We start from the raw sequence: 576,716 nt of genomic DNA, 5'->3' as shown, positions 1-576,716 counted from the left end.
AACATATTGAATGTTTCCTAGGAACGTGGAGATGTTGCAGGTGTGGGCGGCACATTCATGAACACAACAGAGGCCCAGCTCTTTGAGAATTACCTTCCTTTAAGGAGAAACAGAAATTACATAAAGGTGGTAGTGATGCTGAAACTTGGCCTCTGTGCAGCAATGCTGAATTGAATCTTGGAGACAGAATTTTGGGTGAAGTAGAAAAGAATAGCTTTATTGCTTTGCCAGGCAGAGGGGGACACAAAGGGCTCATGCCTTCAAAACTGTGTGTCCCAACCCACGGAGATTTGGTGAGCAGCTTTATAGCAATGGTTCAAGGGAGGGTTGCTGATAAGGATCAGGGTGTGTGCAGGACCTGCATTCCTTTAATCTGGTCTCAGGTGGTCTTCTGATGAGCTTCTGTGGTTCTCGAGGTTATCAAACTGTGACCTTCTCTCTGGAATGAGAATGCTTCATCAAGTAATTAACATTGTCCATTTGTTGGGGGTTTTAGTTCAGCAGAAGAGCTCAGATGTCGTTATGTGTATCCCTGGAGGTTTCAAGTGAGATAAATGACATTAGCTTGGCTTATAAGTACCCCTGAGAAGACATCCTTCATTAGCAGGATGGGCTACAGAATTTGCAGTGGGGTCCTGTGCAAAGTGAAAATACAGGGCACATGAAAAAATTATCAACTTCATTAATTATTAGAGAAATGCAAATCAAAACTACAATGAGGTATCACCTACACCAGTCAGAATGGTCATCATCAAAAAGTCTACAAATAATAAATGCTGGAGAGGGTGTGGAGAAAAGGGAACCCTCTTGCACTGTTGGTAGGAATGTAAATTGGTACAACCACTATGGAGAACAGTATGGAGGTTCCTTAAAAAACTAAAAATAGAGCTACCATGATCCAGCAATCCCACTACTGGGCATATATCCAGACAAAACCATAATTCGAAAAGATACAGGGCTTCCCTGGTGGTGCAGTGGTTAAGAGTACACTTGCCAGTGCGGGGGACACAGGTTCAAGCCCTGGTTCGGGAAGTTCTCACATGCCTCGGAGCAGCTGGGTCTGTGCACCACAACTACTGAAGCCTGTGCACCTGGAGCCCGTGCTCCACAACAAGAGAAGCCACTGCAATGAGAGGCCCACGCACCGCAACGAAGAATAGCCCCTGCTCACCACACCTACAGAAAGCCTGTGCGCAGCAACAGAGACCCAACGCAGCCAAAAATAAATATTAAAAAAAAAGAAAAGAAAAGATACATGCGTCCCAATGTTCATTTCAGTGCTATTTCCAATAGCCAAGACATGGAAACAACCTAAAGATGTGGTATGTGTTTATATATATATATATATATATATATATATATATATATATATATAAATAAAATGGAATATTCCTCAGCCATAAAGAAGAATGAAATAATGCCATTTCCAGCAACATGAATGGACCCAGAGATTATTATACTAAGTGAAGTAAGTCAGACAGAGACAAATATCATATGGCATCGCTTATATGTGGAATCTTAAAAAAATGATATAAATGAACTTATTTAGATCCACAGGCATAGAAAACAAACTTATGGTTACCAAAGGGGAAAAGGTGGAGGGATAAATTAGGAATTTGGGATTAACATTTATATACCACTATATATATTAATCAATAACCAGTAAAGACAGCACAGGGAACTATACTCAATAGTTTATAATAACCTATAAGGGAAAAGAATCTGAAAAAGAATATATATATATATATATATATATATATATATAACTGTGCTGTACACCTGAAACTAACACAACATTGTAAATCAACTATACTTAAATTTAAAAAAATAAAATGGAAAATACAGGGCTTCCTGTTAAAAAAAGCAAGCATTTCAAGATGGTAACCACAGAGCATTACACCAGCCAAGGCCAAGTTGCACACCCATGAAGCCAGCCCCTTTCATCAGAGAGTGCCTCAACTCTATTTTTCCCTAAGGAAAGCCAAAGGCCTCTCAGTGCCTATGGACTGAGTCAAACCAAGTGGAGTTGGTGGCACAATTTAATCATGCACCAGAATCACAGCCCACCACACCGTCCTGTTGTGTCTCAGAGACTTTGCTCTCTGGCTCCTATAAATACCATAAAAAGTGCCTTACTTTTTTGTATGGTCTTGAATAAAATTAGGGCCTTCTAAATATATATGCTAAACCGATAGAAAAAAAAAAAGTAAGGAAATGAGGCCATCATTTCCTTGAGAAGAAAATCCTACATGTACTCAGGATGGACAGTTACACAGTCCCCACCATTTGGATGGTATCTGATGCGTTTGAAAATGCTCCAAAAACCAGAGTCCTGGGAGATGAGTGATATTTCAGAGGAAACAAAAGTTAAAACTTCACCATTGGTGGGATTACTAGAATTGGACACCTGGTCACCTCAGCTTCCGGTCCTGCATTTTAAAGTAATTTGCAAGGCAAATAAAATCTGGAAATGATCTCCGTCTCCCTACTTGGGTTCATGTGAAAGGTATTAATTTAAGAGTTATCTTTCTTTTGGATAGAGAAGAGTTGACAGTTGACCTTAGTTTTCTTTTGAATATGAAATACAATTCCATAATTGATATTGAGCAGGTCCCTGTGGGGCTCCTGGGCACAAAAGCCTTTCTGTGTCTCCCATTTCTTGATTACAGGAAATAGGCTTCATTCAGCCTCCATGACCTTTCCTGAGTTACAATGGACAGGTTCAAGCAGTTGTTAATTAGGGAAAGGATTCCAGACCAGGGAGAAACAAACAGTCAAGAGAAACAATAGTGCAGCCTTGGGGCAGGGTCCTGGTTCCCCATCAAGGGATACACACAACAATATCTTTGAGCTGTTTTGCAGATACTGAAACCCCCAGCAGGTGGGAGAAGTTAACAGTACCCTGCCCACTAGTATGTAGACCCCAGACCAGTTGGAACCTGAAGGTTGACTATGCTGACTCCCACTTACCTCACCACCCACCAATCAGAAGAATGTCCACGAGTTGACCACGCCCCCCGTGAACCAGTGCTATAAAACTCCTCACTACCCCCCTCCAGGTCAGGACACACAGTGTTGAGGGCATCAGCCCACTGTGGCCACCTTTGCCTGGCAAAGCAATAAAGCTATTCTTTTCTACTTCACCCAAAACTCTGTTTCTGAGATTTAATTCGGTGTCAGGATACAGAGGCTGGATTAGGCTTCATAATATCAAGCATTTTGTGTATTTTTATGTCTGTGTAGTGTCTCGTTTGAAATGTGAGTGCCTTGAGATATTGGCCTAGGTCGATCTTTTTCTTTCTTTCCTCCCGTCCTTCCTCCCTCCCTCCTTCCTTAACTTCCTTCTTTCTTTCTTCCTCTCTGCTTCCTTTCTTCCTGTCTTCTTCCTCCCCTTTCCTTCCTTCACTCTACTTGTTTTAAGAATGCCTAGCAAAAAAACCCCAAAAAAACCAAAAACCTAGCATATGCTTTGCATATAAATGTGTTTAGCATGTCACTTTGGGTGTACAGTCATGGTTCTTAGCTAGGGAAGCTTTTGCCCCCAGAGGCCATTTGGCAATGTCTGGAGACATTTTTCATTGTCACAGTTGGCAGGGGTGGGGAATGCTACTGACATCTAGTGGGTAAAGCCCACTACATCATACATCCTACAATGCTCAGGACAGCCCTCCCACCACCAAAAATGATCTGGCTCCAAATGTCAGTAGTTCCTGAGATGGAGAAACCCTACTGTAGAGGAAGAGGAGGAAACGTGGAAGCAACAATCAAGATCTGTCTCTCCGATTAAGAAGAGAAAAAAATCCCTGGCATCTGTTCAGCATCTGTTCTGGGACCTGTTCAAATCAGAAGAGCCATGATGGAGTAGAGGGGGTGTTCCTGCGTCTGGGAGTCCCAGGGTGTCTAGCCCCAGGTGTCAGGAAAACACAGTGGAAGAAGAAAATCAGCTGGTGGAGTTTCAAAGGCAGAAAATCGTCATAAATGTGTACAGGTTTCACATATGTTTTGGATCACAGGAGGTTTACTTCCTCCTGTCTGCTCTGGGTGAGACTGGACATGCTCACTGAGGCAATGCCCTGGCTTGAGTTCCAGCTGACATTCTGAATGGAGAGACTGTATTTGTGCATGAGTCATGGTGAGAAGCAGGACTGCAGACTCAATATCCTACAGAAAGAGGAGACATAAATATAAATTATTAATGATGGTATCATGGTTAAAGAAACAAACTTCTGGGCATGTAAACAGTAACTAAACCTTCACTGTTCTCAATCACTATTTATTAGTCTTCTTATTTAACACTATTTTTTATTTGTGCCCGAAAGAAAAAAGAAAAGGGAAGGAAGAGGAGAAAGGAAAAGACGATAAAAGAAAAACTTCACAATGACATGGATTGTTGTAAATACACAAGATGATTTATCCAAGCAGCTGGTTCCCTGATGGTTAGTTTCATTAATTTCTTCTAAATGTACTCTCCTGTGTAATTATTTTGATGAAATTAAAGATGTAAATTAAGATAAATATAAAATTAGGATTAAATTACTGCATCTACTAATAATCTCATTTTAAAATTTGACATACATTTGCCCTCCATAGGGGTTGTCCCAGTTTAAAACCCTGTCTGCCAGGAATGCAAGAATCTGCTTCTCTGCTCGTCACAAAACTGAATTTTATTATCAAACTTAAAAATTTTTCCAACATGACTTTACAAGTAATAGCTCGTATTGTTTTCACTTGCATGTTTTTTTCTCTTCAAATATTCAGATATTGGCCATTTGCCTTTCTTCTTTTATGAATTACCTGCTGATATCTTTTGCCCACTTTTTTTGGTGTTATCATTCCCATTTGAAAGAGCTGTTTGTATAGAAGGGATTGTATTTTCCCCCCTTTTGTAAGTATCTTTTTTCTCATGTTGCAGATTTTTAATGGTATTCTAGATGTGAATAGCATTTGTGTATTTTTTTTTTTTTTTTTTTTTTTTTGCGTTATGGGGGCCTCTCACTGTGTGGCCTCTCCCGCTGCGGAGCACAGGCTCCGGACACGCAGGCCCAGCGGCCATGGCCCACGGGCCCAGCCGCTCCGCGGCATGCAGGATCCTCCCTGACCGGGGCACGAACCCGCGTCCCCTGCATCGGCAGGCGGACTCTCAACCACTGTGCCACCAGGGAAGCCCCCAACATTTGTGTATTATTATGTGTAAAACTTCCATACCTTTTGCCTTCCTATGTGTTTATCAATAACATGTAAGAAAATATAATGAAAAACTGGTCAATTTATCACTTATTTGTTTATTAATTCATTCATTTATTCAAGAAGTAGAAATCAAGTGCTTTCTGTGAGTCAGAGGCTGTGTTCGGTGCTGAGAATGTAATGATGAGCACAACCAACTATATCCTCCCCTCATGGAGCTTAAACTCCATCAACAAAACCACCAACACCACAACCACAATAATAACAAAATAAAACAGAACAAAATTCTCAGGAATAGTTATAGAATAAAATGTGCAGGATCATTTTAAAGAAAACGCTAAAATTTAGCTGAAGTACACAAAGAAAGACCGAATAAATGAAGATATGCTATATTCCTGGATGGGGATAGTTACCTTATAAAGATGTTAATTCTAATTAACTATAATTTAAAAGTTAATAAGAAATAGGTAAAATATCTAAGAAAAATTTTATAGAAAATGATAGTAGCGGATTTGACCTATTGATATTAAAGCAGATTATACTTTCTCAGTATTTAAAATAATTGGGAAAACAATGATTAAATAAATGGTATTAGGTCAACTGATTAATTATGGTGGGGAAAGCCTAAAATTTTACATTATATTTATAAAATATAAAAATATTACATTTTACACCAAATTAAATTCTAGAAAGATTTAAGATTTTTTACAAATATTGAAATTATAAGATTACTGGAAGAAAATATAGAGTACAATATCAAAGACAGAAAGAATGAAATCTACTATGCAAAAATCTGCATAAAACTGCAAAAGATTTTTGTAACAACAATATCAAATTCAAATAGGTTTTAAGTACAAAACGTGTGTGTGTGTCTGTATGTGTGTCTGTGTCCATATGTGTCTGTGTGCAGAGGGGTGGAACAGAAATTTGCACTATCCCCAATACATAAAGTACTCTTCATATCTTCAAGAAAAAGGACAAACTTTTTATAGAAAAATGGGCAAATGACATGAATAGAGTTCAATAAAAAGAAATACAAATCAACAATACATATACATTTAAATATTAAGCTTTGGTAGTAATGAAAGAAATACAAACAGTCCAGCAAAGACTAAAAACCAGCATTGAAGAGCGTGTGAGAAATGTACACTCATGTCCACCACTGATGAGACTCTCAATTAGGATTGTATTTTGAGGGACTCTCCCAAGGCTGCAATCACAGGGTTGGCTGAGGGTGGAGTCATCTCAAGGCTCCATGGGGGAGTGTCCACCTCCCTGCTGGTAATCCGTTCTTTCTGGTTGTTAGTCAGAGATGTCAGTCTAGGCCACATTCAAGTCCACACATTTGAGGACATAAGAACCAGAAGTGAAGATTATTGGGGCCCATCTTGGAGGCTGCTCACCCCAGGAGACAGTTTGGCAATATGGGTCAAAAGTGTAAAAACAATGTACATTTCATTGACACATCAGTTCTAATTCTCATTAAGGAAATAATTGAACAAATGCACAGAGAAAGGAATGCAGGAAAGTTCTTTATGGAATGTCATATAATAGAATAAAAATGGGAACAACCAAATGTCAGTACTCTTGTTTATATAAATTAGGTTATAGCTTCATAACAGTAGGATGCAGCAATTAAACTTATGTGGATACATAAATAGTAATATAGGAAGATGTTATTGAAATATGACTGAATTAAAAATCAAATTTAAAAAAATCCTTAAAATGTTAAATATATACACAGGAAAAAGTCTGGAATGACAGACTCCAAAATACTGACAATGATTATTTCTTTGAAACAATGGGAATATACATGATCTAAATTATTTTTTATTCTGGCTAATTCATATGACTTACATTTTCTACAGTGGAGATATAATATTTTACAGCAAATATAAGCCAATACTTGTAATGAAAAGTAAGAAAACCAAATTTCCTTGCTAATATTTGTACTGTACATTTGCACTGTGTCTTAGCTCAGGCTGCTATAACAAAAACACCATAGACTTGGTGGCTTAAACAACAGACATTTATTTCTCACAGTTTTGGACTCTGGGCAGTCCAATGTGCTGGCAGATTCAGTGTCTGGTGAGAACCTTCTCTCTGGTTCATAGTCTTTTTGCCATGTCTTCACATGGTGGAAGACTGAAGGGGCTCTCTGGGATCCGTTCTCTAAGGGCACTAATCTCATTCATGTGGGCTTCACTCTCATGACCTAATCACCTTCTAAAGGCACCGCCTTCGTACACCATCATGTTGGGGATTAGGGTCCAACATATGAATTCAGGGGGACACAAGCAAGCATTCAATCCACAGCAGACTGCTTATGCTTTCAACAACACTAGGGAGTCCCCCCTTCTCACTGTCAGCCCCCATTTTCCTGAGGTCTTCCCCAGCCACCTGAACACTGTAATATCCTTTAAGAACCAGACTCAGACTCAAACCATTCTTTCTCTCTCTGGAGAAGATTCTACATAAGCCTCTTCCAGGGTCTTCATCACAGCAAACCTGCCCCAGCTGCACATCCTAGTGAAGGGGGTTGTCATTGTTTTCTAGGTATAGACCAATAGCTTATAGGTAACTAGCATGCATGGAAGGCCGCAGTGGCATGTGGAATGCTGCTCTCCAGAGCCTTCCTTGGACTCCTCAGATGTTCATTCAATGTTGACACTCTCCTGTCCTGTCAAGATGAGTCTACAAGTAAGAGTAGTAATTTTTCATTTTTACCATTCCTTTGAAATCTTAAACACATTATTTTTGTTTGGGAACGCAGAGCTCTTATGTTCTATTAACAAATGAGAATTAAAATACACTACATTAAGTTGTGCTGTTAGGACCTCATTTCCATGAGATTGTTTCTGCTGAAACATTTAATTGGGTATGGTTTATGCATTGACAATAATCAATATATTTATTCTTCAGGGAGCTGAGAATCACATCCCTGTGTTTGAAGGAGTCATTTATATGTATGTTATGGGTTCATTAAATAAAACAAGTGAAACCCATAGGTGCACAATATTACCAAAATACTTCACAGAATGCATTGTGATCCCTTAATTGGCTGATGTAGTAATTAAATTCATGCGCTCTAAAGCAATACAGAAAGCTGTTTTATTCCTTTCTGAATGAAATTCATTCTTTTCAGGTTTAGAAATTAGAACTGGCAAAGTGTTTTCAAAATTAATCCCAAGGAGGAGAATTCTTAATATGGCAGCTCGTTGGAAATGTGACGTTATTCCCTGCCAGGCCTTTCTTAAGCCCCAGCCCCCATCCCTTTTATCTGATTCTGAAACGGCCTCAGACATAATTGGGTTTCCTAAGACCTGTTTCTCACCCTGGACATGATTGTGAACAAAGAGTGCCAAACTGGGAAAATAATTAATTTTAATGAGAGAGACACTGGGGAAGTGTGAGTGGTTTCCTCTGTTTTCTTTGATCTAAAATAATGAATGTTCATGCAGCAAATAGAGCAGAAAGATTACAAACATCTAGTCCTAAACAGAGGTGTCACTTTTATACAATCTAATGAAACCTCCTTCAACAAACCCTGTTCACAACTGAGTCTGCTCAAGCGTGACAGAACGTCCTGGGGCTCTGGGTTTTTAATCTTAGTTTGTGCTAAGTTGTACAAAATAGGCTCCATCAAAGATACATGGAGGGTGTGCCCGGTTATTTCTGTCTCATCAGGTTAACTCTAAACTCCTTTAGGAGTTTAGAACCTTCTTTTTACAAATGTTTTCAACTTCGTTTGAAGACTGTCTTACCTGCCCTTTCTTCTGTCATATGAAAGGACTGTGAGCTCCCTAAGGTGGAGACAGCACCATGCTTGTCACTGAACTGCTGCACCTGTAACAGCACTGGTGCACGTGGACTCAGGAAACCTTTGGCGAAATGAATGAGTGAATAAATCACTGATGAGCCCACCACTGAAATGTAGCTACTGTCTACATTTTGCTTTCTAGCTTTCCAGTCTTTTATAAGGATGAATATTTGTACTTGGGGGAGGCCATTCAAGAGGGATAAACAACCCTGTCATCTTAGTGGCTCAAAATTTGTTTCTTGATAAAAAAGCCACTGTGGGCCCAGTGGCTCTCCAGAGCAGCTACCCTCCAAGCAGTGACTCAGGGACCCAGGATGCTTATGAAACCAAGCAGGACCCTCTGGGCCCTTCCTGGTGACAGACCCCCTCTCCCCAGCCTGTGTCCTGTGCCTATTGTTTGTAGAAAAGCTTTAGCCTCCTAGGCCTTCCCTGAGTTCCAAAAAGAAAAATTTAATCAGAGAAGTAAAAAAAATACAGAAAAGAAAACAGTCAAGCAAGATAAAATAATAATAGTTTAACCATAAAACAAAGTCAAGGACCTTTAGCTCCTCTCAAGAGCCATAGATAATATCCTGAGGCATATCCCTGAGTTGTTTTGCAGATCCCAAAACCCCTGCCAGGTGGAAGAAGTTAACTGCATGCTGACCACAAGCACATAGACCCCAGAACAGTTAGAATCAGAAGGTTGATGGTTGAGATTCCCAAAACATCACGCTGTTACCTCACCACCAACCAATCAGAAGAATGTCCAAATCTGATCAAGCATCCTACAACCCTCACCCCTACTTTTGCCTTTAAACACTCTTCCCTGAAAGGGTCTTTTGAGCATGAGCTGCCTGTACTCCTTGCTTGGTGCCTCTGATAAGCTCTGTACTTCCCTTCACCATACCCCATGTCAGTAGATTGGCTTTGCTGTGCACTGGGAGAGCGGACCCAAGTTTGGTTTGGTAACGCTTCCATCCTGTGCACTGTCACTTCTACACGTGACTTCCATGGTTTCTGCCAAAGGGGATGAGGGAGATGGAGGAGGGAGAACACACTCCCTCCCGTTCCATCATTGGCGGCCCGAATGTCCCCATCCCCCAGCTCCGACTGTCAGAGAGACGGGAAACACAGGCAGGCAGTACAGAATATTCTGACAGTGAATGTGCCTCTGCAATGTAGCTTCTGTGCAGAACTCAGTCATCTGGCTGTGCCAGATCATATTTTAACTCGTTATTGTTGGACATGATGGTCATTTTCAATTTTTGCATATCATAAATCTGTTCAAGAGGGAAAACCCCAATAATTTATGCACATTTCTGCTTGTTTCAGGATAATTTGTTAGAAACAATTACCTTCCCCAAAGGAGGCCTTCTGACTTTGACAGTAGTAATCCTCAATTGGGGGGTGATTTTGCATCCCCCTACCCCACGTGGGGGATATTTGGAAATGAATGGAAACATCTTTGGTTGTCACAACTGGGGAAGTGGGGTGGGCAGTATAGGTGCTACTGGCATCCAGCGAGTAGAGGCCAGAGACGCTGCTAAACGTCCTACCTTGCACGGGACAGTCCTGCGTGATGAATAATTACCAGCCCCAAATGTCAGCATGCCTGAGGTTGAGAAACCTTGTCTTAAACTACAAACATGTCCCTGTATGAATGACACAAGCCTTTGTAGTGCGTACATATTTTCTACCTCCTCATAGTAGTAATTTTTAACATTTTCATGATACTTTACAGTTTCCAAAGGGCTTTCATACATTTCATTTTTCTCCTTCCCAAAGCCTTGAAGGTGGGCCAGAGAAAATAGTCTTCAGTTAACACCACTTTGGCCTGCGAATACTAAGAATCGGAGTGGTTAAGGGATTCCTCTCTACTCCCATAAATGCTGAGGTCTGAACCCAGTTTTCTGGCTTCTAGTTCAGCGTGTATCCCACAATGCACTGCAGCTTGTCCTGGGCCAGCGGGGTTCCTCAGGTCCCCTGTGTGTCCGAAAGGTGAGAGTCACCTTGATTAGAGAGAGAGAGAGGGAGACAGAGAGAGAGACAGAGAGAGACCCTCGGCCCCTAGGGACAGAGTCAGGGTTGGGACGTAGATCAAAGGAAAGAAAAAAGCAATAGAAACAGGAGAAGAAAGGCCACCCTATTGAAAAATACCATTTGGGCACAGCTGTCTCCTTAGAAATTGGGTTCAGGGAATGTCTTGAATTTCAGGAGATAGTATTTCCTTCAAAGCCAAGGAGGAAGAGGAAAGAAAGAGAGGTGTGTTTGAGATGTGCACTCTCATGTAAAAACAGGTTAGCAGATAACTGTCTGGCGAGGATTTCCCAGACTGGGGGCCTGCCCTGCTGATTTTAAGTGGAGGTGGCTGGGACTTGGGGGTCGCAGTAGGAGGGCAACAAAGAAGGTTGAGTGATTCTGACCCCTAGTCCGTTAGTGGCACCTGGAACTCATTTACAGTTGCTTCCTAAAGCAGTATTTCATTGAACGAAAGCTTCTTAAAACATTTGGTTTAGAAATCAATGCTCACATAACCCTTTACCGTCCTTTTCAGTTTTGTACGACATGTTGGTAGGCTGTCTCTGAACTTGCTAACAGTAAAACTTAAAATCCAATCATCTCACTGGCCTAGAAACTCATTTGCACTTTAACCTAGATAAAATCCAACCAAATGCTACCTTTTATGAATGACTGCTCAAATAATTTTAATTCTGTGGGGGAAACTGTATTGCAGATATTCATTTTTTGTACAAATGGATTCAATTTATCATTCTTACTTTATTTTATTTGTTTCATTTATATTAAATATTAAGAATGTAACAATATTTGAGGGGAATTTAAGTATTTCTTTTTACCCTTACCTTCTCTTTATGGCAAGCAGTCTTGATTTTCCACACAGAGAAGTAATCTATTCTTTTAAAAATTATTTTTACAATAAAATTAAGAAAAACAGGGTCAATTGGAAGAAAACTACTTAATAGTGTCGATGACACACAGACGTGGTGAAAATTCATGACATTGGAGTTCGAATGAACACTGTTGAAACACTGATTTAGCACCCCAAGAGCCAAGTTTTAGAGTCCTCAGAGCTGGATGTGTACATTCCACTCACAGAAGGTGGTTCTCAACCACGGCTGCACATTAGGACTACCCGGGAACTTCCAAAAAACAGTGATGCCTAGACTCCACTTCAGACCAATTAAATCAGAATCTCTGAGTGTGGGACCCAGGAATGGATATTTTTAAAAATTTATTTATTTTATTTATTTATTTGGCTGTGCCAGCTCTTAGTTGCAGCATGCGGGATATAGTCTCCTGACCAGGGATCTAGTTCTCTGACCAGGGATCGAACCTGGGCCCCCAGCATTGGGGGCATGGAGTCTTAGCCACTGGACTACCAGGGAAGTCCCAGGGATGGATATTTTTAAAGCTCCCTTTCCAATGTGTGGCCAGAGCTAGGAACCACTGATACAAGATCTCCTGCCTTCTCTTCACGATGAGTTCCAAGATGAACTTTTGAAACGTACATTCTAAGTCAAGTGTACCACTTAGCTAATAGGCCAGCTGAAGAGGGAACTCAGTTTCTGTACACTTGATTTTGAGAACCGTGCTCAGTTTTGACACCTTGCTCTGGGCCGCCCCAATCCCCCACACTGACACTCTGCTCAGGTCCAGCTGTCCCCTCCCCACGAGGATGTCCTCCTCGTCCCACTCAGGCTCTGTGATCTCGCAGGAGGCTGGAATGTTGAACAGTGGCAGTAATAAGAACAAGGTTCTATTTACTGAGGTTCTTATTGTATACTATCTTTTGTTGCAGTGAATATTATTATACACACATTTTGCACATGTGAAAGTATATATCTATAGGACAAAAATCAACATATGTAACTTACAAAACTGGGATTCCTATATGCATTCTTTAGCTTTTTACTTGGAAACAATCTTAAATTCACAGAAAAGTTGCAGGAACAGTGCAAAGGATTTTTTTTTTCCTTGAACCATATACAAGTAAGTTGCTGACAGGATGCCCCAGTTCCCCAAGTAATTTACTATGTATTTCCTACAAAGAAGGACATTCTCTTGTACAGCCGTAAACTTCAAAATTCAGGAAGTTAGCATCGATACACCATTCATCTTAGATTCCATTCAAATTTCACCACTTGTCCCAAATGTTCTTTATAGCAAAAGAATCAAGTCCAGAATCACATGTTGCATTTAGTTTTCTCTTTAGTTTTCTTCACTCTGGAAGAGTTCCTCAGATTTTCCTTGACCCTCACAACCTTGGTGCTTTTGAAGATTTCAGTTATTTAGCAGAATGTCCCTCAGTGGAGCTCAGTCTGCTCTTTCCTTATGATTAGATTCAGGTGTGCACCCTTCCAGCTTTCACAGGGGCGTCACTGCAGTTTTCTCTTTCATTCTATCAGATGGTGCATGATTTCAATTTGGCGTATTAGTGCCTATTTGCTTGATTAAGGGGATGTCGACCAGGCAAGTGACTCTTTTTCCTCTTATAATAAATAAGTATTTTGTGGGAGGTATTTTGAAACCCTGTATGTATCCCACTCCCCTTCAAACTTTCAATTCAATGCATTCATTCATTCATATCATTATGAACTCATGGATTCCTAGTTTATTCAATAGGTTACAATCCATTAGTATCAATACTTATTTTGATGTTCAGATAATCCAGATTTGGTCAGTGGGCATCCATTTAAGCTGGCTTTCTATTTCATACATAACCCCATCATTATTTGAGCACTTCCTTGTTTTTTTTGCATAACAAGGTGTTCGGGATCAGCTTTTACTTTCTCTGCCCCAGCCCTGGTATCAGCCATTTGTTCAAGAATCTTTGGTTCCTTTGAGTACAGACTGGTGTTTAGAAACCAATATCTAGGCACCCGGTATGTTCATTGCTATTGAGGTGTTGCAGCTCCCAGGCCTCCCCAGTGGACAGAGCTGGAATCCATGTGTACACACACACACACACACACACACACACACTGATGTATATTTATGCCATACTTATTTCTATAACTACCTTTACAAACCATGAGTTCACACCAATATCCTCCATTATAACCCAGCACCACAGGGTTTACTCTAGTCTTCTCCCTTCCCACATCTGTAACCCTATTCTCCAACAGTGAGAATCCTGCCTCATGTTATACTCAGTATATTTACTAATTTGATACCCTGCCATTACCCTCTCCCAACCCCCCATGTACTGACTCCCTCCTCCATTCATAAGAATGCTGACACTCTGCACTGGATCTCCACTGGGTTTTAATGACTTTTTCTGGGCCACCCCTCCCCCACAATACGGCCCCTCACCCTACTTGGGCTCTGAAACCCTGTACCAAGCTGCCCCACACCATGCAGATGTTTTCCTCATCCCTCTTGGGCTCTGATGCCCTACAGTGGGCTTGGACACCCTTCTCACCCTGCTGTGCCCTGACACCCAGGGTCTGGTCACCCTCTTTTATGGGCCTCCTCCTTAACTTGCTAAGGCTGCCCCAGCTCCCTCACCCCTACCCCTGTGCATTGAGACTTACTTTCCTCAGCCCCACCTAATGCAATACAAATTTTTTTAAATTTTGAAGTGTTTTGACAAATTTATACCCGGAGAGATTCCATCAGTTCGTATCCTACCATTAATGTAAGAGAGCCTGTCCCCCTAACCCTCAGCAATGGAATGTGTTATTGTACTTTTAGATCTTTGCTAACTTGAGAAGTGAAAGGTTTATCTTATTGTAGCTTAAACTGTATTGAAGGAAAAATAAAGTATTTCTACAAAACAATTAGAACTCACACTCTCATTTAAAACTCCAAAGTATGATTCCAGTAGCACCCTTAATCTTTAATAGTAAACCCCAAACTTTGTAAAAGAATGAAATTATCTCACTTATGTGATAGCATATTTTCCCCTCTTTAATAACTAAACTGAGTTCTAGAAAACATATTTTTGGTCCCAGATATAATTGAAAGGGATAGCAAATTTGAATGTCTAATGGGACAAGAAAACTAACACACGAACAGTCTGTTTTGACTAGAACAGTTGTCAAATCAATAATTAATTGTCACTTGATCTGAGAAAAACATTGAATTAGAAGAAGAAAATAGCCCTGTCACATAGTGATAATGGAAGCTCTAGGTCATTTGACCTTGTGTCCTAAGGTTTTGGAGGAGGTCAGAGTGTCACAGCTTGCCCTCTCAGAGCAGCTCCCAGCTGACACTTCATGATACCTGTGGTCGTCTTTATGTTCATCCGGAGCAGCATCTTTCACTTGGGAGCCCTTGGTACTGGAAGCACCTACCAGAAGCTCTGTTGCATTTACCCTCACCCAGTGAGCAGCATGGAAACGTCTACTCAGATTTCCCTGTAGAGGTCCATGGCTGGCCCAGGGCCATCTGATGCACTAACCAGGCCACTGTTCTCCTTTTCCAGGGTGTAGTAGAGGTAGGCATGTAAATGTTAACAACCTCTAGAAATGAAATGTAATATGGTCCAAGGAGTTATGACACTTGTAATTAACAGACTTCTAAGGAAAAAAGAAAACCTTAACGATAGCCTAAGTTTTGTATAACTTCCTACGTTTCACCAGGTATCCAGAGATTGCCCGGCATCATCTGCCACAGGGTAGGTGCAAAAGAATATTAGGTGGATAGTTCAGTAAGTCCATGAGTGAAAGATAAACCCAGGAACAGTGAACACACACCGTTATGATTTCAGGTCGTGTTACGAACCACAGTGACCGGCCATAGGTGGGTCGGCCCTCAGGATGGCCTCTTCCCTTCACCACTCAGGCTCCTGAGCTTTGCCTGGTGCTTTTGATTCCATCTCATAATACTTTCATCTCAAACTCCCAGGAAACCAAGCTTGTCAAGTTACTAATCATAATACTTGGAAAAAGCAGCAACAGGATTCATCACTTCCTGGGGAAAAAGATGATTGAGGGTCTAGCATGTGGCTGGTGCTGTCATAGGTCTTGTGAATTCAACAAAGTTCTCACCCTTGTGGGTTTCACATTATAATGGGGACCAGACAATAGATAGATGGGTGCTTAATAAACAGGAAGATGGTGATTAGAATGATGATGACAAAGCAAGGTAGGAGGCTTGAGGGACAGGGAGGAATGAACGTTTCAGACAGTCCAGAGAATGTCTGTCAGAGGAGGTGACTTCTGAGCAGAAGCCTGTTTTGTCCCTTGTATGTCAGACATGCAGCTTCTATGATTACAAGTTGATTTGGTCCAGAAGCCATCTTCTGGACTCCCCTGAACCCTCTTTCCTGTAGTCATTTTACTGCGTGACCCAGTCCATTTTTAATGTGGTGGTGATGGCCTAGACTGCCGGGGCCTGAAAGCCATGTCCTTTCCTAAATTTCTTACATCAGGTAGGGCAGGACCCTCTATTCATTCATTCATTTGAAAGATATTTGTGAGAACTCACAACATCCTAGAAACTGGCTGGGCTTTGGAGATACGGACCAAAATGAGTAGGTCATGGCTGCAGCCCTGGGTGAGCTTCCAGATCAGTTGGGATCGTACACATGTAAACAAATCAGTGCAAAAAAGTGTGCCAGGTGCCTTGAGAGCAGGATAGAATGAGGTCTCCTTATGGAGGTCTTGAAAGTTATTGTGGAGAGATTAGTATATTCATAAATCATACTTGACATATATCAAATATTATATCAATATCAATGTTACATTCACATATATGTATACAAGGGTACAAGGTTTACAAGGCAGTATGGAGCCACTGAAATTGTTAGTGCCCACTGAAAAAAATGCACAACCTAAAATTTGAGAATTATGTTTTGTTCGGCAGATATACCCAGGACTTAAGCCCAGGAGCTAGGCTCTCAGATAACTCTGAGGGACTGCACTGACTGAAGAGGTAAGGGAGGAACCAGGATATATAGGAATTTGGGAGGGGTGGGGACGGGAAACCAGGAAGTTGAACATCAAAACATTACTGCTAATTAAAGAAAAAACAGACATCTCAAGTTAATGAATTTAGTGCTTTCCTATGTATGGGAAGATGCAAAAGTCTGGGCTTAATGAAATCATTCCTTTGATATGCACCTTAACTCTCTAGGGCCAGTATCCTGTTTTTCTTTTTCTTTTAATTTATTTATTAGTTTATTTTTGGCTGCATTGGGTCCTCGTTGCTACACACCGGCTTTCTCTAGTTGCAGCGAGCAGAGGCTACTCTTTGTTGTGGTGCGCGGGCTTCTCATTGCGGTGGCTTCTCTCCTTGTGGAGCATGGGCTCCAGGCACGCAGGCTCAGTAGTTGTGGCTTGCGGGCTCAGTAGTTGTGGCGCATGGGCTTAGTTGCTCCACAGCATGTGGGATCTTCCCTGACCAGGGATCGAACCTTATCCCCTGCCTTGGCAGGAGGATTCTTAATCACTGCGTCACCAGGGAAGCCCCCAGTGTCCTGTTTTTCTCCATCCTGAATCCTCTCAGGGTGCACTGTGGTGGGTGGCTGCAGAAGCTGATAGCCTGATGGCTGCAGCATCCTTTGTTTACTGATACGACAGGCAACATTCTTTGAAAACTGAGCAGGTAAGGGTAGGCTGCATGAAGTGGGGACAAGGTGAGACAAGCAGCAGGAAGATGTGATAGTTGAGTGAATAATGAGGCTCTGGACCAGGATATGGCAAGAGAATGAAACAAAAGTCACCATCATATAAGAGTGTCAGTGCCAAGGTAGACAAGACAGGACTGGGAGACTGATTGGATCCGACAAGCAGAAGTGAACAACGCCCCATTCAGAGGCTCTGAGAAGAATAGTGCAGCCTAGCTCGGGAGCTTCCATTTACATGATATTAGTTGGAATTTTTTTTTTTTTTTTTTTTTGGTGGTACGCGGGCCTCTCACTGCTGTGGCCTCTCCCGTTGCGGAGCACAGGCTCCGGACGCGCAGGCTCAGCGGCCATGGCTCACGGGCCCAGCTGCTCTGCGGCATGTGGGATCTTCCTGGACCAGGGCACGAACCCGTGTCCCCTGCGTCGGCAGGCGGACTCTCAACCACTGCGCCACCAGGGAAGCCCTGTGTTTCTCAGTTTTAATAATGTTTACCTCATCTATTTCATAAGCTTATTTGAGTTTGCTTAATACAATGTAATTCGATGTGATATGTCAACTTTATATCGATAAAGCTGGGAAAAAAATTAATACTCTGTGAAACAGAACAAAGGTAAAAACTGAAAACATAAAGCAATGGTTCTCAAAGTGTGGTCTAGCGATCTCTGGTGTCCTCAAGAGCCTTTTAGGTTTGCATGTCCGTTTATAATAACATTGTGATGTTATTTAGCTTCTTACTTTCGTTCTCTCACAAGAGAACAGTGGGGTTTTCCAGAATTTTCATGGGGAGTGATGGTACCGTTGTTCTGATGGCTAATACAGTGTGTGCTTGTGTGTTCTCATGTTTAAAAATCACTCCATTTTACTTTCAATACAGTAGATGATAAACATTACCACATAAGCACAATCTCTTTGGGGTCTTAAATAATTTTGGATAAAAAGGAGCCCTGAGACAAAAATGTCTTAAATAATTTTGGATAAAAAGGAGCCCTGAGACCAAAATGTTCGAGAACTGCTGATGTAAAGGGAACAGAGGGACCAGATGTGTCCAGGTACTTGAAGGAACTATTCCCAGTGCTGGGGACCAAATCTGCTTTTCGGTTATCTGGTAGCAAAGCATATAGGAAACATGAGGGTTACATATAAGTCATCTTTGGAACCTGGGGTGTGACTTGGGTACAAAGTGCAAGAAGACCTTGTATGTAGTCAATGGGTTTATCTATGTAAGTTTTATCTATGTAAGTTATGGTACAAGGGATGCTGGGTAATAAAAACAATACAACATCTTTAGTGCAAGGGTGGGTATTAGCTTCCTGTTGCTGCACAACAAATTACCTCCCACTTAGCAGCCTAAAACAACACTCATTTATTATCTCACATGTTCTGGGTTAGGAATCTGGACATGGTGTAACTGGGTTTTCTGCTCAGGGCCTCCCAGGGATGGAATCAGGCTGTTGGCTGGGTTGCATTTTCATCTGGAGACTCACGTAGAGAAGGATCTGCTTCGAAGTTCCTTCAGGCTATGGGCAGAATTCATTTCCTTGTGGCTGTAGAATTCACGGCAACTTGCTTCTTCAAAGCATGCAATGGAGATCAGACAGTCTCTGCTTCTTCAAGTCTGTATTTTCAAGGAAGTCATGGAGCCTCTTGTAAAGGGGCTCACCTGATTAGGTCAGGCCCACCCTGGATAAACTCCCTTTTGTTTAACTTAAAGTCAGCTGATTATCAACCTTAATTATACCTGTAAAATCCCTTCACCTTTAATATATAAAATAATACCATCACAGAGTGATATCCTGCATCTTTGCCATATTCTGTTGGGTAGAAGCAGATCACAGGTTTCACCCACACTCATGGTGAGGGAATTAAGGGTGTGACTCAGGGGATCACCCTATGATGTGTCTGCCATAGGTGGGGAACAGATTCAACCATAATAAGAAGGGTTTTGATACAAAGACACCTGAGAGTTAGCACAAGAGCATGACTGAACCGCCAAGCAAAGACCTTGGAGAGAATATCCTTTCCAGCAAGATCCCACATGGGTGAACAACACTGCAGACTTTCAATCAAAACAGTAGGGTGAAAGTTCAGAAACACAGACATATGGAAGCATCACCTTCCTGGGTAAATGAAACAGTAACAAAGAAGATGATGTAAAAGATGATGACACAGAATTATAGGATGTACAGTACTCCCAGTTGGGTGGCGGATTTGGCTGCTCTAGTCTAATCGCCACTGGCTAATACAAGTCACACTGTAGAAGCTAACTAGCGTTAAGAAGCGTTATTCTGAAGGGCAAGGGGATGTGTATGAGGTTTTTTAATCCCTGATATATGTCTTTGAATCTGTTAGACTGTGTTTTGGAATTTTCCTAAACTTTATTCCTGAAAACTGTTGAGAGAAAAGCTGATAGGATTTTTCAAGGAATCTCCTACGGATATCCTACAGAGGAGATGACCTACTGAAGGAATTTTCTAGAAATAGACTAGCCTGTAATTTGGGGGTGATAAAGATTTCCCTCTATAAAGATGGAGGGATGTGGCTACCCTTTGTACCCATGATGCAGAAACAAAACCTGTAGAATTAATCAGAGGAGGTAACCCAGTAAGAAAATTACGACAGAGGTCGTTATTTAGGAAGATATAACTCTGATGGGCCCACCAGGCTCTGTACACAGTCTGCTCTCAAAATTGTTGACTGAAGATGATGATGATGATGAGAACCCTCTGAAAGGATCAAAATTCTAAACCTTAGTAACTGGCTCTGCTAATACCTTGGTACCAACCAAGGCCATTTGAGATGTGACACAGGCTTGGCCCCCCCAGATGGGTAAGGGGAGAGGACAGCGTGTAGGAGAGGTTTCTGCCAGGTTAGGGGCAAGGAAGGTGGAGGGCCTCAGAGGCAGACTTCACTCATTTTAAATGTTTCCCAGGTGGTTGCTCATTTTTGTTCCAAAGAGTTTGCTGAGAGCAAAAGTGGATCTTTCCCCAACAATCTTCAAGGAGTAGAAAACACAAAATTCCATCTTTGATTTTCATTATATCCTGTACTTTACATCAGTTGGGATGCATTTATTGCTTCCTCCTCCTACTTCCTCTTTCTCTTCTTTCTTCTTTCTGGTATTGCTTAAATACAATCAAGCAAATCAATACCCGAGTACTTACCAAATATTAACAGGGCCATTCATTAACAAACTCAGTTATAAGATGAAACTAAATCCTGGTAAAATTTTTTTTAAAAACCTGTAATAAAATCAATTAATGACAACAATCATTATTTAAAATCTGAATTCATAGATATAGTAACATGTCTCGAAAAAAATTTATGTTAATTGATTGGCTATTTTAAATGTTAATTAAATGTATAAATTGCAATAAGTGGTAATCCAGTACAATTTTTTAAAAATGAATCAAAACTGTTGTTTTTCTAGTACTTTTTTTTTTTAATTTATTTATTTTTGGCTGCATTGGGTCTTCGTTGCTGCGCAGGGGCTTTCTCTAGTCGCGGTGAGCAGGGGCTACTCTTCGTTGCAGTGCGCGGGCTTCTCATTGCAGTGGCTTCTCTTGTTGTGGAGCACGGGCTCTAGGCACGTGGGCTTCAGTAGTTGTGGCTTGCGGGCTCAGTAGTTGTGGCTCACAGGCTTAGTTGCTCCGCGGCATGTGGTATCTTCCCAGACCGGCACTTGAACCCGTGTCCCCTGCATTGGCAGGCGGATTCTTAACCACTGCGCCACCAGGGAAGCCTCTAGTACTCCTATATAGAGTTAAAAATAATCTGTTAATCTGTTCCTCTCTGTATTACATACTTTCATTTGTTTCCATGCCTATCAGAAATTTCTAAAAGCTGCTATAAGGTTGGTCATCTCAATGATTTCTGCTCTTCCTCCGTTTAAATGTGTGTTTTCAAAACAGTAGCCATGGGGCTAAAGGTAGGTGAGTCAGTTATAATAAGGCAGCTACAGTAATTAAACTCATAAGCTGCCGCCTCTTGAGCTGTAATTTGAAAGGATGGACGCTTAATTTTTCCATCAACGAAGTCAGTTTCATCCAAGCTGTTCTTCAGAGTGCATTAAAAAATTACACGTTTAAACTAATCAGGAGAAAACAGAATTTCAACCCCTCATCACAATAGCACGGATGGACTGTATACGTAGGGAGCATTTTCACTCTAGAAAACGAAGTCCATTCCAAACGCACTCCTAAGTAATCAGGCAAACAGAACAGTAGAGATGTAAAAATACTCCCTGTGTGAGCTTGAGGCAGAAAGGGATCTACTAAATGAGAGTAAATAGCAGCCGAATTGTCCTCACCGAGGCTTACCTGTTCAGCCTAGCAAGGAAGAAAAGTTAGCATTAATAGGCAAGCTCAAAGCTGTCTCAAAGGAAGTGGCACTTAGAACAATTAAGTCAGATGTGGAAAAACAGCTCTGCATTGAAAGCTGACAGCAGGACTTTGGCACAATACACGCAGTGAGCGTCTGAGGGTTTTAATGGATGGAACCTTGGAGACTAATGGACAATTAATGTAAAACAGATGACTTCCCTTGCAGAGGACAGTCTTTTGAAAGATGCTTTACCTGCTGCTCAAACTAACGTGGCTAACGTGAAATAATAAAGGGAAGGCGGTCTTACGTAGCTGGGCTAGTGTGGGTATTAGTGTCCCTGCTTTCTCCTTGAATATTTTCAAAAACCAGGTCAGGAATTTAACAGTTTCCTGCAGCTGGTGGTGCAAGCCTCCGCCCGCCACTCTCTCGCTGTCCAGAGGGGCCCGGACTGGCTGTGTTTCTGAAGCCATTTTCCACAGAGCTGCCCTGGGGGTTCACCTTGTTTTACAGGGGAAAGAAGACAGGATACATCATGGTGTTACAGCCTAGCTTTTATTTTATTTTATTTTATTTTGTTGTTTTGAAGTATAGTTGATTTACAATGTTGTGTTAGTTTCAGGTGCACAGCAGAGTGATTCAGTTATGTGTGTGTGTGTGTGTGTATATATATATATATATATATATATATATGATTTCAGATTCTTTCCCATTTTATGTTACTATGACAGTGACAGCAGGTCCTTGTTGTTTACCTGTTTTATACATAACAGTGTGTACATGTTAATCCCAAACTCCTAATTTATCCCTCCCACCCCCTGTTCCCCTTTAGTAACCATAAGCTTGTTTTCTATGTCTGTGAGTCTCTTTCTGTTTTGCACATATGTTCATTAAAAGCCTAGCTTTTAAAATGACCACAAACCACCCCAGCACAAGAATTGTAGTAAATACATTTGAAACCTCTCTTAGAGATTTTGGAGCATGGTTGCTTCCTGGTTCAGCCACTCTAGTTGTACTTACTGAAGTCCAAAAGCCAGGGTCCTTCAGTTTGAGCTTTATAACCACATAACGTATCCTCCTGATAAGTGGTCAGACACCAAAAGCATATACTGAAATCGGTTGTTTGGAAAGAGAAATCCATCCCCCGTAGAAACAAAACTGTAATGATATCTAAATTTCCATGTGATCCCCCAAAGTCTATTTAACCCATAATGAGGCTTAACACACATCACCCGAGCCCTGGGTTCCAAGGAAAAGAAAGTGGGTGTTCTTTCCCACTTGGTGGGAAAATGGGAACGGACTGACCTATAATTTTGAGATACAAGCTGATCTTCAACAATTTTCTGTCTTCTAATGCCCCTGTGTTCAACCCTCAGGAAATCAGTGCCTTTATGTAATTTAAGTCACTAAGCATTGCACCCTAATCCCTGCTCCAAATGTACCTATTTTAGTAATTCTCCACTCATTCTCCTCTAATTTTTCTTTCATTTGCTCAGGACAGTGTATCTCAACTCTAAGAAATTAAAGGAAAGCAACCTGTGTGGGCTAATTTACACCCTTGGGTGATGGCCCGAACACTCTCAGAAGTTTTTGCATGTTTTTTTTAAACCAAACTGCTTCTAATATCACATGCATCTCTAACTGGCAGAATGTCTGTGAGAAAAGTCAAGTGAAAATGTTGGGTAGTTGAGTAATTCCATTTCTAAGTATCTAATTTGAAAGTATCTACAAGGGCAGGAGAAATGCACAGGGATATTTGTTAAGGCGGTGAAAGGTAGAACTCATGTGAAAGTCAACAGGAAAATGCCTGAAGTGTAATATATTCACGATGTAATATTATGCAGGAATTGTGTGTGCACATTAGAAAATTAGAAAATGTCACCTTTTTTTCACAGTCTGACTGGATTTCAGCCCCCAGTGTTGGGCTGGGCAAGATTTGCACAGCTGTTGGAAGAAGCCCAGCTCCTCCCTCCCAAGTGGGACCCAGAGCTTTGCAGGGGCAGAACTCAGTTTGAGGCCTCAAATACTAATGCATGTGGATTATGTGTTATAAGTCTGAAACTTGTATAGTGGGTGTGGTATGGACTCAAAGTTGGGTAGGCAAGAAATATCTAATTGCTTTCTTCAAATCAAATCAAATCTGACTGCCATTCCCTATGCCACTGAATTTGTAACAGAGAAGAACAAACCTGACTCCATATTGAATCTATTCCTTTAGCTCTAACCCTTGTGCTCTGTTGCCTGTGCTTAGTCATGCTGGCTCTGCACCTTCTGTAAAAGAATGTTGCCTATAGCCTGATACATACATGATAGAAAGGTATAACAATTTTCCATTCATATAGAGATGAAAAGTTGCAGAACAGAGAATAACATTTGTCTTGTTGGAGGTTTACAGGAACATTGTAAAAATGCCAATTCCTGGACTCCACCCCAGACTTGCTGAATCAGAAACCCTGGGAAGGAGCCCAGCATGCTGTGTCTTAAGCCCTCTTGGGGCCTGAAAGTAACTTGGGCTTTCTGTTCCAACCTCACAACCACCACGCAGAAGCAAGAGATCTTCAAGTCCCAGCCCCCTCGTTTAAATGGGGGAGGAAAAATGGAGAGGTAAACACAGAACAGCTCTCGTTCTTTCAGATCCTTCAATAGCAACAAAATAAATACTGATGACAAACTGCAATGATAACGTGGTGATCACACTTCAGGCAGACAAAAATGGAGCTGGGTGGCTCTTGAGGGTCTGGTCTGACACGTCTCTGCACCACTGAGAACTTCAACTTCCTTTCAACTGTACCAGACCCAAGGACACCACCAGCCGTATTCAGAACAAAACCTGTCAGCTGCAACCTTATGGTCTCAAGGTCTCCTCTTGTAAATATGCAACAATTTTGGACCCCAACAAATCCTTACTTAACAAGCACCCTTCCTTACTTCTTGCCAGCTCCAGTGATAATTCTTGATAAACAACTCATGTAACTAATGTAACCTTGTGGTTTTTGCCTTTATATGGGGTTTTTCCCCTCCATTTTGTAGTCCAGTGGACTACAGCACAATTCAAGTGCTTCTTGAATCTGTGTCTCCCGGGCTACAGTCCTAACAAACCCCTAATAAACACCTCTTAATTTCAATCAGGTCTCCATTTCTGAAATGTGCTTAATGATACCTTACTTAATTCTCTTTCCCCTTTCATATGGCACGGTGCAAAGCGCAGTCTGGATTTATAAAAAACGAAGGAAACCTGAGAACACATCTGATCCACACCTCAACAAATCCTCACCCCCAACTGCCAGGTTTAAGAATTCAAGAGGCTTTATCCTGACAAAGAAGCATGCTGAGAAATAAAGGTCAAGTGTTCAGATGAGGCTGTCCCACATCTCCATGGAATGCACAAAGGTGTGAACACCCTTAGAATTTCAATCGGGTCTCCCTTTTGCAAAGATTTTTATACTAACATGGATCTAGCACATAACTTCCTGTACTAAAGAATTCTGTGCTAAAAAAAAATGCAGTATCCTCCCGCAATATATTATCCCAGATAAACGGTCATTTTTGTCACATCATCTTATTTCAACTTTGTTCTAAGGTTTGCTTCATGCAAAAGTGGAGTCATCACTTTCGTTCTTAAGCCCAATTAAATGTCACCATTTTCAGTTTCTCCTGCTGCCACAGATACTTCCAACATATTTCAGACCTGAAATTTTCTGAACTCCTTTTCCAAGTCATTTTAAGAACCTACCATTAAGACGTAATGACATGACTGGAAAATACTTTTGAAGCCCACTCAATGTGACTTTTTTAATAGTGAGGTTTCCGAATTGCAGGCCTCGGAGGAGGATTTTCCAAGCTGTTGTATAACTCAAGAGCATCTCTGCGGGCCCATTAGTCACCTTACAGAATTACATGAACTCTTTCAGGCCTCCCAGGGTAGCAGAAACTTAGCAATAAATGAAGGGATTATGCTTCATACAGTCATATTTTTAGACAATATATATATGTTAACAACCAACACTGCTGAGCAGTTTTTGGCTTCTGAGATTGTTAGTATGAAATACAAGATTCACTTTTTACAGAAACAAAAAAATGTTTAAAGCTGCATGGAGAATTGGTCTCCAAGTTTTACTCGAGGAAATTCAGGCCAGAGATCAATTCAGACCTTGATCAAGGTCACAACGGCCGGTGTCAGGGCAGCAGCAATTGGACCCACAGTCCCCACTGCTTTCCTCCAACTGCCAATCACCATTTCAGCCAATTCTTAATTTTCACTGACCAAAAATCCAGCTCATTACCGTCCAGCACACGACTGCCACCTACTGGTGACAATGGTCATTGCTACTTGTGCAAAGCCTGAACTCTTAACTGCCAGAAAGGAAACGGAATAAGAACTAATTCGTCTTCTGATATCACTTGTATGTGGAATCTAAAAAATACAGCAAACTAGTGAATATAACAAAAAAGAATCAGACTTACAGATATAGACAACAAACGTGGATACCAGTGGGGAAAGGGGGAGAGGCAATACAGGGGCGGGGGAGTGGGAGGTACAAACTATTGCGTTTAAGATAGCCTCGGGCTTCTCTGGTGGCGCGGTGGTTGGGAGTCCGCCTGCCGATGCAGGGGACGCGGGTTCGTGCCCCGGTCCGGGAAGATCCCCCATGCCGCGGAGCGGCTGGGCCCGTGAGCCATGGCCGCTGAGCCTGCGTGTTTGGAGTCTGTGCTCCTCAACGGGAGAGGCCACGGCAGTGAGAGGCCCGCGTACCTCAAAAAAAAAATAACCTCAAAGAGGGGCTTCCCTGGTAGCACAGTGGCTAAGAATCCTCCTGCCAATGTAGGGGACATGGGTTCAAGCCCTGGTCCGGGAAGATCCCACATGCCACAGAGCAGCGCAGCTGAGCCCATGTGCCACAACTACTGAGCCTGTGCTCTAGAGCCCGCCCCTGCTCACCACAACTAGAGAAAAGCCCACACACAGCAACGAAGACCCAATGCAGCCAAAAAAAAAAAAAAAAGCCTCAAAGATGTATTGTACAACCCGGGGAATATAGCCAATATTTTGTGATAACTGTACATGGAAAGTAACATTTAAAATTGTATAAAATTAAAAAAAATTTTAAATAAAAAGACTTTACGAAGGAAAGAATTCAATTCGTCTCCAAAAAAAAGCATTGCATCTACTGTCCTTTTAGGTGCTTTAATTATGTTATCTTATTCGATCCTTTCAACACTATGAACTAGGCATTTTTCTCCATGAGGAAACGAGGCTCAGGTGAAGAAACTTACCCTTGGGAGAAACAAGTTCACACAGCCTTGCTCCTACCAGCAGCAGCAGCTGCACCACGTGCTTCTGTACACCCCTCACTCCGCGGGCTGAGTCTGGGTCCTGTAACTCTGACCTGTGCCTGGCTGGGTTCTCCCAGCTCTTCGCAATCCTCTCTGATTGGTGCTTCTCCATGGGCTGCAGTGATGAGTTCGGGGACAGCCAGTAAAACCCAGTGACACGTTTGCCAGCCCAGGTGAGGGAGAGGAACGTGTTCTTTTCCACTCCCGCAGCTAGTGGTGTAAACAGTGCAAGCGGAGCCGAGCGTTGTCAGGTCACTACAGTGCAGGAAAAGCTGAGAAACATCAAGGAACTGAACCAGTGACACCCCTTGTGCCCCCAATTCCAGCTGTGTTTGAAACCAGCTCTGCTCCTGGTGTTTCAGTTCTGAGAGCCAATAAGTGCCTCTTTAAGGATTAAGCCAGTTTGAGATGGATCTCCTGAATCTAGTGCTGAGAAGTCCTGACTAATACCAATGGTTTGCCCTTCCTGCCTTCCTTCTTTTTTCCTACTTTCAGCTGTCAACAAATCAATATTTATATTGTGCCTGTGCTTACAAGGCATGGTTCCATTTGCCACTACCTGTCATTCTATTCTTGCAGTTACAGTGCTTAAGTAAAAACATCATTTGGAAATAAACAAAATTTTTAAAATTGAGGTATAGTTGGTTTACAAATTGTGTTACTTTCAAATGTACCGCATAGTGATTCAAAATTTTCATAGATTTTACTCCATTTAAAGTTGCTATAAAATAGTCGCTATATTCCCTGTGCTGTACAGTATATCCTTGTAGCTTATTTATTTTATAGCGTAGTTTGTACCTCTTAATCCCCTACCCCTATCTTGCCCCTTCCTGCTTCCCTCACCCCAAGGTAACCACTAGTTTGTTCTCTATATCTGTGAGTCTGTTTCTGTAAAAATCATTTTTAAATGAAGTTTTTACATAAATTTGAAAATGTAAAATACTTTAAAAATCTTTTATTTCTCATCCTAAATATCAGCTTCTCAAGAGCAACCAGGAAATCTACTATCTAAAATAATTAGTTCTTTCACTGAGGCAGGAATTGAAAAGAGCTTTGGGGTTTGTGAGGGAGACTAGCCATCTCTCCAGGATTCATATCATCGTGGCTTAGAGGAGTATAGTGGTCTTTCTCAAAGGAGACATATTCCCTTGATAATATCAGAATATCATACCTTTATTTAAGGTAAGGTCAATACACATAAATACCTTGGGACAGGTAGCCCTATGAATCAGTATTTTTCAAAATGTTATTTATTTTTGGATGATAGGAGAAACTAACTGCTTGAAATTATACATCTCACTCTTAATGTATTATATACTCTCTTTGTTAATGTTCAGATAAGGAATTTGTTACATGCAATTTTCTAAACCAGAGAATTTCTTGGGTGGTGAATTGTTGACAGTGTCAATGATAAAATAAATAACTTGATCCTAGAAGACAGTACCATGATCAGAATTTGCTTCCCCAATGTTATTGACTGACTACCAACTTTTGGAGACTGTCTTCTGATTGGTTAAGGATTGGTGACCCGGCTGACAGCTACCCCAAGCAATATGCAAATACTTATCATAGAGCAATCTACCAGAAATATTTTGGCTGCAGCAAAGGGAGTTTTGGGGTTTTGCTTTTTATTATTTGAGGCTGCTATATCAATGATAGAAAGACATTTTGCAAGTAATGTTTGGAGCCATGAATAAACACTGGAGTTAAGTGCTACTATTTTTACTGATTTATTTCAGCAGTGTTTTAAAACTCTTTTAAAAATTGTTGACCAAGACAGCTCCAGCCTGCTGGCTCCTCACATCCCCACACCACCCCTGATTTTCACTCTGTTCTTCAAAGAGCCTCAGGAGCAGCTGGAATAGGGCCAGGTAAGGGTCCCTCTACCACCACCACCACCAGTTCCCTCCCCCAGCTCCTCCCGTTCAACCAGAGCAACTTTGCTCCGAGCTCTGGGTTTTTTTTTTACATCTTTATTGGAGTACAATTGCTTTACAATGGTGTGTTAGTTTCTGCTTTATAACAGAGTGAATCAGTTATACATATACATATGTTCCCTCTGTTTTTATGTATTGGGCTTCCTTGATTTTCTTTCACTCATTCAACAACTGTCTCTTGAAAACCAACTATCTTCCAAGCATCATGCTGAGGCATTGTGATACTCCTGGAACAAGAAAGTCAAACTACCTTATGTTTACGTTCAGGGGGGAGGGGGTGGGAGGGTACAGACAATACACAAACAAGAGAATAAATAAAATAATACTGATAGGAGTATGATAAAGAGAATAATGCAATCATGTGATAGAGGGTGGCTGGAGGGGGCAGGCATCATTAGAAAAGGGGGTGAGGAAATGCCTTGCAGAAACAGTGATATTGCGTGATGTATCTGAGCCGTTAGAAGGTTTTAAACAGAGGTGTGATATAACCCAATTTTTAAAAGATCAATTTTGTGTGCTCGGTAGAAGGAGACAGAGAGAGAGTAAAAGCAAAAGCGTCATGGGGAAGCAACTGGGAAAAGCAAGAAATCATGGTGGTTAAGGGTTAAGATAGTAGCACTGGAGATGGAGAAGAATGGACATTTGGAGGCATTTTTCAGAAGCTGACAGAATACTTTGGTGGTTTGGATATGATAGATGAAATAAAGAAAGGAATCAAGGATGACTCCTAGTCTTTTGGTTTTGAGCAGTTGGATGAATGGTAATGCCTTTTCCTGAGATAGAAAGATAGGAGGAGAAAAAAGTGTGAGTCAAGACTCTAGAAATAAAGTTTTGTTTTGGACAGTTCTGATTTAAAACCTCTCTTAAATATTCAGGCTGAGATGCCAAGTCAGCAGTTTTCTATGGAGTCAGGAGCTCAGAGAAGAGGTCAGGCTCTAAAGATCTAATTTTGAGAGTCATGGATGGTACAAATCATTGGGGCAAAAGGGATCGCCAAGAAGTGGACCCAAGACCATGTTTCAGGAACTCAAGGAATTAAATTCAGCAGAGGAAAGGAAGGCAAGATAGAAAAGGTGATGGATTCTTCTGCAAAAGAAATCTGCAGCAATTGCAGTGGATATTCCCAGGACAAAGCCCACGGAATACTACAAAATCCCCGGTTGAGGAAATCTTGGCCAGAAATTCAGGAAGAAAATCGGGAGAATTCAATGAATTCTGCTGCTTTTAAAAAGCCTACAGAGATTACCATAAGTAATTTAGGGAGAATAATGCCATTCCTTAAGTGCCACACTTTGGGGAAAAAAATGCCCTAGTCTTGGGCACCACACCTATGGCCCTGTTATTTATACTTACATGGTCATTGTTCCCAAAGAATGCCCCAATACCAGGATGGCTAAGATTAGAAGGTTCTAGTCTCTGCTACTCTTTTCAGATCAATTCCTCTTCCATGCCAAACTAGAATTTCTATATTGAGGACAAATTTCCAGTCCAGGAGACCCTATGGTTAGTTTCCCTTCAAGAGTCCCTCCCAACTTTCCTGGCAGAGAAGCTCAGCTAGAGTCATTGGCCATCCATAAGGTAAAGTTTAATAATGTTGGACTACAACAGGGAAAGAATGGACTTCTCCATGATTTTGTTCCCAGGAAGTTCTTTTGACGAAAGAAATTTTCAAATATGCAAAATTTCTCCAGACACTAGATTTATATCCTAAGAGGTATTATTTCTAACAATAGAAATAATACCAGACCTGTGGCCAGATTTGGTCTGGCCACAGAGGATTTTATTGCACACTTCCCTTACGTTAGTGGAAAACATTTTTCCTAATACCTATTTTCCTTTCTTGTTTCAGATCTTTTACTGTAAGCAAATCGCCTTTTGTGGTCTATTTGGTTCCATATTTTTTGCATTTTTGTGCATTTTATTGGTGATTTCTCCTTTTGTTGGCGATTTTAAATGCCCCCAAGTGTAATGCTAAAGTGCTGGCTAGTGTATCTAAACACCAGAAGGCTGTGCTATGCCTTACAGAGAAGATACGTGTGTTAGACAAGCTTCCTTCAGGCATGAGTTAAAGTGCTGTAAGCCGTGAGTTCAACGTTAATGAATCAACATGTATATTAAATAACTTTTCTTTGAACAGAAACACACATAAAAGAAAGATATGTATTGAACAGTTAATGAAAATGTTGTGACCAGAGGCTCTTAGGAACCTAACTCTGTATTTCCCTTTTGAGCAATTGTTGAATCTTCACTAATACAGTGTTTGCAGTGACTTTGTAGAACTACCATGAATAATGAGAGCCATTTGTATTTACATCATCAAAGGAACCCCACTCAATTGACTTTCCTAAAGGAAGACGACTACATCAAGGTGACCAAGGTCTCTGTAGGTGGAAAAGTGCAAGGCAGCCTTTAAATGGCAGATCTTCATTTAAAAAGACAAAAACAAAACAACAACAAAGAGAAAAAGCAAACAAAACATTTAAAGCATTGCTTAGCCAGTCCCCATGCCTCCCTCAGTGTACATATGTACTTATATATATCTATATCTATACAAAAAAGAAAAAAATACATAAATGAAAAAACTACACCTCAACTCTACAATAAAACTGATATGTAGGAAAGCACTTGGAGCAAATCCTGGAAGATCATATAAATGTTAGTGCAATATGTTCAAATAAGGAAATTGCACAAACACAGAGATAGTTATTTTGATACTAAATATTATTAAGAATTACAACTAAACATATGCCAAATATTAATATATCACTTCATTCCTACCTCACATAATTAGGTGAAACATTTTCTCAGACTGAGATACAGAAAAGTTTATATTTTGTTTCTTCCTTGGAATATCAGTTGGAGATTGTTAATAATGATACAAACACATGATAGATTATTATATAACTATTCATGGTCATGTTTTAGAAGAATACTTAATATGAGACAATGTGGATCTAGAATGGACCTACAAAGTTGTACACATACTATGATCACAATTTTAAAAAATTACCTAATGCTACAAATATAATGAGAAGACAATAATGTTTGAAGTTGTAAACTTCAGCTCTGATGTTAAAGGTAATTTTTATTTTTTCTATACTGTTCTGTATTTTCTACATTTTCTCCAATAAGGATATTACCTTGTATAATAAAAAACTACCATTAATTATGATTTCTATAGTTTCACACTGTTTTTATCATTCAAGCCTAAGAAGTATTCACATATGTTTTCATATTAAAAAGCTACACTTTTGTCACCTAAGATCTCAAATAATTAACATTTCTCTAAGCGTTCCAAAATCTGAGTGAAATGCAACAATTTATATGGTCAAGTCTCCAGTTTTCTGATAATGAATGACAACATGAACAAGGCCATGCAAACAGTCCAAAAACTCTTTTGGGTTTGGAAGCGTGATGCAGTTTTCGTGCAGAAAATATATCTTTCCAGTGATGGACGTCAAAATGAGCCTGCCTTCCTGGTGTACCCTCCCGCTAGCAGGAGGCTGTCAAGCTTCCAGGTGACAGGTGAATGCTGGCAGTAACTTGCAAGGTAGATAACCTTCTTAGCCTAAATCATAATTTATGGTATAAATTGCAAGGAATAAAAAAGAAGATCTGTCTAGAGAAAATGGTCTAGACCCACGTGGCATGAAGACAAGTATGTAATATCTCAGTACCCACAGCACACCCAGCAGCAAATGGTATTCAGCAGTTACATGAATCGTGTAAATAGGCTGAACAATGTTATTTTTAACGACAAAATGGTACATATTTTGGCACCTGTTTGGAACTCAGAGTTGAGCCTCCTATGGAGCAATAAAAGATTTCATAGTGAATACTGAGCCTTTGTTTTGACACTGATTATAAACTCACAATTTGTAATGGATCTTTAGTGTTAATCCCTTAAACTGTATACTTGGAGATGCTCTGGGTTCATTTTGAATTTTTAAAACTAAGCATGGGCTAATTTCCTCTCACTCTTTATTTATAAACAGCTTATCTGAGACTTTGTAAGCCCATCAATTTTGGGCCATTGACTTTTGTTTCTCTGCTCCCTTTCGTTCCTATATGTGCTCTCTGTTTTTGTTCTCTCTGATGGTCTCCTTGTGTTGTATTTGTTTTTCTCTCCAGGGCTGGTTTCGTTCGAAGGACACACCAGAGAAAATTCTGACTCAACAGACCTCTTCTATTTTAAGGGGTTGCGGAAGGTGAGTGAAAGCTACTCAGACAGCTTTTGAGGACGGATATTATGTGAGGCTTTGAGGTGCTACTTGGCAGGACACAGCACCAACATGAAATGAAATCATTAAGCCAGAGAACACAGAAGTGGTCCCACAGCTCCAGGCTGTGACCAGAGACCCGAAAGATCCCTGACACTGCTCTTTCTTCCTTCCACAATCTCAGGCTTTATCTGAGATCCAGGATCAAGGGTGAAAGAGTAGTTTGTGCTGGACGAGATTAGTTCTTTCCTCTCATATTCATTTTCTGACGCTTTTGGAAAAGGTAACCCTCTCACAGAGACCTCCCCATGACTGTGTAGCCACAGAAATAAGTCTCCCAACTGGGAGTATCTGTGCTGACCCTGGGGTATCTGTTGGTTGGGTGATAAACGTCAGCATCTGTCCTGACTTCTATGGTGCTACGTGGAGGAGAGAAGACTACAGATTCATTAACAGGCCCAGTTCCTCCCTATGATACCCACCAGGGTTCTTGGCCTTTCCCAATGAATAGAAATTGATTACCGGCCAGACAAGAAATTCAGGCAAGGCTTTACTGGGGCCCCTGCTGTAGCAGGGGGGAACGAGAACAAGTAACAGGTTCCCTTGCTCGCTCCCCAAGTGGCATCGGGGGGCAAGCTTGTTCCTTATATGGGGTGAGGGTAGGGGTATGTTCAGGGGTCGGACCAGAGGGGTGGCTTAGTGGTTTGCCCACCCGTTTGGTGGTGTTGAGTGCAGTACCCTGTTTTTGCTCCCAGCTCTTCAGAAGTGACAGTGGGTTTTTTTGGTCTTTTTGTACCTTGTTGTCCATAATTTGCCCCAACTGTGCATGCACGCAGTTATTTTTAGTCCCTTATAGCTTCTTTGTATTTTGTTGCTCAAGGAGACGTGTGTCCAGGTGCAAGCATTGCAGCAAAGGGTCCCAGGTCCCAGGTCCCAGCCTGTCTCACCTATACCCAGCCTACGGCAACCGAACAGTCTGGAACGAAGGTAAGTGATTTCCCTGGGGAAACTGAGAGTAATTGTACTTAAGATCTCAACTAGGCAGAAGACAAATGCTCAGTAAGGTAACGTATGTGCTGAATGTTCAGCTTTGTTTGGAAAAACTTTTGTAAACCTTTATAAACGTCTACATGGACCTAAGATTCTTGTAAGCTAAAGGTTGACCTCTAAAGTTTTTCCCTCTCTTTTCATTTTATTTTTAAATTTTCTGGTGTTTCATTAGTACTCTGACATTTAATTATGAGTTGTTAGAATTACCCTAGAAAGAAAATATCTCTGTTCAGACTTCAAATACGAGTACAATAATGCCACTTGCTTCATTAAGTCTTGGGCATTTTAACCTCACAGCATAACTGGCAAAGAACCAACAGATTCACTACAGTGACGTGCAGTCTCTGTTGAGATGATAAACAATACCCCTTCATATTTGAAGAGTCATTGATCATGCCAGGCCTAGGAAGAGTGAAAAGGGGAAAAGTTTTGGTTACTTTTGAAGGAACGAAGTAATGCTTTAAAAGACTGCTCAAGGAAAGACATATATTTTAAAATGTGGAGTCCCTGGAGAGATTTGCTGAATGCCACGAGCTTGGGAACTGGCAAACCATTTTTACTTCTGTGTAAGACATGCTCTGGGAACAAACTAGATAGTTTGCCGGGGAGCTGCAAGACAGTTTGATTAACTTTCTTTTCTAGGACAAAAGGCTACCATTTAACACGTAATCCTCAGGAAGCTGTGCGGAATTGAGTGATTCAGGCAATGATATTTATTCCATTTGAATTCCATTTGAGTTTATTGATTCCTTCATCTGGGAAATAGACAATCAAAAAGCATAGAACAGCTGCAGAGGCAGTAATCCAGGTGTTCCAGATTTTTGCTGTAAATTAGGGGAAGGGATATGTCTAAGTTGCTCCCATTTATAAATGCTTCTAGGCTGTTCTTTATGTGAAAAATGACTTACCTTCTAACTCCTCTTTCTGTCTTCTGTTAAGCTAAGACAGAAGCCTAGTGGCTAGCAATAAAGAAAATTGTATTAAACAATTAGAAAAAATTCTTTCCCAGGAGACGAGCTACATAAAAATATGTTGGGTTTTGTAATCAGCGTGAGCTGTGTTCTTAATATCTGAGGGATGGGCTTTTGGACAATGCAGACCTGGAGTGCCAGCATTTGCTGGGAACCCATAACTGTAGGGAAGACAGCTATGATGAATGATTCCACAGCACCCCAGGTCTGTGGAACAAGAAGTTCACTTGCATATCTGTTTATAAAACAGATGCCTTCAACCTTGATGTATTTTTTCCAAACTAATTCCATTCATTAATCAAACTAAACCATTAGACTAAACCCCAAGGCTAATATGCTATAATAATTTCCCATATACGGTGAGAACGCGTTGATTTGTGATTGGGATGAGAAAAGAAGGATTATCTTCTGTTTCCTTTATTTCTCCAAAGCTTTGTGTTTAAAACACATAAAATTCATAATTTAAAACCCTCAGTTTCTTGAGTTTGTAACACCTGATTGCTGTTCAAATAGTTACTGATGTGTGAAGGGCCACTGCTATGGTCTGAATGTGTGTGTCCCCCCCAAATTCATACATAGAAATCCTAACCCCTAAGGTGATGGTATTAGGGGGTGCAGGCTTTGGGAGGTGATTAGGTCATGAGAGTTCTATCGTCAAGAGTGGGATTATTGCCCTTGTAAACGGGGTTCCCTTCCACCATGGGAGGAAACAAGGAGAGTCTGTATCCCAGAAGAAGTCCCTCCCTCAACCATGATGGAACCCTAATCTAGGAGTTCCAGCCCCCAGAACTGTGAGAAATACATTTCTGTTGTTTATAAGCTACCCAGTCTATGGTGTTTTGTTATAGCAGCCTGAACAGACTAAGACAGCTACACTCCAAAGAAACTGTAGAGAAAATTAGTGTTTCCATTTCTAAGCACATGAAGAGAGATGAGGGGCTAGGAGTCCACTGAGAACAGAACAACCTAACATATGCACGTGGGAAACTTCCCTCTAGCTGAAGCCAAAAGGTGTACCGCTATCACCCAATTAACCTAAAATTCTAGAAATTGTAAGTGGAATTGAGAAAAGGAGGAGGTTATGCTCCAGGTCTAAGCTGCTATGTAAGCTTTCCTGGTGCCTGAGCTGTGTAATTGTCAGGGTTCAATCAGAGAAGCAGATGACTACTCAGCATGTACATACATGTATGTTTTCAATATAAATAATATATATAGCTAAAAGTTAAAACTCAGAATCTTCTAGAAGAAAACATAGAAGATCTTTGTGACCTTAGAGATGGCACATTTCATAGACAGACAAAAAATGATCATTATAAAACATAGTCCATCAAAATACAAAATTTCTGGGGCTTCCCTGGTGGCGCAGTGGTTGAGAGTCCACCTGCTGATGCAGGGGACACGGGTTCGTGCCCCGGTCTGGGAGGATCCCACATGCCGCGGAGTGGCTGGGCCCGTGAGCCATGGCCGCTGAGCCTGCGCGTCCGGAGCCTGTGCTCCGCAACGGGAGAGGCCACAACAGTGAGAGGCCCGCGTACCGCAAAAAAACCCCACAAAATTTCCATGCATCAAAAGCTATCATTAAGATGATAAAAAGGCAAGCCACAGCTGGGAGAAAATATTTGCAATACAAATATCTCATAAAAGAGTCATACCCAAGGTATATAAGAATTCCTATAGTGAGTAATAGAAAACGAGCTGAATTTTTTTAAAAACTGCAAAAACTGAAACACACTTCACAATGTAATTATAATTATATTATAAATGTAAATGATTATGTTTATATAATTATAAAAGTGGCCAATGCACACATGAAAAGATGCTAAACATCAGTGAAATACAAATCAAAAGCATAATTTACACTAACTGGAATAGTTAAAATTGAAAAAACTGACAATACTAAGTATTGGGGAGGGTTACAAATGTAACTCTCAAACATTGCTGCTGGCAATGTATGAAGATAAGTACTTTGGGAAACAATTCAGTAGTTTAAACATATACTTTCCATATAACTAAGCAATTCAACTTCCAGGGAAATGAAAATATATTCATTTTAAAAAAAACCTGTACAAGAATTTTCATGGCAACTGGTTCCATACCTGTCAAAACCAGAAGAGAAAAACAATTAAGGAACTAAATTGCTAAATTATATGGCGGCATATCCATTCAGTGAAATTCTACTCAACAGAGAAAAGGAACAAACCACTGTGTATCATCGTGTATGGTGCTATATAACAAATCACCTCAAAATACAGTGACTTAAAACAACCACAATTTATTATTTATCACAGTTCCGGGGGTTGAGGGAGTGGCATTCTGCTGGCCTTGCCTAGGCTGACTCCTGCATCTGTATTCAGCTGTTGCCTGGCCAGGGCTGGAGAGTCAAGAGAGCCTCGCACACCTCCTGGGGCCTTGATGCTGGTGGTGGTCCGGGCATCTGCCTCCATGTGGCCCCCTTATCCAGGTGGTCTTCCCATCCTCTAGGGCTTCTGTCTCTCTACATGCAGTCTGTGTCTTTAGCAGGACAGCCTGGACTTCTTTATTTGACTGTTGGTTTCCAAGACATAACGTAGAAGCTATAACCTCTCTTAAGGCTTAGATTCAGAAGTCAAAGAATATCACTGCCGTCCCATTCTGTTGGTCAGTCAAGTCACAAAAGCAGCCCAGGGTCATGCGGTAGGATGTAAATCCTGTCATTTGACGGGAGAGGTAGCAATTTTACATTATAAAGGGACAAAGTACAGGAAAGTGGGGGTCATAAGGAGGCTGTTTTCACCACTATCCCATTCCACACATACAACAACATCGAGTAATCTCAAAAATAATACTTTGACTGAAAGGAGGCATTCGCAAAAGGTAAACAGTATATTGCTCTGTTTATATTAAACCCTAGAACAGTAAAACTAAGCTATGAGTCAAAAGTCAGGACACGGTTGCCCCTGGTTATGGGGCCAGGGGTGGGGAGGTTGTCTGAAAACTGGGACAAGGAAGCTTTCTGTAGTGATGGAACTGTGCTATGAATTGTAGGTTACCTTCACTGATATTAGTGTCTCTTGTCCAATCAGCAGAGCATATAACTCTTTCTTCATTGTTCATATAATTCATTCTTTTCCATTAATTGGATTAACAAACAATCAAATATGCTATTTATTACCTCTATTAGAAAGTGAGGAAACAAGACAGAGAGGATAAATGATTTGCTCATGTCACACAGTTTTAGTAGAGGCTCTAGGACAACTTCTGTGAAGAATTCAAAGACAGAGATGCAAATGTCTCCTTGTCCAGGCAGGGAGGATACAAAGGAGGAGCCATGCTTGGAACAGGACCAGTCGTTTACTCCCTAGGGACTGGGGAGACTGTCTTGAATTGGAGAGCTCAAGGCCATCTAAGGATCACTATTCAGACCTGGGGGATTGAGGCCCTCTGGTAATACTAGCCCAGACTTTATGATGTTTTCAAGAGAATATAGAAATAGAAAAATTTGAGTGTGTGTGTGTAATCTCCTAATTGTAAGATATTGAATCGATCTTAAAAAAGAAAAACAAGTGGGCCAAACAAAAGGACTGTGGTTCTAGCCCTCCTCCAAGGCCAGGAGTACTTACCCACGCTTAATTCTTTGCAAAATTGCAAAGTATAATTTGTTTTTCTACACATCTTTTTCCTTTTTCTACTCAAAGTTTTGTAGCTTGTTACTTTCACTGCCTAGCATTGTGCTTTTCCCAGAGCAGATGCTTAAATAAATGAAGTCAGGTTTGTAAGATTCCCTGAGTCAGAAGCAGAGCTTGAGCTGTCTAATCGGGATGCTTTGGGGGGCCGACATGAGAAAAGGTAACATACAGCAACATCTGACCGTTCGCGGCAGGTGATAATTTAGGTGGTGCTATCTGTCTTTAAAAATATATTAATTTTCCCTCTGGTTCAAGTATCAGATCGATCTAGGAGCAAAGAAATATAGAGAAGGACATAAAATGCTGATGACAATCTGTAATTAACAGTCATAAACATTTCAGGCCCCCAAGGCACCTGTCCCACTTTAACCTCCGCCATACAAAATATGGAATTGCTTTCTAAAAGGACACAGCCAGCTCATTCAGTAGGATCCCCAGCAACCTTTGCCCCAGTTATCTTGCAGCCCAGAAACCAACATTGTTAGCAGCAAACCTCAGAAATAGAACTTCAGTACTCATGCTATAGGCAGGTGTAAATTACTGGAAGCACAGTGAATTCCGTAATTTGATGGTTTCCAGCCATTTCATTTTATTTAATTTTTCTATACAATTTTGGTTTATGTTTCATACTCCAATGACTAAAGGCTCATGTCAAATGGTTGAGATTATTGGTTCCAGAAATTCCAGTAAGCTGGCTTTACTAACATCTGCCTGCTCTGATTTTTGAGCTCATTGGATCTGTGCGTATCACCGGGGTTCATAAATATCATATCTAAAGCCAGTCTTTCAGACGTGGAAGACAGAGGGAGACTCATCTCCTGTCTCCCTCCTCTCCTGCCCCCAGTGGCCTCAGTCTCTGCTTCTGTCATTTGCATATCGGTCTGTTCTATTTCTTCAGCCCAAGCGTGTGATTACACACTTCTGGAGCCTTTCCAGCCAACTCAGGAGTTTCTGGGCTTTGGTGTCTATCCCCTAAGGCAGCAAACTCAATCTACTTAGAGAGCTGTTAATTAAGTGAATTATATCTGGTCAGGTGTTTATGAGCAAAGAAAACAGGAATGGAAATGACACAAAAAGACTGAGTAAGCTATATGTAAATTAAACAAACAAAAAAACCCAACCCAACCAAAAGAACCTCTTTAAAAGGATTTTTCCTCTAGTCTTCAGGTTAGGTTTTCTCCTTAACTCAATTTGACAGAATACACTTGTTCTTTAGTGAGTTCATTCTCATCCCAAATATGCTTGTAAACTTGGGCAAAATGCAGAGAAGAGCTGAGAGGAATAGAAATACTGTGTATTCCCTTTACAAAACCGTTCAAGGAAACGCTGTTTACTTCGAAATAGTGTTCCAGAAACTACGTCTGCCATCTGTAGTCCAGATGATGATGGTTGTGGTGATGAATTAAACATTTAGAAATAAAAGCTAACTGTTGTTTCTGTTTCCGAGGATAAGGCAACTGAAATATTGTTTCATTACTCTTAATGCGCAAAATAGCTAGAACTTGTTTATGCGTTATATATTCATAACTTAGAAGACATTTAAAGAAAGACACAATGATTGTGGATTTTTGAGAGTGTGGCTTGGCACAGTTTCTGCATAGGCTATGGTGCAGGCATAGTGTGCTAAGACGTGGAGACTGCCAGAAATTTGAAAGCATTCCTGTCATCACCATATCTTACTCTTCAATGAGGGATTCTGCTCTAAGATAGATTGATCGTTTCATATACTGTCACTCACAAGCATGATTCTACACCTATCAATCCGTTCATCATAAACGTCCCCATCCTTGAAGCTATGATAAGGCATTTAGAAAGCTGTTCATGATTCTTTGCTAAGTGAGATGCAAAGAAAACTAAATGGGTGTGATTTCCGAGCGCTGCCCATCAAGAATAGGCGGTCTAAAAGGGACTTGTAAAAGAACAGGGCAATGCGAATAGCCAGTACATTCATAAAATATTCACAAAATCCAAGGCCCGTACATGTTTTTTGATGTTATTTTTTTTAAACAAAAGAGCAAATTGGATTTGGTTGGTGGGGGCTGAAGCAGAGGAGTAATGGTGGTGGAATCATCACCTTTCACCCAAAAGTCAAGAGACAATTCCGGTATGAATTGGGATTTCAAAGTTTTTTTGCACAATCAGGAAGGCTGAGAAGGAGACATATAGGCCAGAAAATGAGTGACTGAAATCAAGCTGGACTTGGGAGGTGGCGAGGCATAGAAATGGCCTATGGAGCCCAACTACGAGAATATTCAACTGAAGCAGGCTATTCACCTGCAACTCAAGATACAATACTTAGTAAACGTTTCTAGGTTCTGAGGAGTTAAGGAATGTCCCAATCTTCTTTCTGGTCTATCCACTCTTTCTTACAAACCTTTGTACTTCTCTGCCACTAACCAAAACAGCTAGTCATTCCAGTCAAACAACAGATGTTCCCGGTTGAAGAAACTAGCAAAGAAGTGGTCAAAGCGATCCTGTGTGGGTTCAAGGCTGGATGGGGAAGCTTTGGGTACCGAAGGCAGGTTGAGAAAAGCGTCCTATCCAATGGTGTCTGAAGTCAGCTCCTATAATATCATGGGAAAAAATTATTAAATGATCAGGGATTTTGCAAGCCAGTTGTTACACTCATTACTAAAAATTATATTAAAATACAATTAAATAGATTATATTAGAAACAGAGGTAATTTTTTAAAAAGCCACTACATTTTACTGTTATCTATGCTCTTGAGGTCATTTTCTTACATTGTAGCTGTATAACGGAAGTACCACAGAATGATGTGCTCCTGGGTCTCTCTCCCCAAGGCTGCCCTCAGCGCTAACACGCTGGTAGCTTGAAATCAGCTACATTGATAAACATTTACCGGCACGTCACTGGTCCTTGCTACAATGCACCATCCCCAAGAGGGAGCCTGCTTTTTACATCAGAGCTGGTTTTAGAGGCAAAATAAAATCCCATTAGAAAGTAGAGTCACAGATGTAGAAAACAAACAAAACTTATGCTTACCAGGGAGGAAAAGGCAGTAGGGGTGGGGGGAGGGATAAATTGGGAGACTGGATTGACATATACACGCTACTACACATAAAATAGATAACTAATAAGGACCTGCTGTAGAGAACAGGGAACTCTACTCAATACTCCGTAATGACCTATATGGGAAAAAAAAAATCTAAAAAAAGAGGGGATATATGTATATGTGTAACTGACTCACTTTGCTGTACAGCAGAAACTAACACAACGTTGTAAATCAACTATACTCCAACACAAATTTTTTTAAAAAAGAAGAAAATAGACACAAGAAATCCGTTAAGTGTAAAAAAGAAGTACCCAAGCCAACATTTCTCTGATCTTGTTGTCCATCATTTTTGACCATTGAACCATTCATTTAGAGCTATTTATTGAGCACTTTCTACCACCATTCTAAGCTCTCTGAATACAGTGAAATAGAAGATGAAGTTCCTGCCCTCAGGGAGCCCATGACCTAATGCATCACCAGAGGAGCACATGGAGAGTGATACTAGAGGCTGGTATGGGAGGGAAGTAGGGGGAACACGGGAGCACAGAGGAGGGAAACTGAGTATCAAGGCAGGTGTGGGATGAACCCCATACACAAAGCAGTACTTGGTGCCCACTCAAGCAGGTGACTGGGGAATCTTATAGGAAGGGAGCGTTAATGTGCATGTGGTCTCTTAGCTTTGACCACGTCTTGGAGAAGCATGAGTTGTACTCTGCAAGCAAGACCTCACACCCTCTGCAGCGGATCTTGTTGGGGAGGGAGCAGGTGGCACCTACCAATGGCCTGACAATGGGAACTGGATGGCCTTCCAGTCTGAGGAATGGCCTTGCTGGTCATGGAAGTTTGCCCATTCCAGGTGACAGGTAGCCTTGCAGCCCTTCCTGCCGGCAGCTCGATGCTAGGCTGCCTGAGGATATCTGCTTCTTCCCATTCACCCAGAATGAGGGTGTCTGGAGGGGAAGAAGGGTGTTTTTAGAAGGAGGCCTCATCTGAGTCTTGAAGGGAATAAGGATGGAAGGAAGGACAAGCCACACCCAGGTGACAACTACCCTGACATCATGGTTAATTCCCATCTGAAAGGGAGCTAATTCTGGGATGTTTAGAAATTAACTTGGACATGCTACTCTACATAAAATAGATAACTAATAAAGAGCTACTGTAGAGCACAGGGAACTCTACTCAATACTCTGTAATGACCTATGTGGGGAAAGAAGCTTAAAAAGAGTGGATATATGTATAACTGATTCGCTTTGCTGTACAGCAGAAACTAACACAACATTGTAAATCAGCTATACTATACTCCAATAAAAATTTAAAGAGAAAAAAAGAAATAAACTTGGAAGGTAAGAAGAAAAAGGAAATAAAGTGTAGGAAAGGGATAAATAGCATTGCCGCTCAATTACTGATAAGATGTTCAGTTGGCCCCTGAGATGGGCCTGGAGCTCTGAAATGATGATTAAATTCTCATCCAATTCCCGGGCAAATACTTCTAATATCAGGCAACTGAGAAGTAAATTGAAATGACATTATTAGAAATAAGTGTCTATGTATAATAATTTGCAGTCTCTTTGCCTGAAAGAAGAAATTTCATCATCTGTATTCATTGCTTTTGAAACTGCTAAACTGAATCTGATATTTCTTCATGTTAAATTGAAGGCTGTAGTTATCAAAACGCTGACAAGTTGAGTTATTGGCTATTTTCAGGGCCCATGCAAAGAGTCTCCCATTAATAACATTCACTGTGTACATTGATAGCAGAGAATTATTTACAGCTATCAAATGTGTTATTACAACTTATCCTGTATGCCCTAAAGAAGACATTTTTGACTTGTGGGGGAAAAGAAGGATATTTGCAGGGAGTTGACAAATGACAAAATATCATTGCCTATAATAGGGGAAAAGATGTAGCAATGCAATTCTGTAATAACTCAGTTATAATCTGCCACTCCCTCTTTTTTGTTGTTGTTTTTCAACAAGGTTTACCATGCTCATCTCACAAAAGAATAAATAAATAAATAAAAATAAAATAAGAGGTGAAACCAGAAAAGGAGAACTCAGAAGAAGAACTTTGTTTAAAATGTTGATTTATCATGTGGGCTTAGAAATCCCTACCAAGAAAAAAAAAATTGACCATTTCCTTTATTTTCTACTAAAATTATCACGAACTGCCAGTTTAAGGATACAGCAGTGTATTATGTGCCGTTAAGGAAAAAAGAAAGATTTTTTTTAAAAGTTCTGATTTTAAATATAAAGGCAGAGACTTCCCAGGCAGTCCAGTGGTTAAGACTTCACCTTCCAATGCAGGGGCTGAGGGTTTAATCCCTAGTCGGGGAGCTAGGATCCCACATGACTCGTGGCTAAAAAACCAAAATATAAAACAGTGTTGTAACAAATTCAATAAAGACTTTAAAAAAATGGTCCACATTAAAAAAAAATCTTAAAAAAAAATAAATATAAAGGCACTGGTGCAGAGGTAAACATGGGGTTATTACTACAGGATATGGAAGCCTTGTCTGCCGAATAAGCACCTCACACTTCCTTTTCGGGATGTGATTGTCTGCAAAAATAGTTCTCAAGCCTATTGTATATTTCAGCCCATAAAGTATTTTGACAGATTCACTATGGACCATTTTGGACACATCCCTTCCTACGTGATGCTACACAGATATAGCTATATTCCATACCCCCACAATACAGAAACACACATGCACAGCCCAAGAATGAATGGAGAAATGACGATGCCTTTCAGTGCCCCTCGTCCACGTGGTTGACGTGCATGGTATTATTCCTACATCCCAAGTACCATGCTGGGCACTAGGAGAGACACAGGAATAATATACCTAATTCCAGTCCTCAGGAATGTATCTTCCTAAGAGACATAAAAAATAGCAAGTCACAATATAATGCAGTAATTTTGATATGGAGGACGGTGCTGTGGAATTACCAGAATGAGGACGTTCATCCTGCCCAGAGTCAGGGAAAACTTCACAGAGAAATTGACACTTAAAGGAATGGATTTTTCCAGGCAAGAAATAGGAAATGCCTGGAATTAATAAATTTCAATTAATTCTAAAAAATAAACACTATAGAAACACACTCAAAAGTTTTCCTGAATACCAGTACACAGACCACACAGAAGACCTTTTCAGAACCCTGAGCCATCCTTCTGAAGTCTTGGGTTGTTTGTTACCACAGCAAAGCCCGTTTTATTCTATCTAGTACAATAGATAGAATGGGTGATGGTCTTGTTGGAGCCATAGATCAGATCATGGTACATGAAGATGCGGATGGAGTTTCCTCAAAAGGAGAAGCAGCTTCCAGAATCAGTCATCTTGGGAAATAAACAAGCCTGGGATAAGAAGGATTTTGTAAGCAACTTAGGAGAGAAATTTTTCTTTCTATCTGGGGCTAAGGGTCTAAGGCATGGAAATTTCTGGAGCCTTTCTGATATTGGGATGAGTGTATTGGGGGAGCATAACAGGCATAGAACCAATAAAGGAGAGAGCAGTGCCCCATCTGGGGGACACCAGTAACAAACACCAGCCTCTGCTGAAGGCCGGAGAACAGGGAATGGGGACAAGGTATCCCAGAGCAGCCTGTCCTTGATTTGGTATCATTCTTTCCCGTCTGAAGCATAAGTAAAACTAAAGGTGCTAAGCACTAGAAGAAGCCACTGTCGCTGGCCTACCTTCCTGATCTCAGCGAGTTGCAAGCCGCAATTTCATGCTGCAAATGTTCCACTCAGTAGGAAACATGTCATTCTGTCTGCCTGGTTGTCATCAGGTCCTGTTCTGTAACAGCTAGGCTGCAACATTAGCTGCAGTAACAAACAGACCAAGAACCTCAGTGGCATAAAACAGGAAATGTTTATTTCTTATCTACATGCTTAATGCATGCATGTGCATTGGGTGACCTCTGCTTAAAGCCATCCTCTTTCCAGGCCCTTAAAGCTCTCCGCCACCAGCCGTGGTGTATGTGACTTCCGCTGGTCCAAAGGATTCGACACACGGGGAAAGGCAGCAGAACAAGTGTGTGTGTGCAGCCTGATGGTTGCCATGGACCCCGCACATCCCCCAGGAAATCTCTTGAGTTCCTCGCTAAAGGGTCTATGGTTTTAACTGAGCAAACGATAATCAAATTTGAGATGTGCTGAGCGGGGCTGTTAGCTTTCCTAACAGAGGAAATTCTGTAAGGACGGCTTGGTGGCAGGTGGAGAAGACAAAGGAGGAGAGGTAAAAGAATAAGCGGAGAGGAGAGGATGAGTGAAGTTTAAGAAGCAAATAGAGATATAAGAGAAATGAAGGCAAGAAGGAGAATCAAGGCAGTGGGTACCACCCATCCTTGCTCCAGGTGGCTTTGGTACAACTTTCTCCTCCTCCGATGCTCCCGGATGTTCCTTTCTGTAGGTCCTGACTACTTAATCAAACAAAGAAAGACCCCTAGACAAGAGGAGGCAGAAGGGAAGCGGAACAGGGTGTGGGGATATCAAAGACGCCTGAGTCTGGGCTCTCGAAGAAGGGTAACTGGAGAAAAAACAAGGAATAAGGGGCCAAGGAAAACGGAAGCGGCCTCGGAGAGTCTAAAATTCGGAATCTGCTTAAGACAGGGAGACACTGCAGCGGACGAAACTGCTAGTCTGTTATTTCAGCCTTGAAATATCAGATTCTTCCCCTGCCGCTCTCTACCTGGGGATGATGGCAAAGCTCACACTCTTGAGATCATATCTGGGAAGAAGATGACTGCTTGGGAATTGGTCATCCCAGAATAAATACAAGGGACCCTTGGCGTGGTGCTTTTGGGGTTGGCCTGCCCTGAACCAGGCGGGCTGGTCATGCCCCCAAGCGCAGCCTCTCTCTGCCCATCGTTAGACACGTGCCCAGTCTTATCACCTCGACATGGCCCAGGGCTTTAGAGAACATGCTGGGCTTGCTGGGAAGGTGGGATGACTGTATTCCAGAGAAAACCTTGCCCTGACCCATGAGAAAGAGCTTAAGTTTGTGTAAAAAATAAAGCTTTTACAGCCTCACAAACCTGGTGCTAAAAATATCATTTTAATGTAACGAGAGCTGCTTTCTGTAGCACTTTGCTAGCAGAGACTATCAGACTATCACGCATCTCTATGAGATGTCAGACTGTCTTTTCATGTAAAAACCATGAAACTGTTTAATTAAAATCCACTCCGTGAGGAGTTCTGAATGGATGTGTATTTGCCTGGAAAAGTAACAAGCCACTCCCCAAGGTGCTGTTAGACCTCAAAAATGGTAGCTGGGTTTTGCTCACATCAAAGCCTCTATTTATCACCTTTCCGTGACTTAATTGTGGAATTGTGTTTTAAAATTTTACATGAAACAGAAATAGTTTCCTATTTCTATTTCCACTCACTGTTCTAAGCAAGAAATCTTAGAGCACAACCAATGGCTTAAATTCTCCCTCATCGTTTGATTATCTTCCCTTTTTCTGAAATTAATACTTCCCTTTTCTTCCTCCATCCACAAATACAGTATTTCCTTACAAGCTGTCATATTTTACACAAGGCTGCCATAAACCTAATCAATGCTGTTGTGTGAAAAAAAGGGATGAGGGTTCATTCTTAGATACAAGAACAGATGGATTGTTGCCAGAGGAGGGGCAGGGGATGGGTGAAATGGATGAAGGGGGTTTAAGGTACAAACTTCTAGTTATAAAATAAATAAGTCCCGGGGTTGCAATGTACAGCATGGTGACTATAATACTAATGCTGTATTGCATATTTGAAAGTTGCTAAGAGCGTAGATCTTAAAAGTTCTCATCACAAGAAAAAAAATTTATAGCTATGACAGTTATTAACTAGACTTACGGTGGACAATATATGTAAATATCAAATCCTTACACTGTATACCTGAAACTAACATAATGATATGTGTCAATTATACCTCGATTTTTTTTTTTAAAAAAAGGATTCAGCCCAGTGGGTGCCCTGCTTGACAAGCCCCAGTGTCTGAGAGAAACAAAGGGCATCCCTTCCTTTGGGAAGGTTTCTACTCCAGGCCGCATGGCTTGGTGAGCAGAGGATTGGCTTGATTTCAAGCCCCACGTGTCCTTTGGGTAGACACCTGTGTGAAATACACAAACTGCACAACTGTACATGCCAATTCTTACATGTTCTTACAGGATGTGTCTCCTTGGCTACATTTGATTGGTCCAGGGATGGCTTCTTATACAAGCCAGGCCAATCAGAGCTCTTCTGTGGAATTTTTTCCAACTAGACCCAAGAGAGTCGGACCTTCTCTGTTGGTGAAAGTCAAAAGATGAATTTCATGAGCTATTGGAGACTGAGGTTCCTGCCATTTGAAAAAAGCTATCGGTAGTGAAAAAGAATGAAGCCAATGCACAAGGAAACAAAGGCGAGGGACGGCAGACACTCACCTGGTTCCAGCGGTGCCCGAGACCAGTAGCATCCCTGTCCTCGTGGTGGGTGGTTTGGTTGTTCAGCCGTCGCTCGGATTCCATGAGTCAAAGACATCCTTTTTTGCTTCAGCTTCTTTGACTTGGGTTTGCAACATGGCAACTTGAGAGTCATGAAAAAATGCAGCAGGGCTGCAAAGAGCAGCCGTATATCATGGCAGCCACTGCATCCAGACGTGCCTCCAGCCTGCCCAGGTCACCCGTGGCCAGCTCCTGCAGCCTATGCGCAGAGAGGTCTGTGCTCGTTACGTGATTAGGAGGCAGCAACTCCGTATTTCTAGCAGTTGGAGCTTATCCAAGCCTCGTGACCTCAGTTTCCACATCTGCAAAATGGGAATTTTAATAATTCCTATTTTATAGATTTTTTGAGAGGATTAAATGAAGTAATGCGTGTAAATATTTAGGACAGGGTCTGGCATCTAGTGCTCAATAAATGTTAGATCTGATTATATTATTTTATTATTTCCAGTGTCATATGGTGCATGACATAGGATAGGCACTAGTAACACTAGCCACGCTAGCTGCAGTGGCTACAACAATCTCATTTTAGCCTTAACCCCATGGCTAACATTCTGTGACCTTAGGAAAGTTATATGTTTATTTTTTTTTTGAATCTCAGTTTTCTCATCTATAAATGGGAAAATAATATTTTTGGCAGGTTAATTGAAAGATAACATGAATGATGTGTATAAACAAATTTCATGAACTCAAACTCTATCCAATTATAAAAGATGAAAGATTAGAAAGATGAATCTGTTTGCTTCTTTACAGTGATACTAATATATCAGTATTTTAATCGCTAAAAAAGAAGTGAGAACTTATAAACTGATATCTTCTATTGAATGCAATAGGTACCATATGTCCTAAAAACAGAGATTTTTTTCTCCATTGGAATCAATAAAACTTTTTACTTTGGGGAAAAAAATTGTCCTTTAAACATTCTTGTTTTTCTTCAATTAGCCCTCATGCACAAATTCTGCCTTCCCCTCAGGAAGACTGTCTGAGAATTTTGATAGTACTCCAAGCTCAGTCTGGGAAAACAACAATTTTACAATTTCAAATCAAATCTTGGCATAATGTTTAAAACATTAGCCTGCCTACAACAAAAGAAGCCTTAGATCGAACCATCTGTTTTCTAAGCATGCTAGCCTTTGATAAGTGGAGATTTTGAAAATAAAACTGAATATAATCATCTCTGGACCATTTTGGTGAGAGAGTAGCCCCACCAGAAGAAAAAAAAACTATTGCTTTTTTCTAGCAAGTTTGCAGATCTGAATGAAGAAGACGGTTAGCAGGGTAAATTCAAGTTAAAGAATTAAAAGTATGAGACCATATAAGAACAGGCAAGTTGAACACAATGCTACAACATCTCGTTTCTGTTTTAATTTAGAACATCACCGTCTGTTCTCTGTCACAACCTCCTCCCCTTTTAACCTGAACATTAGCAAGAAAGAAACTGGAAAGTGTGGGGATTGGAAAGAGCCCAGGTGTCTGACTCAGGTTATTTTCAAGGCTGGCCATAGACCTGCTCAGGGCAGCCCCTTGGTGCTGTGGTTGCGAGGTTGAGGTAGACACGCTCCAGCTGCACCGCCTTCCAGCAGCACTGTCCCTTGCTTCCTTGCTAGCAAAATCTCAGTTTTGCTCAGGTCTCAATATGACTAATCCTAGGCTATAACTCAGGATTGGTGTCTGTCAACTCTTTGCTACTAGAGGGGGCGGAATGACGCAGTCCTGGCCAATGTGATGTCAGGGGATATGCTGGGGGCTCTGGGAAAGAGCTTCCTCTCAGACAGAGGGCGAAAGGCCCATGAGTCCAGCCCTCTGTCCTCCCCTTCCCCTTCCTTCTTTGAACACTTTCGTGTAGATCTGATGCCTGGAGCTACAGCAGACCATTGGGGAGCCGCGATGGGAAGACAAGACAATCAGAGAGACTGAGGCAGTGGCCAAGCCATGTTGAGCTGCTGACACACTCTTGAAACTCCCACCTCTAGACTTCTTGTTACATGAGCAATTAAATGACTTTACTGGTTAAAATACTGCTAGGTGTTTCGTTACGTGCAAGGAAAATCACACAAACAGAGAATAGGGTTTTCCCCAAAGAATTTTACCAGCAATGTTACCTCTTCTTTGTCCCCTTAATGTTGCTATACATTTAGAACCACAGAACATCAGATCTGAAAGTCACTCTATGTCTCCAATTAACATGGTCAAGAAATTCAGACGTGGTTCCTCTTTTTTTAAAATATTTATTTATTTATTTACTTTTGGCTGCGTTGTGTCTCCATTGCTGCACGCGGGCTTTCTCTAGTTGCGGCGAGGGGGGGCTACTCTTCGTTGCGGTGCACGGGATTCTCATTGTGGTGGCTTCTCTTGTTGCAGAGCACGGGCTGTAGGTGCGCAGGCTTCAGTAGTTGTGGCATGCGGGCTCAGTAGTTGTGGCTTGTGGACTCTAGAGCACAGGCTCAGTAGTTGTGGTGCACGGGCTTAGTTACTCCACAGCATGTAGGATCTTCCCGGACCAGGGATCAAACCCGTGTGCCCTGCATTGGTAGGTGGATTCTTAAACACTGCACCACCAGGGAAGTCCCCCAGATGTGAGCCCCCCTTGATTGAAGTGAAGAATCTTGTTAGCGTAAATGCCTATGGAAAAGGAGAAAGACGAATTAGACATTTGAGCTTTGGTGTGAATGACTCTATCAAAATCATTCCCAAGAAGCAGGTTTGCCTGTGGACAAAACACATTAAGCGTCAGGAAATTGAGGAGGTTATCTCTTAGAAGGAGAAAGGTACAGAAAGGGGAATCAGAGGTTCCATGATCAGTATCTTCAATTTTTTATTATTTTTTAAATTTTATATTGGAGTATAGTTGATTAGCAATGTTGTATTAGTTTCAGGTGTACAGCAAAGTGATTCAGTTATACATATCCATGTACCTATTCTTTTTCAAATTCTTTTCCCATAATATCTTCAATTTTTTTAAGGCCAGACCTGAAGTAAAGTTTTCCACGAATGTCATGTGAGATGAAGAATGCATTCTTGCAAGTTGCTTTCCAAAAATGCACAGTAAGCAGCTCCTCCATAGGGCGTGAGACCTCGGGCCTCACCATTCCTGGGCCGCTGGGCCTTGCTCTTGGCAACAGAGGCTCTGGCGCTGGCAATGGGGAGGTCACTAGGTTCATAGAACCTCATGAAAGAGATTTACAAAAAACCACAGAGCTAAAAATAAATACTATTATAGGGGTATCAGAGACCAGTTTCAAAAGCTGCAAATATTTTCTGAACTCCTGCCATCCGATTCTCCCATAGCCACGTAGATGCAACCCAACTATTCAGTTCGTTTGAATTGTTAGTTTACAAGATTTTTCTTGAAATGTTGACAATCCCTTCTACTTTTTCCCCTCAAACTTTTATGAAACTCAAGAGTATTTTGATCAGAGAGAATATAGTCTTCTAACTTAATTATAAAAGTAATACACGGGTACATCCCTGTCTGTCCTCTGCACTGCCTAGCCCTAGCTCTATTTAGCAAAGTGTGTGGAACATAGTAGATGCTCAATAAATATTTGTGGGCTAAATGCGTGAAGAAATGCAGGAAACTTAGAAAAACAGAATTTTAGAGAAACTCCCTCTTTACATAGGGATTTGTAGACAGTCAATTCTTGTTCCATAAATGTATTTTCTATTTATATTTTAAGTTGTCTGTTTCTTTTCCTATAAAGGAGGAAGCCTATGGGACTTGTTATTTCCTGAAAATGGGAATACAGTTTTTGACTGTATTATCCTCCACTATAATAAGGGACAGACGGATGGCAAGCTGCTTCCACAAGTTTACACATTGCTGGAAACAAATCTAAGTTTTCTAACTGCCACTACAAATTCCTCCACTCTGCTATGTAGGTCAGTCTAAGACATTTGGTAGAGATGTTTTGTTTTTTTATTTTTTTGTTGTTTATTTATTTTTGGCTGTGTTGGGTCTTCATTGCTGCGCACGGGCTTTCCCTAGTTGTGTTGAGCGGGGGCTACTCTTTGTTGTGGTGCGCGGGCTTCTCATTGCAGTCGCCTGCTCCTGTGCGGAGATGGGCTCTAAGCGCATGGGCTTCAGTAGTTGTGGCATGCGGGCTCAGTAGTTGTGGCTCATGGGTTCTAGAGGGCAGGCTTAATCGTTGTGGTACATGGGCTTAGTTGCTACGTGGCACGTGGGATCTTCCCAGACCAGGGCTCGAACCCATGTCCCCTGCATTGGCAGGTGGATTCTTAACTACTGTGCCACCAGGGAAGCCCAAACATTTGGTAGAGTTTTATAGTTCAACTAGAACAATTTTAAAAACTAAAGGAAACAAAGTAAATAATAAACGTTCTCCTTCAATTTCTATTACACGGGACAAATGTAAGTCATGACATATTTTCTTTGCCCACTTGCAGAGTGATTTATGCCCTGATGTTACCAAGCTTGTTTCTGGGGCTATTGGAGTTGGACGTGTAGCTCTGGAAGTAAATGAAGAGTCTGTCATTGAAACTCCCTGGAAATGTCCTCATTAGCAACATAATTTGGCAAATATGATACTGATGCCACTGTACCAATCCCAGGTTGGTGTATACACCATTCCAGTAAATCACCTCCTGCAGACCCTCTGCATGGTCAGGGCTGGGATTGTTACTCAGAAACGTTAGGGGAAAAGAACTTTATAGAGTTTAGTTTTAAATTGTGTCTGGCAGACTATTATAAAATGTTATCACAGCAGTCCACAGGGAGCCACAAAGGGATGCAACAGGACCTGAGTTCAAATTACAGTCAATTTCTGAACATGGGTGTTCCCATTATTTGTACACTGGATTATCCTTACCTTTGGCAGAATTGTCCTTGGGAAAAAACAGAGAAATAAGGGCAGTTTGAAGTTCCAATTTTCCCATCTGATACTGGGTCACCATAAATGATATGATAAAAAATAAAGAAGGATGAGGTGATGGGAGTGACATTTTAAATAGAGTTCTCTAGAGGAGAGGTGTCTCTGAGCAGGGAAGTGGGTGAATTGAGGATCCAGCTTTGGGCTGCCTAGAAGCAGCAGCTCCAGGCTGTGGGAACAGCAGGTGCAAAGGACCTGGGGCAGGCTTGTACAAGAGCAGACACAGGCAGGGGAGTTGTGAGGACCAGCCAGTGTGGCAAGCAGAGTGAGCAAGGGATTGAGTATGTGAATCATGTCAGAAAGACACCTAGAGACACAGTTGTGCAGGGCATGGAGGCCCCAGGAAGGACTTCGGGTTGGTCGGTGCATTTAGAGCGTATTGGCAAAAGAGTGACACAATCCCAATTGCCTTTTAAAACTCTGGCTATAGTTTAAAGACTAAACTATGTGCATGTGTTTTGGGGGGGAATGCTAAAAATAGAAATGGGAAAACCACATAGGGGGTTATTATAGAAAACCTCCCCAGAGATGACTGGGTTTGGACCAGAGCCAGGATTTCTGGCTGGGTTGGATACGGGGTGGGAACAAGAGAAAAATGAAGGATAACTCTGGTTAAGATCCTCATCAACTGAGTAGGACTACAGTGGTCCCTCTTATTTGGGGGGATCTGTTCCAGCACCCCCCAATGGCCCTGCGGATACCTAAATTCGAGGATGCTCAAATCCTTTATATAAAAGGGCATGATATTTGCATATAATCTACACACATCCTCCTGTATTCTTTAAATCATCTGTAGGTTACTTAAAATACCTAATATAATGTAAATACTATGCAAATAGTTGCCAGAGTGTGGCAAATTCAAGTTTTGCTTTTTGGAACTTTCCGGAATTTTTTTTTCTGAATATTTTCAATCCACGGTTAGTTGAATCCACAGAGGCAAACTCACAAGTATAGAGGGCTGACTGTATTTATTAAGACGGGAAAGGTTGTGAGAGAAGCAGGTTTAGGTGGACATGAGCAGGTCGTCCAGAGGCCAGTTTTAGACAGGTGAAGTGTGAAATCTTTGGAGAACCCCTCTTAGTGAAGGTGATTGCTGTAGATAGGCACTTTGGACCCTGCTCTTATAAAAAAATGACATCAAGAGGGAAAAGGCCTAGTAAGCTGTTCTCATGTGGCTTTCTGAGGCCTCACAGTGTGGGACGCTTGGAGGCCCAGCTGCTATCATAGGCATGGCCAGCTGTTAGTACTGCTGGTTCATTGAGGTGCTGATGCCAGGGGAAGACACGTGTGCTCAGCCTCCTGCAATAGTACAACACCCAGGAGATGGTGCTGAAGGCCGACACAGTGACTGCCAGGCATTCTAGCAGCCCGAGAATGCCGAGACCAACTATGTGGTCTGGGAGACTGGAAAGGAAACCAACCCAGAGAATCCCACACATTGGAGTCTATCTTATTCCTACTTAATAATGTGCACCTACCTCATCCTGCTGTTCATGTCCTACTGCAGCCACCGAAAATATTCCCATGGTTAGAAGACCTGACTGGAAAGACGAACTTGGATATCTCGTGGTGAAACAGCGACATCAACAAATATAGACAGACATGCCCCCTAGAAATAGATCTTTGGGGATCTGCTCAAGTTAAACGAGCAGCAGATAAAGTTTTAGCAGAAGCAGAGGAGCTGTGAATTGAAGATGAAGAGTGGGTAACCTTGATAGAGATCGGCCCACATAAAAAAGAATGAAACAGCAGCAGCACGGATGGACCTAGAGATTATCATACTAAGTGAAGTAAGTCAGACAGAGAAAGACAAGTATCATATGATATCACTTATGAATCTAAAAAAAAAAGATGCAAATGAACTTATTTATGGAATAGAAATAGACATGCAGACATAGAAAACAAACTTATGGTTACCAAAGGGGAAAATGGGAAGGGATAAATTAGGAGTTTGAAATTAACATATACACACTACTGTATATAAAATAGATAAACAACAAGGACCTATTGTATAGCATAGGGAAATATACTCAATATTTTGTAATAACCTATAAGGGAAAAGAATCTGAAAAAGAATAGATAGATAGATGACAATCATTTTGCTGTACACCTGAAACTAACACAACATTGTAAATCAACTATACTTCAATTATAAAAAAAGAAAAAAAAATCCTAATCCAAGCATTCATTTTTCTTATCCTTAAAAAAAAAAAGAGAGATTGGCCCAAAGTATGGACTGTACAAACAGAACAGATGAGGTCTTTGTCTGAAGCTAAATCTGTGGAAAATATTGCTGCAAAGTCAAAATTAAGGCTAAGAAAAGATCTCTAATCAAGACTGATCTAGATGATGATGTAACTGCCCTAAATCAGAGGTGTTTGGGGGATGCTGAGGTGGAATGTACCTGAACAGTGGACTGGCCCAAATACAGCACCTGTGGATCCCGTGTTACCAAGTACCCTTTCCCAGCTGCCCGAAACACACAGGACCAGGAAAGAGTCCAAGGAAAAGAAGAAACACAACGCTTCAAAACTGACGCTACACCACCTCCCGCAGGAGGCCACTGAAACCAGTAACAGAGGAGGATGCCTCTGCCCATGAGACTCAGGGTCCTGAACGTGGTCAGCTCCGAGACCAATTTCTCAAGCCAGGCTTCCCTCAAACCAGAAGAAAGGATCTCGAGCATCTACCATCCTAAGTCAGGCAGCGATACCACATTGATAACCATGCTTAATGCAAAAGACTTTCTACAGGATCTGAAATGTGTCCCATCAGATGAAAAGCAAAAGCAAGGCTGCCAATGAGAAAATGAAACTATAATTCAGAGAAGGAAAGAGAGGATGCTGCCAGAGGTCAGGACAATTATTGTCCCAGTTCCTTATGGAGTAGTAACCAGACCCTTAGGTGCATTTCTTTTTTAATTAAAAAAAATTGTTTTTTAAAAAATGTTTTGGCTATGCTGCACATCTTGCGGATCTTAGTTCCCTGACCAGGGATTGAACTCAGGCCCTGGCAGTGAAAGCACGGAGTCCTAACCACTGGACCGCCAGGGAAGTCCCTAAGTACATTTCTTAAGAGTAGGAGACCAGGTTGTACCAGTTTGGGTTCAGGGTCCCTCCTGGCAGTTAAAAGATTGGCTATGGCTTTTGCCTGATGGTTCACTAGTTGATACATTTGCTAAAGCTAAAGATTGTCTCAAGGATGACAAAGTTTGTCTGCACCCAAATGTTCAGCAGCGTGATATAACGGTATTAGAGCTATCACAAACATCCTGTGGATAGATCACTCTTCTTACAGCTCTGAGAAACCTTTACAGCTACACAGTAAAGCACACATCCCACCTGAGATTCTGAATTAGTTGGTTTCTCCTTTGTCTAGAAATTGGGATTAAGAAACATGGATATATTTTATACAGGGGATATATGTATACGTGTGGCTGATTCACTTTGCTGTATTGCAGAAACTAATACAACACTGTAAAGCAACCATACTCGAATAAAAATAATAATGTTTAAAAATTAAAAATTTTTAAAAATTAAAAACACGGATATACCTTGACCTAAAGGCTAAGAGTCAAGTTTTATAAATTGACTAAAAACTTTAAAAAGGTGAAGTTCACGGATTGCTCTCTTACAAGACCTAATTTAACCCTTTGTGGAGAACCCTGATGAACATACTTAGGTTCTGTGACTCTTATCTTTTCCCGTTACCTCCCCCAACTTCTGATAGTCTTTATTTCTTCATCGTCCCAGAAGTCCCTCCTCTCCTCCCCCCTTGGGTTCCGGGCCTGGCACAGAGTAGACGCTTCTTCCAAACTACCACCACTGTGGCACAGGGAAGCGCAACTTGAGAAACAGGATATTGTTTGTTGTTCTTATTCCAAGTTTTGTGATGACCACGATTGCCATTTAGAACATGTTAGCCTCACCACTGGCCCGTAGTCTAACCTCTGAATGATCTGCGTCTAATCACAGAGCGGAGTGGTAGGGCCGTAAATGTCACCCCACTCCATGGCTCTGATATGTGCCCTCGTTAAGGTCGAGGAGAGGAAAGTTAAATATCAGGGTTGAGCTCCTGAGCAATCATGTCATTTCTATTGATCATCTAATGAAAATTTATGGCATTTCACAGTGAAGAGATAAGTTTACCTGGGGCTGCCGGCTGCCACGGCTGTCCTCAGCTGGCTACAGCCAAGAAAGGCTTTCACCATAACTTTAATTTTAACTTTAAGATTCTCCTGTTACCAGGGGGAAGGCGGGCGGGGGAGGGATAAATTGGGAGATTGGGATTGACATACACACACTGCTGTATACAAAAAAAAAAAAAAAAAAAGTGCTGAAAACCCTGCTTCTCTGGAGCAGTTTCTCAGAGTCATCTGGGAAGTGGGACTACTCCTTGGTTTGGCTCAAATCTCTTTTCTATTCTTATTATTGATTGTTTATTGATTATTTTCGTCGACATTACTCAGCATGTTTTTTTTTTTTTTTGTGGTACGCGGGCCTCTCACTGCTGTGGCCTCTCCTGTTGCGGAGCACAGGCTCCGGACGCGCAGGCTCAGCGGCCATGGCTCACGGGCCCAGCCGCTCCGCGGCATGTGGGATCTTCCCGGACCGGGGCACGAACCCGTGTCCCCTGCACCGGCAGGCGGACTCTCAACCACTGCGCCACCAGGGAAGCCCTCCACCTGCCTTTTGTCTGTAGAAAAACTTTAGTGAAAGAGTAAATTTAATCAGAGAAGTGAGAAAATGCAGAAAGAAAGGAAAACAGTCAAGCAAGACAAAATAATAATTGTTTAGTCATTAAACAAAGTCAAGGACCTTTAGTTCCTCCTCAAGGGCTATGGAGAAATATTCTGAGTCATATCTTTTGAGCTGCTTTGCAGATACTAAAACCTCCACCAGGTGGAAGAAGTTAACTGTATGCTGACCGACAGCACGTAGACCCCAGACTGGATGATGATGTTGACCCCCAATTACCTCACCACCAGCCAATCAGAAGAATGCCCATGAGCTCATCACATCCCCCCCTCAAAACCCCTCCCTCACCCTTTTTAAAACTCTTTCCTTGAAAGCCTTCGGGGAGTTCGGGTCTTTTAGGCACTAGCTGCCCTGGACTCCTTGCTTGGCACCTGTGCCTGCAGTAAACGCTGTGCTTTCCTTCACCACAATCCGGTGTCAGTAGATTGGCTTTACTGTGTGTAGGCCAGGGGACCCCAGTTTGGTTCAGTAACAGTTTGGGTTAATTACTTTGCCTTCACCAGTACCACGGGGGGTGGTGAGGTTCAGATCTTTAGTTCCCTTCCAACTCAAAGAGCATCTATTCCACTCTACAGTAAAAAGCCCATCTTGTTTATCTCCCTGTGGATATCTAGGATGAGTCATATACAGACATCATAAATTCTACTTCAGGACATTAAGGTGATATGCTATGAAGACTTTGAATCATGAGTAACAGTAACATCTCCCGATGTCGTAGGTGTGACAGATGAATAAGCGGTGCTAGTTAGGGTGAAAAATGAACAAGATTTGTTACCTGTGCTCTGTTTTGGCAGTGATTTGAGCTTTTCTTTCGGGCATGAAGAGGCGATGGCTGTAGAAATGTTTCTTTTAAGGCTTGTTAAGATTGGAATGTCACATTTCAACATCTGTATGATTTATTTAAGAAATAAGAGTGAGACGAGCCAGTTTGTACGGCTGAGGATGAATTTGAACATGTCATAAGACACATCACTTCTGAAAGTCAGATGCAGAAAGTAGGTTGATACAGTGTGTTGGGGTTCTGTGATGTGCGCTGCTAATGTTTCGTCTGCACACACATGTTTGCACACACACACACACACACACACACTCAAGACCTTGGAATCAGTCCTTGCCAATGCCTGGGGATGTACTTCGACACTACCTTTGCATGCAGGGAAATGTCCTTGTAATTAGTCTTATGAGACACTGCGAAATATTTCAGCAAAAGATAAAACTCTAAACAGAATATATTATTCCTCTGAAAAACATGTGTCCTTTAACAAGCTTAAGTCCTTTTTCCCATGCTACCTTGGGATGAGAACTCTCTCGATCAGAAAGGCTTTTATCTGCAGTTTGTAGGAGGCCAGCTCTGCCGTGGTTCCCTCATGCCAGGTCCTCCCACAGGCCTCGGAGGCAAGGCCCAGCCGCAGCCTGACTTGTCTTGGTGAATGTCTGTCATCCTCTTAGGAACTCAGCAAGAGAGGCAGTTTTGACAGGAAATGTCACCAAGCTGTTTTCCATCCACTGCCCTACCTGTGGGAGATGCCACAGGCAGTTTCTCATCTGTTCCCCTGGTTCCCAGGAGGCACGGGACTTTCCACCTGTCCCCTGTCTTCAGAAACAGATGCAGACTCTAAAACTGCTTGGCTGTGGTCCTCAGGAACAGAGTGTCCCACTGCTCGTGTCACCAGCATCGTTGGGCCCTTTCTGTTTGGTGTAGTCCTGTGGGACTGGGACACAGGTAGCTGACGCACGCTGATCTTGTCTAAATCCACCTGGGCTCGATGTGTCCTTCAAAGTGCGGCAAGCCAACCTCATCACGTTCTAAGTGGCCACCACACTGCTGCTTGACCACTTGGTAGAAAACCTGATCAACAGTAGCTTAAGAGAGGGAGGATGTTTATTTTACTCACATGCTAAGAAGTCTAGACATAGGCAACTGCTATGTTCAGTTAGCAACATGATGTCAGGGCTGATGTCCCTGCAAAAATTCTGCAAGCTTCTTGGTCACAAGATGGCTGCTGCAGTGGCAGGCATCACACCTGCATTCAGGGCAGGAGGAAGCAGTGAAGGCAGGCACCAGCTATCTTGTCTTTTTTTTTTAGGAAGCAATAGCCTTCCCAGAAACCTGCCGGCAGACTTCCCCTTGTGCATTATTGGCCCTAACAGGGTCACACCACTCTGAACTTCAGTGGAGGCCAGAGATCCAGTTTTGCAAGAGAGGAACTCGATTGACATGATTGGCCTAGAGTAGACCAGACTAGTCAGAGTATACTGCTGAACGGGTCTCCTTGCCTCTCTGAACCAGACAGGAGCTCCATTGGTGAAACAGAGGGGAGAACGGGTTGGGTAGGCAACAACCGTGTTGCCACTTGAACCAGTGTGGTAAGTCCCAGCTTTCCCCACTCACGAAGACCAGTCAGCATCTGAGTCCACTCTCTCTCCCTGCTTGTGATTCAACTTTAGCTCACACTTGAACTGGCCAGTGAAGAGGTGATTTGGGGCCTTGTGAAGACAATTTCCAGTTCTGCAGAAACTGTGAGACTCACCTAAAAGAAAAAGCTATTAGAGTTGCCATGATCAAAGACTATAGACACACCAGCCCTAAATGCCTTTTCAGGCCTTTTTTCTTTTCTTAATTCTAGAGCTGAAATACCAGAGCTGACATCAAATGGTTAGAAGAGAGTGACATTAGGTAGACATCGAGAGTCTGAAGCCACCACAAGCTTACTCACCTTTGCAGAATTCTAACCATAGTAAGTTTCCTTCAGGTAAGATTACTATATCACTTCTTATTTAGTTAAGAGATAGTTGGGATTATTACCTGTGTTTTGGCAAATTGATACAAGAAAAATCAAACTATCTTGCTACCAATGGACCTAATCCCTAGGTTCTCATAGGAGATAAGCTATGAGAACTTAACCTACCCTTACCTTCCCTTTCATTTGTCAAACTCCTACACATCCCTCAAGACCCTGCTTAAAAATAACTTCCTTTCACAAGTTTCTCAAAGTTGGTCAAACCATCTGTAATCTTATAGCCCCTTTTCATATTTCTCTTGTCACTCTTACCACTGGCACCCTGGAATAATTTACTTATCCAACCATCTCACCCACCAGATTAGGAACATTCCCAGGGGAGCAGTTTTGTCCCAAACATTTAGCACAAGGTGGGAAGCACAGTAGTAAGCTCTCAACGTATTTTTATTGAATAAATCTATTTAAACTTTGAATAATTACTAACTTATAACATTAAAATCCTAACTTTTTTTAAACTGAAATGTAGCTGCTGTACATTATATGTTACAGGTGTACGATATAGTGATCCACAAGTTTTAAAGGTTATACTCCATTTATAGTTATTATAAAATACTGGCTATATTCCCGGTGTTGTACTATATATCCTTGTAGCTTATTTTATACATAACAGTTTGTACCTTTTAATCCCTTACCCCTGTGTTGCCCCACTTCCCTCTCCCCACTGGTAACCACAAGATTTTTCTCTATATCTGTGAGTCTGCTTCTTTTTGTTATATTCATTAGTCCGTTGTATATGTTAGATTCCCCATATGTGATATCATACAGTATTTATCTTTGTCTGATAAAGTCCTATACCTTAATTCAAAAACAGAAAAATTAAAAATGCACTCGCAATATCAAAATTAAAAGCAGGGGCTTCCCTGGTGGCGCAGTGGTTGAGAGCCCACCTGCCGATGCAGGGGACGTGGGTTCATGCCCCAGCCCAGGAGGATCCCACGTGCCGCGGAGCGGCTGGGCCCGTGAGCCATGGCTGCTGAGCCTGCGCTTCCGGAGCCTGTGCTCCGCAACGGGAGAGGCCACAGCAGTGAGAGGCCTGCGTACCGCAAAAAAAAAAGCAAATGCAAAACAAGAAAAATATTTGCAACTCCTATCATGTAGAAATGGTTTATTTTTCTATGTATATAAACTTCTAGAAATTGAGATTAAAAAAGATCAACAAGCCAAAAGATAAACAGGCAAGGACATAGACAAATCACATAAAAAGAAGTGTAAGTGGCCCTTAAGCCAATGAAAACATACTCAAACTTACCCATAATTTTTAAAATGTTGATTAAAATTATGCTGAGATGCTGTTCTCACTTATATTGGCAAAAATCCAAAAGTTCAACGACATACCCTATGAGTGAGACTGTTGGGAAACGAGCAATCTTAGCGTTTCTGGGGGCAGCGCAAATGGTACCATCTTGGGAGGGGACTGTGTGGCGATATCTATGCAATACATATCTCAAATACTGTCCCTCTTTAAACCAATTCTCCTCATTCTGGAAATTCATCTTACAGAAGTCTCTGCACAGTTACAAAAGGATACACATAAGGCACGTATGTGGAACTAATAGTGTAGAAGCCATTTCTGTAGGTGGAGGGAGGATGGTTAAATAAACTAGGGTAGGTTCTCACAATGGAACACTATACAGCTGAACGTGAAGGAGGTTGCCTTCTCTGTCGTGCTCGGGGAAGGTCTCAGGACAGATGGTTCAGTCGAAAAGCAAAGTTCAGAGTAGGGACCACAATTTTATGCCTTTGTTTCATGAAGGGGAGGATAAGATTTTTCATTTGTTTTTGTTTGTAACTGCAGAAAATACTGGATGTGTGTACTGCAAGGGAGAGAGCAGATGGCAGAACAGGGTGGATGCAGTGGAAGCAACACTTCTCACTGTGTACCATTTTTGCTTTTGAAACCTGTGAATTATTACTTATTCCAAAAATTAAAATTTTAAAATCCTACATCTTGCCCGTAGGTTTTAGAGCCAGATTGTGTGTCTTTGTATCTCTGCTGCACCTTTTACCACATCAGTGAATCTGGGCAAGTTTCTTAACCTCTCTGAAGAAGAATCTGATGAGTTGAAATATGCAAATAAACCAAGCCTGAAGCAGAGTAAGTTCTTTGCAAGTCTGGGCTGTTATTAGTACTGCATTTACTAATAATAATTTTAAAGAGCTCTTAGTAACCCTTTAGTGATGAGGTTTTTGGAATCTTTTCAATATTCTTGTGTGATAGGGATAAGCTGTTTCTGTTTGCGAAGAAAATAAAATTAACGCCAAGAGAAACAAGGTGATTAATTCAAGATAGCACTGAGTGCAGTACAAGTGCAGGAGCTGACAGCGGGGCACTGCATGCCACACATACGGGCACAGCTAGAGTCAAGTGCATCGATTCCTATTCCTCTTTAGCACATCAAAAAGAGAATATAGTCAACCTGATTTGGAGGTATTACAAATTTGCAAACTGTTTCGAAATGTGCAAGACAGCTGCAAAACACAGCCCCTGCAAGTAACTGCTCCAAATCTTGACAAAATCAATCATTTGAAATCTTCCTCCTAATTTTCTAGTGGCAAGGGGAGGTCACCATCAGGCTGGGAGTTTCTAGGGAGGAACTTGAAATAAATATGGGCAACAGATTCCCCTGCAGGGCTTTGCATGTACAGTCCTGAACATGCCCACTCAACAATTGTTTATTTTTTAAAAATAAAGAATTACTGGGGCAGAAATAATATCATTAGCAGGGCACTGTCAGTACATTCACCTACCCCTTTTAGAGGGCTTAGTTTACCTTTTTCTGTGGAAAATGAATACGTGCGTGACATTTTGAGATTTGGATTATTTATCATCGGGTAGGGCCAATTCAAAACAGCACAAAGAAACAGCTTAGGTGTTTTTCTTTCGAATAAAACAACAATAAAACCCCCCAAGCCTAATACATTGTGAAGAAATTGTGCCCCCTGCTGATTTAATTTGGTATTAACGTCACCTTAAATTTTTTGGAAAAATCCTCAACGTCTAAGACTGCAGGAAGGTGCTGTGAATTCAAGGTCATTTAAATATCCTCTCAGACATAGCCTCTCTCAGCAATTAGGAACTCTGCTTGATACTGACCTTGGGAAAAAGGAAGCAAAGAAGAAATGCTGCCTTTTGTGACTCTTATAAAGATACTTGTCCTAAGAACCTCCTCGGCATTCCATGTACCTTTGTCGACTCTGAAGAGGAAACATGCGCAAAACGAAAAGCGTGTGTTTGCTGATGGTAAGCACAAAGCCCTTGGGTTTACTTTCAACTTTATTAGGACGCAAAGGACATTAGAACTCTGTTCCAACTACCCAGAGAAATTAAAATGCTCCTTGAGACTGACTGAGATGATTCAGTCTGAGAAGACTAATTACCGCCAACGACCAGTAATCATGGCCATGCATTCGGGGCCTCAGAAGTCACTGTTAACTTGCCATGAGCCACCGATTCAGATCCTAAATGCTAAATCCTCCAAAAGGGCTCCAGCCCTGGACAAAATGAGCAGCTGAAAATGTAGCAGTTGTAACACTGGCCCCCCTCTTCTTGGGGTCCTCATTTTTGTCTTGACGCCTCTCAATCTGGGCTTTTAAATCTATACCTTTTTCTGGTCTGGTACTGATTTCCCACGGGTTGCCAAGCACTCTTTCGGGAAGTTCATTGACAAAGCTTATATTCTTTTCCTCTGCTATGGACTAAATGTTTGTGTTCTCCCCAGCTCCATACGTTGAAGGCCTAACCCCAACAGGATGGTATTTGGAAGTGGGTCTGGGCTTGGCAACTTTATAAGGGGACGTAGAGAACAGAGCTCTTTCTCCTCCATGTGAGGACACAATAAGAAGGTGGCCGTTGCAAACTGGGAAGAGAGCCCTCACCAAGAACCCACCCCGCTGACACCCTGATCTCTGACTTCCAACCTCCAGAACTGTGAGAAATATAGGTCTGTTGTTTAAGCCACTCAGTCTGTGGTATTTTGCTATGGCAGCTTGAGCTGAGACATTCTCCTACGAAGATATTTATATCTTTTGGAGAAACGCTAAACATAGGAAGGACTTTAATGGTGCATTTGGCCTTGGGGAAGATAATGAAGGTGTTCCGGGGTAGAGAACCGTTCCTCATGCCTCTCCTAGCCACGGCCACAGGCTGCATCCCTGCTTTTCTGCCAACAGCAGAGAGAACACGGCCTTCTAGTCTAAAGGATGCAAAGCTTTGTTCTAGAGTCAAGTAACAGGAAGGTAGTAAAAACTGTCTTTTTTCCCGCATCCCCTAGAAAGGCTTTCATTCTTCCCAGGCCCCTTTGACCTTTGGAGGGTGTTGCCAGATTTAGCAAAGAGAAGTATAAGGCACCCTGTTAAATGTGAATTTTAGATAAACAAGGGATGATTTAATATTCGTATTTGTTGTTTGTCTAAAATTCAGATTTAACTGGGGTCCTGTATTTTGTCTGGCAACCCTATCTTTAACTGTCTTCATGGTTTCTGTTTCCTGGGCATTCTAAACACACCTGAGTGACTCCTGAGCCGGGTCGGGGTAAGTGGGCCCTGGGCTCAGGTGACCACAGGGGTCCCTCAAACGCTGCTGCTGTCCGGGAGCTAATCGCCCTCTAGTGGCCAACAGGGACATGAAACCCGCCGAGAGGGGAGCGGGTCTGGGGAAGGATGCTCAGCCCACATCCTCACGGTGGTCCTCGCGGGCTGGGGAAGGGGCCTGCTGAGCTCATAGCTGGCTAAAGTGAGTTCTGTTTCCCCAAGAGCCTTTGCACAAGAAAGTCGCCCTATTCCCAGTAGCAGAAATGGAGATTCCCTTCTTTCGGTTAAAAGTACCCTGGAAGAGTACCCATCTGGAACAGCCTAAGCTAACGGTGATGATCTAACTTTGGACTGCACTCACTTCGTCACTGATGACTGTGGGATAGATGTCGTCACCACCTGCTGTGGAGAAGTCCAAGCCCTTCACCCCACTGACCTCAAGTGATTTGTCAAGGTGTGTTCTTTTAGACAGAAAGCTCCGGGAGACGCTTATCTGTAATATGCCTAGCGCTCAATAAATATGTTTAAATGAACTGATGTTGAAATCCACTAGCAGCTTTGAATTAAAAATAAAGAAGAAACCCACTCTTACCCTCAGAGAATGACTGCTGTATCAAGAAAAGAGAAGGCAGAAGTTCTTACCCTCAGCGATGACGGTGGAATTAGGCCTTAGAATTTCAGTTCCACTCTTCACATAGTGACTTGATGGCTGGAGTCGGGCCAGCACTGAAGGATTGATAAATGTGAGATGGTTTTACAGGACATGGCTTGTAATGTTTCATGAAACACGTGTAATGTCTAGGGTAGTGGAATTGAGCTAGAGCCTGGGTTCTAGAATCCAGAGGTGACTCCCCGATTATACCCTGAGCTCCTTGAAGGACAATTTCTTCAGTATAGATGCCCCATGATTGCTTGTTGAATGAATGAATGAAACTGTATCTACCACAACCTTCTCCACACCAAAGATTATCTGTCACGGAGCATGCTCACTGGCTTTAGTGGGGTCACGGCAAGGCAGGTATAGACTAGAATGACAGAAGTCTCGTGTCAGGAGCCCCGACCATCAGTGGCAGTACTAAGGGGTGACTGGGGACAAGGGTGACCTTTAGTCTCCATCAGTTTTCCTCAGTCCCCCCAAAGAGCACAGAATCCAAGCAAAAGCAACCATCTTGCTTTGAATTTTCAAGACAAATCCCCTAAAAGGGAAATCTGGTTAAAACAATCATTACTATATTCTGGTTCCCAAATCATTCTTTTCATGAGGTTAACTATTCCTGGGAAGGTATGCAGGTTCAGAAGCACTGAACTTTCCTAACTTCGTTAGGAAAGGAAAAGTTAAGGCACTTGGTGATTGAACTGGTGTATTTCTAGAGAGCAGGACTGATACGTGGACATTCTGATGGCATTTTCTATGTCATTTCACCGGCATTTGGCCACTTACAGCCCCGATGAAGATATAAACCCCTTAAATCCAATAATTCCACTTGATACTAGATTATAAAAGGGGTAGAACCTGCATACCTTCCAAGGAATAGTTAATTATGCTTCAATTAAAAAATAAAAATAGGGCTTCCCTGGTGGCGCAGTGGTTGAGAGTCCGCCTGCCGATGCAGGGGACACGGGTTCGTGCCCCGGTCCAGGAAGATCCCACATGCCGCGGAGCAACTAGGCCCGTGAGCCATGGCCGCTGAGCCTGCGCGTCCGGAGCCTGTGCTCCGCAACGGGAGAGGCCACAACAGTGAGAGGCCCATGTACCGCAAAAAAAATAAATAAATAAATAGAAAAAATAAAAATAAAATAAAAATAAAAAATTAAATTAAAAAATAGAACCAAAAAAGGATAGTTTCAAGTCCTTTGACTAAATATTCCTTTTCCTCTTACCAGCTTTTGCTTTTCCTCATTATTTAATTCTTGAGCCCTTCAATTCTATTCCTCCTTGGCTATTTGCACCGTCATACTCTTTAAATATTACTATTTCCTTCTTTGGTCATCACCCACAATACGTATACTTCATTATCTTATCTTGGTGTGAGAAACTCATCTCATACACCGATACACTTCCCTCTGAAGATGGTATCATCACGTTAGCAATTTTTCTCTCTTGTAATTGAATAAGCTACCTAGAAAGTGATTCTTACATCTTCTTTTTCTCTCTTTCCTTATAAAAGCTCTGTCTATATTGCTGACATGGCATCTGCTTAAATATCCAAGATTAAATCTACTGGTTGGGCAGGAGAGGAGTTGATATATAACAAAATGGCACTTCTCCTTCAGGAAACTCAAGATTGTGTAAGTATGCCTGACACACCTGCTGCAATGGCGTTGTGTAATAACAGAGGGGCAACAAAGGATGGCGATGATGACAGCCCAGCCCAAGCTGTGGCGACTGGTTCTCTAACTCCATAAGCCAACAGAGAAATTATGACCTGGTGAAACAGGTCTCACAATCACTCCAGAAATTCCAAGGTGATTTTTCATCTCCTGCTTGCAGTGAAGAGACTAGGTTGTTCGATGCTTTTCTTCGCTTGTTCCATCGTTTCCGTACTTGCCTTACAAGACTCTTCACTGTCATTTAATCCAATTTGTGTTCAACAAAGATTTCTTGGGACTTCTCTGGTGGCGCAGTGATTAAGAATCCTCCTGCCAATGCAGGGGACACGGGTTCAAGCCCTGGTCTGGGAAGATCCCACATGCCTCGGAGCAACTAAGCTTGTGCGCCACAACTACTGAGCCCAAGCACTGCAACTACTGAAGCCCATGCACCTAGAGCCCATGCTCTGCAACAAGAAAAGCCACCACAATGAGAAGCCCGTGCACCACAACAAAGAGTAGCCCCTGCTTGCTGCAACTAGGGTAAGCCCACACACAGCAACTAAGACTCAACGCAGCCAAAGATAAAATAAATTTATTAAAAAAAAAGATCTGAAGATTTCTGAAGCCCTTTGTACATGCTAGCCACTGAGCTAGGGGCTGGGAATGCAGCCGTAAGTATCAGTAAGTGGACAGAGACACTAGTGTCTTCTGTTACCTTCTTCCCTATTCATTTAATCAAATTCATCTGTCTTTAAGATTCCCGTTGCGGAGCATAGGCTCCGGACGCACAGGCTCAGCGGCCATGGCTCATGGGCCCAGCCGCTCCGCGGCATGTGGGATCTTCCTGGACCGGGGCACGAACCCGTGTCCCCTGCATCGGCAGGCGGACTCTCAACCACTGTGCCACCAGGGAAGCCCCTAGGATACCATCTTATACCGAGGAAATGCACAATAAATGTTTATTGATCTGAAAGAAATTTTCATTTAATTGAGAATATTTATAAAATAAAATGCTGATAACTTATGTGGATAATTTCAAATTTCTGGCATAAACAGAGTAATGAGGCAGTGTTGAGAAGGCCATAATAGGTATTCAGTCAATAGAAGTAATAATAGTAGTTAATATTTAATAGTAGTTAATAATAGTAGTAATAATAATCATTATATTTCAGAGACTGTTGATTTTATTTCCAAGATCTGAAGCTTTCTGAAAATGGGACACCTATTTTTCTTTTGGTCCATGGATGCAGTGCAAGCTGCATGCCGCGGAGCGGCTGGGCCCGTGAGCCATGGCCGCTGAGCCTGCGCGTCCGGAGCCTGTGCTCCGCAATGGGAGAGGCCACAGCAGTGAGAGGCCCGCATACCGCGTATAAATCCTATTTATGTTCAAACTGCAGGAGATTTATAGATGTATAGAGGGATCGGCATGGTATTAGTAATGTTCCTTAATCCAGGCATCCATGGCAGGCCCCTCTGGATTAAAAGTCATTAATTTCTATTATTGTCACAGTGCCTGACCAGGAGCCCCTAATCTGATTATCTCTCCTGCTATTCTAACCAGATCTATTCCAGCACTGTCTTATAACAAGTGCAAATTAATTCCTAATATAAAACAATAAAAGCTAATATAGAAAGTTCTTTGAATTTATTGTGCTATTAAATAAATTCTGAAGCGCTTCAGTTCTTGGTTAAGAAATCACGCTCTTCCCTTTCGTGATTTTCTTTGCCTGAATTCAAATTACAGTCTATTAGTCCACAATCAGTAGTATCAGGACAGAAAAGGTACAGTTAACACCACAACAACTCTTTAATTTGAAGGTTTCCCTCTGCACTGGAGATTTTATTTGCATCTCCTTATAACTATTTTCTAAGGAGGTCCCAAATTCAGAGCATCACTATAAGTGATTTGTGATGAATCATCACTAGCTAAATGCCAATACACTGAATGCTTTACTAAGCAGTTAATATATACAGAGTATTATATTATCTTTAAATTTAAAGATGAAGATGCATAATACAATCAATTCACAAGAGAGGTTCTACTATTTTCTAACTAGAGCAAAACCACTTCAGAAGTAGGTTTTAAGCTATGAAGAGAAAACAAGAAGAAAATCATGAATTGTCTTAAATAAGTAAAAAACTAGTTTGTTTCTTTGGGAGGGAAAAATTATCTTTTTTTGGAGATGAACATAAAAACAGATTGTGGATCATCTGCAACTAGGAAAAAAGCCTAGGGCAGTGATACTCTTTCTTTTTATGGCTGTGGAAAGAATAACAACCCTGCAAACTACCTAACCCTCCCCATTACTACCACAAAATAAATTAAGAAATAAAAATAAAACAATTCTATCAGATCTGAGGAAGAATGAACTTTTAAGGAGAGGTCAAGAAAAATGCAAGTTCACATTAAGCAATTTCTATGAGCTAGACGTTATACTAAATATTTTGTATACATTCTTCTATTTAATTCTTATATATTAACTCTTTGAGTTAGATATTATTATCTCCATTTTACAGATGAGGAAACAGAAAGATTGAGTAACCTGTTGAAGGTTATATCAGTAACACAGCTCAGATTTGAAATCCCCCGTTGTTTCAAGAATGTTTTCTTTTTTAGAAATATTAAAAAGCCTTCTGATTCAAGATGGTAGATCAGGGTCACCTGTTTATATTCATTCCTTCTCAAGGCTCTATTTCAAAGATAGTAAAAGATTGGTAACATGTCCAAACCCACAACAGTGGGGGGAATATGAAGGGGCCACAGCAGGTGAGAGATTTCAACAATTTTCTGGAAGATGGAAATTGGGTAGTTAAGTTACGGAAGCGTGAGGCAGAGTAGAGGAAGCTGTCACCAAGCCACAGGCAGAGGTGGCCCTAGTGAAGCAGGGAGCTGGCTTTCCCTCCATTACCCCCAGAAAATGCCACACTGATGGAGGCTGGGGATGAAAAGTTGAGTTGAAAAAAGGGGTTTGGAAAGCCTGTATATGGAACAATCAAAACCCCCATTCCTTTCTACCACTCTCATCCATAAAATTCATAGTATTACAGCACCAACTTTCACTTCTTATACCCTCACTGAAAAAAAGGAAAGCTTACCTCTTGAAAAAAATTACAGTGAAAACTAATGCAAATAATATAGGTGTTGGTGCCTCAAAATACAGCCCTCCTCATTGTGGCATGGGGAGGTCCCCAGCATAAGAGCCAGCTCCTGTTCCAAGTACGGATCCGTATCACCAGGTCAGCACTGGCCTCTGCTGACAGCAAGCTGGGCATTCAGCAGTGGTCCAGCCAGACCAGACTTGCTAAGTCCATACCGTTTAAGCCCCAGTACAACCTTCCTTTTTGTAGGTATTGGTTTCCTGTGGCTGCTGTAACAAATGACCACAATACTCTTGACTTAAAACAACAGAAATTTATTTTCTCACAGTTTGGGGGGACAGAAGTCTGAAATCAAGGCGTCAACAGGGCCATATTCCTTCTGGAGGCTCTAGAGGAGAATACGTTCCTTGCCTCTTCCAGCTTCTTGTGGCGTCCAGCATTCCTGACCAGCATCGCTCCAGTCTCTGCCTGCATCTTCACATCACCTTCTCCTCTTTGTGTGTGTCGCATCTCCCTGTTATCAGAACACCTGTGATGGCATTTAAGGCCCACATAGATAATGCAGGGTTGTCTCCTCATCTTCAGATCCTCAACTTAACCAGATCTACATGGACTCTTTTATCAAACAGGGTAACATTTACATGTTCCAGGAATTAGGCCCTGATATCTTCGGGGGCCACCATTTAGCCCATTACATTCCACCTTGCTCGTTTTGTTTACGAGCCCAGTGAGCAAATATAGGGTGGCTAGGAAAAGAGGCTAATATCCATAGAACATCCAGGTCACCCTGTCCCTCTGTTTATTGAGAACCCCTTCTACAGTGGGTGCCTTTGGTAAGCATTTACAGAGAACACAAATGATGTCACACTCAGAGCTTCTCAGCACTTCTTGTCATCAATCCTCAATTTTACTCCTTACAAGTTACTGAACACCTGGCCAAACCTTTATCAACTACCCAAAAGCCAACGTAAATTCATAACTTTGGTAATTTCTAGGAACAGTGGACAACCAGATGTACTGCCCAAAGTCCTTTCATGGGGAGGATTTTCCTTCCACACATCTTTCAGGGCCAGTCCTAAATGAAGCTGTAACACTGCCACTGTGCACTTCCAGCTTGTTTGCATATATTATGTGGTATCGTTTGTAACCAGGCTCAGTTATTCTCTTTTTCAGTTTCTTAATCAGGGTTCCAGCATAAATTAAAATTTATCCCAGATGGTTTAAATGAAGAGCCTTTAATAAAGAGATTGTTTATAGAGGTGTAGGCAAGGTTAAAGGAACAAAGGATGGTGGGGTACCCAGACACTAGCAAGGGTATGATGTTACTATCACCCCTAGACGTGAAGAAACAAGAGAAGAAAACAGTGCTCCTGGAGCTCCGTGAGAATTAAAACTATGGTAAGAGACTTGCCAGCAGTAGCTGTGGCTGTGGAGAGAGTAGCTAGGGCCAGAGATGTAACACCCAAGCAGGGAGGAAGCATGGAACAAATGTTCTACCCACTCTATCCATCCATCCACCCACGTATTGATCTCCTATTGATTGGAACCAACTGGAAGCCAGCTGACAAGGGAGACAAAGTGATGCAGTGTCCATATGGGTCAGTATCCTAGGACACAAAACAAGGCAGAGGGATCAGAGGTGTGCAAACACAATCGACCTACACTTCAAAGGAACTTTCAAGAGGTCAAACGTGTGGGTTGACGGAAAAGCGACAGTGCAGCAGGAATGATGCAGTGGTAGTCTGAGGCACTGCCCATGCCACTTACCTGTGGCTTCATAACCTTCCACGTGATGAAAGGCTGCTTCTGTGCATGCCTTAATGACATGGTGAATCAGATAATACCCAGTCCATGACAGGCAGCTCTGCTTACGTGATCATGTGATAGTCTGTGATCAGATACACAAATTTCTGCCATGGTCCAAAAGTGGTCCAGGATCTGTTTCTTAAAAGAGGAGTTATTTGGAGACTAGGTTGTGGCTTTGCTCTAAAACCCAAGAGGACTGCACTGTAATTCTAAATCAAGGCTGGCTAGAGGCCCCTATAGGACTGCTTTCTGTCAGATTTTTCAAGAACCATTTGATCTGTTGGATCTTCAGGCTGAAACAGCAGAGTAACTTGCACTGAAGTCCATAGTAGGAACAAAGCCGTCTCTTCCTCTGGATCCATTCAGAACTGGCAGCCTGATGGGTTGCTTGATGAGTGGGTCAAAGCAGCTCCCTCAAATGTATGTATGTTGTTTCAAAGGTCCAGTGAAATTTACCAATCAAAGAAATTCACCTCTTTAACAGTGATGGGTAACAAAGTATAGCAGTTGTCTTTCACTGAGGAGGAAAACTCTCAACCTGCTACAGACCACTGGCCTGCCCCAAACTATTGATGTCATGGCCGTTGAATTTACATGCCTCCCTCCCCCACCACCCTTGGGCACACCTGTTCCTCACCAAGGAATCATGGTACTCTCTACCTCCTACTCACCATATCTAATAGTATGATGGACCAAAGCAATATCTTATGGCATGATGAGACAAACAGGGTTCCTAGATTCCTACAGGATACTGGATAATTGACACTCTCCTGCAGTAAGATCACAAAGGAATAAAGGGGAAAGAAACTACTTTTGTTATCTCTGTATTGGAAAGGAGAAGAAAAACATTTAAGAGATTAAGAGCTAAATATCACATGCCAAAATTACACTGATTTGCTTCCGTTAACTGACTACGTCTAGAACAGCCATTGAACTCCGACTCAGGTGACGTAGTTGATGATAAACCACTGTCATTCTCCAAGACTCTCCGATTTCTGGTCAGGTCAAAGAGGAGAGTTAAATGGGTGTATGATAAAAACCATCACTCCTGAACCTCCATGCCTGTGATGCTGGCGTGCACCTCTAACATTCACCTAGAAATGTGGCACTGCTTTTGGTCCACTGTTTCAAGAAGGAGGGGATATTTTAGGGGCTTTGACTTGGGCCTTTAATACGTATTAGCCCTCATTCCATGAGACGGGGAACCAACGTCGAGATTCAGCCAAAGACTGAGAATGACTAATCCACTATACGTTCAGGAACCAGAGAGGATAGGTTTGGGGATCCTCAGGGCCACTGGTGAGATGGACTCAGGCCAAAGTTACACTTATCACCCGGCCTCCTTACGCCCCTGTTTGGACTGACGGTCACAGTAGCAATTTGGCTGCCCAGTGATCAGCATCTACTCAGTGCCCCAGTAATTCGCCCAAAGTCTGCTTATTACCCTTCCCTTTTGGCAAAAGCTAGTAGAATTTACAGTGCATACTTGTGACAACGTCACAGGGAATTTTCTCAAGGGGATCCAACATTCCCTTCATTTAGGAAGCTCGGGGTCTATGAACTGACTCAGGAACGAAAATTGGTGAGGGGACTCTATTGTGGTGACTCAAGCCATGCCTGTGTTCACTAACTAAATTTAGAGTGCAGAATAGAAATCAAGTAGGTTGCCTATCTATTTCAGTCCTAGGGACATCATAATACATTAGCTGCCACCATAGATACTCATGGATAAAGCCATTTTAATAACCACTGAGGGGAATTCCCTGGAGGTCCAGGGGTTAAGACTCTGCGCTTCCACTGCAGGGGGGCACAGGTTTGATCCCTGGTCGGGGAACTAAGATCCAGAAAGCCACATGGGGGGGCTGATAGTAATAGTAAGCGCTCAGACTCAGCTGCCCATTACCGTAACCATGTCCACTTTGTTTCTGGCATTTAAGTACTGGCATTTGGCCTTTGGCAATCTGCAATACCATCATTCCTACTGAAGTCAGGGAATGCATTTCAGGGACAGCATCTTCCCTCCTTCATCATCCTGAGGGGGATCAGAATACGTCACCCCAAAATACACCACTTTGACATAAAGATTATTTTGAGCTGAAGGCAACTGAGGAAAAGCAGACACAGGGAAGAGCTCTCTGCCCTCCCTCTGACTGCCTAAGAGCAGGGCATCAATTTCCCTTGTGAAGCTGCCCCCTCCTCTCCTGTATCAGGAAAAGGAGAACAAGTCTTATCCCTGAAAACAGAGAAGGCACAGAGATGAGTCTGCGTAAGAAAACCTTATGAAATAACCCTTATCTACCACGAGTTTCCCCCATACGTCTCCTAGTTACGTTCCCACAGTGTATCAGCCCTAGAAGCCCAGACTCCCTTTCCTTTGTCTAGTCACTTCTCCACAATTTATTTCCTTTTGTTAACATGGTATATAACCCTCAAGTATAACCACTTCTTTGGGTTTTTCACTTCTTCACCTGTGCATGTAAAATTTAAAATATTAACAACAAAAGCTATAAACCTTTTCTCCTGCTAATCTGTCTTTTATCAGTTTAATTCACAGGTCTCAGCCACCAACCTAAGAGGGTAAAGTTTTCCTCCTTACAGTACACAGCCTACAGAACATAGCCACTATGGAAGCTTTCAAGGACAGATCACCAATGCGCATTTACGGTGAGAGAGTTATCAAGTGGGCTGCACGTGATAAATAATCTCCAGCATTCCTAATGCCCTAAGCCTTTGGTTTCTCTCCTCCATTATTGCAATGAATTTCTAACATATGTCTCACTTTGATGTAGGCCATCAGTGATTCCAGGTTTTCCTGATTCCACGTTAAACAGTTGACAGATCATTAAAGCTACTCCTCACTGTTGAGCTATGTCCTCAAATTAAGAATTTCTGGTAAGTGAAACTATATTAATAATTTCAGTCCCTAAACAATTTTTTAAAAATAATTTCAGTCCAACCCAAAGACATGTTTCTTTCTGCTTGCTTTGCACTCATAGAATCAATTCTTACACATTTCTGCAGGGGAAAATTAGCCAAATCCTATAATTCTAAGCTCTCTCTTCCCAGGATGGATTCTGTATTTTTCCCCCTGGGGCACGCCGTGATCTAATTCCCCTTATAGATCTGATGACACTGAAAGACCAGAAAGCAGACACAAGGAAGATCAGCGTTGCTTTGGAAGGCAACTACCTTGGTTGAAGTCCTTACAGGATCTCAAGCAGCAAAGGACTAATATCTGACAAGGAAGAAAGTGCTGCTTCTCTTGGCTAGAAATATTCAGTGGGATTTACAGATTCAGGTTCTCGGATTCATCCAAACCCATCCAAATGTCCCCATTCCAGTTCTTTGGGTCCCACTCTTTCCCAGTTAATACCACAGCTTTCACTTATTGCGGCTGTGAACTTCAGTGGTAATTCTGCAACCCGCTTTGGATCACACTTTGGATCTCATTTTAAGATGTTTCAGATCTGTCGCTGCAAGATATGAGAGGGCCTCTTAGGGCAGCAAAGAATGAGCTGATTTTCTTTCTGTAAGCTCTGCAGGACGATCAGAAGTAGCCGTCTCACTCAAGTCTTTATATTCCTCATTTCTATCATAATAGTTCAATGCTGCGGCTACTCAGTCTGCCGAAGACCTTGCTTTCAGTAGTTATTTCGTTCTAGGTGACCGCAGGTGAAAAAGTCAGCTATTTGCTTCATGGAAAACAGTATCTTGTTTCCCGCTGGTCATGAAGTTGTCACTGCCTGTAAACTCAGCTAGGTCAGATAACCAATTCCATATTCTTACCTTAGGCAGTCCATTTCCTGATTACATTCTGGTGCTGAATACTTAATTAGGTAAGGTTCACTGCATGAAATTGATACCACTCAAGGTATTTCAAGCAGAAAGAGCTTTAATTCAAAGGATTAGATGCTTATATGATCACTGGTAACTTGGAGGAATAAAAGTCAGGAGGCCACTCCCTAAGCCTTTGACCTCAAATTCATATGACCACATCTGCCATGACTGCTATCACGATTACCACGTCCTGCCTTCACAAAGTTGGTGCCAAGATAGTAGAACACGTAGTTCAGCTGTTGCCAACACTTATTTATGTCTATAAGGAGTCTATTTATATGATTGCATTATTACAGAAGGATGGCATCCACCTCCAAATTCTGCCTTCCAAAAATGTCATGAGTGCCTCACACTGACAAAACCTAAATTTGTGAGTCTGAGAAACGTAATTTGTAGTCCTCCAGACTGTAACACCAGGAGAGGGAAGGAGGAAGAACATCTCAAAGGGTTAGGAATGGATTCAGAGAGCCAGTAAACATCTAGCACACTAACCTAAAGATGGGGCTGGATTTCTGAAGTAGTCAATATGTAGGGAAGACTCTAGGATGTAAACTCCAAATCTCACCTCTAAGTTAGAAATTTGTTCCCCCAAGTCACCTGGCTGCACTTTTGCCTCACAAGCTCCCATACTCCTTTTTTTTCCCTGGCAAAAAAGACCAGATACCACTTTTACAAGGGCTGGCAGTAATAATTCAAGCCCAGTGAAAACATGTAAATGTTGTTGAATAAATATAGCTTTGATGTGACCATGTAACATCTTTATGAAATTTTCACTATGAGAACTGAACTTGGAAAATATTTGAAATCCAACCTTATGTGTACAGTTGATAAACCCTCTCTCTCTCTCTCCCCATATGTATGTATGTGTGTGTGTGTGTGTGTGTGTGTGTGTGTGTGTATAATCTGCTTAGAAAAAATTTAAAGTTGTAATTGATTCCCAGATTTATTAGTGAAATTAGAACACAAGTCATATTCAAAGGTGAGGTGTGAATGTCACTAACATAATACTGTGCAAGACTCATAAGCTACCCACCCTCTCATTACCAAATAGCTTGGTAATCATTATCCTTGAAAGACTGGTTCTTAGGATAGCTTCCTCACAGGGAGGAGAAACTCAGTTTAAACTTGATGCATCAGGGATGACAAAGAAGGAATCTCAGCTGGATGCTTGCCTTTCACCTCGTAGCAAATTCAAAGAAAAAAAACTTAAACTGAGGAAAGGAACCACCTAACCGGCTTCTCTAAAATTGCAGAAAAGGGATTCAGGGATACGTGGAGCCTGACAGCAGATACGGAACACTCCTGTGGGCTGACAGACACTCTTTACAGCCCACAGTCTTGTATTTAAAGTGGGATATCCAAGAATTTCAAGACACTATCTTTTTAGAGATGGCTATATTATTTAAAACTTCCAAGAGTTTTTAGTCTTACAGTGGCTTTTAACTGGGACATATCCTTTGTGCAGATGTTCAATTACAACATGACCTTCTGATAGCTGCATTAGATTATTATAATTAGGTAGACAGATATCAAGTGATTTGTTTCAGCATGCATTTATTCTTAAAGGAGATAACTGCTTTAACGTCACTTTCGCTGGGAAAACCTCACCTATGAGAATGGGGAAAATAAAAAAATTCTAGTTGAATTTTCAATTTAAGACCAGGCATAAAGGTGGGGAGGAAAATTTGTTCACATGTGGACATGTAAACATGTCTTTATGTGGTAAAATGAAAAAGACAAAGAAAAAAGGAGACCTAACTTCTGGGCTTTTTTTTTTTTAACAGATAGAAAAATGTTTAATTTCTCAAAGGATTCAGCAAAACTTAGACCTATAAGTCTAAAAGAACACCAAGAGATAATTCAGATCACCCCTTGCCCACCTAAAATTCCTGGTAATTAATCACCATTTAAACACAGCTATTACCATCTCTTAATATGTCACAGTGCTCTTTTAGTGACATATTCCAAAACCTCAGTCTTCATCTGGTATTTGTTCTGTATATCAATTATAACCTTTAATTTAGACCTCTGAGTCACCTTCAGGAATATAGTTGTTACCTCCTCCTATTTTAAAAACTTAAAAAAAAAAAGCTGTGCCTTTCAATTCACGGCCATGCCTTCCCTCTGTAATTTATATCAGGAAAACCGACTTGAAAAATACTCGTGTGACTTGTAGTGTTTTGAAACAAGAGAAATGTTTCTACATCTCTCCCTTTTCACAATGATTCTTCTGGTTCAGCGGTCCTCTGTCTAAAATACCTAAGATTAAGGATGGATTCTAAAATACACTATTAAGGACTTGCTTTCCAAGGTTACCTGTCAAAATTGCTTACATGCTGAGTGGCAGGTGACCAATCTCATTAAGCAGGTTTTGCGTTTACTGCTCAGATGCTGGGCGCCTGTGCAGCTAGCTCAGCATCTCGGTGCCCCTCAGTGCTCTGACCCTATTTACCATCCAGCAGGATCCCAAGTCTGAGTCACCCAGTACTGTACGGAGCATGCCACTTCCATCCTGTACATCTGTAGTCATCTTTTTCTCAGTAAGGACAGTGCTACGAATAGGGCTGGCTGAAATTAAGGCTATAACAAGGAAAGCTGAGAGGCTGTGAACAGCTCAGCGTGCTGTCACATTCTTATGAAGGTGAGATTCAAAAGCAATGCCCCAACGGTCAATATATAATGCTTGAATTATACTATCAAATGGATACAACAGCAAAAAATCACCTCCATCTCTAGGTTCTCTTTCTTATTTACAGTGTATCCCTATATGGAGCAAGTCTGTAAATTAAAATATTCCTGATAAATAACAAAGCATTGCTAGATTCCATGTTCTGAAATGTGACTATAATAATCCATACGGAAAAAATTCTGAATGCCTCAGAGTGTGTGTGGTAAGAGAAAAAGAATGACTAAATTAATAATGCTAAAACTGAAACTAGTCACCAGGCAGCATCCAACAGCAAAATGGAGCCAAGAGTAACACAGAAAAGGGAAAAAGGCAGAGCCACAGTTGTCGATGCTATTGGAAAACGCGCTGCTAACGTGCCTCAGCTATTTCTAGTCGATGCGAGTATTTCATAAATTCCCTATTTTCTACAATAGGAAAACGTTTCTTTAGTTAGTGACAAAGTTTTACCAAAAAGAGGATGCAATCCTCCTTCACTGATTTTTACATATGAGGCATGCATATTTAGTGGGGTGATAGAGAAATTATGAAGGCTACCAGAAAAGGCTACATTTATCACATCTTAAAATCATCTTTGGTAAAGAAACTTGAAGTATAGTAAGGATCGAAGGGTTTAAATATCAGAACAGGAGGGCTCCCCAATTTAGTTTTGGAACAAAAAAAGCACAGCACTAAAAATGTTAACATGTACACACTGCTATATTTTAAATGGACAACCGACAAAGACCTACTGTACAGCACAGGGAACTCTGCTCAATATTATGTAACAACCTAAATGGGAAAAGAATCTGAAAAAGAATAGATACACGTATTATGAATCACTGAATCACTGTGCCGTACACCTGAAACTAACACATTGTTAATCAACTGTACTCCGATATAAAATAAAAAGTTAAAAAAAAAAAAAAGGCTTACGTTTAAAGTGACAAATGTACGAATTCAGAAGAAAATGATAATGTTTTATGTCTGGAGCCAAAAGTTCTTCCAAAGACAGCTAAGTTTTAAAGTAAAAATACGCTACCATAAAGGAATAAGCTTTTTACCAGAAATTGTTGACACCCAAGTTCTAGTTTCATTTCTTTTCATTAGAAATTGGCAGCAGGGGAGAATTTAGAATATTAACAACTGAATCAAATAAATAAATATCTAGCAGGTAATTTACATTATAATCAACTGATTAACCAAAAAAAAAAATCATTTTTCCCACAGCAGTAGTATATTTATTGTGCTGAAATCAGGTAGCAGGGAAGGAATAGCTCTGGGGAACCAGTACAGAAAGCTCACAAAGATTTACACATCTCTAGTCATTACACACTGAGCAGCAAAAACAAAAGTGTTGAATCCTCTTAGACCAAACTATTATATACGCGGCAAATTGTCTGTAATTCTCATGTCTGCATGCCTTGGGGGGAAAGAGTGTAATTTTAATGCACAATAAATATTTTCTGGTTTACAAAATATTCTGAAATACTCTGCACAAAGAGCATTACATCCTGCACATGCAGTTTTGACATGTTAAAGATACTTATACTTAGAAATATTCATGCCTTTTTTTTTTTTTTTTATGGTCACATTTTCTCGAACGATCCCTGTGCGATACCCACTAGCAATTTAACCTATGTAATAAGACAGGGTGCAAGTTCTTTCCTAGTGAATTTCCAGTTGTTTTTTTATATTACATGAAACACTTCCTTTGTAAAGAGCAAATTTCATTTTCTGATTCTGGCTACTCTCACTTTCGTGTTCATTTTATGTCTTAGCAATTAACACTCTGTAACAATCAAGCACTGAATTTAATGATCTTTAGCACCAAGGAGTCAAGAATATTGCACCAAAATGGGTTTACACTTCATATCTAGTTACAGATAAGATCTTGCAACTTTGTCACAAGAAAAGTATCCAAAATTAAACACGTTAAAAGAGAAGGATAGTTTCACAGAGAAGCTTGCTGGACACTACTTGTAAAAAAACACAAAACAGTGTTAGTGAATTTGAAAGTCAATATTAAAATCTACATTAGAGGACTCCTTGATTTTTTAATTAAAATTTATTTAATTTTAACTGTTCTTTCCAACAGAAGAGGTAGGTATATTTCCACATATGAAAAATCGGTAACAGCCACAAATCAAAACAAGGAAAGCCTGATAAAAATCAACATACTCTCTTCTAACAGCACATAAATGTAACTATGATGTTACTAATAGAGACATGAGTTGTTTCATGTTCCAATCAGACAATAACCTTAACGTTTATCATATATATCTGGTAGTAACAGGAGTATTGAAAGGCTGCCTTTTCATCACAAAAATTGTTTCCCACAGTGATCTGTGCTGCAGGTCACGGTGACCTTTGAGTCGCCGGGCAGGATTTTACTGTAATTCTTATTTTCCCCAACACCATCATCATCAAGCCTCTAAGCGTCTACAGAGATCATCAGATTTTTAAAATTTAATTCCAACCAAGAGGGTATCTTCAGACTAGAGGTGGAGAGATTTGACCACTCCAGTCAGCAAATGAATTCAAACGTGCACGTTTTAAAGTAGCTGCATTTCCAGTTTGGGACCAGAAGAGGGAAGGTACCTGATTTTCATCAGTAGGTAAGTAGCAATTTAGCCAAAAAAAAAAAAGGCATAAAGACCATGTTTCTGTGATTATCAGTCTGAAGAATGAAGAGACATGAAAACTCATACATTGTACACATGAATATGAACAGGGAGAGGGGCCTCCAAAGTCACGTGATGATTGCTTTGGTCTGACAACATCAAGGCTAATAAAAAAAATGTTTAAAATAAAAACTTCATAAATAAAACATCTGGGTGTTGTATTTAACACTTTACTCAATCTAAAGGTCACTAATACATAGAGCACGTTTGTCTTTTTCTCCCTATCCCCAAACCCTCATTTGCTTCTGGTTTCCCTGAAATCGTATGTGAAGTGAGAGCTTCCTCGCTGTCGACACCAGGTAAGGCCCAGTTCACTTTACTCTCCTTTGGCCTTTCCATTTTTCTGCTTTCTTCCATCTTCTACCACTAGGTGGTTTTCTGATTTGTTCACACCGTTTGCTGAAATACCATTCGCAGCTGTTTTTCCAGTTTTGGCTTGCTTAGGCTCTTTGTACGTCCGAACATAGAAGTTAAGGAAGAGACATATGAAGCTGACTGCATAGGCAATGAGAGCCCAGTGCATCCATTTGGGGAAGGGGCAATCGGTGTAAAGGGACAGCGCTGTGTGCCCAATGGTCACGTGGAACTGAATCTGAAAAACAAAACAGCGCAGGTACGTTTACTGTGGGCAGCAAGCAGCTCGTCACGACCTCAGCATCTTCTGTGCGGCTGAGCCAGGCCCATGCCGTCGCCCCACGGTCCAAGGCTTAAGAGTTCTCTGGTTCCTCCTTACTCAGGCTGCTGCTCAAATGACATGTCCTCAGCTAGGGCTTCCTGCTAAGACTCAAGTACCTCCACCCAGAGGGTACCTCCATCCCTTTAACCGAAGGGTTCTGTTTTGTGTGGGTTTTTTCGTTTCATAGGAATTGTGTCTTTTGCATCTGCTGACTTCTGGACTGTCCACCTCTCCACCCGTGTACAACCGAGAGTGGGGCTCTGCGTTGGCCTCCATGATTCCCGAGCCCTTGGCCTGGTGTCTGGGCTCAAGGAATTATTTTTTGCATAATGTTGAATAATTTTACCTCATGAGAGGGAATATCAGTGGCCTAAGAGAGTAAAGTAGTGGTACTATAGGCTCGTCAATTTTTGTTTTCCTCCCTTTTTTTTTTTTTTTTTTGTGGTACGCGGGCCTCTCACTGCTGTGGCCTCTCCCGTTGCGGAGCACAGGCTCCGGACGCGCAGGCCCAGTGGCCATGGCTCACGGGCGCAGCCGCCCCGCCCCGCAGCATGTGGGATCCTCCCAGACCGGGGCACGAACCCGTGTCCCCTGCATCGGCAGGCGGACTCTCAACCACTGCGCCACCAGGGAAGCCCTCCTCCCATATTTTTGACTGATTTCTTTCCACAAAGTTGTCAGCAAGCCGGTACATGTACTTCTAAAAATGAGCTTATGAAAGTGGTTCATTACTTGTTTCTTACAGAATAGCAGACAGGTAAATATGCATTTGAAGGGACGCAAGTCTTTAAAGACTAAGATTTTTTGGTAAAATTTTGTAGATATTTGAAAATAAGTGTAAAAAGAGTGAATGGTTCTCAAGAGTTATGAATTCCATGGTATTAACAAGGGTTAGCTTTTTACAAGATTAACATACACGATTAACTGTTGTGAGAACTTCTCGCTTGGAAATACACTACCTTTCATGAAATTAACATCCTGTTTGGAAAGGGCAATTGTGGTTTCTCTTTAAAGGACAGCATTATCAATATTAATTACTATATTAAATATTAGTTTTAAAATTTATCCCATGTTAAGCCCCAAATTTCTATCAGACTAAAAAACTTTAAAAGTTTTCCATGGCAAAATCCAGATTTTAAGAACTTTTGATTTCACAATGGTTTTTAGGACGTGCATCACGGAAGAAGGGTGAGTGTGAGGGGCGGAATCGCTAAAGGACAGTCAGGTGCGGGCTCCAGCAAAGCAGAGATGGAGAGTTCACGTGAGTTTTGTCACCTCCTCATTTTCTTGGGACCATCTAATAATTACTGAGAGAAACGAATTACACAAACTATATAAATGGCTTATACAAAAACTGGAGGAAGCTTCCTGTAGCACTTTACTTACAGATGAATCCTGCACACCCAGCATTTCCCAAAGGTTGTGCTTCCTGTTTGGTTAGCCTATTGTTTAGAAACTTAAAGCAGAGATGAATAATCTTTCCAAATGTGATTCCACTGTACACTGATAAAACTGTGTACGTGCTATGATTAAAGCAAATTATAATAAATTCCAAGGCTTAAGAATAGCTACCAGGTTGGTTTTGGATTTCCAGTTTGGTTACTGGGCTAGTGCTTGGCTTGGAAGGTTGCACGGATGCACCCAGATGCTACAAGAAGTCCTACTGGGGGTAGGTGCTGAGAACTGCCTGCTCTGAAGACTAGCATTTGAGAATACCGAGTTCTGCTCGCTAATGAGTGTGTGTCGGGGAATTAAGAGTTCTCTGGTCCTCCTTCCTTTTCTTAAATTTAATTAATTTTTAATTTTTTGGCCGTGCCATGAGGCATGCAGGATCTTAGTTCCCCAACCAGGGATGGAACTCATGTCCCCTGTGGTGGAAGCTGCTGGACCGCCAGGGAAGTCCCCCTTCGTCCCTTCCTTTACCCCACCCCTTCCTTGGCTCTGTGCCTTTCCTACAACTTTCATATTCTAAACGTATGGGATCTGTTCACAAGGATGGAAAAATGTAATAGACAACAAAATTTACATAAGGGCAGGATGAAGAGAGGCAGTAGTAACATTTTAAGTGGAAAAAAAAAAAAGCCTAAGAAAGAAGTTAGATTATTTTTCTAATCATAAATGAGTCTGTGTACTTTGTGGTGTGCTTAGGTCTTTACTCATCCATTTCACAAATATGTTTAAAGGATATTTCTCTTAGACAAGAGCTGAGTCTGGTCTTTTAAGGACATTTAAAAAACGAGTGGCCATGACCACTAGGTCTATGAACAGGTAGCTCAGAACCAAACAGCCTCAACTCCTATAGCTGGAGCACAGAGAAAGTCGGCTTGGTAACAGAAAATTGCTGAAAACGACTCAGTACTTTACAATTAATTAGACTCAAACATTCTCAGTGTTTCACCAGAAAAAACTTTAGAAGCATTTAACTCACCAGCTGCAGCATGGTCAGGTATCGTTTCCACCAAAGATACTTCTGAATCCATGGGCCAAAGGCGGTTAACCCGTAGTATAAGTACATAATCACATGGATGAAGGAATTCATCTGGGCTCCGAAAAATGCTTTAGAAAAACAGAGGTAATTAATTACAAGATACAGAAACCTGTATTAGGTGATAAACCATTAAGACATAAAATAAATGAATCTACATTATTTTCCAACATTTAATCTTGAGTACAGATGAGGAATAAAAGTTGTAAAATAGTTCTAATGGAAAAGCCTTCTCTTCAGATCATGCCAAGTATTTTTAAAGTTTAGAGTCAGGCTTTCACCATATAAATAAAAAAGGGTGTCCTTCAAATGCAAAGGACTTTCAAAGTGGCAAGTTTTCAAATGAGGGTACTCCAGTGGCTTAAGTAGGCCCCAATACAGAACTACTGCCAGTATTACTTTGCATTCTATTACTCTTGGGGAGAAAAAGTCATGGTACATATAATTGTTTAAGCAGATTTGTAAATGTTTCATTATTGCCTTTACATGTGCTGATATACATAGCTACAACAAAATAGTACTTATTTCTTAGTTTCCTAAATAGTTTTAAATGGAAGGTAGCAAGGTGAACTGTACTATTACATACTGACTTGTACCCTGGGTCCCCATCAGAGGAATGGTCTGTTTACAGCTCAATGATGTGAATCATCTCCAGTGTACAGGCATCTGAAAAGCTGGAGGCAGACCTTGGCCAAACCGTGAATTCAGATTCTCTTCAACACTGAGAAGGCTACACACAATTTCCTTTGAGTAAGAACCAACAGGTGCACTTGGGCCTGTCTGACAGCAGGAGTGGGCTTTGGGCTTGGAGAGGAGACAAAGCCTTCAGACTGAGAAGCTGTATCTTGGTATCCTCTGGATCAGAACCACTAGAACTGTTCCCTATCAAAATATAACTTGCTATGTTTGGGATTCGTTTATGCTTATCTCTGGGGTAAATCTGTAGGTGTGAAAGTAGTCACAGATAAAAAGCTAAAGCTTTACTGTCTTCAAATTTCTTTAAAGTGAAATTAACACAGAAATAATTAACCATGAAAGTAAATTAAATTATAGACCAAGTCAAATTCTCACTACTTTCCATCTTCCACATTTACATAATTTACTGCCTGGGGATATGTTCCTGAAAATGCTCACCCTGTCCCCCTGCGACCCACTTAATTCCAATCCACCACAATGTAAACATTGTACAGTGATGATATACGTGAAGGAAGGAGACTTGGTTGTTTTTCTTCCTCAGGATAAAAAACACTGTGTCCAAATACTCAATTCCTTTAGAAATAAAGTACCACCACAGAGCAGCAGCTATCTGTAGAAAGAAAGGGAAAAAAGCATTTTACAAACACCAGAATGACACTATCACATGGTTTTCTACACATTCTAAGTCCTAAACAATCTTCACTGCACAAAATGTAGGAGGCACAGAATCATTTTTGTCTAAGTGGGTGTGAAACCTAGGCATCTATTCACAGGGAAAATAATGGGAAAGAAAGATTCCAAATTTATATCTACACAGTGCCAACAGTTCAGAGAAAATTTTCAGTCTGTTCCATAGCTGGATGTCACCAGTACCCAACTGCTGAATGCAGAGCTGTAAACACTTTCACATTGCTGTGATTTTCAACATGGTAGAGAAACTGAGATATTTACTTGGTAAAGGTATTTCACTTGTTCATGCCTAGCCTATATCATACCTCAGAGATGCTTGCAAGTGTGCTTGGGTATCAACTGGGCTCTGTGAGTGTCTTGTCTCTCTCTCTCTCACATATGTTAATATGCAACAAAATACTTAATCACAGTTTTTATTAGGCAGTAACGTCTTTAAAATGATAAATTGCAACAAACAAACACACACAACAAATATTTCTTAGGTCATAAATATAATCCTGCTTACATAAATAGGTCTTTTCTTTTCCTGGGCTCTAATTAAGACACCAGATGGTGCAGAAAGATTACATTACATGCTGAGATTAAAGATCTAGGATCCAGTGAGAGGTGACCTCTGTATATATGTTTTAAAATATTTTCCAAGGATCCTACTAAAATAGTAACCTCAATTCATCTTTCTTATGTCAAGTATTTTCTATGACGTGTCCTATGTACAAATACCAAAGGCAGCGGTACATAACTGAAATCTGTTCGTACACCTCTGCGGGTCAGGGGTTTGGCAGATTCACTCACAGCCAGGCTTAGGTGTTTCACAGCTGATAGAGACCTTCCTCATTTTATGCCTGCACCTGTTGGATGCCACGGGTTTTTGTTTGTCTGGGTTTGGCTTTTTGCTTTTGAAAAACAAAATGACAATTTTAAAGTGTAGGCAAGGAAGAAAGAGAAAGGCCAAAGAAAAATTAGTATTGTATTTACAAACTGAGAATTATTTACTGAATTTGCTTGAGTAATAATATTGTTGAAAATGATAAAGTTGTTTGAAAATAGGCTTGAAATAGGGAATTTCTCACGGCAACACTATAGTATTCACTATTATGTTAGTACTTTAAAGTATAACATTTTGGTGCAGCAAACTTCATCTAGAAGGGAAGAGATAATGTCTTATTTCTCCCCCCATCTGGGCCTCTAAATTAGCCACAACTCATGAATAGTAATAAATAATCCTTCTCTTTAGTTTGTAAACTGAATAGCTACATCAAAGTGAAGAGATCCTTCTTGGCTACATAACAATGGATACAAAAATGAGTCTTTGGGTAAAACACTTATTCTGCCACATCTCATATTAGAGAGGAGGAGAGAGCCAGGAAATTTTCAAATGCAATCTGCTGCCGCTCTGGTTCTTTCTCCTACTTGATTTCAGTTCTCACAATAGCTCAATTTTTTTTTTTTTTAACATCTTTATTGGAGTATAATTGCTTTACAATGGTGTGCTAGTTTCTGCTTTATAACAAAGTGAATCAGCTATACATATACACATATCCCCATATCTCTTCCCTCTTGCGTCTCCCTCCCTCCCACCCTCCCTATCCCACCCCTCCAGGCGGTCACAAAGCACTGAGCTGATCTCCCTGTGCTATGCGGCTGCTTCCCACTAGCTATCTACCTTACGTTTGGTAGTGTATAGATGTCCATGCCTCTCTCTTGTTTTGTCCCAGCTTCCCCTTCCCCCTCCCCATATCAAGTCCATTCTCAATTTTTAAAGAACTGACCATTTATGAATGCCAGGATGGTAGGCTCACAATGACCAGAGTGGTATTTTTAAAACTTTATCCCCAAAATGTTAGCATGTTGTTTCGTCCAAGGGGTTTACCTAGGTTCACTCCTCAGAGAAAGCAAGCCCAGTGCTCTTCCCTTTCCTTCCCCCCGGCCTGAGCAAGACCAGAGTCAGCACTCCACCCAGGGAGAGGCTCTCTAGCGAGGTTACCGTAGCCAACAAATCTGTATAAAGGGGCTCCTCTCATTCCCTCTCAGTTGCATCACGGGTCTTAGGTTCTTGTTAACCATTTGTTTACATGACTAGTGTCTGCCTCTCCCACCTTTGCTAGAATGTCAGCTCCACAAAGGCAGGGATCCTATCTGCCTTTCCACCTGGGTCCCCAGGGCCCCCTCACGCTATCTGCATATAGCACATGTTCAATACACATTTGTTCAATGAATAAAACCAACATGACAACCAAAAGGGGTGATTTTTCTTTCATCGGCGCATTATATCTCCTAATAGGGAAATGAACACAGAGACATAAAATGGTAACTACATGAAAGCAATCTGGTGCTGGGTCTTGATGAATACTGCTATTTATATTGTCCAACCCCAATGCTAAAGAGCTACTTTTTTCCAAGGGCAGCTACTACAAATTATATTAATACATATATTACATGTAACATAAAACACACACATACATATAACATATGTTATATATGCTATATAAATGTTTTATGTATATGTAATGTTTAATATGAACCACAGCACACGAGGAGTTCAATAAATAGTTAATAAAATAAGATAATTTACTGATGCAGGTGACTGCAAAGTACAATATGATAACACTATATTACTAGTCTACTTTTCTGCAAAGATGATAAAAACTGAGTTTATACCTATACAAGTTGTGCTGTGCTTAATTTACTAAACAGTACATAGTTTATAAGATGTTCGTTTTCCTCAGGCTTTCTTAACAAATGAATTCAGCTTTCTTTAAGAGTTTCTATTCTTGACCGAAAAACAAAAATCTAAAACATCATCTTTATACTATACATGGAACTTCTTTTTTTATTTTTTTGAGTACTGCATTTTAGTAATCCAACACACCTTCAGTCTCACATCACCAAATGAGAGAAGATACTGGAGGGGTGAAAACAGATTTTCAATTATGTAGTTAAAAAAAAAAAGCAAAGCTTTGTTGACTCGAAACAATCCAGTACACTCTTACCACTATACTGAGGAATGTTTTTCACAGACTAGGGACTACAATATTAAACCAGCTTCTACTGATTAACAGTGTTTTTAAGGTACTTACCCTGACTTCGTGAACGTTTTCCGAATAATCCACACTCTGGCAAATATAGCTATATCCTGCATTATATGATCCCATGAATAGCTGGAAAAAGGGAAGGATATTTGGAGTAAAGTTTCAGTAGATACAGCATGTATAAGCACTACCTACAATATGCAAACTTGCAAAATATTTTTAAAAGCAATACGGTCTTAAAATTTTTCAATGCATTAAACATTTAATATGTTGGAATTTCTAAAATTTACTGTCAATTTATTTTAAAATTGAAATCTAAATTTAAAATGACATGTGACATTTGGACTGAGACAGAGACTCTCTACCTCATAATATTGAGAAACTGTGATTCCTCATATGCAGCAAGAGTTGCACGGATTTCTAGTCTTGAACCAGAGTGGGTTGCATCTAACAAATTGGGTAAAGTATCCAAAGAAGTTAAAGCTTTTCATGAAGTTGAGCTTCTGTAGGCTAAGTTGTCAATTAAAGAAAGGTTTTTTAAAAGGAGCATACTTGGGCTTCCCTGGTGGCGCAGGTTGAGAGTCCGCCTGCCGATGCAGGGGACACGGGTTCGTGCCCCGGTCCGGGAGGATCCCACATGCCGTGGAGCGGCTGGTCCCGTGAGCCATGGCCGCTGAGCCTGCGCGTCGGAGCCTGTGCTCCGCAACGGGAGAGGCCACAGCAGTGAGAGGCCCGCGTACCGCAAAAAAAAAAAAGGAGCATACTGTTCTTTTCCCTAGCATCACCAGTCCAGTACTCTGGGTTCATACAGAACATTAATGAGGAGTCTCGTGGAAAACAAATTCCTTTCACTCTTACAACTTAAGAAATGGCTGTGCCAATCCAGCCTTTAGGATTTTCTTTCAAAATGCCATGGAGGATTTGCTGCTGCCCAGAAAGGTGGGCAGTGGTTAGTAGCAACAGCTGTATAACAGTTAACTCACTTCAGTTCCAACATAAAATACAATTACACTATGTAATAGGATTTAAACTTGAGATCGGTATTCTACATCTGCATATTTTCATCAGTTACCAAACCTGAAACTGCTGAATAAGAATTATAAACATATAGCTACAACTATTTACTGAGCGCTTAATATGTTCCAAATGTAAAAATTATCTCACTTATCTCTAATACCCTAGAAGTTAGGTATTATGCCCATCTTACAGATGGGGAAAATGAATCTCAAAAAAGTTAAATAACTTCCAGTGTCAGAAAAGCTAGTAAGGGTTATTTTAGAATCCAATCTGTCTGCTTCAAAATCCCACTTTAAACAACTGTTTTACACTTTACATATGTTTCATATTTTTGTTATCCAAAAATGAAAACTGTCAATAACATAAAATTTACTCTTAGAGTAGCTAACATTTATCTTAGGGCACAACGTTACAATGATAGTTTTACACATTCTCCTTTTTTAATTTGCAATAGACTTGGGGAATTATAAAGTGAACTTTAGTAAACCTACCTCTCTAAAGATAAAAAGGTTAAGCAAAACCATCCCGAAATTATAGATAATGAGCGCTAAACGCATCTGGAAAGGTTCTCGGTCCTTCATCCATTTTGGACCCAGCCACACGAACAGGAGGTAAAGGGTACTTATACAAAGCGTAGGCAACGGGGACTGCATCAGAGGCCAATTTTCCACGCGTTTATCTACAGAGAGAACATAAAATTCCTTATACAATAAATGTTCTATAAAATGAACTTATTAGGAAGCACAATGTTTCAACTTCGTTTTCCTAATTTGACCAAATACAGATTCTTAGAGGCCCAACAAAAATACATGACGTAAAAACCAAAGAAACAAGACCAGTTCCTGGGAGCACCTTTTGAAAATGAAGTTTCATTACATAAGGCACACGTTATATGTTTTACAGAGAACCTCGAGAACAGAGAGAAGAAACAAAGCTCATTGAAAATTCAGAAGAGGCTTGGGATGAAAAGTTAATCAAAGGTTTCATAGATAGAAAATAAATACTTTAAGGAGAAACCTGACTTTCATATTAAACATCTGAAATTTACTAGCACAGTTTGGAAGCTGCTCCATCCTATGCCGAAAGCAGGAAAAACTTAGTAAAATGAAGAGGTCTGGAGCATGGAAGCTGTTCCCCGGAATACTTCTGGATATTGAAGACAAGAGTACAGTTATATGTGTATTAAGTTGAGGATTAAGTTAGAGATCATTACATTTCTATAACTTAAACAGCAACCACATATTCAAGACATTTTTTTTTCCTTGAGAACATGAGTCTACCTTTTTTCCCATGAATATAACCAACTTAAGTACTTTTCTCTAAAGCTATAAATCATTTACCTTGCATATGTGTGTGTGTGTGTATATATATATATAAAATGTAACATATTATTTCATTTAAAATGAATCAACTGTTTTTAAATTCAAATATGCAACCCTGCATCAAATTTATAATAGAATCTTGCCACAAATAAAACATTTCTAAGAGAAGCATGATGATGAAATATGAGGTTGACAAAAATTTACATTACAAAAGGACACTGAAGTTAATTTTTATATTTCTAAAAGCTAAACAGCATTTTAAAGGTTGTGAATCTAATGTCTAGCTTATTCTTGGTAATGCAAAACACTTCTATGTTCTATTTTGAGGAAAATAATATATTTTTTTAAGTAAAAAAAAAAAAAATTTATCTTTCAGCCAGTTCGTAAAACCTAGACTAAATGAATTTAACTTAATTGCTCATTACAATATCCCCCTATTTAAACTGTCAGTTTTACTAAAACTATATATGCAAAATAGCTCTGGGTAAGTTAACTGTCTTTCAAAATACTTTACCTAAAAATAAATTAGTCTGTTTCTATATGCTGTCAACAGAAAATAAGATACAAGACATGAAACACAAATACAAAAATATTTAATCACATAGCTTCTGAAGTTGGGGCGTGACACAATAACCATGGTTTCTATAAAATAAGAGTTGTTAGAAGGGTGGGATAGTGACTTGAAAGAAAACAACAACAAAAAAACCCCAGAAAAACTGATTTTACTTTATCGTTTACAGAGGAGGCCTACTCTCTGTCTATTCATGGAAATTATGGTTCTGTCATTCAAATCAAAACATATTCTAGAATTAAAAATAAACTAAAGTACTTAAAAGACAGGAGAGAGAGTAATCCTCTTACAAGGAGGGGGTGACTTAAAAGATGGAGGGCTGATTTTGTTGAAGGCACTGTGCCACTATGGTCTTACCAGTGATTGTTCCCTTTTCTTTACTGTTGTCATGTTATTCTTCTGTGCATATCTTTCTACGCCAAAAGCCAACCTAAAACATGGGGTATTCATCGACTTAGATCTTTATTTTTCTATATTATAGAAAAAAAAAAAAGAAACTAATACAAACCCCCTAAATCCTAAAGCTTGGCTGTACTTCAGGTCACTAGGGAAGGAGCTGCCAGGGAGCTCCACCTCCATCCACAAACTAGAGAGAGGGCAGATGCTACTTTTCCCATGGATACAAAGAGCAAAAGGACTCTGTTATGAGAGAACCTATGTAACAGAGACAGGAAGATAAATCCACCTGTAAGGAGACTATAATTTCTGACATCACGGATTATGTCTTACTCTTTTTATTATTACTATTTTTTTTTGCGGTACGCGGGCCCCTCACTGCTGTGGCCTCTCCCGTTGTGGAGCACAGGCTCCGGACGCTCAGCCTCAGCGGCCACGGCTCACAGGCCCAGCCACTCCGCGGCATGTGGGATCTTCCCGGACCGGGGCACGAACCCGTGTCCCCTGCATCGGCAGGCGGACTCTCAACCACTGCGCCACCAGGGAAGCCCTGTCTTACTCTTATACACACAGAATTCCTCTTGACTTCAAAGGCAGTTCTGAGCAGCAAGCAGGAAAAAACTAGGGAAATGGGGCCAAACTTTCCCCTAAATCAAGAATCAATAAATAAGCTCCTTCTTTCAGATGCACAGTATGAGTAACTCACTCAACAGAGGTATTTTTTTTTTAATATTCTCAATATGTTTTTCTTTTTTTTTTTTAACATCTTTATTGGGGTATAATTGCTTTACAATGGTGTGTTAGTTTCTGCTTTATAACAAAGTGAATACATATATCCCCATATCCCCTCCCTCTTGCTTCTCCCTCCCTCCCTATCCCACCCCTCCAGGCGGTCACAAAGCACCGAGCTGATCTCCCTGTGCTACTCGGCTGCTTCCCACTAGCTATCTACCTTACGTTTTCAACAGGGGTATTTAAAGAGACACAAGTAAGAAGCTGAAGGTCTGATGAGATGAAGCACTGACAGAGGCCAAGAGAAGGGTACAGAGGTGGAGGGGAGCGGATAAGGAGTAGCAGACGTATCCGAGAAGGCACAGGAGGCTCCATCAGTAAACAGCTGGGCTGAGTTTCAACGCCAGCTCCGCAGTTTGGGTAGGACCTTAAGGGCATAATCGGTCCTCATCTCCTGACGGAGAGATGAAGGGGAACTAGATTAGTGCTTCTCCAACTTTAATGAGGAGAAGAATTACCTGGCGGCACAGTTACAGTGCAGGTTCTGACTCAGCAGCTCAGGGTACAGCCCATTTTTAGGAAGATTCTGCATTTTCTAGGAAGTTCCAACTGACTCTACGCCAAGAGCGTCATGGACCGTCCTTGAGAATCAGAAAACTAGGGGATCCATTGGGATTTTTTTTTTAAACTTTTGAAAATTGTTACTTTTTAAAATAACAATTAGGAGGAAGAATGGAATTGAAGGTAAGGAAAACTGGATCAAGAAAATAGGCAGTTTCCGCTGGCCAGGGGACCCACCTCTCACGGCCAGAGTCCCTGCACGTATGTTCCCTTACAGGGCATCACACGGTCCTGTAAACTTCCTTAAAATGCCGTCTCCCTCAAGGCAGGGCTGGGTATCTCGCTCTTGTATTACCAGGCCTGCTGAGGCGCCTGAACATTTATTTGATGAATAAATGAGTAGATCTTTTTTTTTTCATATTACTCCCTTATTGTCTATCCCTTCAGTGAAACCCAACAGTACAGTTACTGATAGTGGAGGTTTCTTCAGAGCCCAGCAGCCCTTTCCCACAGCTCTTCCCAAACCTCCTCCACGCCAGCTCACAGCTTTAACCTGAAGTCAGTCAACACCACCCCCTCCCAGTACTGAGAGCATGTGTGCTCCACGGGGCTCAACGCCTTTACCACATTGCCTTCTCCAGGGAAAAAACACAACACCCAACAGTGCAGGTCATGCCTTCACTTGACAAACACTTAACAGAGCCCTATGTCCAGCCTATAAAAGGCGACATTTCACACCATATCCACCTCACATTAGCCCTCCAGTTCACAAGGGTCAGAGAACTCTCAAAACATCTACCCCCAATGATTATCACAGAAGTTGTAGTCATTGTCAGCAACGTGAGTCACAGTACAATAGCAACCTCCACTCTGTGATAACATTTGCATGAAATTTCTCCATGTCTTTGCAGTTATCTGTGTCTTTCTGAATTTGTGTGCATTAATATTTCTATCTGACAAGATAGCCTACACTTCTTTTACATGTTCCCTTTTCCACGAAAAAGAAGGACTGAGTAGGTCACAATAGTATCAAACGATGATATGAAAATTCACCATTACTAAACAGTCCCCCAAGCCTCGAACCAAAAACAAGTGATGGCAGATTAGGACAGTAAAGAAAAACCACGAGTACCGAAGCTTTACCTATTTTATATTAATAATGAACTATTTTATATAAAATAATGAATTATCCAGCTTTTCATTAACACAAATGTTTAAATGACATTTTTTATACGTTGCCTTTCTTCTAAGAAAGATGTGTGCACTTGCTTACATTTTTCTTTTGGCTTTTTTCCAGTTTTATTGAGAAACAACTGACATACATCACTGTATAAGCTTAAGGCGTAGAGCATGCTGGTTTGATTTACAAAGACTGTGACATGATGACCACAATAGGTTCAGCTGACATTCGTCTTCTCACATAGAGAAAATAAAAAGAAAAGAAAGAAGAGAAAAAGGAAAACATTTTTCCTCCTTGTGATGAGAACTCTTGGATTTACTCTAACAACTTTCCTATACACCACGCGGTCGTGTTAGCTACAGTCCTCACGTCGTACACCGAACCCCTAGTGCTTATCTCATAACCAGAAGTCTATCCCTTTTGACCACCCTTCCTCCAATGCCCCGTCCCATCACCTTCCACCTCTGGTAACCATAAGTCTGACCTCTCCTCCTGAGTTTGGTGTTTATTTTTTTTAATAACCTTTTGAAGGTAAATTAAATCCTCTATTCATTTGAGTTACACTGAATCCAAATGTAGATTAGGCATATTAGAGTAAAAGAAGATATATTTCTGGTACACTGTCAATACCCTAATCCTACACACAGTTATGGGTGAGACTCCATACCATGAATTTATTAGGAAAAAAAAAAGAAAGAAAACTTCTGTTGAAACCCTATCCCTCCCGCCACCACTGAAGTCAAATTCTGTCATCAAGGAATACCGAGATTCAAATGGGTTTCACGTAACACTCTTGGGAATTCTCTCTTTGAGAAACTCTTCTTTTTGGTGGGGGTGTGGGGGAATCAATATGGTAGAAATACAAATTGGACTCCAGTCGATCTGTTTGCCAAATTGTCTTCTCTCTGTATTTCATATTATTAATATGTTTATCAACAGGTCTACGCCTTCGTATCTTGATGATTTTGCTCTTTATTTTTGAGCCTGTTTAGTAACAATTTTAAGCCTTTCATGTTGCATGGAAGCCTTGATCTAAATCAGATGTGTAGAATTTTAGATTTAGAAATGATCCCTTTGCCTCAAAAATGAGATGCAGAGAGGCCAAGAGACTTGCTGGAGAAGGTGGAGCAAAAAGCCTCCTGTGGCCCAACAGCTCCTCCAGGACCACTCAGTCACCATGCCCACTCATTCTAAGGGAGAAATGCTCCCATCAATTTCTTCCTAAATTATAGGTTTAAAGAAAATTTTCCAATAGAATTGTGCCTGTCAATCATGTTCCTTCAGGAGAAAGAAAACAAGAGGGACCTACAAAAGTCCTCTTAGCGGAAAGAAGGACAAGAGATAAACAAACCAAGGCGCACGTTTTCACGGGTGGTGCATCTGGCAGACCTGGTCCAGGATCGTGATGCTTTGGGAGACGTGACACTAAATGCTGGGGAAGGACCGAGGATGCCTGGCCTGAACAAAGGAGGCCTCATCAAATACTAAAGAGCTATCAGACTTGTGCTCTATTGCCAGAGGGCCAGTGAGAAGAGCTTTAGGGAAATAAATTACACCTAAGTTCAGAAAATTTCTAACCATGGGGTCTCTTCTTCTGTAAGTAGAAAAGCTGTCTCCCTTGGTAATGAGTTCCCTCTCTGAGTTTTAAAGTTAAGCAACCCTAAAGCTAAATATTATAGCAAATCAAGTTTAGGAACAAGAAACTTTATTTCAATAATAAGAATTACTAAGACACATTACCTTAACCGTCCAGACCCTTAAGAGTTAACTTCTTTCTCAGCAAAGAGTTTCCACTTAGAACATTTTGACTGTTTCATAAAGCTCACGCCCTGCGGGACTGATTTATTTACAGACATTAGCCTGGATAGCAATCACACAATTTTATCCACGTTAAAAGGCCATGGAATGGTTACACGGCCGTATGCGTTTGTCAGAACTCACGAACTGATCCTCGGAAAGAGTTCTTTTTATCACGTATAAATTTACACCTTTATTTTAAAAATGGGAGGAAAAATGGTCCATCTGAAGTCGGACTTCCCTTGAACACCCTCCACCAAGAGTCTTTTATTCCTTACCTGATTTATATCTTAAAATCATCCAGCATGGTATACAGAACAGCTTTTCAAGTCAGACCCTCCATCCTTTTTGAGCTAAGTGATTTGCAACAGGTTATTTGGCCCCTGACCTCTCAGAATTCGCCAGCTATTGGAGGAGACAGACATGAAAAATCAATTGCTTTGCAGGACGATGACAGCAGTGTCAGAGGCCAGTCTGAGAACAGTGGCAGGGCAGGAGAGAGGCGACGAGGGCAACTTCCAGAGCTGACATCTGAACTGCTCCTTGAAGCAAAGAGGAGGGGCTTGCCAAGCAGACAGGGAGGGCGGAAGGCTTTCTTGCAGAGAGAACCGTATGTATAAAGAGCCCCAAATAAAGAGATAAGGCACTTATTTTGTAAACTAAGCAGGCCTGATGTAGAGCATATGTTCAAGCAAAGATGGCAGGAAATGACTAGAGATTTACAGGTCAGATCAGACCTGGGAGAGTCTCACAAACTATGCTGAAGACGCTGGAACTTATCCTGTAGATAAAGGGGAGATGCTTCATTGGTTAGAAACAGGAGACCACATTCGGCTTTTAGCAGATCATGACGGAGGCAGTGGGAGATGGACTGAAGGGGAAAGGCAGGGAAACCAGCTGGATCATGGTTCTCAGGTATCTGTCTGTTGCTAGGCTGCCCGCAGAAGGATCATCTGCTTGTTAAAAATACAGATTCCTAGGCTCCACCCCAGTATCTACTGTTCCCCTGGTGATGCTGACGGGCAGCCAGCCTTGGAGACCACTATAATGCAAGAAATGAGGGAAACCTGGATTCGGGGTCTGCACTGGTGACGGAAAAGATAGGCAGATATGAAAGTCACGGGGGCACAATCTACAGACGTGGTGGCTGACATGGACGTGAGAGGTGAGAGTGAAAGAAAAGTTCAGGATTACCCCCAGATTTCTGACCTGCCTGGTGGCACAGATGGTAAAGTCATGGATCCAGGACAGAGCATAAAGGAAGAGGAACAGATCTGGAAGGAGATGATAAGGTGCATTTTTTTAAATTTATTTATTTAATTTTGGGCTGCACTGGGTTTTCGTTGCTGCGCGCGGGCTTTTCTCTAGTTGAGGCGAGCGGGGGCTACTCTTCATTGCGGTGCACAGACTTCTCATTTCTCATTGCAGTGGCTTCTCGTTGTGGAGCACGGGCTCTAGGCGTGTGGGCTTCAGTAGTTGTGACATGCGGGCTCAGTAGTTGTGGCTCGCGGGCTGTAGAGCGCAGGCTCAGTAGTTGCGGCGCATGGGTTTAGTTGCTCCGCAGCATGTGGGATCTTCCCAGACCAGGGCTCGAACCCATGTCCCCTGCATTGGCAGGCGGATTCTTAACCACTGCGCCACCAGGGAAGTCCGATCAGGTGCATTTTTAAACAGCTTGTGTTTGAAGCACTCATGGGACACCTAGGTGGAGGCATCCAGTAGGCTCTGGAACTGCAGATGACTGCCAGGGCTGCAGACGCACAAGAGAGTCACCGGCAGTGAGAACCCCAGCAGAAGTTCAGGTCACAAGGGAAAGAGCGCATAGAATGAGAGAATAAAAGGAACAAAGATTGAACCCTGGGGAACACTTAAGGGAAGAGTGGGATCCGTGGCTGCGAAGCAACCAGAGAGGAAGGAAAAGAGAAAATGATGTTGTGAGGACCAAGAGAGTAAGGTGTTTTGAAAGCGATGGGGTGGGCGACAGACGCTATGGATGGAGAGTCAACTGTTCTCCCCTCTTCTTTTTAATGAGGAAATAATAACCATCTCACAGGGTTGATGGGCGATGGTTAAATGGGAGAGCTCCCAGCACACGTGGACACCGCAAAGCCCTTCCTTCCGCTGCATCCCGTTCCCTCTGCACCCATGCCTCCACGCAGGTGTGTCCTACGTCAGGGATCATCTGAGCCCCTCCTGCTAAGAGTCAAGCCCTTCGATGTCTTCCAGGCCTTTTCTTCCTGACCTAGAGGAGTTCCCTAGGTTCTGGATATGGGCATTCAAGTCAGACTAGCAGCCTGACAACCCCAGCTTCCTCATTTAGCAGCTGAATAAGCCTCAGCAAGTTACCTAGTCTCTCTGGCCTTATGGGTGATGACAGGGTTGTTGGGAGGAATAAGACACTGCGTGTATAGTGTCTGACACAGAATAAGAGCTCAATACGTGTTAGCACTGTCATTATTACTGACAATAATCAAACCACTAAATCCTCCTCTGTCCCAAGAGAAGAGTTAAACCAAATTAAAGAAAAATTACCATCAGTAATTTTTATGTTCTATAGAAAAAAATATAAAGATTAAGTTTAGACTACCTAAGCCATTGTTTTAGGAGTTATTACAAGGATTCAATAAAATGGCCTTAAGAGAACATGTAGTCTCAAACCTTCTAATTGTACAGGTAGAAATATGAGCCCCAAAGAATCAGGAATAATTTGCCCAAGACCATGTAAAAATGTAATAATTTGCCCTTGGCCATGCCCAAGACCATGAAACCACCTGCAGAATAATAAACTTATTCTCTAATGTTACTGTTATTATTTTTGACAAAATAGTTAACTCTGGGTTGTTCAAGGAATGTGTATATTATTAAATGGGTACAGAATTATAGCAACAAGCACAGTGCTCTGTCAAAACAGGTGCTTAAATATCCGTATCCCTTTGTTTTTCTATTCCTTTAACTATTTCCTATGGAGCAGATAAGAGAAAGTGAAAAGGACTAAATATGTTTTTGTTTTTGTTTTGTTGTTTTCGGTACGTGGGCCTCTCACCGTTGTGGCCTCTCCCATTGCAGAGCACAGGCTCCGGACGCGCAGGCTCAGCGGCCACGGCTCACGGGCCCAGCCGCTCCACGGCACGTGGGATCTTCCTGGACCAGGGCACGAACCCGTGTCCCCTGCATCGGCAGGCGTACTCTCAACCACTGCGCCACCACGGAAGCCCAAAAGAGGACTTAATGTGAATCTGTTATTTTCACTACTTGGGCAGCACCAGTAACAGTCTTGCTGGGAAAGATTGGCATTGTTGCACAGAATGTGGTTTTTCAATTACTTATCAATATATGTTTGTTTGAAATTGCTTTACCTATTTAAAGAATTTTTCAAAGTTCTATCTATATCCAGAATTTAAGAGCCGGATGAGACCTTAGAGATTACCTAATTCAACTCAATTAAGAGATGAAAAAAGTTGAGTTGGAAAAGCAAAGGGACAGCTCCAAACTCTCATGGCTAATTAGCGGCAGATCTGGGGCTAAAGCCTCGGTCATCTAAACACAAGTCCAGGATCTTTTCCATCCCCTACACCAGGCTGCCCTCCTCACTCCCACACACATCACAAGGCTTCCACACAGACTATGAAGAGAGAGGAAGAATTACATCTGATTTTATATCTCTTGAAAGTATTTCGTGCTAAGTGATTTAATGGTTTGATTCCTTCATTAAATTTAGTCAACATCAACTGAATTTATGACTACCTTTAAAAATGATAAAGATCATTTTTAAAACTCTCTGTAATTTAGTGTAGCCCAAAACCTTATTAGTATTTAGCAACCAGAATATATCACTATTTGAAATTATACTGGATTAAGAGGGTTGTATCAAATCAACAAATGTATGGGCACTTCCTAGTGTTGGGGAGAAAAATACAAAGTGAAAAGATAAATAATAATGAAGGTTAAAACAGTACAAGACAACAGAGTCCCAGAAGGAACAGCACAAGGATGTACATGAGCAATTGTTTAGGATGATGGGATCAGATGCAGCAATGAGCTGCTCCGGGTACCACGATGGAGAAAGGCTCCGTGTGGGAGGGAGACTGAGCCGGGAGGGTCTTGGTGACGGGCACGTGTGGCAGGAGCCAGGGGAAAGGGCAGTAAAGGCAAGGGCAGTGTGATAAGGGACGTCAAGCAGACGTGCACACGTTTTACTCACGGGTGAGTTATCCAAGTTGGCTATAGCTGCACGTCTGTGGGCAGGGAAGTGCTGACTGACCAAGTTAGAACGGAGAGCTGGAAACTGGTTTTGAAAGACCATGTATTTCTTCCTCCCTTCTCTTTTCTAAAAGTCAAAACCCATATGATTTTTTAAATATATATTCTAATAAATTCTCATTCTAAGGTAAAATAAAACAACAGCACCTTAATTGAAAAACGTCCTAATAATGAAAAAGAAAAAAGAGCCATGTAGCACGAGAAAAGACAGATGCTTCTGTTACCCAACTCTTCTGTATGTGCTAATATATGTCTAATTCAAAATAATAAGTGACTCAATAAATGTAAAATAATACTTATGTTAATAATATTAAATCATTCACTAATGACATTATCATAGGACAAAAAAAAATAAAACATCGAATTTTAAAAGGATGATCAACTTCTTTGTGGCACTTAAGATCACAAAAGCACTGCCTGATATAACTATCTACGTAATTCTTAAAACCTTGTTTCCCTAAGCCAAAGAATCTAACTGTATAAAACTGTGTCCTGGGGGCTTCCCTGGTGGCGCAGTGGTTGAGAGTCCGCCTGCCGATGCAGGGGACACGGGTTCGTACCCCGGTCCGGGAGGATCCCACATGCCGCGGAGCGGCTGGGCCCGTGAGCCATGGCCGCTGAGCCTGCGCGTCCGGAGCCTGTGCTCCACAATGGGAGAGGCCACAACAGTGAGAGGCCCGTGTACCGCTAAAAACAAAAACAAAAAACTGTGTCCTGACACTAGTTTTAGAATTTGCACTGTTTTCCCCTTCTGGAATTCCATCTGTGATTGGATGCTTTGCTACATGCTGCTGGGGAATGGACAAGAGCATCAGACATTAGAATCCAGGAGTCTGCCACCAAAAACCACTGGTGAGGGAAAAAGTAACAAGAATCAAACAAACAAACAACCCTAAAATGGCAGGGACCTCCTAGAGGCTTCAGGGAGGTTATGAAAGAAGGATAAGACCAGGACCCCATTGAAAATGCTGCCTAAGGGAGATCCCACATTAGAAGATGGACATGTTCCACATATTTGTCTTTAATTAACTGCCTAGAACTTAGAATGTCTTTTCTCAAAGAAACATTGAGAATGGTAAGTGAGTTTCCAGGCTAGGCCAAACAAAAAATCTGTTTTAGATAATAGTGTAGATAAAAAACTCTAACTGTGACAAATAACAAAACCAACGTAACTATAATAGATGATATTAAAGACCCGTGCTCCTCTGGAGCCCGGCAATCTGTGGGACAGACCCTACGTATCTGAGCTGAGTTAAACATCCCCTCGCACGCCAGGCTGACTCACTGGCCCTTAAACTCATTCCCAGTTTCCATGGGTTTTTAGTTTTGACACCCCTTTCCTTAGTCGACCTTTCAAATACTCTCCCCAACAGTACCCACATGAACTTCACGTGGTGAAACAGCTAAAATACTCTAAAGGCAGAGCCCGTACATTCCTCTCACGACTCAAGACTGCGGTGCAAGTAGAAGTGGAGATGAGGAGGGTAGAGAAGCAATCTCCTGACCTTCCCTAGGCCCCAACTAGGCCTGACTCTGACTCTGATCACACTGCCTTCAGACCATGATGCCAAGGAAGGTGGAATGGCCGTAAGCTGCATGGGGCAGTGACCGAGTGTCCTCATTCTCTCCCCGGAGCCCAGAACTGTGCCTGCACAGTGGCAGGTGATGAGGTAAGAAGGAAAGATTATACAAGCCTAGCTTCTGAATTTCATCATCATCCCACAGGAGTCCTCCCTCCTCCTGAACCACTCATCCCCTTCTCCCTTCTGCCGCTCCAAAGTGAGGGTAAGGCCAGCTAGACTGGCCTTTCATGCTCTAACTTCAACTCCCAAGTAGACACTCATTTTTCACCCAAGTCTAGGGGGCCATATGTGTGAACAGAGAGCAGTGTCAAAGTCCCCCACCAAACACACATGCATGTACAAACATACTCCAAGAACAATGGCTGTTTAAAAACATGTGGTCAATGTACACAGTGCTGTATTTAAAATAGATAACCAACAAAGACCTACTGTATAGCACAGGGAACTCTGCTCAGCGTTATGTAACCTAAATGGGAAAATAATTGGAAAAAGAATAAATACATGTATATGTATAACTGAATCACTTTGCTGTACACCTGAAACTATCACAACGTTGTTAATCAACTATACTCCAACATAAAATAAAAAGTTTAAAATAATTAAAAAAAAAACATGTGGTCAAAAAGAAATATGGTAGTTCAAGAGACAACTGGCCTTATTGTGGGCATGCTGGCTACTAACTTTCTAGGATGTTTCTATGTTAATGTCAGTTACACAAAATGGTACTAATAAGTATTTATTAAAATAATAAATGCAACGGAAAATATAAGGTACAATTCGGGTACAAGTGGGTATTAATAAGTTGGGGGTATTAAGACTCATTGGTTTTCAAATTTTACATACAATTCTTCTTGAATGGATGTACACTTTGAGCCTAGGACCCCAGTCCTAATAATTTTAATGTACTCATAAAGTGAAAAAATAGAAGAAAAAAACACAATGACATCAGAGTACCTACTCTCATGCCACCAACGGGTATAAAAATGTCCTATACCAGTCTACAGTTTCCTATATATTATAAAGCAAGACTCACTTGCTTGTTCAAAATATCTAAAAATATAATATAGAGAAGGGAAAATTTATTTTTGCTGTTTTTCTAAAAGTACAGCTCTTTCAAAGTTTTGACTCCAATGTATTAATGATGTAGTAAAAGTAATACTTTGTGTTTATACACTGTGGGACATAGTCTGTATTTGCTAGATATGTGTCTCTGAAAAGCCCAATTTTTTTTTTTTTTTTGCGGTACGTGGGCCTCTCACTGTTGTGGCCTCTCCCATTGCAGAGCACAGGCTCCAGACGCGCAGGCTCAGCGGCCACGGCTCACGGGCCCAGCCGCTCCGCGACATGTGGGATCTTCCCGGACCGGGGCACAAACCCGTGTCGCCTGCATCGGCAGGCGGACTCTCAACCACTGCGCCACCAGGGAAGCCCAAGCCCAATTTTTATACATTGCTTTGGACATGTTTTATTAAATAACCACCATTTGGGAGACTTCCCTGGTGCTGCAGTGGTAAAGAATCCACCTGTCAATGCAGGGGACATGGGTTTGAGCCCTGGTCCAGGAAGATCCCACATGCCGCGGAGCAACTAAGTCTGTGTGCCACAACTACTGAGCCTGCGCTCTAGAGCCTGTGAGCCACAACTACTGAGCCCATGTGCCACAACTACTGAAGCCCGCGAGCCTAGAGCCCATGACCGGCAACAAGAGAAGCCACCAGCCCCCATTTACCGCAACTAGAGAAAGCCTGTGTGCAGCAACGAAGACCCAATGCAGCCAAAAATAAAAAAAGAAAAGATAAATAAATAAATTTATTTTAAAAAAACCACCATTTGATATAACAGCGCAAAATGGTATTTTTGCAGAAACTGCCCTAGGGCAAAAACCTTTGGGCTCATCAAATGTACTCTACAAATGTGTAACTATTCCTGTTCTGAAAGTCCAAAGTAGATAAGAGTTAGGCAGAAAACTTTACACTTAACTTTACACTTAGGCAGAAACCTCAGTGGAGAGAAGTATTTAATGAACTGAAAAAACAGAAACAAAGAAGCACACAACTACAGTGTGAGGATGAAAGCACTCAAGGGCACAGAGCCTTGCTCATTTCTTTCTCTCCCTGAATGATCTGCATTCTTTAACCATACTCACAGCTATTTCTCAACACCATCTTTCTCTCTGCCCACTTTTATCTTCCCCTCTGACTCATCGACTTCTTCTTCAGCCTCATCTCATAAGCTACTTTTCTACTTTGAAACTCCTTCACCCAGATTTTCATGAAACTATAGCAAGGAGATCCTCCTGGAATCAGAGTAGTGCAAATGAATCAAAGACCGGAGAGTGGGGCAGACCTATTCTGCCTGAGTCTGATGAAATAGCCCTCTTACACAGCAGCAAGGTAGAACCCACTAAGCCTCTAAGTTGGCTAAGAAATACCATCTACCTACACTAGGTAGCTCATTACAGGAAGCAAGGAAGCAGTCTCAGGTTTCGTAAGTGGATAGCCAGAGCATGGGTGAATACCTTCCCTCTGATCTGCTAGTGAGAGGTCACTTCGTTCTAGTGGCTACTCTCACTACTCCGGCTTGGCCCTCAATATTATATTATTTGCCCTTCACAGGCTCGTGGACAGCTTTCACATGAGGCAAGTGCACAAAGCTTCCCGTTTCATTTGTGATTTTTTTTATACAAGCATCATTAGGAAGGAATTAACCATCACAGAAAGGCATATTCTACCTTTGCTGTCAGTTGCTCTGCGACTCCAGAGGTGGGAAAGCTCTGAGGTAGGAAGGGAAGACAGACAGGAATGAGAAGTCCTGGGTGTGGCTGGCTATATGGAGATCTGAGGACCTTGACGAGGCCTCAACTCTGAAGCATGCAAAGTGCAATTATCTGCCAAAGAGCTTGCCTGACGTTCAGCTCTGTACAATTGTGTCGTGGGAAACCCTGATACAATGTTTAAATAACCAAAATCACAGAGATGAAGGGAAGGATACATCTTTCCCAGTTTTTGTAGGTATAGCAGCATAACCTCAGCATACACTACATAGAAGAGAGACTTAAAAAGGAACGACTCCATTAAAAAGTGCTTTTTAACCATTTGCAAGTGCAACAGCTAAATAAGTAGCTTATTTCTCAATGTCAAACTTGAGATCTTCTGAAAAAGAATACACTTTGCTAAAGAAGTTAAAGCCATATCAATGCCAAAGAATCATTTTGTCTCACACATAAATAATTCCAGCACACCTTTTTTTCCACGACATATATCCCATGTATTGTACTGTGTTCATGCTGTAACCACTGTCTCATTGACTCTAACAACGAACACCAAACTATAGGAATATATTTCCATTCCTTGGGAAGGGAGGCACAGTCCTAACATGTAAGGTTAACCTCCTCCGCCGCTGGGATGCAGGGCAATACTGCAAAAGGACTGGAAATGGCAAAACATAAGATCATTTCTAAAATCCTGTTAGCTTAACTGTTTATTTCAAAAACTTGTAAATGCTTTAAACCCAAAAGTAACTTAAGTAAATGAAGAAAACAAATGGTAAAATATAAAAATAACATATTAGCACAACTCTTCCCCTTAGAAAAGCTGCCTAGCTCAGCCAACTAACCATCCCTGTCAAACTGCAACACTGAAAGGGAAAAGTTTGCCAATTTAAGACAACTGTATACGTGTAGGCTTCTGGGACCACCTCTAGGTGCTGCTGTAGAGACCCCCTTTCCTAAAGATTCCCTACTTCTTTCCCGGTGTTTTAACCTTCCCCCTCCCCCTGACCGCACTGCACTGCGCAAAGCCATCACAGACAATCACTTCAAGCCTATCTGTTGTTGAAAAAGCCTTGGAAACTAACCTCCTCCAAGGTTCAAGGAGCCGAACAATGGCTTTTGACTTTTCATTCCAAATTATATTCTAGATGGACGAGCTAGACAAGAAACTATTAGCAGGTGTGTCAAAGCAACCAGGAGGCCAAAAACAGCAAAAGGACAGCGACCACTGGGCCCTCTGCCCTCCCGAGCCATCTCACCGATGGAATATTGCTAAATGTTAAAAATGATCCCTGTGCAAAAGAGAAGTGTCAGAGCTCGGAAGATGTGGGACCACAGGGTGGGGCGGGCCTGCGCCGAGCTCTCAGCAGCACAGACTCCATCTGAAATGCCAGCTCCTGCATCCGAGAACCTGACGAGAGATGGTGGAAGCTCAGAGGAAAACCGGGCAAGCGTCGAGGGGAGGGGGAAGAATTAACGTTCGGATCAGATTAACCAGTGCCCTAGCGCGGTCTCCGCGCCCGGCACCTCCTCGGATCCGCAGCATCCCAACAGCCACAGGGGGCGGGGGCGCTGCCGGGCCGGGCGCTCCGAGGCCGGGGGCTGGTGTCTTCCGCGGGGCCAGGCGAGGATGGAGAGCTTTACCTGTGATGGACAAGGTCCAGCGGTAGAGCTCCACGGTGTCGTTGAGCGCCGTGGACACCACGTTCAGGACGCTGCCCGGCTCCGAGTCCAGGAGCCCCATCGCGGCGGTGAGCGGGCGCTGGCGTTGGGAGGAGGAAGCGGAGACCCCGCGGGAGGATCGACCTCCGAGGCGACGGCGGACCGAGCGAGCGGCAGCCGGCGACCCCTCTAACGGCGGCGGCCCAGCTGCGTCTTCTCCCCTTCGTCGGGGCGCCGCGGCGGCGACGAGCCGGGCGAAGGAGAAGGTACCGTCAAAGCTCCCGGGGGGAGGAGGAGGTGGTGGAGGTCCTGCCGTGAGTGCCCGGTGCTGCACCCGTCTGCCGCCACGCGCCGCCGCCGCTCCAATCTCCTCGGCCGGCGTCACGTGGCCGCGTGCGGGGAGGAGGGGCCGGCGCGCCCCTCCTCCCGCCCGCGCGCGGGGACTTTGCGCAGGGATACTGCGGCGGGGAGGGGCCTGCGGGAGCCGGGGCCGCGCAGGCGCTGGCCGTCGCGCATCACTCGTCCTCGCCCTCTACGCATGGTCTGGGTTGCGGGGCACCGCGGCCTCCCCTTGCCACCTCCCCCCGCGGGTCTCCCTGCTCCCCTTCCCCGCCTCCCTCTCCCATCGGGCCCCTGCGGAGGAGTATGACGCCTTCCCACGCGTGACCTCGCATCCACCCTGGATGCGCCTTAGGAAACGGGACAGGGAAGAATGGGCGTTTTGTGGGGAAGGCTGAGGTAGGCGACGTGCTTTGGTCCTTACCTGTCATTCACTTCGATTTCCCTTGGGTTCTGTTTCCTTCACCTCCACCTGCACAGACTTGTCACCATGACAAGGGAGATACAGAAGTTATCCCTCTAAATTAGTAAAGGGATGTTTGTCTTCCCAGCTACAGTGATGGAGAATGGACTTTGGGGTCTAATCGTTAGCAAGTTAACAAATAATTTGAATGAATGCTTGTATGTGTTCCGTAGGCCCTTTTAATATACAGAGGTTAGTCAAAGCAATTTAATTGTTAAATAAGGTTCTAATAATTAAATGAGGTCCTGAGGAAAAGAGAGAGGGCCGAGAGAGGCCTTACAATTAGAAAAGTCCGCTTAGACCTGACGGAGTTGTGGTGAGTCTAAAAGCGTAATTGCTCAGGAGACAAAAGACAATCTAGGTGAAAGAGGGAAAAGTATTTTTTTAAGTTGTTTAGATAATAAGAAGATGATGGGAGGTAACAAGATAATCTTACCCCTGAAAAGGAGCAAAACTACATACAGTTCGTAATTTGATAGTTTCTGACAATGAACAAGAGCTTTGAGAATAGTCCAATAACCTTTTCACCTACTTGGTATTTAAGCATGTCACCTGCTTTTTGTGTAACCTTTTCTCCAGTTGATTTAGGATGCTATATTTAAAGGCCATTGAATGCAGTGTTAATTGCTTCTGCTCTTTGACACTGTTAAAATAATCTGAATACTATCTTTTATCATAGTTATTTGATTTATTTCTTTTCCAATTGACCCGTTATATGTTCTTTGATTTTATTTTATATTGGAAGCATCCTAGAGTTTAAGAATTATTTGGGGTTCCTTTTTGAGGATCCAACCCAGTGCTATAAATAATATTAATAAGTATTTATGATGATGTCAAAATGATAACATATTTTTTCAGAACATAACAAGGACTATAAGTGGCAGACACTTTAGGGAAAGAAGAGATAACTAAAAGTAACTGATTTATTGTATCGCTCAAGCAACCATAGCCTTCATTAAATGCTCTATTTTTGAAATTAACAAAATAAAATGTAATTTATCAAATATATTTATCAGATTAAAGTTTTTTGGATTGAAATTATGGCTCCTCAAGTCTCAACTGCAATTTATGTGTGTCAGTCTGATCCTAGAAGCTATTAGCTATATTTTAAAAAAAAAACCCCAGTCAAGTCTCTATATTTGGAGAGTAATAATGTTCAACAATCTTCTTATGTACTTTGGTGGTCTAGCAAGGTTCAGATTAGTTTGAACTTCATCTAGAAAATTGATGACTACTTCTGTATTGTGAGATCCTGAATGCTTTCTATGGAGAACAGATCCCCATCCTCTCTCCCATTCACATGCACGAAATCGCAACATCTCGTTTAATACAGTGTGAAATTCTTAAAACCATTTCAGAGAGTATTTCTCCAGTCTCCCTTTTATAGTGAGGCCAACTTAAGTCCCTCTATTCACTAGGGGGCGCCTGTCACATATAAGAAAATCCTAGACAAGTGAAGACAAATATGTCAGGAGTGGCACTTCTGACTCCTTCATGCTCTACTTGGTGCAGTAGTATGCTTGTTTGCATTTATGAGCTGTCCAAACATACACCAAGAACCAGAACCCTAGAACTTACCTGCTCTGGAGCCCTATCACCCAGCACTGAGACTGACAGGCCAGTCCTCAATTCACAAGTGGTTTACAAACACCACTGGCTGACCAAACCCAAAGCCTACCTAATGGGATTGTGCAAAGGGAAGGAGACCTGCTGTCCACTCAGCTAGAGTGACAGCCATCTAACAAAGATCTTGGTGGCATTGTGACAGAACAAAATCAAATACAAGCATCCATGTTATCTGCAAAATTTTAAGAACAGAGTTCTTTGTTGAGGACTGAATAAAAATGCAGTACAGTTACCTACAAAAGCTAAAGAAGAGGATATGATTATAATAAAATGATTTTACATAAAACAGCAAAAAAATTGTGTGTGTGTGTGTAACTCTAAAGGTTTTTTCCTTGTCTTCACCATGAGGCTCACATGAAATAGGTTAAAATTATAACACCCTATTTTACACTGATAACTTCAACTAAATTTCTTTTTTTTTGAATTTATTTTATTTTATTTTTTTGTATAGCAGGTTCTTATTACTTACCTATTTTACACATATTAGTGTATATATGTAAATCCCAATCTCCCAATTCATCCCACCACCACCACCTCCCTCCCTGCTTTCCTCCTTTGGTGTCCATACGTTTGTTCTCTACATCTGTGTCTCTATTTAGCCTTAAAAACTGGTTCTTCTGTACCATTTTTCTAGATTCCACATATATGCATTAATATATGATATTTGTTTTTCTCTTTCTGACTTACTGCACTTTGTATGATAGTTTCTAGGTTCATCCACGTCTCTACAAAATGACCCAATTTCATTCCTTTTTATGGATGAGTAATATTCCACTGTATATATGTACCACATCTTCTTTATCTTTATTGCTTCCATGACCTGGCTATTGTAAATAGTGCTGCAGTGAACACTGGGGTGCATGTGTCTTTTTGAATTATGGTTTTCTCTGGGTATATGCCCAGTAGTGGGATTGCTGGGTCATATGGTAATTCTATTTTTAGTTTTTTAAGGAACCTCCATACTGTTCTCCATACTGGCTGTATCAATTTACATTCCCACCAACAGTGCAAGAGGGTTCCCTTTTCTCCACACCCTCTCCAGCATTGGTTTTTTGTAGATTTTCTGGTGATGCCCATTCTAACTGGTGTGAGGTGATACCTCATTGTAGTTTTGATTTGTATTTCTCTAATAATTAGTGATGTTGAGCAGCTTTTCATGTGCCTCTTGGCCATCTGTATCTCTTCTCTGGAGAAATGTCTATTTAGGCCTTCTGCCCATTTTTGGATTGGGTTGTTTGTTTTTTTAATATTGAGCTGCATGAGCTGTTTATATATTTTGGAGATTAATCCTTTGTCCGTTGATTTGTTTGCAAATATTTTCTCCCATTCATCTTGTTTATAGTTTCCTTTGCTGTGCAAAAGCTTTTCTTCATTAGGTCCCATTTGTTTATTTTTGTTTTTATTTCCATTACCCTAGGAAGTGGGTCAGAGAAGACCTTGCTGTGATTTATGTCAAACAGTGTTATTCCTATGTTTTCCTCTAAGAATTCTATGGTGTCAAGTCTTACATTTAGGTCTTTAATCCATTTTGAGTTAGTTTTGTGTATGGTGTTAGAGAGTGTTCTAATTTCATTCTTTTACGTGTAGCTGTCCAGTTTTCACAGCACCACTTATTGAAGAGACTGTCTTTTCTCCATTGTATATCCTTGCCTCCTTTGTCATAGATTAGTTGACCATAGGTGCATAGGTTTATCTCTGGGCTTTCTATCCTGTTCCATTAATCTATATTTCTGGTTTTGTTCCCATACCATATTGTCTTGATGACTGTAGCTTTGTAGTATAGTCTGAAGTCAGGGAGTCTAATTCCTCCAGCTCTGTTTTTTTTCCCTCAAGATTGCTTTGGCTATTTGGGGTCTTTTGTGTCTCCATACAAATTTTAAGATTTTTTGTTCTAGTTCTGTAAAAAAATGCCATTGGTAATTTGATAGGGATTGCATTGAGTCTGTAGATTGCTTTGGGTAGTATAGTCATTTTCACAATATTGATTCTTCCAATCCAAGAACATGGTAAATCTCTCCATCTCTTTGTGTCATCTTTAATTCCTTTCATCAATGTCTTATAGTTTTCTGAGTACAGGTCTTTTACCTCCTTAGGTAGGTTTATTCCTAGGTATTTTATTCTTTTTGTTGCAGTGGTGAATGGGATTGTTTCCTTAATTTCTCTTTTTGATCTTTCGTTATCAGTGTATAGGAATGCAAGACATTTCTGTGCATTCATTTTGTATCCTGCTACTTTACCAAATTCATTGATTGCCTCTAGTAGTTTTCTGGTGGCATCTCTAGGATTCTCTACGTATAGTATCCTGTCATCTGTAAACAGTGACAGTTTTACTTCTTCTTTTCCAATTTGTATTCCTTTTATTTCTTTTTCTTCTCTGATTGCCATGGCTAGGACTTCCAAAACTATGTTGAATAATAGTGGCGAGAGTGGACATCCTTGTCTTGTTCCTGATCTTAGAGGAAATGCTTTCAGTTTTTCACCATTGAGAATGATGTTTGTTGTGGGTTTGTCATATATGGCCTTTATTATGTTGAGGTAGGTTCCCTCTTTGCCCACTTTCTGGAGAGTTTTTATCATAAATGGGTGTTGACTTTTGTCAAAAGCTTTTTCTGCATCTATTGAGATGATCATATGGTTTTTTATTCTTCAGTTTGTTAATATGGTGTATCACCTTGATTGATTTGCATATATGGGTGAATCCTTGCATTCCTGCGATAAATCCCACCTGACATGGTGTATGATCCTTTTAATGTGTTGTTGGATTCTGTTTGCTATTATTTTGTTGAGGATTTTTGCATCTATATTCATCAGTGATATTGGTCGGTAATTTTCCTTTTTTGTAGTATCTTTGTCTGGTTTGGGTATCAGGGTGATGGTGGCGTCGTAGAATGAATTTGGTAGTGTTCCTCCCTCTGCAATTTTTTGGAAGAGTTTGAGAGGAATGGGTGTTAGCTCTTCTCTAAATGTTTGGTAGAATTCACCTGTGAAACAATCTGGTCCTGGACTTTGGTTTGTTGGAAGATTTTTAATCACAATTTCAATTGCATTACTTATGATTGGTCTGCTCATATTTTCTATTTCTTCCTCGTTCAGTCTTGGAAGGTTATACATTTCTAAGAATTTGTCCATTTCTTCCAGGTTGTCCATTTTATTGGCACAGAGTTGCTTCTAGTAGTCTCTTACAATGCTTTGTATTTCTGCAGTGTCTGTTATCACTTCTCCTTTTTCATTTCTAATTTTATTCGAGTCCTCTCCCTCTTTTTCTTGATGAGTCTGGCTAAAGGTTTATCAATTTTGTTTACCTTCGCAAAGAACCAGCTTTTAGTTTTATTGACCTTTGCTATTGTTTTCTTTGTTTCTATTTCATTTATTTCTGCTCTGATCTTTATAATTTCTTTTCTTCTACTAACTTTGGGTTTTGTTTGTTCTTCTTTCTCCAGTTCCTTTAGGCATAAGGTTAGATTATTTATTTGAGATTTTTCTTCTTTCTTGAGGTAGGATTGTATTGCTATAAACTTCCCTCTTAGAACCCCTTTTGCTGCATTCCATAGGTTTTGGATCATCGTGTTTTCATTGTCATTTGTCTCTAGGTAGTTTTTTTTTAAAATAAATTTATTTTATTTATTTATTTTTGGCGGCATTGGATCTTCATTGCTGTGGGCAGGCTTTCTCTAGTTGCAGCGAGTGGGGGCTACTCTTCGTTGTGGTGTGCTAGCTTCTTATTGCAGTGGCTTCTCTTGTTGTGGAGCATGGGCTGTAGGCGCGCAGGCTTCAGTAGTTGTGGCTCGCGGACTCTAGAGTACAGGCTCAGTGGTTGTGGCGCCTGGGCTTAGCTGCTGCACGGCATGTGGAATCTTCCTGATCCAGGGCTCGAACCCGTGTCCCCTGCCTTGGCAGGCAAATTCTTAACCACTGTGCCACCAGGGAAATCCCTCTAGGTAGTTTTTTATTTCCTCTTGATTTCTTCAGTGATCTCTTGGTTATTCAGTAATGTATTGTTTAGCCTCCATCTTTTTGTGTTTTATAAGTTTTTTTCCCTGTAATTGATTTCTAATCTCATGGTATTGTGGTCAGAAAAGATGCTTGATATGATTTCAGTTTTCTTAAATTTACTGAGGCTTGATTTGTGACCCAAGATGTGATCTATCCTGGAGAATGTTCCATGTGCACTTCAGAAGAAAGTGTAATCTGCTCTTTTCAGATGGAATGTCCTATAAATATCAATTAAATCTATCTGGTCTATTGTGTCATTTAAAGCTTGTGTTTCCTTATTAATTTTCCGTCTGGATGATCTGTCCATTGGTGTAAGTGAGGTGTTAAAATCCCCCAGTATTATCATGTTACTGTCAATTTCCTCTTTTAGAGCTGTTAGCATTTGCCTTATGTATTGAGATGCTCCTATGTTGGGTGCATATATATTTATAATTGTTATACCTTCTTCTTGGATTGATCCCTTGGTCATTATGTAGTGTCCTTCCTTGTCTCTTGTAACATTCTTTACTTTAAAGTCTATTTATCTGATATGAGTATTGCTACTCCAGCTTTCTTTTGATTTCCATTTGCATGGAATATCTTTTTCCATCCCCTCACTTTCAGTCTGTATGTGTCCCTAGGTCTGAAGTGGATCTCTTGTAGGCAGCATATATACCGGTCTTGTTTTTGTACCCATTCAGCAAGCCTGTGTCTTTTGGTTGGAGCATTTAATCCATTCACATTTAAGGTAATTATCGATACGTATGTTCCTATTACCATTTTCTTAATTGTTTTGGGTTGTTTTTGTAGGTCCTTTTCTTCTTTTGTGTTTCCCATTTAGAGAAGTTCCTTTAGCATTTGCTATAGAGCTGGTTTGGTGGTGCTGAATTCTCTTAGATTTTGCTTGTCTGTAAAGCTTTTGATTTCTCCATCAAATCTGAATGAGATCCTTGCCAGGTAGAGTAATCTTGGTTGTAGGTTCTTCCCTTTCATCACTTTAAATATATTGTGCCACTCCCTTCTGGTTTGTAGAGTTTCCACTGAGAAATCAGCTGTTAACCTTATGGGAGTTCCCTTGTATGTTTTTTATCATTTTTCCCTTGTTGCTTTTAATAATTTTTCTTTGTCTTTAATTTCTCTCTATTCAATTACTATGTTTCTTGGCATTTTTATCCTTGGATTTATCCTGCCTTGGACTCTCTGTGCTTCCTGGACTTGGGTGGGTATTTCCTTTCCCATATTAGGAAAGTTTTAGACTATTATCTCTTCAATCATTTTCTCGGGTCATTTCTCTCTCTCTTCTCTCCTTATGGGACCCCTACAATGCGAATGTTCGTGCATTTAATGTTGTCCCAGAGGTCTCTTAAGCTGTCTTCATTTCTTTTCATTCTTTTTTCTTTATTCTGTCCTGCGACAGTGATTTCTACCATTCTGTCTTCCAGGTCACTTATCCGTTCTTCTGCCTCAGTTATTCTGCTATTGATTTCCTCTAGTGTATCTTTCATTTCAGTTATTGTATTGTTCATCTCTGTTTGTACTTTAATTCTTCTAGGTCTTTGTTGAACATTTGTTGTGTCTTCTCGATATTTGCCAACATTCTTTTTCTGAGGTCCTTTATCAACTTTACTATCATTAGTCTGAATGCTTTATCTGGAAGGTTCCTATCTCCACTTCATTTCATTGTTTTTCTGGGGTTTTATCTTGTTCCTTCATCTGGTACATAGACCTCTGCCTTTTCATCTTGTCTTTCTGTGAATGTGGTTTTTGTTCCACAGGCTGCAGGATTGTAGGTCTTGCTTCTGCCGTCTGCCCTCTGGTGGATGAGGCTAAGAGGCTTGTGCAAGTTTCCTGATGGGAGGGACTGGTGGTGGGTAGAGCTGGGTGTTGCTCTGGTGGGCAGAGCTCAGTAAAACTTTAATCTGCTTGTCTGATGCTGTGTGGGGCTGAGTTCCCTCCCTGTTGGTTGTTTGGCCTGAGATGACCCAACACTGGAGCCTACCCAGGCTCTTTGATGGGGCTAATGGTGGAATCTGGGAGGGCTCACGCCAAGGAGTACATCCCAGTACTTCTTCTGCCAGTGTCCTTGTCCCTGTGGTGAGCCACAGCCACCCCCCGCCTCTGCAGGAGACCCTCCAACACTAGCAGTAGGTCTGGTTCAGTCTCCTATGGGGTCACTGCTCCTTCCCCTGGGTCCTGATGCACACACTACTTTGTGTGTGCCCTCCAAGAGTAGAGTCTCTGTTTCCCCCAGTCCTGTCGAAGTCCTGCAATCAAATCCTACTAGCCTTCAAAGTCTGATTCTCTGGGAATTCCTCCTCCCTTTGCTGGACCCCCAGGTTGGGAAGCCTGACGTGGGGCTCAGAACCTTCATGCCCGTGGGTGGTCTTTTGTGGTATAATTGTTCTCCAGTTTGTGAGTCACCCACCCAGCAGTTACGGGATTTGATTTTATTGTGATTGCGCCCCTCCTACCATCTCACTGTGGCTTCCCCTTTATCTTTGGATGTGGGGTATCCTTTTTGGTGAGTTCCAGTATCTTCCTGTTGATGATTGTTCAGCAGTTAGTTGTGATTCCTGTGCTCTCGCAAGAGGGAGTGAGCGCACATCCTTCTATTCTGCCATCTTGCAAATGTCTTACAGCCCATACAGAGTTAACAACATAAATCAAGCTATCAATTTTTTTCCTAGTGTTTCAACCTTTCCATGTTGTCAATATCATCAGCTACCTGTGCTTTCAAGGTGAACCTAGGAATCTGTTGAATCAGAAGTGAAAGGGAGGGCTTCCCTGGTGGCACAGTGGTTAAGAATCTGCCTGCCAATGCAGGGGACACAGTTTCGAGACCTAGTCCAGGAAGATCCCGCATGCCGCGGAGAAGCTAAACCTGTGCGGCACAGATACTGAGCCTGTGCCCTAGAGCCCATGAGCCACAACTACTGAGCCCGCGTGCTAAAACTACTGAAGCCCACGCACCTAGAGCCTGTGCTCAGCAGCAAGAGAAGCCACCACTATGAGAAGCCTGCGCACTACAACGAAGAGCAGCCCCCATTTGCCACAAGTAGAGAAGGCTTGTGCACAGCAACGAAGACCCAATGCAGCCAAAAATAAATATTTATGTATTTATTTAAAAAAATAGGTACAAGGAAGTAGTCTGATAAAGAAGAGCTATAGAGAGACCTTAAATCTTACAGAAGTAAATTTTGCCAAGTGGATAATACTTACAGAAAATGCAGAAAATCAATGGTAATAGTAATTGCTGTCTATTAGTTCCAGTCTTCTGTTTAATTCCACTCACCATTTTGCCCTTACTCCAAAAAGGTTAAAAAATATGTAGTACCCATGACATAATACAGGTTCTTAACTAGTTTGGAAGTACAATCTTTGCCTTAATGCATATTTCATTTAAAAATTTTAAGATATTTACTTTTTTGTTATCTCATATACAATTATTTTTATTATATTAAGTGGATATAGATTCTCCTGATAATTCATGAGTATTGAAAAAGTAACAAATAATACAGTGAAGTGAAAATCCCCCATAACCTCATCTCACTTAATTTTTCCAGATTTTTATATGCCAATATAAGCTCTCTTTGCTTTACACAAATGTTTATTTATTTTAATGTTATTCTATAATCTGCTTTCTAAAAACTTAACAATACATCAGGAGCACTTTTCTATGTAAAAATACTGACTACTTAATATTCCATTATATGGATATTCCATAATTTATTTAGCCACTACAATTTAGCTTGTTTCCAATTTAAGCTATTATATCAATTTAACTATTAGTACCCCAGTATACACAATTTTGTGAATTTGTCTAATTAAATTCTTAGCATAAATTTCTACAAGGGAAATTTCTGGGTCAGGGAGCTTTAACTTAAAATTTTTGGTACATGATTGGTTACATCATCCAGAAATACATGAATTCACAATTCCAACAAAATCTATGAAAGTGTGCTCATTTCTTTACACCCCATTCTTCTTACTGAATTTAATTATGCTTTATAATCATTACGGATCAGACAGGCAGATAACGATATTTATTGTTGCTTAACAGTTTATCATGTTTTTTGGCATTTTAGCTTCTTTCTTTTGAGAATTGCCTGCCTGTATTTGTTGCCCACATTCTATTAGTTGTATCTATTTTTCTTACAGATTCATAAGGGATTTTACCTAATAAAGTTATTAACAGTTTGCTATATATGTTGCAAATGTATTTTTCCAGTTTATTTGTGTTTTACTGGATTTATGATAATAATTTTTAAGTGGGCATATTGGAGGCTGGGGTTAGGTTAGCCTCACTCATCACCATCTCTGCCAGAATTATGTGTCAGAATGGTCTTTTTCAAACTGTGTAACCTCTGGCAGTTCTGATCTACACTTCTAGGAGCATATGCTATCCATTCCCAAGAATCTCAACTACAAATATCTTGCATTGGGTATTCATTATTTTGAGGTCCCCAGTATGTACACCCAGTCTAGACTCTTTCTGTTTTATAGATCAATGCCATTGGTCCAACCTCTCTTCACATAGCCATACTTCAAGGCCAAGTTGTGCATTCAATGGCGTAGTGATGAGTGCCAAACCATGGTATCACTCCCAGTTCTTCCTGGCTTGGTTACACACAGAAAAGTTCTATCACGCTCAGTTGAGTATTTCTGGGTTTCCAGTTCCTTCCTTTACTACATCTATAATATCTCCATCTTCACCAGTGATATCAACCTTGACCAAGAAATCTGATAATAAATGGAAAGTGTTAAGGAGAACAACTCTTCACCCTGCTCTTATCCTCCCGTTACTGAAGGTCACTCTAATTTCATGTCATTGTCATCATAGAAGACAAAAGGGACCCCTGAGAGAAAACTAATTCACGTGACAAAGAAAGAAACTGGCTGTATTTCAAGGACTTAGTAAAAAGCCTGACTCTTGGTTCCAGGCCAGCATTTAGCTGACCCCAAGAGCCGTCTTTCACCAGCCATCCTGATATTCTGGGGATGCCTTCAGGGAAATGGCCATTTGTAATTAAATTTAAAGAAAGTTGCTAGTAATGAACTGCAGTGTTTGGGGCCCAGCAGCTGTGAGTGGGACACTCACGTGAGATGAACAACTACACAAAAATGAATGACCTCCCTCAGATCTTGGAGAAACAGCCTTGACCCTGAAGAATCCATGGATGAAACTAAAAGGAAATAACTTAAGCGAAGTCTTGGCTTCTATACCATCATTTATATCTGGTCCCCTTTCTCATTCTTCTTCGCCAGCTCCTCTTATTTCTGACCCTTGAATGTCAGAATTCTTTCTGGTTGCTTTCTAGTCTTTTTCTTATATTATACGTCCTGCTTGAATTATGTGATCCATCCTCATGCCATTAGTTGCCATCTATTTGTAACTCCCAAGTGTGTATCTCCAGCTTACATCCTTCTTTCAAGCTCGTATATCTCACAGCTTGTGTGGTATTTTGTCTTTGATGGGCCTCAGGCATCTGAATCTGAGATCTTAGAACATATTCCCCCCACAATTGTTCTTCCTTCATATTCTTCCATTACTACATGTGCCCCAAGCCATCACTGACGCTTTATCCTCCCTTACCACCCACATCCAATCCATGACCAACTCCTATCAATTCTCCTGCAAAACATATCTTGGGGGTTTCCCTGGTAGCACAGTGGTTAAGAATCTGCCTGCCAATGCAGGAGACATGGGTTCGAGCCCTGGTCCAGGAAGATCCCACATGCTGGGGAGGAAGTAAGCCCGTGTGCCACAACTACTGAGCCTGCGCTCTAGAGCCTGTGAACCACAACTACTGAGCCCATGAGCCACAACTACTGAAGTCCACGTGCCTAGAGGTCGAAACAAGAGAAGCGACCGTAATAAGAGGCCCGTGCACTGCAACGAAGAGTAGCCCCCGCTCATCGCAACTAGAGAAAGCCCGCAGGCAGCAATGAAGACCCAACTCAGCCAAACATAAATAAATAAATACATAAATAAATTTATTTAAAAAAATATATCTTGACGCCTTCCACTTCTCTCAGCCTCACTGCATACACTTTAACTTAAGCCTGCATCACCTTCTCACCGTAATCACCTCAACCACCCCTTAACTGGTCTCTCTGCACCCATTTCTTTCCTCCACACACAACAGTTTAAGTACTCTTTTAAAATTGCCCATCAGGTCATGGCAAATGATATATCTGATAAGGAGTTGGTAACCAAAATATACAAAGAACTCAGTATCAAAAAAAAAAAAAACCAACCTGACTAAGAAATGAGCAGAGGACCTGAATAGACATTTTTTCCAAAGAAGACATACCAATGGCTAACAAACACATGAAAAGATGCTCAACATACTATCATCAGGGAAATGCAAATGAAAAGCACAATGAGATATCACCTTATACCTGTGAGAATGGCTATTATAAAAAAGACAAGAAATAACAAGTGTTGGTGAGGATGTGAAGAAAAGGGAACATTTGTGCACTGTTGATGGGAATGTAAATTGGTGCGACCACTGTGGAAAACAGAATGGAGGTTCTTCAAAAAATTCAAAATAGAACTGCCATGTGACCCAGCAGTCCCACTTCTGGGTATTTTTCCGAAGAAAATAAAACACTAGTTTTATTGCAGCATTACTTACAATAGCCAAGATATTGAAACAACCTAAATACCATCAATAGATGAATGGATAAAGAAGATGTGGTATATATATATGTGTGTATATATATATACATATATATACATATATATATATGGATTTATTACTCAGCCATAAAAAAGAATGAAATCTTGACATTTGTGACAACATGGATGGACCTAGAGTGTATTATGCTAAGTGAAATAAGTCAGATGGAGAAAGACAAATTCCATATGATTTCACTTATATGTGGAATATAAAAAACAAAACAAATGAACAAACATAATAAAACAGAAACAAAGTCATACATACAGAGAACAAACAGGTGGTTGCCAGAAGGGAGAGGCATGGGGGGATGAGTGAAACAGGTGAGGGAGATAAATTTCTGGTTACAAAAAAAATGAGTCACAGGATGAAATATACAGCATAGGGAATACAGTCATTAATATTGTAACAGCTTCGTATGGTGACAGATGGTAACTAGACATCCTGGTGATCATTTTGTAATGTATAGATGTATTGAATCACTATGTTGTGCAGCATAATTGTAGGTCAATTATACTTCAATTTTTTAAAAAGACCTAGAATAGTTAACACAATACTGAAAAAGAACTAAATTGGGGAACTTACACTGCTTGATTTCAGGACTTGCTATAAAGCTACAGTAATCAGGACAGTGTGATGTTGCGGAAAGGATGAACACACAGTAAAATAGAAAAATTATAGAGCCCAGAAATAGACCCACACATATATAGTCAACTGATCTTTGACAAAGGTACACAGGCAATTCAATGGAAAAGGGGTAGTCTTTTCAACAAATTGTTCTGGAAAAAATTGTATGTCCATATACAAAACAAAACAAAAACCTAGACAGAGACCATGTATCTTTCACCATGATTAACTCAAATTGGATCACAGGCCTAAATGTAAAATGCAAAATAATAGAACTTCTAGATGAAAACATAGGATAAAATCTAGGTGATCTTGGTTTTGGTGATGAGTTCTTAGATACAACACCAAAGTCACGATTCATGAAAAAAGAATTGATAAGTCATTAAAATTAAAAACTTCTGCTCTGTTAAAGACTGTTTAGAAAATAAAAAAACAAGCCACAGACTTAGAGAAAATATTTGCAAAACATTTTTCTGATAAAGACTTGTATCTAAAATATACAAAGAAGTCTTAGGATTCAACAATGATAAAAAAAAAAAACTCAGTTTAAAAATAAACAAGAGATCTGGACACCTCACCAAAGAAAATATACAGATAGCAAATAAACAGAAACAGACTCACAGACTTAAAGAATGAACTTATGGTTACACAGGGGTGGGGGAAAGGTGAGGGAAAGGGGTAGTTAGGGAGTTTGGGATTGATATCTACACATTGCTATATGTAAAACGGATAACCGACAAGGACCTACTGTATAGCACAGGAAACTCTGATCAATATTATGTAACAACCTAAATGGGAAAATAATATGAAAAAGAATAGATACATGTATATGTATAAATGAATCACTTTGCTGTACACCTGAAGCTATCACAACACTGTTGATCAACTATACTCCAATATAAAATAAAAAGTTAAAAAAAATAATAAACATGCAAGAGGTTCAATGTCATGTATCATTAGAGAACAACAAATTAAAACAACAAGATACCACTACATGCCTATTAGAATGGCTAAATTAAAAATAAAAACAAATTTTAAAAACCTTGACAATACCAGTTGCTGGTGAAGTTACAGGTCAGCAGGAACTCTCATTTACTGATAGCAGAAATGCAAAATGGTACAGCCACTTTGGAAAGCAGTTCAGCAGTTTCTTACAATGCTAAACATAGCCTTACCATACAACCCAGAAATTGTACTCATGGATATTTGCTCAACAAATCTGAAAACTTATGTCTACACAAAAAGCTGCACATGGATATGTATAGCAGCTTTTTCATAATCACCAAACATTGAAAGCAACCAATCTGCTCTTCAATAGATGAATGGATACAGAAATTGTGGTGATCCATACAATGGAATATTATTCAGCAATACAAAGAAATAAGCTAGCAAGCCATGAAAGACATGAATGAAACTGAAATGTATATTGCTAAGTGAAAGAAACTAGTGTGAAAGGCTACATACTATATGATTCCAATTATTTGATATTTCTGAAAAGGTAAAGCTATAGAGATAGTAAAAAGATCTGTGGTTTCCAGGGGCTTAGGGAGATGGGAAGAGGTTGAATATGTCTAGTACGGGAAATTTTGTAGGGTGATGTAACTATTCTGTATGACAGTTGTAATAGTAGATAAACAGCACTAAGCATTTTTCACAATCCATAGACCTTTTCTGCAAAGAGTGAGCCTTAACATATGAAATTTTTTTATCCATTTAGGAGGTTGGGGAATACCAGGATGGAATACAGACTGTGACAAAAGAATCCAATTGTATTATAAAATGTATTTAAGAAGGTCAGGGTGAAATTTGCTGACCTAGCAGATTTGGAAATGAGTAGAGCCTGTAAGACTAAAGGCAAAAGGGACCGCACATGGGCAATGTACTCTAGTTTATAAGGTTGTTTCCCACAGGCGTACAAGTCAACAATTCTGATATTGTTCTATGAATCTGCTGGAACTGAACAATTAAGTAACTGGATGGTTGGCAAATGGTGTGAGCCAGGTTTCTCACTGTTGAAGTGAAAGTTTATAGGTAAGCAACGAAAGGAGGCTAGAGTAATCCATGTGGCAATGGATCAGAGTTGGAGACACAAGTATAATGTCATGTTTAGGTTAATTTAGATACAGATGGTTCCGTATAGATATGTGTATATACACAGGTTAGTATACGCACACATATGTCTTTGATCTGTCAGCTGAGAGGGTTTAGAAGCATAGACACCCTACTGGCAACAAGCACACTTAGTACCCAGATTTTGGTTTCTAACACTATTCTCCAACCAAAGTAAACAAGGGATCCTTGGAAAAATGACTGATTCTAGGACTGGGGCAGGAAAGTATAAGAGGATCCCAGAACATCTTTTAGTACCAAGAAGTAAAAAAGTGCTCAAAGAAAAAACCTGCAAATTGGCGTAGGTTATGGAGAAGGGACACAGGAAACAACTGGAAAAGCTCCCAGTGCCCAGAGCTGGAACACTTTGAGCAAAAAAATAAAGTAGTATTGAACTGTAACCTGAAGTGTAAAATAATACCCATGAGTCCATATGGATAGAAATAAGTGATTGAATGAATGAATACATGGGGAAGAAGAGTTAAGTATCTCTTGCAGAAGAATTCTAAATAATTAGGTAGCTACTCCACGCTCAAGGGGGTGGGGCATAACAGCCTGCTCCCTAAGTAAGGGCTGCATGTAGTGACTTCTTTCCAAAGAGTACAATGTGGAATGGGAAGAAAAACAGTAACTTTAGGGTGGATAAATCTGACAAACACTACCTCAGCCAGGTGATCAAGGTCAACAGCAATGGTGATAAGAAATATTGATAATATGTACCCTTGCTCTGATGTGATAAAGGTGGCATTTTACCTCCGTGGTCTTTCTCCCCCAAACCCATAACCCCAGCCTAATCATGTGAAAAACATTAGATGGTTTCCAATTGAGGAATACTCTACAAAATATCTAAGTAGTTCTCCGCAAAACTAAGTTCATCAAAAGCAAGGAAAGTCTGATAAACTGTCATAACCAAGAGGAGCCTGAAGACACGTGAAAACTAAAAGTAATGTAGCATCCTGGATGGGATCCTGGAATGGAAAAAAACAGTAGGTAAAAACTAAGGACGTCTGAATAAACTACTGACTCTATATTGGTTTAATAATTGTGACAAATGTGCCATATGAATGTAAGATATTCATAATAAGGGAAAATGTGTGGAATACATGGGAACCCTGTACTTTGCAATTTTCATTTAAACTCAAACTGTTCTAAAGAATAAAGATTATTTTTAAAATCATAAATAAATAAAATGTGAAAAATAATTATAGCCTTTTGCAATAATTTCAATCATATGGTATATCTTTTTTTTTTTTTTTTTTTTTTTTTGCAGTATGCGGACCTCTCACTGTTGTGGCTTCTCCCGTTGCGGAGCACAGGCTCCGGACATGCAGGCTCAGCGGCCATGGCTCACGGGCCCAGCCGCTCCGTGGCATGTGGGATCTTCCCGGACCAGGGCACGAACCCGTGTCCCCTGCATCGGCAGGTGGACTCTCAACCACTGAGCCACCCAGGGAAGCCCCATATGGTATATCTTAAAGAAATAACTACCAAATGTATCTTATGGTAAAATAGGTTGAATAGTACCTAAGCATAGGCATGTTGTGAAATTTAAATGAGGTCAACCATGTAAAGTAGTATGACTACTCAGTGAATGTTGTTTGCTACTGTTCTCGTTATTACGGAAGCTGACTCTGACTCAGGTTCAATCCTCAAAGAATCAGCAGTGCAGTAGAGAGACAAGTAAGAAGATGAGTATAATAAAGGGTAATAAGTGATGACAAATGAGTCTTCCTTTACTAACTATGTGACCTTGTAATCTGAGTTAATCTCCCTTACTAACTATGTGACCTTGTAATCTGAGTTAATCTCCCTTACTAACTATGTGACCTTGTAATCTGAGTTAATCTCAGTGCCTCAGCCTCTGGCACCCAATAAATATAGCAATAATAATGATACTAATCTCAACAATACCATTGATGACAAATTACAACAGAAGTATGATGGGGCACAATGGAAACAGTAGTATCTCCTAACCTAGACTGGGGGATGTCAGTGGCTTACTAGAAAAGGTAATAGCTAAGATATATGTCATGAATACATGTTAACTAATTCATGTATTCATTCAACAAACATTCAATGAGTTTCTACTTTGTTTATCAGGCACTCCCCCATCATTTTTTGAGAATCAAATCAAGAGTGATTTCCCCATCACATTTCAGCCTTCTAATAATTTTTATTTTTCTTTTAAGTAATTGACATTAGTCAATTTCATATCTGGAGCTAACAGGCATTCTTTAAAGAAAAATGTCTTTGTAAATTGGACACTGTTGTCCAGAGCATATATAGAATTAAATTGCAGGGGGTTGGCAGTAAATAGGGCCTAAACGGTCATAAAAGTAACCCAAGTTTTAAAGTCAAGCTAGAAAGTAAAAGGAATATTATGCTCTCATGCCCTACTGAGAAGATCATTTTATCAAGAAACTAAATCAAGTCTGTAAGTAATAAGGTCTATCTGGTAGAGCTGGTCTGCAAACTCACAAATTTTAATTGTCAAAGATGAATTAGATTCACCAACATTTTTTAAAAATAGATTCAGCAACATTTTTTAAAATTTTTATTTGTTTATTTTTGTCTGCCCTGGGTCTTTGTTGCTGCGCACAGGCTTTCTCTAATTGTGGCAAGTGGGAGCTACTCTTCGTTGTGGTGCAGGGTCTTCTCATTGCGGTGGCTTCTCTTGTTGTGGAGCTTGGGCTCTAGGTGCATGGGCTTAGTAGTTGTGGCGCACGGGCTTAGTTGTTCCGCAGCACATGGGATCTTCCTGGACCAGGATCGAACCCGTGTTCCCCGCATTGCCAGGCAGATTCCTAACCATTGCGCCAGCAGGGAAGCCCTCAGCAACATTTCTTATATTACTAGTAAGATTTTGGTCCAGAATAATACAAAAGATGTCCAAATAAAGGATGATATATGAATTAGTGTTGGGCACAAAATCCTCAAAACTGTGAAATAACTGGTTTCTTGGTAAATCTGTGGTGGTATGCATTCATTTGTTCTTTTTTGATCTAGGATAAGTAAGAATAAGACCAAAGGAAAACAGCATAGTTTGAGCACATTTTATTAGATCCTAACTAGTAGGTTGCTTACTTTACTGATAGAATTTTCCTTTGGCACTTTTCTGCAACAGATCATAGATTTTTTTTTAATTTAATTTAATTTAATTTATTTTTTTTTGCGGTACACGGGCCTCTCACTGTTGAGGCCTCTCCTGTTGCAGAGCACAGGCTCCGGATGCGCAGGCCCAGAGGCCATGGCTCACAGGCCCCGCCGCTCCGCGGCATGTGGGATCTTCCTGGACTGGGGCATGAACCCGTGTCCCCTGCATCAGCAGGCGGACTCTCAACCACTGCACCACCAGGGAAGCCCCAGATCATAGATTTTAAGAGCAACTAAGGAGATAAATACTATGTTATAATGGAAAACATCCTGGTCCAGGAATCAGGAGACCTCAGTTCTATTTTTATTTCTGGCCCTCACATGTGTGGGCATGGGCAAATCACTGGTCTCTTTAAGGTTCTCCTTACCTGATAAATGAAGATAATGCATTCCCTATCTTCTTCATATAATTGTTGTGTGGGTCAAATGAGATAATGACTATTAAAGTATAGTTAAAGCATGGCATTTTTATTTTTTGGCCAGTGAAAATAGTATAACACCATAATGATGGATATATGCCATTATGCATGTCTAAACCCATAGAATGTATAATACCAAGAATGAACCCTAAGGTGTCTATGGACTTTGGGTGATTATGATGTGTTAACATGGGTTCATCAGTTGTAACAAGCGTACCACTCTAGTGGGAGAAGTTGATAATAGAGAAATCTATACATATGTGGGCCCAGGGGGTATATGGGAAATCTCTTTAACCCAAAACTGCTCTAAAACAAAATGAAGTCTTAAAAAAGGGGGAAAAAAAAAAAAAGGAAGGAGGGAGGGAGGGAAGGAAGGAAGAGAGGGAGGGAGGAAAATTTGTACTTAATTCCAAAGTCCAGGAGGATGGAGTCAGTATTAGATTTAACTTTATTTAGAAAAATATTTTTACATGCCCAAATGTTATGTAATAATTCATGTTGATTATATGTTTTTGCCACTGAAAGAAGAGTAAAACTGAGTGTCTTGTCTTGGCCAAAAAACAAAAAGTATGGCATTTTAACCACTGAGGTTGTTACCCATAATTTTACTGTAAAGAGAGTAAGTTCTTTAGTGGATATTGAAAAGATTTTTTAAAAACTTTGTGGGGCTTTCCTGGTGACGCAGTGGTTAAGAATCCTCCTGCCAATGCAGGGGACATGGGTTCGAGCCCTGGTCTGGGAAGATCCCACATGCCGCAGAACAACTAAGGCCGTGAGCCACAGCTACTGAGCCTGCGCTCTAGAGCCCGCGTGCCACAACTACTGAAGCCCGCACGCCTAGAGCCCATGCTCTGCAACAAGAGAAGCCACCTCAGCGAGAAGCCCGTGCACCACAATGAAGAGTAGCCCCTGCTCGCCGCAACTAGAGAAAGCCCACATGCAGCAACGAAGACCCAACACTGCCAAAAATAAATAAATACATAAAATTTATTTTAAAAAAAGCTATTGTGATATATCTTTTCATTAATAATTGAATTAAGTAACCATATATAATGTTCTGAATTTTACTTTGTAAGTACAAAAAAGAAATAACCATCGCTATTTCTTCCCATGGGGAAAAATATGGATATTCTATAGTGTATTCTCATGTTGAAAAAACCACCCCCAATACCAAGGTAATTTAAAAGAATTATATAGATTTGGCCACCACAAGTGTAATTTAGATAACTTAGCATTGTTAATTGTTTTTATTGTTCTTAAAAAGAATAACATGAACTATATTCTCTAATCTTTGATTAGATATTTGTTAACATTTTCTCTCTCACAGAGGGCTATACTGGGAAAAGACAATATAAGTTTTCTTTAGAATTTTTATCTGTCCCCCCACAACAAATACTTTTCTCCCGAACCTCTATGAGAAAAGGAAGTTTTACAGTGGAAAACTGACAGATAGCACCTTAACAAAATGATCATGTTACTATGACCAGTAATGGGACAGACTGATGCCATATGCCTTCTGAAGTGAGGCGCTGAAAAGGCCACTGCATATGTAATACTACATGGCAATGTGTCTCTAGAAGGGCAAGTGGTTCCATGGCTCCTTTTCACTAGGCTCTCAGGGGAACTATTAGGTTGAGTCATAAAATGAAGTGTGGGTGAAAGTTTTAGGAGTGGGTATGAGCAAAATGTACTGACAGCAAGTATTTCTGGGAGACTGTGTGTCCCCTCAGAAAACCAGCATTCATATAGAAACAGTTCTCAGCTGCTGGAGAAGCGGTAGTACGCTACACCGACATTTTTGCACGGGGCCCATAGCAAAATGTCCATGGGGCTCTGGAGCCAATTCAAATATTTCTGTCTCAGGATGGCCCAGAGCCAGGGCCCTGCCCCAAGTGATCATGCTTCTCACCTCCCAACAAAAGCTCACTGATGAGGTCCGTCCTGGTGGTTTTGAACAAGACACCACTTAATCAAGAAATGTATCCCAGGCCAGTGCCTCTCAAACTTTAACGGGTACACAGGCCCCTGGGGATCTTGTTAAATTGCAGATTCCAATTCAGTATGTTGGGCGTGGCACCCAAGATTTTGCATTTCTAAGGAGTTCCTAGGTAATGCTGATGTTGGTCTGCAGACCACACTTTTGAGGGTCCTACATATCCCATTTCTGTCCCCACAAACAAAGTGATGACCAGTGATTACTGGTAAAACAGGCCTAATTTAGCCAACTTTTATCAATTGGCATGAAATTAAAATTGTTCTGGCTGAAAGACTTACATTCAAGTTTTCTTGAATAGCATTTTAACTATAAATTAAACTGATTTTATGCTTATCACTAATGAATATATATAAAACTCTGTAACAGTCTGCTGTATGGCAGATCTTTTCTCCAAATTAGATTGAGGATTTCATTCTGAAAATGGCAGATGGTGGAAAACATTAACATTCTAAATTCTCTTAAGACCTATCTGGACCACATAGCATGGAGCAAAAATTGGGCTTGTTGGGGCTTACCCTGGTGGCGCAGTGGTTGAGAGTCCGCCTGCTGATGCAGGGGACACGGGTTCGTGTCCCGGTCCGTGAAGATCCCACATGCCGCGGAGTGGCTGGGCCTGTGAGCCATGGCCGCTGGGCCTGCGCGTCCAGAGCCTGTGCTCCGCAACGGGAGAGGCCACAACAGTGAGAGGCCCGCGTACCGCAAAAAAAAAAAAAAAAAAAAAAAAAAGGGCTTGTTATGCTAAAATATTAATTTTATCATTTACTTTTAGTTTGAGCAGAGTTTGCAAACTGATAGCTCTTGGGCCTAAGTCGATCTACAGATGTGTTTTTTTGTGGCATATGTAGTTCTTGTTTGTTGTTGTTGTTTATTTGTCATAGTATTTTACAGTTGGAACCTCATCCATAAAAATACTTTAGAAATATTAACCTTCTTTTGATCTGTTGACATGCTAAACTTTCTTTACTAAAGAAAAAATTTAAAAACACGAAAACATTTGACTCTCCATATAATTGTTATGACTGTATTGTTAATTGATTACATTCAATGAAATCCAGAGCAGAATAATGTGAGAAAAGAAATAGCAATGCTGTTTAAAAAAAAAAAATCTATGAATTCAATGAAACACAAAATGATATTGATAATAAAACGAAATAGTTAAAGGAGATAATTAAATTCAAATACTAAATATGGAAAATGAAATTCATGCACTGAGGTTGATATCTTTAATTGACAAAATATGCTCCCACTTTAATAATTAAGAAAATTATACATTACAATTTTCAATGATCTTGTGGTGATTGCCACATTAATGCCCCATGAATCATTCTTCCCAGTACCTGTGCCCTTGTGGATCCCCTTCCGAATCGACTCTGGATTTGGCCATGTGTCCGCATTGGCCCATGGGGACATCAGCAGACATGATACAAACAGATGCTTGGTAAGTGTTTGTATGTTGAGGCTTTAGATCACCAAATAGTACAATTTACTTGAAATGTCACAGATATCTCTAACTGCCAAGTCAGAATCATAATAATAATCACTAAGAGACTCTGCATCTAGATATTTGGCTACTTAAGGAAAATTAGAAGGTTAGCAAAACCTAATGGATTATGTTCATTCCTAGTCACCGTGGTAGGCCAACCATACCCAGGCATTCATGTTCTTAGACCTGGGCTTGCCACTCAGCATTCTTAGAATGATGCTATGGTCACATGAAAGGGTCCATTTAGCTTCTTTTAAGATGAAAGACCGCATGTAAAGAGAAGCTAGTCATCTCGGCGTCCAAGTGAGCCCTGCCGCAAGCCTGTGGACTTGCAGACTATAGCTGCATGTATAAATGCAGAGACCAAAAGGTTTCTTCTACCTCCTTCTCTCTCACTTGTAGGTTAATTAAGTTACTTGCGTGGAACAAACCTGTAAATTAAAATATTCTTAATAAACTTATACAAACCTGTAAATTAAAATATTTGTAATAAACAAAACATTGCTGTATTCCATATTCTAAAATATGAACATAATTATATGTATTAAAATTGTTTGAATGCCCAGGGAGTGTGGAGAGTGAGGATAAATAAATGAGTAAAGTTAAAGCCAAAGTGTAGTCTATCACATCCAAGATTTTTTTTAAAAGGAGCTAAAAAATGATGACTCATGATAAAAGCAATTTTTATTTTTTGTTATTTTTTGAGTTATTTATTTATTGTAGCTTTATTGGAGTATAATTGCTTTACAATGTTGTGTTAGTTTCTGTTGTACAACAAAGTGAATCAGCTATAAGTATACATATATCCCCATATCCCCTCCCTCTTCAGCCTCCCTCCCGCCCTCCCTATCCCAACCGTCTAGGTCATCACAAAGCACCGAGCTGGTCTCCCTGTGCTATGCAACAGCTTCCCACTAGCTATTTTACATTTGGTAGTGTATATATGTCAATGCTACTCTCTCACTTCATCCCAGCTTCCCCTTCCCCTCCTGTGTCCTCAAGTCCATTTTCTACATCTGCGTCTTTATTCCTGCCATGCCACTAGGTTTATCAGTACCGTTTTTTTAGATTCCATATATATGTGTTAGCATACGGTATTTGTGAAGACTTACTTCACTCTGTATGACAGACTCTAGGTCCATCCACTTCACTACAAATAACTCAATTTCGTTCCTTTTTATGGCTGAGTAATATTCCATTGTATATATGCGCCACATCTTCTTTATCCATTCATCTGTCGATGGACACTTAGGTTGCTTCCACGTCCTGGCAATTGTAAATAGTGCTGCAACGAACATTGTGGTACACGTATCTTTTTTTTTTTTTTAATATCTTTATTGGAGTATATTTGCTTTACAATGGTGTGTTAGTTTCTGCTTTATAACAAAGTGAATCAGTTATACATATACATATGTTCCCATATCTCTTCCCTCTTGCGTCTCCCTCCCTCCCACCGTCCCTATCCCACCCCTCTAGGTGGTCACAAAGCACCGAGCTGATCTCCCTGTGTTATGCGGCTGCTTCCCACTAGCTATCTATTTTACGTTTGGTAGTGTATATATGTCCATGCCACTCTCTCACTTTGTCCCAGCTTACCCTTCCCCCCCCCCATATCCTCAAGTCCATTCTCTAGTAGGTCTGTGTCTTTATTCCTGTCTTACCCCTAGGTTCTTCATGACCTTTTTTCTTCTTCTTAGATTCCATATATATGTGTTAGCATACGGTATTTGTTTTTCTCTTTCTGACTTACTTCACTCTGTATGACAGACTCTAGGTCCATCCACCTCACTACAAATAACTCAATTTCGTTTCTTTTTATAGCTGAGTAATATTCCATTGTATATATGTATCACCAGTTTTGAGCAATTTAATTATGTGCCTACATGTAATTTTTGTAAAGTTTCTTGTGCTTGGGGTTCGTTAAGATTCTTCAATCTGTTGGCTTATAGCTTTTAGCATATTTGGACAATTTTTGGCCATATTTCCTTCAAATACATTCTTTAGTTCTCCTACCTTTCCTTTGAAAATTCCAAATTTTAAGAATTTTTTTATTTTGGAGTAATTTTTAATTACACAAGTGCTGCAAAAGTGCAGGGAGTTGATGTGCACTCTTCTCTCAACTTCCCTATTATTAAGATCATATGTAGTGTGGTACCTTTGTCAAAATTAAGAAACTAACGCTGGTACATCACTATTAACTAAACCTCTATTACTTGGATTTCATCAGTTTTTCCATTAACGTTCACTTTTTGTTCCAGGATCCAATCCATGATACTACCTTGCTTTTATTTGTCAAGTCTTAGTCTCTTCTGGTCTGTGACTGGGGATATTAATTTTAATAATATATTTTAACACAATATATCAAAACATCATTTAAAACTGATCAATATTTAAAAAATTATCAATAATGTATTTTACATTATTTTTTCATACTAAATCTTCAAAATCTAGTGTGTATACTTACAACACAAATTAAACTCAGACACTTTCATTGGAAGTACTTCATCTGCATTTAGAGCTCACAAAATTTACAGTTGAAAAAGTAGATTCACATTCTCCAGTTGTTCCAATATACTTAAAATTCTTCCAATAATTGCACTGAGTATCAGTTTTTAAATTTAAATTAACTAATTAAGAAATTCAGTTCTTCAGTTGCAGTAGCCACAGTTCAAGTGCACGATTGCCCTATGTGGCTAACAGCTACCATATTAAATAATGCAGTTCTAGACCACTGTAAGGACTTTTGCTTTTATTCTGAGCTCTGAAGGGTTTTGAGCAAAGGAGTGACATGATCTCATCGAAGATTACTCAGCTGTGCTGGAGAACAAATTGAGGTGAGGGCAGAAGCAAAGAGACCAGCCAGGAGGCTACTGCAATAACCCAGGTGAATGAGGAAGGTGCCCGGTACTAGGGCAGTAGCAGTAGAGGTGGAGAAAGGTGGTAGGATTCCAGGACTACCTTGTTGGACCTGACACAATCTGCTTACAGATTAGATGTGGGGTCAGGAATGACACCAAGATTTGGGGCTTAAAAATGGAACACGGAATGTCTTTTACAGAGAAGACTTTGTAGGAAGTATGTTGGGAGTGGGGAGATCAGGGGCTGTTTTGAACTTTTTGAGTTTAAAATACCTATGAGACAGTTAAGTGGAGACGTTAAGTAGACAGTGGATATTTGAGTCTGGGGTTCAGGAGAGAGAGTTCTGCTGGGGTTATACATTTGGGAATCATTAACACATAGATAGTATTTTATTTTATAAAATATTTATTTTTGGCTGCGTCAGGTGTTGGTCTTGGTTGCGGCACGTGGGACCTTTCGTTGGGGTCCCCCAGCTCTCCAGCTGTAGTGCACTTGTGGCACACAGGCTTAGTTGCCCCGCAGCCTGTGGGATCTTAGTTCTTGACCAGGGATCGAACCCACATCCCCTGCATTGGAAGGCAGATTCTTAACCTCTGGACCACCAGGGAAGTCCCCAACGGTGGTATTTTAAAAGGTAAGATTTGAGGACTTCCCTGGTGGTCTAGTGGTTAAGACTCCCCTGCTTCCAATGCAGGGGGCACAGGTTCGATCTCTGGTGAGGGAAGTTCCGCATGCCACAGAGTGCGGCCCCCACCCCAAAAAAGAAAAAAGTAAGATTGGAGGAGCTTACCAAAGGAGTGAGTGTACAGAAAGAAGAGTTAGTAGCAGAATTTTCAGGAAAATGCAATTTTCAAAATGCATTTCAAAACGCAAGTTTTGAGATCAGGCCCCAAAGAGATCAACAAGAATTGGTGGAATAGTATATTCCTCCAATTAAAAGCAGTGTTAGGCTCAATGATGCAAAGGTAGTGATTAGCCAATCAGGTATAGCAAATCATTTTGCTGTGCTGAAGCAAAAATACAGAGCCAGAAGGTATGGAAAGATGTATTCGGTGAGGAAGGGCTTTCAGGCTGGCCGGGTGGCTAGTCAGAACTGGGAATGCGAGGGTTCTAAGGACAGCTTTGGAGTTAACAAGTGACAGCTGCAGTTAGTTTCCTACACGTACACAAAACTAACCAACCTGTCCTGCCACAGAGCATATGTCATAATGCCGGTACAACAGGCATCTCGTTTCGCAAATGAAGAGAAGCACTGCCTTGGACCACAAAGCCACTTAGCCGCAGAGCCTCGCCCTCGCGTAATTACCAGGGAGGTGCCCTTCCCCCGAGGGCACTTGAGCTCTAAAGTGGGACAGGCCCGGAGGGAGGGGGGCTAACAAGGCGAGTTCAGAAATAGCAACAGTGATGGGCGTGTGAGTTTTGCGCAGAATTCTGACAAACGGGAGGGCCTTGGCTTGAAGACGAGGCATACAGTCATTTAAGTATAGTGGAAGAACTAAGGCTAGTGGAAGCTCAAGGACAAAAAGCACTGAGATTCTTGAGTTGGCGCTGTGAACGATCCTTCCTGGCCGCATCCTCCCTAAGTCGGGCAGTGAGGAGCCTGAAGAACCGAGGAGTGAGGGGGCGGTGGCGGGGAAGGGCCGACTGACACGGCCCCTTTTAGGTCCTGATGCTGGGAGCAGCGTCCGCACTCCTATTTTCCTTTCACCGGGTCACTCTGCCCGGGAGTGGCTACCTCTCGGGCAAAACTATGGCCTGGTTAAACGGGAAGGTGCAGGAAAGCCAGTCTACCGGCGTCCCGGGGACACCCGCCGACGGCCAGCATCCCTTTGACTCCCGGCGCCGAGCAGGCAGAGTCAGACCGGAAGACCCCGCGGGGCGGGGCTCGTGGGCCGCAGTAGAAGGGGCGGTGCCAGGGCACACGAACCAATCACGGCAGACGTGTTCACGTAGCTAGCACTGGCCAATAGGCGGCCGCGGCGGCCGCGGCGGGGAAATTCAAACGTGTTTGAGGAGCGGGGCTGGGATTCCATCTTTTGTTCTCAACTCAGCTTTCCGGCGGAGAGTCCGACCTTGCCGGCGCACGGAGGGACGGCGGCGGTCGGTGTGTGGGCTCTTTAGCCGCGCCGCGCGGGCCGGTGAGCGGTGGGGGCGAGGCGGGGAGGGCTCACAGCCTGGCAGAAGAAGTAGGGTGCGGCTCAACGGGCTGGAGGGGGAGGGGCGGGCTCTCTGCCCCTCCAATCCTCCCGGTAGTGCCGGAGATTTTTTTTTGTTGAGAACCCGGGAAACGAGAGGTAGATGTGGACTTGGCTGGAGAGAGGGCCTGGCAGGGCATCTGGGGAGACTCCCTCTCTTGTCTGGTGTTTTAGAACAGGGAGAGGAGATGGTGGCCGTGATTCTGACAGTTACCTTTGGAACCTGGCTTCAAGGGGTGATACCTAGCTGCCCGCTTTATCCCCCTTTTTCATTGTTACGCTAGAGGTCTGGGGCGCCATTGATATCAGTGGCCCTGGGTTACTGGATTGATGGGTTTGAGAATCACAAAGATGAGATTGACAGGAAGAAAGACTGCGGACACTTTGCGGACTAAACATCAACACCATGCAGATGAGCAAGTGCTCAGTACTGTACTAATACAGTAGATTCTTGATATTAGAATGATTAAGGTAGCACATCATGTTTCTGCCAGATATGCACAAGAACAAGCTGCTGATATCCCATTTATCAATAAAGGGCAGTGATGTTGTATGTATCATGCTTTGAAAGCACTTGCAATGTGCAGGTTTACTGACATAAAGCAGATGAATAAATGAATGGTTATTCTCACTACCAAAAGGGTTTTTTTATGCCTATATGTCACTACCAGAATCCAAGCAAACATACCATCACATTTTTTTAAACGACTGAATTTGCAGATGGCCCAGAGAAAATAATTCTGGAAAAAGAGTGAAAGGAAGGCAGAGAAGAAAAATGGAAAGTTTGAAAGGGGGCAGCAACTTCTGTGTTGTGCAATGGCTTCATTGACGTTCTGGTGGAAAGAAGAGGTGGACTTACGTATTGGAATCCTTGCTGGGCAGATTACAAAGACATGCTGTTGTTTTTGTGCACATAGCTTCATAAATACTACCCTGATAATATCTGTGTTGAGATATTCATATTTATAATGCTTTAGTCTCCTGGGTTCTAAAAGGCTAGTTGCAACATTTTTTTCTTTAATGCTAGTAAAAATAGGAATTCTGAATAGTTCGATTTTTTTTTCCTTAGAAATGGAGGCTGAGGATTTAAGTGGCAGAGAATTGACAATTGATTCCATAATGAACAAAGTGAGAGATATTAAAAATAAATTTAAAAACGAAGACCTTACTGATGAGCTAAGCTTGAATAAAGCCTCTGCTGATACTACAGGTGAGTTCCCTTGTTTTGAATACCTCTGCGGTAAAGGAAGGAAATGTTAACCACTGGGTGTTCACATGGTGTACTTTTCTCAGTAATTGACGCTCACCAGTTAGAGCACAAACATTTTATGTTTTAACCCTTTTGTGTGGAAATATTCCCACAATTTTCCACTTTCTTAAGAAAGGACACTTAACATCACATATTACAGTGTGCTCAGAGGTAATTTTCATAACTCTTCCATTATTGGCAGCTCTCATTTCTGCTGATATGCCTGCCATCAATAGGTATGCCATTTTTTTTCCATTCCTTTTTTTGCTGCAAACTGAGAAAACCTCACCAATCTCAATAAAAGGATGTACAGGTTTAAGGTTAAACACTCAGTATTTGATTTGAAGAATCTTCCTCTTACTCTCCTGGACTTTCCTATTCTCCCTTGCTCACAGCAGCTTCCTTGCTATGCCTCCTGTGTGCTGGACCAGCTCCTATCCCAGTGCCTTCGTCCTTGCTCTCTGCCTGGAACACCGCTCCCCAGCTACCTGCCCACTCTTACCTCCTTCAAGTCTTTGTTCAAATGTCATCTCATCGAGGCCTTCCCTAACCCACCTATTTAAAATAGCAACCTGTGGGGTTGGGTGTGTGTCCCCTGTTTCCTTTCCCTGTATTATTTTTCTCTATAGCACTAATCACTTTATATCTCATTTACTCATGTGTTTATTGTCTCTCTCCTCCACTAGAAAGTGAGCTGTCTGAGGGTGTGGCTTTTATCTGTTGTGTTGTGTCTGCAGAACTAAGCATGGTGCCTAGCAAGTAGTAGGTACTTAAATGTTTATTGAATGATGAATGAGTGAAAGTGCCCAAAGTTTAATGCCCTAGTTTTATGAAAAGTATTAGCTCAGAAGCCGAATTCTTTACTATATTTTAGATTGTTGAGATTTTTGAAAAGTGACCTTTGGATAAGTTTGTTGTATCTGTACTAGCCATTAAGTGGATGAGGGATTGAAAGCAAATGGAAGAACCTATAACTAGTCATGATGGCAGGTCATATTCACTTGAAACCACTTAGAAACTGATCATTTTGGTGTTAAGCAAATTCTTAATATGGTGATATTCTATCACCACACTTTGTGTATTTAAACAGTGGTAACAAAGCTTGTACTCCAAGGTAGATAAGTCCTTATTTAAAATCTTTAGTTGCTCAAAACTGTGAATACTTAACATATATTGATAATTGGGATGTAAGACATGATACTGAGGAAGATTAAAACCGTGGTTTCTAGATGAGAAGAATTTAGTATCTACTATGCTGCATTGTAACATATGTTTGACATCGAATGAATACTAACACAATAAGACAGGATGCTTTAAGGTTTTAACAGAGGGAGAATGGGGTATGAGAAATACATCTTCAAAGACCTTTTTTTAGACACCTTGAAGGCTAACTTGTTAGGAAGGCGATGGGAGGTAAAACTGAAAATGAAGTTAAGATCAGACCAGATTAAATTTAAGGGTAAAAACAAAGTTATGAATCTGTTTTTTTGGTTTTTGGTTTTTTTTTTTAGTAAAAAGCAGAAACAGTAATTTTGTTTGTAAAAGCAAATATTTAACCCTTGTTGAAGGTAACTGAAACTAATAGAAGGAACGATAGTTTCTCTGAGAACTCTAAATTTAATAATGTTTAATGATGACTAAAATATCCTGAACAGGACAACTAGTAACACTAAAGAAGGTTAAAAATAGATTAACAACATGAAAATTTTGGAGAAATGTGGGTAAATTGGAGGGAGAGGAAAATGACCATACTAGTTGCTTATCTTTTGTAAATTGGTTTTGTTTGATCGGTTTGAAACTAAGTTTGAGGAATATGGATATAATGTTGGATCAATAAGGTTGTAAAGGTTATGTTAGGACTAGGGCAGTAAGTTTCTAAATTTTGAATGAATAAGCATGAAGAATTTTCCAAGAAAGTTGGTACTGGTGGTGGTGAGAGAGGCTCAGGTTTTCTTTGCATCGTTAGGACGCTAAGATAGAATTATGCTGCTGCAGCATACAATATTCTTAGACTGCATATGGTTTTCTAAAGCTCCTCATAAACATTTATTTCCAAGTTTTTTTTTCCTTCAAAATATATAGCTTTTTGTAGTACAGTATACCATCATAAAAATATATATACAGTAAATAAGTTTGCTTATATTTACATGAGTTGTTAAAGTTTTTAAAAAGTATTTTAGGGAGTTTGTGTATGTTCATACTGAGAGTATCAGTGATTAACTGTAATTTGAAAGAAAAGTGCAATTTGGCATTTGTTTTATGTCTTTCCTCTGTTGTGGTATATTTTGTCCCCTGTTCAGATAACTCGGGAACTGTTAACCAAATTATGATGATGGCAAACAACCCAGAGGACTGGTTGAACTTGTTGCTCAAACTAGAGAAAAACAGTGTCCCTTTAAATGATGCCCTTTTAAATAAATTGATTGGTCGTTACAATCAAGCAATTGAAGCACTTCCTCCAGATAAATATGGCCAAAATGAGAGTTTTGCTAGAATTCAAGTGAGATTTGCTGAATTAAAAGCGTAAGTATTACCATTTTAACTGCATTTAGCTAACTACATTACATAACACATAACTACATCACCAAAAGGTAAAATGAAAACATGTTGTCAGAATTACTTGTAAGAAATTTAATATTTTTTGACGAAATCCTTTTGTTTAATTAACAAGTGAGTGATGTAAACCTTCTTTATCTTTACTATGTACATATTTCCACAAAGTTACATACTCTAGACTCTGCCTAAAAAGATTGTAAAAATTAACTTATTTAATTTTACATACAGAAAAAAGAACAATATCCTGTGTCTTTTGGAAAATAGAATGAGGAGTTATCAAACTTAGGCAAATGTGTCTTTTTTCTTAAAGCTTGACTCTGAAATCTTTATTTCAGTATTCAAGAGCCAGATGACGCACGCGACTACTTTCAGATGGCCAGAGCAAACTGCAAGAAATTTGCTTTCGTGCATATATCTTTTGCACAATTTGAACTATCACAAGGTAATCTGAAAATGTCAAGTCCGAATTTTAAGTAGAAGATAACTTCCTACTGTAACGTACGTTCGAATATTAAATCATGTGTATGAAATAGAAGTATGAGGCAAAACGTCAGGTGAGAATATGGGGGAAGAATGCTACCTAAGTGTACATGTGGAGAATATTTGTCATACTGGCCCTTCCACTTGTGAGGAGTAACCCAGGAAGATAAGCATGAACATCACGTGTGTGCTATTAGATTCAGGAAACATCTAAAGGAAAGTGGCTTCTTTACTGAGTATTTCTGGGATGAGGATATAAGATATTTAAACCAGAGCTTAGATAAGTTTATCTTGTGCGATGGTGTCATAGCACCAAAATATATATCAGAATATAATTGTAGCATTAATTGGTAGTTCAATTTAAAAAAAGTAAACTGCTGTAGAAGCTTTTATTTCTTGCTCACTTGGTTCTCCCTAGTCTGGACATTTTAGATAGAACAAGGGCAGTCTCTTCCTCAGACACTTTTAGCCTGGCCATTAGCCTTTACTCCTTTCATTTTCTGGGGCCTTTGAATCTATCCTGCTGGCCCTCTGGCCACGTTTTCCTGTTTTTCCATTTGCCTTGTTGCTGCTCCAACCCTGATCCCATTTCCCACCAGTAATACACATATTATCACCATTTTTTCTTTTTGGCTCAGCCAGAATCCTTGTAGTCGTGTCCAAAGCAGGGCTAACTCCTTAGAGAGTATTCGCCAAGACCGAGGTTGGAGAAGAGCACTGTATAAACTCAAATCCTGAACTTCTACTTATGCAGATGATTTCTGAGTCCTAGTTATCTGAATCATCTTCTCTGGTCTATCCTGTGCACTATCAGGTGACTTAAAAAAAAAAAAAATCATCCCTTTCCTGCCTAGGAGAACTGACTCACTGCTCGTTAGAGTATGGCCAGGCCTTTAAGATCATCTATCTCTCCTTCATTCTACTTTTTTAAATTTTTGAGGTGTTATGGCCTATCCACAGCAGCTATAAACTTATATCTTTAGAATACAAATTTTGAAAATCTCAAATTATATTATCTGTAAATAAGAAATAAACCTCATTGGTACCACTGGGATGTAGTAGTAACCTCAAGGTCCAAATTGTGATTATTTTGAACAAGGTTGATGAATAGGCTTTCAGGAACAATGCAAAATCCCCAAAGTCCTATGTGCTTTTGGTGTGTATGTGTATTTTTGTAGGAGTGGAGGACATTCCATAGTTTTTATCAGATTCTCAAAGGGGTCTATGACCTTAGTAAGCTCCCTAATTACTAGTTCCTGTCCAAGCCTTTCTTTCTTCTTTTGCTATCCTGAAATGCTCAATATATGAAATCTCAGTACTCTGAATAAATGTAGTCTTAGTCTCTATCAAATATGTTTACGTTCTTAAAATTTGTAAACTGTGAGAAACTAGAGGCTCTTAACCATTTTTACACCCAAGTGCCAAGTGCATAGTATAGCCTAGTGGCTCCCCAAAATGCTAACACATTTCATAACATACATGACGTATACATTTAATATTTATAAATGAAATTCTAAACTAAATGTATTGGGTAAGTTTGCAGTTGAAAGAAAATTTGTTTGGTAATTTATCTGTAGTCAAAAGGTTATTTTGGTAGTTTCTCAGTTATTTTGCATTTTGGGGGTAGTGTAGCTAAGTCTGGTAGCTGAAGATTAATCTTTATTGTTACATTTTTTCACATGAATCCTTTTGATGGGAATTCCCTTTAGCAAAAGATGTCAACCTTAATGACTAAATGTTATTATAAATGATAATTATTATGCTGTGTTGTAACAGATTGATGCTCTTGAGACTGTTGCAACATCTAAGGCTTAGTTTTCCCTTTTACTAAATTCTCTCAAGTTTCTGTTTGAGTTGACCTTTGCTGCCCCCATTTTGTAACTGCTTTGCTAACATTTCTTTTACTTGTGAAAATGGACCGTGGCAATAAACCAATACATAATCACATCAGTTACATCTTACACAAGTAAACTGTTTGACATGACTTGTTATCAGAAGTGAGAAATTGCTTATTTTTTTACGAATAACGTGCGTGAGCCTTGGAGTAAACATTTTTGCCTAAGACTTTTAAATTTTTTTCCTAGGTCCTGATGAATATGCCTCTGGGGAGTAAAGGTTGCTGCATTAAAATGACGATTATTTTTTACTTTGTTAGGTAATTTCAAAAAAAGTAAGCAACTTCTTCATAAAGCTGTGGAATGTGGAGCAGTACCCCTAGAAATGCTGGAAATTGCCATTCGGAATTTAAACCTTCAAAAAAAGCAGCTGCTTTCAGAGGAAGAAAAGAAGAGTTTATCAGGTAAATACGTTAGTGTGTGCTAATACTTTTCTGTGGTGTTTTGTCCTGCAAAAAAGGATTCAGGATAATATTTTATAGAAAAATATCATTTATTTAGAATGATCAAAATCTAAGATTAAGTTTTAGAAGTAAAGGAGGTGAGACTTTTAGAAGTAACAAAGTCATTACTTTCTTGTTGGAATTTTTTTTTCCCTAATCAAACTCTAATTGGTAACATGTTAAAAACAGCTTGATCTAAAACAATAAGGTCCCACTGTATAGTACAGGGAACTGTATTCAATATCCTGTAATAAACAATAATGGAAAAGAATATGAAAAAGAATATATATATATAAATTACTTTGCTGTACACCAGAAACTATTACAGCATTGTAAATCAACTATACTTCAGTTAAAAACAAACAAACAGAAAAACTTGATCTAGGCGAGAGAATGACTTTTTGCTATTAGAAATAAGGAATGTGTCTTTACTCTTGAGAAAACAGTTATATAATTATGGAATAGTTTTGAAGTATAGTTAGAGAATTATCTTCATAACATCTTCATGTCTGCATATCTTATTTGGGGACAAATATTTACTATGAATTGACTTTTAAAACATTCTTATTTATGAGATTACTTTTTTGTGTATTTCTTATGTCCTTATAAATTTAATTACAGTTTCAAATGTTTACAGCATCTACAGTATCAAATGTGCAAGAACCGTTCCCCAGTACACTTGGACATTTACCGAATAGGAACATCAGTTGTGATTCCAGAGCACAGACTAAAGCCAGGTTTTTGTATGGGTAAGGAAACTGAATCCATTTTTTAAATGCTCGTCCTACATTTATATTATTTATACATCTGCATATATATTTTCATGTTACAATAACAGTGTTTAACAGTTGATGATAATGCATGTGTCAATATTATTCTTTTAAAAATCAGGAGTATTTTCTTTCTGTTTAGGGAGAACATACCCCCTCAAGATGCAGAGATAGGCCATCGAAATCCTTTGAAACAGACAAACAAAGCTAAACGAGTAAGTTATTTTTAACTCTGATTAAAATGGTAGTGGTGAGGTCTATACTTATTTCCTAGTTAGTTACTTAATCTTTCAAAACATTTTTAGTCATGCCCGTTCGGAAGAGTCCCAGTTAACCTTCTAAGTAGCCCGGATTACCATGAGAAGACAGATGCTTCAGTTGCACCACCTTTTACTAAAAGGTATGTTTGAGTTTTAATTTTTTAATTTGGTTTCAAAACTTGAAGATTGAGGCAGAATGATCTTAAAGTCTTTTACTATGTGAAAGTAATTATGATTACATTTTTATTTAGTATGAGTGGGAGATATGACTTTATTTTGCTTTTGCACTCATTAAAATATTCATTAAAAGAACTATTAAAGAATTAGGAAACACAGAGGAAAAAAGATTAAGTCAACACGAAGCTTAAAAAGACTATGCAAACAGCCCTGGGGTAAAAACTCCTGATGTTTGAACATTTCTCCCTTATGGTAGCCTCTCTGGTAAGACTCTTTTTAGTGGGTATGGAAGTCTCCATAGGGGTGAAGGGAGGTCTGGGAACAATTTCTTTTGCATCTAGTTCAAGGAAAGGGGCAGCTATCAGTGGGAGAGATGATTCACTCACTTGCTCCTTCTTTTTTTTACATGTGCACCTCACTTTACAGTCAGCATAGCCCTTCTTCATTTTTTTAAAATTTATTTATTTTGGCTGTGCTGGGTCTTCATTGCGGCATGCAGGCTTCCCTAGTTGCAGCGCATGGGCTCAGTAGTTGTGGCATGCAGGCTTAGTTACAGTATGTGGGATCTTAGTTCCCTGACCAGGGACTGAACCCTTGCATTGGGAGGGAGTCTTAACCGCTGGCCCACCAGGGAAGTCCCCACTCATTTGCTTCTGAGCCTAGGGCTTCAAGAATTGGGGCAGGGTAGGTAGAGATGAAGTATTGTTCACTACATCTAATGTGTTCTCCTTCCTTCAACTTGAAAACTGAGAATCTCGTATTCCAGCTTAGCTAAGGGACCTCATTTTTCTACTCTATTTTTTTTTTTTTTTTTTGGTACGCGGGCCTCTCACTGCTGTGGCCTCTCCCGTTGCGGAGTACAGGCTCCGGACGCACAGGCTCAGCAGCCATGGCTCACGGGCCTTGCCGCTCTGCGGCATGTGGGATCTTCCCGGACCGGGGCACGAACCTGTGTCCCCTGCATCTGCAGGCGGACTCTCAACCACTGCGCCACCAGGGAAGCCCCTCTACTCTATTTTTAACTATAACCACTATTCATTACATTATTTCTAATGGGAAAGGCTCCTTGGATGCTAGAAAATCATTTTGGTAAACTTTAGAAATATAACCGTTTGTTTTTAGCTGGTGTCTTCTATACTCAAATTCTTATTATACTTAGGGCTTGACTGAACATTGATATTAAAGAGCATTTTGAATGTCAAGGTTAAGCTCCAAAATCTTATGGCTATTTTCTTGTCATCTCCATTTCAAGTGCTAGCTTAGGAGATTTTCTCCCACTCAAAAAAATAAACAAGCCAGCCATTTTCTTGGTGCTTGTTTTGATAGATTGTGAGCTAGGCAGTCTCCCATAGGAGGGCCTACACCCTAGTTCTTATCCTTAAGCTATTTGCAACCTGAAGTGTAGTTTGATCTACATACTGCTGTTTCCTTGTCCTTTCCCACATTCATACCTTGACTCCAGCTGTTACTTATTACATAACAGGGTAGGCAATCACCTACTTACTACTCATCTCTCTCACTTTTATCACTGCCCAGCACTTTAGTCACGTTTATACTGGAATCTTGTTATTTTTAAAAATATCTTTCCAGGGGACTTCCCTGATGGCGCAGTGGTTAAGAATCCTCCCGCCAGTGCAGGGGACACGGGTTTGAGCCCTGGTCCGGGAAGATCCCACATGCCGCGGAGCAACTAAGCCCGTGTGCCACAGCTACTGAGCCCGTGTGCCACAACTACTGAAGACTGCATGCCTAGAGCCCGTGCTCTGCAACAAAGAGAAGCCACCGCAATGAGAAGCCCATGCACCACAGTGAAGGGTAGCCCCCGCTCGCCGCAACTAGAGAAAGTCTGCACGCAGCAACGAAGACCCAACACAGCCAAAAATACATACATACATACATACATACATACATTTATTTAAAAAAATCTTTCCAAGTGATTTTTCCAATTAAAAGGTGTACATATTGTTAAAAAGTCAACTTTAAAATTGAAAAAATAATTCGTTGAAATGATTGATTTCAGGTTAAACATTACAGTTGTTTTGTTTCATGGGTAACAGACAGATCTCTGGATCAGAATGCCGAGATACAGTCGTTTCTGGATCTAAATCAAGTGGAAATGATTCCAGTGACTTGAGACATTTAACGGTATGTCCATTTTTAAATCTTTCCATGAAGCAAGGGTTCCTGGCCCAGGGTCCATGGAGCTTTTTCCGGGAAAGGAGTCCATGATTTATGTATCTCCAGCAGTGCTCCTGAAGCCCCAAGATATGCCGGACCACTGACGGGAAGTGGCACATAAGTCCTAAACTGTTTCTCCTCAGTTGAGGTGGTAGGGCAATGATCAGCGATCTTCTGGGGTAACTCTGAATTAGCAATTATTATATAGTGTTTTAGCAGGTTAGTTGGCCTGGATTTGGGAATAGCGGGGTGAGCCATGCCCCCCAGCTTTTGTTTCTTGGTGTGTTTAATCATATGACCTGGCAGGGCATCTTAGACAAAAATGAGGGAGTGGCTTTGTGATGGGGCAGAGGTGAGGGCCTAGATAATCCTGGCGTCCTGATATGGCAGATGTGTGAACTTCAAAGACAGGAAACAGCTTTAATCCCTGGTGCACTGATTTTTAGGGGTTATACTATTGTTACTATAGTTGAGTTAAACCCCTGGCATCACAATGTAGGTCTTTTTGATTTTCGATTCCTTGTAATTTGTCTCTCTCTTTCATGGTCTTCGCTTTTAAATAATGAGTTTAACTAGTTTACAGCTATCTTAGAGAATAGTGCATAGTTGTGTCAAAAGTTTATTTTCTGGATTTAGAATAATACTGTCTTAGACTTATGCAAATCTTAATTTTGACCAGTGCTGTTATTTTTGGTGATAAAATATGATCACAGTAACAAAATAATGAAGTGTGTTTTATGTTAGATTCAAATTTTCCAACCTCGCTTTTTAAGTGACTAAATTTTACCATTTGATTAATATGTCTATTGAAAGTAAATTGGCCAGTTTTATGGTTGTGGCCATTCCCGTTGCTCTACTCAGTAATTCAAGAAGTTATCTTCCTGGCAGTTTGTGAGTCCACGTGCAAGTATAATAGATAATCTTCCTAGCAGTCTTTTCATATAGGCGAGACTTTAGTATACTGAACACTAAGACAGATTAGTACTACTTCAGTTGATGAGACTTTATATAAAATCAAATCAAATCTTATTCTTTTTATGTAGTCTGTTAAAAATATTCGTTCCAAGGAACCTCAGATGTCAGATGAGAAGAGTTCTGAACTTATTACTGATTCAGTAACCCTGAAGAATAAAAGTGAATCAAGCCTTCTAACAAAATTAGAAGGTAAGAGTGACAAAACAGACTACTTCTTTAATTAAGAGAATCACTTTGTACTTGTGAAAGTTGACCGGCCACCTAACAATTGCCATGTAAGACTATGACTGTGTCCCTTTATCTTGTATTTCAGTTAAATTTTATAGATTGTATGAAAAGTATTCAATTCTATAGCAAAGAAAGTTTATTTGCCTAAAAGGTGCATTAAAGGAAGGTTGGAGGGAAAATACCGTGGCACGGAGTTATTGTTCTCAGTTGGCCTGATAAATACTTTCTGGAAAGGACGCAGAGGCTGTCTTTCTATGATAATTCTCCCTTTCCTCTTTTGTCAAACATTTGCTTTTCCAATATATGAGTACTATGGTGCATGTTCTAAGGATATATACATGAATGAGACAGGGTCCCAAGGAGATTGCCAAGCAGTGTGGGACATCTGCTGATAAATATAATGCTGGGTAGAATATAGAGTATCATGAGAACCACATCAATAAAATGCTATGAGGATTCAGTGCAAGGAGAAATCTGAGGAACTAATTTGGTTTAGGGGAAATAAGGAAATAGTTTGTGGAGGAGAAGAAATGTGAAGCATTGTTAGCATTTAAATAGGAAGAAATGGCAGTGATAGAGTATTTCAGATGGAGGGAGTAACATAAGCAAAAGAATAAAATATTCTAGGAACAAAGATGGTCAATTATGCTGAAAACTGTAACACAGGTAGTATAGAAGTGGGAGATAAGACTAGTTAGACTTAGAATGTCAGGCTTAAATTTTTTATTTGTTTAGATGTCAGAGCACCATCAGAGGTTTTTGAATGGGATCATGAATTGGATGACCATTGTCCAAACAAAGTTTGCCAGATTGGGTGTAATGTTTTCTTTTGATTGGACTGAAGAGGAACACTGGGACTTTTCTGGTTTTAGCCCGGAAAGTCCCATGTCACAGGAAAGCCCTCCATCCCTGCAAACTGGACGGCCATTATTTTGATTGGGAACATCAGCGTCCCTTCGGATCAGCAGGGCATTGTTTCCAGGATCCCCCTCGGCTGCCCAAATCCGCGGTTGCTCAAGTCCCTTCTGTAAATTGATGTGGTATAGTCAGCCCTGTGGAAGCTGCGGGTATGGAGGGCCAACTATAGATTCCTCTTGCTAGTAATTGGGGGAAACTCATATTCTGTATTTTCATGGCACCTATTACAAACGGATATGATTGAAAAATCATCTTTACCAAAAATTCTTGTTTATAGTACTGACCTGGCACCTAATTTAATGCTTTCATTTCTTTCACACACATTTCCGTCAAGTGTATTCCGAGTGGGGCTGTGGGGTCACAGGACGTTGTATATATTCGTCTCGTCGATAGTGCTGGACGGTTTTCCAAAGTGTTGTGTTTCACCAGCACTTATGTTACTCTTGCTCCACATTCTTCTCAATAGTTTTTATTGTTGGTTTTTAATGTTAAACATTCTGGGGCTTCCCTGGTGGCGCAGTGGTTGAGAGTCCGCCTGCCGATGCAGGGGACACGGGTTCGTGCCCCGGTCCGGGAGGATCCCACGTGCCGCGGAGTGGCTGGGCCCGTGAGCCATGGCCGCTGAGCCTGCGTCCGTCCGGAGCCTGTGCTCCGCAACGGGAGAGGCCACAGCAGTGAGAGGCCCGCCTACCGCAAAAACAAACAAACAAACAAACAAAAAAAAACATTCTGATTCTGCTAAGTGATATCTCGCTGTGGTTTTAATTCGCATTTCCCTGATGTCTAACGATGCTGAAGGCCTTTTTGTGTTTATCGGCCATATTGGTATCCTCTTGTGAAGTACTTGTTCAAGCCTCCCCAGTTTTTCCATTGGGTTTCCTTTCTTTCTCGCATTGATGTTAGGAGACATTAATATGATCTAGATACAGCTCCTTTGTTGGGTATATATTTTACAAGTAACTTCTCCTATTATGTGGTGAAGACTTGATGAAATTGTTAATTATCATGCATTTTAATTTATCAGTCTTTTCCTTTGTGGTGAGTGTATTCTGTGACTTTAAACAAATCTTTTCCTCCTCCAAGATCATAAAGATATTTTCATATATTTTATTTAATTTATTTTTTTATAAATTTATTTATTTATTTTTGGCTGCGTTGCGTCTTCGTTGCTGCGGGCGGGCTTTCTCTAGTTGCGGCGAGTGGGAGCTGCTCTCCGTTGCAGTGCGGGCTTCTCATTGCGGTGGCTTCTCTTGTTGCAGAGTTTGGGCTCTAGGCGTGCGGGCTTTAGTATTGTGGCGCACGGGCTCCATAGTTGTGGCTCGTGGGCTCTAGAGCACAGGCTCAGTAGTTGAGGCACACGGGCTTAGTTGCTCCGTGGCACGTGTGATCTTCCCGGACCAGGGCTCGAACCCATGTCCCCTGCGTTGAGCAGGCGGATTCCTAACCACTGAGCCACCAGGGAAGAAGCCCTTTCCATATATTGCAGAAGACATCATTTTACGTTTCACATTTAGAGTTATATTCTACTTGAATTTAATATTTGTGTATAGCTAAGATCAAGTGTCTGGATTCATTCTTTTCTCCCCATGTGGATATCCAGTAGATCCAGAAGCATTTATTGAAAAGACCCTTTTTCCCCTCAGTGATTTGTTATAAATTAGATGAGTCTGTGTTTGATGTCTGGTCTTGAATTCTTCTCTGTTCCATAGTCCTTTGTGTCTTTGTGCTAATACTGACATAATTACTGCAGTTAAGTCTTCATATCTGTCAGTGTAAATTCCACCTTTGTTCTTTGTTAAAGCTATTTTAGTTATTCTAAGCCTTTTGGATTTCCATATAAATATTAGAATCTGTCAGATTTCCTTTTTTTTTTTTTTCCGGTACGCGGGCCTCTCACTGTTGTGGCCTCTCCCGTTGCGGAGCACAGGCTCCGGACGCGCAGGCTCAGCGGCCATGGCTCACGGGCCCAGCCGCTCCGCGGCATGTGGGATCTTCCCGGACCGGGGCACGAACCCGCGTCCCCTGCATCGGCAGGCGGACTCTCAACCACTGCACCACCAGGGAAGCCCCATTTTTTTTTTTTAAATGGGATTTTGATTGAGATCTAGTGGGACAGGTTGACATCTTAACAGATGAATTTTCTAGTCCACTAACCTGGCATATCCCTTCATTCATTTAAGTAATCTTTAAAAGATTATTGAAGAAATACTTTTCTGTGTAGAGATTTTGCTTATCTTTTGCTAGAGATGTACTTAAAGATCTGATTTTTTTTGATATGATAATGAATGGGATCTTTTTTAAAAAAAATACTTATCCTCTACTTTGTTACTGATATGTAAAAATACAACTGATTTTTAGCTATTTATCATATTTACAGTGACATTGCTAAAGTCACTGAATAATTCTAATATTTTCCTATAAATTCTTTCATGTTGTTTGAAAATAATATAACATTTTTTGCCTTCCAGTCCTTTAACTTTCTTTTCTTTGCTGTATTGCACTTATAACCTCTAGCATAATGGTGAATAGAAGGAATGATAGGTGGCGTTTTTGTTCACTCCTTATTTTAGAGAGCCATTTCATTATTTTACCCTCACATGATAATTGCCTTAGAGTCTTACAGCTATTCTTTATCAAATATCAAAACAGAGTGAGTTTTGCTTTATAGCTAGACTAAAAGTTTTTTTGTGACTGGGTATTGAATTTTATGAAATGCCTTTTCCGCATTTTTGGAGTTGACCACAGACTATTCTCCTCTATTATTATGGCAAATTGAATTAACTTTCAAGTGTTAAGCAACTTTGCATTTAGGAATAAACACAACTTGGTCAGAATTTATTATATATTTTGTATATCAGTTGCAAATATTTTGTTTAGAATTTTTGCATCTGTTATGATAAGGACAGAATATTGACATTCATAAAATAGTCAATGTTATTGTTGAGGCTCTTTTGTTCAGACGCTTAAGAAAGTAAATTACAGGCTAGTTTAACGTAAAAATTTTGTTAAAAAGCTAGAGGTCTATGAAAAGTGGTGAACTAGCTTCTCTTTATTAGTAAGACATACATGTTTTTAAATTTTTACTTATTTATTTCCTTGTTTTCTGGTAAAGACCAGAAGCATTTAAATTCAGAATGGTCTTTGGTAAAGCTCTAGGTAACAACCTAGGAAGATGGCTGTTGCAGCTTTGAAAAATTAACTTGCTAAAAGCAAATTGTCAGCAGCTGGCTTAAAGTTTTTAGTTTCTTTGTTTTTTTAAGAGCAAAATGCTAATGCAGTTTTTTAACACGTTCTATCATTTAGGTTTATTTTGTTATTATCAAATATTCTTGCCTTTTAATGACAATAGCAACAAATACAATTTCAGAAACTAAAGAACATCAAGAACCAAAGGTTCCAGAAAGTAACCAGAAACAATGGCCATCTAAGAGAAAGTCAGAATGTGTAAACCAGAATCCTGCTGCATCTTCAAATCAGTGGCAAATTTCAGAGGTAATCTCAAAAGTTGATACAGAGGTAACTTTCCTTTTCAAGTGTAGCATTGCTATTGTTCATAATGTGATGATCATGTTAAATGTTTTCTTCTTTTATTAAATTCTTGTGTACCATATTTAGTGGAGCAGTTTGCTCAAGTGTGTGGTTTTTTGTTTTTTTGCTTTTAATTCACAAAACAATGATCAGTAATAAAGGTTTAGTTTAGTAAGAATATATGTCAAGCTGAATTCTTTTCTGTTTTCAATAGTATTTTTGGATGCTGGTAGACTGAGGCAGGGGTCAGCAAACTACAGCCTAGGAGCCAAATCTAGTTCCCAGCCTGTCTGTAAACAACATTTTATTGAAACACAGCCATACCCGTTTATTTACTTACTGTCTGTGCTTGCTTTTGAACTGTAACAGCAGAGCTGAGTAACTGCAGCAGAGACCACCTGGCCTGCAAAGCTGAAAATGTTTACTATCTTACCTTTTACAGAAAACAGTATGCAGATGGCTGAACCAGTGCAATGCTGTACCAAGCATTTGACAATTTCCTATTGTCGTCCTCATGGATAAAATAGAAAAATATAGACTAGATAATGTGAATTCATAATAGGTTGAATGATCATTCCCACTGGCTGGGCTCCATTTCAGAAGCAAGGATCTGGTAGAGAGCCATACCTGTATGTAGTCCATGGCCATACTCTTGTCATTATTACTTTTCGGTTGTATTCTAACTCAGCAGTTCTCAAATATTTTGGTCTTGGTGCCTTCTTTTATACTCTTAATTATCGAGGTTCCTAAAGAGCTTTGGGGGAATTCCCTGGCAGTCCAGTTGTTAGGAGTCCGTACTTTCACTGCCAAGGGCCCAGGTTCAATCCCTGGTCGGGGAACTAAGATCCCACAAGCTGCACGACGTGGCCAAAAATGGGGAAAAAAAGAGCTTTGGTTTACGTAGGCTATGTTTATCTGTATTTGCTATATTAGAAAGTAAAGCCAATACATTTTTTAAATATTTACTAATTTATTAAAAATAACAAGAATAAATTTTTTACATGTGAATGTAGATACACTTAAAAATAAGTATTTTGTTTTATTGAGATATAATTGATATACAACATTATATTAGTTTTAGGTGTACAACATAATGATTCGATATTTGTATATTTGTATATACAGTTGACCCTTGTACAACATGGGTTAGAACTGTGTGGGTCCACTTATGCATGGATTTTTTTCAATAAATATGTACTATAGTACTACATGATATTTGGTTGGTTGATTCCGAGAATGTGGAACTGTGGATACATAGCGCCAACTGTAAACTTATATGTGGATTTTTGACTTCATGGGAGGTTGGTGCCCCTAATCTCCCAGTTGTTCAAAGATCAACTCTATTGCAAAATGATCACCACAACAAGTCTAGTTAATATTCTTTACCATACATAGCTACAAATTTTTTTTCTTGTGATGAGAATTTTTAAGGTCTACTCACTTAGCAACTTTCAAATATGCCATTCAGTATTATTAACTATTGTCACCACGTTTTTCATTACATCCCCATGATTTATTTATCTTGTAACTAGAAGTTTGTACCTTTTGATCCTCTTCACCCAGCCCCGCTCCCACCCACCCATCCCCACCCCCAGCAAGCACCAAACTAGCTGTGAGCTTGGTGTTTTGTTGTTGTTGGGTTTTTTTTTTCCCCATGTAAGATTTTACATGTAAGTGATACTATGCAGTATTCGTTTTTCTCTAGCTATTTCACTTAGTGTAATGCCCTCAGGGTCCATTGGTGTTGTCACAAATGGCAAGATTTCATACCTTTTTATGGCTGAATAATATTCCGTTGTATTTATGTATTGCATTTTCTTTATCCATTCGGCCATCAATGCATATTTAGGTTGTTTCCATTTCTTGGCTATTGTAAATAATGATGCTATGAACATGAGGGTACAGATATCTTTCCAAGTTAGTGTTTTCCTTTTCTTTGGATAAATACCCAGAAGTAGAATTGCTAGGTCATATGGTAGTTCTATTTACATTTTCACCAACACTGCACAAGACTTCCATTTTCTCCACATCCTTGTCAACACTTCTTATTTCTTCTCTTTTTGATAATAGGCACTCTGACAGGTGTGAGGTGATATCTCATTGTGATTTTGATTTGCATTTCCCTAATGATTAGTGATGTTGAGCATCTTTTCATATATCTTTTGGCTATTTATCTGTATGTCTTCTATGGAAAAATATCTAATCACCTCCACTGTCCATTTATAAGTTGGTTATTTGATTTTTGGTATTGAGTTGTAATGAGTTCCCTGTGGTTTTTTTTTTTTTTTTTGGCTGTGTTGGGTCTTTGTTGCTGTGCACAGGCTTTTCTCTAGTTTGCGGCGAGCAGGGGCTACTCTTTGTTGCTGTGTGTGGGCTTCTTATTGCAGTGGCTTCTCTTGTCGCGGAGCACGGGCTCTAGGCGCATGGGCCTCAGTAGTTGTAGCACACAGGCTCTAGAGTGCAGCTCAGTAGTTGTGACGCGTGGGCTTAGTTGTTCCATGGCATGTGGGATCTTCCTGGGCCAGGGGTCGAACCCATGTGCCCTGCATTGGCAGGTGGATTCTTAACCACTGTGCTACCAGGGAAGCCCCTCCTTGTGTATTTTGGATATTAACCTCTTATTGGATATGTGGTTTGCAAATATTTTTTCCCATTCCATGGATTGTCTTTTCATTCTGTTGATGGTTTCCTTTGCTGTGCAGAAGCTTTTTAGTTTGATGTAGTCCTACTTGTTTATTTTTGCTTTTGTCTTTACTTTAGGTGTCAGATCTAAAAATTCATTGCTAAGACCTGTGTTAAGGAGCTTACCACCTATGTTTTCTTCTAGAATTTTTATATTTTAAGGTCTTATATTCAGGTCTTTAACTCATTTTGAGTTAATTTTTGTGTATGGTATGAGAAAGTAGTCCAGTTTCATTCTTTTGCATGTGGCTGTCCAGTTTTCCCAACACCATTGATCTGTGTGTCTGTTTTTATGACAGTGTCATACTGTCTTGAATACTATAGCTTTGTGATGTGGTTTGAAATCAGACAGCATGATGCCTCCAGCTTTGTTCTTCTTTCTCAAGGCTGCTTTGTCTATTCATGATCTTTTGTGGTTCCATATGAATTTTAGGGTTGTTCTATTTCTGTGAGAAATGCTATTGGAATTTTGATAGGGATTGCATTGAATCTGTAGATTGCTTTGGGTAGTTATGGTCATTTTAACAATATTCTTCCAATCCATTAACACAGAATATCTTTCCATTTATTTGTGTCTTCAGTTTCTTTCATTGGTGTCTTATAGTTTTCAGTATACAAGTGTTTCACTTACTTGGTTAAATTTGTTCCTAGGTATTTTATTGTTTTTAATGGGATTGTTTCTAACAGGTGTTTTTGGTGGAGTCTTTAGGGCTTTCTGTATATAATATCATGTCTGCAAATAGTAACAGTTTTACCTCTTCCTTTTCAATTTGGATACCTTTTATTTCTGTTCCTTGTCTAATTCCTGTGGCTAGGACTTCCAATACCATGTTAAGTAACAGTGTGAAGAGTGGGCATCCTTGTCTTGTTCCTGATTTTAGAGGAAAGCTTTCACCGTTGAGTATGATGTCCGCTGTGGGCTTGTCATACATGGATTTATTATGTTGAGCTATGTTCCTTCTGAAAAATAAGTATTTTTCAAAACAAAATAATTACAGTGAAGAGAGTGATATTGTTTTACAATTTTTACAATTTCTATAATGGTTGGCTTAACAGAAGACTGGATTTCTTGTGTCTACTTTTGCATTCAATCTATTTCACTATCACATGCCTTCTAGCCTTGGGAAAACTCTAGTTTACATTCATGAAAGAATGAAAGTGAAAAAGGCAAATAATGTCCTAGTATGATTATGAAAATAGTTTTAACCTCTCAGACTCCAGGAAAAGATCTTGGGAACCCCTCTCTTTCTGCTATTTCTAGATCACTCTTTGAGTACTGTTGATCTAAGTAATGGAGTAGGTAACAATTGTTAGATGAGAAGAATCCTGACAGGTTGAACCTTGGACAAACAGCATTTCCTCTTTTTTTCTTTTTAAAACTTGTAAACCGGTAGAATGGTAAAGGGACTTAAAACTATTTATCTGTCATTAGGGAAATGCAAATCAAAACTGCAATGAGACACCATTTCATACACACCAAGGTGGCTATAATTAAAAAGAGACAGTAATAAGTGTTGATGAAGATGTGGATAAATGAACCCTCATACACTGCTGGTGAGAATGTAGAAGGGTGCAGTCACTTGAAATGGTATGGTGTAGCAGTATAACTTACCTCCACTGCTTCTTCTTGGGTCAAGGCAGAAGAGGACCATTCTGAGACCTAAATAAATGGTGATCACCTTACCAGAGTTATTATGAGGTGCTAGTTGAGAAAATTTACACTTAAGAAAAAAATCTAAATGTGCCTTCTTAAAAGAGATTTCCTACTAGTAATTTTCTGCCTTTTACTCCTGGTTGCACGTGAGGTCTAGTTTTCCTCTGCCTGCTAGTTGCCCTCCAGGTTTGTATCTATATGCTGCTTCATTAACCACCAACTTGCATTGTTTCGCTATTCATAAAAATTGCTTTGTACGCTTAGTTATTTTATGTTTATTCATGCATTTTTTTATGATCGTATCAATTATAGTGCTCATTATAACATATTTAATTCCTAAGAATTTTGGGGGGAAGATATTAAAAAGTAAAGCACCTATCATAATTACTAATTGTGCTTAATTTGAAATTAGAATGTCCTGAATTTAAAAAAAAAAATGGTATGGTAGTTCCTCAAAAGGTTACATACAGTTACCATATGATCCAGCAATTCTACTGCTAGGTATATACTCAAGGGAATTGAAAATATATATCCACACAAAAACTTGTACATGAATGTTCATGGCAGCATTATTCATAATTGTAAAAAAGTAGAAATAACCCAAATATCTATCACCTGGTGAGTCAATAAGCAAATGTGTTACTCTGATTTTATTATTTCATTTTTTTATTCAATAATAAAAGTAATGAAGTACTGATAAATGCTATAGCATGGATGAACCTTGAGAACATGCTAAATGATGGAAGCCTGTCACAAAAGGCCATATATTTTGTGATCCCTTTTATAAGAAATGTCTAGAGTAGGCAAATCCATAGAGACAGAAAGTAAATTAGTGGTTGCCAGAGCCCAGGAGGAGTGGGGAATGAGAGTGACTGCTAATACAGAGCTTCTTCTTAGGATGATGAAAACGTTCTGTAATTAAATAGTGGTGATGATTGCCTACTCTTGTGAATATATTAAAAACCACTGAACAGTACACCTAGGTAAAGAAGAAAAAACTAGCCAGTTTCTTGAGGTTGCTACTTCTGCAGCAGCCCTCAAGTGGAGGCTGTTTTTGTCTCCCATCTCACTTACCTACAAGCTCCCCGAAGCTATGTCCAGACCATTTCTTCTCTTGCCAAAACCCTGTCCTTTTGAGGCGCCTGCCTTCTGGATATGCTCTCCTGTCTTGCTCGTTGCCATCATCTCTGAACATCCTAGTGACTCCCCATCATTCTTTGAAAACATTAGGCTCTGGATCACTTCTTTCAGCTTCAACCCAACATCTATCATCACGTTTTGTTAGCTTCTCACCCCTGTGTATCGCTAGTCCTACACCTGGCCTCCAGATTCATAACTTCTTCCTCCCTCATGCCCATTTTCTTAATGTCACCTTAGCTACCCATTCCTATATTCTCAATTCTGATCTCCAAAATCTCAAATGCAAACATCCCGGTCTATGAGTACAACCATTCCACTTACCTTGCTTAATAATCTTACTATCACAGATTCTTAATACCATCCTGACCACTAATCCAGATATATAAATGAGAAAGTCTTAAAGGAAGGGGAAAATTTACCCAGGAAAAGAGATACAGTGGCCATGCTAGCTATCTTCAAAAACTCAAAGGATTGAAATGCAGAAAATAGTATAGATTTATCCACTGTGGATCTCCAGAGCATAATGTGGACCCAGTGGGTTGAAATTATAATATAGAAGCTGATTTAACCTAAATATCTGTGAATACTTGCTAACAGCTAAAGCTGTCCCCAAATTGAAGTAGAGGTAGTGAGTGCTCACTAATAGCGTTCAAGCAAAATGTGGTTTGCAGGAGTTGGCAAGCTTTTTCTGCAAAAGCCTAGTAAGCTTTGCAGGCCAGATGGTCACTGCTGCAACTCTTGAACTCTGTCATTATCTCATGAAAACAGTCACAGACAAGATGTAGGCAAATAGACATTGCTGTGTTCCAATATAAGTTTATTTACAAAAACAAGCAGCAGGCCAGATTCAGCCAATCTCTACTGTAGAGGATGTTCATTATTGCTTTGGGATTTGTATGAGATAAATTCTACAAGCTCTATGTCTTTTACAAGGGAGAAAGAACACTAGATAGGTATTTGCCATTTCAAATTTTGCTAAATAATTAGTATTTGGTCATTTTCCCTCCAAACATAAAAGTAGGGAATGATTTTACTGATTAAAGAAAGACTAGTTTTCTGAAGCACAGAGTACTTACTTAGATTATAAAAGTTCAATGCTAGTGATAGTAGCCCTAATGGGAGAGGATATTAGATCCTGTTTTGTTAAACAATGCTATGTACCTTCCCTCTACTTGTAGTCCCTTTGAGGAAAATATAACAGGCTTCAAAATTTAGAGTAAAAGAGCTGTACTAAAAAGTTATTGAAAGTCTGGAACACATATATCTACCTATTTTAGCATGCTTTTGTATTTCATATGTTAATTTTCTTTTAGAAGTTATGTTTGTGAAACTGTTGAACAGGTGACTAATTTAAAAACCCGAAATCGTGATGTTTTTTATTTTGGTCTAGCAGAAACAAACCAGTTTTGAGCAACCTGCCCTTTCGGTTTCAAAGCAGTCGCCACCGATATCAACACCTAAATGGATTGACCCAAAATCTATTTGTAAGACACCCAGCAACAGTGTCTTGGATGATTACATGAGCTGGTAATTACTTTTCTTTGCTTTTACAATAGAAATAATATGGGCTTCGGGGCCAAACAGATCTGGAGGTGGATCCCGCTCTTTTACTTTAAAGACTTTCCAAATTCATATTATTTTTCTCAGCATCAGTTTTTTTATCTGTAAAAGGGGAGGGGAAGGTGGCTACGATATATTTTTAAGGATTGTAATGAAAGTCTCTGTCATATTGTAATCTGTACCTACTATATATACTCTATACTTTTTATACTTACCTATAGGCAGTACCTTTAAATACTCTCAGTATGCAAAACTTCTTGATAATCATGCATTGCCACACGGATAACTCTCTGTAATTGAGAGAGAGATTTTAAAGGTTAGCATTCTTAGAGCGGGTAAAGTGTGGATACATTACACGGCAAAGGAGGTGTTAACTGGAGTGTGCTGGTCTCTGCTGGTGGTGCAGCTCATATAGTTCTGGTGGTGTTCAAGACCGGAGCGGCGGGCAGTGAGGGATGAGTGAAGAAGTTGGTCGGTGTTGATTGACAGGAAACACAAGGGATATTGAAAAGCAAATCAATGGCATTTCTAAGAAAAGAAAGAAAGGGATGTGGCATATCCTATAACTAGGGGCTATATTTTTAATGTCTTGGAGGATAACGGAAATCCATGATGCCTTTTGCTTTTCATTTTCATAATGTAATCTTTGATCTTAATTAGAACTGGCCTTGGGGTTTTATAACCTGGTCTCTTTCCTACTTAATACAATTTTGCTATATATTACCTAATTTTATTATACTTAGAATATTTTAAAGAATAACAGCTAACTAAACAAGGTATATAGTTATTTCTTGCGAAACTATTTACTGTCAGCAAATACTTGTAGAATTCCTTTGTGCCAAGCACCATTCTTGGTGTTGAAAATACAACAGTGGACAAGACAAGCAAAGCACGAACGGGAGCTGAGCTGCTTTATGCTCAAAGGCCAAACTCCTCTGATGTAATTGGCTTTCACATACTTCCAGGAGGCTGTGTAGAACGTTATTGTTAAGAAGCACTCATAACATCTGTGATCAGCCATAGGCTGAGATTTACCTTGGCTAAATTTTATAAAATAACCCCAACTCTATATTTTAAATGACATCTTATTTATTTTAATAAGGATTTCTTGTCTGGGGACAAAAAATTACTTTCAGAAAGAACTCCCCCCAAATGAAATTTCTGGTGATGGTGTCTCAAGGATAAATAATTCAGATGTACTAGGAAAACTCATTTGGATTCTGTTTGATGTAACACATGTAAATGTATATCCACCATACAAAATCTGAGTCAGAATCTTGTTTTCAAAGCTTTAATGTTTTAAATTTTGAAAAATACCTTTCCCAGTTTCAGGACTCCAGTTGTAAAGAACGACTTTCTACCTGCTTGTCAGTTGTCAACACCATATAGCCACCTTCCCTATTTCCAGCAGCAACAGCAGCAAGTACCCGTTACTCCACTTCAAAATTTGCAGGTTTGATAAGCTTTATTTATAATGGTACATGTTAAGGTATGATCAGTTTCAAAGGTTTTATTTTTGCAGGATCTAGTTTTTAAGAATGGTGTTAAAGACTTGTCCATTCTTAGTCCCATTAGGCAAAACTCTTTTCTGCTATTCTCATAAAGGTGCCTTATGACTTTGAGAGGTTAGTTATTGAAGAAGCTAACGAAGCTTTTTTCACTAACTAGCCCGAAGTATCTAGTTTGAGTAGCTAGATAAAATTTCTTCTGTAATGTAGGCTATTTTTTTATTCTGTTTAACAATGTAAACCAGCTGTTAGTGAGCAGCTTCATTTCACTGGCTGTTTAATATACAAGTAAAATTTTAAGAATATCAGAATAGCACTATGAGATACTACTAGAATATATTATAAAGTAGTTATTATAAAGTATTGATAAGGTAAAAAAGTTTTTGCTGGTAAGGTATTGCCATCTGGGAAAAAAATTATTTAGAGACTCTCTCGACATCAATACTAAAATTTGTTTCTAATAACTATCTGAAAAGCAGCTTAATATTGGTAGAAAGAATAGGCTTTGAAGGGAGACTGCCTGTCCTTGACTCTCGGCCTCACTACTTACCAGCTATGTGACCTTTTACAAGTTAAATAAACTCTTGTGCTCATTTCATCATCTTTAAAATGGGGGTAATGAACCTATCTACCCCATAGGATGATTGTGAAGATTAAATTAGTTAATATATACGTAGTTCTTACAACAGAGCCTGGTGCTTAGTAAATAATAAAATTTAGCAGCAATTGTTTAAATAAAACAGCAAAAAAAACCCCAAATAAACCACAAGTGATTAACTAAACAAATCAAGAGATTAAAAAACTAGACGACAGAAAGTAGAACAATGGGTACCAGGGGCTAGAGGGAGAGAGGAATGGGGAGTTACTGTTTGAGGGGTGCAGGGTTTTTTCAGTATGAGATGATGAGAAGTCCTGGAGGTAGATGGTGGTAATGGTTGCACAACAGTGTGAATGTACTCAACCCCACTGAAGAGTATACTTAAAAATGGTTAAGACGTTACATTTTGTGTTATGTAAATTTTACCATAATTTTAAAAGTAATGGAATAAAAAATTTAGCCAAGAGTAGAGTATACTAACTGTGGAAAGAGGTAATAGTGCTTTGAGGATTGACTCAGCAGTATAATAATAACTATAAAGGAGACAGAGCAGGTTGACCAGGTTTGCCCACACGTTCATTCAAAAAGCATTCATTGAGCTACTAGTCATGTAGTAGTAACTCAGCCTGTTTGAGCTGAACTCTGATTGACTCAGCAGTATAATAACTATAAAGGAGACAGAGCAGGATGACCAGGTTTGCCCACACGTTCATTCAAAAAGCATTCATTGAGCTACTAGTTATGTAGTAGTAGTTCAGCCTGTTTGAGCTGAACTCTGAAAGCCAAGCAGACATGACCGAGTGAAGGGTCGAGGAGCCTTCTAGAAGAGGCCAGTGTCGGGAGGAAACTAAAGGAGGCCAGAGTGTGGCTAGAGCTCCCCAAGGGGCAGGGATGACCCTGAGGGTTCTGCTGGGCCCTTTAAGTTTTGCCCCAAGAGGGACAGATAGGAAGCCGTGGCACAGGTTGGAGAAGGGAAGTGAAGTGACCTTAGACTAAGTGCCTTGCGGGATGTCCGGTGTAGGAAACTAAATGTCACATCGGCATTGAATCCGAAATAGGTCAGAATTACTTTATCTAATAACTTTCAGCAGCTAGGGGGAAAGACTATTGAAGGGCTTCCTTTCCTCTCAGAAATTTTCAGTTTAAGTAGGAGAGGAAGCTCCAAAACCAAGAGAGGGGAGGGAGCAGTGAAGACTTGTGATGAAGTTACAACTCAATGACAAATAATGGGTACATGTTTCAAAGCCTAACACTTTCTTACAGAAAACATACTTCATGACTCAACAGTGTTGTTCAGCCCTAGATTAAAGAAATTAGAAACCGTATCTTTTATTTTTTATTTTTTTAACACCTTTATTGGAGTATAATTGCTTTACAATGTTGTATTAGTTTCCGCTGTATAACACAGTGAATCAGCTATATGTATACATACATCCCCATATCCCCTCCCTATTGTGTCTCCCTTCCACCCTCCCTATCCCACCCCTCTAGGTGGTCACAAAGCACCGAGCTGATCTCCCTGTGCTCTGCGGCTGCTTCCCACTAGCTATCTATTTTACGTTCGGTAGTGTGTATATGTCCATGCCACTCTCTCACTTCGTCCCAGCTTACCCTTCCCCCTCCCCGTGTCCTCATGTCCATTCTCTATGTCTGCGTCTTTATTCCTGTCCTAAAATGGTTCATCAGAACCATTTTTTTTTTTTTAGATTCCATATATATCTGTTAGCATATGGTATTTGTTTTTCTCTTTCTGACTTTCTTCACTCTGTATGACAGACTCTAGGACCATCCACCTCACGACAAATAACTCAATTTCATTTCTTTTTATGGCTGAGTAATATTCCATTGTATATATGTGCCACATTTTCTTTATCCATTCATCTGTCGATGGGCACTTAGGTTGCTTCCATGTCCTGGCTATTGTGAATAGTGCTGCAGTGAACATTGGGGTACATACATGACTGTTTTTGAATTATGAGAAGGCTTATCTTTTATGTTATGTAGAAGGAGAGCACGTGAGAAAGATTCTACCATTTGGGCTGTAAAGCAGGACTTAGTTGAATTGAGGTTTATTCAGACCTTGTTTCAACTTGGTTAATCAGCTAATCAGGCACTCTCTGTGTCTCCAGCTTCCTTGTCAGCTCAGAGTAAGTCCTCACACACTCCATCTGTTCAGAGCGTTTATAGGTCCACAGATGGTCTAGCATCAGGGAAGAGAGGGGAGGCGTGTTGTATATAGTACATCGGTTGAGAGTTTGCTGAGGAAGATGCTCAAGTTCAAAATAAGCAGCTTGTTGAATATCACCCAGCATAAAGGGGGCATCACTAAAATCTGCATTTGTCTGATTGACTCTGGAACACTTAGCACCTTAGCATGCTGCTTCCTTTATAATGTAATGCTCCAGGAGAAAAAAATATATAGATAAAGTTGTGTGTTTATATATGTAAGTATGTAAGTAAAAAGGTTTGTGTAAGAAAAAAGAACAGGTAAGAAAGATGAAAAGCGATAGCTTGTGAGTTTGTGTGTTGGACATTAAGAGGGTTTTTTTCCCCCTTAAATTTTCTATTTATGTATTATGTTAAGAAGTAAAGGCAAGTTGGAAGGGGAGACTTTGGAACTTCGCCTATATATTAATTTAATAAGTTTATTTTTTTGACTAAAGTATGTAAATTGCTTCTTTAAAATATTGAAATATTGTGACATCTAATTAAGAGTTCAGATAATTTCAGAATTGGAAGCATTTCACTGTACTAAATGCAAGCTAGTTTCTCAGGCATTTTCTCTGAACATTTGAATCCTTATCTATTTTAATGATTTAGATTTCAGCATCCTCTTCAGCAAATGAATGCATTTCAGTTAACAGAAAAATGTATTCCATACTGAAGCAGCTAGGAAGTGGAGGTTCAAGTAAGGTAGGTATCCTGAATATTTAAGGAATGGATAAAAATATTTTAAACTTTCCTCTCTTTGTCTTTTTACCTTTTGAGGCCTTTTTTCTTAACTTCTAGGGGCCTGTATTTCCCTTGAGCCAAAAACTCCTTCTCATCCCCTTCTCCCATCCCTTCCCCCCATCCCCTCCCCTCCCCTCAGCAAATGGCATATTTCTTTAGACCCACCTCTTAATTTCAGTTCCCTGCTCTTCCCTCCAGTGTCCTATGATTCCATATTTCTTCTCTAAATAACATTAACATTGACTTGGGGGTGGCAAATGACAGCTTCGTATTATCACCAGAGTCTTTCTAAAAGTGAGTCAGACTGTGATGTGAATAACTGCTATGCCTAGGATGATTCAGCAAGGTATTTGATTAGTGGGTTTTGTTTTGTTCTGAGTTTTTCTTTTCAGAAACAGAATTTAGCAACACATGAATTTCTAGATTTGGAATAGATCATTTCCTAAATTTATCTGGGTTCTAAATGTATATGGTTCTAATTCTCTGGCTGGAAGGGATCTCAAAAGAGTTGTCTAAACCTCCCATCTTCAAGTCTTCTCATTTTGTTCACTTAAATCCACTTAAATCAGATTTTTACTTTTACCTTCATTATTCACCAAACAATTGTTATCAAAATCACTAATGACCTCCATGTTTTTGCCAAAACTAATTGTTAGCCTTGATTGTGGGTTACCTAGCAATTGGCACAGTTGATTTTTCTTTCCTCATTGAAGCTTTTTTCCCACTCCGCCTCTTTCAGTGTTCCTCCTGGCCAGCAACCGTTCCTTCTCTGTCCTCCTCATATCCCTGGTCTGAATGGTGCAGAGCCCCTGAGCTCAGTTCTTGGCTTTTCTTCTCTTTTCTTCTCTCTCTAAACTCGCTCACTCCCTTGGTGTTCTCATCCAGTCTCGTGGTTTCATGTACCATGTACATGCTGACAATTCCCAAATCTGTATTTCCAGCTCAGACTTCTCCTTTGAATTCCGGGCTTACGTATCCAATTTGACTGCTCAGCGTCTCTTCTTGGGTGTCTATAGATACTTAAAACTTAATATGTCCCAAGCCTAACTGCTGCTTCATAGTCTTTCCCATTTCAGTAAATGGCAGCTTCATTCTTCCAGTTGCTGGGCCAAGCAGCCTGGGGTCGTCACTGACTGCACTTTCTCTCGACATTCACCCAGCCAATCATCAGTCTTACTGGTTCTACCTCAAAGTCTGTCCACAATCTGACTGTTCCTCACCACCTCCACTATTATCCCTTTGGCCAAAGTAGCTTCATCTTTTCACCTGAACTGTTACAGTCGCCCTCTAACTAGTCTCGCTGACTCAGTCCTTGCTCTCCTGGCCTATTTTAGCATAAGAGCCGATTTTCCTCGATACCCTCACATGTTTGCTCTAGTGTCTTCTCAATCAGTGCTTCCTTGACCATGCTCTACAACCCCAACTCCTACCTTCCAGTTGCCAGCAAGCTCCGTTCCCCTCTCCTGCTTTATTTTTCTCTGTAGCTCATCTGCTAATATGCTCTGTAATTGACTTATTTGGTTTTGTTGTTTGTGTCCCCTTGCACTTGAATGTGAGTTCCATCAGCGTAGGGGTGTTTGTCTGATTTGCTCACCAATGTTTGCTCCGTTATCTAGAACAGTGGCCGGAAAAATAGCAAACACTGAAGTGTTTGTTGAATGAAAAGCCCTCCTCAGCTATTTTGCTACTCTTAAGTTGTTAAGGATGATACATGAAACACAGCCTGTTTGGTTCATTTTAAGTTTTATTATAATTTTTTAAGCCAGCTGACAATAACTAGACTTGCTTAAGATGTCTTGTTAACTTACTATAAATAAGGTGTATACATTACCATGTTTAGCAGTTGTTCAATAATATTAATTTCTGTGTACATTTCCTTTGTTCTCTTCCTTGCCTTACATTTTAGGCATGGGAATAAAAGGACGATGGAATTGATTTTTACCAACATATTTATTTATTTAGTAGCATGTTTTCAGAAGATGTACAATAATCTTAACAGTGTTTTAAACATTTTTTCCTTGGAGGATAATGAAAATGTAAGCTTACTTAAGTCAAGGTCCAAGTGATAAAGCTATGACTGACCCATATTTTCTTAGTGCGACTGAATTATTATTTAATTATTATGACGGCGTTGACAAAATCATCACGCCTCAGGGAAAAGAGGGTAACATGCTTTATGAAACTAACATTGTTTATGCTGTCTATGCTAGAGTATAGACAGTGACCAACTTATACCCTATTAAGAGCATTTAGAAAATTCATGGGGCTAGTGGGAATGTTCAAAACACTAACCTTTCTAGTTCTTTCATTAACTTTCCATGAAACTGACAGATTCTAACTCTGACACTATAAGGCTGTTTACCTCACACAAAATGGCTTTCTGCTGTTTTAAAATTTTCTTCCTTGCTACTTTCTGCCGCTTCTTGCCCTATCACTGTTTTATGCCCCTCCTCCTCTAATTTGCTTTCTGTGCAAGTAAAACTAGTAATACTTTGTTAGAGTTTTGTATTTAAAATGCAGGTAACTCAGCTGTACCTGACAGACTCTGCTTAACAGTGCACTTGAAATGCATGAATCTCATCTACACTTTGGCTCTTTTCTCACTTCTTGCCAGCATCTGCTGGATAGTCATGGTTAATGGCTTTTAAATAAATGTTGTTTTACTTCAGTGGGTGCAAGGAGATAAATGAATGTAATTTTTCTTGCTTACACTAGCATTTTGTATCTGAATTCTTGCATTTTAGAAGCCCCATCCCTGTTGCACGTTTGCTGAAAGTTAGACACATTAGCAGTGTTTTCGAAATGTACTATCTGCCTTATCAATATTGCTTAGAAGTTGACTGTCATTATAGCCAGAGCAATTTGACCTGGACCTCAATATGCTGACAGGAACATCTTGTTCCTGTCAACTTGATTTTGAAAATTGGACCTGATCTACTTTTTACAGCCGAGTATACTGATAGCTTACAATTAGTACCTATTTTAAAATATTCTCGACCACATGAATGAAATTGTCAACTCCAGGCACAATGGAATAAACACCATCTGTGCAATGAATTATCTTTATTACAGCCCTTAGTCTTCCTTAGCATTTTTTAATGTCTTTTTCTGGTTGCAACATCTAACAGAGTGTTATGAATGTATATGAAATTTAAATTACCTTTCTTATATGTAGATAGGGCAACTACCTATGCCCATTGTCATAGGTAGTTGAGAATGTACTGTTACTCTCCTAACATGCTTTTTTTCCTTCTATACTCAAAATAAACCCAGACATTTTAAATTATTCACATCAATAATCCTTAATCTAAGATTTTATCTATTAATGTAGAAATATTGTGGCAGTATGTAAATAGTGTATTCTAACCTTTTTCATTTGTTCTACTCTATAGGTATTTCAGGTGTTGAATGGAAAGAAACAGATACATGCTATAAAGTATGTGAACTTAGAAGAAGCAGATAGCCAAACAATTGATAGTTACCGGAATGAAATTGCTTATCTGAATAAACTACAACAACACAGTGATAAAATCATCCGACTTTATGATTAGTAAGAATTTTTTTTTAACTTAAAAAGAAGACTTTTTTTTGGCTCTAATTCTTAAGATAAATACTTTGTAAATCTTAGTAGTATAACCTAACCATTTATTGTTTTATTGTTTTTGTTTGTTTTTAATGGCAGTGAAATCACAGATCAGTACATCTACATGGTAATGGAATGTGGAAATATTGATCTTAATACTTGGCTTAAAAAGAAAAAATCCATCAATCCATGGGAACGCAAGAGTTACTGGAAAAATATGTTGGAGGCAGTTCACACGATTCATCAACATGGTATTTTAAAATCTCTTTGTATGTAAAATTAAAATATTCATTAGTAGTGCTATCTTAGAGAAATACACCCATAATTTTAAGGTATTGGTTATTGGCACCTTTAGGCTAGATAAACTAAATATTTGGAAGTTTAATAAAGATGAAGGGACAAAACCATTTCTTTAAAATGCTCTTAACAGGGACTTCCCTTGGGGCGCAGTGGTTGAGGATCGCCTGCCAATGCAGGGGACATGGGTTCCATCCCTGGTCCGGGAAGATCCCACATGCTACGGAACAACTGAGCCCGTGTGCCACAACTACTGAGTCCACACGCCGCAACTACTAAAACCTGTGCGCTCTAGGGCCCGTGCTCCGCAATAAGAGAAGCCACCGCAATGAGAAGCCCACGCACCTCAACAAAGAGTAGCCCCCTCTCGCGGCAACTAGAGAAAGCCCGCGCGTAGCAACGAAGACCCAACACAGCCAAAAATAAATAAATTAATTAAAAAAAAATGCTGTTAACGAGAGGATATAGTGCATGAACTCAAATCCCCACATCCATAAAGCATGCATAATACGAAATGTATCATTGTCAGTATTAACATAGTCCATAATCCTGGGTCTCCAAATACTTGGATTATAGCAGATATGAGACTGGGGTTCAGGTATCCTAAAAATCTGAGATTTTTTTCACTTATTCTCCTAGTTGTTTTGTATTGTGTACCTTGTATGGGAGTTGGTTTTACTTTTTTTTTTTTAACTGTTAGCCCTACATTCTGGGTTGGCTTTCACCTTACTTGGCCTTGGTTCTTTTTATGGCTTCTTTGCCTTTACCTTTTCCTTATTTTAAATAACTGATAATGTAGGTAATTGTAAATCGTCTCCTTGTGTCTCCCGTCCTATAAGTTAAAAGATAATTCACCAGTGATGAAGATCAGGCTGTAGGGCTGGATATGTCAGGAGCATTAGGGTCCTACCACCTGGCAGTGTAATTTACAGTGCTCTGTCGTGGGCAGTGAATCACAGTGGTTGTTAAGAGCATAAACTCTGAAGCCAGACTGCCTGGGTTCAACTCATGACACTGTTACTTAGGCTGTGTGACCTTGAACAGATTGCTTAAACTCTGCCTTAGTTTCCTCAGCTAAAAGTGGGGATAATAATAGTACTTAACCTCAGCATTGGTATGAGGGTTCAATGATTCAATACAAGCGACAAACTTCAAATAGTGCCTGGCACGTAGCAAGTGCTGTATGTTTCTAGTATACATTAAAAGTGAATATTTAATTTGATTGACTAATTAAAGGAATCAACTCAGCAGATTGTGAAATTTTTTTGTACTTAGGATGTTTAACATGGTCTAATATTATAATGGATTTTTATTTTGAAGGTATTGTTCACAGTGATCTGAAACCTGCTAACTTTCTGATAGTTGATGGAATGCTAAAGCTAATTGATTTTGGAATTGCAAACCAAATGCAACCAGATACAACAAGTATTGTTAAAGACTCTCAGGTAATGAATGGCTGGTTACCACACAGTAGAGTTCAATTCCTTTTCACCTTTGAAGTATTATTTTGCTAATGAGGATTTTATTTTTCCCTACTTCATTTTTCAAAGGATTTGAAGCCTTTTTACAAGAACAGATATTATAACTATAAAAAACAAATTAATCACATGATTAAGACAATTTTAGTATAGAAAGTCAAGATCTGGTAGAAATATATCCAGCAATTTTGAATGATTTTGCTATAGCTGAGGTAGAGAAGCAGTAATATCTGCCTTGGAAATCATCTTGGTCATTATCTAAAATTCACCTGAAACTTTTTCTCAGTTTCCTGGTAGCAACCAAAGAGAGAATTGCAGTTTCATGTTTTTCATTGTCCATAAGGTAAAATTATTTCATTCTTCCAGAGAAGTAAAGCTTTCCCTATCACTTACATTTGAAAAAAAATTCTTAATTAGGCCTTCCTATTGGAAACACCATAATAAATATACTCAACTGCATTTTTATAATAGGATATGCGATAGCAATCGTAATAAATCGTAATAAATGTGTCCCCCTAAAAACTGAGGTGATGACAACCAAAGAATGACTAAAAATAATCCTGCTTGGAGCCAAGACAGTGTGTTTCATGTATACAGATTGCTGACGTGGATCTTCCTTAATCCTAGCAGTAAAACTGGATTCTTTCAGGAGTAGATGGGCAGCATGCCCTTCAAACAATTCTATTTGACAATCACTTCTTTCTATATCAAAAATATGGCTGAACATTTAGTTGTAAATCAGCTTGACGATATCGTCTATGGTAAGGCTCTATAGGTATTCTGTGTTTGAAAGCAGAATCATTTTAGAATAAAATGAATGCAGTGTAAGGTTGGCATACTCGTGCTGTGGAAAATCTTGCATAATGCAGACACCCATCTCATCTCTATTTGGACGTGGGCCCAGGGAGACAAAGCTAGATTTTTGGTTGGTTGTTTGGTTTATTTAAAAATGTGTTCTGGGGCTTCCCTGGTGGCGCAGTGGTTGAGAGTCCGGCTGCCGATGCAGGGGACACGGGTTCGTGCCCCGGTCCGGGAAGATCCCACATGCCGCGGAGCGGCTGTGCCCGTGAGCCATGGCCGCTGAGCCTGCGCGTCCGGAGCCTGTGCTCCGCAACGGGAGAGGCCACAACAGTGAGAGGCCCGGGTACCGCAAAAAAAATAAATAAAAAAAATTAAAAAAATAAAAAAGTGTTCTGGGTCTATTCCAGCACAGAAATGAGTGATTGATCAATTCCTTCAAAGTTTATGGCCATTAATATAATTTTATCCTGGAAAGATTTATGGTTGCTGCCCACCGTAAGAAATAGCTCAGCATTCTGTAAGGAGTCAATTATTTTTATTATGAATCTAATTTATTTTGCTGGAATTGTGAAGAAATTTATGTCTTAATATTTTTCTCAGTTATTAGAGTTTCTCAAATATATTAACTGAAACCTGTAACTCTCCAAGTTGCCAAAAATCTGGCATTCGTGTTTTAAAAAATCTAAAGCAGAATGAAGTATTTTCATTGATTTCTGTGTTTTCTGTGATTTGGCAAGTAGGTTGGTACAGTTAATTATATGCCACCAGAAGCAATCAAAGATATGTCTTCCTCAAGAGAAAATGGGAAATCCAAATCGAAGGTACTGTAAGGTTATTTACATACCATTTCTCTGGCACAAATAGGGAATGGGCTAGTCTCTGAATGAACTTAACAGATAACTGAAAAGTTATTCTTTAAGTTCTAAAACTTTTTAGGCCATTACAGAGACCTTGCTTTATTAAGCAAACTGTCATGGGATTCAGTTTCACTTTTCTTTATTGATTTGAGATTGTTCTTTTAATATTGTGCTTTTAATATGGTGATGCCTCACAATGTGCTCCTATAAGAAATGCACACAGGATGTGTTTTGAGTTTTAAAAATAAAGAAAAAAAATAAGACTAAATTAGCTCTGATACGGGCACCTTAAATTAAATAACAGTGAACTGATAACCTTTGTTTCCTTTCTGATTCTTAAATTTTATCTACCATTTCTTCATTTGTTAATTTTCTGTTTCCAAGAGCAACTCTAGTAGGTAATATTCCCAGGTACCTTCCCACTTTTCTTATTTCACCACCTCTGTGAGCTTTTGTGTTAGCCTCGTTGGTGCCCCTTGCTGGATCCATTCTGCCTGCCATGGTGCCTCTGGCTCCCAAGCTAATCCTTCTTTCTCTATACCAGTGTCTTCAAATGGATGCAAGCACACACCACTGTGCAGTACCTGCGTTCAAGTCATAGATCTGCCTCTTTATCAACTGTCTTTGTGACTGAACTTGCCTAGTTTCTTCATCTGCAAGTTAGGCTTGCACACAGTACCTATTTTAAAAGTAATTGAGGATTAAACGAGAAAGAATACAGAGCACTTAGTACATTGTCCAGCTTGAAACAATTGCTTAATAAATGTGCTTTCATTTACTAAATTATATTTTCCTTCCTAGGAAATTGTGGCTTCTAAATATCTTTTCAAATAGCTGGCATAAAATTATGCCAAATAGTCTCTCTTATAAAAATTCTTTTTATACCTCTTTAGCTTCTCCTTTTCTTTTAATACTTAGATTTGTCTTTCTCTTTTTCTTGATTAGACTTGCCAGGGTTTTGTTAATTTTAAAGAACCAGGTCTTCATTTCATTTATTAATTCTATTTTCATTTGTCTTCTAATTAGTTTCTGCTTTTATCTTTGTTATTTATATTCCCTTTAGGTTTCTCCCCCCAGCTTCTGCATTTAAATAATTGCTAATTTAATTTTAGTATTCTTCCTTATAATTAAAACATTAAAACTGAATTTTACTTTGCGTTTTACTTTAGCTGCTACTTCTAGGTTTTATGGTAGTGTTTCTTATTTTCATTAATTTCCAAAATTTCTAATTTCAGTTTTAAAATTGTTTCATTCTTTGTTACTTTAAAATTAAATTTACTTTGAACTGCATGTAGTGTTCAGATTCTTTTCAGTTATCAACTCAGTACTTAAATAGGTCGTATTGGTCAATCTCAACTAGTGATTCTGAATAGAAGATAAATTTTTATCCCAACATGGGAGGTAATCCTTGTTATGGAAGAGCTCAAAGCCCCTCCCAGTCTCCCTCTGTTCTCGAATTGCTTTCCGGTGAACAGGCTTGGCCATCTGGGGCTCCTGTTCTGAGGTCTGTTGGGCCCATTCATTACTTCTCTCTCCTCTCTGCTTCAAATGCCTCTACCACGCATGACCTGTGGCTGTGGGTAGTTTGTCTCCATTCACGTTCCGCTTTTATTGTAAATATTTTCCATATGTTTACGGTTTTGCTACCAGGCTGCTCTGTCTGTCTTATCTGGGGCTTTGGAGAGTTTGAAAACCACACGGCCACAGCCATTTTTCCAGAATCTGAAATTCTTTTTAATTCATGATTTAGTATTTAGAAATGGACTTATATTTCCAAGTGGTTAAATTGGAGGAAGAGGAGGTTATTTTTTTATTAATTTTCAGTTTTCTTTGTGTTCAGATAACGGGATCTATTCTGTCATGTTCTGAAAGGCATGTTTAAATTTGCCCTCCTTCAAAGAATTTAATACAATTTTTGCTTTATATAGTTCTATTAAATGTGGTTTCAGTGCATAGAAGTTCATAACTGTCATCTCTTCTTGGTTGATTGTACCTTTTATCACTGTAAAATGGCTTTCTCTCTTCTGTTAGAAGCATTTTGCCATGTTCTCTTTTTCTAATATTAATATTGCTGTCTCTGCTTTCGTTTCCTTTTTTTTTTCTTTCTTGCATTTGGTTATAGATGTCCATTTCTTTTTTCCTTGTACCTTTCTGTGTCATTTGGTTTAGATTAATCCTTTGTGTAGAGTATGTGGTTACATTTTGTTTTAATGCATATTGAGTATCTTTTAAAAGAGGAATTTAGCCATTCTCATTTATTATGATCACTTCTGTGTTTGGTCTTAATCATGTTCTTTTAAAAGTCAAAAGCATAATTATGTTATAATATCACATTATTTCTAATGAGATTATTTAATACAAAGAACATTTAATAATAAGTAATATTTATTGAGTACTTACTATACCAGAAACTATTCTCTATGCTTACCCATATCTCATGGTTACATCATTTAAGGCCCATGACAACGTACTTTTGTTATTTCTGTTTTAGAGATGAGGAAACAGAGACAGGTAGAATTACTAGCTAGTGATAAGACCAGGATTCAAGCCCAGCCCAGCCCAGTCTGGCTCTATAGTTTGTGTTCTTAAGTTTAGGATAGCTCAACTTAAATAACCTTTTTAAAATCTATACATACTTATGAATTTACATAAAAACTTATTTTAATGCAGTAATTTTGGGGAAAACATGTAAATTTAAAATGTGCACTTAGGGTTTTTAGTTTTGTGTTTTCACAGGCTGACAAGAATGTCATATTTTGTTTCAGTTGAAATATTTTGATTATGAGTTTGTTGAAAGATTTAAACTGAAGTTCATTTCTTTTGATAAAATAACCAAGTGTAATCAAAACGAGAAGAGGATGTTTTGTCATGAACATAGTCTAATAGTTGGACATTTATTGAGATTTAGTTATGATTTTAAATATTAGGGTGTGTGTGTGTGTATAATATTTTAATTTTATGTTAAAATAACAGTAACTTCTTTTTTTTTTTTAACTTAGATAAGCCCCAAAAGTGATGTTTGGTCCTTAGGTTGCATTTTGTACTATATGACTTACGGGAAAACACCATTTCAGCATATCATTAATCAGATTTCTAAATTACATGCCATAATTGACCCTAATCATGAAATTGAATTTCCTGATATTCCAGAGAAAGATCTTCAAGATGTGTTAAAGGTAACATTAATAGTATATACATATAGAAGAGCTATATTTCATGTAGTACTTAATTGTTTACTTAAAGAAATAGCTGAGGGAGTTCTCTGGCTGTCCAGTGGTTAGGACTCAGCACTTTCACTGCCATGGCCCGGGTTCAATCCCTGGTCAGGGAACTAAGATCCCACAAGCCTCATGGCACACCCAGAAAAGAAAAAAGAAAGAAAAAGAAATAGTTGAAATGATTGGAATTATGTAACTGGCTTAGATATAACTGAGAGGTCTATTGAGAGGAATTGCTTACTGAGTTAGTTTTTAAAGATGTGTTAAGTTCACTTTGAAGGTTTTTAAAACTTATGAATACTTGGAGATTTTGCAAAAATGACGTGTAAAATAATTTTGTCATTTCTAAGTAGGCTCTCTAGAAAGCAACTTCTGTAATATGATGCAGTCTGGGAAAATACTGTATCAATATTGCATAAGAAAACTTGCTTTGTTTTTAAAAAATATTTATCTTTATTTTTATAGTGTTGCTTAATAAGGGACCCTAAACAGAGGATCTCCATTCCTGAGCTCCTGGCACATCCATATGTTCAGATTCAAACTCATCCAGGTACTTCTTTAAAAATAAGTTTATTACCAGATTGCTAATATAAACAGCCTTCTGGCTGCTCTCCTCCTGCCTGCCTCCTTCCTTAAGGATATTCCTTAATGCTAAATACTAAAATAAATGAGATCACCTTTCTCTACCTGCTGGCATTCATTTTACCTATCCTAGGTAAGGGGCTATGATCAGTGATAAGTTACAAGAATGCCAGTTATTGTGCTTTTAAACAGAATACATATTTATATATGAACTTATATTTTTCTTATTTGATACCAGTGTGCTCTTGATTATATATATTATTTTACAGGGAACCAGATGGCTAAGGGAACCACTGAAGAAATGAAATATGTTCTGGGCCAACTTGTTGGCCTGAATTCTCCTAACTCCATTTTGAAAACTGCTAAAGTATGTCTATTCTTTGTCTACACTAATTTTAATCGTTTTGTATAATTTAGTGAGTTAGACACTTAAACAAGTAATGCAAAGGAAAGTTGGCCCAATCATCAGATCAGCTATGAAGTGTGTTTCTGTATTTAGATACTTAACATGTACTTTTTGACAAATATAGATTTATTAGATTTATATTCTTATTGTGCAGACAGCAGCATTGAAAATGGATTGTCATATAGGGTGCATTGAAAAGACTGCTGTTGGGTCTCAACTGGAATAAATTCAATAAGGAATCTTAAATCAACACCATTTTTAACACAGCTTTTGAATTCATTTTTTTCTAGCCAACTTTATTTTTAAACCATCGTAGAGAAATCACAGTACTTGTCACATGTAATGACTTCTGTGAGGCTGTATATAGCAGTCAGTACATTTCTCAAAGCAAATGTCTCAAATCTTTTAGTCTCCCAATGCCTCTTTATATCTATACCATAATTTTCTGGATCTCACTGACATCAAACACCTAGTCATTTCCAGAACACTAGGTATGCTTATTGACTTTAGTTACTAGTTATATATATCAGTTATAACATTATTGTAAAATTATGGGAGCTTAAACTAAAATCACTGTTAGCTCTATGGATAGGGATAACACCAATCTAAGATGTTAAGAACTTGGATACAGTTTTGGAGGAATTTACTATATATTCACCATTATATTTGTATCCATATGATATAAGGTAAATTTTTTCTTAAATTTTCTCAAGTTCTGATAGCTAAATCAATGGCTTTAGGAATTGAAATTGGACAAAATTTGTTCTGTAATTTTTCTCTATGTTTCATATCTCTATGTTTTAAATTTCTACCAGTGTATTGTTTAAAGCCTTTTATAAATAAAATTGAGGTGGGTTACCTTTATCACTAAGGTTATGTGTTCCTTGATGGCAAAGATATCTTTCATCTTCATAAATTAGATGTTGGCTTAGCCTTAAGTCCTTTACTAAATATGTAGATTTTAATATAGCTAATTATACTTATTTGTATAGCAGTTGTATTTTTTTTAAATGCCTTCCATTCTTTAGTTTAAATATCAGCTGAAAGTATATTTCCTGATGAGTGTATTTTACAGTATAGGAATTTATCTAAGACTGGCTTTATTTAAGAAAAAGTAAGGTATCTTGTAATAACCTATAATGAAAAAGCATATGAAAAACAATATATAGAGAGAGGGATAGATAGATACAGATACAGATATAGATATAATCTGAATCACTTTGCTGTACACCAGACACTAACACAATATTATAAATCAGCTGTACTTCAATTTTTAAAAAAAGAGTTTTGCTATGCAATATTGTACATCAACTATACTTCAATAAAAATAAACAATTTAAAAAGAGGTTTGTTGAAACAGAAAAGAAAAAGAAAAAGTAAGGGAGATTAAGAAGGCCTTGAGGATGCATATATATGCTTATAAATAGCTATGTTACATTTTTCTTACAGAAAGATTGATCTGCATTGCATGATCGCTGATTCTTAGGCCAAGCTAGCTGTTTAAAAATTTTTCATTATCTCCAATAGTGTATAAAATAATTTCCTAATTATAAGAACAAGGGAGAAATTTGTTACATATTAGAAGATGTGGAGTTAAACTTTGTTAATCTGATACGGTAATACATTGAATTTTAAAAGTTATAAATCAGATGTGTGTTTTTAATTTCAGACTTTATATGAGCACTATAGTGGTGGTGAGAGTCATGATTCCTGTTCATCATCCAAGACTTTGGAAAAAAAATGGGGAAAAAAATGATTTGCAGCTACTCATAAACTGTCAGGTATCACCTGTAAAATATATTGGACTGTTATACTCTTGATTCTGTGTGGAAATCTACTCCTGAAGACAACTTCACTCTGAAATGTCATTGGCAGAAAAATTCAGTGGATTATCCTCAAAAGAAAACTGTAAAAAACCACTAATGACACTGTATGTATTAAATTGTAGAATTGTTTTCTCTTTTGTGCTTCCCTGTAAATCTAATCTATTTGATATCATTTTCACACTTGGAATAGTGGGTGAAAAGTGGAAATATTTTCTGAAGGACTATGTAAATAGGCTTTGTATAGTATAAAATGACACTAAAATGTCAAAGTTGTAGAACTGTTTTCTTCAAGCAAATACATTGTTGGTGAGGCAACAGAATTCTTAATAAAAATGGATTAAGGGGAAACATGAGAGTAGACCTTAGTAAATTAACTTTGGGGGAAAAAAAATTCCAGAGTGTTCAAATTCTAAAGTAGATTTCCGGTTGTTTTATGGCACTGATAATACTCCAGCATTTTAGGGCTTCACTTGGCTCTCTTAATTCTCCGTTTCATTCTTCATAGTATCTATTGTTTTGGGTGTTCAGAGTATCATGCTGGATTCTAAGATGTAGTCTGTATAGGGCATGACCTCAATTGTACGACTTGCTTGGTAATGAGTAATTACAAATGTGGTCCCAGAATTTCTGAGTCTGAATCGAACAGATTACTTAAGGATATTACCATGTAGTATTCTTTTCCCCAAATTTTTCTTTAGCTTTTAAAACAGTTTTAGAGTCTCAGCAAAATTGAGGGGAAGGTGCAGAGATTTCCCATTTAACCCCTGCCCCACACATGCACAGCCTCCCCCATTACCAACATCCCCACCAGAGTGGTACTTTTGTTACATTTAAGGAACCTACATTGACGCACTGTAATAATCACCCGAAGTCTATAGTATACACATACCTAGTTCGCTCTTGGTGGTGCATGTTCTAGGGATTTGGACAAATGTATAATAGCATGTATCTATCATTATACTATTGTAAAAATATTTTCAGTGCCTGAAAATTCACTGTGCTCCACCTATTCATCCCTCCCCTGCCCCCAACCCCTGGGAACCACTGATCTGTTTGCTGTTTCTATAGTTCTGCCCTTTCTAGAATGTCATGTAGCTGGAATTATACAGTACGTAGCCTTTCAGATTAGCTTCTTTCACTTAGCAATGTGCACTTAGTAACATGCACCTCCATGTCTTTTCATGGCTTGAGAGCTCATTTCTTTATAGTGCCTAGTAGTATTCCATTGTCTGGATGGACCACAGTTTATCCATTCACCTCCTGAAGGACATCTTGGTTGCTTCCAGTTTTTGGCAATTATGAATAAAGCTGCTGTAAACATCTGTGTGCAGGGCTTTGTGTGGTGTTCAGCTTCAGAGGAGTTGACTACCAAGGAGCATGACTGATGGATTATATGGTAAGAGTATGTCTAGTTCTGTAACAAAGTGCCAAACGGTCTTGCACAGTGGCTGCGCCGTTGTGCATTGTCTCCCGCAGTGAGTGAGCGTTCCTGTTGCTCCACATCCTCGCCAGCATTTGGTGTTGCCAGTGTTCCAGATCTGGGTCACTCTAGTAGATGTGTTGTGGTATCTCATTGTTTTTTGTTTTTTGTTTTTTTGCAGTACGTAGGCCTCTCACTGTTGTGGCCTCCTCCATTGCGGAGCACAGGCTCCGGAGGTGCAGGCTCAGCGGCCATGGCTCACGGGCCCAGCCGCTCTGCGGCATGTGGGATCTTCCCGGACCGGGGCACGAACCCATGTCCCCTGCATCGGCAGGCGGACTCTCAACCACTGCGCCACCAGGGAAGCCCCCTCATTGTTGTTTTAATTTGCGTTTCCCTGATGACAGCTGACGTGTGGAGCATTGTTTCGTACTTACGTGCCATCCACCTGATACCTTCTTTAGTGAGATCTTTGCTTCTTTGTCAAAGATCTGTTAACTATATATATGGGGTTCTATTTCTGGGCCGTCCATTCTGTTCCATTGATCAATTTAGCTTTTCCTTCACCAATACCACACTGTCTTGATTACTGTCACTTTACAGTAAGTCTTGAAGTCAGGTGGTGTCAATCCTCCAACTTTGTTCTTCTCCTTCAGTAGTGTGTTGGCTGTTCTGGGGGGTTTTGCCATTTCACATAGAGTTAAAATCTGTTTGTCAGTATCCCCAAGTAACTTGCTGGAATTTTGATTGGGATTATATTGAATCCCAATTGTAGATCAAATTGGGAAGAACTGACATCTTGACAGTATTGAGTCTTCCTGTCCAAGAACATGGACTATTTCTCCATTTATTTAGTTCTTCCTTGATTTCATTCTTCAGAGTTTTGTAGTTTTCCTTATATAGACCTTGTACTTACATTGTTAGATTTGTATATGAATATTTCATTTTGGGGGCTGCTAATGTAAATGGCATTGTGTTTTTCATTTCAAATTCCACTTCTTCTTTGCTGTTATATAGGAAAATGATTGACATTTATATATTAACCTTGTATCCTGCAGTGTCGCTATAGTTGCGTATTTGTTCCAGGAGTGGTTTTATGGATTCTTTTGGATTTTCTACATACAAGATAATGTCATCTGCAAACAGGACAGTTTTATTTCTTCCTTCCCAATCTGTATACCTTTTATTTCTTCTTACTGCAGTAGGTAATACTTCCAGTATGATGTTGGAAGGAGTGACGCCAAGTCTTTGCCTTGTTTTTGGTCTTAGTGGGAAAACCTCAAGTTTTTATTAAGTATGATGTTTGCTGTATGTTTTTTATAGATATTCTTTATCACATTAAGAAAGTTCTCTGTTTCTAGCTTGCTGAAAGTTTTTATCGTGAATGGGTGTTGGATTTTGTCAAATGCTTTTTCCGTATCGATCAATAATGGTCATGTGATTTTTCTTTTCTTAGCCTGTTGATGTGATGGGTTATTGTGTGTTATTATAACTGACACCATCTTGGGCCCTTCTAGTTTCTCCTGTCCTTCTGCTGACCCTGCGCAAGATTGTACTCTGTCTTGTTTCCAAGCACCTACCCCCCATACCCTAAGTTAACTATAAAATTGTCCCAGTGGCCCCTCGGCGTGCAGCTGTGAATGCTTCCGGGTCATTATCTGTCCAATCCCAATCCCACCCTATGATTAAATTACCATAAAATAAACTGGTCCGCTGATTGTATGGATCAGTTTGTCCGTCTCAAGATGCCTTTCCAGCTCAGTGGGCACTTTTCATTTCTTCCGTCCTCTAGCAATTACATTAATTGATTTTTGAATGTTGAACCAGTCTTGCATATCTGGGATAAATCCCACTTGGTTGTGGTTTATCATTTTTTTATACATTCTCTCTTAAAATTACCCCTTGAAAGTGACACCCTTTACTTCCACTCACAATTCATTGGCTAAAGAATTTACATGGTTAAATGTAATAACCATGTGTTCAAAAGAAAAAGAAAAAAAGAGCTAGAAATATATGATGAACAGCACCAATTAAAATTTATCAGAAGATATAGCAATACTCTTTTATTTTGCTTCAATCAAGGGTTCCTACCCTGTAGTTCAGGGCCTCCCAGGACTACTGGGTATTGAGTGGCACAAAGAGAATAGAAGTATTCTATTTTCTTACGTCACTTTGGAGGGGTTTTATTTTATGCTACTTTCCCAAAGTAGTTACAAACAACTTGGGGATGCTCTCCATGAATCTTCTCCTTTCTCTTCCTTCTTTTCTTTCTTCCTTCCTTCCTCTCTCCTCTACTTCTCCACTTTTACCTTTGGAGAAAGTGTATTGTACCGAAGAGGAAAATGTATGAGTAATTACACTACTTAGTTGCTTAATAGTTAAAGTAAGAAATAACCTTTATTGGGTTCCAATGTTTGTAGAGCTATAATAATGTAAAAATTATGTATAGAATACATATAATATATACATAATTTGTATGCTATGTTATTAGAAATATATAAAATTAGTGCATTTGAGAGAATAAGGTCAGAAAGGCCCCTATAGGCACAGATAGGGTAAGGAGGAGGTGATTGTGGATGGCCGTTCACATTCTGACACAGTTGGCACTCAATCAAGCAAGTGAAGCGCAGCGCCCAGCCCACACTCTGTTACAGAGTCTCCTTGGCACTGGAGCAAGTGAAGCAGAGGGCCCAGCCCAAACTCTGTTACAAAGTCTCCACTTAGTTTAAGGCTACTATATGTTATGTCCTTATAGGATATCTAATATGTCGGAGGTACAATATGCTTTTTTCAAAGCATGTGCCAATGAAGAAAAATGATAACTAGTCACAGAGCAATGGTGGGCTAGCTAACTCTAGCCGGGAGAAAAGTCTAGTGGAGTCTGTGGTGATGGTGGGGCTGGGTGGGGGCTATTGAAAGCAGGGAGAGGAGTGAGATTCTTTGGAGAAGGGTTAGGAGCCATATCTGGGGAGGCTCGAGCATGCTGCCTCTCTTCTCTTCCGTGGGACCGATCATCCCAAATAAACCTGGGGCGTTGCCTCCTCCAGTTCATTTCTTTTGATAAATGGAAAGCAGTCATAGATGGAGGCTTTTCCTTGTGCATCTGTCATTTAGTGGGTTGGTTTTTCTTTTTAATTTTTATTTTATAGTGGAGTCTAGTTGATTTACAATGCTGTGTTAGTTTCAGGTGTACAGCAATGTGATTCAGTTATACATATACATGCATCTATTCTTTTTCAGATTCCTTTCCCATATAGGTTATTATAGAGTATTGAGTAGAGTTCCCTGTGCTCTACAGTAGGTCCTTGTGGACTATCTAGTTTATTCATTTAGTGTGTTTTTTTGTTTTGTTTTGTTTTTTTGCGGTACACGGGCCTCTTACTGTTGTGGCCTCTCCCGTTGCGGAGCACAGGCTCCGGACGCGCAGGCTCAGTGGCCATAGCTCACGGGCCCAGCCGCTCCACGGCATGTGGGATCTTCCCGGACCGGGGCACGAACCCGTGTCCCCTGCATCGGCAGGCGGACTCTCAACCACTGTGCCACCAGGGAAGCCCCATTTAGTGTGTTTTTTAATGTTATTATAAAAGGAAAAAGGTCTCCTCTTTTTTTGGGGGGGGAGGCCGTACCACAGTTTGTGGGATCTTAGTTCCCCGACCAGGGATTGAACCCAGGCCCTCAGCACTGAGGGTGTGGAGTCCTAACCACTGGACCACCAGGGAATTCCTTTTTTTTTTTTTCCTTGAAAATAGTCTCATCTTAATCTAGTTGAAAAGTAAGTAGAAAGAAACATAAGTTACACCTAATCCCATCACCCTGAGTTAGTTACTGATAACATTTGGCATATTTGCACAATTGAGATAATATGTTAACAACTTTATACTCCTGTTTTTTCACCTACCTTTCTCATAGGCATTTTCCTAAGTCATTTAAACCTTTCATAAATATAATTTTGATTCCTATGAAATGTCCTATCACGTGAATATACAAACATAGTTCCTTATTTTTTATTTTGTGTAAAATAATTCAGAATAAACCTTAACAAAGCTGTTTTGTTTTTAAAGAATGGAAGTTAATGTTTGTCCAAAAACATAACTAATAATATAAATCCACAAATAAATAAACATCGTGACACCATCTTTGTTCAAATGTCAGTTTGCTAATGAGACCCTCCTTAAACAGCATATTTAAAATCATAATCCCCCTGTTCCCTATACTCCATAATCCCCTTACTTTCTTTATTACTTATAATAGTATTTATCCTTCTAACATTCTCTATAATTGATTTTTTACTGTTCATCTCCCTCCATTGTAATACCAGTCCCAGAATGCAAACCTTTTTATTGGTTTTGTTCACTCCTGTATCCCCAGCACTGAACACGGTGTCTGGCCTGTAGTTGCCACTTGATACATCCTGGTTGGAAACATGAATAAGAGCTTTTCTTCCTGGAAAGGGAGAATTATAAGACATTTCTTACGGAGGATATACAATAGGAGCCGTTTTAGCAAACCGTGGCTAGCCCAGCAGAAAGCTGTAATAACCCCTAGAGCGCTAGACAAGGTGAGATGTCCTTGATGGCGATCACCTGTTCAGCGTGACCTGGACACTGGTATTCGAGGAGCAAAGGATGTTCACAGGGGCAGACCCTTCTTCCAGGCGCGCCCTTGACTGATAGAATTGCACACAGAATCAGGATCTGCCTTTCCACAGAGGCGTTACAGGACATGGTCCCAGATGCAGTATTTCTGTGTTCAAATAAATGAAGTACACTGAAGTCTCTGCCCCGGGTGCTTATTTCTGTGTTTCTCCTCTTCCTAAGATATGAAGGGAATTTTTTTTTTTTTTTTTTTCTGTAGCCCAGATGTCCTGGCATTGACTTTCTAGTCCGCGCTGACGCCACAGGAGAGCAAACGCTTGGAAGTTTGACAGGAACAAGGGGCAAGCAGTGAGCCTGTGTGTGCCCACAGCTCTGGGAAGCAGGTGAGGGCGGGCGCCATCGTTCCCCGACTCTGAGGGGCTCCCTGGCTCTCTCTCGCATGCAGACTCCCCAGAACTGACTGCTTGTCACCCCCAGATGCTCTCCCCACCCCAGGCTGAGGCTCGCTCTGCTCCACGCGCTTGGCTGGCTGGAGAGGGCCCCCTTGTGGTAGGAGCGGGGATGCCGCTCACCCCAGAAATTTGGAAGCCAGGCTTAGTGCGTCAAAGTTCACAGCCCCCAGGCCGGTGTGGCATAGCAGCGACAGCAGTTGTGGTTCTGGTCCTGGGCGAGAATTTCTGGTTTGGGTGTGAGTCTGCACAAATGACTCACTTGAAACAATGCTGTAGGGCTCAGCCAGGGACTGGCTTGCTAAGTGGGTCAGGTCAAGTTGAAAGACATTGGCAATCACAGGTTACCCAATCTGTCTGGGTCACTGCCCAGACCACTTTTCTTGCATTCTTGCAAATCTTTGTGTTTATTTTGTCCTCATCAGCTGGTGCTGCTTAATCTTCTATGACTGGGGGCAACGGAACAAGCAGGAAGGGATCAATTCAAGCAGCCACTGCTTATAACAAAGACTGATTTTGTATCTTCTGATAATCAGGACAGCTCTATGTCCAACATTCTCCTTTTTTGTTGTTTTTCCTTGCCATTTCAGTCCACAGATTGAAAGTCTAAACAGTTTTCTCTCCCTTTTCCCCTGCTTTTCCCATACCTATCCCAACTATGTGCCGGTTTCTTTCCTGATTCCCTCCTATTTTTTCACTCCTCACTTTGTAAGCTGAGTGATTCTGGCATTCGTGAACCTCCAGGAGCCGGGGAATTGCTTCCTCCCTGATTTCATCTTCTTAGAATGGTATCATTCGGGCCACTCTGTGTCACTCTGTAGATGAAGAAACTGAGCCCTGAAAGTTAACAACTTGCCCAGTGATGCACGGCTGTTTATTTTCACAGTGGAAACTAGAATCCAGATCTTCTGACTTGACCATCCTAGGCCTCTTATTTTTTCTTTAAATCTCTACAGCTTTAAAAAATAATAACTACTAATTTTTAAGAGTCTATATTGTATGAATCTTTATTTTATCTAGGTGAGAATAATTAATACCTAACTTGATCCCAAATTTTCAGAAGTGAGACCTAATTCTAAAAAATGTTTAATAACTGAGATGAACTGAAATAATGATGTAAAAGCAATTGTCACACTGACTAGCATAGGCTTGGCCTTTAATGCCGGTCTGTTCTTCTGAACTTTGAAGTATAATTCAGATCCTCACCTGAAAGTTTCTCCATATCCTTTGTTTGCATCATTAAGGGCACTGGCTTTGAAGTTATTCAGATCTGAATCTGAACCCCAGCTGTGTCATGTACTGTGTAATTTTCCCCTAGCTGTTTAATCTCTGCAAGCCTTGGTTTTTCCACCTACAAAATGAAACTCATAAAACCGTGCGTGATTGCTCTGAGCAGTAAATGTCATGATGCTTCAAAGCACTTAGCACAATGTCAGACATTTAACAAGTGCTTAATAAATGTGGGTTATTTTGGGCTTCCCTGGTGGCGCAGTGGTTGAGAGTCCGCCTGCCGATGCAGGGGACACGGGTTCGTGCCCTCGTCCGGGAAGATCCCACATGCCTCGGAGCGGCTGGGCCCGTGAGCCATGGCCGCTGAGCCTGCGCGTCCGGAGCCTGTGCTCCGCAGCGGGAGAGGCCACAACAGTGAGAGGCCTGCATATTGAAAAAAAAAAAAAATTGTAGATACACAACTTTTCCATAATTTATTTGTGACTGCTGAAGAAGACAGCTCAGGCACAGAGGGCAGTCAGCAGTGGGCAGTGGAAGAAGTGGAGAACTAGATATTTATTTAGATATAATCTCACTGATATTCTCATTGTACAAATGAGGAAACGGGCCCAAAACTGTTCTAAGACTTACCCAAAGTCTTACTGCTCGTGGGTGCATTTCTTTTTTAATTGATGTTTATTATTATTATTTTTTGCGGTACGCGGGCCTCCCACTGCTGTGGCCTCTCCCGTTGCGGAGCACAGGCTCCGGACGCGCAGGCTCAGCAGCCATGGCTCACGGGCCCAGCCGCTCCGCGGCATGTAGGATCCTCCTGGACCGGGGCACGAACCTGCGTTCCCTGCATCGGCAGACGGACTCTCAACCACTGTGCCACCAGGGAAGCCCGTCATGGGTGCATTTTAATAGACACAAATGAGCTTCTTGCCCCAGATCATGTGATTCTGATGATTAGATAGTGCATCTATTCCTTGACTTTGCCCCTTCTTGTGAGACTAAACAAATATTCACAGAGAAGCATTCAAGGATGTTCATGACAGCACACTTATGGGCAAGGAATTGGAGGCAATCTGGGTGTCTGTCACAAGGGAAATGGAATCAAAGGGGTAAATGCCAGCAGCAATAGACTAGGTGTGCATGGGCCACCATGCACAGATCTTGAAAACAGTGCGAAGAAAGTGAGAAACAGAAAGAACTCTTGGGCCCAAAAGCATTTAATTAAAATAAGGGCACACAGAACAATACATATTTTATAAGGGAATGTACAAATGAAATGATACATGTCAAAAATTAAAATAGGTGCATATTTGGGGAAAGGCAATGGTAGTGGAGAAAGGAAAAATACATCAACTTATACAAAAATCAAGAGAAGATATTTACACGTATTAGCGATGAGCCTGTGCCATAAATGGGACAAGAATATGAGTATGGATTAACTCTCTACAGTGGAGGGTCCAAATAAATACATAAATAAATAGCAAAAGAGGGGATTATCTATAGTGGGAGGGTTGAGAGATGTTTCTGAATGCCGTTTCCATAAAGAGGCAGACTTGCTATGTCCCAGATATTGGGACATCTAAAGCCAGGCTAATGACAGTCCTGTGGGATGCTAGAGTTTGATTTACTTGGTAAGATGATGTGACTGTCAACATGAGTATCCTACTGGCAGGGATGAGTGCTGAGAGCCATGGAATTTGCCCCATTGCCAATAGATCGCAATTTTCTCAGCGTTCTGTTAGACATAATAATACCTTACATTTGTATGGCATTTAATATTATTCAAAGCACTTTTGTGTTTACAGTTTCATTTGATTTTCCTAAGAGAGGCTAAGTGAATTATTATGCATTTCACAGATGAGGACTCTGAAACATGGAGTGTGTTCAGTTACTATTCCAAGGTCACAAAAGCTAGTAGAAAACCTGGTCTAGAAACCATGTCTCCTGAGCAAATGGTGTGCTTCTGTTCCTTCTCCTGGTGAAAATAGAGAGCTGACTGGGGCATACCCTTTTTGCCTTCTGATATCCCCCCCATGAGCAGGACACAATATAATTTCTTTGGCATCCTTGCCCCAGAAAATGCATAACCTGAATTTAATCATGAACGAATGCCAATTAAACCCAAACTCTATGAATGATTATAGAAGCTACCCCAATCTGAGTTTCACTCTGAATCACGAAAAAAACTTACACTAATCCTCCAAATTACAGAATAGGCTTCAACCTATATGTCAGAAGTGGATGTCAGCTTCTACCCAGATGGCCTCAATGACAGCACTGGGAAGGATACTTACACTGAGAAGGGTGAAAGGAGGAAGAGGAACCTCTGAAGGAAGTAACAGAGTGGTAGGGGAAAGAGAAGTGGCAGACGAAAAGAGGGAAAATGGCTGGTCAGGAGTGTCCAATGTTTCCTATCAGTCTAGAGAGATGAGTGCTGGGAAGGGGCTAATGAATGTCACTCCTTACTTCCTTTAAGGTGACTGTTTCAGAGGCGGGTATGTCTAGGCAGAAGCCAAATAGGTATGAGGAAGAGTGTCATGGTGGATGGCCCCATTTGCTTGTTCTTATTGACCTGCTTCATTTTTTTTTTTTTTTTTTGCGGTACGCGGGCCTCTCCCGTTGCGGAGCACAGGCTCCGGACGCGCAGGCTCAGCGGCCATGGCTTACGGGCCCAGCCGCTCCGCAGCACGTGGGATCTTCCTGGACCGGGGCACGAACCCGTGTTCCCTGCATCGGCAGGCGGACTCTCAACCACTGCGCCACCAGGGAAGCCCCTGCCAACACTTTTATCTTGGACTTCTAGCCTCAGAACTGTGGCACAAAAAAATTCTGTACCGTGAGTGGTACTTTGCTACAGAAGCCTTAGGAAAATAATACATTCACTTTATATTTTGGACTTTCTTTTCAGATTGATCCCAATAGGATCATTCCTTGTGGTAATCAGCAAAGCAAGAAAAATCATGGAGCTCTTCCATCTAAGCATGCCCAGTCCTGAGTTGAAACAAATTTCAAACCGTCTGTGAACTAACATACATGTTATCGAACACATGCTGTAGGGGGATGGATCCCCTAACCCACATATGTTGGTGTACAAATGTATTTTTCTATGACTCGATTTTTAAGCAACAGCTTTGCTGAGATATAATTGAAAACTATCACCGTTATTTACTTTTAGAACATTTTCATTTCCCCCAAAAGAAACTCCATATTCAGTAGCAGCCCTTCCCCACTACTCCTTTACCCCAGTCCCTGGAACCACAACTTTCTCTTTCCATTGATTTGTCTATTCTCGACATTTCATACGAATGAAATTGTATAGTATGTGGTCTTCTGTGTCTGGCTTCTTTCACTGAGCATAATGTTTTCAAGGTTCATCCATGTAGCAGTACTTCATTTATTTTTATTGCCAAATAATATTCTGCCATCTAGATATATGATACTTTGTTTACCCATATCAGTTGCTGGACACTTGGATTGTTTCCACTGTTTGGCTATTATGAACAATGATGCTATGAACATTTGTGTACAGGTTTTTGTGTGTACATACGTTTTCATTTCTCTTAGGAGTGGAATTGCTAGGTCATATAATAAAACCATGTTTAACATTTTGAGGGATGGTTAAGCTATTTTCCATAGCAGCTGAACCATTTTACACATTTTACATTCTCTCCATCAATGTAAAAGGGTTCCAATTGCTCCGTATCCTAACCAATACTTGCCATAGATGTCTTATTTTAGCCATTCTAGTGGATGTGAAGTGAAACCTCATGGTTTTGTCTGCATTTCCCTAATGCATAATGATGTTGACCATCTTTTGATGTGTTTATTGGCCATCTGTATATCTTCTTTGGAGAAATGTCTATTCAAAACCATTGCCTCTTTTAAAAAAAAATAGACTTTATTTTTAGAGCAGCTTAAGTTCACAGCAATATTGAGTGGAAAGTACAGAGAGTTTCTATATACCCCTGGCCCTCACACAAACACAGATACCCCTACTATCAACACTTCACACCAGAGTAGTGCTTTTGTTATGACTGATTAACCTACACACGTCATCATCACCCAAAGTCCATAGTTTGCATTAAGGTTCACTCTTGGTATGTACAATGGGTTTTGACAAATGTATAATGACATTTACCCCCGTTATAGTATCATATAGAACAGTTTCACTGTCCTGAAAATCCTTTGTGCTCTGCCTATTCATCCCTCCGCCACTCCCAAACCCTGGCAACCACAGATCTTTTTATTGCCTCCATAGTTTTGCCTTTTCCAGAATGTCATATGGTTGGAATTATACAGTACGTAGCATTTTCAGATTGGCTTCTTTCACTTAGTAATATGCATTTGAGTTTCCTCCATATCTTTTCATGACTTGATAGCTCATTTATTTGCTAAATAGTATTCCACTGTGTGGATGTACCAGAGTTTATTTATCCAATAAGCTACTGAAGGACATCTTGGTTGCATCCAAATTTTGGCAATTATGAATAAAGCTGCAATGAAAATTTGTGGACAGGTTTTTGTTGGGCATAATTTTCCAGTTCCTTTGGGAAAATACCAAAGAGTGTGATTACTGGATTATATGGTAAGAATATGTCTAGTTAAAAAAAAACCCAAACTGCCCGATTGTCTTCCAAACCATTCTGCATTCCCACTGTCAATGAATGCGAATTCTTTGCCTATGTTTTAGCTGGGTAATTTATCAGTTTATTGTTAAGAGTTTTTAAAAAGTATATTCCGGATATAAGTTCCTTATCATTCTGACTGCTGGGCCTCTTCAAGTTCCCTAGACCATATCTGCATCTGGGTTGGCCATATAGAAGAAACATTCTGCTATTCCAAATGCCATGCCCTGGAGGGGTGTTTGAGGACCATGTGATGCTCCTCCAGGCCCATCTACAGTTCTTCGTGTTCTATGGCTCTACCTCCATGGAAGGTGGGAAAGACTGGCTCTTAAATTAGCAGGCTACTTATAATCTTTTGTTTAGGTCATAAATTTTGTTCCCTAAGTCATTCAGGTTCTTGAGGTTTAATACTCAGAAACCAGTCTTTAAAACTCACACTCTTTTCTCAAATGATTATTTTGGCCATCAGCATTACAATCTATTTTAAAATTCTAAAGCGAGAGTTTGAGTCCTTGGCTACTTGCCTCCCTGATGCCTCTGGTTGAGTTTGAATGGGAGCAGGGGCCAGGATATAAGGCTGTATCACTATGAAATATTATGTTGCTATAAATGATGGGTGTCCAAAAGCACGCTGAGTTCAAACAGGTACAGGCTGCAAAGTAGTTCAGCTCAGGGAGAGAAATTAAGTCAAGAGTCATTCTGAAGAATGGCCAGCAACTTTGAACTCTGGCTCCCCAGGGCTCTGTATGTGTCTAGGGAGGTTACGGTGTCAGAAATGCAACTGGAAGTAGCTTAAGCAAAGAGAAGAATCTATTTTGAGAATATCACGGCATCTCACAGAACTTCAGCACCAGAAAGTGTTTAGGCTTCAAGAACAAACAGAGTTAGGAACTCAAATACAGTCACATTCTTCACCTTTTCTGGTCCACGAGATTGCTGAAAACTGTCTTTGCATCTCCCAGTGGCATTGAAAGATAGCTTATCTTTCTTTCTCAAGTACTTTTCCAAAATTCCCAGAAAATAAGTCAGTTTCCCAAATTAGTATCAATGAAATGTGGCCAGGGTGGGTCCCACTTTAATAACATAGACATTTCCATGGTTACTGGGTAGATAGTGTGGTGGAGGGTAGGAGAAATTCCACCCCCCACCCCCCAAAAAGTGATTTGCTGGAGGACACATCTGTTAGGTGCTCTCTTTGTTGTTCCTGACTGAATACAGCTGGAAATGCAAACTTCTTAGACCAGCATATGAAGACCTCCAAAATCTCCCTCTAATCTTTTTTCCCTACTTCTGTCAATTCCTGTATCTTTCCCTATACCCTGAGTCTGATAGTACCAAGTTGTTTTCTCTTCCTGGAAGGCACTATGTTTTTTTTGCTTGTTCACATTTTTTTCTTGGTTTGGAATGCCTTCTCCTCCCTAGTTTGCCTGGTAACTTCTACTCATCTTTTGGGTGCAGCTCAGTGTTACTTCTGGAAGCATTCTTGACTTAACAAAAGCAGAGTTTATTGCTCTTTGTATGTTTCATTTTATTTACGTTGTCCTAGGGCCCCATCACATTGGATTATACTTGTCATGTAATCTGTCTCCTTTCTTTGCCACCTGGGACATTCTTAAAGGCAAGACTATATCTTGAACATATTTGTCTCAATGGCAGCTTGTTTCCAGCTGGTATACATAGCAGAGGTTCAATAAATTCTCACCAGTCCTTTTATTATTTTTCTTTTTTTCCCCCAGGCCTAAATCATCTCAGCACCCCAGCTCCCCAGACTATCAGCAAACTGAGAAAATGCAGATTGATTGGTTTTTATCCTTGCTTTTTACCCTCTTTTTTTAAAAAATTAATTTATTTAATTAATTTATTTGTGGCTGTGTTGGGTCTTCGTTGCTGTGCATGGGCTTTCTCTAGTTGTGGCGAGCGGGGGCTACTCTTTGTTGAGGTGCACAGGCTTCTCATTGCAGTGGCTTCTCTTATTGCGGAGCACAGGCTCTAGGTGCACAGGCTTCAGTAGCTGTGGCACGTGGGTTCAGTAGTTGTGGCTCCCGGGCTCTAGAGGTCAGGTTCAGTAGTTGTGGTGCACGGGCTTGGTTGCTCCGCAGCATGTGGGATCTTCCTGGACCAGGGCTTGAACCTGTGCCCCTGCATTGGCAGGCGGATTCTTAACCACTGCGCCACCAGGGAAGCCCTTTATCCTCTTTTTTAAAAATTAAATTTTGACTATGTAAATGTAATTTAATTTTGTTACCCCCTCCTTCATTAAAATTAAATAAAAAATCCTTCACTCACATAAAAATAAAAGACATAATACAGCACGCATGCACACGCACGTGTACACATGCACACACATACACCATGAAACAGAAGAGGTGAACAAAACAAAAGACAAGATTAAAAATCCCCGAAATGTTAAATTTTGGGGCTTACATGGGAGTAGGAATAATGGCGACAGAATTCTGATTCTCCTTTGGGCAGTTTTAAATTCCTGTCTCTTAATCCCAATCAGAAAACAGGCAGCTGGTGCATCTCTTTGTCTCTCCTTTCACCCCATTTCTTCTCTCTTGTCCTTTGCCTCCTTGCAAAACCAAGTATGGATTGGGAGGCCAGGAATAGCAGAAGGGAGACAATCTTTCCCCCTCTTCCTTCTTCATATTGCTTTGGGCCTGTATTTTCCCACCTTCATCTGATGGAAACATTTTCACTCTTGTTTCTATCGTATTTTGCTATAATTTGTAAATTCATGGACAGAGTAGGTATCCTTTTAAACATCTGAATTTTTAAAAGGAAAATTTACAAAGTTGATAATTTTAAACGTAAATTAATGAATTCTCAAATTCTCCAGGTTTCTAAGCTAATCAGCTATTTTCACTGTACCTGGGCAAAACTGCATCCGAATTCGTATTAAGTGGATTTGCAGGATGAAATCTAAATTTACCTCTTTCACTCTCATTTAAATCCAGAAAAACAAAATAAAAATGTATACAAAATTATTAAATACTCAGGGAGGGTTTGACTAAAGAGCGCAGGTTTAGAGCAGCGATTCCCGCAGTGTTCTGAAACTCAAAGCCAGTAACCAATGCCGATCGGTAACCCTTTCCATCCCTTACTTACAGGATAATAAAGGTAAAGAGCAGGAGAGGATAAAAAAGGGTTACATTTCAAAAGAAAATATAAATCTTAAAATGGAAAAGCCATCGGAACCTCACAACGCAGATTACGTTGGAAAAGAACAAACCCAGGTAGAGCGTGGAACTTTGCAGAACCGCGTTCTGCTCCCGGACCCTGGCAGCTGACACTGGGAGGACTCCGCCTCCAGGAACAATCTCATTGGAGCTCACCTGCCCCTTTTCCGCATGCGCACAACGGGCAAACACTGCTGGCTCTTCTCGTCGCCTTTCCCACCCCCGAATTCCGAGCTCCGATTGGTTCGCTTCACGGGGCCGCCCCTTCGGTCCACCCAGTGTGGAAGCCGCCTCGGCTCTCCGCCCTCCCTGCCGGCAGCGGGCCGCGGCGCAGCCTGCAAACCCCGGCGGCGTGTGGGGATGGCGGCGACGGCGGTGACGGTTGGCAGGCTGCTGCGGCTCCGCGCGGCCGGGGCCGAGGGACACTGGCGTCGGCTGCGTGGCGCGGGGCTGCCGCGGGGCTTCCTGCAGCCCGCCTCGGCCGACGGGGATGCGGCCCAGAGGCGGCAGGTGGCTCACTTCACTTTCCAGCCTGACCCGGAGCCACTGGAGTACGGTGAGCTAGCGGCTGCCCTGTCCGCTCCCGCGCAACCCAGACTCCCAGGCCCGCGGGAGGTCATAACGGGTGCCGCCCTGCCTGTTCTGGGCGGGGTCCGTCGGGCTGACCTCCTTGCATCCCGGCATAATCCCTGCCCTGCCCTCCGGAGCCTTGTTCTACCTTAGGGTCTGACTGTGATTTCCTCCTTGCTACATTTTTGTGACTACTCAACCCTCGAGAGGCAGCCCCTCGGCACCCTCGAGATGGGTGACAAGGCACACCAGGTGTGCAAGGGCCTGGGGGTGGAGGGGTGGTGCCAGGGACAGCCTCCCTTTCTCCGTTCTCTATCCTTGCTTTCCCAAGTGCCCCCCGACCCCCAGAGTTGCCCCAGCTTGCCCATTGCTGGGCCACAAAGTACAGGCATCGGTATGTTAAAAAAATAAATAAATAAAGCGCCCCTCCCCTTTTTTTTGCTTTAGTAGGTAAGAGAAAACGGAGGGACTAAAGTAACTGAATTGATTTCCCCAAGGTCACAGAAAACATCCAGCTTCCTATCTGAGCCTAGTACTAAGCTTGTGCTGGGCTAGGCTGCCACTTAGCCAAGGAGGGGTAAGCGATGTAGGTGACGATGTAGGTGATGGGCAGAGGAAGCCTTCAAGTGCTTCCAACGGCAGCAGACACGTAGCACCTCTCACGCTTCACGGTATGACAGTTGCATAACATTTACGGTTTCTTCTGCGAGTTTTCTGTAATCTCCAACAGATCCAGTGTCTATCATCAGAACATTGGAAACAATGAGAAAACAGCTACCTTTTCCTTGGCTAATAACTTCTCACATGCTAGAGTTGACATTTTGGGAAGTGTGCCAGTATTTGCTTGTGAGTAATAAAAATGAACATTTATTGAGCACTTACCACAGGCAGGCATGGGCTGAGAAGTTTACATTCATCCTCTCATTTGATGCTTAGGACAACCTTAAGAGGTAGGTAATGTTGTTATTCCCAGTTAAGTTAAATGAGGTCTTGAGATGGTTTGTCCTGGATTACACAGATAAGTTAGTGGTAGCATCAGCTTTGGAATCTAATTGTTCAGATTCCAGAGCTTCCATTCTAAACGATGTGCTAAACTGCATGTGGAAACTATTTACTAAGAGGTGTTCCGGTTTTGTGAAATAGTAGACACCATAAAGGCGAATAGCGACTTTTTCTATTCAACAAGATGGACCTCGAATTCTGTCTTCAAAGCAAAGAAACTTTAGCCCGATACTTGAGAAATAGAGCATAGGTCTTCTTAACCTCCTTCCATAATTACGAAATTACTAAAACTTGAGTAAAATGATAATAAAATGTTTGTTCTTATTATAACAATAATAAAAGCATATCACAGATATTTTGGATAATAGAAAAGAGCAAAAAAAGAAAGTAATCTCACACCCACCACTGTAAATATTGCTAATATTTTGGGGTGTATCCTTTAAGTATTTCCTTTCAGTTTAGTGGAATTAATGTATTCCACTAATAAAATGACTGGAATAAAAGTTTCCCCTAATTGTAGTTTTAATACAGATACAATTTGCATTATTTAATCAGAAGCATTTTCCCATATTGTTATATAGTTTTTATAACCTTCTTTGGAAGAAGACATGTTCTGGGAATTCCCTGGGCGGTCCAGTGGTTAGGACTCCGTGTTTTCACTGCCGAGTGCCCAGGTTCTATCCCTGGTTGGGAGACTAAGATCCCACAAGCCATGTGGCATGGCCAAAAAAAAAAAAAAAGACGTGTTCCGTCGAGCAGAAACACTGTATAATTCAGTGGTTAAAATCTTGGCTCTAAAATCAGATTAGGCTAGGTTCCATCTTCACACTGTTACCTATAACTTTAAACTCATCACTTAGTCTCCATGAACCTCAATTTCTTTATAAGGAGTTAATAATATCTAATTTGGAAGGTTGTTATGAGGACTAAATAAGGATAACGTGCATAATGTACTTAACATAGTCTCTGACTACTAAGAAGCACTCGGTAAGTAAATGGAAACTTTTAATAATTACCTTTATGCTTTTGTTGTTACAGTTTTGCTGTGTTGTAAATAATGCAGATAGAAACATTTCAGGTATCTTTTACTGTATCTGAGATTATTTCTTTAGGATAAAGTCCCAGGGATGAGATTTCTGATTCGAAGATATGAACACTTTAATGGATTTTTAATGCATAGTTCAAATTACCAGTTCATACTTCTATTTGCGGTGTGAGAGTGTGAGTACTGGGTGTCATGCTAAAATCACAGGTGTACTGTGATACTGTGATTTGTAGTAAGAAATACATATTTGGTCTTTGTTCTGTTCCTGGCACAGAACTCTTGAAAATTCCCATGATGAGAGCAATAAAGGTGTCTTTAGTTATGTTACTGTTGACTTTTGGTAAGCCCCTAAGTCACCTAAGGACGGGGGCTGGTGACCCATGTGTTTAGAGGTTTGGAACTTTCAATCCCACCCTTCTGACCTCTGGGGAGGGTAGGGGGACCTCCAGGTCAGTGGATTGCCAATGGCCAATGATTTAATCAATCATGCCTAGGGAAGTCTCCCTAAAACTTCAAAGGACAGGGTTCAGATGGCTTCGGAGAGGGAAATCCCTGGTGGTCCCATGGCTAGGGCTCTTGCTTTCACTGCCAGGGGCCTGGGTTTGATCCCTGGTTGGGGAACTAAGATCCCACAAGCCGCGCAGTGTGGCCAAAAACAATAAAAATTAAAAATTAACCCTCCCCCCGCCCCAAACAGACAGCTTCTGAGAGAGTGGCATTCTCAGAGAGCAGGGAAGCGCCTCACCTTCTCCCACACACCTTGCTCTGTGCAGCTCTTCCATCTGGCTGCTCCTGAGTTATATATAGTTTATTATAGTTATGATAAACCAGCGATCTAGTAAGTAAAATGTTTCTGGGTTCTGTGCACTGCTCTAGCAAATTAATCAAACCCAAGGAGGAGCTGTGGGAACCTCCCATCTTAAGCTGGTCAGTCAGAAGCACAGGTGACAACCTCACTTGGTGTTGGCATCTGAATTGGGGGAGGGACGGTCTTGTAGGGCTGAGCCCTTAATCTGTAGGAGTTGAGATGAATTATAGGACACCCAGCTGGTGTTGCAGACTTGCTTGGTGATGTGTTAAAAAGACACATGCAGTTTGGAATTGGTGTCAGAATCGTATGTGCTCATGCGTGTGAGTGTGTCTGCAGCACACGCTCACACACACACACACACACTCAGGTATTTTGTGTATTTTAAAAATTGTACGCGGGGTTATTTCTTCTCTCGGTGCTAATGCTGTCTGCCATTGTTGAGCAGCTGCTCTGTTCCAGGTGTTGTGGTAGACATCAGTCTGTAATTCTCACAGTAACCTTGTGAGCTGGAGAATATTATGCTCATTTTACAGATGAGAAAATTGAGGCGTATAGATGTTGGTGGCCTGCCCGAGTCTGATAAGCAGCAAAAGAATTTGAACCCAGGTGTGTCTAATGCCAAAGTCTCCCACACGTACTGTTGTACCTACTAATGAAGATACCTATTCTCTCTCTGCCTTTCTATGTTACTGTCTCTCTGCCTTTCATGTGTGCTACAGATAACTTTTATTCTTTTATTTTGGTTATTTTGACATGTGAAAGGGACTCCTTAAATAGAGCGGTGGTCATGGTCACCTCTGAGAAGGTGACATTTAAGCTGCACGGTGAGGATTGATAAAGGAATCACCTCTGCAAGGACCAGAGTGGAAGCTTGTTTTCCAGGAAGAAACAAGGACAAGCAAGGGTGAAGGCCCTGAGGTGGGGTGAGATGTGCTGTAGGAGTCGAGAAGGCCACTGTGGTCGGGGATGTCCTGTGTACGGGACAGTAGGCAGCTTTCAAAGATCAACAGCGTAATGAAGAATCTTTGTACTATGGGATGACGGCCTTCTTGCCGGTATTAGAAAGCATGGAGTTTATGTGAGGAACAGGAAGTAGTGAGTTTATTTGGAGGAGAACGACAATGGGTGGGAAACCAGTTAGGAAAAGTAAATGGAGGCCTCTAAAGCTAGAACCAAGTTTGGGGAGAAGGAAAGGTTGACTATCTCTAACGCGCCTTTCGCCGCGCCAGTGCATTACGTATAGAGTCAAATGTGGTTCTGTGGGCGGTGGAGGGCCGTTGAGTGTTTTTAGGCAAGCAAGTGACCTGAGATGTCCTTGTGTTATATTACTGGGCAAGTTTATAGAATGGATTGGTGAAGGGAAGGTAAAGAGGCAGAGAGATGCGTCAGAGAGATATTGTAATTGTCCACATGAGGAGCTTGAACTTGGTGAGTGTCAGTGGAAATGGTGGCATGCTTGGGAGGCTCTGGCACCGTTTTGCATGCGGGGGCTCAGTCAGGGGAAGGTGTATCGAAGGGGACTTGACATTTTCAACCTGGGAGGCTGAAAGGATGGTCAAGCGGTGGTCGCACTGATAGAAATGAGGGATGGCAGAGGAGAAGCACGTTTTCAGAGAGGGTGACTTAAATTTTGGATGTGTTGAGATGTCTTAGTCCTTTTGGGCTGCTGTAACAAAAATGCCAATAGGGCTTCCCTGGTGGCGCAGTGGTTAAGAATCTGCCTGCCAATGCAGGGGACACGGGTTTGAGCCCTGGTCTGGGAAGATCCCACATGCTGCGGAGCAACTAAGCCCGTGAGCCACAACTACTGAGCCTGCGCGTCTAGACCCTGTGCTCCACAACAATAGAAGCCACAACAATGAGAAGCCCGCGCACTGCGATGAAGAGTAGCCCCCGCTTGCCGCAACTAGAGAAAGCCTTGCACAGAAACGAAGATCCAACACGGCCAAAAATAAATAAATAAATTTATTAAAAAAAAAAGCCAATAGACTGGGTGGCTTATAAACAACAGAAATTTATTTCTTATAGTTCTGGAAGTCCAAGGTCACAGCACTGGCAGATGATTCAGTGTCTGGTGAGGGTCTGCTTCTTGGTTCTTAGCCATCTTCTCACTGTGTCCTCACATAGTGGAAGGGGTGAGAGAGCTTTCTGGGGTCTCTTTTGTAAGTGCACTAATCCTATTCATGAGGGCTCCACCCTCATGACATACTCACCTCCCAAAGGCCCCACATCCAAATACCATCACATTGGGAATTAAGTTTCAACATCTGCATTTGTGGGGACACAAACATTCAGTCTCTAGCATTGGCAGTGTTGACAGAATAGAACACTCTGAGTGAGGTAAGGTGGTGTGAGTTCTGATCTGGCACCAAAACAACTGCGTCACAGGTAGAAACCCTTGGGGCCAGAGAATTCTCTCCAGGTCTCTTTTCCTCATCTTTTTTAGAATTGCCCTCAATGAATGTCCTTCCTCTTTTCTCCTCTTACTCTGTTTCCTGTGCTGACTGACTTTATCATTGCTCATCCAAACCTCTCATGGTACCCCACAGAATGAAGATAATGATGAGAGCGGACGCTTGGATCAGTGCTCACCGTGTGCCAGGTGCTATTCTGGGTGCCTTGCGTGTATCGATTCATTTAATCCTCAAGTAACAGTGCTGTGATAGAGAATTTGAGCCGCACTTTACAACGTAGCATTGTGACATTGGCCATGTGTGTTAGTCTTCATAAGCTTTTTTTTCCTCATTTGCACTGCCTCAGAGGGTCGCTGGGGGCACTCAATAAGATAATCCATACAATTACTGGTGCCTGACACCCATTGTGCTAGAAAGGTCTCCCTAATTAGGGAAGAGGGAAGGTAACCGGTGCAGAGTAGATGCTCCCTAAATATCGGGACATTTGATAGTAGTTATCTCACTGAATTCTCACAATAGCCCAATGGAAGTAGGATTTAGGGGATTAGATACGTAGAATGGATGAAAGGAGGACATTCAAGGATGCCTCCTTGGTTTCTGGCTTGGGCACCTGGGTGCCATCTAGTGCGGTTTTTAAAGTGGAAAGACTGGTTTTGGGAGTGGACATCAAGAGTTCAGTTCTGTGCTGGTTGAGTTAGAAAAGCCCAAGACACCCAAGTGGAGAACTGATGGCTGTTGGATATAAAAGCCAAGAGCACAGAGGAGAGGTCTGGATTGGAGAGACCCATTTGTGAGTAACCAGCAATATAGATGGATTTAAGAATCATAGAGACTGAGTAGATTAGGGCCAGCAAAGGTAAGGGAAGCGCCGCAGGTTGTCCTACCATGGGCGTCATGCCTTGGCAGATGTTAGCATGAGCCCACCTCACCCCCAACTGTTAATTTCTTCCTTTTCGTGGATATGCAGTAACACGGGCACCTTCAAAAGGCATTTGCGTTTGGAGACCCTTCATTTACATTTCAATATAAAATGTTCTGTCCCTGTTACTTGGATTCTCCCCGAAACTTACTTTATGGGGTAGAGGTCGGGGCACCCTTTAATAGGGGTTAGAATGGGGTAGAGGTATATACGTGGCTCCTAGCAAAAGATTCCTGGAGAGTAGGGTATCCGGAGGGGTGGAAGAGGTTTTGCTGGGGGAAAACAGGTAGCTTCTTAGGCATCCTCCCATTTTACAGTGTGGTTCATGCCAGATTATGCCATGGAAATTACGCATTCGTCGTGCTTCAACAGGCGTGTACTGCCTGTCATGTATGTGTCAGGCAGTGTGCTCAACGCGGGGGTTTCTAAGAGGCGCACAACGAGGAGGGGCTGTGATACACAGGTCTCCACCAGGGACCAGGCAGCCCAGAGCAGAACCAGCACTGGATGTGTTGGTGGAAGCTTCGTTTTCCGAAGTAGACCCTAATCCACGTCTTAGCTGTGTATTTATTCGGGGTCTAAGTGTAGATACACTTACTGTCAGCATGGGCTGCTGTTGACCTGGGTTATTTCTGGACGCTGCTCCTGGGGCACCCGTGTGACCCATTAAATCTCAGGTGCTCTAGCTCTGCTGATGGCCTCTCTCTCCCTTCAGTGCTACCCCATGCTGCATATGGAATGGTTACTCAGAATAACTGAGTACTGCTCATCAGACTGGTACTGCAGTACTGCCTCTCCCCCACTCCCCTTGGCCTGGAATTTGTCTTTGAATTGTGACACTGGTAGATTTTTTCCTATCCCATTCCTTTGTTTTTAAGTGGTTGATGAACAATTTGCTTTGTCTGTTTTTTAATTTTTTTTTTTTTTTTTTTTTTGCGGTACGCGGACCTCTCACTGCTGTGGCCTCTCGCATTGCGGAGCACAGGCTCCGGACGCGCAGGCTCAGTGGCCATGGCTCACGGGCCCAGCCGCTCCGCGGCATGTGGGATCTTCCCGGACCGGGGCACGAACCCGTGTCCCCTGCATCGGCAGGCGGACTCTCAACCACTGCGCCACCAGGGAAGCCCTGTTCTTTAATTTTTAAGAAACAGCCTCATAGGTTTATTTGTTCAGCTGTTCACTCAACAAATATTTATTGAGCACCTATTGCATGTCAGATACTGTTTTAAGGGCTGAGCACATAGCTCTGATCAAAGGCAGTTAAGAACCTCTGCCCCCTTATGTTCTATTGTGTCCCTTACATCCCAGCAACATGCCACTTTGTCTTTGCAGCAATGATGATGACCTGGTTTTTAAAATTTTTTATTTAAAATTAAAATTTATTCTTTTCCATTATGGTTTATTACAGGATATTGGATATTGTTCCCTATGCTATACAGTAGGACCTTGTTGTTTATCTATTTTATATATAGTAGTTTGTATCTGCTGTCTACTCCTAATTTATCCCCCCCTCCACTTTGGTAACCATAAGTTTGTTTTCTTTGTGAGTCTATTTCTGTTTTGTTCATTTATAGTTCATTTAAGTTCATTTATAGCATATTTTAGATTCCACATATAACTGACAACATGTGATATTTGTCTTTCTGTTTCTGACTGAGTTCACTTAGTATGATAATCTCTAGGTCGATCCATGTTGCTGAAAATGGCATTATTTCATTCTTTTTTATGGCTGAGTACTATTCCATTGTATATATGTACCACATCTTCTTTATCCATTCCTCTGTTGATGGGCATTCAGGTTGCTTCCATGTCTTGGCTGTTGTAAATAGTGCTGCTATGAACATTGGGGTGCCTGTATCTTTTCAAATTAGAGTTTTCTCTGGATGTATGTCCAGGAGTGGGATTGTAGGATCACATGGTAGTTCTATTTTTAGTTTTTTAAGGAACCACCGTACTGTTCTCCATAGTGGCTGCACCAATTTACATTCCCACCAACAGTGTAGAAGGGTTTCCTTTTCTCCACACCCTCTCCAGCACTTATTATTTGTAGACTTTTTAATGATGGCCATTCTGACCAGTGTGAGGTGATACCGCATTGTAGTTTTGATTTGGATTTCTCTAATAGTTAGCGAAGTTAAGATCTTTTCATGTGCCTACTGGCCAGATGGTGACCCGGTTTTTCACAGTGTTCTACTTAGGACAGTTTTGAGTGAGCAGCTCAGTTCCAACCATAAAACCCCATTTTACCAATGGGTACCCTTTAGCTTGCATCCTTGGCTTGGGAAATTGCACGCTGTGTATATTTATGTTCATTTTGTTATAACTTTTTATCCTGGAAAAGAAGAGTCGTCAGTCTGGCTTTGAAATTTTGCAGCCAGTTATTGATACTGGTAATTGTGTGATTTGGCAACTGGGTTTAATAATTTTGTAGTGGTGTTCATAGACCTTTTTCTTTTTTCCTTTTTAAGGTCTTACCAGTGGCACAGCTTTGGTTAGACATGCTCCAGGTGTGCTTATCTTATCATGAGGGAACTTTAGGCATACTTTATCAATAGTTTTTGGTGTAACCCCCAGGAAAATAAGTAATTCTAAGGAAAATAAATATTTAAATGATGTTACCTCTGAATAACTTGTGATTTCTTTCAGACCCATCCATAAATCACACTGCAGATTAAAAAAGAATCACAAGTAGATGTTGTTCTACTAAAAATTGTCACTTAAAGCTTTTAAAAGCATCTAGTAGAATAGCAGTTAATCCAAAACCCCAAAATTCTGACTTTGTTTGGGGAAAAAAAAGTATTCAGGAGGGAAAGATTATGTGTTCACGTGGAAATATAACATTTAGATACCCTTACTTGTAAATTATTTTCATACAAGATGAACAAATTCTTTGTGGTTATCAAGCAATACTTTTCAGATTCACTCTGTTTGATTTTTATTATTAAAGTCTTTGCTTTCTCCTTACTGGAAACTTGCCAAGCAGCAGTGAGATGAGATGTCTTAGAGGCATTCAGTATTAATTCAAACGGTCAGCAGACTTGAAATAAGTACCAGTTTAGATGTTTCGGCAGTTTCATCCTCCGTAGAGTCTTAGCTATGAAAATCCTCATTAGATTTTCCTAGATAAAAATCTTACTTTAGGAAATGTATGAAAGAGGTGAAGGAGTGGGAATGTCACGGTGGTTGGGAAAATAGTTTACCCTAAACGATTATCATCTGATGCTGGGCACCAGTCAACCCTTCTAAGAGTTTTTATAGAATGGAGAAGGATTTAAGGAAAGTATCTATTAAATGGCTTAGCCTTTAAGAAAAATACATTATGAAGTAATTATGGACATGGGGTGTGATGGTGATATGACAGTGATTTCTTGAATAAATTCCTATTCTCTACACCAGAAATAAGAGTAGAACCAGGCTTTATTCTGGGCTCAGAGGGCATCAGGGCAGATCTGACTGGGTATCGCCGAGACCTGTAGCCTGGGTATTAAACAGTGTGGAAGGGATCAGAGACAGGTGGGAGCCCAGAGCTGGACAGAGAATCAGAAGGCGGGGAAGATGGAAGGTTGCAGGTGTCCTAGGTCAGAGCCTGCTGTGGAGCCAGGGCACTCCAGGGATGGGCCTCCAGGAAAAGGATGACTGATCAGTCAGTGTCTGTGGGCTGCAGGGTTGAAGGCAACAGCAGTCATGGTTGTGACCCACCCTGGGAATTAGACCTTGGCTTTTGGGATGCACAGGCCACTGGGGTTCACAGAGGTTAGATGGGCCAGTAGTCAGGGTAGGCAGCAGGTGTTGGAGGGATTTGATATCAGCATGGCTATGGGTTAAGGTGCATGGATCAGGCAGTAACATGAAGACGGGTCCTGTGTATCAGAGAAGGTTCAGGCAGAAGCCTTTTCTGCTCTGAGTAGTGCTTTTGTGGATGATCTGACCCTACAGTTCTGGGACGATTGTGGGCACTGGGCAGCACCGAGGCTTAAAGCAAAGCCCTAAAATCATGGTATTTCTGAATTCCAACGTTTGGAACTTTATCACATAAAACTTTATACCGCTCAGAATAATGCCAAGGTCCAGATGAAGGCCACATTCACAGACCAGAGTCTGACAATTAATGCTAATATTTATTCAACACTCACTGTCTCACGTACTGTTCTAAGTGCTTTACATGTATTGTTCCATTTAATCCTCTCAGCAACCCATTTAGGGAGACAGAGACTGGCTCACAGAGATTCTGCTTGAGCAATAAGAAATAGGAAGGGCCAAGCTGGTGTGCTTAGGCATGGGGTTATAGAGTTCTCCATACACCAGCAGTTCTGGGCACTGCAGCTTTTTTAGCCTTCCTCACTGTTCTGTGGCCCATGACCATTTGTTCTTATTGGCACATTTAACACATGACATTGGTCACATGTATTTGTTATGGCTTATGTTCCTAAGATTCATCCAGGGCGTCTTCCCAGACCGCTACCACTCTGGCTGCTTCCCTTTTCTGACTTTCCATAGCTTTTATTTATTGTCTACAGACATTCGTTCAACTTTGTCATGTTCCTTCCTCCTTTTTTTATACTCGTTTTAAAATTGTTTAATATGTTTAAATTTTGCCTCTTCAACAAGTGTCTTAAAGTTTGTATTGCTTTTGTATCCTCTACAGAGCCTGCATCATTGTAAATAATTAAGTAAATTTGCGCAATATATTCTATACCTTTCTTTCTACCTTGACTTTATTTTTTTTTAATTTTGTTAAATTAAATTAAGTTAAATTTAATTTTTTTGGCTGCACTGGGTCTCGCTGCGTGTGGGCTTTCTCTAGTTACAGCGAGCGGGGTCTACTCTTCGTTGCAGTGCGTGGGCTTCTCATTGCGGCGGCTTCTCTTGTTGGGCAGCATGGGCTCTAGGTGCGTGGGCTTCAGTAATTGCAGCATGCGGGCTCAGTAGTTGCGTCACATGAGTCCCAGAGCACGTGGGCTTCAGTAGTTGTGGCACATGGTCTCAGTAGTTGTGGCTTGAGGGCTCTTAGAGTGCAGGCTCAGTAGTTGTGGCACACGGGCTTAGTTGCTCCACGGCAGGTGGGATCTTCCTGGACTAGGGCTTGAACCTGTGTCCCCTGCATTGGCAGGCGGATTCTTAACCACTGTGCCACTAGGGAAGTCCCATCTACCTTGACTTTAATTAAATTTTAATCAACAGTTAAACTGGTTATTTTTTACATATGTTACAATGCATGAATTTTCTTTTTTTTTTTTTTAATTTTCACAGGGCAAACTCAGAAAATGAATCTCTTCCAGGCAGTAACAAGTGCCTTAGATAACTCACTGGCCAAAGACCCTACTGCAGGTAAACTTCCTTTGTGCTTGACTGTGGTAGTTGTGTTAATTCAGAATTGAAGATTTGCTAGAAATATTTGTCTGGAGCTCAATGGGTAACATTATATCTACTTGAAATTTTTAAAAGACCTGAACAAATGCTTAAGGCTAAATAATCAAATTATGATATTTAAACACATTTTTTAATCCTCTTATTATGAATTAGTTCGCACGTATATCTGGCATCATTAAGTTAACTTTCTCCCACAGTATGTGTGGTCCTTATATTACATTAATACCTTCTGGGTTTTTTGAATAAGTACTGCTGTTTCTCTAGCATGTAGAAAAAAATGGAAAATACCACTTCGTTCAGCTATCTATTTATAAAATGAAGGTTTGATTCTGTGCTTTCCTTTGGGATACGTTGTCATTCAACTTGTAAGATTTTTTGGGAAATAACTGTAATATTTATAATTAACTTTATAAGTAACTTTATCTTATTCAATTAAATTATTGCTATAAAGCCAGTTGTCCCACTGTGTATTTTCTACATTTGACTGACTTGACTTCCTATGTATATTTAGTGTACCTTGGGTTTCCACTTGGGAATCTCTGGTTTTAAGGTCAAGTGAAAAACAGGTTCATTTTTAGGAGGAAGTGAGAGCTGGACTAGTGGATGGTTAGACCTTCCTTTGTTTTGACTGAGAATGACTGATGTAGCCCCGTAGAGAAGGGTGAGTTATTTTCCTGAGGTCCACGAAGCCGATGAGGTGCCTTAATGGGACTAGAATTCAGCTTTGTGAACACCCGTTGTTTGGTTCTCTTTGCCTTACTACGAGGTGCCCCTCAGTTTTCACCTATACTATTCTTTGCCTCGTTCCTTACATCCGTCATACTTGCCTCCTTTCTCTTTCACGCAATCTGCCACTTTCCTATTTGTGACAGTTCTCTCAGCTTGAAATGCTGTTCCTTTAGCTCTTCGATTGCTGACTCTCATTGTATGTCGTGTATTTAAAACAACAACAACAACAACAAAAACAAAAACGCTGCTCAGGGACTCAGGAGCCTGGCGTGTGAGTCACAGGTCTGCCTCTTGCTTTCTGACTTGTTAAGTTACTTTACTACTTTTCTGGCCTCGTTTCCTTCATGGGTAAAACAAGATGAGATTCCAGATCTGTGTTTCTTTCTCAACTGGGGATTTTAATCCCCCCTCCTCCCCTCACAGTTAATAATGTCTGGAGACAGACTTGAGGCTGTTACAGCTCTGTGTGGGGTCACTGTCATCCACTGGATAGAGACCCGGGGTGCTGCTCTGTGTCTGCAATGCGCAGGACAGGCCACTATGACAAAAGAATTAACCAGTCCAAAGTGTCCCTGATGTCGAAATTGGGAAACCTTGATTTAGATCTGTGGTCCATTCCTGTTTTCTAATTGAAAATGTAAACATTTAAATTACTTATTTCTCATTGTTAGTATCATTTAGGGATTATTAAATACAATGTGTTTTTTAAACATTGTTTTTCAGTAATATTTGGTGAAGATGTTGCCTTTGGTGGAGTCTTTAGATGTACTGTTGGCTTGCGAGACAAGTATGGTAAGTTAGTATCTTTATATATGAACAGTATTCCTGTAGAAATTTTACTTAAAGATCTTGAAAATACAAAGTTTGCCTGTTGAAATGTTTGCCGTATCCTTATTGTACAGATGGGTTCCTTTCGTTTCCACGGCCACCCACAGACTCCTTTGGCTTAGATTTCTCCAAGCGTGTTCTAACTGTAGCTTCCCTCTGATCTAGTTCATTATACATATTATAGATTCCAAAATAGTCTTCATTAAATACACTGTTTGTCATGTCCTTCATGCTCTGGGAATCTTTGACCTCTTATTGCTGTCTACCTTAGCCGATTTCTTTTGTTTTTTTAAAATTAACTAATTAATTAAATTTAGTTGGCTGCATCAGGTCTTAATTGTGGCACATGGGATCTTTCATTGCAGCACGCGGGGTTCTCCCTAGTTGTGGCGTGGGCTCAGTAGTTGCGGCCCATGGGCTTAGTTGCCCCGCGGCATGTGGAATCTTAGTTACCCGATTGGGGATCAAACCCACGTCCCCTGCGTTGGAAAGCAGATTCTTAACCACTGGACCACCAGGAAAGCCCCAACCCCAAGAACATGGATTACTCTTTTTTGCTGTTTTTTGTTTTGGCCACGCTGTGGGGCATGGAGGACCTTAGTTCCTCGACCAGGGATTGAACCCACGCCCTCTGCAGTGGGAGCACAGAGTCTTAACCACTGGACCGCCAGGGAAGTCCCCTACCTTAGCCCATTTCAGTCCCATTGCGTCTAGTTCAAGGTTCTGCCCTATTGGTCTCTGTTAATAGATTTCATCTTCTATTATCTGCAATAGGATTCTCCAGAGAAATCGAACCATTAGGATATATCTATGTGTGTGTAGATATGTGTGTGTATATGTATTATATATCTGTATTATCTATATTTATACTTATATCTATATTTATACCTATACTTATATCTATATTGAGAGAGAGAAAGTGAGAGAGAAAGTGAGAAAGAGAGATTTATATTTTAAGGAGCTGGCTTACACCATTGTGGGGCTTGCAAATCTGAAATCTGCAGGGCAAGCCAGCAGACTGGAAAACGGGGCAGGCTTCAGGACAAATGTTTTCTTGTTTGGGAAACCTTAGTCTTTTCTTCTAAGGCCTTCAAGTGATTGGATGAAGCCCATGCACATTAAGAAGGATGATCTGCTTTACTTAAAGTCTACTGATGTAAATGTTAATCACATCTAAAAATACCATCACAGCAATATCTTAGACTGGGATCTGACAGCCAGGCACCATCACCTTGCCAAGTGGACACCTGGCATTAACCATCACATTATCCTTCCACATGTTTCATCCCCACCAATCTGTGCCTTTTGCCTGGCATTGATCCATTTCCGCCTATTGCTTTCACTCATTTCATTTGCCTCAGACTTAAAACCATCATAGAATGCATATTCCTCTGTAAGGAATGTGTTTCAACCTCTTTCTGTGACGGGTGACTTTGAGGTGCTTTGACCTTTCTTGTTTTTCCTCAGCTTTATCTACTGTGGAAATCAAAGCAGTTAAGTTTGGGGTGGAGTCGACATCTGCCTACTGTCTTACCTTTGCCGCTGTCCTGTAAATCTCCTGTGTGCAGTAAGGAGTGAGGGGCCTTAAGATTTTTTTTTTTTCTAACTGTTGTTCCTTCTTGTTGCACTCTTCTCTGAGGTTATACTTGCATCCAGGAAACCATAGTTGAATCTGGGAAATCAAGTGTCCCATCCCACTTAGCAGGAACTCTCAGGTTGTTCTTTTCCCTTCCTTTACAGCAGTTTCATTTTTCTGGGTCCTGTCCCTCTGCTTTCTCCTAGCTGTCTATTTTAACAGCTCTTTAGAGTTTCAGATACTTGGACCAGTCTCAGCTATCTCAAACTGTCTCAGTTCTCTCCAGCTAATTCTGACTCCTAGAGATTTTAGATCGTAAAAAAGAAATTAAAAACCTTGGGCTTCACTGGTGGCACAGTGGTTGAGAGTCTGCCTGCCGATGCAGGGGACGCGGGTTCGTTCCCTGGTCCGGGAAGGATCCCACATGCTGCGAAGCGGCTGGGCCCGTGAGCCATGGCCGCTGAGCCTGTGCATCCGGAGCCTGTGCTCCGCAACGGGAGACGCCACAACAGTGAGAGTCCTGCGCACCGCAAGAAAAAAACAAAACAAAACAAAAAAACCTTTATACATTCGATTTCAAAATGCATATGCATCGTAGAAAATTTGGAAGATGTAGAAAAGTGTAAAGAAGAAAATAAAAATTGCCCAAACTACCAGAGATAACCTAGAGAAAACCACTGTATGTATCTTGGTATTGTTGACACTTCTAGACATATTTGAATATATTTATATATATTAACTAGTATTTAAAACATAGAACTATGCTTTTTTTTTTCTTAGGATTTTCATCTCTGTTTACATTGCCCATCTGTTCTTGCATGCTGTCTACTTTATCCATTAGAGACCTTAGCATATTAATCATTTAAATTCCCAGTCTGATAATTCCAGCATCCCTGCCACGTCTGGAACGATGCTTGCGCTATCTCTTCAAATGTGTCTTTTGCCTTTTGATGTGCCTTGTAATTTTTTTCTTGCTAGCCAGACGTGATGCACTGGGTAACTGCTGTAAATAGGCCTTCAGGGATGTGGTGGTGAGGTGTGGGGAGAGGGCAAGTGTTCTACAATCCTAGGATGAGGTTTGTCTTTAGTGAGCCTGTGCCCCTGGACTGTGAACTTCACAAACATTTCTCAGTTTTTTCTCCCTGCCTCAGGTAGGACAGGGTTGCTAGAGTGAGCTGGAGCTGGGTATTTCCCTTCCCCCAGGTCAGTTAGGTTCTGATGATACCCAGTAGGTTGGGCTCTGGTTAACTAGTTTTATATGACTATTACTTAAGGAGGGAAGTGCTCTGGCATATTTCAGAATGGTTGCTTGTTCACTTCCCTCGCTGGAAGCACGAGGGGATTTTCTCCGACATTTACTGTGGAAACCTGATTGAGCTCCTGGAGGTAAGCCTCACAGAATTGTGGGGAACCCCTGCAACTTGGTCCCTGGAGGTTTTAACTCTCAGGCTTGTCCACACAGAACCTCCAGCAATTCTTCAGTTACAGCCCAGGTTTCCTGCCCCAGCTCTGGAAAGTTGAGATTCCCTGTATTCACCCATCCGTCTCTCCAGTCTTGGGGGCAGTGGTTTGCCCTATGTCCTCACCTCTCTAAGGATCCAAGAAGAGCTGTCGATTTTAGTCTGTTGAGCTTTTTACTTGTTAGGATGGAGTGGCGACTGCCAAGCTCCTTACATGTGGGACTGGAAACCAAAAGTTGGATTACACTTTTTAAAAAATAATTAATTAATTGTGTCTGCGTTGGGTCTTCATTGCCGCGCACAGGCTTTCTCTACTTGCAGCGAGCGGGGGCTACTCTTCGTTGCGCGGGCTTCTCATTGCGGTGGCTTCTCTTGTTGTGGAACATGGGCTCTAGGTGCATGGGCCTGCTCAGTAGTTGTGGCTAGCCGGCTCTAGAGCACAAGCTCAGTAGTTGTGGCACACGGGCTTAGTTGCTGCACAGCATGTGGGATCTTCCCGGAGCAGGGCTTGAACCTGTGTCCCCTGCATTGGCAGGCGCAGTCTTAACCACTGAGCCACCAGGGAAGTCCCAGATTACACTTTTGTAACTAGTCTTATCTGTATCTACGCTGAGCAGTTTCTAGCCCTCACTGTTTTGCCCTGCCTGAGCCAGCGTGGTGGCATGCCACGTGCTTTACAAAGCTGGCAGGTCTTCTGTTGGCTTCTGCCCAGGTTCTCATCCAGGACATTTCATTCCTGTCACCTGTGCTCACACACTAGCGACTTCCGAGTTTCTATCTCTGGTCTAGACCTCTGCCCTGAGCTTCATCTCTGTGGATTCAGTCCCCCACCCCTCCACAATCTTCTCCTCGGTGTTCGAGTCCTTTCAGACTCAGTGTTTCCAAACTTTTCAAACTCAGCTGAATTTATTATATCCTCCAGCAAATCCATGCCTCCTACTACATTTCCTATCTTGGTGAGTATACCACCATTCACTTCTCTCTTTCTCATTCTCCATGTCCAGTCAGGTCCTACAATTTTATCTTCAGAGTTTGTCTTTTTTTCTTTTTCAATTTAGAATGTTACTTTTACATTTAAAAAAAATGAATTTATTTATTTATTATTTGGCTGTGTTGGGTCTTCATTGCTATGTGCGGGCTTTCTCTAGTTGCGGTGAGCAGAGGCTACTCTTAGTTGCGGTGCGTGGGCTTCTCATTGTGGTTGTTTCTCATTGTTGCAGAGCACAGGCCCTAGAGTGCAGGCTCAGTAGTTGTGGTGCACAGGCTTAGTTGCTCTGAGGCATGTGGGGTCTTCCTGGACCAGGGCTTGAACCCGTGTCCCCTGCATTGGCAGGTGGATTCTTAACCACTGCACTACCAGCAAAGTTCCTAGAGTGTTACTTTTAAAAATTTATTTTTTACTTTATTATTTTTTTATTGAAGTATAGTTGACTTACAATGTTGTGTTAGTTTCAGGTGTACAGCAAACTGATTCAGTTACACATATATATATATATGTGTAAAAAATATATATATTCTTTTCAGATTCTTTTCCCTTACAAGTTATTATAAAATATTGAGTATAGCTCCCTGTGTAGAGTTTGTCTTTAATATGGCCTCTCCTTTCCGTTCTCACTGCCCTGGAGTTTCGTTTCAGATCCCTAATCATCCCTGCTCGGACAGTTTCACTGCTTTCCTTAGTAATCGCCCTCCCTTCAGTCACTGCCTGTTGCCAGTGTGATCATGCTGAAATGCACATTTCTTGGCAGAATATGCAAAAGACTTTGAGATCTGCTCCCTCCCTACATACCTGGCCTCATTCACTTTATTCATTAATATTGAATTATGGGACGTTTTCCCTACGCCCTTGTGTTTTTCATCTCTCTTCCTTTGCACATGCTATTTGGATCTCTCTTCCCCATCTGATTCCCTGGGAAACTCCTATTTCACCTTCAGTCACTACTTTATCACTGTCCAGATTTTACATCTTTTACATATTGCAAATTATTGTAATTGTCTTCCCACGAGATCTCTGTACCAGACAACTTCTCAAAGGAAATAGACATTTAAATCGTGGGTTCATCCCTAGCTCCTAATATAGCATCATGCAGTACTTATTGAGTGAATGTTGTTGAGTGTATTTACCCCTCACTCTGTCACCAAGACTGGCTGCTGCCTCTGAAAGGGGGTTTCCTTATCTCCCTTTAGTGATTTTTAGTTGGTCTGATTTTCTTTAAAAAGAGCTTAAAACAGGGAGAAACTAGCTCTCACTAGGAAAAAGTCCACTGCTCATAGAAGGTGCTGGAAGATTTATGTCTGCATGACAAAGGGTTGGGCTAATTAACAGCTAAATTAATTCTTAGCTTTATTGTCAGCAGCTGTTGTGAATTTTTACACTAGCTTTAGGACTATGAATTCAAATTTTGAATAATTCCAGGTTGATCAATACGAACAATGAAATCACCACCACTTTCTCTAAGAGGAAATGAGCTTCCGTTTTCAGGAGTGAAGAACAAAGGAAATGGTGAAGAGAAATCTATCCAAACAGAACTTTTTGTATATTTAAGAAATAGCACATCTTTTAAAAATAATGCTCTGCTCTTTTGAGTATAGGCTGAGAATTTTAAGCTATACACAAGCATGCTTGTCTTGGTAGTCTCTCTCTCTCTTTTTTTTTTTGTGGTACGCGGGCCTCTCACCGTTGTGGCCTCTCCCGTTGCGGAGCACAGGCTCCGGACGCGCAGCCCCAGCGGCCATGGCTCACGGGCCCAGCCGCTCTGCAGCATGTGGGATCCTCCCGGACCGGGGCACGAACCTGCGTCCCCTGCATCAGCAGGCGGACTCTCAACCACTGCGCCACCAGGGAAGCCCGGTAGTCTCTTTTTGAAGTTAAAAAAATTTGTATTTACTTAACTTAAAAAATTTTTGAAGTATAGCTGATTTACAATATTGTGTTAGTTTCAGGTGTACAGCAGAGTGGTTCTGTTGTACATATTTATATGTACAAATCTATATTTTTTTGATTCTTTTTCGTTATAGTTTATTACAAGATATTCAGTATAGTTCCCTGTGCTGTACAGTAAATCCTTGTTGTTTAAAGACTTTGTATTGAAAAGAATGAAAAAGATTATGCTGCTATAGTTGAATACATTGCATTGAATGACATAGCAAGCAAACCTCTTGTGAGGGATTGATTCACTTTCTGGAGAGAGCTGGATGTTGAGAAGCGCTCAGCCAGTAGGTGGCAGCCTACACTTTGAAATGAGACTGTCTCGGTTGGCCTTGTATCAGTACTCTGGAACTGCAGAGAAGGGTTTTAAATTCCACCAGAAGGGAGAATTTGAAGGATTGCAGGTTACTGACATAATATTGTGACGCTGAACACCACTTAATATTAAAAAGAAGGAACTGACTCATTAGGGACAATGCTATTAAAAAAAAAGTAGGGGAGGTAGACCCCTTTTGTACCCCAGGTAATACAGATGAGTGTGAGTTTAGCATCACCGAACTGCGTTTCTCCTTTCTTGTCCTTTGACAGAACAAAATAAAGAGAGTGCTCGGAAACTGAAAGTAGAAGAGCGTAACCGCATAAACACATGGCATTTTTAACCTTTTTAGAGGAGGGGATTCCTTGGTCAGGAGCAATGGTGGGGACTGGAGGTAGTTCTAGGGAAGCAGGGGATGGGGGAGGGCCATTAACGGCAGTTGATTTTGAGGGTAGGGTGTGATTTTATGTTGAATTCCACACATCCTTTCATTTATGTAAGTCACTGAGATGTAGTCTGCACGTCATGTACAAAATCTGCCCTCATTATTGTCATTCTCTGTATGAGGCAGTGTTTGTGTATGTTTTATTCACATAAGACTTTGGTGTGTCAGGTTCAGGGCACGTTTTTATTTAACACTATCCTGTACTGCAGTGAATGTGGCTGGGCTGTGGTCCCCAAGGCGGTATTTTGTTCCACTTATTGGAGGAAACTCAGGTGAGAAAAGGAACAGCAGAGGCTTTGCTGAATTAATCTACAGGCCTAAACGTCTGCCTTTTCATGGGATTTGATGTTTTTCCATTACTCTCTTCATTCCTGTCCACCACGACTGTGGCCTGTCGTAGCAGCTTGGGAAAACGAATATAACCACTTACTTGTTTTCTTATGTAAACATCAGAGAAATTGTAAAACCAGATACTTTAAGACACTGAATTCAGGAAGGAAAACTAGGACAAGCATGTGGAGAAGGCGGGTTTTTGTCTGTAATGTGCCAATATTTGGGAGTTGACTTTGGGCCCCAGTATCCTCATCAGTAAAGTGAAAGTACACGTTTAGGTATTCTTTATGCTTTTATCTTTTTAAAAAAGAGGAGCACATTTTCTTTATGCTTTAATTTCCTTTACATTTAGAGGTTTTATGAATATAACAATTGTTATGTCATCCTAGAACCATGGGCTACATTAGGCACTTAATTTTCTCTCTCTTTTTTTTTTCAATTTTGTTGGAGTATAGTTGATTTACAATGTTGTGTTAGTTTCAGGTGTACAGTGATTCAGTTATACATATACATATATTCATTGTTTTTCAGATTCTTTTCCCATATAGGTTATTACAGAATATTGAGTAGAGTTCCCTGTGCTATACAGTAGGTCCTTATTGGTTATCTATTTTAATATATAGTAGTGTGTTTCTTAATTTTCTCTTAAGAAATCCCTTTTCCAGTATGATAAGTTTTAAATGTGGAGGCTGAAGGCAAAATCTTTTGACAAGTCTCATACTTTCACCAGAATTAGGAAATGAACATCTTCAACAGAAAAAGTGACCTTGCATTATATGTTCCTCCAACAAAGAAAGGGTTACTTGAGTAATAATCACACTCTTGTATTTTCTGTCAGGTTCCACTGAACAATGGTAACCTGTGAGATGGGGTTTGGCCTCTGGGCAGTTGAAACTAATTTTAGTGAAAAAAAAAACAACAAAAAAAACTTGGTAAACTAATGATAGTTCTTCAGGAATAGGTTTATTTCCCCTATGGAAGTATATACATTTATGACTTCAGGGCAAATTGAATACCAGATATAGATTGTAAGATACCTAACTCTTCCATAAATTTGGAGTAAAAACAGGAATTCATAAGATGGTGTAAACTTTTTTTCTAATATGCTTAAAAAATATTTTAAAAGGCTTGAGAGTAGCTGTGTTTTTCTTTCTTCTTAAAAGTCAGTCACTTTAAATTGCTCCTGTTATTATAAGGCCCCTTTGTTTACTGAAAGTACACATGTGGGAAAACTAGTTAAAGAACATGTTAAAATGCCTTTCTTTTCATCCAGTTGAAGGAGTTACCCTCAAAAATGGGATGGAGATATTATTGGCATATACTTTATATTAGTTTCCCTTACCTGTTGCTTTAATGTCCTTTTGTGAATTTTCACTGCAAAAAAAAAAAACGGTTTTAGAATCTGCTAAAATTAGAATTGGTACAGACAGTCACTGTATTTCAATTTCTTTAAAAATCAAACTGAGTATCCTCACAGTAGGCATGTTGACCAGTGGCTTAACAAATTACATTTAAGAGAGTAAGGTATTTATTTTGTAGGGTATCAGGGCTGGAGAGAAATTGAGTATATATCTAGTCCAGCAATTCTCAACTGGGGGTGGTTTTGCTCTTCTGGGGGCATTTGGCCACGTCTAGAGCCATTTCTGGTTATCACAACGGGGGGTTGCCACTGGTACGCAGTGGGTAGAGGTCAGAGATGCTGATAACTAGCCTTTGGTACAGAGGGCAACCCTCCAAACAAAGAATGATCTGACCCCAAATGTCGATACTCTGAGGTTGAGAAACCTTGATCTAGTTCTTCTCCACATAATGTAGAAACTGAAGTTCTGAGAGGTTAGATGTTATCAAGTTGCCCAGCGGCAAGTAGGTGAGCCAGACCCAGAAGCCAATTCTGAGCTTTTGGTACTACATTGTTTTTCCTTCTTATTTTATAAATGAGCAACTCATTGATATAAAAACATGAGAAATATAAGGAATGTATAAGGAATTTTAATAAACAAAGCTCAGGGGTTTTGACTGTTCATGAGGTAAGAAGCAGCTAGTCATCGATAACCCATATTAAAAAGTTTTTAACAATTCTTTTCGTGACTCTTGTGAACAAGGTTTTCGATTAGTGCATTAAGTTGTTCTGAGGTGGCAGCTGGTGCTTTGACTTTTTTTTTTTCCTTAGTTGATTAAATAATAAATGTCAGAGCTGCCAGCAGGTGTTCTCTTTGACATTTTAAGCATCAGAGTGTAATGACCTTAAGCCTGTTTTTCTCAACCTTATTTGCAATGGCAGGCATTTAAAATGATCAGATGTGAGCACCAGCAGGGGCTTAGGAGGTGGGCTTGGGCTAAAGTAGACCAGGAGAAATGGGAATATAGACCATTCTTGTCAGAAAGTATAAAATTGATTCATGTATCTTTTTAAACATCATCATTAAGAATTTGAAAAATGAAACTATATCAAGAGCAACATAGATTAAGAGAGAGTAAAAGGTCTCTTATTTTATATTTTCACTGTCAAGTATGACATATCTCATCTGTCCATTTGATATTAGGGATGTTATCTCTATGTTAGCATCCAAAATCTGGTGCTGGGTCATAAAAAAATCCTCTTTTAGACCGGTACTTTTTTCTTTTTTAATTTTTTTTAAAAAATTTATGATTTATAAATTTATTTTATTTATTTTTGGCTGTGTTGGGTCTTCGCTGCTGTGTGCGGGCTTTCTCTAGTTGTGGCAAGCAGGGGCTACTCTTTGTCGCGGTGCACGGGCTTCTCATTGCAGTGGCTTCTCTTGTTGCGGAGCACGGGCTCTAGGCACACAGCCTTCAGTAGTTGTGGCACGTGGGCTCAGTAGTTGTGGCTCGCGGGCTCTAGAGCGCAGGCTCAGTAGTTGTGGCGCACGGGCTTAGTTGCTCCGTGGCATGTGGGATCTTCCCGGACCAGGGCTTGAACCCGTGTCCCCTGCGTCGGCAGGCAGACTCTCAACCACTGCGCCACCGGGGAAGCCCTAGACCGGTACTTTTAACAGAGGGAAAAACACAAACTTTTTTCTTCAGCATTTCCTGGATTTGGGTGCACTGGACATTTTTAATTGTTTTAGTTGGGACAGCTCACTTTCTAATATTTACATATTGAAGCAAGCGATTTTTTTTTTAAACTTTACTTTTCATGGGTTCAGAATTGTTGCTCATTTGATTCAAGTCTAATTTTTGAATTATAAGGCTTTTCTTTTTAGATCCCAGAAATGATCAGGGGCAGAAGCGGACCAGTATAACCATTTTCACATGGGCAGTTCAGATTGCCCAATATCTGGGAATCCCTGGATTCTCCCACTCTCTTTTGTTTATCTTAAGGAAACAGATCACAAACGCATTAAATTACAACTGAGAAAGAACTGCTCTTTCTTCTAAAAGTAGCATGGCTGGTGGCATGGCAGCTATATGGCAGCTTAACTTTTACAGGCTTGCATATCGAGCTGTTGTTGTCGCTTACCTGTCTCAGGAGGTTTGAGGCTAAATGTGTAGGTTATTACATAGCTAGGTAGTCTGTGCTTCAATTCCAACTTGGAATTCCACTGGTTAGTGCCTTGCATGCAGTTATAAAGTCACAGAGTAATTAAATTCACGAGGAACAATGATTTGCTAGTCAAGTTGGGAGTAGCCAGTAAAAACAGCCCCGCGTGGAGGACAGCATTCATTGTCATTTGCGAGATCCTTGTGGAGCGAGGCCTCCTATGTCAAGCCATAGAGGTGGGAGCCCAGTGCTTTGTTTTCTGTTCCTGTTGAGTGGAGGGTTCTCAGTTGCTTAGATTGGCAGAGGGGATGGGGGATCAGTTAGGTAAATGTTGGTGAGTGTCACGTGCTAAGGAATCACTTGGGAAACCTGTTGAACAAAAAGTTTTTGGTTTCCGACTGAGCAGGTACACCCAAAGGCAGCTTCAGCAATGCAATGCCTGACCTTCTCTAGGGGCATCCTGTCAGCCCTCTCCCCCTGAGGGCCTCTGGCCACCAGCCAGAAGTGGTGGCATGGGGCCAGCCTTAAAATTAGCCAATAGATTCTTTTTCTGTAGTTTTGGCTTCTGGACACTTAAGCAAAGTTGGTAATAAGAGATTTCTCCTTATCTCTGTTTCTGGGCAGGCTGTTCCTTTTAATCCTCGTCTTTTTCTCTTCTGGTTGCTGCCAGCTTGGAGTCCAGCAGAAACAAAGAAACTTGTTTCTAAGCCAAAAGGGAACACACGCGAACACAGTATTACATTCTTAATTAATCGAGAATCTGTAGACTCCGAACTTGAGCATTTTGTTCTTTAAAAAGGGAAGGTTCCTCGAAACTCAAAAGGAACCTTTTATATTACTTTAGGAACGTGTTAGTTCATTAATCAGATGGAGAAAGGAACATATGAACTGGCATAAACCCGTTATATCACTTCAGATCTAAATTAAACACCGATAGACACTAAAAAGTTCCACAGCGTTCTGAACAAATTCCTAAGTCCAGCTGAGTCATTTGCCTGAAGAAGGCAACTTTTCCTTTGTTAAATATTCTACAGAGTTTCTGCCCAAGGACCTTCTAGCTTTTAATTATTCTGTACATATATATCAAGGTTACAACTCTGCTCGCAGTATTTAACCTTTATACAAAAAGAGGAAAAAGTTAGATACTGTGGCATCCAATTATTGCACTAGTTGTGTTCTTTTAAATGGCTTCCTTTATCCCACAATCTGTTGATAGTGACTCAGGTGGGGAACCAGGAACCTCTAACCTACGTAGTCTCTCCTTATCTCTCTCAGATACTTAGAAGCGGAATTTGAGCCATATAGACTCAGTGAAGCGTTGCACTCACTCAGTTCTTGCCAAATTACCTTTATTCACTTTCTTACCTAGTTCCTGCTATTTCTTTCTTCAGGCAGAAGGCGGCTCACCACTCAGCTTTAGCTCCCATTATACTTAAGGATTTCGGTCAAGTAAAATTTCAGTGAAATGTGTTCCCAATGTTTCCAGGCTGGGCGATCCTTAGGTGATTCCTTTTACCAAGGGAGCAATAGCCAAGTTACTGAAAACTCTTTCCTGGTTTAAATTTCCTAGTGGCCATGGAGTGCTACTGCTGTCGCTTATTTCCACCCCACTTCCCTTTCTCTCAGAAAAATCTCTGTGGTCCAGGGAATTATAGGATCAGAGAATAGACATGGTTCTTTGGAAGAGCTGTAGATAGGTACTTGGCTTTCAGTGGGAGAAGAGTCTAACATACCAGGATCTCCTTGCCCAGTTTTATTGGTGCAGGTCCCTTTCTGGTATGAGTTGTGTCTATTTGTGGACTCATGTTGGGAGGTCTTTGTTCAACAGCAGGACGCTTTCCTCCCTAATTTCTGCAGGACCGCTGAGGGATCAGGCCCAGCTGTTAGGCTTTGGTGTTATTTTCTTTTTTCCTCTTGTGGGTCCCTCTGGTGGAGGCTTTATTTAGCAGTTAGTAACTGTATTGCCTTGCCTGTCCTCTTCTCTGTGTGCAGCCATAAGTGCACTGGTGTCCAGCCTCTGGAGAACAGCCAAAGGAAGGAAATGAAGAGGTTCTGTTGATGGTGCAGTGACATGGATCTGTGGTCCCTGACTTTGCTAACATGGTGGTATCAGTGGTGCTTGAGGCAACTTTAACCTTTACCAATTCTCCCAACCACCTCATGCGTACATACAGTCTGAGTAAAAATGATGGGCTAGCCATGAAAGTGAAAGGTCAAGACAAGTCATCTGCCTTTAGTCTCTAACTAGAACGCTTCTCCTGTGCTCCCCCTATATAGATATTCTGGAGCCTCTGTTGCCTGGCAACTTCATCAGTTTCTTTGGGTCAGTTTTATGATTTCTGCAGAAATGGAAGGTTGCCACTCAAAATAGCCCCGGGTCAGTTCAAGCATGTGGTACGATTGCTAGGCCAGCCGTTCGCAAGTAACGAATAACGAAGGCAGTGATGGGCTGAATCACAGTCAGTGGAGAAAGGCTGGCATTGACTGTTACCATTGCCACATTGACTAATGGACACAGGAAGCAGATGGTTAATATTAATGTGTCATCCGACAAGTAGAAAAAACATCCCCCAACTTTGTCTTAGGCTGAGGCATTTCTTTAGTATTTCCTCAGATTACTCAGGTTATTTTCCTGGGTTCAGAGACCAATGTATTAGGCCCCAGAGTTTGTTGAAGACGCCACCATAGGAGGGCCGGTGCCTTTCAGTTGTGTGTGTACGTATGTGGGGTAAGTGTCTGACATAGGTCTACAGACACCAACACTATTCACTGCCCCGCACTGCTGCTCAGCCGTGCCTGTAGGTTACAATACTGATGCTTCCGTTTCACCCCAGAGATTCTAGGTTACTGGTCTGGGGTGTGGCCGGGGTGTTGGAGTTTTCAAAGGTGCCCAGGTGATTCACATGTGCAGTCGAGTTTGAGAACTACTGTTCTAGAAGATAGTAAAAATTTTAACATATAGTTCCTACCTTTAAGAACATCCAGTACACGTGGTAGACCAAAGCATCATCCCATGGGGAGTAAAGTAACAGTTTAAGAGTGAAATAAAAATGTGAAATGATGGAAGCCGTGCCCAGCAACTTTCTTCTATTTAGTCCAGAATGTAAATGACAGGGTGAATGAAACTGTGTGCTGAGAATTTTGGTGGAAAATGGTGGCTAAGACCTCTGGGAAAAGAGACAATTGGACGCAGATAGCGATATTTGTTTCCTTTCGAACTCCCACTGAAAGGTCTATGGATCTTCTTTTGTAAAGGCCTAAATCCATAAGGATGGGATTGGAGACGACAACATGAACAAAATGTTGGAAGCTGGAAAGGTCAAGGGTGTAATAAGCTTGGAAAAACAGAATCTGGAATGGGCAGCAGGGCAGCTAAGAACCAGCCTCACTTACGTCACAGAGTTACGCAAAGGCTCGGGAATTGGCAACACCAACACCTCTGGGAATAGGAGTGAAGGGAGGTGGTGCTCCAGAATAAGGAGAATTGGTTGAAAGTCTTTTAAAGAAGCCCTCAGATCTCCAGCATCCCTTCACCACCTGGCAGAATCCTGGAGGTTAATGATGCATGGAGAGGGTAGATGTTGACCAGCTAGATGTAGGGAGGCTGGGAAGTGTAGTCTTTAAAGTGTGTGGATATGTGCTTGGCTAAAACTCCGGGGTTCTGTTACTGTAGAAGAAAGAGAGAATGAATATTGGGGAATAACTTGTGGCCAGTACTATGCCTATACATACAGGTATTTGCTCCGTAAGTTTAATATTATTAGTAATGATAATGATGATGGTGATAACAGTAGCTTACAAACTCTTAACCATGTTTTCTATGTGCCTAACCCTGTTCTAGGAACTTTACATATATTAGTTCACTTAGTCCTCACAATTCTGTAAAATTCGTTCTGCTGTTATCCCATTTTGCAGATGTAGACACTGAGGCCCGGAGAGGTTAAGTCACTTCTTCAAGGTTCCAGAACCTTGAAGAACCAGGCCTGAGACCTCATCTTCCTGTGAAGAAAGCTGACATTGTGATAAAGCTTCAGGAAAATTTGATTGCAAATTAATGTTGTTGAATGTACTGGTTTTGGGTTCTCTGTGAAAGAAATTATTCTAATATCTATGCTTGAGAAGTAGAAGGGATATTGCGTTTTATGAAACTTCCATGTGTATACAAATTCAACTAACATTAGAATGCAAATTTAAGTTAATATTTGAAGTCTATGTTTTGTTTAAAAAGGGTTCACATGTTTTGAATCCTGTTGTAGAAGCCGGTAAATGACGTAATCAAATTGGTCATTTAGGACCTAACTGTGGCCACAGCCTTGGGGAGCTGGGAGACTAAGGGCAGGGAGACCAGGAATGAGATGATTGTTGATTACAGAGGGTCTTAAATTTTAGTACACATCAGAGTCACCTGGAAGGCTTGCCCCATCACAGGTTACCCGGTGCTGTCCCCAGAGTTTCTGATTCAGTAGTTCTCAGGTGGGGCCCAAGCAATTTCACTTCAGTGAGTTTCCTGATGCTGCTGCTGCTGGTCCTTGGACCACAGTTTGAGAACCGTGGCGTCTATCTGAGAGGTAATGAGAGTCTAAGCCGTGGCAGTGGAGGAAAGATGGAGTCAGGAAGGGGTCAGTGAAGAATTAATCAGGGACAGTTGATAGGACTTGTGGTTCTTTGCAGGTAGAGGCAGATGGAGAGTAAAGGATTTAGAGCAATTGTCAGGGGTTAAATATTGAAATATTGACTGCAAAGTTTCCAATGGGTATGCACCTAGAAGGCCATCGGTGACTTGTGACCTAAAAAAATAAAAGCAATTTTCATGGAAAAGTGAGGTAAGAAATAGCTTAGATGACTAAAGCTTTGAGGAGGTATGATTATCCTGTAAGAGCGTGTAGAATATAGATTTCCTTAATTCTGAGACATCGGATTGTACTCTGTCCCGTTGCTCGTTTTAGCTGGCCAGCTGGTTTGGACCAAACTAAAGGCTTCATCGTGTTACACATCGTGATACTTCCTGGCTTTCCCCTGACCTTTTGTTTAAAAATTGATCTGCCATTTACAAAGTATTAATCCGGTTTATTTCAAGGGAAACTCATCCTTCTGAATGTATGCACATTGGTTTTAAATCAGGGAGCAACTGTTTCCCTTTCATTTCATTATGTTCGGTGACTTTCAAGCTGCCTCTTGGATCCTGCTGTGGGTTCTAGAAAGAAGCCAGATTGAAAACTTCAGAGCTATCGAGTTCTGATGGTTCTGTCTTGGGGTTTCTCTCACTACTGTTTCTACTGTGATTGGCAGAGTTCACTCCCTCCTTATTTCTCTTTTAAAAAGAAAATTTTAAATTGAAGCATAGTTGACTTATCATGTGCTAGTTTCTGGCGCACAACAAGGTGATTCAGTTATATAAAAATATACATTCTTTTTTATATTCTTTTCCATTATGGTTTATCACAGGATACTGAATGTAGTTCCCTGTGCTCTACAGTAGGGCCTCATTGTTTATCCATTCTCTCTATAAAAGTTTGCATCTGCTCATCCCAAACTCCCAATCCATCCCTCCCCACCCCCCCTCCCCCTTGGCAATCATAAATCTGTTCGCTATGTCTGTGAGTCTGTTTCTGTTTTGTAGATAAGTTCATTTGTGTCATATTTTAGATTCCACATGTAAGTGATATATGGTATTTGTCTTTCTCTGTCTGACTTACTTCACTTAGTATGATAAGCTCTAGATCCATCCATGCTGCTGCCGATGGCATGATTTCCTTCTTTTTTATATGCCCTCCTTACTTCTGATCTGAGTGATTATAATCTTTGTCACGAGACTGTTCTAACTCTCTTCCCTCCTCGAGTTCGTGTTATATACATCTGTGAGATTAGCTTTTCCAGAATACAGCTCTGATCACAATACTTTCTTGCTTAAAATCTTCCCCGTGTTGAATGGTAAAATCCAGTTTCCTTAGCTTGTGTTTAAGATCATAAATGGTCTGGCTTTGAATTTTCTTCCCAACTTTAGTTTTTCCCCCAATACTATTGGCTGCGTCCCACACTGCTCCCAACTGCCTCTCTACCTATGTGATGCTGTTTCTGCCCCTCAGAAGCTCCTCCTCTGCTTCCCATCTGACCTGTGCCATCCCCCACAACGCCTCTTGCTCAGCCTTTACCACCTAGAAGTAATTTCTCTGTCTGTTTCCATCTAGCACCGCATCGGTAACTCATATACTTTGAGTTACCTTGTCCCATGTTTTACTTATATTTACAATTCATCTTCCTATCTGCCACGAGGCCCAGAATAATGCCAAGCATGGAAATTGGTCGAATGACTGGAGGAGTGGGCAGCAGGTTGTCTTAGTGCAGATAAAGTGATGATTCCCTTAACTGCCACAGCAAGAGTATTACATATCAGGAAAGACTTCTGATGGGATTCTTTTTTAAAGCTGCTGTGAGTGAGGGCTTAGGGACCTCTTTAAGGATCGTCTTTCAACTTTGTCGGACCTCTTTTCAATCAGAAATCTTTTTTATTTAAGTCTTCGTTTTTGATTGTGTCCTAGATATTTCAGGGAGCCGGCCGCTACTCTGATTGCATGTGGGATCTCACTATGGCAAGCTTATAAAGTATTGCCCGGATGACACGTGTGTACGTATATGTGTGGCACATATACATGAATGTCTGTCTTACCTGAGATTCATATGGGGAGCATCTGTGTTTTCCCGCACCGTGGTTATTAGATGGATTCATGGGCTCACGACGCTGCTTAATGATCTATACCAGTTATTTTCTACTTTTTGATAAATTCCATTGATGTTTACTGATTCTGCTTTATTATTGTTGAAGTATGAACTAGAAAAGTGCTGTACACAAGTACTTAGACTGTAGAAGTGATATGCGGGTTTTGTTCATAATCATTGATTTTAGAGGAAGAAATATCTAGAGCTAGCAAAAGAAATGATAACGTGATGGGTTATCAAAACTATTAAACGTTGCAGATTTAGAAGAGAATGATATCATTGAATCTTCAAAACTAACTTCTTTTTGGCTGAATATCAATCATCTGGGGCTTTTAAACTGGATTATTTTGGGGGCCATATTAAGGATTGTAATTATGGTATCTGTGTTTAGCTCTGCGTGTATGTGGACCTTGAATTATTTCTCTAGCCCTGTGACTCATGGATACTTTAAAAAGAGCTGATAGAGTTTGTGAATGTTGTTTATTTTCTGGTTAAAACTGGTCCTTCATTCTCTTGAGCTTTATTCTATTAATAGCTCTTCAGTTCGGACTTAGAATTGGTTTAATGTCGACTTTCTCCTATTTACAAAGGGGAAAGTTCATTTATTTTTTTGTGCTTCTTTGTCATGCTGTTCCCTTTGCTTCTGAGAAAAGGGCACCAGCCTATTTAGATAGGGACCTTTAGGCTATTTATAAAGCAAGGCAGGTTAATTGAAATTGAAAGCTCGGTAACGTCCTCCTCGGTGAATGACGCACATGGATGATGTCGCGTGCTGTGTGCCCTTCTAGGCAGGAATCAGCTGGAGGAACTTGTGTGCTTTGAGCTCTGGTGTTGACGTAGGTGCTGGGTACGGATATGTTTTAGGAAACATCTCATTTCCATATAAATGAAGGAAGATTAAAAAAAATTTTTTTAGATGGCTTGCCCTGAAATTCCAGCTGGTACCACAAAGATGATGAAAATATTTCTTTTGACGATCTGGAAAAACAGCTTTGGTTGTATTCAAGCACAGTGAAGTCATCACAGGTTTATTCCGAAATACTTATTGTATTCATTTATTGGAATCTGTTTATTCCAGCATCGGCTATGTGTATGTTTATTTGAAAAAATTAATACACTTTTTAGTGTGTATTTCTCTAAATAACACTCTAGACTCTCAATAAATTTTAAGTAGCTTCACTTAATAAATTTGTATAGTTTCGTCAGTAAATGTATCGATTTGATTATAATAAAAGGTAGAACCAAATAGGTCATCTTCTTTCTTATGTGATGAAACTGTGGTTCTTCTTTTGAGACATAGTACAATATCAGTTTGACCGGAATGAGTTTTTGTGTTTTTCTTTACGAGTGTCACTTAAAGGACAGTCTTACTTAAGCTTGGATAGTTGTATAGTACATATCCCCTAAAACCCAAGCATTCAGATTACATTTGTTTACATTCAGTTTTGTATAAGACAAGGTGGTTTTGTAAGTGGGAATTCTGCCTCCTTAACTCGCATTGATAATGCTCAGAAACAAAATTTCAGCTTACGCACAAGTGTTAAAATACCAGTGGTTGATATGTTACTAGTTATACTTGGTCTCCTGTGGGCCCGTAGCCCCCATCAGAGTCAGTGCTGGGCGATTCCTGCAGATGCCCGGGGCCCTGTGGTGCTGAGTTGGTCCCGTTCTGCCAGGGTCATACGGTTACCTTTGTGGATCATTGTGTGTAAGGGTCTCACTCAGATGCCTGGTGAACAGCACATAGTTCAGGACCAGACATCGGTTTGCTCACATCACGCCCGTGGGGTGGCGTGGAGCCACGGCTTCCAAGTGGAGGTCTGCTTAAATAGCACTGCAATGTGTTAGAATCAGCTGGCCCTCGTTCCCAAGCAGTGCGTTGGAAGGCTGTGGGCCTCTCGGGCTCAGCCCCTGCCCTGCACCATCTCCAGGCCTCTGCACATACACAGCTGCAGCCGTAGAGCATTTGTTCCTCAATCCAGGAGTTGCCCTTGATTGTCAACCCTTCATTCTCACTCCTGGGATATCTTTTGTGTTGTTGCTGTTATTTTTTAATTGAAATGTAGTCGATATAATACGATATTACGTTAGTTTCAGTTGTACTACATAGCGATTTGACATTTGCGTGCATTATACAACGATCACCACGACAGGCCTAGTGACCATCTGTACTCCTGGGCTGTCTCTGGCGGAAGGTTAGCAGTGGCTGGGCATGTGTAGCCCTCCTCCACCCAGTGGTAAACCTCAATCTTTGGATGAAGGTGTGTGCCAGCCTCCGGCTGTGCCTGTCCGTGGTCCTACTAATGGAACAAGATTTTGGTTCATTGTTGAGAATTGCTTGTCACGACCCTGCCGCCATGACTGACCTTGCTTCCCTGTCCCCCGCCAGCCTTCACCCCAGGTGGAGAGAGTACTCGTTGTGGAGTGACTCAACCTGCACTTGACATCTGCTAGCTGGGCTGCTGCGCTGAGTGGGCTCCTCCAGATGGTCGGGGGTCTTGAAGACTGCTTATGGGCCCCAGTACCTCTCAGTGCCAATCCTCAGGGCTTCTCAGCTAACAACACTTAAATCCCTTTGATTCTGTAGTGTCGCTCAAACCCTTTCTTCATTTTATTTTCATTACTACTATCCTGATAATACTTTACTTTCTTATAATACCTTATGATTTGCAAAGCACTTATATATGCCTTATCTTACTTGATCCTGGTTGGTAGACAGGTTAGTTATTATTATTTTTTAAAATAATTTTATTTGCTCTTTTGGCTGCGTTGGGTCTTCATTGTTGTCTGCGGGCTTTCTCTAGTTGCGGTGAGCAGGCGCTACTCTTCATTGCGGTGCGTGGGCTTCTCATTTTGGTGGCTTCTCCTGTTGCAGAGCATGGGCTCTAGGCGTGCGGGCTTCAGTAGTTGCAGCACACGGGCTCAGTAGTTGCGGCATGTGGGCCCTAGAGCACACGGGCTTCAGGAGTTGTGGCGCATGGGTTCAGTAGTTGTGGCGTGCGGTCTCTAGGATGCGTGGGCTTCAGTAGTTGTGGCACGCAGGCTCAGTAGTTGTGGCTTGCAGGCTCAGTAGTTGTGGCGCACGGGCTTAGTTGCTTTGTGGCATGCGGGATCTTCCCGGACCAGGGGTCAAACCCGGGTCCCCTGCATTGGCAGGTGGATTCTTCACCACTGCGCCACCAGGGAAGTCCAGGTTAGTTATTTTTATCCTAATTTTATGAATGAAGAAACTGAAGCCCAATCCAAGATCATACAGATCAAAAGTGGTGGGACCACATCTGAACCCATGAGTTCTGACTTGGAGTCCACAGTTTTAACCATCATGCTAACTAGTGTATATACCCCAGACTTCCCATCTTTATCTCCCACTACTCTTTCTAATCCATTTGTACTTCAGCTGCCTTGATTCACTTCCCAACTCTGAATTTGCACTTTATTTCTTGCCTCTGTGCCTTTGGTCACACTATTCCTTCTTCTATCTGTGCCTATTGAAATTCTGCCCATTTTTTCAGGGTCCCGTTCCAGTGTGTTCTCCTTCATGAAACTTTGCGTGATTCCTCCAAGCCTGAAAGAATCTCTCCTTCCCCCTCCTCTAATAGCATTTTATTTTTACATCGCTTTCTTGTATCATAGTTATTTATATTTGACTTATCTCCTTATTACATTGTAAGTTGTTTGAATATTTAAAAGTGTAACATTTTTTAAATGGTATATTATCTCTGTCATTTGTAGCATCCAACTACAGTGCCTTGTATATGGTCAGGTACATATTGGGTAAATATTTATTCCACTGGGTAAAAAAAATTATATCAAACAATATTTTTCACTGGGTCAGAGTTAAAGCTCTGATGGTGTCAAAAGGATGCAGGGCTTGATATTATTTCTTGCTACATCCGTCTAATAAGCTTAGAGGGGTGAGAAAGGGAGGGTGGCAGGGAGGTGCAAGAGGGAGGAGATACGGGGATTTATGTATACATATAGCTGATTCATTTTGTTATACAGCAGAAACTAACACACCATTGTAAAGCAATTATACTCCAACAAAGATGTTAAGAAAAAAAAAAGAAAGGTATACTTGAGATATCTCACTCTCTTAATATATCCTCAGTTTATCCTACATCTTAGGATACAACTCATTTGTTAAAGATCTTATCTAAGTTGCGACAAATTGAGCACTTCATTCATCTTTAAAAAATTTTTTTTAATTGAAGTATAGTTGATTTACAATGTTGCGTTAATTACTGCTGTACAGCAAAGTGATTGTTACACACACACACACACACACACACACACACATACATATATATTCTTTTTTAAAATATCCTTTTCCATTATGGTTTATCTTAACATCTCATTCCAATGTTTCATATTTTTAGTAACCTTCAATCTGATAATTGCTAAGAGTAATTGCATTTCTTGGCAAACAAAAGAAGATCCAACTTCTAAGTCCCCAAATAATTTTATTTCACCCTTTAAGATTTCTTTATAATTCATTAAAAGTAAAAAAAACTCTTTAAAATTTATGCCCACCTTCTAAGAGTGTAGCAAGCAGGAAATACTGAATTTTTTTGAATAACTCTATCATAATTATGATCATGTGAACTGTGAAGTTGAGATAGTCATTTGGAGATACTCAGTTGAATCTGAACTGATGTGAGGACTTTACTTGAAATTTCCCTTATATCTAATAGCTTCCCTTTCTCTCCACCCCTTTTCCTATAAGATGGATGATGTAAAGACTCCTTGACACTTTACTATTAGTAACATCTTAGTTTTATGCACAAGTTTGGAGATTTTATACTGCCTTTTCAGGATAGAAACATGTATACATTTATGCAGAGTAATAGTACTATACTGCAGTGGAATTAATTATTGAATCCAAGTTTGAAGCACTTCTTTTTTTTTTTAAGATTTTTTTTTGATGTGAACCATTTTTAAAGTCTTTATTGAATTAGTTACAATATTGCTTCTGTTTTATGTTTTGGTTTTTTGGTGGAGAGGCATGTGGGATCTTACCTCCCCGACCAGGGATCGAACCCTCGCCCCCTGCATTGGAAGGCTAAGTCTTAACCACTGGACTGCCAGGGAAGTCCCTGAAGCACCTCTTTTAAAAGTTCTTTTAAGGAAATTCTCAAGTGTTTTCTTGACCATTTTTAAAATCACTGTTTTAAAGATGCTTCTAATTTTACTTCGTTGTTGGTAAGTAGATTATATACTGTGAAGGCTTAAACCAACCATCTTATTTGCTTTAGTTTTTGGAGAAATATCTGAGGGAATTTCAGGACACTGTTCATAAAGAATTTTTACATTCAGATTAAATGTTCAGAATTATTTTGCATCCGTGACTGTGTTGCCAGATAAGGTCTAATTAGATATATTTTAGCATTGATGAGTTGAGTAGTTTGCAGTAGCCAATTTAGGAAAGAAATTTCTCCAATAGAATGGAGCAAGTCTTGATAAAGGAAACAAGGCCACACTCAAATCAAAGCTCAGTTTCCTTATTTGAAGATGTGGGGCTGGTGGGAAGATCTTCAGTAGTACTAGGATTTTGTGCTTCTGTAATTTGTTTTTCTGCTTGCTGTCCTTTCATACCCAACCATAATTGTTACATGATCCTTAAGTTATTTCACAGATTCTCTACCTAGTTTTCCCTTTTGATTTAAAGAACATATTTTCCCCCTGTGGAATCCCTTATAGGTATAACTTTGAACTTTTTTCCTCCAGTAGATAATAGGAGTGTTCCTATATGCCCTTCCATTTAAATGAAGATTTCTAAATTAAAGATTAATTTATCCCATGATAAGTTGTTTTCTAATGATAGTGCTTTTAAACAATTGCCGTACTCTTCTTGGGTAATTTATTTTTAAAACCATTGTTTTTTTCAATGTATTCCTAAGTAGAATTTTTCTTCTAAAATTGAACAGTGGAATTATTTTATTTGATATTTTCCTAAGATTTTTTTTTAAAGAGTTTAAAATTATTTATTTATCTATTTTATTTTTATTTTTGGCTGCATCAGGTCTTAGTTGCGGCACATGGGGGATCTTCGCTGAGGCACGCAGGCTCTTCGTCGTGGTGTGCGGGCTTCTCTCTAGTTGCAGCATGTGGGTTTTCTCTCTCTAGTTGTGGTGCACTGGCTCCAGGGCACATGGCCTCTGCAGTTGTGGTGCGTGGGTTCCAGAGCGTGTAGTTTGAGGCAGGTGGGCTCTAGTTGAGGCGTGCAAACTCCGTAGTCGTGGCACACGGGCCCAGCCGCCCCACAGCATGTGGGATCTTTGTTCCCTGACCAGGGATCGAACCCGCGTCCCCTGCACTGTAAAGTAGATTCTTTACCACTGGACCACCAGGGAAGTCCCTTCCTAGGATATTTTTTCTCTAACTTGTGTGAGCTAACTATTCTGGGAGTTTTCACATTTTCAGTGAGATTTAAAATTTGAGGGTTTTAATATCAGTGATAATCTTAAAAAAATAATATAAGCATATCATCTGGATCACTTGCCATGTAATCAAATATTGCCATGTGATAAATTGGTGTTTGTGCTGTGTGAAGGCCAGCTACTTCACAGTGTCTGAAGTCTATGAAGCATTCACTGAACTTCAGATAACAAACTGTTCTAATAGCATCCCTGCATGCCATACCCAGAGGAACCAGCGTTATAGCAATAACATGTTCAAGTTACAGACAGATGAATTTAATAGATTCCATTTAACTTTCAACCATTCATTAATAGTCAGTATATCCGTAAGTACACACTGAAGAATTTTCTATACCTGATTCCAGCGATAATTGAATAGATACGCATTTCATGAGGATTTCAACATGGTTGTGATACCAACTTTATCTGGAAGTAACTTCCTTAAAATTAGCATTCAAGGAATGCCGTGGGTATTTTTTTTAGTATGAGGTCTGATTATCCTCAACTGTCAAAGAAAGCCATGAGGTTACGTATACTATTTTGTGCAGTGAATTTAAGTGAAAAGGCATTTTTTTTTCATTAGAATGATTAAGTAAAAAAAAAATCAGAAAGATTATAGATAGAATCCTGTCTGAAGCTACGTTGCTACAGCAGACAACCATTATTTGTTATACTCCATTTTTGCTGTTAACTTGAGTTGAATTGGTTATGCAGTATTCTTTTTCGTATTTAAAAGTTTGCTTTGCCTTTATCTTCTTATCAGAGTAATAAATGCTGAGTTTAATTTTGTATAAATTAAAATATATTAAAATTGATTTAAGTTGACATTAGGAATGCAGAGTATATTTTTCCTTTAAAAGTTGTCCATCTAATACTTGGTTTGAGAAGTCCTGGTCTATGATATTGAACATTATTGTATCATAATTATAGTGGCTAACCCCAACCAGATGTTTCCTATTTCAGTTTCTATTAGATGATTTTATAATTTCCCCTGATTTTGGCTATCATTTCTTATTTTAATGTTATTTTGGTCATTTGTTTTTTTCATTCATTCATCTGTTGAACAGATATTTGAAAAATGTTGTATGTCAAGGACTATTTAAGGCACTAGAGATGATTGAAGATAATTCTCCTCTTTATGCCTGGGTGAGTCTGTGGTCTCTCTTCACTGTCACATTTTCCCATTCTTTAAATGAAAAATGTCATGTATGTATTACTACATTTTCAAGTAAACTACTATCTGCCTTGCTGTCATATCTATATGTTTTGAGCACTTGGTGGGACATTACTACATCCTGACTGTCATAGACTAAGTGCCTTTTCAGCCCAAGCTTGATGGGCCTTTTAAGCCTGTTCATTCAGGTAAAACTATTGAATGACCACTAAATTCAAGACATTGTGCTAGGTACTATTGAGTGTTCAAAGATGAGTGAGATAATAATCTGTATTCTCAGTAGAGGAGCTCACAAATTCTAATCCGGTCATTGAATCCTCGGAGCTGATTTGGGCTTTGCTGGATCTGGACATTGTTGGTTCTGCACCTAGAGTTGTAGGCTCATTGGTTAAAGTGGGACCTTCTGCATTTCATCTATCCATTCATTCAATAAACATTTACTAAGCACATTTGCTCCTGGTTGATTTTTATCCTCTTTAATTTTTCTGTCTTATCTATGTTAATAACCCAGATCTCTTTCCTGGGAGTATTCAGAATACTAAATGTAGAATCTATAGAACAAAACTCACAAACAGCACTTTCTAGCTATTGTTGCCTGGAGGCTACAGTTTGGAGAATGTTACTGTAAGATCATTGTAAGCAGAGGTAAACTTACTCGATCTGGAGGCCTTGGAACTGGCATCTCCTGGAACCATAAATATAGTGCTGCTTTCCAGGGAAAGCAGGGTTAATCAGAAGATAGGGGCTGATTATTAATCATCTATATTCCCATTTTACTGTTAATTTACAGGATTAATTAATCAGACTGTCCAGAGTGATGCAGGTCCAAGGATGGCCTTGGCCAACCTGTGGGATGTCTGCAGTCATAATGACCCTTTTGAGTTGTCCGTAGGTGGGCTGAAATGACCAGGCCTTTATACTCTCACGCTGACTAATCATTGGATGTTGGCCCCCAAGCATGACCTCGAGCTTGGAGGTCAGTGTAGTTGAGGCTGAGGGCACTCTCAGCAACTGGGGCTGCAAGTTCTTCATGGACCGGGGAGCTGGGCTGCATGCATCAGTGCCCACCCCAGGCAGTAGACCATGACCGCTACCTTGATGGTAGGAGTGCCTATTCAACTCACTTTTTCGTTTTTCTAGTTATGGGTCATGAGTAGCCAAATTTAGTATGCTAGTATATGGCAGATTAGTTATGGCCAAGGTGGTTTATATTTCCCCTATTACTTTATACACTTTATATACTTTCCACCTAAGTATTAATATTCCTTACCTCCAATAATAAGTCTTGGTTTACTGAGGACGATCCTGTTTTCCTGGGACTGCTCAGTTTAGGCCTGTTGATCAGCTAACATCTGTTAATTATTTTTGGTATCCCAATACTCCCAGACATATTTCAGTTTGGAACATAACTTGTATGCTCGTCTTACCTAGTATGTTTAGAAACATTTATTTGCATATTTATCTTCTAAATGTCTATCTGGCCTGTTTATCTAATGAATGCAATGTTCTGTTCTTTTCTACCTCTTATTTTAAGAATAGAAGTGATCTGGATTAACTTTGTATTTTTGCTTTATTTGACCCTCAAACAAATGCTTTTCATCTTTATTAAATTCTTCACCAGCAAACTTTATATCACAACATATTCCAGAAAGTGTGTGACTAAAATTACTGGGATATATTACCTGCCCGGTTAAAATTGTGTCTATAATGACATTTATTTCCCATGTTTTGTGTCTTAGTCACAAACGTTTATGTCCTTGTTTATCTTTCTGCTCAAGGAATCTGGGACTTGAGGGCTTTCTCTGATGGAGTTGATCTTTTTTCTGGAAGGATGTTCTGACCTATTCAGATTTGTGTCCTAAGGAAATCCTAGTTCCTTAGATAGAGATGGCCAGTTTTAGAGCTGCCTTTTCAGAATTTCTTATTGGGAAAAATTTAATTTTACCCTAGGTGGATTTAATAACTTACAGGACCACTTTATTCACAAGAAAAACTCTAATTTAAAACTAGCTATGCGTTCCAAACAAGGTCTAGGCATTAAAGATACTGAGATCTTCAATTTTCTTAACCTACCAGGAGGTAATTGGTTGTCACCTTAAACCGTGCTGCCGCTTTTTCCTAAGTGTTGTTTCTTTGCACTCTTTTTACTGTTTCTGGTCCACAGTTGTGGCCTAGAGGTTGTCATAGGGAACGGGGTTCACTGGTGGATTCAGTTTGCCCATCTGTGATTCTTTGGCCAGAGAAGTCAGCTGCTGGTGATGTTTGGCATCATTTAGTGGATGATGTCTTTAACAGATAGTACACTGCCAGTGGTGTCAAACTTCTTATCACGTTCCCTTTACAACAGAAAAGCTGCTAGAAAGTGGCGGTATGACTTTATACTTAACCTTCAACAAATGAGAAGTTGGAGTCAGCTATTTAAATGATCAGCCATCTACACTTGTGCATTCTACACATATTTTTATTGACTCAGGGGATCATGGAGTTACACAAAGATATTAGCCCAAAAGTTAAGGAAAGTTACCAAAATATAAGAAAGTGGCATCTTGTATGAATATCTTTTATTTTTATTATTAAAACTTTTTTATTTTTTAAATTGAAGTATAGTTGATTTACAAAGTTGTGTTGGTTTCTAGTGTAGGTCAAAGTGATTCAGTTACATGTATATATATATTCTTTTCCATTATGATTTATTACAGGATATTGAATATAGTTCCCTGTGCTATACAGTAGGACCTTGTTGCTTATCCATTCTCTATATAATAGTTTGTATCTGCTAACCCCAAATTCTGAATCCAACCCTCCCCCTCCCCCCACTTGGCAACCACAAGTCTGTTCTTTATGTCTGTGAGTCTGTTTCTGTTTTGTAGTTAAGTTCATTTGTCTCTTAGTTTAGATTCCACATATAAGTGATATCATATAGTATTTGTCTTTCTCTTTCTGACTTACCTCACTTAGTATGATAATCTCTAGGTCCATCCATGTTGCTGCAAATGAATATCTCCTATTCTTATTATCTGTATTATCAGTAACCATAAGTTTATCTGAAATGTTAATCTTACTCAGTTGTCTTAAATTCAGAAAGAAGTAATTCAGGTATTATTTATTCTTTTCTGACCCAGTCAACGCTGTTGGTCATGGAAGAACTTTTAGTAACTGCAGTCCCACCATCAACTCAGTTGGAAGCCTCCCCAGCTCTGATGTCTACCTTGAACCTGCCCAGCTCACTGCCTCCAGTGCTTTGACTCCAACAGTCCTTTGACCTTATTGATTCTTAAAATCCACGAATCCCACCACCCTGTCACTGAATCTTACTCCCCCGACGACTTTTCTTCTCTTTACACCCAGTTTAAATTCCATGCCATGATCTGCTTGGCAAAATCCAATGCCAGTTAAATCCATCTCTGTCTAAATCCTAAATCCTGGGCTGAATATTGCTGGAACAAAACATGTCATCTTGCCAACTGAGCTCACTTTCCGTTCAAGACCAGTGATCTCCACAGCCCACTCATGCTGCATGTTCCTGTTGCATTCACTCTTCCATTTTCCCAGATGACTATTTCATACACTCTTTTCTCAACACTGCCTCCCCTGTCCTTACTCTTAGCTAATAATCTAGTTTCACATTTTACTAAGACGATAGATGCAGTGAACATAGAACTTCGGCAGGCTCTTTCCACTGCATCTTTCTGTGTACCAGCATCAGTGCCCGCAAATGCTTTCCTCCTGCACTCTGAATGAACGTCAGGGTTCTTGTCACCTCTCCATACCAGACCCCTGCCTCTGTCATCTTCGCAAACACATGGTTCCAATCGTTCTTCCTTCTCTCCATTTCATTAATCTTCTCAATCATCAATGTCCCCCTCTCTACTGATCATTTCTGTCAGCCTGCAAATATCCTGTTATTTCTTCCATCTTAAAATAATCCCTCTATTGATTCCATATTCCTCTCCAGCTAGTTGTTGTTCCTTTTCTCTTTCCTTTACAGCTAAATTTCTCCAAGTAATTGTCATTATTTCTTGTCTCCAATTTCTCTTCTCCCATCCCTCTTGAATTAGGCATTTGTTTTCTCCCTCCCTCCCACTTGGCAGACACTGTTATGTCTGGGTCACCAGTTAGAAAACCCTCAGCCCTCATCTCACTTTCAACTGGAACAGGTTGGTCTTAGAATCACTTGCTTCATTTGACTTCTAGGCCAGCACGTTCTACTATTTTTCCTCCAAACTCTGGCTTTTTTTTGTTCTCAACTTTGCTGATTATTTTTCATGTCTTTTTAACACTGGGTCTCTCCTTTCTCTAGGTACCCATTTAAATGTACTTGGGAATCTCATCCAATCACATGTTTTTTTAATGCAATCTTCATGCTGAAGACTTTCAATTCATATATCCAACAGTCTAATGAGTGGCTTTACCTTAATGTCTGAAGGCATCTCAAATGTAACATCTCCACAACCAGGCTCCTGGTTTCTCATCCCAACATGCTGCTTCCTAGTTTTCCCTTCCTTGGGCAGTGGTAACTCTCTCCTCAGGCTACTCAAGCCAAAAGCCACTGACTCATCTTTAGCGTTTCTCTGACTCATACTCCACGTCCCTTTCCCTTTCCTTGGTAAATCCTCTGACGCTATCTTTGGACTATATCTGGAGGCTCTTATCATCTCTTACTGGGATGATTGCAGCATCCTGTCATCAGTCTTGCTGTGTCCACATTTGCCTATTTACAGGCTGTTCACCAAATACCAGCCAGAGGGATCCTGCTGAAATGCAACTTGGAGGATGGCGTGACTTTGCTCCATGGCTTCCTGTCTCACTCACCTACTTACTGACTCACTCATTCTCACAGTCAAAGTCAGACTGTTTACAGTGCCCCCCCCACCCCCGCACCCCAGGCCCCGTCCGACCTGTGCCACTGCCCCAGCCCATCCTTTTAACTCTTCAGCTTCATCTCTTACCACTATTTCTCTTACTCCATACCAGGCACTCTGGTCTTCGTACCTTTCCTCTGAAGTGCTAAACATATTTATACCCCAGGACTTTTGTACTTGCTGGTCCCTCTGTCCAGAACACTGATGCCCTGGGATGTACTCACGGTACATTTCTCACTTCCTTCACCTCTTCCTTTAAATGTCACCTCTCAGTGGTGCCTCCCCTATCTCCCTATTTAAAACCATAGGAGTTCCACTTCCTCTCCCCTGACCACTTACTCCCTGTGTTACTGTTCTCTGCAGCTCTTGTCATCATCTAATACGCTATGTATTTTACTCATTTATTTTGTTTTTATTGTCTGTTTTCCCTGACCAGAATCTAAGTTCCACGAGGATAGGATTTTTTTTGGTTTTCTTTGCTGCTGTATCCTCTGCATCTAGAATAGCATCTAGACAATATTAGGTATTTTGTAAACATTTGAATACATGTATGAATTATTTTTGTCTTTTCAGTATCATGATTGGTCTGTTACAGATATGAAACTGAGCCATAGGGAGTTTAGTAACTTGTGGTGATAGCACTTAAACCCAGATCTGTCTTAACTCATAGTGTAATCCCTGTATGTATTAATCCACCCATTGGAATACTATGTGTATGAACTTTATGTTAGGTTAATTGCATTCTAAAGTAAAGGAAGTTATCAGTATTGTGCATTTTATTTGTACTCTTACCCTCAATCATGACCTGTTTGGGAGAACATAGAAACAGATTTTTAAAAATTTTATATTTGCTTTTCATCTTTTTATTTTTTTTTAAGAAACAGATTTTTATTATTTAGTTCATGTTGAAGCAGTTTCTGTTAGAGCATAGAAACTTGTTGGCGAGAGCTGTTAAACAGTTTCCTCAAACTGTTTTGGAGTAAGAGTTCTGAGAGACTCAAATTTTGCCTTCTAGCAGCAAAAAGGGTTATGTTTACTGAGATGAAAAATATCTGAATCCGGGCACTTGATGTAGCAAAGAATAGATAGGAACCCTGCTCATCCGGTTACGGTGCTTGCGGTATTCAGGGATGTGGATTCCACAGGTGGCAGCTGGAATCTGTGTTCATTTTCTACCAGTGAATTGTTCTTGGTCTAATGGAAGTGCAGATCTTCAGCAGTTATCAAGCTACTTGCAGTCAGATAGGAAACTGATGAGGGATGGGGGTCACAATTTCAGAAGGTAGTCCCAGATCATGATGACAAACTAAACACGAATCCTGATTGGTCCCCATACTTTTCATCCCCTGGCCAGACTGTGGCCACTGCTTGTGTCCATCCAGCTCCCTGAAATGAGAATTTTTCATGAAATACTGATACTGGTTGAGAGGTGATAAAATTTCAAGTGAGAATTGAGTTGTATGCTGATAACGTATCCTGCGGATTAACGGAAAACCTAAGGTGTTTATCAAGACGCTTTCATTGGAAGAGTGTCTAAAAGTCTTCAGTGGGTACGGCTGACATCTCTGATCAGCCCGGTGGGTCCCAGCTCTTGTCATCTGCGGCAGGCACGGGGTCAGCCGAGGGTTTGAGCAGAGTGTATGCACAGATTTTGGGGTGCTCCCATGGAGTGCCCTGTTTTGAGGGACTTAGTGTCTCAGGTTCCAGCCACTGGCAGCCCCAGACTCCATTCCCTGACACCTCAGGTCAACAGGACTGAGTCTGTGTGTCTGAGTTCTAGCTGTCTGATGTCAGCCTGGGGAGTCCCCTACTGGGAACAAGCCTGATAAAGGTGGGGGCCCGTCCTGCATGTGCTTCCTTTCTTTCAAGGGTCAAGTCTCCTTCTGTTCAGACCTGCTTTTTGGTTCTCTGACACCTTTAAGTAGTTGTTATATTCTGTCCAGATTTGTAATCATTAGATGTGGGAGAGCTAGTGTGACAAAAGCTACTCTGCCATTACTGAAATGGGAACTTCAATAAGTTGTGACACGTAGTTTTTTCATTATCATTCAGTTCAAGATACTTTCTAATTTCCATTATAATTTCTTCTCTGAGACATGGGTTATTTAGACGTATATTTAAAGTTTTCTTTCCTAACACAAGGCTTAAAACAATTTTTTTTGAGGCATAACTGACATATTAGTTTTAGGTGTACAACATAAGTGGGTATTTGTATACTTTGTGAAATGATCACCACTATAAGTCTAGTTAACCTCTGTCACCTCACATAGTTAAAAATTTTTTTCTTGTGATGAGAACTTTTAAGATCTACTCTCTTAGAAACTTTCAACTATGCAATACAGTATTATTAACCATAGCCACCGTGCTGTACATTACATGACTTATTTGTTTTATAACTGGAAGTTTGTAGCTTTTGACCACCTTCACTCATTCCCCAACCCTCCTACCCACTTCTGGCAACCAGCAACCTGTTCTCTGTACCTATGAGCCTGGTGTTTTGGTTTTATTTATTTCTTTTTTTTTTTCAGATTATACATATGAGTAAAATCACACGGTGTTTGTCTGTCTCTGTCCGACTTATTTCACTTAGCATAATACCCTCCAAGTCCATCCATGTTGTTGCAAATGGCAAGATTTCATTCTTTTTTATGGCTGAGTAGTATTCCATTGTGTGTGTGTGTGTGTGTGTGTGTGTGTGTGTGTGTCTCTATCTATCCATCTATCTATCACATCTTCTTTATCCATTCATCCATTGATGGACACTCAAGTTGCTTCCTCCATATCTTGGCTGTTGTAAATAATGCTGCAGTGAACGTGGGGGTGCAGATTTTTTTTTAAAACTTTACTATTGATTTCTAGCTTAATTCCACCATGGTCTGAGAATATACTATGTAGGATTTTAATCCTTTGGAAGTTGTTGATTGGATGTATAGCCCACTCTGTGGTCAGTTAGTGTCAGTGTTCTCTGTTTACTTGAAAAGAATTTGTATTCTTAGTTCTCGGGTGTAGTATGTCAATTAGGTTGTTTGTTAATCATGTTCAAATGTTCAATAGTTTTAAACTTTTTATTTATTTATTTATTTATTGCGGTACGTGGGCCTCTCACTGCTGTGGCCTCTTCCGTTTTGGAGCACAGGCTCCGGATGTGCAGGCTTAGCGGCCATGGCTCACGGGCCCAGCCGCTCCGCGGCACGTGGGATCCTCCCGGACCGGGGCACGAACCCATGTCCCCTGCATCGGCAGGCGGACCCTCAACCACTGCGCCACAAGGGAAGCCCTTAACTTTTTATTTTGGTGTGCTTTTTCTGTCAGTGAGACTGGTACATGAAAATCTCCTACTATATTGGGAATTTTATCTATTTATCCTCTTAATTCTGTCAATTTTTTCTGTTTATTTGGAGCTTGTGTTATTAGATGACTATAAATTTGGAATTATGTCCTCCTTATGAATTGAACCCTTTAACAGTATGAATTTTCCCTCTTTATCTCTGGTAATGCCTTTTCCCTTAAAGTCTACTTTGTCTGCAATTAACGTAGTGACACCAACTTCTTTTGGTTAGGTTTTCCATTGTGCGTTTTTTCCTTCCTTTTCTTTACATTTATCTTTATCGTTTGAGTGTTTTTTTTTTTTTTCAGTAGTTAGGTTTTGGTTTCTTGTATCCCAGTGTTACAATCTTTCTTTTAATTAGGATATTTAGATTATTTAGAGTTAATATAATTACTATGTTTGCATTGAAACCAACCATCGTACTATTTCTTTTCTGTTTCATCCACATATTCTATGCTTTTTTCTTCTATCTCACCATTATTAACTCAGTGAATTTTCAGATGTATTGTGCATTACATTACTCCCTTTTGTCACATTAAGATGACTTTCATTTCTTTTGTAGGTAAAGATAGAGTTTTTAATACCCCATTGTGTGAACAAGGAATTGTTGGATTTGGAATTGGAATTGCAGTCACTGGTGCTACCGCCATTGCGGAAATTCAGTTTGCAGATTATATTTTCCCTGCTTTTGATCAGGTAAGAAGATTGCATTTTACCATAATCCAGCCTTTCTAAGGGAAGTCCGTGAAGTATTAAAGAATTATTTCCACTCTCCCAACCTCTATCTTAGGAACTTTTTGTTACCTTTGAGCTATTTTGTGATGGACATATATTTAAAGATCAAATAAAATGGCTTATGAAAATGGATGGGAAAAGGGACTCATTGTGACATGTCCCTTCTCTCTTTCCCCCTCAGATTGTTAATGAAGCCGCCAAGTATCGCTATCGCTCTGGGGATCTTTTTAATTGTGGAAGCCTCACCATCCGGTCCCCTTGGGGCTGTGTCGGCCATGGGGCTCTCTACCATTCCCAGAGTCCTGAAGCTTTTTTTGCCCACTGCCCAGGAATCAAGGTATCCTCACTTATGTACTTTATTTGCTCTCCATTTGACGTTTCTGTTTTGGTTCATTCGATTAATATTAACTAATATGGTTATCTAGAGAAAAGCAATCAGGATTTTTGGAATTTATGTGAACTTAATTGTTTTTAAGAAAGAGAGCTTTTATTTCATTTACATTAAGCAGCCACCATCCAGGTTTATAGAATATTTTCCTTGAAGCAGCACTGGCGTTACCCCGATGTGAATTTCATAGACTTCAAATAATAAAACCGAGAACATAGTTTATCTTCCATCTCTTTCAAAGCTCTCCTTCTTTCTTTCTTTTTGTTTTTTTTTGTGATAGAAATCATCTTTATTTATCAAAATAACATATATTACCAAGACATGAAAAATGAAACTGACAGTTATACATTCCTATCAATCAAGTTATACATTCCTACATTTGTCAAGTTATACATTCCTATCAGTCTTTGGCAAGTTTCACAGATTGGTTCAGCAAAAAGGCCTTACTTGCAAATTCCATTTGAGCAGAAAGCTTGGTTTCTTTCTAATGGGGCTTTCTCACTTAACAGTTGATTCTGGAGTAATTTTAATAAGTCTACTGCTTAGTGCATATTTACCTCAAAGTCACAGGAATAAAATTTTGCTTTTAGTCTATTTCTTACTTTTAAATAGACCGACAGAAGACTTGGTTACCTAGGTATGTTTTCCAGTCCAGGGCAACGTAATACTTGCTCAAGCAATTAATTTTGAAGCATCTGCCTTTTACAGCCTTCCACAATAATCTTAGGTCCTCCACAACAGCTTGGGTCTTTTGATTAAAAATATATATATTTTTTGCTTCTTTTAGGTCTTAATTTTTTACATTATCTTCTTTTCTATTTTCTGAAGAGCTTTCCAGGGAATCAATATAAAAACTCATAGATATTTCTACCCAGAGCTTTATGTCTGGTTTTTGATAACATGAGTCATTTGTAAATATGTCTATGTTTTATTGTTTTTTCTACCAGATCAAAGTTGTAAAATTTTGTAGTTAAGTAGGGGTTGCATAATGTTTCAATGTAAGCTAGAAATAGTAGGTTGGGACAAAAACCACATTTGAGGCAACAGTTATTTTTGTGCTTGAGCTGAAGATTGATTCACATTTAATGTTTATGATGTTACCCAGTATTTTTGAGAGCAGTTCTTTTCTCTCACCCTTACCTCTCTCCCCCCATGCTTTCTCTTTTATTTTATCCCAAATGAGAATATACATATAGTACAAAAGGCTAAAAATAAATACATGAAGAAAGCAGATGAATAAAAACTAAAATAGGAACATAAGATAAAGACATTGTGTGCTATGATGAGCAGTGTATTTAACAGTCTCTTTTCGGAAAATAGTGAGATTTGTGTTATTTTACTTTTTAAATAAAAATTCTTCAATAAAATGGTATAAAAATGATTTTGAAAGCCAAATATAGTTTGCTTCAAGGAATCTTATTTGAGTCTTTGTGATAAATTCAGGTTTATTTTAATGATAACTCTTCCTATGTAATAACATCTTTATGTAGTTATTTAACAGTCATTAAACTGGACAAGAGTTTGTGATTTGAGGCAAAATGGTGTAGAAATTAAGAGCTTGGTCAGTCAGAACAGGCAAGAATCCTTGCTTTAGCAATCGAGGTAACCTTGGGCAGGCTACTTGTCTCTCTTTAAGCCTCAGTCTCTATTTCTAAATTGGGGAAAATAATAATTGCTACTTCATGGGGTTGCTATGAACATGAATTAATCCACATAGTGGATTAATCAACAGTTAACACGTATGCTACCTGCTGTTATTACCATCATCTTCCTCATTATCAGTCTCATTCTCAAGAAGGTCCTGAGCCCTTTCCCCAACTGGAAATGTGCAACGTCCACACTTTTCTTTTAGCTTTGCAGTAACTGCACATTATATTACCTGGATCATAAAGTTCAGTGGATTATTTTTCCACTTAGGAAATGAAGGCCAGATTTTTCATGGGAAAGGAGGAGATTTTGGCATCTTAAAATTGGAGAAGAGAGTTGCATGCCTTTGAAAAGTACCAGTTGGATATTAGTAGAAAAGATTTCTTTATAAGTAAATACAGGAAGATATTGACAAATTTACTTTTTTGTTTTGATGAGTGCTTTTTGTGGTTTCCTTTTATTTTTTATGTATATGCCAGTTTAACTCCTTGAGAGAATAGCAGTATCTTAATTACCAGAATATGGTGGGCATCTGATAAATATTTGTGGAACAAATGGGATCATTTTGGACAATATGTGAATTTTATGACAAATGGTAATTAGTCTAAAAATACAAGATTTCTATATTTAATTAGTAACAATTGGTTATTTAAATCTCAACCCTTATATGTGAGTTTACTGGGATTCATTTTCACTGAACTTGTCTTAAAAAAAAAATCTGTTTTTGCAGGTGGTTATACCCAGAAGCCCTTTCCAGGCCAAGGGACTTCTTTTGTCATGCATAGAGGATAAAAATCCTTGTATATTTTTTGAACCTAAAATACTTTACAGGGCAGCAGGTAAATTTTTCCTTTATTTTATATTTATGAACATCTATATACATTTTGTTTTGCATAGCTCAAAATTATAATTTTTCTTTCATAAGCTTGATTTATATTTCCCTGTAGAAAAAAAAATTCTGTTGTCTTCTATATTTAGTTTGTCCTCAGCTGTATATTTTAAGTTAACTTTAGAGAAAATCCATCTAGCTATTTAAATTTTAATTTTGGAAACAGGGAAGCAATGTGAAGTGGTAGCAAGAAAGTAGGGATTATGTTTGGCTACATAGTAGATGCTAAGTAGATGTGGGTTGAGTGGAAAAGGTTGAGTGGAAAAGGTAGCCAGAAAGTAGGGATTATGTTTGGCTACATAGTAGATGCTAAGTAGATGTGGGTTGAGTGGAAAAGGTACTAAATAATATCAAATGTCCTTTTAGCTAAAGTGTCCTTGTAGGTCTTCATCTAAATTAGGATTCCTTTGATAGTGAAGGGGGCACTATTAGTTTTGTAACATCAGGTCTACACTGGGATGAGTGTCTAAGGCAAACTGAAATGTTTGATCACCCTCTTTCTAGCTCAGAATCATAATTCTGTAAACACTCATCTATCATTGCTTCTTTATCAGCCATAATGGACTTTTAAACATCAAACTGTTTATTCTGCCTAAAGTGTATTTTATTTCAAATTCGGGGTGCTTTGGCAAACCATTCTTTTCCTCGAATAGTTAGGCTTAAAACATTTTGTTTTATTGTGATGTGAATTACGTACATTTAAATACATATGCAGAGATTGTAAGTGTTCAGTTGGATAGATTTGACAGTCCTCTACATCCATGTAACTACTATGTAAAAAAAGACTGGAAAACTTTCATTGCTCCAGGAAGCTCCTTCCTGCCTCTTCTCTGCCAATCCATTCTTCCTACCCCAAACTTTCTGATTGCCACTTTCTGATTGCTTTCAGCATGGATTAGTTGCGTATGCTTTGGGCCCTCATATAAGTCATACTGTGCTGTATATATTCTTTTGTGTTTGCCTTCTTTTGCTCAGCCTAATGGTTTTGAGATTCATTCATGTTGTTGCTTGTATCAGTGGTTTATTCCTTTTTCATTGCTGAGTAGCATTTCCATTGTATGAATATATCACAGTTTATCCCTTCCCCTGTTGATGGACAAATGATCATTGTTTTCAGTTTTTGCCTATTTTGTACAAGGCTGCTAGAGACTTTCTTACACGAGTGTTTTTGTGAACATACTGTTTCTTTCTTTCTTTCTTTTTGTTTTTGGCGATAAACATCCAGGAATAGAATTGATGTGTCAGAGCAGATTGAATGTTATAAGAATCTACTGAAGACTTTTTCTAAGTGGTTATGCCATTTTGCATTTCTGCGGGAAATTTATCAGAGTTCCAGTTGCTCTTCATTTAAGCATACTTTAAATTGAATCTCTACATTTTGGGGGAACTCTATAGTTATCTATATCCCATTATGGAATAAAAAATAACAAAAGAATTTATAAGCTTGAGGTGAAAAGGAAAACACCAATGTTACATACTGAGTAGCTATTTGATTTCTAATTACTATGAATACCCTATAAGTACTATATTTGTAAGGCCAACCAATTCAAGCTAATCAATTAATACAGGTTTGTTTTTTTTTTCCCAGTTTTTAATAAAGGGGGACTAAGTAACATTTGGAAAAGTACTATTCACTTTGCTCCGGATTTTGATATCAGGATTGGTGAGGGAAATGTTTAATGTTATAGAATTCCAGCTAAGAGAATGAGCTTGAGAAATTTGTTGTAGGTTTGGCCCTGGGAGAGATTATGAAAGACCCTGATGAGGATCGAGGCTCAAAAGTTTTTCAGCTTTTTCCCTGTGATTGTTTATGTGTCATTTCAGGGATTCTTAACTGAATCTTTTCTTGTCCCAGTAAAGACTAAAAAAGAGTTTATTTCATAGCTAGAGAATTTCTCTGCCGAAGAAAGTAGGCTTGGAAAAGAGTTAGCCACTGAAATCCTTATAGGAGTGTTCTCCAGGTGGTTATCAAGCTTGATCCCTGTGCCAGCAGCAGGAGCACTGTGGGAGCTAATGAGAAATGCAGGCTGTCAGGCCTCAGTCAGTTCAAGACCTACTGAATCAGAACCCCTGGGGACGGCCCAGCTCATTCTGTCTTCACAGCCTTCCAGGTGCTTCTGACTCATACTAACTTTTGAGAACCAGTGCATAACGTCAGTTCTAAAGCAATAACTATCTCCATTTATTTTTTATAATTCTTGGTTCTTATGTAGAATTCAGGATGCTTTTTTTTTATTGGAGTATAATTGCTTTACAATGGTGTGTTAGTTTCTGCTTTATAACAAAGTGAATCAGTTATACATAAGTTCCCATATCTCTTCCCTCTTGCGTCTCCCTCCCTCTCACCCTCCCATCCCACCCCTCCAGGTGGTCACAAAGCACCGAGCTGATCTCCCTGTGCTATGTGGCTGCTTCCCACTAGCTATCTATTTTACGTTTGGTAGTGTATGTATGTCCATGCCACTCTCTCACTTTGTCCCAGCTTACCCTTCCCCCTCCCCATATCCTCAAGTCCATTCTCTAGTAGGTCTGAGTCTTTATTCCTGTCTTACCCCTAGGTTCTTCATGACATTTTTTTTTCTTAAATTCCATATATATGTGTTAGCATACAGTATTTGTCTTTCTCTTTCTGACTTACTTCACTCTGTATGACAGACTCTAGGTCTATCCACCTCATTACAAATAGCTCAATTTCGTTTCTTTTTATGGCTGAGTAATATTCCATTGGATATATGTGCCACATCTTCTTTTAACCCATAGTTTTCTTAGCCTTGGCCTCTGGTTCAAATCCGTATCTTGCAGCTGGCCATATTTTGGTTTCTGCTCTTCTGTGGGGACGGGGATGTGAACAGGGGCTCTGAACGTTCTCACGCTGATTCTGCAGTTGCTGCCTGCGTGCAGCCCCCTTTTCTCTAGCTCTATCTGTTCATCTCTCAGATCTGCTTTGCACTGGTGGAGAAAACTCCAAAATTAAAGTTGTTTGGAATGATGTAAAAGGGAATGGCGTATTTTGATTCAATAATCTGGATTATTGTGCTTTGTGGAAGACGTTTCTGTATTGACAGAGTCCAATAAATAAAAGAAGGTGCTTTCGATTCATTTAAAAGATCGGAGTAGCCTGATAATTTCTAAGTGGTAATAATAGGAAGACTTGTAGTATCCACAAACACTAACTTAACAGACTGACTTTATTATTTTTTTTAATTGGGGTATAGTTGTTTTACAATGTTGTGTTAGTTTCTATTGTACAGTGAAGTGGAGTTCCCTGTGCTATACAGCAGGTTCTCATTAGTTATCTATTTTATACATATTAGTGTATATATGTCAATCCCAATCTCCCAATTCATCCCATGCCCCCCTTCCCCCCTTGGTGTCCATATGTTTTTTCTCTACGTCTGTGTCTCTATTTCTGCCTTGCAAACCGGTTCATCTGTATCATTTTTCTAGATTCCACATATATGCGTTAATGAACATTATTTGCTTTTTCTCTTTGTGACTTACTTCACTCTGTGTAACAGTCTCTAGGTCCATCCACGTCTCTACAAATGACCCAATTTCGTTCCTTTTTATGGCTGAGTAATATTACATTGTGTATATGTACCACATTTTCATTATCCATTCAGATAGACTGACTTTTTTTCTGACATTCATTCGTCTTGAATTTCTAGCATACATTTGGGAATAGTCAAAACAGAGGAGACTAAAGATGTGAACCTTTACATTTAAATTTTTTTTTTAAAGTTCATGTTGGGAAAATTCACAGAGTAATAAATATAGATGTATATTCTTATATTACAAACACGATGCTGATAATTCCTTGTAAAAATGAGAGTTGTGTTTATTGCATAATAGCTCATTTAGGTTAATTATCCAGTAATCTTAACTAAATGTGACATGGTCAAGTATAAGGAAGGCCGTAAAAGCTAACTTATAAGTAGCCTAAGGCAATGTTTATAAAATCTATGCATTTAAGTCCTCATTTTATTTATGGAATAGTATCTTAAATACATAGATAGATATAGTCATGAGTTATCCAATTTCAAAAAACTAGGCTAACAATAAAACCCATTATAAGACCTTAAGTACAATGGAAATTTATCTTTCTCTCACATAAACATCCTGGTTGGCAGTGCAGTGGTGCCTTAGTCATCAAGGTACCAGGGACCTTCTGTCTGGTTTCTCTATTGTCTTCAACATGGTCCCAGATGGATGCTCCACTCCCAACATCACATATACATTCCAGCCACCAGGAAGGGGTGAGGGAGGTGGAAGGGGAAAGGGAGGTGGAAGGGGAAAGGGAGTCATCTTCTCTTTAAAGAATGACTTGGAAGTTGCACATATTAAATCTACTTACATCCCATTGGCCAGAACTTAATTACAGGGCCACACCTCGCCACAAGGAAGGCTGAAAAAGTAGTTGGGGGCTTCCCTGGTGGCGCAGTGGTTGAGAATCTGCCTGCTAATGCAGGGGACATGGGTTTGAGCCCTAGTCTGGGAGAATCCCACATGCCGCGGAGCAACTAGGCCCGTGAGCCACAGCTACTGAGCCTGCGCGTCTGGAGCCTGTGCTTCGCAACAAGAGAGGCCGCGATAGTGAGAGGCCCGCGCAACGCAATGAAGAGTGGCCCCCACTTGCCACAACTAGAGAAAGCCCTCGCACAGAAACGAAGACCCAACACAGCAAAAATAAATAATTAGTAAAACTCCTACCCCCAACATCTTAAAAAAAAAAAAAAAAGTAGTTGGGTACTAGGCTAAAGACTAAAAATTTTATTGTTACACAGTGATGGGAGACACATATTGACAACTACCAATCTCTGTCACAGTTGCTTGCGTGGTTTCCAAAAGAAGTTACACATTTTTTAATTTTTATATATTTTTTAAATTATTTTTATTTTTTTTTTGAGGTACGCAGGCCTCTCACTGTTGTGGCCTCTTCCGTTGTGGAGCACAGTCTCCGGACGTGCAGGCTCAGCAACCGTGGCTCACGGGCCCAGCCGCTCCGCGGCATGTGGGATCTTCCCAGACCGGGGCACGAACCCGCGTCCCCTGCATCGGCAGGCGGACTCTCAACCACTGCGCCACCAGGGAAGCCCAGAAGTTACACATTTTAAGGAGGGGATAGAACTCTTAGGAATAATATGGTTTGGCTCATAGTCTACTTTTAGGAATCTATTTCAGAGATACACTGATAAAATCTGAGAAAATGTTACTGTTCATTATAGCACCATTTTTAAGAACAAGGACTGGAAATAACCCATTCGTCCATCACTAGGGGATTTGGGCTTGGTTGAGTAAATTAAACTACATTCTTTTGATGGATTACGCTGCAGGTCTTTAAAGAAGTGAGACAGATCTCTGTATACTGCTCTATCAGTCAGGGTTTGATCAGAAGCAAAACACTAGAAGGTATTATATTTATATATACTATATGCAGTTGTAGAAGCTAAATAGTCCATGAAAGGTTGTTGTTTCTGTGTTTGGTGCTATATCTTGAAGTTTGCAGGACAGACTGTTGGGAAGGGAAGATGGACATGAAGCAAGGCAGAGCCAGGACAAACTAGAACCTGCTTGGATGGATTAGAGCCCAGGGGGCAGTCTGGAACTCCTGTCCATCTCTCACCACTGCCAAGGCTTAGTGTGAGAAAAAGATTGCTTTGATAGGAGATGCTTCAAACAGCTAGGAGGCTGTTTGAACAGCCTGTCCAAGAAATGGTGGGGGCTTAATTAGCAGACAAAGATGGGTTAGAAATTTGTTAGATTGTATGAAATATTTGTGTCTAAGTAAATTTAAGAAGGGGAAAGAAGAGGGAGGGGTCAAGAGTAAGTGTAGAGTAAGATTTCTTTGTCTGGTAGTAATGGAGGAGTGGTAGATACCCTGCAATAAAAGGTGTGTACGTGTGTGTGTGTGTGTGTGTGTGTGTGTGTGTGTGTGTGTTTGTTTTTATTAATTTTTATTGGAGTATAGTTGCTTTACAATGTTGTGTTACTTTCTGCTGTACAGCAAAGTGAATCAGCTCTACGTATACATATATCCCCTCTTTTTCGTGTTTCCTTCCCATTTAGGTCACCACAGAGCATTGAGTAGAGTTCTCTGTGCTATACAGTAGGTTCTCATTAGTTATCTCTTTTATACATAGTAGTGTATATATGTCAATCCCCGTCTCCTAATTCATCCCACCCCTGTTTGTTTGTTTATTTTAAATGTGTACGGAGCTGGCTTGGAAGTTAGGACTCTGGAGTCTTGAAATAAGTGAACCTCAGAACCCTGGGATAGAAGCGAATGCCCAAATCTTCCAGAAGGTATTTGCCTGGTCCTGGAAACATTGAGCTTTTGCTCTGATGACTCCATGGAACAGTGGGGACAGGAGACAAAGTCCAGGACCTACTTTAGGTAGAGAATGTACTAGGAGCCCTTGCTTAAAGGTGGGACTCCACGTGCCACATCCACGGTGTGAAGTACGGAAGTGGCAGGAAGAAACATTACCTGTCTTGACTTTATGCTGGTGGAGAGAAAAGAAGAAATCTCTAAGAATTCCGATCACAATATGACCCTTACACAGGACTACAATTTCAATATGTGCCCATAAGTGTGGTGTGAAAACTCTTAAGAAGGTAATTTAATTTAAGTGGTTCCAGGTTGTTGGAGCCCAAGAGAGCTGTCAGGAGGTAACAAAATCCTCTCTGGAGCCACTTCAAGTCAGGCCTCAGAATAGTCCTACAGGTAGAGTTCCACAAAGAAGATAGAGTCCCCTTGAGTAAGGACAAGGAAAGGAAGATACATACAGGCCCCTCAAGACTTCGGATATTAGAACCAGCATATAGACACTGCAGAAAAGTAGGCGTCACATCAAAAAAGGAGGCACTTGAGAATATAAGCAGTAGACTAGCAAATCTGAAGAACAGAATGGAGTGTTTAGTAAAGAAAAATAATAAATGAAAGAAAAAAAATCTCTGGTTTAACCAGAAATTATAAACAGAGAAAGGAAGAACTGGTAAACTAGAAGACAAGGTCAAAAAAATTTACCAGAATGTAGTCTAGAGAAACGAAGAGTAGGAAAATAGGGAAGATGTTGAGTATGAAGGGACAGTGAGAAAGTGTAAATATATCTAAGGAAAAGAGTTGAGCGCGATTCCTAATAATGCTCATTAATAGAATTTTACTGACAGAAAAGTAATTCCCTAGCAGTTGCCACTCTTTACAATCAGAACTAGATTGATGCAGTTGGAAATATTTCAGGGAAGCCTCAGCTATTACGTATTTTCCCCTCCAGCAACCTCATTAAGATGGTATTTTCCCAAGTCTGGAATTGTATTCTCTCCTTGATTCCTGCAGTAAAGTATTTAAAGGATACTAGGTAAGGAGTTCCTTAGGAAGCTAAAGTATTAGGCATCCAAAAAAAGGTAACTTGCTAACTCAAAGGTGAATTTTCTCCTAGCGTATAATTTTTACCTATATCGTTTATATCACTAAATCCTGTTCAGGACTGGTTCCGTTATAGAGAGTCACAGTTATCAAGGCTTTAGCTTGAGGTGTGTGCGCAGGTCTCTCCCAGTAGTTAATGTTTCAGCATCTATTATAAGTCCTTTATTTTCTTTGTGGGGCACAGTCCTCCCATGGGCACTGTTCTGGGTCCACTCCATTTGGTTCTGAAGGGGCTGCCAGCTGTCTTATCTGACCTCCATCATCTCGGGGAATGGCTATGTGGCTCCAGCCCAGCTATTCTGACTTCTCTTCTGGGACTTTCTATGTGGAGGCGAGGCTGCACTTTCTGCGGGCGGTTTGTCTGGGGTGACATGGGACTGCAGCCACGTCCCCTGCCACTTGGTAAACGGTGGTCTCTAGTAGAAGAGAAGTAGCCCCCGCTAGCTGCAAGGTCAAGCATACATGTTCGCTGTGGATGAGAGGAAGGGAGAGAAATAGACACCCAAAGTGGAAATCCTCGCCATTCCCATTCTTTAGGTTAGTTCCTAAGGTTCTCTGGATTCCTTCTTTCTTTTTTTTTTTTTTTTAAATTTCTTTTATTTATTTTCTGCTGCGTTGGCTCTTTGTTGTTGCGTGTGGGCTTTCTCTAGTTGCGGCCAGCAGGGGCTACTCTTCCTTTTCATGGGCAGGCTTCTCATTGCGGTGGCTTCTCTTGTTGCGGAGCACAGGCTCTAGGCACGTGGGCTTCAGTAGTTGTGTCACGCAGGCTCAGTAGTTGTGGCGCATGGGCTTAGTTGCTCCGTGGCATGTGGGATCTTCCCGGACCAGGTCTCAAACCCGTGTCCCCTGCATTAGCAGGTGGATTCTTAACCACTGTGCCACCAGGGAAGCCCGGTTCCTTATTTCTTGAATCTTAATTTGACTAAGGAGTTTCCCCCAGGTCCTTTTCTTTAATCTCATTATAAGTTGAACCTCCTTTGTGTTTCAGTCTTCTGTCGATTTCGCTGATAAAACAGGTAACCTTGACGAATCTAATCTGTCATCTTGTCCCCCCCCCCCCCCCCCCGTTGGATTAGCAAAATAAATGGCAGCCTTTTGTAGCTTGATATAAATGCTACTTTTGTCCTAATGCTAAAGCAGGATGCCCATGTGTTTATAATAGTACTTATTACTTCATAAAGTTGAGGGGATTAAGTGAGATAATCCGTGTGTATTTGTGTATTTGCCTAGTGTTTATGCACTTTTTTTTTTTTTTTGCGGTAAGCTCGGGCTTCTCACTGTTGTGGCCTCTCCCGTTTCGGAGCATAGGCTCCGGACGCGCAGGCTCAGCGGCCATGGCTCATGTGGGATCTTCCCGGACCGGGGCACAAACCCGTGTCCCCTGCATCGGCAGGCAGACTCTCAACCACTGAGCCACCAGGGAAGCCCTGCACTTTTTTTTAACGCTTCTGTACTAGACACAGCACTATATTGTATAGGCTAATGGACTATTTCATTTAATACAACAGCCTTGCCAGAAATTCTGTTACTATCACCATTTTATCCGTGAGGAACCTGAGGATTAGAGAAGTTAAACAATTTGCCCAAATCCACACAAACAGGATTCAAACCCAGACAGTCTAGAGTCAGGTATTGGGTATGTATGGCACAGATGGTTCCATTTAATTGTCACAAAACCTCTCCCAGGTGGTATTATCCTGAAACTGAAGTTGAGAGAGTTTAAGAAACTTGTTCACAGAGGAATGAGTGATAGAGTTAGGTTTTAAACCAAGATGTTCTGACCCCAGAGGCAGCCTTCTTTCTAAGATTACCCTATTTTACATCCTATTTAAACACTGTTGAGTGGAGGGCATCAATGAAACAATTTGCTCCAGTGTCCTAGTTTCATGCCAAGAAATACGCTACTTAAAAAAAAAAATTCCTGCAGAATTAAAATGATCCATTTTGTGATTGAATGGAAATATATGCTATCAATAGCCATTCATTAAGGCAGTGAATCCCTCCTGTAGTATATAGTCCAAAGTTTGACCATGTACTGACTGCGTTAACTTCTCCATTGGCATAGGATTAATTTTCTTCTTAGAAAGGTATAAAAACCATATGACACGGTACATTGTGGCCACAGGTGGGGTTTGGGAGCCTTTGCTCTGTGCTGTCATTAAGGGACTTAGTCTTATGTCCCCAGCTAGAGGCAAGGGCAGCTGAGAAATGTAGTCTGTCTGCATTTCAGAGAGAGGGGGTGAAATCATTTGTCCCTGTCACAGCTCTTCTCGACCTATCTGACCCCTCATTTTTGGACCTGGTCCCCATATACTGTTCTATGTTCAAATATCTGTGCTGTGGTCACTCTCCTCTATGTCTAGTCTACAACATTTAGAAAGGATTTCTTCAGTTCAGCCATTCACTTTACAAACTACAAAGATGAAAGTAAAAAGAGGTCAATCATCCATTCTTTACAGAGCAATTTTCTCAAATTCCGTTTCTGCTTACCTCAAATATACAGTAGATATAAAACTTGTACCTTCTAAATTTAGAAAGAAAACGTAACTAAATAGTACTTCTGGATCGCTTATTCTAATGATGACATTTAAATGCAATTAGGGACTTCCCTGGTGGCTCAGTGGTTGGGAATCCGCCTGCCAATGTAGAGGACACGGGTTCGAGCCCTGGTCCAGGAGGATCCCACATGCTGTGGAGCGACTGGGCCCGTGTGCCACAGCTGCTGAGCCTGCGCTCTGGAACCCACGAGCCACAACTACCGAGCCCACGTGCCACAACTACTGAGGCCCGCGCGCCTAGAGCCCGTGCTTCGCAACGGGAGAGGCCACCGCAGTGAGAGGCCTGCGCACAGCAGCGAAGAGTAGCCCCTGCTAGCTGCAACTAGAGAAAGCCCGCACAGCGGCGAAGACCCAATGCAGCCAAAAATGAATAAAATATAAAAATAAATAAATAAGTAAATGCAATTAAACTTTTTAAAAGTGGCAGAGGGATATTTAGAAAAGGTAGATAAGGAAGAGCAATCTAGACAGTGTCAAAAATGTACAAACTAGTTATGATTCAAAAAGAATGAGTCAGTGACATTATCAGATGTAGGCGTCTTGTGGAGAAGCTGTTCCTGTATGTGTTTTGAACTTTTTGATTTTATAATTGAATGATTCAGGACATCAGTGATACTGAAGTAAATATGGCTTTCATCTGTGGTTCTTCTAGTGAGAAGTAAGACTAAAAGCCTGTGCTGCCTTATTTCCTGAATTTACTCTACTCTTTTAGGCAAAAATAGGTCATAAGGATATTGAGGGTTTTTTCGTTCTGTTTTATTTTTTTTAGCAAATACATGAATTATATATGAATTCATACATTCTGAAGAGAAGAAAATTGCTTTAAGTAGTTTTTGAATGGTAGAAGACTTTAAAAATATTTTTGCCAGGTATCAGTGTACACAGAAAACGAATTTGTATTTTCTATTTTAAATTTTTTTTGGTGGGCATCGTTAACACATTATTTTTGTGCAAGCTAGAACGGCATGCTCACTGACAAGAATTAAGTTCCATCCAGTAAGGAGAGAAAATTCATTTGTTACATTTGCTAGCTTTGAAATTAAAATGATACACAGAACTTAAAAAAGCAAATAATGTAACCAAAAATAGTAGTTCCATACCTTAGCCTTTACCAAATCCATGCTTCTCTCCCCACAGGCAATCATTTCTGGTAGTTTCTTGTAATATATCATCATATTTATAACTAATTTGCTTACACTGCTTTTTACAATTTTAGGCATTATTATTTTAACTTCTTACTAGAATTTAGCTATTTTTAATTAAACTCCTTTCCCCCAGCATGTGCCATTCCTCCTCTTCACAATATCCAAACTTTAAAAAACATCTCTATAGAGTTATAGTGTAATTTTGGATCAGATCATTACTTAGCGGTTCCATTGCTATTACTATATTGGTGTGATTCACAACTGAGCCAAAAAAAATGCATTCTTTTATTTCCTCTTTGGTATACAACTCTGTTTTCTCTGAAATGCTTTTTTCTCTTCCTTCTCTTTTCATTTGCTTGATTTCTCATGTTTCCGTTACTAATATAGTTCTTAATCTCCTCAACATAATCTCGTGTTTTCTTTATGTTCAGACACATTAGGTGGTCAGTCTGGTTTCTCTTTTTCCCAGACTGTCGATTCTTGGGGCCGTCAATTAAAATGGTTAAGATTGTAGATTTTGGAACCAGTCTGACTGAGTTGGAAGTACTGACTCCACCACTTACTAGTTAGGTGACTTTTGGCAAGCTGCTTAACCTCTCTGTTTTAGTTTGCTCAGCTGTACAATGAGGAGAATGATAATACCTATCTTATCAAGTTGATTTAAAGATGAAATGAGTAGATGTAACGATACTGGCACAGTGAAAGTTCTCAGTCAGCGCTGCTGGTGGTGGATGTGCCTTCCAAGGATAACTTAGTTCTATCATTTCTTTAACATGTGATGAAAATATCTATTTTTATATCAGCTATTTAACTGTATATATGACGGCAGCATTAAGGTTTGCTAAATGCAACTTGGAACTCCAAAGGAATTTAATTACCCTGTTGAGGTACTTTAGTTTTCTTTTTTTTTTTCAATTAAAAAGATATACACCTATTGAAAAAAAGGAATTTAATTACCCTGTTGAGGTACTTTAGTTTTCTTCTTTTTTTTCAATTAAAAAGATATATACCTATTGAAAATAAGATATTTTAATATTTCAGTGTAAACAACATTATAGTTAAGTGGTTAGCAATGCCTCACATTACTTCCTTAAAAATTAATTTTTCTCATTATAAAGGTATTGCACGCTCTACTGGCAAGCTTTGATGCTTAACGAGCCACTTACTGGCTTAAGTCAACTTTCTGTACAGCTCATGTACAGGCCAGTGATACAGGCTGAACTCACCTGGATAGTTCAGGTTTCACCTGGGCTCCATCATAGGTCTGCCATGAGTTGCAAGTCAAGTGTGGGTTGGATTTGCTGATCTTAGTTGGGCTATCTCATGTATCTGGAGCTGTGGTGGGTGATCTTTGGTCTTCCTGTCTCTCATCCTCCAGCAGGTTAGCTTGGACTTGTTCACACGGTAGAAGCAGATGTCACAAGGGACCAAGCACAAGCATGCAAGGCTCTCGAGTCATAGGCTAGGAGCTGGCACACAGTCTCTTCTGCTAGAGTGTGTTGGCTGAAGCAAGTCACAACACCAGCTCAAGTTCAGAAGGAGGGCAAAGAGATTCCATCTCTTCATGGGAACAACTGCAAAGTCACAGTGCAAAGGGTGTGGATACAGGTTAAAGGATTATGGCTATTTTTCAAGCTTTCATATGTGTTTGTTGAAACTCCTGAAAAGTACAAAAGCGATGATAGAAGGAGCTCATAAATCCATCCCCTGACTACTGTTGACTTTTTGTTGTACATACGGCTAGACTTTAATCTACAAGTTTAAACATTTTATTACTGTCAATTTATTTCAGTTTTCATTTATTTGATTATAAGTGACCTTTTACCTTTCATGTTTTTTAATTTCATATTTGTTTCTACTGTATGAATTGTTCACATAGACTTCAGTCTTAACCTTCTGGAGCAGCACTTATTGTAAATTTAAAATGGGCATGGAATGCAGTGAATAGATTATTATTCTATTTTGTGGTGAGAAGGCCTTGATCTAGTATTGAGTAGCAGGAAGAATCAGCAGGTTTGCAACTTGAAGTGCAAGATTACCTTTGAATTTGTTTATATATCTTCTGTGATTGACCTGATAAGTTGAAATATTCATGGAATAGAACCCTATGGAATTTTCTTATACTCTGGCACATTCTTTATATTGTTAATTCACTTCTTTTTTAAAATTTATTTATTTAATTTATTTATTTTTGGTTGTGTTGGGTCTTCGTTGCTGCGCATGGGCTTTCTCTAATTGCAGCAAGCGGGGGCTACTCTTCATTGAGGTGCACAGGCTTATCATTGCGGTGGCTTCTCTTGTTGCGGAGCACGGGCTCTAGGCACGTGGGCTTCAGTAGTTGTGGCACACGGGTTCAGTAGTTGTGGCTCGCGGGCTCTAGAGCACAGGCTCAGTAGTTGCGGCGCACGGGCTTAGTTGCTCCGTGGCATGTGGGATCTTCCTGGACCAGGGCTCGAACCTGTGTCCCCTGCATTGACAGGCAGATTCTTAACGACTGCGCCACTAGGGAAGCCCTGTTCATTCACTTTTCAGGATAATTTTGGACATTAAACAGATGTCTATTTTTCATCATTGGCTTAATCCAACTGGATATATTCTTAATGCCTGAGTTTATACTACATGATAAAGAGTGATGTATTTTTTTTTGGTTGTGTTTAATAAAATTTAATATCATGAATCATGCACTCTTTGTAAAAAGTTCAATTATCACAAAGCTATAGAATGTGTATAGAATAAAAAGTGAAAGTTCCTTTTTCCCTACCCAACTACCCAGCTCCTACCCAACTCCCTTCCTCAGACCTTTTTCTATGCATTTATCTTTATATATATGTGAATGTATAGAACACACTTACATATAAACAGAGTTATGTAAGATCATACTATAAACATTGTTCTGCAACTTTGAAAATCTTTTTCCATGCATTTACATTTATACAAATATGTGAATATATCGAACATATATACACAAATAATAAAAATAAGCATGTTATAACCATTCTGTAACTTGCTTTTCTTACCAATTTATTTTGGATACATTTTCAGTGTCAGTTCACAAAAATTTAGCTGATTTTTACCTTATAAAGTTTCTTGGGGTGTACCATAATTTATTTTTTCTCCTATTATGGATTGTCAAGTTGTCTCTAAATTTCTGCCCATTCTAAACAGTGTTGAGGTAAACATCCCTATATATATATATATATGGGCATGTGGAAGGAGAAAATTATAAGCCTCTGTTTTTTGTATTATAAACTTTAAAACCTATATTTCTTAATTTTATTCTTATTTTCTGTAAGCCTCTTATATTCTTTGATTAAGCTCCAAGTAATAAATAATTGATTAAGGCAGACACTGCAAGTCTCCAAATGGCAGCTAGTGAAAAATTAGAAGGATCACGTATTACTGACACAGATATTGTGGGGAGACAAGACTCAATAGGTAACTATTTATAGCCTGAAAGCTGAAATTTTTGTAAGACATTTAAGTTGGGGATACTAAGAATAAAACCCTTGCATTTTTATTCTCTTGTGTATCAGAATTTTGCCTATTCTTATATTTTTCAAACTTTTTTTTCTGTATTCTGTTATAAAAAGTGTCTTATTAGTCTGTTTATTAGAAGTCCTCCTTGAAAGAACTGGATCTCAACAGTTTAATGTTACCTTTTGGTAAATGTCACAATTACATCTATACCCATAGGCTGGTTGTCATTGAGAGCAGCATTTATCCTATTATTTGGAAATATTTATGTTTGTTTCCAAAGATAAATTATTTGGAAAAATATACATAGTTTAAAAAAATTTTTTTTAATAAATTTATTTATTTTTGGCTGTGTTGGGTCTTCATTGCTGTGTGGGCTTTTTGTAGTTGTGGCGAGTGGGGACAACTCTTAGTTGTGGTGCACAGGCTTCTCATTGAGGTGGCTTCTCTTGTTGCAGAGAACGGGCTCTAGTGCTCTAGTGCACAGGCTCAGTAGTTGTGGCGCATGGGCTTAGCTGCTCTGCGGCATCTGGGATCTTCCCAGACCAGGGCTCGAACCCAGGTCCCCTGCATTGGTAGGCGGATCCCTAACCACTGTGCCACCAGGGAAGTCCCTAAAGTTTTTTTTTTTAAGTGGGCAGAAAACATTAGAACATTTTTTTCCCTATTCTTTACATCTTAACTCTAATGATTCTTCTTTTCCAAGAACATGGTTGTCTCCATTTATTCACACTTTTTATGTTCATGAATAAATTGTGTAGATATTTCCATTAGGTTTGGCACATTTTGTTGTTAGGGTTATTACTAGGTTTTTCATATATATATATATATATATATATATATATTTTTTTTTGCTATTACAGGTAGGATATTTTTCCATTACATATTTCTAATTGGTTATTACTGGTATATAGAAAGCTATTGATTTTGTATGTTAGTATTGGCATTTGGAGACCTTATTCAATTCTCTAATGATATTTCAGTTAGTTATCTTAGATGTTCTAGGCAGAAAATCTTATCCTCTATAGCTAATGATAGTTATAGTTCTTTTTTTTCCCAATAATTGATGAGACATTTCTTTTTTCTTTATTAGAACTGTCTCATCCTTTTAAAAAATTTTATTGAAGTATAGTTGATATACAATATTATATAAGTTGCAGATGTACAGTATAGTGATTCACAGTCTAAAGTTATAAAATATTGACTATATTCCCTGTGCTGTGCAATATATCCTTGCAGCTTATTTTATACATAATAGTTTGTACTTCTTAAATGTCTCATCCTTTCTTAACTTGGAACCCATTCGGTACTCTTTATTTCTAAGTCACGGGCCCCTTCCTCCCATTTCTCACAAGGTGTTGAATTTTATCAAATTCTTTTTAGCTGTCTGATGAGAGGATTATGTGGTCTTTCTTCTTTCATGTCTTGATGATGTGAATTTCATTAACATATTTCCTAATGTTGAGTAATTCTTGTATTCCTGGGATAAATTCTACTTGATCATGATGCATTACTCTTTCAACTTATTGCTGGATTCAATTAGAAGATTTTAAAAAAGACCTTTATGTTCATAAATAAAGTTAGACCATAGTTTTCTTTCTTGTATGTGTGAACATGAATATATATTTATATGTAATATTGGTCTGTAGTTTATCCTTCCTTGTAGAATGAACTGGGCTGCTTTCTTTTTCTGTGCTTCAGACCGGATTGAATAACTAGGTATTATCTGTTCTATAAGGTTTAAGATAATTTACTTATAAAACTGTCTGTTTCTGGTGCGGGACATCTTTTACTTCCTTTTCAGTATCGTTTCTGTTGTTGGTCTACTATCTATTCTATTCTTGAGTAAATATTGGTCATCTATATCTTTTTGTAATATCATATATTCTCTCTGGATTTTCAAATTTAGTAGCATAAACTTTTCTTCACAGTATCATTTGATTAAATATTTTAAAACCTATAAAATATTTAGAATAATGCCTGACACATAACAAATGCTTAATAAATGATAGTAGCATATTAAAAGATGTTTCTATAGTTATTATTTACAAAGCTTCAGTAATTTATTTTAATATGAACACCATAAGCCTAAGCCTTTATTTAGAATGTTGAGCCATGAGCACACTCAGAAAGAGTGTTCTGATTCAGGAGAGAGAGCGGGGTATAGGATTTCTTAGAGATTTAGCAAGAGAGGGCAGCCAACGAGCAACCAGTTTCAGGAATAATTGGTCCAAAATGGTTTCCAGAAGGGAGAGGAATCATTCTTGTGATTTTTGTATCTGTTGGTTGGACAATTCAGATTTTATAAGAAGGTGAGAAGGAATAGTTGCTAGGTACATGGTAACATGAGGGCCACTGTGGAATGTTTTTAGCCTGTCAGGGATTCTTACGAAGATTATTTAGGATTTATAACATATCCCAGCATATTTGGATGCACATTGTATCATGTTAAACCAAGCCAGAGTCCTCTACTTCTTAATTACAGGTGGTTCCTAATGTGTTTCTCAAAATGTGAACCAAATCAGATGTCTGAAAGTCAAAGATTGACTTACATTTAATAGAGTTCTTTATCAAGAGAGGAAATATAAAAATTCCAGTTTGAACCTCACCTTTTAGATATAGTTGTCAGTGACATAGTTACCAGCATTATATATATGTCTCTTTCATTTTTTTTCTTTCTGAATTGAACAATTCAAGTGACTTAAATGCATCAAGCATCCAAGTGAGGTGAAAAATTTGTGTGCAGCGTACCAAATGATTTCTTTGTTGATCTCAGTTTTACAGTATTTTCTTTGGTGGCATAAGTGTGTTTGTTTTTCTGTTTTTTACTTACAAAATATTGAGGGCAAATATAATAGTAGTATAGAAACATTGCTATCCATTGTCATGATATTATTAATGATATTATTAACGTTGTCAAAACTGAACTATTGACTAACATATAGGGATGTTTTGAGCTGACGTTTTCATAGTTGACCTACAGAATTTCAAATTTGGAGTAAAAGGCACACAAAAAGCCCTTCTGGGTTTTTCTTTTTTTTTTTTTTTTTTGGCCACGCCATGTGGCTTATGAGGTCTTAGTTCCCCGACCAGGGGATTGAACCCGGGCCCTCGGCAGTGAAAGTACAGAGTCCTAACCACTGGACCACCTGGGAATTCCCAGGTTTTTCATTTTCAATATATATAAGTGTGTGTTGAGCAAAAGTTGAAGCTGTGTAAACTGAGGTCTGCCCATGCTAATAGGTTAGATAAGTAGGAAACGTTAAACTCTTAAGGCCACTAGGTTATTTAGGAATTTTTGTATATATTCACTTTTCACAGATAGAAATAGAGTTCTCAGGTTGTAAAAGTTACAGTTGGGGAATTTTTCTCAATTTGAAACATCCATTAATATTTTCTTTATTCTTTCAGCATCTTTCAATGTTGTCCTTGAATTTATGGATTCTACCTAATTTATCTTTATGTCAAGCACTGAGTATGTCTTGGGGTATGAAATGATTATTAAATAAATGATATTTGTCTTTCTTAAATCGCTGGACTGCAGATTATAGTTTCCGCCCGTATAAGTATGCCCAGCATCCTTAGTAATTTGGTAGTTTTAATCCATGATTTGTTATAAAGGAATTTATGTAAAAGAAAAATATAGATTTCTAACAGAGGGGTGACATACAGTCATTCACAGAGGCAGGTACTGGGTTGATATGTATGTGGAGATTTTAAAGAATATTTGATTTATCGAATAAAAAGCCCAATTAGTGTATAAATTTGAGAAAATGGGAGTGATTTGCTGCAGGTGAGTGAGAGAATTCTAGATTTAATAGTTGATTGGTCTCAGGAAAAACAGCATTTATTTATTCTTAGGATTTCATTGTCAATTTTTTAAAAATATGACAAACATAACATCCTCTTTCTTAAAATATGTAGTTGTTGCTATGATTTTTAAGGCTTATGGTGAAGGTCAAGCTTGATACGTGTTCAAATTTAATATTTCTATGGAAATCCACTTTGGGCAGATTTCTGCACAGTGTAACATAGTGGCTGTCAGCTTGGATTCCAAAGTTACCACTTATTATTTTATAACTTTACCAAGTTGCTTAATATCTCTGTGCCTGAGTTTTCTTATCTGTAGAATTGGGATAAATCTAATATCAATCATGTTGATTGTGAGGATGAAAGGAGATGATACATTTAAGATGCTTGAAACAGGGACTTCCCTGGTCCAGTGGTTAAGACTCCGTGCTTCCACTGCAGGGGGCATGGTTCGATTCCGCATGTCGCATGTCGCAGCCAAAAAAAAAAAAAAGCTGCTTGAAACAGTGTCTGGTTTGTAGAAAGGGCTTGATAAGTAGTAGCTTTTTTTGTTGTTATTACTATATTGTGGTTTCCTTTATTTCTTATCAAAGGTGACTTTTTCTTCTCTTAATACTATTTATAAGGTAAGCCTGTTGCATATTTATCAGATGGCTCTCATCTCCATACTTGTCGTTCTCTGTTCTCCTCTGTAGTACTTGGAAAGGGGTTGGAAATTAGTAAACTGTATTTTCTTGACGTCCTGGCGATCTGAGTTTCAGCGAGAGTCTGTCAATGGACAGTACGTGCGCTTGTTTAGAAGGTGGGATGAAGGTGGAGAGGAAGGAGGCCATTGTAGTTTTGGAGGCGTCTCCAGTCGTGGCATTGACGAGACTCTGTTCTCGTTCTGCAGCCTTGATGTCGGCAGCCTTGACGGGCCTTTTGTGGGGACTGTCCTGCTCAGCAGCAGCACAGGGTGGTTCCAGCACAGTTAGTGGCTCTTGTGGGTGACTGGGTCCAGCCCAGAGGTGGTATCTGTTTCCTGATCTCTGAGTTGCATTATTTCACCATTTGCTACAGCAGCATTTCCAACATCTTCCTAACAGAGTCCCTGAATTAAATTCCTCTAGAGAAGTTTGTTTTCCTGATTGGATCGTAGTTCAAAGTCTGTAGCTACTCTTCAGTGTTACATACGCAAGGGTGAATCTTGCAGTCTGATAGATGTATCACATAGTTCCAATGTGTCTTTCTTATTCTTAGAAGTATTGTTTTTTGTTGGTGTGTTCCAGTGATTTTTTTTCTGTCCATTCTTTGCATTTAGGAAGTCAGTGGATAAGAGCTAATGTTTGGGAATTGTATTGATATTTATTTATTTATTTATTGACGTATTTACAATATCATGTTAGTTTCAGGTGTACAGCACAGTGATTTAGTTTTATATATTATATTACGTTATATTAAGTGTATATAAATATATATTCTTCAGATTCGCTTCCCTTATAGGTTATTACAAAATATTGAGTATAGTTTCCTGTGCTATACAGTAGGTCCTTGTTGGTTATTTTATATATAGTAGTGTGTACATGTTAATCCCAAACTCCTAATTTATCCCTCCCCCCACTCTCCTTTTCCCTTTGGTAACCATAAGTCTGTTTTCTATGTCTCTGAGTCTCTTTCTGTTTTGGAAATAAGTTTATTTGTATCTTTTTTTTTTTTGGATTAGATTCCTCATATAAGCAATATCATATGATATTTATCTCTGTCTAGCTTACTTCACCTAGATAATCTCTAGGTCTATCCAAGCTGCTGCAAATGACATTATTTCATTCTTTTTTTGTGACTGAGTAATATTCCATTGTATATATATATATACCATACTTTTTTTATCCATTCATCTGTTGATGGACATTTAGGTTGCTTCCATATCTTGGCTATTATAAATAGTGCTGCTGTGAATGAGCTAACTCAGTATTTAAAACAGCCTGTTTTTGATTCCTGCTTCTAAAAGATCACTGAACTATGATTCTCCACTTTCTCCACCCTTCTACCCAATCACAACCACTTAGAACCTAATTGTTAAAAGAGTAGTTCTCTGGCATCTCTGAAATTTCATTCTAAGCTGTGAATACCCATTCTGTAGGTACTGGTACTAGTTGACTATTTTGAGATTTGTGCCTGAGTAGGTAATAGTGGCCACTGGATAAGATGATTGCAAGATGCTATTGATTTTTAAGCCATATTCCAGTTTCAGAGATGTTAAAATGTGAGGGGTAAAGGACGTATTAGAATCAATGAAATACAGTACCTTATATTGAGTCAATGACTTTAAAACATTAAAGTATTATTATAGATATTTTCTACATCACATTTTTGTATCTTTAGTCCCTCAGTTTCCATAAATACAGTATTACCCGTGAGGAGCTATTAAATCAATATCAAGGTAGCTTGAAAGCCCTTACCTATCTTTTAATTTCTTAATGGATTCATTTAAAAAGTGCTGCATCACCGATGTGCTTGGTGACACAGAAAATGATATTCTGTAGAGAACATGTACACTGACAATTTTAAGTCAAAAAGTGAGCGGGCAGAATTAGATTCTGAAAGTAAAAGAGTTTGAGGAATTGCTTAACTAATTTTGCTTACATTTTGTTATAATGTATATATAAAGGTGATATATAATATCCACATCTGATTAAATCTAATATTTTCCTTTCAATAAGAATGAAATAAAAATTCTAAATGTTCTGTCAGTTTAATTGGCAGTTTTTTCTTTCTCAGTGGTTCATAAAATAATGGTGATTTTACAATTGACTGTGGAAATTAATATGTTCTTTTTCTACTTACACATAATTGGTTTTGTTGGGTGATTCTTTTTTTCTCTTTTAAATTCTCGACATGCTGATGGAGAACGGCTTTAAAATAATGCCCCTTAACTAAGCATTCCATTATTTCTTTGCCATTTTGCCAGTTTATCTTGTTAGACTCTATATAAATGAAGTTCATTCGTGTCTCCTTGCCATATAGAAAATCTATTGGAAACTATTTACTAAAGGAAATCTAGTATCTTAAACATGAAAAGTGGACAATTGCTAGTGAAATGGTTGATGGGAGAACTTTTGCTAAGTTAGTCAATGCTGCACAGTAGAGAGTACATGAGGAAAAATAACCCTGAAGAGTAATTGCAGAGATTACACAAGGTATGTTACAAGTGTGGTTGAATTTTAGCATATACACTAAGTATACTGATGCACATTGTGAAATGATATCCATCTCCTAAAAGGTTTTCTGTTACATTAAATGAGACAGGAAAATGTAATGAGGCTAACATCAAAATTGTGTAAGGCAGTGGTCCCCAACCTTTTTGGTACCAGGGACCAGTTTCGTGGAAGACAGTTTTTCCACGGACCGGGGGTGGGGGGCATGGGGGTGGAGGAGGATGGAGATGGTTCAGGAGGTAATGCGAACAATGCTTTGCTCACTTGCCTGCTGCTCACCTCCTGCTGTGCAGCCTGGTTCGTAACAGGCCGTGGACTGGTACTGATCCGTGGTTTTCAAGGACGTTTCTAATTTGGTGTACCTGCCCAACGTATCACGCTTTAATTTCCCCAAATCTATGTGAGGCTTGCTAAGGTGGGCCAGCTCTTGCTAAGGTTGGGGACCCCTGGTGTAAGGAATATGATGGTTGCCTTATCATGTCTTTGCTTTTGTGCTATATGTTTGCAAATGATTTTGAAAAGAAATCTAATTTGTCTCATTGTGCCTCATTGTGTCTCATTCCAAGTACTGGAAATGTGGGATTTTCAAAATAACTAATTATCAAAGAAAAAGAATTAGCATGCATTTGAGTTGCAATGGGTCCAGGAATTTTTGTGTCACCCTAGTATAGCTATTCAGTTAAAAATATTGGTTAAAATTTTTTTTTTTTTTTACTTTTCAGTGATAAGACAAAACGATCTGAAACAATTACACTTATAAAAACATTTGAAATCTTAAAATCGTATCTTATCTGTAAAAGTTAGTGTGAGAAGTCTCCAGGACACATGTAAGATATTTGCTGATTCTAACTTGATGGTGTATTTATATTTAGACAGTTTGATGTGTTATTGGTTTTTGTTCAGTGGTTAAGAGTCTCTTGCAAAAAGCTGATGGGCATGCAAACACAGATACTAAATTTGTGTCTTCACATCTTCATGTCATTGGATAGTCAGAACTCGCTTCAATTCATCCAGATAGATCAGGAGGTCACAAAAACAACACCAAATGCAGCTGCACTTCTTCTATAGCTGGATAGCTTTATTAATATCCTCATTTTCTCTATTTGTACTAACATTTCCACACACACAGCTTGTTTTACAAGGCACTGTCAATCTACAGTGCCTCTGTTATGGCTTGTATAAGCTCAGTTTCCCATAGTTGGTTTTCAAGGACGTTTCTAATTTGGTGTACCTGCCCAACGTATCACGCTTTAATTTCCCCAAATCTATGTGAGGCTTGCTAAGGTGGGCCACCTCCTTTTAAAAAATTTAATATTAAAAATTTCATTAAATGTTTCATTTTGAAATATGTCCAAGTAGAAAGGTTGCAGAAATTGTACAAAGAATTCCTATGTACCCCTCTCTCAGCTTCCCTGGTTATTAACCTCATGCGTAACCACAGCAGTAATGATGAAAACTACGAAATTAGCAGATACAATACTGTTAACTCTGCTACACACATAATTCAAATTTCATTAATAGTCCCACTTACATTGGTTTTTTTTTTTTTTTTTTTTAATGGTCTGGTCGCACCACATGGCATGCGGGACCTTAGTTCTCCGACCAGGGATCGAACCCGCGCCCCCTGCAGTGGAAGCATAGAGTCTTAACCACTGGACCGCCAGGGAAGTCCCCACTTATGTTCTTTTATGGATCAGGGACCCATACAGAATCTCCACTTATTGTTACCTTTCCCTAGTCTCCTTTATTTTGGAACAGATACTTTCTCTTTTTTGTCTGTCATGATCTCTATATTTAGTTCACTCTCTTGAAGAGTGTCTTTCTTCATGATTAAATTCAGGTTATGCCGGTATTTTGTCAGGAATCCATACAAGTGATGCTGTGCCCTCTCAGTGCATCCTGTAGGATGACACATGGTGCTCTTTGCTTACTCGTATTGACTTTTCCATCAGTCATACGTGCTACACCACTGCTTAGAATGCCAACTTTTTGCCTCTGTGCATCTAATTATATTCATTTTTCAGGACCTACCTTTTCTTGTGGTTTTCTCTATTTGCTCCAGTTCATCTCCTTTCTCACTTTTCTGCAGTCCTTTTTGCCTTAAGGTTGAGGTTATCATCTGGCTGTGACCTTCAACCACTGTGGCTCCCAGGACACCTCTCTGATTACTCCCTTGTGGTATTGGGACTTATTATACCCATTTATGCTGTCCACACATGCTCCCAATAATAACCATGGCTTCAGTAATATCAAAGTTTAGCACCTAATTTTATTTATGGAAAGTTAATTTTATCTTCTACTTAGATAGAAATATTCTATTAATATTATAACAAATATATTGACAAATATAGACAAATATTATAAACCAATATTATAATAGTATATTGACTTTCTAATGTAGACTGTTAATCTTTAGATCTTCAGTAATATGAGGGGCAGAGGTCTGGGGAAGGTTGGGTACAACAGTATTTAACGAGTAATTTTATTATTTTTTTAACATCTTTATTGGAGTATAATTGTTTTACAATGGTGTATTAGTTTCTGCTTTATAACAAAGTGAATCAGTTATACATATACATATGTCCCCATATCTCTTCCCTCTTGCATATCCCTCCCTCCCATCCTCCCTATCCCACCCCTCTAGGTGGTCACAAAGCACCGAGCTGATCTCCTGTGCTATGCAGCTGCTTCCCACTAGCTATCTATTTTACGTTTGGTAGTGTATATATGTCCATGGCACTCTCTCACTTTGTCCCAGCTTACCCTTCCCCCTCCCCGTATCCTCAAGTCCATTCTCTAGTAGGTCTGCATCTTTATTCCCATCTTGCCCCTAGATTCTTCATGACCATTTTTTTTTTTAGATTCCATATATATGTGTTAGCATACGGTATTTGTTTTTCTCTTTCTGACTTACTTCACTCTGTATGACAGTCTCTAGGTCCATCTACCTCACTACAAATAACTCAGTTTCGTTCCTTTTTATGGCTGAGTAATATTCCATTGTATATATGTGCCACATCTTCTTTATCCATTCATCTGTTGATGGACACTTTGGTTGCTTCCATGTCCTGGCTATTGTAAATAGAGCTGCAATAAGCATTTTGGTACATGACTCTTTTTGAATTATGGTTTTCTCAGGGTATATGCCCAGTAGTGGGATAGCTGGGTCGTATGGTATTTCTCTTTGTAGTTTTTTAAGGAACCTCCATACTGTTCTCCATAGTGGCTGTATCAATTTACATTCCCACCAACAGTGCAAGAGGGTTCCCTTTTCTCCACACCCTCTCCAGCATTTATTGTTTGTAGATTTTTTGATGATGGCCATTCTGACCGGTGTGAGATGATATCTTATTGTAGTTTTGATTTGCATTTCTCTAACGATAAATGATGTTGAGCATTCTTTCATGTGTCTGTTAGCAATCTGTATATCTTCTTTGGAGAAATGTTTATTTAGGTCTTCTGCCCATTTTTGGATTGGGTTGTTTGTTTTTTTAATGTTGAGCTGCATGAGCTGCTTGTAAATTTTGGAGATTAATCCTTTGTCAGTTGCTTCATTTGCAAATATTTTCTCCCATTCTGAGGGTTGTCTTTTTGCCTTGTTTATGGTTTCCTTTGCTGTGAAAAAGCTTTGAAGTTTCATTAGGTCCCATTTATTTATTTTTGTTTTTATTTCTGTTTCTCTAGGAGGTGGGTCAAAAAGGATCTTGCAGTGATTTATGTCATAGAGTGTCCTGCCTATGTTTTCCTCTAAGAGTTTGATGGTGTCTGCCCTTACATTTAGGTCTTTAATCCATTTTGAGTTTATTTTTGTGTATGGTGTTAGGGAGTGTTCTAATTTCATTCTTTTACATGTAGCTGTCCAGTTTTCCCAGCTCCACTTATTGAAGAGGCTGTCTTTTCTCCATTGTATATTCTTGCCTCCTTTATCAAAGATAAGGTGAGCATATGTGCATGGGTTTATCTCTGGGCTTTCTATCCTGTTCCATTGATCTATATTTCTGTTTCTGTGCCACTACCATACTGTCTTGATTATTGTGGCTTCGTAGTACAGTCTGAAGTCAGGGAGTCTGATTCCTCCAGCTTTGTTTTTCTTTCTCAAGATTGCTCTGGCCATTCTGGGTCTTTTGTGTTTCCATACAAATTGTGAAATTATTTGTTCTAGTTCTGTGAAAAATGCCATTGGTAGTTTGATAGGGATTGCATTGAATCTGTAGATTGCTTTGGGTAGTAGAGTCATTTTCACAATGTTGATTCTTCCAATCCAAGAACATGATATATCTCTCCATCTATTTGTATCATCTTTAATTTCTTTCATCAGTGTCTTATAGTTTTCTGCATACAGGTCTTTTGTCTCCTCAGGTAGGTTTATTCCTATATATTTTATTCTTTTTGTTGCAGTGGTAAATGGGAGTGTTTTCTTAATTTCACTTTCAGATTTTTCATCATTAGTGTATAGGAATGCAAGAGATTTCTATGCATTAATTTTGTATCCTGCTACTTTACCAAATTCATTGATTACCTCTAGTAGTTTTCTGGTAGCATCTTTAGGATTCCCTATGTATAGTATCATGTCGTCTGCAAACAGTGACAGCTTTACTTCTTCTTTTCCAATTTGGATTCCTTTTATTTCTTTTTCTACTCTGATTGCTGTGGCTAAAACTTCCAAAACTATGTTGAATAATAGTGGTGAGAGTGGGCAACCTTGTCTTGTTTCTGATCTTAGTGGAAGTAGTTTCAGTTTTTCACCATTGAGGATGATGTTGGCTGTGGGTTTGTCATATATGGCCTTTATTATGTTGAGGAAAGTTCCCTCTATGCCTACTTTCTGGAGGGTTTTTTTTTTTTATCATAAATGGGTGTTGAATTTTGTCGAAAGCTTTCTCTGCATCTATTGAGATGATCATATGGTTTTTCTCCTTCAATTTGTTAATATGGTATATCGCGTTGATTGATTTGCGTATATTGAAGAATCCTTGCATTCCTGGGATAAATCCCACTTGATCATGGTGTATGATCCATTTAATGTGCTGTTGGATTCTGTTTGCTAGTATTTTGTTGAGGATTTTTGCGTCTATGTTCATCAGTGATATTGGCCTGTAGTTTTCTTTCTTTGTGACATCTTTGTCTGGTTTTGGTATCAGAGTGATGGTGGCCTTGTAGAATGAGTTTGGGAGTGTTCCTCCCTCTGCTATATTTTGGAAGAGTTTGAAAAGGATAGGTGTTAGCTCTTCTCTAAATGTTTGATAGAATTCTCCTGTGAAGCCATCTGGTCCTGGGCTTTTGTTTGTTGGAAGATTTTTAATCACACTTTCAATTTCAGTGCTTGTGATTGGTCTGTTCATATTTTCTACTTCTTCCTGGTTCAGTCACAGAAGGTTGTGCATTTCTAAGAATTTGTCCATTTCTTCCAGGTTGTCCATTTTATTGGCATACAGTTGCTTGCAGTAATCTCTCATGATCCTTTGTATTTCTGCAGTGTCAGTTGTTACTTTTCCTTTTTCATTTCTGTTTCTATTGATTTGAGTCTTCTCCCTTTTTTTCTCGATAACTCTGGCTAATGGTGTATCAATTTTGTGTATCTTCTCAAAGAACCAGCTTTTAGTTTTATTGATCTTTGCTATCGTTTCCTTCATTTCTTTTTCATTTACTTCTGATCTGATCTTTATGATTTCTTTCCTTCTGTTAACTTTGGGATTTTTTTGGTTCTTCTTTCTCTAATTGCTTTAGGTGTAAGGTTAGGTTGTTTATTTGAGATGTTTCTTGTTTCTTAAGGTAGGATTGTATTTCTATAAACTTCGCTCTTAGAACTGCTTTTGCTGCATCCCATAGGTTTTGGGTTGTCGTGTTTTCATTGTCATTTGTTTCTAGGTATTTTTTGATTTCCTCTTTGATTTCCTCAGTGATCTCTTGGTTATTAAGTAGTGTGTTGTTTAGCCTCCATGTGTTTCTGTTTCTTACAGATTTTTTCCTGTAATTGATATCTAGTCTCATAGTGTTGTGGTCAGAAAAGATACTTGATACTTGATATGATTTCAATTTTCTTAAATTTACCAAGGCTTGATTTGTGACCCAAGATATGATCTATCCTGGAGAATGTTCCATGAGCACTTGAGAAGAATGTGTATTCTGTTCTTTTTGGATGGAATGTCCTATAAATAAAGTCCATGTTGTTTAATGTATCACTTAAAGCTTGTGTTTCCTTATTTATTTTCATTTTGGATGATCTGTCCATTGGTGAAAGTAGGGTGTTAAAGCCCCCTACTATGATTGTGTTACTGTCGATTTCCCCTTTTATGGTTGTTAGTATTTGCCTTATGTATTGAGGTGCTCCTATGTTGAGTGCATAAATATTTACAATTGTTGTATCTTCTTCTTGGATTGATCCCTTGATCATTATGTAGTGTCCTTCTTTGTCTCTTGTAATAGTCTTTGTTTTAATGTCTATTTTGTCTGATATGAGAATTGCTACTCCACCTTTCTTTTGATTTCCCTTTGCATGGGATATCTTTTTCCATCCCCTCACTTTCAATCTGTATGTGTCCCTAGGTCTGAAGTGGGTCGCTTGTAGACAGCATATATACGGGTCTTGTTTTTGTATCCATTCAGCCAATCTGTGTCTTTTGGTTGGAGCATTTAATCCATTTACATTTAAGGTAATTATCGATATGTATGTTCTATTACCATTTTCTTAATTGTTTTGGGTTTATTATTGTAGGTCTTTTCCTTCTCTTGTGTTTCTTGCCTAGAGAAGTTCCTTTAGCATTTGCTGTAAAGCTGGTTTGGTGGTGCTGAATTCTCTTAGCTTTTGCTTGTCTGTAAATATTTTAATTTCTCTGTCAAATCTGAATGAGATCCTTGCTGGGTAGTGTAAGCTTGGTTGTAGTTTTCTCTCCTTCATCACTTTAAATATATCCTGCCCGTTCCTTCTGCCTTGAAGAGTTTCTGCTGAAAGATCAGCTGTTAATCTTTTGGGGATTCCCTTATGTGTTATTTGTTGTGTTTCCCTTGCTGCTTTTAACATTTGTTCTTTGTATTTAATTTTTGATAGTTTGATTAATATGTGTCTTGGCATATTTCTTCTTGGATTTATCCTGTATGGGAGTCTGTGCTTCCTGGACTTGATTAACTATTTCCTTTCCCATATTAGGGAAGTTTTCAACTATAATCTCTTCAAATATTTTCTCAGTCCCTTTCTTTTTCTCTTCTTCTTCTGGTATCCCTATAATTCGAATGTTGGTGCTATTAATATTGTCCCAGAGGTCTCTGAGACTGTCCTCAGTTCTTTGCATTCTTTTTTCTTTATTCTGCTCTGCAGTAGTTATTTCCACTATTTTATCTTCCAGGTCACTTATCCGTTCTTCTGCCTCAGTTATTCTGCTATTGATCCCTTCTAGAGTATTTTTAATTTCATTTATTGTGTTGTTCATCATTGTTTGTTTGCTCTTTAGTTCTTCTAGGTCCTTCTTAAACGTTTCTTGTATTTTCTCCATTCTATTTCCAAGATTTTGGATCATCTTTACTATCATTATTCTGAATTCTTTTTCAGGTAGACTGCCTATTTCCTCTTCATTTGTTAGGTCTGGTGGGTTTTCATCTTGCTCCTTCATCTGCTGTGTGTTTGTTCGTCTTCTCATTTTGCTTAACTTACTGTGTTTGGGTCTCCTTCTCACAGGCTGCAGGTTTGTAGTTCCCGTTGTTTTGAGTGTCTGTCCCCAGTGGCTAAGGTTGGTTCAGTGGGTTGTGTAGGCTTCCTGGTGGAGGGGACTTGTGCCTGTGTTCTGGTGGATGAGGCTGGATCTTGTCTTTCTGGTGGGCAGGTCCATGTCTGGTAGTCTGTTTTGGGTTGTCTGTGGACTTATTATGATTTTAGGCAGCCTCTGTGGTAATGGATGGGGTTTTGTTCCTGTCTTGCTAGTTGTTTGGTATAGGGTGTCCAGCACTGTAGCTTGCTGGTCGTTGAGTGAAGCTGGGTCTTGGTGTTGAGATCTCTGGGAGATTTTCGCCGTTTGATATTACGTGGAGCTGGGAGGTCTCTTGTGGACCAGTGTCCTAAACTTGCCTTCCCACCTCAGTGGCACAGCCCTGACGCCTGGCTGGAGCACCAAGAGCCTTTCATCCACACAGCTCAGAATAAAAGGGAGAAAAAGAGAAAGAAAGAAAGCAAAAGATAAGATAAAATAAAACAAAGTAAAATAAAAGAAAATAAAGTTATTACAATAAAAAATTATTAAGAAAATAGTTTTTGAATAATAATTAAAAAAAGGACAGAGAGTACCCTATGATAAATTAAAAGCAAAGCTATACAGACAAAATCACACACAGAAGCATATACATACACACTCACAAAAAGAGAAAAAGGGAGAAAAAAAAATATATATCTTTGCTCCCAAAGTCCACTCCTCAATTTGGGATGATTCATTGTGTATTCAGGTATTCCACAGATGCGGGTACATCAAGTTGATTGTGGAGATTTAATCCGCTGCTCCTGAGGCTGCTGGGAGAGATTTCCCTTTCTCTTCATTGTTTGCACAGCTCCCTGGGTTCAGCTTTGGATTTGGCCCCGCCTCTGAGTGTAGGTCACCTGAGGACATCTGTTCCCCGTTCAGACAGGACGGGGTTAAAGGAGCAGCTGATTGGGGGGCCTCTGGCTCAGTCAGCCGGGGGGGGGGGGGGAGGGAGGGGCACGGCGTGCGGGGGGGGGAGGGGCACGGCGTGCGGGGAGGGCCTGCGGCGGCAGAGGCCAGCATGACGTTGCGCCAGCGTGAGGCGCGCCGCCGTGTGTTCTCCCGGGGAAGTTGTCCCTGGATCCCGGGACCCTGTCAGTGGCAGGCTGCACAGGCTCCCGGGAAGGGGGGTGTGGACAGTGACCTGTGCTCGCACACAGGCTTCTTGGTGGCGGCAGCAGCAGCCTTAGCGTCTCATGCCCGTCTCTGGGGTCCACACTGTTAGCCGCGAGCAAGCGCCCGTCTCTGGAGCTCCTTTAAGCAGCGCTCTTAATCCCCTCTCCTCGCGCACCAGGAAACAAAGAGGGAAGAAAACGTCTCTTGCCTCTTCGGCAGCTCCAGACCTTTTCCTGGAGTCCCTCCGGGCTAGCCGTGGCGCACTAACCCCCTGCAGGCTGTGTTCACGCCGCCAACCCCAGTCCTCTCCCTGCAACCAAAGCCCGAGCCTCAGCTCCCAGCCCCGCCCTCCCCGCGGGTGAGCAGACAAGCCTCTCGCTGGTGAGTGCCGGTCGGCCTTGATCCTCTGTGCAGGAATCACTCCGCTTTGCCCTCCGCACCCTGTGACTGCGCTCACCCCCGTGGCTGCGCTCACCCCCGTGGCTGCGCTCTCCCCCCGCGGTGCCGAAGCTTTCCGCCTCCGCCACCCGCAGTCTCCGCCCGCGAAGGGGCTCCTAGTGTTTGGAAACCTTTCCTCCTTCACGGCTCCCTCCCACTGGTGCAGGTACAGCCCGTATTCTTTTGTCTCTGTTTATTCTTTTTTCTTTTGCCTTCTCCTGGTATGTGGGGAGTTTCTTGCCTTTTGGGAGGTCTGAGGTCTTCTGCCAGCGTTCAGTAGGTGTCCTGTAGGAGTTGTTCTACGTGTAGATGTATTTCTGGTGTATCTGTGGGGAGGAGGGTGATCTCCGCGTCTTACTCTTCCGCCATCTTGAAGTTCTCCTTGGCGAGTAATTTTAAAGTGATTGCCAGAAGAAACTGCTTTAAGTTTTCTTGTTCATATATTCTTATCTCTAACATCAGTGTTAAAAGTAATTGTTAGAATAGAAGTGAAAATTACCCAAAAGTATGACCATAGTTAGTACCTTCAAAGTTGTAAAGGGTATTCAGTAAAATAACCATTGTAACATAGAGATTAATTTATGGCTAAATACAGGAAATGGTAATAGGAATAAGAATGTTCCTGAAGTGAACATTTATAGTCTTAATGACTGTACCATTGAATTATTTTACACTGTAAACCTGTTTTCTTCCTAAGGACTGAAAGAACATCTATAGCAATGAACTTAATGTATCCTCCGTCTGCTCCTGTAATTGGGCAGGTAGACACAGGCTGCTTTCCACAGTTTACAAGTGGGAGCCTGGGGCACAGAAGTAATATGATGTCAGAGATCAGCAAATTAGATGCAGAGACGGGGCTGGGACTGGGCTCTTCCGTGGGTGAATTTGCCCACCCTGCCCCATTAGACTGTAAATTCTGACCAATGAGCGAGGCTTCCTCAGGTGTGGAATCTGCTCTTAGTAATCAAGCAGCGTGAAGTAATTTAGAAATACATTTTCTTTTTAAAAAGAACATTTATGCTTTATCACAGCATCATGTATAATGAAACATCATAAAGCCCTACTGAGCTTGACATCTATGAGGAAACGAGCATGACTTTGGATTAGTGCCAGGGCAGAGAAATGACCCTATTATCTCTGTAACGGTAATACCGTGCCTTACAGGGAAACTTACATCATCAAAAGTGAGTTGTTATTCTCTAGCTGATTCTTTCTACACCAGTTACTAGTATATTAAATCAGAAGACATTGGAAAGTTCTTTCAAGGGGCTTGGGAATATAATTCAAAGGTTTCAGTATTCACCTTGACCTGAAACATCATATAGATCTGTGTTTACACATGTTTATAGATGTGTACACACAGATACACACACACACACACACACACAAATTTCACACCCCCATTTCTTTGTACACACCTCTTCTTTCTACATGAAAGACCTCCTTTATTTTCTCTTGTGTTAAGTACTTCTTCATCTCTAAGACCCCTACCAGTTGTTCCCTTGTTGGTGGTGAAGACATCTCGATCTTACAGTCAGGTTGTTGCTTCCCTCTGTCTTTCCTAGAACGGTTCGTCCTCACTGCTACATCATGTTTTTATTTGTTTGCTGATCATCTCTTTCCATCTTTTTAACTCCCAGTTGAGTGTGTGCTTCTTAAGGGCAGGAACTGCCTTTTTCATTTCATAGTCTAGCCTCTTGCATGATGTCTGCATATACCGGGTACACAGTGACTATTAAATGAATAATATATATTATACATAGTACATATTATACATATATATTGATATTATAAATATATATAATTTATACACTCTGCTGTATTTTCAAAATGTGTTTCAGATGACTTGTAAGCAGTACAACAAATTAGAAGAGAATTGGAAGGAAAAAAAGGAAGAGAATGGGAAATAAAAGGGGCCAAGCATGAGCTAATTCATGCCATGAGTCTGTCAGTGTCTATGTAATATGAATATAAGTGCATTTGCAATTACAAAGGAAGCATATCTGTGGAACTTACAATATATATATTTAAAAATCTATCTTGTCTGATTTTTGAGCAAAAAATTACATCTTTTTTATTTTGGCCTTGGAAAGCTCTCTCTCTTTAAAGCCACACATTTTTTTCAGCGTCTCTGATGCTGAAGGGTTTCTCTATGGGATGCTCATTAGTGCTAAGATTAGAATGTAATCAGCATGTGGTAAAATGGAGTGGCTCAGTGAGCCCCACTGCTGTGCAAACAGGAATCCGTACTATGACTGCACAGAGGCCCTTCAGCTCTTGAAGTTTCATGCTGTAACTCCTTTTACCTGCTCTCTTTCATAAAACATTATACATGATGTAGGAATGACTATTTGATAATAAGCTGCTCTTGGAATAAATATCTTATAAGTTAACAAAACAAAAATGTACCTGGGAATTAGAGCTTGCTCCCTAGGTGGCCTGTTTGCCAAGTTTAAATAAATGCATATATTAAAATGCTCTGAACATAGGGGTGCATGTATCTTTTCAAATTAGTCTTTTCATTTTCTTTGAATATATACCCAGGAATGGAATTGCTGGATTATATGGTAGTTCTGTTTTTAGTTTTTTGAGGAACCTCTGTACTGTCTTCCATAGTGGCTGCACTAATTTACATTCCCACCAACAGTGCACAAGGGTTCCCTTTTCTCCACACCCTCACCAGCATTTGTTATTTGTAGACTTTTATTTAAACTTTTTTTAACTGAATGAAAGTTATTTTAAATTGTATAGTGCTTTACACATTTCAAAAGTTTCACACACACGATTTCATATAATCCCATAATAACCCGTTTTCCCCTTCCCCCGTATTGCCCCTCTCCCCACTGATAACCACTAGTTTGTCCTCTATTGGTGAGTCTGCTTCTTTTTTTTATCCACCGGTTTGTTGTATTTTTTAGATTCCATATATAAGTGAGATCCTACAGTATTTGCCTTTCTCTGTCTGACTTATTACACTTAGCACAATGCCCTCCAAGTCTATCCATGTTGCTACAAATGGCAAAATTTCATTATTTTTTATGGCTGAGTAGTATTCCATTATATATATATATACCATAGTATTTTTTATCCATTCATCTGTTGATGAAGTCTTAGGTTGCTTCCATATCTTGGCAATTATAAATAATTCTGCTATGAACATTGGGGTGCATGTATCTCTTCTGTCTTTTCAAATTAGTGTTTTTGTTTGTTTGGATGTTTTTGCATATAGACCCAGGAGTGGAATTGCTGGGTCATATGGTAGTTCTATTTTTAGTCTTTTGCAAAACCTCCGTACTGTTTTCCGTAGTGGCTGCACCAGTTTACGTTCCCACCAACAGTGTAGAAGGGTTCCCTTCTCTCCACATCCTTGCCAGTATTTGTTATTTGTGTTCTTTTTGATGATAGCTATTCTGACAGGTGTGTGGTGATATCTCATTGTGGTTTTGACTTGCATATCCCTGATGATTAGCAATGTTGGGCATCTTTTCATGTGCCTGTTGCCCATCTGTATATCTTCTTTGGAAACATGTCTGTTCAGGTCTTCTGCCCATTTTTTAATCAGTTGGTTTTCTTTTGTTATTGAGTTGTGTGAGCTGTTTGTATATTTTGGATATTAACCCCTTATTGGTCATATTATTTGCAAATATTTTCTTCCATTTAGTAAATTTTCTTTTCATTTTGTCAGTGGTTTCCTCTGCTGTGCAAAAGCTTTTAATTTAATTAGGTCTCATCTGTTTATTTTTGCTTTTATTTCTTTTGCCTGAGGAGACAGATCCAAGAAAATATTCTGATTTATGTCAAAGAGTGTTTGGCCTGTGTTCTCTTCTGGAAGTTTTATGGTTTGCAGTCTTACATTTAGGTCGTTTATCCATAAAATGGTACTTTTATTTTCCTCCTCTCAGGATTAAATTTATGCAAAGCTACGGAGTGATTTTTTGGGTTCGTTTAAATATAAGACTCTTCTTGAATCTCGTTCTTGGCATGCTTTTTTTTTTTTTTGTGGAGGACTAAGCTTTGTTGGCCATGTTGTCCCTTAATTAATTATTAAGGTAATGAGGTCTTCTTATTCTGGGTAATTTATTGAATACAATGAAACAGTTACTCACTCACTGACAGTTTTTCAAAGGATGTGGGGCCAAGATGCCAAGCCATTTCTTTTGGTGCGCCAGCCCTTACAGCGATGTGTTCCAGGGGTTTGCTAATTACCAGCTGGCAACTGATTTATAACACAAGGCAGGAACGGCAAGCCTCCTGAATGGTGGCCACTGACTCACAAGCAAGGCGGAGTGTGTACTGGCTTCAAGCCTTGTCTTTTAGTGTGCAGATCTTGCTGATTGGAAAAAGACTTGCAAAGAGCATGTGTGCTACCTTTGGCATGCTTGCCAGAGGTTATCAGCGTTGTTCTTGACCATCACTTTGGTTTAGCAGCTGAGAACTGCTAAGTAAAATGTGTTATTCCAGTTGAATATGTCTGTCTTCCTATTTGTCAGTTCCTTTGTCCATCCATCCATACATCTATTGGTCCATCCATCCATCCATCTAATACTGGATTTCAGCCATCAGTGAACGGGCTGGAATTAACCTCTGAATGCACTGTTTAGAATTGAGGTTGGGAAGCATTTTCTGTAAAGGGACAGATAGTAAATATTTTAGGTTTATAGGCTATGCTGTCTCTTACAACTACTCAGCTCTGCTGTTGAAGGGCAAAGATAGCCCCAGATAATATGTAAATGAATGGATGAGGTTGAATGCCAATAAAACATTGTTTACAAAAGTTGACTTGCCCGCTCCTGGTTTAGATAGTTGGAAGTATCTGACTCAACATAGTTTATGTGCTACACAAAAAAACTTAAAAAAAATGCTTTTAATGTTTATATGTTTTCTTGAGGTTAGACTGTACATTTTTGTTTTTGTTGTTGTTTCCACTGGACCGCCAGGGAAGCCCCTTATATGTTTTCTAACAGCTGTGTGTCAGGTTTCTTGGCTTAATTGTCATCTGTGTATAGGTTTACCCACAAAAGTAGTTTTATAGGTTTTACCATTTTGTTACTTAATTTTATTTTATTTAAACATATACATGACTTAAAGCTTATTCATCTTTCTCTGGCACTGGTTATAGAAAGGTCATTGGATTTACACAAAAATACAAGGAATAAAATTTTCCACCATATCACTGATAACAGCAGCATTAAACGTGATAGTTTTTACTTACAAATATGATTTAAAAAACTATACTTTTGGGCTTCCCTGGTGGCGCAGTGGTTGAGAGTCCACCTGCCGATGCAGGGGACACGGGTTTGTGCCCCGGTCCGGGAGGATCCCACATGCTGCGGAGCGGCTGGGCCCGTGAGCCATGGCAGCTGAGCTTGTGCATCTGGAGCCTGTGCTCCTCAACGGGAGAGGCCACAACAGTGAGAGGCCCGCATACCGCAAAAAAAAAAAAAAAAAAAAGAAAAAAAAACTATACTTTTGATATGAAAACATGACCAAGATATATTGCTAAGTGGAAAAAGGAGATTATAGAAGGGTTCTAAATAATGTGTGCAGCGTGATTATGTTTGTGGAAAGAAAACAAGATTTACATATGTCTACGTTTGAACTGCACAGGTCCATTATACCCAAATTTTTTTCAATAGTAAATACTATGGTAGTATAAGAACCCCTTTTATTAACGTCTTATGTTAGTATGGTACACTTGTTACAGTTAATGAACCAGTGTTGTTACATTATTATTGTCTAATTATTAAGATTTTCTTAGTTTTTCCCTGAAGTCCTTTTTCTGTTCCAAGATAGCTGATGTGATGGTAGTATTTCAGCTGTGTAGTAATGTCATATAATAAATGCTATTTCTTTTAAAAATAACTTATGGAATTTGGGGGAAGAATAAACAAAGCTTTGCCACAGTGAGGTTCTTATATTCTTTTATGCACAAATGTCACATGTGAAAAAATAATTAACCTTGCATTTTTTTCCTTATTTTGTATTCAGTGGAACAGGTTCCCATAGAACCATACAACATCCCGCTGTCCCAGGCTGAAGTCATCCAGGAAGGGAGTGATGTCACTCTAGTTGCCTGGGGCACTCAGGTCAGTAACCGTTATAGTAACTGGTAATGTCCATCTTGTGTTTGGAAGCCCTCATTTTTAATTCTGATTCTATGAAGCATAGAAAATGTCTTCCTTATATCTCGAATTTAAGTCTTGTTTGATGCTACATCTGTATCTGGTACTGATTTCTGACTGAAGTTGAGATGCCTTTTCAGTCGTATTAAAATTTCCATGCATATGGTGAAGCCATTAAAAATATGTTGAGAGTTTACAAAAACGTATTAAGGACACGTTCTTTTGAAGCACACATTACGTATCCTCACTACTTGTTGCTGCTTTTGACGTACCATCTTCTTATTTTTTTTGCCATTATTATTATTTTACTGAATGGAAGATTCTTTACATTCTGTAGTGCTTTTACAGTTTACAAAACTTTCACACACGTGATTTCATATAATCCCATTATAACCCCTCCTTTATTTATCCCCCATCCTTTTATTGCCCCTCTTCCCTTCCCTTTCCCCACTGGTAACCACTAGTTTGTTCTCTGTATCTGTGAGTCTCCTTCCTTTTTGTTTGATTCACTGGTTTGTTGTACTTTTTAGATTCCACATGCAGGTGAGATCCTACAGTGTTTGTCTTTCTCTGTCTGACTTATTTCACTTTGCATAATGCCCTCCAAGTCCATCCATGTTGCTGCACATGGCAAAGTTTCATTCTTCTTTATGGCTGAGTAGTATTCCATTGTGTGTGTGTATATATATATATATATATACACCACATATTCCTTATCCATTCATCTGTTGATGGACACTTAGTTTGCTTCCATACCTTGGCACTTGTAAATAATGCTGCTATGAACGTTGGGGTGCATGTATCTTTTCCAGTTAGTGTTTTTGTTTCTGTTTTTGGACATATACCCAGGAGTGGAATTGCTGGGTCATGTGGTAGCTCTATTTTTAGTCTTTTACAAAACCTCCATACTGTTTTCCACAGTGGCTGCACCTATTTACACTCCCACCAACAGTGTAGGAGGATTCCTTTTCTCCACATCCTTGCCAACATTTCTTCTTCTTCCTCTTCCTCTTCTTCTCCTTCTTCTTCTTCTTCTTCTGCTTCTTCTTCTTCATCTTCTTCTTCCTCTTCTTCTTCCTCCTCTTCTTCCTCTTCTTCCTCTTCTTCTTCTTCCTCCTCTTCTTCCTCTTCTTCTTCTTCCTCTTCTTCTTCCTCTTCCTCTTCTTCCTCCTCTTCTTCCTCTTCTTCCTCTTCTTCTTCTTCCTCTTCTTCTCCTTCTTCCTCTTCCTCCTCTTCTTCTTCTTCCTCTTCTTCTTCTTGTCCTTCTCCTCCTCCTCCTCCTTCTTTCTCTTCCTCTTCTTCTCCCTCTCCTTCTTCTTCTTCTTCTCCTCCTCCTCCTCCTTCTTCCTCCTCCTTCACTTCTTCTTCTTCTTCTTCTTCTTCTTCTTCTTCCTCCCCTTCCTCTTCTTCTTCTCCTCCTTCTTCTCCCCCTCCTGCCTCCCCCTACCCCTCCCTCCTACTCCTTCTCCTTCTCTCTCTTCCTCTTCCTCCTCCTTCTCTCCCTCTTCCTCTTTTTCTTCAGCTCCTCTTCCTCTACTTTCCTCTTAAATGTTGGTCATGTACAGGGTCCCATGATTTTTGCCCTTTACTTCTCCTTCTGTGTACTTTTTCTAGAAACTCAACCTACTTCTGTGACTTTATTAACCTTCTATGTGTTGATATCTTTGGAATCAGTATCTCTGGCAATGACTGCTCTCCTTTTCTCAAAGAACCTCTTTCCAGCTGTTTTCTAGACATCTATATTTGATTATTTGGTTGGAATATGGTGTTCAACATGTCTAAAAGAAATTCTTCTTGCCAATCAGTTCCTCTAACTTTAAACACTATCTCTATTAAGGATGTCAGAATTCAACTAACTTTTTTTCTTCAGTCATCCTCTGCATATTTCCCTTTTTATTTCAGGTTCATGTGGTCCGAGAGGTGGCTTCCATGGCTCATGAGAAGCTTGGAGTGTCTTGTGAGGTCATTGATCTGAGGACTATAATACCTTGGGATGTGGATACAGTTTGCAAGGTATGAATATAGTGTTGATGGTGTCACTTCCTCAAAATCTGGAGCCAAATTTGTTGGCTCTTTGCAAAGAATTGTTATAAGATTGTGAGCTTCATGAGGCTTTTCCACTGATATTAAAACTTTAAAATTTACACCCTGAAAGAAATGTATGAGCTTAATGCTCAAGGAAACAAATCACTTCAGGTTTTTTTTCCTCCCATAGTTCTCTGTTTGAAATATTACAACTCTCTGTCCTTCATGCAGCCAGCTCCTGTTGACTTGTATGAATAATGCACCAGTGGAAATGAGAGTATATCAGGGATGTTGAAATCACCTGTGTTTTTAAACTTCTTATTGGTTCTGGTTCAATAAGCTAGGTTGAATATAGCCAGCTAAATACTTAGGCTGAATTCTCATTTGTCCCTTGTCCAGAAGAGATGGAGATGGATTGTTTGTAAAAAATACTGTGAATCACAGGTTCATGTTACGTTGTGGGATTCTGGCTGCTCTGATTTGCAGTTTTCTATCTAAATCGTCTCTTGAACTTTGGCCTGTTTAGATTGGTCTTTTTCTTACTATTAACAGGATTCACATAGTCCCCTCTCAAGAATATAGTTCAGTTCTCATTTACTTGGCTGTAGCTGATACCTTTCATATTAACGTCTAGATAAATTGAAGTGCATCTGTTACCAAATTGGTACATAAGGAAAGTTAAGTTCTTTTTTGTGTATGTGATGGTCTTATGTACTAAAGTTTAGGTAACATTGCATGTACTTTTCCTTGATCTATTTTTATAGCAAATGAGCCATAAGACCTAGAGTATTACACATTTATTATTTTCAAGAGCTTTGGCATTTTTGTAGCTTTTACAGGCTGTTTCTTAGGTTATTACATAAAAATAATCTGCAGTTTCTGCTGCTGAAAGTGTAGCATAGGGTGTTTTAGGTAAAGATCATTTCCTAATTTAGAGGAAGATTTAAGATTTGTTATAGTAAATGTTCTGTAGACTTACTGGACACTGTCTAAACGCTTGAGATGGTTACAAATGGTTTCAACAATATTCTAAGTCCTTATGTTCATAGTTTCCATAATTAAGAGCAGTGTTTTAGGTTGAACTATTTAGAACTGCATGAAATAATGCTTTTTGCAGGCATTTTCAAATCAAGTCAGACGTTGTGTTTCCTTTCAAATAGCCAGATGTTCCAAGTTATGGTTAAACTGGGACTGATAGCCTTTGCCCCAGAGCAGGATTCTTGTTTGCACCATGTCTCGCCTCCTTGGGGTTCGTATTCATAATGTGAATTGTGCTTTTGCGCGAGGATAGGATGCTTTGTCATGGTGCAGTGGAGGGTACTGATGTGTGGTCAGGACAAGTACTCGTATTTCTATATATTATACATTGAAAACAATTTGTAGCAGCTTATGGTAAAACGCAAATATGATAATACTGCAGTTGGGAACCATGAAAGTAAAGTGAGGAGAAGTAGAGGAAGAAGGAAGTGGGAAATTACGTGTATTTATATCAGTTTGTTTCTATGGGCACCCGCCCGCCCCCACCCTTTATTAAATCTACTGGTAGCATCTTTGTATGATCCTGGAATGTAGACCCTGTTCCTTAAGGCTCTGTACGACTGGAGAAGATGAAAGAGGAGACCAAAAGCCTCTACTGAATGAGAAAGTGATGCAGCACACCTCTGACTTGTTCGCATCACTAGTTTAGTTTCCTGTTAGGGTGCTTTCGTCATGTTATTTTTCTAGCTGATGACCCTCCAGTTATGTCAGTGAAAGCCAGTTTGTCATTTCTTGATTACTTTGGGTATATTTGTGCCTCTCTTCATTGTTGATCATGGTACATCTTTGGTTTTCTTTTCATGTATCAAAAGAGAACATTTTTGACACTTGGCATCTTCTAGGAATTGAAGATGATTTAAGCAAGAGGGCCCTATAGGCAAACACTGATATTAAAAATGGGATTTTTTGTTTGTTTGTTTAACTATGATTCAGCTTTTCTTTATCTTCTTGAATTCTATCGTATTCAAGATTTATGTTTATTATCTCTTTCAGTTAGTGCTGTGTTTTATCGGTTATTTTTGTCTTATGACAAAATTAGATCCCTCAGCTTTATTCATTACCTGTTAAACTCAACACCAAAATGCATCTTTTGGAATACCTAATCATGAAAAGCCTATTAAAGGTAAAAATAGGGCTTCCCTGGTGGTGCAGTGGTTGAGAATCTGCCTGCTAATGCAGGGGACACGGGTTCGGGCCCTGGTCTGGGAGGATCCCATGTGCCGCGGAGCAACTAGGCCCGTGAGCCACAACTACTGAGCCTGCGCGTCTGGAGCCTGTGCTCCACAACAAGAGAGGCCGCGATAGTGAGAGGCCCGTGCACCGCGATGAAGAGTGGCCCCCGCTTGCCACAACTAGAGAAAGCCCTCACACAGAAACGAAGACCCAACACAGCATAAATAAATTAATTAATAAACTCCTACCCCCAACATCTTCTAAAAAAAAAAAAAAGGTAAAAATAATTTATTTAACATATGCATTAGCATATTGTGCATAGTAAAAGGACTGTGGAATATAGTCATACTTTTGCTTAAGCTTTGAAGCATTGTTTGAAAGTTATAAACCTGAACAGTTGCTTGGGGACAGAGAGAGCAGCAGTGGTTTTTATTCCAATTATTTTTTTATTGAGGTATAGTTGATTTACAATATTATATTAGTTGCAGGTATACAACACAGTGATTCAAAATTTTTATTGTTCATATACCATTTAAAGTTATAAAATATTGGCTATATTCCCTGTGCTGTACAATATATCCTTGTAGCTTATTTATTTTATACATAGTAGTTTGTACTTCTTAATCCTTCACTATCTTGCCCTTCCCTCCTTCCCTCTCCCCGTTGGTAACCACTAGTTTGTTCTCTATATCTGTGAATCTGTTTCTTTTTTGTTATATTCACTAGTTTGTTGTATTTTCTAGATTCCACATGTAAGTGATACCATACAGTATTTGTCTTTCTCTATCTGATTTATTTCACTAAGCATAATACCATCCATGTCCATCCAAGCAGCAGGGTTTTTGATCATTGCTCAGGGGGGCTACAAAATTGGAGACCTGAGTGGGCCTAAAACCCGTAGTCAGTTTATCTACTCAGTTCTGAACCCAATATTAAAGACCTAAGCTAGCTGGAAGCCACTGGAAAGTAGAACAGAAATTCTCGAGTATTGAGGTGCTTAGGAGACAGAGACCTACTCTGGGGCCTGGGGGTGTGGGCAGGGGTGGAGTGGCTTAAGAACACCAGTGATGAGAGTGGAAAGGCCTGAAATGAGTGGTAAATTTACACTTACCTGCAGCTACTCTTTGCTTGGGGACACCAGTGAGTCTCCACAAGAAGCTGAGAATCCAGGTGTATAGAACCCTGGTTTCATGGGGCTGGAAGCACAGAATTGGAAACTTGAAGGGTCTTAAACACACAGTTGGATTCTCTCTCTCTCTCAAAATATAAATATTTGCCAAATTCTAAAGCTGTGTATGATGGGAGCTAAGCAGAACATATTTGAAAAGCCAAGCCATCACTTGAGGCTGAAGTGACAAAGCCCAATCATACTCTCAGTTGAGAGCTGTGGAGTCAGGTCTTTGACTAGAGGCAAATCAGCATAGATTACATCTTCCCAAACCCACATGCAGCCTCTACCCCTCTCAGTTCCTTACTGAATTAATGTAATTTACCTTCTCTGCTCTATCCACCCAGCAGAGCAAGGAGGCATCCTCTCATCATGTGGAACCTCTTATCAATCAGCATTCAGTAAAAACATTACTAAGTATATAAAGAGACAGGACCATTTGACCAAAAACAAGAGAAAACCAATGAAAGCAGAAACTCAGGTGATCCAGATATCGGAGTTAGCAGACAAGGACTTTAAGATTATTATGTTTAGGAACATAGAGAAAAAAGGGACAAAAGTGGTAAGAAGGTGGAGAATTATTCTAGAGAATTGGAGTGTGTGTGTGTGTGTGTGTGTGTGTGTGTATCAAACATTGTGGAAGCAAAAATTTTTTTGATAATAAGAACTCAATGGATGTTTTTAAAAACATATTAGCCTTAGTAGATGATATGATTAATGAACTAGAAGGCAAGTTAATATGTCCAAACTGAAGCACAGGGAAGAAAAAAATAGACTAAAACAGAAAAGAGCATGAAAAACATTTGGGATCTGGTCAAAGGATCTGTCCTATATACAATTTGAATATAGAAGGAGGAGAAAGAATGAATTGGTCAGAAACAATATCTAAAACTATTTCTCATGAAATTTTCAGAACCAACTCATATATTCAGAATGCTTTGTGGACCTCTAAGAAGGATATATTCAAAGAAAACCACACCTACGTACACAATGGAATGGCATCTTAAATTGCCGGAGATGCCAACCTAGAATTCTATACCCAGAGAAAGCATCCTTTTAAAATTAAAGTGAAGTAAATACTTTAGGCAAATGGAAATTGAGAGAATTTACCACCAGTGTATTTTCACTAAAAGAAATACTACAAGGGAATTCTTTAGGCAGAGGGGAAAATGATCCTAGGAGAAAGTCAGGATAGGCTTACATGGAGTTAAAACATTCTGTTGTTCTAGGATTGTTAGTGTAAAGTTTGTATTAGATTATAATAAGTCAAGGATGCATGTTGTAATCTCTAGAGTGACAACTGAAATAATAGTGAAAGTATATATCTAGCAAGTTAAAAAGGGAACTGTAGATTAATAGAAATATTTGGTTAGACCAAAAGAAAGAAAGAAAAGTATGTACAAAAAACAGGTGTGTCAATAGAAAACAGATAGTGAGATGACAGATAAAAATCCAGGTATATATGTAATTAGATTGAATACAGATTAATTAAATAATCCTAGTAAAAGCCTAAGATTGTCAGACTTCATTAAAAAAATGATACTGACAAACATGCAGATTAAAAGAGACATACTTTAAATATAAGGACACGGAAAAGTTAGAAAGGGGTGGAAAAATAAAGTTGGTGTAGTTATACTATCAGTAATTTCAAATACAGCTTTAGGCAAGGGGCATTACTAGAAATACAGAGAAACATTTCATAATGCTAAAGGGATTGGTCTATCATGAAGATGTCACAATCTTAAATCTGTATGTCCTTAATAGCATATCTTCAAAATGCATAAAGCAAAACAAGCAAAACACAAAACTTAAAGGAGATACACATATCCACAATCAGAGTGGGAGACTTTGACACCCCTCTCAAAGACTGATCAAGCAAGAAGACAACATCTGAAGAGTTAGTAAACTTGTGCTGATTGTACACCCACTATTCAAGAAATCATTCTTTTCATTTGAATATGGAACATTTGTCAAAATTGACCAGATGCTGGACATAAATATAACCTTAACAAATTTCGGAGTTTGAAATCATTTAGAGAGTGTTCTCTGACAACAGTAAAGTTCAGTTAGAAATTGAGAAAAAAAAAAAAAAAGACAACCAGAAAAGCCCCAATTTCCTACAAATCAAATAATTTGTGTTTAAATAACCATGGGTTGTAAAAGAAATTGCAACAGAAATTAGAGAAGATACTGAACTGAATAGTTATGAAGATACTACCTATCAAAAGTATAAGGATTAAAAAAAAAAGTGTAAGGATTTAGCTAAAGTCATGCTTAGAGGGAACTTTATAGCTGTAAATACGTTTATTTAGGAAACAAAAATAATAACAAAAAAATTAATCTGAGTTTCCATCTCCAGAAAGATCAAACCTAGAGAAAAATAAAAGAAATGAAGTAATAAAGAGTGGAAATCAGTGAAACAGAAAATATACAATAGAGGTATTTAATAAAGTAAATTTTAGATCTTTGAAAAGATTAACATACTTGATAAACTTTTTTTTTTTTTTTTTGTGGTACGCAGGCCTCTCACTGTTGTGGCCTCTCCCGTTGCGGAGCACAGGCTCCAGACGCGCAGGCTCAGCGACCATGGCTCACAGGCCCAGCCGCTCCGCGGCATGTGGGATCTTCCCGGACTGGGGCACGAACCCATGTCCCCTGCATCTCAACCACTGCGCCACCAGGGAAGCCCCTTGATAAACTTTTAACAAGACTATTTGAGTAATACATTTGGTAAATCTTTAACAAGACTAATGAAAAAAATAGGTCAAACACAAATGGCAAATATCCCCCTAAAGAAGGGGAAATCACAGCAGAGTCTACAGACATTAGAAAGGTAATAAGAGGGTATTATGAATAATTTTACAAATAAGTTTTGGGTGAAATGGACAAATTCCTGGGAAAATACAAATTTTTCAAAATTAATAAAAGAGGAATTAGGAAACCAGAATAGTCAGGGATCAAAGAAATGTAACCCATTTTTATCAAGCATATATGGGGCAAGCCCTAGGCCCATATGGCTTTACTAATGAATTCTTTAAACACGGTTTTCTTTGTTTTTGTTTTTTGATTGAAGTATAGTTGATTTACAATGTTGTAAAACACAATTCTTAAGCAAATTTTCACAGACAATAGAACCAGAGGGAAAACGTCTAAATTCTTTTTATATGGCCAGCATAATCTTCATATCATACCTGTTTAGGATTGTACATAAAGCAAAATTATAGACACATTTTTCTTATGAACAAAGATGGGAGAATCAGAAACAAAATATTGGAAAGTCAAACCCAGCAATATGAAAAGGCCAACATGAGGGTTTATTCCAAATATGCAAGGAGTGTTCGATGATCACAAACGTTCACAAAGGGGTTGCTACAATTCCCTACTTGAACAGAAAATGGCAAAAGCAATCTTATTATTTTAATAAAATCGTTTGTTAAAAGTCAATATCCATTCATGGTTAAAATTTCTTAGCAACCTAGAAATGAAAGGGAATTCTATTAACTTGATAAAGAGTACCTTTATCTTGTTTTATAAACAAGATTTAATCTGATAAAGAATAGGTTATCTTGTAGTTCTGAGTAGCTACAGAAAGCCTGTGGCTGAAATATTTCCCAGTGAAATTTTGACAGTTTTCCCCTTGAGATCAGGACTGCAACAGGATGCTTATACTTCTTTTGTTCTTTTTAAATTTTTTGGGCTGCGCTGCGCAGCATGTGGGATCTTAGTTCCCCAACCAGGGATGGAACCCCTGCCCCCTGCCTTGGAAGTGCGGAGTCTTAACCACTGGACCACCAGGGAAGTCCCCAGGATGCTCATACTTAAAGGCAAGAGACATGACAATCATATGGATTCAAAAGGAAGAAATAAAACTTATCCGTAGATAGCATGACGTGTATATAAGAAAGATCAGTAAAATCTACAGGCAGATTATTAGAATTAAATGAGTTTACCAAGGCCCCTGGAAACAAGGTCAATATACAATAATCAACTGTATTTTCATATACCAGCCACAGAAATTAATAATAATTGAAATTGATAATAATGAAAATACTATTTGAAATTAATTTGAAATATTAATTCAGAATTAATTTTTAATTAATATTAATTTTATATTAATATTAATTTAAATTAATATTAATAATATTTTTAAAAGCATCAAAAATCAAACACCTAGGAAGAAATGGAGTGATGTGTGTTGAAAAACTTTATTCAGAAAAATAACAAAATATTTAGAGAAATTAAAGAAGATCCAAACAAATAGAAGCACATACCATGTTAATTGATTGCCTTGGCTCTTCTTGGCCTTACAGTCTTGAAGATGAATAAAGCTAGAGGACTTAATTATCAAATGTGTTATAGGCAAGATGTGTCACAGGGCTGTAGGAATTAGAACATTGTATTGGTATAAAGATGGACATATAGACCAATGGAGCAGAATAAAAAGTACAGAAATACATCTGCTGGTCATTTGATTCAGAACAAAGGTGACTTTGCAATTCAGAGACGACAAGATGGACTTTTCCATAAATGATGCTGTTTTAGTTGGGTACCACAGAAAATAATGTTAACCCGTAAAACACATGTCAGTTCCAGGAGGATTGCAGATCTAATTGTGAGAGAGAAAATGAAAAAGCTCTTAGGAGAATAGATGAATATCTTTATGATCCTGTGCAGTCGAAGATTTCTTAATTAGAAAAAACAAAATAAAAACTCAGAAATGTTAACATTTAAAAAAAGGCTGATAAAACTGGACTTCATTAAAATTAAGAATTTACTCAACAAAACGCCTCAGTAAGAGACTAAATCAACACATGTGGAGAAACTCATGGAAATTTGTATTCAGAAATATAAAGTACTGTTACAATCAAAAGGAAAAAAACAGACATCCAATAGAAATATGGGCAAAAGTCCTGAAAAGGCACTTCATGATAGAATATATCCAAATGGCTGATAAACATATGGCAAATTATTCAATTTCTTTAGACATCAGGACATGCAAAAAAAAAAAAAAAAACCCACAATGAGATACCACTAAAGACACAGCATTCTGGCTAAAATGAAAAATATCCCTCAGAACCAAGTGTTGCCAAGGATGTGGAATAATCCATCTCTCATATACTACTATTGGGAATATAAATTGGTACAACCATTAAAAAAAATTGTTTGGCATTATCTGGCTGAATCCTGTGACCCAGCAATCCACTCCTGTGTATATACCCAACAGAAATGTACAAAAGATAAGTTCAAGAATGTTCATAGAAGCACTATTTCTAATAGCCTCACACTGTAAACTACCTAAATGTACACCAGCCAGAGGATGAATCATAATAGGATATTTTCGGCAATGACAATAAATGACTTACAAATTGAATGGAACACTGTGTATTCACCTCACAAACAATGTGACTTAAAAAGGCTAGGCCCGAACGAGTACATACTGTGTGATTCTATTTATATAACGTACAAAGATAGACAAAACCCATCTATGGTGTTAGGAGTCAGGTGATTGTCATATGGTGGTTAATAAATTGGAAGGGGGCCTGAAGGGTATGGGATGCTGGTAACAGTTTCTTGTTCTGAGTGCTGGTTATACAGGTTCAATTTTTGAAAACTGAACAGAACATTCATTTTGTGTGCTTTTTTGTGTATGTTAATCTTCAACAGAAAGTAAAAAAAGAAAAGAATGAAATAATAAAAGCATTGTGTTCCCATTGATTAGTTTCTTGAATTTGTATTGCAATGGACCTTTCTGTAGACTCAGGGAGAGCCTTGGTGAGCTCTGGCCAGGGGGGGAGTTTCTTTTGTTATTCAGGGCTGTCCTAACAAAGCTCAGCTGTCACACTGATGAGAAGCAGGACCTCTCATCCCAAGAGCGGTAGAGCTGCTCTTCCCAAGCCTTCCCAGGGGTAAGAACAGTGGTTAAGTGTTGTGGGTTTGAACGGTCTTTCCTGCTGAGATACAGACCACATTCAAAATGCATTTAGAAGTGAACTGCAAGCTACAAAGCAGTGGCCAGGCACAGTCCTTGAGCTGCTGTCCAGCTTGAGATGAAGATTCTTTTTTAATGAGTGGAAATTCAGAGAAGCTGCCCACAAAAAACAAAACAAAACTTGATTTTGGCAAGAGAATGACAGGCTTTGCAGGAAACTCGAGATTTCAAGAATCATATTGTCATTCAACTTAGAACGCTATGTTCAACACTGCAAAAAAGAAAGAAACGACCATTTTCAAGGTGTGGGTGATAGAGAAGAGAAAATTGGCACCTAATTTTGACGTTCTTACACTTTAATTGAAGATTAAATTATGCTAATTATTGAAATAAGTAAGGCTTTGCCCTTTGCCTTTACATCCTGGCGGCTTTGATTTCTCTCTCTCTCCTGCTCTGCTTTCCCACATTCAGTTCCAAAGCAGATCCTCCTGGCTTTGTCTACACAATATGTCCAAAATTTGACCACCACTTCTACTGCTATTACCCTTGATCCTGGTCCAAACCACTAGCCTTTCTCACCTGGGTTTTGGCTGTAGCCTCCTAACCACTGTCTCTGCTTCTGTCCTATCCTTGCCATAGGCAGAGATGATCCTTTGAAACATGAGTCATATAATATCCCTTCTAGTCTCAAAAGGCCTTGATGGCTTCCCATTCAACTCAGTGGAAAAGTCAAATTTCTAACCAAGGTCTACAGGCATTCACCTGATCGCACCACATTCCACACCCCTCTGCCCATCCAGCCTTCAGGAAATGCTCCTGGCTGACTCTCAACCAAGTGATTCTGTTAGGTCACCACTCAAATATCATTTTCTCCTGAAGGCTTCCCCTGACCAGCTTATATAATAAATACTGAGTCCCATCCTTCCTGCCAAGACTCCTTTTCACCTCATCTTTCTTTTTCTCTAAAAAGATGAACACGATCTAACATATTATGTAATTTTTGTATTGTTGATCTTCCCCCATTAGAAGGTAAATTTTGTGAGGGCAGGGATTTTATCTGTTGAATTCTTAGTCCCTGAAACAATGCCTAGCTGGAGGCTTGGTGTTCGATAAAAATTTGTTGAAAAATTATTAGGAATATCAGCAAGAGAAGGTTTGACAATATGCTGTGAAAATGGTTGTAATATTGAAATGTTTTGAATTTGGTGCCTTTTTCTTACTCTTGATGCTTTATACGAAAGTTCAAAAGTGACCCTTTTGAATATTGCTCTATGAATAAATCCACAAATTTATTCTAAGTTGAAACATTTTTTTAAGTCTTAAGTTTTAGTTTGACCTTGTGTTTTATTTTTTTAATAAATTTTTTTCCTGATGGTGTACCGAAATTACTCATTTGAATTCTATTAAAATAGGACCAATATACCTATTGTAAAAGTCAAAGTGAAATTGACTACAGTAAACGTCAGCCGTCTGTAGTTTCCGAGAAATGAGTCCTTACGGTAATTAATTTTTCTACATAGATGAAAACTATTCTGTGTAGCCATTTTTAAAACTTCTTAACCTTTTGGATGTCAAAATTTCTAAAGCTTTTTCACTTATATTTTCTCAAGGAAAATATAATGTATATAATTTCATCTTTTAAAAATAGCTTAGTCCAATAGAGAACAGACTGGTGGTTGCCAAGGGGGAGGGAGTGGGGGAGGGATGGAGTGGGAGTTTGGGGTCAGCAGATGCAAGCTAGTATATATAGAATGGATAAACAACAAGGTCCTACTGTATAGCACAGGGAACTGTATTCAATACCCTGTAATAAACCATAATGGAAAAGAATATAAAAAAAGAATATATATATGTATAACTGAATCACTTTGCTGTACAGCAGAAATTAACACAACATTGTAAATCAACTATACTTCAATTAAAAAAAAATTAAAGCTGACAACGAAAACAAAACAAAACAAAAACTTAGTCCAGTTTAACTTGGATGTCATACTATATTGATATTTACATTTATTGAGGTATTTAGCTATTTATTTCATTGATATGTTTTTGTGCTTAATTTTTATGGTTTTTAAATTTGTTTTCTTTTATCCTATTTTTTGCTGTCACATTATCAGCAGCTGTGCATGGGATCCAGCTGACCAGACTTTGTAAGCCAGACATGTACATTGGCCAGGGAAGGCCTGTAAAGTTTTCTCATGAATTGAGAACACATGCTTCACTCTTCAAACCTTATGTTATCAATTTGGGCTCTTCCAGAAGCCTTCTCTTCTCATTTCCTTGTCTGCATTGCAGGTGGGTCATGGTCATGGAATTTAGAGCTGGAAGAGGTCATTCTGGGCCTGTTCCCTTTGGCCTTCCTGCTGGTCCCAGGAGTGACCTGTGACTTCTGCATCCAGCACAGCTCTTAGGCACTGCTTCTGATCAGGAGTTTTCTCTGTTCAAACGCACTGTGGTACAAGAAAGTGTCTCAAAGCCTTCCCCTCACCCCCAAGTATAACCTAATTTTTTGAGTATAATCTATTTGGGAGGTGTTCTTTTTTTTTAATTAAAAAAAAATTTTTTTTTAACAAAGTTAGGACCTGATATAAAAAGAATCTTCTTCTCTACCCCTTCCACTCTTCTCTCCACCTCTCTCTCTCTTTTGCTTTCACCCCTCCTTTCTCTCTCTTTTTTTTTTTTTTTTTTTTTTGCGGTACGCGGGCCTCTCACTGTTGTGGCCTCTTCCGTTGCGGAGCACAGGCTCCGGACGCGCAGGCTCAGCGGCCATGGCTCACGGGCCCAGCCGCTCTGCGGCATGGGGGATCTTCCCGGACCAGGGCACGAACCCACATCCCCTGCATCGGCAGGCAGACTCTCAACCAGTGCGCCACCAGGGAAGCCCCCTCCTTTCTCTTTTAAACCTAAATTACGTAGCAAAAGATGATGATGTGCCCAGAGGTACAAATGGTTGTTCTTAGGCTACATATTGAGGCAGTTGTAGTCTCAGAGTATTTGGGGGTTAGGCTATCATGGGAGCAGGGCAGGGCCTCAGTGTTACTACAATGTGAGACAGAAGCTAGAAGTAATTCAGCTGGGGCACGAGGAAGGGACCATAGTTAGGAGGGAGGGCTCAGGGTCCCTAGATTTACCATCCTTTCCTCCTACCCTTTCACCCTAACTGTTTCCATTCTTACTTCAAAAGACTTCACTGGGACCCTTCATTAAGGTAAGGCAGTAGGAAGGCTGGCAGGGAGGAGTGGGTGTGGAGAGGTTTTGGGAGCAGAGGGTCCTTCCATAATAAAGGAAAGGGATATTGTACGAGTGAAACTGAGAAGGAGTTAAATGTTGGTCACCTGGACATGAGTAATTTATATATAAAAAACCAAGTTTGCTTAGTCTTTGTATTTGCACCTGGCATTAATTAGTGTAACTGTGAATAGTGCAAAACGTTTAGAAGATCCATGGTACCACTGAAGATAAACATAAAATGTATGTCTTATATTTTATGACTTTAATTCTTACTTAATTCTGTGTTTAAGTTTGTTTTCATCGTCATGAGATTGGTTTAGACTACCATAGATTTCATTTTTATTAAGACGGCTAACACGAGCAAGGTAATGTTAAGGTCTGTACTCTGCACTGAATGGCTCTAAATTGGTTTTATGGGAAAGTTGGAGAATTTGCCCTTAGAGAATCCACAACGGTGCAGTACTACCCGTTATGTACATCTTTTTAGTTGATTTCTTGGACTTGATTGAGTAGTTTGGTGATTGAATACTAGCTATTTTGCTTGAGGCTTTACATTTGTGAGGGAGAGGGGAGAATATGAGAATGAATGAGAACAAGACGTTACCAAGGGAGGGGTTGGGGGTGGGTGGGAAGGGGAGCTAGTACCTTCCATCACCACTAGAGGCCCCTCTTAAACCAAATTTCATGGTTACTAGCACCAGGTTTTCATAGTGGGGCCTGGCTCCGTCATTGTAAATTAAGCATATTTTATGTTATCGTTCTACATAAGTAGTATGACAGTACTTTTATTCTAGAGCATATATTATAATGCAACCCAAGTGGTTTCTATAAAGTATATATTAGAACAACTATGATCTATTAGATTGAAAACAAATTAGGAATCTTTCACTGCTCTTCACTTTCAGTCTCTAAATAAGCTTTTAGTGAAAACATGTAATCAAAGAATATGGCCAGATGAAAATTATATGTCTCCCCGGCAGTGCAAGGCTATTTAGGTTTAAGATTATTACTGATTTAATTAACATGCGTTTAATCACTGAGAGCGTTTATTTTTTCTGTTGGTAGACTATAAGGTTGTTTTAAGTTATATGCTAAAAATTACATGTATTTCTTTTGTGAGTATAAGCAGCTTCTAATATCAAAAACCTACTAAGGAAATGATTCAAAAATCTTTCTTAGACTTAATATTATCTGTGGTAAAATTAAATGCTTTCCTTTAAGAATAATACACGTATTCTCAGCTTTTAGTTTGGAATTATTCTGGATGTAGGTTGACCTCACCGAGAAAGCAGGCAGGCAGGGCAAGGTCATCTTGTCTGATGAGAATGGTTGTTCTGTTCCAAAATAGAGAGGCTGACAATTTGGAACTTAGTTCCACCTTCTGAGTTCTTGTTCCTGTTGGATTTTCTTTGTTGTGACCACAACTAGTTAGTTGTTGTACTGAAAAGAACAAGTTCTAGGTTGTTGGATGCTATATTTGGGATGTGACTAATATATTTATCTCCCTGTGTGATGGCCTTTGGCCAATTACTCTGAGTTCCATGAGGGCAGGGAGTTTTGTGTATTTTGCTTGTTGCTGTATCCCTAAGGGTCTTGAAGAGTGTCTAGTATGTAAAAGATCTGCAGTCAATTTTTCTTGAATGATCATATTGAATTGCAAAAAAATGACATGTAATATGTAATAATAATTCGGTTATTCAGTGAAAGCAGTTAAATGAGAAACTTGTAATTCCTGTAGGAAAAGATACATGGAGAGCATCACTCCTGCCACCTGGCAAATTTTTGGTCTGACTTATGTTTTGAAGAAGATTAAAATAAAAAATGATCTCTGATCTAATTTTGTGTTATATAGTTTATATAATGAGTCTTAACATAGTGTCTGGTAATTGGTAAATAAAGGAAGTTAAAATGATGTGTTTTACCATGTCTCCTTTAGTATTCATGACAGTTCTTCTAATTAGGCATGAGGGTCATTATTTTACACGTGAGGAAACTGAGGTTCAGAAAAGGTAGACGAACCTGCTCCAGCCAACACAGCTGATGAGGGGCAGAGCTGGGGCTCCACCCACGTCGCTGGACTCAAGGGCCTTTCCCTTTTTTTCTTTTCTTGTTTTTTTTTTTTTAACAGCATGCAGCTTTTCAAACAGAATTTGAGCAGAATTTTATAAATATTTTTCAAGATGTGATGAAATAACTGTGATTTGTGACGTAACTTGGAAGTATAAAAGATACTGGCAATAGAAATGTATTTCCGGAGAGGGGTAGTACTTTTTCGCCCATGTTTATTTCATGTGGGCTTTCTGTCAGGACTCTGTGTAATCTGATTTAATCCTTTCAGTTGTCCTATATGCTAAGAATTATCACTCCCATTTTAGAGATGAGAAAACTGAGTCTCAGATTAGAAGCGTCCCTTAGCCTTTCTGCTAATAAGTGGCCTTTCTGCTAATAAGAACTACAGTTCAATCTCAGGTCTTAAATTCTCTTTTTTTTTAATTGAAGTATAGTTGATTTACAATGTTGTGGCAATCTCTGCTGTAGAGCAAAGTGACTCAGTTATGGCATACAGACATTCTTTTTTATATTCTTTTCTATTATGGTTTATCCCAGGATATTGAACATAGTTCCCTGTGCTATACAGTAGGATCATGTTGTTTATCCATTCTATAGATAACAGTTTGCATCTACCAACCCCAAACTCCCAGTCCATCCCTCTCCCTCCCTCCTTCCCTTTGTCAACCACAAGTATGTTCTCTATGTCTATGAGTCTGTTTCTGTTTTGTAGATAGGTTCATTTGTGCCTTTTGTCTGGGTATATTCCCAGGAATAGGATTGCTGGATCCTATGGGAATTCTATTTTTAGTTTTCTGAGGAACCTCCATACTGTTCTCCATAGTGGCTGCACTAACTTACATTCCCACTAACAGTGTAGGAGGGTTCCCTTTACTCCACAAAATAGGGATTTTTTTTTTTTTTTTTTGGCCGTGCTGCGTGGCTTGTGGGATCTTAGTTCCCCGATGTGGGATTGAGTCCACAACCTCGGCAGTGAAAGCGTGGAGTCCTAACCACTGGACTGCCAGGGAATTCCCAGAGGTCTTAAATTCTTGAACCCTGTTTTGTAGTAAAACAGTGCCTCCTGTTAGAGTAGTTATTTTACAGTTAACTAACTTCATACTTTAAAAAGTATCATTTGAGTTTTGCTGATGAAAGGCTTCTACATTTGAGCGTGCAACATCTCTAATTTTCTTTTACATTTGCCCACCTGTATAATGCTTTTAAAAATATGACATTTTTACATACCGTATAAACCTTGTAAATCATACTATCATATTTCAATTTCGTTTGGCATTGTTTTTCTCCTTCTGTATGGAACTGGAGAGAGAGCAAGATTAAACTACATAATTATATTTTTCTATTTCTAATCCTTTTTGATGTGTCCTCTTATACAGGCATCCCTCATGTTATTGTGCTTCCCACTATATGGTGTTTTTAAAAATTGAAGGTTTGTGGCAACCCGGCATCAAGCAAGTCTCCTGGTGCCATTTTTCCAGCAACGTTTGCTCACTTTGTGTCTCACTGTCCCATTTTGGTAATTCTTGCAGTATTTCAACTTTTTCATTATTGTTATATTTGATCTGATGGTCTGTGACCAGTGATCTCTGATGTTATTATTGTGATTGTTTTGGGACACAAGGACCTGAGCCCATATAGCTGGTGAACCTAATCCACAAATGTGTGTGTCCTGACTGCTCCACTGACCAGCTCTTCCTGTCTCTCACCCTCTTCTCAGGCCTCTCTCTTCCCTGAGACACAGCAATATTGAAATTAGGCCCCTTAATAATCTTACAGTGACCTCTGAGTGTTCAAGTGAGAGGAAGTGTCACACGTCTCTCACTTCAGAAATGCTAGAAATGATGTAGCTTAGTGCGGAGGGCACGTCCAAAGCTGAGACAGGAAAGCTAGCCCTCCTGTGCCAAACAGCCAAGCTGTGAATGCAGAGGAGTTCTTTTCTAAATTTTTTCCTTGGCTGCGTGGCTCGCGGGATCTTAGCTCCCCAAACCTGGGCCCTCGGCAGTGAAAGCGCAGAGACCTAACCACTGGACTGCCAGGGAATCCCCGCAGAAGAGAAGTTCTTGAAGGAGATTAAAAGAGCTAGTCCAGTAAACACATGAGTGATAAGAAAGCAAAGCAGCCTTATTGCTGATATGGAGAAAGTTTTTGTGGTCTGGATAGAAGATCAAACCAGCCACAACATTCCTTTAAGCCAAAGCCTATTCCAGAGCAAGACCCTAACTCTCTTCAATTCTGTGAAGGCTGAGAGAGGTGGGGAAGCTGCAGAGAAGAGTTTGAATCTAGCAGAGGTTGGTGTGTGAGGTTTTAAAAAAAGCTATTTCCATAACATCAAAGTGGAAGATCAAGCAGCAAGTGCTGGTGTAGGAGCTACAGCAAGTTACCCAGAAAATCTAGCTGAGAAAATTAATGAAGGTGGCTACACCAAATGACAGATTTTCAATGTAGACAAAACAGCCTTCTGTTGTAAGAAGATGCTTCAAGGGCTCTTACAGCTAGAGAGGAGTCAACACCTGGCTTCAAAGCTTCAAAGGAGAGATTGACTCTCTTGTTAGGGGCCAGTGCAGCTGGTGACTTGAAGTTGAAGACAATGCTCATTTATCATTCTGAAAATCCCAGGGTCCTTAAAAAATTATGCTAAATCTACTCTGCCTGTGCTCTGTAAATGGAACAATAAAGCCTGGATGACAGCACATCTGTTGACAACATGGTTTACTGAGTAATTTTAGCCCACTGTTCAGATATACTGCTCAAAAAAAAAAAGATTTTCTTCAAAATACTACTGCTCATTGACAATGCACCTGGTCACCCAAGAGCTCTGGTGGAGATGCACAACAAGGTTAATGATGTATTCATGCCTGCTAATATAACATCCATTCTTCAGCCCACGGACCAAGGAGTAATTTTGACTTTTAAGTCTTTAAGAAACACAGTTCATAAGGCTACAGCTGCCATAGATAGTGATTCCTCTTATGGATCTGGGCAAAGTCAGTTGAAAGACTTCTAGAAAGGTTTCACCATTCTAGATGCCATTGGAGCATTTGTGATTCGTGGGAAGAGGTCAGAATATTAACATTAACACGAGTTTGGAAGAAGTTGATTTCAACCCTCATGGATGGCTTTGAGGGGTTCAAGACTTCAGTGGAGGAAGTAATTGCATATGTGGTGGACTTAGCAAGAGAACTAGAATTCAGAATGGAGCCTGAAGATGTGACTGAATTGCTGCAACTTGATGATGAAACTTAAATGGATGAGGAATTGCTCTTATGGCTGAGCAAAGAAAGTGGTTTCTTGGGCTTCCCTGGTGGCGCAGTGGTTGAGAGTCCGCCTGCCGATGCAGGGGACACGGGTTCGTGCCCCGGTCCAGGAAGATCCCACGTGCCGCAGAGCGGCTGGGCCTGTGAGCCATGGCCGCTGAGCCTGCGCGTCCGGAACCTGTGCTCCGCAACGGGAGAGGCCACAACAGTGAGAGGCCCGCATACCGCAAAAAAAAGAAAGTGGTTTCTTGAGATGGAATCTACTCCTGGTGAGGATGCTGTGAAGATTGTTGACATGACAACAAAAGATTTATAATATGGGATAAACTTACTTGATAAAGCAGCAGCAGGGTTTGAGAAGGTTGACTCCAATTTTGAAAGAAGTTCTATGGGTAAAATGCCATCAAACAGCACTGCAGGCTACAGAGAAATCATTTGTGAGAGGAAGAGTCAATTGAATCGGCAAACTTCGTTGTCTTATTTTAAGAAACTGCCGCAACCAGCCCAGCCTTCGGCAAACACCACCCTGATCAAGTCAGCAGCCATCAGCACTGAGGCAAGACCCTCCACCAGCAAAAAGATAATGACTTGATGAAGGCTCAGATGATGGTTAACATTGTTTGAACAATAAAGTCTTTTTAAATTAAGGTCTGTACTTTTTTTTAAATTTATTATTTTAATTTATTATTTTTGGCTGCGTTGGGTCTTTGTTGCTGCGCGTGGGCTTTCTCTAGTTGCGGCGGGCAGGGGCTACTCTTCGTTGCAGTGCGCGGGCTTCTCATTGCAGTGGCTTCTCTTGTTGCGGAGCACACGCTCTAGGCACGCGGGCTTCAGTAGTTGTGGCTCGCGGGCTCTAGAGCGCAGGCTCAGTAGTTGTGGCGCATGGGGTTAGTTGCTCCGTGGCATGTGGAATCTTCCCGGACCGGGGCTTGAACCCATGTCCCCTGCATTGGCAGGCGGGTTCTTAACCACTGAACCACCAGGGAAGCCCATGTACATTGTTTCTTTACATTGTATTTTTAGACATAATGCTATTGCACACTTAGTAGACTACAGTATAGTATAAGGATAACTTTTATATGCACTGGGAAACCAAACACTTTCTTGTGAATCACTTTCTTGTGAATCACTTTCTTGTGATACTCACTTTATTGCAGTGGTCTGGAACGCAACCCACAATATCTCTGAGGTATGCCTGTACACTTAAATTATTTGAGTTCCACTCAAGATTTTCATTTCATTTAAACTATCTGCTTTTGCTTTTAGGAACAGCATGAAAAGAAAGAAATTCATCACCTCATTTCCTGGTGAACAAAGATCATAGGTACATTGGGTTCTGAGTTTAACATTTGAGGTGTAACGTAAAAAAAAAAATCTACATTTGTTGACTTTCTGTTTTTCTCTTTGATGGTCGTTTAACTTACTTTCCCATTAAACTGTACTTAACACTTGATGAAATTATAGTATTTATGCTATATAAAATCTGTAAGATTTTCTTGCCTTTCTAAACACCCCAGTTTTGCAGTTAAAATTTAACTTAAAAATTATTGAAACTATGGTCTATAAAGGTTTTAAAAAATAAAATTAGGATGGATGCCACTTCCCTGTTTAATTTTTCTACTTCAGAATGGAAGCTGCTAGTATCAATCACGGGCAGTCACCCCTTCCACACACCTACACTTCCTGTCATACACTTCTCTTGATTTTTCTTCCAGGAGCTTGGTTTTTCTCTCTGCTTGTTTATATTTTCTTTTATATCTTTAATTAAGCTAGATAGTTTCTTACATAGCTGTTCCACATTTTGTTTATTTTTTTATTTTATTTTTAAAATTTATTTATTTATTTATTTATTGACCATGCCATGCAGCATGTAGGATCTTAGTTCCCTGACCAGGGATCGAGCCCACGCCCCCTGCAGTGGAAACGTGGAGTCTTAACCACTGGATTGCCAGGGAAGCCCCTTAAGTTTATTTTTTAGTATTTTATTTCTGTTGATATTGTGAATAGTATCACCGTTATCACAGTTTTCCCTTTTTCACCCTCCCTTCTTTTTTGAGTGTGACAGTAGAAGAGATTAAGATAAAGTAATACATTAACATGGTAACCAAACATACAGTACAACAGAGCTTGTTATGCAAAACAGTGTTTTCCATCCCTGTCCCTAGGCCCACCCCCCTAAACACAGCCACTTTATTTTTTTTTTATTATTGAAGTATAGTTGATTTACAATGGTTTAATTTCTAGTGTACAGCAAAGTGATTCAGTTATACATATATATACATTCTTTTTCTATATTCTTTTCCATTATGGTTTATCATAGGCTACTGAATATAGTTCTCTGTGCTGTACAGTAGGACCTTGTAGTTTATCCATTCCATATACAATAGCTTACATCTGCTAACCCCAGCCTCCCACTCCAACTCTCCCCCAAGCCCCTCCCCCTTGGTAAGCACAAGTCTGTTCTCTATGTCTATGAGTCTGTTTCTGTTTCGTAGATAGGTTCATTTGTGTCATATTTTAGATTCCACATATAAGTGATATCATATGGTATTTGTCTTTTTCTGTCTGGCTTATTTTACTTAGTATGATGATCTCAAGTTGCATCCATGTTGCTGTAAATGGCATTATTTCATTCTTCTTTGTGTAGTAATATTCCATTTATATATATACCACATCTTCTTTATCCATTCATCTGTTGATGGACATTCAGGTTGTTTCCATGTTTTGGCTGTTGTGAATAGTGCTGCTATGAACATAGGGGTGCATGTATCTTTTTGAATTAGAGATTTGTCTGGATATATGCCCAGGAGTGGGATTGTAAACACAGCCACTTTTAACCATTTCTCTGTTTTGTTCTTCTGATGGCTACTTCCATATCTCTAAGTAATACATTGTACATTTCTACAGAAATACTCACTAAAAATAACAGGATTAATGGAAAAAACAGGTTGGGCAGACCACTTAAAACCTGTCACTTTGTAACTGGAGCAAGGAAAAGTTTGTAACTAGAGGCAGGAAAGATTCAACCTGCTGAATTATGGAGTTAAGGGCAAAATGCATTGAAGTCAGGGAAAACCATGTGGTAAACACTTCTGAAACAGAGCAGATGGGCCAGCCTGAGCCAAGAGCCATTGTGTATGGACCTGTCTTTCTCTGAGGCTCTCAGCTCTGTGGTTATGCTTTGCCTTTTACCGTGTTTCTTAGTGGCATGAAACATTAACGTGCTGGGGCAAATTGCATGTGTGCCAGCATGCCTAGGTTAGTTGCTGCTGCCTCTGGCCCCAAAACATGTTCCACGCCTTGTGCCTGAAAATTGGACTCCCCTTGCCCAGTCCCTCATGTGGCTCACTGATGAATTAGACTTGGTTGACAGAGCCTAGGTCACATCTTTATCTTAGCTGTGATGGTGACTGGAAATTAGTTTCTTACATTCTACCTTGAGAAAGTGGGAGTAATAGTTAGGGAAACTGTCAAAAGTGGAGAGTATGTTCAAAAGTTTTGGGTTATCAGGTATAGTCCAACACACACGTATGTGCATATGTATATTCACACACATGTATATCCATGAACTTAGATCTTCATTCATCAGTTTTAAACATTATTTTTCCCCACTCTGACACATGAAGATGCAGTGTGCTTGCATTAGCTCTAGCTTCACCTCATCATCTCTGCAGTTTTGAGTTATAGCATTTTATTTCTTCTACTATTTGCCTTTTGATTTTCAATTATTTCTTTAAATCTCTATTTTTGTGTTCTATTAACTCTTCTCATTGTCTGTTGACCTTTCACTGTGTAAGAAGGTGACATTAATGTCCTCTGTCTCACCTCTCCACCTCTTTCTTCCCTTCCAGTTTCCACTTTCTATCAGCTGTTTATTTTTATGTTGCCAAGACTGATAACATTAAATTCTGTTCTGTAACTGCAATTCAATCTTCCAATCTTTGTCTATACATTGATTCTAAAAGTTAAAAACCAGCAAATAATACTCTTGATATTATTATGGTAACATAAATATTTTTCACCACTGAGTTGACCAAGGGAATAAGATTCTGTTTTTTTACATCAGGCCAAGTGTTCTCTGCCCTCGGGCCCCTCTAAGGAGATGTTCTTGGCATCCAGATCAAATGGTTTGCCTTTTCTTAGAGTGCATAAATTATACAAAATCTTGCTACATTTTAGGTGCTTCGTATTTGGGCCATTGGCATTCTTTAAGATCATTTTGGATTTTTTAGAGTTTCGAATTACTTTTCCTTTTCTCCTTGAGAAGGCGTAACTAGCCTATATCTTGCAGAGCAATACTGTGTCTTGGAATCTACTTTACTTTCTGCTTCTCCAGGGAGTCCTCCTGTCTCCAGTTCTAGGCTTGACTGCCATTCTCTAAATCTGCTGCATGACAGTCTTTGGAGATGTTTATCCATTTCACTCTTACAGACATTGTTTTATGGGTCTTTCCTCTTCCGCGGTTTTCTCCCTCATTTTGCTGAGGGAAGTACATAATTAACTTCTTCAAGCAAAAAGTGTATGGACAAGGGAGACTTGTATTTATTTTGGACTCACACTTGATTGATACTTGACTGTGCAAATTGTGTGTGTAGAATTCTGTGTTCACAAAAACTTTCGCTTAGGACTTTGGAGAGGGTGCTTCATTATATACTTGTATCATATTGGGGTAAAAAAGTTTCATGCCTGCCTGCTTCTCATTCTTTTGTAAGTGATCTCTCTCTGTGTTTGTTTTTCTGGAAACGTTTAAGTTTTTTTTTTTTGTACTTTTATACTGAAATACCATAGGTCTGTTTCTAAATGCATGTCTGTTCCGTTCATCTTGTTTTGCCTCTCATGACTTTCCTCTGGGGATTTATTACTTATTTTAAAATAATTATATCTTTTGTATATTTGCTTTTCAAAAATCTCTTACCAGTTTGGTGACTAGACCTTCTCGACTGATTCTCTGTGTCTCTCGTCTTCTCTGTCCTAGTTTTTGTCCCATTATGTTCTTGCAGTATTTGGGACATTTCCTCTATTTATCTTTTAATTCTTACTTTGCCTATTTTAATTTCAGCAATCAGAATTTTTTCCTTATGCTCGGTTCTTTTTGAAGCATGCTGTGTGTGTTGTTTTATGCCATAGCTTCTTCTCTTGTTCTGGGTGTACTAATATAATATAAATTCCATTTATATATATTATAAAATAACAATAGTTTTTACAGTTCTGTTCTATACATTATCTCTGTTTCTTCAGTAGTTTTGGTTTTTCTGGTAATATGTATTTTTTTCTCCCTGTCAATTGTTCTGGAGAGCAGACTGGTACAGTTTTCCCATAAGTCTCTCTCCTCAGCAGGTGCCTCTTCCATGGAGAGAGTGCACAAGGGTGAGACTTTGCTATTTAGGGTGAGTGAATGGGCAGGACGGGGTGCCTGTAGATGTACAGTAGAGCTAGGATTAACTCTTGGACATCAACCCCTCCATTAGAGGCCTGTCTTTGCAGGCGATTTGAATGGTTTTGTGAGAGACTGGCTTCTTTGCCGGGATTGTCTCTGGGGCCGGGGTTGGAGAGATGTGTTTTATTGGGGATGTGGGGCAGCTGGTACAGCTGCTTTATATAATTCCCCTGTTTTCATTCCCAATTCTTACACCCACCTTCCAGACCTGCTCATGAGCCCATCTGGGGTCTCTGGAGACCTTAACTTCCTCTGCTCCTGGCCACCCCCTCTGCACCCCCATGGGTCTGGGCTTTAGCTTCCTCTGCCCTTAGTCTACATTCCATCCCACATCCACCAGAGACTTGTTTCAGTCTCCTTTGCCTAATTATCACTACCGCTCCCCCACTTTGTTGTTTTGGCTGTTACAGGTTTTTTCCCCCTTTGTGTTCATTTCCTGCCTTAGGAGAGAAGGAAGACAAAAGCGTACATTCAGTCAGTCATCTTGGGTTGGAAAACTTCTCTATTATGTTTTTTTTTTCATTTTTTAACAGAAACCCCGATGATTTGTCTGTCTTAGTCTATATATAATTTCACCAAAATCTTACTCATTTCAATAGTTTCTTAGTTGATTTTGTCTGATTTTCTTGGTTGGTAATCTTATCCTGCAAGTGAGACCAATTTTGTCTCCTCTTTTTTAGTCTATATACTTATTTTTTTCTCATGTGGCCAGAACTGCTGAACAATGTGGAATGTCAGCCATGATGGCGCACATTGAATGTGGTGTTTCTAAAGCCTGATCTTGAATGGATCGAATTGTTAAGTAGACCATGAGAATATCTTCATTATATAGATTTCTGGCTTACTGAGAAGGTATCAGAAATCTCCCGCACAGGTAGTGTTTTTGAGTGAATGGATTTGGCATTTAATGGATTTGGCATTTACAGCCTGAGTACCTCTTATACTTCTTTTGCCAATAACCCCAATTGCAAAATTGGCGATGGGAAAGAAGGGAAAGTTAGCTTTCTAAAATAATGAATCCTTCCAATAGAGTTTAGCAAATTTTAGATGACAAAGGTGGTAAATCATCATTGGGCAGCAAAATGAATATTATTTCTTGACAGTAAATCAAGCAAAATAAGATTAACTAGCAGCTATAATGGATCTTCTTCCCCAAAGCCAATAAAGACCTAGTGAAACAACCGTAACTGGAGAGATTCCGACATGTAATAAGTATGGCCTCCCTGATTGACAGCTAAACAGCGGGTCATTGCAAGGACAAAAAGATCTGGTTTTTGGTTATCATGTAGAAGAAATTAACTGCTTGATTTATTTTTATTTTTTAAAGGTGCTTTAGGAATTGCCTTGTAGATATTAAAACCGATTCATGATGTGAAAATCCAGAGTATAGTATTTGGAAATGCCAGGAGGAAGTTGTGGGGAAGCAGTTTTATGTCGAAGAGACTGTGTATCACTTTTATCCATAAAGGGACTATAAATCATTTGGAACTGTCAAAATGAGTGCCCCTTGTGGTTGTGAGACCCTCATTGATGGGAGAAACTTGATGATCATCTGGCAGAAACGTTAAGAGAGAATTGGGGAGTGTTGTGTGAAATGAAGGAGAACCATCCTTTAGCATTTTGAATATGAAAAATATTGGATTGGCCAAAAAGTTCGTTCAGGTTTTCTGTAACAGCAGACAGAAAAAACGAACGAACTTTTTGGCCAGCCCAATATCTCAGTATTAAGTAATGCAATAAAATAATACAGATATTATAAGAAGTTCTCCATTTACCTTTTATGTTTTACACAGGATTTCTCTCATTTCTAGTAAAATGCCTTGTGTCCTTAGACTTTCCTTTTTGCAAGAAATGATTTCATGTTATTTTATTTTAATTAATTAATTTTGTTTTGGCCGCACTGTGTGGCATGCGGGATCTTAGTTCCCCAACCAGGGATCAAACCAGTGCCCCCTGCAGTGGAAGCGTGGAGTCCTAACCACTGGACCGCCAGGGAAGTCCCCCTTAGACTTTTCTTTTGCTAACTTTATCGTCTTTTTACCATAATCGAGTGGTCAGTTATTTCTCCAGTTCTGAGTGGAACTGAGATCCACTCACCAAGTTTTATAGTGATTTTATTATAAATCTCTGGCATTTGCCTTTTTAACTTTCCACAGCTGCTTTCCCCCCACCACCTCACTCCCCCTCACCCCCCAGGGTAACCCACTTTGACTTAGACTGGATCACCTGCAGTATCTCTTTTTTTAAAAATAAATTTATTTATTTATTTAATTTTTGGTTGCATTGTGTCTTCGCTGCTGCACGCGGGTTTTCTCTAGTTGCTGACAGCAGCGGCTACTCTTTGTTGAGGTGCGCGGGCTTCTCATTGTGGTGGCTTCTCTTGTTGCGGAGCACAGGCGCTAGGCGCACGGGTTTCAGTAGTTGTGGCACACGAGCCTCAGTAGTTGTAGCTTGCGGGGTCTAGAGCGCAGGCTCAGTAGTTGTGGCGCATGGGCTTAGTTGCTCTGCGACATGTGGGATCTTCCCGGACCAAGGATGGAACCCGTGTCCCCTGCGTTGGCAGCCGGATTCTTAACCACTGCTCCACCAGGGAAGCCCACCTGCAGTATCTGTTGAACTGTTTGTTCCTTCCGCTCTCAGTGCCTTACTCAAGCCATCATGATTTTTCTCTAGGACATAGTGTCCTCTTGCTCCTTTAAAGCTCACACTTTTGGCCAGGGTAAGTTTTCTAAACTGAAAAACCGCATGAATCCCTACTCCTGTAGTTCAGTTCTGTCAGTGGTTTGGGGTCGCCTTCAAGACAACGTATTATAACATATGGGTCCTCCATTCTCTGTCCCTGGTGTGCTATCTTATATCATCTTCTGCTGTTTTCTCCACACACGTGTGATAGCGTAGCTCTACCAAGTTGACTATAGTTCCCTGAAAACATCCTGCTCTTTGTGGCTGCAGCCCGTTAGCACCTGTTGTTTCCTCTGCATCTCCTTCCCTAGATGGATCTGAGGTCTGATGAGCCTTTCAGCACTCAGTTTACATGTTTTCTCCTCCAGGAAGCTTTTCTGGACCTGTTTTCTCATTGTCCTTTACGTCTTTCCTTCCATCTCTGAGAGCAGGTTTCCCTTTGTGTTTGTTTTTTCAGTACGCGGGCCTCTCACTGTTGTGGCCTCTCCCATTGCGGAGCACAGGCTCTGGACGCGCAGGCTCAGCGGCCATGGCTCACGGGCCTAGCCACTCTGTGGCATGTGCGATCTTCCTGGACTGGGGCATGAACCCGTGTCCCCTGCATTAGCAGGTGGACTCTCAACCACTGCGCCACCAGGAAAGCCCCCTTTGTGTTGTTTTTAATGTCCTCATCTCATTCCCATTAGACTCTGCCTTTTATGTATCTTTCACAGCTATTACTATGAGTGGCATCATATAGCAGGTGTGAAATCAAAGTTCATCTCTTGTCCCATGATATATGAACTCTCCACTTATCCAGAGGTTAGAATCCAGAGGTTAGAATCCTTTTTCCATGATGTGGCTAAGTAGGTAGAAAAAGAATTCTAAGTAGCTTATGGTCGGTTGCCTTAAAACCTATTCATAAAAGCACACACACACTGATTCTATGAGGTCCTTAATCATATCCCTTCAACTTTTACTTTACATAGAATTCTAACAAACTTGTTTACTTAGTGTCATAGCTCACATTAGATTAGAAGCAACATATCAGAAGATGTAGAAGCAACACATTCGAAGGTGGGGAAAAGTTATGTTGACAAAGGTAAGGATGTTGACGAGACTAAAGCCGACATACTCGTAGCCTGAAAACAAGGCACTCTATGGGAAAAGAAAAAAAACTATTAAAAGTACGTAGAATATTGAAAAAAAAAGTCATAGTAGTTTGTAGTTTTTTAATGTAGAAACAAGGTAGACATCTACCTTGATTGCAGTGTATTATATTTGATGTTCCAAATTCTGCCTGCCATGATGAAGAGATTAATTGCTGCTCTCCACACTTTGTTTGAAATACAATCTTATTGCTTAAAGGTATGAGTGGGGTGAACTCTCAAATATGTTGAATAACTCAGCTCCCTACAGCGCTGGATAAATGAGTTCTTGCTGAGTTTCCTTCTAAACGCTGCAGGGTGACTGGTGCTTTGCTTCTAATCATTAATTTCCCTTTGGTTATAATCACATTACTAGTAATGTTATGTAGCGATCTTCTGTTAGGGCATTTTTCTATTAATTTCTGATTTCTCATGTCACACTTGGAAAATAATAAAATGACCCCTTTCTCTTGGCTCTTCTTTTCTTTTTTTTTTTAGTTCTTTCAATCATGGAACTGCTTATGAATTTTTGATGGCAGAAACCTCAGTATGTTATTAATTTTGATACTATTTGTATTAATTTCCTCCAACATTTTCCAGACTTTGCTTTGACTGGATTGGTGGGGAAGAAAGAAAGGGGAGATTAAGTCTTCATGTTTGTAGATTGAGATATTGATGTGTGACAGGTACCATGTGCAGTAACAGTACTGCAAGTCCCTGTGCTGGGGCTTGGGGCTATTAATCTCCTTGGCGTGACTCACTGGAGGCATGATTCTTCTGTCTCCTGGTGTGGTTAAACTCCTCCAGGGGAGGCTGGGCTGGTGGTGCCAAAGGGCGGAGGCAGGTTGGCTAATCTGTTAAGTAGCCTTTTATCTGAGAGTCTAGTTTCTCATTAGTATTTCTGACCAAAAAGGTTGATGGTTGGAAATATGGATTTTATTTTGTTTTTAATTAGTCTCTCTAGGGATGAGAGGCTTATTTTTGAAGACTGGAATTTTAAGGAAGCCTGACAACCCCAATTTCCATGTGACTGAAACATTTTGGCAGCTGAAAAAGCTTTCACAAGTAGGAGGAAGAGCCGGACTTTCCACTGGGAGTGAGACTCACGCAGAACCTGTCCCTCTGCTCTGGGTTTACAGCGGTTCCCTTGGGACATTTTAAAAAATTTTTTATTGGAGTAGAGTTGATTTACAGTGTTGTATTAGTTCAGGTGTTCAGCAAAGTGATTCATTATACATATACATAGATTCATTCTTTTTCAGATTCTTTACCCATATAGGTTATTACAGAGTATTGAGTAGAGTTCCGGGTGCTGTGCAGTAGGTCCCTGTTGGTTATCTATTCTATATATAGTGGTGTGTGTATGTTAATCCCTTGGGACTTTCATGCTCCTGCCTCCCTAACAATTCCGAAGACTCTCACAGGGCTCTCATCACATGCATTATAAAGGTCTTCACTATTCCATCCCGTATTTATGCGTTTTAATCAGGTCAGCTGATGTCTCCCACAGGCACAGAGCTGTCTAGTGCTTCATCATCTCTACAAGAAAGGTATTTTCCTCCTCTCTTATATATACCACCATAAAATTATCTTCTGCATTACCACAGTTTTACAACTTGAGAGGTAGAGAGATTGGTTGTTTTGCCTAAGATGCTGGAGGAAAATAGAGAAGTAGCCAAAAGTGAACAGCCTGGCTCCCTGTGCAAACTAGCACCCTGATGACGGTCCTCAAGCTCCTTCTAGACTCTTCCCATAAAAATGAGGTGAGCAGTTTTCTTGTCCCACAGCTCTATTTGTTAGAAAGACTTCAGCTGAAATTTGCTTTTCTCTAACTTCCACCTATTGACTTTTTTTTTTTAACATCTTTATTGGAGTATAATTGTTTTACAATGTTGTGTTTTACAATGTTGTGTTGCATACAATGCTGTATAATAAAGCGAATCAGCTATACGTTTACTTATATCCCCATATTCCCACCCTCTTGCGTCTGCTTCCCACTCTCCCTATCCCACCTCTCTAGGGGGTCACAAAGCACCGAGCTGATCTCCCTGTGCTATGCAGCTGCTTCCCACTAGCTATCTATTTTACATTTGGTAGTGTATATATGTCCATGCCACTCTCTTACTTCGTCCCAGCTTACCCTTCCTCATCCCCGTGTCCTCAAGTCCATTCTCTACGTCTTTATTCCTGTCCTGCCCCTAGGTTCTTCAGAACCATTTTTTTTTTAGATTCCATACATAGGTGTTAGCATACGGTAATTGTTTTTCTCTTTCTGACTCACTTCACTCTGTATGAGAGACTCTAGGTCCATCCACCTCACTACAAATAACTCCATTTCGTTTCTTTTTGTGGCTGAGTCATATTCCATTGTATCACCTATTGACTCTTATTCATCTCTCTCATAAGACCCTGTGTGCACCTACTTCTGCACGACTTGTCTTCGAATATTTGGGCAACTTCCAAGCCTCCTCTTAGTCTTCTCATCTCTAGACTAAATGTTCTGTCCATCCCATTCCACCATTATTTCCACCTTTTGGTTTCCAGATTCCTCACAGTACTGACTGCTCTTCTCTGGACATACTGTCAGTGTCCTATGACCCTTTTAACTTAAGGTGGCTTACAGATGATACTTGAGATATTGTCTGTCTAGCTGAATGCCTAGAAGGACTTATTTTCTCCTGAGACCTGACCTCTATCATAACCTAGAGGGAGACTTACGATTTTTTTTTTTTTTTTTTTTTTTTGCGGTACGCGGGCCTCTCACTGTTGTGGACGCTCCCGTTGCGGAGCACAGGCTCTGGACGCGCAGGCTCAGTGGCCATGGCGCACGGGCCCAGCCGCTCCGCGGCATGTGGGATCCTTCCGGACCGGGGCACGAACCCATGTTCCCTGCAGCGGCAGACGGACTCTCAACCACTGCGCCACCAGGGAAGCCCTGATTTTTATGTTTCTGTTTTGGAATACCTGAAAAGAAGTGAGTTCCATGTCATTGGATATGTTAAGCAGATACATGTGATGTTAGGGAAGTTATAGATAAGAACAAAAAGAAAGCACTTTGGGAGTGTAGTGTCCTTGAAAAAATAATTTAAAATGTCTATTTTTAAAAACACCTTTATGAAATACCAACTCTAAAATATAGGGCATGTTAGGAGATGGTTTGGGGGTTGCTAGTCTACCATCTTCCCAGGTTGCAGCCTTCCTGAATAAAGCACTTTTCTTTATCCACCAAAAAAAAAAAAAAGGGCATATTAGAGTGCATAATATTGGGAATAATACTTGGAAATATTCTTCTCTTAGAAGTGATAATATTATATCACTTAGATGCTTTTGTTCTTTGACCAATCACCGAATCAACTTAGAGGGATATTTTGCACCTGTGAAAGGCAGCATCTTTTGTCAAAAACCTTTCGTTCACAAAAATTTCATTGATATTTTCCCTTCATGTCAACATATAGTGCTTTAGTTTTGTCCACATTTGCCCACGTTGTTTTACTTAGTTCTTTATAGAGTCAGCATTTAGGGCAATACAAATAGGTTGTTACAATCTTAAAAAAACCCTTAATCAGCATTGTTATTAGCATTGTTTTGTTTATTACCAACTATTCACCCTTTTCTTGTTCGAGGATAATGTTAACTGTGCTTTGTTAGATGATCTGAACCATTTATCAGTGACATTTTTGTAAATGGAATATTGTTTACTCTTAATTCTAAAGTCAAATTATTGAAATATGTATTGACCTTACTATAAATTCGTGACTGTGTAGCTGATAGATTTTGCCAAATTATTACAATGAGAGTTTTTGTGGTGTCTCTTTTGAGATAAGTAATTCTTTAGTGACTCTGTTAACAACATTACCCTGTAGTGTATAGGGTCTTATCTTTTTTCCATGTAATTTTTTACATGTGTGGCTGTTGTGAGATATTTAGTCCAATAATGTTGCATATAAGGACACTCAGTGAGAGGGCTCTTGTGTTACAAGGCAAGGATGTTGAAAACCCAAACTCTCTCAAGCAAACTGTGGTCTATAACAGTTCCACCCTCAGGAAAGGGAGGCTCCTTGAAACTTCCATGACTACTAATCTTGAGAGAGAGCATACATGGTCTGGTTGGACTGAATCCTCTAGCCATCTTATCAAGCCAGGGCTATGAAAGTAGGGTTAATTTGCATCCCTTTTGGGCCCATTAATCAAAGTGAAGATGGTAGGAGTACATGGATGGCATATTGGGTCCTTTGACAAGCAAGTGCAGGGTGTGTGTCATGAAGATTTCCCATTTCTTGGTTTTACCAACAGTCTCCTCAAAGTCACTCCCCAGAAATGTACAGTAAGAAGTTGGATTTGCTTGGATCACTTAACTTTTTTTGGAGAATGGGTGAAAAGGGGCTTCCAGCTTGATCTATCCGTATTTTTCTACAGCAGGCCCCTGCTTTAGCCTTTTGTGAGGATAATCTGATACCCTCCTCCTTTTCTTTTCTTTTTTTTTTTTTTTGCTACCGTGAAGTATCCCATCTTGGTTTCTGTAGGTCCCCCAAGCTGTAAGGCCGGCTGCACTGTCTGGGTAGTTCACAGAGCTTTGGGCTCTTCTCATGGAAGAAGGAACTCAGGCCCTAGTTGCTGATGACCTTGGGCAAGTGAGTCAACCTCCGCTCTATTTCCTCTCCTAACTTATAAAATTAAGACTTTCTTTTTCTCCTACTCTTAAAAAACTGTTTACAATAACTAAATAAAAGATAAGTTTCTTGAGTGAGTTAACATCGATCTGGATACTTTAGCTATATATAGATAGGGTGACTTTTCAGATTACTAGAATAAATTAAACAGAATGCCCCAAATGGGTTCAATATGTATTCCAGATTGTCTATGTTAAATAAAAAGTGTGAGTCTGGTCTAATTTGTAGAAACCATTTCAGTCTCTTTCGAGAAAAAGCAATGTAGTTATTTATGTTGTCCATGTAAATTATATTAGAACATTGAAGAACTTCAGGGGACACTGAAGAATTGTTTAGTCACTTAAAGCCTTAAAGTCCCGGGCTTCCCTGGTGGCACAGTGGTTGAGGTCCGCCTGCCGATGCAGGGGACACGGGTTCGTGCCCCGGTCCGGGAAGATCCCACATGCCGCGGAGCGGCTGTGCCCGTGAGCCGTGGCCGCTGAGCCTGCGCGTCCAGAGCCTGTTGCTCCACAATGGGAGAGGCCACAACAGTGAGAGGCCCGCGTACCGCCAAAAAAAAAGCCTTAAAGTCCCTTCAGGGAGTCTAGTTGATTCATGTGGGCCCTCCAAAATCATCTAGTTAACCAAATTTTAAAATTGCATCAGGATTATTGTATCTCTTTAGGGCTCTCACTTTTTAATTTAATTTTCATCTGTTTAAAAAAAAGTGACTTCTGCTTAGCCTGGAAAAGGATAAACTTAATTCCAGTTTTTGTATCCCAGAAGTCTTATTTTGCCTTTATGGTCCTATTAGCTCATTAACACTCCATTTCTTATAATTGGGTGCCCTGTGGACCTATAGACTTCAGTAACCTAAGCTGCAGTCTGCAGTTTAACAATGCAGTCTGCTCTGAGGTTTTGATCATAAAGCTCCTTAATGAGACTCCTCTGTTTGTGGATCTAAAACTGTCGTACTTGAGGTAACAGTGAGGCTAAAGTCTGATGTGAGAAGGTTTTGAAAGTTATAAAGCACTCTACAAACGGTAGAACTGTCAACTAATGAGAGTCAGTCTGTGACTCACTGTAGTTCCCTGGCTTTTTCTTTTCCGTGAACCATAGAAAGAACCCACTGTAGGGGATTGGAAATATTCCTTCTTAGGGTTGTGGCATGATAGAGTGGTTGCTTTTTCCAACCACCATATGTGGTGATTAGGCTGTTCGGAATGACATTGGGGTACTCTCTGAACAAACAGCAAAAGCCTTCCAAATAACTTATAATAAAGGAAGTATGTAAGACGTTTTCCCCAGCCAGATGTAATCTTCAATAGGAGAGGAATAAATTTAAAGTGACCTTCTACAGGAAAATTTGGGATAAATAGCTAGAAACAGAAAAATGGCCAAAAGACCCTATTCATAACAAAAACAAACTGTAGTGCAAATACGTTTTACAAAAGAGCTGGTGAATGTATGTAGAAAATAATAAAATCTTAGGAAAGGTCTTAAAACAAGACTTGAACATACTGTGTTCTTGGATGGCAAATTAATAAACACCATTTAATACAACCCCAATTCCAATCCTAATGGAATTTTTTAGTTTTTTTAAAAAACTGCCTAAAATTATATGAAGCTTTATATAGAAGAATAAATGCCCCAAAATAGCTAAGAAAGAAGAGCGAAGGGGATTTTCTATTAGCTGAAATTAAAACTAACTGCAAAGCCATGTGAACAATCTATGGCTAGTAATTAACAGATAGGTCAGGGGTTAGCAAACTTTTTCTGTAAAGGACCAAATAGCAAATATTTTTAACTTTATGGGCCATGTAGTCTCTTGTCTAACTCAACTCTGCCTTTATAGCATGAAAGCAGTTATATGGGTGTGACTGGATTTAGTTTTCAAACTGCGGTTTGCCAATTCGTGATATAGATCTTACAAACAAAATAGTGCTCACAAGCAGATAGCAAAATATGTGACAAAGGTGATATTTACAAGTCATTTGGAAAAGAGAGTTTGTTTAGTAAGTGGTGCTGACAAAGTTTATATTAATCTGAAAAAACTAAAATTCCTAAAATGTAAAAATAAATTCTTGGTATATAAAGGTTTAAATATAAAAACTAAACAATAAAAGAATATAAGAAAATATAAGAGAATATTGTATAATCTGGGACTGGAGGTTGTATTTTTAAACAAGTCAGCAAATAGAGAAGCTGTAAAGAAAGAAACATTTGACTACGTATAAATGAAATTTTGTTTGTGGCAAAGTTACAAAATTTGATGACTTATAAACAAAATATGATAACATATAATCTATAAACAAAGAAATAAAATGGCAGCCTATGAAAAATATTTGTAACATATGTGAAGAAAAGGGCTAATGTCCATAACGTGCAAAGTGCCTCTACAATTAACTCAGTAAAAAAAAAAAAAAAAAAAAAAAGTGCAAAGGGGGCAGTTCTTGAAAAGAAAACTAGTGGCCAGTGGCTACAGGAAAAGATGCTCAGCGTCACTAGAAGCTGTAAAATGGGATAATTATAGTACCTGCCTTATAGTATTGTTTGAAGGATTCAATCAAATAATACAAATAAGGTATTAAAGTGCTTGGCACATAAGATGTGCTCCACAAATGTTAGTGTGTTACCCTGTAGAAATAAAGGCACAAGTAGGCAAGGACTGCTGATAAAGGATAGTTATGCTGTTTTGTTTGTAGTTGGCAATAGCTGGAAACAAACTAATGGAAATTAACTGAAGTATAGTTAATTTACAATATTGTGTTAGCTTCAGGTGTACCGCAAAGTGATTCAGATTTCAGATGCTGTTCCATTATAGATTTTTACAATAAATTATGTATCCTTACTATGGAATTTTATGAAGTTATTTAAAATAACTATTTTAAATGATATCCATATAAGTTTAGAAAGTGTTTTATGATGTATTGTGTAGGAGAAATGCAGGTTTTAGAGAAATATAGGAAGTATGACTTCAGTTTTGTAAAATGGTAGGGCAAAAATCCTTTGACGTGTTTTTATGTGATGCTGAAACATTCTACATTTAGGAATCACTATTTTGATGCAGAATATTCTAAAAACAGACTAATACAGTACACTGCCTTCTTCCAGTACACTTTTCAATATTTGGTTTCTCATTAGACCTCCTCCTCCTTCTTGATATTCTGAATGTGCATCAGGTTTTATTCAGAGGCCTCTAAAAGAGGTTATACCTTGTATCTACTGAAATTCTAAACTCCAGTAAGTCAAGCAGAACATAAAAAGCAACAGTTGTATAGAGCACGTGGGGTCAGTCACCACCACCTTGCGCCTTTTTTAATTATTCCATGAAGAAACTAAGAAAATAGTTTTAAAAGAGCACTGTGGGGCTTCCCTGGTGGCGCAGTGGTTGAGAGTCCGCCTGCCGATGCAGGGGACACGGGTTCGTGCCCCGGCCCGGCAGGATCCCACGTGCCGCGGAGCGGCTGGGCCCGTGAGCCATGGCCGCTGAGCCTGCGCGTCTGGAGCCTGTGCTCCGCAATGGGAGAGTCCACAACAATAAGAGGCCCGCTTACCGCAAAAAAAAAAAAAAAAAAAAAAAAAAAAAAAGAGCATTGTGGCTATTTCGTTGGATATTGGTAGTTGGGAACCTAACTTTTTGTTGGCTGTGATCAGAGATGGAATCGTGTGCTTCAGCTGGAGGGGCAGGAGTTTATATGTGTACGTAAATTCAGTGCTCCGGGGAAGGTTTTGAGTAGATTAATAGCTTGATAATAAATGATATCTTAAAATTTTATTGTTCTTTAGTTTTCAGAACAGATTTTGGTAACAGCAGTAACAATAGCTAATACTTCCAGTGTTGGGCATTGGCTAAGCACATTACACTCACTCCTGTTTTAATCCTTCCAACCTTAAAGGGATAGATGCTGTTATCATTGCCTTTTTTAAAACAATGTATTTATTAATTTATTTATTGAAGTATAGTTGATTTACAATATTGTATTAGTTACAGGTGTACAGCACAGTGATTCCTTTATATATATATGTTTTATATATGTATATATATATTTTTTCCTCATTTCCTTTTTACTTTTGAGGAACAGATGCTTAGATGAGTTGAGTAACTGACCTTTGGTTAATTGTTGAAAATACAAAAGCTATTTCCTCTACCAAGTAGAAGAGATTATTTTTGAATTAGTGTCTGAGCTGAGATTTGATACCAAAGCCTGTGTATGTTGTTGATCTTCAAGGTCTATTTCTTCTCATTTGATTGCCACATTAATTCTGCCCAAAGGCCAACGGCAGTTAGTAGATTCTGTGGAAATAATTATATGGACTAAAAAAGTTGGGTCCTGTCAATTCTCCTTTTAGTTCCTTGTAGAGTAGGGGATAGGATAACTTAGGGTCACATCCTGCTTCTTGAAAAGTCTTATCATGTTACCTTTGAGCTTAATATAGCATCGGATGGCAACAGAACAACAGTCAGTCTGATTCCTCTAAGGCACAGAGAAACAGTGTTGGAAATTGATGCTTCTGTGAGCCCTGGCATTGGGAACCACTGCTTGGTCATGCCATGTTGATGGGAATGACTGTTTAGCTATGGAACCTGAGCGTCAGTGGCCAATTGCCAGTAAGATGAGGCTGCTGTTGTCAGCCAGGCATGTGGACGGGTTGGTTTTGTACCCCTTCAGGTTTAGATGTGAAATATAAAACTAATTTATTAATACTAGTTTATTCAAAATATGATTCAAAAACACTTGTTCTTCTCCAGCCATTTAGATGTTCTGTTATTTTTAAATAAAATATAAGGCCATGAATTAATTGTTGTCTCATACTTTTATTGTTGTCTTGTTGTATTCCCCCAGTACTTTATCCATACAACGAATGCGTTATCCATATTATGGTAATTTGTTTACGTGCATATTCCCAGCTTTGCCAAGGACTGTTTGAAAAAGGGCTGTCTTATACAGTTTTGTGCCCTAACAGGTGACAGACTTTTAGGTGATGAGTTAGCGTTGAACTGATTTGAATGGTAAAGTCAATGTCAGTGTTTTGTCTTTGTTGTTCAGAATGTACATACGCATTTGCTTAAATTTAACCCAAACTACAGGTGTCAGTTTAGCTGGAAAAATGAAAATTTTATCTATGAATATAAATGTAATTTTAGGTCTTATGGTCATATATTTCCATATATCGCCCCAGGCTCTCTATTATTTATATGGAAAAAAGGTTAAAGCCATCACTCTATGGCTGTTTCAAGCGTTTTACATATAGTAACTGATTTATTTCTTACCACCTCAGCATGAGGTAGCTGCAGTGAAAATACTGAGGTTTGGAGAAGTCAAATGACTTACCCCAAGCCACATACCAACAAAGCTTGAGCTAGGATTTGAAACTGGGCAGTACAGCTCCAGAGTCTGTGCTCTTAACCAATGCTCTATGCTGCCTCATTGATTTGTATATGGTGCATGTGTGTATGTGAGTCTATATCCAGAAAGAGAAAGAGATTGAAAGAGATGTTCTTTGATATTTTGTAATGGACTGCATTATCACTTTTTGGAAAATATATAATATTTTGCAGAAAAAACTCTGTTTTCCTATGGTCAACTTTTAACAGGAAGTAAAATAATTGTTTTTCATATAGATTTTCTTTAAGAGGAATTTAGATGACTTGGAATGAGTTTGGAAGGGAACCAACAGAAGAGTAAGGAAATTCAAGTCACGTTATCATAGGAAACGTTGTCGAGATTTCATTTTAAGACTGTTTTATAAAGGAATTGAAAGTGTCTTTCAAATATGTAAGGGTAGCAGTTGGTGGAGAGTTTAGCTCAGTTCTTTGTAGTTTGGGCAGAGAAATTTAGGACCACTTGGTAGATGCTTTAGAGAAACAGCTTTTTGCTCAGTGTAAGGTGGAACCTTCTGCATGGATGGGCTGACTTAGAAAATAATGAGCTTTGTCTTACCAGAATGATCAAAAAATAGGATGGAAACAGGGACTCCACTGAGAATAATTCTCCACTGAGAATAATCAAGCATTTGGCTGATTGAATAATTGAACTTGGTGACCAGATATGAAGTTCCTTCTAAACCTGAAATTCAGTGATTCTAACAACCTAGACAGAAGGGATTCTGCTTTATTACTTTACTCTTATTACACACCTCACCAACCTAGAAAAGTTCTATGTAAGTGATTGCTAGTGGAACTCATGCTCATTCAATCCAATTTTTTTTGTGAACTGTTAGGGAAAAAAATCTAACTGCTGTGTGTTTAAGAGAAATAAAAGGAGAGGAATAGAAAACTGCTAATGCAGAAAATTGTCAAGGAGTTTTTTGGCAGAAGGGGAAGCAAAGGAGGATGGTATAGGATGATGGAAGTAGGCTCAAGAGAATGTTGTTATTTTCTTTATTTTAAAGAGGTGGGATAAATAAGAACGTGATGGGAATGATCCAGTAAGAGCACAATTTTGAGTTATTTGCTTATATATATGCCTACATTTTTTCTAATTTATTCTGCTAGTGTTCTATTGTATGAATATCTTAACATTGATTTATCTGTTCTCTCCTTAATGGAGATTTAAGTTGTTTTCTGGTTTTCTCTATTGTATATAATGCTTTAGGGAATATTTTTATGTTTTCTTGTGTGTGTATGCAATATTTCTCTCTTGTAAATACCTGAAAATGAAACTTCTAGGTCTTACTTTATCTGTATTTTCAACTTTAGTAGATGTTGTCAAAGTGTTCTACAGTGTGGTTGTACCATTTACATGCTCACCAGCGATATATGAGATGTTTTGTTGTGATAAATCCAGTTGTGTGAAAATGGTAACCTGCTGGGCTCAGTTCTGCATTTCTGTAACTACTGTGAGGTTGAATGTCTTTTTTTAAGTGTATTGGGCATTCTGGTTCCTCAATATAAATTCTGTCCTATTTTTCTACTGGGAAAAATTTTTCTTAATGATTTGTGGAGTTCTTTATATTTTCTACATGTGATGATATATATCTGTATCTGTATCCATATCTCTATCTATGTATCTATCTATCTACCTATCTATCTATCCCTATGTATTTTTTTTCAGTCTGTGGCTTGCATTTTTACTCTTTTAATGGTATCTTTTGATGTACAGAAGTTTTATGTTTTGTTGTCACATTTATTATCTTTCCATTTATAGTTTGAGCTTCTTCTGTCTCCCTTGAATCCTTCCTCATCCCAAGATTATAAAAATATTCTTTTATATTTCTTTGAATAGTTGTAAAGTTTTACCTTTCCAACTTAGGTCTTCGATCACTTTTAATCACACTTGATGTTTTTAGTGTGGTTTAAGGTAGGAATCCTGTTTTGTTTTGGACTCCCCCTATTTATTGACTAGTCTGTCCTTTTCCATGATATGTGATGCATCTTCTGCCGGTAACTAATTGTCATGTATGCATGGGTTTGCTTGTGGGATCTCTGGTGTGTTTCTTTGCTTCTTTTTAGAGCCTTCCACCAACACGTCACTGTCTTAATAATGTAGCTTTGTAATAAATCTAGGTATCTGGTAGAGCAAGTTTCTCCGACCTGCTCTTCCTACTTTTTCTTGGCTAGTTTTGGTCCTTGTGGTTTTTATAGAAATTTGGAGATTAATTTGTCAAGCTCCCCCCCACCCCCCACACACAACCTGTTGGAATTTTGATGGGAATTGCATTTAATTTATAGATTATTTGGGGAATATGACATTTTGATAAAATTGATTCTTCCTTTCTATGAATATGTTTTATTTCTCCATTCATTCAAGCCTTTTAATCTTTTCTATATTTCCCCACACACTTCTTGCTCATGTTTGGTTAGATTTATTTCTGGATACCTCAGAGATTTAATTGTTGTGATGAATATGATCTATTTTTCCTATTACATTCTCTTTTCCTACTACTGGTCCAGAGGAACATTATTTATCATTGAATCCTGAGTTATATGGGACTTGAGTGGATTAGTTATGGAAAGGGCGATTTGGAGGAGGCAGTGGCTCCTAGAATGGAGAGACCATACTGAGGTATGAACCACGTAGCATCAGTGAGAATGGAGAAGAGGGTTCCATAGCTGTCTGAGGCAGGCAAGCTGGGTGACTGGGGAGAGCGAAGGAATAGAGACTGGGGGACGTGATAATAAGCGAATGCTGAATGAGATTGGGTGCATAAGAGGAAGTGTTGAAGAGGGATAGTTGAAAGTTCATTTGAGGACTGCATTTCAGTCAAGCCCCTTTGATTGTAAAAACTAGAATTCACGAGTGTTAGTTTAGGAACAGTATGGACAGCACTGTGTGGATCAAAGGGGTGCCTGGGATGAGTCCTGCTGCAGGAACTGGCAATCCATCTGGATCTTAGGTCTCTTTGTCAGGTGGGTTTTGATTCTTACTGATGTTCATTTGATTCTCCACTTTCCATGTACCAGCTTCTTCATCATCCTGGCTTCTTCAGCTCTGATTCAACCTTTCAATGCCAGCACCCACTACCAACTGGCAATTTTCCTACACATCTTATTTTAAATTGCAAACTGTGATGTTGGCCCAATCATCTTTGTAACCAGCCTCCCAGGTTGCTGGCTAGCCCACAGATTGGCTGTTTTTCCTTCTGTTTGTTTGTTTGTTTTTGGTCTGGTGCTCACCATTGGTTTAGTCCTTTGTAGGATGACTGCACATCCCAGTTTGCCCAGCATAATTATTGTTCCAGAGCAATTATTATTTTTTTCTCAGTGTTTTAAAATTGAAGTATAGTTGATTTACAGTGTTGTGTTAGCTTCTGTGATTCAGTTCTACGTACGTATATAACTATTTTTTTCAGATACTTTTCCCTTATAGGTTATTACGAAATATAGAGTATAGTTCCTTGTGCTGTAGAGTAGGTCCTTGTTAGTTATCTATTTTATATACAGAACAGTTATTCATAATACCTTCAAAGCTGTCTTGGTTTGGACAGTACATTATTTGGTTATACTACTCATTAGTCTCTGGAGCTGTACAACATGACTACTTATTCCGAAAGCAGGAATTGTGGGACAAGAGTGTGGTGCTGATTGGTAACTAGGCTGGGGAGGGTGGTACTGAGTAACATCTCTGCTCCGTGTAGGGTATAGTAATGGTAGCCTTGAAGAATCTGTGAGGTGTCCAGAGATACTCCACTGGGGATAGGGTCTCATGCTAATGGAAGGGAGCAGATAGAGTATGGCATGTAGGGCTTCCCTGGTGGCGCAGGGGTTGGGAGTCCGCCTGCCGATGCAGGGGACACGGGTTCGTGCCTCGTTCCGGGAGGATCCCACATGTCGCGAAGCGGCTGGGCCCGTGAGCCATGGCCGCTGAGCCTGCGCGTCCGGAGCCTGTTGCTCCGCAACGGGAGAGGCCACAACAGTGAGAGGCCCGCGTACCGCAAAAAAAAACACACACACACACAAAACGAGAAATGCCTTTGTTTCGAGGGAAAAATGGGTAACAGGTGTTTTGTTTGTGAGGTTTGTACTTTTGTATGTGTGCGTCTACCGTAGAGTAGCAGATAATGTCTTTTTACAACTCATGGGAAGACTTACTTTCTTCTCTACCAAAACGCTAGCCTTGTGGAAGCTGACAAAAGTCATTATTATGATTTTTGACTCAAGAAAATAATGATAACTTGGAAAAAGTGAAGGAGTGTGGCAATGAAAGAAAGACATCTGTAATGCAACAGACAAATTATTGAAACAAAAGATACAGTGTTTCTTTAATTGGATTCTCATGGCTTATTGGTTTAAAATATGCTGACCAAAGGCACTATCTGGAAGAAAGGACCTTTGGATTTCTAAATCAGTTTTTCCAGTTTGGGTTTAATAGAACTCAACAAACTTTTATTGAGCCTCCACTCCGGAGCCAGACAGCCTGAGTTTGATTCTCGACTTTATTATTCTACCTCTCTGTGCAGCCATTTCCTCATCTGTAAAATCGAGAGGATAACAGTAGTACTTACCCTCTATAATTACTTTGACGAGGAACTGAATTTTGATTATGTATAAAGTATTCAGACCTGTGCTTGCCGCTTTGACACACAAAGTCAACTGAATTAGAGACTGGGAATTTAAAGATACTCGCACTGTCTTTGTGAGAGAGACAGGTAAGCCAGATAAGCGACCCCACAATTTCAGTGTTTTCTGCTGGAGACAAGAAAACATTAGTCAAAAGATGCTGTGGGCCCTGAGGTGGAACAAACAGCAGGCTTAGGGGAATAGTTTTCTGGAGTAAAACTCAAGACAGATTTTCTGTAGGAAAGGAAAAAAAAAAATTCCTCCGAAAAGTCCCAGAAACAAAAAGTAGACGAAGCCGTAGGCTGGGAATCATTCATTTGCAGCTTTTTGAACTTCCTTCCTTGCTGGGCCCATTGCTGCCTCTGGCCACTGTGTAGACACTTGGTAAAACCATGACGGAGACGGTTTTAAGTTCTAAGTTCATTTGCGCTCTTAGAGTCTCGAGTGTAATGGCACTGTGATAACTGGAATAACAAATAACCATCCTCAGCCTGGTTCTCTGGACTGCTGGGTGATTACTGACTTCTGGGTTGGGTTAGAATAACGCCATGAAGAATGACCAGCATTTTTATGTCATAGATCTTCTCCTCTACTCTCTGCCAGCTCTAATGAATGAAGAAGAAGAGAGGTGAGTATTGTTAAAAAGAAAAGAGAGAGGAAGACGTTTTTAAGACCAGTGTGTGGGAGTGATGCTTTAGGATAATCTGGGTGTTGTAATAATTTGTGATTCTCTAACCTGTGAAAACTGTAAACTGTTCAGCAATATAAAGTTTTTATACATTTGTGGATGTGCAGAAATGGGACTTTATTTCTTGTAACTTTATTTCTTTGTAACCCAATTTAGTTCTGGAAACTTTTTTTCTGCCATTAGTGGGAAAACATGTAATATTGCTGCTTCAAGTTGGTATCTCTTTATAATGCCCTTGGGGGTAACTATTCAGTCAAATTTAAGATGTGATGCAGTCTGCAAAATTCTCAGTCATTCTTAGGGCTGCTGTTCCCATTCTGTAGTTCTTCTCCCACCCCCGCCTTCACCCCAACTGCAGCAAACTCCGGATGGAGTCTCAGTGGCAGGGAAGCACTGGGGGGAGGAAGGTGTCCATCCAATCCATGGTCCCATGGCCTTTGTTGTGTGTCTCATCCTGCTTGGCCTTTGGCCTTTGTCTTCATGTTATTCCCTGTTGCTATGTCAGAAGCTGGGGCATCTTCCGGTTGATTTTTAGGTTGAGATAAAACCATGATGACTGCTTGCTGATTCATTGGCCGACTCCATGGTTCTCCATGCTCAGAATCCTCACTCCCTACCCCGAGTGCTGCAGCAAAAGCTCTGCCAGGCCTCCCTTGAAGGGGCCTTGGGAATGATTCTGGATCTCTGACAGTCCACTGCAGCCAGGAAGACAGGGAAACTTAGAGCTCTCAATCCCATCCTGCCCTGCCACACTTCGCCACCATTGCTGCTGTGACGTATCTACCAACACTGAGTGGGAGGATGCATCAAAATTGTTCCCCCAGGGCTCCCCTGGTGGCGCAGTGGTTGAGAGTCCACCTGCTGATGCAGGGGACACGGATTCGTGCCCTGGTCCGGGAAGATCCCACATGCCGCGGAGCGGCTGGGCCTGTGAGCCATGGCCGCTGAGCCTGCGCGTCCGGAGCCTGTGCTCCACAACGGGAGAGGCCACAGCAGTGAGAGGCCCACGTACCGCGAAAAAAAAAAATTGTTCCCCCAAAGGGATTCAGATAGGAAGCTGGGCAAAGCCTCTGATGTTTGTGGATACCCTCAGTCAATCTGAATTTCTTTTACCATCTTACCGCCCCATCTCCTGTTCAGCCCCCTGCAAGACACACACTTGCATACACACACCTTTGAGGACCTTGATGGTGTTTAAACTTCAGTTATAGACTTTGGTCCTTACCTCTTTCTGCCAGCCCATCAAACTTTTGTCCCTTTTCGTAGAGCCAGGAAAACTGCTCTAATACTGTGTTGTGCTATTGCCATGCTCTTTCGGTATCTTTCATATGAACTCTAAATTCTGCATGTTCCAAGCCAAATGCTTTTGGAACATCAAACATACCACTTTTCTTTCAAGCTCTCACAGTAGAAAGTGTGGGTTCAAGACAGTTGCTTTTGCTGATCTCATTTAAATAATTCTATCTTGAAAGTTAGAATTGAACAACTATGTCTTTGTTTTTGGCTGTATGTGCCTGTCCCTCTAAGCTGAAGCTGTCTCAGCTTTACTGGGTAGAACAACAAAATCAGTAAGAATGAAAAACAAATCAGATGATATTAAAAGAAACCCAAAAAACCAAACCCACCTCACCTGTTAAATCTTATTGCTTCCATCTGAATTGTTATCCCACGCGAGGGGAGTACTCAATCATTTATAGCCCTAACTTTGTGATGGTGAGTCAGGCTGCAATGCATGCATATTTATAAACCCAAGTGTTAGTTTGTCATGATGTATTACAGATGAGCTAATGTTAGATGCAGAGGGGAAACTGTTGGTCAAAGTTTAAATTCTCCTCTCTGATTCACTTGGATGTCTTTACAATTTATTGAAACCGTCTGGAATCTTATCTCTAAAAGAGACATAATGACTCACTTATGATGATAAAGCATACTGTTGGTGCTTCTGGAGATGATGGAAGGGTGTCACCAGCCAACCAAATTCTATTATCAGAGACGTAAAATGAATAGAAATGGTTCTTGAAATGACCCCTGTGTAGTTCCTGAAATAGCAGCTCCTTGGATAATCACCATTGTGAATTGCTGCTGATGGCTTTTACCGGAAGAGTCTGGGGTGATAAGAACCACTTGAACACTGACTGTGTCAGGGTGGTTTGATGCTTTGTGCTACTTAACATTCAGAATGATCCATGGTTCTTTCTAAATTGCTATTCAAAACCTCAGGGTCTTAAGTATCATTGCCCAGTAATTATAAGACCTGCTTGCCTCACAGTTTTTCAAAGAATAACGTAATATATGTGAACATTGCAAACTTCAACTTTGTGCAAGTGTTAGGTGATTGTTATTATTTTTACGAACTCTACTACTGTATTCTTTTTTCCCTTCATCTATTCCTCTTTCTTTTCAATGCTTTGGGATACTCATGCCTATTAATCTTGAATTTTAAAGAAAGTTGCCTTCTTTCAGAGTTAGCACCCTAGCTGGTCAGTGTCATCTGTATCTTTTCCACCTTTTGAGCCATGCCCTGGGACTTCTTTGGTTCTTTTCGGGTCTGTGATGCTGTTTTTTTTGAGCATGGGATACATTTCCAAATGTGCTGCTTTTTTATGCTGAACTCCATTCTCTGCTGCCTGGTTTTGTTTTATTTATTTTTTCTCCAGTCTTCTTTGGGCTTATCACTTACCAACTGGTCTGAAAGATTAATTCGTATTCAACATGTGGGTCAAATGCCAAGTATGTGCAAAGTGTTGTGATTATTCTGGGGAGGGGGGTGAGCCTGGGGGCCCAGGCTTTCCCCTCGGCCAGGGGTGGTGCTGCTTGCTAAGCCTGGGAATACAGAGGTGAAACAGAGAAGGAGGGGAGGCTTGGGGCACAGGCGGGGTGTGTGGGGGGGTGGGAGTAGAGAGACAGCGCTGTTAACTTTGGATATGGGGGAAGCTGGAGGTGTCCAGTGTGTGAAACGTGGGAAAGGCTTTGACTCCAAGTGGCAGAGCTGGGAGTTATTAGCATCCAGACTGTGATTGAAGCCAAGGGAATGAATGAAAGAAAAGGAAGATGAATTCCCTGTTGAATAACTACCAGACTTGCCATGGTTATTCTTCCGTAAGCAGATATCCTGGTAGGGGAGAACCCCTCAAAATAGCTAGAGCCATGTTGAGGTATTTATGTGCTGAGTGTCATTGACAAGGTTTCTGGAAACTACAGTTTTGAAAATCCATGACAACCTTAGGACAGAGCTTCTCAGCCTTGGCACCGTTTGCGTGGTGTTTCAGATAATTCCTTGCTGTGCGGGGCTGTGGTGTACACTGTAGGGTGTTAGCAGCATCCCTGGTCTCGACCCCCTGGGTGGTGGCGGCATTCCATTTCCTGCCCCTCCCACCCCCAGCTGCGACAACCAGAACTGTCTGCAGACATTGCTAACCGTCCCATGGGCTAGATGATGCCACCTAAGCAGGTTCTTCTCTGAGTTTACGTCAAGAATTTTGGGAGAAGCTCCATTAGCTCTTCTGTTCCAAAAAAGCTGAAAAATGAGTTCACTTCTGCAATTATTCTGACCCCATTAGGAAACAGCTTACTCATCCTGGAGGATCAATTAAGTCATTTTATAGGGTTTTTTTTGTTTTTGTTTTTAAATCATCTACTGCACAGAAAAGCACTGATAGTGTTAGTTTCAAATCAAATCCTGTTTTTCTGTATGTGTGTATCAATATAGAAATGAAGGAGATGCTGTATTCTAAACAGTGAAATAGCTTGTGATGACGCAACCATTTCACAGGACTTGCTGTCAGTTTCTTATTATCAAACATTTTAAGGCAGACCGTCTAAAAGGGTTACCTGAGAGTTCTCTTGGGGATGGAGGTAAGAGGGTTTGGGGTTCAAGTGAAGCAAACCTTGTTCTAATAATTTGAATGTAAAAAAATTTAAACACAAGGACTAGAACTTAATCTTTTAAAACTTACATTCTTTTGTAGTTCATCAAGAAAAAGAATATAAGAAAGTCACTTAGTAAATTACCTGTCTTGGTAGCTGAATTAACTTATAGCTTGAAACCCTCCTCTTAAAGTTACTCAAGTTTACAGAAACATTGATAGGGTACATTGATTGCAAGCACGTGCCTGTGTATGTGTTGCTCGGAAATGGTACTGCTTGGCAGCCTCTGAGAACGGTTAGCATCATGTTTGGCTCTGTTTCTTCCCTGCCCCCTGCCTCACAGCCTGGTGTTCCTGACACTCCGTTTGGGGAAGGAGCTGAGGGAAGGGGTTTAGATCATGGTACATCACCTCTTCTCACAGATCTTCCAGCATTTCTTCCTAGGTTCACATAAAATGGTAGCTGCTGAGCATCTTATATGCCTCATAGGATTGTGGCTATAGACTTCTAGCTCCCATCTTAATCTTCTTCTACCAAATAGAGGAAGAAAGAAAAAAATGGATTCTAGCCTTTGCAACATGTACTGAGCCCGCACTCAGAGACCCATACCTACCCTCTCAACATTTGATCACATCCCTTGATTGGTAGAAGTAGGAGGGAAGGGGGCAAAGGGAGGGAATACCAGAATCTGGAGGTCTTTCTACTGCTTTTCATCTTAAAGATGGGAAGAGTAGGACAGCTGGGGAAGGTGAGGGCCTTTTCTCTGTGCTACTTCTGCTGTCATTTGATTGGAGTGACTAAGGCCACTTTGGAACCAGCAGCTGTATTTTATTGTTTAAGGTGGAATTGGATTTGGGCTCATCCAGTCTTATACAGTACAAGGAAGATGGAGTGAAGATAGTATGGTAACCAAGAGTCTTATCGCAGGAGAGGCTACATGGTGCAGTGGAGAGAGCATGCTTATCCTAGCTCCCTGTGTGTACTTGGCCAAGTTACTTAATGTCTCTGGTCCTGACTCCTGATCTGTAAAGCCCACTCAGGGTTGTAAGGATTTAATGTAGTCATTGTGTAAAGCACTTAGTAGTTGTAGCAGCAGTTTTTATAGTTTAAATGGTGAATATTTAGTTTATTTGCTCAGGAATTATGTGATAACTGTTTAAGAATTGTTCTCTGATTGTTCAAGATTCGGATTCCTATTTTGGCTTCACCACTAACTAGGTAGTATCCTTGGCTAAATCATTTAATTTTGTGGACCCTGCATTTCTTGTAGTATTCAAAACTGTTAAAATTGATGACCTTTCCAGTCCAGTGGTTAGGACTCGGTGCTCTCACTGCGGGAGGGGACCTGGGATCCATCCACCTTCGGGGGGGAACTAAGATCCCGCAATCTGTGCGGCAAGGCCAAAAAAAATAAATAAAATAAATAAATTGATGACCTTTCATTTTCTAAGCTCTGAAATTTTATTTTGTTTTGCTATTTAAAAACCTAGACCTCTTTTTGTTAAAAAATACATCTATTAACTAATTGGAGTTTGACTCACCTGCTAGGTTAAGTAGCCATGGCAATTGTTAAGCCTTTTACAAATAAACTTATCATTTTTCTAGATAAGTAGGCACAAACAGAACAAATTGCTTAACTGGTATTTTACCACTTAATTATGTATTAAAGGATCCTTTTTAAGGTTAGAGGATGATATAAACTTATTTAAAATGTCTCCAGAACACTCAGCCTATCACAGGAATATGTGACAAAGGCAAAATTCTATTAAGTGGTATTTGTAACCAAATGCTTTTAATTTCCAAGCAATGTGTTGCTGCAGCGGGGGTGGGGTAGGGGGTTATGTGTCCTTTTTCTGCGTTTAGATTTTTTTCTCTGTCTGACATATGTTTATTGTACAAACCAAGGAGAGTACGTATCATTAGGAGACAACAACTCTCACTCCAGGCCTCAGTTTTCAAGTATCTCTCATACTCTCTCTTCTCACGGAAAACTACTCTTAGGGTCTTAAAAACCAACTTTTTCTTTTATGTATTTCTGTTTGTTATAGTGTGTACAGCAAGCAACATCAACAGATGGTGGATTCCCTCATATATAATATTTTTAAAGATAATGATAGGGAGTTAAGTTATTCAGCCTCAAATCTAACCCACAAAAATACTTCCAGCGTTAGCTGTATGCAGATTTTTGATTGAGGTATTAGCTTATTGGACTTTGCTGCTACTAAATAAAAGTGGGGATTTTATCATGTAAGTATTGAAAACCTAACATAGACAAAGAGAATATGAATTGACACAGAACAAAAACTCAATTTTACGCCCTCATAACAGCTCACATTATAGAATGATTACTGTGGTTGCAGGCATTGCGTTAAGAGCTTTAAACATCCCGACAGTGCTTCTAGGTAGGTGTTAATATCCCAACCATTTTATAGACCAAGAAACTGAGGCTCGGGTTAAGAAACTTGCCCATGTTCACACAACTAGTGAGCGATAGGGCTGAGGGTTGATCCAAGCTGCCCAAGTCCAAAGCCCGTGATGAAGTTGTTTTTAAGATCCAATTTCCCAAATTTCCCTCATCCAACCCTGAGACTTATTTTTGTTTATATCAAGTGAAGTGGCAAATTGAGTGATTTCTGGAGAAATTCAACTCCAAACAATGTTATTGCTGAGGTCGTCCAGATTATTTTTGTCACTAGCATTTGATAAATAAGACTGTGTCATGAACTAGACATGGTTATAGACGAATTAGGAAAGTACCTTAGTCCTCCACTCACTGGCATCTCAGTTGTAAAACCACAATTTGACAAGATTATTGGTCGCAAGTTATTTTAACAGACTTTCCAAACTTAGATTTTCTGAAGTTAATAGAAACTGAGAAACTTTTAAAATAGTTTTTTTTCTGGCCGCAATGTGCAGCTTGTGGGATCTTCATTCCCCGACCAGAGATTGAACTGGGCCCACGGTAGTGAAAGCGCCGAGCCTTAGCCACTGGACCGCCAGGGAATTTCCTAAAATTGTTTTTCAAAAGCATCAAATGAACTGAAAACAATAAAGTGATGTACTCTGGATAAAACTAGGGTGCTCTGTGGCCACCATCTTAGATGGTTACTTATCCATGAAAATATAATGTCTAATATTTAAAGCAATCCAAATCTAATTTCTTAACATTGAAATTTCTGCAAAGAATGATTATATATAAATCCAAGAGATACTAAAAGAATAACAGATACTAAAAGTAACAGATATATATTAGGCATTAAAAAAGTAATTAGACAGCTAAAGCCTATTGTCACACAATTTAAACCAAAGGCATTTAAATACACTTGTTTGTAAAGTCCCTTACGTTGTAAACTTTCTTCCTCTTCCTTCTCTTTCTCCGCCCTTTCCTCTTATCAGTATCGTGATCTTGATCATTGCCATCATCTCCATCACCATCCTCTCCATCAACTGCCTCCTAATATCTATATCAGTACTTAAATTGCAAGCAACAGAATCCCACTCAGGCTTAATTAATCAAAGGAGCAGTCTATTTGGAAGGATATCTTGTAATTTGTAGTTTGAGCACAATCTGAAGAATCAAGTCCCTTGGAGCTGTGCCAGGGCACACGGATGTGCTTGGAATGGGCTACAGGTGAGAGTAGATATTGATTCCTCAGTCTAAGGTCAGCTGGCTGGGTCCTGGGACCGTTACTTCTAGCCTGTGAGCAGTCTAGCCCTCTCACCCCAGTGTGCCATGTAGATGTTAAATTTTTACGTATGCTAAGACTTAAAAATGGCTGGAAAGTATCTCAGAACAGAACACAGAGCAGATCTAGAAATGAAGGAAGATTGCAGGAAGGTAGTGGATGGTCTTTTCAGGTTTTGACCTTTGGGGTCAATGAGATTTTGATCCTTGTGCAAACATGCTGTTTACTCATACAATCGGCTTCCAGGAAAGAACCTTACTTTGGGGCCATGTGTCCATTCCTTGGTCCAGAGAATGTTGGGTGCTTTGGTTGATAGCCCTTCCAATATGTCATCTTATGGAGGGGGATAAACTTCCAAAAGGAACGTCACCTAAAGGAGAGAGGACATGAATTGTAGTCAGAGAAAATAGTAACATGTCATGTTGTGCCATATCACTTTATCGTGCGTAAAAATAATATTTCTCTTAATATGTTAATCACAGATGATGTTTGGCCCAAAATTCATGGCGACATATATAGTGTTTTCTGAATATTATGTGGTTTTCACAGTAAATCTTGGAGAAAGAAGATTTTCAACCATAACTTGTTTTTAATTCTAAAAGAGAAGGCAGAGGTCATTTTAGCTTTTATAGATCACTAATTCCTGTCAAGGTTCTCAAATTTAATTATGATGAAAATGGAACTATGTTTTAAAAAAATCTTCAGAATTTGACTTAAATTGTCTTTAGGCAACATTTCATAAGTAATTATTTCTTTGCTGAAATGATCATGGTCATTACTTTATTATTACAAAATAACTGCCTGGGATGTTGTATCAATGATAGTATCTATGTTTGATTCAGGCTTATGCACTGTGCATGTAGGGTCAGCAGGATGGGCCATAGAACCACCTTTTCCCTTTTCATAATCAAATCTAAAAAGGCAATAATTTCTCCTCTGATTTCTTAGTATCCTAATATAGTATTAGTATTTTATGTCTGCTACTGTTTTATCCTAACTCTGTCCCCCTCTCTTTTAGTGTACCTGTTGTTTTTTCCTCACATGTCATATTTTTTTAATCGGATTCTTTTTGAGATGTGGTTTTCCTCTCCAACTTCTGCATTATGAAGTATGATTGTAAAGTAATGTTAGTGATCTTTTTAATTGTTCATAAACAAATTTTAAAGATAATTCTGAAAGAAAAGTTCCAAAATATTCTGCAAAAGCTTTATGGTTAGAATAACAGTATCTTTGGGTAAGTATTTTGAAGAACAATATTCATTGTTTGTTTAAAAATGAGTCTGATTATATTATCATTACAGGTTATATTTGCTTTTTCTATATACTTTAAAAAATGTATTCAACGAACTTCTAGATTGTCAGCTCCTTGAAGGCCAAGCCCAAGGGTTATTTGTTTTGATTTTGTACTTTATTGGTTTTTGTTGATTGCACATTGCACTCTATAAGCTGCAGTATGGAAAAGAGATAAGTGCCATGTATAATCCTTTGTGAGAATTATAACACAGTAGTTATTATAATTTTTTTCAAGTTCAATTAAAAATAGCCATCCTTCTACAGTTTTCCCAAAGTGAATCTTCCACATGAGAGTTTTCATATACCGTTCCTTTCTCTCCACTAATAGTAGCCTCTGTTTTTCTGTATTTAAAAACTGCTATGGTATTAATTTCTCAAATACTTTGATTTACAAAAAATAGAAGGATAAAAATTCAGATCACCACAGTTTATCACTAAGGAACCTGACATTACTGTATAGCATGTAGCAGGGAGAAACTAAATATGGAGAAAACAGTTTTCCATGTTATAGGATCATAAAACTAGAAGCATTTTACCACCGTCTTTCAGTGTATAGTGATGCAAGGAATGGGTTTGGCTCCATGTGATTAGAGAACGATGGAAATTTAGTTTTCCAAATCGAATTGTGTTGTGTAATTTCCATGGAATATGTTTTAGCCTCCAGAGCATAAAGGCTATGCCTCATGTACTGTGTGTGACGTTTCTTATTCTTATTAGAGAAAATGTAAAGGATATAAAAATCTTAAATATATTATCCTAGTCACTAAATTTATTTATGGGCAACTAATAAGACAATAAGCCAGATGCAGAAATTTGACTTTGGGGTTTTGGTAGCATGACTCTGCCATCAGGGAAGTGTATCTGTGCCCTGATGCTATGTGCCTTTGTTCATTTCCCCTGTATTAGAAAAGCCTCAGTCTTTCCTTCCCCTGGGTGTCTCCTTTACTTTCTCCCTACTACCACATTCACAACACTTCTGACACTTCTGGTCACTGAATGTGTGGGGTTATTTCCTGACACCAAGCAATTCCTTGACACCAGATGGGTATCCTAAAATTTAACTCAATTCTGATACTGTCTACCTGGAAATAGTGTAAGATCCCATAGATTAAGGGCCCAGTCCCACATGACTGCTTTCACCCCACTTCAGATGCCAGCTGCAAGTAGCAGGTCTCTACAGCTTTTGTCTGACTTGGCTATAAATAGGAGGTTCCCACAACCCCTTCCTTGGGTGTGATTAATTTGCTAGAGCAGCTCACAGAACTCAGAGAAACACTCACTTAGGTTTACCAGTTTATTAAAGGATGTGATGAAGGATACAGATGAACAAAGAGCCAGATGAAGACATACGTAGGGAGAGGTCTGGGGGTGTCCTGAGCTCGGGAGCCTCTGTCTCTTTGGAGTTGGAGTGTCAGCCTCCTAGTACACGGATGTGTTCTCCCACCTGGAAGCTCTCAGAACCCCATACTCTTGGGACTCTTATGGAGGCTTCACCACATTGGCATGATCGATCATTAACTCCATTTTCAGCCCTTCTCCCTTCTGAAGAGAGTGGGCAGCCGGGGTTGAAAATTCCAAGCTTCTAATCATGTCCTAGTTTTTGAGGTGACCAACCCCTATCCAGTAACTAAATAGAGGCCACCCAGAGTTGCCTCATTAGAAAAAAAGACACTCCTATCCCCCAGAAAATTACAGGGTTTCAGGAGCTCTGTGCCAGGAACTGGGGGCAGAGACCAATATATATTTTCTATTGTCTGTAGAAATGCTAAAAATTCACACCCCCAAAGGTTGGAAGTTCTATAATATGCTTGTCTTTGAATTGAGAAGCCATTCATTTCTCTTTGGGTCTCTAGGTTGGCAACAAATAATAAGTTTAAGTCAAGAAAATTCAAAGTTGGCAAAAATGGCCCATTATTTAACTTCCTCTTCCTTTAATGTCACATTTTTATGTTTTAATATAACCTATATATATGCATGTGTGTATGTATATATATACTTATATGTATGAGTGTGAGTTGTATATATGTAAAGTTGTATGATTATCTAAGGAAACTTTGATTTAAATTCACAAAGGCACCATTTTATTTAAATTATTTTTTATACAGCAGGTTCTTATTAGTTATTTTATACAAATTAGTGTATACATGTCAGTCCCAATCTCCCAGTTCATCCCCCCCATCCCCCCACTTTCCCCCCGTGGTGTCCATACGTTTGTTCTCTACATCTGTGTCTGTTTCTGCCTTGCAGACCGGTTCATCTGTACCATTTTTCTAGGTTCCATATATATGCGTTAATATACGATATTTGTTTTTCTCTTTATGACTTACTTCACTCTATATGACAGTCTCTAGGTCCATCCACATCTCTACAAATGACCCAATTTCGTTCCTTTTTATGGCTGAGTAACATTCCATTGTATATATGTGCCACATCTTCTTTATCCATTTGTCTGTCGATGGGCATTTAGGTTGCTTCCATGACCTGGCTATTGTAAATAGTGCTGCAAGGCACCAACTTTTATAAAGCTTTTTACAGTTTAGTTTTTATTTGGAAAGACAACAGTTTCATGGTAGTTCTTCCTAGGTTCAGCTGAATAGCACTTTCCTCTGTGCTGGTGAAATCAGCTAGCCCCTTATTTTAGGCTTCAGCCACACTTTATAAATTAAATACACTGTGATTGACACCTTCTGATGGCTTAGCTTTTCAGGCAAGAGATAAAATTGTTAATAATATTTAGTCATGATAAACGTAGTTTTCTCATAGTACATTTTTTGGGGACAACAATATGATTCAAAACAGAGACTTGTAATTAGACAATTATTGGGTAGGAGAGGATGTTTTCAAATTTGTGTCCTGGTGGTAGATGGTTTTACTCTAAAATCTAGTAGTTTCCTGATGTAATTTTATAGTTTCTAAAGCTGCTTACAAATGTGAATACCTACATTATTAAGGATAAATTTCATACAGAGAAAGACAAACACCATATTATCCTACTTGTATGGGAATCTAAAAAAGCCCAAACTCATGGAAAGAGAACAGACTGATGGTTGTTGCGGTGGAAGGAAGTAGGGGTTTGGGGAAATAGGTGAAGGTGGTCAAAGGGTACAAACCTCTAGTTAAAAGATGAATAAATTCTAGGGATGTAGTGTGCAGCATGGTGACTATAGTTAATAAACCATATTGTATACTTGAAAGTTGCTAAGAGAGTAGATCTTCAAGGTTCTCACCACACACACACACACACACACACACAATTGTAGCTATGTGAGGTGATGGATGTGTTAACTAAAACTAATTGCTTTGCAACATTTTGAGATATATATCTCAAATCATGATTTTGCACATCTTAAACTGTTATATATCAACTATATCTCAAGAAAGCTGGGAGAAAAATAATGTCTATCCATTAGTGTTATAGTTTCTTTTTTTTTCTTTTGTTTTAAATTGAAGAATAGTTGATTTACAATATTGTGTCAGTTTCTGGTGTATAGAATAGTGATTCAGTATTACATATATATATTTTTTCAGATTATTTTCCACTGTAGGTTATTACAAGGTACCTGTGTATACATCCTTGTTGATTATCTATTTTATGTATAGTAGTGTGTATCTGTTAATTCTAAGCTCCTAATTTATCCCTTCCTTCTCCCTTTCCACTTCGGTAACCATAAGTTCTTCTATGTCTGTGAGTCTGCTCTGTTTTGTAGTAGATTCATTTGTATTATTTTTTAGATTCCACATATAAGTGGTATATAATATTTGTCTTTGTCTGACTTACTTCACTTAGTATGGTATTCTCTAGGTCCATCCATGTTGCTGCAAATGGCAATAATTAATTAATTATTTTATGGCCGAGTAATATTCCATTACACACACACACACACACACACACACACACATGCACGCACTCACATTTCTTAAACCAATCATCTGTTGATGGACACTTGGGTTGCTTCCATATCTTGGCTATTGTACGTAGTGCTGCTGTGAACATTGGGGTACATGTGTCTTTCTGAATTAGAGTTTTCATCTTTTTCAGATATATGCCCAGGAGTGGGATTGCTGGATCATATGGTAGCTCAAACTTTAGTTCTTTAAGGAACTTCCATACTGTTTTTCATAGTTGCTGCACCAATTTACACTCCCACCAACAGTGTAAGAGTATAATTTCTTTAATATAACAGTATAATTTCTTTAATGTTATTAATGAGACAACTTTTAAAAAGGAAAATAATAATAATGTTTAGTCCTTTAACAAATGAGTTTATTGAGCAGCTACTATGTACTGAGGCATCAAGGCCTGGCAGTAAAAAAACAAAGTCCCTTCTGTCGTGGGGCTTATATACTTACATTGGGCTGGTTGACTCCTTTTGATGTAAAATCCTAGTTTCTCTTGTCTTAATGTCACACTCTCTCTGTCCACCCACACCTGCATACCCATCCCCCCCAATATATACATACATATGCATGCATTATACATATGATACTATCTATATACATATATATACTGTTACATTATATGTGACAGTATATAATGTAACAGTGTAAATATCCTGTGTGGGGCAACCCATACATATATTTTTCTGTTTTTGTGTTAAAACCTATAAATCAGGGAATTAATTATGTATAACTATAATACATACTTTAAGAATTTGAATTCTGCCTTTAAATATTCCCTGTTATGTATCCCAAATTTTCTACTTAATGTTCTGGCTCTGTAATATGTCTGTCTTCCACATGAATTTGTTTACAGACTTTGTCATTTTCCTTGTTTGACTGAAACAAAGCAAAACATAGTGATTGGTGAGGTTGTACTGTTTCTGCCTAAAAGTCCAGAATGTTCAAAGATCAGGGACAGGTTCTGTTTTCCCCAGCTTCTGGTCAGTTTTTCATAGTGTACGTGCATAAGGAGAAAAAGTCACCAAACTGAGCTAAGGATTCATGTTTTCAGGGGCTTTTGGAGCTTGAAGGGACTTTGACACTTGTTTAATCTCACTCAGAAAAATCAGGTAGAACTCTGATTATAAATAGAGGACATGGCAGTGGGTTAAGATACCCCTTTCTTTGTTTAGAAGGATACCAGAGAAAATCTTCAACAAATTTTATCTTTACTTAAAAAAATTCAACCTTGTAAACATCTTTTATCTTTTCATCACTAGCCTATAGTTCTATGGAATTCTGAAGCCACAAACAATGACTGCTGACCCTCCCTTTCCTGCCTTTTGTGCATGTTGTAACTTGTTCTACTTTGCTCTTGTGGTAGGATTGATGCATTGGGCTTAAAAAGAAGGGGCAGGCTAAGCACAGGCAGTAACCTCATTGACATCAGTCGTAGTGATGTTTTGGTGGATCTGACTCCAAAGGCAAGGGAAACAAAAGCAAAAATGAACAAATAGGACTACATCAAACTAAAAAGCTTCTGCACAATTAAGGAAACCATCATGAAAACAAAAAAGCAACCTATTAAATGGGAGAAGATATTTGCAAATGATATATCTGATAAGGGGTTAATATCCAAGATATAAAGAACTCCTACAACTCAACAACAAAAAACCAGACAACTGATTAAAAAATGGGCAGAGGATCTGAATAGACATTTTTCCAAAGAAGACATACACATAGCCAACAGGCATGTGAAAAGATGTTCAACATCACTAATTACTAGGGAAATGCAAAGCAAAACCACAATCAGATATCACTTTACACCTGTTAGAATGGCTATTACTGAAAAGACAAGAAATAATAAGTTGTTGCTAAGGATGTGGAGAAAGGAAACCCTCCTACACTGTTGGTGGGAATGTAAATTGGTGCAGCCACTATGGACAACAGTATGGAGGTTCCTTGAAAAATTAAAAATAGAACTACCATATGATCCAGGTATTCCACTTCTGGGTATTTATCTGAGGAACATGAAAACACTAATTCAAAAAGATATGTGTCACAGGGAAATCCACTCAATACTCTGTGATAGCCTATATGGGAAAAAAAATCTAAAAGAGTGGATACATGTATATCTGTAGCAGATTGCTTTGCTGTACACCTGAAACTAACACAATATTGTAAATCAAACTATACTTTGATAAAGATTAAAAATATATATGCACCCCTATGTTCATTGCAGCTTTATCTACAATAGCCAAGATAGGAAAGCAACCTGTGTCCATTGATGGATGAATGGATAAACAAGACATGGTGTATACACACACACACACACACACACACACACACACACACACACACACACACACACACACACACACACAATGGATTATTACTCAGCCTTAAAAAAGAATGAGGCTTGGTTCAAGATGGTGGAGTAGAAGGACGTGCTCTCACTCCCTCCTGCGAGAACGTCGGAATCACAACTAACTGTTGAACAGTCATCGACAGGAAGACCCTGGAACTCACCAAAAAAGACACCCCACATCCAAAGACAAAGGAGAAGCCATAATGAGATGGTAGGAGGGGCACAAGCACAGTAAAATCAAATCCCATAACTGCTGGGTGGGTGACTCACAGACTGGAGAACACTTATACCACAGAAGTCCACCTACTGGACTGAAGGTTCTGAGCCCCATGTCAGGTTTCCTAGCCTGGGGGCCCAGCAACGGGAGGAGGAATTCCTAGAGAATCAGACTTTGAAGGCTAGCAGGATTTGATTGCAGGACTCCAACAGGACTGGGGGAAACAGAGACTCCATTCTTGGAGGGCACACACAAAGTAGTGTGTGCATCGGGACCAAGGGGAAGGAGCAGTGACCCCAGGGGGGACTGAACCAGACTTACCTCCTAGTGTTGGAGGGTCTCCTGAAGAGGCAGGGGGTGGCTGTGTCTCACCATGAGGACAAGGACACTGGCAGCAGAAGTTCTAGGAAGCACTCCTTGGCGTGAGCCCTCCCAGATTCCACCATTAGCCCCATCAAAGAGCCCAAGTAGGCCCAAGTGTTGGGTCACCTCAGGCCAAACAACCAACAGGGAGGGAAACCAGCCCCACCCATCAGCAGACAAGTGGATTAAAGTTTTACTGAGCTCTGCCCACCAGAGCAACACCCAGCTGTACCCACCACCAGTCCCTCCCATCAAGAAACTTGCACAAGCCTCTTAGATAGGCTCATCCACCAGAGGGCAGACAGCAGAATGTGGCAAAAAACACATTCACAGAAAGATAGACAACACGAAAAGGCAGAGGGCTATGTACCAGATGAAGGAACAAGATAAAACCCCAGAAAAACAACTAAATGAAGTGGAAATAAGCAACCTTTCAGAAAAAGAATTCAGAATAATGATAGTGAATATGATCCAGGACCTCGGAAAAATAAAGGGGGCAAAGATCGAGACGATGCAAGAAATGTCTAACAAAGACCTAGAAGAATTAAAGAAGAAACAAACAGAGATGAACAATACAATAACTGAAATGAAAACTACACTACATGGAATCAATAGAATAACTGAGGCAGAAGAATGGATAAGTGACCTGGAAGACAGAATGGTGGAATTCACTGCTGTGGAATAGAATAAAGAAAAAAGAATGAAAAGAAAAGAAGACAGCCAAAAGACCTCTGGGACAACATTAAACACAACAACATTCGCATTATAGGGGTCCCAGAAAGAGAAGAGAAAGAAAAAGGACGCGAGAAAAAATTTGAAGAGATTATAGTCGAAAACTTCCCTAACATGGGAAAGGAAATAGCCACCTAAGTCCAGGAAGCGCAGAGAGTCCCATACAGGATAAACTCAAGGAGAAACATGCCAAGACACATAGTAATCAAACTGGCAAAAATTAAAGACAAAGAAAAATTATTGAAAGCAGCAAGGGAAAAATGACAACATACAAGGGAACTCCCATAAAGTTAACAGCTGATTTCTCAGCAGAAACTCTACAAGCCAGAAGGGAGTGGCATGACATACTTAAAGTGATGAAAGGGAAGAACCTACATCCAAGATTACTCTACCCAGCAAGGATCTCATTCAGGTTCAATGGAGAAATCAAAAGCTTTACAGACAAGCAAAAGCTAAGAGAATTCACCACCAAACCAGCTCTACAACAAATGCTAAAGGAACTTCTCTAAGGGGGAAACACAAGAGAAGAAAAGGACCTACAAAAACAAACCGAAAACAATTAAGAAAATGGTCATAGGAACATACATACCAATGATTACCTTAAACATGAATGGATTAAATGCTCCAACCAAAAGACATAGGCTTGCTAATGGATACAAAAACAAGACCCATATACATGCTGTCTACAAGAGACCCACTTCAGACCTAGGGACACAAACAGACTGAAAGTGAGGGGCTGGAATAAGATATTCCATGCAAATGGAAATCAAAAGAAAGCTGGAGTACCAATACTCATATCAGATAAAATAGACTTAAAAATAAAGAATGTTACAAGAGACAAGGAAGGACACTACATAATGATCAAGGGATCAATCCAAGAAGAAGATATAACAATTATAAATATATATACACCCAACATAGGAGCACCTCAATACATAAGGCAACTGCTAACAGCTTTAAGAGAGGAAATGGACAGTAACACAATAATAGTGGGGGACTTTATAACTCCTCACTTACACCAATGGATAGATCATCCAAACAGAAAACTAATAAGGAAAACAAGCTTTAAATGACACAATAAACCAGATAGATTTAATTGATATTTATAGGACATTGCATCCAAAAACAGCAGATTATACTTTCTTCTCAAGTGTGCACGGAACATTCTCCAGGATAGATCACATCTTGGGTCATAAATAAAGCCTCAGTAAATTTAAGAAAATTGAAATCATATCAAGTATCATTTCTGACCACAATGCTATGAGATTAGAAATCAATTACAGGGAAAAAAAAACACAAACACATGGAGACTAAACAATATGTTACTAAATAACCAAGAGATCACTGAAGAAATCAAAGAGGAAATCAGAGAACACCTAGAGACAAATGACAATGAAAACACGACGATCCAAAACCTATGGGATGCAGCAAAAGCAGTTCTAAGAGGGAAGTTTATAGCTATACAAGCCTACCTCAAGAAATAAGAAAAATCTCAAACAATCTAACCTTGCACCTAAAGGAACTAGAGAAGGAAGAACAAACAAAACCCAGTTAGAAGGAAAGAAATCATAAAGATCACAGCAGAAATAAATGAAATAGAAACAAAGAAAACAATAGCAAAGCTCAATAAAACTAAAAGCTGGTTCTTTGAGAAATAAACAAAATTGATAAACCATTAGCCACACTCATCAAGAAAAAGAGGGAGAGGACTCAAATCAATAAAATTAGAAATGAAAAAGGAGAAGTTACAACAGACACGGCAGAAATACAGTGCATCCTAAGAGACTACTACAAGCAACTCTATGCCAATAAAATGGACAACCTGGAAGAAATGGACAAATGCTTAGAAAAGTATAACCTTCCAAGACTGAGCCAGGAAGAAATAGAAATATGAACAGACCATTCTGAAGTAATGAAATTGAAACTGAGATTAAAAATCTTCCAACAAACAAAAGTTCAGGACCAGATGGCTTCACAGATGAATTCTATCAAACATTTAGAGAAGAGCTAACACCCATCCTTCTCAAACTCTTCCAAAAAATTGCAGAGGAAGGAACACTCCCAAACTCATGCTACGAGGCTACCATCACCCTGATACCAAAACCAGACAAAGATACTACAAAAAAAGAAAATTACAGACCAATATCACTGATAAATATAGATGCAAAAATCCTCAACAAAATACTAGCAAACAGAGTCCAACAACACATTAAAAGGATCATACACCATGATCAAGTGGGATTTATCCCAGAGATGCAAAGATTCTTCAATATGCGCAAATCAATCAATGTGATACACCATGTTAACAAAATGAAGAATAGAAACCATATGATCATCTCAATAGACGCAGAAGAAGCTTTTGACAAAATTCAACACCCATTTATGATAAAAACTCTCCCGAAAGCGGGCATAGAGGGAACCTACCTCAACATAATAAAGGCCATATATGACAAACCCACAGCAAACATCATTCTCAATGGTGAAAAACTGAAAGAATTTCCTCTAAGATCAGGAACAAGACAAGGATGTCCACTCTCGCCACTATAATTCAACATAGTATTTGAAGTCCTAGCCACAGCAATCAGAGAAGAAAAAGAAATAAAAGGAGCACAAATTGGAAAAGAAATAAGACTGTCACTGTTTGCAGATGACATTATACTATACATAGAGAATCCTAAAGATGCCAGCAGAAAACTACTAGAGCTAATCAATGATTTTGGTAAAGTTGGAGGATACAAAATTAATGCACAGAAATCTCTTGCATTCCTATACACTAATGATCAAAAATCTGAAAAAGTAATTAAGGAAACAGTCCCATTTACCATTACAACAAAAGGAATAAAATACCTAGGAATAAACCTGCCTAGCAAGATAAAAGACCTGTATGCAGAAAGCTATAAGACACTGATGAAAGAAATTAAAGATGATACCAACGGATGGAGAGATATACCATGTTCTTGGACTGGAAGAATCAATATTGTGAAAATGACTATACTACCCAAAGCAATCTACAGATTCAATGCAATCTCTATCAAATTACCAGTGGCATTTCTTACAGAACTAGAACAAAAAATCTTAAAATATGTATGGAGACACAAATAGCCACACAAAAGACCACACAAAAAGACCCCGAATAGCCAGTCTTGAGGGAAAAAAATGGAGCTGGAGGAATCAGAGTACCTGACTTCAGACTATACTACAAAGCTACAGTAATCAAGACAATATGGTACTGGCACAAAAACAGAAATATATTTTAATGGAACAAGATAGATAGCCCAGAGATAAACCCACGCACCTATGGTCAACTAACCTGTGACAGAGTAGGCAAGGATATACAATGGAGAAAAGACAGTCTCTTCAATAAGTGGTGCTGGGAAAACTGTACAGCTACATGTAAAAGAGTGAAATTAGAACACTCCCTAACACCATACACAAAAATAAACTCAAAATGGATTAGAGACCTAAATGTAAGACCAGGTACTATAAAACTCTTAGAGGAAAACATAGGAAGAACACTCTTTGACATAAATCACAGCAAGATCAAGATCAAGATCAACATCACAGCAAAACAGATCAAGATCTCTTTTGATCCACCTCCTAGAGTAATGGAAATAAAAACAAAAATAAACAAATGGGACCTAATGAAACTTCAAAGCTTTTGCACAGCAAAGGAAACCATAAACAAGATTAGAAGACAACCCTCAGAATTTTAGAAAATATTTGCAAATGCATCAGTGGACAAAGGATTAATCTCCAAAATATATAAACAGCTGATGCAGCTCAATATTAAAAAAAAAACTAATCCGAAAATGGGCAGAAGACCTAAATAGACATTTCTCCAGAGAAGAGATACAGATGGCCAAGAGGCACATGAAAAGCTGCTCAACATCACTAATTATTAGAGAAATGTAAATCAAAACTATAATGAGGTATCACCTCACACCAGTTAGAATGGGCATCATCAGAAAATCTACAAACAACCAATGCTGGAGAGGGTGTGGAGAAAAGAGAACCCTCATGCACTGTTGGTGGGAATATACATTGATACAGCCACTATGGAGAACAGTATGGAGGTTCCTTAAAAAACTAAAAATAGAATTTCCATATGACCCAGCAACCCCACTACTGGGCATATACCCAGAGAAAACCATAATTTAAAAAGGCACATGCACCCCAATGTTCATTGCAGCACTATTTACAATAGCCAGGTAATGGAAGCAACCTAAATGCCCGTCGACAGATGAATGGATAAAGAAGATGTGGTATATATATACAATGGAATATTAGCCATAAAATGGAAGGAAATTGGGTCATTTGTAAAAGCGTGGATGGATCTAGAGACTGTCACACAGAGTGAAGTAAGTCAGAAAGAGAAAAACAAATATCATGTATTAATGCATATATGTGGAACCTAGGAAAATGGTACAGATGAATTGGTTTGCAGGGCAGAAATTGAGACACAGATGTAGAGAACAAACGTATGGACACCAAGGGGGGAAAGCGGTGGAGGGTGGTGGTGGTGGTGTGATGAATTGGGAGATTGGGATTGACATGTGAACACCGATGTGTATAAAATTGATGACTAATAAGAACCTGCTGTGTAGAAAAATAAATTCAAAAATTCAAAAAAAAATGAAAAAAATTTAAAAATAAAAAGTAAAAATAAATAATTTGAAAAAGAATGAAATCCTGCCATTTGGAACAATATGGATGGACCTTGAATGTATTATGCTAAGTGAAATAAATCAGATGGAGAAAGACAAATACCTTATGATTTCACTCATGCGTGGAATCTAAAACAAAAAAACCCCTCAGAGATACAGAGAACAATTTAGTAGTTACTAGAGGGGAAGGGATGGGGGGTGGTGGGTGAAGGGGGTCAACTGTTGGTCGTGATCACTCTGTACTGTGTACAGATGTTGAATGATAATGCTGCACACCTGAGACTTACATAATAATAATAAAAAGTTAAAAAAAAAAAAAAAAGAGGATAGCTACCTATATGGCTCTGAGTCTCACCCAAGCACCAGGAGAGTAAGGAACTGCCTTTTCCCAGCCCAAGGTTCCTGGTCTGGAGGCTGTCTCCTCCCCAGTGATCCTGACAAGAATAGACAATGCAGGGTAGTGTGAGCATGTATTCCATGAAGACAGAAGTTAGCAGAAAAAGCAACAGTTTAGCAGCCACAGTACATTTCTATGACTGAAGCTCAAGTTAGCACACAAAAGCATAAGCCACGTGCTTCACATTTATACTGTAAGTCTTTGGTTTGTAATGCTCTCCCATACTCCTCCCTAGAACTTTCTCCCAAGCTGGAGCTAATTAGAGTGGATGTCTTTATGCCTCTAATTATGGTTTACGTTATTTGCATGTGTTTTTTTCTGAATAGAGGGCCATTACTGTAAGAAGTCCTAGCGGGTGGTATCCTATGCCTGGGGCTCTAGGAATGGAGAATGCCTTGTGTTATTACGTGGACCAAGATCTTTAACTTCTTTTAGGTCAGATCCTGTCCATGTTCTTGACAACCTTTCTCTCGTGGCCTCTTGAGCATAAAGAATATGATTCATATACTGTGTATATGAAAACACAGTAGTTAAAGCAATGTAGTTCTTTTTTAAAAAAATAATTTATGTATTTATTTTTGGCTGCATTGGGTCTTCATTGCTGCACGCAGACTTTCTCTAGTTGCGCCGAGTGGGGGCTGCTCTTCATTGCGGAGTGTGGGCTTCTCATTGCAGTGTCTTCTCTTGTTGCAGAGCATGGGCTCTTGGCACGCGGGCTTCAGTCGTTGTGGCACTCGGGCTTAGTAGTTGTGGCTCGCAGGCTCTAGAGCGCAGCCTCAGTGTTGTGGCACATGGGCTTAGTTGTTCTGCAGCATGTGGGATCTTCCTGGACCAGGGCTCGAACCCGTGTACCCTGCATTGGCAGGCAGATTCTTAACCACTGCACCACCAGGGAGGTCCCAAAGCAAAGTTGTTCTGCCATTACCTCCTTGTTTTGAGTGTACCTCAGGGACTAAGACTCAGGATGTGACATTAAGTTAATATTATTGTTATACATTTTATTGCATTTTTAAATATGTTGTTTGAAATTTCCTTTAGGGTTTTATAAGAGCTATTGGCATAAGGAGTTCATATTTTTATTTTGTGCACATTTATGTTTTGTAAGAGTAATTTAAATTTATAAATTAGTTTTGAAAAGTTTTCTTCTAGAGGGGTGTTTTATCAGAACATTATTCAAGTTGAGAAATGCTGGACCAGGGCCTCTGTGAGTGCAGGTTGCACAGTATTGGCTTGGAGGATCGGCCCTGGGGAAGCAAACTCTCCTCTCTCTGGTAGACTGTTGCAGGCATTATGCTAAGTGAAATAAGCCAGTCACAAAAGGACAGTATTGTGTGATTGCACTTAGATGAGGTTCCTAGGATAGAGACAATTGTGAATTGGGTTCTGCAGTTATACCCTCTGCATTCATTGAGGGCTTGGAACCTACTAGAGCCCAAAGGTCACCTTAGAAATCACTTAATTCAAATGAGATTCAAATTTGATTTGGCATAATAATTTTTATTTGACTCTCAACGTTTGTATTGCTAAGGCCATCCTTTTAAGACCAATTTCCCAATCTTTAAGTTTATAATAGGATAATTTGGTGGTGATGATGATCGTAATAATGATAACAATGTCAACAGCTACCGTATAGTGAGTGTCTTCTGCATGCCAGGCATGTCATGTATGGAATTATTGGTTTCACAGCACTCTTGGAAGTAGGCAGTACCATCCCCATTTTACAGATGAAAACCGAGGCTCAGAGAAGTGAATTTACTTACCTTAAGCCACACAGTTAGTAAATAGAGAAGCTAGATTTTATTTGTAAATCCAGTCTTTCTGCCCCCATCCCTCCCTGCCGATGTACATTTCACTGTTTTTATTGTCTATATTTCAAAACTAAATGTACGTTTTTTAAAAGATGGGGATGTATGCTAGGGACTGCTACTTGAGAATGGCACCTCTCTTTAGAGTTCTTTGTTTAAAAATGATGATTTCAAGGACTTCCCTGGTGGCCTAGTGGTTAAGAATCCGCCTGCCAACGCAGGGGACGCGGGTTCAAGCCCTGGTCTGGGAAGATCCCACATGCCGCAGAGCAACTAAGCCCGTGTGCCACAGCTACTGAGCCTGCGCTCTAGAGTCTGCGAGCCACAACTACTGAGCCCACGTGCCACAACTACTGAAACCCGCGCACCTAGAACCTGTGCTCCACAACAAGAGAAGCCACTGCAATGAGAGGCCCGTGCACCGCAAGGAAGAGTGGCCCCAGCTTGCTGCAACTAGAGAAAGCCTGCACGCAGCAACAAAGACCCAAAGCAGCCAAAAATAAAATAAATAAAATAAATAAATTAAAAATAAAAATGATGAATTCAGACTAGACGCCAGCTCCCTTTTCTCGTTTTCTGGTTGCCTTCTTATCTTGTGGTTTGAAAAAGTAGTGCCGAAACAGTTCAGTATCGAAGGTAGTACGTACATGTTTATTAATATTACCGATCTCACCACTTCATTTGATTCAGAGAAATGGCCTTTGACATTTTTTTCAGATTGGATACTGGCTCTTAATCAATGCATCTTATTGAGAATTTGCAGATTTATGTCTCGAATGTCTTTTCCCAGCCCCACTGCCTTACTCAATGAGCAGGGATAACTCACTGCTGCAGGCCAGCTTCAATATTATGGTTTCAGTGTCAGTCATTCAGAGCCAGCTATGTTCTGATTTCAGAATGATGGTTGTCTGTCCTGGTGTAAGGTGATCCACTCCAGCATCATGAAACTGTAGGATCAGGGAGCAGAAGGTTACACTAATATGCCATTGTCATGGAGTTTTCCTGGTTCCACTAGGGCTGAGGTTTAAAATATGTGAACTTCAAACGATGTAGATAAAAAAATGTGAAAAAAGGTGTGCATATGTAAATACAAACACACATATTTTATATGTCATACATTTTTTTTTCTACAGTAGATGTGAGAAATGATTATTTTTCTTTAAGACAGAGATTTAGAAGTGATTTAAGTTCTTTAGGACTGTGGATAATCACAAGAATAACAAAACACTCGTATGTTTCCCTTAATTTATTGGAAGTAATCATAACGTGAATCACTGTCAGAACTGAAGGAGCAGTGTATCACAGATTCAGAAACATCAGTTTAGCTACTTAAGAAATGAATTTATGATTAGTAAAGGCCAAGATCCAATCTGAGCATTGTTTTTGAGTCTAGTTAAGATGTGCCAGGTAGGGGGTTGGTAACCTCCGGGAGAACAGTGGGCGGCAGTGATGCTGAAGTGATAAAAACCTGTGATCCTGAGCCCACATCGTGACCCTCTGAGGAGAACCCATAATCTTATCCTCATCATTTTGATCTTTGGATTTTCCAGTCCTTTTCCTGTGTGGGTCTTGAATAAATCTGATTATTTTCATGGTGGCCCCTTCATTCTCTTCCACTACTTTAAAATGTTGGCCATGGCGTCTGTGCTTCCTCTTCATACCTGTTCCTTGTGGCTGAGACACACACACCAGCTCCGGTCTTCATCTCATTGCTGTTAACCTGGCCCAGCTCCCAATACTCATGGCCAAGTTTAGCAATTTACGTTTTAAAAGACCGGTTCAGGTGGTGGTGGTGGTGGGTATGTGTGTAGGTGGGGGTAATACAAAAGAATTCTATAGATTCCCTTTTTTGTAAGAAAATTTTCTAGAAAATTATATTTTGATAGAATTATTAAAACTTAATAAACAAAAATGCATCTCACCTGTTGTAGACATTCTTGGTGCAGTATTTCTCCTAAAAGGACTAAAATTAGTCCTTTAGGGACTAAAATCAGGGAGCAAACTGACTTTATTCTTTCACCAGCATGTACACACACTGGAGGTCCCCTGATAAGGCCTTGAAAGATGCTATAAATGCTTCAGGTGCAAGGTTACCGAGTGCATTGTGGGGAAGAGTTTCAGAGCTGTAGGTACTTTTTTCCTGCAGATTGAAAATTTCAGATGCTGTAATTGTCCACTTACGATGTCATTTTGGAACATACAGGAGGACTCCTGAAAGCTTAAACTTACACATTATCTTGGATAGCTTATTGTTTTTCTGGGTTTTAGAAACATGTGATGAAGAAAGGGCTCAAATGGCCTCCTTTTGAAACACTGGGTCTGCTCTGCTAAATGTCACGTTCTGCGAAATGGATGTTTACACGGGTCAATATCCACAAAATGTTTGGGAAGGCCAGAATGGAAGGCTGCCTAATTCAGTGTGTAATTTTGTGGGTAAAGATAACATGGCAGAGAGTACATCCTGGCGTTTGAAAAGAAGGGTCGTCTCGCCAGAAAGATGTTTCCTTTAAGTATAGGTTGCAAACGCTTGGGCAGAATCCGGCTTGGAGACATATTTTGCTTGGCTTTCACGTGTTGGGAAAAAAAAAAAAAAGAGCTCAACCACCTAAGCCAGAGACGGTGTTCTCTGGTTGTCCACACTACCCGCTACTTGTTACTGACTCTGATATTCACCTCACTTCCCGGGGTCCTGAGACGCTGGTTCTGTGTCACTTGCTAAAGGAAAGCTCTTTGTAGTCAGTCTCTGACTTACTCTTTAAGTTGCGGTCAGACTGGGAAGAGGATCCTCCCTTCCGCTTCCTGTTCCCTGCTCCTCTTCGCTCCAGTTCAGGCAAAAGCAGACCCTTCGGGGAACTGGGGAATGGAGGGAGGAGGGGCGGAAGGCCTGTCCCGGCTTCTCCAGCTGTGGTCCTCATGTGTTCGAGGGGATGCGGGGAACCCAGGGAAGGTTCCTCACTGCTGTGCTGAGGCCAGGAAAGGAGACATAGACAACCCCTGTTACCGTGCCCTCCTGTCTGCTTACCTCTTGCCCCTGTATTTTTTTTTTTTTTTTTTGACACTTTCAGGAGGCCGGTTTATCCATACTCATTCATTCCACAGGTAGTTTTGAATTCCACTGAGTGGGGGAACACTATATCGGGCTAGCAGAGGGCAGATACCCAGGTACCCAGATCTACCACCCCTGCAGGCTTTAGTTTTCCTAGTGTGGTTTTAGTTCCCATGTGAGACATTCAGGTCTCATCTGTAGCCTTACGATCTCCTCAGAATTTTTATTCCTGTCTCTTGGAGGTTAGATCTGGTATTCTCTCTCTCTTTTTTTTAATTGGAACATAGGCGATTTACAATGTTGTGTTAGTTTCAGACATACAGAAGAGTGAATCAGTTATACGTATACATATATCCCCCTTTTTTTAGGTCTGTGTTCTCTTGAATGCACAATAGTTAACATGTTCTTCTGGATCTCAAGTAGATCATTTTCAGAGGCATGCTTTTCCTTTGAGTGATCAGGATAATTTCCAACGTTTTTGTTTTGTTTGTTTTTTTTTTTTCCAATAGGATCTATGGTTTACTCTATGTTTTGCTTCCTTTATTCATCTTTGAATAGGGTGATATTCATTTTGTCCAGACTCCTTTGCCAATAAGCAGAATGTGGGGCTTCACTCCGATGATTCTGTTCTCTGTTCCCTGGGAGATTCCCTTTCTCAAATTTCCAAGCCGAAGGGCAGGCCGTGGCAGCTCCCAGCCTGGTCTTTCAGGACCAGAGCTCTGCTTACGGGGAAGAGCTTCTCCTACGCTATCAGCCCTCTACCTACTTCCCTGCCGCTCCAAACTAGGGGCCATCAACTCAGGGGCCTGAAGAAGTTAGGCAGATGAAACAAAATTATTGAAGTCCCTGGTTTTAGACAGTATGCACTGTATAATAGTTGTGGAAGGCATTTAAATGGAATATTTCTAAAGTGCTTTGCCCTTTTAAACAGAAGTAACTTTTTTGACCCAGTACATACAAACAATACACAAGATTATCTTTTATTTTATTTTAGTTTGTATTTATTTAATATTTTAAAATTTAATTTTATTTCACATTTTGGTTTTCTTTTTTACTCACAGCTTTACTGAAGGATAATTGGCATAGGAGGAATGGCACGTGTTAAGGTGTGCAGTCTGATAAGTTTTGACAGGTAGACATCTGTGAAACCATCACCACAATCCAAGATAATGAGCATGTCCATCACTCTTCCCTTTCACCCCCCAATCTCCAGGCAACCTGTTTGTGTCACTATAGATGAGTTTGCATTTTCTAGAATTTTGTATAAATGAAATCATGCACCAGGTACTCTATTTTTTTTTCTGGCTTTTTAAACTCAATATAATTATTTAGATATTCATTTTATTTTATGTATCAACATACACTTCATTCCTCTTTGTTGCTGAGTAGTAGTCCATTATATGGATAGACTGTAACTTGCTAATTCATTCACCTGTTGATGGACATTTGGGTTGTTTCCAGTTTTTTTTTTTAGGTTTATTTTAAATTTTTATTTATTTATGTATGTATCTATCCGTTAATTTTTTATTGAAGTACAGTTGACCTACAACACTATGTTAGTTCCAGGTATACAACATGGTGATTTGATATTTCTGTACATTTCAAAATAATCACCATAACTCTAGTTACCATCTGTCACCATACAAAGTTATTACAATATTGTTGACTATATTCCCCATGGTGTACATTTCAAATCCTCATGACTCATTTATTTTGTAACTGGAAGTTTGTACATCTTAATCTCCCTCACCTATTTCACTCACCTGCCCCCACCCCCTCCTCTCTGGCAGCCACTTGTTTATTCTCTGTATCTATGAGTCTGATTCTGTGTTGTTATGTGTGCTCATTTGTTTTGTTTTATAGATTCCACATATAAGTGAAATCGTGCTCTTTCTCTGTCTGACTTTTTCACTTAGCATAATATCTCTAGGTCCACCCATGTTGTCACAGATGGCAAGATTTTATTCTTTTCTTATGGCTGCATAATATTTCATTTTATCTATCTATCTATCTAATCATGTCTTCTTTATCCATTCATCTATTGATGGACACTTGGGTTGCTTCTGTATCTTGGCTATTGTAAATAATGCTGCAACAGACGCAGGAAGGCATATATATTTTTGAATTAATGTTTTTGTTTTCTTTGGAAAAATACCCAGAAGTGGAATTACTGGGTCATATGATATTGACATTTTAAATTTTTTGAGGAACCTCCATATTGTTTTCCATAGTGGCTGTACAGATTTATATTCCCACCAACACTGCAAGAGAATTACCTTTCCTCCACACCCTTGCCAACACTTATTTCTTGTCTTTTTGACATAACAGTGATTCTGACAGGTGTGAAGTGATATCTCATTGTGATTTTGATTTGCATTTCTCTGATGATTAGTGATGTTAAGCCTCTTTTCATGTGCCTGTTGGTCATCTGTATGTCTTGTTTGGAAAAATGTCTATTCAAGTCCCATTCTTAAATTGGGTTGTTTGTTTTTTTTGATGTTGAGTTGTATATGTTTTCTTTGTCTATTTTAAATATCAACTCCTTATCAGATATATTGTTTGCCAATTTCTTCTTCTATTCAGTAGGCTGCATTTTTGTTCTGTTGATAGTTTCCTTTGCTGTGCCAAAGCTTTTTAGTTTGAGGTAATACTGTGCTGTTGATCTTTGCTTTTTTTTTTTTTTTTTTTTGCATTACGCGGGCCTCTCACTGTTGTGGCTTCTCCCGGTGCGGAGCACAGGCTCCGGACGCGCAGGCTCAGCGGCCATGGCTCACGGGCCCAGCCGCTCTATGGCATGTGGGATCCTCCCAAACCGGGGCACGAACCCGTGTCCCCTGCATCGGCAGGCGGACTCTCAACCATTGCGCCACCAGGGAAGCCCTGATCTTTGCTTTTTGTTTCTCTTGCCTGAGAAGACATATCCAAAAAAATATTGCTAGGACCAATGTCAAAGAGCATACTACCTATATTTTCTTCTAGGAGTTTTATGTATTGAGTTTATTTTTGTGTATGGCGTGAGAGAGTAGTCCAGTTTCTTTGACATGTAGATGTCCAGTTTTCCCAGTACCACTTACTGAAGAGACTGTCTTTTCTCCATTGAATATTCTTGCCTCCTTTTTCATAGATTAATTGACTATATACGTACGGGTTTATTTCTGGGCTCTCTATTCTGTTTCATTTATCTGTGTGTCTGTTTTTGTGCCAGTACTATGCTGTTTTGATTAGTGGAGTTTTGTGGTATAATTTGAAATCAGGGATTGTGATACTTCTGGCTTTGTTATTTTTTCTCAAGATTGTTTTGTCTATTCAGGGTCATTTGTGTTTCTATACAAATTTTAAATTATTTGTTTCAGGTCTGTGAAAAATGCCATTGGTATTTTGATAGGGATTGCATTGACTCTGTAGATTGCCCTGGGTGATATGGTCATTTTAACAATATTACTTCTTCCAATCCATGAGCATGTATATCTTTCCCTTTGTTTGTGCTGTCTTCAGTTTCCTTCATCAGTTCTTATAGTTTTCTGAGTACAGTTCTTTTACCTCCTTGGTTAGATTTATTCCTAGATATTTTATTCTTTTTGATGTAATTGTAAATCAGATTGTTTTAGTTTCTCTTTCTGGTAGTTTATTGTTAGTGTATAAAAACACAACAGATTTCTATATTTTAATTTTGTATCCTACAATTTTACTGAATTCATTTATTAGCTCTAATAGTTTTTTGTGTTTTTTTTGGTTCTAATAGTTTTTTGGTGGCATCTTTGGGATTTTCCATATATAGTGCCACGTCATCTGCAAATTGCAACAGTTTTACTACTTTCTTTGCATATTTTTTTTTTCTTGTCTACTGGCTGTACGCATGATCATTTTAAACCAGATGTCCAATATTTTACATCTTTTGTATTCTTTTTTGAAGATAAATCTAGAACTGACATTGTTTATTCTAGGAATCTGAACAATTATTAGCTTTTGATAAATGTATTCCCAAAATGTCCCTCAAAAGATTTATGCCAGGCAATGTAAGAAAGATTTTACTATAGCCTTCCAGAATTAAAATTTAAATTATTTTGTGACTTGAATGGATGAGTTGCCATTTTGTTCTTATTTTTAAACTTATTTTAAAAAATTGTTAGAACACTGGAACATTTTCATTGGTTAGTAATGATTTTCTTTTATAATAATCTTTGTTGCTCTTTGGTTCATTTTTACTTTTATTTTTAATTATGTAACCATTTTGTGAATATAGTCTTAGTGCATAGTTTTATGAATTTTAGCACATGTATTGATTCCTGTAATCACCAATATTTTTATGTTACAGAACAGTTCCATCACTTCAAAAAATGTCCTTGGACTATCAATTTGTAGCCACATCTACTACTAATCTGTGGAAACCACGAACCTGTTCATGGTCACTGTAACTTTGAGTTCCTGAGAATGTCATATAAAAGCAATCATACATTATGTAATATTTTGAGACTAGTTTCTTTCATTTAGCCTAATGCCTTTGAGATTCAGTCAAGTTATTGTGTAACTCAATAGTTCTTTTTTAGTGTAGAGTAGTATTTAATTATATGGGTATACTACAGTTTTTTTTAATTGAAGTATAGTTGATTTACAGTATTAGTTTCAGGTGTACAACATAGTGTTTCAATATTTTTCTTTTTATCTTTTATTTGCTATTTTTTATATATAATTTTTAAAGGTTGCAGTCCATATAAAGTTATTACAAAATATTAGCTATATTCCCCATGTTGTGCAATACATCCTTGTAGCCTATCTTACAACCAGTAGTTTGTACCTCCCCTTCCCCTATCCCTATATTGCCCCCCTCCTGCTTGCTAACCACTAATTTGCTCTCTATATCTGCAAGTCTTCTTCTTTTTTTGTTATATTCACCTGTTTGTTGTATTTTGAGATTCCACGTATAAGTGACATCATACAGTGTTTGTCTCTGTCTGACTTATTTCACTTAGCATAATGCTCTCCAAGTTCATCCATGTTGCTGCAAATGACAAAATTTTGTTCTTTTTTATGGCTGAGTAGTATTTCATAGTATGCATATGTGTGTGTGTATGTATATGTGTGTGTGTGTATGTATAAAACAGCTTTTTTTATCCATTTATCTGTTCATGGACACTTAGGTTGCATCCATACCTTGGCAATTGTAAATAATGCTGCTATGAACATTGGGGTGCATGTATCTTTTCAAATTAGTGTTTTTTGGATATATATCCAAGAGTGAAATTGCTGGGTCATATGATAGTTCTATTTTTAGCTTTTTGAGAAACCTGCATACTGTTTTCCACAGTGACTGCACCACTTTACATTCCCACATCCTCCTCAACATTTGTTATTTGTGTTCTTTTTGATGATAGTCATTCTGACAGGTGTGGGTGATATCTCACTGTGGTTTTGATTTACATTTCCCTGGTGATTAGCGATGTTGGAGGATATAGCAAAATGACCAACTTATGGTAAAGTAAGTCAACAAGCATAAAATCTCCTCAGATTACTCTTCAAAAAAATGCTCTTATCATTTACAGCCTAGGTTATTATAGGTATGTCACACTGTCTGTGGTATAATGGCCATGATCATCTTACTCTGTTTTATGAGTTCTTGTCAATAAAAAAGTTGCAGAATAGAAAACTGTAAATCAAACAGGAGTGGATTATTAATATTTTTGTAGTTTACAAGTAAAGAAACTTTCAAAGTTTTTTCCCTGAAAAAAAATAAAGCTTAAGTCTAAATTAATTTTTAAATATTGAATTATATTTCTGGGTAACTATTATTATTGCATCTTAACTTCTCATGAATATTCCATTAGTAATGAAGTTTGATACTATAATTCTTGACCCAGAGATTTCTATGCCTCTGTGCCCCTCACCTATTCTATTAAGTAATCAATGAATGTTTTGTAGACATATTATTTCGGCTAAAGGAATTCTTTTCCTAAATCCACCTGTCATATAAACAATTTCTCCCCATCATCTTGGTTTTAATGGAAGTATGACATTTATGTACTTTATTTCTGTCTGCACCATCTTAGTTATATATACTGAAAAATATATGTGTAACTTTTGCTGAAACATCCTATGAGTTTTACTCTACCACTTTTTTTTTTTTTTTTTTCCTGGTACGCGGGCCTCTCACTGTTGTGGCCTCTCCCGTTGCGGAGCACAGGCTCCGGACGCGTAGGCCCAGCGGCCATGGCTCACGGGCCCAGCCGCTCCGCGGCATGTGGGATCTTCCCGGACCGGGGCACGAACCTGTGTCCCCTGCATCGGCAGGCGGACTGTCAACCACTGCGCCACCAGGGAAGCCCTACTCTACCACTTTTTTGAGTCATAAAAAAGAACCAAAAGATTTTAAGCTTTGGTTATTATGAACTACATGTATTATGAACTACACATGATTTTTGTTTTGTAATGAACTAAAAGTCCATTAACTCCAACAGATTTGGACCAGGTTTTAGAGAATAAAAGCATTTATCCATGGTGATGCAGAGTGTAGCAGTGTTTATGCTTTTGATCATTCCTTAGAGAAGTGTTGCCTTGGTAGACAACCAGCTGGCTTTAGAGAAAATTGTATCCCAGATACATGCTTAAAACAGCAGTTTAAACTGTAACTGTCTGACAGTCTTGGTTTTGGTTGGGGTCACTTTTTTATTCACGGTATTCTGGGAACACAGGGTATGATGCCAGTTTGTACCCTTAAGACTCCTATGATGGCCAAACATAGTATTTTCCTCTGTCGTCAACACTTGAGAAAAATTTACCAAATGGAGACTTATGAATAGAATGGAAAAGAGTATTAGTAATGGTTTCTTTTAAGAGATAAAAATTCATTTTTTCAATGTTATTTTTAAAAAGACCTTAGGTGTTGAAATTTAAAATAAAAAAATTGTTTTTACCAAATATAACTTGATTTTTAATTCCCGTATTCTGCCTTAACAATCTTTAAATTAATTTCTTTCGTTCTTGAGTATGTCTTGCCCTAGGACATTGTGGCAACCCATATTACATATTAGGGACCCATATTAGGGACCTGGGTTAACTCATCTGTGTTTCCCCAGTATTGGCACATGTGAGTGGCTCAGTAAGTTGTTTTTGACATGAACCAGTGACCTTTGGAACTTATATAAGATTAAAAGCTAATTGGGAAATTGCATGTAATACTCAAATAAGATGATGATGGTGATTGTCTGGTTTGTACCAATGTTTCAAACTGTCTTAGTTGGCATTAGTCTGTCTTCTAGTTATTAGTCTGTCTTCTAGTTATTGGCAGAGTATGGACTCCAAGCTTCTATAGTATGTAAGTAGATTCAGTTGTTCCTTTGGACGGGGGATTACTGGTGCTGTTACTGATTACAAGTTATCTTTGTGATTCCAATTAGCTGATTTACCATTGAAGATTTTTTGATAGAGGAGTGCTGTCTTACATAACCAGTTGGGCAAAGGATCTATGTGACATAAGTCATCTTAGGAAAAAATGTCCTTGTGTCTGTTTCAAAATGGAGAATAGTGAGGAAACCAGATGTAATGCTTTTTCAGAAAAGAAGACATAGTGAACAGTTGAGTTTGATGATATATTTTTTCATAGGGTATATAATATTCTGAGATTTTATTTCCGGTCCCCAGAGGGACCAATTTAAGGAATTTGATGCATTAAGCACTTTGAAAACACTATTTGTATCAACAATAAAAATCAAACAGCCTGATTAAAAAATTAAAAAGGAAAAGATTTTAAAAATTAGTGACAAACACCACCAATCATTAGGGAAATGTAAATCAAAACCACAATGAGATAACATCCCATACCCATTAGGATGGCTACTATCAAAAAAATTAAAAAAAACAAGTGTTGATGAGGATGTAGAGAACCCTGTGCATTGGTTGTGGGACTGTAAAATGGTACAACTGCTATGAAAACTAGTATGGCCATTCCTTAAAAAATTAAACATAGTATTACAGTGTGATCAGCAATTCCACTTCTGGGTGTATATATATATATACACCTAAAATAAATGAAAGCAGTGACTCAAACAGATATTTGTACACCCATGTTCATAGGAGCATTATTCACAATAGCCAAAAGACAGAAATAATCCAAGTGCCCGAGAGCCTGAATAGATAAACAAAGTATGGTTTATAAATACAGTGGGATAGGATTCAGCTTTAAGGAGGGAAATTTTAACACATGTTATAGCACGGATGACCGTTGCAGGCATTATGCTAAGTGAAATAAGCCAGTCACAAAAGGACAGCATTGTATGATTGTGCTTAGATGAGGTTCCTAGGATAGAGACAAATTCATGGAGACGGAAGTAGAATAGTGATTGCCAGGCCCTGGGGGAGGGGAAGAATGGGGAGTTACTGTTGAATGGGTACAGAGTTTCTGTTGGGGAAGATGAAAAAGTGCTGGCATTGTATGGTGGTGATGGTCGTACTACCATGTCCATGTGCTTAATGCCACAGAACTGTAGTTAAAAATGATTGAAATGGTGAAACAACTAAAATTCTGTACATGGCATTTTCATTCAGCCCATAATCATAACCTAGGTGCTAAACTAGGTACACGAGTTATCTGTGAATTTTCAGCCTCTTCCCACAACATGCAATATATATATAGTATCATGGTAACAAAAGAATAGTACTTGAATGAAGGTAAGCTGCCTAAATTAATAAATAATCAATGTAGTGAAATGGCCCTGCCAGGGGTCTTTACTACTAGGTCAAGTTCTGGATTTGCCAAGTAGTGTGTATAGCAATTGTACTACCACTTTCTCATTTATTATAGAAATATAAGCATATTTGTAGTAAGGTTAAATTACGTGGTACTTCTGAATGTTTCCTGCTGTTGCAAACTTCAGAGAAGCAGCCTGGAAGAGCTCAGGATGGTTCTAAAAATAGAAGCTGTAGGAGATACAACACCCTGATTGTCAAAAGTACAGCTTGGCTTTTTAATTGTCCTTGTCAACAATTTTATAAAATTCTACAACATGGAAGTCAATAATATTAATATCCAAATGACATGTTATAATTTCTCCTTTTCATAAAAAGAAATGGATAAGAGTTGAAGTGGAGACAAGTTTATGGAAATATTTTGAGTCCTGCTGAGAAATGATAGGGCAGTGATAAAAATGCAGATCAGAAAACAAGTTGGGAAATGGCTACCTCAATCTTTGAGAATTTGCTTTGGCACACACAAAAGTAATGTTGATTCCTGTAGGTGGTTATGCTTTGCATGATGTTTAAGCTAATGCGGAAAATGAAAAAACACTTTTAAGACATATTTATTTACATATTTTCCCATGTTTCACTACATATCTAATAAACATCTACCAGTACAATACCTTTATTACCATGGTAACATGAACTCTTGTCAAAAGGAAAGGAAATTTATGTTCAGTACCAAGGAAAGGAAATGTTCTGTGTGTTTATTACAGTCATACATTTACAAAAGATCTACATAAAAACAGAAACACGTTTAGTACTGCTAACTTCTTATTCTAAAATCAATCTAGAGTAGGAAAAATAGATGGAAAGAGCTGGCCCAGGGTAGTCCTCTGTTAGAACTAGAATGATGATTAGAGCTTAGTTTTTAGGACTCCCTTTTTATAGCATGATTGGTCCCTCCTGACAGCTTCAAGCCATCAGAAAATTGGAAGCTTGTTAGTGATTCATTTAAATCACTGTGTCTAGATGCTTTTTTTTTTTTTTAAGCGGTACGCGGGCCTCTCACTGTTCTGGCCTCTCCCGTTGCGGAGCACAGGCTCCGGATGCGCAGGCTCAGCGGCCATGGCTCACGGGCCCAGCCACTCTGCGGCATGTGGGATCTTCCCGGACCAGGGCACGAACCTGCATGCCCTGCATCAGCAGGCGGACTCTCAACCACTGCGCCACCAGGGAAGCCCTGTCTATATGCTTTTTACAAAAATCAATATTAAGAACATTTATTAAGCGTCCACATTTATAACCATATATTAGGTATTATGGTTAGGAATAGAATACTCGATACTTTCTGAATTTTGTGCTCTTGAATGATTTAGAGTTTGCTGGAGGAACAGTATAGAGATAGAGATACACACCCTCCATAAAAAAGAGTACTCCCCCAAACAAAGAAACAAAAAGATGCTTAGGTACTTTTTCAAACTTTTAAGTTTAATAATGTATGCATGTGTCCCCAAATAATAAAATGAGCATAATTTGCTCAATTTAATGCATATTTGTCATATGCTATGTTCTGTGGTAGACACAAATATGGATAACAGAGTCCCCATCTTTGAATATGTGGTTTTGAGTGTGGTTGGAAGGGCTAATGGGACAGATGTACTCAGGGCTCTTCTACAAGTTAAATTGCTCGTGTTCCTAAGAGGTATAGCAGTGAGTGCTGCCTTGACCATGTGCCTGATTCTTGCCTTTGAACCCTGGTTTTAGGACTCAAAGAATATCCTTGCCTTGTCAGCCACCTCAGATTCTATTAGGAAGTGATTGCTAGGAGGTATATAATATGATAAGAAAAAGAAGGAAAAGGGTAACATAGGGTTTAAAATAAGGGAAAACCTACCAAGCTGGGGAGACCAGGGAGGGAGGAGTTGTGTAAGATGGGTCTTGACGGGGTGAGGGTTAGGGTTAACCTCCAGAATTTGGGGAAGGAAGTCAGAGGCAGGTAAGCTTGGGTCACAGTCGTGGAGTAGGGAGTAGCCTGACATGACTGGAGCCTGCAGGGACTGTGAAGAGACAAACTGGGAAGGTAAGGTTGATTGACAGAAGCACGTTTGTCTGACTTTTTTTTTTTTTTTTTTTGCGGTACGCGGGCCTCCCACTGCTGTGGCCCCTCCTTTTGCGGAGCACCGGCTCCGGACGTGCAGGCTCAGTGGCCATGGCTCATGGGCCCAGCCGCTCCGCGGCATGTGGGATCTTCCCGGACCGGGGCACGAACCCATGTCCCCTGCATCGGCAGGCGGACTCTCAACCACTGCGCCACCAGGGAAGCCCCTGTCTGACATGTTTTGAAGTAGCTTTCAGAAAGATGTCTGCTTTTAGTTTTTGCAAAAGCGGTTTTTCCTAGGCTCGTCAGCTCTGATTATACCAATAATTCAGGCAAGAGAGAACCAGGGAGGATGTCTGAAATTTTCCCAAACACTTCATGCCTTTGTTAGAGTGATTTGCTCGTTCTTCTTCTGTTGACTTTATTCAGTTCTCTTTATGTTCTGCTTGCTCCCTTACCTACTTTTTCCACGTGGGTGAGAAAGCTCTGAGGATTTACTCTTTCTCCATTTACACCAATTTCCTATGATACCAAACTCTTTGTACCCCATCACTAAGAGCCTTGCCAAAATGGACTTTCCCGAACCATCTGTGGGGTTCATGACTCTTCTTTCTCTTTTAGCGTTGGTATTTCTCCAGAGGAACATCAGCCAGTGATCTGATTGTGTGTGATGCTCATGCTGACTAATCATAGTTGCTAGGCATATTCTAACACATTGTTAGCTTGTGATTAATTGTGAAGTTTTTCTAGCTAACGTGTCAAATGCATTTGGCTACTAAACAAGAGAACATTTCAGAAACTTAATTTATCTGCAGAAATATTTGAGGCTAATTAAAATCATGTCCTTAATGCTTCTACATTATATAATTGTTATGAACATGCTCTTGATTGATGAAACAAAGGTGTACGACTTTACTATTACTTCCGCTCATATGTATTTATAAGCAGATTTGATTTCAAAAGGAACTGGTAAAGGCCAGCTTTGATGTTTCTTTTGCTTTTCATTAGCTTTTATTCAGATAGAAAATGTTAAACGGGCTGTAAATTGCCTATCCAAAGTGTTGCCTTTCCTACTTTATCTTATCAGCCATCAGAATAGGCCACTGAACTTGGTGTTGGTCAGGTTGAATTACTTTGTAGGAAGAAAATCTTGCCATAGGTTTTAAGTAAGAGATAAAAACTACACTTCTGCTTTTTGAATGTGCTGCACTTTCAGGCATGTGCCAGCTTAATGGTCTGCCTTTCTGTATCATTTTCTCCTGGAATGACAGCTTAACAGTTTTCCTGGTTGGATTGTGTTAAAATCTTTAGAGGCTACATTCACTAAAACATGTGTCCCACGTTTGGGCAGCCAAAATCTGTGCAATCGTTTTGATGGAGTTTAACTTAGCAACTCTGCTATTACCACAGATATCTTATTGCTAAAGCCCCATTAAAATGTCCTCAATTTGGAGTCTGTTATTTCATATTTACATTGTTCTGGGATGCGCTGAAGTACGCTTTTGCACTATGTTAAAAATGGATTTTGCACAGTGGTTTTTAATAACATCTAAGGGAAAAGAATCTGAAAAAGAATTTATATATATACGCACACACACACATACGTATATATAACTGAATATATGTATATATAACTGGACCACTCTGCTGTACACCTGAAACTGACACAACGTTGTATAGCAACTATACTTCAATTAAAAAAAAGGACTTTGCTAAGAAAGCAGTAGCTTCAGGACATTAAAGAAGGGCGTGTTTAATATAGTTAAATTATTTTAATAGATTTTTATCTAGTTAACTTTTCTTGAGTGGCTACCACGGTCTGAGCATTGGGCTTAGGTATCCCTCATGGATAACTTGACGTTATGGCCATTAGTAATGATGTCTGGGCAGAAGATGGACTAAGGGGAAAAGTCGTGAAGTGGCCAGAGCAGGAACAAGGTATCTTAAAGTTTCCATCAGAACGGGGGTGTCGCAACCTGTTGGTTGTTGGCAATGTCATCGTGTGTTCAGCATTAAGATTTGATGCCTCCTCTTGAATCCGATGTTGCTGATGCCCTTGGGGAGAGGATGACAGAAAGAGTGAGAAAGTGAGAATCTCTGGGAGAAATCCAGGGCAGACCAGTGCTCACCAACTTAACAGCCGTAGGCTGTTTCACTCCTTGCCTTTCAGAATTGTTTTTTAAGTTTTCTTGACAAATTTCTCAAGGCCTTGTAGGGAACAAAGCTGTTCTGTTTCATGGTAGGGGACACAGAGATGGGTCCTCATCTTGAACTGGTTCAGCTTTCCCTGGTGCCATTAGCTGCTCTAACTCACCGCTACTCCCTCTGGGTAAGTACAGAATCCTGGAGCAGATCTTAGTGGCAAGAAGTTGAAGAGGCAGATACTGGAAAATCCAGCCTTATGTGATCTTTCCTGGCTGTGATAGGTTTAGCTTTCATACTGAAAAGTTGTTTAAACTCTTAAAATTTTTTTTCAAGTGGTGAATTACATTTATCTCAGAAGAAAACTTGAAACTTGATATATCACTTTTTTTCTAAAGAAAAGGAATTTTCAATCCTTATTAGCGTTTATATCTATAGTGATTTATTTTTAAAAGGTTAATGGCTATCTCCATTGAAAGGCACCATATTTTTACTCTCTAAGTAGGTCAAAATGCTAAATTTGGCTAGAAAAATTTCCCAGCAGTTGGATGTCATTGTGCCTAAATGTATGAAAATGAAATGCCTGTTAAAGTTGACAAAAGACATAGATTAATCAGAATGTCTAGTTGAATCACAGAGCATGGAAAGAGTAACACTCTCTTCAACTGTGTATATTTGCAACGATCTCATTATCATAATATTAACAAAGTGTTAATATGAACAATTTCCAAAATAGAAAAGAAGCTATCTTCAGAAATTTTAGTAAACTGAAATTGTGAATGATAAAAAGCACATACCAAGTTGAATTTGTATTATACCTTACAAAATCATGGGATTCTATTATAGTCTCAGCCTTTCATGATGTATGCTAATTCTTTGAAACTGTCAGTGTTATGTCTATAGGCATTTTTCAGAATTTTGCTGTAATTTCATTTTATATATTTTAATACTTTTCAGGTACTAGATGATTTTAAGAAGCAGAAATGAAATTTAGGTGCTTTCACAATTCAATGAAGTAAAGTAAAATACTCAGCTCAGAGCCTAACACACAGCAGCTCCTGTGACAAGCAGTTGTTTATGATTTTGATCATTATTTCTGTGACTTCTTGTGTTGCTGTCCCCTCTCTCTCTCACTGGTTTGCTTGCTTTGACAGTTTCAAGAGCCTCATAGCATTATTACTTCTCATCTTGTGTCTGCCCTTCAGCTCTTGGTATTTTAGAAATTTCCAGAATTCCTTCCAGAACTGTCAGCATACAGTTCCTGATCCAAGAACTCGCATGTTTACCTAACACACTTGCAGAGCTGTTGAAGAACTTGCCCTTCTTTGATACCAATAGCTGATTTCCCATTTTGTCTGGGGTCCAACAGCTTGAAGGTCAAGAGATAAGCTGGATATGATCTCGACATACAGCTATCATACAGAGCCTGGCGTGGGGGGGTGGCTGATTCCCTATGTTTTCACTGTGCCTCTTTGCTGCTGGGGTTTGGGACCTCAGGGTTCCCTTGTATCTGAAGCTAGTCCTAAGATAACAAAAAAATTACGTTTTTTGAGATTATGACTGCAATGTCACATGTATTTGTTACCTTCAGCATTAATTTAAAAGGGCTTTCCCTTTATTTTTATTTATTTTAGACTTATTGAGAATATTTTCAGTAATATAAAAATACTTTTCATTTAAAGTAAAACAAAACCAAAAGTTCTTTCCCTACAATTCCTTCACTGTCAATCTTCAGGAGAAACAAGTTTTAATAGTTTGGAATGAATCCTTCCAGACTATTTACACATGTTGGCTCAATATATATAGCTATGTTTACTGGTGTCTGTTTTTCACAAAAATGAGATCATATTATTCTGCAATTTGCTTATTTTACTAATTAACTTGTCATGGGCACTGTTCCATGGCCTCAATCTTTTTCATGGCTGTATAATACTCTGCTGTACTGATGTATCTTGGTTTATTTAGCTTTTCTCCTGCTGACAGATTTTATCTGCTCACACATCATGTTGCATGGACTCCAGGGGTTGGTAGCTTTTGTCCTGGGTACATCTGTGCTTCGTTTCCCCACTACATTCTGCAGGCTAGAGGAAGCCTGGAACATTTGCCTTGGTTGCTTATTGGGTTGTCATTTGATCTTGGATTGGCCTCAGTTCAGAGAAAAAGCACCAACTCTGTTGTGTGGGGTTTGAGGGGAACAGCAGCATTTTTATAGCTGTTTCTCATTTCTCCCTTCTAGCTGGGTTGTACCATCTAGCTGGGATGGATTTTGGCTGTATCATTCCTAGATGCTCTTATGTTGGCAGAGTTCTGGGATTCAGAGCTATAAGAAAGTTCTGATTGTCAAATCTGTTTCTTTAATCGGCAATCCTTAAAGTCAGGACATCTTTTTAGGGAATACTTTGAGAATACATTTGTTTTTTTCATGATTGTAGAATATTTTTGTCTCTTTATATTTCTAACCAGGTGCACTGAAATTTAATTTGTGACTTTCACATTGGCATAATTAACCACAGTCATAAATTCAAATACCAACATATTCCAAGGTTCATATTTCATTGGCGGGGATGGCATTCATTAAGGTGTTCATAAAATTTCATATTCTTAAGTCACTATTTACTTAGTAGATACGGTAACTTATTTTTGTCATGGCTACTGGCCATATCTTGGAGTTTAACATCTGTTGGCTGAAACTGCTACACACTTTTGAAATTCTAAACCCTAATTGCCTAGAATGAAAGCAATATTTTAATTTATATACAGGCATACCTTGGAAATATTGAGGGTTCGGTTCCAGACCTCCAAAATAAAGTGAATATTGCAATAAAGTGAGTCACACAAATTTTTTGGCTTCCGAGTACATATGAAAGTTATGCTTATACTATACTGTGGTCTGTGTAATAGCATTATGTCTAAAAAAATGTACATATCTTAATTTAAAAAATACTTTATTGCTAAAAAAAAGTGCTAACCATCATCTTACAATGCAGGGTTCAGTTTGTAAAAACTGCAGTTATGTGCAAAGCACAGTAAAGTGAAGGGCAATAAAACCAGGTCTGCCTGTAAGTTTTCTGTTTGGAAGATTTTTATTTCATGTTCCTAAAAGAGTAATGTAGAATTTAAAGAAGGTGATACAAAATTATTAGAAATGTAGAGGAGAAATTATGACTTCTCCTTTGTAATAATATGGTAACTGGGTAACATATTTTAAGCAGTAACTTGCTGTTGGTTTTAATATTTTTTACCTTCCTCCACACTGGCATCCTGCTATGATATCATAGCTATACTTTTTGATTTATTATTGTACAGAGTGTGTCATGCACAGTGGGAACAACCACACCAAGCCAGTGTCGAGAATACATCCTTATTTTCTGTGACATTTTCTAGTTTAAAATGGAGTTGTGGTCGTTAACCATATTTTAATACACTTGAACGAAGAGTTGTAACCCTTTTACTTTCCCGGTGATTTCTTCATGCTCGGTTTCCTTGAATGTCTAGTGGCTTGAGCTTTTCCTTTGCTACAGTTTTTACACTCTATTTTTGTGTTTTCCTTCTCCACACAAAAAATGTCCTAAGACTATTTATTTATATGCAAATATACTCCCAAAGGAACAAAAAGGCACTTTCATTCTTAGAGCTATATGAGGAAAAAAATGATATTCAGATACAAAAATGTGAAATACATTCAGTTTATAACACAAAAATATAATAGAAGGCATTTTTAATGACATACATAGAATTACAAATCTCATTTTTCTTTTGCACTAGGATTAGCTACTGAAAACTTTTTTAACTGCAAAAATCAAAGAACAGTCCAGCTGAAAGGGAGTTACAGCTTATTTGGCATAAAATTGAATTGCTAATTTTTAATTATTTATTGGATTTAAATAATTTATTTTTATTACTTAATCAAAACTACCATCATATACTTGAAAATATGTATTCTCTTCAACATCAGACTTTCCTTTTCTCTTTCAGTCTGTGATCAAAACAGGGCGGCTGCTAGTTAGTCACGAGGCTCCCTTGACGGGCGGCTTTGCCTCTGAGATCAGCTCGACAGTTCAGGTAGAGTAACTTTTTGGCACTGATGTGAGCGTTTGTGCATTTGCATGTGTCTATGCGTTTGTGCATTTGCATGTGTCTATTCCAAGAACAAAATTACTTATCACAATATATAAAAGCATGCACTGTTTAGAAAAGTACATTTTCCCGTCTGACTCCAATTCACTGTCCTTTAGATAATGGTCTAATTACATCTTCTAGAAAAGAAATCTTAAAAGCTGAAAATTCCTTAATAGGAAGAAGGAAGTTTGAAATAATCTTAGTAAACTAATGTCAGTTATGTTTGCTAGGATAAGAGGAAAAGAAAACTTAAATTTGAATGGGATATTTCTCTTTTAATAAAACTTATCATGATGAATCTTATCATGAAACGTTTGATTTATAAAATTGATTTTAACAGCCTTCACCTTAGAAAAAATGAATCTGTCAAAAGTCAATAATTTAAATTCAGTAACAAATTTCACAATCAATAATTTAATTCATTAATCTGATTAATCATATGCTATTGGCGACACTTTAGGAATGGTTTAAAAACATTTCTTTTAAAAAAGGGTTCAGTTAAGATGCTGCATATCAGGAAAAAATTCTACAAACCTCTTTATGGAGGATTTTTACTTAAAACTTTCATTCACATTTATATCATAGATGGGAATAAGATGACTTAAATGTTTCATTTTTCCTAACTTTTTAAATTAAAAATTAAATAACTATATTTTAAATGGAAAGTTTGTATGCATTTTAAATTCAGAGTATCTTTGCAGCTAGCAAACATTTTACTTCTCTTTACTGGTGGTAAGATGATTTTATTGTTAAGATACATATAAATTGAAAATTTCTTTAAGAGTATATGGTTAAAAACTTGATATAAAATTATGATATATGAGCACTAATGATTTCTACCAATAAAATATCTTTAAGTATGAACTGACAATGTTATAAATATTTTAAAATTAGATGAATCAAATTTAAACATAAATATTTTAAAAACTAGATCAAAAGAATTCATAATTATGATAAAAAATTATGCTGTTGTTTTTACATGTGGTATACATTTTTCACTAACAAAATTAAGAAAATACTTGAGTTTTGTAGATTTGTTGTCTTCCTTATTATAGAGACTACAATTTGAAACATATTGCTTATCATTGTGTAACATAAATACCTGGTATTTACCGTGCATTTTATTCATTGAGTAGCCTAATGTAGTATCCCTGTAAAGAAAAAAAAAGGGGGGGCTTGCAAGAATGAATCACTAACACCAAGATGGTATTTCAAGTCAAAGGCAAACTGTAAAGAGAAACTGGGATTTTCTGATTCCTAGTTAATATGTGGTCCACTAAACCCATCTGGCTGTTGCTAATGGAACTTTATCTGACAGCTTTGTTTCATTTTGCCCACTGAATGTTATCTTATTGTTATCTCAAAACTTTCACTTGCATTTAAATGTAAAAGGAAAGTAAATAAACATGGAATTAGAAATTATAACTAAAGTCCACTTTCTCTAGACGTGCTTTTAAAATTTGAATTCCATTGATTACTATAAGCTGCATAGAATGTAACATATTTTTTGGCTTGGAAAAGAATTAGAAAGATTATCTAGCCTAGTGTCTACTGGTCTTGAATAATATGTGGATTCGTGTCAAAGGAAAATTGTCTCTCGGGCTCCAAGAATACATTTGTGAATTCCAGTTTGAGGAACATCATATCATGAGTTAAATATAGTCACAATAAAAAGCTTACACCATCAAGATCATAAACACTGTATCAAAAGCAGATCCTGAAATTATATGATAGTAATCAGTGGTTAAGGTTGTGAAAGAGATTATACAGAATATGGTCATATTTTTTTTCATAATATGAAGACACCAAAACAAAGACCACACCTTATAATACTCAGACTCCCAAAATATGCCCACTGATCCTGGGTGTCTGAGGTCTGAGAAATCCTGACCCAAACCAACTGGATTCCTTTAACAGATGAGTGTTTCTCATTCAAAGTGCTTGTGATTGACCTGATTTTAAAATTAAGTGGAAGATTTGGGACTAGGACAGGAGTCTTGAGTAAATGTTGAGTATGTACATATGCATTCTTTATTCAAAGTTACCCCCACCCCATGAGGAAGATAGAAGTTGGATTCATTATAAGATGTTCTGTTTTCCATGTTTAAATCTTTCAACCAACTAACCACAAAATAAATTAAGGAAATAATGTAAAATTTGTAGAGAGGTCTTAGTTTGATATTTTGAGGAATTAGAATTTAGATTTATTAATATGAGGAAGAATTACAAAATGCTCACAGTTGATTTTGCTTAATTCAGATTTTACTTGTACAAATGGAAAGTGTGGAAAATGAATTTTAACAAAATATAATCAACATTGGATTTCCAAATGTTTGCCTGTGTGGCTTTTATGTATTGACAAGGAAGGAAAAAAAAAGCTAGACACCTTGTTTGTGTTTTGTTTTGTTTTGTGTTTTTGGTTTGTTTGTTTGCTTTTTTGGTAATAATGTTTGCATACAATATAGGGTAATCTGAATAATGCAATCTACTTTTCAGTAATTGTTTCATGCACATATTCCAATAAATGCAGCATACTGTATTGAGCACCTTCTTTACGGAAGGCCTGTATCAAATTATCCAAGTGCCTGGGCTTCTTTAAACTGAAATCACTTAAGTGTGAGGTGCAGCTGCTTTCACCACTTGGAACGGTTCATGTTTCTGTATTTCTTTTTGGTTGTGTATACTTTGTAACGTTGAAGAAGATAAAGCAGGGTTAAGATTTTGAAAGCAATTTTCTGGAAGGGCAGGGAAATGGTACATAGAGAACTTTTCATTGTCCTAAAGAAGTTTGAAATTAGGGGTGAGAATGATCTATACGTTTGAGCACTATGGATTAAAATGCTGAGTTACTCTCATTGTATCAACAAATGTAAATTTTATGTGAAAGTAAGCACACACAAAAACAATCTGCTCCAAAACCATCGTTTTGTGGAAGGTATTTGATAGCTCTTTGAAAGCTCATGGTTAATCTTACAAAATTGCTCTTAATATTACAATATTTTAAGAGAATGATTATTAACAATAAAACTACTGTTTTAATACATTAAAAACTGAGAGAACCATTTTCTGTTTTGCTCAAATTTTAAATTATTTCCCATATTAAAAATCCTGAAGAGAATACAGCATTTTAGACAGTATTTCTTTAAGTTTATAATTGATATTTTTAGATAGAAAAATTATATCATGCTCTATAAAATGAATATCAAGTAAAGGAACTTTTTTTTTTGCTAGCTATGGGAAGTATTGCTGGCTTTACTATTTATTATTTTTAGTTAGATAAAATATGAGAAGAATGAATATAAAATATGTTCATATTTTATTTATATAACTTTTCAATTTATAGCAGATGGCTCTTCTATCATAAAAGGAGTTCAGTGTACACAAGTATTTTCATGCCCGTTGCCTCTTTTTCATAAAGCCATTTATTTTATTATTTCAAAAAATATTTATTGTTAGTCTCAGTTTGAAGTAAGTGAAAATCACAAAAGTGATTAGGAGACTATATTAATTACACATAACATTGTAAACTTATATTGATCAATAGCTTCTTCATAAAATTTATATAAAATGCTTAGAAAAATCAAAACCAATCCACTGAATCTGAGAACTGCTTTGCATTCCTATTGGATTAATTTGGAAGCAAACTGGGAGGTGGAACAAGCTGAGTGAGGTCTGTTATATCTGGCTCTCCTCTGGGGAAGATTTCTTGGTCAGTCATCCAAAGCTTCACTTGTCTCTTCCCATCTAATTTTACATTCCCATCTGTTCTCACTTTGGGGTGAGGGAACTTTTTCCTTCTCTCCTTTGACACATACCGAAACTTGGAGAAGAACTTGATTTGTGGAAAAGTGCAGAGACAACAGAGTTTAGCTAATTCATTGACCTCACTGTGGAGTTTGAGCAAAGATTTCGTTGTTTTGGAAAATTATATGACTTAGTTTGATGTGATGTTTGTATTCCTCAGCTTTATGTAACCATAGCTTAAAAAAACAAAACAAAAATTTTACTGTGCAAAAGAGAATATGTTAACCTCATCCATTTAAATATTTTGCCCAAATTAATTTATATTATAATTCTCCAATGAAGTATTCAAAATAAGCATTATTTATGAATATTAAGACCAAATAATTCCTGGCATTTTAGTAGCTTTAATCAGTGTACTTTCTTTAAGCCTTGTAGAAACCAATCTTTATTTTTAATTTCTAATACATTCCCATAATGATGAACTAAATCTTGACTCTGATAAGCTTGGGATAATAATACAAAAAATGTTTGTTGTTTTTTTTTTTTCCTTTCTGGATTCAGTGCTTAGTAAGAGTGCCAAAAATTTTAGGGATTGGGGTTGGCTTAAAGGTTTGAATTTTTTTTTTTTTTAACACATGGAAGCAATAAGTCTGCAATAAAGAGTCCAATTGGAGAGTATGGTAAATTTCCATACCATTGTTCCATCCTTTCTGTGCAGTCTCTATTCGTAGGATAAGAACTCAGAAATTGTGCATACAGACATATATTTTTAAGGTAATCATATTCTAAAAGTTTGAGAGGGTTTTATAGGGTTTACATTAATCATCGCGTAAAAGGAAACTTTCCTAATTTTCAAGTAAAGGAATTTTGCTTTTCTCACTCTTTCATGTTAGAAAGGACTATACAGAAGGATTTTTTTTCTTATAAACTTATTATTACCACCAAATTTACCAGCACTCTGTTTACCAACGTCAATCTGAAGAAGAGGGATAAGGTCTTAAATGGTCTTGAGATTTTTACACTGTGGAAAATATGTTTAAATAAAATTACCATGTTGATAAAGTAAGAGTCATCAGAGGAAGCTATAAGGGCAGTAATTTGGTGAATAGTTTACTGCAATTTAATAATATTATTACTATTTAAAATTTTTTTTTTAATTTTACTAGTGATTCAAAGCATTTGCCAACAACGAAAATAGCGATCAGGAAATGCATACTCGTGTACTATCATCTATCTAGATGGAGCCCAAGCATCAGAAAAGCAGTTCAACGTAGAGTATTCAGATACACGATGACCTTTTTAAAATGGAATTTTGCCCTGAAGCCTGTCAAGTGTTCAGTAAAGAGCTTCCATGGCCATAAATATGAACCGAAGACTAAATCTTTCCGGGGATGCATCATGGATAGATGTGCTGTATCACTGTTTGTGGTTAAGCCCATGTTTCACTCTGTGGGTCCTCCCCCTTGCCCTGACCCCACCTTGTCTCCCTCAATGTCTCTCTCTCCTTTGCTCATTAGTGTACAGGTGGCCAGGCTTCTCCCATCAGCACTCTTCTTCCTCTCCCCATTCTCTCCTGGGCAGTCTCAACCATTTGCCCGGCTAGTCTTCAAACCTTCAAATCTGAAACCTTCAAGATTGGCTCTGCCTGTTGGGCCTCAGACTCAGAATTCCAATTTCATGCTAGTTTTGGTAAGGATAAGAAATCTGTGGACTTCGCTGGGGGCACAGTGGTTAAGAATCTGCCTGCCAGTGGCAGGTTCAAGCCCTGGTTCGGGAAGATCCCACATGCCGCAGAGCAACTAAGCCCACGCACCACAACAAAGAGTAGCCCCCACTCGCCGCAACTAGAGAAAGCCCACATGCAACAATGAAGACCCAACGCAGCCAAAAATAAATAAATAAATAAGTAAAAATAATAAAACTGTAACTCTATATCCTTAAAAAAAAAGAAATTTGTATGATAAAATGGTTTATGTGGAAGGATTTTAACATGAAACGGGGAGAAAAGGTAGACATCAGCACCTGGATATCTGCCAGTTTCTGGAAATCAGCTTATCTCAAAATGAATTCTGTTTCTCCTCACATCTTTCTGGGCTTCTTAAATTGTCTTCTTATCTTGGCCTCTAACGTCTTATCACTTTACTATCCATTATTTTCTTACAGGACACATCAAATGTTGTCCATCATCTGTTCGAAAACCTCCAATAGATCTTCTCTGGAGTAATAAGATCTTTAGGTCAAGATCCTCAGCTGCCCAAACCGATGTTTCCAATGTTATTTTTCATATCCTTTTATGATTCTAGTATCACAGTGATCACACTGGCCTACTAGACATTTCCTGAATGATAATTAATTTGTACAACCAGCCTTTATTGAATACTCTGGGCATAGCCTTAATTTGGGCCTTTCATTCAAGAAATAGAGTTCTTGTTTTGTAGACACTTAAGAGTTCAGTAGAAGAACTAGATGCTAAACAGATAATTATACTGTGGTACATACTAGGATAGAGGAATATTCAGAAGACTGTGGGATTATTAAATACTTGATCACCTAACTCAGATGTGATGGTTGAGTTAACTCTTGGAGGAGTGAAGGTGGGTGAGGATTCAGGCAGAGGGCACAATATAAATAAGGAGGCAGAAAAAAATATATGATATTCTAGGGGTTACAGTGGTTTTGGTATGGTTGAAGAGTAGTATGTGAGGTTTGTAGCATGAGGTAAGTATCAACAGGTAGGTGAGAATTAGATTCTAAAGAATCTTACATGTAATAGCAAGTAATTCGTTTTTGTGTAGAGGAAACTGACAGGACAGAGTAAAGCCAGCTCGCATAGATATAAATTCTAGTTTAAATACATTATTTATGTATTTAAAATACACCTTATAAACTTCCTAGTAAAAAGGTAGTAATACAAACTCAAACAATGGTCACAGTTATCATTATTTAAGGCAAAGGGGTGTAACTAAAGGATTTTAAGTAGGAGGTTAACATAGAAAGATTTACAATTTAGAAAGACCTCTGGCATTTATGTTAAGGATGCATTGGGAGGGGTGAGGCAGGAAGTCACAGAGATTAATTAAGAAACTATTTGAGTAATTTAAGGGTCTTCTGAGCCAAGGACACAGGAGTGGGGTTGGAGAGAAAGGTGAATTATAGAGAGAGAAGGAAGAGTATGAAAGAAAGACTTGCTGACTGATTCAGTAGGAGTCGGGCAGGGAAGGCTTAGCTTGATTTCTAGGTTGGGTGAATTTTGAATGGAGGTACCCTTTCACTGAGTTGGGGACTATCATTGGAAAACGGGTTTAAGCACATCGTCTATGGAAGATGATGAATTAATTTTAGACTTGTAGAATTTGAGGTGGGGATGGAAAATGTGTCTCTGCAGCTCTGGAGAGATTCTAAGGTATAGGAAAAGATTAAGGACTCATCATCTTATAGTGATGGCTGAGGTCATGGATATGGGTGTGATCACACAGGAAAAGGATAGTCTTAAGAAGGGAACTTGGTGAAGAAGGAGTCCTCACCCACATTTACAAGCAAGAGAGGAAGAGCTATAAAGGAGGGTGAGTTGGAATGTCCAGAGAGAAGGAAGGGAGGAAGAGAGAGCCATTACAGAAGACTAGCAGGGAGACTTTTACCATGGAATATGTGGCCAACAACATTAAACGCATCCACGTTTGTCAGCTAGACTGTTGGTTGTACCTTGAGTATAGCAACCGGAAGACATTGGTGACTTTGGTGAAAGCAAATGCGGCCCCCGTTACATTGGGGCTGGTGAGTGAATGGCGAAGAATTAAAGCAAGAGACGTAGACCACTATTGCAAGAGACGTAGACCACTATTTCAAGAAACGTGACTTTTAACGAAAGGGAGAGGGGAATAAAGTAGTTGGAAATGGGCTCAATCTCTCAGTGTCATTTGCTCAGCTTGAAATGCCACTTTCTCAGTTTGAAGCCCTCTCTGGCAGTCTCCTTAACTCCCCCGCTCCCTTCACCTCCTCCCCCCATGCCCATCCTCTCCCTTCCACCTCCATCCCATCTAGCAATCAGGTTTTCAGTCTCTCTCAAATCTGCCCTTTGCTTTCTATTCCCCTAATAAACTCTAAATGAACCAGAAAAAAAAAAATAGAAGAAAAGAAAAAGAAAAGAAAACCAAACCACAAAATCTAAAGGAAAAATGTAGACAATAACTGATATTGAGATGGGCAAGCAATTCTTGAGCAAAAAATTAAAAAGCAATAGGATCAATCATATTATCACAGATTAATGTATTTGCCTAAAGTGAAAAATATTTGTGTGACAAAAAACAGGCACAACTGAAAGGAGAATGACAACTGAGAAAGTGTTGGAACATGTGACAAAAAATTGATATGTGTCCTGTATTAAACATTCCTAAATATCAATAAGGAAATTAGTATCCCCTGTATTTAAAGGTCAGAGGCGGATTGTTTTTAGAACTATTAATGGCTAGTAAACATAAAACTATTTTAGTTTTATGTTTAGTTTTATGTTTAGTTTTAAAACTTTTAAAATTAAAATAGTTTTAAAAATGCAAATTTCAGAATGGGATATCAGTCTTCTTTGTTACCCATAAGAGTGGCACTGCTTAAAAATTTTAGTATTGAGATGGTGCAGGATAAATGTGGAAATTGATTCATCTTTCCAGAAAATCAGTTTGGTAATGTGTATCAAAACTCTGCTTTTGGAGTTACTCACTTTGGAGTTACAAGAATGGATAAGGGCATTCTCCTCCATGCCATTCAATTGATTAATAAAATATTGGAAGCAATATCAGTTACAACAGGAATATAGTTGAATAAATTATAATGAACATTGTGGATTTGTTAAAATCATTAAAAGAATAGTTAACAACATTGTAACGTGTATGGATGTCATACTAAATGAAAAACTCACTAGGCAAGCCTGCAGGTGTTTTACTTGCCCAACTGTGTGAAAAGAAAAAAAAGTTATACATTGATATAGGCATAGGAAAAAAATCTTCAAAACAAGACTTCTGTTGATTTTTATTTTCTTCCTCATAATTTCTTATTTTCTATGTACGTATATCATAATTTATAGTAATTAAGAGCTTTCTTACAATTAGATGTCTCTCCCACATGGCATGGTAAGTCTTTGAGTTCTTCCTAAATTGTTTTAAATAAGAAAGCTCATTTTGCTCATTGAGTTCATTTTTTTAAATTTCATATTTCACGGCGTGTTTCTTAATCATGGACGTTTGAGTTTTGGGCATTGTCATTCATAGTGGTAATACTCAGGTTCGTGATGTGGGATAGTTTTAAAACCAGAGAAACCCCACTGCGTAGATTGGGCCATTCTGCAGGTTAGTTCTATCCCCACTTGCATGGTATATTTGATTCATTGCTCTCATTATAAAAGTGAAAGCACCATAATGTTGGGATATTCAGATTATTTCATTTTGCTGTGTTAAACAGTCAGTGATACTGAGACTAACGTTACTAGTATGTAATGATACTAACATTGGGTCCCCTGCTTATTTTTCTTCCCTCCTTTTGGTATTAGCTTTACGATGGATCGCTATCTATCTTTTTGAAATCTTTCTGGACGTAAGCTAGTCAGAAAAAAGATCAACCGCATTCCATCTCTCTGGGTAATGATAAAGTGCTCAGTTTCTCTCATACAGTCATTCTTTTTCCAGTCAGAAGTAGTCCCCTTTGAATTCAAAGGTGCATTCATACCAGACCTCCTGCACTTTTTTCTCCCTGTTTTGTAACCTCTGGTTAGTATTTTGTTGTGTCCTTTTGGTGGTGTCCCAAGATCACTCCTGTCCATCCCTCTTAAGACCAACTGATCTGCCAGTTGGATGGAAAAAATTAACTCTGCTGGAAGGTTTAAAAGTAAATGTGCTCAACTGAAAGGTTATGTTATAAAAGTGTAGTCCTAAATCACGAGGTAGATGTTGTTTAAAGGAGTATGTGGGTTCTCCAGTACCCTCAGTTTGGAAATAGCCCCTCCACCAAGGGTCCCCGATGCTGCATCTGCAGTAGCTCCATAACGCAGAGGTTTCCTCCATCACATTATTTTGTCTTCCTGTCCTCATAGCCCTTGAAATGTCTGCAGGTTTCTCGTTGATTTATTTAGTGTCCTTCTTGCCTCGATAGAAGGCAAGCTTCATGTCTGCTGCTGTAAGCCTGGTGCCTAAGATTCCTGCCTGGCACTAAGCCGGCACTTGATAAATAATTTAAATGAATTGTTTGCCCCTAGGCATCACTGTTGTTAGCAGTTTCTTTGAAGAGTGACCTTCTTGCTGCCTTACGTCGTATATAGAAATTCCTAGTTACAAAACCTGCTAGACTGGACTGTTGGCCTTTTGTATATCACCACTCCAATTTGTTGTCCCCTAACCCCACCAGAATAATTTGCTTTGTATTTGTCGAGTTAACCTCCGAAAGGAGCACTGATATTATGTGCCGTTGTCTTTCAATTTCTATTTCGTGTCCTTTCGGCAAAGTGTTATTTCTTTTGAATAACCTAGTGTTGCTTTTTTCCTCCCCATAATTGTCTAGTGAGGCTATAGAAGACATTTACATTTAAATAGTTACCAATGAAGTTTCATAGCATGAACAGACTGTTCAGCAAGTAAAATAGGTTCTCAGAAGGAAAGCATTACTTTCTTTTAAAAGTTAGTTTGGGGATTGACATGTACACACTACTATATTTAAAATAGATAACCAACAAGGACATACTGTATAGCACAGGGAACTCTGCTCAATACTCCATAATAACCTAAATGGGAAAAGAATTTGAAAAGGAACAGATACATGTAAATGTATAGCTGAAACACTTTGCTGTACACCTGAAACTAACATAACATTGTTACTCAACTATACTCCAATATAAAATAAAAATTTTTTTTTAAAGTTAGTGATTTCTATGATATGGTACCTTTAAATTGTGTTTCAGCACCTAAAGAGTTGCAGTTGCCTTTTGAAGCAGTAATTCTTTAATATCTGGTTGTATTCCCAAAGAAAATTATAATTGATTTAAAATATTTCATTTCCTTATTTGATGTGAAGCAGCTTCTCGTATTTAAAAAAATCATTTTGTAATGTACGACCTTGTCTTAATATTTTTCAAACTACAATAAGGTTATTTAAAACTTTGTAAATGAGAGACAGCAGAGCCTGTATCCATGATGTGGCCAATCCTTTTGGCCACCTTGTACAACGTCCTAGGCAAATATGGAGAAGCATATTAAATCAGGCAAGAAATTTTAGGCAGGTTTTATCAGCATTGTGTTCACTATCAATAAGGGGCTGGTTGGCCTCCTGGAGATAGAACTAAATTTCTCAGCTACTTTGTCATGCCTCTTGGTGTGCAGTAAACTTGCTGTTGTTGAAAACTCATTTTATTTTGGTAATCTCAAGTAATTAAATTTATAGCTCCAATTAGCGTACGTGTTGTTAAAAGGCCCATCATCTCTTTCCATGAATGAGTTCATAGCTCGCCAAAACACAGTTGAGTTGAAAATAGACATGAAAATAGAAATTAACTACTGGTGATGAATTTTCTGCTCAATTTGAATCTAAACACTTGTGAAAATTAAGACAAGTTACAATCAGCACTTAACCACCCAAACAAGCAGTTGAAAAGGAAAGCTATAAGCAGAAATCATCTAGTTTAAAACTGTTTTGATTTTAAAAATCTATCATTGTTAGTGAAAGTGTTCAAGAGGTTGTTTTAATTTGCAGAAATGTCTGAAAAAACTGCATTTGATTGGGGAAGTGTTGAATATTTGATTATTTTCTTTAAAGTCATGTTGAAGAAGGGGCTTTATTTTTAATTCTTGATCCGTTTGAAGAGGCATACCTTTCTGTTTTTAATCCTTGAAAGGATCATAGTTTTATACTGCAGATGGTACCAAGAATCAATTTGTCTTTATCAAAATTATTAGGCAAAAATGATAATTCATGAGTATACTTTTAGGAGCATCTAAATATTTGTATTTTAAGAAGTGCATTGAGATGACTAACATTTCATAATTCATGTTTATAACATCCACAATGTACTATTGTTTAAAACAAGCTCTGATTATTTTCTCTTTTGATAGGATTAGTTTAACCTCATAATAACTACATTTCTGCGTTTCTGTCCTGGTCCAATTTTAAATTCAGAGGTTAGAATACAGATAGTATAAAATACTTGCTATGCCTGTATTATTGAATGCTTTCTGGACCAGTCAATCTCAGTTCTCCCTGAGATGGCTTGTATTTTTAAATGTTCTAGCACCATTTTTCTCCTTTATTCTGCTTGTCTTTTAAAAATAGTACCAATGGTTATTTCTATATTAGCAGTTAAGAAAATTGAAATTTAGTCTTACCTTTACAGCTCATTATGGAAGAATCTCCAGCCTCTGCACTCTGATAATAAATTTATGCTTCATTTTTTTAACCATGAACTTTTCTGGGCATAGATTTCTACCGAAGTGTGCGCAGCAGACCCAGCTGAATGTATTTTGTGAATAATATTCCAACATCACACAGTCCTATACTTTATTAAAACCAGCTTTCCTGTGGCAGTTCCAAAAACATAGTTCAGGCACCTTAGAAATAATGAAGTACTATACAAATGTTGATAAAATAGTCTTTTAATATGATGGAATGTTTTATTATGTATGCAGCTGTTGATTTACCTAATAAGTTAAATACAGTATTCATTTTAATAAAACCCATGTAGTTTACAAAACTAGGATGTTGGTTCACATTGAGTCATGGAAGCCACAGGTGAAGCTAAGTCCTCATGTTGGTGAGGATGCCACCTGGATGCCTTCTTAGCCCTTCAGAGAACCACAGAATCTTTTTTCTCTCCTTTCCTTCCTTCTTGCCTCCCTCCCTCCCTTTCTTTCTTTCTATTTGCTTTTCCTGATAGTATTCTCTAGTATTCTCCATGCTGGTCTCGCCAAACCCATCGATCTTTGCAGCAAAGCTATGATTCTGCTCTCACCAGGGGCTAACTAAGCATCATTCTAGGTAGTGTGTGCTTACGAAAGCCTTCTCCATCCTAGTCAGCAAGAATCAGAAGTACCCTGTAATACTGGAAGAAGGTGAAAGAATAAGGTTGGATGTAGGCATATATTTTCTTTTCACATGGTTGATCAAAAGTGATATTTTTAAAAATTATGGAATTACTTAATACCATTTGAAAAGCATTTTTAAAGTGGATCATCTATCAGTACAAAGTGTGTGTGGGCGTCCCACCAAAGGATATATGAATTAACTTTTTTACCAATGGTTTTTTAAAACGGTATCATGGAATAGGGTGTTATATATGAAACTTCTGCCTATGTTGTTAATTTCCTCCAAGGATAGCAGAGCTAACAGTAGTTTTGATGATGCTGTTAGAGGATAATTTGCTGAAGTTGAAATGAGGGGGATCATTTTGACACATAATTAAGAAAGACATTCTTTTCCAAATATCAAGTGAAGAAAAAAAACAAGTGGGGTCCATAAAACATTTTTAAATGATTTCTCCTAAGAATAAGCCGGGTTTTCATTTTTTTCCTTCAGAACAAATGTCCTGAGGGGAAAAAAAAAATCCCATCTTGAAATGTTGATTATGCCATTTGAAGAAATTTGCTAAGTACTTGAAAAGTTCATGTAGTATGACTTTTCTTGCTGCTTGCCTTGTTGCAGAAAATTAGGACAAAATATTGCTGTTCACCGATGAAGCACCTTTTAACTAAGAATGTAAAGCAGAGTTATTACTAACATCATCATTGTGTTACTGCTATTAAAAAGGTTCTTTTAGAAGGATGGCTTGGCTCACTTGCTACCTGGGTAATGAATTTGTTTTCCTCGGGGACAAACAGCCTTAAAACAATGTTTTCTGAGAGGATAGATTTCCATGTTATACAAATAGCGATGCTTCCCTTGAGATACTGGGAAGGCTCGGTGGGCTTATCAGGTGACTACTAGTTTGTTGAAAGTCCTTTGCCTAACAAATGTGAAGCCAACAGTCTTTCTGTTGTCTATAACATTTTAAATTGATAACTGTTTCATAGATAAAATCTGAAGTCCTTTGTTATTAGTGAAGGCTTTTATTAGTGAAAGTTTATTGTGTTTTTTGGTGTCACAGGAGTGGAGTATTATCACCCGTAATAATATTGATCTTTTCATACTGTATGCAAGTCAAGCATTTTAAGTGCGATTTCATATTTCCATTGGTTTTCATGAAGCCCTTGGTCACCTGTACATCAAATAGAGCAGATGTTTGTATTAGGGTACGTTTATCTGAAGAAATGTTCAGTATGTACAGTAAGTGACCATAGAGTTCCAGCTTCCATGTCAGGCTAAGGAGAGGTGAACTGGTAGGGAGATGGGAAATTAGACCCACGCCTGTTGGTCTAATAGCCCCACTGTTAAAATAGTTGTTCTCATTTCCACCAATTCTCATTTCCTATTGTCTGGATAGGAAGCTTGTCATAGAAACAGAGAAGACTTGAGATGGTAGTGGAAAAAAGATGGTCATACACTTTATCTTCCTAACTTGGACAGAAGGCATAAACTAGGTATAAATCCGCATTGCTAAGGAATTATTGAATGGCCGATATGTATATTTCTAAAATTTTCAGCCCCCCTCCCTTTTTTTTTGTGAGGGAGGGGAATTTCTTGGAGTGTTGTTTTTTTTTTAATGATTCTAGTAAGGCATTTTAAATAATATGGTTGCATTTTAAATTTCATTGTGTAGTCTAAAATATTAGCTAAAAACAGTCGTCTTTTCATTGATTCCATGAGCCCTTTAAGGGTTGTATACAGTACAATGTTGAATTTGTCCCTTCGTTAAAAAGGTAAGCCTGCCGTTATATCAGCAGGTGAAGTAATCATCATATTGCACTGATTAATTGCAAGAAAGATCAAGGAGTGAAAAAAACATAGTGATAATAATAAGTTTTGTCAAATAGTGATCATTTGTAATCTTAAGTGATAAATAGCTAACAAATAATTTGTCACTTGGTATAGTTGGTCAGTTCATACAGCATCTTGTTTTGCTATAGTAGAAAGATTACTTGACTATTTTTAGGGATGACATACTATTCCACATATTACTACTTTTATTGATGGATAATTCTTTTGGGATTTTTCAGGGAAACCATTGGATGCTAAATAACTATCATCAAAAGGGACTTCTGCTGTACACTGTAATTATATTTGCCTTTTTTTTTTATTGGAGTATAGTTGCTTTACAATGTTGTGTTAGTTTATACTGTACAGCAAAATGAATCAGCTATACGTATACATATATCCCCTCCTTTTTGGATTTCCTTCCCATTTAGGTCACCACAGAGCATTGAGTAGACTTCCTTGTGCTACTCAAGGAAGAACGGTAGGTTCTCATTAGTTATCTATTTTATACATAGTAGTGTATATATATTTGCTTTTTATAGTCACTCTTTGGTAAAATCATTTAAAGAAGGTTACTTTTCAGATCCATTTAGTAAGGTTCAAAAGAAATATTCTAAAATATTAGCAGATTTTTTTTTATTTCTTGGTAGAGGGAATATATTATGAATGATTTTCATTTTCTCCTTTATCCTTTTCTCCATTTTCCAAAATTTCCAACTGCTTACTTCCCATCTCAATCGGGCTGTCGAGGAAGTGTCTCAAAGGGGAAAAAAAAAAGTTCAAACCCACTACTGTTTTCTCAGTGTTCCCTACCTCAGGACAAAAGCCTGGGAAGCCTCATAAAGGCCTGGCTTTCTCTTACACCCTGTATTCATTACACCAGGAGGAGCACGACTCTAAAAACAAGTCTCTGACCCGACCATTTAACTTAGTACCTCTGCTACCTCAGTCAAAACCACCACCTTTCTTCTCTGAACTCTCACTTTCCTTTCATAAGTGCTTCCTACAGAGTAGCTGGAATGGCCTTTTCAAAGTGCAGATGAGATCATGGCAATTCCTTGTCCCCATGGTGTCCCGTCATCCTTACAGTGAAACCCTAACTCCTTATTTTCTAACCCTCTTTGCCCCCTTCATTCTTCTCTATCCTCAGGGACCTTCTTGTTCCTTGAATGAATGTAATTGTGGTCAAAAAAACATGAGGCTAAAATCATGTACTTCTGACCATAGCTTCAGAATATCTTACAGAGCAAACAAAAATAGAAAAATTGGTCCAGATAGGACAAAAATGCCCTGGATAAGTGACTGCAGTTTCTTATGGTGGTGGTGTTATTTTTTTTATCTTCCTCTTAATGTCATATTTGAATAACATTTAGAACTTGTGATATAAATATAGCTATGCTGATTTATGTAATTATGAAAGTAGCTAGGAAAAAATTCTTTTTTAGTTTCATAGATAACTTACATTTGGTGGCATGTGATTAAAATTTTCCTGTAATTTTAATCACTAACTCAGTAATCATTCAACAGAAATTCAGTATATGATTTTCTTTTTCTTTTTAATTGTTCTATATTGGCTTTTATCTCTTTCAAATGATGATGCGAGTGGTCCTCAATTACATTATATTAATACCGTTGCAAAGGTTATGTTGTAATTGAAGGAGAGGAGAAAGCTAGGAAATCCAAAGACATAGATACAATCTATAGATAAAGACAGTACAGCCAGAGAAAAAAACTAAAACATCACATACAGGGGATTACAGTACAAATGGTGGCTTATTTCTAATCAGAAACAATGAAAGCCAATGAATGACATTTTTAAAGGACTGGAATTAAAAAAAAACCTAACGGGGCTTCCCTGGTGGTGCGGTGGTTGAGAATCCACCTGCCAGTGCAGGGGACACGGGTTTGAGCCCTGGTCCGGGAAGATCCCACATGCCACGGAGCAACTAAGCCCCTGTGCCCTCAACTACTGAGCCTGTGCTCTAGAGCCCGTGAGCCACAACTACTGAGCCTGCGTGCTGCAACTACTGAAGCCTGCGCGCCTAGACCCCATGCTCCACAACAAGAGAAGCCACCACAACGAGAAGCCCATGCACTGCAACGAAGAGTAGCCCCTGCTTGCTTCAACCAGAGCAAGCCCACATGCAGCAATAAAGACCCAACACAGCCAAAAATAAATAAAATAAAATGGAGTACGTTATGTTAAAAAAAAAAAACTAACAGCCTGGAAACCTGTATTCAGTCAAACTATCCTTCAAAATAGAGGAAAAATAAAAAATTTTCAGATAAACTAAAAATGAGAGAATTCACTGCTATAAGATCTGTTCTGCCAGAAATAGTAAAGGAAATTCTTCAGGTTGAAAGGAACACTACCAGATGGTAGCTCAAATCCATAACTAAAAACTGTCGAACATACATTCTTTTAGTGCACATAGAATGTTTGCCAAGGTAGACCATATGTTGTGCCATAAACAGCTTTTAATAAGATTTAAGCATTTCAAATTGTTCATAATATGTTGTCTGACCACAACGAAATTAAATTAGACATTAGTAGCATGAAAGACCTAGAAAATAAACAAATATTTGGAAATTAAAAATACAATTCTAAGTAATGATAGGTCAAAGAAGAAATAACGAGAAATTATAAAATCTTGTGAAATGAATAATAGTCAACACACAAAATAAAATTTGTGCAGAGCAGCTAAAACAGTGCTTAGAGGAAGATGCATAACTATAAATGCTCATATTAGAAAGAAGAAAAAAAAAAACCTTAAAGCAATGTGCAAAGTTTCCACCTTCAGGTAAGGAAAGAAAAGCAAAATGTACCTATAGTAAGTAGAAGGAAGAAAATAATAAAGATAAGAACAGAAATCAATAAAATAGAAAAAAAGACAGCAGGGCTTCCCTGGTGGCGCAGCGGTTGAGAGTCCGCCTGCCGATGCAGGGGACATAGGTTCGTGCCCTGGTCCGAGAAGATCCCATATGCCGCGGAGCGGCTGGGCCCGTGAACCATGGCCGCTGAGCCTGCGCGTCTGGAGCCTGTGCTCTGCAATGGGAGAGGCCACAGCAGTGAGAGGCCCGCGTACCGCAAAAAAAAAAAAAAAAAAAAGACAACGGAGGAATTAAAAAACCAAAGAAAAAAGAAAGAGAAAATTGGTGTTTAGGAAAGATTAATAAAGTTGATAACCCCGTATTAAGACTGATCAACAAAAGGAGAGAGAAAACAAAAATCACCAGTATCAGGAATGCAAGTAGGAGTATCATTACAGACCTAATAAGCATCTAGGAGATGTGAGGGAATCCAAAATCCGGATGACTTTATGTACTGGACATTCCTTTGCCTGGGTGGTCTAACAGTGGTGGAAGGCCAAGGAGCAGGGCTTGGGAGGGGTAGGGTAGGAGAGATAACTCTTCCAGCACCTACTATGTGCTCGTTGCTCTGTGGGGAATTTACACGCCTTCTTTTATTTAATTCTCTCACCCTCTTAATGAAGTATCTGTTATCCTCTTTTTTACAGATTAGATTTAGGCTCAAGAAGGTGACTCATTTTGCCCAAGGCTAGATAGCTGGCAAGCGAAGGAACAGGAAACCACAGCACATCTGTCTCCAGGGCCCATAAGCTCTCTTGACTCTTTTAATGTGTTGTGAATATAGCAATAGTTAATCTCAGGAAACAAAGTACAAAGCTAAGGGGGCACATGAAACTGGATTTCCTGTGTGGGGTGTTACTCAGATTTCGGATGACCATGTTGTTTCTTCTTGTTTATTTATTTAATCCAAAATATAATTGGTCAGGTTTAGGATTCTCAACACCCATTTTCTCTATTTGTGCAATAAAATCCATTTAAATTAAGCTGAAGGTTGTTACAAAACAAATTGAATGTTAGGAAAACTTTTCTTTTGCCGTAAAAATGAAAGTGCCCCCTCAGCCCTCACCTCGCAGCATGGACATGAACATCATTTTAGTAATTTAAATGTTCATCTTATAACGGAGGAGTAATAGCACTCTGAAAAATAGATTTTCTTTTGTTTTCTTCTAGAAACTGCCATCAGAAAACGGCAATTAAGCTGTTTGCAACTCTTTTTTATCTGATATATTAGAAAAAGGAGGCTCTTTTTTAATGGCTGTTTTCCCCATTGAATCTGGCAAGTAGAATGCAAAATATTTGGGGGCATATTTTAAAATAATGAAAGGAAAAATGGAACACATTTTTGTAGGTATTCTTTTACGGTCTGATTAAGCTTATAGTATTGAAGCATTTATTAGGAGATGAACTAATAGTGGTTCAGTGATCCATCTCAGAAATGCATGTGAAGCTCATGTTGAAAACTCTAGGAGAAAAGTATCTTTGCATGTATTGAAATATATTTCATGTTAATTACATAATTAAAACTATTATACCAAATTATTTTTGAGAACAAACCATAGAGTTTCTTACGAGTTTTGTAAATGATCTCTTGCGAATGCCAAAAGCTTATTACACACCTTTTTATTTTGCAAAATGTATAGTTCTGTGATCTTGATATAATCAGTGTGAAACATATCGGAGGACTGGGTGTGTGAGATGCCAACTTTTCTGGCAAAGCCATATGTTGTCAAGTAGGTGATAGAAGCATTTTCTGATACAGCTAGCTCAAGGTATGCTTGTTATGTGTCAGTGTAATCCAAAGGAATTTGAATTTTCTAGCTGGTCAGCCTTTGAAAACAACCACCAGTTCTACCATTAACTGCACTTTTATTTTTGTTTCGCTCTAAACTATATTTTGGATTCGTTGTTTTCTTGTTACATTTTAAAGGGAAAAGGAAAAATATTATATGCAGTTGTGCTGAAACAAAATTCTGAAATAAAGTGAAATATGAGCTCTGCTGTGAAACAAACATTGCAGTGTGAACATATGGAATGAAGCAGCATTTATTGGAAAACTCAGATCTGTGGTGTGACAGCTCTACTTATGTTTGAGATTCACAAATAGCAGCGCTAGTTTAAATGAGATGATGATGCTTTAAAAGAAAAAGAGGGCAGAATGTGGAGAAAAAGGAACCTTCAAGCACTGTTGGTGGGAATATAAATTGGTGCAGCCACTATAAAAAAAACAGTATGGAGATTCCTCAAAAAATTAAAAATAGAACTATGATTCTGCAATTCCACTCCCAGGTATTTATCCGAAGAAAACAAAAATACTAATTAGAAAAGATATATGCACCCTATGTTTATTGCAGCATTATTCACAATAGTTAAGATATGGAAGTAACCCAAGTGCCTATCAATAGATGAATGGATTAAGAAGATGTGGTACATATGTACAATGAAATATTACCCAGCCATAACAAAGAATGAAATCTTGCCATCTGCAACAACATGGATGGACCTGGAGGGTATTAGGCCAAGTGAAATAAGTCAGACAGAGAAATGCAAATACTGTATGGTTTCACTTATATGTGGAATCTCAAAAAACAAAACAAATAAACAAACATAAAACAGAAACAGAGTTAGAGATACAGAGAACAAGCAGGCAGTTGCCGGAGGGGAGGGGTATGGGTGGAAGAAAGAAATGGTGAAAGAGATTAAGAGGTATAAACTTCCAGTTGCAAAATAAATGAGTCACAGGTATGAAATATACAGTGTGGGGAATATAGTCAATAACTATATAATATCTGTATCTGTATAATGTCTGTACATATAATATGTAACATATCATTAACTGGATTTATCATGGTGATTATTTTGAAATGTATAGTAGTACAAATCACTGTGTTGTGTAACAGGAACTAACATAGTGTTGTAGATCAATTATACTTCAAAAACAAACAAATATAGAAAAAGAGATCATGTTGGTGGTTACTAGAGACAGGGTGGGGGGGTGGGGGGGAGGGGAATTGGATGAAGGCAGTCGAAAGGTACAAACTTCCAGTTAAAAGATAGGTACTAGGGATGTAATGTACAACATGATAAATATAATTAACAGTGCTGTATGTTATATATGAAAGTTAAGAGAGTAAATCCTAAGAGTTCTTATCACAAGGAAAACAATTTTTTCTATTTCTTTAATTTTGTATTTATTTGAGATGATGTTTACTAAACTTATGATAATCATTTCACGATGTATGTAAGTCAAATCATTATGCTGTACACTTTAAACTTATACAGTGATATATGTCAATTACATCTAAATAAAATTGGAAGAAAAAAAAAAAGAGGGCAGAATTTCCAGTGGGGATAGGACTTTATTTTACTAAAACTAGGAAGTAAAATAAAACCATACAGGGAAAAGTCTTCACTATGCTATTACCTGAACTCAAAGGATAATTCTCTTGTATGGCTTCAGTTAGTGAGATTTACATAATCCTATGTCAAGATCCTCTAGTGTTGAGGTACGGCTACTGTAATAAATCATGGAGAAAAGAAAGTATTTTTCAAAACTGGCTAAATCCACTTATGAGTTGTAACTAATAATTAGGGTAGAACATATGAAATTAAAAAATAAATCTTAGAGAATGTCCAACTCAACTTCCCACCTCTGCTCTGATCTCTCTTGATCCCCTTGTAATTTCTTTGTGTGCCCATAAGTCTGCCTCCAGAAAAGTACATGTGGGACAGACAGGCATCTGCATAAAAATCAGGAAGGGTCTTTAGGTCTAGAGCAAGTTAGGAGGAGAATCTACAGAGAGTCAACTCTGCCTGTGCCAAGATCGCTCTTTCAAAAAACTAGTCCGTGATAAACAAGAACAATCAGAGTGTTGTCTCTGTCTCCCCTTCCCCCTCCCTCTGCCCCCCCCCCCACCCGCTGTACCTCCTCCTCTCTCTTATGGAAATAAAAACTCTTCAGATATCCACATCCTTCCTTTGGAAGGTCAGTTCTTCATCCTGTGATTTCGTTCATCTTTTATTTGTGTTACATACATTTTTCTCTTATCAGTTGATGATGTTAATTGGCTTTTGTTTTCATGTCTTTGTCAACAATTCAGTGAGATGTCCATTGCCCATTTCTTTCTTTGTTTTTGTTTAGGAGGTTGTGTCAATTCATAAAATAGTGCTATAGACCAATTTTTTCATTATCATGCAGACATTTTAGCTCATTATAGCTATGTCTCTATTTTGTCTTTGCTTTTTATTACACAACTAAAAGGTCCACTTAGGTGACTCTCCAAGAAAATAATTAACAGGAACAGCCTGTCCTAAAAGGAGTGTTCCAGGAATGTTCAAGATTTTTAGTAATTTTTTAAAAATCTTACACATTTCAAGTTTTTAAAAATGTTGGAGCTAAGTCATAAGAATTCAATTACAGGTAATATTGGGCCATTGAAGTCCAAACTAGGTAATTAATTTGAAAGAGATACACTTTTTTTCTAAAGGTTTTTTTTTTTCCCCTGTAGTTCATTTTAAACCATTTATTGTTGATTTGCTGGTAGGGTAGTCTGTTTAGGGAAAATGGGAACCATGAAAAGTGAAAATGTAGCAAAGGATGTTTGGCCAACATTTGTTATGCCAGGCGCCATTCTAAACTCTGCACCTGGGTTATTTCATTTACAATACTATTAACCCAAAACTATAACAAAAACCAACGCTATAAAATAGGAACCACTGTCGTTTCCATTTTTACAGATGAAGGGACTGAGACACAGAGAAGTTTAGCTGCTTGATCAAGATTACACAGCGAGTGGGTAGCGTTGAACTTTGGCCACCTGATTCCATATTGCTAAACTTCCCTAAAATCTGTCTCTGACAGAAAACCAGGTGCTGTATCTTTGGTAAAAGTTGAAAAGCACTTATATTAAATATTTGTGAGCATGTTTATGAAGAATTTGGACCCCTGGAATTAGTTGTACAATGGCTTTTTAGTCTGTTTTAATATATGACTGATACAAGTTTTATTGATAGAAAAAATATTATAAAGAATTCCTAGTTTAATAATCCTTTTTGTGGGTAAGCATTATAAAATTATCAAATTATACAACAGCTGATATCATAAATGTTGGCCAGTTTTTTTTTACACAAGTAGGCATCATGTATAGCATTTATAGCATCATGTTTGTGATATATATTTTTTTTTCCTTTAAGAACTAGAAGATTTCATTATCGTTTTAAAAGGTTGTAGGTAATCTAAGTATTCAAATACCAATAAACTTCCGTATTACTGATAGGAGAAATTTGGCTAGCAGACTTTCTGGCCTAGTTTACAGTCCTTCAAAGGCAGTATAGATAACTAATTGTTAGATGGTATATCTGTATGCTGTGAGTTCTGAGTATGAAGAGTTTGATCATTAATTTCATGTTCACCTTGTAATGTTATTTCTTAGCATTGGTTACTAACCTTCTTCTGTAAGATAACCAGATCCTCACCTAAAACATAGAAGCAAAACTCAAGGAATCTTTTCTATTTTTAATATCCTTTAAATCTTTTATTTTGCTATGTTCTGGAAGAATGGAAAAGCAATAATTTTTAAATTAACACTAACTATAAAAGAAGTGAAATATGTAGCAAGTTCATTGTATACTGTCTCTTTTTTAAAAAAATTGCTTTTACATTCTCAACAAACGTGAACAGAAAGCTACTACATACTTAAGATTCATTGTGATGATATACTTTGGAACAGAGTATAGGTTTTTTTATTTTTGTCATGTAGTTGACTCAATTAAAAGTACTCAGTTAAAAATAACAGCATCAAGAAAGCACAACTGACTATTCTGTGCCAAGTACTTTCTAGTCCCTAACTGGTTTCTTTATTTTATTTATTTATTTATTTATTTATTTGGCTGCATCGGGTCTTAGTTGTGGCACACTGGCTTAGTTGCTCTGCGGCATGTGGGATCTTAGTGCCCCACCAGGGATCGAACCCGCGTCCCCTGCATTGGAAGGCGGATTCTTTACCACTGGGCCACCAGGGAAATCCCCACTAACTGGTTTCCCTGGACTCATTATGTGATTTGAAGTATTTGAACATTTGAAGTATTCACAAAACCTTGAGGAAAGGTTTGTATCTTACTGTATCTTACTGTATTCGGAGCACTTTGAGATGGTGCGTTGTTTGCCGGTTAAGCAGAGCTTATAACTCAGGCCTCAGGATCGGATGCTGTTACATCCTTAAGCTATAAGTTTCCCTCTAGGCAAGGGAGAAGGGAGTGAGCTCCTTACTTCAGGTCTGTTTTTACTCTCAGCTTTGTTTTCAACTTCCTGTTGTCCTAACCTTCTCGTTATTGTACCATCTTTGTATTTTCTATTAAATGTGTCTATTTCAGTGGGGAGAAGAAATGGTAGACATAGTGGTTCTTAGATTAGTTTGTTTGCCTGGGCTGATATTTTAGGGAAATTGGCTAACTCTGTTTATACCAACACCATGATGATGGAGGTTGCAGGAACTTGTAAAATGTCAGAGTGAAAAAATTGGGCATGACCTCTTAACAGCTCAGGGAAAATTGGATGCAGTTGAAAACCATCTGTGAATGCTTTTGAGACTGTCACATATTCTTTCTTTAGTATTCCTCCTTGTTCTTCTCAATTAATGAATTCCTCCCCCACTTCCTTTCTCACTCTCTTTCTAAACAGTACTTTCCTCACATTACACCTTCTTGACATTTACTGTTTCTTTCATATGCCTTAAAAAAATATTTTATAGGCCATTTAAGTGTCCTTCTGGGGGCTTCTTAGTTGACGTTGAAAATTCCTTTCAGTTGTGAAGTTGATTATTGAGTTGCTTGGTAGCAGTTTGGGAGCTCAGTGTGACTACTGATTGAATTTATCTTGGTCTTGAAGATAAACAGGTGTCACTTCTTTTAAGACAGCTATTGTTGTCTGAAAATGTTAACTTGAGTACTTTTTAGAAGGCTTGTAGAAAATATAACTTTTATATTCCAAATCCCTTATGGTGTTTTAGAAAATGTAGCAGGCAGTAATTTTTTTCTTCCAAGATTCTAAAGTACTCCTTAAAGTAACAACAGTTCTCTAGTGTGAGGCTTTGACCGGAGGGGGAGTTAATTGGAGGTGTCATGAAGCGATGCTGTGTACATTTTTTAAAAAAATATTTATTTATTTAGGCTGTGCCGGGTCTTAATTGCAGCATGCAGACTCTTAGTTGCGGCATGTGGACTCTTAGTTGCAGTATGCATGTGGGATCTAGTTCCCCGACCAGGGATCGAACCCAGGCCCCCTGCATTGGGAGTGTGGAGTCTTACCCACTGGACCACGAGGGAAGTCCCCTGTGTAAATTTTTAACTTACAAGTTCCTTAATCTATTTGCTCTACCTCACCTCTCTTTTCAGAAATTCAAAGGAAGAAAAGATAGGTTGCCAAAGCACATCTGTCACATACATATATGGATTTATAATCTTTTTTTCTGATTGACATACATGAAAACCTAATGTTTGATTTTAGTTAAGAGTGAGGCATGACTTTACTTGCTGTCATAGTTTTATGCAATTTGACCAACATCTTCCTGAAGTTGGGCTACTAATTTAATGGGACAAAAGTAAAAAAATGGAACCAAACTGAAGATTGTTTCCTATTAACAGAAAGGAATGTTGAAAAAAAACAAAGTTTAGAAGTTAATCTATAATTTGCTGAAGATAAGGAAGGCTATGGTAACAATAAGTGATTAATTCAAAAGTCGTTACCCTCCAAAGATCAAGCACTCTAAATACATTTGTGAAAATGTCAAAAAAGTATAAGAAAATAGACATGTCATCAATGTTATGGTACTTTCATTGGTTCTTTACTTATGAGGGGCTTTTGGCAGATCTGATTGTCACTGCTATCTTTGGTGGGGTAGAGGTCAGTTGATCATCTTTCACCATCGCTGCATTTTGGATTTTGGATTTGGGGATCTGATTTAGTGAATTTGCTATACATTTTAATTTGTTCTCTAATGCCCCCCAAAACTTCTGAATTTGATGTTTGTGAATGTCAATTAATTGTATACTTCTGATTTTCCTAGAAAAGTAGAAACTATCAAAATTGACATAAGAAGAAAAAAAAACTCACATATTCTTGTAGTATGAAAGAGATTGAGCCAATAGTTCATCTTCCCTTAAAGACAGCATCAGGCCCAATTGATTTTATAGGTAAGTTCTACCAGAGTTCAGTTTTATAGACAGACTCTTTGAGAAAATATTTAATAGAAGAAAGAACCTGATCCCTCTTATCTTATGAAGTTAGTATAACTTTAAAGCCAGACAAGGACAATTCAACAGGAGAAAACTGTAGACCATTCTTACCCATAAACTTAGATGAAAAGTTTTTATAGCAAACTGAAGCCAGAAATATTCAAGACCAAGTTGAATTTATTCCAGGAATGGCAGATTGGTTTAACAGTACACAATCTATTAATATAATTCATTACACTAGCTGACTAAAAGAAGAACAACTACACAATCATCTCAGTGAATCTCATCTTCAAAAATTTTTAGCACCTGATAATAATGGAAAGAAGAAAGTAAAATTCTTAGCAAATTAATAACTTCCTTTACCTGATAAGGGTTATCTACCAAAAAAACCTATCACAAACATTGTATTTAATCCTAAGTGTTGGAAGCATTACTTTTGTGTTGGAAACCAGGAAACCCACTGTGACTAATTATGTTTATTGTTGTACTGGGTGTCCGAGCCAGTGCAGTAAGATGAGAATATGAATTAAAAATTTATAAGAACAGGAGAAGAGAAAGAAAAATGCCATTTATTAACAAAGGGTATGATTTTCTACATAGAAAACCCAATTTAATCTGTATATTGCTTATTAGAATGAAATGGAGAGTTGAACATGTTGTTATAGATAAACATCAAACACAAACATCAGTATCTACAGTAGTAATTATAGATGTGTAGGAATAATCTTTAAAAAATCATTTGAGACCTTTATGGAATAATTATAAAACTTCAACTCAGAAGAACAATTTCAAATGATGTTTTTTAAAAGATTGTGTTCACAAATAGGGAGATTCATTATAATAGTAAGTTATTGTCTAATTGATCTATAGATTCAGTCCAACTTCAAACAAAATCCAAGTAGGTTTTTTCCTTGAAACTTGACAAATTGATTCTAAAATATCATGGAAGAATTAGAGCCCCAAATACTCCAAACAGGTTGAACTAGGCGAGGGATAATATCTGCTACCTGTTGATGTGAAGGGACAGCCCATCTGTGGATAATGTCGGCACCATTCATGTCTGTGTTGCTCACAAGGCACTCAGACACACAGCCCTGATAGCACCTGCCCTCCCACTCACCTGCAGAGTCATGGGACTATATCAAGTAGGTTCCACTTGACTTCTCCTCCTAGCATGTTCCTCCTATCTTACAGACTGCTTCCAGGGATTAAATGGAAAGGAATCTATAAATCACCACCAGGGAGAGCTTTGACTGTCAGTGGTTCAGAGCAAGGACTCTAGAGCCAGACTGCCTGGATTCAAATCCCAGCTCCACCCCCTATTTGCTGTATGATCTGATGGTTATTTAATCTTCCTCTGTTTCAGTTTCCTCATCTGGAAAATGGGGGAAATAACAGAACTTCTTGCATAATGTCATTGTAAAGAGTAAATGAACGAATGCGGTAAAACTAGCAGAACATTATCTGGCACACGGTACTCAGGAAGTATTAGCTATTACTGTTTTTATTTCTTTACACTGTTATTCTTTTTCTCAAAATGCTTTCATCAGTTTGTCATCTTTTGACACTATTTTGCTAGGTTTAATTCAATGTTAGATTGCTGGTGTTCAAACAATATGTTCCTTAAGCGATTAAAAACAATGACTAGTGGGTTTAACAAATGAATACAAAACTTTCTTTAAAAGCTGGGGTTTAAAAAACTGTCAGGCCAAAGATCACTTTAGTGGGGAGAGACATTTGTCAGTGAGACACCAGGACAATGGGAATGTGTACACAATACAACCTAAATACAGAGAAAAGGTGCCTGAAGGAACGTAAGAAAATCAGTCCTGAAGAATGTAGGATTTTCTCTGAGATTTGAACAATGAGGAAAATTGTCCTGGGCATGTAAGCAGATAAGCTGGGGTGGATATGACCAGAATTCCATTCATAGGAAGTAGGTGTTTAATGACCTTTACAAGGTTGGGGCAACAGGATGTGTGTTGATGGAAAGACACCATCAGACACAGGTAAAGAATTTAGTTTCATTAATGGAAAATGATAGAGGGACTTATGGAAACGAATGAGTCAGGTGATGACATGGCATGCTCTCACTTGGAGGTATGGCTTTGCATTTTCCCCTGGAGTCATGCCACTGTGGATTGACACAAACCCCCTTTGCCTTCCTCCTGACCCCAGCTTCCTCCTGGGAGTTGGCTCCCTGCCTCCGGGAGATTCTTCTGGAAACCGGCTCCAGGTTGGCCTGCTACCCGAGAGCTAGTGGCTGGCGCTGGTAAACCACAGCACGTTTCTGACTGTTTACTGTGAGGCTGAGTGAGGTGAAGGTCACTTTCAAGAAGCATTCCCCATCAGGCCAACCGCCAGTCCATCTAGATCTGTTCATGAAACTCCTTCTCTACCCTTGAAGCAGAACCTTGGTCCTCAGGCCTCTCCTGTCATTTAAGTGATGTAACCAGCAGCTTATCTGCAACTTGCTGCTCATCCCTTCAGCTGGTCTTCATCACCAACTTATCCTTCCAGAGAGGTATAATGACATCAGAGAAAAAGGCTTTATTTAATTAGACTGACTCGGGTTAGAATCTACCTCACAATAGAAAGTTATTTTCTTTTCTAAATCTCAGTTTTCTTATCTGAGAAATGGGAATGATCAATCCAACATACAGGGGTGACATGAGATAATGTATGCAAAGTGCATTGCCAAATACATCATAGGAACACAGTAAGTTGTTTATGCTTTCTCTTTTTTCCATATTCTAAAATTGGACTGTAACAACTTTTAAATGTCTCCCCCAGCCCCTGTCAGTTTTCTTTGCTTTACAGTGCTAGTGATTTTCTATTACATGTTTTGCACACACATCCCCTGTGAAAGTATGCCTCGCTTTTAAAATTTCAGTAAATTGGGCTTCCCTGGTGGCGCAGTGGTTGAGAGTCCACCTGCCGATGCAGGGGACGCGGGTTCGTGCCCCGGTCCGGGAAGATCCCACATGCCACGGAGCGGCTGGGCCCGTGAGCCATGGCTGCTGGGCCTGCGCGTCCGGAGCCTGTGCTCCGCGACGGGAGAGGCCACAGCAGTGAGAGGCCCGCGTACCGCAAAAAAAAAAAAAAAAAATTTCAGTAAATTGCAACTTTTAAAAGCCTCCAGAGGTGTCTAGTAATGACTACAAGAATACCTTCTAGTGAAAAATATTAATATCACACTAAAAGGGTAACAAACTGCAAGATATATAGACATTTTTGAAAATGTATAAGTTATTTGTGTTCACTTTAGTCATATTTAATTTTAATATGGAACATGACCTAAATGTCTAAAATTGACATTGATTAATTCTTGTCTCATTCTTTTTAGCAGAATGTGAATTTCACACACCCCAATGAAGTAGAATTTTTTTTTTAAATTAGGATATAAACCCATTTAAAGAGAAAAAATTTACTGAGATTGTAGATTATTCAGAAGATAATCCATTCAGATAGAATTGTGTCCAGATGTGCTTTGGACCACTTACTGCTGTAAATGTGTCTTCAAATAAAAGAAACTTTAAAAGATATACAAACTCTTCTTAAAGTAAAATCATAGACTACCTTACTCTTCATTCAGTTTAATTCAGCAAAATGTTGTGAATACAAAATACTGCAGGGCTTCCCTGGTGGCGCAGTGGTTGAGAGTCCGCCTGCCAATGCAGGGGACGCGGGTTCGTGCCCCGGTCCGGGAAGATCCCACATGCCGCGGAGCGGCTGGGCCCGTGAGCCATGGCCGCTGAGCCTGCGCGTCCGGAGCCTGTGCTCCGCAACGGGAGAGGCCACAGCGGTGAGAGGCCCGTGTACCGCAAAAAAAAAAAAAAAAAAAAAATACTGCAAATGTCTCTACAACTGCAACTAAGGGATGGTCCTTGGCCCCCAAAAGCTTACAGTCTAATGAGAAATAAAACATACAAATTAATTATAATATAGAATAGTATAAAATGAGCAAACTTGGAAAAACAGAAAAGATTACACCGAACTCTTAAGGTCCCCGAAGCAGTGACTATTCCTTATCATATTTGTCTCTGTGTACCTAAATACACGTGTATATTGTTTTGTTTTTACACTCTTGGCAGTGTCGTGCGTGTCTTTTGTTTCCTGTTTTGTTTTGTTTTCATTTGGCATTATATCATGATGTCCTATATCCTTAATTATGTTCAAAAATATTATTTAATGGCTGTCAAGTGTTCCATTATGTAAGAGAAGTTTAAACCTTCTATTGGTGACCATTTAGTTTGTCTATTCACCACTTCAAGCCTCAGTAGAAAGAGCAAAATTTCGCTAATGTTGATTTTGAACATAGAGTGTATTCAAATATATTTTCTACTACATACACCAGAGTTTACTAAATTTGATCATTACATTATATTTCAATAATAAGGTTCAACACCTTATAATTGTTAAACAGTACTCTTCAGATGAAATGAGAAAAATAGGTAGATTTTGTTATTTACTAATTTAGCTTGCCATTCATATATATATTATACATGCACATATGCACACTCACATGACTTTTATAGTTTTCCTCAAAGTAAATAATATAATCTGTTGTGTACCTGCTATTATTTGTCATAATATTATTTTATTACTTGTTAAAATATTCCCTTATAATAAACCTTGGTTATTTTCTGGTCTACTCTTAAAAATACGGATCATTGAATCTGAAAAGCAAGAATGCATTTTACCTGTTATTTTTTGTCGTGTACCTTCTGTAGCCTCATTAATTTTATGAAGTTATTTGCTTTGAAATATTTACTTGTTGTATAGCATTGACTTTTAGTCATTTTTAGTTAGAGAGGAAGTAGTATTATCCTGTATTTTAGCTTGTCGTTTTTTCATTTATAAGATGTAGCTCATAGTGTTTCATTGGGACAATGTGAAGAGTAAATTCTTTAAAAATGTGTAAAGTACCCACCACAATATCTGACATGTCGTAGGCCCAAAAGAAATGACCACTTCATTCTCTTTCCTTTCTATCTGTACCATAAGTTTGACTGTCAGCTGGTCTGTAGAAGAGTCTATATGGAAAAATCCTCTATCAATTGGAGCCTTTTGTTTTTGTTTTTGTTATTTTAATGATGATAATTTAACGAAGGTGATTGATTAAATAGTTATTGAAAGATTAAAGGTGTAAAAGAAAAAATGTGGTAACATAAAGACATAGCTCCACACATTACAAGAGAAAAAAATTATAACTATGTGTGGGAATGGATGTTAACTAGATTTAATGTGGTGATAATTCACAATACGTAGAAATATTGAATCATTGTGTTGTACACCTGAAACTAATGTAATACTATATGTCAATTATGTCTCAATAATTAAAATTATTCAGCTTTTTAGTTATTGTTATAATGGAGTGGCAGCTTCCAAGCTCCTTACAATCTGGACTCAACAGTCTACTAATGGTTTTTGTTTTTTAAGTTTTTACATCTTTATTGGAGTATAATTGCTTTAGAGTGTAATTGGAGCCTTTTAAAAAGTGAAAATATCTGTCTGGGATGTCGCTCCCATCAGGCAAGTTGCTGGACTAGAGTGACTTCTAAGGTTTCCTACATATTCTGTAATTTCAAGGTTCTGAAACAGTGAAAGTAACTGGTAGGCTTCTCTAGGTAGTACAGTCTTGAGTTGAGGATAATTTAGTTTGACAGTTAAATCATAAAACAGATGTTAAAACATTTACAAACCTCAGTGAGCTCTTTTTAAATTGAGTCCAGTCATCTTAAGAACTTAAGCTATACTTGTCTTAGATTTTCCTTGAATCATAATAATTTAATTTGTTTATAAAAGTAATGCTAGTTCTGTATCCTTATGAGACAAAGTATTCAATGAAACTCAGATATGAACTGGTTATTTTTTTCTCATTTTACATCAGATTTTCAACCAACCCCTACTCCTTCTCACTGCAGCTTTGCTCTTTAAAGAGCAGTTCAGGGTTCCTAAAACCAGATGAGAAATTTAATCATTCAAATGTGCAGGGTGTAAGGGTAATCGGGTAAGAGGTGTGGTCCCTGACCTCAAGAAGCTAATAGTCTAATAGAGAGATGTGCTGTGTACGGGATGGATGTGTGTACATTTGTGTATATATATGTAACACGTGTTTGTGTGTGTGTTATAACAGGAGCTCAGGAAAGGTAATACCTCAGGTCTCCCTGGGGGGTTCAGGGAACGTTGTTCAGAGGACGCTGGGTTTGGGTAGCCAATAGCAGGACCACCATGACAAGAGAAGTCTTCTGCTTTCCCTCAGTCTTTATGGAAAGAGCTATGCTTGTGGAATTGTCAATGTGGAAGAGAATTACAAGTCACAACTGGCATTTTTCTTCTCTCTCTCACCCCTTGTTTTTAAAGGGAACCAGTAGGAACCAGAATACTGGCTGACAGCTTGCCAAGAGTGTGGACTTGCGCAATTTTTTTTTTCTGTTTTCCCCCTTGTGGTACCCAGCTCACCACATTGCCATATTTGAATGAGTTAATAATGTTAAGCTTTCAGAATGGCATACAGCATGCAGAAAGCATTCAATAATGTCATTGTAATGTATTGATGTCACCATTTATCATCATGATCTCTCTTGAATTACTCATCACTTTCCTGCCATAATCGTATGGAAGAAATCTCTTGATTTGGGCCACCCTTTCTCGTATTTATGGTTCATGAAATGTTAATAGAAACATAATACCTTCTTAGAGACAGTTTTTTTGGCCACTGATTCAATTAAACCTTCCATACTCTCACAAAAATGAGATATTTTCGCACTGTATCTGGGATATGGCCCCCCAAAAAAGTATATAATGAATAAAAATCTAATAAAAATACCGAGGCACACACACAAATATCCTGACCTAAAGCAAGTTTACATTACGAAAGTGGTGACATTTTTAACAGATAAAAAATTAGTATACAATTGACCCTTGAACGATGTGGGGCTTAGGGGCACTGACCCTCCACACGTAACTGTATCTGTGGGTCCACATCTGGGTATGTGTAGTACCTCGTATTTATTATTTAAAACGATGTGCTTATAAGTGGACCCACGTAGTTCACACCCCTGTTGTTCAAGGGTCAGCTATAGTTAGTCTAGGTCAGGCAGCTTTCACCGCACGTGCAATCCCCATCACTCTTGGTAGGAGCTACCTAGAGTGTGTGCTGAGAAGGCTCCTGGGCTCAGAGAAGATGGGCGCCAGCATCCGTTAGCGACATGCACTGTGGGTGTGGACTGTCGGCCCTGGAGGAGGAGTGCCTCATGTTTTCCATCTTTTTTTTTTTTTTTTTTTTTTTTTGCGGTACGCGGGCCTCTCACTGCTGTGGCCTCTCCCGTTACGGAGCACAGGCTCTGGACGCGCAGGCTCAGCAGCCATGGCTCACGGCCCTAGCCGCTCCGCGGCATGTGGGATCTTCCCGGACCGGGGCACAAACCCGTGTCCCCTGCATCGGCAGGCGGACTCTCAACCACTGCGCCACCAGGGAAGCCGTCATGTTTTCCATCTTTAAATGACTGGGTGGGAAGGGCCGTGGAGAACTGTTGCCCTCTAATCTTCTGATTTGTAACTTGGGATCTTTCCCCAATTCTGTTGGATAACCTTTCCTGGAAAACCCTGCTTCTGTGGTCACATCATTCCTCAAGGAAGATGCTCTGAACAGGACGCCTGGGGAATGAATGGTCATGGTAATTTAATACACCTGGAAATAAATGAGTGGCCATCCATGTGGTCATGAGAATGATGTTAGATTCCTAATATGCTCTTTTCAAACCTAAAAATGTTTATGTGTTTCATTAACATGACCATAATTTACTGAATCCTGAGAAACTTTCAGAGAAGTCAGCTTGCCTACATTTTAAAGAAGGAATTATACCGAAATGAAGAATAGTTCTTTACCTTGACGGATTATCGTCTTTAATGTATCTCAGCTGATGTGAAATAGGAAACTAATGTCTAATGTCCCTGAGAGCTGTAAAATATTCGCTAGTAATCAAAACATAACACATTCCTCTCCTGATTTTCTGTTCCTCTCTCCTACCGATCACAGTTCGTAAAATATAAACAATTACACCTGGAAGTTCCAGTAGGAAAAGTACAATCGTGAAATCAAATGTGTCTTCTCACCTCATATATGTATTGTAGTATTTTGGTAAACATCAAACTTTAAATAAGCTCAGCAGATATTTACATGGAGTGGACCACGTGTGGTGGGCAGTAGAGAAGCAATGATGGATAGAACAGGGTACCTGCCTTGGAGGAGCATTCATTTAAGAGAAGAGGTGCTCCAATTTGGATCACCACTATCTAAAGCAGGTATATGTACATTATTTAGCAGCTGTGAGGTGAGTACTTATGCAAAATACCGCCATCATTTCTCCTTTATTTACTACAAAGCTACCATTTTCAAGTCCATGGAAGGCAGTCCATGGTGTGTGTGTTCTAAACAGAAACGGAGCCATTAGGAATTGGGATCTGCCCAGCCACCTTTAGCTAGAGAAGACTTTGGCTTAGTGACTTGTGGTTGTGTGGAAATGAAAAGCAGAGTTATTGGGAAGTATATTCACAAACGGAGGACTATAAAATTGCAAAAATAGCATGAATCATGAATAGTATAAAATCATAATTTCTCCATCATTACCAGTAAACATTTATGGAGACCCCCCAGAGGGACTGGTTCCGGATTTTATATCTTAGGTTAAACTTGCCTTTGCCTTCTGTTCTTGCTGTCCCATAATTGCCCCAAATGTTCTTTGTTAATTTGCCAATGACTTTTTAAAAATATAGCCTAGTGTATCTGTGGGTTTAAAAAAATTTTTTTAAACTAATTTTGGTGAATCCATAAGAATTTATAAAAAGAGCATGACAATTAAGAACACAGGCTCTGACATGGATGCATCTAGAGACTGTCATACAGAGTGAAGTAAGTCAGAAAGAGAAAAACAAATATCGCATATTAATGCATATATGTGGAACCTACAAAATGGTACAGATGAACCGGTTTGTAGAGCAGAAATTGAGACACACAAGTAGAGAAAAAAACGTATGGACACGAAGGTGGGGAAAGCAGCGGGGGTCGGGGGTGGTGGTGGTGGGATGAATTGGGAGATTGGGATTGACATGGATACACTGATGTATATAAAATGGATGACTAATAAGAACCTGCTGTATAAAGAAATAAATTAAATTAAATTAAAAAAAAAAGAACGCAGGCTCTGGAACTGGACAGAGCTGATTTCAAATATTGTTTCTGCCACATGCGAACTTGGACCACTCACCTGCCTTTCTAAACCTCAGTTTCCTCTTCTCTAAAATGGGGATAATGAAGCTTCTTCCCACTCATAGGGTTCATGAGGATTAATGAGGTAATGCAGGTCACATGCTTAACCAGCTCCTGGTATGTGCTCATAATATTTGTAATAATACTATTAGTATTATTTCAGCTACAGAAAAACAGCTTCTTAATTTGTTTTCTGCTAGTAATGCCTCTTGAGTTATCGTATCACTTGTGAACACATAATACAAATTGACCTTTTTTTTTTTAGAGTGATCACTTTTATCTCTGCACAAAAAAATGATAAATTCTGTTATCCCACATTTTCTTTTAACACACACACTACCTCCCAACACAAACAAATTTTAAGACACTAAAACACCTTAAGGAGCTTTTCTCAATCAGAGTTTAACAAGTGGGTTTACACTCGAGTATAGAGACCCATTTCAAACTGTTTTGCAGTAGAGAGAAATTTGTCGACAATTTTGTCTGCAGTGAATTCTCCTCTCTCCCTGTCAGCATTCCCCTAAAGTGTACTTTCTCAAATGGTATTGTTTTCCCTTTAAATTCTCACACTTTAGCCATCATTCTCACTTCTACATTCCTAGAGTTCTTTCCTGCACATTGATTTTGCTAATCCTCTTTTTCCAACTCTATGGAATTGTTATTAAGAAAAATACTATTTCTCCTAGTTGGTGACTATTTTCCCCACTTGTTCAGCTTAAGTTAGAGACAGCGGAGAAACAAGCCTTGACTTCAATGATTCAGAGGTCATTTGTAGCAGCCGTTTAGCAGTGTACTGGTTCTCAATCCTGGCTGTACATTGGAATCGCCTAGGGTTTTAAAAAATCCTGATCCCAGAATAATTAAATCAGAGCTTTGCAGGCAGGAGTGGGACGGAGACATCTATTTTTAAAGCTCTCAGGGACTTCCCTGGTGGTCCAGTGGTAAAGAATCTGCCTTCTAGTGCAGAGGATGCGGGTTTGATCCCTGGTCGGGGAAATGAGACCCCACAAGTCACAGGGCAACTACTGAGTCCGCCCGCCTCAACTAGAGAGCCCGCGTGCTGCAAACTACAGAGCCCACACACTCTGGAGCCTGCACGCCACAACTAGAGAGAAAACCCACACGCCACAGCTAGAGACAAGCCCGGATGACGCAACAAAGAGCCCGCATGTGGCAACTAAGACCCGACGCAGCCAAAAATAAAAAATAAGTATTTTTAAAAAATAAAATAAATTAAAAAATAAAGCTCTTCAAGTGATTTTAATGTGCAGCCAAGTGAGTCCTACTCTAGGATAGGGTTCTGTAAGGCCCGAGTAGATTGGAGTCATTGCAGGAACGAGTGGTGGGGAGGAAATCAAACAAGAAATGTGGACTGCCATGTTGATATGTTTTGGTGGGAAAGGGAAAAAGAGGGATGAGCCTGTACTTCAAGGAACTCCAGCAATAAATACAGCATCCACATATCAGGAACAGCCCACTAGCATGTGTGTGTTTGCACATATAGCAGTGAGGCTCAGCCACTCCCTTAGGGTGGGGAATCAACCATTTAGGGGTTGGGGGTGAACCTGTAGTCTGCAGAACCTTCTAGGTGATTTTAATACATCTGTACTTTCTGCATTCCCCTCCTTTTTCTCCCCATCCTTCTCTCCCCGCCTCCCACATGTGGCTACCTTGTCCTTTTCCTTGTAAATCAAGTGGGAGGGGTCTGAGTATCAGATGCTTGATCTCAGAGCTGACTTCCCTCATGGTGGCCATAGATTTATAACAGTTCCAAGCAAGAGTTCTAGATTCAGCCCAATTAGACCATAGAGGTCACCCTTCCTGAACCAGTGACTGAAGTCAGAGGAATAGAATATGCCCATTTGCTAAGTCAGTGGAGGCCCACCCCTGAGCTGGGGGAAGTGTCAGCTTCCCTCCAAATTCATGGGAGACTAGAGGAAGAAGAATGGAACCGTAAAGGGAATCTGGATACTAGGAGAAGAGGAAAAGATGGGAATGGGTGCTGGTAGACAGCCAGTACTGCCCACTGCGTACATAGAAGTCACAGGGATTCAGTATGTTGAATTACTTTACGTATGAACGTTATTGATACTTTTTTATGGGGACATTTTGAATGGCATACAGAAAATACTATAGTGTTAACTAGAACTTTTCACCATTTATCCACACAAATATCTATATTTGTGTGTGTGTGCGTGTCTGTGTGTGTATGTAGTTCTGTGCAGTTTTACCCCATATATAGACTTGGATAGACACCACCATCATGATACCCTTTTATATTTACACTCTCCCCCATCTCCAGTTTACTGGCAACCACCAACCTTTTCTCCATCTCTATAGTTTGGTCACTGCAAGAAGGTTTATAAAAAATGGAATGTTTTGAGACCTGACTTTTTTCGTTTAGCATCATGCCCTTGAACTCCATCCCTGTTGTTGTATATGTCAATAGTTCATTCCTATTTATTACTGATTAGTTTTTCATGGTAGGTTTGACTATACCACAGTTTTGTAACCATTCCTCCACTGAAGGACACTTGAGTTGTTTTCAGTTTTTGCTACTGTGAAAAAGCTGTTGTGAATATTTGTGTACACATTTTTCGTGTGGATATAAGTTTTCACTTCTGTGGGATAAAGGCTCAAGGGTGCAACTGCTGGGTCAGATGGTAAGTTTAGTTTCATAGGAAACTGCCAGACTGTCTTCCAGAGTGGCTGCACCATTTTGTATCCCCACTACCCATGTAGTCGAGATCTCCTCATCCTCACTAGTGTTGGGCGTTATCACTGTCTTTACTTTTCTGTTCAAATAGGTGTGTAGTGTTATATCATTGTGGTTATAATTTTCATTTCCCCAATAGCTAATATGTTGAGCATCTTTTAATGTACTTATTTATCTATCTACCTTTTTAATGAAATGTCTGCTGTTCCTGTCACTTGCCCACTTTCAAATTGGACCATTTCTTTTTCTTTTTCGTTTATTTTTTGGTTCGTGGGCCTCTCACTGCTGTGGCCTCTCCCGCTGCGGAGCACAGGCTCCGGACGCGCAGGCTCAGCGGCCATGGCTCACGGGCCCAGCCGCTCCGCGGCATGTGGGATCCTCCCGGACCGGGGCACGAACCCATGTCCCCTGCATCGGCAGGCGGACTCTCAACCACTGTGCCGCCAGGGAAGCCCCTCACCCATTTTGTTTATGGTGATAAGATTATTTTCACCAGTATGGCCAGCACTCATGTGCTTTTTGATCTTGTTACTGTGAAGCTAGCTCCTTTCAGTATTTATTCAGAATAATACCTCAAACAAAAACATTTTGTAACTTCATAAGGTCCTAGGGGTTTCTTTTGTCTTCTTTGTTTTGTTTTGGCTGTGTGGCCATCTGTATTTTATTGTCGCTTTTTGCCATTTAAGTGTCAAAATTGTCATCGGAGACAATCAACTGAGTCTAAGCTTTGTCAAGAATTTAGGGAGAAGTCATTTTTGCTCGAAATCTGCTGCCTCTGTTATCAGTATCGAAGGGCTAGCAGCTCTGAAACCCTTGCCTTTCTCCAGCTGGAGAGATGTGAAGATAAGTGAAACCTGGAATTTTTCAGGTGAACCTCTAATTAGTGCGTACCTGCCGTGTGCCAGACATTGCATGCTAGGATGATTTCTATTAAAAAGATTCAAGAAAGGCATTTGTTCTTTCAGCAACTGGAGTTTGATTTCCTTTATCATCTTGCTGATCAATGTCTACCCGCAGTGTGAATGATGGAGGAGAAAAGCTAGAGCCACACTGGCTTGCCACTTACCTAGTTGGTACCAGATTCAGGACAGGGACCCAAGTCTTCTACTCTTTAGAACAGTATTAGTCTAAAGCCCAAAGAAGTCATGATGTTTTGTCATTGGAAAACATTTTCTTCACAACACAAAAAGATAGCTAATTAGAATTTACTGGAACTTTCTAAGAGATTCCAAATAATAGAATTTTTAAACAACCAATTAAAATAAATGCTAAGGAAAAACAAATATACCCTTCTAAACATTGGCTAATTGGATACCCAGAAAACTTTCTAGTTATATTTTGCCTTCATTTTTAGATTATCTCACAATCACCACAAGCTGCTAGTTAGCAAAATTATTATGGGGCTAGCTCAGAATTTGCTATATTGGAATCAGCTTTGGTGACAGAAAATCCAGGGGGGACATGAATGAGGGGGAAAGGTTTCTCTCTACTGCCCCCAGATAAAGTATATGAAAATCTGTTTCTATCTGCAGTGGATTCCTACTTCTCTCGCCAAAGGAACAGTAGATACTGTGTCCAAAGTATGATCTCTGTACACGTTGCTAGGTTACTCAATTTGGAGCCTTTCTCTTTACAGTACATAATCATAAAAAGCCACTGAGAGAGAGATAGAGATACGAGATAGGGAGAGGAAATCAGTAGTGTGAATAAATGGGAAATTGATATTGTCATTAAGACACTGGATTTGGTAATAAGTGTGTGACTAGAAAAGACGTTTGAATCCTAGCCAAGACAGCGTTCCGTTTAGCCACAAACTCCAGTAAAATATTTTCAATTCTAAAACCTCCTATTTTTATTTTCCTAACTTCCTCAGAAGTGGGCAGTTCTGTGTGGATCCTTAAAAAGTTTTCCTACCAAACGAAATGGCAATTTCCTCCAAATGACACACAAAAAGCGATCTGTTCCTTTTTGTGTACTTTGAATCACTGCCCTCATCTCTGTAGTGTTTTGTGTCTCACTCAGATTATCAGCAACTCTAGCATTCGTCTCTAATGCTATTTCTTATTTCCTGTAAATGAGCCCTGCATTTACCTGGAGAATCTTATAACTGTACATGGCTACTCTTGTGTGTTCTCTGAAGGCTACATATACGTAAAATATCAGAACCATCTGTCACTGTCTTCCTGCCAGGGCTGGTCTGTTGGCCATCTGGTGTCCCCTTCCCTCCTCGTTCCTCTGTTGTCCCTCTTTTTTTTTTTTTTTGCGGTACGCGAGCCTCTCACTGTTGTGGCCTCTCGCGTTGCGGAGCACAGGCTCCGGACGTGCAGGCTCAGCGGCCATGGCTCACGGGCCCAGGCACTCCGCAGCATGTGGGATCTTCCCGGACGGGGGCACGAACCCGTGTCCCCTGCATCGGCAGGCAGACTCTCAAGCACTGTGCCACCAGGGAAGCCCCTGTTGTCCCTCTTTGCGTGTGTACTCCCCCACCCCCAGGCTGTGGTCCCAGGGGCCTTCTCTCCGTCTCTGGGTCACACGAGCTCTTTCCTGCCTCCATGCTTGTTGTATGACCTGCCAGGGATGCTCCTGGACCCTCATGGTTTTCAGATGCTGCCTCCTTAGGGAGCCCCTCCCTGAGCACATGAAACTTACTGTCTATCACAGACCTCTGCCTGTTCCCTTTCTAACACTTCCTCATACCTGTTTCTCCCACTAGAATATAAAACTCTCTGGAGGTGGGGACACGCTGGGCTCTGAAATATTTGATTGATGAATGATGGAATACATGAATTTTTAAAATTTCTGTTGGAATATAGTTGATTTACAATGTTGTATTAGTTTCAGGCATACAGCAAAGTGAATCAGTTATACACGTACATATAGCCACTCTTTAGATTCTTTTCCCATATAGACCATTACAGAGTATTGAGTTCCCTGTGCCATACGGTAGGTCCTTATTAGTTACGTTTTTTGTATATAGTAGTGTGTATGTGTCAATCCCAATCTCCCAGTTTATCCCTCCCCACCTTGCCCCTAGTAACCATAAGTTTATTTTCTACATCTGTAACTCTATTTCTGTTTTGTAGATAAGTTCATTTGTAGCTTTATTTTAGATTCCACATATAAGCGATATCATGTGATATTTATTTTTCTCTGTTTGACTTACTTCACTCATTATGACAATCTCTAGGTCCCAAAGGCTTCTTGGAAATGGGTACTTGAGCTGAATTTGAAAAGTGATCTTTGCAAATGAGATCATCTATACCATTTTTCTAGATTCCACATATGTATGTTAATATACGATATTTGTTTTTCTCTTTCTGACTTACTTCACCCTGCGTGACACTCTCTAGGTCCATCCACGTCTCTACAACTGACCCAATTTTATTCCTTTTTATGGCTGAGTAATATTCCATTGTATATCTGTACCGTATCTTCTTTATCCATTCCTCTGTTGATGGACATTTAGGTTGCTTCCATGTCCTAGCTGTTGTAGATAGTGCTGCTATGAACATTGGGGTGCATGTCTTTTTGAATTATGGTTTTCTCTGGGTATATGTACAGTAGAAACTAACACTACATTGTAAAGCAACTATACCCCAATAAAAATTAATTTTAAAAAAAGTGATCTATGTGAAGACAGCAGGAGATAGAAAAATCAGAGCGTTTTCGACGAGAGAGGTTTGTGTGAAGGTGGCGTTATAAAATAGTAAGTTTTGGGACTTCCCTACTGTCCAGTGGCTAGGACTCTGCACTTCCACTGCAGGGGGCATGAGTTCCATCCCTGGGCCAAGAACTAAGATCCCACATCCTGCATGCTGCCCAGCGCAGCCAAAAGGGAAAAAAAAAAAAATAGTAAGTTTTGGAATGGAGGTGGGCCTGTGTGTGTCTCTGCTGGGCTGGGAGGGAAATGGTGATAAAGTATAAGCTCTGGGGAGCTAGCAAAAGCTTCTAACCAGGGGAGGGACCTCATCACAATGGCAGCAGTGTGGGGTCTGGTACATGAGTAAGAGGGTTCAGTTTTAATCGCCAAGGAGTAAAAATCTCTGCACCCCACTTCCTGTCTTGTTGATTTTTTTTGCCTCATCAGTGACTAAGCTCCTTGACACCCCAGAGTGAAACAGAATAGAAGTAAAAACTGGAATGGTTGCGTTAGCAGATATTTACAGATGCCTACTCTGTGTCAGGCATTGTACCTCTAATACTGTGGGCTGTGAAAACCAGTGTACAGGTTACTTTTCAGTGGTGGTTTTCCCAAGGTAAAATGAGACACATCTTAAAGATTTAGCTATTGGTGCCTGAGCCAGTGAAGACAACTTCTTACCTCCTTAAATAGGAGGGAGATGTATGTAACTTAATAAATGTAATCAATATATGCATTACCTTGCACAGTAGGTAATAATTACTTCACACACACAGTAAAAATTACGTATCTGGAGACAACCACAGATAAGAAACAGAACTATTGAAATATGTGCTTCTTTTAAGAAACTTCCAAGAGCTGCATGGAAGCGTCTGTTGTATTCTTGCTGTCAGTTTTGCTTTCGACATGTCATCTGCTCTCCGGAAACCTGACTTTCTTCTTCTGCCTGGACCCCCACACTATAACGTGTTCCAGCTGTAACATCCTTAGATTACTTATGCCACAGATTTTACTGTGTTTTGAAACTGAACTGGAGTACAATGGCTGATTTCACTATTTTTTGCATTTATTTACAAAGCTGCATTCTAGGGAAATAATTCAGTCAGCAAAGATATTTGTTTTGCACAAAAAGTGGTCATTTCAGTCTTGAAACTAGTTCATGTTGTTATCACCACAGAAAGGGAAACCGTTTTTTTTGTTTGTTTGTTTTTCAGAATAGTAGGGTTCAGAGCTGTTGCTTATTGATAGGGGAAGGGCAGTTGCCATAGCAACCTAACCGCCTCTGGAGGGAATGTGGTCATGGCCTTAAGCATCCGGCAACCCACCCAGTTTGGAGAGCCCCTCTGAAAAGAATTTCCTTTCACGGAAATCGAATTACTGAAATAAAAAGAGTTGAATTTCTGTAGCTCAGATGTGTCCGTAGGTTCGTGTTGCACACTGACTGTAATGAAAAGCAAAGCATTTATTAGTTGTGTACATACACAATGAGACCTAGAAGGACACATCAGACGGTAAACTGCTTGTGACTATGGATGACTTTGTTCTTTACTTCTTTTGTTTTGCACATGTTAACTTTTAAGAAATAAATGTTATTTTACAAACCTTAAGAAAAAAGCATTTATAATGAACACAGTATATGGGATTTTCTTGAGGAATGAGGTTCAATCTATTGCACGTTCATTATTCCCTAAATAGGCTCTCAAACACCCAAAGCCACCTTTATTCTTTTTTCACGTGAGCTACAGAGCTTGAAAGCCATTTCAACAAGATGCTGATCGAAAGTTTTTATCAATATTTGGGGCATTCAGTGAGTGTTCTTAGGTGGAGGAAACTCATGGCATGTAGAAATCTGCTCAAGCTGTGCTGAGTGAAACAAGTGACTTAATACTCTCATCTAATCATCATGTAACAGAAACCGGCAATCGGCGGGTCTGCCTCCAGAATTGCTCGCAGGGCAGATTGACATGTGAACACTATATTTCCAGGACCAAAACCCCACTACATTTGCTCTGCGGCTGTGTTTAATGGTTATCAGTTTGGCACGCGGCATGATTGTTTTGGAGAGAGAATAGACGCTTCAGATTTCCTTTTGGCAATTCTGGAGTCACTGAAATACCTACTGCCGAAGTGAATCATATGAACTTAATTAGATTTGCTACATCATTAGCATTTGAGGAAACCTAAGGAAAATCCTTGTGGGTTGGTGATTGGTTAGGTCAAATAGAAGCACGCTTATTGAGGGGACTGGAAATTGAAAAAGATGAAATTCTACTGCCTCGTAACCCAGATATATTATCTACATAAATCATTTTTTAATCCAGCTGTCAAAGTGATACTTTCCCAGGGATGACCGAAATGCTTGTCTCAGACCACCGGGACCTCTCTGCTTCCAGGCACAGGGACGGACTCCTCTGCACACGGCCAAGTCCACTTGATGGCATGTGTGTGTGGGCAATGAGCTTTACACCTATAGTGAGAGCTCACGGCTATTTAATAGACACCCCAGGGCCAGCCGGGCAGGCTGTGCCGGTAACCACTAATTGAAGTTGGCAGACCTCATACCGCACTTAAATTTACATTTTAACTTTAAGGTGAACTTCATTGCAATGTATTGTCTGTTGTTTTCATTGCAGGAAAAGAACTTAATTTTCTTCCCAAAAGGCATTTCTTTAAATGCTCCAGAAATTTTCTTCTGTACTTTGGATTCCGCAAAGTGACTTAATCGTGGAGAAGAGCCATAAAATATTTACTGTGAGGAGAGGATTGCATTTCGTATTCCAATTTAAGTTAAGGCTAGGATACAACCTGTAACCTATGTTTATCGAAACGATTTTTCTAATCTATCAAAAAGCCGTCACATTCTTTATCAAATGACTTAGCCACCTAAGTTCATCTAGATGTTATCAGCGATAGGGAAATAAATGAAAGCAAGTAAATTTAATTTCCTGGTGAAGCACTTGAATGATTTTTTTTTTTTAACTTTTAGAAGAAGAAACTTTAAACCTACAGCCTACCATAGATTGAACATACAGTTTTTCCTGAAAATTCAGGATCATCTTCAGAACCCCAAAGTGGCAGCTTCTGCTCTGCACTCAAGCAAGTTGCTGGTAATTAACCAGAAACAAGTTCCAATCTTGTCCGCTACACCTTCCCCTCAGTGTCTCCCCAGTGAGTACATAAAAGATGCAAAACATATCCATCCGAGCTTAACCTCCTGTAACTCTAATTAAACAGACCCATCTATTCCTCCCCGCCCCCTCCAAGGCACTAAACTGCTAAGCTTTTTATTAAAATTGAAAAAAAAAAATCTTGATTGGAATTGACATAAACGAGCAGACAGTTTCACCAGTTTCTCTTTCCCGGGTATAATGGTAGCCCAGGATACAAATTTTACCTTGTATCCAAGCAAGACTCTTTTGCCCACTTATAAAGTCTTGCAGCACACTCAAGGGTAACCAGGCCAGCTGGTTCAAATACCGCCAGGGCTGCATCTACCTCTGTGACCTCAGTCACCTCATTTAACCTTCATCAGCCTGGGCGCCTCACTTGCTGCCACCACCTAGGCTAGTTGAAAGGATTAAGTGAGATGATATACATAATTATACTTGTTTATTATTAAAAAAGAACATCTCTTGGTTACTATTTAGTGAATCTCTGGCTTTTCTGTTCTCTGTCTACATGTATATACTCCTTTTCCTGAACCTATAGGCATAAGGACAAACACATTTTTTTTCCTGTAGCTTCCACGTTGTTTCTTAGGATATTCATCACGCGTTGCTTAAAGACAAAATTATTTTTCTGTGTCCGTGTGTGCTTGTGCACATTGTTATCTGTGATATATGACAAATAGGGAATCTCATGTGATCTCTTTGGGGGATCAGTGCTATGTGTCTTAGCCTGGTGCCTAATTGAGGGACCTGATTAAATTTTTATATAGTTCAGCTCCAAGTAAGGAGATTAAAAAATAGTAAGTAAATGCTCTGGTCCATTCAAATAAAATATGTGAACATCACCTATTTATAGAAACTATATAAATGTAGTTCATCAAAATGTACTAATGAACAGTATCTCTGGGCATTTCTAATATTAAATTTTTGTACTTAACTATAAAAGTTACCAGAACCAGGTCTCAGTTACTAACTACACCTTCATTAGTGTATCTATGGTTTAATCAGGCTTATTAGAAATTTGTCCACACTGAGCATACAATACAGACCTTGTGAGAATATGTGCAGAACTGCGTTCATCTCATCGGCCTACAATTTATACAAAGTTGGAAGTAGAAAAGGGGATGTGCATTATCCCCCTAATTCTCAAATATCTGGATTCTTGAAATTTCAACATGAAAATGTGTGTATGCGAATGTATAGACATTCAACCTGAAAAGCTTCTTTGCAAGAAATATTAACCAACTGTAAAGGTAGAAACATACATATGTAAATACAGTAAAGAAGAAAATATATTTTGGATACTGTATTATATTTTTTTTGGATGCAGACCATAATTACAATGGCTAGATTTGTTTTAAGGAATAGGTTAAACTCATCATATTAGCAAAAGTTATCTGCAAATAAATAATGAGAGCTCTTATAGGTCTTTTCTTTACTCAGTCAGAGATTCCTGCCAGAAGCTTGTTTGCTTTGTTAATTTGTTCAATTATTAAACTTTGAGAATGCTACTACTACTGGGATCTACTTAACAAGTTTGGGAATAAACCTCCCTAATAATTGATGGTAGCCTAAAACATTTATTTCTGTGCTTTTCTTATTAAAATTGCAGTGATCTGGTGAACAGAATTAAACGGCTGAAAAATAACTTGGTCTGATTTATTCATTCAGCAAAACCAAGCTTAAAGGCTGTGTTGCTATGACACCCAAGATTAACTTAAAAAAAAAAAGTATGCTTAATTTCAGTAAAAACATTGACACATCTCTTTTGGCATTATGTAGATAAAATAAAGTTGATTTTTCCCTTTTCCTTGATTTTTTTTTACATTTAGAAAGTTGTTTTAGCATTCTTTTAAACATAAACTAGAAATTTAACATATTAAAGAGTAAGAGAAAACAGTAAAGAAAAACCCATTATACTGTAACAAAAGAGTATCATTTGTAAAATAGTAAATATTTTAGCCCTCTTTTTTTTAATTTTCTTTTTATCCAGCTTCTTAAATTTTTTAGAAAGATGGTGCCAGATGGGGGAAATCACTCTATTCCAGTAGTTTCGTTTTATAATTAGTCTTGAAACTTAAAAAATAGGTTGCAAAATTGGGACAGTGACAAATCCTACTAGAAGTTTTCTGAGTGCAGGTTCAATCCCCCCGACTCTAAAAGAATATATTTTCTATGCCATGAAACAAAGGAATCATCAGGTCGCTTTAGCTAGAATAGATTTCTGCCTTCTGAGCACCATTTGGTGTTGCGAGAATACTATACAAAGAATTTTGTTGCAGAACAAGCAGAAAAATCGAATGCTTTGTAGGATCATCAAAAGTTGCTTTACAGGAGCATTTTAAATTTCCTAGTGCCAAGCAAAGCAAAAATCCTACCTTACAGAGAGCGATTTGTTCATGAGACGACCAAGTGCTGCACTCGCTTATGTTTATCATTATGCATTCACATTCTAGGGAAATTCCACTTTCAAACTTTGCTGCCGTGTGGATGCTTTCTTCTATAGAAAGAATTTTGAACTATAAAATTTGACCAGCTTCAGCATCTGTGGAAATTTGAGAGCGTTGCCTTTTTTTTCTCTCTCTATTGAATGTAAAGTGTTTTAACAAAAGCGTTGTAGCCACAGTGCATATTAAATGTCCAAATTCGCACATAGTGTATCTCAAAAGAATTTAGACTTTTAACTTTTTAAACCTCAGAATATCTTTGGAGACTGATAGCAGCAAATCAACAGGATGTGTTATGGGAAGATTTAATAAAGAAATGGTTTTTTTTTGGCTTTCAGTTGAAAATGATGAGGCTGCTTCAGGTCATAGCCCAAGACTGTATCTGGGGGAAAGTTTGAAAACAGAACCAAACCAAAGTGGTTTGGATGGGGTGCTAGTTTTAACTTTGTGATTGCTAATTTAGTGTTTATGAAAAATTAAAATGAGCTAATATTCGTAAAATATTTAGTACAGTCCCTGGGCCAAAATGAGCACTGTGTACTTTTTTAAAAAGTGATTTCCGATAAGATTATAAATTATAGAAAGAAGTTGTCACTTGCTTTCACTTATTTCTGATTTTAAAATAGTGAAATTTACTTATATAATAAATTATTGACTTTAATGTTAAATTTTGATTTTAAAATTTGTTCTACCTCAGTTTCTACAGTACTGTAGAATTAATGTATAGAGATTCATAGATAATTTTATATTAAGATTTTGTATATTCTGACACAGCTGTTGAATTTGAACCATGAATCATTTCTATGTATATTTTAATATCATTCTCCAACTTTGTGTTAGGTAGCTAGACTGTATCCAGGGAAAGCCATTTAGATCAGAAATAATATTTCTGTCTAACTTCAGAAAAGAGGCTTCCATTTTAAAAATGGAGTTTGAATTTAAATGACTATCCTAACTGAGAATTCAGTTCCATACTTTAACTAGCTGAAAGAAATCTTGGAAAACAAAAATTGTACCAAATTGCCAGTAATTTGCATTAAAGAGGAAGAATTGGACTTTTTATTTTTAAGTCAGCAGCCATTGAAGATATTCTAGTGAAGTTAAGTAATAGAGATCTTAGCTTTTAATTTAGTCAAGATTATGATTATAAATGAAAGCTTTGCTGAAATAATTGGGATTGACTATAATGTTTTAGGTGCTCTACAAATCTGGATGAAATTATATTGTTCATATACTGTCTTATTTAGTTATGTTGTTTCAACTGTGTCTTAAAAGTGAGAGACCTCATATCAACAAGTGTTTGCATCTCATGTGCATGGTGTTAGAAAAATAAAAAACATAGCTGTAATGATGGGGGAAGCATCCTGTTAGTTTGGAGGTAGATTAGGGACTCCGCTGTCTGAAGAATAAATTTCATAGGTCTGTGCTATATACAAAATTGCTACAGACGTAAAATGTATATTTTAAGCTCTGTTTTAAAACCACGATACATTCTGTTTAAACCATTAGCTTAAATGCAACATTTTATTTTACATTAGTAAAGTTGTATTTATTTAATTCAGCAATGAAATTAATTTGGAGTTGCTGGCACAGTGCCTTCACAGGTTTCTGTGACTCATTTGTCATTCAAGACACCAGCACCATTTTTTCCTCATCTGCTGAAACATGTTCTGGCTGTGGGCGAGTGTTCATGGTAGATTTAATACAAATTTTCTCTGATAATATTTGGAAACTGGGTGATGTCTAACCTTGCGTAAATAACTAGGGCTAATCAACTTAAAATCAAAATGTAAGTCTCTAAGTTCATGGACTTTAAAGCTATCAAACATGCATCATTTTGGTATATTAATTTAGTTTTTCTCATAATATTTTGGGTTAACTCTTGCTCTGCACATTAAGATCCCTAGACAAGGAATTGCATTCAGAAGCAAAACCTGTTGTTTATTGTTAAATAATAACTAACAAGGACTAAATGGAATTGGAGTTTAGGTTTAAAACTTCACAAATCACTTAAAGCTATTTCTTAATGTTTTTCCTAGAGAAGAAATGATAACTCTATGATCTATGTGTCTTGTTCAGTGCTTGTTACATTTATAGTTTAATTCACCCTCACTCCCAGCGCCCTCTTAGAAACAAAATGTATTCTCCTAGTTTAAATGCATTATGGTGGCGTAATAATTATTATGTGATATAACCCGGACCTTTTTGTTTGCCAAGTAATTTAAAAAACAGTTTTCTGAGTTACTACTTTGAAATTAAGTTGTGGATTGATGTTTCTCATTATTCCAAGAAGGAACATGAAATCTGGATTTATCAGATAATCTGATAGACAATGTATTTTGACTTTGATGTGTTTCTCATTGCAGTGACCTGCATTTCTGACTTTCCATTAAATGTTTAGGAAAATTAGTTGAATAGTTTTTCAGGAAAGTGAAAGGGATTCATCATCCTGTATCAACTATAAGAAAGTAAGAACATATATGAAAGACCTAAATTTTCTTATCTCACTTTAGACTTCACAATTTTCCAACTCGAGGTGCTATGTAGTCTTATGCAATGGGCTGTATCCAACTTTCTGTCATTAGAAGGACTGAAAAAAAATTATTCCAAAATTGTTCTTACAAAGAAATCTGAGTCTGAAATTGCCTTGAATTAAAAAACAAACGACTGCTTTAAAAATAAATCAAATGATATTTGATGGGCTTTATTCTTGACTTTTTTGAAGTGTGTGTGCCTCGATTATATTCAGTTATCTGTTGGGCTCTTTTACTTGGAATCTTCCTGTAACTGACGGACAGGCTACTTTTCTATAGTAGCAATGCTTGGAAATTAAGTTCTTTCCGGGGGAATGGGAGGGTGGGGTGGATTTTTTAACCATTTCTGGAGCTTCTGACTTCCTGATCTGGCCACACTTACTAACCTGTCATTCTAGGCCCAGGAACTGGCAGTAAGTGTGTAGGCTCCCTGCTTCTCACCAGGGGGCAGCATCAGATCCTGCCTTTCACTGGATGCAGCCTGGCTCCTTCAGTAGCTTCAGTGGTCTCCACCCTCCTTGCTCATACAGCACGTAAACTTGTTTTGGTATTTTCTTGCATTTTTTAAGGCTCAGTAAGTGTCCAATAAATGGTAGCTGTCAGGCACTGTGTTACAAGGGATATTACTTCTCAGTGTTGACTGTTCTGTATACCAGGATCTTGTCTTCAGTGATGTTTTGGGCTATCATTTCAGATACCTTGTGTTTATTAGAACTTGAAAAATCTTAAGAGGAATACAAAGACCTAGCAATTATTAGGTCAATTATACTTCAAAAACAAGCAAACAAACAAACTCACAGAAAATGAGATCAGATTTGTGGTTACCAGAGACAGGGGTTGGGGGGAGGGGAATTGGATGAAGGTGGTCGAAATATACAAACTTCCAGTTATAAAATAAATAGTACTAGGGATTCGCTGTACAACATGATAAATATAATTAACACTGCTATTTGTTATGTATGAAAGTTCTCCTCACAAGGAAAAATTATTTTTCTATTTTTTTAATTTTGTATCTATATGAGATGATAGATGTTCACTAAACTTATGGTGATAATCATTTCATGATGTGTGTGAGTCAAATCCTTATGCTGTACACCTTAAACTTATACAGTGCTGTATGTCAATTACATCTCAGTAAAACTGGAAGAAAAAAACCCTTGCAATTATTGAGCACTATGGTATGTCAGGCATGAAAGCAGGTACTTCTCATAGGCTGCTGCCCAAGCTAGAGATGCAAAAAGGCAAGGTAACAACAGAGTCACAGAACAATAGAATATCACAAGGACAGATAGGTTAGAAGTGGATTTATTTAGAGAGAAACACACTCCACAGACAGAGCGTGGGCCATCTCAGAAGGTGAGAAAAGGCACAAGGACAGAATTTGTAATACTCCTCTTTTGCTGTTGACTAAACAGAGCCTTGGAGAGGTTAAATCCTAGTAGAACAAAGATTCCTTTCAGATAGAATTCCAAATTCCATGCTGTATCAATTATATTATACAGCCTTGCCATAAAAACAAGAAAAAGATTTGTTGAGAGTGACCATAGCCACACTGCGGAATGCTGGAAGCTGATTTCAGTGATGTGAATCCTGTGACACGGTGACAGGAGAATTTACGGCTGACGTCCTTAAAACTTTCGTGGGGAAATGAGGCTAAGTTTTGAGATGTCTTGAGCGATCCCATGAAAGCCCTAACTTATATACATTTACATACACATGTAATAACATATAACCTGTATTACATTCACCAAAACATACGGATAAATGCAATACTTGGTTTTTTGTGTGATGAAGACTGTTACAATCTACTCTCTTAGCAGCTTGCAAATTTGCAATACAGTGTTATTAACTTCAGTTGATATTAAGTACACTTAACTTTTAAAGCCTATCAGTAATATTTTGTCTTAATCATGGATCCTATTTTATTAATTTTTATTTATTTTTATTTTCATCTGCTAGAAAATTTACAGGATCTCTGTCGTCCGCAATTTCTCCAAGATACTTAAAATTTTATTTTGTTTTGTTACAGAAAATCGGCAAATAGAGAATTTTTCTTTTGCCCGGGTCTATGATTTTTTGATTTGAAATTGTTATTTCACATTGTTTGCTTCCTTTTCTGGTTATAACATGCATAGCAACCCAGATGGCTCATACATAAACAATTTGAGTTATGCTTCTTTAAATTATTTAGGATAGCCTAGGAGTTTCCTGATACCCAGGACCATCTGTTTATTGCTCTATGTGTTACCTTCATGCTTAAGTGTGTGCTTTCAGCTTTTCCACGTCTTAACGTCTACCTTCCTTATATACATGGGAAAGGCTTCTTAGACCGAATTTAACCCTTTTGAGGCTCTGTTGTAAAAACCTTAATCCCAGCTTGCCTTCCATTTTATTTTTATTTTTTCTTGTTATTGCTATTCTCAGTAGTTGTGCTTCAACATTTGCAGAATGAATGTAGTCAGGTTTGAGTCTTAACTTGGCTCTGTACGTAGCTTGTCAACCTTGGGCAAGTTCCTTCACCTTGGTTTCTTCATCTGTGAACTGGAATATAATACCTACCTCATAGATTTGTTAAAATGTTTAGATGAGATAAAATACAATTCATTTAGCACCACACCTGCTGCATCATAAGTACGGGTTACTATTATTATTATTAACATATTTTGGAAAGAAAATTCTCATAATTACAAAAAGGCATATTCAGAAGTAAATTCAAATACCCTATATTAGAGTTTCGTGCAAGGGTCTTTTGGAAGGAATATGTTCTTCTCAAAGCATCTGATTATTTATACCACAAGCACGGTATATGTAGGTGTTACTACCTGATTGATTTAAGGTTTACTTTCAGTTCTTCTCATTGGATCCAAGGTGAAACTTTGGACCATGAATAGCTGGAAGGAAGTTTCTCCTGGCACCTGGCTGGGTTCTCTTCTGTTGCCCCTGATTACATGTTCCACTGTGATTTGCTTTGTAACCTCACCGTCCCATCTGTCATTGTTCCGTGTGGATTGAGCCTGTCCACATACAAGCTCTCCAGGAAGAGAGACCAGAAACTGGTACTTCTCATCTTAGCCCCTGTGCTGGAGACTACCTGCAGTCCTCATGACAACCCTGTGGGTTAGGTAACTGTTTATTCCGAATTTTATGCAGATTAATATTTCTGAATCAAAAATCATCCCAGTTAAAAAAATATAAGTGTACTTATGTGACCAATGGAAAAGAAGAATATGATGAATCTGGATTGTTTTGAAAATTCAGGGCATATGGTTGCTATAGTTATGGTGTCAAAATGTGGTATATAACGAAGAGAGATACTTTGTGCAGCATTAATCTGGTACATTGATCTATAAATCTGCCAATGAGTTTCAAATATTCCTTTTTCTGTGTGTGTGTGTATGTACAGCTTCTATATGAAAAAAACTGAGCTTGAACAAGGATGCCAGTTTTAATGGTTGCCCAAAGAAACATGTAGTCACACATAAATCATTCATATGTGAACCAGTTCAGTGGGAAGTAACTCTGTACAGCTGCTTGACCCAAACATCTTATTTCCAGTTGCTTTAAAAGAAGTTTTAACACAAGTCCGTGGAAAGAATAACTTGTCTCTTTAATATACTTTAGATAGCAAAGCGTTAAAATTTCATACTGTTTCCATAGGTTAGGGTATATCCTTATAAAACTGAATCATATATTCTTGAATTGTCTTCCATGATTTTTAGAGTTACTTTTTATATATTTATATAAAGTAATTTATAATAATTTAATTCCATATACCTTACAGTAATTGTTTCCAAATTAAGAAAATGCTACATATAAAATCACAAATTTGTGTTAACACAAAATAGGAACTTTTATCCACATAAGATGTTTCTTCTTTTTACTCTTTACTTTTATATCAGTGCCAATTAATTACAAAAGTAATACTGTGTCACAAAAGCTCCAACAATACATATAAGGTACAAGTAGAGTCGTTTGTCACTTCCTTGTCACTCCCAGCCTCCAAGGGTGGCCTCTGTTGACAGTTCAAGTGTGACCTCACAGACCTTTTTCTATGCTCCTGCAAACATGTAGATGCATTCCTGTAGAGTGATTCTCACATTCTTGAGAAATTAGAAGCATTGCTGTTTAAAAATAAATTTTAGTTTGGTGATGTTGGTCATTCTGCTAAAAGGAGTGATTTTCACAAACACTGAAACATCATTTTGTCATAGGCCAGCTTTCCAGGGAACTAGTTTGAAAGAATAATATTTTATACCAGGTGTAAAATCAAAGGTATTTAAGGGAAATATTTTCCCCTGGCTTTTCTGTATTTTGCAGTGCCCGTGGAGAGTTTGTGTATGAAGAATGCAGTATTCAGGGGAGGCGGAAAAACAGCTCGTGTCAACTAAAGTAATAAACTGAGTTAATCCTAAATTGACAATTTAAATCCCTTCAAAATAACTTGTTTCAATCAAGAAACAGTCTACCCAATCTGTCATCTCTTTTGAGCTTATTAGTAGTGGAATTTCTTAGGTGACTCTTTAAGCCTTATGTCTGCAAGGTTCTCAAGTTATTGATGAAGATTTCCTGTTGCTGGGAAAACCAGCACTACTTGGTGTTTGATACTGTACGTCGCAGTAGTTATTTGGGGGGCAGGAAGAGTGTGCAAATGGCCAGCTGCTTCCCTTTGGGGCTGACTCTTCTATTCCCAGGCCCTTTCTGCCCTGATACACTTGTCACTGGGAGAAATATATACAGAAGATAGGGACTGAGCATCAGCATTCCTTTAAAAATTTCTGCTCAAATGAAATGCAAAACTACAGTTAGTAAAATATGTAAGAAAATGTGGACCTTTCCAGAGCATTTGTGACACAAAGCAATGGAGAAAGTGGATGTGAAAACTCAAAGATGTGATTTCAGGTAATAGCTGTGAATGGTAATATCATTTTCCTAAGAATAGTTTAATCACATATCTCTTTTGAGATTTCTTTTAACTCTCTAAAAATTTTATTTTCAAATTTGAATTTGTCACTTGAATAACATTTCTTTTTTTTTCCTGAAGATAACTTTCTACAGGGTCTCCTGTGGTCAGGATCTTACTTTTTTTAAATTAATTAATTAATTTTTTATTGAAGCACAGTTGATTTACTATGTGGTGTTAGTTTTAGGTTACAGCAAAGTGATTCAGTTATACATATGTATATATTCTTAGGGATCTTACATTTTTTTGAACCAGATCTCTAGCCTCCTGGAGTTCATAGTCTCTCAGGGAAGATAGATAATTGGGCAAAAGCAATGGATTGTGCTGAGTTCAGTGCTGTGGGAGTTCAGGGCAGAAGCCTCTCCCTCATCAGTGGTGCAGAGTTGAGGAGGTGCTGTCAAGGAAGGCTTCCTGGTGGAGGTGACTCCCAAGGTGATAGGTGAGAGATGTTCACACATCAGTTGGGCAAAGAGCGGTAGTGGGCTTGGGGTGTGAGTAGCCAGGGGACTGTCAGTGTCTGCAAAACCTGGCTGTGAGAGAGACCTGAACATAGGCAAGTAACTGGTAGTTCAGTCTGGTTACATAGAGTAATTATAAATATTTATTGTGAAAGTAATACATGTTTGTCCTATATAAAATTTGAAAAATTCAAGAAACAAGAGAAAACATATACTGTCACTAATTTCAAGCTGCAGAGTTTACTGTGAACATTTGTCATTTGTACGCAGCCTGTTTGGTATAATTCCACTTTGTCTTAAGCGACAGATATGTATGTAGGCATAAAATGCATATACATATATGAAAACATACCTTAAGTAAAACTCGGATCAGGCCAGACAGCTGTTTGTTACCTGCTTGTCTCACATTAAAATATTATCGTAATGTGAAACAATTATAATGCCCCGGATGCCATTGTATTTGAAAGTGAAATGTTTCATTTCTGTGAATAAAATATTTTTGAAGCTAACCATCTGGATTCTTCTCTGCAGGAAGAATGTTTCCTGAACCTGGAGGCTCCTATATCGAGGGTATGTGGGTACGACACGCCGTTCCCTCACATTTTTGAGCAGTTCTACATCCCAGACAAATGGAAGTGCTATGACGCCCTTCGAAAAATGATCAACTATTGACCCCAGGTAAGTCTGCCCTGCGTTTTGAGAAAGCTAGTGAGTGTTCCTCACATTAACGTCCTGTTGATCAAGGAACAACCGTCATCAGTGTGTTGTCTTTTCATAAATGGCAACTTCCAGAACAAAGTGTGGATTTCAGAAAAAAAAAAATGTGAATTTATAGTAGTATGTTGACATTTAATAGAAATATATCAAGCATATGCATTATCTGATTTCTATAAAACAGATACATGCACATGTTAACATTGAATAATCGCTAGATGAAGATGCCGTCTGCCATGATCGCAAATATACCTTACCCTGTTGTTCCAACTTTATCCTCGTTTCTATATATTTTTATCTGCAATTTAAACCGTTCTTGAATAGGGTTAATTTCTGTTATTTAAAGATGGCTCTTCAGGCACCGTTAAATTGGACTCCAGTGATTTAAACTATATGATGATCCAGCGCATTATGAAATTTGCCTTCACGTTATCTTGAAAGATACGTTTGTTGAACAGGAAACCTATTTATTATGTATAAGGGAAATTGTTACTTAAAAAAAAAAAAAATCCAGCACCGCTACCATTCCCAGAACCTTTCTTGGCAGGTGAATGTTTTAAAATTATGGCTAATAAGTGACATTTATTCATTGTGATTTTCTAGGTCATGCTTTTCTGTCCCTCTGGCAGTGTTATTCTAGCAAAAATGAATACCATTTAAAGACTGTTAAGTTAGTTTTCAGGGCTTTAATATAGAAGATGCTATCACCAATACACTGATTTATTTTACCTTTGGCATTTTTGAAATGGTTCAAAATGCATAGATAGGGATTAAGTGCTTTACATTTTAATATCTAGGTTGTCCAAATAATAATAATACATTTTGAAGAACCATGATCTTTGAAAGGAAAGGGAAGAATAGGCTTTATATAATAGCCCATACTTTTTAAAGATTAGGAAATACTATGATTCTTGAATTCTGTGTATGGGTAGTAAAGCCAGCTCACCTCAATCCAAAGAGAGAGGTACCTTTACATTTGGGCACGTAGAGAAAATAATGCCCTCCGTCCACCACTATGATCCCCACCTTTTTGTAGTTCTATTCTATCCTCTATTCTGAGGATATTGTCATAGGCATTAGCAGGGCCATTAGTCTACATGCCCCAGTATTCTCTCAGACATGCAGAGGTAGACACTGTATTTCTGATGGCCTCTTAATGTCTGTGAGAGCAGCTAGCTTCTACAGTCTCACTTAAGCCTGGTTAGAGGACTTCCTCACTTTTATGTCCATCTTGTTCCTTGCATGGACCATCCGTAATGGAAAGACAAGGTAATACTCTGTGGCCGTGTCCTTGTTGCTTTTTTTTTTTTTTTTTGGGCGGTACGCGGGCCTCTCACTGTTATGGCCCCTCCCGTTGCGGAGCACAGGCTCTGGACGTGCAGGCTCAGCGGCCATGGCTCACGGGCCCAGCCGCTCCGCGGCATGTGGGATCTTCCCGGACCGGGTCACGAACCCGTGTCCCCTGCATCGGCAGGCGGACTCTCAACCACTGCGCCACCAGGGAAGCCCCTGTTGCTATTTTTAAAGTAATCTTTAGGTGCTGGTTTTAAATTTGGATATGTATTTCTTTTTGAACCTAAAAAAAAACAAATTTAGACCTCTCATGAAAATACGATAAAAGAAGAGTAACTCCTCTATGCTAAAAGTTACATATGGCATTAAAGAAAGTAGTCATGCAGTTGAGAAAATCTGTATTTAATTCATGGTGGCCAGAGTGTCTATAATCGTTATTGACTTCTTTTACAGAAAAACCGGAAGATTAGGACTAGATACGGAAATATTTTTCTGAATTTTTAAATATTTCCTCTTCTTGAAAATAGAGTTTTTATGAAATGAACCGACTTGGATATTGGCTGGAAAATGATGAATTAATTATTGTATTCACACATATGAATTGATAATTTCCGTTAAGAGTTATTTCAGATTAATTTTTAAAAATATTCTGCATGGTAGGCTTATAAATTCCATTTAATTACATCTGTAAATACTGGATGTGGGATACTATTCAATAAAGCAAAAATGAGGCTTTGTTTTTGCCTTTAGTAAAAAGAATTCTTGTGGCCGAGTAAAAGAGTGACGTAACTTGTTAATTCCATCTGAATGAAAGTGAAATGTTTAGAAATGCTGATTTTTCAACTTTATTGTATTTGGTTTCATTCTTTATGGCTCAGATAGTTGTATGTTGATGAAACTTCTGGAATGTTTTTACTTGTTTTTCCCACTTGTCCCAACAAGGTGGTCTACTGGGGGGCATGCTCATCTTTTCTCCAGAGCGTGGTGAGGCAGGAAGGATCATCTTTGCTTCCGCTCTTTCTTTTTCTGGGACGTGGACAGCCTGAGCCTGTCTTTTGTTATAAAATCATCAAGCTTTTGCTGCAGTTTTTTGGTTTTTTTGGCCACGATGTTGCAAAAAAAATATTTTTTTCCATGTCCTTTATATTAATATGTAGCTGAAAAGAAAAACAGCATGAATAGCGACATAAGGAGGAAGCCTCCTTGCTGGGGACTTTGTCAGGGCCTCTTGTATCTGACTAGGCCTTTCCCACCCTTCACCATAGTGTAGACAACGGCCTCAGGGACCCCTTTGCAGAAGCCCTCACCCTCCGGCCCTGCCCTCAGAGGGGGTGCTCTCATCCCTGACTTCCCTCCCATACACCCAAGAAGTGCTCTTCTCACCAGTTCCAGCTGAAAGATTCCCCCCCACACACACCCCAACAAAAATCAGAGAAATAGGGTCATGTAGTGTTTTCCTTTCTCTATAAACACTGGAAAAAATGGACATTTTTTTATGATTGCAAATGTATATATTACTTTAAAACTACAGTTTAAAAAGTTGTGTCCTGTTTATTTTTATCAGATGTTTGGAGGAGGATATGGAAAGTGACATTTGTAGATTGCCAGAGACTTGGAGTAAAGTAAAGAAGGCACTTTGTAACAGATTCTGGAGAGCAGTGGCTAACATAAACTAAGCTTTTGTTAGGGGTAAAAACAAAGCCCTGTCCTTGGTTTATGAATAGAAACACCTGAACAGTATAGGATGGGAAAAGATGTACTTGTCAGCAGTAAGTTTGGAAAAGATTTAGGGTATCCATCTGGCTTATGGTTCAGGACATTCTGAGTCGAAGACGCCAAAACTGAGTATGGACCTTGGCTTTGGCCTTCCCTCGGGAACCCTGTGCTCGCATGGTCAGTCCAGCAGAGCGGGGAATGTGTGCTGGTCATCCATGTCTGGGCCGATAACGGGTTCTATTTGAACATATTTGGTTTAGTTGGACTTATTTTTTTTAGTTGATATTATTTATGATTTCAGTTGAAGTTACTTGTTTTATTGCCATTGGTATCTTTTTAATACTATTTTTAAAATTCATTTGTTGTTGTAAGAATTTTCCCTTATTTTAATTTTCTTTTCTTTAACTCTGTTTCCCTTCTCCAGTTAGCCCTGCAATGCCCACCAGTAAATGCCCCCTTCTCTTCCAAAATAAAGAAGTTACAGTTCATGCTAAACTCGGTCTACGGCGCAAGAAGTACATATACATCTAAATAATTGCCTTAAAGAAATTTTTTTTTTTTACATGAAATGAATTGTTCCATATTGTGAAAATAAGAAAATTGTGGTGTGCTCCAAGGATAAATAACAAGATAAACTCAAAGGGCCAATACTGCCTGAACAAAGAGTTACAGGACTCCTGTCACTCTGTCACAATGTGACCATTGCAATGTCCCAGAGCCCTCCCAAGCAGCATGCCCTGTCCCTTTCCCATCCCATATAAGGAAAGACATTTGCCCCATTTTTCTGCTGCTCAGCACACTGAAAGTATACACATTCTGCCCAGTCAGCAGATGACTTGCAGGTTCCCTGGCTCTAAAAACAGACAAGCAACCCATGCTCAGTGTCGACTTGCCCTGGCTACCAGGAAGTCGGCCCGCTGCTCTTGCAGCGACTCTTCTCTTTAATAAACTCTATCTTCCTTACATTCTGCCTTGTGTCTGGAAATTCTTTTCCAACCTGCGCTCGGACCACGACAAAAATAGCAATGAGAAGACACTCAAGAGATGTTAAAGGAATTCCAAATTCCCCAGTACCCCCAGCCTCAGGATAAAGTCTGCTCCATGTGACAACATGAATGTATAAGTGAATATAATCTTCTACGGTTCCAATTACCCAAGTCCTTTCGCAAAAGAATATCACATCCATGTTCCGTCCAACGGATAGATATTATCCAAGCTAAGTAAACAGTACACATTAGAAAGAGAAATGAGGCACAAGAGCAAGACAGTTACCTCATTTTAGTCCATGCAATTTAAGTCACAGAAGCTAGAAACTCTTGCTGGGATCCCGAGAAGACATCCCACAGAGGGTCCACACTCGGTTTCGTGAGATCTCCTTCCTGTCAGCTTGCCTGAGGTGGACTCGTGTGGCTTCTGGCTGCTTGGCCTCCCTGCCCCCACTTCTAGAAACAGCACTGCTGTTTGTTTAGAGAACTCCCTCTCCCAGCTCATGTGGCTCTCTCTGGAGGGGCTGCCAATCCCATTGCCATCCGGCACCAGCCACAGGGATGGGCCTGGCCCAGGCCCTCCAGGTACCACAGGACAGAAGGTCGGGTTGCTCATGCAGAAGCACAACTTAGTAAGCCTCAGACTTGTCAGTGACACTAAATTCTAAAGGACTGGTTCTCAAACCTTTACCAGTTCCAGGCATACCAGGGATAGAGCTGACGGGTGTGCACCATGTAGGCACACAGCACTGCCTTAGCAGAGATGCTCAGCTGAGGGCTGAGGAACACGACCCCAAAGCCTCATGTTGGAATTTTCAGAGAGACCTGAGGTTTGGAGGCTCTGATGTGTTTTCCTAGGCCATTGAACTTGGAAAGAAATAGGGAACATTCATATATGGGCAAAGATTTGGAAACCCTGACACCTGATACCTCCCTGAATATGGTATTTAAAGATATTTGCCAGGAAAATGAGAAATAAAATTAGAACAAGAATGAGGAAATCATAGGTGGAAAGGACTAGAAGTAAAACTGGAAACAAGTTAGATGAAAAGATGTACATCAATAATTGGCATAAATACACTTTTTGTTGTTGTCGTGCCGTGAGGCTTGTGGGATTTTAGTTCCCCGACCCGAGATTGAACCCAGGCTCTCAGCAGTGAGAACACAGAGCCTAACCACTGCACCACCAGGGAATTCCCATAAATACTCTTTTTATGTGAAACAAATGTTCTACATTTGACAAAAGGAATATATCACAGTGAAAATATAACAGTTAAATTCTTTACATTCTAAATGCGTAGTATTAAAATGTAAGTAAAAACTTATAAATGCAAAAGATATGAACAGAACGGTTGTAGAAGGCTTTGTCACCCCACTTTCAATTTGTTACATGAAGTAGACAGGAATAAGTAATAGGTTTAGGTCAATAGAAATATATTTTAAACTTTGTGTCTTCATAAACAGAGACTATGTCGCCTTTTAGCCTATACACAGGCGGTTTAAAAAATTGACCATATACTGTACTAAGGCGCAAAGAAAACTAGCAGTAAATTCCCCAAAGAAAAGAGTATTCAGAGGTACCACATCCCACTTAGAAATAAAAAGGCACCCGGATAAGTAACTGTGGAAGCAAGGAGGAAGCAACTACAACACAATGAGAAAAGATCACTGGCGTGCTTCAGCCAAAATTTTACTCACAGATAAATTCATAGACTTTAAATCTTTAAAAAAGAAAATCTGAAAATACAAGGATGCAAGAATAAAGGAGGAAGAAGCACAAGAAGAATGAGAAGAAGAAGAAAGTTAATAGCAGAACATTCCAAATGAGAAAAATAAAATTGTAAAATCAAAGTTATGTTTTTTGGTAAAGATGAAAGTTTTTCTTTCATCTTATACTGTCTGTTCCCTATGAAGGTGGAGGTTTTTATGTAATCATGATATCAGCAAATAAAGGCTACATAATTGTTGTTCCTGTATCGCGTAACACTTTCAAGGTCCTTCATTTGAGGAGAGGAAATAATTTAGCCAAACCTAATTGTTTATCCAATGTATTGATAAACAAAGGTCTTTGTTTTTAGAATATTTTGTTCCATCATTTTAAGAAAATAATTACTAAGGTCTTGTTTTGCTAAGTCCTTCAGTTTCTTGCCGAGGCCTACTTGGCTACCGTAAATGTCTTATTTCTGTGAATTTTCATAAGATACAGTGACCGTTGTCGAAGAAATATTAATCAGTCGATCTAAGAAAGAAATGGAAAATTTTATTCAAGCCAAATTGGAGGATTATAACCCGGGAAGAGCATCTCAGAAAGCTCTGAGAACTGTTCCGCTCGTTAGAAGTCAAGGCACAGTTGTATAAGTCTTTTGAGATAGAGGGCTGTACATTAAATGACGTATTATTGACGGTTTACAGAATCCAGATCTAAGTGTCATCGTGGTCCGTTACAAAATCAAAAAGGAATGTTATCTTTAAGGAGTTATCTTGTTGATGCTACGAGAATGTTGCTGTTGATGGTCGAGCTGGTATTTCTGCCGATGGGGACGGTTTGGTGATTCATAATGCAGATACACAATGCACAGTGCGGGGAGAGAGGAGGCGAAAGGGCAGAGAAATTTTTTTATGTTTAAATTTTTCTTGTCTTGCCATAAAATATGAATTTTATTTCACACTATAAAGAATTAGAATAATTTTTAAAAATATTTTCTTGATCATTTGGAACGTCTGTCTACTTATTACACTGGGATTTTTCCCCCTTCATTCCTAATTTTTGTTTTAATTGAAGTATAGTTGATTTGCAATGTTGTGTTAATTTCTGCTGTACAGCAAAATGATTCAGTTATACATATATATACAATCTTTTTTATATTCTTTTCCATTATGGCTTCTCATAGGATATTGAATGTAGTTCCCTGTGCTATATACAGTAGGACCTTGTTGTTTATCTATTCCATATATAACAGCTTACATCTGCTAATCCCAGCCTCCCACTCCATTTCTCCCCCAACACCCTCCCCCTTGGCAACCACAAGTCTGCTCTATGTCTGTGAGTCTGTTTCTGTTTCGTAGATAGGTTCATTTGTATCATATTTTAGATTCCACATGTTTTACTGGTTCCACAAAGACAGGGAGCTTTGGTCTGTTTATTACAATTCTGCAGAGCCTAGAAAAGTCCTGGTCTACAGAGGCTCTCAATATGCTGCTGAACAAATCCATGAAGGGAAATGCAGACCTATACTTGAATCAGACCTTGTACTTGAAAAGCACTTGGGCAGAGCCCTCTTTGAGTAGTGTAGACATTTAAAGTAATATATTGATAGTATTTGATATTTTATACCAGTTGATATTCTAGACCGTCAGAGACATGGGGTTGTATTTCATTTCTTCAGGAATTTCAGGAACAGAAACAGTCCTTCTGGTAGGGCAAGACCTCAAAAGTCCCCAAGAGATGAGCATCGTTTCTATATTTTTAGGCCTATTTCTGCAGATAGATTTCAAATCCATGTATTTTTTTAAGGGGCTCTAAGACAATATTGTACATTAAAATATGTCTGCAAATGGACAAACCAGAATAGAATGCTCATTCAAAGCTGTTCATTTGAGAGTGATGAGATTATCAGTAATTTTCCTTTATTTTCTTCATCTCTGTTCTTGTAAGTCACAAACGGAGAGCCAGCCTGGCTCAGAGCTATCCTACCAATGGTCCCATCTTCTGTTTGGCCTGCAGACTTGGGACTGGGCCAGAGGTAGGACACCATGTCCTTGGCCACAGTGACTAGTCAAGGGATGGGAGGTGACCCAAACCAGCCAATCAAAGCCATTTTCAGGATTTTTCAAACAAACAGATCTGGGGTGATGTTATTCTGGAAGGACCTACTGCTACCTTCCCTGTAGAGGAAGGCCATCTTCATCCGAGAAAGAAAGGAACCAATGTACTAAGGAAAGATGTTATACAAGCTGGGTCAGTGCCCCCACGGCCAGCTGACCAGCTCCACTGCTGCCATGTGCAGCCTCAACTTCCTTTCACTCTGTGAGGAATCGCCCCAGGGTCCTTCCACTTTGTTCTAGATTGGATTTCTGTTGCTTGCAAACGGAAACATCCTAATTCAGTCCTTCCAATGCTTTGGAATATATTCTTTTTGCAAGAAGAAAGCCCACATGTTTTAACTAAAATGTACTTGGGGAGAACCCTTCACCCTTGGGACTAGTCTATGTATTGTGCTTGATTTTCTTCTTATCTACGACATGCAAACTAGATGGAGATACTGTGTTAATATCAAGTATCTTAGCCATAAAATAAATGAATTCAGACTTTCAGCCTGAAAGTTGAATGCTAGCAGCCTTCCCTTAGGCCAAGAAAATGAGCAGTTCCACAGCATCTGTCTTTTGGAAGCCTTACTCTTTGGAGGCTTAGTCACATAAAGTTCTTTACTGAAGTCATGAGACCTTAGAACTGTTTTTAAACTTACCCATATAGCCCCAAACAGCCCTTGGGTATTTTCTTTTTTAAAGAAGTTTAATACGCCTGTGGTCAGTCTAATAACAAATGTTTCTTTGAGAATACTTTGTGTAAATTCCCCATATTTTCCTCTTTCCATTGAAGCATACATTTACTTTCACCCTATTTCGTCTTCTACGTGAAATACTTCAAGGAGGTCAGAGAACACGCGTGTGGTGACTGTGTGCCTTTCACCAAATGTAAAAATTGCAAATTACAATTCATCTTCCCTAGGTTACCCTAACCCAGAGGAAAAATTAAATTCATACTAACAGCAACAAGTAGTGTTTTGTTTTTTTGTTTGTTTTTTAATTCTATCCCAACTGCTAGACAGCCTCATCAGGTTCTCCCTAATTATTTGGGAGAGTTGCTGGAGGGTTGCTTGGACAACCATGTGGAATCCACAGTTCTCTGGGTCTGGCTTCACATCCCTGCAGAAGTGTCTGCTGCCAGCAGCTGCGACAAGGGCCACCTGCAGCTGGTATTCCCTGCCCCGAAGCTCCCCCGCAGGGATGAGGCATAAGTGTGGATGCCGGTGATACTATTCCTCATTGGGTCTCTGGAGCCGAGAGACAGTGCTCTGTGTTCTTCCCGGAAGCAGGAAAATCATCTCCCATTGTGATACATGGATCCCAGGAGAGCATGGCTGTGTGCCCCCAAAATCTCATGGATATTTGGTGGAACAGACCATGTGCTATTCACTGGTGACAGACCAACTCTTGTACTTAGAAGCTCTGTCCCTCTCTGGGGCTCCAGCATTGTTATTGGTCTAGTCTGGGTCCCCAGCTCCCTCCTCTCTGAGACCAGGCTCCTCCGCAGGGCTCCTCTGTCTCTCTGTACATAGAGACCATTGGCCAACCTGCCTGCCCATCTTGCAGGTCAGTCTAAGTGTTAGAGCAGTGTACTTTAGTCCTAACTAGGTTTACTCTTCCAAGAAAGGACCTCATGTCTATCAGATTTATTTGATGTTATTATGTGCACAGTAATAATTTTCATATAGATCATGGGAAAATTGCTTAGGAGAAAATGGAATGGCAGTGGTGTGTGATTTATGGTACATCCATATGATTAGGTACTCTATAGGATTTGCAAGTAATGATTACGAAAATTATGTAGCAACATGGAAAGATGCTCATTATATACTTTTAAGTGGAAAAGTCATGGTGCAAAATTATATGTATATTATGATTATGACTATTATTACTTATGATTACAACCATCATTACTTAAGATTTTTCTTGCATAGGAATAGAGAATATAGCAGCACTGTTAGAGTGAGAACCATATATCATAATAAAAGGGTAGTTTTTAGCATGTTAATAACGCAAACTAATAAAAGTACCGAATATATACTTTACTAAACTGTTAGCAAGTATTAAACATTGCGTAACCTTCCTATTTAAAACACGGTTTCTAAGCACCGGTACTAAAGAATCTTTTAGTCCATCTGATTACTGCGAGAACCTGAAATAAATAAAACACAATTTTTTCCTTTCTCTCTCAAACTCTCTCTCCCTCCCCCCTCACACACACACACACACACACACACACACACACACACACACTATGAATTATTCGAATGAGAACGATTCATTAGATAAACTCAGAAGCAAAGACTAAAACAAGAAATAATTCATCTCCTACAGTTCTATACTAATGCCTTTGTAACATCTTGACCCTTTCTATTATGATTTATAAGTTTATTAGTGTTATAGCAGAAAAAAGATGTCACATTCAAAGGTTTTAATTGAATAGAGTTTAATAAAGGAACTTATTTACAAAGTTCTGGGCAGAGGTAGGGAACCAGGAAGGAGAGGTGAAGCACCCACGAGCTCACAGCTCTCTCTGGGAAGTCGTCACCGTGGAGCCTGAAGCGGCGTGGGTAGGAATGGTCCTGGAGCCTGGTGAGAGCGGTTGCCATGGAAGAGGGGCTGCCTGACAGGAGCTGTGGCCACAGAGAAACAGGACAGCTGCTGAAACAGCATGGGCGTGGGAGAGAGGAGGGTACATATCCTGGTCTCTCTCTCTCCTTCTACCCCTGATAGCCTGTCAGTGCTTCCCTTTGGCCAAATCCAGTTTCAGGCCAAGAGGCCGACTAGCTTGGTGGTGTCATCCCCGGTGTAGCCTCTCCAGAAACAGAGCAGGGCAGAGCCGTGGGGAGTGGACGCAGAGGGGTGAATGGAGACTAACCCGCATGAGGAGCCCCCAGCTATTCCACGTCACAGGAGGCACCCACCCAGGGAGATGCCTGTTGAACTGCAAGCTGACTGTGTTTGAATCTGATGAAAAATGGAGATCGTTTTTAGTCATGCCACCTTTTCCTGGGCGAGCCTGGGCCTTTGATGGCTCTGTGTTCTGCCAGTGGAAGTTTCTGGTGGAGCATCTATGCCCTGTCTTTGCAACGATACCATGGGAGCCCTCCTTCCTGCAAAAACCTGGACTGTTTGAGCTCTGTGTCTGGCACGGCTGCCACGCTGGAGGAGAGCTTCCGTTTCTGTTTGCCAGCTCACACCTACTGTTCCCTGGGCCGACGCTTTTATCTTTCATTTTGTTGGAGCGCATCCTGCAGTCGATTCCTTAGAACGTCTTCATGAGAAGCTAATTTCTTGATTCCTTTCTTGTCAGAAAATGGCCTTCCTCTAACCCTTGACTCATAGTTTGGCTGAGTATAAAATTTTAGGCTAAGACACATTATTGTCTCAGAATAGTTAAGGCATTGCTTAATTCTTCTCAACTTGTCTTAAGTCTCTTATTTTTTCTCTCAAAATTTACCTCTTTATCAGACCTCTTGGGATACTTCCTTAATCTTGTCTTCTGATTTTCTACCCATTAGCTTTATTTTGGCCAACTTTTTTTTTCTGATCTCTCTCAGAGCATCCTCTTATTTTAAGGCTGCCATATCAGCCTGTATATGTATGTGTACCTGTATAATGTGTGTGTACATACACATATATACAAATATATATACATATGTGTGTGTGTGTGTGTGTATCTCAAGAAATATATTTGAGTTATTGCTTTTTTAGGAGTTTTATCATGTTCTCTGAATTATATTGTTTCCTCTGGTTTCCATTTTTCTATTTCTTTTGGCTTCTCTTTTTTGTCTTATGTATGCTGATTACCAGTTGGTTTTATTCAAGACTGAGCATCAAAAGCTGACCTGGATTGTGATATATACCTGCAATGGAATACTATTCAACCATAGAAATGAGTGAAATCCTGATACACACGGCAAAAGGGGTGAACCTCCAAAACATGCTGAATGAGGGATGGCGGACACAAATAGTCACGTGTGATTCTGTTTATATGAAGGATCCAGAGTAGATAAACCCATGGAGACAGGATGTAGATCAGTGGTTTCCCGGCGCTGGGGGAGGGGGAGAATGGGAAGAACGTGCTTAATGGGTACCGGTAAGGGGGTTCACTTTGGAGTGATGGACAGGTTGTGGAATTAAATAGAGCAGCGGTCCCCAACCCCCAGGCCCCGGACCAGTAATGGTCCACACAGCAGGAGGTGAACGGTGGGCAGGCGAGCGAAGCTTCATCTGCCGCTCCCACTGCTCACATTATCACCTGAACCGTCCCCCACCCCACCCCCCCATCCGTGGAAAAATTGTCTTCCACTAAACCCGTCCCTGGTGCCGGAAAGGTTGGGGACCGCTGAAATAGAGGAAGGGGCTTCACAGCATTGCGAGTGTGCTAAATGCCGCCAAATTGTCCACTTTAACGTGGTTCACTTTGTTATGTGACTGTCACCCCAATACATTATTTTTTTAAAGCTGGGAGAGCTGTGGATGTGCGTGTGGCATGACAAGCAGTGGCCTTCATTTCCAGATGATTAGGCAGAGATTCCCCCCACCTCGAGAGCACCCCAACATGGCTGGCACAGGAAAGGCTGTCGTCTGAAGGGTGGCAGCCTAGTTCATTAGGTGCCACTTGGACCCGGGGTCTGGATGTCACGTTCAATTCCATGTGTTCTACCTTGGACATTGTTCCATCCTTCCTCTGGACCAGGTTTTCCTGATCCCAAAGGCTGTCCCTCTCAATCTCTCTGGAGGATAATCCCCCGAGTCTCCATGGGGCAGGCAGACACCCAGTTCTGTCCTTGTGAGGGGGAGGGAAGGCAATGCCCCCGGGTCCTCGCCTGGCTTCAGCCCCGCTGTGGGCCACACCGAGACTCTCTGAGGTCAGCCTCTTGCCGGTGGCCGTTCCTGCGCGCCACGGTCTTTCTAGTCCTGGCTTGGGGCTTACTCTTCGGACACGGCACCTCTTATTTCGTTTTTCTGACCGTGTACTCATGTCCCCTCTCCTGTTTTCTTTGTCCTTGGGGTTTATACTTTTTAAAAATGTTTCCTTCATTATCATCTTAATGCCCTCTGAGGAAGGAGAGGAGGAAAACCTGTTTGTTGTTCAATAGGCTGGTTTAACTTGTACATTTTTTTTTTTTGGCAAAACTTCTCAGGGGACGTTCACCTGAGAATGAAAAGAATGGTCAGCCCTGAAGTAAGCCGTGTTCTCAGGCAAGTTAATGAATTGCCTGATCTTTTCTTGTGCCCGATTTTTTTTACCGTTAAAATGGTCCCAGGAGGTGGTGCGACGGGGCAGGACATGGAAGGGCCCACGTTGATTAAATGCCGGTTTCGTGCCAAGAGGACAACCTTGTACCTCCTCAGCCTTCGAGTGAAAAGTACTGAGATTAAACTGTTTACCTGTGTTGTGTGATTTTTTTGTGAAGTATCAGTTCCTGTAAGTCTCTTTGACGTAGGTGAAAATGAAATAAGGTAGCATCCCCGGAGCCCTGGGACCTCAACCTGTGCCTCTAGGACAGATTTCTCACCTGCCACTGTCATTATTCGTTGACACCTTTGAGCCCCAGCCTCCAGCAGGAAGGAATCCTGCCTTAATCACCGCACACGAAGCAGCTCAATGAATAATCATACAGTATACACGGCACTCCTGCTATAGAAACAATTTAGTATTTCTTTCTTTGTTTTGGCCACAGCATGCTGGCCAGGGATCGAACCCGTGCCCCTGCAGTGGCAGCGCGGAGTCCTATCCACTGGACTGCCAGGGAAGACCCTACAGGAACAATTTAAATGGAAGAAAATAAGTTGGTAAATGTAAAGTGGTCTTAGAATTCAATATCAAGCTGTGATGAAAACTAAGAGCCATAAGTTCACAGGTCACTGTCTAGTGGCCCTATTTTTACTCTTAAGAAACCCACTGGTACATGTACATTTCATCGCAAGGACCAGAGATCTCATATGTTTATGCAAGGTGGAATTTGTACTAATGAATCTAATTGCAGGAAGAACTCTAGGACTTAGATGAATTAGAAAGTTATACAAGTTTTTAAAATAATTCCCCTCTTCTCTCTCCATCTCTCCCTGGGGCTTCTTGGTATCTCCTCTCTGCCATGTGCCAGTTTCATTTTTTTTCTCTCTCTGCCAACCTCCTCAATTCACTCAGCACCTTACGCTTGGCTGCTGTAAGATGGCAGCCTCTACCTGGCTCTCTAGCTTGGCTTCACATAATTAACGAACTCGATATTTGTTCATTCCAATTCCAGGTTCCCAGGAGTAGGAAGAACTGGCCCATCTTGAGTCAGGTGTCTTTTCCCGGTCCACAGTGAGGACAGATGTGCAGGTGCGCTGCATACAGAGGTGGGGGAAGATGGTGTCTCTACTAAAGTGCACTTGACAGGTCCCTCTCCCTGAAGCAGTTGATTGTTATCATTGTTGTTCCTATTTCTTCATAAGTAAGGTATTTTATCCAGAGCTCGGTAGATGAAGGTTAGGTGAAGGGTGAATGGACAAGTTCTCCTTTAGAGGAGCGCTGGGGATGGGGATGGGGGTGAGGGTCTTTTCAGGCAGCCTGTCTGGTGCTACTCTTCCTGTGATCAAATAGGAGCACACACACCCCCCCCACGAGAAACAGCACTTGTTCTCTGCTTCAGCCACATTTCTTAACTGGTCATTCAAATGCTGGCAGCTAATACGGAATTGGCAAATGGAGTTTGGGAAAATGGAGCCTCTGTTGCAGCAAGCCTTGGGAGTCCCACATGGACAGAGGGGTTACCAAGTTTCTGTCTCCATGATTCTCTAAACGCCATCTTTGCATACAGAGGTCACACGTTGTAGATTTTTGTCTTGAAATTTAAATCATTTTTTAAAATTGAAGTATAGTTAATTTACAATGTGTTAGTTTCAGGTGTACAGCAAAGTGATTCAGTTATACATATATACATATGTATACATATAATATACATATTTTTTTCTGATTATTTTCCATTATAGGTTATTACAGGATATTGAATACAGTTCCCTGTGCTATACAGTAGGTCCTTGTTGTTTATTTATTTTATATATAGTACCTGTACTTTTTAATCCCAAACTCCTAAATTATCTCTCCCCCCATCCCTTTTGGTAACCATAAGTTTGTTTTCTATGTCTGTGAGTCTATTTCTGTTTTGTAAATAATATCATTTTTTTAGATTCCACATAGAAGTGATATCATATGATATTTGTCTTTGTCTGACTGACTTCACTTAGTATGATAATCTCTAGGTCCATCCATGTTGCTGCAAATGGCATTATTTCATTCTGTTTTATGGCTGAGTAATATTCCATTGTATGTGTCTATATTCCATCTTCTTTAGCCATTTGTCTGTCATTGGACACTTAGGTTGCTTCCATGTCTTGGCTGTTGTGAATAGTGCTGCTGTGAACATTGGGGTGCATGTATCTTTTTGAATTATTTCTCTGGATATATTCCCAGGCAGGAGTGGGACTGCAGGATCGTATGGTAGCTCTATTTTTAGTTTCTGCAGGAACCTCCATACTGTTCTCCATAGTGGCTGCACCAATTTACATTCCCACCAACAGTGTAGGAGGGTTCCTTTTTCTCCACATCCTCTCCAGCATTTATTGTTTGTAGACTTTTTAATCATGGCCATTCTGACTGGTGTGAGGTGCACACGCTGTAGGTTGAAAAAGGGACTGGAAGAGGAGGTAGATTCTGAGAGTCAGGGAACTTGCACAGCAGAGATCTAGAGAGCTGGCCCAAGGAGTAAAGTCATGTTTTGTATAGAAACAGTGGTCCTGAGAATTGCATAATTAAGACGATGTACAGTGTGAAGAATATAGTCAATAACTATGTAATATCTTTGTATGGTGGCATTAAAAAGCAGTTATTTATTTCTTGTATAACTACTTAGATGTACTGACTTTGTGCTAGGCTGTCTCTGAAAAACGATGATTAATTGCAGGGATGGGCATGCACTGAGATACAGAGCAGCACAAGGAAACTGACTTTCCATGTCTTCTTTGTGATGGTCAGCTTAATTTCTCCTTTCATGCTCTCTTTGGTTATTTCCTCTCTTACCTTCAATCCCCCAGATCAGGAGAAATACAGATCTTGAGCCCCCCATCCTGTTCAGTTTCTCACAGTCAGGATAAAAGTGGATTTATAGAAGGTACATTAATGCTTTCCTCTGAAAGGAGCCGTAGAGGTCAGGGTGAATGATGGGCATGATGGTGCTTAATGACTTCCCTGTGTAATCAGAGGTTGATATCATTGATTTTTCCGTCCTTCAGCCAGCCAGTAAGCCACCCAGAGTGCCCCTCCTGGGACTAGAATAGCACTGGGTCACTATCATAGCTTCTCCGGGAATAAGGACAACAGAGGGCTGTCACAGGACCTGCCAAGCCTTGTACAGGGGGACATCATCTCTTGGAATGCTCCCTAGGAGACAAAGTTTTGAGTAGACTCTGAAACCTATAACGTGTATTTATACAACAGGAGAGAGCCGAAAAGCCTTTACAGGTAGGAGCACATGCGACAATTGATGTGAGAAAAGGAGATCAAGTTGGCCTCACAGTGTTAAACGACACTTTTCTCAAAAAAAAAAAAAAAAAAAAGACCCTAAAACTTTCCAAAATTGCAATCTGCTTTAATTTTAAACTTAATAAATGTTGTTCTGTCAACTCCCTGACTTGAAATGAAAGTTGCATTAACCAAAGATGTGCATTTAGATGTAAGTTTAAATAAAGCACCTCTAAAGAAGACTAAAATTCTATGTAATTTTACATAATTAACTGTAGCTATTTTGTCATACTACAATTTTCTGCTTTGCTCCGTGTGTCTACAATTTTGATGTTCGTCAGGGATTTGGATGGTTTATTTCAGTGCAAGCTTAGCCACATTTGTAGGGTGCAGATGGTAATTACTCTCTACCTAAAACCAGACAAGATGCACCAAGTTTTCAGTTTGATGACACTTGGAAAATTTTTAGCAAAGAAAATAATGAATGCTCTTCAAATCTGGACACAAATAGTGAAGGCAAAAGTAGTTTCAAAAGGTCACTTTTATTTCTGCCTCTGTTCTACCTTTCCCACTCTCCAGGCTTTTCATTGGTGAGAAATTGATTGAGCATATTGACACGAGCATTTCTAAAAAGGCTGAGACGACTATACAATGTCAAGGGCTAATATGGTTTTGATTACCAAAAAATATGTTTTCAAGAGCCTATCTTTAGGAAATATTTATTTTCTTGTCGCTTCAAATAAAAGATCGTGCAGAATGTGAAAGTCTGAAGTCCTCAGAGTCTTGGATGCAATTTTTTTTCTCATTCCCTTTCCATCACATGTGAAAATTAATATTTTATATTTTCTATGCTTTGGGTGTAGAATATTCTTCATGGACTAATTTCCCTGAAGTTAGAAAAGCTGACCTCATTCTATAAGCATTGTTGTGCAAACTGTATTATTGTAAGCCTAGCACAGGGCTGTGGCCAAGGTGGTTACAAAAGAAATGTAGGATCAAGTCCATGCCTTCCAGAACATACAATCCAGTTCAGCAGAAGGAATACAGCAGTCTCTTAAAGTTTTCTTTTAAAAAGAACATATATCTGAATCACTTTGCTCTATACCTGAAACTAACACAACATTGTAAATCAACTATACTTCAATAAAAAATTTTTTTAAAGTTCCATCTGAGAATAAAGAAAAATCTCATCTAATCTAATCTAATAAAATTTAATTAAGTAACAAAAAAGTTTTCTTCTAAAATAGATGAACTTGACTCTCTGAAAGTCTGAGGAGGTCTACATAAATATATCGAGATCAAGAGTACGAAGAGTTGTTAATATGGCAAAAATTTTGTAGGTGGCTTGGAGGTGACAAACATATGGGTGACCCTGTGCTTGATAGAGTCCTACAGCTTCACAGTGAGCACTGGGGCTACTTCTGAGGACCCCAGAATGGCTGTTACCTTCTGTTCTTGACACACACGGAGGAAGTGAGGTGAAAGTTACAAGGAATTCACCAATACGCCCAACCTTCCTTATGACATTTGGAATGACTAATGACCGTCCTACAGTTATGTTCTGCAGCTTCCTTTTTTCTTTTTAAATCCAAGTGTGTATAAGTCGTGTGCACTCAGATCTAGACAGTGTTTATCACTTACATATTTGTATTTTTGCTGTGAAATGAAACATGCAGTGACCCTAAACCTGAAACTAACAGGACCAACTGAGGAAAGAACAGCTAGCTAATATCCTCAAAACACACCACAACTAAGCAGGGCTCTGAAATGGACTACTGGCTTACAAAGATGCACAGATAATCGAATGAGGCATCGCTGTTGAGTCTGAAACGGGGTATTTGATGGATAGAGGGAGGAAGGAGATCCAGGTCCTTTCTATCTTGATGTGGGGTGGGGAGGTCCTGAGTCATGAAACGGTGGACAGAGGACAGCCCTGCTCTCTGATTGTTCAAAATAATTTTCAGACAAGTATTATTCTACAAGTATCTATTTCAGAGGTAAGTAGAACCTCTTTTCCTTCATTTTTTTTCCTTCAGTCCTCTTTGTTACAGCCACTTACACCACAGTGAGTGAACCCAGTCATTTTTCAGGAGCCTCAAACTCTGTGGCTCTTGGCTGACATTAAAACCCAAACTTGTTCACGCTGTAAAAACAGACGCCCGATAACAGGAACAAGAGTTGGCAATTCAGAGAAAGATAGATTTGCTCCTACTGTGGCTTTCCCTGTATACTCAGTGAACCTGTTGAAAACAAAGTTGGGGTCAGGAATTCATTCTGAATGGGAGGCTATAATATGACACCCTTGGAAATATTTGAAAAGCAAATGATCTCACTGCAACTCGTATTAGTCCTTCAGGTATAATCACTCAAAGACGCCTTATGGCATATGCAGTTTGTGTTTTTATTAATACAGAGTGTGTTTCAGTTTTCTGCAAGCCAATTTCAGTCTGGAGGCCAGTGCCATAAACTCGAACCTGGAATAATCAAAGCAGAAATTTCCCTGTTGTTTGGCGTTGAGCTCTACTCATTAGCCGTTAATGAGGCAGGAGTTGTAGAGCCAAGTCCCGGCTGGCCGGTTGGCTTTATATGGAGAGAACCATCTTTCAAAGGCATGGATTGAATGCCCATCTCTAGGTAAACATCAGACAGATGCCTATCATGGGACACAATTTGATCCTGAGGAAGAGTATTGATGCTGAGTTTACTGTAGCCCCTACCTATAACTGGACAAAAAAATGCCAAATATGGCCTGCTGTCTAGAACAGCCCTGGCATCTGTCCATAGGTGTAGTCAGCAGCATTTCCCTTTCATGGTAAGAGGAAAATCTAAAAAACAAAAAGTAGATAAAGTTACCTATGTATGAAAGTCCAGTTTTCACTTAAAAACCAGTGTCCTATTGACCTAAAAGTGATATTTCGTTCTGCATAGAATGTTTTATTACACAGTATTTTCAGTGTTATTCTTGGTTTTCAAATATTGTGTCATAAAAATCTCCCATTCTCCCATTTCATAATATATTGCTGTCTAATCTATAAAGAGTAGACAGCAAAGTACATAAGTCAATTTATGCATCCCTACATTCGTCCATCCATCCATCCATCCATCCATCCAGACTTCTAATACACTTTCTGAGGGAGTAATTTATCCTTGCTGTGTTCGTGTTCTCTTTGCTGACTCCTTAGTTTTTTGAAATCTGGCTTCCAATCTGCTATTCTCCCCATATCGCTCTCTCAGAGATGACCAGGTTAACCTTCATGTCCAATGTCTATCCTCAATCCCCAGCCTGAAGACAGAAAGGAAGGAAGGCAGACTTCAGAGGTGAGCCATCTCCTGGGTGCCCTGGCCCTCTGCTGGCAGGAAGGCAGGCATGACAAACCTTGTCCCTACCCACCCCCAGCAAGAGAGCTGTTGCAGGGCTGTATTTGAGCAAATAACCAAATGCTCTCTCTTCCAAATACTTTTCCTTTTCCTTCCATGACTGATGATCCTGGCTCCTCTTCAACCTAATGACCCTTTCAGAGTTGGATGCAAAATTTGTTGGGTTCAATGCAAAATGGAAATATGGGTTCCCTTGTTCAGAAAGCAGGAAAAAGTACCATGAAAGACACTCAAATATAAAGCTTTTTCCTTTCTCATGCAGTTTCTCTCTTCACTTGTGATGGTATCTTTTAATTTGCTATTGCTGGGCTTCCCTGGTGGCGCAGTGGTTGAGAGTCCGCCTGCCGATGCAGGGGACCACGGGTTCGTGTCCCGGTCCGGGAAGATCCCACATACCGCGGAGCGGCTAGGCCCGTGAGCCATGGCCGCTGAGCCTGCGCATCCAGAGCCTGTGCTCCACAACGGGAGAGGCCACAGCAGTGAGAGGCCCACATACCGCAAAACAACAACAACAAAAAATTTGCTATTGCTATTTAATGTCATTCTAAATAAAGAAAAATTTAAATTTAAAATTTTTAGCATGAATTTTACCATTTATCTTTATATTCTACACCAATTTTTAAATGCAAATTTAAGAGCATTTAGTTTACATGTAGAATCATTGAAATTACGCAATTAGGATTTTTTAGCTGATACACGCATATGTATTTCATTCTCACCAGAGCAATGGAATCACCGCACAAAACAAACTGCTGTTTTTAAAATTCACTTTTTGATATACACACATGCTACCAAGACCCTACCATTGGCGAGTAAGGAAGGACTGAAAGAAAGGAAATGTGTGTCGCCTTAGCGCTCCCTTTCCTTCTATGTTGTTATTTTTGGCTAATACAAGGAAGTAACACAAGTAAGACAGGATATAAGAAGGTTTCATGGTTATTCTGTTTCTTAGAATGGCATCGATTTCTTTCAAACCAGCAAATTCTTGTTTGAACAGAAATCATGGCCTCTTGGGGCTTTCAGTCTTCCTCCCGTCTCTCTTCCTCAGTCGAAGATCACCTGGTATTCACTTTGAGTCTTGCAGAACTCTCTCCTACACATCGTGGGCACTGGAACTCTGTGTCGAGAGTCAGCATGACATGTAACGGGAAGGCGAGGAAGTGTGAACATGTATAGGGTGCATAGTTCCTTTCCTTACTCATGTGCTCCACGGTCCCATCCAACTTTTGTTACAGACACAAATTCAGAGATCAAATTATAAGAATTTTGAGACTGTAGTAGCAGAGCATTTCACTGGGCTTGGAGCCCTTGAGACAGCGCGGGTCACACCCATGAAGCTGGCCCTAGACTCTGGTTTCTCTCTTTCATCCATCCACCTATCGGTGTCATGTCTAATTCTGTTATCTACTTCTCTTTCTAGATTCTATTCACCCTTAGAGATTCAATCTATATCTCTAGCTCTAGCTCCCAGGTTTTCCCCAGGCTCTGAATATCCAAGTGCCTGCCGAACCCATCTCAACACACAACATATCTAAAACGAAAGCCATCATTTTCCTCCTAAAGCTGTTCCTTCCTGCTTCTGCTACTAAAACCAAAATTCTCAGTCAGTTGGTCCTCAGTGTGCACAGGGCTGATAATGTAGTAGCTGCTCAGTACACACCACTTTATTGTTCATTCTGAAAACCTGCTCCCAGTTACAAATTTGCAGCCTTCCATCTCAGCCATTCAAAAGCTGGCTGTTCTGCGGGTAGATACCCATGTCTCTATTTCTATTCTCTTCCACTTTAAAAATTATTCTTATAGTATATCTTCAAGACATTGTACAGAAGCAATGAATCAGTATAACATTTAACCATCCATTTCTACTTAACACTCACTGAAAGCTTTTAACAGAAAAGGCATTGATATTAATAGTTAAAATGGATACTGGGGCTTAGAGTAGCTTTCACTTACATATGCTCACAACTTTGCCTTTCAATCATTCTTGAAGAAGCAGTTTCATTTCTTTTCTATTTCCAGATTTTTATATATATGTACTTAAAAAAAACTCTGCCAGTGGGCCTCAGACTTAATCCCTTTCAAAGCCACATTGGCTACTGTCTTGCTGTTTGTACTCTTTGTTGCAAGAATTGTAATTGGATGGACTTTAATTATGGTATCTTGATATTTTCAGTGCTTCCCACTTCTGGATAGAACATAAAAACAATGGCAGTATTTTGTGTTGTTTTCCTGGCACTTCCAGTTCAGACTAGAACCCAAGAAAGGTTCAAGAGTATTAAAAACCACAATAACAACAAAAAGACAGAACTAATAAAGAACTATAGGGGTTTAGATTATTTCAAACCTTATGCTGGTATTTAGTTTCTATTTAAGGGAGATGCAAGTCAGTTTCTGTTTTTATGGGACCCTCCAAGCCAGTTGCTAGCCATCTTTGCTCTAGGTTTGGCAAGTGGAAAGACTAAGCTGCCTTCTTGCTTAACTGGGGCTCAGGCAGTCATTAACTGCTTGAAACACGGAGGTAGAAGTTTTACTTATTTCAGATGGCCCAGACACTGGAAATAATGTGCTACTTGTATAATAAATCCAAAGAAATGCCAAAATAACATGTGGCTTCCAAAGGTTGCCCAGAGAGCTATTAGGCACAAGAAATAGGAAGCCAACTTTGAATCCAGTATCAACCTCTTCATCCAAATATGCATTCCGGCAGAAATAAAAGTGCTGGTTATTTGTGAAATTTGAAAGTCAGATTTCAAATAAGTCTTACTTCTAGGCTGTTCTAAGATATATTTCATTCATGGTAATCTTCTAATTTGAGGGTACCCCAAACTATTTTACACTATTCCTTTAAACAGTCTTAACAGTCCTGTGACATTTCATTATGCAGCATCAAAGCCAATAAGGTAAGATGCTAATCAGTTCAAAAAACTTGATGAAATTTTTGCTGCATTTAGCACTGTTATAAAACAGCAGTAAAAGGAATAACTCCTACCATAAAAAATGAATCCTCTTTGAGGTTAAAATAACATAGGCATATGAATAATTAAAGGAGAATACAGTATAGTATATAGTTCTATATTGTATAAAATACAGAATAATATAGTATTTAAAATGAGGTCAGAAGAGGAAGAAGCCAGGTCCCTGTGGGGAGGAGAAAGTGAGGCTTAAACAGTCTTACTTCTTGGAAAGTTGGTATAAAGACCAGAGAGGGCATCCTCAGAGGACTTGTGAAACACAAAATTCCTAAGGGGATTTAGACATTGATAGATGTTGCATGATATTTTTGCATTTCTTTAGCGGTAAAAGGACAAGACATTTTCAAAGACTGAGCAGTGTGGAATAGTGAAGAATTGGGATGTGACATGGATTATAGAGGAATTTAAGAGTTTGAAGAGTAGCTTGTCTTGATATAGTAAAAAATTACTTCTTAATGGGAGTGGGGTGACAGAGGGACATAAGAAAGCTCTATTCAGACTCTATTTTTAATTGGATTCTCTTTTTAATGTTGAGTTGGAGGAGTCCTTTATATATTCTAGATACAACTCCTTTATCAGATACATGATTTACATATCAGATTTCTCCCATTCTGTGGATTATCTTTTCACTTTTTTTCATAGTGTACTTTGAAGCGTGAAAGTTTTAAATTTTGAAATCCAGTTTGTCTATTTGTTTCTCGTGTTGCTCGTGCTTTTGGTATCATATCTAATAGTCATTTACCAAACCTAAGGCCATGAAGTTTTACGCCCATGTTTTTTTTCTAAGAGTTCTACAGTTTCTTACATTTAAGACTTTAATCAATTTTGACTTTATTTTTGTATATGTTGTGAGGTTGTATGTTTTTGCTTATGGTTATCCATCTGTCCCAGTGCCATTTGTTGAGAAGATTATTGTTTCATCATTGGATGGCCCTGACACCCTTGTCAAAAACCAGGTGACCATAGATGCATGGGTTTATTTCTGGACACTCAATTCTATTCCATTGATCTCTATGTCTGTCCTTATGCAAACACCACACTGTTTTGATTACTCATGCTTTGTAGTAAGTTTTGAAATGGAGAAGTGTGATTCCTCCTACTTTGTTGTTCTTTTTCAGGATTGTTTTGGTTATTTCAAGTCACTTGCAATACATGTGAATTTTAGAATCTGTCCATTTCTACACAGAAGTCAGGTGGGATTTTCATAAGGACTGTAGATTAGTTTGGGGGGTATTGTCATCTTTTTTTTTTTTTTGCCATCTTAACAACACTAAGCCTTTATATCCATGAACATAAGATGTTTTTCCATTTAGTTGGATCTTTAATTTTTTTTGACAACGTTTTGTAGTTTTCAGAGTATACATTTCATACTTCTTTTGATAACTTGTTCCTATTTTATTCTTTTTGATGCTAGTGTGAATAAAATTGTTTCCTTAATTTCATTTTTGGACTGTTTTTAAAAACTTTTATTTTATACTGGCCTATAGCTGATTTACAAATGTTGTGTTGATTTCACGTGTACAGCAAAGTGTTTCTGGACTGTTTATTGTATAGAAGTACAAGTGATTTTTGTGATTGATCTTATATCTTGCAACTTTGCTAAGCTCATTTATTCTAATAGTTGTTTAGTGGATTCCTTAGGATTTTCTACATACAGGATCGTGTCATCTGCTAATAGAGTTTTACTTTTTCCTTTTTCAATCTGTATCAGGAAAATCTTATTGTTATCTTAGTTCTGGAGGGGGTAGGTATATAGTCCAGGAATACAAAATGATCAGGTATTTTGTTCTGTCTCTCTTAGGTGCTTTCTAATCTCATTTCACCTTATTTGTATGGCCTGTTATAAAGATACCTGCGTTTGTGACGTTCACTGTTATTCTTACATCCCTTTTGAATAAGGTATAACTTCCTACACTGGATAAGCCCCATCTCATCAAGGTCAATGACACCTCTGAGAATAAAACTACCAAATGTTAATGTATATCTATAACCCTGGGCCCAGATTACAGATGATTCCAGGTGTTGAATATATTAGGTCCCTTCCTCTTTACGTTGCAATTCAATACAAAATAGTTTTTTTGTGTTGTTGTTTTTTGGGGTTTTTTTGCCAAGCCATGTGGCTTGCAGGATTAGTTCCCTGACCAGGGATTGAACCCGGGCCCCCTGCAGTGGAAGTGCAGAGTCCTAACCACTGGACCACCAGGGAATTCCCTAAATATAGTTTGCCTATCATTCACAATCTATACAACCACTAGCAGAGGAAAATTTTATGCATGATTTTTCTCACCATCTGTTTTTACAGTTACACAGTGTTTGTAGTTCATTTTCCTCCGAGTCCATCACATTTAAATATTAAACCCACTCGATGAGGTCAACAGGTTTTCTAACAAAAATGTTTTCCTTAATCTTCACTGAGATATGTTTTGTGTCTCATTCTTTCAGTAGCATGTTACCAGCTTTAATGTCTAAAAGCATTCCACTGAATTATGCTTTTGTGGTTACTTTTGATAACTAAAAGTTTAAAATAAATTTTGCATAACTAACTTCTCTGTTAAGGACATTTCTAACCACCAGCAATATGGTTTATTCTTCATTTTCCAGAGTTGCAAACTGGTGGGCCCTGTAATTCCCATAGCATCTATTTTATTGATAATGGCTATGTTCTTGGAAAAGGTGTTTCATATTTTACATATTTAGTGTAATCCTCTGAGGCTTGAGGAAATTCCTAACACCTGATTAAATAAGGTAAACATGTCATATGTTTTCTACTTGTTATTTGCTCTGTTTTTATTAAATTCAGTCTAACTTGTGGTAAATTGCAACCCATGCAGTAAAGAGCCTATGTAATGGTCAAAAGATTTATTATGATAATGATGACATATTCCAGGAAGAAGAAGCAAATGTTGAAAATGTTTGCCATCATGCTTGATGCATTTTTGACAATCATGGGCTCCAGACTAAAAAGTACCTCTTTTTTATTCCTTTCAACCTTCGAATCTCTTTAATAAGATTTTGAAGATATAATATTAATTTATAATACTCATCGTTCTGGAAAAGCAAGACATAAATTGTGGCTTTTCAGTTTTGGTTCTGATAAAGTTGTGTAGGAAGGAAAGTTGTAAGAAAGTTATTGAAATAGATAATAAATGGCATTTGGAATCCCTTCTCATCTAGAGAGCCTATGATTCTAATTGTAAGGAGCCAAGGGTTATCTTCATTAGATTTGAAATATATTTTTTTGGTATTACTAACGTCTACTCTATGCATGTGTTTCACTGAAAATCCCTACATAAAATACTTTCAAGTGCCACCAGTGAGATAGTAACGCCTTGCGTTTGCATAGGATCTCTGCAGATGCTTCAGTCAAGCACGCAAACTACTGCCCTGACCTGTACCTCCCATCTATCCAAATGTCCATCCCACTCTCTAGGGGATTACATCTTCCTCAGTTCTCTCTTCTCTCTACCACAGCCCTGGAAGTCTTCTCTGTCTTGAAAATTATAGAAAATAAGAACAAAACCCACTTCAATTTGAAATGGCTGTTTACTTACAAAAAAAAAATTGAAAGAACCAGTGTGTCAATGAGTGAAATGTAAAAATCAAAGGATTCTTACTAATAAAATTGAATTATTATTAGACTATTTTGTTCATAAATTTAGTGAATTGTTTGTTCTTGTCTTTTACCAAGTCTTCTAAAACAATGTTAGGTATTTCTCTCATAGGTAAAGAGTTCCTGACATGTAATAAGAATATTTGCACTGTTTCGTCATTTTTATAAACATTTTCCTATTTGTTTTTCAGTTTGCAAACAATTTGGTTTTAAGTGCATAGAAAACAATTTTTTTTTTTTTTTTTTTTTTTTTGTGGTACACGGGCCTCTCACTGTTGTGGCCTCTCCCATTGCGGAGCACAGGCTCCGGACGCGCAGGCCCAGCGGCCATGGCTCACGGGCCCAGCCGCTCCGCGGCATGTGGGATCTTCCCGGACCGGGGCACGAACCCGTGTCCCCTGCATCGGCAGGCGGACTCTCAACCACTGCGCCACCAGGGAAGCCCAGAAAACAATTTTTTATGTAACCAATTATATAAAAACTTCATTCTTCAAATGACTATATAGTTTAAATGCTCTTGTGCATAATAAAATTAAGTTCATTAACAATTTTCAAGGGTACCATAGTTTCAAATTTTGCATTTAAATATTCAATTAACTTAAAATTTGTGTTTATAGTATGAGGTGAGAATTTAAGCTCTTTTTCCAAAATATTCATCTCTTTTAAAATAATTTTTTGTATAAATTTAGTTAGTTAGTTATTTTCAGCTGCATTGGGTCTTGCTGCCACGCACGGGCTTTCTCTATTTGTGGCGAGTGGGGCTCCTCTTCCTTGTGTTGCGTGGGCTTCCCATCGTGGTGGCTTTTCTTGTTGCAGAGCACAGGCTCTAGGCATGCAGGCTTCAGTAGTTGTGGCATGTGGGCTCAGTAGCTGTGGCTCGCAGGCTCTAGAGCGCAGGCTCAGTAGTCGTGGCTCACAGGCTTGGTTGCTCTGTGGCATGTGGGATCTTCCCGGACCAGGGCTCGAACCCGTGTCCCCTGCATTGGCAGGTGGATTTTTAACCGCTGTACCACCAGGGAAGTCCCTAAAATAATTTTTGGATAGGAGCACATTCATAGGGTTCAAAATTCCTAACATGTAAAATAACGTGGGCTTAATGTACAGACAATTGTTATTTTTTTCTTTATAATAGACATTCTATCTTGAGAATTATTTTTCTGTATTTTGTTGAATAGGAAGATAGATTTTGAACAATTATTTAGAAAGTCATATTTTATCTACCAATACTTTTATACCACAGTTTTCTTATTCATGAGCTCTTGGTTTTACTCTCTTAATCAGTCGGCAGATATTTACAAGTAATGGTTTTTTCAAGAAGTTAACATAGGTGGTGTAGTGGGCTGAATGGTGGCCCCAAAGATATGTCCACATCCTAATCCCCGGAACCTGTGATCATTACCTTATATGGCAAAAGATCAAATATTGCCTCTTATGACAAAAGATGTGATGAAGCTGAGGAAGAAGGAATCCTGGATTATCTAGGTGAACCCAATGCAATCACATGTCTCCTTATTACAGGGAGGCTGAGGGAGTTTGGACAGACATGGGGAGGAGAAGACAGTAGGAAGAAAGAGGCAGAGATTGGACTGATGGAGCTATAAGCCAAGGAACCCCAAGGATGGCTGGCAGCCATCAGAAGCTGGGAGAGGCAAGGAGTAGTTCTTCCTCTGAGCCTCCCGAGGGCACGTGGCCTAGCTGACACCTTGATTTTGAACTTTTGGCTTTCAGAACTGTGAGAAAATAAATTTCTGGTGTTTTAAGCCACGAACATTGTGGTAATTTGTTCCAGAAGTCCCAGGAAACTAATAAGGTGAACACTTATATAATAAATGAGAATGTCTTTAGAAAACAAACTTATGGTTACCAAAGGGGAAAGGGGGTGGAGGAGGGATAAATTAGGAGTTTGGGGTTAGCAGATGCAAACTATTATGCATAAAATAGGTAAACAACAGGGTCCTACTGTATAGCACACGGAACTATATTCAATATCCTGTAATAAACCATAATGGAAAAGAATATGAAAAAGAATATGTATACATATGTATAACTGAATCACTTTGCTATATGCTAGAAACTAACACAACATTGTAAATCAACTATACTTAAATCAAAAAAAAAAAAAAAGAGAGAGAATGTCTTTTTCTGCCCTAATGTATGAGCTACAAATTGGCAAGGTATAAAATTGGGGGGTTACACCCTTATTCTGTTAATATTCTCTGGACGTTGCTTTATTGACTATTATCCTTGACCATCATTCTTTTTAAGGGAACATATATTTTCTTCCCGATTATTTATAGGATCTTTTTCCTTCCTCCTTTTTTTGGTAAAACTTTTTCAAGGGTGTGCTTTTCATTGATAATTTTCTACTATAGAGTGAGCCTTTTAACATACATACAGAGGTTATTTCCTTCAGCTCAGAATAGTTTGTTCTATAAAGGCTTTGTATTAGTCTGTCCAGGCTGCTGTAACAAAGTACCATAGACTGAGTGGCTTATAAACAACATAAATTTATTTCTCACAGTCCTGGAGGCTGGGGAGTCCAAGATCAAGGTGCTGGCAGATTCAGTGTCTGGTGAGGAAAGACGTCTTTCTGGTTGTAAGCTCTCTTGTTCATAGACAGCTGTGGCATTGCTATAACCTCGCACAGCGGAAGGGTCCAGAGTACTCCCAGACCTCTTCTATAAGGGCACTAATCCCTTTCCCAAATCTAATCACTCATCACTTCCCAAAGGCCCTCACCTCCAAATACCATCCCATTGGGGGTTTGGTTTCAGCATGTGAATTTTGGGGGGAAATAAACATTCAGCCCATTGCAGGCTCTGGTTATTATTTTTATTTATTTTGAGCTTTTCTTTATGAACACTGTGTCTTATATTGGTCCTCTTCTCTGACCTCAATCTCCATGATCCTTCTATCATTTTCATCCTTATTGTCCTTTTTCTCCATCTTCTTGGATGGCTCTTTGTTCTCCATAATATTGTTTCCATTTTCTGCAACGGTTCTTATGTTCCTTACATAATGTTTCCAGTGTTGATTTTTATTCAGCTCTCATGTTGTTAGCTCTGTTTCAGTCCTTTCTAATTTCAAGTTGTCTTTTCTATCTTGTTTTTTTTTTTTACTTATGATTTTTCTAATCTTGTTTATAGAGGTTTTATCTTGTTCTTAGTTGAAGATGCTGAGCATTTTCCTGAAAAGTTCTCTTGAATCCTGTATTAGATCGTTTCAGAGATACACTCTTCTTCTGTATCATTCAGATATTTTCTCATACAATTACATCCTTTTTCTTATTAAATTATATTTAATATTCTCATTAAAATGACAGATAGCCTAAAGAAGTTTACAGCAAAGGAAAGTAATTCTTTGCCTCATTTTGGCTTAACTCTGACCATTTAATTTCTGCTGTCCAAGGACAACACTTCTGAACTCTTTCATTTAGTTTCTTCTGGTAATTACCTTCTTGGTTTAAATAACATGCTTATATTGCTATCTCTTTAATTTATTGTTTTGTCTTTATCGTCATACTATGGGATATGAGGATTATCTCCTTAATATTATCTCTCTAATATACCTCTCCCTGCATATCCCAAAAGAGTATTTTCATAATTTTTCTATCAATCAGTATTTAATGTTTACATTATCATGACTATGTATATATCCCTCATTAGCCATGTAATATCACATAAATACAATTGTTTTGCTCTCCCTAATACTTATTATTTGATTGATTTTCATTTTTATCATTAATTCATACTTAAATATTTTCACTGAAGATTAATCTCCTCTCAATTTATCAGTCTTATTTATCTCCTGGAGATGTCCTTTCTGGAATCCGTCCTACTTTGTTTAGGACTGTGTGCTCTCTGGACCAGCAGCACAGCTATCATCTTGAGACTTTGCTTTCCCGCTATGTTAAATTCCCCTTCACCATCATCACCATCATCACCCCCTTCATCAGAATTCACTTTACTGTTTTGAGCCCTTTCTTTCCTGGACTCTTGTGTACCTCTTTCTTAGTTTCTTACCTTGCTTCAGTAGAGCTTATTTTCCAGGAACTTCTAAGAAAAGTTGTAAGTGAAGTAACATTTTGAGAATTCACAGGTCAAAAAAATTTTTTTGTTATTCTACCCTCACACTTTTTTGCTCCTTTGGCAGGATATAGAATTACAGTTTCCAAATATTTTTCTTTTATAATTTGGCGTCCTCACTATATTTATTTGTGGAGTCTAGTGTTACTTTTGGGAGGCTTTTAGGACCTTCATCTCTGAGGTTCTTGAATGTCACAACCAAGTAACTTGGGAAGTGTCTGTTCATTCATTTAGTTGTGTGAAGTAGACCTTCGATATGGGAGATCATGCTATCTGGGTCTAGAAATTTATATTTTAATTTGATATTTTTCTCTTTTATATTTTCTCTAATCTTTCTTGTCCTTTCTTTACTTGGATATTGACCGTCCTGGTTTTTATCTCTAATATTCTTATGTTTTCCCTATTTTCCATCTTTTGTCCTTTTGGTCCTTCCTGGCAGATTTTCTCAACTTTTTTTTTGACATTTTAATTGAATTTTGCATTTATCTTATCAAATCCTTAATATCCAGAAGCTTCTTTATGTTTTCCTGAACATATCTTTTAAAAATAGATTTCTGTGTTTTTTTCCTTTTGGAGTCAATATTTCTCTCACCTTTTTGAGGATATTAATTTTTATTTTTTAAAAAAAATTACTTCTGTTGTCTCTAGCTCCCCTGAGTTTCTTTGTTTCTGTTTGTGTATCTTAGTCTCAATATTTGGGATTCTCCTCAACCTCCAGTGATTGGCCACTTAAAGCTGATTGTAGCTGTGTGCAGTGTGAGAGAGGCTTTTCAAGTAACAGCTTCACTAAAGTTTGAGTGGACAGAGATTCAGACATTTTTCTGGGAGGATCCCCAGCTGTCAGTACCTGTATGTCTTATCTCCTGGGCAGGTGTGTTTCCCCAGTGAGGACTCCAATCCCTGCCTATAGGGCGTAAGTGTGGCTGCCATTTTAAAAAAAAAAGGTTTTTTTTTTTTACATCTTTATTGGATTATAATTGCGTTACAATGTTGTGTTAGTTTCTGCTGTATAACAAAGTGAATCAGCTATATGTATACATATATCCCCATATCCCCTCCCTCTTGAGCCGCCCTCCCACCCTCCCCATCCCACCCCTCTAGGTCGTCACAAAGCACCGAGTTGATTTCTGTGTGCTATGCGGCTGCTTCCCACTAGCTAGCTATTTTACATTTGGTAGTGTATATATGTCCATGCTACTCCTTCAGTTCGCCCCAGCCTCCCCTTCCCCTCCTGTGTCCACAACTCGGTTCTCTATGTCTGCGTTTCTATTCCTGCCCTGCCACTAACTTCATCATTACCATTTTTCTAAATTCCATGTATATGCGTTAATATACAGTATTTGTTTTTCTCTTTCTGACTTACTTCACCCTGTATGACAGATTCTAGGTCCATCCACATCACTACAAATAACTCAGTTTAATTCCTTTTTGTAGCTAATATTCCATTGTACAAACTCACGCACCTGCGGTCACCTTATCTTTGACAAAGGAGGCAAAAATATACAATGGAGAAAAGGCAGCCTCTTCAATAAGTGGTGCTGGGAAAACTGGACAGCTACATGTAAAAGAATGAAATTAGACCACTTCCTAACACCATACACAAAAATAAATTCAAAATGGATTAAAGGCCTAAATGTAAGGCCAGACACTATAAAACTCTTAGAGGAAAATATAGTCAGAACACTCTGACATAAATCACTGCCATGTTTTAGAGCCAAGTAGAAGGGAGGGGGCCTGAGTGTCACAGTTGTATATGTTGGACCTCTTGGTTTGATCTTTCAGTTCTTATGTTACAGAACTCTAGCTCTGCTCTTAGAATTCCTAAGTCCAGAATTTCTGGTTCAGCTTGTCCACAGCGTTTACCTTGGCCAGTTAGGGGTGAGTATCTGCCAGGCTTCACAGAGTTCAGGGTATATCTGCTTCCTTCATATACTTTTAAGCAACACTTCTGCTCTAAATTCTAACCTATAAAAGCCTGAAGACTTTCTGGGTTCCTGTGGTGCCAACTGGCTTGTATATTTACCTGTTCCTCACCATCAGCACCCCTGCAGGCTTAGATACTTCTCTTTTCTCTGCTTTTCAAATTTTTGTTCCTATTTCTCGTCTACTCTTATCTTTTTTCCCTTTGTTCTCTTGAATTTAAGTTAATGCCGTGTGTGTGTGTGTGTGTGTGTGTGTGTGTGTGTGTGTGTGTGTGCGTGTTTCAAATTCCTTTAAATATTTTGACTGGGATATCAAGAGAAAGCAGAGGTAACTATGTTTTCAATCTACCTTGAAGTCCCAACCATGATGTCTTTATCCTTTTCCTTCTGCAATACTTTTTTTATAGGCTCTTTGTTGTCACTTTCTTCTTAGTTTCCCTCCTTCCATATTTTATAACTTGGTGGAACCAGGTGGGTTACACAGTCATCTCACTCTTCTCATCATTGTTCAGATCTCTAGCTTTACGGCAGGTTCATCTCCACAATTCGTGAAAATGTCCCTGTTTCTATATTGCTTGCTTCTATGGAGTATATCTCTGCTCTGTTCTAGGTGGGTTTTCTTTTTGTTTTTCTTCCTTTCTTCCTTCTGCCCCCACCATTAGCTTATTTTTCATTTAAACTGATGGCAGTGTCTGAAAAATTATATTATAGGCGTGCATTGTGTCTCCGTCCTTTCCTACCCAAGTACTGTGTCTATCAGGACTACTTGTCTCAGAAAATGCACCGCACCCAGAAATTGTCTTTTACTTTGTGGCTGATTGTTTTTCAGGAGTTTGCAGTATCTGGAATTAGACAGAGGTTACTTTGCTTTAGAGAGCATCTCTCAGTGGGTAGAGAGGGGTATTTGCAGTGTCCTGGTGGTTATAGGTCCTGGGACTCTGAGTAAATGGATGGATGGTGGTAGAGGGAGGAAGCTCATTCTTTGGAATTTTGTTCCATGAAGCCAAGGTAGAGTGTGTGTCAGAAAGTATAGCTCCACCAACTGTCTTTTACCTGGTGCTAATTCCTCCCAGATTCTAATTGTCTTTCAGTCTTTGTTTTCATTGTTATTGAGAATTTTCATCAAATTTTGTTTTCAACAGCTATTTAGTTAGAAATTGAAAGAGGATGATTGGGGATTGTCACCCAGATTCTCTCTAAGCCAGAATTCGTATCCTATTTGAAATTATACTTGTCATTAACTTTAAACTTTAAAAGCCTCCTTTTAACCCAAAGTTCCCTAATATTCTTTCTAACATCAAGACTGAAAAGTGCATTTTAAAGACTAGTGCATATTTTCACTCTTTCCCCAACCCCCCTCTCATCCCTATAATCACTTCCTAGTTTCTGGTAATATAAGCTAGATTAGTGTAACTACATTGTTTTATATTATATATTTCCTTTAATTATTTTGGACATTTGCATTCAACTTTATAAGCAAACATTTTAAAAATTCTGAGCTATGTTTCATGGTTTTGTTTGTTTTTTTTGTGTGTGTGGTAAGCGGGCCTCTCACTGTTGTGGCCTCTCCCGTTGCGGAGCACAGGCTCCGGACGCGCAGGCTCAGCGGCCATGGCTCACGGGCCCAGCCGCTCCGCAGCATGTGGGATCTTCCCGGACCGGGGCACGAACCTGTGTCCCCTGCATCGGCAGGCGGACTCTCAACCACTGCGCCACCAGGGAAGCCCTGTTTCATGGTTTTTTTAAAAATTTTATTTTTTGATTTTTCATGCTTATTTTTTTGATTTTTATTTATTATTTTTTGTAGAGCAGGTTCTTATTACTTATCTATTTTATACATATTAGTGTATATATGTCAATCCCAGTCTCCCAATTCATCCCACTCTGAGTACATGGATAGCTAGAGGCAGAGGCAGGAAGCTCCTTCTTTGGAATGTTGTTCCATGAAGCCAAGGTAGAGTGTGTGTCAGGAACTACAGCTCTACCATCTTTTAGCTAGTGCTAATTTCTCCCAGATTCTCAATGTCTTTCAGTCTTTGTTTTCATTGTTATTGAGAATTTTCATCAAATTTATAGTTTCCTTTGCTGTGCAGAAGCTTTTAAGTTTCATTAGGTCCCATTTGTTTATTTTTGTTTTTATTTCCATTACTCTAGGAGGTGGGTCAAAAAAGATCTTGCTGTGATTTATGCCAAAGAGGGTTCTTCATATGTTTTCCTCTAAGACTTTCATGGTGTCCGGTCTCACATTTAGGTCTTTAATCCATTTTGAGTTTATTTTTGTGTATGATGTTAGGAAGTGTGCTAATTTCATTCTTTTACATGTAGCTGCCCAGTTTTCCCAGCACCACTTATTGAAGAGACTGTCTTTTCTCCATTGTATATCCTTGCCTCCTTTGTCATAGATTAGTTGACCATAGGTGCGTGGGTTTATCTTTGGGCTTTCTATCCTGTTCCATTGATCTATATCTCTGTTTTTGTGCCAGTACCATAGCATCTTGATTACTGTAGCTTTGTAGTATAGTCTGAAGTCAGGGAGCCTGATTCCTCCAGCTCCTTTTTTTTTCCCTCAAGATTTCCTTGGCTATTCGGGGTCTTTTGTGTCTCCATACAAATTTTAAGATTTTCTTTTTCTAGTTCTGTAAAAAAATGCCATTGGTAATTTGATAGGGATTGCATTGAATCTGTAGATTGCTTTGGGTAGTATAGTCATTTTCACAATATTGATTCTTCCAATCCAAGAACATTGTATATCTCTCCATCTGTTTGTGTCATCTTTAATTCCTTTCATCAGTGTCTTATAGTTTTCTGCATACAGGTCTTTTGTCTCCTTAGATAGGTTTATTCCTAGGTATTTTATTCTTTTTGTTGTAGTGGTGAACGGGATTGCTTCCTTAATTTCTCTTTCCGATCTTTCGTTGTTAGTGTATACAAATGAAAGACATTTCTGTGCATTAATTTTGTATCCTGGAACTTTACCAAATTCATTGATTAGCTCTAGTAGTTTTCTGGTGGCATCTTTAGAATTATTTACGTATAGTATCATGTCATCTGCAAACAGTGACAGTTACTTCTTTTTGTCCAATTTGTCTTCCTTTTATTTCTTTTTCTTCTCTGATTGCCGTGGCTAGGACTTCCAGAACTATGTTGAATAATAGTGGTGAGAATGGACATCCTTGTCTTGTTTCTGATCTCAGAGGAAATGCTTTTAGTTTTTTACCATTGAGCATGATGTTTGCTGTGGGTTTGTCATTTATGACCTTTATTATGTTGAGGTAGGTTCCATCTATGCCCACTTTCTGGAGAGTTTTTATCATAAATGGGTGTTGAATTTTGTCAAAAGCTTTTTCTGCATCTACTGAGATGATCATATGGTTTTTATTCTTCAGTTTGTTTATATGGTGTATCACGTTGATTGATTTGCATATATTGAAAAATACTTGCATCCCTGGGATAAATCCCACTTGATCATGGTGTATGATCCTTTTAATGCATTGTTGGATTCTGTTTACTGGTATTTTGTTGAGGATTTTTGCATCTATATTCATCAGTGATATTGGTCTGTAATTTTCTTTATTTTGTAGTACCTTTGTCGGGTTTTGGTATCAAGGTGATGGTGGCCTTGTAGAATGAGTTTGGGAGTGTTCCTTCCTCTGCAATTTTTTGGAAGAGTTCGAGAAGGATGGATGTTAGCTCTTCTCTAAATGTTTGATAGAATTCACCTGAGAAACCATCTGGTCCTGGACTTTGGTTTGTTGGAAGATCTTTAATCACAGTTTCCATTTATTACTTGTGATTGATCTGTTCATATTTTCTATTTCTTCCTGGTTCAGTCTTGGAAGGTTATACTCTTATAAGCATTTGTCCATTTCTTCCAGGTTGTCCATTTTATTGGCATAGAGTTGCTTGTAGTAGTCTCTTAGGATGCTTTGTATTTCTGCGGTGTCTGTTGCAACTTCTCCTTTTTCATTTCTAAATTTATTGATTTGAGTCCTCTCCCTCTTTTTCTTGATGAGTCTGGCTAAAGGTTTATCAATTTTGTTTATCTTCTCAAAGAACCACTGTTAGTTTTATTGAGCTTTGCTATTGTTTTCTTTGTTTCTATTTCATTTATTTCTGCTGTGATCTTTATGATTTCTTTCCTTCTACTAACTGTGGGTTTTGTTTGTTCTTCTTTCTTTAGTTCCTTTAGATGTAAGGTTAATTGTTTGAGATTTTTCTTGTTTCTTGAGGTAGAATTGTATTGCTATAAACTTCCCTCTTAGAACTGCTTTTGCTGCATCCCGCAGGTTTTGGATCATCATGTTTTTGTTGTCATTTGTCTCTAGGTACTTTTTTATTTCCTTTTTGATTTCTTCAGTCATCTCTTGGTTATTTAGTAACGTATTGTTTAGCCTACATGTGTTTGTGTTTCTTTACGTTTTTTCCCCTGTAATTGATTTCTAATCTCATAGCGTCATGGTTGGAAAAGATGCTTGATATGATTTCAATTTTGTTAAATTTACTGAGGCTTGATTTGTGACACAAGATGTGATCTATCCGGGAGAATGTTCCATGTGCACTTGAGAAGAAAGTGTAATCTGCTGTTTTTGGATGGAATGTCCTGTAAATACCAATTAAATCTATCTGGTGTATTGTGTCATTTAAAGCTTGCGTTTCATTATTAATTTTCTGTTTGGATGATCTGTCCATTGCTGTAAGTGAGGTGTTAAAGTCCCCACTATTATTGTGTTACTGTCAATTTCCTCTTTTAGAGCTGCTAGCATTTGCCTTATGTACTGAGGTGCTCCTATGTTTGGTGCATATATATTTATAATTGTTATATCTTCTTCTTGGATTGATCCCTTGATCATTATGTAGTGTCCTTCCTTGTCTCTTGTAACATTATTTATTTTAAAATCTATTTTATCTGATATGAGTATCACTACTCCAGGTTTCTTTTCTTTATTTTTTTTGCAGTGCGCAGGCCCCTCACTGCTGTGGCCTCTCCCGTTGCAGAGCACAGGCTCCAGACACGCAGGCCCAGCAGCCATGGTTCACAGGACCAGCCGCTCCACGGCATGTGGGATCCTCCTGGACCGGGACATGAACCCATGTCCCCTGCATCAGCAGGCGGACTCTCAACCACTGTGCCACCAGGGAAGCCCCCAGGTTTCTTTTGATTTCCATTTGCTTGTAATATCTTTCTCTATCCCCTCACTTTCAGTTTGTATGTGTCCCTAGGTCTGAAGTGGGTCTCTTGTAGACAGCATATATGTGGGTCTTGTTTTTGTACCCATTCAGTGAGCCTGTTTCTTTTGGTTGGAGCATTTAATCCATTCACATTTAAGGTAATCATCGATACGTATGTTCCTATTACCATTTTCTTAATTGTTTTGGGTTTGTTTTTGTAGGTCCTTTTCTTCCCTTGTGTTTCCCCCTTAGAGAAGAGCTGGTTTGTAGAGCTGGTTTGGTGATGCTGAATTCTGTTCACTTTTGCTTGTCTGTAAAGCTTTTAGTTTCTCCATCAAATCTGAATAAGATCCTTGCCAGGTAGAGTAATCTTGGTCATAGTTTCTTCCCTTTCATCACTTTAAATATATTGTGCCACTCCCTTCTGACTTGTAGAGTTTCTGCTGAGAAATCCGCTGTTAACCTTATGGGAGTTCTCTTATATGTTGTCATTTTTCCCTTGTTGCTTTTAATAATTTTTCTCAATTTGATTACTATGTGTCTCGGTGTGTTTCTCCTTGGGTCTATCCTGTATGGGACTCTCTGTGCTTCCTGGACTTGGGTGGATACTTCCTTTCCCATGTTAGGGAAGTTTTCGACTATTATCTCTTCAATCATTTTTTCGGGTCCTTTCTCTCTCTCTTCTCCTTATGGGACCCCTACAATGTGAATATAGTTGCATTTAATGTTGTCCCAGAGGTCTCTTAGGCTGTCTTCATTTCTTTACATTCTTTTTTCTTTATTCTGTCCTGCGACAGTGATTTCTACCATTCTGTCTTCCAGGTCACTTATCCATTCTTCTGCCTCAGTTATTCTGCTATTGATTCCTTCTAGTGTAGTTTTCATTTCAGTTATTGTATTGTTCATCTCTGTTTGTTTGTTCTTTAACTCTTCTAGTTATTTTTTCTTTAATTCTTCTAGGTCTTTGTTAAACATTTCTTGCATCTTCTTGATCTTTGCCTCCATTCTTTTTCCGAGATCCTGGATCATCTTCACTCTCATTATTCTGAATTCTTTTTCTGGAAGGTTGCTTATCTCCACTTCATTTAGTTGTTTTTCTGGGGTTTTGTCTTGTTCCTTCATCTGGTACTTAGCCCTCTGCCTTTTCATCTTGTCTGTCTTTCTGTGAGTGTGGTTTTTGTTCCACAGGCTGCAGGATTGTAGTTCTTCTTGCTTCTGCTGCCTGTGCTCTGGTGAATGAAGCTATCTAAGAGGCTTGTGCAAGCTTCCTGATAGGAAGGACTGGTGGTCGGTAGAGCTGGGTGTTGCCCTGGTGGGCAGAGCTCAGTAAAAGTTTAATTCACTCGTCTGCTGATAGGTGGGGTTGAGTTCCCTTCCTGCTGGTTGTTTGGCCTGAGGCACGACCCAGCACTGGAGCCTACAAGCTCTTTGGTGGGGTTAATGGTGGACTCTGGGAGGGCTCACGCCAAGGAGTGCTTCCTAGAACTTCTGCTGCCAGTGTCCTTGTCCCCGCAGTGAGCCACAGTCACCCCCCCGCTTCTGCAGGAGACCTTCTAACACTAGTAGGTACGTCTTATTCAGTCTCCTATGGGGTCACTGCTCCTTCCCCTGGGTCCTGATGCACATATTACTTTGTTTCCCCCAGTGGAGTCTCCAAGAGTGGAGTCTCTGTTTCCCCCAGTCTTGTCAAATCCTGCAATCAAATCTGCTAGACTTCAAAGTCTGATTCTCTGGGAATTCCTACTCCTGTTGCCGGACCACCAGGTTGAGAAGCCTGACATGGGGCTCAGAACCTTCACTCCAGTGGGTGGACTTCTGTGGTATAATTGTTCTCCAGTTTGGGAGTCACCCAACAAGCGGTTGTGGGATTGATTTTATTGTGATTGCGCCCCTCCTGCCATCTCATTGTGGCTACTCCTTTGTCTTTGGGTGTGGGGTATCTTATTTGGTGAGTTCCAGTGTTTTCCTGTCAATGATTGTTGAGCAATTAGTTGTGATTCTGGTGCTCTCACAAGAGGGAATGAGCACATGTCCTTCTACTCTGCAATCTTGAACCATTCTGATTTTTCCTGTTTCATGTGTTTTAATGTTTACTTTCAATACTAGTTTTTACGTACAAGACTCCCATTCTTGAGGCATTTAATTTGATTGGCTGTCATTTAGAGTATGCTATTCAGCAAAAAAAAAAATTGTTTTTGTTCTGTGTTTCCTTTCCTTTCTTTGTAAAGGATTACTTGAGTCAAATATTTCTTAATTCTAGCTTTTCTGAGGACTTTATTCTGCTGTCTCAGTAGTGAGTGATACATTGTCTCTTCATATAAAATTCTTTTTTTTTTCCATCAAAACTCCTTCCACCAGAATCAGAAGATGTTGCAACATTGTCTCCTGGCATCTCAAGTAGCAGAGGAAAATGTTTGCCAATCTGATTTTGTTGCTTTGTTTATAATCTCTTGTTGGTTTATTTGCTTGCATGTATGCTTGTTGCATTTCTTTTTCCTTATCTTTCTAATTCTGAAATTCTTCCATTGCGCATTTTGCGTGGATCTCTTTCAATACATTTACCTGAACCATGGTTGGCTATTCATGTCTGCATATTTGGGTCTCCTGTTTTAAAACTTTTTCTTCAGTTACATCTTTGTTACTTCCTCTCTGTTCTTTGTTCTGGTTTCTTGTTTTAGAGCATCTCCAAGGCTGAAATTAAAATCTCTGTTCTCACCTCTCTGCTTTCCGTGTCTATCATTTTCTTTTACTATTTTCAGATCTTTTTCTCCTTCTTCTGTGTTCTGGGAAGGCTTCATAAGTCTGTTCCATATCCTGCCATTTCAGTTTTCCTCTTTGCTTCCTGCATTGGCTTTCATTTGTTATTGCTCTTTTATTTCGACTTCATCTCCCCCAGCCCTCTATTCTCCCCAGGTTGTTGTATGTGCATTTCATTCTGTAGACATTTTGTAGTCAGGGTGCTAGAGACTGACTAGCTGTTCACGTAATCTGCTTCTCCTTTCTCCTGCGCACCCACTAGACAACAATTTCTCAGCCCCTCTTGAAGTTATGTGAGCATAATTTACCAATGGAGTATATGAAGAACAGATACAAATCACTTCCACACCTGGCCCATAAAAATCTCCCATGTGTGGTCTCCCATGCTATTTCCCATTCCATGGCAATCTTAAAAGCCATGTGTTGAAGATGGTGAAGCCACGTGGTAGAAAGAGCCTAGTTCCCTGAATTGCCAATTGGAGGAGAGCTGTCTGCTAATCAGGAACATCTGTTTTGGATTTCACATACCAGAGCAATAAAGTTTTATTTCTTATTCCACTGAAATGTGGGGCTTCATTTGTCATAGCAGTATCATCTTACCTCATATTCATAGCCTGTTTTTTCATTATGCATGAGTTTTCTTTTTTATTTTTTGCCTCTTTTGTAAAAGTCATATCTTTGACATCCCTTTGAGAATGACCAGCTTTCCCTAATTTTCTATCATCTGAGTCTTAATGTGCTGTTCTCTTTCCCTCGTGTTGTCATGTCTATAAATTCCATGTTAATTTTTGTCTCTTTATTCATTCTTTAAATGTAATGATTTTTGCCAAATGGAGATTGTCAGCAGACAGTCTCTGTGATTTTTACACGGCTCTGCTAACTTTACACTTATTTTTATGGAGGAATCTCTTTCTAGGATCTTTACCTATTGGAAGGTTTTCAGTATCTGATTAGCATCCATATAGAGCTGCTTGATGCATCAAGGTGCAATTCTACTTCCATGCATACTACTTCCATGATTCGGTCCTTAAATCTGTGAACCAAAAAAGTGCAGTGAAAATCACAGTCTCCCAGCATGCATTATTGCCAGGGTTTTCTTGTTTTGGTCCAGCTCCAATGCTTTACCTCCGGCTAGAAGAACTAGGGACTCATCTACTCCCTCCACACACATGCGTTTTTTTCTTGACTTGTTTCATGTTTAAGTTGTAACTACAACTTAGCAGTTCTATATTGTATGTGGTATAGAGACTGGTACTCAGATCATCCCACAAACAGTTTTTTTTTAGGAGGGGACAGATGCACAATTACTTTTTGATAAGAACATAGACCTTCAGTTTTCTTAAAATACAGATTTCTAGGCCCCTGCTATGGAAATTCTGATTTAGTAAATCTAGGGTTAAGCCCAGTAACCTGTATTTTTAAAAACCCCTAGGTGATTTTGACATGTAGCTAAGAACATGATCTGGAAGGAAATTAACACTATAGTAGATAATTTAAAAAATCAATTTTCTCGCAACCTAAGTTTCCGTTAACAGATAAGTGGTGTTTATATAAAATAAAATATTATTCAGCTTTAATAATACATGCTACAACATGGATGAACCTTGAGGATATTATACTAGTAAAATAAACCAGTCAGAAAAAGGACAAATACCATGTTATTTTGCATATGTGAGATACATAGAGTAATCAGAATCATGGAGACAGAAAGTACAATTGTGTTTGCAAGGGGCTGAAGGCAAGGAGAAATGGAGTTGTTATTTAATGAGTGCAAAATTTTAGTTTTGGAAGATGAAAAATGTTCTGGAGATGGCTGATGGTGATGATTGCACAATGTAGATGTAGTTCATACCATTGAAATGTGCACTTGAAACGACTCAACTGGCAAATTTTGTGTTATGTAGTTTTTACCACATTTAAAAAAATAAAATAAATAAAAATAATTAAATGATCTCCTTACCATACCCCTTGAATTTTCATATCAGTAGAATCATAGACTTTGAAATCTAGAAAGATATTAGAGATGAGAGGCCCCAAGAGATGGGGAGATTTACATAAGACCAACAAGTAAGTGAGAAACAGAGAACTACAAGCTATAATTCTTGGTCGTATTTACCAGAATACCATATTTTAAGTATTGAGCATTTCCTTTTTCCTGATTGCTGGTATAAAAGGTTTGTTCTAGAAACTTTATTGCTACTTCCATCAGTCTCCTTCTTGAGACAGGGAAGTACCTTGAGTTGGAAGAAGTATGGCTGTCCTTATTTCTAGTTAAGTCAGTAAAGGTCTTGGCCTATTGGAAGCAATTAGGATTTTTAGGAACAGGTATATCTGGGAACTCAGGAGTTGATATCATGGTTGGGTCTCCAGCATGGAGAGCCATGGGCTCTGGAGTGGGGAGTGGAAAGGAGTTCAAGAAAAACTTGTCCTTGTGTCTTCCTGGCTTTGAAGCTTCCAAGGGAACTTGGATGGACCCCCTGGGGTGTTTTATGACTAGTTAAATTGTACTTATGCAAAGAAGAGGAATGGCCAACATTACAGATGACTATCTGGAAAAGACTTTTCCCAGACTAAAGAAGTGGAACAACTCACCAGTAGAGAATTTAATGAATTACAGTTTGGAAGAAGCCAAACAAAGATGAGTTTACATTAATTTGCCACACACAAAATATACAGGGGATAGTGACTAAGCCTTGTGTAAGGGAATTGACTGGGTTGTATGTGCACCACAACTTTGGAAAAAGACTGCTAACATTCCTTAAGCCACACTGGAATTCAAGACCAAAATACTTAACTCCTCCAATGGTTGAGTCTAAATTGTGCAACCACTATGCTGCCAGAGTTTCCTCTGGTTATGACTTGTTACAGATGCAAGTGCCACATGTCACTGAGAAATCGTAACAGCTTGGTCATGTCAACTGAGGAAATATGGATTCAAAGAATTTGCTCTTTACAGCATTTTTCAGAACAAACCACTTTGTGGTCAGCGAAGGGATTACATCTGGGGTGTCCGAAAATAAAGTCATTTCAAAAGCAGGATGAAATGAAAGGACTTAAAATAGCATGTGTAGGGATAGGTTATTTTATTCCCAAGAAGGCATGACAGTTTTGGACACTTAGTTAGCACAGCAGGTGATGACAATGAAACCTAAGAAACCTGATCACTTTAACATGATCTTCTGCAAGGGTCTTAAAACTACTATCTGATTAATTCACATTCCAGTGAATTTTTCTTTTCTTGATGTCTGCAGTATTATTGAACCCAAGTTCATGTGCCCCAGCAAGCCAAAATGATGGAGTTTGGAGCAGAGAAAGGTTTATTGCAAGGGCCAAGCAAAGAGAATGGGCAGCTGTTGCTCAAAAGATTTGAATTCCCCTGTGGTTTTCAGGGAAGAGTTTTTAAAGGCAAAATTTGGGGTGAGCATTGCAGGGTGTGTGACTTTCTTCTGATTGGTTGGTGGGGAGGTAACAAGGTGGCTGCCAGGAGTCTTAGTCTTCAGGCTTCTTGTTCCAGCCAGTCTGGGATCCACGTACTTGTGCTCAGCCTGAAGTTACCAACCTCCACCTGGGTGGGGGTCTTAGTTCTTACAGAAGAACTCAGAGATATGCATCAGATTGTTATGTATATCCCATGAGGAGGAGCTAGGACTCTGCTTTATGCCTGCACTATTGTTTCTTGACTACTTTTCCTTTGTTTCTGCATTCCCTCAGTCCCCTAATTAGTAACTGTTTGAATCTGCCCTTTGGAGGGCAGGTCTAGGAGGCTAAAGCCTTTTCCCTACAAACAAGAAGCAGGAGACACAGAAAGGATTTTGTACCCCAGGAGGGCCCCGCAGGGTCCTGCTTGGTTTCAACAGTACTGTTTGTTATAGGTGGAAAAGGGTAAGACAGTGTTGTGAGTTGAAACCTCTTTCTCTTGGTTTGAAAAATCAAATGAGACAAATATAATATTGTTGTTTTCAAAGCAATAGGATTTCTTTTCCTGTTTAGAGGCTGATGGGAATGTTTCCTTCAACTTTGTATGTAAGAAACAAGAACCTACTTTTCTGTTTCATTTCGGACCTTCCTGGCAAAGGCTTACTGCTGACACGGGTCTGGAACAGGCTGGTATTTTCCTCCTGGGTTATACTTTAGCAGAGTTGTATTACGAATTCAGCTCCCACATGCATAATCATCCTACTTTGCAACCAGGCAAGGTAAAGATGGACTACTTATATCTGTGCTAGATTTTCTGGAAACAGGAAGAAAAATGTTTTCTAGAACAGTAACAAGGAAAAACAGTAAGAATGTGTCTGTCAGGGACTGAGGATTTCTTTGTAATTAATGATAGTGTTTGTATGAGGTGATTTGATAACTGCATCCTATAATCTGTTGAATCCATTTTGCCTCCTTGGCTGGGCACAATCATTTCTAGAAACTAGAGTTTAGCTTCATTTATTTTCTTCATTGTTTTACTGTTGTCCTCTTATTTTACCTTTATTACTTGTTTCCTTCTGTTTAATTTGGGTTTAATTCGCTTATTAAAATGAAAATTTAGATCACTGATTTGAGAATGTCTTTTCTATATAAATCATGTAATACTATACATTTTCCTCTAAGCATTGCTTTAGCTGCTCTCTACCATTCAGTATGTTGTATTTTAATTTTCATTAAGTTAAAAATGTTTGAAAATATTCCATGAGATATCTTCTTTGACTCCTGGGTTATTTAGAAGCATGTTTTAAAATTTTTCCAAATCTTTGGGGGATTTTTCAAACATCTTTCTATTTTTAATTTCTAGTTTAATTATCTTGTGGTCACAAAACATACTTTATAAGAATTCTACTTTATAAAAATTTATTGAGTCTTTTTTATGTCCCAGAATATACTCTATTTTGTAAATGTTTTGTGTGCATTTGGAAGGAAAAAAATGTGTATTCTACTGTTGTTGGGGAGAATATTCTATAAGTATCAGTTAGGTCAAGTTAGTTGATAGTGTTGTTCATGTTTTCTATATCCTATTGATTTTTTTGTCTTATTACTCTATGTTATTGGAAGAAAGTTTTTGAAACATTTCAGCTGTAATTTAGGATTGTCTATTTCTCTTTTCAATTTTATCAATATTTGGTTCATGTATTTTAAAGTTCAAAATGTATTTGTATACATATTAGGTGTACAAACATTTAGAATTATTACATCCTTTAGATGAATTGATCCCACATTAATTATGAAGTGTCCCCTTTTACTCCTGTTAACATTTCTTATTCTAAAAATCTGCTTCATCTGAAATTAATATATCCATTCCAACTTTATTATGCTTAGTATTTGCATAGTATATTTTATTCCATTCTTTTATTTTTAACTTATTTGTGTCTTCAAATTTTAAGTGGCTTTCTTGTAGACAGAATAAAATTGGGTAGTTCTTTTAAGTTCAGTTTGATGATCTCTGACTTTTAAATGGAACATTTAGCCATTTGCATAGGTTTTTTTCTTATTTTTTATTTTCTATTTGTCCTATCTATTCCTTGATACTTTATTCCTATTTTCTGCCTTCATTTAAGTTAAGTACTTTTATGATTCATTTTATCTTCTTTATTGGCTTTTATTTTTCTCAGCAGTTGCTTTAAGGTTTAGAGTACACACCTTTAACTTATCATAGTCTACTTGCAAATAATGTTACACCACTACATACAGTGTAAGAGTCTTACTGTAGTATACTTTCATTTTCTTCTTCCTGACCTTTTTACTATTGCAGTGATCGATGCTTCTACATGCTCTAAATCCCCAAATACATTATTATTTTTGCTTTGAATAATTATCTTTTAAAGATATTTATAAATGAGAAAACCAATTTTTAAAAGGATTTTACATTTACCCGTATGTTTGCCATTTTCAGCATTCTTTATTCTTTTCTGTAGATTTTAGTTTCCACCTGTTACCATTTTCCTCTGCCCAAGCACTTCCTTTAATATTGGTTTTTGTGCATGTTTGATGGCAATGAATTTTCTCAGCTTTCTTTCTTTCTTTCTTTTTTTCTTTCCTTTTCATCTGAAAAACAACATTTTTGCCAGATGTTTTTGCTCTTTATAGAATTATTAAGTTCTTAAAAGATGTTATACCATTGTGTTCTGGCTTCTGTACTTCTTGACAAAAATTCTGCTATAATCATATCTTTGTTTGGAAAAATATATTTTCTCCAACATGGCTGATTTTAAGATACTTTTTCCTTTATCACTGGTTTTCAGTAATTTTGTATGATGTGCAGTTGTGTGAATTTCTTTTTCTTTCTTTTGCTTTGGATTTGTTAAACTTCTTGGATATCTGGGTTAATTGGTTTTATCAAATTTGGAAAAACGTCAGCCATTATTTCTTTACTAGTTATCCATTTTATACATATTAGTGTATATATGTCAATCCCAATCTCCCAATCCATCACACCATTATTTCTTTAAATATTTTCTCCCTTCCCCCTACATTCCCATATCTGTGATTCCAATTGTACATACTCTAGACCACTTGTTATTGTTTCACAGGTCACTAATGCTCTTTTTTTTTTTTTTTTTTTGGTGGGGGAAGTGTCTTTTTTAGTCTTTTTACCTCTCTTGCTTCCTTTTGAATCGTTTATATTCCTATGTTTTGGATTCACTGATCTTTTGTATAATCTATTGTTAATCACATACAATATAATTTTTTCAATTTCAGATATTGCTATTTTCATCTCATGAACTTCTGTTTGGGTCTTTTTTATATCTTCCATTTTTCTTTTCATCATTTTAATGTGTTTTTCTAATCCTTGAATTTATGAAGCATTTATAATATTCATAATAGCTGTTCTAAAGTCTTTGTAGTTTCATTACTTCTGTCATATATGGATCTGTTTCTGTTGATTGATTTTTCTCTTGATTATGGGGCAAATATTTTCCTGATTCTTACATGCTGGTAGTTTTTCACTGGATGTTGAATATCATTGTTATATCTTATTTTGTTTTGTTTTTTAATTTCTTTAAAGAGTGTTGATTTTGTTCTGATGTACAGTTAAGTTATTTGGAACTAGTTTGATCCTTCTGAGGCTTTCCTGAATCCAGAGAAGCCTTTTATCTCAAGCTAACTTAGCCCCACTACTAAGGCAATACCCTTCTGGCCATTCTACTCATTTTCCTGTATATTATAAAATCTCTCTACTCTGGCTGGGGGGAAAGTGAACTATTCCCAGCCCTATTTGAGCTCTACCACTTGTTCACCTTCTGCTCTTCAGTGGTTCTTTCCCTGGCTTTGGGTAGTTTCTTCTTTTGCATTCCAGAGCTGTGCTCAGTCATAGACTCAATGGTATTTTTCCATAGCTCTTTGGAGCTCTCTCTCTGTGCAGCTTTATCCTCTCCAGTACTCTTTTCTACAAAGTCTAGCTATCTTGAGCTTCTTGACCACTAATCTCAAATTTAGGAAGACTGCCAGGTTCTGTTTGGATTTCCCCACTCTGTACTTCAACCTGGAAACTTCTAGGCTGTAAGTTGGAGCACTTGTAGAGTTTTTCTCATGTGTTTCCCTTCTCTCAGGGATCATAGTTCTGTGAGGTTTATTATCCAATGTTTTAGAACCACTGCTTCCTATGTAGCTGTCTCACGGCTAGCAATGGGAGTCTCCAGCTGGAGACAGTCATGTCATTCCTCAACTGTTATATCTCATTGGATTTTTTATATTCAGGAGCCAGTATAGAGTAACAAGAAAGAATCAGGCCATGGAAACAGACAATCCAGGCCTCAGCCATAGCTCTATTTAAGTATGAATTAATTTAATTATTCAATTTATTCATGACTGTATTCTTTTATTTTTATAATTTTTAGTGACTATTACTTTGTGCTAGGCATTGTGCTATATTCCAGCTTTAGTTCATCATCTATAAAATAGGGAGAAATAACACCTACCTCATTGTGGTAGATTGCAAAAGTGGCCACAAATTATTCCAAGTTTTCTTTCTGATCTTGCATTATGACCTTGCAGCTTCTCCTATCAATTCCTTTACTCATTAAATCTGGGCTGGCCTGTGACTTGCTTGGGTGTGTACACTGTGGTGGAATTGATGTGTGTGACTTCTGAGCCTCGACTTGAGGAGACTTTGCAGGTTTCCTCTCTCTGTCTTAAAACCTTGTGCCTGCCAAGTGATTAGGTCTGAGCTGGCATGCCAAAGAATGATGAAGTGGAAAGATGCATTGGTTATCCTAGCTATGCTAGTTAAGTTACTGTAAACCAGTCAGCCCCAGCCTACCCACTAGTCTATTATTATCAGGCACTATACTATATTCCAGCCTCAGTTTATCAGTTTAAGTGAGCCCAGCTAAGAACTATTGAGCAGTATTATGTGGTATCTGTGAACATATTAGTTAGTTGATGTTTTTGACCGACTGAATGGAAGATAAATAAGTTACATAGTTGTACATAGGTTTTTTGTTTTTCTTTTTTTTTTTTTTTTTTTTGCGGTATGCGGGCCTCTCACTGTTGTGGCCTCTCCCGTTGCGGAGCACAGGCTCCGGACGCGCAGGCTCAGCGGCCATGGCTCACGGGCCCAGCCGCTCTGCAGCATGTGGGATCTTCCCGGACGGGGGCACGAACCCGTGTCCCCTGCATCGGCAGGCGGACTCCCAACCACTGCGCCACCAGGGAAGCCCTACATAGGTATTTTTGAGTAAATAAGTTTTAAATTTCAGCTTAGAAGTCATTTCCTCTGGGAAATTTTGCTGACATCTCTGACTAAATTATATTTCCCAACTATATTCTCTTAGTGCATGCTATATTTATTCTTTATGAGTCAACAATTGAATAATTATTTCTGTAACTCATTAATATCCAACTCCTCTATTCCACAATAAACTCTGCTTCAACATTTATGCCTGACATTTAATGCAGTGCCTGACACTTAGTAGATATTTGGTAAACGTTGTTTAGATGTATGAGTAAGAGGTAAAGTAGGTTAAGGACTGAGAAATGTCACCTGGATTTAATAACAAAGAAGTCATTAACACACACGTTGACAGCAGTTTCAGTGGATTGATGGGAAAAGACATGAGACCACAGGTGCATGAATATTGCAAAAAGCATTGAGAAAACAGAAAAGAAACCCAAGTCCAAGTTACTAACTTTATTTCAAAATGCAAATTCACTTTATGCTTGATTATGTTTTTCTTTTAAATTACTAAAATTAAATCTAAAGTGTCAGGTAAAAATATTATTTTTATTAATTTAATCATTAACATGTCTCAGAATCAGCACACAGAGGATCTTAATAAGCAACAAATGCTCTTGTGATAGTAACCTCTCTCAGTTTCGCTTGCACACTTGTTTTGAATTCTCCAGAATTTGACAGTCAAGAGGACACAGCATAATAGAATAAGGCAATATGTTCAATTTGGTTACTATGGACTAATTGAAGAGGCTCCAGAGAAACGGTCATTTGGATATTTGAATAAAAATCCCATTTAAAATCGATTGAAGATTTCCCTTTCAGGACCTGATATGTACATTTCCTTTACTTCTCTTGTGGCAGAAAGGATGCATCTTTGTGTGTTTACCCTCTGCCTTGGAAACTGATTTCATTGTTTTAAGTGTCAGTTTTCATCATCATGTAAAGTGAAACGCCAGAATGGAATGACCTTTACTTTCAGTGACATAAATATTTCAAAAGAAACAGACCTTTTGAGTTCAGGAAAGGGTGTCTCAGATGAACAGGTGTCAGTGCAGGTTAATGTGTTGTCTTTCACCACTGGCCCTCTGGACTGTAATTTGACTTGGCGCACACGTGTGCAGAAGATCGGCCATCTCCATCCTGACTCTCAGAACCATCTCCCTATTAGAAAGCCATCAGACAAATAATTCACTCTCAACCCCATCATCGGCCTCCTAGAGAAAGATTGGGTTGAGATGCTGAGAAAATGAAAGCCAGGCTCTCGAGCAGGCAGTTGGCCTGGGCATATTTTTCCTGCTATATTGTGCTTCCCATTAAGCAGCTCATGAGTCTTTGTCACAGGTGAGTGACACTGAACTGAAAAGTGAATGATTCCTAATGAAGGGAAGTCCCAGAGACATTTTTGGAAAGGAAAATGTACCAAGCTAAACACAGGAGTACAATATATCTTCAGGTAACAAACATGGGCATGTGAGATGTTTATGAGCATGAAAGAGATTAATCAGAGTAATCTATAAGGGGCAGAGAATGAAGGTGTAAGCTTCTCCAGAAAAAATGTGCCAAGTTTCTTTGAAACATTAGAAGTCTTGTAAAATGGACAGGCTGAAGTAGTTGTCCATTCATTCTCCTTGATTCTTTTCACATAACATTCACTTATTATTTATGACCGTGCTTAAAGAAGCCATCTGGTAAAGTTGATGGTAAACTACCTACTCCTCTGTTCTATGTTGAGAACTGAGACTTCTGTATCACCTTTTAGACGGTCCTTGACTCGTGCATACATTCTACAGAATACCTTGTTTATGAGGTCAGAATACAGCAGGCTGCAGTCCTGGAGTTACCTTGATTGGTACTTATTTGTGACTCCCTGCTCCTCTAAAAGCGAGCTGCCAGGCTCAGTAGAGAGTGACAGCACATCAGAAGCTCTGGTAACATCTCCAGCAGTAAATCTTGATCGCATTTATGCATCTTACATTGCCGTCATTACTATATTTCCAACGTGCCCTTTTCACATGGTCATTTTATTGCTCCCTTTGAGTTGCCAAAGTTCCCTGACTCCATCTCTCACTGCCAAAGAAGGCATTAAACTCTTCAGCTGGTCTTATCATCTTCCCGAAAACAATAAAGGACCTTTTGTATGCCTTTAGTGAAATGTGTTCAATGTGCCAACAAGACTGGAGTTAGGCCTGTATTCCAGCGCAGGCTTGAGTCCAGCTAGAAGGGTTTACGGCTTCCTCTATTCTCTTCTAGCCCAGGCACAGCTTTGGAATTGACATCTCACTGAATGTAGAGCATACATTTGGTGACTTTTCTTCTAGACCCTAAATTCTTTTTAGGCTTATTTGTGTATACTTTCAAAATGTTAAGTTATTACAAATTTGTTTTTGAAAAACGGCACAGAATTGAACAGTCATGAGAAGAAACTGTCACAAATTGAAGAAAAAAGTGTGACAAGTGGGGCGTCCTGGGATTTCATTCTAAGTCATTGCAATATTTAGAGGTCATTTCTGCAGATAAGGAGAAATGACCAGTTTCTTTAGAAGGCGTAGGATGGACCACATAGTAGTAAATACTTAAACAAAAAATCATTGGGAGAAAATTTCTATGTAATTTGAAATGATGTGCTCTGTTTATATCAAAGTTTGTGTGTAATTTACAGCACACGTATGTAAAAACATTGTCTTTTGAATATAGCAATTCTATCTTCTCCTGGATTTGACTTTAGGAAATGCTTTCTCCTTAATTTAGTTTAGTTACTTGAATCACTATTATGATATCTGGAAGTTTAGTAAGTGTGGCAAGACTGATAATTTGACCCAATCTGTTCTCCCCTTCTGTCATGAAAATGGAGTTGTGATTGAGTCCAGGCCTCTTAGCTGGACTGCATTTCCCAGTCCCCCTGCAGTTAGATGGCCAAGTTCTTGTCAACAGAATGTGAGCAGAAGCGATGTGTCTGGGTCTGGAAATTAAAACATTGAACAAGCCTCCTCTAGACTCTTTCTGGATATGGTAGGTATCTAACTTCTTTTGTGTTCTAGAAGATGGAGGAACAATAAGGTGGCAAGAACCTGGGTCTTGAATGACTACACCTAGCAGATCTGTCTTGTCCATCAGAACTGCTCATTACAGTTCTGTTACATGAGAAAGAAATTTCTGTATTCTGTAAGCCACTGTATGTTGGGTTCTCTTTGTTGGAGGAGCTCATCCTTTAATATAACAAACACAGTTATAGCCCATTTAATCGGGAAATGATGTGTGCTGCTTATGTCCAGGTTTATGTGTGGTTTTAAAACTTAAGAAACAAATAGACTTTGAAAATGTTTCTGACATATATACGCTATGGATACCATGTCTAAATAGACAACTAACGAGAACCTACTGTACAGCACAGGGAACTCTACTCAGTGTTCTGCTGTGACTTAAATGGGAAGAAAATCCACAAAAGGGGGATTTATGTATACATATAGCTGAGTCACTTTGCTGTACACTAGAAACTAATACAACATTGTAAAGCAACTATACTTAAATTAAAAAATAATAATAAAATTTAAAAATCTCAAAAAAATGTTTCTTCTCTAATTGGAGATACAAACACCCCTGTACATTTTTCATAATTTATTTTTTCATACATAGATAATAAAAAGTTTTCTCCTTTATTATCCAGTGTTGATGAGAGTGTGAGGAATCTTGGACTTTTATACGGCGTGGGGTATAATTATTACAGTCTCTTTGAAGCTCTTTGGTGGTTATCCATCAGAAACAAAACCTGAATCACCTTCGGGCTTTACTTCTTGAAACCTGCCTTCCAGAAAGTTTGCATATGTGAAAAGACAAGAATTGCAGAGATTTTTTTGTCACAGGAAAAACTGTAGACAACCCAAGCATCTAACGATACAGAAATGATTACATGGATTATGGGGAAATCCATGCTATGAGATCCTCATTAAGAAAGATGAGACATGGTCACATATTCGGACATGGAAAGATGACTAGGAAGTAGTAAAATAAATGCATCAGTGTGCATATTATGACACTACTTAAGTAAAAATGCCTGTGGGTGTGTGTGTATATGTGTGTTTCTGAGAGTGTATATGATCAGAGGAAGAAATGGAGGCTGCGATAATATGCTTTTGTGCTCCTTCATTTTCTGCAGTATATAACATATAATGGAAGCCAGATGTTGACCCAGATATAAGGAGCTTCATCCATCCCATCATCCAGAGTGTGAAAAGCTGCATTCGCCTGAATCAATACATTTGTGGCCTGACCTGGAAAAGCATAGGAAGATAGTGCATCAGAGTTACTTCCATCAAGGTGAAGGGGATTTGTGGCATAGCTTGGAACACAAAGGGGGACTATATCACTTTTCCATTCTATATCCTTCTCTGTCCTTTGACTTTTAAAGTATGTCCCATGGCTCCCCAACTCAAATACAGCGTAATATTTAGAACCACAAAATATTTAAAGTGTTTGGTGAAAATGTATGCACCGTAGGAACTTTTTAAGAGTGTCAGATACTAATGCTGTGATGGAATTTAATATCTCAAAACCACGGGCTTCAAAGAAATTAGACTTGATCTAAGCCTCCGGATCAGAAATAAAATAAAAATGGAAAATATGACTTATACTGGAACTCTACAAGCAACTTTTGGCTTTTTCTGTGAGAACACTACAGCTTCCCTGTTGGTAAACTTGGGAATAATGGAGAAAGTCTTGTGAGCTGGGAGCTTCTAGGCTGAATGTTTAACTGCAGCTGGGAGATAGCTGTTCCAAAGAGAGTTGAAGACAACACCAGGTTAACAAGCAGACAAGACTGTTAAATGTGGCTTTTAAAAAGCCGGGCCCTTTGCAAAAAGGGAGGTGGATACACATCCCATCCCTTGTTAAGTTTTCAAAGAAGAGATAAATGAGTATTATTATTTTTGTAAAATTTTATTGAAGTATAGTTGCTTTACAATGTTATGTTCATTTCTGTCCAGCAAAGTGAATAAATGAGTATGCTTTAGGATTAATAATAATGCTTTGAAGCTTCCTTTTCAGAAACAAAAATTAAAGGGAAAAACACCTTGAACTATTATTTTAACTGCTTAGTGATGTATCTATATATACATTATATATAGATATATAATGTATATATATCACATCATATATATATATATATATATATATAGTTTTAAACTGAACTTTGTGGTGGTTTTAAACATTTATTCAGGGCCAACTATAAGATGAACATGGAATAGGTCTCAACTTCTGAGACAGTAGGATTTTCAGAGGTTTAGAAATTCAAACTCATATAAAATAAAATATTATTTTAAATGCTCTTAACCGCTAAGGAAAATAAAACCATACCCAAACCTTCCTTTTCTCATCTAGTAATATTATGGGTGGGTATGTTAAAGTCATTTAAATAAGTTAAAAGGAAGCTCACATCCAAAGGTTATTTCCACAGGCTACTCTGGAAAATACCAGTGCTTGGCATGAGTGGTTCTAGACTGTTCTGCCAGAGCGTTCAGTAGAGTAGTGACAGTCAACCTCCAGTTTGGATTGTCCTAGTGTAAAAGTAGAATATATTCTCGGGAAAAGCAGGCATGCTATCAGGTGTTCATTCAACACATATTCATGAATCCCCATATGGGTTTAGGGAAAGAAAGTTTAACTACGCTGTAGGTTTCCCCCAAAGGGAAAGAGAGTATTAATCAAATACTTATAAGGTGAAAGCACTATAAATAATGCTATTAAAATTCTTTGGGATCTTAAGTAAGGGTAGAAAACCCCCTCTAATCTGTTAATGGTTTCACAGAGGAGGTGACATTTAAAAGAGTCTTTCAGGATACCTAGGATTATCACCAAATACAGAAAGAGACAGGTGAAGTAGAGGCATGGGCGTATAGCACGTCTTAAATACAGACTGTATGTAAGAACATGAAATTATAACAGGGTAGCATTTTGAAAAATTAGATTGTTACATTCAAAATAGGATTTTGCCAACAGGCAATAGTTTGAGAGAATAAGGACTTTAAAAATTATTTTAGTTCTTATTTAACATTAAAGATTGAGCCTGATGGCTACCGTAGCTGCTTTTCTGATTGTATAGAATAGGTAACTTTAATCATTGTTTCAGCTTAGCCATGAGAATGGAGTTTGGAAAATGAAAGATGTGGCCTGGAGTAAAGTAAAAGGTATCTTAATTTTGGGGATTACTGGGAGGCACTGTGAGAGTCGGAGGACTGAGAACAAAGATAAAGTTTGGAAGATACTAGGGTCCCTCCACCATGCTCCCCAGTACACACTCAAGACTGAGCTGGTGGGGAGAGAATGCTTTTGAAATACTGGAGAAGATATGGAACTCCAAGAACCAGGGAGCTTTGGTTCTGTTCCAGAAGGAAAGAACTTGTAGGCTGCCTCCAAGTCAGTTGAGGGACATTTCCATATTACAAATAAACATGGTAGCAGAGTGTGATTAAGCAGAAGGGGACTGTATTATTCCTTATAGAACATTCTTGATTCCTGTGTAATGTGGATGGAGGAAGCTGTTGTGGTGGGAATGAGGAACTCTACAGCAAATGCACTGGGTTGTGCCATCTGGTAAGGGACCAAGTGACTAATGTAGTCAGACCTCAGTGTATGGTCAGGGTCCAAAGAGTGGTCAGAGCTAAGAGGAGCCTGAGTTGTCCAAGAAACTTTATAAAGTCAGCAGAGACCAGGCCGACAGATCATTGGCAAGGACACTCTAGGGATCTAAGGACCACCTTTCCCAGCTCCTGAAAAGCACTGAGAAAGACACCAACATCCAGTGCCAACCCCTTTTTCCCTTGCCATTAGTGAGGTTGAAAAAGCCGGCTAATCACTTTCGATTCGTCGCTTACCGACTGGGGCGAATATTTGACCAAGTATTGATCAATGAGCTATAAGTGGAATTTGCTGGGGGTGGCTTTTGTATGATGATTTTTTTATCTGGATAAGATAGGGATATGGCTGGGAGCATGCTCCTGAAGCTTCCTTTCTTTGTCCACGAAGCTAGAAATCTAAGGAAAATGCCACTATGCTAAGTGTGTGGAGTGAAAACCAGAAAGAGCTTCTCATCCATGTTAGCACAGAACAGATAAACTAACAACAGCACTTACTTATCTTTGGGTTTTTTGTCATGGAAAAACAAACTCCTATTTATTTAGGCCACAGTTAATCATCTGATCTATAATTTTCAGGCTTTTCATCAAAAGTTTATCAAAAATTTTACTGTCTGATAATCATGTAAGTTTATTGAGAGTCTATCTAATGAACGGTGAGCAAGGTCCTACCCTAGTCTCATATATATAGATGTCTAGAAGACAGATGTCTCTGCTGGAGTCATCTAAGCCAAGACTCGGTTATCTAAGAGTGATTGAAGCAAGCTGAAGATTTCAACTTTTTTTCTCTCCAAAATAAATCATATTTTCCACTATACAAATTGTAATATGGGTAAATTGCTAGCCCTAATCACAAAATGTTTAGAAATTATGAGATTCAGTGAGCTGGAAAAATATTTTTTTTAGTGTCAGGAGTTGAACTGGAGGAGAATGAGATAGGAAGGTCAAGTGGCAGCCAGATTGTGAAGAAACTTGTATGCTGCAATCTAAACACGGATTTTGAAAAGAATATATATATAAAACTGAATAACTTTGCTGTACACCTGAAACTGACACATTGTAAATAACTGTATTTCCATAAAAATTTTAGAAAAATAATTTAAAATTTAAAAAATGGACTCTGACTTGTAGGTCATTGGGAATCATGGAAAAGTTTAAAATAGGAGATTAATACCAAATTAGTATTTTAGGAGGATTGTTTTGGTAACTATGTAGAAGGAAGATTGGAGGGGACATAGAACAGGGACAATGAGAATTATAAAGAAGATAATGTAGTTACATGTTAACTTCATACCTGGAATATGGTTATTGATACTTGTTGAAAGAATTTAACCTTTAGTTCTGGATTTGCCTAAAATTGTCAACATATTAAATATCAGATATAGATGACAAAAACTCGAGATTTAAGTCTTTGTTTAAAATTATTTTAATATAATCAAAATATTTGCTAATAACACTTCTTTTTCATGACTAAATAAAAGCAAACAACTGTTAGATTTTTAAATTGCAATTTATGTGAACTTGCATGTATTAGCTTCATCTCAGCAGGTGCGCAAGGACTGTTTAATGACTGACAGGCTGAATTGAATTCAACAACTTTTTACTGTATTCATTGCATTTTCAAACAGTTTTTCTAACATCTTGCCTATGGATTTGGCCACTATAACACCCAGCTTTTCAAGGCAAATACAGTTTTCCAATTTTGTGTCCTAATCTCATAAACATAGTTTTCCTTGTCAAATCACAGGTTTCACTTTTTGTTTCAGAAATGTTAGTCTGTATTCTTATACTTTAATAAACCTAAGAAATGTCACAAATGATCACATTGCTTATAGTTTCTTTGCCTTTTTCCTGTAGAAACAAATGAAACAAAATGACCCCCAATTCTCAATGTCTCAGTTATGTATATAGAAATGAATATCCTAAAACAATCCTCTGAGTCCTTTTAACCTGTAAGCTTCTACTTTCAAGCAGTAACCACCTTCAGTGTGAGACAAGTGCCCCCTTGCCTCTTGTTTAGATCTCCTCTAACTGCCAAGATTAAACATTTAACTACCTGTAGTTTATAAAAAATTTATCCAACCATTGCCTAAAATAGGTCTGTGTTTGTTGTTGCGCTTTTATTTATTTATTTTTCTAAAGGACAAGACCCATGAGGATTCATTCACAGAGCTGGTAAGACTGTTGGTGACTGCTCGTTCCCATGGTGGAGTGAGCTGCATGTGAAGGAAGCAGGGGAGAGAGGAAGCAGCATGGCTGTAAACATATCTGCATCTATAGTTATGTTATAGTGTAAAATAGAGCTGCCATACGAGCCAGCAATCCCACTTGTGGGCATATATCTGGAGAAAAACATGGTTCAAAAGGATACATGCACCCCAGTGTTCATTGCAGCACTGTTTACAATAGCCAAGACATGGAAGCAACCTCAGTGATCATCAGCAGAAGAATGGATAAAGAAGATGTGGTAGATATACACAATGGAATATTAGCCATTAAAAAGAATGAAATAATGCCATTTGCAGCAAAATGGATGGACCTGGAGATTATCACACTAAGTAAGTTGGACAGAGAAAGACAAATACCATATGATATCGCTTATATGTGGAATCTAAAAAAAATGTTGCAAATAAACTTATTTACAAAACAGAAACAGACTCACAGACTTAGAGAATGAACTTAATATTTACCGGTGGGGGAAGGGTAGTTTGGGATTTTGGTATTGACATGCACACACTGCTGTATTTAAAATGGATAAATAACAAGGACCTACTGTAAAAAAAAAATTAAAATAATAAAATTAAAAAAAAATAAATAAACAGAAACCTCAACTAAATAGAGTTGGGAGACCAGAAGGGGGAGTTCTCATGCCCTGAGGTAATAGCAGAGCCCAACAGGAAGGACTCAGCCAATAGAAAGCTACGGACTCATGTTTCCTACAGCCGTCCCAGCTTCCTTCCCCCCGCCGCCCCCCCGCCCCCCCCCCCCGCTATAAAAACATTCTCCTTCCCTTGCTGTGTGGGGACTTGCACGTAGCTCATCAGGGTTGCAGACCCCAAACTGCAATTCTCTGCTGATCCCAAACAAACTCATCTTTGCTGGAGAAATATCTGGTAGTCTATTTGTTTCAGCTCAACAAAGGATACTTCAACACATCATGGAATGCAGGACCTGATGCGGCTGATTTTAAGGAGCCCACATCTGACGTATAAAAAGACCATAAGGGCTTGTGGCAGACATGTCTTGATAGCAGAGACCATAGGATCAGCCCGTGGATCCCATTTTCTGCAACTTGGAGACATGGCCCACGAAAGGAAACATCCCATTTCAGTCGCCTTTGACAATATACACTCTTTGAAATTTGGTATACGTTTATGCAAACCAGCCTCATCAAAACTTTAGGTCCTAGGTGGAGCAGGAAAGTGAATAAATACATACCATGGGCCATCTCTGTGCTGTACTATGCAAGAGAGAAAGGGTTTGGAAAAGGGAATGCTCCAGAGAATGTTCAGAAAACTGAGTGGAATGTAAGGTGCACAGAGAGCTGAAGAATGCGATTTGTTTGGAAAGATGGATTATGGAGAATTTCAGTGGCTGCAAGGCTTATTGGCTGTGGTTGCACCAGAGAGTCAAGGAGGCACTAGGAGTGAAAATAATCTCTGGAATTAGTGGCATAAAGTGTGACTCTGTCAAAGCGAGTAGACATCGACTCATTTCCCCCCAAATCCAGTGTAAGTTAAAGGACAACTCTCTCTATAGATTAAGGCATCTTAGATGGATTATTGGCTGCACAACGGCATGAGACGTTGACTTGGTGGCTCAGCTTTGGCACTGGGTGTGTGTGAGGGCGCCAGCCCCTGGGCATTGTCTGATGTGGTGGCATAATTGGGCTGGTCCACCACAGTCCTTCTGGAGAAGGTCCAGAACACATGGTACATGGTTTCCTGTGTTTGTACAACAGCATATTGGCCCAGGACAACAGACCTGCTCTGCTGAGGGGAGCTGTGTGGCACGGTATGCAGTGCTCGGCTGGGCCCCTGGAACACGGAGTACCAGCTCCGTACGGAGAAGCCGCAGGCCCAGCACCTCCTACCCGGGAATGAGCAGGTCCAGAGTGGGAAGGAAGGATGGCAGTAAAGAAGCCTGCAAACTTGGGTGAGGTTCGTAGCAGGTGTCGGAGAATAAAAGTCAGGTTTTCCTCGGCATGGTTGGCTGCGTGGTCCAGATTCAAGTCCAGGTAAGAGTCATCTTTCTGACTTGTCTTTCTGTGCCTCGGTTTTCTCATCTGCCAAATGCAGACAATAACTCCTGCCCGATAAATGTGCTGTTACTGTGAGGATCGGATGTATAATATATGGGAAAGAAATAGATGCCATTTATTGAACACCTATAATGCACTACTAACTGGACCAGACACTGTTTATTACTTCATTTAACCCTTGCATGAACCCTCTAAGGCAAGTACTGTCATCTCCATTTTACAGATGTGGAAACAAGTTTGACAAGGTTAAAATTACCTGTTCATTCATTTGTGAGTTTAACACTTTGTATTGAACACATAAGACGTGCCAAACATGGTAATAGACCCTGGGAATAGAGTGGTGGATCAGCTCTACAAGGTCCCTGTGCCAATGGAGTTGATATTCCACGAGGGCCGATGGACAGTAAAAAATAAATAAGTCAAACTTAATATTATTAATACGGAAAAATAAGACAAGGCTTTATCGAATGGATTCTATTCGTTCTCTACTCCTTATATTATCTATAAGCTTAAAGTTAGAGCTAAGGGGTTGATTAGACTCACGTTTATCTGTTCTGACAAAAATCTTTTATAGATGTTCTGTGAACTTTGTATTACATCAGGGGGCACACCATATCCGGGTGTCCCACTTTTAGAGATGATGATATGGACAACCTGACCCCTTCAAGTATAAAGTTCTATTTCCCCTTTATTAACCAGGCATCAACCCATAAAGTAATAATTTGTCATGCTGCAAATATGCAGCTTCCCATCAATCTTTTACCAAATGGCTTTAGAATTTGTTGGTAATCATTTCCTGAAAACATTATTTTATTAGGGGTTGTAAAATTATGATTGTATAGGGCTTCCCTGGTGGCGCAGTGGTTGAGAATCGGCCTGCCAATGCAGGGGACACGGGTTCAAGCCCTGGTCTGGGAAGATCCCACATGCCACGGAGCAACTAGGCCCGTGAGCCACAACTACTGAGCCTGCGCGTCTGGAGCCTGTGCTCCGCAACATGAGAGGTCGCGATAGTGAGAGGCCCACGCACCGCGATGAAGAGTGGCCCCCACTTGCTGCAACTATAGAAAGCCCTTGCACAGAAACGAAGACCCAACACAGTCAAAAATAATTAAAAAAATAAAAAAATTATGATTGTATAATATTAATAAATAATCATCTATTGCATATGCATTACCTGGAATTTTTCTGTCAAGAACAACTTTCCCTCATCAACCACTACTATTTGTTTTACTGGAGAACCGTTCATACAGTCCATATTGAAATACTTAAGTGTGTAATTTTTCCCATTAGATTCCAGTAAAGAGTTGGTTCCCAGGCTATCTCAGTGGTGACTAATAAGTTTATTTCTGGCTTTTCCTTTTTTTGAGTATTACAATGAACTCATGGATTTTAATATAATAATGTATTTCAAACTATTGCGGTCAAGTAGTCTTTCTGAGTTTGAATTGGTTGATTGAGTGGAGTGGAAGTGGAAAATCGCCTCTGATAGAAAGAGTTGCAGAAAAGTAAAATGTTTCATATTTGCCAAGATGAAGCAGTTGATAAAGTGGTGGGTCGACTTGATACCAAAGCTCATGCTCCTTCGGTTACAGCCCAGCTCTTTCTAAAGTGAAATGTAAAAGTACTTTAAAATTTAACACATTATTCTTTAGTAATACCCTGCTTAGCATGGCTATTAATCAGCTTGTGCTGTGATAACAAACAATCCCCACATCTCAGTGGATCAAAACAACAATTTATTCCTTTTCATAATATGGTCTTTGGCTGTGAGTTGGCTATGGCTGTTGGACACCCGCTCAGCTCCACTCCAAGGGTCTTCCCCTTCTGGGATTCAGGCTGCAGGAGTGGTCACTATTTGGTACAGTCTGGTGGTGGAGCTGAAAACTCGAGAGAGCTAGAGAAAGGCTCTTCAATCTTTCGGGGGTGTTTATACCACATCTGCTCACATTCCCTTGGCGAAACCATGTCATATGTCCAAGCGCCATTTCACAGGGTAGGGATGTATATTTCTCTGACAGGAGGCACTGCAAATCACATGGTAAAGGCAGGGAATTAAAATTTTATTACAGGGAAGGAGCTTGGTGAAAATACTTGAGAAAAAGATTGCAGTCTATCATAGACCGTCATTATCTGGTATCATTCAAAATAGGAATAGAGATATAGTATGGCATTATAAAAACATATTTTCTAAATGGTCAAAATAGATGCAGGGATATAAGAATTAAAAGTGGTCACAAATGTAAAATAAATGCAATCCTTTATATGCCATAAAAGATTATGAAAAGTTAATTTTATTATTTTGGAATGTCTACGTGTGACACCTTAACTTCTTTACTCACAGAGGTATCCTTTAGTCCCGAAATCAAAATCTAATTGCTCTTAATTTACCCACAATTCTAAGAAGCACATTAGAAGTAGAAAGTTGTAGATTGTGTGGGCAGGGAACACTCAGAAGGCAAACAGTGACAAAAGGAAGGAGGGACAGTTGACAGCAAAGGATGTCATAAGAATAACTAAATCAAGTATAAACAAAATGTCAGGAACCAGAGCTTTTTGGGATGACTTGGAGACAAACAATTTTGTACAACTTAATACCCCTTGGCATACAAGAAACTCTCTCTTTTACTGTCAATGTTCCATCTTCTTATTTTGGCTCAAAGTACCTTCCCTTCTCCACAAGACACATACACAGACATACACACAAACATGCACCCATAGACCCCAATACACGAAAATCACATGCATTTAACTCCTATTTTCAGAAAAATCACTGTTAGAGTACACGTGTACATCAGTTTGGATAGACCAAGTTGTGCTGCAGTAACACAACTCCCAAAATGTTGGTGGATAAAAATAACAGAGGTTTATTTCTTTTTCATGTTTCATGTCCAACGTGGTTAAATGTGTGTGTGTGTGTGGGGGGTGAGGGTAGGAGGGGGGACTCTGCTCATCATAGTTACCCAGGGCCTCTGGCTGGTGAAGGCTGCATCTGAACACAGGCTTTACCGTGACTGAAGAAGCAAAGTGGCAGATGGTGAGTCACGAACAGGCGTGAAAGCTTCTGTCTGGAAGGGCCACATGTCACTTCACATTTTGTGGTGGAAGTAAATCACAGGGCCGCTTCAAAGGACAGAGGAAAAAACAAGGTGAAAACACAGAACTCTTAGAGGGCAGGGAGCTACGATTCCGCCATACACCCAGGGGGAAGAATTAGAAATATGTAGCGAATGGTGTTAATGACCAACATGATGAGATCCTATATGTCTGGGCCTCCTGGAAACACAGAACAACTTAGCCGAACAGCCAGCCAGAAAGATGCAAGGCCGCAAGGACCTGGGACACTGGGTTGGTGAGGTTTGATGGGACATGGCAGGAAGAAAGGAGTGGCATGAAGTGGTGCAAAGAGAAAGCCCAAATGTTACTGAGTCCAAGCTCATTCTGCTCGCTGCACGACAGGCCAATGAATCGAAAGAAGAAGGGCAAGGAATAGCAACTTTATTGGGAAAGCCATCAGACTGAGAAGATGGTGGACTAGTGTCCCAAAGAACCATCCTACCCAAGTTATAATTCAGGCTTCTTTTATACTAAAAGAGGAGGGGGTGTGTTTGGTTGTTGCAAACTTCTGGTGTCAGAATCCTTTGTTCTTGCAGGACAAAGGTCAGGTCACAATGTTCCTGTAAACCTCCAACAAGACAGATGTTATTCTCTGTTCTGCAACTTCTTATCTCCACATGAATGGAAAAGTGTTATACCTTTAAAGGTCAGAGCCTTGAGAATGGGCTCTCCTGTATATTTCAGGCTATGGGCAACATTCTTAACTTGTAGTAAAAGCAGTAGAATACAAAGGTTAAAGTAAAAGAAACAGATCCAATGTGGAGTCAGATTTGTTCTTCTCCATGACACAAAGACATCCTCAGCCTCAGGGAGGGAGCAGGTCCCCAAAGCTTCAAAGATTTTAGTGTATTACAACCTTTTCTAAATCTCTTCCTCCTTTACCTAGCAAGCCAGGTACTCAGTGAGCCCCGCATAGTCCCCTCCCCGCCATTTCCATTCTCCTCCTTCAATACCATCTGGGTCAGCTGGCTCCTTATCCTCTGCTGCAGGCCACTGCCTTGTTTTCCCGTGAGCACAAGTCTGAATGATGCTCTGCTTAGCCTTTCATCTTTTCTTTCTGTTGAGCTGGGTGATGTGAGGATTTAGGCTTCTGTTAGATGAGCATGAATTTATGTGGCCTAGACTCCTTAAAGAATCTGCTTCCTCCACTCCACCTGACCAATTTCTCTTTAACTTTGGCAAGAGTGACTTTGAAATCAGAATTGGGTTCAGGGGGTGTCCAAGAGGCCAAGACTGTGAACACAGAAAGGGAAGAAACAGTTCTGCAAGTGCAGATGAGAATTCAAGAAGCAGAGCCCGTGGTAAGAAGTCCGTGGCTCTCTGGGAGCATCACACAGAAGACTGAAAATGTGCTCCGTCTCTTGAGAACAGAACCTCACCATCAGCTCTGGTCCTCCCGCAAAGCGTGTTTCTGGATGATTGTTCTTTCCAACTGCAATTAGTCACACTTTCTTCCTTGTTGGCCTGACAGAAGTGTTGGCTGCACGCAACTGCGGTATGTGAACTTGCAGAGCTGAGAGACACCGCTGCTCACACGCGCAGCTCGCTCCACTCCTGAGGATGTACACTTTCTGTTTAAAGAGGCAACAAGGCTGTGGGAATCTCCAGCATGAAACGCTTGTGGGAGAATCGGCTGTGTGTTGGTAAGTCTCTTAAATAATAGAAGTCAGGACCGCTGACCTCACGGCCTCTGCTCCCAAGTCTCCCATAGAGACTTGGATGGGGATGAGTATTGTTTGCAAGGCACTGGATGCATAACTCTCTTTCCAGATGTGTCCTCAGGAGATGAAGGCCCAGAAGACCCTTGGAGTGTGTGCATGGATCTCTCTGCAAGACCACACACAGCGTCAGCAGTCCCCCTCTGCACGTCTCCGGCCCTGCCCAGCCACTTCCTCCAAGGTTGACACAGACCTTTCCGTGCTTTTCAGAGGCATTTGCAGTCTATTCTGTAGTCTGGCCCTGGCTTGTCCTTCCTCATCTGTGCCCAGTTTGTCCTTCCTGATGACCTTCCATTGTGGTTTGAGCTTTCCTGCTTTGCTCATACATTATCCCTTTAATTTCAATTTCAATTTCACCCTGATTCTAACTGTTCTTTAGGATTGAGCTCAGACCTCACTTCCCCCATGAGTCCTCTTTAATCACTCCTGCTGGAAGGCATCTTGCCACTTATTTCCTAGTTTACATATAGACCAGAAGTCTCATCCCCTCACACCCCATTGATCTCTTGCACATGGAACCGTCTTACACTTACCATTACGAATGTATCTCATACTCTCAAGAGTAACATCCTTAAAGACCAAGGTTATATGTGTGGGAAGTGAGGGGGAAATGTAGAGATGCAAAGACACATTCTTTTGTGTACCTAATGTACCTTGGCTGTCAGTTGAGGTTAGCCTGCAGACTGAACGTAAATGAAATTGTCTTACATCCTCTGGGAAGTTCAGGGTCTCCCCTAAGATTTTTACAAATTCTGAGAGGTTTATGGCCTCATTTCCGTAATTAGTTACCCTCATTTCCTTTTCCTATTTGTCAGAATCTCACACATCTCCTAGAGAGTTTACCTTATCTCAGTTGTGTACCAACTAAAGATAGAAACTGCTCCTTTTCTTGCATTTCCCTCATAATATTGTTCACAGAGAGCATTTGCAGTAATAGACTATATTGAAGTAGCACTTAGACTCCTTTTGTTAGCACAAGGTAAAAATAGGATATGTGTTACAGCTTTTCTTCAGGGTCATTTCAGCACCTTCAACTGAGGAATTTCTCACGAGCTAACCTTTCTCCATAAGATCTGCCCTGTGCCATGGGATGGACCCTACACACCTATACCCGTTTCCTGTCCACATCTCCAAAGGCACATAAATCCACATTCCCCACATTCTCCTTAATTTCTTTTCAAACTAATTTAGCTGTTTCTTTTTTTTACCAACACACCTCCAACCACAGACTGGCTACCTCACCTGTCACACCCAAAGCAAAGTAGGGGTCAAGCTGTCACGCTAAGGAGAAGACCGTCCGCTCCTCACACAGCTCAAGTTGCTACTTTACATTGTTTTGTTGTTTTAAAATGTTGCTTTTATTTGCAGACTGCACAATGGCTGTCATTAATTCTAATTCAATGTTGACTCCAAATAATATATCTCAATACTGGGAAATTTTATTTATTTTTATTTATATTTTTAAAAATTTATTTATTTTTACAGTAGGTCCTTGTTGGTTGTCTATTTTAAATATAGCAGTATGTACATATCAATCCTATGGGATATATTGGGAGTTTGGGATTGTCAAATTAGTACTTTATTTATTTATTTACTTATTATTTTATTTTATTTATTTATTTTTTTGCAGTACGTGGGCCTCTCACCGCTGTGGCCTCTCCCATTGCGGAGCACAGACTCCGGATGCACAGGCTTAGCGGCCATGGCTCACGGGCCCAGCCACTCCACGGCATGTGGGATCTTCCTGGACCGGGGCACGAACCCGTGTCCCCTGCATCGGCAGGCGGACTCGCAACCACTGCGCCACCAGGGAAGCCCGAGTTGGTACTTTAAATAGCAAGTTTTCTATTCATTCTGATATGTTGGTATCCTTTTTTTTTTTTTTTTTTTTTTTTTGGTTTTGGTATCTTTTTAGAGCACTAAGCATAGTGCTTTTCACAAAGCAAATAATCAATATCTATATATTGAATGAAAGAAGGACTAATAAACAAGATCTTACTGTATAGCATGGGGAACTATATTCAATATCTTGTAATAACCTATGATGAAAAAGAATCTGAAAAAGAATATATATATATATACAGACATATATATGTGTGTGCATATATATATATATAAATTAAATCACTTTGCTAAACACCAGAAACTAACACAACATCATAAACCGACTCTACTTTAATTTAAAAAAAAAAAAAAAAGACTGAAACAACAATAAAGCTATGGTACTTCCCTGCTCAGGTAAAGGCTGTGGACAGGTTCCGGTTTCTCTCACTTGCCTCATCATCCCCACTTCCTTTCCCAGCCTCCAGATTCCTGTCTGCAGCCTGTTCACTGGTTGTCATTTTAATCTTTTAATTTAAAAGAATTTATGAAATATAATCTTTTATATTTAAGATATAAAAGTCCTTCTTATAAGGGCTGAAGGCATGTCCACCACTCCCTTCCACTTCTCTGTCACCCACCAGAAAAGAGAAAAGTCTTCAAGGTCCAGAGCAAAGCAGCTAAGTGCTTAACTCTGAAGATAATAGTTGGGCAGAAGGTCCTGCCAAAGGTCCCTTAAATGCCACTTCCTTAGTGACCCCATATACGGTAAGACCACGTTTTTCCAAGTGAGTTCTTAGACCTGTGTCAAAATCACTTTAGGTGCTTGTTAAAAATACAGACTCTTATGGAATCAGAATCTTTGAAGGTTCTTATTGCTTTCTCAATAAATTCCCTGGGGGATTTTTATGCTTAAAAGTGTGCATTGTGTAAATGCATTCTTTTATCAGCTCTGTGTTGGAGAGAAACAAACTTTTCCCTTCTTAGGACAAGTGCATTTTCTATCATGTACTACCTGCCTTCTCATGGGGGAAAGGATAAGCTCATTACTCTGTGTTGACAGCCATACACGTTCCTATGTTGTTTCCGAGCTGGTCACAATCAACTGCTTTATTTTTCCTTGAGAATAATCCAATTAGACTTATTCATAATAAACAGATTACGGGACACAACCTCTTGTATGACAAACTTATCCAACATACTCTTCTTTCAAATAAGTAGCTTGAGAGCAATCGTGAAGCATATGGATAAATTTGGTGGTATTTGAAACCACAGGAGGAAATGAGCCCAGGGAAGGAACCTCAGCTGGAATGTGGCTTGCAAGCAGAAGTACAGACTATGGTCCACCTGATGTGAGCTTGGGACACGTGGGGCAGGGGGGCCTCCAATGGCCAGCCGCCTCTGCTGGACTTCAGCTTTATGCCTTTTTTGGAAGCAAGTCTGTGGACCCTCAGAACCATGGGAATTTAGTGCTGGTACCACCAGCTCTAATTATCCCACCCACCCAGTCACCTACAGCTACTGCCTGACTCAGGAGAACTCACCTCCGAGGCGAATCCTGACCCAGCTGAGTGTGTGAGCTCTGGCTTGGCATCGAGGCTAAGTTGGCACACACTCCCTCCTGTCTGTTTGGGTGACTCACTGAGGGTTCTGAGCACATTTTCCCTTCTCTGGCTGCCAGCTGTAGCTATTGGCTCACTCACTCTCTCTTTGGAACGACTCAGCACTCCTGTGTTAATGCAGTGGCTTGAACTGATGTGCAATTGTACAGAGTCCTGCAGAAAAGCATAAGACTCTCTTTACCACAAGGATGAGGCCTGGGAACTGTCACATCTATGGGAACATCAGACATGGATCCTTCCTTCTTTCTACCTGTTGCTACTTACTAAGCCTCTTTGTGGACCTCTTATGGTTTCCCAGCACACAGAAACTTCACCAACAGCAAAGACACGAGAGTGCCAGTGGTCAGGAAGTGAAGGGCTTGTGTGTCTGGAAATATGGGCAATTTTCCTCCCTCCTCTGCTGTCCTCGGCACTTATGTGTAGTTTGGAGTGCATTAACCGAAACTTGTATGTGGACCTAGATCTCTTGTAAATTACTGATCTTCCCAGCTAAGCTCCTATCTTCATCAAGAGTGGGGATCCAGTCTCCAATGTCTTTTGTGACTGCCCCAGAGCCTAGTTTAGGGTTGGGTTCAATGCAGCCTTAGAAACAAGGCTTGCTGAAGCAATGAATGGGGCAAACTCCCATGGAAAAGCCAAGCATGTTGAAGGAAGGGCTGGCTTGCCGGTCATGTTAATTTTTTCCACACACTTTCTACACCATCAAAGGAAAACATTTCTTATTCATGGATAGCACAAAATGCGTAATAAATCAGTCCACAGTAACCTAATTTCACCTCATGGGTCAAGCCAATAGCCAGAATGAAGTTTTGAAGAAAAAGTGTTTGTAGGCATCTGGGCACATGACAGAAGCTGGGTATTTTTTGTGAACTTGCACATGGGTGTGAATGCCTGGACTTTCCAGTTATTTTTCAGTAGATGGGAGAGGCGGCAGGGCCTCTGTGAATATAGGCAGTGTGCACAGTGGTTGAGAGTGAGTCAGAGATCGAATCTTGGCTAGGCCACGTACTAGCTGAGTGAATATGCGTGACCTCACTTATATTCTTTAGATGTTGGGTGCTTCGTTTATCAAATGTGTGTAATAGAAATCCCCTCATAGAGTTGTGGTTAGAATTCAGTGAGATTATTAACACCAAGTGCCTAGCCAAGTAGCTGATATAATCAATAAACACCCAATCAATAATAGCTGTTATTGTTAATGGTGTTTGACAAAATGCAGGATTTGAAGGATGGGACAGTAAGGCTGATATCCAGGTTTTGGTTTGTTCCTAATGTTAACCTGAATTTCTGAACAGTTCACTCTGAGAGAAAAGGGAAAAATGACCAAACCCTCATGAAAAGCGAAACTGCACTAAATTAAACAGAAGTGTCTACTGCACTCTTCCTTGGCCTATTGTTAATGCTTTACCTTTTAGAAAGCTGGCTACGTGAAGACTTGGTGGAAGACACAATTGTTCCACCACCCTCATTCCCAAATATGTAACTAGTGTTCTTATGGACTCTTTCAAAGATTGAATTTCAAGCTTATGTAACTGCACGGAATTATTTGGTGATTTGAGAGGTTCCAATTCATTGTGACAACTTGGAGCCATGAGCCATTTCCCTCGCCATCCCAAATAGATAAAGATCATCTACTGTCAATACAACTAGAATTTACGTTTTAAAAAATTGGCAGAAGATATATTTTTCATGTGGTCCCTCAGTTTTTGAGGGCTGTCCATACCGAGTTATCCAAGTATTGATTTTACCCCAATGGCTTCCAAATGAAAATAGATGCAAGAAATAACGCGAACTGCTTATACATTTTAAGTCTTCAAAATTAGCTAAATGATGGGGAGATATTTATAGCAAGAAGCTTTGAACTTTCTGGGAAAAATCACAGTTTATTTTTCCAACTGAGCTATTAGAAATAATACTGAATATGTCTTAGACAACTCTAAATCAAAGATCACATACTTTAATGAATAATAAAATTGCTCACAATATCCTTTAAAAGCCCTCTTGGAGAGAAGTTTCTTCATTAGAAATGGATATTTCTGGAACAAAACAAATACTGTTGTAGAAGCACTTGCTTAATTTATATTTCCCATGAACTCTATTTGAACTTCACTTCAAGGATACACAGCAGGAAAGCAGTCTGGAATACCCCACCCTAAACAGATGATGAATGTATTACATCCCAAGTAAAGACTACACAAGTATTGGCTCACTACTTGATAGAGGAAGAAAGATAAAAATACTCCAAGCCCCTTTTGTTTAGGAAAAGTTCAGTTTTCAGGCTTATCCTCAATACATTGAAGCTGAAGGGACTTGGAGCTCTGTGGCTTGGTGGTGGTATATTTCAGCTGTGAATAATAAGAAATATGAAAAATTGGTTGCTGTTGTAAAAAGCTGGTGAGCTCTAGTCCAGCGTGAATCAAAACTCTGCTGAGATACTACTTTTGACTAAGACTTATCTTCTAGGCTTAAAATTACACTGAGTCAAATGGACAATTTTCAGCTTTATCTCACTTGACCGCTCTATAACATTTGACATCGTTGATTTGGACTCTCCTCTGTGAAACACACTTCCTTGGCTTCTGTGGTTCTCCACTCTCAGGGAGATTCTCCCACTCTGCCCGGCGGTGGCTCTTCTTTCTTAGCTGATCCCTTAATCATTAGTCTTCCTGCGATTTTTTTTTTCATGATCTTGTTACATCTCACCCCTGACACACAGACCCTGGTGACGTCATTCATTTATGGCATTACCTACTACACATGGCGGTGAAGGATCAAAAATCTATATTTCCGCCTTGTTATTAGAACTTTTTTCCTTGACTGTTCTTCTGGGACCCCAAACTTAATATGTCCCAACGGAATTCATTATTTTCTGCCCTGCTTCTCTTATTATTTCTTTCTCAACGAACACTATCACCTAGCTGCCTAATTCAAAATCGTAGGTGTCATCTTTGACTTCTCTGCCTCCATTGTTTCCCACAAATAATTGATCTCCAAAACCTGCTGTATCCACTTCTACTCCTCTCCCATGATTGTCCATTTCTGTCCATATTCACTGCCAGTGTCTCATTCCGGGTTCCCATCATTGGCTCTTTGATCACTGCCTCGGATGCCTATCTGGTTTTCCCTGACTCCTTCCTCCATGCTCCAGAGTTCTATGAAGCATTACAAAGTAGACATTTGATCATTTCTCTTGCCTGATTAAAACCTTTCTAAACCTTACCATCATCCTTATGATAAAGTTCAAACTTGTAAGCATGAGTGTAAAATATCACATATGCTCTGACTCCCTTTTTTTTAAACCTCTTTAACTTCAGCTTTTGACATTTCTCTTCTTGAACTCTGCACTCCAGCCATACTGAAGTACTTGAAGTTACTGAATGGGCCATTTTCTGCCTTTCCTCTGGGCCTTTACTCTGTTTTCCTCTCTGCCTGGAACAATCTCTCCTTGTTTGTCTGGCTTACACACACCATCCTTTCAGCTGAGAAGGCATTTCATCTGGGAAACCTTCTCTGATCCTCTTTCCAATTCCAGATCTGAGTTACATGTTTCTCCATGTTACCTCTTATAATAACTGATGCATTCATATTTCATCGTACTTACCAAGACATATTGTCAATACCTATTTACTTATCTGTCTCCTCCAAGAACTATCTGAGGTCAGGAGATACATCTTTTCTACGTTGTATCCCTAATGCTCTCCTCAGTACTTGGTACATAGTAGGCACTCAATACATATGTTTTAGAATTAACTACTTAATTGTCAAATTACAACTCAAGGAGAAGAATGTGATTCAAAGATCTTGCCTTATTTTGGAATCACCAAGCATGAGTTAAGACTCTCTGGGCAGCTTTCCATAACTGGTGTCCCCTCCACTCACATTCTAGGCATGAGAGCAATAAAGAGATAATTGGCAACTGAACTGAGGCTATAGCAGCTCCAAACTGGGTAGTAAGGGTCCACAGCCAGAATTCCAGGAGTCTTCTCTATGCCCTTCTAAAGAAACAAAAGAGAGATATTTCACTGTTCTTGAAGCCATTATCTGCCCCATGGTTTATGAAACCAGGGAAATATTTAACTCCACATTCATGGCTTTTGGGAACTCATGTGGAATCCAGAATGTTGGATCTGATGCTCCATGACTTTGTGGGAATCAAATAAAGGTTGTCAGTGGCTACAGACTGCCAAGAGGACTTGATATTTCCATCAACTTTTCTTCTTCCAAATGAACCTTGGGGTTATTTGTCTATAGTTCTGCCAGGGGCCTCTCCAGACTGTGATTCGTTGGGGACAAGCCACCACGAACATATTCTCAAGTCTCCATCATGCTGCCACTTCATGAGAAATGGAACTTATCAAACAAGTAGCAGAGCTGAACTCTCTGAATTCTACATGACTGTTCAGACAGTTTGGAATAACACACACCCACAATTAAAACAGCAAAGAGGGATGAGTAAGTGAGGAATTGAGAATCACATATTTTTCTAAATTAGATTTATCTGTAAGACTTAAATATGTGCAAACATATTTTGAATGATCTGGTATGAATTATAGTTTAGCCCATTTTGCTTTGTCCTTATGTGTGAGGCAAAAAGAGACTTACTTTTCTGGATATTTGTCTTTGGTAAGTATCAAATTTTGAGGGGATATGAGTCTTTTTAGCCAAATTGAAAAAAATTGCTCAGAATTTAAAGAATACTCCATCTGAATTCAAGCTGTGTTTGGGTTTGGCAACATATTTTTTTCTTTGGCAAGGAAAAGGCTGTTTGATTCTTATGACTTGGTAGACCTCAAACAGGCTCCCACGCAAGCTGTAGTCCTTATGATGTAGACAGATGTGGCGGGAACCAATAGATGAGGGCAAAATTTGCCTTAAAATGAAGCAAACAAATGAAGAGTTTCAAGGACAGAAATTGTTTTCAATCAAAAGCTTTGAGATTTGGAGCTTCTTATAGTTTGATTTTGAATACTTTTTTAAATTCTGAAATTTACTGGATTTTCCCGGCCCTTGCTGTTTGTTGTCAGGTTCCTTTCCATAAATAATAGAAAGAAGGTGACTTGGCTATTTTCAAGGCTTAAAAGAAAAACAACTACTACCTATAAGCACCTATTATATGTCATGACTTTAACAAATAATGTTTTATTTAAAGTTCACATCTTCCCTGCAAAACAGTACTATTTCCCCCACTTTACAGATGAGAACAATGAGGCTAGACAGGTAAAGTGATGTGCCCCTGCTCCCCAGTAAGTCTCAGGTCCTTTCTATCTGTTATTGTCTATACCTGGAAGGCTCTGCTCAGTGCTTCCTCATGTTCACTCCCTCCTAGATATGTCCTACCTTCCCTATTTTATCTGGACAACTCCTATGTCTTTCAAAGCTCAGCTCTTTCAGGAACTTTCTCTGGTTTGCTACCCACCACCTCAGCCTTAGATTGCTGCCCTCCTGGGTTCTACTGCTCTGTGAGCCTGCCTCCGTCAAGCATTTATGACAAGTATATTGAGTCTCTCTATGGCCAGTCTCATCATCTGGGATGTCAACTCCAGTTCACAAGTGGAACTATGTCATCTGCAGATCTTCAGTGATTCACTTAGCCCCTAATAAAAAATTTGCATTTGTGGAATCTAAAAATAAATAAGTTAGGAACTCCCTTATGATTTCTAAAAATAATCACTCCATTGCCTTACCTTTAAAAAAATCTCAATATGTAATAAATGTTTCTCTCCCAGCCCTGCCCAATGAAGGCCATTCATTGAAAGAGTAAAAGGAAGGATTTCCCTGGCAGTCCAGTGGTTAAGACTTCACCTTCCAATGCAGGGGGTGCGGGTTTGATCCCTGATTGGGGAGCTAAGATCCCATATGCCTCTTGGCTAAAAAAAAAAAAAAAAAAAAACCAAAACCTAAAACACAAACAGTATTGTAACAAATTCAATAAAGACTTTAAAGTGGTCCATATCAAAAAAAAAAATCTTAAAAGAAAAGAGTAAAAGGAGACCACTTGTTCTTTGCTCCCCACACTGCTTTCATACTGTTCTTCCAAAATAATCACGAAATTTCACTTCAGAAGAAAGGCGATGCTATTTATCATGCTGTTCCTCCACATTTGCATTATGTCTGGGTTCCATATTCTAGTACAGAGAAAACAGAGCCTCAGAGAAGGGTTTAGTAGGACAGTGACAGTTAGAGGAAAGGGAAGCAATGCCGGGAAGACCTGGCAGGCAGGAAAGGTGAAGCATCACCTCTCCAGTTACCTCTTCACAGGGAGCTGGCAAGAGACCCTTCCTGTTTGGCCAGTGCCTATACTTGGTCACAGAGGACATCTTCAGGCAGGCTGACTGGGGGGAGAAAGGGAGACGATATGGATCTGTCCAGTTTGCTCCTGCCACTTTTTAGCCAAGATGGCACTATGTGGAGGTAAATCCCTTGCATGCCAAGTTGGGTCACTGCGTTCCTTTGGCAGATTCTTGGGAATCCCTGTGGTGGCTTTTCCCCAAATGTAGAAGAGATGGAAGGAGCAGGCACGGAGTGGTAGCTTTGAAAAGACTGACTTCATGGGCCGCATGGATACATATACTGCATTAGTGATGTAAGTTGGGTAAACAGCTGGAGGTCTCAGAACCCGTAAGGATGAGAGACTCACAAGAGGCATGTATACAGTGCATTTTCACCTTGTGCATCCAATTCATTTCTCTCTCTGCACTGTTTTCTGTCATGAATCCTACCACCTTCCCAAACTATGGTTTAGCTGGTCCAAATGTCTTCTACCTGGACGATATGCTGGCAAGTCAAGCACAGCACCATATGTCTAAAATCAAATTCATGTAATACTTTTCTATCAAGACATTTCCCTTTCCTGATTTTCCCTATTTCTCTTCATGGAAACACTAACTTATAGTGATTCAGGTTGAAACTTCAGTTACCTCTGATTCCATTTCACCTTCCTGGTCTAGGCAAGGTCCATTAAACATATCAGCAATTCCCCAGCAGTGTGACAAGGACACTTTAAGGCACAGATTACACATTCAGCAAGTGTTTGAATAAAATAAATGGGTGTCTTTGCTTTTCAGTTTGCTGTGGTATTTGTACAGAAAATGCTGTTTACTGATGGGGAAAGAGGAGAGGTAATAGAGAAATCAGTAAACCAGGTATGGTTTTGCAACAAACCAGCACATCCAACACAGTTAGAAGCTTTTGCTGGGAGGTTGGGAGGCTAGGTACTTCAGGTCTCCATTGTTTCCTGATATCATCATGCCATCACCAGTCACTGTGATTGGAACTATAGGCATATTTGGAAATGAACCAGAAGGACATAAAAAGGGTTTTTTCTTTCTTTTTTTTTTAAAGGTTACTAGGGGCTTCCCTGGGGCGCAGTGGTTGAGAGTCCGTCTGCCGATGCAGGGGACACGGGTTCGTGCCCCGGTCTGGGAGGATGTCACATGCCGCGGAGCGGCTGGGCCCATGAGCCATGGCCGCTGAGCCTGCGCGTCCGGAGCCTGTGCTCCGCAACGGGAGAGGACACAATGGTGAGAGGCCCGCGTACAACAAAAAAAAAAAAAAAAAAAAAAAAGGTTACTAGATATATTACTTGTCATAATTAGATGCGCTTTTTAAAAAAAAATATATATATATATATTACATCTTTATTGGAGTATAATTGCTTTACAATGGTGTGTTACTTTCTGCTTTATAACAAAGTGAATCAGTTATACATACGTTCCCATATCTCTTCCCTCTTGCGTCTCCCTCCCTCCCACCCTCCCTATCCCACCCCTCCAGGCGGTCACAAAGCACCAAGCTGATCTCCCTGTGCTACGCGGCTGCTTCCCACTAGCTATCTACCTTACGTTTGGTAGTGTATATATGTCCATGCCTCTCTCTCGCTTTGTCACAGCTTACCCTTCCCCCTCCTCATACCCTCAAGTCCATTCTCTAGTAGGACTGTGTCTTTATTCCTGTCTTACCCCTAGGTTCTTCATGACATTTTTCTTTTCTTAAATTCCATATATATGTGTTAGAATACGGTATTTGTCTTTCTCTTTCTGACTTACTTCACTCTGTATGACAGACTCCGGGTCCATCCACCTCATTACAAATAGCTCAATTTTCTTTCTTTTTATGGCTGAGTAATATTCCATTGTATATATGTGCCACATCTTCTTTATCCATTCATCCGATGATGGACACTTAGGTTGTTTCCATCTCCGGGCTATTGTAAGTAGAGCTGCAATGAACATTTTGGTACATGACTCTTTTTGAATTATGGTTTTCTCAGAGTATATGCCCAGTAGTGGGATTGCTGGGTCATATGGTAGTTCTATTCGCAGTTTTTTAAGGAACCTCCATACTGTTCTCCACAGTGGTTGTATCAATTTACATTCCCACCAGCAGTGCAAGAGCGTTCCCTTTTCTCGACATCCTCTCCAGCATTTATTGTTTCTAGATTTTTTGATGATGGCCATTCTGACTGGTGTGAAATGATATCTCATTGTAGTTTTGATTTGCATTTCTCTAATGATTACTGAAGTTAAGCATTCTTTCATGTGTTTGTTGGCAGTCTGTATATCTTCTTTGGAGAAATGTGTATTTAGGTCTTCTGCCCATTTTTGGATTGGGTTGTTTGGTTTTTTGTTATTGAGCTGCATGAGCTGCTTATAAATTTTGGAGATTAATCCTTTGTCAGTTGCTTCATTTGCAAATATTTTCTCCCATTCTGAGAGCTGTCTTTTGGTCTTGTTTATGGTTACCTTTGCTGTGCAAAAGATTTGAAGTTTCATGAGGTCCCATTTGTTTATTTTTGTTTTTATTTCCATTTCTCTAGGAGGTGGGTCAAAAAGGATCTTGCAGTGATTTATGTCATAGAGTGTCCTGCCTATGTTTTCCTCTAAGAGTTTGATAGTTTCTGCCCTTATATTTAGGTCTATAATCATTTTGAGCTTATTTTGGTGTATGGTGTTAGGGAGTGATCAAATCTCATATTTTTACATGCACCTGTCCAGTTTTCCTAGCACCACTTATTGAAGAGGCTGTCCTTTCTCTACTGTACATTCCTGCCTCCTTTATCAAAGATAAGGTGACTGTATGTGCGTGGGTTTATCTCTGGGCTTTCTATCCTGTTCCATTGATCTATCTTTCTGTTTTTGTGCCAGTACCGTACTGTCTTGATTACTGTAGCTTTGTAGTATAGTCTGAAGTCAGGGAGCCTGATTCCTCCAGCTCCGTTTTTCGTTCTCAAGATTGCTTTGGCTATTCGGGGTCTTTTGTGTTTCCATACAAATTGCAAAATTTTTTGTTCTAGTTCTGTGAAAAATGCCAGTGGTAGTTTGATAGGGTTTGCATTGAATCTGTAGATTGCTTTGGGTAGTAGAGTCATTTTCACAATGTTGATTGTTCCAATCCAAGAACATGGTATATCTCTCCATCTATTTGTATCATCTTTAGTTTCTTTCATCAGTGTCTTATAATTTTCTGCATACAGGTCTTTTGTCTCCTTAGGTAGGTTTATTCCTAGATATTTTATTCTTTTTGTTGCAATGGTAAATGGGAGTGTTTTCTTGATTTCACTTTCAGATTTTTCATCCTTAGTGTATAGGAATGCCAGAGATTTCTATGCATTAATTTTGTATCCTGCTACTTTACCAAATTCATTGATTAGCTCTAGTAGTTTTCTGGTAGCATCTTTAGGATTCTCTATGTATAGTATCATGTCATCTGCAAACAGTGACAGCTTTACTTCTTCTTTTCCGATTTGGATTCCTTTTATTTCCTTTTCTTCTCTGATTGCTGGTCTAAAACTTCCAAAACTATGTTGAATAAGAGTGGTGAGAGTGGGCAACCTTGTCTTGTTCCTGATCTTAGTGGAAATGCTTTCAGTTTTCCACCATTGAGGACGATGTTGGCTGTGCGTTTGTCACATATGGCCTTTATTATGCTGAGGAAAGTTCCCTCTATGCCTACTTTCTGCAGGGTTTTTGTCATAAATTGGTGTTGAATTTTGTCGAAAGCTTTCTCTGCATCTATTGAGATGATCATATGGTTTTTCTCCTTCAATTTGTTAATATGGTGTATCACGTTGATTGATATGCATATATTGAAGAATCCTTGCATTCCTGGAATAAACCCCAGTTGATCATGGTGTATGATCCGTTTAATGTGCTGTTGGATTCTGTTTGCTAGTATTTTTGTTGAGGATTTTTGCATGTATGTTCATCAGTGATATTGGCCTGTAGTTTTCTTTCTTTGTGACATCCTTGTCTGGGTTTGGTATCAGGGTGATGGTGGCCTCGTAGAATGAGTTTGGGAGTGTTCCTCCCTCTGCTATATTTTGAAAGAGTTTGAGAAGGATAGGTGTTAGTTCTTCTCTAAACGTTTCATAGAATTCGCCTGTGAAGCCATCTGGTCCTGGGCTTTTGTTTGTTGGAAGATTTTTAATCACAGTTTCAATTTCAGTGCTTGTGATTGGTCTGTTCATATTTTCTATTTCTTCCGGATTCAGTCTTGGCAGGTTGTGCATTTCTAAGAATTTGTCCATTTCTTCCAGGTTGTCCATTTTATTGGCATAGAGTTGCTTGTAGTAATCTCTCATGATCTTTTGTATTTCTGCAGTGTCAGTTGTTACTTCTCCTTTTTCATTTCTAATTCTATTGATTTGAGTCTTCTTCCTGTTTTTCTTGATGAGCCTGGCTAATGGTTTATCAATTTTGTTTATCTTCTCAAAGAACCACCTTTTACTTTTATTGATCTTTGCTATTGTTTCCTTCTTTCTTTTTCATTTATTTCTGATCTGATTTTTACGATTTCTTTCCTTCTGCTAACTTTTGGGGTTTTTTTGTTCTTCTTTCTCTAATTGCTTTAGGTGCAAGGTTAGGTTGTTTGAGATGTTTCCTGTTTCGTAAGGTAGGATTGTATTGCTGTAAACTTCCCTCTTAGAACTGCTTTTGCTGAATCCCATAGATTTTGGGTTGTTGTGTCTCCATTGTCATTTGTTTCTAGGTGTTTTTTGATTTCCTCTTTGATTTATTCAGTGATCACTTTGTTATTAAGTAGTGTATTGTTTAGCCTCCATGTGTTTGTATTTTTTACAGATCTTTTCCTGTAATTAATATCTAGTCTTATAACGTTGTGGTCAGAAAAGATACTTGATACAATTTCAATTTTCTTAAATTTACCAAGGCTTGATTTGTGACCCAAGATATGATCTATCCTGGAGAATGTTCCATGAGCACTTGAGAAAAATGTGTATTCTGTTGTTTTTGGATGGAATGTCCTATAAATATCAATTAAGTCCATCTTGTTTAATGTATCAAAGCTTGTGTCTCCTTATTTATTTTCATTTTGGAAGATCTGTCCATTGGAGAAAGTGGGGTGTTAAAGTCCCCTACTATGAATGTGTTACTGTTGATTTCCCCTTTTATGGCTGTTAGTATTTGCCTTATGTATTGAGGTGCTCCTATGTTGGGTGCATAAATATTTACAATTGTTATATCTTCTTCTTGGATCGATCCCTTGATCATTATGTAGTGTCCTTCTTTGTCTCTTCTAATAGTCTTTATTTTAAAGTCTATTTTGTCTGATATGAGAATTGCTACTCCAGCTTTCTTTTCGTTTCCATTTGCATGAATTATCTTTTTCCATCCCCTTACTTTCAGTCTGTATGTGTCTCTAGGTCTGAAGTGGGTCTCTTGTAGACAGCAAATATATGGGTCTTGTTTTTGTATCCATTCAGCCAATCTGTGTCTTTTGGTGGGAGCATTTAATCCATTTACATTTAAGGTATTTATCGGTATGTATGTTCCTATTCCGATTTTCTTAATTGTTTTGGGTTCGTTATTGTAGGTCTTTTCCTTCTCTTGTGTTTCTTGCTTAGAGAAGTTCGTTTAGCAGTTGTTTTAAAGTTGGTTTGGTGGTGCTGAACTCTCTCAGCTTTTGCTTGTCTGTAAAGGTTTTAATTTCTCCATCAAATCTGAATGAGATCCTTGCTGGGTAGAGTAATCTTTGTTGCAGGTTTTTCTCCTTCATCACTTTAAATATGTCCTGCCAGTCCCTTCTGGCTTGCAGAGTTTCTGCTGAAAGATCAGTTGTTAACCTTATGGGGATTCCCTTGTGTGTTATTTGTTGTTTTTCCCTTGCTGCTTTTAATATGTTTTCTTTGTATTTAATTTTTGACAGTTTGATTAATATGTGTCTTGGCGTGTTTCTCCTTGGATTTATCCTGTGTGGATCTCTCTGTGCTTCCTGGACTTGACTATTTCCTTTCCCATATTAGGGAAGTTTTCAACTATAATCTCTTCAAATATTTTCTGAGTCCGTTTTTTTTCTCTTCTTCTTCTGGGAGCCCTATAATTCGAATGTTGGTGCATTTAATGTTGTCCCAGAGGTCTCTGAGACTGTCCTTAGTTCTTTTCATTCTTTTTTCTTTATTCTGCTCTGCAGGAGTTATTTCCACTATTTTATCTTCCAGGTCACTTATCCGTTCTTCTGCCTCAGTTATTCTGCTATTCTGATCCCTTCTAGAGAATTTTTAATTTCATTTATTGTGTTGTTCATCGTTTTTTGTTTCCTCTTTAGTTCTTCTAGGTCCTTGTTAAATGTTTCTTGCATTTTGTCTATTCTATTTCCAAAATTTTGGATCTTTACTATCATTATTCTGAATTCTTTTTCAGGTAGACTTCTTATTTCCTCTTCATGTGTTAGGTCTGGTGGGTTTTTATCTTGCTCCTTCATCTGCGGTATGTTTTTCTGTCTTCCCATTTTGCTTATCTTACTGTGTTTGGGGTTTCCTTTTTGCAGGCTGCAGGTTCGTAGTTCCCATTGTTTTTGATGTCTGTCCCCAGTGGCTAAAGTTGGTTCAGTCGGTTGTGTAGGCTTACTGGTGGAGGGGACTAGTGCCTGTGTTCTGGTGGATGAGGCTGGATCTTGTCTTTGTGGTGGGCAGGTCCACGTCTGGTGGTGTGTTTTGGGGTGTCTGTGGACTTATTATGATTTTAGGCAGCCTCTCTGCTAATGGGTGGGGTTGTGTTCCTGTCTTGCTAGTTGTTTGGCATAGGATGTCCAGCACTGTAGCTTGCTGGTCATTGAGTGAAGCTGGGTGCTGGTGTTGAGATGGAGATCTCTGGGAGAGTTTCGCCGTTTGATATTACATGGAGCTGGGAGGTCTCTTGTGGACCAGTGTCCTGAAGTTGGCTCTCCCTCCTCAGAAGCAGAGCACTGACTCCTGGGTACAGCACCAAGAGCCTTTCATCCACACGGCTCAGAATAAAAGGGAGAAAAAGTAGAGAGAAAGAGTTAGTAGAAGTAGAAAGACAGAAATAAAGAAAGAAAGAAAGAAAGGAGGGAGGGAGGAAGGAAGGAGGGAAGGAAGGGAAAAAAGAAAGGAGATAGAGTAAAATAAAATAAAGTAAGATAAAATATAATAAAGTTATTAAAATAAAAATATAATTATTAAGAGAAAAAAGAAAAAAAATTAAAAAAACAAAAATAAAACGGACGCATAGAACCCTAGGACAACTGGTGGAAGCAAAGCTATACAGACAAAATCTCACACAGAAGCATACACATACACACTCACAAAAAGAGGAAAAGGGGAAAAAATCATAAATCTTGCTCTCGAAGTCCACCTCCTTAATTTGGGATGATTGGTTGTCTATTCATGTATTCCACAGATGCAGGTACATCAAGTTGATTGTGGAGCTTTAATCTGCTGCTTCTGCGGCTGCTGGGAGAGATTTCCCTTTCTCTTCTTTGTTAGCACAGCTCCCGGGGCTCAGGTTTGGATTTGGCCCCACCTGTGATTGTAGGTCGCCTGAGGGCGTCTGTTCTTCACTCAGACAGGATGGGGTTAAAGGAGCAGCTGATTCGAGGCCTCTGGCTCACTCAGGCCGGGGGTGGGAGGGGCACGGCGTGAGGGGCGGGCCTGCGGGAGCAGACGCCAGCGTGACGTTGCACCAGCCTGAGGCGCACCGTGTGTTCTCCCGGAAGAGTTTACCCTGGATCCCGGGACCCTGGCCGTGGTAGGCTGCACAGGCTCCCCGGAAGGGGGTTGTGGATAGTGACCTGTGCTTGCACACAGGCTTCTTGGTGGCGGCAGCAGCAGCCTTAGCGTCTCATGCCCGTCTCTGGGGTCCGCGCTTTTAGCCGCGGCTCGCGCCCGTCTCTGGAGCGCCTTTAAGCAGCGCTCTGAATCCCCTCTCCTCGCGCACCAGGAAACAGGTAAGAAAAAGTCTCTTGCCACTTCGGCAGGTCCAGACTTTTCCCCGGACTCCCTCCCGGCTAGCCGCGGTGCACTAACCCCTTCAGGCTGTGTTCACGCCGCCAACCCCAGTCCTCTCCCGTCGCTCCGACCGAAGCCCGAGACTCAGCTCCCAGCCCCGCCCGCGCCGGCGGGTGAGCAGACAAGCCTCTCGGGCTGGTGAGTGCCGGTCGGCAGCGATCCTCTGTGCGGGAATCTCCCCGCTTTGCCCTCCGCACCCCTGTGGCTGTGCTCTCCTCCGCGGCTCCGAAGCTTTCCGCCTCCGCCACCTGCAGTCTCTGCCCGCGAAGGGGCTTCTAGTGTGTAGAAACCTTTCCTCCTTCACAGCTCCCTCCCACTGGTGCGGGTACCGTCCCTATTCTTTTGTCTCTGTTTATTCTTTTTTCTTTTGCCCTATCCACGTACGTGGGGGGTTTCTTGCCTTTGGGAGGTCTGAGGTCTTCTGCCAGCGTTCAGTAGGTGTTCTGTAGGAGTTGTTCCATGTGTAGATATATTTCTGGTGTATCTGTGGGGAGGAAGGTGATCTCCGCGTCTTACTCTTCCGCCATCTTCCCGGAGGCCAATTAGATGCTTTTGATAGATGAATCTCAAAGGTTCTTGACTTGATGACCTCGGACCTTCAGTCCAGTGCTGAGGTCTTGCAAAATTTCTTAAGTTTTGCTGGGTAATTTCTGCTTTCTCTAATAAAGCAGGAGACAAGTTCTAGGAGGAAGTCAAGTATGTTTCTAACAAGGCTCATCTTGTTCTCTTCTTTACATATATTATTAATGAAGAAATTTTGGAAGATTGGAGGAATAGGATGTGTAGGCATCTGGAATTTTATGAGAAAGAGCTTGTCAGATTTGGGAGTTTGGCAGTTTGGGACATGTTGACAAAAATGGTGAGTGAAAGCTGTCTTCTTGAAAATAGTAAAAAGGGCTCTCCGTTCCTACTGTCAAAACCTACTTATCAGGGACCCAGTCTGAGGGAGTCACCATTCCTTCATATCGTTGCTCAATTTCCCCTCTATAGATAACTTTTAGTAAAAAAGAAAATTAGAATCCAGAAGTGATATTTTGCCAGCAGCATCTCTAATGGACTTTTCATCTCCCTGATGGACTCACTGTAGCTATGGAAATTCTAATTTCCTGTCTTGGGTCAGCTTCAGAAATGTGCTTACTTATGTGCTTCAAATGGACTTATCAACTAATGAACCAAGAAATGATTTCTTTCTTTTTTTTTTGGCCGTGTTTAAATATTTCTTGCTCAAACTTTAAAGATCAGGGCATTTGAGGGTCAGATTTGCTCTCTAATTTTTCTGTGCAACGTATTCACTTCCCATTAAAATCTAATATTTTTCTGTCTAGAAGGCGTTAGTCTTCTGATTTCTCATGGACGTTGTACTTTGCATGAGCATTACCTCACCCAAATGTATGTTCCCAGTGAACCTGTAATCAAGTGGACTTGAGGCCTTCACTTTTTCCTTTTGTAGCAAGATGCTTAACTGGTTACTTATGCAGGGCTTGTCAGTAAAATTAGGGGGGAATAAAGGGAATAAAAAATCATATGGCAGTTGTAGACCTTAGACCTGAGTACAGCCATTCCAGCAACATCTGAAGCTGAGATTTTAGGGTAAGCCAAGTAGTTTCTTCAGAATCAAAATGAAAGCAGTTGGATTCCATTTATTCAACACTTGAGTCAAGTTCATGAACTCTACAGTTCCAAAGGTAACTGTGCCATGGATTTTGCTCTCAGGGATGCTAAGACATGCCCATGATTTATCTATCCGTTCAACAAACACTTCCTAAGCATGTTTTGTCTCCTGAGGTAGTCTCTGGAGTTGCAATGGTACATGGCACGTATCCCTGCAAATGCTGAGTATAAGCCCTGGTATAAAGTAATAGGCTGTGAATGAGGAGCAGATAATGAGTAGTGGGTATTCACAAGATACAGTAGCTTCGTGCATGTGCACGGGGATTAGCCTTCATGAAGAAGGCAGCATTTGCTATGGGCCTTGAATGATGGGCAGGAAATATAAGGATGCTAGGAAAGATTGTCGCCTAAGGAGGAAACATGAAACATCCTAGCTGAGGACTCCTCGAACTCTCATGTTCTCTATTTGTATGATTCCAAGTGCAAGTGATCCAATATGACTCCTGAGAATTGTGGAGAACTGAGATCAGTGGTGTAGGTTCTGCCCTCAGAAGAACCTCAGAGAAGATCAGCCCCCACGAGAGTCTAAGTCATAAGGTACCATGTCATGTTTGGCGATGTTTTCTCAACAAAATTTCTACCCACTCACCAGTTAAATACTCGTGGACTTATATTCTGTGTTCAGAGGCTTGAGAAAAACTCTGGAAGCCTTTTACAGAGAACTGGATAAAATGAAAGCTGCTTTTTACTGCACATATTGTATAGGAAGCATGTTAGTCTCCATTATCAGAAAGTTCTGAGAGAGAATCTGAAATGGGACACCTAACTCAGCAGCTGACAATGATATTTTTTGTTGATGTTTTCCATTTGCCTTCAATTCTGTTTTCAGCTGCCCTAATTTACTCTCTAGTTACTTTAATCAACTAGGATACAAAGTGACCTGCAGTTCCCTAATTCAAATGCATCACTTTGTGCAGAGTTAAATTTGAATCAGCATTGCTTCCCCAGCTAGACTGTCCCTTCCTTGAGGCCAATACATGTTACCTAATTTTTTTTTTTAATAGAACCATACAGTTCTATGTAGGTAGGGAGAGCACAAATGTTGGCTGACATTGAGCAGAGGTAGCACAGATCTGAAGGTTTTTCTCTAAAGGCTCAAATTTCAGAGAATAGGTTCAGAGAATAAATGCTCCCCCAGGGCTCAGACAAAAGAGGTAGTTTATGTATTTTTTTTCTTCTTATTTTCAGTTAGGCCAATGGGAATCTGCCAGGAGGAACTGACAAATCCTGCTTAGTCTTGCCCAGTGTCTCTTTTGAGGATCCTGATTAATTTGTGTACTTGAGACAGTATAGAAACCAAGGATACATTAATCCTGCAATGAATGGATACCTTTCTTCTTATCCTTGGCTCTCCATACAAAATTACCACCACCTTGTTGAATTTGGAAGTTTATTGCTTTACTGTTTCATATTATAAAAAACCTAAATGGCATAACGTAATACAATTGAAATCTTTATATGCTTTAAAATGTATCTTGATCATTTTTCGTTTTTTAATTGAAGTGTAATTAACATACAATACTCATTTCAGGCATACCACATGATGGCTTGACATTTATTTACATTAGGAAATGATTTCCAGGATAAGTCTAGTAAACATTGGTCACCACACAAAGTTACTTTAATATTGTTGACTGTATTTCCTATGCTGTACATTACTTCCATGCCTTATTTATTATATGACAGGAGTTTGCACCCCTTAATCACCTTCATGTATTTAGTCCAACCCTTACCCCCTTTCCCCTCTGGCAAACACCAGTTTGTTCTCTGTATCTGTGAATCAGTTCTGTTTTGTTGTGTTTATTCATTTGTTTTGTTTTTTAGATTCCACACATAAGTGAGATCATACCATGTTTGTCTTTCTCTGTCTGACTTATTTAATGTAGCATAATTCCCTCTAGATCCATCCATGTTGTTGCGAATGGCAAGATTTTATTCTTTTTTTTCGTAGCTGAGTAATATTCCATTGTGTGTGTGTATGTGTGTGCGTGTGTGCGTGTGTGTGTGTATCTCACACCTTTTTACATTCGTCTATTGATGGGAACTTAGGCTGCTTCCATATCTTGGCTATTGTTGTGATGAACAAAGGGGTACATTTCTTTTTGAATTAGTGTTTTTGTTTTCTCTGGGAAAATACTCAGAAGGGAATTGTTGGATCATATGATAGTTTTATTTTTAATTTTTTGAGGAACTTCCATACCATTTTCTGTAGTGGCTGTACCAATTTACATTCCCACCGACAGTGTATGAGGATTCCTTTTTCTCCATAGCCTCACCACACTTGTTATTTGTTGTCTTTTTGATAACAGCCATTCCGACATGTGTGAGGTGATAACTCCTTATGGTTTTAATTTGCATTTTGCTGATAACTAGTGATATTGAGCATCTTTTCATGTGTCTGTGTTATCTTTTCATGTGTCTTTGGAAAAATGTTTATTCAGGTCTTCTGCCCATTTTTAAATTGGATTGTTTGTTTTACTGATATTAAATTGTATCAGTTCTTGTATATTTTGGATATTAACCCCTTATTGGATATATCATTTGAAAATATTTTTTCCCATTCAGTAGGCTGTCTTTTCTTTTTATTGATAGTTTCCCTCGCTGTGCAAAGGCTGTTTAGTTTGATGTAGTCACATTTGTTTATTTTTGCTCTGTTTCCCTTGCCTGAGGAGACAGATCCAAAAAGATATTGCTAAGATTAATGACAAAGACTTTACTGCCTGTGTTTTCTTCTAGGGGTTATATGGTTTCAGGTCGCACATTTGTCTTTAATCCATTTTGAATTTATCTTTGTATATGGTGTGAGAAAGTAGTCTAGTTTCTTTTGCCTGTATCTGTCCAGGTTTCCCTAACACCATTTATTGAAGAGGCTCTCTTTTCCCTATTTTATATTCTTGCCTCCTTTGTCATAGACTAATTGACAGTATAAGCATGGAGAGCTTATTTCTTTTTTTTTTCAGTATTTGTCATGAATTTATTTTTATGATAAAGGATGTAAACTATGACATATAGACTTAGCTCAAATTCTGACTGACTGGATGCCCATGCCCTCGTACTGAAGGTTCCCGTCAAAGATTACATGACTTACGCAGAGGCAGATAAAAATTGCTAGTACATTTTAAAGTTTTCTCACTATAAAAGTTAAAATGAAAATGGTTTTCAAGCAGAGAGCTTATTTCTAAACTCTCTATTCTCTTCCATTAATCAATGGGTCTGTTTTTTTGCCAGTACCATACTGTTTTGATCACTATAAATTTGTAGTATAGTTTGAAGTCAGGACGTGTGATAACTCCAGTTTTGTTCTTCTTTCTCAAGTTTGCTTAGCTATTTCGAGGCTTGTGTTTCCACACAAATTTTAGAAGTCTTTGTTCTAGCTATGTGAAAAACGCCATTGGTATTTTGACAGGGATTACATTGAATTTGTAGATTGCTTTGGGTAGTATGGACATTTTAAAAATATTAATTCTTCCAATCCATGAGCACAGTATATCTTTCCATTTATTTGTATTGTCCTCAGTTTCTTTCATCAATGTCATAGTTCTCAAAGTACAGGTCTTTCACCTCTTTGGTTAAATTTATTCCTAGACATTTAATTCTTTTTGATATAATTGAAAATGGGATTGTTTTCTTAATTTCACTTTCTTCTAGTTTGTTATTAATGTATAGAAATACAACAGATTTCTGTACATTAATTTTGTATACTGAAGCTTTACTGAATTATTTCTAACAGGTTTTTTCTTGTGAAATCTTAAGGGTTTTCTATATATAGTATCATGTCATCTGCAAGTATGAGAGTTTTACTTCTTCCTTTCCAATTTGGATGACTTTTATCTCTTTTTCTTCTCTAATTGCTATGGCTAGGACTTCCAATACTGTGTTGAATAAAAGTGGTGAGAGTGGGCATCCATGTCTTGTTCTTATCTTAGAGAAAAAGCTTTCAGCTTTTCTCCATTGAGTATGGTGTTACATGTGGGTTTGTCATATATGGCCTTTATTATGAAAAGGCGTGTTCCCTGTATACCCACTTTGTTGAGAATTTTTATTATAAATGGATGTTGGATTTTGTCTAGTGCTTTTTTCTGTATCTATTGAGGTGTTCATACAATCTTTATCTTTTCTTGTTAATATGGTATATCACACTGACTGATTTGTGGATATTGAACCATCCTTGCATCTCTGGGATAAATCTCACTTGATCATGGTGTATGACCCTTTTAATGTTTTGTTTTATTTAGTTTGCTAATATTTTGTTGACAGTTTTTCATCTGTATTCATCATGGTTATTGGCCTGTAATTATCTTTCTTCTTAGTGTCTTTGTCTGGTTTTGGTATTAGGGTAATGCTGGCCTTATAGAACAAACTTGGGAGTGTTCCTTCTTCAGTTTTTCAAAATGGTTTTGGGAGGATAAGTATTAACTCTTCTTTAAATGTTTGGTAGAATTCACTTGATTATTGGTAGATTTCTGATTGCTGATTTAATTTCACTACTAGTAATTTGTTCAGATTTCTTGATTCAATCTTGGAAGATCGTATGTTTCTAGGAATTTATCCATTTCTTCTAGTTTGTCTAATTTGTTGGCATATACTTGTCCATAGTAACCTCTTAAGATCCTGTATATTTCTGTGGTGTCAGTTGTAACTTCTCTTTTTTCATTTCTGATTTTATTGATTTAGACCCTCTCTCTGTTTATCTTACTTGAGATTCATTAACCTTCCTATAGCTATTAACTAATTATTAGTTGTGTAAATTTCTTACCTGTTATCCTTTCAGATGTTTCTTGCATTTAATTTTCTTTCTCCTTTTCCGTTTATATGTAAATAGATGTTGGATCTTCTTACTTTGTGCCCCATGTCTCTTAGCCACATTATCATATTTTACATTTGTCTGTTTATATGTGCTACATTCTAGAAAGTTTCAGATAAACATTCTAGTAAATTAACTTCATTTTTGTCTATGTTATACATTGAGTATTTTATATAAGCTGTTATAGTTTCTATTTCTAAAGAAGTTTTGTTTTTATTTTTCAAGATAAGCCCTTCCACTTTTTTTTTTTTTTTTGTGGTACGCGGGCCTCTCACTGTTGTGGCCTCTCTCGTTGCGGAGCACAGGCTCCGGACGCGCAGGCTCAGCGGCCATGGCTCACGGGCCCAGCCGCTCCGCGGCATGTGGGATCATCCCGGACCGGGGCACGAACCCGTGTCCCCTGAATCAGCAGGCGGACTCTCAACCACTGCGCCGCCAGGGAAGCCCCCCCTTCCACTTTTAATAATCTCTTTTGTTCAAGTCATAAATAAACCCCACATTTTAATGCTTTAAATATTAAACATATTTATATTATATTTTAAGATAGATGGTTCTAGTACCTGAGGCCTTTGTGGGTCTCAGTAATCTTGTATTGGGCGGAATTGTGTCCCCTCCCCGCAAAATTCATGTGCGTCCTGGAAACGCAGAATGTGACCTTATTTGGAAATAAGGTCTTTGCAGGTGTAATTACTTGAGATGAAGTCATCCTGGAGTAGGGTGGACTCTAAAAACAGTGTGACTAGTGTCCTTATTAGAAGAGAAGAGACAAAGAGACACCTGCAAAGAGAGAAGAATATGTGAAGACAGACACACATGATGCACCTACAAGCCAAGGAAAGCTAAGGATTTCTAGCAACCACCAGAAAGAAGCTAGAAGAGAGTCATGGAGCAGACCCTCCCCAAGAGCCTGGAGAGAGACAGGCCCCTACAGACTCCATGATTCAGACTTGTAGCCTCCAGAACTGTGAAAGAAAAAATTACTGGTATTTTAAGCTGCCAGGTTTGTGATACTTTGTTACAGCAGCCCTAGGAACCGAACACAAATCTCATGTGTAAAATGGATAGTATCAACCCACTCAAAGATACAGTGTGAGCCTTGAATGAGATCGTGTACATAAAGTACTTTGCCTTGTCTGATCCAGAGTAAGCGCTCACTAAATGATATCTTTTTGGATTGGAGTTTCCAACAGCACTTCTCTGTGCCAGTCTTGGATCTCTTTCTTTAGCATGCACACATGCATACATATACAAAACACACACATCCAATATCTGCATATACACATCATACGTATTCACATAGGGCTGATTCTAATTCTCCTCACTCAGACCTCATTCCAGTCTTCCCATATGATCCCAGCTATGAACCTCTTAAGGGTTTCCCATATTTTTTAAAACTGCATACGTCTGAGAGTTTCTCCATTTCAAATCAGATTTCACAGAATGGAACATCAAATATCTTCCTTCAGATAAGAGAAAGAGTACACTTTTCATATTAAAGATCCAGAAATAGTGAGCTGTGCTCGAGGGAGAAACATCCATCAATAGTTAGTGCCTTCTCAGTTATTTTTCATTAGTCAGAAAGATCTTGCACAACCCCCCCTTTTTTTTTTCTCAGAATAAAAAAAAAGTACAGTGGTTTACATTGTGGTACTGCTCACTTAGGACCAGGCTGAAAGCAACAATCTCACTTCATGTCAGGAGTTTAACCAGTAGTTTAGCTTGGCCAGTTGAGGCAAAACCTTGAAGTGAGGCGTAGAATACTAAGAGAAATTTTATATTTAATCTTCTGAGTCCCAAAATATTAAAGTTTCTATGAATTAGAATTAAAGTGTGAAATTCTAACATGAATAAAGAGAAGGAATGGATGTTTGGATCAAGTGATGTTACTTTTAGAGAGTCACTTTTGCCTTCCTGTTGTTTCCTTGTGGCTTTTAATGGGTAAAGCAATGACAAAAACGTTGTATGCTGTCATGGGATGCGACATTTCTACATGTCCCACCTCTTCAAATATGTTTTGATGCCTTGAAGATAACCTTAGGTGTAGTGTACGGGCTTCCCTGGTGGCGCAGTGGTTGAGAGTCCGCCTGCCAATGCAGGGGACATGGGTTCGTGCCCCGGTCCGGGAAGATCTCACATGCCGCGGAGCGGCTGGGCCCGTGAGCCATGGCCGCTGAGCCTGTGTGTCCGGAGCCTGTGCTCCGCAACGGGAGAGGCCACAACAGTGACAGGCCCGCGTACCGCAAAAAAAAAAAAAAAGAATAAAGAATAAAGTCATGGGTTGGGTAATAGTGTCTTAATTTAAAGATAGATTGTTTAACTCTAGACTGACATCAAATAGGGAAAGGACTAGAACCATCCTGTAAATGATGTATTGTATATCAAGAGAAGATTCTTTTCCTTTCCTTTAAGGGCTCAATTCATGATGTGATCATATAGTGTAGCTATGTACTATAGTTCAATTTACACAGTGATATCACTTTATGTAATGAGGTTAATCAAGAAAAAATGCTTCAGTCATACTTCAGAGAATCAGATCAACTAATATTCATGAAGAATCTTTCAAAAGATAGTGGCAGAAAAGACTCTTGTAAATGTATAAGATTCTTGGAACTTCATTTATTCATTCATGAATTTATTAAAAATATTCATATGTTTATTCAGAAATATTTCATATTGATAGCAGAACTGATACTAGGTGCAGGAATACAGTTTGGAGAAGAGATAATATTACAAATTAAGTAAGTAAAATATACAGTGTGTTACATCATGATGAGTACTTCGGAGGAAAATAAATTTGAGGTAGGAAATGGAGAGTCAAGTAGTGTGTTGAGATTTTTGGAAGGACGGTCAGGGAAGGCCTGAGAAGGTACCAAGAGAGCAAACACCTGAAGGAGGGGAGGACATATTAAGTGCAGTTGAGGAGGAATTGGGATTGGCAAGTGTGAATTACTGGGGAGAAGCCTGAGTTGGAGATAACTGACATAAATATGTTTAGATAAACTTATTGAGAGTATTCTCTGTTTTTAAGAATCATATTTATTTACAGAAGATCCTGGAACAATATAAAATTTTCAGTTTATCCTGAAGCCCTCTCTCTACCAGCATCTGTTCTAGAACTGGTTCTAGTAATTTAATTGAGGGCTTTTGCCACGGGCCACGTAGATGTATGGGCTTGTGTTGATCGTGTATGCTTGTGCTGTGGCTTGAGTTGCAGTCTGGATTTTGCAGTCTTGAAAACACTGTGCAGTGCTCTGGTCCATTCAAAATGTGAGGAACCTTAAGTAAGGAGCATTATTATACCTGGCTACTTCAGGCTCTCCATGTACAAAATTAAAAGATTAGGCTTTAAAAAGGAAACTTTAGGTTCTCACATTCCATGATTATATGACATTTGCCTTGATTCCTAGGTGGAACATTTTAAATTGTGAACATACTGCCAGCAAATTTCCCATAAGAATTTTCTTTGCTCTCATTAGAAATGGTTCTTCTTCATGTACTCTACTCAGAGGACTTCTCTCATTGAGAAAACTGATTTACAAATTTGACTATGGACTGAGGGAAACAAGGATGCTGAAATGACCTTAGAATATTTCATAAGGGGCTCGTGAGATTTTTCTGCCTTGTTGCTGACAATGTTCAAAGCAGAATTATTGCAAACTTAACCTATTTTTGGATCCTAGACATTCATTCATTTTAGAGGGGTTTTAGACTTTGAGGTCTTGAAAATAAGTATTATCTTCTAGTTGATTTTAGTTGTTTTTTTTTTTTTTTTTGCGGTACGCGGGCCTCTCACTGCTGTGGCCTCTCCCGTTGCGGAGCACAGGCTCCGGACGCGCAGGCTCAGCGGCCATGGCTCACGGGCCCAGCTGCTCCACGGCATGTGGGATCTTCCCGGACTGGGGCATGAACCCCTTGTCCCCTGCATGGGCAGGCGGACTCTCAACCACTGTGCCACCAGGGAAGCCCTTGATTTTAGTTTTTATCATCTAATGATGACTGGTGGAGCAGTCATCATTTTGTCAACTCCTTAAATTTCATTTGAAGACTGTACTCTTTGTGGTCTATTTTTCCTTTACCTCATCACTTCCAAGTCTGTTTCTCTGTCATTCAAAAGTAAGGATATGTACACTTGCTTAGCTTCAGAAGTATAGTTTATTAGTCTCTGGTTATTGCTTCTCTTTGAAGTGTTATCATTGATAAATCAATTGAATGGTGAGATTCTTCTCTCTCTAAAAAATAGTACATATCGCTGATTGAATCAGGTGAAGCAAAGTTTAGAAAAATATAAGTGACTCACTTCGTATCGTGGTGGCCAGCCACATGATTTAAAGCCTCTCAGGAAGTTTATAGCCCAGGAAGGGTGAGAACAAAAAAGATTAGTGAAAGCAGAAAGCTCATTTCACAGGTTGGCACATAGTGAATGCTCAGTAAGTAGTAGCTGAATGAAATAACACACTATGTACATTTTAAAAATCCGCTCTCTGATAAAAAGTGTCAAGGTGAACTTTAAAAAATTCTATATACTGCTTGTGACTCTATTGAATACATTTTGGTAGAAGGGTGTGATTGTAATTTATTCGAATCTTTGTGTTCATTTGTGGTGGTAGCCACAGGAATGTGTTTTCTCCAGAGTAAACTCCTGAGAAGTGAAACAAGTCAAGTGGACTCACTTTACTCAAAACCCGGCAAATTGAGATGGAGAGGTGGAGACACTTCAGGTTTAAAGGCTATAAACCAATCTCTCTGTTGGGATTTTGCAACCGGAATAGGCTTAAAACAAGAGGAATAAGAGCATTGTAGAATCACTGTGTTGTGATCCCTACTCTTGAGGAGAAATAGAAGAAGTCCTTAAAAAGAGAATCCTCTGAGATGGAAAGGCACCATGAGATAATGATAATGACTATGATAGGACCTAGTATTTGCTAACTGCTTATTTGTTATGTGCCAGACATTAGATTAAGCACTCTCTATAGGTTATTTCATTTAATCTTCACAACAGATTTGTTAGAAGTTACCATTGTTATTCTCTTTTCAATGAAATTTAGAAATATAAAAAGCTTTTCCCATGGTCATATAGCAAGAAAGTGGTAGAGCTTAGATTACAATACATATAGTGTGATTACAGAACCTACATGCCTATCTACTACATTACAGTGAAATTTGTGATATAAGGAAGAGTCCAAGAAAACTAAAAAAAATAAAAGCAAGAATGGAATTAATTTATATGAATTAACACTTGCAGTGGAGGTAACAAAGGCAAAATTGATAGTGTTAAAAATCTGAATCAGTGATGTGGAGACTCGTTGAAACTATTACCACAAAACAAAAAGATAAAATATTAAGGGACATGATGATAGATGCAGAGGACAGAGAATGGAAATCCAGCCTGAGAATTATATGTACTTCCGAGGAAGTACTCATGTTTGAGCGAGAGAGAGAGAGAGAGAGAGAGAGAGAGAGAGAGAGAGAGAGCGCGCGCGAAGGCATCATGAAAGATTTGCTTGAAACAGACTCTTTTTTTTTTAAGTGTAAAAGCCCTAAGGGCTTGCTGAATTCCAAGGGTGGGGGTTGTGGGGAGAAACAATGGAGGTAGACCTCTCCCAGCCTTGTAACATTTTGAGTTGACAAAGATTAAAAGAAAAAAATAAAGCTTCTACAGGCATCTTGATGTAAAACTCGGGCTGACATCAAAATTCACCACTCCAACAGTAAATATCAGAGAACTGTGTAACAATCTACAGTCATTCATGTGTGAAGGCAACAAAGAAACATTGTCAGTTACTCATCGGCTCCAGAAATACACTAACTACACCCTCTTGAAAAGGTATTTGAAGACATACATTAACTCATCAATATAAGATTTTAAAAGGGATGATATCATGAAGTTAATGAATAGGCATTATTTCTCCCTTTTAGAAATCTATTCAAAGGAAATAAATCAATGCAGAAAATAATATACGTGAAAATATGTTCTCCACAATATTATGTTATAGTCAAAAACTGGAAATAATCAAAGTTTTCCTATTAGAAGACCATGAGATGTCATTCAGTCATTAAAATGATCAATAAAAAGGAATTAAATGATGTAGAAAAATCATTTCACTGTTTTCATTTTGTGTGATCTCAGGTAAGACAAATGCATTGTGCATTTTCCGGAGCGAAATAGTTCATTTTATTTATGTCTGGGGAGAGAGGAGGATAGATGTTTGTCTGGTTTGTCATATATTTCCCATTCTTTACAAACATTTTGCAATAAACATATAAGCATTTGGCAACAATGGAAAAATAGTAGGGACTGAAACCTTCAAACTTAATTTGGGGTTAATTTTAGGCAACTAGACATCTGTAGATTGTCCAGGATGGTCATAGCATTGAAACTGCTTGGATCATCCTGTAAAAGTATAAGTACTATAGGGGTGCCACAGGCCACAGGTCACATGCCTGAGTGGTCTTGGGAGCCAAGTTAGCTTTGGCCACTAAGCTTGGAAGAAAGTGTTCTTCTTTTGGAATATTTGCTGTTCTCGACTTCCATGCTTCATTTTTTTCTTCTTCTAACTGAATTGGAACTTTCTCTGTAGTTTCTTTCAACCTTGCAATTTCTTCAAACCATTTGGGTGCTAACATCTCAAATAACAGAAAGATCCCCAATAGTTAACTTCAGAGTAACTTTCTCAAAGGTAATTTCTCCGAAGCCATCAGAATTGCTCTCCTTGCAGCAGAAATCTTTCCTTTCGGTGATATTTACACAACATAAAATTTGCTGTTTTATGCAGAAGTATTTTTCAAATGGACCGGTTTTTATTCCTTTTCCTAAAATACTTATATAAAGACTTTATCATTTTAATAGAGTATGCCAGCATATCTGCTTTCCCCAGAAATGCTGAAAAGGATTTGTTAAAACGATGAATTGTCATTCCAATCCTACTTCATATCCCAAAGATTTGTAAAACATAATGACTGAGTAGGAGGTCTGCAGCGTTACTTAGTCGTTTATGCAGATTATAGTGCCTCAAAGCTATATACGATTAAGCATAGCAAATTCTGGAATAAAAAACAAACTGTAGTTTCTGAACCTTTTTTCAATAATAGCTCAGTTTCCTATATTTCTGTGAACTCTTTCTGTATATTTCTTCCCTCATCCTATCTTTGCCATGAATAGCTTTTTCTCCTTTTTATGTGTCTTGAAGTCTAGTTTTGTACTTCATGGGTAAATGTGAATTTTCTCCTCTGTTGTATTTCTCTTGACCTCACATCATTGTTCCTTCCCTCCCCAACCCAGTAATTCCAAGTACAAGCAGCATAACAGAAACACTGTTACCTGATGCTTTTAATAAAGCCCACCTTCAAACAATTCCGAGGCAATTTATTTATGGTGCGACGCAATTTGTTTATACATATGACATGTTAAGACAAAACAAAAAGCAAAATTGAGGCCACATATAAAGGTCTTTTTGAGAGACTAGAAGCATTTATTTTTAAGTGCTTGTTTTATTGGCCATGAAAGTAATAAATTGATACCAGTTGTTTTTGGAGTTTTTTCAGACCCAAATCCTAAATATTATTACCAGTTGTAGAAGTCCTGTGATCTGTATAACCCTGAGACTTGAAATGAATATTGAAGCTATTTGCTTTTAGGAGGCAGAATAGTATAGGAGATAAATTCATGGGCTCAGGAGCCAAATTGCCTGGGTTTGAATCAGTCTCTTCTCTGCCACTTTCTAGCTGCCTGAATTTGAACCAGTTATTTACTATTCTGTTTGTTTTCTCAGTTAATAAAATGAAGATAATAATAGTATCCACTTCATGGTTAATTAATGTAAAGTATTGAAGACTTCCTGTTACTTGGTAAGTTATATGTGTTCAGTATTATTAATTTCCAAGTTATTATTTTTAAAATTAGGGATTTTATAGAGTGCCTGTCATCCTATATACAGATGCATAGAATGGGTTACCTAGAGGACTATTCTTCTTTCTTTCATAAGGATGATATTAAAAATTTAATCGCCTACCCCAAACATATATCTATTTAATAATTTCAACACTGTCTAAATTTCTTTTTCCTATTTTGATTACATAGTACCTTAGCTGGAAGTATCTGGAAACTCTTAACAAATAAGTCTTTTGTTACTATTTTTTAAATTTAAGAGAGTTATTTAATCTACTTAAGGATAGAGACTATTTTCACCTGCAAGAACTAGCAAAGTGAAGTAAGAGAGAAAGAGAAATTTGGAAAGGGATGGAGGTGGGTCTTAACAGAAAACAGAGATGACAGACTCCCCATCGGTACTTCCTTCTTTGTTCATTCAACCCGTGCTTTTTAAAGTGCTGCTTAGGAAATGAGTTGCAAACACTACTTCCTGTCCTGTCCTCAAGGTGTCATTGTGGTGAAGTGTTGCTGTGGCATCTAGCACATCCTATCAGACATGTCTTGCTAAAGATAGAATTAAAGATAGAATTCTTGGTTCAGTCCAGAGAGGAGTTCTTCAGATTAGGGCTTTATGAAATCTACCAAAGAAGTTGCTGAGAAAGATAAACCCCAAATTCTGCATGGGGAATGGTATAAACTTTAATATTGCCATCGCAATAGCTAATTATTTTGTGATAAATACGATTGTTGTGTGCTAACAACAATTCTCTAAGTTTATTTCATTTTACAACTATCAAATTGAAACTCAGAAAGGAGAAGGAATTTGTTTGGGGTCAGGTGGCCTGTCAATGGCCTCAGAGAGGTCTACCTGACACCATATCTAAAGCACATCCCAATCAGGCCCATACCTCTGTGACACTTTGCCCTGTTCTGTATTCTCCATTTGAAATTCTCATTTATTTATTCATTTGCTTATTTACTTTCATCTCCCTGATATGATCCTGTATATCACAAAAGAGCAGGGCAGTGCCTGGTACCCAAAAGATAACATTTTATTAAATGAATAAACATTGAATACTACTTCAAAAATCCTTAAAATAATCCTATATCATAATTATTATTTTAGTATTATTTTCTTCGTACAAATAGGAAAACAGAAACAGGTGGGTGAAAACAGAAGATCCAAAGACACCCTATAAACTTTGGATTCAAAGCTAGATTTATTTTTACCCAAAGCTCATTCACTTTCCTGTATCCACACTAACAGCTTCTTCCCAGAAACACCCTTGAAGCTAAGCTGTTAAAATACAATACTAGCAAGTAAGGAGGATCAAACTAAAAATTTAAGAATCAGTTAAAACGTGGAGAGAGCAGAAAGGAACAAGATGCTTTTTTAAAAGTGTCATTTCTGTTTGGGTGTCAGATCAGTCTTGCTGCTTTGCACCTGTCAAAACCAGTGATTGACACCATCTTCTTGTGGCTTATGATCCTTGTTTCAACAATAGAGTCTATTAGAAAATCTGAGCTACAGTAAGACCAGTAGATCAGGAGATGACTCCTATGGAACGATAGCTGTTTGCTCACAGTTCCCAAGAGGAGCAGGCATGCCACCTCAGTGGGACCCACTCAGGGAAGTACTGGGCTGGTTACAAGGCAGCAGGAGGGGGAGAAACTGCGGGCAAGAACCTTTATTGTGGTTTCTGTGGGAAGAATGGGCAAGGCACAGTAAGCAGGCTTAGGGTTGGCTAGTCTGACCAATTTCAGCAGGCTCTGCTATGTAGGGGCTGTCCTAGGTGTCTGGTACCTGACCCTGGTGATTAGGGAAGGTGGATAATGGCCCACAGTGCAAAAACCCAATAAAAGAGATTCTGTAAGTGTGAGCTCTGGATTGGTTTGTATTTGAAAGTCACACTCGTGGGCGAGTTGTTTACTATCTCTAGGAATTGGCCAACCCTGGATGGGACAGTCCCTCTAGGGTCAGTAAGGTCCCAAACGTCAAAGCATCAGAATATAGAAAATAGAAAGATATGGTTAAGACATTCCTCAGCTGTGCTTCTGAGATACTGATTATAGAAAAAGCACTAAAGCCACATTTTTCATCCACTTGGGTTACAAGTAGTCCCTTGAAGCAAATAACAGATTTATATTCAACTGTCTGTTTTTTACGCAGTTCATAAAATCTGCGTTTTATGTGGAATAGAAGAAAGGCAAAAATGTGTGGTATGTTTTCTGCGTTACCTTTTTGTAAACTTTCTCTAACTTCTTGACCTTTATTTTCTAAGAGAAGAAAAAATCATTTACTATAACAGGGTGGTCCTCAATTGGGGGCAGTTTTGTTCCCTGAGGGGGCATTTGGCAATGTCTGGAGACATTTCTGGTTCTCACAACTAAAGAGGATGCTAGTGGCATCAGGGGTGCTACTGAACATCCTACAATGCACAGAATAACCCCTGCAACAAATAATTATCTGACTCAAAATGTCAGTGGTGCTGAGGTCGAGAAACCCTGAGTGATTCTCAGTTCACCTATTTTCTCACTTTCTTCTTCACTTGTTTCTATAGGGATTTGGTGGTTCTTTCCGTTATGACATTAGACAATAAAGCATAAACTTGACAATGAATCCAGATTCTGATTTTTCCCCTTACTATTCACATTCTTCCTGCTCCTTCCCCAATTTGGGAAATAGAATCCACTCTCTGTAATTTCAATACTTGTATTTAAAACTCAGATGACTATTTTCAAGTCTGTGTTATAATTGCTAAATTACATTAACATCTGTTATACACTTTTTGAAAAAGAATGAGAAAAAGTAGATGGCAAAGGTCAGTATATGGAAATAACTTACCTATTCAATATTCAGTGAATAAATCTTTTCTGAGTGAGAACTTAGTTTGATAAACCTACAGTACTGAGTGGTGCAGGTGTTACTTAGTTTACCTGAAGCTTTCTTTTCAATACTATTCAACCTGGATTAAAAGGTGACACCTTTAGTGTGGTTCTCTAGTTTCTTTTTATAGGACATGCAGATAGAGTTTAGGAAGTAAAACACAGAGATCACTGAGAACAAGAAAAAAAATCATATCAAAGGGGAAGGGAGACAGTTGAAAGAGGAAGGAATCTAGAATTTGGAAACTCCAGCAAAACAAAATGTCAACTAGAAATGCCTACGTCTTCCAGATGACACCCGTGAGCTTAGAGATCCTGCTGCCCAGCAGGCTATGACAATGGCCCAGAGTTTTTCAACCTAGTACATTGAAGAATTTTTTACTTCTTTTGAGCCTGAAGCTCTAAATTTACAAAGCAAGGCAATGCTGAAATCACATATGTGTGTGTTTGTATGTGTGTGTGTGTGTGTGTAATTTTATAGTATGATCTATTTTTAAAAAGTTGTGTAAACTTGGGTAACTCACTTGAACATTTTAGTTCTCCCATTTATAAAATGATGTAAATCTTCACATATTTGCATAGTTTTATAACTAAATTATATGGATACCCATGGGGATATGTTCCACCTATGAATTCACTGTGATGGAAAAAAACAGGATCATATTTATTTAAAAAAAAAAGAAAAAGCAGTGGTTTTTACACCTGGAGGACTTTTTCAAACACAGACTGCTCAGTTCCACCCCCAGTGTTTCTGATTCAACAAGTCTGGGGTGGGGCCTGAGAATCTGCATTTCCAACAAGATGTTGCCGAAACTGCTGGTGCAGGACCCCACTTGGATCTGTAAATGTAGTGATTCCCCATCCATGATGTTATTTACACTTCACCACAACCCTGACCAATAGGTATTATTATTCTCATCTTACACTGTTAGACACCGAAGCTCAGAGAATTAAAGAGGTTAGCTAAGCTTACCCATATGATATGACAAGAAAGAACAAAACGGAATTCTGTCCTGGTACCAGTTTTCTGGAATCCTTTCTTTCCCGTTTGGTATTATCCTACTACTGCATTTGATCGTGCTTTCCTTCTGAAGGAGGAGCTCTGGTCTACATAGCATTTCTTCCATTATTTACAGCAGGTGCTGTGTTTATGTCTGAGCCAGGCATTTTCATTCTCTCTTCGTTCATGAATGAAACACTGTCTATGAGTTGAAAAAGTCTTAAGTATATAATAAAGGACAGAATCCAAGTTTCAGAGAGGGTGTGGATAACATTTTTATTACTTATTTTAGACACAGTGGTATTTGGCCTGGCGTCACCTGCTCAGTTATTATGGCGCTCTCCTTATTACCAGCTACGGACTTGAATTTCGGAGGCTGAAGCGAAAGAAATTTAAAGGATGGAAGTGAATTAAGACTTATTTAATGTTAACTAAATAACTTCAGCTGGACACTTTATTAAACCCACTATTTCACTTGCTTTCAATAAGGAGGACAGAGGGAAATCAGGAGACTATAGTAGGGTACAGCTATGCAGGCAAAGTTATTCTTTATGAAGAATGAACTCATTAATGAACTAAGAAGAATTTTAGAATGCTTAATATGCTAATATATTACAATTCAGATTCAAATTAAGTAGCAATGAACCATGCTTTCTGCAATATCACCTAGAGAGGCAAAATTATACCTGTTTTCAGAGTTTGGGAGCTCTGTACTTTCCAAGTCTATAGTTTTAAAGTTTAAAAAATATTATATATATATTCGTGTTTATTTCCAGGCACTCTACCTACTTTTGTTCTGGTCATTTCATTTTTTTCCCATTTTCCCTCCTTCACTACTTGAGTCCAACGCAAACGGTTCCCTTTCAACACACGGTTCTGCTCATTATTTAAGATGGAAATAAGGCTAGAAAGGCATTTTCTCATGCTATTTCTAGGACACCTCAAATTCGGCTTTGCCTTTAGGCCAATTTCTATGGAAAACCCAACCAAAAGCTTCTGGAAAACCTAACCAGTGTCTTCAGCACAAGAAGTTTTAGACTCTGTGTCCCATTTACCAACTTCTCCAGTGAATAAAAAATTGGTTGGACTGTATTGCCATTACAGGACTATCGTAGCCGTAAATTTTATGGAATAACTTAACCATAATTACAAAGAAAAACCCACATAGCAATAAAGCAATTTTAAAGAGTATTTCTCATTTAGACCAAATTTTCTATTCTCGGAAAATGGTCATCTTAAACCCAAGAAGGGTCAGCATGCAAGAGGAAAACAACAGACTGCTGATGTGTTCCTTTAAAAACACTTCTCTTCCCATGAGTGCTTGGATTTTAGGCTGTAAAATGGCATCTTCGAGTTTTATGAGAACAGACGTCACTCCAGGGTAATGAGGGTATAGCATGTTTTCTCGCTCGAAGGATCTTCCTGGAGTATAAAAGTATGATTGTTTTTTCTATGTAAGGTCTCTGTCTTGCAAAGGCTTGTAGTTTGGACAAAGACACTGAAAGCACAGGGCTCACTATGAAAGCTGGAACTTTAGTCTCCAAATGGATTAATTTATCTCCGTTTGGTCTGATGGGGCAACAAGTGTGTTGGTTTCTTTTTCTTTCATCATTTGTTTGTCCAAATCTCATGATGAGTTGCTTTAAAAAAATCACCTTTTCTATGCCCATGGCAATTTTTCCTCTTTACTCTTCTGATAACTCTTCATTAAACACCTCCTTTGTGTATAGTTCACATTATTACATTTTTTTCATCATCATCATACTGAAGCTTAAAGTTGAAATTTCCTTGTCTCCATTAAGTTTAACATAAATCCAGATTTTCTTTTTTTTTTAAATAAATATATTTTATTTATTTATTTATTTTTTGGCTGCATTGGGTCTTCGTTGCTGCGCGTGGGCTCTCTCTAGTTGCCGCGAGCAGGGGCTACTCTTCGTTACGGTGCGCTGGCTTCTCATTGTGGTGGCTTCTCTTGCTGCAGAGCACGGGCTCTAGGCACACGGGCTTCAGTAGTTGTGGTGCACGGGCTTAGTTGCTCCGCAGCATGTGGGATTTTCCCGGACCAGGGATAGAACCCGTGTCCCCTCCATTGGCAGGCAGAGTCTTAACCACTGCGCCACCAGGGAAGTCCCAGATTTTCTTCTTGATGCAATAGTCATTTGTTGATTTAACTTGACAATTCATCATCTATTTAAAGTTTTTACATCCATTTAAAAAAATGTCTGCCTTTTAATAAGTTGTACCACAGAGCTATGGTAGAGATGTAGAGGTGAGTATATCTGTTCCAGCAACACAAAAAATAAAACTAGACAGCAGGCTTCCCCATATACCCTTCTGGTGCTTTGTAATTATCACCTGGGCTTGTGCAAGACTAAAGCAGAGGTTCCTCTTGAGTGCTCTAGTGTTGGGACCTGTGTTCTTTGTCTCAGTCTTCAACCTTCTCCTGGCATTGAGGCCCGTGGGGTGGAAAAGGGGAGAGAGCAGTGTAGCTTGGTGGTTAAGGGCATGGGTTTTAGTGCCGGACAAACCATTGGTTCAAATCCATGTTCTTTTGCTCCTTAGGTATGTGACTCTCGGCTACTTATTTACCCCTGATTGTCTTATTTTTACAAATGGGATTATACAATTTCCTACTCAAAGTATTCTTTTGATTATTAAGCCAGAAAATATGGGTAAAACATCAGGAATAATGCCTGTCTTAGAGAAAGCACTCAATATAGAGTAGCTCTCTGTCATGTATAAGTTACCTGGTTCAATGGCAGTATTGTTTTAACTTATATTATTGACATCTGTTGTGGTCAAAATCATTCTAGAGCTGCCCTACTTCTCCCTTTCTAAATTGATTTCTCCAGGCTTCTGATGTATTTCTTCCATGACTCAATATGACAACTAATTTGATGATGGCTGGGGAGGAAGGCAGATTCTAAGTCCTTCCAGAATACATGGGTCTTCTGCAGAACTGATCCCTACGTAGTTTTTTGTGTGTTTTTAAAAAAAAATAAATTTATTTTATTTATTTTTGGCTGCACTGGGTCTTCGTTGCTGTGCACGGGCTTTCTCTAGTTGCGGTGAGCGGGGGCTACTCTTCGTTGCATTGCATGGGCTTCTCATTGCGGTGGCTTCTCTTGTTGTGGAGCATGGGCTCTAGGTGTGTGGGCTTCAGTAGTTGCGGCACGTGGGCTCAGTAGTTGTGGCTCGTGGTCTCTAGAGCACAGGCTCAGTAGTTGTGGTGCACGGACTTAGTTGCTCCATGGCATGTGGGATCTTCCCAGACCAGGGGTCGAACCCATGTCCCCTGCATTGGCAGGCGGATTCTTAACCACTGTGTCACCAAGGAAGTCCCCCTACTTAGTTTTAAAGGGATACTAAAGGGAAAGCTGGGTTTGACAACTAAGTATGAGAATTTTAGAAGGTGGATTAGCTGTAGTGCCTGAATACTGGAATGTAAATGACATTACTTATCTTCGCACTGGTTAGGATCCATCTATATAGAAATCGTTGGGCAGTTCTCCCAATTGGTTGACCCAGCTACTCTTTGAGCAGAGGACTGTACTTTGTCCAATTGAGGGAAACTTAATTTGCAGGTCATGAGAAAATTTCAGGGCACAAAGATATTAACGACCTTTGCCGTTATCCTGAGCCAATGTCCCATAAATTTCTGGACAGTGAGTGAGGGGGAATAAAGGGCAGACTGGTGACTGGAAGAGTAGAGAGAAGTTCTTTCCTGGTTCTCTTCAAACCTCTCTGGGTCTTAGGGCTCCATCTCCTTTACAAGCCTGTTCTGGTCCTTGTACCTCAGCCACTGGGGTTTCCAGGGTTCCTTCCTCACACCAGTGCTGTTCTCACTGCACACACTGGCGTGATCTCATCTACGCTTGGGATCTTTTAATCAATTTATTTATTTAATTTTAAAATTTATTTTTATTTTTATACAATTTTAAAGGTCACTTTTCAGTTATTAGAAAATTTAGGCTGTATTCCCTGTGTTGTACAATACATGCTTGAGCCTATCTTAACACCCAATAGTTTGTACTTCTCTCTCCCCTATATTGCCCCCACCTCCGCACTGGTAATCACTAGTTTGTTCTCTGTGTCTGTGAGTCTGCTTCTTTTTTGTTATATTCACTAGCTTGTCGTATTTTTTAGATTCCACGTATAAGTGATATCGTACACAATTTGTCTTTCTCTGTCTGACTTATTTCACTTAGTATAATGTCCTCCGAGTCCATCCACGTTGCTGCAAATGGCAAAATTTCATTCTTTTTCATGGCTGAGTAGTATTCCATTGGATATATACACCACAGCTTCTTTATCCATTCGTCTGTTGGTGGGCACTTAGGTTGCTTCCGTATCTTGACTATTGCAAATAATGCTGCTATGGACATTGGGGTGCACGTAGTTTTTTGAATTAGTGCCTCTGTTTTTTCTGGACATACACCCAGGAGTAGAACTTCTGGGTCATACAGTTATGCTTTGGATCTTATTACCACTTATATCTCTCCCTTTCAGACATTTCATCTGACGCTCCTATTCTGAGTTCCAGCTGTCTGTTGGATATTTGCTTGTGAGTTTCGTGGGCTGCCCACTCTCATTTCACGTCAAAGTAAAACCTTTGTGGGACCAGCTCCGCCAGCTGCTCTCCCTGTTGCTGGTAGATTCTCTGTCTTATTACTGTCCACCTATTACCTGGCTGAGAAACGGGGGTCGTCTGTGAGTCAGTCCTTCCTTCCCTCAGCACCCACATCCACTGAAATCTGACAGTTTTACTATTTCTTGAATCTGTCTCTTCCAATCTGTACCCTGATTCACTGCATTGTATTATTATTACTGTTATTATTATTGTCATTTATTTTTTGTATGTGCAGTTTTTGCAGTACACATCTAACTAGGTCTGTCTTCCACGTAGTCACCAGAGTTGTGGGTCTGAAATGTAAATCTGATCAGTTTTCTCCCAGCCGTGGGATAAAGTCCAAACCCTTAAGGTAACACACAAAGCCTTTCACAATCTGGCACAGACTGGACACTCACTCTCCATACTTGAGGCTCCAGCCATGTAAGGAAGCTAATGGATCCCTGTTGACCTTGTCCGTGTCGAAATGGAAACATTGTTGATACTCTGTTAGAAACATCACAGTTTAATTATCAGCAGGGTCGATTTTCACTTTCTCACTAATCATCGCTATCATGAGTTAGTCCATAAATCCTGCTACATAGGGAAGATTGAATAACTAGCATATTGGTACTTAATTTCAGGGGTTTATGGTTTAAAGTAATTTCCCCTAAAACAGATTTGCAGACAAGCTTGTAGTATGTTAGTCACTTTATTGGGTACAGATAAAACACTCCAATTTGTATTTGGTGGTTACTATCCAGAGATTTGGGGCATAGGGTTGGGATTGACAGCCTGGTTAATGCAACAGCTAGGTACTCACTTAACAAGCTACTACTCTGCTTGCTTGGAGCGTGGGAAGGAGGGAGAAGGAGCACATAAATGTTTCTTCTCAAGATGGCCAAATGTCCAAAGTGACTTTTACTCACTAAATGTAACTCAATGATCAGTCAGGGTTCCTGCACAAAGAAGATAACGCACTCGCACTCAAATTGGGTAATTTCAAGAAAGGATAATAAAGAGGTTGTTTTTTAAGAGTCTGTCACTTCATGTTCTTTTTTTTTAAATTTTTACTTTATATTGGAGTATAGTTAGTTTCCCAGGTGTACAGCAAAGTGATTCAGTTATACATATACTGCTGAGGGCATGGGTCAAGCCCTGGTCAGGGAACTAAGATCCTGAGAAACGGGAGTCATCTGTGAGTCAGTCCTTCCTTCCCTCAGCACCCACATCCACTGAAATCTGACAGTTTTACTATTTCTTGAATCTGTCTCTTCCAATCTGTACCCTACTTCACTGCACTGTATTATTATTACTGTTATTATTATTGTCATTTATTTTTTGTTTGTGCAGTTTTTGCAGAACACATCTAACTAGGTCTATCTGCAGGGCAAGCTGGACTGCAGGGCCAAATAAATAAATAAATAAATAAAATATGGGTAGGATATGAGGAAATATATGGATAATCGAGGACCCAGGGCTGGTGGAGACTTTGTAATGCTTCCTGGGCCTGAAGGAGTCCAGGCAAGGCACGTTGGTAGAATCTAGAGGCACAGCAGACTGTGTGGAAAGGGCAGCTTAGGAAAGTGATCTTCATCCAAGGTATTCAGCAAGCTGGAGTGACCTTCCTCTGACAGGGCTGGGGGAAAAGTGCTCAGACGTCATTCTTCTTTCATCTCCAGTATCTTACTGGTGTTCCCATTGGTAAACCCGTCTGGAAGGCAGAAGGCAAGGAAGCTCTTTGATAAGGTCCATTCAAGTCAACCTTGTGAGACAAAGAGGGTGGGTCTGGTAGAAAGTAGATCGCAAGGGGCAGATGGCAGGAATCTGGCAAGGACCATGAAGAGGTCTCTGAATTTGCTTTTATCTGAATTGTTATACTTACATCAACACAGAGGAATATGAACCAAATTGGCCCAGGGAAAGGTTTGCAGTGGGTAGCAATAGTCTAGCACCTGCTGCTTTTGACCATAAACTATCCTTCTGAAGATTACTGAAATGGCTTTTACCAGATTATGATGTCTCCAACTACAGGTAAAATAATAGACTGTGTTAAAAACAGAAACTGAGATTGTAGTCATCTGTGAATGTGACCACAGGTGTACCCACGCATCCGTCTAGTTATCTTGGGAATATATGTACTTGGAGCATTTTATACTTGTTTATGAATATTCCAAAGGGTTGTTTTGAAGTAATTCACTTGTATCATGGCATGTGGATTTATCTAAAGATGTGCAGTAAACCTTAACATATCTAGATAGAATCAAGACCCTCGTAAAAAATACACTTGTGCATAATGTGTAGAACTTAGAGAATGAAGTTTTGAATTGAGAGCTATTTGAATGGAAAAACAACCAAAGAAAAAACACCTAGCAGTTTTCTCATTAGCAGGTTTCATTGTCAAGGTCTCAGAAGTCATCGAGAATGGGGGAGGGTGTTTGTTGGGGGTAGAGTGGGGAATACCGATGTGAACAGCTTTTTGGGAAAAGACCAGTGGCAAGTCGATTAGGTGAAAGGACTGGAGAGCGCACCCCTACCTAAAGAAAAGTCATCGATATTGCTACCTACATCACCTCCTTCTCTATCTTTAGAGTGAAAGAGCAAAGATTATAACTATTAAAAAATAGTGATATGACAGGCAAATTCTGTCAAACATTTAGAGAAGAGCTAACACCTATCCTTCTCAAACTCATCCAAAATATAGCAGAGGCAGGAACACTCCCAAACTCATTCTACGAGGCCACCATCACCCTGATACCAAAACTAGACAAAGACATCACAAAGAAAGAAAACTACAGGCCAATATCACTGATGAACATAGACGCAAAAATCCTCAACAAAATACTAGCAAACAGAATCCAACAGCACATTGAAAGGATCATACACCATGATCAAGTGGGGTTTATTCCAGGAATGCAAGGATTCTTCAATATACGCAAATCAATCCATGTGATAACACCATATTGACAAATTGAAGGAGAAAAACCATATGGTCATCTCAATAGATACAGAGAAAGCTTTCAACAAAATTCAACACCCATTTATGATTAAAAACCCTCCAGAAAGCAGGCATAGTGGGAACTTACGTCAACATAATAAAGGCCATATATGACAAACCCACAGCCAACATTGTTCTCGATGGTGAAAAACTGAAATCATTTCCACGAAGATCAGGAACAAGACAAGGTTGCCCACTCTCACCACTATTATTCAACATAGTTTTGGAAGTTTTAGACCAGCAATCAGAGAAGAAAAAGAAATAAAAGGAATCCAAACTGGAAAAGAAGAAGTAAAACTGTCACTGCTTGCAGATGACATGATACTATACACAGAGAATCCTGAAGATGCTATCAGAAAACTACTAGAGCTAATCAGTGAATATGGTAAAGTAGCAGGATACAAAATTGATGCACAGAAATCTCTTGTATTCCTATACACTAATGATGAAAAATCTGAAAGAGAAATTAAGGAAACAGTCCCATTTACCATTGCAACAAAAAGAATAAAATATCTAGGAATAAACTTACCTAAGGAGACAAAAGACCTATATGCAGAAAACTATAAGACACTGATGGAAGAAATTAAAGATGATACAAACAGATGGAGAGATATACCATGTTCTTGTATTGGAAGATCAACATTGTGAAAATGACTATGCTAACCAAAGCAATCTACAGATTCAGTGCAATCCCTATCAAACTACCAATGGCATTTTTCACAGAACTAGAACAAATAATTTCACAATTTTTATGGAAACACAAAAGACCCCAAATAGCCAAAGCAATCTTGAGAAAGGAAAACGGAGTTGGAGGAATCAGGCTCCCTGACTTCAGACTGTACTACAAAGCTACAATAATCAAGACAGTATGGTACTGGCACAAAAACAGAAAGATAGATCAATGGAACAGGATAGAAAGCCCAGAGATAAACCCATGCACATATGCTCACCTTATCTTTGATAAAGGAGGCAAGAATATACAATGGAGAAAAGACAGCCTCTTCAATAAGTGGTGCTGGGAAAACTGGACAGCTACATGTAAAAGAATGGAATTAGAACACTCCCTAACACCATACACAAAAATAAACTCAAAATGGATTAAAGACCTAAATGTAAGACTGGACACTATACAACTCTTAGAGGAAAACATAAGCAGACAGTATATGACATAAATCACAGCAAGATTCTTTTTGACCCACCTCCTACAGAAATGGAAATAAAAGCAAAAATAAACAAATGGGACCTAATGAAACTTCAAAGCTTTTGCACAGCAAAGGAAACCATAAACAAGACTAAATGACAACCTTCAGAATGGGAGAAAATATTTGCAAATGAAGCAACTGACAAAGGATTAATCTCCAAAATATACAAGTAGCTCATGCAGCTCAATATCAAAAAACAAACCAACCCAATCCAAAAATGGGCAGAAGACCTAAATAGACATTTCTCCAAAGAAGATATACAGATTGCCAAAAAACACGAAAGGATGCTCGACATCACTAATCATTAGAGAAATGCAAATCAAAACTACAGTGAGGTGTTACCTCACACCAGTCAGAATGGCCATCATCAAAAAATCTACAAACAATAAGTGCTGAAGAGGTTGTGGAAAAAAGGGAACACTCTTGCACTGTTGGTGGGAATGTAAGTTGATACACCCACTGTGGAGAACAGTATGGAGGTTCCTTAAAAAACTAAAAATAGAACTACCGTACGACCCAGCAATCCCACTACTGGGCATATACCCTGAGAAAAGCGTAATTCAAAAAGATACATGCACCCCACTGTTCATTGCAGCACTATTTACAATAGCCAGGACATGGAAGCAACCTAAATGTCCATCAACAGATGAATGGATAAAGAAGATGTGGTACATGTATATAATATGGAATATTACTCAGCCATAAAAAAGGAACGAAGTTGGGTCGTTTGTAGAGATATGGATGGACATAGAGACTGTCATACAGAGTGACGTAAGTCAGAAAGAGAAAAACAAATATTGTATATTAATGCATACATGTGGCATCTAAAACAATGGTATAGATGATCTTATTTGCAAAGCAGAGATAGAGACACAGATGTAGAGAACAAACATATGGGTACCAAGGAGGAAAGGGGAGGTGGGATGAATTGGATGATGGAGATTGACACATATACACTATTGATGCTATGTATAAAATAGATAACTTACGAGAACATACTGTACAGCACGGGGAGCTCTACTCAATGCTCTGTGGTGACCTACATGGGAAGGAAATCCAAGAAGGAGGGGAATATGTGTATATGTATAGCTGATTCACTTTGCTGTACAGTAGAAACTAACACAACATTTTAAAGCTACTATACTCCTATAAAAATTTTTTTAAAAAAATCTAAAAAAAGTGGTGATATGAGAAATATAGAAGGATTCCAAGCAAAGGGTCTTCCTCGGAAATTTCTTTGAAGTCTGAGAACAGGTAGAGTAGTTGTATTTTTATGAAATGGATAAGATTAGAATTGTATGTGTAAAACAGCACCTTCTGGGAAAATATGTTAGATTGATTATAGTATGAAAGTTAAGAGGAAGAATAAAGAAAAGATTTGAATAATCCAGTTTAGAGAAGTCAAGGATAATGGGGAAAAATAAATGTGACCAATTTGAGAAATAATATGGAAAATAGTAAATAAATATTACTAAGAATTCAATGGTACATCTGGATCTTCTCTTTAGGAATACGTGGCACATGTAATACATTTTGGAGGCATTAGCAAAGAATGGAAAAGCTTTCCATTCTTGATGGTACAATAGGTACCATCACAGCCCCTGAATGTCCTGGTGACTCCGGGCAAGTCTCTGAATCTGTTTGGTACTCCCTCATCTGTGAAGGACAGAGATGAGATAGGTAATCTTGAAAGATTTTTCTAATGCTAAATTGACGTTATTCTAAGTAACCCTGTAGCCTACCATAGATACTACCCTTACTCATTTATTTAATGAGGTGTAACTCGCAAATAGTAAGTTTGTACATGCACAGATCTTATGTGTAAAGCCCCATGAATTTTTATGTGCATCTGAAATCACCACCAAATCAAGACATAGAACATTTCCAGCACCCCAGAGGCTTCCTTGTACCCATTCCCAGTCAATGCCCTCTTCTTAAAGGTAGTCATCTAATCTGACATCTATTCTAGTAGATTTGATTTGCCTGTTATTGAACCACATCAACATGGAATCATACAGTATTCAATATATTATTATTTAACTTAGTTAATAGTGTCATTCAGGGACTTCCCTGGTGGTCCAGTGGGTAAGACTCCACGCTCCCAATGCAGGGGGGCCCGGGTTCAACCCCTGGTCAGGGAATTAGATCCCGCATGCATGCCACAACTAAGAGTCTGTGTGCCTCAACTAAGAGTCCACACACCATGACGAAGATCCCATGTGCCACAACTAAAACCTGGAGCAGCCTAAATAAATAAATACTTTAAAAAATAGTGTTATTCAAAATAGTGGTGTGTTGTTATGCAAATTTATGTGGTCTTTGTGTTTTATGCAAAGATGGTTCCTGTAATTTTATTTATCTTGCTGAAAGCTACTTGGGTAATTTTCTTCCAAGTGAGAATATCCTCCCTTCTCAAATAGGACTGTCCAATTTTCACTCAATATCAGGATCCAGTTAAAGTTCACTGTCTCTGTGGAGCCTTTTCATAACTATTCCAGTTCATATTATTGCCTTGTTTTCCAACCTCTATGTAGTTCTTGGGCTATAATACTTAGCAGGGACATTAATCATACAGTACTTCAAATTATTTAACTGTTCCACATATTCGTAGTGTCCTCTTTCTAAAAAATTGCATGTGCCAATGAAAAGACAGATTGATCTGTTACTTTCTAAAATCCCAGAATAATGTAAATACCACTGAATAAAACTGAGTGACCCGGGCTTCCCTAGTGGCGCAGTGGTTGGGAGTCCGCCTGCCGATGCAGGGGACACGGGTTCGTGCCCCGGTCCGGGAGGATCCCACATGCCGCGGAGCGGCTGGGCCCATGAGCCATGGCTGCTGAGCCTGTGCGTCCGGAGCCTGTGCTCCGCAACGGGAGAGGCCACAACAGTGAGAGGCCTGCGTACCGCAAAAAAAAAAAAAAAAAAAAGAGTGACCCTATGCATGTATGTATGTTTTTCTTTCAGTGAAACATAACCACTGTTTCAGAACGTAGGCTCTGGGGTCAGATAGCCTGAGAGTAGGTTGGGGCGACCTTCTACAAGCAGTGGCCTCACGAGCAATTATTAAGTCTTGATTTTACCATCCTTAAAATTGAGTTCATGGCAGCATTTACACATGTATATACAGTGCTCAGCACTTTTTGTCTGGACTAGGATTTTCAATCTTATTCAATTTTAGCTATTGGAAAACCATCCTTTATATGTTGTCCTATCACATCTTATCTAAATGTTCTGGTTGTAGGATTGAGCTAGTGAATTGTGTTTAAGTGCTTGTCCCTCAGAAAATTGTTTCAGAGTGACACCTTTTAGATGATCAGTGAAAGAAATAACTTTCTTTCCCACTTAGGCCCCTATGTGTTGGTTTTAATCCACGCTACTAGTAGGAATTGCTTACATTCTGATGTAGCATTACCTGGGCCCCTAGTAGTTCAGTGCTGTGATAGGTGTGTTCGTGCAGTATTAGTTTTTTAGTAGATGACCTAGGTCCTGGGTAACAGCTTAATGGGTATGATATAAAATATCACTATCCAAATATCTAGAGTCGTTTTTTCTAAAAGGCTTTTTTTTCCAGTAAAATCTTTGAAACTAATAAAATTAGAAGTAAAGTATCAGAAAAATATCAAACTGTGTTTTTCTGAGTGACTTTTAAGCACTTTCAAACTCAAGGAAATGAGATATTTATTTGTATCCAAAACTATAGTAATGAGTATACAATTTGGCTGAAAATTTTCTAGAGGAAAATTAGACGAGCATATATTAAAAATTAATGCAATTCTTCTTTTGAGGATTATAATGGAAATGAATCTTATTCTTGCCTTCCTATATTCTTAAAGTACTGACCATTTTATATTGAGCCTTGAGATGTAGGTTGAGGGAAAGAATAAGCACATCTCCACACACTGCTGTGGTCACAATACAGGGTGCAAACCTGTGCCATGGATCTCTTCCTAAATCAGCATTATGCTCAAGTCTGCATACCATTAAACAAACAAACAAACAAAAAGAAAAACAAAAACCCTTTACATTTTTCATGGACTTTCAGATGAATGTGGCTTTCCTACCATATTAAAGCTGATTGAATTCTGACATAAGACTCCATTCTTCTCTTCTGTTCCAATTCTTGGGTATTTATATAGCAATTTTGGTCATATTTTGGTAATGATGTAGATTTATGGAGGATTATAACAGATGATTCATACAAAATCTTCTTTTTTCTTTCATTTCTGGAATCCTCTTGGCATGACTTCCAAAACTCAGCCACTAATAGAACATAAATACAGAGTGGCTATGTTTCTATTTCTAGAGAAGAGTAGAGTAACTATAGTACTGAGGTCCTGGGGGTGGTTGGATTTTGGTACTTCCAGATTGGCAAAACATACTCATTTGAAACTTTTTGGGGTCATGTGCGTTCTGTGTTTATCTTGGTGATCTGTCAGAACATGGCTGGACTTTGGCAACTCTGTTTACATATACATTTTATATTTTTTCCTTTAAATTTTTCCTACTTTTTTTGGAGAGATTGATTTGTGTTCTAAAAACATTCTGGGAAGGTTGAGAATGAACAGGTCTAGAGCAAACACATAAAACTTCTAGATATTGTTTTTGTTTAGCTTGCTGACAACATTTTCAAAACTCTTTCTCTAAAACTTTGAGCCTTGCTGTCTAGATGTTCACTGGGTAACATGGTATTAAAGTTGGAACTAGACTGCATTTTGATATTCTTGCAATGGAAGTAAATCTTTTGTATTTAAGGGAGAGAAGGATCTGTCCCAGTCTGTGAAGTAATACAGGAAAAAAAAAAAAAAAAAAAAAAGACTACACCAACCAGAATATGTAAGTTTAAAGTTGTCACTTAAAAGTGTTCATTTCGGGCTTCCCTGGTGTCACAGTGGTTGAGAGTCCGCCTGCCGATGCAGGGGAACGGGTTCGTGCCCCGGTCCGGGAAGATCCCACATGCCGCGGAGCGGCTGGGCCAGTGAGCCATGAGCCTGCGCGTCCGGAGCCTGTGCTCCACAGCGGGAGAGGCCACAACGGTGAGAGGCCCGCGTACCGCAAAAAAAAAAAAAAAAAAAGTGTGTTTTTCACCTTTTAATCTAAATTTGGAAACAGCCAATAACCAGCTTCCTTCATGTTTGCAAAGAAAAACCAACTTACCTTTTTTAGAAACCGAGATTTATAATCTTTTCAACATTTACCAAATCTATACTGAGAGCCTGCTGTGTGCCAGATGCTTTGTTAAGAGCCAGAGACTTAGTGGTGAGCAGAAGAGATGCAGACCCTACTCTGGACTCCTGGAGCTTACAAAAGAGAGTCACACATTTTCTTCATGTCTTTTTTTTCTTTTGCAAAGCAGTTTACACACTAATTACATATAATTGACTTTTCAATATAATATGTGTATATGTATGTTCTTATTTATATCACATAAATTATGACTGATTCAAGCATGTAGTGATTCAAAATATTATGCTTAGATTTTATGAAATGTTCTTTATAGAAAAGAAATTTCTATATTCTCAGTGTTTTTGAATGTTTATACTTTATTGCTGTCAAATAAAGATACAAATAATTGCTAAATAATGCTGTCTATAAATATTCATGACAAGACAGAATGTATATCCAAACTGTATTTTAAATACATACACTTTAATCAGAGGCAGACTCTAAAATGATAATTAATATAGCTGGCATTTGCATCAACAAAGGACATTTATAGAAGATGCTTTTATGAAGTTAAGCACAATTATAGCACATATAGATGCTGGATAATTAAAATAAATTTTGCATAAGAGTTTACTTTAGAAATTGACACAGGGAAATATTTTCATTTCCATATGCTTTGAGTAATTGTATTTTAATATCTTTTTCTTCTGAGAAGTAGTTACTTCATTTATTTTTTATGAGAATTCAATATATTTAAATTTGTTCTTTTTCCAGATATATTAAGGAGCTAGTAGATACTGTAACTCTGAGCTGTATTTATTCCCAGCTGAGACATATTTAATCATGTTTGGTATTATATTGGTGGACTGGGCTTGGTTTGGGTGTTACATTCTTTAATTTCTGCGTCTCTGTTGACAAGATCATGAGTGTTACATGTTATGCATATCTGCTTGGTAGACTATGTAAGGTGCCACCCAGTTAGTTCCCTCTTCTGGATTACAGGAATTACTCTCTTACCTGCTGGGAATGATGTTGGAAGAAGGCCATCAGCTAGCAGCCCTTGTTGGGGACTGTGTCAAACTCCCTGCCCTGAGCAGCCCACAGCCACTGGCTGAGCGCCATGGGTACGAAGGCCCAGGTGGTCTCCGCAGCGCCGTCTGGCTCTGGAGCTCCTGTGGGATCACCCGAGGCTGTTGAGGGGCTGGGATTGCAGCGCAGGTCAATTTCTCTGCTACTTACTCCTCACTTCTATAGGTGTTGATGCCAAGAGCATGCCCAAAGGAACCCTCCATCTCAGAGGGTGCTGCCTGGGAAACTCAAGCTGTGAAATCTGCCCAGAAGTCAATGTCTTGATTGCAATTGCATACTGACAGTAAGTTCTAGCAGCTATTACTACATTGACATTTATTCTGGTCACTGAGTTGATGTCAGTAGTCATGAAGATAGAGCATCTTGATTTTGCTCAAATTTTCTAACTATAACAATCAGCTTCTTCATTTCATCATGGTTAGCTGATGAATAATATGGCAAGTAACTCATCAGAAGAATAAAACATATCTATAGTGATCACATTTTTCTTTATTGACAGTCTTCGTGCTCTTTTGACCTGCAGATAGAGCAGGCTGTGGTCTGCTTTTAAACAAAGGAAAAGATGAAACAGATGCGCTAGAACGTCTGAAACAGCTGTTGCCATGGAAGATGCTTCTTTTGAATTTTACATGAGGACATTTACTCCCTCCTCGACATTGCAAAGTACAAGAGTGACTGAGGCAGCTGTAAAACTCCTAACACCCCTCCCCCAGTTGAGTGCACGGCATCGCTGTTTGGCATCTATTAGAAAGTAACGCCTCTGTAGCAAAGCAAGGAGAAGTCTGTGAATTATAATTGCTCACTGCACACATGTTTGATGATTAGCACAATCTCTCAAGCAAGCTGTAAAGAATAGAAACTGCACTTAGGGAGTTAATATAGCAATCCCGCTGTTTCCCTAGGCAGTTTTTCCAGGTGCAATGTCTGCTCCTCTCAAACAAAACCTACAGTTTCGGAATAGAGTGAGCCATGCGCGTGGAGCAGTGGTAAACCCAGAGAAGTGGGGCGCACCCAAGAGAAACAAGATGAACAATTCAGCCAGAGACAGAAATCTGGACGTGCATCGAACAACTTTTCATCAGTGTGTCTGTCCGGGAGGAAACATTTTCCAGTGGCCTCCTTCCTTTTTTCTTTCGAAATGAGCTCAACTGCAGCGTTCCCAGGCGCTGTCACCCGCGAACTGCTTGAGGCGCAGAGAAACATGGATAAGTGATGCTGTTTGTTTAAGGTATCCTACATGCTCCGCCCCCTCAAGTCATTGTCAAACCTAATGAAAAGCCAATTCTAAAAAATTTCTCTGCAGTCCACGTGGAGATTTGAGGTTGTGATTTTCCTAATGGTGCAGGACTCGGGGTCAGGTGGACAGGGCAGATGTAGCGGGGAGAAAGCACTATGATATAGGCTGGTCTCTGTTAGGGAAAGGGCAGAATTTTTGGAACTCATTAACTGCTGTCTCTCATTCATTTAATTTGTTACTTATGTGCCTTCCAGCTTCAACTGTGGATGCCCTGAAGGCAGCTGCAGCAGGCCTGGTGCCAGCAGAGGGCACATCCCTGAGTCCAAAGCCACCTGTCCACCAGAAATGTACCAACTCGGCTTCCAGATGCTGGCCTTAGTCTCAATCTGATGCTCTTGGGCTTAAGCGGATAAACTGCCCCTATCAGGTAGGAACAGTTAGAAGTCAGAGACAATGAAAACACACAGGGCTCAAGTGTTTTGCACCAAGCAGTGTTTACAGGAACAGGAAAGCGGGTGAGTCATCTTCTGTTTTTAAATGGGTACTACCAAGAATTCCTACGTGCACCGAGCATTACATATGCATGTGTGCAGAGGATTGAACAGAACGCTGCTTACCAGCATTAATTACATTATTGAATGTACTATATAACTATAATAGAGTGATTTCAAAAGTCTCCTGAGAAGGTGGGGATTTAGAAAGAAATTTTGCCGTAGCTGTTTCATTTTTAACTACCTGGGCAATAGGGGGCCTGTTCCGTATTCAGAAGGCAGCAGGGGACGCGAGGGTCACCGTCATCAATATTCCTGAATTACAGCAAGCCCACTGCAAGTGGCAGTGTGTTAATAGGCCACGATGCAGGCTATAGCCTGAAATAATGGAAAAGAAGCAGGGCTCAAGGAGGAGAGAAAGGAAGAGAAGAGCAGTGATGCTGGTGGAGAATTCAGAAAGGGCTGTGTGGTTTTCTGAATGCTCTGTTGCTCTCCAGTGCGGGTGTTCCACGGATGATTTTAAAGTTATTTCATCCTGCTTCTCTGCAGGGTCCCTCAATTTGTCATCAGCAAACTGGTTGAGCGTGCCTTCTGCATGTTCATTCAAGTGATGTAAATATTGAACAGAAAGGGACCTATTGGTATGTGTCAAGGAATCTTCCTCTGGGGTGACACTGTTCCGTTAATCAGTGTTCTTTGACATGGCTGTTAAAATGTAAATCCTGCTAGTTGCTTTAATTCAACTTGCATTTCTTATGTTACCTATGAGACCAAGACTTGCTGCGTGACCTGCTGAATACACTTTGGCATTTTGGCAACTCAGCAGAGTACAGTGTGAAAGCACAGACTTTCAAGCTAGCGTGCCTGGGTTTGAATCTGGGCTCAACTATGTACTAATAGCTGTAGGTCCTTGGGCCAGTTACTTAACTTCTCTGTGCCTTACTTTCCTTACTAGTAACGACGATAGTGTATTCCTCACAGGGTTTCTGTGTGGGTGAATGGGATGTATTACTGTGTATTCCTAGAACAGTGCTGAGTCTGTAGTCAGTGCTGTCCAAGTGTTTGCTGTCATCATTGTCACCATCATCACCAAACAAATGGTGACCTGTCATAACTTTTTGGTATTGAACCTGCATTGCTCCCCGAGATCCCTGTTCATTTCAAGGAGCACACAAAATAAAAGTTTAAAAATCAGTTCTAGAATTTTCCTGCAAATCATCCCTCTTTTACAGCACAAATTATATGAACTAGGAAATGCTCAATGGATATAAAATATGTAGTGAATATTAGATATTTAAACTATGTGTTCTCCCAGAATAGGGCATTAATAGGTTTTTCTACCAGTAGCTAAAGTTGTCACAATTGGGGAAAATCATATGGTTCTGCCACAGCACTGTGTGTCCTTAAGTAGCTTACTTCACCTCTCTGAGCCTCAGGTTTTAATTTTTTTCTTTGTCTTCTTATGATATAAGAGTGAGAATATAAATTTATTGTATTCGTTTATTCCAAGGCAGTATATCGAGTAACTGATGTGTATCTTACATAATCTAGGTCCTAGACACGTTTTATTCACGTTGAATAATGTGACAGTCTTTGCTGTGACAACAAATAGATATAAAAGTCATCTATACATTAAGTGATAAAAAGCGCTGTGGGAATATAAAGCAGAATAAGGGGCTTAAGAGTGATATGGAGCAAAGGGCAGCAGATGTGATAGCTTTTCTGACAGTGGATGTTCACATATTTGAAACTTCTTAGTCATATATAACACTATGAATTTTTGCAGTGGAACTGAAAGGTGAGGAAATCTCTTTTAAAACTGTCCACAGGCACTTGAGGTTCTTCCCCAAGTATCTTCTTCTTGGGGCTCCCATGGCACAGCTTGTGATGTGCTCGGGGCTGTTCACCTCCAGGTAAGAAGCATGGATGACCAGGTCCTCAAGAAAAGGGCGTTTGCCCATGTTTTCATGGCTTCAGCATCCCTTCATGGGAAAAGAAGATAATGATGCCTGTAATTATTTTATCAGTGAATTGTTTGCTTTGAAATCATTCCAAATAAACTTACTACTGGAACTACTAATATTTTCCATGTAGACACTTTCATTCTCACCTTGAAACTCCTTAGCTGAAGCATCAGCAGTGGACTGGGTTACTTTCTTTTTACCCTTCAGAACTTTCTTCAGAGAGGTTGGAAATGCCCTTGGGCCTTTTCATTTGTTGTAGCTTAGAAAGAGCCCGGTGCGACCAGAGACCGTGGCAACCGAAAGTGATTTCTGGGCTATTCGGAATACTTCATAAAAACTCCGGGAATACTTGACACCTTAAGTGCTGCAGATGTGATCTTAACATAGGGCTGCGGCTCACCTGGCAAAGCGCTGTGCAGCACAATTGGATTTGTTCCTCAAGAAATGGCAGCAAGGCGCTGAAACAGTTCATAGTCTGAGCTTTGGTCAGAACTGGTAGGACTCCAAATTGTCCATGGCTGGTACCAAAGACCCCTTGCTGACAGGTCCTCCCAGCCTTCTTGGGGCCATTTCATCTGTTTTGCCGGTCCTTATTCTTTTACGAAGAGCTCTCAACGTATAAGTCAAAAGTGGAGGTTGGACAGGGAGACGGGACCTGAACTTCGGTCTGTTTTCTTTATTTGCTTCTCAGACGGGGTTGTCTGGATTTCAAACCATGTTTGTTTGCTTACTCTGGCTGAATTTCTTCTTTCTTTGGTTGATTAAGCCTTGATATTAGATCATAGTTTGTACACGTATCATTTTCAGTGATTTCCAAAGAGATCTTTCAGGGAATATTCCTAGCGTTCAGGGAACATTCTGGGTTTCCCCTCCAAATTTATAAGCCTTGTCAGTATCACCCAGGACTTGGAGGTCTGAACAGGCCTCCCATGTAGTACGTTCTCCTGGTTTTGCCCTTTGAATGTGCTCTATGGAATAGCCCCTGGGTTTTTAGATTCGACAGGGACATTAAACCCTGTTTCGGCTTAACATTTCTTATGCGTGTAGTTGGACAGATGAATGATATAAAATAATTGCTGCTGACTTTATAAAGTTTAAAGTTCTCTTATGTAGAGGAAATGTCTGAAAATACTTTAAGGTCTCAAATTTGCACAGCACTTGAGTAAGTCATCGGCACCACTAGACCACCTACTCAGGTTCAGGGCTGTTTTTGAAAGTGCTTTCTATTTGGATTTTCAAAAATGCAAGTGGCATGAGGCAGAGTAAATAGTCATCATCTGTCCTCTTCCAGGATAAGATTACATGATGGTTGCTTAGGTGATGTCCTACGCAGACTATGTGTGTAAACATGGATTTTAAAGATCTCCATAGATATACCCTGGGTCGGAGAGGTCGAAAATTCGTGGTCTTGGTTTCTCCCAAAAGTGTACTGGCAAGCTTGTGGGTGATAGGAATGTAAACAGTGAAACAGACCTCCTACCAGTGGTGATCACAAAAAAAAAAGAATGGTTGCCTGGCACCCAAGGTACTGAAAGGCAAAGCTAAGTGGAAAATGCCCCAGTAGGCACATGCGTCTGCCAGGGCATCGTGCGACTCGGCTTCTCCTTCTGTGAGTTTCCTATTAACGTCATCAAATATTTCTAACTTACCTCCTCCCTTTTCAGAACTGTCAGTCGATTCTATTCAATACTGAGTCATTTGGTGCTAAGTACCCGGGTCCTCTGTTGGTGCTCTGGGAGAGATAGGATGTTCTGATTTGGGTCTCAGCAATGCCTCTGTGGCTAGTCCGTCCTTACCCAGGTATTGGTGGTGTTGAGAGATAGAGAAACAGGGGACAGAGTTTGCAGAAGATTTCCTTTCTCTTCTTTTCCTGGAGTGGCTCCAATGAAGATAAGATAAACCAGCAACTCCTGTGCAAGGCATTCCCAGCTTCTCTAGTGGTGGAAAAGTGCTTCTAAAAGTCAACGACAGGGCTTCCCTGGTGGCGCAGTGGTTGAGAGTCCGCCTGCCGATGCAGGGGACACGGGTTCGTGCCCCAGTCCGGGAAGATCCCACATGCCGCGGAGCGGCTGGGCCCGTGAGCCATGGCCGCTGAGCCTGCGTGTCCGGAGCCTGCGCTCCACAACGGGAGAGGCCACAACAGTGAGAGGCCCGCGTACCGCAAAAAAAAAAAAAAAAAAGTCAATGACAGAGGGCAGCCAATGCCTATATCTGCTCCTGGTTAAACTTCCCTTAATTTCAACTCCAACAGCCTCTGTACTCTGTCCCTTGTTTGCACTCAGTAAAAAAGCTTCTCTCTTACAAATGTTTCAGCTGCAAACTTTACAGGTATGAAAAACCCTACAGAGCCCAGCCAAAAAAACTCACCTCTGTGAGTACCCAACACCCAGTGGCGTCAGGGGCTGCTTGTTGAAGGTTACTTTGAAAGTTCAAGCAAATAGATTGAGAAACAGCTTTTTGAAACCTAACAGATTCTTAAATAGATTGTAACTAGATTATAAGGAAAATCCCCAAGAAGCTATCTTTAAATTACTTCGTGTATAGTGTCCAAGAAATTTATGAAAGTTCATTCTCCATTTCTCTCTCCCTCCCACCACCCTTCCTTCTCAGATTCCCTCATTTGATTTATTCTCGTAATTGGATAAATGAGCCATTTTCCTGTTCTGTTAGAATGTCTATGAGATGATAAAGAGAAAAAAAAGTTAATCAAATGGAAGAATTTGTGGGGGGATATTAGGTTCAGAAATAAATTATTTCAACATGTGAGGTTTTTATTGGGCTGCCAAAGAAAATCCATGCAGTAGGTCACAAGAATAGAATCAGTAGCTGGTAGGCTTAAATTTCCTGGTTTAGAAAAACTTAAGATGGGTGTTCAGCTATGACGTTTTCTAAGTTGGGTGGTTTGGAGTAGAGTATGTACTTACAAGTATAATTTCAAAAGATAGATTTTTGGCAAACTTGATTAGAAGTGAATTTAACATTATTAGTCTTTGCATTAATAAATGATGTACTATATTTGACAGTATTTTGTTTTAATATTTTAAATTATAACTACTGAGCTAGAAGAAAGGAAATTGAATTATAGTAATAATTTTGTCACTAACAGATAATGTAATTGGGGGAAAATTCATTTAAATTGTAGGGGCCTCCATTTACTAAAGATGAAAATTGTAATGTCTACTTAGATACTTTCTAACTTTCCAGATCTAAGATTCACCCCAAGCAAAGTAGAGGTATCGCTTCAGGTCTGTCCTCTGATTTCCAATCACATTTGGTTAGAAATAATACCACAATTCTGGATGCTATTTTGTTATTACAAATCTGTGCTATCACTCAAGTAAACTTTTGCTCCTTTAATAAAAGTCTGAGGGCCGTTGGTGCTATGAATAAGGCACATGAACAGCTACAAACTCATAGCTTCTCAAGGTTTTCCAGGGAAGATGACATTGATTTCTGTTGTAGGCAAGAAATACTTTCTGCGTGATTTTGAATTATATGATATTTTTGTTCTTGTTTTACATTTCTAAAAGTCTAGTTTTGAAAATACAATAGGCTTACAGCACAAATAGTAAAACAAAATTAAAAAGCGTCATTAAGTTGGTCATGGTAATCAAGAACAAAAAAAGAAGGAGATAAAACTTCGGGATCCATAAGAAGTTGCAGTTTTTAATCCCTTTGTGAATTATAGACTTAGAAGATCTGAGAAGAGCCTTGGAAACCCTCTTACTGCAATAGTCATTAGCATGCACACACACTTACATGCAGTCTCAGGAGATTCAAAGGCAAAAGAACCACTTCAGGGCTTTCTGCGTCCCCATAGGTGGCCTCTCCGTTTCGGTCTTTGCAGTCATCTTTGCCATCTGTGCTGTGGCATTAGAGGGAACTAGGGCAGATAGTGACAACTCTTATTATCCAAATAAGGGAAGAGCGTAGTGGCCCAGATGAAACAAAATGACGGATGATTCTCAGATCGTTTCTCTTTGATCTCGTAAGGCTTCTTTTAGCTTCTTTTGCTTTGTGTTTATGTTGGGCTTCTTGAGAACACACTCGTTGGTTAGCCATATTTGTGGTGAGTTGCTGGGGCAAAGCCAGCGTGAATTTAAAATATGCTGTGGATAGTCTACCAAGTGTACGCAGTGTATTGGGGATAATCACGAGCTTTCAACAGGTTTTTATGTATTAATAAGCATTTACTCCAAGGAGAAATCTGAGCACATTAAAAAGATTTGCGGTAATTTCCACAGAGATAGATACATCTTACCACAGCGTGTGAATAGACTTCGGAGGGTGGCTACAAATTCCTCTTCCAGATTTTTCACATCATAATAATGTTCTGTATTTGGAAGTGTATTCTGCCCTGAAATCACATGGGAGAGAACAAAAGAAAATGTTCGGTCTCTCTCCCCTCTCTCTTCCCCAACCACCTTTTATTTGTCCCTCCATTTTTCTGTGGTCACTTTCTCTCCTTAACTTTTGAAGACAGTTTTTGTCTGGGTCTTACTCAATGTGTTGTTCTGGAGGATTTTTGGGGACACCCTACAAGAAATGCTGAGTCTGATTTTTATTAGGGTCAGAGCTGAGCAAAATTTTTTAATAAATGAAACCATTTGTAAGGGTTTCTCTTGCTAATGCTTATCTCATTTATTTCACTGTTACAACAACATTCTCTGCTAGGTATTATTAACAGTGTTTTATGAAATGTAAATCAGGACCCTAAGGGGCTGAGCAAATTGTCCCTCTGCCCCAGGTTGTAAGGGCAGAGCCAGGTCCAACTAGCTGCTCGTCTACATTCCCTTTATGTATCTTTACCTTCAGCTCCAAGCAGGGGCATACTAGAGGCCCAATTAATATTTAGTGAACCTTGTTTGAAGGGTAGAGTTACCTTCAAAACTGAGCTAGCTTCCTGGTGTGGCATCTAGCCAAGCATCCTGCCATTCATCATCCTCTACCCTTGCTACTGAGTCCAAGCTCAGTTTTTGCAGCACAACAGGTCAATAAATTGAGAGACCAGTTGCTGGGGCATGGAATAGCAAGTTTATTCAGAAAGCCAGCAGACCTAGAAGATGGTGGACTAGTGTCCCAAAGAACCATCTTACTGGAGTTTGAATTGAGGCTTCTTTTATAGTAAAAGGGGAGGGGGCATCGTTGTTTGTTGCAGACTTCTTAGTGTGGAGTCCTTTGTTCTTGGCAGCTGTCCACCTAGGTCAGGCCACGGTGACAAGACAAATATTATTCTCTGTTCTGCAGCTTTTTATCTCTGTATGAATGAAAAGTGTTATACCTTTAAAGGTTGGAGCCTTGAGGATGGGCTATCTTGTATATTTCAGGCTATGGGCAACATTCTTGTAGCAAAAGCAATAGAATACAAAAGTAACAGATATGATATAGAGTCAGTTTTGTTCTTCCCTATTACACTCTGGACTGGATAATGAGCTTCAGTGATCTTGGAGGTAGACTGGTAGACTAGACAACACCAGCTAGAAACTTCATGTCCTGGAACCTATAAAATTGAATGACTTCCTCACTAACAGTCTTTGAAGTTGTAGATACAATGATTTAAGAAGTCCACATATGCCTTTTAGATAATAACATGTCTTTCAATCAGATGATAGAAGATAGTTTTAAAAATACACCAAAGAGTAGCTGGTGTATATAACCAGGTGTATATATCCTGGTATAATACAATCCTAAGAATATTTTGCTAGAAATATCTTGAAGAATTTAGGAAATATTACGTGTTGACATTTTAGAAAGACACAAATACTTTATTCTCACTAATGGTGATTTTTTAATCCTGGAAAACATTCAAGTAATTGCCCCCAGCTTTCATGTGTCAGTGAATATTCAAAGCAACATTCTTATGTCTGATATTTAGTTTGGCTTTATAATAGTATCTATGTTAGAAAGTTCTAGAATGATTTCCTGTTATGTTTTGAAGCCAAAAACTTCCAACGATGCTATAATTATTTTTTAAATTTGATAAGTTTATTTATCATTGGCCATTTCTATTATTAGTTCAAATTTTAAATCTCTTTAATTTGTCAATGTTTATGTAAATAATCGCATACACTGAGGCGGTTACCAGGCTTGGGGTTCTTGAACATACTGAATCCTTTATCACATTCTTCTTGCCCCTGGTTTTTGATTGTCTGTCTGGATTAAAAGATCAAAAGCAAGTGAAAACTACAAGTGAGAGACTTTTCATAATTCTATTGCTGATGAACTGTGTTTCTTTGTTTAAATCCTGCTCTTTAATTAATGAATTGGGCAAAATCCTTGCCTGAATGCTGAAAGGACTAATGGTAAGAAATACAATTGAAAACAAAATTCCTGTCTATGGGTAATCTTATGTAAGATTCAAAGTGATGTCCTCATATCATTTACCCCTTGGATGGTCATTTCAGGAGATAGAGTTAGGGGATGGGTACCATAAGTTGAGCTTACTGGCTTCTAAACCAGGAATTAGAGTTAGAGCTGTCTAAGTTATGGAAAAAGTTAGATCTGTCTAAGGATCTGGAAAAAGCTTGAGAGCCAGGGATCCATTCATATTCTCTTCAGACTGTAGGGCACTGGCAAATGTCTATGGCTTGCTCTGTTCGCTCGAATGTCCTCTAATTTCCTCTGACTACATCTCCCACGACAGAGAGCCTACCCAGACATTCCAGGCTTTTCTTAAAGGTTGGTAAAACTGGGGGAGCAGGGATAAAGAGGCAGTCACAGGTGTAGCATATGGAAGACAGGTGCCATGTTGCTCTGCTATGTTTTGGGGAAAAGGGGATATGAGGACAGGATTAAGAACATCTTCCCATATATTATGCATGGGACCCAGTAAACAAGCTATGTTGTGTCCTGATGTCTCTGTTGTTCTGAGCTTAAGAAAAACCTGCACAGACACTGTAAGGGAAGGTAGTTCATAGGATAGTGATCTGTCTATGCTGAGTAGGTGGCTAGAAGAGAAGTCAATGAAGTATTTGGGGGAAAAGGCCAAACCTGGGATTCAGTCCCTCTCTAGACTATGCAGATGCAAGCCTCTGCTGACACCTGGGTCTCAAGTAACCCTAGGTTACTGAAGTTTTTTACTTTTAAAGCACTTTATAGGCTATTTAGAGACCTTGGTGAATTGATGGTCCTCAATAGTATTATTCATTGTTTTTCCGGACGCGCAGGCTCAGCGGCCATGGCTCTCGGGCCCAGCCGCTTCGCGGCATGTGGGATCTTCCCGGACCGGGGCACGAACCCGTGTCCCCTGCATCGGCAGGCGGACTCTCAACCACTGCGCCACCAGGGAAGCCCCAATACAATCATTTTTTGCCTAAAATGACCTCTCCTGAACAATGACAGATGCAGGTTTTCTGGACCTCACTGCTTATAATTTTGGAGCCCTCTTTAAGAAAAATAATATAAAATTACAAATACAATATAAAGTACAAAAGTGACTAATTCTTTAGAAGGAGGAAAGAAAGCATAGTGCATCAGAAAATTTAAAAAGCTAATAATCACCACAAGCATAATAAATTTAGAAAAATAGCACAATATTTGTATTGATAAACTGCCTGACACATTTCTACAATGCTTTTTTCCCCTTTTATTATTTTTGGCTCCATAATCTCTGATTCCTTTTTTTTTTAAAGACAAGTTTTTAGAGCAGTTTTAGGTTTATAACAAAATTGAGAGAAGGGTGCAGAGGTTTTTCCTATACCCTCTGCCCCCCATACATGCACAGCCTCCTCCATTATCAACATCACTCATCACAGTGGTGTTCTACATTTTTTACCAAGGGTGAACCTCATTGACACATTATAATCACCCGGAGTCCATAATTTAGTTTAGGGTTCAGTCTCGGTGTAGTACATTTTATTGGTTTGGACAAAAGTATAAGGACATATATCCATAATTGTAATGTCATACAGATTCTTTTCACTGCCCTGAAAATTCTCTGTTCTCTGCCTATCCATCTCTCCCCTCCCATCCCCTGGCAACCACTGATCATTTCACTATCTCCATAGTTTTGCCTTTTCCGGAAAATCATGTCCTTGGATTCATACAGTATCCAGCCTCAGATTGGCTTCTTTCACTTAGTGATATGCGTCTTAGGTTGCTCCGTGTCCTTCCATGTCTTGATGGCTCATTTCTTTTTAGTGCCTAATAGTATTCCATCGTCTGGATGGATCACAGTTTTGTTTTTCTATTCACCTCCTGAAGGACATCTTGGTTGCTTCCAGTATTTGGCAATTATGAATAAAGCTGCTATCAATATCTGTGTGTAGGTTTTTGTATGTATATAAGGTTTCAGCTTTTTTGGGAAAATACCAAGGAGCATGATTCCTGGATCGTATGATAAGAGTACATTTAGTTTTTTAAGATTCGATTGCTTCTTTACATGACAGTAATTTTCTAATGTCATTTTCTATGGAGAGGGTAATTCAGTCTTTTCTCTTATATGGCTGAATGAAATTTGTTTTTTGTCATTGAGAGTTGGGATGCATAAAACAGGTCATTTCATATGCAGATGTACTTCCTGCCGATAGCTGTGCTATAGGTTTGTGTCCTACAGACAGAGGGTCTAATAAATGCTATGTCTCTTGGTTGTCATCAAAAAAAAAAAAGTTCAGTGTGCTTATAATTGTGTGCTCTGCGTCATCAAGTGTATTTCTGTCAGGAAAGAACTTCCATTTAAGGCATACACATTTCCTCTGTGTACGATGTTACAGGTCTGATGATCAGAAGAGTTTTCTGCAGATGAGCTTCTGGATCTATACATTTCAAGTCTTGTTTCTTCTTATATGATCCATATGTTTCCTGGGTTGTGAATTGTAGGCATGCTTATGTTCTATAAGCCTGCCCTTTGTGTCGGGATAGAGTGAGTCGGTACAATGATGGGAGGAGTATTTTTGGAAGCCGTTCCTGTGCTGTGCAGGAGAGTAGTAACCACAGTATACAGAGGTGACTGCGGATCACAGAAATACATACCACTAAGCCCAACAAATGTGACCCCAACTTAATTTCTTCTTAGCTGAACCACAAATACTCATGGCCGCTCCAATTTACAAAAAATTATATGACTGTGAACACACCGCTAAGCCCCCTCCCAGAGCCTGGGAAGTGTCTTGTGTAAGTGAAGAACCCCGAGGCTTAAGTTTCATTGGCTTCATGGTAAATTCGCTTTTCTTGCATTGGCTTCTACCCTTTTCTCCCAACGATGTGGTCTTGAAGACCTTCATAGTTATGTTGTTTGCACCTGTCTTACAGTTGCAGTCACCTTATCTTACACTGTCTTGTCTATAACACTTAAGTGTGTGAATATACATACGCACATTCATGTATATTCAGTAACTATATGTATTTACCTCCTTCTCCAGGACTGATCTCAGAGCTCTTTGAACTGTGAAATGCTTATTTTTGCTTCCTATATAATATTAGTCTTTGTGGATAAATCTTTCTACATATATATAAACTTCTCTGTCATTGATGGGCAAAGGCATGGACATTTTAAAAGGCATTTGGATACAATTTTCACAATTATCTTCCAAAAGGTTTACTCCTGTGAACATTGCTACCAGAGATACATTGTTTTACCACACTCTCCAAAAATGATTGTGTGATTCAAGTTCCAAAACAATCCCATTGTGTCCATTCCTTTGGGATAATTTTTTTTTTTTTTTTACTATATTGAGTTTTGCTATTTGGGATCATGGTATATGTTTTTTCGTTATTCAAGTAGTCTTTATATGTCTAAGCAAAATTTTACCATTTTCTCTCTATATGCTTTACACATTCTTATTAAAATTTTTCTGGGTGTTTCATACTTTGTTGCTATTGTAAAGAACATCTTTTTTCTCTTGAATTGTTTACACATTCATTGCTGGTATATACAGAAACTGTTGATTTTTGTGTATTTATTTAGTAGTTATTACTTATTTTGACTTAATTACAGTAGTTGTTCAGTTAAGATAGATATTTTTTAAGGAAGTGTATTTTTTGTTTACTAAGGGTTTAGATATCAAGGTTAAGCCAGTGTTTTGGGGGTTTATATAAAAATAATCATATTTAATCATATTCTTTAAATCCACTTACATGATAAATTTGATTAAAATATTTCTTTATATTAAATCATAATTATATTTCTGAATAAATCCTTTTTGGTTCTGGTGTTTTATTCTTTTAATATTCTCCTGAACTTCCTCCAAAAAATAATGTAGACAGAGCTGTAGCTACAAGAATATTTATTGCAGAAGTATATAGGAATGCAAAGAACTATAAACAACCTAGATGTTCAAAACTAGGATATTGGTTAAATAAATTAAAGCATATATCTCCAAAAGAGACTAAGCAGACATTATAAAGAAGTTATAAAACTGTATTTCCTAATATGTTTATGTTATTTGGTGAAAAGCAGTAAGTATGGAATGAGCCCATTAAAAAGTTATGTCTGTGTGTGTGTGTGTGTGTGTTTGAGTTTGTATGTTTTTGTGGGAGTATATCTGTGTGTAAAAGGGTGTATGTGTATCCAAAAGAGTGTGTGTGTATATACCTGAATGATCTATACTGGAGTTTAGCAGTGAGGTTTCTCCAGGTGAATGGAGATTATATTTTTTGTCTTATTATTATTTTGAGAAAAAGTGACACTATAGATTTACACCAATTGAACAAGAAGTACAATCAATATCCAACACAAAAGCAACCATTGCTAGCATAAGTGAACATCATTCCAGATATCTCTTACATGCATAGAAATGCATATAAATAGAAGAATATATGGACAAAAATACTTTAAAAACTGCATTCATATTTTATATGCTATTTTAAATATTTTTTATCGTTTGCTTTGTGAAAAGAGAATAAATTGAAACTAAATAGATTGCTCAACATCAGAATATTGTCAGTATGAGTCTGCTATGGCTGCCATAACAGAATCCCACAGACTGGGTGGCTTATATACAACAGAAATTTATTTTCTCAGAATTTGGGAGGCTAGACGTCCAAGATCAAGGTGTCAGTAGGTTTGGTTTCTTCTAAGGCCTCTTTTTGTGGCTTGCCGATGGCCACCTTCTCACTGTGTCCTCGCATGGTTGTTCCTCTTATCTGCATTTCTGTGGACTAATCTCTTATAAGGACACCAGTTATATTGGACTAGTGCCCATCCTAACAACACGGTTTAAACTTAACTACCTCTTCAAAGTCCCTGTCTCCAAATACTGTCACATTCTGAGGTACTGGGGGTTAGCACTTACTTCAACACAGGAATATTGGGACAAGGGAACACAATTCAGCCCATAACAGATTACTTACTGAAAGATACTTTAATTCCTAAACAATCACTTAAAAGGTAAGAAAAATGTGGATACATTAGAATGTTGGGTTATCTTTCTAAAAATTATACATTCTATTTCTTATACTACTTCCCACCTTCCTTTCCTTCACCTGTTTTATATATATATAATATATATGTATTGCTTTTACATTGTCAAGTTTTATATTATTTGCATTGTGTTACTCGGCAAGTATAATTCCTATAGTCAGTTATCAGTTTTATGTTTAAATTGGTTCAGAGCTCATTGCCAGTCTTACCCAGTTTCTCTATTTAATCTACTGCCCACTTTCTATCATCAAGTAGAATTTTCAAGGAGGGTCCGTAAGTACTACTATTTCATGACTTCTTTCACAGGAGAGGCTGTCAGCCTTTCTCAAGATTAGAATGACTGGGCACACCTTGTTAGATCTTATTTTATTTCTTGTCCATGGCTGATAGACTGCTTACTTAGTGGCCGGTCTGGCTAATTGTTGGAGGAGATCACTGAGAGGATGTGACCCCGGTGGACCCTTGAGTTGGACCCAGGCAATTGGAGACTCCTTACCCCCTCCCAGTCCTTGGAATGTACGTTCCACCTAGCAGCCCTGTGCTAGCAGCCCTTTGAAGGAAGTAGCTTTGAGTGAGTAAGGTGTTGAGATCATTCAGGACTTCCCTGGCGGTCCAGGGGTTAAGACTTTGCCCTTCCACTGTAGGGGGAACAGTTTTGATCCCTGGTCGGGGAACTAAGATCCCACATGCCGCATGGCCAGATCATCTGGACTGAATATGTGATTGACCCCAGTTAAGGCCTGCATATAAACTTTCAAGATTCTGGTGGGTGGTGTGGAAATCTACTTATCTTGCAACTGCTTAAGACAAACCTCAGTAGGTAAGTTTCCTTGCTTATCACACCTGCCACCTACCAGTGTCTACCTCTTTCCTCAGTCTCTCCTTGCCCTCCAGGGATGGGGCCAGTTTACAAACTAACACTAACAGATGTGTTCTGTTTTCCTCAGTAATATTTAATAAAATTGATTTTGTTGCTGAAACTCAAATGTTGGGAGAATTAAGACAAATTTGGGGTTTCTGGTTTTTCTTGAACATACCAAAGATCTGGTAATATAACATTCTTTTAACTGTTTCTTATTCTCTTAAGGCAAAATTGGCTGTCGCTGTCTTGTTTTGATAGTGTGTGCGCTCCCCAATCACTGAACCCAGTCACTTACATGTCCTGCCCCATTCTTGAGGGCATTAGAGTTTGCAACTTCAGCCTTAGAATTTGTTTTGTTTTGTTTTTTTGTATATTGCTCTGTTACTTTACAGCACTGAGTATTGAACTAGTTAGTTTACTATGACTTCCCCATTCATTTCGTGGTGGGCTTGATTTATTTGATAATTTTTTCCTCAAGAAGATCTCATGTATTATATTTCCTAAATTCTTTCATGTTTCAGAATGTCTGCCTGTTGCCCATAGTCTAAAACCAATGTGTCTGGCTGTAACGTATTTTGATATATTGTAATTTCTTTTCCTTCAGGGTGTCATAGGCTTAGCATGTTGCCATGGAGAAGTCTGCAACCAACCAGATTTCCCTCCTTTTTGTTGACCTGCCTTTTCTCTCTGGATGGCTGGGGCCGGGTGGGGGGGTGGGGGGTGGGGGAGGAATTTGTTTCTTCTTGAATCTTAATAACACAAGGATATGTTACACTGTTGATCTTTCTGTATCTTTTTTCTGGTAGAGAAGGTCTGTCCTTTCATCTGTGCTTCTCTTTCCTTTCAGGGATTTTTCTTTATAATATTTCTGAATATTTCTTCTGCTTCATTCTTTTGGATCACAATTACAAGGGCATAAAATTTCCTTCCATCACACTGGCTTCATCTTCTGTCAACTTCTTTCTAACTTGTTTTTGATATTAATATTATCTCAAGCCTTTCCTCCATCCCATTAATATGACTTTTAACTCTTCTTTCTTTTTCTAATTTATTGGGAGATGTGTAACGGTTCTAATGGTGCTGTTGTCAAGTGATCTCTGCAGGCTTCCTTTATGTTGACTCCTGTTGTTTTGTGTACTTTCTTTCTTTGTTTCTTCATATCCCTATTATATTCTTGCACACTATGAATCAAGTTCAGGGAAGCTCTTCTGCTCTTAAAATATGCTTTCTTTCCAACCGAGATGTTTCTGTCTCTCCTTATAGGCCATGTCACTTTTCCTTCCTATATCTCTGTTGTGTTTATGCATAACTGGAATGCCATTTAAAAAAATGTTGTTCATGCCTGTCAAGGGCAGTGATAGCCCTTCGGTTTGCTCTGGAAGTGTGTCTATGTGAATTCTCCAGGACACTCTTTCCTCGAGAGATCTCCACTTTGTCTTTCTCTCTCTGAGCTATAGTCTGGGGCCTGGATGTTATCACTCAATTTTCTCTAGCCTCAGGTCATGAGAGTGGGGAAGGTGGAAAGCTCAGGCTCTGCTCTTTCTTCTTGGATTTGGGTCAGTTTCCTGTTTCTCAATCCACTCCATCTAACTGGGGATGTGTTCTCTTCCTGAGCCCTTCAACCTTCTGGTTTGTGTGTGATGCCCTGATGCTTCCAGTAAAGAGATCTCCTTTAGGTTTTTCGTTTTCCTTGTTTCACTTACACGTTTCTCCCAACAGTCTTCTGGTTGCCCCTCCTCCCCAGTCAGAATAGGAAAAAAAATAACGTTTCTTGTGGGTTTTAGCCCTGTTATAACAATGTTAACTGGGAGCCCAGAGGGGTTTCAGCTTCTGCTTCATCTCTCAACTTTTTTTTTTTTCGGTACGCGGGACTCTCACTGTTGTGGCCTCTCCCGTTGCAAAGCACAGGCTCCGGACGCGCAGGCCCAGCGGCCATGGCTCACGGGTCCAGCTGCTCCGCGGCATGCGGGATCTTCCCGGACCGGGGCACGAACCCGCGTCCCCCGCACCGTCAGGGGGACTCCCAACCACTGCGCCACCAGGGAAGCCCCCATCTCTCAACTTTTGGTTCTTGCAAACAGTTTTTATTTTTTCTTATTTATCTGCTCTTTTGTATTCATTTCTGCAACTTATTGCTGGAGATCTTTCATGCCCTCTCTTTATTCCTCTCCAGCTGGGAGAGGGCAGATGGCATTCCCTGGCAATGTTCTTCTCCATGAGTTCCTTTTGTGGGGATGTTTGCAAAGGTGTTCCCTTGACTTTCTCGCCAGCCTGTCTATTTTTAGGAATATTTTTGAGGACTTGGCTGAATCATCTGCTTTCCCTACCAACTCTTCTGAGAGATGCAGGTAAGATGAAAGGACTTCCTGAACCAAGCATCTTTTATTTATTTGCTTGGCCATCTCTTTCCAAAATCTATGTCCTGTATTTTTGTTCCTTTCATTAGGTGTTGGAGTAGACAGATTCCCTCACTGTCCTCATCTTAACTGGGAAGTCTGAACTATTTTGCCATTTTTTCCTTCTTTTTCTTTTATTCTCCCCTTTTTTATGAGGTGGGCCAATATAAGTTTATTTATTAAAAAATTTTTTTCTACCATGGACATATATATTTTTGGTAAATTATTTTAAAAATTAAAAGTAATATGTTGAAATAGATTTTATATCATTTATTTAGGGTTGTATACCTATCTTTCTAACACATAGACCATAGTTTCTTTTTGAGCTACTGATGCCAGTTTTGCTACCAGAATTATGCTGGTTTTATATAAAGACATGGAAGTTGAAATATTTTTATGCATTCTGAAAAAGTATAAGCAGCATGGAAATTATTTATTTCTTGAAGATTTTGTTGAATTTACTTAGGTATCTGTCTGGTCCCAGTGGCGATTTCAGGGGTACATTTTGATAACCATTTCATTGTTTTCATGGTTATCAGTCTATTTTTGCTTCTTGAATTAATTATGGTCATTTCCTAGAAAATTGCACATTTCATTCAGGTTTTCCATGTTTGGCATCTCAAATTTTTGTAGTTTCTCTATGTTTATAAGGCATTTTTCATTTCTCATGTGTATATTTGTATTTTAAATTATTACATGTTCTAGAGTTTTGTTTCTTTTCTGACCTTTCCAAAAAACAAAAGCCTAGATTTCTGTATCAAGTTTAGTCTCCCTGTTTTCTAATACATTAATTTTCTTCTTTATTTATTGATTTGAATTTGTATATATCAGAATATCTTTTCCCACATTTTAGCTGGGTAAATATTTTATGGATTATTTCTTTTTATCCCCCCCCCTCTGGCAAATCTATAGATTTTCACCATCATCTTTTAGTTTTTGATATTTTGGAGGGAAATATAAGGCCAGTTTCATTTTTGTGCTTTTGTACATGACATGTATATTTTCTGTCTAGATTTTTTTATATCCCCTTGTTTTTCTAAAATAAAAAAGGGGGGTATGATGTATCATCACTGGTCTTTTTTATTGAAGTATAGTTGATTTATAATATTATATTATTTTCAGGTGTACAGCATAGTGATTCAATATTTTTATAGATTGTACTCAATTTAAATTTATTACAAAACAATGTTTTGTAGTAGTTATTTCACTATGCTCTGCAATATATGTTTGTTGCTTATTTATGCTGTACATAGTAGTTTCTATCTCTTAATCTCATACCCCTATCATGCCCTTCCCCCTTCCCTCTTCCCACTGGTGACCACTAGTTTATTCTCTATATCTGTGAGTCTATTTCAGTTTTGTTATATACATTTGATTTGTTTTACTTTTTACAGTCCACATATAAGTGATAACATAGAGTATTTGTCTTTCTCTATCTGACTTATTTCACTGTGCATAGTACCCTCTAGGTCCATCCACATTGTTGCAAATGGCATAATTTCATTCTTTTTATGGCTGAATAATAATTCCATTGTGAGTGTGTATGTGTGTGTGTGTGTGTGTGTGTGTGTGTGTACCACATCTTCTTTATCCATTCATCTATCGATGGACACTTAGGTTGCTTCCACATCTTGGCTATAGTGAATAATGCTGCTGTGAACACTGGGATGCATGTATCTTTTTATTTTCTTCAGATGTATATCCAGTGGTAGAATTGTTGCATCGTATGGTAGTTCTTACTTTTAGTTTTTTGAGGAACCTCCAAACTGTTTCCCATAGTGGCTGCACCAATTTACAATCCTACCAACAATGCACTAGGGTTCCCTTTTCTCCAACATCTCCATCCTTGCCAACATTTGTTATTTGTAGACTCTTTCATGCTAGCCATTTTGACAGGTCTGAGGTGATATCTCATTGTGGTTTTGATTTGCATTCCTCTGCTGACTAGTGATGTTGAGCATCTTTTCATGTGCTTGTTAGCCACCTGGATATCTTCTTTGGAAAAATGTCTATTCGAGTCTTCTGCTCATTTTTTAAATAGTTTTTTTTGAAAATTGAGTTATATGAGATGTTTATATATTTTGGATATTAACCTCTTATGAGTCATATCATTAGCAAATATTTTCTCGCATTCGGTAGATTGTCTTTTTGTTTTGTCGATGATTTCCTTTGCTGTGCAAAAGATTTTAAGTTTAATTAGGTCCATTTGTTTACTTTTGCTTTTGTTTCTTTCGCCTTAGGAGACAGATCTAAAAAAATATTCTATGGTTTATGTCAAATAAAGTTCTGCCTGTGTTCTCTTCTACGAGTTTTATGGTTTCCAGTCTTACATTTGGGTCTTTAATACATTTTGTGTTTATTTTTGTACATGGTATGAGGAAACATTCTAATTTCATTCTTTCATGTGTAGCTGTCCATTTTTTCCCCAGCATCGCTCATTGAAGAGAGAAATTGTCTTTTCTTCATTGTATATTCTTGCCTCCTTTGTAGTAGGTTGATTGATCATAAGTGCGTGGGTTTATTTCTGGGCTCTCTATTCTCTTCCATTGATCTATATGTCTGTTTTTGTGCCAGTACCATGCATGTTGTTTTTGATTACTGTAGCTTTGTAGTAATCTGTCCTCTGTAGATTCCATCTTCTCTTATCTTTCCAGCCTGATTCTTTGCAGGGGCTCTATTTTGCAGAATACACATTGCCATTAGGGCTCCCTCTGCCCATGTATTGCTTGGTTTGGGCATGATGGTTATCATCATTGCCCTCTTATCTTATGGGGGACTGCTGCTTGAGCAAATCTAGATGGAATGTCGGGAACTCAACTGTGGCTGATGTAAGAAACAGCACACACACGGTAGAGGATCGGGTATCCAGCGCCGTGCCCATGTAGCTGGCCAGAGAAAGGAAGAATGCCACAAGGGCATGAAAGGAAACTTCTCAGCTGGGTCAGCTCCATTTAAGGGACATCACTGACAAAAAAGTTAGTCTCATCCCCACACCCAGGTGTCAGGGTAGCTGGCAATATAGTTTTTCTTTGAGTTACAATATACTCAGCAGAAAAATCAGGGTCCTGAGAAGGATGGCTTGGGGGGCAATGTGGGGGGACAGAAGTTTGTGTAGGCTCTTGGCAGTCTTTTTTTTTTTTTTTTTTTTTTTGGCGATACACGGGCCTCTCACTGTTGTGGCCTCTCCCGTTGCGGAGCACAGGCTCCGGACGCACAGGCTCAGCGGCCATGGCTCACGGGCCCAGCCACTCCGCGGCATGTGGGATCTTCCCGGACCAGGACACGAACCTGTGTCCCCTGCATCGGCAGGCGGACTCTCAACCACTGCACCACCAGAGAAGCCCTCTTGGCAGTCTTTGTCACAGCCTAGGTCTCTCTGAGTCTGAGCTGACTACAGAAGGGATTAAAAAGTGTTCCTTGCTATCCACCATAAATTACAAGAAAAGCCAGAATTCAGGGTTTCTTGTCACACTTATTGATTTTCCTTACATTATGTTCAAACTTATTTCTTCCTCCACCTCTGGTGATTTCATGGAGCTATGTTAGAAAGATGACACAAACTGTTAAGGTTTCACAGTGAGTGCTTCATCTTTCTACCCCCTCCCTTTTGAAGGCCAGGTTGTTTATTCTCTTCTTTATGGGGCAGTGACTAGCAGATTATTCACACAGTGATTAGTCAGCCCTGGTTCCCTCCTCTCACATCCTCCCCTCCCCGCACTACCACTTATCACAGGATCCTGGACCTCCTGTTTTCCTGCTACTGCCACAGTTAATTCCCCATCACATCTTCCTTCTGGTTTCCCACTCCATTCATAATAACATAATAACAGTTTTAATGTCATCAACAGCAATGACTAACACTTTTACTGTTGTTTACTCCATACAAAGTGCTTCCTCAGACTTTTCTTTCATTGGCACCTCACAACTGTCCTGCAACCTTTTTTCTTAAATCTTCACTAAGGCATATGTTTTAGAGATTAGTGATTAAACAAATCCAAATGGATAAGGGATGGACCTGGCACTGCAACCCACTTCTCCTCACAGCACATCTCATGATCTTTCTCCCTGGGCTGTAAGTGGCAGCTCTTATGCATTGCCTCTCGGCCTCAGCAGTCAGGTAATGAAAATTCCTGGATGAGTGGGTCCATGGGAAGGTAGCCTATAATGTGCACTTAATTGAAATAGAGACCACAGGACCCAAATAGGTGGAGAGGACCCTTGCTGCAAAGTAGGAATGAACAAGGGTTCCCAGACATTCATGCTGATAGACACGTGGACTCTTAAATATTCTTTTCTCTTCCAAAGTATTCCTCAAACTGGGCAATATTAACAGGACAAACATTGCAGAGGTTCACAAACAATGAACAGTTGCCATAGCAAGTTTCTTCTTCCTCTGGAGTGTTTTATCAGAGTGCGTGTGCTAAATGTTTCACCACTGGAAGCAGTCCATGGGTGGAAGCAACCATGCAGATCAGAGACGTTAGCCTTCTTTCCAGTGGATCAGGGTCTCCTAGAATGGCTTTAGGAAAAAGACGAAGCTGCAGGCCAAAAACCATGAGCTCCAGAGGCTGGCTGAAGTGGAAAGGCAAATAGGTGGTAGCAATAAAACAATGATTTTTCCCAAGGGAAAGTCAAGTTTGACAGCTTTTGAGAGAATGTGAGAAGCACAGCACAGATTCATTCAGATCAAGTTTTCAGCATTCATCAAGTTTCAGTATTCATTCTTTTCAAGGTTTGCTTCCTGTCCGGTGCACGGCCCTCTCCATCATGCTTCATCGTATATGCCTGACATGCTTCTCTTATATATGTGACATTTGTGGCTCCTGGCGGTTTTGGACTCCCAGATATTTGGACTTAAATCCTGAACTTGGGTTCCTCAGATGATTTCTCGACTTTCTTTGAAATCACCGGCATCTATACTTCATATTATTCAAGTTTCTGTTTCACTTTAGCCACCACTCAGGCCACAGTCAGACATAAACATTTTTACCTAATTTAACTTCAGTCCAATACATTCAGCATTTCATCATGCATTTTTAATTTTCCTGCTATGTCCAGGCAGTGGTGTGGCGGGCAGAGCAAAGCAAAGTTCTCGGTGCTCATGGAAATATACAGACTTGTAAATGTCCCTTATACTGAATCCCCATGCCACCTGCTTTTCTGTACAGTGTGGCATTTAATCAGCAGTGTGACGTGTATAGACTCAGGACAATACAGCTGGGTAATATTTTAGGATACTACTGTACTTGTTTCTGCTATGCGTGCATTTATTTCTTTGTTGAACCAGTTATTCAGCAGATATTTAGTGAGTGCATCTACAGAGTGCCAGGCACCATTCTACCTGCTGCAGACACAGCACTGACTAAGACAGGGCAAAATCCCTGCCTTCCAGAAAATAGTGTCTGCACGATATTCAGGGCCTCAGGAATAGCCAAGAGGAAAGAAGCAGCAGACATCACATTTTCGTTTTCCATAAAATGGAGCCGTACTCACAGACAAGAAGCCTGCTGTACCACTGGCCCCAATATGAGTGTTGTTTGGCCTCGACAGTTGAAAAGATTAATATTCATTCTTTTCAAGGTTTGCTTCCTGTCCGGTGCACGGCCCTCTCCATCATGCTTTATCGTATATGCCTGACATGCTTCTCTTATATATTCGACATTTGTGACTCCTGGCGGTTTTGGACTCTCAGATATTTGGACTTAAATCCTGAACATTTAAAAAGTTGTGAAGGAAGGAAAAGTGAGAAAGGGTTGTAGGACCCCAGAGAAGGGTAGGTCTGGACATTGGGGAGATTAGGGATGTGTTTCCCGACCACAAAGTGGAAAAGTTTCCCCTCCAGCCCGAGCGAGGGAGAGGCGGAAACAGCCTTTGGCAGCTCTGTTCCCTGGAAGCGGGTAACGGGAATGTGGTGGAGGATGGATTTGTGGGGTTGTGAGTCAGACTGGTGTGCAGGAAAGTCATGGAAGATCCTCTGCATATAGCCCTGCACAGGAGAGCAGAGGGGGCTGTGGAACAGAGCCCATGACATCCTGACTATGACTTACAAGGATTGATGGCCAGTATTTGAAGACCACAGAGCCCTAAACTCTGTGCCACGCCTGGGCCTGGCCTACGGCCCTTGAACTTGCAGCATCACAGCCCTGAGTTCAGGGGGACACGTCACATATAACTGAGGGTGTGTTTTGCCAGCTGGCATAGCACATGGATTCGGCAGCTCAGTTGAGTACTGGATAATCGGGAAGATGGTGTTTCCTGTCCCTTTCAGTCAGTGGACTGAGATTCACACTTGTTTGGCTTTCTTGTAGAAGGAAGCTTCCACCACGTTCCATGAGAGTGGAAAAGGGGAGAACTGGAAGATTGATCGTAGTTTTCCTTGTGATCTGTCTCAGTTGCTGCCGTTTTAGGAAGGGCTTGGTCTGTGATCTCTCTTTTTCCTTTGTAAGTTTTTCTTGCAGTTCTTCCCTTTTCCCAATGTCTTCTTCCTTCTCACATCCTTTGGTTCAACGTGGCCACATGGAACGTTTCTAAGACCGTAATTGTCCTTCACAGATGGGCTGTCAGGGTTGCCCCTTGATTCTCAGGCCTCACAGGCTCACCTCCTTTCTACAGCTCCCTCCTGGCCCCTCCACTCACTCCCCGCAATGCTGTCCAATTAGCTGCTTCAAGACCCTCTCTCGTGAGGCTGGCATCCAAAGTGTGCTCATCAGACCAGCAGTCAGCAGCCCCTGGGGACTTGTTAGAAATGCAAATTCTCAGGCCAGACCCTAGATCTAGTGAGTCAGAAAGCTATGGGTGGAACCCCACAGTCTGCATTTTTACAAGCCCTCCAGGGAGCTTGGGTGCTTTCTTGAGTTTGAGAACCACTGCTGACAAAGGAAGACCTCTAAGAATGAGGTGTCCCATGGCAGACAGCAAGAGGACGTGTCCCCTGGGACCAGAGCGCAGCTGTTCTTTATGAAAAACATACTCCAGCACAGGAGTAAATCTTCCGGCTCTCCTAGGTAAATTATAGCTAATTTTCTCTGTACTTTAACCACTATGGAATGTTTTGACATTGTGGGCAACTTTTCAAGAGAATCCTAAAGTCTAGAGATTTCACTTTATTTTTAGTCTCCCTTGTGACATTTTCTCAGGGAATGGATTTTCTAACACATCATGAGTATTTTCATTGATGTATACTGAATGCTATTTGATTGTCTTAGCATTGGGAAAGAAAGAAAGAAAGAAAAGAAAGAAAAAGAAAGGAAGAAAGAAAGGAAAGAGAGAAAGAAAGAAAGAAAGAAAAGAAAGATTTGACTTTGCAGAAAGCATGTGGAAAGTTAAACGGAAATTTTTATGTAAAGTGTTGCAAGAACAGTATAGGTTTTTCTGGTCATTCTGCATGCTCTTCCTGAAACTCCTCAAAAAAAAAAGGAGTGCAGAAAGATGAGATTAAAAAAAAATAAAACCTGAACAAATTTAATATTTCCAACAAGAGAGTCAGCAATCAGCAAGACTTTTAGCGTCTGTGTTTCCATAACACTCAGAGATTTGCTGCCTACCCATTTACATTTTCACGCAGCAGGCTAGCGTGAATGGGGTGCCTCACTTTTGCTCAGACACTGAAGTATTGATTTTGCATCACAAGGGGAAAATATAAATGTAGGTCTTTCTAAGATGACCTCAACCACAACGTTAGAAAATTGCTAAGCGTTAGAAATCTCAAGTACAGTGTTGGCAGAGTCCAGAGGTTCACAATTTGTGATGCATAGTGTAAAATCCCTAGACTCTGTTTTTAATAATCAAACCGGATCAAAAAGGTGGGGTCATTTAAACCTCTATTAAAAAACCAGGACCATCAAACCTCCAGGGTCATACATTTGAAAGAATGTCAACCGTCAATAAAAGCATGAATCGTGAACATTCCCACATTTGAAAATAAAATTCCCAGCGGGTCAGTGATTGACTCTGAAAAAGATCTGGTTCCTGAATTCCAGAAGAATACTGAATCTTATAAAAAGTGCGTTTGGGACAGGGTTACCTCTTTCAACGTATGGGAAGATTCACTCCTATGTTGCAGCTAGTTCATTTCTGAGTATGTCCTTTTGTAGCAGTTACCGGCCACTCAGAGTCATTGCCATCCTGATGTGAATTGAGTTTTAGCTGGTGGTGCTGTTTTACATTAGCTTTCACTGGCTCTTGTCTTCTCTCTTCATTGCCTTGAGGGAAAGGCGTTATTTAGGCATCAAATTATTGTTTTAAAACAAAGGATGGGGTTGTTGATCAGGGGCAGTGAGAAGATTTACTTTATTACCAGAATTGGATTGTTCTGAAGCAGTTTGTCCAAAAGGAAGCCAAGTAGAAACATTCATGTTTCAATCAGGAGAAAAGTAAATATTGTTTGTGTAGGAATAAATATACTAAAGGAAAAAATAAGGCATTTTAAAATGCAGAGCAATCGTGTTTGAGTGTTTTTCCTTATGGTATTTGCCAACATGACTAATTATGTATTAGATGCTAAATCAGGTTGGATTTCCAATTTGACATCGTTCCTCCCTCCTTCTTTCTCCCCCCCCCCCCCCCCGCCATCACCCCACCCCTCACATCACTTTGTCATCTGGTATATTTACTTGGAGGATGTGGGCATGATTCAGCTCAAAAATTACTTGTTGACTTACCTACTACAGGTGAATAACTGAGCTGGGTATGAAGCTATGAAATGGAAGAAAAATGGGTCCCTTAGGGGAAACAGAAGTGCCAAACTCAAGGAGCTAACAAGTTAGTGGTAACACAGCCATGGACACACAGAGCTATAACTCAGGGCAGTGTGCTATAATAAAACTGCAGACATAGTTTTGTTGGCATCATTGCATGGTACAGGAGGGAATTCATACTTATTTTTACAGAAGAGATAGCTTTGAACTGGACCTTAAAGTATAGGCTATATTTGAAAGGTGAAGATGGAAGGAAACTCTGTTCCACATGAAGGTAAGAGAGATAGGTAACCTGGCTTAGATAGGAATGCGTATGTCATGAATGATGGTTATGGAAGAATCATTAATATATAAAAAAAAGCTCAGACTAAAACAAAGACTCTAATAAAGGGGTTAAACAAACAAACAAACAAAAACTAAGCACTTGGCAGAAAGCCTCAAAGATGGAAGGCATGAATTTGAGATGGTCAATTACACCCTCCACCCCAATTTCCTCCCCATTGGAGGAGACGCAGAAAACCCCATTTCCTCCATCCCAATGACAATGGGGCTATTCTAGCTGAAAATATATTGCCTAATCTAAAGGCCAAAAAGCAGACTTGATAATAGGGGAGTGGGTTCCAGGAGCTCTAAGCTCTATCAATCTGTCAGTAAAACACCAAAGCTTCCAAAACTTTCAGGACACTGTTAATTAATCAAATAGTCACTCAGTGTATATGCTGTATATATTATTTGTCCAAAGTAGTTAAGTTCAGGTTTAACATTCCGTAAGTAAAATAGCCAGGTTCCTGAAGCAAATTTTAGAATTAAATGTACTGGATATTTTGGAATCACGTAGACCCAGCCTATATAAAAAAATCCTGGCCAGTGAGTTGGCTGGAATTCTTACTAAACAAAAGCCATAGCGCTTTGTCATGGGGTTGAGTTTAGTTTTCCTACCACATCTTTTTTTTCAAGTGAGTCACTAGAACAACATCCCGACCCCACAATATGTTACCAACAAAAGCACATCTTTATTTTTCTCTGGTTTCTCTTTGCAGCCAAGCAAGGCTTTGGCCATATTATATTCATCAGCGAGAAATCCCCAAATACCAAGCAGCATACCAGCATCTGCATGGGCCGTGGATTTAGGACAGATTTCAAATCCTGGAAGAGAGACTCAATCTCCCCCCTCTTCTTGGGCATGCTCTAGAGCAAACAATGATTTCACTGACCCATGGCAGACTTAACACTTTGTTTCTCCGGAACAGAAAGGGATCTCCAGCCGGTCTCATTTGTTGAGCATGGCTGTGTACAGAGCACAGAGCAGGAAACTGGCCTTTGCAACGTGCAGAAATGAGTCTTTGGCTTTGGTGTACAGCCTTATTCAAATCTCTCAAAGCCGGCGTTCCTACTGAGACTTATGCTGAGTGTTTACATGTTAAGACCAGATGGAACTCTTTCCCTTTTCCAAGTCAGCACTGCTGTTCTAAGAGGTCAGTCAGCAGTGCTTACCTTCAGCAGTGGATGTTGCAATCATCAAAAAATAAGGTATGGGTATTGAACAGATGAAGACCCATTTATCAGTATCTAGCAGTCCGGGTGTCCATACACGTAGACCTTGGTGAGGGGGTGGGTGTTTTCATCGACTTCGATCCCAGACCGCAGCAACACTGTCTCCTAGTCCCCTGCACGGTGAGCTACCAAGTGGCCATCGAGGGCCAGGAAGAGATTGACAGGAATGCCAGATGCGTTTGACCCAGGATGGGGTGTGGCTTTCCACACACAGCCAGAAGCATCCCTGACAAGCCTGGAGCAGCCAGAAGGAGCAGACATGGGCTTTTGTTGTATTTAAGCCAACAGTTTTGTTCCCTTCTGACGAGCAAAATAAGAAAATCCCTGAGTCATTAGACTGAAGGAAGACAGAAATCATCATCATACTTCGAGATCTCCTGAATGGAGAACCAAATGGTCCAAAATAGCTTATGGTGGGAAAAGAGCATATTCAGCTCCACTATTGACATAGTATTGAAATATCTTTCATCTACTCTTTAAGTCAGGCTAGAATTAAAACTCAATATCTGGAGACAACATCCAAGAACATCCTATGTTATTATTTTTTTTTTCTGGCACTATTATGCTCTGTATGCCTAAGACTTTCCTCACTGCCTAAAGAGATCTAAGATCCTCCAGAGGATATGTTTTTTCCATTTTCCTACCTTTAAAAGGAGAAATTCTTAGCCAATTGTTGACTGTTGAGGCTCCTTGGAAGTCTTTTCGGTTCATCCTCTTCTGAAATGATTAGAATATCTAGATTCTCAAGGTCCACAAAACTCAGGGTATCCTTGATGCTTTGCTTCTGATACCTTAGTCTAAAGCTCTGCTGCTCACGTGACATGTGTGCAGGTTCCTGGTTTTACCATTACTAATTGTTTAAACCTGGGCAACTTGTCGGGAGACACTTCTCCATGGTTCTCTGTGTGTCTTCACACCTTTCAGGCAGAGGCACTGACTACCTTTGTTTTAGAATTTGTTTCAAGCATGTTTGTTTAGTAAATCACCTTTGAAGAACGAGACAGTGTCTCCTTCTGGAGCAAAAGGCAGGCATGTTAGTGTCCGTTATAAAAATTCCTGTAACTCATTATACAATTCCTGTAACTTGGTCTATGTGTGTGCAGGTCTCACCGGACCCTCTTCGGGTCGCTCTCTAGGAACTGGGGTTCAGGAAATTGGCAAACGACAATGCTGATTCTCTGTGTACTGCTAGTGCTGTGAGTAATAAAGTCCTTTGTTTCTTACCCAGAAATCTCCTGTCTTCTGCAAGCTTTGATGAAACAGGCAGGCTAACTTGCTGGCTTTCAAGTACGGCAAAATAACAGACCATTGACAGTTTTTGACACTTTTAAAAACAGTATGAATCCTCAGTTTCCTCATCTGTAAAACAGACTTTAAAAATAGTACTGACCTATTTGTAGTGAGGACGATAAGCCCTATGCTAGTCATATACTAAGCCCTCAAGAAATATTTGCTATCACTGTTATTAAAGTGATACATTCACCCTTTACCTTAAATGAATAAATTATTATGTGTAGTTCTTATTTTGAAAGGAAAAACTTATGTTCAAAGATTCTGTTAAGAAGCGTATAACTGCAAGATATCCTTCCTCAAGTATAGTTACTTTTAGAGCCAATTTCTTTCATCTGTGAGATTCACACTTTCTCTTCTCAGTTTTTTTGCAGAACAATTTTATATAAAATCTTGGATGGATCTAATGTAGAAGCTTACATTCAAAAACAAAAACATTTCTTTTATTTGTTTCCATGGAAAGAAATGAGAAAAAGGAGATTTGTAGAATAACTTTCTTAGCTTAGTTGGGCTTATGATTAAAAATTTAACTTCTAGGGGCTTCCCTGGTGGCGCAGTGGTTGAGAGTCCACCTGCCGATGCAGGGGACGCGGGTTCATGCCCCGGTCCGGGAAGATCCCACATGCCGCAGAGCAGCTGGGCCCATGAGCCATAGCCGCCGAGCCTGCGCGTCCGGAGCCTGTGCTCCGCAACGGGAGAGGCCACAACGGTGAGAGGCCCGCGTACCACACACACACATACACACACACACACAGATTTATTTTCTAAAACATCTTGTCTTTATTCCTCAAGAGAACTGGCTGAAGGCACAATGGAGAAGCTGCTTTCAGCTGAACATATCAGGGTGACCACGTGAGAGCCCACGTCTAATGTGTGAGAGCCTACGTCTAATGTGTAGCTTTATTGCTGCCCTTGATATAAGAAGATGGGAGAGATATACATTGTAGATATAATTGTGTTACTCTTTCTCTTAAGATGCCTCCTTGGATTCCTTTTACTTACAGGGAAAAGTCACAGTTGTTTGGCCAGGTTTTTCAGGCCCTTCCAATCTGTCCAGCGTCACCTTCAGCACATCTTCTACTTTAACTCTTTTACTTCTTCATAGGTCCCTGGGCCTTTTATGCTATTCACCCCTGCTGTACATTTTAGATCTATGTCTTTCTCTTCTTTCTACCCAACACAATCCCATTCATCTTTTTTTTTTTTAATAACCTTGACATATACTTTTTTTTCAATTTATTTTTAATTTTTGGCTGTATTGGGTCTCCGTTGCTGTGCGCAGGCTTTCTCTAGTTGTGTCGAGTGGGGGCTACTCTTCATTGCGGTGCACGGGCTTCTCATTGCGGTGGCTTCTCTTGTTGCAGAGCACGGGCTCTAGTGTGCGGGCTTCAGTAGTTGTGGCGCACGGGCTTAGTTGCTCCATGACATGTGGGATCTTCCCGGACCAGGGCTCGAACGCATGTCCCACGCATTGGCAGGCGGATTCTTAACTACTGCGCCACCAGGGAAGTCCCTCCCATTCATCTCTTGAGGGTCAGTTCAAGTTTCTCTTTCTCTGGGAGCCTTCTTTGCTTCTTCTAAGTAGAATTGGCTGATCCTTTCTTTGTCTGACTCACATTCTTAGTTAATATCACTATTCTTACCCTTAAAGAATTGCTCTGTATTTATTTGGCTATGGTCTGTTTCACCTAACTCATTGCTAGTGTTGCTTGAGGGTAGAGATTGTCTTAATCATTTTTTGTATCTTCTTTGATATGCACAGTGCCTGGCAAATGGTAGATTTTTTTCTTATTGGTGGGGCATAGCATGGGACTGGTCAGCTCTTTTGAGATTTAAGCCATAGGATTTGTTTCATTGGCACCTGGTTAAACCTCGGTGCTTCTTAATACCAGTTGCTCATTGGAACACATGGAGAGCTTTGGAAAAATTTCCAGTGTGTGAGCTTAGGGACATTGACTGCACCTAATCTCGTGGATTTGGATTCAGTTTGTTTTAAGTGGAGTCCAGGGGTTGTTAATAATACCAGTAAGTGCTTACATAGCTCTTACTATATAAGGCACTGTTTCAGGCACTGTTTACTTACATTAATTTATAGGCATTTTTTTTTTTTTGAAAGCCAGTGTTGAGAACCACTCCAGTCTGGCTAAATGGCAAGAAAATATAATTACTGAGGTTGAAGTAAAATAATGACACATAATGATACAACCAAGCTGGATTCTTTTAGCAGAGCCTATTTATTTGTTTGTTTGTTTTAGTTTTTAATTAAATAGGGGAGTAAAAAAGCAATCCCAATGTGTGCAACTGTGATGAGTTGTGGTTAGACCAGAAAAAATTTTCAGTGACTGCAGGAAGAATTCAGATCGCAGAAAGAGATGTTAAACATTAAGAATCACTTTTCTAGTTGAAGGTCCAACTCTCATGAGACAGCATTTTATTAACCAATTTCCCATAAAAGTTTGTCTTTGCTCACTGGAGCTTTTCACTTTCAAAATGGAAGGGCTAATTTGACTGGACATCTTTGCAGCTATTTAAAGGAAGTGTAACATCTGGAAAAAAAGAGACTGTAATGATGAAAGTAAAGTGATATTATAAGAGATTGGACTGAAAATGGTCTTAGGTTAAAATAGTAAGTGTAGAACAGTAAAAGGGGGATTTTATGTACCATATTTAATTATGAAAAGACTTTTTTTCATATAAAACATATTATAAAAATCGTTTGCTTTTGCATTAAAACACATTTTTCTAGCTGTCTTAAGGAACATGATTAGTATGGTTCGGGCCACCCTCAGTACTGCACCTAGCTTCCTTACTAACCTTTTTGGTGCTTTTCTCTTTCCTCCCATCCATCCTTCATGCCTGCCAGTTATCTGTCATCACCTACCCAGGCGGTGCATGGAGGGTTAACCTCAGTGAGGCAAGGCACATGTGGTCCTGGGCCTGTAATAAACCTGCCCACTTGGGTGGTACCGGGAGTGGGGAGAAGAGTGTCACAAAATTCAGTGTCTACAGAGCAAGGCAACAGGGAGTCATTTGATGGCAGCCATTGGGTATCAGTGGAAGCTGGAAAAACATGACCACATGGAAGCCCGATCAAGCGAGACTGGAAGATGGACCCAGACAGTAGAAGAGAAGTCATGTCTGCCAGGCCATAGCCATAGCAAGTTGGATTTTACTTCCTGTGGTGAGCGAGTGTCGTTTCAGGGATCAGTCTCCACCCCATATGTCCTGAGGTCAATAGGGCTATAAATAAAGTGAATAAACCAGGGCCTAATTACTAGAGTTGAGAATAAGGTGGATGTGGTCTTAAAATAAGACAAACTGTTTTTAACCCTTAGGCACAAACTGAGAGGCAAGTAAGTCAGAAAAGTGACTTGATCCTAGGTCTCAGAATCAAACCAGGGTTCCTTAAGGGACCAGGTTTTACCTATAGGTGATGATGGTCAAGTAGTTTAGATGTAGGTAGAAGATGGATGCAGTGTTTGAGGTACAGACAAAGTCCATCTTCTTAACACCTAACTCTGGTCTTTCTGATCCATTTTCTTCAATTGTTTCCTACAGATTACAGAATAAACCAGTCTCATTAATCTGACATGTAGGCTTTCTATAATCTGGTTTCAACTATTTTATTTATTTTTTCACTTTTCCTTATCATATCTTCTTCCCCCAGCTCCTATACCTACTTGCTTTGCATAGAGCCTACAGTTCTATAATCCAGACTAGTTAAATAGTTTTCTTTGTCTGAACACACCATATACTTTACTGGCTTGATGCTTTTCTCAAAATTTTCTCCTTCTTATCTACCCATTATGTAGAAACCATTCCTAAATACCAAATGTTGGCAGTAATTTATTTTTTATTTATTTCCCCACCTCTACCACTGACATGGCTTTTCAAGTGAAGTCTTATGTTGGCGTGATTCATCTTAATGTTTCTCATGAAGCCCAGTATAGTGGGAAAGACAAAAACAGAGGTTTCTAAAGACCCAACTTACTGACCGTATTTTTGACATTACATATATTTTAAAAATCACATTGGATCACGCTGCCGGCGTGCAAGATGGCGGTGAAGAAAGACAAGAAGCCTAAGAAGTCAACTTGGAAGTTTAATCTGGACCTTACTCATCCAGTAGAAGATGGAATTTTTGGTTCTGGAAATTTTGAACAGTTTCTATGGGAGAAGGTTAAAGTGAATGGAAAAACCGGATATCTTGGGAATGTCGTTCACATTGAATGCTTCAAGAATAAAATCACAGTTGTTTCTGAGAAACAGTTCTCTAAAAGATATTTGAAACACCTTCCCAAGAAATACCTTCAAAAGAGCAATCTTCGTCATTGGCTTCGTGTGGTCGCATCTGACAAGGAGACTTATGAACTTCGTTACTTGCAGATTAGTCAAGATGAAGATGGGTCCGAGTCTGAGGACTAGATGAAGCCATCCCTTTCAGGGCTTTGCTTGCTAACAAAACAAATGAAGTATACAAGAAAACATCTTGAAATGGACCTTTAGTTTATCAGTGAATAAAAAACATGACTCTGTCTGTTAAGCATTCATCTCTTTGATTTAAGTGTATGCTGTTTATATGGTGCTGGCTTTCCTTTAATACTTAAAAAAAATTTTATTGGGGTGTGGTTGATTTACAATGTTGTGTTTTGGGTGTACAGCAAAGTGAATCAGTTACACACATGCACTCCTTTTCTTTTTTAAGATTCTTTTCCCATATAGGCCATTACGGAGTATTGAGTAGAGTTCCCTGTGCTATGCGGCAGGTTCTTATTGGTTATCTGTTTTATGTATGGTAGTGGGTACATGTCAGTCCCAATCTCCCAGTTTATCCCCCCACCCTTATCCCCTGGTAGCCATAAGTTTGTTTTCTACATCTGTTACTCTACTTCTGTTTTGTAAATAAGTTCATTTGTACTCCCCTGTTGTTGTTTTTAGTACTTTCTGTAAGCGGTATTTAAATAGCCTATAGCTAGTGGAATTTCTTCCAGGATTTCTGAAGTGTACTACTTTTACAAATGTCCTTGAGTTAAAGTATATAGTGAAAAAATGAAGCACAATTTTGGGTATAACTTTATATAATAAAATATTTAAATTCTAAAAAAAAAAATCACATTAATTTACATGTTTTGAGTTTTTGTAGACTTTATTGGATTTGAAGAAAACCCCATACTCTTCTTGAGCAAACTCTGAAGTCTTATCAGTAGACTTAAAAACAATTTGGAAAATTCAGATTTTAAGAATTTTAAAATGTAGTTGCCTAGCATATGTATGTATATTGTGAAGTTGACCCTTGAACAACCTAGGTTTGAACAGCGCCGGTTCATGTACACGAGGGTATTTTTCAGTAGTAAATACTACAGCACTACATGATCTTTGGTTGGTTGAATCCGTGCATGTGGAACTACAGATATGGAGGAACCGTGTAGTTGGAAGGCTGACTCTATGTTATACGTGGATTTTCAACTGCACAGAGAGTTGGCGCCCCTAACCTCCACGATGTTCATAAGTCAAATGTATCTTTATTCTGTTATATAATACAAAGACTTCCGTGTATGATTGGATTTTCATGATATTCAGAAAGGCAAAACCATGATAAAATCATTTTTGTGAACTTAGGAGAAAAATGATTAACTTGGATTAAAAAGTTCGACAATAGGTCTACTCATGACCTGGAACCATTAATTTAGAGTAATAGCAATTACTGAATAATTGCCTATGAATGAGAAGGGGTTGCTCAGTATTCAAAACTTATTCTCAGTTTCATACAGATCAGTGGCTCTCAACAAGGAATGATTTTGACTTGCCTCTGAGGGGTATCTGACAATATCTGGAGACGTTTTGGGTTTTCACAAATGGAAGCAGTGCTACTGGCATCTAGTGGGTAGAGGCCAGAGGTACTGCTAAGTGTCCTGCAATGCACAGGCTACTCCCCCACAGCAAAGACCTATCTGGTCCAAAATGTCATTGGTGCTGAGGCTGAGAAACTGGATATAGACCAAGGCTAATGTTTGGTCTGTTGAAATTGACTTTATATATATATGTATGTATGTATATATAATATTTAAAAATACAATATACAAATCTATACAATATATATGATGTAATATACATAAATTTATTATATAACATATATATACAATATAATATATAATATATATTTTTTCAATGAAAGTATCAGCCATAGAGATATATTAGTTTCAGAAAGTAAACTAAAGTTAATCAAAGTAGAAATTACATAAAGTATAATTAAGACCTTTCAGAGATTGTGGATTCTTATTACACTGAAATGTGCTTGTTTGAGTTTTGCTTAAATAAGTGAGCCCAATCCTCTGTCTAAGACATAATCTAATAATCCCCAGGCTTTTGTGGTGGTCATATAAATTGTTTTGGTCTGGGTTCACATGGGGTTAAACTACATGTTTCCATGGTCTCTCTGAATTTCAGGTTTTGCTTGATGGAGGAATATGGTAAATGGGAAGATGGAGGTAAGGTGATTAGTCTGCTAATCAGCTGTAATGTTGGAACTTTTCTTCCCTTTTAAAGCTTTGCATCGCTTGGGCCTTTAAGACTTTCTGTCAAACTACTTATAACCCGAACGAATTACAGAAAAACTCTGCAAGGTGAGGTCAGTGTGCACTTCAAGGCCAGGGCAGAAGACTCTACTCCGCCATTTGTTTTCACTGTTTGGTTTGGCCTCTTCCATTAAACCGGATGGATAAGCAGGGCACATATGGCATGTGAAGTGGCTGGGCCTCCTGGCAGGCCTGAGCTGTAGACTCTGAGGCCTGTTGCTGTGCATTCATGTTTGAGTTCAAAATTCTCCTACTCATTTGTGCAGGGCAGAGGCCAGGCCCATCTGAGTTTAGCAGGAAGCATGCACTCTGAAATCCAAAATGTTCATCTAGAAGGAAAACACCTTCAGTTGCAAAGGTCTTCTCATCTGTGATCTGCTTTTCTTTTCCTTGGTGTCACTGGGCTCCCAATTCCTGACTCAGGCTGGTGGGAAATACCCATTTTGAATCCAATTTGGGTTGAATTTCCTTCTGCCTGGCCTTGTGGATGCTCCTGGAGGTAGAGAAACTGCTCTGTGGACCTGTAAAGATCGGGAAAGCCAAGGCCATCTCTAGTGTTGACAGTCGTAGCTCTGGGCCTGGTGGCAGGGTTAGCCTGGGATCATGGTCAGGTGATTAGTAGACACACTGGTCCCATCGAGGGGTGAACCTCCTCAGCGAGATGGAGTGGATCAGGCTGCTACCATAATTTGTTCACTTTTGCTTCTGTTGTAGTTCGTGGTCACGGTAACTTTCACATTTTACACAGTGGTCCTCTATTTTGGAGGCTGTAGTGGTTTTATGAGCTCATAAGTGGTGATAAGCATAGATTTTGGAATCAGAAAGTGTCCATCACATGTTAGCCGATAAACCTGCAAGTTACTTAACCCCACTGAGTCTCAATTTCCTCATCTAAAAATGGATAGAATAGTGCCTCCATAACTAGATCAGATCAGATATTGTATTGTGGTGTGGTAAGAGTATGTCTTCCAGAGCCAGACTGCTTGGGATTGACCCTGGCTCTGCCATTTGCTAGCTGGTTGGTCTTGAACACAATGCTTTATCTTTCTGTGCTCTTTGGAGATAATAATAGGATCCGCTTAGAGGGTTGTTGTCAGGGTTAAGAGGCTGAATCGCTTTGCTGTACACCTGAAACTAATACAACATTGTAAATCAACTGTGCTCCAATAAAATTAAATAAAATGAGAGAGAGAGACTATATTGTTGGGCATCTTGAAGTACTTAATGACCATTTGTTAAATGATTATTTTGAGGGTGAAAATACTTGTATAAGCAGAGAAATCTTTTTATGAGTATGTGTTTATTCCATACATGCATAGCATTTATAAATGTACTCCATAAAAACTCTTTTGAAAGCCCTAAAATGTTGCATGATCTGGGTGATTTCTCAGTTTTCCACTGTATTGAGAAGTTATTTCAGATACATAAATGGCTACTTATAAAGCTAGACCATTGTGTTTGGTATTGTTCTTCGAATTGAGTAAAGTTTGAGAAAAGTGTGCCCACACACTTGCCTACATGCTTTATGATGGGTGTAGGTGGAAACTGGGTCTAATGAAATCAAGCAGTTGAAGGAAACCTGTCACTCTCAAGACTGTCAGAAACCCGGGGTTCCAGATACCTTTGGGAACTGAAGATCTCTTTGCCACGTGACTCCAAACGATCTGCTCTACAGTTGGCAAGTTACACTGGAATTAATGAATTAATTAAATTGCAATATAGTTGACGTACAATATTATGTTGATTTCAGGAGCACTACGTTGTAATTTGACATTAGCATACATTATGAAATAATCACAACAGCAGCCATCTGTTTCCAATTATTACAATATTATTGACCATATTCCTTAAACTGTGTATTACATCCCTATAGCTTATTTATTATATAATTAGAGATTTGAACCTCTTAATCCCCTTCGCCTACTTTGTCCTTAACCCCACACTACTTCCCTCTGGCAACCATCTGGTAGGCAGGACTGGTCCCTATACTGGTTGGCTGCAAAGCCTGGCTTTGTTAGGTGTCTGTGGGCCCACTGGAGGGCAGGGCCAGGTCCCAGTGCAGCTGTCTGCGAAGCCTGGAGGGCCTCAGGTTTGGAGATGACCCAATGGTAGGTGGGGCTGGGTATTTGCCTGGCCGTCTGAGCAGCCTTGAGGGTGTAGGGCCGGTGCTGGCCCTCTGATGGATGGGGCCGGGTCGCCACATAGCTGTCTAAATGACCTCGGGGGCTCAGGGCTGGTGCTGGCTTGCTGGTGGACAGGTAAGACCCTGGCACTAATAGGC

The 576,716-nt window shown here is 39.3% G+C and overlaps 4 protein-coding genes, 1 long non-coding RNA gene, 1 other non-coding gene and 1 pseudogene across 22 annotated transcripts; 5 read left to right on the top strand and 2 right to left on the bottom strand.

Annotated features, from left to right (window-relative positions):
* The first annotated feature begins 55,610 nt into the window (after positions 1-55,610).
* LOC125960651 (parafibromin-like) lies at positions 55,611-57,562 on the top strand (annotated as a pseudogene).
* A 22,894-nt stretch (positions 57,563-80,456) lies between these two features.
* ELOVL4 (ELOVL fatty acid elongase 4) lies at positions 80,457-107,737 on the bottom strand. Of its 5 annotated transcripts, XM_033428576.2 has the most exons (8): positions 107,335-107,737; positions 101,279-101,404; positions 97,356-97,482; positions 91,010-91,197; positions 89,550-89,630; positions 86,221-86,392; positions 85,030-85,157; positions 80,457-82,517 (listed from the first exon to the last, which is right to left on the bottom strand). In XM_033428576.2, exons 3-8 carry the CDS (start codon positions 97,375-97,377, stop codon positions 82,242-82,244), a joined length of 867 nt encoding a protein of 288 aa, XP_033284467.2. In that variant the 5' UTR covers positions 97,378-97,482; positions 101,279-101,404; positions 107,335-107,737; the 3' UTR covers positions 80,457-82,241. The 5 variants fall into 5 exon arrangements, with proteins under 5 accessions (XP_033284467.2, XP_033284469.2, XP_033284472.2 ...); XM_033428578.2 differs by lacking the exon at positions 101,279-101,404; XM_033428581.2 differs by lacking the exon at positions 97,356-97,482 and having other exon boundaries at positions 107,335-107,732.
* A 22,330-nt stretch (positions 107,738-130,067) lies between these two features.
* TTK (TTK protein kinase) lies at positions 130,068-181,626 on the top strand. Of its 6 annotated transcripts, none has more exons than XM_049695351.1 (22): positions 130,068-130,174; positions 136,343-136,483; positions 138,823-139,045; positions 139,414-139,520; positions 141,714-141,857; positions 142,534-142,645; positions 142,809-142,881; positions 142,972-143,066; positions 145,161-145,248; positions 146,325-146,445; positions 150,770-150,918; positions 157,800-157,933; positions 159,293-159,419; positions 162,893-162,985; positions 166,417-166,574; positions 166,707-166,858; positions 168,225-168,349; positions 169,924-170,004; positions 173,040-173,216; positions 173,724-173,808; positions 174,110-174,207; positions 175,916-181,626. In XM_049695351.1, exons 1-22 carry the CDS (start codon positions 130,168-130,170, stop codon positions 176,000-176,002), a joined length of 2,577 nt encoding a protein of 858 aa, XP_049551308.1. In that variant the 5' UTR covers positions 130,068-130,167; the 3' UTR covers positions 176,003-181,626. The 6 variants fall into 6 exon arrangements, with proteins under 6 accessions (XP_049551308.1, XP_049551310.1, XP_049551309.1 ...); XM_049695353.1 differs by having other exon boundaries at positions 130,069-130,174; positions 150,770-150,894; XM_049695352.1 differs by having other exon boundaries at positions 130,069-130,174; positions 150,770-150,894; positions 157,797-157,933.
* Positions 181,627-191,868: 10,242 nt separating this feature from the next.
* On the top strand, positions 191,869-479,742 carry BCKDHB (branched chain keto acid dehydrogenase E1 subunit beta). Of its 8 annotated transcripts, none has more exons than XM_033428571.2 (11): positions 191,869-192,120; positions 203,576-203,653; positions 205,148-205,216; positions 238,873-239,006; positions 239,227-239,382; positions 241,811-241,919; positions 278,843-278,940; positions 280,879-280,989; positions 366,653-366,739; positions 422,246-422,392; positions 475,445-479,742. In XM_033428571.2, exons 1-10 carry the CDS (start codon positions 191,925-191,927, stop codon positions 422,384-422,386), a joined length of 1,179 nt encoding a protein of 392 aa, XP_033284462.1. In that variant the 5' UTR covers positions 191,869-191,924; the 3' UTR covers positions 422,387-422,392; positions 475,445-479,742. The 8 variants fall into 8 exon arrangements, 7 of the variants coding, with proteins under 7 accessions (XP_033284462.1, XP_033284463.1, XP_033284461.1 ...); XM_033428572.2 differs by lacking the exon at positions 475,445-479,742 and adding an exon at positions 450,221-450,460; XM_033428570.2 differs by lacking the exon at positions 475,445-479,742 and adding an exon at positions 425,862-426,402.
* Positions 447,226-447,298, bottom strand: TRNAG-UCC (transfer RNA glycine (anticodon UCC)). Its single transcript has one exon. It is a non-coding gene; the product is annotated as a tRNA-Gly (tRNA).
* A 5,544-nt stretch (positions 479,743-485,286) lies between the features above and the next one.
* On the top strand, positions 485,287-488,500 carry LOC117201446 (uncharacterized). The gene is made up of 2 exons (XR_004483464.2): positions 485,287-486,938; positions 487,066-488,500. It is a non-coding gene; the product is annotated as an uncharacterized LOC117201446 (long non-coding RNA).
* An 83,378-nt stretch (positions 488,501-571,878) lies between these two features.
* LOC101282648 (60S ribosomal protein L22-like 1) lies at positions 571,879-572,970 on the top strand. The gene has a single exon (XM_012533131.3). It carries the CDS (start codon positions 571,917-571,919, stop codon positions 572,283-572,285), a length of 369 nt encoding a protein of 122 aa, XP_012388585.1. The 5' UTR covers positions 571,879-571,916; the 3' UTR covers positions 572,286-572,970.
* Positions 572,971-576,716: the final 3,746 nt, after the last annotated feature.

The sequence above is a fragment of the Orcinus orca genome, chromosome 12 (genome assembly GCF_937001465.1).
Source record: "Orcinus orca chromosome 12, mOrcOrc1.1, whole genome shotgun sequence".
NCBI lineage: Eukaryota > Metazoa > Chordata > Mammalia > Artiodactyla > Delphinidae > Orcinus > Orcinus orca.
Note: the sequence above shows the minus strand (reverse complement) of the source record. Positions and strands in the feature narration are given on the sequence as shown.

Excerpts from the sequence above, each read along its gene's own strand:
- ELOVL4 (XM_004270092.3), bottom strand. The coding sequence starts at position 107,434 with ATGGGGCTCCTGGACTCGGAGCCGGGCAGCGTCCTGAACGTGGTGTCC. Across the intron at positions 85,158-86,220 it reads GTGGGTCGCAGGGGGACAGG|CATTTTTCGGAGCCCAGATG; the intron begins GTGAGCATTTTC and ends GTTTTTCTAAAG. Across the intron at positions 82,518-85,029 it reads ACCTGACCATGCTGCAGCTG|ATTCAGTTCCACGTGACCAT; the intron begins GTGAGTTAAATG and ends TTTGTTTTTCAG.
- TTK (XM_049695350.1), top strand. Across the intron at positions 170,005-173,039 it reads ATGGGAAATCCAAATCGAAG|ATAAGCCCCAAAAGTGATGT; the intron begins GTACTGTAAGGT and ends TTTTTAACTTAG. Across the intron at positions 173,217-173,723 it reads ATCTTCAAGATGTGTTAAAG|TGTTGCTTAATAAGGGACCC; the intron begins GTAACATTAATA and ends TTATTTTTATAG.
- BCKDHB (XM_033428571.2), top strand. The coding sequence starts at position 191,925 with ATGGCGGCGACGGCGGTGACGGTTGGCAGGCTGCTGCGGCTCCGCGCG. Across the intron at positions 192,121-203,575 it reads CCCGGAGCCACTGGAGTACG|GGCAAACTCAGAAAATGAAT; the intron begins GTGAGCTAGCGG and ends TAATTTTCACAG. Across the intron at positions 241,920-278,842 it reads AATACTTTACAGGGCAGCAG|TGGAACAGGTTCCCATAGAA; the intron begins GTAAATTTTTCC and ends TTTTGTATTCAG.
- LOC101282648 (XM_012533131.3), top strand. The coding sequence starts at position 571,917 with ATGGCGGTGAAGAAAGACAAGAAGCCTAAGAAGTCAACTTGGAAGTTT.